The 555367-nt window shown below is 46.6% G+C and overlaps 4 protein-coding genes and 2 long non-coding RNA genes across 18 annotated transcripts; 1 reads left to right on the forward strand and 5 right to left on the reverse strand.

The window, feature by feature from the left end:
• Nucleotides 1-4112: 4112 nt before the first annotated feature.
• Nucleotides 4113-257509, reverse strand: LOC131754422 (uncharacterized). The gene is made up of 3 exons (XR_010840232.1): nucleotides 257452-257509; nucleotides 162484-162574; nucleotides 4113-4293 (listed from the first exon to the last, which is right to left on the reverse strand). It is a non-coding gene; the product is annotated as an uncharacterized lncRNA (long non-coding RNA).
• A 102172-nt stretch (nucleotides 257510-359681) lies between these two features.
• On the reverse strand, nucleotides 359682-373021 carry C4H5orf15 (chromosome 4 C5orf15 homolog). The gene is made up of 3 exons (XM_059059962.2): nucleotides 372834-373021; nucleotides 362715-363241; nucleotides 359682-361177 (listed from the first exon to the last, which is right to left on the reverse strand). The coding sequence occupies exons 1-3, from the start codon at nucleotides 372970-372972 to the stop codon at nucleotides 361046-361048; spliced, it is 798 nt and encodes a 265-aa protein (XP_058915945.1). The 5' UTR covers nucleotides 372973-373021; the 3' UTR covers nucleotides 359682-361045.
• A 3326-nt stretch (nucleotides 373022-376347) lies between these two features.
• VDAC1 (voltage dependent anion channel 1) lies at nucleotides 376348-402420 on the reverse strand. Of its 8 annotated transcripts, none has more exons than XM_067031640.1 (11): nucleotides 399970-400119; nucleotides 395850-395879; nucleotides 393336-393534; nucleotides 390937-391006; nucleotides 390355-390404; nucleotides 389525-389677; nucleotides 389378-389430; nucleotides 383696-383923; nucleotides 379973-380123; nucleotides 378237-378294; nucleotides 376348-377300 (listed from the first exon to the last, which is right to left on the reverse strand). In XM_067031640.1, exons 4-11 carry the CDS (start codon nucleotides 391001-391003, stop codon nucleotides 377209-377211), a joined length of 852 nt encoding a protein of 283 aa, XP_066887741.1. In that variant the 5' UTR covers nucleotides 391004-391006; nucleotides 393336-393534; nucleotides 395850-395879; nucleotides 399970-400119; the 3' UTR covers nucleotides 376348-377208. The 8 variants fall into 8 exon arrangements, with proteins under 8 accessions (XP_066887741.1, XP_066887737.1, XP_066887736.1 ...); XM_067031636.1 differs by having other exon boundaries at nucleotides 390937-391009; nucleotides 393336-393537; XM_067031635.1 differs by lacking the exons at nucleotides 395850-395879; nucleotides 399970-400119 and adding an exon at nucleotides 402114-402241 and having other exon boundaries at nucleotides 390937-391009.
• An 83194-nt stretch (nucleotides 402421-485614) lies between these two features.
• On the forward strand, nucleotides 485615-518549 carry TCF7 (transcription factor 7). Of its 6 annotated transcripts, none has more exons than XM_059059951.2 (11): nucleotides 485615-485854; nucleotides 486047-486113; nucleotides 486624-486748; nucleotides 508727-508838; nucleotides 509701-509791; nucleotides 511393-511485; nucleotides 512748-512867; nucleotides 513290-513452; nucleotides 513564-513671; nucleotides 514193-514241; nucleotides 516833-518549. In XM_059059951.2, the coding sequence occupies exons 1-11, from the start codon at nucleotides 485615-485617 to the stop codon at nucleotides 516853-516855; spliced, it is 1191 nt and encodes a 396-aa protein (XP_058915934.2). In that variant the 3' UTR covers nucleotides 516856-518549. The 6 variants fall into 6 exon arrangements, with proteins under 6 accessions (XP_058915934.2, XP_066887742.1, XP_058915935.2 ...); XM_067031641.1 differs by having other exon boundaries at nucleotides 516856-518549; XM_059059952.2 differs by lacking the exon at nucleotides 511393-511485.
• On the reverse strand, nucleotides 513885-516995 carry LOC136794046 (uncharacterized). Its single transcript, XR_010840233.1, has 2 exons — nucleotides 516885-516995; nucleotides 513885-514186 (listed from the first exon to the last, which is right to left on the reverse strand). It is a non-coding gene; the product is annotated as an uncharacterized lncRNA (long non-coding RNA).
• A 7144-nt stretch (nucleotides 518550-525693) lies between the features above and the next one.
• SKP1 (S-phase kinase associated protein 1) lies at nucleotides 525694-543122 on the reverse strand. Its single transcript, XM_059059970.2, has 6 exons — nucleotides 542610-543122; nucleotides 539781-539877; nucleotides 533480-533553; nucleotides 529359-529502; nucleotides 527214-527354; nucleotides 525694-526581 (listed from the first exon to the last, which is right to left on the reverse strand). The coding sequence occupies exons 2-6, from the start codon at nucleotides 539875-539877 to the stop codon at nucleotides 526546-526548; spliced, it is 492 nt and encodes a 163-aa protein (XP_058915953.1). The 5' UTR covers nucleotides 542610-543122; the 3' UTR covers nucleotides 525694-526545.
• Nucleotides 543123-555367: the final 12245 nt, after the last annotated feature.

Below are 555367 nucleotides of genomic sequence, written 5' to 3' on the forward strand. Positions count from 1 at the left end.
AATGTCCATCAACAGATGAATAAATAAAGAAGATGTGGGGTGTGTGTGTGTGTGTGTGTGTGTGTGTGTGTGTATAATGAAATATTACTCAGCCATTAAAAAGAATGATATAATGCCATTTGCAGCAACATGGATGGACCTAGAGATTATCATACTAAGCAAAGTAAGTCAGAAAGAGACAAATATTCTCTGATATCCCATATATGTGGAATCTAAAATATGATACGAATGAACGTACTATGAAACAGAAACAGACACAGATATAGAGAACAGACTCTTTGCCAAGGGGGAGAGGGAGGGGGATGGGGATGGAAGGATTGGGAGTGTGGGATTAGCAGATGCAAATTATTATTATAAGATGGATAAACAACAAGGTCCTACTGTATAGCACAGGGCAGTATATTTGATATCCTGTAATAAACCATAATGGAAAATAATATGAAAAAGAATATATGTATAACTGAATCACTTTGCTATACAGCAAAAATTAACACATTGTAAATCAACTGTACTTCAAAAAAATTTTTTAATAAAAGCAGTTTCAACAGAGTAGGGGAGGTACAGGCACCTTGGAAGCATCCAGCCTGCGGGAATCAGGGAAATCCTCCCATACATAGTGATACCTAAGCTGAAGTTGGAAAGACATCACTCCTCCACCAGTGGGTGCCAAGGGAAGAGGCTGGCCTAAACTGCTGCCCTGCTGCTCACTTGTCTTCTGCATCCTATGGGGCTGTGGGGAGGACATACCCATGTGGTCAAGGCCATGGTACTTATACTCATCATGAAGCCATGTATCTGTAAACAGCTCAGGTCCTCTCAGTACACATGCTCAGAATTCACAAGGTCCCTACCCTGTCCCATTTCCCCAGGCTGTGTCAATGTGTAAGGTGTCAATGTGACCACTTGGTTCCTGAGGCCCACCATGTCTCTCTGTAGCTTGTCTACATATTTGCTCCATGCCTTAATTTTCTTTTACGTATAATCAGACTTACTAATTTAGATGGATCAAGGAAGGAGTCTGAGTTAGGAAATAATTGAAGGCAAAAAGCAATAAGGAGCTATGGTAAGTTCGGTGAGGCCCATTTCAAATGCCATCCGCACTGGCTTTAGGAATAGAAAGAGACAAGAGTATGGAAAAGAGTAGAAGAGATTATGATCTCCCACTTTGGAGACAATTACCTGGGTTCAAACCCTGATTTTACAGCTATCCTCACTGTGACCTAGGGAACATGGCTGAAGGGCTCTGAGCCTCAGTTAACTCATTTGTAAAGACACTGGTTATAGATTCACAAGGTGGTGAAGATTAATCAGCACCATGCTTGTGACACACTTAGCACAAAGCCTGGTGTTTAACAAGGGCTCAAAAAGGGAGTTGCTTAGTGTTAGTGCTACCATTAACATTAGCATGCGAACTACTATATTACAGCCTAACCTGGGAGTACTAATGAAGGACATTGTATCGGTATTTTCTATGGCGAGAAAATATGGGAAGTGGTTTCCAGTGGATGCATGATACCTAATCTATAACATTTATTAATCCGTTCCTAGAGTTGGTTTAAACAAAATACAAAGCTCTAGATCATAAAAAAAACTTTGTAATTAAGCAAAGGGATTCAGATAGATTCTTTATGGATTTTGGTGTTGTCCTGAAGTTCGCATTATTTGCTGATTTAAGGATCCAAGGTATCTGGTCACACCCTTATTAAATTGTCCTTGTTCATTCATTCTTTCATTCATTCATCATTTATTCAACCAATATTTGTTGGATACCTATCAGAGAGACATTTGCACAAAGTAGGCACCTGACAATGTTTGCTGAATTTTAAAAATAGTTGTATTACCAGAATCCAACCACATATATATGTATGTTTAATTACATTCATAAAATTCTTGAGTTTTACTTTGCTTGACCTCTGAAGCAAATTAGCTAATCTATATCCAATAAATTTTTACCTTTTGAGGACTGCATTAGAAATTTTTCATTCCATTAAACCTCCCAGATTTCTCAAAGGTGGAAGAAAAAACCCAAATTCCTTGTTTAGTGCAATGCTGTACATATATAAGCTCACTAAACAATCATTTTCATTCCTAAAACATGAGCAGCTCTCTTTTCCATCTAAACCTCAATTTTCACACACTTTACTTTTTCATTTACAGTTGACATACTCAGCAGCAATATTACTATTTGCCAAATCACTGTGGATATTTTCACTCTTTGGCTAATCACTTTCGAGCTTAACAAAGTCAGATTGGAATCTGAATTTGTACAACTTTTCTCCAGATCAGACAGTCATAGAGTACACATACCCTTTGAACGCACATACCATGGAGGGAGTTAGCAATATGAGAACCATCATCCCTGCTAGAACACATCTCTGAAAAAACCTATAGGTTGACAAGTTCCATTACCCTTGATTTTTATGTCCACCATTTGAAAGTGCTAAAATCTTTAGGCAGTGAAAAATATTGGTGTTTTAAAGCACAGAGATAATTAGAAGAGGAAGGCAAAAACTCGAATCCATCCCATTCATAGTTCCAGAGCCCCGGGGAACTCCGCAAAGATGAGCTGCACCAGGAGAGCCTCCCTGGGATCACCCAGCTCATGCTACCAATGCTCCATGTACTGGCCATGGTGGCATGAGTCACTATATGCATTGCGGAGGCCTTGTCACATCGTCCAAGATAAAAAATATAAAATGTAATGATTTAGGATCATGAGTACATGTAAGCAGAAGATACCCGTGGGCATTATGCAGAGTGGAAAAAGCCAGTCTCAAAGACTTACATATTGTGTGATTCCACTGATACAGCATTCTCAAAGTGACCAAAGCATAGTGATAGAAAGCAGATCAGAGGTTGCCAAGGCTGGGGGGAAGGATATGATTATTAGTGGGTAACTTGAGAGAGTCACACCTTGAGGCAGCATAGCAGCCAGGGCAAACGTAGACAGCCAGGCTCTCATCAGGGCCTTTGACAACAGAAGCAAGCCAGGGAGGCCATCTAGGAGGTGAGGGGTCTGAAAGCTACGTTGTGCTACTGAATCAAGCTGGGATGCTCAACCTGGAGAGAAGGTGTGGAGCCATGTGTATATGTCAGGAGGTATGGCCTGGCTGCTGTAAGCAAATATCTACAGGGCTGTTGTGTGGGAGATAGAGTAGATTTGCCCTATATTAACTCTGAGGGCAGGTCTTATATCTGCAAGTAGAAGCTAGATGAAAGCAGTTTTCAACTCAACATAAAGAACTGTCCAAAAGACCTTCTTTGACAGGTAATAAGTTTCCAGACACTGGAAATATTTGAACATAGATCAAATGACCACCTGTTGAGGATGCTATAGGGGTCCCCATCAAGGGCCTCCATCCCATTCTAAGAAGATGATACCAACAATGAAGACACTGGAGGTCGGAGACCCTGATCTGAAGACAAGATCCAGTGCAGCTCTTCAAACTCCATTACTGTGTATCTGCTTTCCTGAACACGTTAACTCTTTGGTGGTTCATCATATCCCAGAATAAATCTCACCTCCCCAGCAGATCTCCAGGCCTCTTGTTAAGAGAGACACTGCCTGCACTGCTCCTACCTCCCCCACAGAGCCTGGAACGAGGTGGGTGCAATAGGGAAGCTCTGTAAACATGTGAAGCCAGGTTAATGATAGCTTTGGCATGCCCGAGGAAAGAAGCCAGCCTGGCTGCCTGCTGAAGTCCTCTTGCACTGAGAGTCCATATATTTTATGACCTCGGAGTGCTTCCTGGCACAGACTCCCCACAATGATGATTCATTTCTCCTTTGCAGCTTTGTCAGTATTTGGGTTTTCTACTTAGTTCTCAGTGAACTAGCTATCACAGTTATAGCTCCCTAGGAAATGCCATACAGTAACTCTGTCAGGGTTTTTATTTGCTTGGACAAATCGTTTTATTTCAGCAATGTGTTCTATTAGCTTAGAGAGTCATGAATCATTTCAAAGGTAGATGAAAGATGACCCAATACACAGAATTTTATATGAGATGTTGTTCTTTCTACTGAAGATCATGTCTCCTTGATTAGGATTGAGATCACTTTAACTTCATGCAAATTATGAAAAGTGAATAACATCGGCATACCTGTGCACCCACCTGGCCAGAGCTAAGAGGTTGACTCCAGCACCCATCTGGTTACCATCACTTGGGAAATCTGTCATCAACATGCAGGGTAATCATGGTCCCAAACAAAGCAGCTTGAAGCTCCTTCTCTGAAACATATGTCCTCCTGGGCCCAAACCACACCAGTGATGAAGACTCCATGAAGTATGAGTGGCTATGAGAAAAGAGTTGTTTTAGTTAGCGTAGGCTCTGCTATGATGCAGTAACACTTAAACCCTTAAATGGCTTAACCCAACAAACATATATTTCTCATTCTCATCAGATTTCTAGCGAGGTTTGGTCAGGCCTCATTTCAGGATGACTCAGGAATCAATCCCATCCTCTTCCATCTTGTTACTGCAGGAAGAGAGGAGGGAATAAAGAACTCCACCCACTTCCCTCCTTTCCTCTCTTCCTCCCTTCCTTCCTACTTTCCTTCTCTCTTTCCTTCCTTTCTTTCATGTTAAGATTTTATTTTTTAAAGCAATTTTAGGTTCACAGCAAAATTGAGGGGAAGGTACAGTGACTTCCCGTATACTCCCTACCCACACACATGCAGAGCCTCCCCCATTATCAACATCTCCCACCAGAGTGGTACCTTAGTTACAATTGATGAACCTACATTGACACATCATAATCGCTCAAAATCCATAGTTAACATTCTGGTTCACTCTTGATATTGGATATTCTATGGGTTTGGACCATTGCATAATGATGTGTATCCATCATTATAGTATCATACATAGTATTTTCACTGCCCTAAAAATCCTATGTACTCTACCTATTCATCTCTCCTCCCCAGTCACTGGCAAACACTGATATTTTTCTTTCTCCATAGTGTTGCCTCTTCCAGAACGTCATATAGTTGAGACCATACAATAGGTACCCTTTTCAGATTTTAGTAATATGCATTTAAAGCTCCTCCATGTCTTTTCATGGCTTGATACCTCATTTCTTTTTAGCACTGATTCATATTCCATTGTCTGGATGTACCATAGTTATCCATTCACCCACAGAAGGACATCTTGGTTGTTTCCAGCTTTTCACAATTATGGATAAAGTTTCTGTAAACACATGTGTGCAGATTTTTGTATAGACATAAGTTTTCAAATCCTTTGGGTAAATACCACGGAGTGTGATTGCTGGATAGTATGGTATGTGTATGTTTAGTTTTGTAGGAAACTGCCTAACTGTCTTCCAAAGTGGCTAAACCATTTTGCATTCCTACCAGCAATGAATGAGAACTCAGCATTTGGTGCTGTCAGTGTCCCCAGTTTTGGCCATTCTAATAGATGTGTAGTAGTATTTCATTATGCATTGTCTTAATTTCCTTGATGACATTCACCCGCTTTTAAATGCCTGGGCCTGGAAGTGACACTCACTGCTTTCATTCACAGCCCACTGGCCAGAACTAGACATAGCCCAGCACCTGACCGCAAGGTCTGAGGAACACAAGGGAGCACCTGGGCTCTGAGAAAGAACAAATGCCTTTGCCACAGGGCTTAATCCCCTGAGAATGGCTTTCTCAGCGCCTCCATCCCAGCTTGATCTGTCACCATGGGGTCCAGGTTTGTTCTGGTGTGCAAGTTGGACTGGGAAAGCAGCTTCACTTCTGTGAGTGAAAAGAACTGGGACTTACAGCCCAGAAAGCCTCTTCTGGAAGCAAAGTCAGGAGTTAGATGTAGTGGACTCCAGAACATCTGGCTGACCTGGGGCACATAGCAGAGGGGGCTGCAAGGGTCTCTTCCTCCTCCTCTGTATTCACATCTGAAAACACCCAGCCAGCAAAGAAATGCAGAGCAAGTGAGCACAGCCATGCCTCTGCACAGCCCTTTGCTCCCTATGTCCAGGGAGGCAACTCTACTGGAAACCTGCAGAGCTGGGCTGCGACAGAATCCAATGGCACCACACACCTGGTCACTCGGGACCATGGCTGCTCAGGTGTGGTATTTTCTCTAGACCCTGACCTCACTGGCTTTATACCGGCCAAAGTCCCCAGTAGGAAAGTCAGGTGTGGGAGTGTCCTACATATCATATCTCTTGTGCCAATTACCAAAAAAAAAAAAAAGATAATCACTAAAGAAATAGCTTGTAAGATGCAGCAGCATCTCATCTGCAAGTGAACCAGCCAAGCTGCTCAGATATTATATTATACTATTATGGAATTCATGTTAGCATCTTCAATGTACAGAATCATTTCAGTGAACAAAGTCCTCTTTTTTCTTCCAATTCCTGTTTTAATTAGAAAATTGATGGAAAATCTAGAACTACCTCCCTATAGCTAGTTTTAAAAAATCTATTTGGAAACCTTGAAAATATTGGTGAATTATAAAAGAAATTGAACTCTGATACTTTTCTCCTATTTTATTGTTCCCTATTGTCTGAAAAACCTCCAACATTGTATTTCTATAGCTCAGAATAAGGAAGTATTTTCCCCTTAGAACCTGTAGGTATTCTAATTATATGTAAATCAGTTCACAGAAATAAATATCCATGGTTAAAGGACATTTAAAACGCTAAAAGCTTTTTCTCAACTGTTCACTGTTTAAAAAAAAAAAAAAGTCTATTTCCAGAACCCTGGTAGCTTTAGCCCTCTTTCATGACTGCACAGAAGCACCGTCTCATACGATGCCATTTTTCCTGGGCTGTTCTCCTCCCTGAAACACCTCAAGTGGGGATCACAGTTTGAATCTGATTTTGAGGCAATTCTATGTTGTTGTTTTTTTAAAACATCTTTATTGGAGTATAATTGCTTTACAATGGTATGTTAGTTTCTGTTTATATCAAAGTGAATCAGCTATACATATACATATATCCCCATATCTCCTCCCTCTTGCATCTCCCTCCCACCCTCCCTATCCCACCCCTCTAGGTGGTCACAAAGCACTGAGCTGATCTCCCTGTGCTATGCAGCTACTTCCCACCAGCTATCTATTTTACATTTGGTAGTATATATAAGTCCATGCCACTCTCTCACTTCGTCGCAGCTTGCACTTCCCCTTTCCCATGTCCTCAGATCCATTCTCTACATCTGCGTCTTTATTCCTGTCCAAGGCAATTCTATGTTAATCACCTTTTTTTAACAGTGAAAACTTTTTTCCCTTTTATTCAGAATCAAAACAGACAATTGGACAAAGAAACTGAATAGAAATTAAGAAAGTTGTTCCCATATTGAAAAGGGTAACTTAAGTAAGGTCCTTTATGTGCTGAAAACACTGCTGCAGATGTATGTTTAAAGTGTCATGATTTCCCCAATATCTGAATTCTATTCTGCTCTAATCTCCTGGCCATATACACCAACAAAATGTTGATGATTCCCTTTTCTGTCTCCACCCCTGTGTCCTCAGCTCACATGGCTAAATGCCCATTTAATATCTGCACTTGGTTTCTCACAGGCATTGCAAGCTGAGCATGTCCAAAACCTAATCCCCAATTTTCTGCAAACCTGCTCCTCCCCCACTTTTTCCTTCTCAGCAAAGGGCAGCACTGTGTGCTGGTTTCTCAGGGCAAAAGCCTAGCAGTTATCCTTCCTTCTGCTTTTTCTCTCACAGTCCGCTTCCAATCCATCAGCTAAGTTCTACTGGCCCCATCTTCAAAATTTGTCCAGAATGTGACCATGTGTTATCATCTCCACCATCATTATTACTCTGGTCCAAGCTACCATTGTGGCTTGCCTACATTTTTTGCACTGATCTTCTCCCTGATTCTGATCTTGCCCTCCTATAGTCTAATTTGAACACCACAGCTAGAATGATGTTTTGAAAAGATAAAGAGAGTCATACCATTTCAATGCTCTAAACTCTCCATGACCTCCCAGTGTCAAAGCAAAGTCCTATTTGTACAGATGGCCAACAGGCACATGAAAAAGATACTAAACATCACTAATTATTAGAGAAATGCAAATCAAAACTACAATGAGGTACCACCTCACACTGATCAGAAATGGCCATGATTTAACATCTACAAATAGTAAACTTTGGAGAGGGTGCAGAGAAAAGGGAACCCTCCTACACTGTTGGTGGGAATGTAAATTGCTAAAGCCACTATGGAAAACAGTATGGAGGTTCCTCAAAAAACTAAAAACAGAGTTGCCATATGATCCAGCAATTCCACTCCTGGGCATATACCCAGACAAAACTATAACTCAAAAAGATTCATAGCAGCACCATTCACAATAGCCAAGACATGGAAACAACCTAAATGTCCATATGTCCATTGACAGAAGAATGGATAAAGAAGATTATATATATATATATATATATATATATATATATATATATATATATATACACACACACACACAATGGAATACTACTCAGCCATAAAAAGAATGAAATAATGCCATTTGCAGCAACATGGATGGACCTAGAGATTATCAAACTAAATGAAATAAGTCAGAAAGAGAAAGACAAATACCATACAATATCACTTATATGTGGAATCTAAAAATACGACACGGATTAACTTACCTATGAAACAGACTCACAGATATAGAGAACAGACTTGTGGTTGCCAAGGGGGAGTGGGTGTGGGAGGGATGGGTTGGGAGTTTGGGATTAGCAGATGCAAATTTTGTATAGAAAATGGGTAAACAACAAGGTCCTACTGTATAGCACAGGGAACTATATTCAGTATCCTGTGATAAACCATAATAGAAAAGAATATGAAAAAGAACATGTATAACTGAATCACTTCTCTGTGAATAAAATACTTGAATAAAATAAAGTTTTTTAAAAAACAAAGTCCTGTTAAAATGGTCCATAAAACTCCCTTTGACCTCACCTCCTACAACTCTTCCCTGACTCCCTCAACTCCAGCTGAGGGCATTTGTTTCTCAAACTCACCAGGTCTGTTTCCACCCCAGGACCTTTGTGCTGACTGTTCCTTTGGCGGGGATGCTCTTGGCCATATATCTGCAAGGTTCTTGCTCCAGCATCATCCCGACAACTGCAGCCATAGCATCCTCACTTCTAGCCTGCTCTCCCTTCCCTGCTGCATCTTCCTTCACATTTCTTGTCATCTAACATAATTTATATTGTACTTTATCTTTTCCTTCTTCTAGAATATAAACTCCACTAGGGCAGAGATTTTTAACTGTTTTGTTCACTGCTACCTCTGTTCGCTTAGTAACATTACTTGGCATGCAGTAGACACTTAACAAATATTTGTTGAATGAATAAATGAGATTCAGTAGTGACTCAATACATTTGATTAAACTAGGGACTCATCCTCACATTTCATGCCTGCTAACGCTTCTCACTCGCACATTTGTGGCACGTGAACCCATGACTGGCCGAGGGTCTCCTTGTGACAGGACCAGCAGGTGCTAAGCTTGTAACTGAAACTTAGGTGTAAGATTTTCAACATCTTAATGTACTTGTAGGCCACCCACTGTATCTTACTTCTGAGGTGGGCTCCCTGTGCAGCGTCAGTCACTGCAGGCATCTTGATGGGCTGGGGTGGGGTTCTATACAACTCTATCGCACCAGGGACTGAGGTAGCCCCAAACCACTCATCTTACAAGAAGACAGAGCTGCAGGGGTCAGAGAGTAGGGGAGATTCTGAAGAGAGCCACGTGGATATGAGTAAATGAGACTGTCTCCATACCTTTTAGTTCAGGGGAGGATTATAAGTAAAAATGTAGATTTGTTTCACTAAGTGCTAGTATGCCTGCAGGCTGGTATTTGAAGAAGTGAAAAGTGATGTCTCCCCTCCACCACAGACACCATGCAGCTCTGCCTCCTGCAGGCTCAGGGAGCTGCAGGCACAAACTAGTCTGTGAGCCCAAGAGATACTCCTGGAGACTTTCCAAAACATTCAGGAAGGGCCAAGGGCCCAAGCAGCTGGGGATGCATAAGACCTTTGGACATCCGGGTTATGCTGCTAACATGACCTCATCAGTAGCCAAAGACTGGCCAGGTCTGGAGATACTTGGACCCCACTTGGGTGACATCACCAGCCCTGCCAAGTCCTGGATGCTCTGCCTTCTGGCCTCATCAACCTGGAGGTGAGGCTTGGGGATGGGGTCACTTGTCACTAAAATAAATCAGCATGGCCCATTGGGAGTGCCACTTTTAACAAGTCCTGAAAAATTCCAAGATGTGATGAAATCTAACTAAATATGTCACAAGCAGAAAGGGCAAGAAATGTTTCCAAGTTTCATTCATTCTTATGAAGTGACATCTAGAAAGAAAATGAATCCGATGAAGAGGAAAAGTAGAATTATGATATTAAAAATTCATTTCCACTTAACAAATTTTCTATTAGCATCACAATTCAGGATACTTTAATGATTAGAGCCTCACATAGGTGGCATAATTGCCCACCTCACATAGGATTTAAGGGGCACCAGAAAAATCCGTTCCCAAATCGCTTCTTCAACCGCCTGAGGTCACCTACCAGGGCTGGACACAGCTGACCCTTCCCGGGTTCCTCCTCTAAATACACATTCCCAAGGGTGGAGGTCAGCCACTCAGGGCCATCCTCCCCGGAGAGTGGGCGGGGCAGATGAGAGTCCCGAAGCAAAGACTGAGCGTGGGAAGTGAGGTTCTAGGCGGCCACCCTGCACACCGGGAGGCTTGTCTGCCTTGAGTCCATCTTCACAGTCTGACCTGTTCCTGCTGAAGACAAAAGTGCTTCGGAGGACAATGCTTTCTGGGAATTCACAGGAGAGACAGCAGGAATTGTGCAGTGGGACATCCTTCAGCCAGGGAACAGTCCTGTCATGGTCTGGGGTCAGGAAGGGCAGGGGTGTGCCCTGCTCTCTGAGCAGCTCCACCTGACAGCACCAGTCAGAGTGCATCTGAGGACACACTAGGTCCCCCTGCTTCCCTTCAGCCAGGTTTCTACTGAGCCTCTGGAAAAGAAAAGGATCCTGGTATGACGTATCTCAGATATCCACCCTCATGCTTTGATAACAAGGCAAGTCCAGAGGAGATAAGCCCCAGATCAAGCAGTAATGCTGAGGGCCCCAGTGCCTCTGCTCTCAACCGTGACTCTCACTCAGGGAAGGTGAGCCCCACCTACTCCCTGCCCTATGCGAATCTCCCCAAAGCAACCAGAGGGACTTCTGAAGTGCGAGACTGAGCTGCTCTGATTTCTCAGTTTAAAAGTCAGAAATAGCTCCCCAGTAAGCTCAAGAAAAAGGCCCACATCCTGGCCTGGTATATCTAGTTGCACAAGATCTGGGTCCTGCCCCTTCTCAGGCCTCCTCTCACCACCTTCCCACATGACGCCTGTGTCCAGCTACAAGCACAACTCACAAGATGCCCACACTACTGAGGACCTATATGCTCTACTCTGACAACCACAGCCTTCTCCATCTCAGGCTCCCAGGCATTTGAGCTGCAGCCTAAGTCCTGCTCCCAAAGGATAGGATGTAAAAAGGGGGCGGGGATAGAGTAAGTTAAAACACAAGAAAGGTTGCTTTACCGAGATTCAGCTGTTTTTCCTTAATAAATATTCCTCATATCGTTGCAAGACTTTGGCTAATTTCCAGAGCTCTGAAAAAGTTAATCTTGAAAGTTTTTTACCAGTATTCTCATTGCTTTTATGAAGGAGTAGGTTTTCAAAGGTCCTACTCTGCCAGTCCAGAAGTGTTCTTGCCAGTGAATTGATTTTTGACATAGGTGCAAAGGCAACTCACTGGATAAAGGATAGTCTTTCTGAAAATGGGCTGGGACAATTAAATATTCATATGCAATCAATCAATACATAAAAATGAAAAGAACTTTGATCCATACCATGCACCATACAAAAAAATAAAAACCAAAAGGATCATAGATCCGAATGTGAAACATAAATCTACAAAATTTCTAGAAGAAAACATAGCAGAAAATCTCCATGACCTTGGATGTGCAAAGATCTTAGATACAGTGGTAAATATATGATCCTGAAAAGAACAAATCACCTTTGTGACCTTAACCAGTTTCCTTAAAATCACTGAATCTTAGTTCTATTTTGAAGGTGGGAAGAAAGTACTTTCTCTCAAAACACTATTTCTCCCCATCCTCTCTCTGACTGTGATTTTTTTAAAGGTAATGACACATCATTGTTGTGCTATGAGAGGTTAATAATACAGTACTAGAGAGTTTCATTTATATTGTTGGTGAGCCAGTCTAAAGAAGTGAGGATCCAGGTTAAGACTGATTGGGCAGATTGAAACGGGTGGTAGTGACAAGATGTGCAGGGACCCTGGAGGGCAAAGATCGTAAATTCAATGGTAAACATATGATCCTTAAAAGAACAAAGTGAACTTCATCAAAATAAGAGCTTCTGATCTGCTAAATCATTGTTAAAAGAATAAAAAGACAAGCAGCAGACTAGGAGAAAATATTTGGAAATCATATATCTGATAGAGGACTTGTACCCACAATATAGAAAGTATTCTCAGTACAAACTCTCAAACAATTCAATTTTAAAATGGCCAAAATATTTGACCAGACATATATGAAAGAAGATACATGGTTGGTAATTAAGCACTTGAAAAAATATTCGACATCTTTAGTCATTAGGGAAATGCAAATCAACGTCACACCGATAAAATGGCTAAAATAAAAAAGACTGTTATATACCAAATGTTGGTGAGGATGTGGAGCCACTGGAACTCTTAGGCTGCTGGTAGGAATATGAAACTGTACAGCTATTTCGGGAAATAGTGTGGCAGTTTCTTAAAAAGTTAAATATATACCTATCGTATGCCCCAGTCACTCCATTCCTAGGTATTTAACTGGGAGAAATGAAAGCACATGTCCACTCACAGACTTGTACTTGAATAGTCACTGCAGCTTTCTGTGTAATAGCCACAAACTGAAAACAACCAAAATATTTATTAAGAGGTGAATAGGTAAACAAATTTTACTATATCCATAGAATGAAAAACTGCTCACCAAAAAAGATGAATAAAGTATTGATAAATGCAGCAATATGGATGATTTCAAGATAAGTATGATAAGTAAGAGAACCTAAACAAAAAGTAGTACATACTGTATCATTCCATTTATCTAAAATTCTAGGAAATGTAACTATATTCCATTTGTTCAATACAAACTAACCTATAGAGCAGAGCAGAAGGTGTTTGTGTAGGATGGAGCAGGGGCTAGCATGGGTGGGAGGGAAGAAACACAAAGTGTCCCAAAAATGTTTTGGGACATGATGGATATGTCCCTCATCTTGAGTGTGGTGATGGTGTCGTGGGTATATACGTATGTCAAAACGTAGATTTCAAATATGTGCACTTTACTGTATGTCAATTATTCCCCATAAAGCTGTTAAAAATAATGAAGCCCAGGACCATCAATCAAATCAGTGTGTAGCTATAAGGTCTTTTGTTAAGACATGTAAAAGAATTAATGCACTGTCTGGTAGAACTTCCCAGATGAACAAATGGGCTTTAGGAAGCTTAAGGGCAAGATCCCACAGAAGCCTAATCTCAACATAGCAGTAAGTTTAGAGAGAGGTGCACATTGAAATAATGGTGAAATGGGAGTGGCTTTTTAAGCATGAAGTGGGAAATCACAACATATAGAGAAACTCTACAATGTTGTTAACGTGAGTTGTACTAATAAAAGTGCTGCCAGGCTGGGCTAAAAGGAACCAAGACTGTCCAAACTGCAAAAAGGTCTCTGATCCTTAACTTTCTATAGCCAGGAAGCAGGCTGAGAAAACTACTGAGCCACGAACATAGACCATTTCTTTAGAAGTAGCCACAGAGTGTGATGGAAAAGGAAGCTCATCTCAGAGGGCAGAGCCAAGAACCTAGATGGTAGAGTTGAGAGCTGGAGAAAATAAGGAACTGGAGCATCATTTCTAGGGAGGAGAACTGTGGTCTAATCGAGGAACACTCCCCGTCCCAGAGTGGCAATCCCAGGCAACGTTTCTGCCCAGCAGGATTTCAGAATTATTACAGATAATAATGTTATATTACAGACAACAGACTAGGTGGCTAGTCTATTTTGAAAGGGAATATTTATTGCTATGATGCTATCCTATTATGCTATCCTTGTTTCACCACGGTATGCTGGGTGTGTGGGAAGCAGATCACCTGTCTTTTTTGTTCATTAGGTCTCCAGATCAAGAAGTGCTACACGTGGATTTTATGTAGCATACATGATCCTGGATTTTGGAAATTATGCCATGATTGGATAAGACTTTGGGGGGAATCTTCAAAGGGGAAGAGTATATTCTGCATGGAGAAGGAAAGTGAATCATTCTGACAGAGGACAGACTATGGAAGATTTGTGAAAGGAAAATCAAAATAGAATTGATATCGCTAAGAGAGCTCTAAAACGGAGCCAGCAACATTGCTAATTACTATAGAAATGCAAATCAAAACTGCAATGAGATACCACTACACACCGGTCAGAATGGCTATCATTAAAAAGTCTGGGAAAACTGGACAGCTACCTGTAAAAGTGTGAAATTAGAACACTCCCTAACACCACACACAAAAATAAACTAAAATGGGTTAAAGACCTAAATGTAAGGCCAGACACTATCAAACTCTTAGAGGAAAACATAGGCAGAACACTCTATGACATAAATCACAGCAAGATCCTTTTTGACCCACTTCCCAGAGAAATGGAAATAAAACCAAAAATAAACAAATGGGATCTAATGAAACTTAAAAGCTTTTGCACAGCAAAGGATACCATAAACAAGACCAAAAGACAACCCTCAGAATGGGAGAAAATATTTTCAAATGAAGCAACTGACAAAGGATTAATCTCCAAAATTTATAAGCAACTCAGGCAGCTCAATAACGAAAAAACAAACAACCCAATCCAAAAACGGGCAGAAGAACTAAATAGACATTTCTCCAAAGAAGATATACAGATAGCCAACAAACACATGAAAGAATGCTCAACATCATTAATCATTAGAGAAATGCAAATCAAAACTACAGTGAGGGGGGAGCGAGAAGATGGCGGAAGAGTAAGACGCGGGGATCACCTTCCTCCTCACAGAGACATCAGAAATACATCTACACGTGGAACTTCTCCTATAGAACACCCACCGAACGCTGCCAGAAGCCCTCAGACCTCCCAAATGGCAAGAAACTCCCCACGTACCTGGGTAGGGCAAAAGAAAAAAAGAATAAACAGAGACAAAAGAATAGGGACGGGACCTGCACCAGTGGGAGGGAGCCGTAAAGGAGGAAAGGTTCCCACACACTAGAAGCCCCTTCGCGGGCGGAGACTGCGGGTGGCGGAGGGGGAAGCTTCAGAGCCTCGGAGGAGAGCGCAGCCACAGGGTGCGGAGGGCAAAGCGGAGAGATTCCCGCACGGAGGATCAGGATCAGGATCGGTGCCGATCAGCACTCACCAGCCCGAGAGGCTTGACTGCTCACCCGACATGGCGGGCGGGGGCTGGGAACTGAGCCTCGGGCGGATCCCAGGGAAAGGTCTGGAGTTGGCAGAGTGAAAACAGCCTGAAGGGGTTAGCGTACCACGGCTGGCCGGGAGGGAGTTCGGGAGAAGTCTGGAGCTGCCGAAGAGGCAAGAGACCTTTTCTTCCCTCTTTACCTCCTGCTGCGCGAGGAGAGGGGTTTAAGCGCGCCGCTTAAAGGAGCTCCAGAAACGGGCGCGGAGCTGCCGAAGAGACAAGAGACTTTTTCTTGCCTCTTCGCTTCCTGGGGCGCGAGGAAAGGGAATTAAGGACACCACATAAAGGAGCTCCAGAAACGGGCGCGAGCTGCGGCTGTTGGCACGGAGAGTAGAGATGGGTGTGGGACGCTAGGGTTGCTACTGCCGCCACCAAGAGGCCTGTGTGCGAGCACAGGTCACTCTCCACACCGCCCCTCCCGGGAGCCTGTGCAGCCCGCCAGTGCCGGGGTCCCGGGATCCTGGGACTGCTTCCCCGGGAAAACGCGCGGCGCGCCTCGGGCCGGTGCAGCGTCACGCCGGCCTCTGCCGCCGCGGACTCGCCCCACATCCGTGCCGCTCCCCCGCCCCCCCCGGCCCCCCGCCTGAGTGAGCCAGAGACCACAAATCAGCTGCTCCATTAATGCTGCTCCTTTGACCCCGCCCTCTCTGAGCGAAGAGCAGACGCCTTCGGAAGACCTGCGCGCAGAGGCGGGGCCAGGTCCAGGGCTGAGCCCCAGGAGCTGTGCGAACAAAGAGAGGGGGAGGTCCCTCCCAGCAGCCTCAGAAACAGCGGGTTAAAGCTCCACAGTCAGCTTGAAGTGCCCTGCATCTGTGGAAAACCTGAATAGACAGTGAAATATCCCAGGTTGAGGAAGTGGACTTTGGGAGCAAGATATACTATTATTTTACCCTTTTTTCTTTTTGTGAGTGTGTATGTGGATGCTGCTGTGTGAGATTTTGTCTGTGTCGCTTTGTTTTCACCATTTGTCCTGAGGTTAGACCGACCTTTTTTTTTTTTTTTTGGTCTTTTAATTTTTTTCTTTAATAGAAATTTTTCTTCTTAATAATTATTTTGTTATTTTAATAACTGTATTTTACCCTACTTTATTTTGTCTTCTCCCCTTTCTTTCTTCCTTTCTTCCCTCCTTTCTTTCCTATTTCCCTCCTTCCTTCCTTCCTCCCTTCCTTCCTTTATTCCCTCCTTCCTTCCTCCCTTCCTTTCTTCCTCCCTCCCTTCCTTTCTTTATTCCCTCCTTCCTTCCTCCCTTCCTTTCTTCCTCCCTCCCTTCCTTTCTTTATTCCCCCCTTCCTTCCTCCCTTCCTTTCTTCCTCCCTCCCTTCCTCTCTTTATTCCCTCCTTCCTTCCTCCCTTCCTTCCTTCCTCCCTCCCTTCCTTTCTTCCTCCCTCCCTTCCTTTCTTCCTTCCTTCTCTCCCTTCTTCCTTTCTTCCTTCCTTTCTTGACTTTCTATTTTTTCTCCCTTTTGTTTTGAGCCGTGTGGATTAAAGGCTCTTGGCACTCCAGCCAGGTGTCAAGGCTGTGTCTCTGAGGTGGGAGAACTAACGTCAGGACACTGGTCCACAAGAGACCTCTCAGCTCCACGTAATATCAAACGGCGAAAATCTCCCAGAGATCTCCATCTCAACACCAAGACCCAGATTCACTCAAGGACCAGCAACAAACAGTGCTGGACACCCTATCCCCAACAAAGAGCAAGACAGGTCTACAGCCCCATCCATTAGCAGAGAGGCGGCCTAGAATCACAGTAAGGCTACCGACATCCCCATACACTCCCCCAGACGTGGACCTGCCCACCAGGGAGACGGGATCCAGCCTCATCCACCAGAACAGGGGCACTGGTGCCCCCAACCAGGAAACCTGCTCAACCCACTGAACCAACCTCAGCCACTGGGGACAGCCACCAAAAACAACGGGAACTACGAACCTGCAGCCTGCAAAAAGGAGACCCCCAAACACAGTAAGATAAGCAAAAAGAGAAGACAGAAAAACACACAGCAGATGAAGGAGCAAGATAAAAACACACCATACCTAACAAATGAAGAGGTAATAGCCAATCTACCTGAAAGAGAATTTAGAATAATGATGGTGAAGATGATGCAAAATCTTGGAAATAGAATAGACAAATTGCAAGAAACAGTTAACAAGGCCCTAGACGAAATAAAGAGGAAGCAAGTAACGATGAGCAACACAATAAATGAAATGAAAAATACTCTAGACGGGATCAGTAGCAGAATAACTGAGGCAGAAGGACGGAAAAGTGACCTGGAAGATAAAATAGTGGAAATAAATACTGCAGAGCAGAAGAAAGAAAAAAGAATGAAAAGAACTGAGGACAGTCTCAGAGATCTCTGGGACAACATTAAACGCACCAACATTCGAATCATAGGGGTCCCAGAAGAAGAAGAGAAAAAGAAAGGGACTGAGAAAATATTTGAAGAGATTATAGTTGAAAACTTCCCTAATATAGGAAAGGAAATAGTCAACCAAGTCCAGGAAGCACAGAGAGTCCCATACAGGATAAACCCAAGGATAAACACGCCAAGACACATAATAATCAAACTGTTAAAAATTAAATACAAAGAAAACATATTAAAAGCAGCAAGGGAAAAACAATAAATAACACACAAGGGAATCCCCATAAGGCTAACATCTGATCTTTCAGCAGAAACTCTACAAGCCAGAAGGGAGTGGCAGGACATATTTAAAGTGATGAAGGAAAAAAACCTACAACCAAGATTACTCTACCCAGCAAGGATCTCATTCAGATTTGATGGAGAAATTAAAACCTTTACAGACAAGCAAAAGCTGAGAGAGTTCAGCACCACCAAACCAGCTTTACAACAAATGCTAAAGGAACTTCTCTAAGCAAGAAACATAAGAGAAGGAAAAGACCTACAAGAACAACCCGAAACAATTAAGTAAATGGTAATAGGAACGCACATATCAATAATTACCTTAAATGTAAATGGATTAAATGCTCCCACCAAAAGACACAGACTGGCTGAATGGATACAAAAACAGGACCCATATATATGCTGTCTACAAGAGACCCACTTCAGACCTAGGGACACTTACAGGCTGAAAGTGAGGGGATGGAAAAAGATATTCCATGCAAATGGAAATCAGAAGAAAGCTGGAGTAGCAATTCTCATATCAGACAAAATAGACTTTAAAATAAAAACTATTACAAGAGACAAAGAAGGACACTACATAATGATCAAGGGATCGATCCATGAAGAAGATATAACAATTGTAAATATTTATGCACCCAACATAGGAGCACCTCAATACATAAGGCAAATACTAACAGCCATAAAAGGGGAAATCAACAGTAACACAATCATAGTAGGGGACTTTAACACCCCACTGTCACCAATGGACAGATCATCCAAAATGAAAATAAATAAGGAAACACAAGCTTTAAATGATACATTATACAAGATGGATTTACTTGATATTTATATGACATTCCATCCAAAAACAACAGAATACACATTTTTCTCAAGTGCCCATGGAACATTCTCCAGGATAGATCATATCTTGGGTCACAAATCTAGCCTTGGCAAATTTAAGAAAATTGAAATCTTATCAAGTATCTTTTCTGACCACAACACTATGAGACTAGATATCAATTACAGGAAAAATCTGTAAAAAAATACAAACACATGGAGGCTAAACAATACACTACTTAATAACGAAGTGATCACTGAAGAAATCAAAGAGGAAATCAAAAAGTACTTAGAAACAAATGACAATGGAGACACGACGACCCAAAACCTATGGGATACAGCAAAAGCAGTTCTAAGAGGGAAGTTTATAGCAATACAATCATACCTTAAGAAACAGGAAGCATCTCGAATAAACAACTTAACTTTGCACCTAAAGCAATTAGAGAAGGAAGAACAAAAAACCCCCAAATTTAGCAGAAGGAAAGAAATCATAAAGATCAGATCAGAAATTAATGAAAAAGAAATGAAGGAAACAATAGCAAAGATCAATAAAAGTAAAAGCTGGTTCTTTGAGAAGATAAATAGAATTGATAAACCATTAGCCAGACTCATCAAGAAAAAATGGGAGAAGACTCAAATCAATAGAATTAGAAATGAAAAAGGAGATGTAACAACTGACTCTGCAGAAATACAAAAGATTATTAGAGATTACTACAAGCAACTCTATGCCAATAAAATGGACAACCTGGAAGAAATGGACAAATTCTTAGAAATGCACAACCTGCCAAGACTGAACCAGGAAGAAATAGAAAATATAAACAGACCAATCACAAGCACTGAAATTGAAACTGTGATTAAAAATCTTCCAACAAACAAAAGCCCAGGACCAGATGGCTTCACAGGCGAATTCTATCAAACATTTAGAGAAGAGCTAACACCTATCCTTCTCAAACTCTTCCAAAAGATAGCAGAGGGAGGAACACTCCCAAACTCATTCTATGAGGCCAACATCACCCTGATACCAAAACCAGACAAAGACGTCACAAAGAAAGAAAACTACAGGCCAATATCACTGATGAACATAGATGCAAAAACCCTCAACAAAATACTAGCAAACAGAATCCAACAGCACATTAAAAGGATCATACACCATGATCAAGTGGGGTTTATTCCAGGAATGCAAGGATTCTTCAATATACGCAAATCAATCAACGTGATACACCATATCAACAAACTGAAGGAGAAAAACCATATGATCATCTCAATAGATGCAGAGAAAGCTTTTGACAAAATTCAACACCCATTTATGATAAAAACCCTGCAGAAAGTAGGCATAGAGGGAACTTTCCTCAATATAATAAAGGCAATATATGACAAACCCACAGCCAGCATTGTTCTCAATGGTGAAAAACTGAAACCATTTCCACTAAGATCAGGAACAAGACAAGGTTGCCCACTCTCACCACTCTTATTCAACCTAGTTTTGGAAGTTCTAGCCACAGCAATTAGAGAAAATAAAGAAATAAAAGGAATCCATATAGGAAAAGAAGAAGTAAAGCTGTCACTGTTTGCAGATGACATGATACTATACATAGAGAATACTAAGGATGCTACCAGAAAACTACTAGAACTAATCAATGAATTTGGTAAAGTAGCAGGATACAAAATTAATGCACAGAAATCTCTGGCATTCTTACACACTAATGATGAAAAATCTGAGAGTGAAATTAAGAAAACACTCCCATTTACCATTGCAACAAAAAGAATAAAATATCTAGGAATAAACCTACCTAAGGAGACAAAAGACTTGTATGCAGAAAACTGTAAGACATTGATGAAAGAAATTAAAGATGATACAAATAGGTGGAGAAATATACCATGTTCATGGATTGGAAGAATCAACATAGTGAAAATGATTCTATTACCCAAAGCAATCTACAGATTCAATGCAATCCCTATTAAATTACCACTGGCATTTTTTACAGAACTAGAACAAAAAATTTCACAATTTGTATGGAAACACAAAAGACCCCGAATAGCCAAAGCAATCTTGAGAACGAAAAATGGAGCTGGAGGAATCAGGCTCCCTGACTTCAGACTATAGTACAAGGCCACAGTAATCAAGACAGTATGGTACTGGCACAAAAACAGAAATATAGATCAATGGAACAGGATAGAAAGCCCAGAGATAAACCCACACACATATGGTCACCTTATCTTTGATAAAGGAGGGAAGGAAACACAGTGGAGAAAAGACAGCCTCTTCAATAAGTGGTGCTGGGAAAACTGGACAGCTACCTGTAGAAGTATGAAATTAGAACACTCCCTAACACCATACACAAAAATAAACCCAAAATGGGTTAAAGACCTAAATGTAAGGCCAGACACTATCAAACTCTTAGAGGAAAACATAGGCAGAACACTCTATGACATAAATCACAGCAAGATCCTTTTTGACCCATCTCCTATAGAAATGGAAATAAAAACAAAAATAAACAAATGGGATCTAATGAAGCTTAAAAGCTTTTGCACAGCAAAGGATACCATAAACAAGACCAAAAGACAACCCTCAGAATGGGAGAAAATATTTTCAAATGAAGCAACTGACAAAGGATTAATCTCCAAAATTTATAAGCAACTCATGCAGCTCAATAACAAAAAAACAAACAACCCAATCCAAAAATGGGCAGAAGAACTAAATAGACATTTCTCCAAAGAAGATATACAGATAGCCAACAAACATATGAAAGAATGCTCAACATCATTAATCATTAGAGAAATGCAAATCAAAACTACAATGAGATATCATCTCACACTGGCCAGATTGGCCATCATCAAAAACTCTAGAAGCAATAAATGCTGGAGAGGGTGTGGAGAAAAGGGAACACTCTTGCACTGTTGGTGGGAATGTAAAATCATACAGCCACTATTGAGAACAGTATGGAGGTTCCTTAAAAAACTACAAATAGAACTACCATATGACCCAGCAATCCCACTACTGGGCATATACCCTGAGAAAACCATAATTCAAAAAGAGTCATGTACCAAAATGTTCATTGCAGCTCTATTTACAATAGCCAGGACATGGAAGCAACCTAAGTGTCCATCAACAGATGAATGGATAAGGAAGATGTGGCACATATATACAATGGAATATTACTCAGCCATAAAAAGAAATGAAACTGAGTTATTTGTAATGAGGTGGATAGACCTGGAGTCTGTCATACAGAGTGAAGTAAGTCAGAAGGATAAAAACAAATACCGTATGCTAACACATATATATGGAATCTAAAAAAAAAAAATGTCATGAAGAGATTAGTGGTAGGATGGGAATAAAACACAGACCTACTAGAGCATGGACTTGAGGATATGGGGAGGGGGAAGGGTAAGCTGTGACGATGTGAGAGAGTGGCAGGGACATATACACACTACCAAATGTAAATTAGATAGCTAGTGGGAAGCTGCAGCATAGCACAGGGAGTGCACCTCTGTGCTTTGTGACCACCTAGAGGGGTGGGATAGGGAGGGTGGGAGGGAGGTTGACTAAAGAGGGAAGAGTTATGGGAACATATGTATATGTATAACTGATTCACTTTGTTGTAAAGGAGAAACTAACACACTATTGTAAAACAGCTATACTCAAATAAAGATGTTAAAAAAAAAAAAAAAACTACAATGAGATATCATCTCACACAGGTCAGATTGGCCATCATCAAAAACTCTAGAAACAATAAATGCTGGAGAGGGTGTGGAGAAAAGGGAACCCTCTTGCACTGCTGGTGGGAATGTAAATTGATACAGCCACTATGGAGAACAGTATGGAGGTTCCTTAAAAAACTACAAATAGAACTACCATATGACCTCACAATCCCACTACTAGGCATATACCCTGAGAAAACCATAATTCAAAAAGAGTCATGTACCAAAATGTTTATTGCAGCTCTATTTACGATAGCCAGGACACAGAAGCAACCTAAGTGTCCATCAACAGATGAATGGATAAAGAAGATGTGGCACATATATACAATGGAATATTACTCAGCCATAAAAAGAAACAAAATCGAGTTATTTGTAATGAGGTGGATAGACCTGGAGTCTGTCATACAGAGTGAAGTAAGTCAGAAGGAGAAAAACAAATACTGTATGCTAACACATATATATGGAATCTAAGAAAAAAAATGTCATGAAGAGATGAGTGGTAGGACAGGAATAAAACATAGACCTACTAGAGCATGGACTTGAGGATATGGGGAGGGGGAAGGGTAAGCTGTGATGATATGAGAGAGTGGCAGGGACATATACACACTACCAAATGTAAATTAGATAGCTAGTGGGAAGCTGCAGCATAGCACAGGGAGTGCACCTCTGTGCTTTGTGACCACCTAGAGGGGTGGGATAGGGAGGATGGGAGGGAGGGTGACAAAAGAGGGAAGAGTTATGGGAACATATGTATATGTATAACTGATTCACTTTGTTGTAAAGGAGAAACTAACACACTATTGTAAAACAGCTATACTCAAATAAAGATGTTTAAAAAAAAAGTCTACAAATAACAAATGCTGGAGGGGGTGTGGAGAAAAGGGAACACTCCTGCACTGTTGGTGGGAATGTAAATTGGTGCAGCCACCATAGAAAACAGTATGGAGGTTCCTCAAAAACTAAAACTAGAGTTACCATACGATCCTGCAATCCCATTCCTGGGCATGTATCCAGGCGAAACTATAATTCAAAAAGATACATGCACCTCAGTGTTCATAGCAGCACTATTTACAATAGCCAAGACATGGAAACAACCTAAAAGTCCATTGACAGATGAATGGATAAAGAAGATGTGGTACATATATACAATGGAATACAACTCAGCCATAAAAAAGAACAAAATAATGCCATTTGCAGCAACTGGAAGGACCTAGAGATTATCATATGAAATGAAGTAAGTCAGAAAGAGAAAGACAAATACCTTATGATATCACTTATACAGTATGTGGAATCTAAAATATGACACAAATGAACTTATCTATGAAACAGAAACAGGCTTTCAGACATAGAGAACATACTTGTGGCTGCCAAGGGGAGAGGGAGTGGGGAGTGAAGGACTGGGAGTTTGGGATTAGCAGACACATACTATTATATAGAGAAAGGACTAACAATAAGGTCCTACTGTATAGCACAGGGAACTATATTCAATATCCTGTGATAAACCATAATGGAAAAGAATATGAAAAAAATGTATATATATAACTGAATCACTTTACTGTACAGCAGAAATGAACACAACATTGTAAATCAACTATACTTCAATAAAATAAATCTTTAAAAAAATAATAAAATGGAGTCAGGAAGCCGTTAAGGAAGTATGACTTATGCACACCCCAGCCTGGATGGACTCTAACCTACTGACCTGATGAAGTCATCCACAACACCTGCCAGATACTTATTGGACCCCTGCCCTAAAACAACTTGTGATTCCTTAAGGACAAATGTTTTCTGACTTTTATAAAAGTCAATCACAATTCTTACCACGCAACAGCCTTGTGACTTTTTGTCTTTATAAGTTTCTGACTCTTTCTCTTCCTTGGAACACTCTTTTGAGATGACCTGAATCTGTGTCTCCCAAACTGCAATTCCTAAGATCCCAAATAAACTCTTTTCTTTTTGCAGCCTCCTGCATTGTCTTTTTTAGTTTTCCAGTTATTATTTTTTTAACATCTTTACTGGAGTATAATTGCTTTACAATATTGTGTTAGTTTCTGCTGTATAACAAAGTGAATCAGCTATATGTATACTTATATCCCCATATCTCCTCCCTCTTGTGTCTCCCTCCCACCTTCCCTACCCCACCTCTCTAGGTGGTCACAAAACACTGAGCTGATCTCCCTATGCTATGAAGCTGCTTCCCACTAGCTACCTATTTTACATTTGGTAGTGTATATATGTCCATGCCACTCTCTCACTTCATCCCAGCTTACCCTTCCCCCTCTCCACATCCTCAAGTCCATTCTCTACATCTGCATCTTTATTCCGGTCCTGCACCTAGGTTCTTCAGAACATTTTTTTTTTAGATTGCATATATATGTGTTAGCATACAGTATTTGTTTTTCTCTTTCTGACTTACTTCACTCTGTATGACAGACTCTAGGTCCATCCAACTCACTACAAATAACTCGATTCCATTTCTTTTCATGGCTGAGTAATATTCCATTGTATATATGTGCCACATCTTTTTTTTAAACATCTTTATTGGAGTATAATTGCTTTACAATGGTGTGTTAGTTTCTGCTTTATAACAAAGTTAATCAGTTATACATATACATATGTTCCCATATCTCTTTCCTCTTGCGTCTCCCTCCCTCCCACCCTCCCTATCCCACCCCTCTAGGTGGTCACAAACCACCTAGCTGATCTCCCTGTGATATGCAGCTGCTTCCCACTAGCTATTTATTTTATATTTGGTAGTGTATATATGTCAGTGCTACTCTCTCACTTCATCCTAGCTTATCCTTCCTGCTCCCCATGTCCTCAAGTCAATTTTCTACGTCTGTGTCTTATTCCTGTCCTGCCCCTAGGTTCTTCAGAACATTTTTTTTTAGATTCCATATATATGTGTTAGCATACAGTATTTGTTTTTCTCTTTCTGACTTACTTCACTCTGTATGACAGACTCTAGGTCCATCCAACTCACTACAAATAACTCGATTCCATTTCTTTTTATGGCTGAGTAATATTGCATTGTATATATGTGCCACATCTTCTTTATCTATTCATGTGTTGATGGATACTTAGGTTGCTTCCACGTCCTGGCTATTGTAAATAATGCTGCAATGAACATTGTGGTATAAGACTCTTTTTGAATTATGCTTTTCTCAGGGTATATACACAGTAGTGAGATTGCTGGGTCTTATGGTAGTTCTATTTTTAGTTTTTTAAGGAACCTCCATACTGTTCTCCATAGTGGCTGTATCAACTTACATTCCCACCAACAGTGCAGGAGGGTTCCCTTTTCTCCACACCCTCTCCAGCATTTATTGTTTGTAGATTTTTTGATGACCATTCTGACTGGTGTGAGGTGATACCTCATTGTAGTTTTGATTCTGCATGGTCTTTTTTTAGTTAATGGGTCAATTGCACAAATGGCCCAATTCTGAGTCCATAGACTCTCCAGTATGGCTTGGCCTCTCCACCCCTCAAGATGTGGAATCTGTCTCCAGACCCTCTGACCCTAGGGTGACTCGGGAATGTTCTTTGGCTGATGGGATGCAGAAGAATTGATGGTGTGCCAGTTCCAAGCCCAGGCTTCAAGGCTCCTTCTATTCTCCAGCTGTCTTCCTTGGCTGCTTGCCTGCAATATGAGAATAAGCCTGGGCGAGTCTGCTACAGGGTGCAGAGCCTGGGAAAGTCAGCTGACGACCTGACTGCCTCCAGAATCAGAGCTGCCTTGCTGACCTATAGCTGATCACACATGGTGATCAGGTGCAGCTAAGACCAGAAAAACTGTCCAGATGAGCTCCACCTAAACTGTCAAACCACACACAGTGAGCTTGCAGTTGAAGTCACTGAAATTTGTTACATGGCATGGATGACCTATAGCTGATCACACATAGTGAGTGAGTGCAGCTAAGACCAGAAAAACTGTCCAGATGAGCCCCATCTAGATTGTCAAACCACACACAGTGAGCTTGCCATTGAAGTCACGGAAATTTGTTACACAGCACTAGATAACTGATACACATGCATCATCTCTTGTAATTCTCACAACAACCAGAGAGATAGGGGCCAATGCCCCTGTTTTACAGGTAATCCTGAGGCTTAGAGCAAGTCTCAAAACTATCTAGGGTCATACAGCTAACAAATGGCCTTGTAGTCATCTGAGCTGTGTGCCAATATTCTGGCTCTCCTTCCAAGCACTTGGTGAGACTGAAGTTGAACAGAGTTTCGGGATATGTTGTGTACAAAAACTTAAGTGGAAGCAATGTGGATCACTTCTGGGAGAACGACTCTAAAGGAAATGCGTGATTTGTCACATTCCCTTCCTCTTGTTGCCATATCAGTGATGTACCAAGTGGTGACTGCGCCTTCCGTCCAGATCTCTGAATGTGATTTGGAGGACAGCTCCCAGCCAAACCACAATGGACATCACACATAATAGTGAAATAAACCCTTTTGTGTTTAAGCCACTGAGATTTGGGATAATCACTATAGCTGAGCCTAGCCCATCCTGACTGATACAGCAGCTGAGTGAGGAGTAAACCTCATATCTGTGTCATTCCAAAGCCCAATGTCCTATTCACAAGTGAGTGGGTGAATAAGTGATTTTTGTCCAAAGATTGAGACAGACCAACAATGCTAACTGAAATGGGATAAAAAAAAAAAAAAAGGAGGAAAGACAACAAATCAATGCAATTGAGACAGCAGAGGTCAGAAGAACAAATTTTCTGTCCAGAGTTCAAAGAGAAGGCAAAGCAAGTACGGAGGAAGTAGGGGAATGAGCTCCCTCCCGTCACAGCCCTTCAGAGCTGCACCACAGGGCTGAGAAGAGGGCTGGCTTCTGCCTCCCATCGGAAGGTCTCTGAAGAAGCAACTCAAAGCAGGCACGACCTGGTAGCCATGAACATGGGTGAGGCGACTCCCTGTGGGTTAGGAGCCTCAGCAGTGACCCCGCCCAGGGGCAGCCCCCGACTAGGCCATCAGGGTCCCTCCATAGAAGGGGCATCTCCTCCCAGCTCGACCACCCTGGCTGCTGCTCACTGCTGGATCTTCCTCCTCTCAATCAGGATGGCTTCTCAGCACTCCTGTCACTCAAACCTCTTCAACAAAAATAATCAAGATCATCTGATTAATCAATTCACATCCTGAATCTGACATCTCACGTTGCTCGCCAGCAACTGTGGATTCAAATTCAACTCATCTGTCTCCACTTTGAACTCTCCAATTTAGGTGACTTTTCCAGATACCAAACTTTAATTCTATGCAAATCAACAAATGCTTATCTGGGGCCTACTATGTGCACAGAGCTATGGCCAGGAAATAAATAAAACATCATCTCTCCCTACAGGGATTCACAATCTAGTAAGGGAGAAAGATGTAAGTAAAAGGGACCTTCATTCAAGGCCCAGTATGTTAAGGGCTGTATTAGAAGGACAAAGGTAACCAGAAAACAGGGCAAGCAAGATTCAAACTCTCCATGTTCCTCTCAGTGCCAGGACCTACTTGTGTGTGTGTTTTTATTATAATTTTCTACAATGCAATTCTCATTGCTTTTGCCTCAATAATGAGCAGTCTTGGAAACATAATTAAATGTTTGTAATCACTATAACAATAATTACAGTGTAAGGCAGGGATACAGCAACAACAGAGGTCCCCACTATAGGAAGGGTGGTAACCTGCAGAGGCTCCAGGTGGCTAGATCGTCTGAGGGGACCTCTCTCTCCCTCTGTGAGCAAAGCGTTCACACATTGATGTCCGTGGACCACTGCTTCTATCCTGCTCACTTCTGTCACACACAGTGGTCTCCATACTTAGGGCTGTCTGCCTTTCCACTAAGTAAAATGCATCAGCTGGATGACAACAACATGCCTGCCCATGAGATGTTTTCCCCTACCCACTTCGAAGCTTTCAGCTGTCTTCTTAATAGTGGAGGTCAATGCAATTCTGGCCTGCAGGGACAGGGCGGTTGGACTATTATCATTTCTAATACTACTGGTTACCCTGAGGATTCACACAAAGTAACCAGAGAGGAAAAGGTTCTCTGCACACTGTAATAAATAAGAGAAGCAAAACTTATTGATTCAGATCCCATTAAGACAAAAGAAACCTGACAAATTGCCAAGAATGAAGCAGGAAAGACCAAGGAGGCTTCCATACAGATGTGTATGTGAGTTAATAGAAGCTGTGTAGATATGAAATAGCAGAGACCTTTTTGGTTCTGCTGACTGGAGATCACAGATGGTGTATGTTAGAACGCCATGCCTGGCATGCAGTAGGTGCTCAATAAGTGCAAATTGAATACAATTAGAGCAATCCCATGAGCTGTGTGGGTAAAGAAAAGAGAACCTGCTCATAGGCATCAGGGTAGAAAATTAAATATTCTTCTCAACATAAGATTTCTGATTATAATCACATATTCATTAATTTGGCCCAGAAATCTATTCACTACCCATTTACTGAGTTCATGCTATGTTTCAGGCACTAGTCTAGGTACTGCGCTCACTGCAGGGAACAAGCCCGCCTGGAGACTGCATTCTAGTGATGACACAGACAATGAATCAGCAATCTTAAAAATCAAGTTGTAATTTGTCCTATAAAGAAAATGAAACAGGGATGTGATAGTGCCTGGGGGAGTGGGTTAGATTTGGGGCGGGGGCCGATCCAAGAAGGCCTCTCAGAGGAATGACATTTAAGCAGAGACCAGAAATATCAGTAGTTTCTTTCAATCAGTTCTAAAGGAAAAGCATTAGTGCAGAAGGAACAGCTTGCACAACAGATCTAATGTGAGAAAGAGCTTGGAATGGAAATGGGAACATGGAATAATTTAAATGGTGGGAAGAATGTTTTTAAATGGACAGTTGAAAAAAAAAGTGATATTTGTTGCCACTGATATTTGTCTCCCAATCTCAACATGATGCAGTGAGCAGAAATCACCCATTCACTGCAACCCAGGTGGTGGTGGGAGGATATGGGGCAGCTAGGCCCCCTGCTCACTGTGGACCTCGGGCAAGCCACTCACCTCTCTGCCCCGTTTCCGCCTAAAAAGGCCAACACCACTGACCCACGGGAGCGTTTCTGAGCATAAGGTGAGATGATGTACTGTATCAACATTAGGGCTTGGTGTTGTCAGTGCCTCACACTGTACACAGCCTGTTGGCAGGAAGGAGAGGGTCACAAACACCTACTGGAACGGACGAAGCAAAGGTCCTTGGCCAGGTCTGGACTCAAGACCTGAGATTTAACCCTTAGAGGCTGGTTTGTAAAATAAGCCCATCACCATCACCCTAAACTGGCTGGGGTTGAGAATACACAAAAATGAGGAATACGCAAAAATTCAAGGAGTCAGTGAGCTCAGCTCCTTTATCTCACTTGGGTGGATCTCTGAACATGTCTGTGAGGGGCAGGAAGGAGCTGCCCTTGTTCCTGACAGCATCAGTGGTAGAAAGCCCTGTTGTCTAGCCTCCAGGCCCAGACTCTCCCCAAGGACTGCAGAGTAAGTCCTGGGGGACAGACCCTGGGAGCAGCTGGGGTACTCCAGAGCCCTGCCGTTGGTGACTTCCCCATCTGGAAAACCCCTCCCCACCCCAGTCTCCTTGGCCAGACCCCAGGGGATTGGCGGACCCTCAAATGTATAAATGAATTAAGCAGAACATTTAATTTCTACTGGACTAGAGGATGCAGAGGAATTTTAGAGACCACAGCAAAATATAATAGTGGGTGAGAGGATGAGTATCTGCTCATCTTATTTGTTTTTTAAGAAATATCTTATCCTAAGGATTTCTTTAAAAAACATTGTAACACTAACATTAGTTTGAAGAAATGAGGTTTACTTTTTTTGTTATCTTGTAACCCCATGGGCTAACACTACTCCTAGGATTTTTCTGGTTACTCTTCAACTACTTTCAGATGAAAAAATTTATAACAATACCTTTTGTTAAGAACACTTTAAATTCCATGTATTCTTAGCTCTCTGAAAGTAATTCTGCTTTTAACAAGACTTTTTATTAATTAGTTTCTTCTTTCAAGATTCCAGTCCTTCAAAAATGCTTTGAAATGTAACTGTTCTCCCTGCATTTTTCTTTTGCTTAGAAAAGCCTTTTCCTCAGGCTTAGAAAGAGTTGGATAATAACCAGTTTGGAGTTTAACAGCAAAACACATTAGTGTTAATATTGTCAATTTTCTATCACATGAAGATGCATGAACACCATGAGGTTTTGCTTCTGACTAAATCTACAGGCTCAGATGTTTAAAAAATAGATTGTTCTTCTGGGCTTCTTAGGATAAAATTTAGTCAAGTCTGTGTCAGTCTGAAAACTAAATTGTGAATATTGTCATAATGGAAATTTCTCACATTTGCAAGCCAGTCCCTTATCAGAAAGTGGAAGGGAGAAAAGTGTGTAACCCTGTACTTCTCTCATCTAATTCTGTATTCTGTTTAGTCTTTTGATGTTAATAGTTTAAATTACTCTGAGTACTTTCCCACCACGAGGGCTTTATCTCTGCTTTCAAACATCTATACATATAATGATGTGCTTCCCCAAATGCCATGAGAAGTTTTATGAACTCTTTTAGAATGTTTCCCCAGAGAAGTTGCATTTAATAGAGGAAAATGTCATGTTTCATTATTATATTCATGCTCACACAAATTTAGTCTTTGGAAAAGACAGTGCTTGTAAAACTGAAACCAAAATTGACAAATTGTGCCTCTGTTTAAAAGCTGAAATCCTCAAATAGAGAATCATTCTCACATACATCAGCATGAATCTAAAACATTTACTTTCCCCTCAAATAAAAATTCTTCTGCTAAGACTCTTTTCCTAGGATGCAATCTAGAGACCCATGTCCTGAGTCTTGGAGGTCATTCAGCTGAATTCCATTGGATCTGGGCAGCTTTATCTACGATTTGTCCCCTGCATGGGCATGGATATGAAATCAGGAACACCTTTTAGCTTCACTGCTGAGAGACTGTACATTAATGACATCTGAGGTCTCTACCCCATTTTGACTTCAGAGGGAGGGGCCCGGTTAGAAACCAGAATATTCTAGTGTGAAGAGACCAGTTAAGGAGCAGAGTGGATCATATCCATTGGAGACACTGACCGAAGGCTTGGGAATAAGGCAGTCTCATAAAGAGAGATTTACATTCTTCATTTCTGATCCTAGGAAAATATTCTCTTCAGGCCTGAGCAGCCTAGGAAGTTGACATGCACACATATGGGAGAGTCTAGCAGAGCATTAAGATCTACAACTTGGGACTCAAAAGAGATTTCTAATCCCACATCTGCCACTTAATAGCTAATGACTTTAGTCAAGTTACTTAATCACTCTGAGTTTTCATGTCCTCAAACAAAAGGTTATTGGGAGCATTAAACAAGTTGTTGTGTTTATTGATTTATTTCTTCAACAAATAACCACCCAAAACCAGGGACTATTCTAGATGCTGAGAAGACAAGCGGTGAACACACCAATAAAGTCCTGACTCTCATGAAGCTTATATTTTAACACAAGGAGACAGATAAACAAATGAACAAAGATTATGTTGGGTTGTGTTAAGTACTATGAAGAAACATTTTAAAAGGATCACCCTGGCTACTGTTTTGAGAACAACCTCAAGAGAGGTGGAAGACATGTTAATAAATAATCCCAACAGGGCCCAAATAAACAAAATTAGAAATGAACGAGAAATATCACAGAAGTACAAACATAAGAGAATACTACAAACAAATATGCCAACAAATTTGACAACCTAGAAGGAATGGATAAATTCCGAGAAACATAGAATCCTCCAAGACTGAATCAGGAAGAAATAAAAAATATGACTAGTACTGAAATTGACTCATATTGAAATAGATCCAGTCATCAAACAACTCCCAACAAACAAAAGTCCAGGACTGGATGACTTCACAGGGGAATTCTACCAAACATTTAAAGAGGAGTTAATGCCTATCCTTCTTAAACCATTCCAAAAAATTGAAGAGAATGGAATACTTCCAAACTCATTCTTCAAGGCCAGCATTACCTTGATACCAAAACCAGACAAAGACACCACAAAAAAGAAAATTACAAGCTAATATTCCCGATGAACATAGATGCAAATATCCTCAATAAAATATTAGCAAACCAAATGTAACAATACATTAAAAGGATCATACAACATGATCAAGTGAGATTTATTCCAGGGGTGCAAAGATGGTTCAATATCTGCAAATCCACCAATGTGATACACCACATTAACAAAATGAAAGGTAAAAATCACTTGATCGTCTCAACAGATGCAGAAAAATCATTTGACAAAATTTAACATCCATATAAGATAAAAACTCTCAACAAAGTTAGTATAGAGGGAATATACTTCAACATAACAAAGGCCATTTATGACAAACCCATAGCTAACATCACAGTCAACAGTGAAAAACTGAAAGTTTGTCCTTCAAGATCAGGAACAAGATGAGGATGGCTCTTCTATTTAACATAGTATTGGAAGTCCTAGCCACAGCAATCACACAAGAAAAAGAAATAGAATGCTTCCAAATTAGAAAAGAAGAAGTAAAACTGCACTATGTGCAAATGATATGATACAATATACAGAAAATTTTAAAGACACCACCAAAAAAACTACTAGAACTGATAAATGAATTCAGTAAAGTTGCAGGATACAAGATTAACATACTAACATCTGTTGCATTTCTATACACTAATAATGAACTATCAGAAATAAAAATCAAGAAAATAATCCCATTTACAATTAAAACAAAAAGAATAAAATACCTAGGAATAAATTTAACCAAGGAGGTGAAAGACCTATACTCTGAAAACTATAAGACATTGAAGAAGGAAACTGAAGATGACACACATAAAAGGAAAGATATCCCATGTTCATAGACTGCAAGAATTAATACTGTTAAAATGTCCATACTACGCAAAGCAATCTACAGATTTAATGCAATCCCTATCAAAATACCCATGATATTTTTCACAGAACTAGAACAAGTAATCCTAAAATTTGTATAGAACCACAAAAGAACCCAAATAGCCTAAGTAATTTTGAGGAAAAGGAACAAAGCTGGAGACATGATACTCCCTGGCTTCAGACTATACTACAAAGCTACAGTAATCAAAACAGTATGGCACTGGCACAAAAACAGATACATAGATCAATGGAACAGAATAGAGAGCTCAGAAATAAACCCATGTGTATATGATCAATTAATCTATGACAAAGGAGGCAAGAATATACAATAGAGAAAAGACAGTGTTTTCAAAAAGTGGTGTTGGGAAAACTGTGCAGGTGTATGTAAAAGAATAAAATTAGAACATTTTCTCACACCATATACAAAAATAAAGTCAAAATGGATTCAAGACCTAAATGTAAGACCTGAAACCATAAAACTCCTAGAAGAAAACATAGTCAGTATGTTCTTTGGCATTAGTCCTGGCAAAATTTTTTTGGATCTGTCTCCTCAGGCAAAGGAAACAAAAGCAAAAATAAACTAATGGGACCAAATCAAACCAAAAGGCTTTTGCACAGTGAAGGAAACTATCAATGAAATGAAAAGAAAACCTACTGAATGGAGGAAGATATTTGCAAGTCATATGACCAATAAGGGGTTAATATCTAAAATATAGAAAGAACTCCTACAACTCAACATCAAAAAAAGGCAAAATCCAAACAAACAAAAAACATCCCACTGTAAATTGCAGTCAGTGGAAAAGCGTATGAAGCTTCCTCAAAAAATTAAACATAGAACTACCATAAAATCCAGGAGAATCCACTCCTAATTATATATCCAAAGAAAATGAAAACATTAATTTGAAAAGATATAGGCACCCCAATTGTCAGAGCAGCATTATTTACAATAGCCAAGATAGGGAAGCAACCTATGTGTCCAATGACAGATGAATGGATAAAGAAGATGTGGTATATACATACAATGGAATATTACTCAGCCAAAAAGGAACAAAATTTTGCCATTTGCAATAAGATGGATGGACCTGGAGAGTATTATGCTAAATGAAATAAGTTAGACAAAGAAAGACAAATACTGTAATGATATCACTTATATGTGGAATCTAAAAAATAAAACAAATGAACAAATATAACAAAACAAAAACAGATTCAGAGATATATAGAACACACTGGTGGTTGCCAGAGGGGAGAGGGTTGTGGAAGGGACAAAATGGGTGAGGCGGTTAAGAGGTACAGACCACTAAGTATAAAGTAGATAAGTTAAAAGGATGTCATGTACACCACAGGGAATATAGCCAATTATTTTATAGTAACTTTATATGGAGTATAATCCATAAAAACATCAAATTACTATGCTGTACACCTGAAACTAATATAATATTGTAAGTTAACTATACTTCATTTTAAAATGGAGAAAATCAATCAATCAATCAAACAAACGATAATGATGGGTTTTGGGGTTGGCAGGAGAACACCAAGAACTAGTCAGACGTTAGATTTATTTTGAAAGTGAAGATGATAACGTTTGCTGAGAGCTTGGAGGTGGAGTATGAGAAAATAAAGAAAGCAAGGATAATCTTAATACTATAGATCTCAGCATCAACCATATAAGTGTCAGGACTAGTAACTGACATGGGGAAGCCTGGAGGAGGGGTAGATCTGTGTATGAGTATGTGGGGGGAGTGTGTGTGTCCAGAGGAGGAAATCAAGAGTTTAGTTTTGAACATGTTCATTTGGAGATGCCTATTTGGTATACAAGTGGAGCTGTTGAGTAGATGGTTGGATATATGAGCATGGATTTCAAGGGGAGACATCAGGGCTGGCGATATAAATTTGGGAATCATCATTGTACATAGAAGGTATTTACATAGAAGGTATGTAAAACCCTGGGACTAGATGAGATCACCTGGGGAGGGATTGTAGGTGCAAGAAAATAAATCAAGGATGAAGTCCTGGATAAGTCAATATTTAGAGGCTGATAAAGAGAAGGAGCCACCAAACGAGGCTGAGAAGAAGTGACAGGGTGGGTAGGAGTGGTGGAGACAGAGAGTGGAAAACCAAGACATATGGCATCAGTTATGACCACACCTGGAAAGGCTGGGATTTGATTTAGAGGACTCAGTGTAAGCTCTGGATCAGCAACCAACACATGGTACTATTTTCCCCACAGCCAGAACACATGGGTCTGGAATCAAGGGGTGGAAATGGGAGTGGATCCTCTCATTACAGCTAATAACACACTCACAGAATTTTTCTTTCCATTCTTTCAACTTTGGTCTCTGCTGGTTCAGAGGTCTTGGAACTCAAGAGAAGAATGTCCACCAGGAAGCACAAAAATGATGCCACTGAATTGGAAGCTGAGACAGCTCCCTGGCCAACTGAGGACTACTGTCCTGAGATTATTGATCCTGCTTGCCCAAATCAGGTTGCAGCTGCGCAGAAAGGGCAGGAAGAACTGTCTAGAATCCAGAGGATTCTCTGCAGCAGCTCTTGGTACTTTCATGTCCACCCCAAGTTAATGGAAAACTCCTGCCACCAAAAAAGACAAGACCATTGCGGAAGAAGACCTTCAGGCATGAAAGTTTGGAATACTGCACCAGTAAAGAACCCCAACATGGAAAGGGCAGCGAGAGAAAAGAATTGTATCAATTACAGCCTTGTGACCAGTTTTAGAAACACAGACCTTTGTAGCTTTGCCTGTTTTCTTTCCTGCCTGTTTATATGTAACTGTAATAACTAATTTCATCTTTCCTTGCTCTTCTTTCCCACATTTGCTGTGAGGAATTATTGGTGGTGATTAACTTCAAAATTTAGTCTTTACGTTACAGACAGCTGTGTGGAACCGTAAGTGAATTAAAAGAATAGTTAGCTTCACCAGGTATGGATACAGTGACTGCCGAGCTGTCGTGCCTCCCCTTTTTAGGGAGAGAGCACATTGCACCTTGTTAGGAAAACACACAAGTTGTATGAAAGTTCATAGACGTGCATGGCAGGGTGTGTGTGGAGGCTGAACAATTCAACGGGTAGACTGTGCCAGTGAAGCAGCTATTGGCTCTCAGCCCCTAACCCTCTGTCTAGATTCTGCTCTGTGATGCCAGCGCCAGGACTTGAAACTAGTTTTCCTTGGCCACCTGGATTCCCACTAGGTTTTCCCTGTAGCGGTTCTAGAGGTACTTCACTCTTGGCAGTGACTGTAGATTCCAGCTCCCCTTGAGCAGTGCCCCTGCTCAGATGTCTGAGTCTTAACTCCATGAGCTTCTAGCTTCTGACACTCTACACCTCTTCCCTCTGTTCCCCAGCCATGGGGTAGTATTGCAGTGATGATCAATAAAAGCCAGAGAAGCACAACACCTGGTATGCTTTCTGTTTTCCCGACTGGATCCTGACTGGACTCTGATGGAAGGAAGCAATGATTCACTTTATCAAATGCCACTGAGGTTGCAGAAGATGAGACCGGAGAATTGACTCTTAGCTTTTGCAGTTCGGAGGAAAAGAGCTTGGCTCAGGGCTGTCCGCAGAGAAGTGCTCAATAAATGGGAGCAGCTACTATTGCTGTCATTATTATTATGACTTTCTTCATGAGACAAATTTTGTCTGGCCTTACCTCCTGCCACCATCTAACTGGCCTTCGGCAATCAGACCCAGTCAAGTACATGGTCAGTGATGACGTGTGTGGCCAGGTGAAGGAACGACGGTACTGAGATAGGTGTGGGGCAGGCTCCTTGTCCTTAGGTGCTCACAGCCTGGGAGAAGGAGAAGCTGGTGATGGGGGGGGGGGTCTGGCGGAGGTCCTCAAGAGCCCTCTCCATTCAGAGAGTCACTAGAACAAACAGCATAGAGCTGTGCTCGGAGCTAAGGGTTATTACAGTTAGATGGTATATAGGGATATAAAATGGCATATAAGGATATACTGCTGGGTCATAGGGGAAAAGACACAGGCGGGGTCTGGAGGAATCTGTGTACAGGAGTCCTTAAGCTCTCTAACTCCCATGAGGGATCACACAGAGCTCACTCTTCCCTCAGTAAGGAAAACACAGAATCATGTGGGTAATGTTTCTCCCAGGTAGTCCCATTAAGGCCAAGGTTTTAATCTGGGCTGCTCACACAGACACCCTCTGCCTAGCACGTACCAAAATTCCTGACTCCCAGGAGGAAAGCAGGTGTTCAGCATAAACCATATTGTACAAACAGTCTGGGCACAGTGAGCCCCCTTTATCATTCAGGGAAAGTTGCAGATCAGTGTAGGGAACTACTGACCAGCCAGCTTCCCAGATGCCAGCCAAGTGCAATCGTGCAGGTGGAGCTTTCTAAGGCCAGCAGTCTAGGAAGAATGTTAACTCCTTCCTGAGTCGTGGAACTGTGCTCCCTCAAGCATCTGAGGACTAAATGCTGGTCTTGAGGTGTTTCTCAGCAACCTGGGTACCCAAACTCTTGAAAAGCCCCAGAAGGTGAGCCCATCACTTGGGCAGCCGAGAGGTGACCTCCTAGACAAAAGCTCAGAGAGCTGGAAAGTTGGTTGGATTAATTCCAGGCCTCAGGTGCAACTTCCTGAAAGTAAACTCCCTGGGAGTGTCTGCAAAAAGGCCACATTGGGGGCTTCCCTGGTGGCGCAGTGGTTGAGAGTCCGCCTGACAATGCAGGGGACACGGGTTCGAGTCCCGGTCCAGGAAGATCCCACATGCCGTGGAGCAGCTAGGCCCGTGAGGCACAGCTGCTGAGCCTGTGCGTCCGGAACCTGTGCTCCACAACGGGAGAGGCCACAACAGTGAAAGGCCCACGTAACGCAAAAAAAAAAAAAAAAATTTTTTTTAAAGGCCACATTGGTCACCTATTAGCAGAGCAGGCATCTGCTCAGGTCCCGCATGGATGGGAGATGCCCTTCTCTGCAGAAGCTCTCGGCTTGTAGCCCCACACCTGCCCCTTTGCTTCACTAACCCCCTCTGGCCCCAGGCCCACTAGCTCTTAGCTCCCACTTCCCTGGACTGTGGAGACAGCCTGGGTACTAGCCTTCCTCTCCCTCCAGCCAGGTAGTTTCCTGTCTCCACATTCCCAGCCAGCCTGCCCCAGGGTGATCCCAGTAGGTAAGATATCTGTACAGTCAGGTATAAGACTCTAATAGAGCTCAGCAAAGTCAAGATGATGAGATGAGCTGGGATGTCGGAGGGGCAGGGAGCTGTCTTCTTTGGTTTTGATTCCATAAATCGTAAGTCCGATCATTTCCCAAAACCTTTGCTGGTACCCCAAAGTCTACATAATAAATCCCAGATTGTGTTCCACAAAACAGCACAATTTTTCATGCCTTCTCACTCATTCACTCACATCTTCATTCATTTCTTCAACATTACTGAGACCTACTATGAGGCCTTGTGCTGGATTCTAGAGATACACAAACAGCACACCATCCTCTCCTCGCCCCAGTCCCACCCCGAGAAGCACGTGGCTGAGGGAGAAGGCACACCTGTAAACTGAGGCTTTCCACCAGATGTGCAATGCCTGGACTTGGGGGCCATAAACACATCTCCAAACACAGGATCCTCCCTAAAGAGATGGCCCTCTTCCTTCCAGCCATGCCTCATGCCACCTCCTCCAGGCAGACTTCTGTGGGCTCCAATCAACCTAAAGCAAGCACTCCCTGTCCAGGGTTCCCATAGCATGGGGCCCATTTCTTAGAGGATTATCATCTCACCCTCTGATCGCCTCTTCTCCACCAGGATGTCACTAAGGACAAGAAACAACCCCTGATTACAGGCAAGCTTGATTCCCAGTGAGTCCTCAGCACACAACCATCAATGAAAACCTCTTATCAGACCACAGGACAAAGCCCCTCCTTATACACACCCAACCCTACCTCGGCAGAGAGAAAAAGTGGACACAAAGTAACAAACGCCGTAATCTGGTTATAGCAGAATAAATACTGACATCACAACAGCCACCATTTGCAAAGATTTACAGCTTTCCAGGTCCTGTGCTGATAAAATCACATGTGTGACCTCTTGTTACCCTCAAATAGACACTGTTCATCACCCCTCTTTTACAGGTGAGGAAACTAAAGCTCAATGAGGGCAGTGACTTCCTCAAGGTGATGCAGCTGGTCACAGGCAGAGTCAGAACTGAACCTAGGGCTTCCCTGGTGGTGCAGTGGTTAAGAATCTGCCTGCCAGTTCAGGAGACACGGGTTCGAGCCCTGGTCTGGGAAGATCCCACATGCCGTGGAACAACTAAGCCCGTGCGCCACAACTACTGAGCCTGCACTCTAAAGCCCGTGAGCCACAACTACTGAGCCCATGTGCCACAACTACTGAAGCCTAGCCCGTGCTCCCAACAAGAGAAGCCACTGCAGTGAGAAGCCTGTGCACCACAATGAAGGGTAGCCCCGGCTCGCCACAACTAGAGAAAGCCCGTGTGCAACAACGAAGACCCAACGCAGCCAAAAATAAGATAAAATAAATAAATTTATTTTTTTAAAAAAGAACTGAACCTAGATCTTCAGGAGTCTAGAGCCAGAGTCCTTCCCATTGGGTGCTGAGGCCAGATGTCTGGACGAAGCAGGAGCAGCCAGGGCGGGCAGAGGGGAGCGTGGCGCAGGCATGTGCGAATGGGTGTGATGGGCTCTCTCCCTATGCTGATTCCTGTGTTCTGATGATTTTCACTTCATGGTACAGCATGAGCCACCCGGAGCAGGGCAAAAGTGGGAGGAGAGGTGACAGGAGGGTGGGGTGGCACCACCCTAACTTCATCCTCTTTCTGGCTTTGTTTCCAGCTGTCCAGTTGTCCAGGGAAGGCAGACCCCGGGTAGACCATGGCAAGAGGTCGTCCTGCCCTCTGCTTTCCTGAGCTGCCCCCAAATGATGTGAGGTTCGGGCCAGGCGTAGTGAGTAAAGCAGTGCAAACCTCCATCCCACAGGCATATGTTCTCCAACCTCAGGGAAATAAAAGGTGATTATTACAGCCCTTCCTGACTTTAACAGCCCTGAGTCAGAGGCTTCCCATCTGGAGCCACCAGAAGGACTCAGCTGCAGCCCCATTGAGTCTGTGATCTGTTACTGGATATGTTAAGATATTCTAAAGCCAAATGTAAGACTGACATAGTCTTTGAAAATCAAAGGGGAGGCCATCTGATCATTCGGTTACCGAGGGAAAAGAAAAAAAAAAACCTTGACATGACAATTGTCATTGGTAATGTGATGTCCTTGACCTGCGTGTGCCTGGGACTGATTATTACAAATTGTGATTTTAGAAAGGTTGCTAATCAGATGGAGGAATCGGGAGTCTCCTTGGGAGAGGAGCAAGGACAGAGGAAATTCCAGCTGCTGTTTTGCTCCCAGCAGGATGGAGCTAGTCTTTGAAGGATGCAGCATTCCTAACTCAGCCTTGGGTCCCTGCTGTATCGAAGCGACTGCTGTGAGCAGACCCTTGGCCCCAACAGAGGCCACGGCCAAGACTGCCCTTGGAATTGCCTTGTAATCACACCCGGAAGATGAGACCAGCAAGCCACACTCAGGAAATGAACTCCCGGCATGGAGAACGTGGCCTCTTGCTAATGGATTCATGGTGGATGAGCCCGTGGAAGAAAGGCTTCATCTGTGCTTTCAGAGAGGATACAGGGCAAGTGAAACTCTGTATCTCATGGTGCAGTGAATGGACCTCACCCCTAGGTGGCATAGTTCCTCCTGGCCCAACCATCATCCTGACACCATGCGGGCCCCGCCCAGAGCACTGCCAGGGATATGGCACATCAACCCCTATACCGACCTGACAACCATCAGAGTTGGGACTCTGATGCAGTGAAAGGGGCTCTTGATGCAGTGAAAACTCTTCAGGGGCAAAAGTGTAAGTTCAGCCACCCAATCAGCTGCCATCATCCCAAGTAGATGCAGGAGTCCTCCCCGTTCTTGCTCTCAACTCCGTTGGTCTGGCCCTGATCACGGCGCCCATCACACTGCGTTGTCATTGCCTGTTTTGCTCCTTGAGGGTAGGGACTGACTCAAACTCATGGCTAAAAATGGCATAAACCTCATGTACAACCCAGTGGGTGCAGGGTATTTACATGTTAATACCAGTGCTGGCAATAGGTATAGACGTCTACCCGAAGAAAGCCTTTATAGTAAATAGGCAGCCTGTTCTAGGCACCTGGGTGATGACAAACAGGTAGGGCTTCTGAGAACAACACACCTGGAGTGTTTTTGTCACTGCAGCCATGTGACTGGAGCCCTGAGCTGTGTGTGTCCTGAGAAGCACTGTGTCCTGACAGGCTATGACCACCCTTCAGCCTGCAATCCTCAACACATACAGTCCAACCCAGGAAAGGTGGGCTTCTGGGTGGCCTCCTTCAGAGAGAGAACAGGGGATGCAAAATCCTAAGTTTAACCAGAGGTCCTGGTGCTCAGATGAAGAGACTGGGTGACAGCCCCCCTTCCTTATGATCCAGGTATTGATATTGAAGGCACCAACTCCTCCACCCAAGTGGTTAATGTCAAGATATCCTTTGAAGAAATGTTTGTTAAGCCTTTGGGATACAGTTGAAGCCTTTGCACATCACAGAGAAGCAGAAAAAAGAGATTTGACACGGTCCATATTTTCCCAAGTATTTTCTAGGCATGTCTGCTGAGGGTGGAAGCACAAGGTACAGAAAGATAGCCAAGGTTTGCATATCTTGAGAGCAGGCACAGGAAAACCTCAATGAGAAAAGATGAATGTTATGTTTGTTATGCAGGAGGGCACCAGCGGACAGTTACATCTGCCATCCCCTAAATTAGAGCTATTTGTTCTCATAGAATTAATTGCAGAAATAAATAAAATTAATCTTCAATATTTGGCATGTGATCTTAGAAATTAGAATTCATGAGCTCACATTTTCGATAACTCACCTATAAATACAAACGGATGTTTTCATGCAAATTTAATATACAGTAGTTAAATTAATGATTTTTCTCAGTTTGTTTTTAATTGGGGGAAAAAACCTCCCAACCACACCGTATAAATCAAACTTGCCCAGCGTGTTTGCGTGATAGAGCAGTCGGCACCTTCACGGCCATGTATCAAGATCCTATTTGCTTAAAATAAATGATTCCTGCTTCCAGCTCCAAACGTGGCATCATGTTAATGCATATTCATAACTGGCCATTTCTTTCCTTTTTTTCTACTTTGTGTTTTATATTTTCTGCGTTGAAAACATAACCAAGGACATTTGTTCCCAGGGGCCACCTGGGTCAGGAATGCTGTATTCAATTGGATTAAAGACGTGACGAAGCATCTTTCACTGCCCTAAAAGCAGACAGGAAAGGAAAAACGCCTACTTCAGAACTGGACTTGGGCCTCGGGATTGCAGGGTGGGAGCCCTCCCTGCTGGGGCCGAGGCGGCGGGTACCCGAGCAAGGAGATGGTGAAGGACGGGACCCGGGATGCGGGCTCTGCTAATTGCTCCCACTCATAGCTCATCTCGCCTCCTCCACGGTGATTGCCTCTTGATTTCATGCTGGATGGCTATACTGCTACCAGGAGCCTCTTGGTGAGTTTGTGGACCATATGAAAAAGGCATTTTTATCACCGGTTTAATGCCCCATGGCTGACAGGGAACAGGCCCGAGAGCGAAGCGATGCTACAGCTAGGGCATTAAAGGGATCATTAAGCTCTGTGTTAAGGAAAGGTCTTGTTTTCAGTTACATGCGGAGCACAGAGCTGAAAGTGATGGGTAAGCAAAAGGCAGGAGGGGATGCTCACCTTGCCTGGCCAGACGCTGCTGTGCACCTCCGCCTCCTCTGTCCTCCCCACCGACCATCCCGGTCAGCTTGGGGTGGTTATAGAGGGAGAGCATCCACCAGGAGCAGGGGCTTGCACCCCAACTCTACTAATTGGTTGCACACCTCTGGGAGGTGATGCAACCCCACCGCCATTCCCTCACTTGTTGCTTCTCAGCCACCCTGAGCTTCCCCAGCTCAGAGAGGCAACCGCTGGCATTGACCCCCTCCTTCACCCCAGGCAACTGCTGCTCCCCAAGTACCCACTGAAGGCTTTCTTTGATGCCCGGCAGAGAGAGGCACGCACTCTCTCTGTCACGCCTAATCCCTGGTCTTACTCTCTGCCTCCAAGTATCCAGGGACTCGTGATTGAGATACAGAGTTTGTGGAACAAAATCATTCAACCAGGGGACTCAAAGCCTTTCAAGAAATGGGAAACTGCCCTCATGGTGCAATTAGCTGGTGCATAGATATCACCCACAGTGATGGCAGTCTGGAGAGACAGCTCCATGGAAAGAAGAAATCAAGTGTAATTGAGGGCTGCATAATTTATGGATGACCTGGGGCAGCTATAAATAATGAACATCCCCAAATTACTATTCATTGTTTTATAAGGCATCCTGCTTCTTCCCAAAAAGAAGCTCCAGGGATTGAGGTATATTTGTGGCAACATTTAAATGGCAACCACGTTGTTTTAGTCTATACCCAGAGGACCTGTTCCAAAGAGCCTATAAATTCTTCTCTAACAAAGAGTTAAATGCCAGCATTGAACTCTTGACCAAGTGCACAGGGTCTGTCCAGCCCTAGCAAGGTCAACGAACCAGTGGCAACAGAAACACACAGTCCTAATTTTCAAAGGGCAATGGCAACAGCTCCTCTGGTGTCAGGAACTCGCTCCTAGGACTCAGCAACCCTCCTGAGATTAGGCCATCACTCCCCCAGATAGTACGTTGTTTCCTCTGCTAGAAATCCAGCTTGGAGGTGACAAACCCTACCCCCTTCCCATTCAATTCAAAGTTTGTGGGCTTTCAATATGGCACCTCAGAAGGAACACAGAAGCTTACACTGGGAAGGTCCTTGGTTGGCTGAGTTGGGAAGGGGGAAGCTGAAATGGCCCAAAGAATAAAATTTCTGACTAATGGAAGTGGTCACCAAGGGCCCAGTATATGCTGTGTTTATGCAAAGAATAAAAACACACAACAGAAGTACAGAATCTGGAAAATTAAACAATAGATGTGCATGTATGCAGAAATAGTGAAATGCTGTGTTAATATAAGGGACAGTTACTCCTTGTTGCTGTGACTATATGACAAAGTTGTAACACTTCTGTTGTTTTCTGGTGCTTCCACAAGCTTTGACTAAGATAGAACTACCTCAGCCCTCTTCTTCTTTCACCCAAAGACGCTTCAGTGGAGTTATCCGGGCCCTATTAGGCATCCACCCTGTGCCAGTCATAACAGTAATGGAAGTCTGGAATAACTAGCCAGATATGAGCCAGAGGATGTGGGCTCACGACCAGCACTGGCAAGAGGCAGGCTGGCCACAATTCCCTGGTGATGGATATATGTGAACCCATCCCAATCGCCCTGCCAGCGACTGCTTTTAAAAAGCCCGTCCTCACTGTGTTCCAGCCATGTCCCCGAGGCTTATCAGCTCTGACATACTCCCAACTCATTTTTTTTCTTATTCTCCCCACCATCGCTTCTAGAGGGGCATAATTTCCCTGGCAAATGGCGCAGTTGTCAGATCACCTGATTAAGAGGTCTGCATTTATTACTGTGAAATTACCAGCTCTGTGTCTGAAGGGAGCCCACCAGACAGACTCTGTTTGGGAGTTTCTATTTTCTCCTCTGATGCCAAATAAAAACCACAATTATGACCATCTCACACATTTGCCATGACAGAGCCACCAGCCCTCTGGACCTTGCTAGCTTTGGAAAAATAGTCAATGCAAAGGTGGACAGTCCGGATTGCAGAGCCCGACCGCCTGCCTTCAGACCTCAGTTCCTCTACTCACTAACTCTGCCCTCAAGCAGTGTTTTCAACCCCTCGGTTCCCCCATCTGTAAATGGGGATAAGAGAGGTACCTGTTTCAGAGAATGGCAGATAGGATTAAATGTGATAATGCTGTATAATGTTTAACCAGTGTCTGGCACACAGTAAGTGCTTTATAAGTGTTTGTACAAATAAATGAGCCCCATCCTCTGGGCAGTTCAGTTGGTTCAACATCAGAGTTGACCATATTTGTTGGATGTGCCTCAGAAGCTACCCAGTATCACGCCTTGGAGAAGAGATGTGTATATCCATACCAGGCAATAGGGGACATTTATCCATGTACGTTCCCACCATACCTGTGAAGTCCAGATGAGATGTGCAGAGGACTATTATTACCCCCATTTCATACACAAAGGGACTGAGGCCAGAAGGATAAGAGAAATGACTTATGCAGGGTTACAAGAACAGGACAAAACCCAAGTCGCTTGACTCATTTGTTACTTTCATTGATGTCTTCTCTGATCTGGGGGCCAGGAATTAAGACGTACGTAGCCTGGGCTCTGCCTTCGTGCAGCCATGGTGACAGATGGGCAAACTCCAGAGAACTGACTTCAATGGAAGGAAATTTTGCAATGGAAGGGTGATTGGGGCAGCAGGGCAGGGAGGGCCAGCTCTGTAGGATGTGGTGGGTGGGAAGAGGTCAGCCAGTAAGGGCTGAGTCTTAGAGGATGAGAAGCTCATCAGGTAAAGGGGTTGGGAATGGCATTGAAAATAGAGGCAGCAAACCCAGCATGGCATGGATGTAGGCGATGGCACCAAGACTTGGGAGCTGTGAGATGTACCAAGGACTGAGCCCATGCCCCAGGAGAAACTGGGAGCCCATGTGTTGTAACTCAAGGAGTATAGACGCTATCCTGCAGGGAGCTGATGACAGGCTGGGGCGAGGGGTGGGCTGGGTGGTAAGATGTGCATGGTAGCAAGATGAAGAAAATGATTGTGTAGACTAGACTAGGGTAAGAGAGCAGTGAGCCCAGAAGCCAGGAGACAGTTTGAGCTCTACATATGCTAATCAGTCAGCATGGGAGGAGCACCTATTATCTGCAAGGTAATCTTTGTAGTGTGGGGATATGTGGTGAACCAAAAATCCCTATGCTCTTGGAGTTTACATTTCAACCCAATAAGAGATGATAAACTTCTCAGCCAGGTGATAATTGAAATGAATTTGGAGAATAACCAAGGGGGCTTCCCATCACGGTGAGTTTTCACAACTCATTGTCAACTGGCAGGTCTTTAGGAATGCCCCAAGGCAGCAAATCCAAACATTTTTGAGTTGCCAAAACCTTAAACTGGTTTGTTTATACACCTTCCTTATTCTCCAACTATACAAATTCGACTTTTGAAAGAAAGAATTATAAATGAGGATCTAGATGGAACTGCTGTGAAGAGAGATGCAAAATAACAGTAGCTTCAACAAGGGAGATACCTATTTCTCTCATGCACAGCAATTTGGGCATAATCAGTCCAGGCTGGCATGGTGACTCCAGGGTGCCGGGGGCTCAGACCCCTTCTGTCTAATCATTCCACCCACCCCAAGGGGGCTGCCCTGTCCTCGGGGTACTGGCCAGCTCACCCCACCACTTCTGCATCCAGACAAAATGGGAAGGAAAACAGGGGGAAATCAAGGCACATGGTTTAAGGGCACACCTGGGAAGTGGCTCACATCACTGGGCTCACCTCCCATGGGCCAGCACTTAGGAAGTGGCCAGAGTCAGCTAGCAGGAGCACTGGCAAGTGCAGCCGTGCACCAGCTGAAAAGTGATGGTTCTGGAGAAGAGAGGATGGATGTTGTGGGACAACTCATCTCTCTGGCAAAAAAAAAAAAAAAAGGCTTTTGTGCTTTGCCATTGACTTGAAAATGCTTTCCATCTTAGCCTCCAAACAGCTGCTGCTCTCCACTTCTCTTGTCCTAGTCATTCTGAGGACAGAACAAAGATTCTGTAGACAGAGCTCACACAAGAGCCAGACAGCTGGATCTAACCTTCAAGAGGAATAAATAGACCTGACTTGGGACTCATTTTTTTCTGAATTCAATTACTCTGACTTCCTTGGTAAACATGTGACTTTGATGGAAAACATTAAGGGCCCACGGTTTTGATGGTCTGCAGGGTAGAAACCAGTGCTTAGCTGCTGACTTCCCTTGACTTTCTGTTTTGTCCCCCACGAGTCCACTCATGATATCAGCTGTAGTCCCAAGCCAGGCCCCCAGTACTCTGCTGAGGTGGGTGAGGGGAAATCGAATTTCATAGCCTAGAAAACAAAACCGTTTAGGCCTCTCATACTGCTTGGTCCTTTAGCTCCTGGCGTGGGTGACAGCCACCCACTCAGGGTGATAGGAGCGATGCCGTTCAGGAAGAGAAGTGGCACCGATGTCCTAGCTTGTCTCCCTGAGCAGAGAGGCCTACAGCCAGTGCCCTGGCCACCTGCCCCTCCCCACGGTCCTTTGGGTTTTCCCCTGCTCTACACCCCACCTGCCTAGCCTCTTGCACCCCATTCTCTCCCTAGTGCCCCTACTGGCCAGCCAGTGTGCCCTCTCTCACCTCTCCAATCTGCCCTTGACTCAGCTCCAGAACCACATCCTCAGAGCCCATCTTGGACCAGCACCCTCCCACGCTGACTCTACCTGGGGCAGGGGTGCACTTCCTCTAAGGCAGGAGGTTCTCCTCCTAACAACAAAATGAACTCCTAAACCTGAGAGTAATTATCTAAGTCTGGAACACATTGCCCCAGACAATCCGCGGTGCCAAACAGCTGCTTGAAATTCGGCCAATCTTTTCAATAAAATTGCATTCTTTTCACACCAGCCTTAATGTATGCAGGTACAGTTGTGGGTACCTATGTAAGAATAATTATTTATTCCATCTACAGACAGTGCTGTGCTGGGCATGAAGAAGGACCGCCTGCACAAACGCTGACTCCTCATTGGGAACCTCAGTTCCCTGAATAAAGGGAAGACTGTTCTTTAAGGGTTCAGGTCCCTGTCCATCCAGCCCCACCCTACATAGTTGCTTGATCCCCCAAATTGCTTAACATTGCCTGTGCCCCAAAATTCAACCCACAGTCACAATCAAGTTAGTGGTCTCCATGCTCTAACTTCCCCACCCACACTCCCTTTCCCCCATCAACTCATCCTCTCCTTCATTCGTCTACCCTGCTGTGAACGTGCCCATCTTCTTTCCCTAACATAAGGGGACCCCTCCTCCCACTCACTATCTTAAATTCCATTCATAAGGTCAGATGTGGGTCTAGTTCTCCTCCTCCAAGAAGCCTTCCTGGCTGCCCAGCATTCTCTGGTCCCTATCATACACCCAGGAAGAACCTCATGGGCAGAACAAAAGAGAGCACCAAGGGTGAAGTGTGCCATACTTATTGATTCTGTCTCTCAAACAAGATGCCACTTTCCTTACATAAAGGACTTGACTTATCTCTCATACCCTGCATATGCCTAGCATAAGAGGTTAATAAATATATGATGCTTGATTACAGTTATTGAAAACCTGATGGCTGATTATAGTCATTACAAAAAGAATAAATCACTTTCAATTCCTGCTTGTGTGCATACAGCTGGCCCCATACAAGGAATATCAAGCATCTGGGTGGATGATCAATTCTAATGATAATCCAGATGTTTCCAAGTATAAAGACACAGGGCAAACACTGACCCTGAATTTTTGATTTTTTGTATGAACTGAATTTTTAACTTTTCATATGAATGTTCTGGGGCCATGCATGGACAGCTTAAAATCCTTTTTGCAAACCTTTGCCCATAGAGAAAGTAATTTGCACATCCTCTTCTCCAGCAATTTCCAAACTCTAAAGCTCATATCTGCTTCTTCTAATAATTTTCCTCTGAACACCTGCCTGCTGCTCCATTGCCATGGGATGACTCAGAAAGAACAAGCCATCCTTTGCTGTCACATTTCCTCTACTCTGGCAGGGGCATCTCAGGATTTATGCCATCTCCCAGAGAGCTCTGTGAAAGATGAGATAGCCAGCTAGGACTGCACTGGGTTTCAGAGAAGCTCTGAGCCCAGGGTATCCCGAGCTCACCAATAATAGCCATGCTGTGCTTTGGATCAGAGGCCTCTGATTTAGACCTTTCTTCCCCTTAACCACATTGGTTTTCATGGTTTCTCCGAAAAATCAATTTGGAAAGCCATTTTGGGGAAAAAGCAAATAAAATTTCATTACTGAATTTTATTTAGAAAAAAATGTAGTACTTTCCATAAAAAGGCAATCTGATTATATTACAATTGTACTCCTAATCTGTATTTCCTATGTCAAAGCATTCTTTAATGGATCAGAAATAGATAATTGCCAGCCATATACTCTTTTGCAGCCTCCAGAAACAACGTGTCTCTAATGTCTTCTCCCAGAGGCCTGTGTGGCTAGCAACACTCAGGGCAGACTCCTGCCAGTTGGATGGCCCGCCCAGCTGGCTTGTCTTGCCATCGAGTCAACTGTGACCCGACTAAGCTTCCCAGAACCGAGAACTTGAGGGAATGGACCCCTCACATCATTTCCCTACTCATTCCTGAATTCCTCCCTTCTGTCCCAGAAAGGAGTTGAGGCAGAGCTACCGTTGAACTCCCCGTAAGTCCAAGTCTCCCACTGAAACCTGCTCCCACCCATCCCCAAGCAGCTGAACTCTCGAGGCTGGAGTAAATGCAGGGAGGGCTGTCTGTCCCCTAGACTCCACAGCAGAGAAATGGTGCCCAAGGGATGCCCCACAATCAACGTCAACAAGACGCCAGAGCCCGTGAAGGGATAAGGGGCTGTGGTGAACATCCAGTGAGAGGGAAGAAGCAGGACACAGCCAGCGGGCTGTAACTTCACCATTCACTCATTTGCTGAGCACACACTGTGTGCCCGTACTCTAGAGACCCTGAAGACACACTGTGCTGTGAATAAGACAGACGTGTGCTTGGTGTCAGAAGGGGCAAGCCGATACTAAACAAGCATCTGGAGTAAAGTGGAGTGAAGGAGTGGATCCAGGAGCTGGAAAGGGGTTGCAGCGGGAGTCATGGGAGGCCTCCCAGAAGAGGTGACTTTTAAGCTCAGAAGTGAAGGATGGGAGGAAATCTGCCAGGTGGATAAGGGTTGGGGCAAGAAGAGTAAATGGCATGTGCAAAGACCCTGAGGAGAGGGAGAGCTGGGCACATCTATCAGCCCTAGCCAAGTCGGGCATCTGGAGTGTGTAGAACAGGGCCTGAGCATGGATTCCATACATTGATGACTTCAAACTATTGAAGGGCTTGAGCAGGGTGTGATGTGATCAGATCAGTCCTACATGAAGACCTGTGAGGGATGTGAGGGATGGTGAGGAGGGCTGTTGTCAATCCAGGTGGGCTATGGCAAGAGATGGTCGTGGCCTGGACTTGTGTAGCACAGCTGGATTCGGTCTCCAGAGCTGTGGCTCTGTGCAAAGTGGACAAGCTGAACAAGAAGAAACCCTTCTGGAGGACGTTGATGAAAGAGGCTGATGGGGGCTCTGACCTCTCTAGCAGGGACACGAGCTCCAGGTGGTCCAGGATGAGATTTTTGCTGCTCTGGCCACGGGAGGGAGGGGGGAAGAACTGGTATCTCCCCCAGGGTAAGAAGAGAACAGGTCAGACTCTCTCCCACCTTGTGCTGTTCCTTTAGTTTAGAGTGCCCCCCTTTTATCCAGTTAACTCCCACTTATCCTTCAAACCCAACTCAAAGGTCACTTCCTCAGGGGCCCTCTCTGGCTTCCCTGATTAGGTCAGGCCCACGATCATCTGCTGTGGCTAGTTAGTGTTTGTTTAATGGATGTGAAATAAAGTCAGCCACATAGTCTCAGGTGATAACATTTCTGGCAGATATGGAAAGATTTCCATTTGTGAGAGAGGTCTCTCTCTCAGCCATCCTCCTGGGAGATGGGGCCAGGAGCTGGATGGAACCATTGTCTCTGCTCTGCTCTGAAGACGTGGACCCACTGAAAAGCATATAGCCAGAAGAATCCAAACTCAGTAACTCAATACTGACTCTCATTTAAAAATAAATAAATAGGGCTTCCCTGGTGGCGCAGTGGTTGAGAATCTGCCTGCTGATGCAGGAGACACAGGTTCGTGCCCCGGTCCGGGAAGATCCCACATGCCGCGGAGCGGCTGGGCCCGTGAGCCATGGCCGCTAGTCCTGCGCGTCCGGAGCCTGTGCTCCGCAACGGGAGAGGCCACAACAGTGAGAGGCCCGCATACCGCAAAAAATAAATAAATAAATAAAAGCTTTTAAAGATGGACCATTTTGGAGCCCAGGAAACATCCTTTCATAATTAGAAGATTGGGGAGCCTTTTACGAGAACAGAACTATCATCATCACACTCTATGACAAAAAACTTATATACTAAATCATACAATTATAAAAAATGGGTTTGCGTCTTCCCAAATTACAACAACCTATGTATCTCCCAAGGAAAATTGCATTTCTATTTCCACCTAGAGGGAAGCGGGGGCTTCTGATGTGGAATCTGAGGGGGATCAGCATGGGTTAATGTCAGCAACCATGTTTTACTGATAAATTGACTGACTAGGTTGCCCCAGCTCTGTCCTACCAGGGCTCTGCCAGCCACCTTACTATGGACAAGCCCTTCTGTGCCAGGCATTACGAGCCCCACCCAAGCTCTGCGTGGAGGTCCCAAGACTCCAAATCCCAGACCAGTGCCCTCTCCGGTCCCCTTCAAAGCCACAAACACCATCCAGTGCTGCATCGTGTGCCTGGGATGGGGGAGAACCTGGGAGACGAGAGGGAGGCCCTGCCCTCCAAAGGTGTCCCATCTGTGTCACTCTGTCCCCCGGGCCCAGGGTGGGCCTCATCTGTGAGTGCTACTAAGGCCCATGTCCACCTAGAGCCTAAGGCTGCCCTTGCCTCGATGATCCACAGTTTTCTATGCACACCATGGAAATTCCCTGGTCACATCCACTCACTCAACAACATTCATTCACCAGATAGTAACTGAGAGTGTACCGTGTGCAGGCTCTTTGGGGGTGCAGGGGACACAATGGGGAGAAAAATTAGCCTGGTTCTTGCCCTCTTGGAGTTCAGTCCAGCAGGGGCAACAGGCAGTGCTCAGCATTCTCCCAAGTACATACATGGCCATGGGCCCCACAAAGGGCCGTCATAGTGCTCCGTGCCCAGCTTCTCTTCCACAGCTGTTACCATCCGTCTTGTTTTGAGTCCTCCTTGTTGTGGCACCAGATGACAACTAGGACCGCCAGGTTTATCCCATCAGCCATGGGGATGAACACAACGGCCCTGCCAGGCCTGCCATGATGTTGCCCTTGACCCTAGCCCTCTTTATTCTACCTCTTCTTCTTCATGAGGATCGCCGTTAACGTCCTGGAGGCTACCAGCTCCTGAGCACCTACCAGCAAAGTCGCTTTGCTAGCACATTCTCATCTTCCCCTCTGCTTCCAAACTGTTACGCCATGGTGCATATCAGGCTCTGGTTCACGGCTGTGGTCTGTGACCCTGGCGCCCAGCACAACCCCTAGCACCCCAACCCTGCACAGCAAGGTCAGAGGGCAGGGAGGCACAGCCCTGCTGCCACGTGGCAGAGGAAAAGGTTGGCTTCCCAAATGTCAAAGCAGGCAAGGTTTTATTTTCCTTAAATCATCACTTTTTTGGAGGGATTTGTACATAAACAGCTCCCTCCAAGCAGTCCTTTCCCCTAAGACCAAAGAGACCAGAGGCTTAGAGGCCCCATGGCAACGACCCAGGATTTACAGGGCAGTGGCCACAGTAGGGAGGGTGCTGGGGGGCCACCAAACTCAAGTCCAGCGCCTGCCTCAACCACACCCTCTAAACCTGACATCGGCAGGAGCCTGGCACAGCTCAGAGCTGGTGCTGACCTCAGAGGCCCCAGCCAGAGCCAGAAGAGCCCACCACCAAAGGTGTCCCCTGCCTGCAAAACCAGGAGGGAGCAGATAATGTGGGCAGTGGGGGACGAACGGGGTGGGAGTCAAAACCGTGAGCGGCCTCCACTGAGAGCAGCCTGGGGCAGGCTTCTCCTGCCCACAAAATAAAGCCCGGATCCCAGTGTTTGTTTCGGATGGCTCCATGCATGATCAAGCCCAGACCCACCTCCTTCTTCATTCTCTTTTCCTGGGAAAGAAAGCCACACCTCAACTGAAACTCCATCTCCATTGCAATATGTTGGCAGAGTCTGTGCCTGAGCTCTCTCTATACTATCTAATTTAATCTTCGTGCACACATGGCCCTCATCCTCAGGACACAGAGGTTCAGAAGCTATGAAGCAGGTCCCTGATCACACAGCTAGTTCATAGGGAACGGTCCTCAGATCCATCTGCCTCCAGAGGCTCTTGACTTCCCCACTGCGGCCCCTCCCCTTCCCACACCCCTGCTCACTCCTGGGTTCAGAGTGGGGCTGGGAGAGCGGAGGGAGGGCAGGGGAGCCACATCTTTGGTCTTTGGCTGTCCTGATTCTGTCTGGGGCCTCTGAGAGCAGGACTGGTGCCCAGCTCCCAGCTTTGCCTTAGGGTCCCAATAACATCCTGGTGACTGTCCTTCTGGAGGTCTGCTCCACCCACTGGCCCCTTTGCAGGCCCCCAGAACCCTTCACAAGGCCCTAAACAGAGCCAGCCTCATGACACCGTGCGTCTTTTCTTGCTGACCCGCCCCGCAATCCCCTTGTCTGCCTGGGCTCCTCTGTAGTGTCTCGGAAACCTGGAGCTCCCTTTCCTCTAGGGCCCTGGGTCTTTTGTCTGTGCTCTCCTTTTAGCCCGTGTATTCCTCGTTTCAATTATGCATGTCTACCTCCTCTGTCCAAAGGTCCACTCTGACCAGTTCTGTGTTGTACATTTCCCAGGCCTCAAAAAAGTATCTGTTGAGTGGCTACCTGTACACATGGACAGGCAAGCAGATGGACAGATAGATTCCTCCTGTGGCTCTGATTCATCTGGGTGAGGCAAGAAGGGTGGTGGGGAGGGAGGAGGAATCCCCAGCTGGCAGCCCCCTTGGGGATAAGTACCTCCCCGACCCGACTGTCTCTGCAGTAGGTGTGTGTGTGTGTACATGCATGCATGCATGTGGAGAAGGGGGAGGTCTGAAACTCTGGTGTGAAATGATCAAGGTGTGAGACTGAGAGGCAGCCCATGGGTCGCTCCATGGCCCAGGGTCCCTGAAGCTTAATTGGACCCATGCTTGCCTCAGAGGGCCCTCTGTGGGAGAGGAGACCCAACACCTAGTATGAGATCCTGGGCCAGACAACAGGGCCACCTCAGCTGCAGTGCCTGAAACACAGGACGTTTAGGAGGAATTAGTGGAGGGTGGTGAAGGGGGCTTGGAAACTGTCATGGCAACTGTGGGCACATCCTCTGTGCAGCTCTCCTCTTTGTCCCTGCCAGTGAATAGCAAAGGCATTACATAAGCAGCAAATGTGCTCTCTGTTAGGACTGAGCCCTTGGCACTGGTGGGCTGTGGGCCAGGAGGCACCACACAGGATGCTCTTCCATCCACCGCCGTGAGGGAGGGCCCGGGCAGCCTGATCCAAGGTCCACTGAGGCCACCCTGAGGCGAAACCCACCACCCAATTCAGCACCTGCTGCCCAGAGCAGAGCCTCCACCAGCCACGCTAGGCAGCCAGAGAGGAGAATCAGTGGATGCCTTGCCCTCAGCCCCAGACCATGCTGACACCTGCCTCTTCCCCCGACTAAAAGACACTTTCAACCTCAAAAGTAATGGAAAAGACAGTCTCCACCCCCTCCCCCATTCACGTGAATTTAACAAAAACTCAAGGCCCACCAACAGCTAATGAGGAGTCAAACTTGAAGCCCCACTTGTCAGCATCTCTTCCTCTTTAAGAGGCTGAATTTACAAACTCAATCTGAAATGGGCCCCCTCTGGCATGACACAGCCATCCTCTCCACAGCACCAGGGTGCTTGGTCCTCAGATACAGGGGAAGTGAAGGCTAGTTGCCCGTAGCCCCAGGGAGGGTCACCACCTTCAGACCAAGCTGTGAGAACACCCACCAGCAGAGCCTTGCAAAGTCACCGAGGCGCCAGGACATGCTGAGATTTCTGACAGCTCCTTCCCTGCTCATGAACGCCTGCCTCAGCATACCTTCCCAGCGTCTGTTCCTGTCACCACGGGAAGAAAAGTTTTCCCAAAAAATACAACTCAAATAGTTGAGGGCTCATCTCCAAGTCTTAACACTCAGCATACAAGCTTTACTTCCAACGGAGTTCTAGAACTTTGAGGCTGGTCTGTTTTCTTTCCTTTTGACTTAAGTCAATGGGGATTGATCAAGTACTCACTCTGTGCCTGGCTCCATAAAAGAAATCAAAAAGGGGAAGAGTCTCTGAGCCCAGACTGCCAAAGTAAAGCCACACAGAGAAAACAACTTTACTGCTTTACTTAAAACTTACACCCGCTGGCTTCCAGAAAGTACTCGGACAGTATCCAGTAGGGCCCCAAGGGAAACTGGAGGAGCAATGTTCCAGAGGCCAGAAACTTCCAGAGCAGCAGAAGAGCATCTGTACTGAAGAGCTGGACCTCATCTGCGAGATTCCAGGGAAAGAAAGAGGGACAGATGCAGCCGCACAGAGACAATCTCTGTGGCAAGGACGAGCACAGCGTGAAGTCACAGACCTGGCTCCAAATCCTACCTCTACCACTTATAAGCCAGGTGACCCTGGGCAAGGCTCTCTACTTGCATTAGCCTCCATTTCCTCTTCTGTAAGACAGCAATAGAAACAGTACCCCGTGATGGAGTTGTGAAAATCCCAGGCGAGCGTGCATGGAGCATGCCCAGCACCATACCTGCAGAGCCAGAGCCCAGCACGGGAGAGGTGCCTTCACTACCAGGACCGGGAGAAGGTCCCGGGTCTGTTCTAAAAAGCTCCTTGAGAAGCCTGAGCTTTGGATCTGCTCACAGTGATGGCCAAAGTTCTGGAGGGACTAATGGCCACGAGGTAGAACAAGACCTAGAGAGCCCAGACAGTAGTTCTGAGACCTGGTGGGTCTCCTCAAAGGAGAGGAACCCACGGCACTTAGGCACAGAGCTTTGCCTTCACTTCAAAGAGAAAGATTTATTCTTGAAGCCAAGGCATCAGCTGCTCTGACCTCTCCTTCACAGGATGATGGTGACAAGGTCCACTCCTTGCGGAACAGAATCTCAATGAAGCTAGAAGGAAAGGCAGTCAGTGGTGTGGTGCTGTGGAAGTCTGGGTCCTACTGCAACCCAGGCTCCCAAAGCCCAGCCCTCTGCCAGCCTTTGACTCTCTGAGGGGAAGGGCATGACATTTACAACAACTAAGAGGAATGAAAATGAGTTCACCGTAAGCCTTTGCATGCTGTCCCTCAGGGTAAGCTGAGTCCCAGGTGGGGCTGGAGAAATCCATGCTACATTTTACTTGCTTCAGCCAGCCAGACCCACTGGGGGCTGGGGAGCCAGGAGGGAGAAAGCCTGCTGGAATCAGCCTCTACTCCAAAGTCAGGGAGTCCTCCTCTACCAACACAGCATTAGCATCAAAATCCACCCTAAGAAAACAAAACTCTGAGTACTTACTATGTGCCAGGAACTGTGCTTCTCTCATCTCAGCCTCCCAATGGCTCTACAAGGCTGGTATTGGTGTTTCTATTTTATCCCTAAAGGAATGGAGGCTCCAAAGAGTGAGTGAGTTGCCTGGGGACATTGTGCTAGTCGGTTTCTGCTGCATAGCAAATAACTTCATGCATCTCAGTGCCCTATATAATCAATATTTCTTTTTCCAGGTGTCCATGTCAGCTACGATTTGGCTAATCTAGTTTGGGCTTGGCTGCAACAGACTGGACTCCAGACTTCATATCAGATTCACATCTTCCTGTGAGTCTTCATTCTGTGGTCTGTGCTGAAGGATCAGCAGCCCCCAAATGACAGATCAAGTAGCACAGGAGAGCAAGCCAAACCAAAGAAGCACATTAAAAGCCTCTGCTCACATCACATCTGCTAGCATTCCAATGGCCAAGCCAAGTAACCATGATGTGTGCAGGCGAGTATGTACTCCGCCTACACCAAGGCTCTAGATGCTTAATTATATTCCAGGATGGAGTGCAGACCCAAGACAATACCCTACATCCATCACCATCACATAGCTCCCAAGTGGCCGAAAGATGAACCCAGACAGCCTCTTCTCACTGCTCTGTGATCCCAGCTACTGTGTAACTTTCCTTAGGTCCCTTCACCCTCTCAGCCTTGGTTTTCTCATCTGCACTCTGGGTATAGCCTGACCTACGTTGTTGGGCTATGTAAGGATCAAATGAGGTGGTGTGTGAAGACTCTTTGAAGGGATTCAGGGGTACACTAGGACAAAGTCCTTCCCAGCCCTCATTTGGAAATTCCACAGCATTCTGACTCTCTTCCAGACATAGACAATGTCAGAATGACAAGAAGGTAGAGCTGCCCCGCGACCCTGAGAATGACGGACCTCTCTTTTTTTTTTTTTTTTTTTTTTTTTTTTTGTGGTACGCGGGTGTCTCACTGTTGTGGCCTCTCCCATTGCAGAGCACAGGCTCTGGACGCGCAGGCTCAGCGGCCATGGCTCATGGGCCCAGCCGCTCCGCGGCATGTGGGATCTTCCCGGACCGGGGCATGAACCCGTGTCCCCTGCATTGGCAGGCGGATTCTCAACCACTGCGCCACCAGGGAAGCCCTGACGGACCTCTCTTTACCAGCTGAGACACAGACTGATCCTGAGGCACATTCGTGTGAATGAGAAAGGTCAGTGTCTCGATCATAATTATGACAACTGTCAAGGCTTGGCCAGGTTGACTGTCCTAGGGAGGACGTTCCATGCCGAATACCAAAGCCAGGTGAGGAGCTGGTCAGAGAAACACACACAGTTAAAGAGGGTGGCCTGGGGCTCCCCGAGTGCACACTGGCACTGCTGGGCAGCATGGTCCCTCACGGCTGCTGGACACGGCTCGGTACTGCATGAATATCTGTTACTCTTCATTACCGATCATTTGTTCCCGGCACACATCTTCTGACTGGTACATTTTGACATTTTATTTTCAGATCAAAATAACAGCAGGGATCAAACTTCTAAATAGAAGTGATAGCAGAAACACAGGGTCAGTCACAAAGAGTACACAGTAGAACACGTCTGCATGTTTTCCCAACAGAATGCCTGAGCCCAGCCACTCAGTTCCACAGAGAACGGCTCGGATTCCTGGGTTCCTTGGCTGCCTGGGTTCAAGTCCTGCCTCCATCCTTTAACAGTTTAACCACCTGAGACTCGGTTTCCTCATCTGTAAAAGGGGAACAGTAATAGTACCCATGTCGCAGATAGGAGGATTCCACAAGAAAATCTATGCAAATCCCTCAGCACATGGTCTGGTACCAGGAAGTGCTCAGCAAACTACCGTTGTCATTAGCACCCCTTTGCCCCTTGACAGGCAACCCCAAAACCATTCCCACCCCCTCAGAAACTTCTCTCCATCTCTAGCAGAAATTCTGGGAAGCAGAGGTCCACATGTCCCTGAGGATCCCATTTCAGTACTGAGCACACATCACTGCAATCTGATTTTAGGCATCACTGTGTAAACATATGACCCGTTAATTCTATTACAATTCGGTCATGCAAATCTCATCATATGTTCAACATCAAGCCATTTTTCTTTCCTCTAAAATTCTGTCTACCACTGGCCAGCCGAACCTACTACTACCAATTCAAGGCCCAGCGGGAGCAAAGTCCCAGCATCGTGAGTTTGGAAAATGCATCACTCCTCAGCCCGGGCACAGAGCCAGGCCAGTGACAGGTGCTGATCACCCCGGAGCCTGAGGGAGTCAGGGCAGAAGGCAGGACAGAGATCATCCCACCAGGCCCCCTTCCTCCCATGCTCCACGGGGTCCCAGGAGGCACCCAGGGGGCCTCTCTGTGTGGGGACACAAGAGAGGTCAGTGGAAACAGGCAGGGAAACAGGACCATTCTCCACTCGTTCCCCAATACAGTTCACACTGCCTTTTCTACAGACTGAGATACCATGGAAATCTTAGTTTGGAAAAAAAGTATGCTACTGCTTTTATATTTAAAAGAGAAGAAGACAAAGAGGAACTAGTTAATTAACCCCATCCTAGAATCTTTATTCCAGACATGGGGAAACTGAGTTCCAGTGAGAGAAAAGAGTCAGGCAACATCTTAGACTGGGAGTCAGAGCCAAGAGCAGAACCCAGAACAGGGCTGTTTCCATTTGCACGTGGAGCCCAACCCCTGCTTAAGGAGACTGAGTTATCAGAGCTTCCTCCAAAGACCAGGAAGAGGGCCACACCACGGCTCCATCTTCCCTCTACACTGGGGCAGGAGTGAGAGGGGCAGCAGACAGAACCCTGACACGGAGCCAGGCCACAGCCCGTCACACCCTGTCTGCTCCCACGGCAGGGAGGCCCTGTGGGCAGGAGAGCTGGGCTGATGGTGAGCATGGGAGGCCTCAAAGTCTTCATATGGCCTGTCTTAGCTTATTAACAGGAGATGGATAATATCTGACAAATAACAGGAGATAAATTGTTAAGCAATATGCAAATATGCCTGTAGCAAAAATGGAAAATTACTATACAGTAAAAGCTTTTATGGCTGCAAGAAAATTCAGAGGTAATTTGTCTCTGCGTCTCCTCAGATTCCAATCTTGCTGTTAGCTATGGCAGAATGCTACATCCGTTATAATTCCAATTAAATCATTATAAAGGGGCTCCCGCGTAGACATCCACTTAAAGGGGCCGAGGAGGAAAGGGCATTTACAAAGCTGAAGCTCAGCCACAGCTTCCCAGAGTCTGTCCCTCTTGTCCATGGACCATCACTTAGGCAAGAGCCAGGATTATACCCCAGGACCATTTCCACCAACATGCCCATCTACTATGATCACTCAGCTGGCCCAGCTGACCGTTCCTCACCAGACACTTCTGTAGGACACTAGATGAGATGTGTAAATGACCACTGTCTGCCCTGGCCAAAGAGAGGGGCCAGCAGGATGGAGAAGGACTTTTGTACCTGGGAAACTTCCCAAGAAGAGATGGACCCCACTGTGAAAGGAGGTCTCAGAGCTCCTGCAGGAACTCCCAGACTCGGCCTGACACAAACAGAAAATGAGATAGAAACTCTGTAGGACAGCAGGCAGGAAGAGAAAGCCAGGAGCTCACTGAGGACACAGATGTGGGCATGTGGACCTCAAGACTCGTGGACTTCCACAGGGCAAGGCCCCAGACCCGAGCGGATGCAGGGTGGGGCAGAGGAAGCTGCCTGGGGCCCAGCAGAGCCCCAGCTTCTGCAGGAAACGCAGCCAGCACTGTGGCAAAATTTTCTCCTTATTCAATCCAGGCTCCTTGTTTTTCCATTAAGAAACAATATAGGAAAAGAGTATCAAGGAAAATCTCTGTGCTCAAAACACACTTGTAAACAGCTGCTACCTACAACACAGGTGCAGGACGGACTGTCCTGGGAGTGGAGGGCTGTGAGGTACAGTAGATGCCCTCCACCTCCACCAGAGAGGAGCCCTTGGCCAGCAGAAGAAGGCATGCACTTGGGGACACACCACGCTGGAGCAGGAGGTGGACTGTGGGGACCAGCCGCAGGGTACATCCTTTCTTGGCAGGGAGGGACTGACCCGGAGAAAAGGCCCCATGCCCAGGCTGAGTCGGGCCATGCCACCTGAGCGTGGGAGAGCCAGCAAAGGCCACAGGTGAAGCTTGTGAATGGGAATCGGAGGAGAGCTCAGGAAATGGCTCCATCTGCATGATGGAGGGGAAAACCGGGAAATTCAGTCCCATAACTAACTTGCTTAAAGGGATTTTGTTTGTTTGTTTGTTGTTGTTTTTTATTTGTCTTTTTTTGGCTAATCATGCTCAAAAATCGGTATAATTGACAGCTTCATGAAACTGACTGGCAATTCTGGGATCCTATAGGCACATCCCTAGTGAAGGATCTAGAGCAGATGAGCGGAGAACCAGGAGACCAACCTCATGACTCCTGTGGCTCCCTACAAGTGAAGGTTCAGGCCCCCAGGCAAGAGAGACACCCATGTCATCAGCTCAGATTGAACCAGGGGAACAGAATGCCAGTCCTAAATCCTGGTTGCCCACCGAAGGGGCCACAGGTGCAAGGTTGCCTGTGTTCTGACATGGCAAGAGCACCCAGGTAGTACTCAGATATAGCCAGGGGCCTCTCTTGATCGAAATTCACAGGAGCTCAGGGCGTGCTCACTCACTGTCACCAGTGCCAGAATCACCCTGTGCCAGGCACGGTGTCAGGCAGGTCGCACAATGGATACTAATGGCACACGCACTGCTGACCTGAGATGGGAGACCAACAGAATCAGGGTTCATCTGTGATCTGGGAACAAGAAAAGGCATTTGCCTTCTTCCTGGGACTTATAACTTCAGGTGACAATGCAAATATTTCTTTGGGGCCAAATTGCCCAGGCATCTGGATATTGGTTAGAGTGCCAGAGGACCGTGAGGGTAAGTGAAGGTTAGCGCACTGTGTGTTTTACAGATTAGCTCTAGCTATGGTTGTAGAAATGACAAAGAATCTGCCTGCAGATTCCACACACCTCCTTCTGGAACAGGGAACCCTGCCCCCATCTGTCCCTGGCCCTGGCCACCGCCAGGCCTCTGTGCAGGTCCTGCTCCCCTCCTGCCTCCAGGGTGGCCTCAGATGGGCCATGAGCCCTTCTCACAGGATACCTGCCAACCACCACAGGATCCAGAATGACCTTGTGTGTTCCTCTGATCGTGCAGGGACCCTGCTGGGAGGCTCATGAGGGGTAAGCCAGGGATGTAGGGGTTGCAACCACAGAAACCCAATACCTATCTGAACAGCACATTCAATCTTCTCTCCCTCCCTATTATGGGTCCTCTGGCCCCCCGCCAGAGCGCTCACCCATCTCCTCACCACCTCCCTTGAATTCTTCGGGATCCAAACCAAGTTGCCTCTCTTCCACAAAGTTGGACTTCTACATCTCTCTCTCTCTCTCTTGTTCTCTCTCCCTCTCCCCCTCTCTCCCCCTTCTCTCTCTCCTCCGTCCCCCCTCCCCACCCCCCCACCAGTGGCTCTAGCACTTCTCAGCTATCTGAATCATTCACATGGCATGAAACTTCCAATAATGGAAAATTAATTGATAATACCTCCTTTTTACTAACTGGCTAGGAAAAGAATGTTCTGGTTAGTTAATCATCTCAGTTAAAAGAAATTTACCAGAGCTGCCATACTAAAACTCCCAATTTTGCAAGGAATAAACTAGCATATACTGCAACTTAATAACTGATGAATCTGAAGACATTTAAGACTCTCCTAAGGCTTTCAGTCATCATTGAGAATCTTGACCATTTTGTGCTGGGAGATTTCATAAATGCCATCTAACAGGGTTTTCTGATTGCTGGAAGGAGATTTCATCCAACCTTTACTGTGTGAATGACAGACATGCACGTACGTAAATACTCATGAGCACGTAACTACAGCCGGCCCCCTTCCACGTGGCTCTTCCATCTTCAACCAACACAACGGAAATGGGATAGTTTAATCCCATCCCTTCCTCTTGATGTGCCAGAGCCCTCAAGGTTAGAAACCATGGGTATGTGAACTCAGGGGAAGGCTGACATGGAGGAGCCACCTTCAAGCAGTGCAGAGAGGCCCCACCCAAACAACAACTTCCGTGATCCTCTGGCAGCCATCACGTCCCCCTTAGGCCCCGGAGAGGCCACAGCCCATACCAGGTGGGCCAAGTTCCCTGACCCAGGGAGGAAGGTGCACAGAGTCCTGGCAGTGGCCGAGCCCGGAAAGGCAGGATCACATTGCATCATCATTCGCTCAGAAGCGTATTGTCATTCCAGTCAGCAGGCGCTAGTCATCCATGACAATTCCAAGGCTTAGGTGAGCTCCCCTCTTCTACAAGAAGGAGGGTTTCAGGGGACTAAATTGGTGCCCACTCAGATCTGGGTGATTAGCTGACTCATGCTGCTTTCCTGCTGCTGCTGTCCTGTTCCCTAACTCAATCCTGGTGTGCTTAAATAACAGGGATGATTTTGTGCCCCAGCTCCTCCAGGATCCAGCCTGTGAGCAGTTGTCAAGCTCCCTGGCCCACGGGAAGCTCCCCTCTCACTGCTTTCTCGCCAATTACAGAAGAGGTTTGCTCACATGGCCTAGGAAGCAAGGGTTGATGAAGCCCACAAAATCCCTTAGAGCCGGGGAGCGGCTTCTGACATTTCAAAAGGTCAATCAATCACGCTATTTCATGGAACATAATCATCTCCCAGGACCTAAATGCAACAATAAAACCAAATAGCTCCAAACACTTGGGGAAAATGAATGATGCACACACAGAGGAGAGGCTACAGTTGGCTTAGAAAACATCTCTGCAGCCTGCCCTGGAGCCCCAAGCTCTGGGTTCGAATCCTGCCTCTGCCATTGGCCTCGAGGTAGCTATTGCACCATCTCAGCCTCGAGGGTGAAGTGAGCTGGCTTAGGGATGCTGTGCTCCAAGCACTCAACAGTACTTTCTCCAGCAGAGAAAGCGTAAGGGGCCAGAAGGAATTTCACAGAGGTCACGCCAAGCCACTGAGAGGTGCCTCCAAAGACAGCCCTCAGGAGGCCACAGCTCACAGGCAAGAGGGGGGACCACACCTCACACTCAGTGAGGAGCCACCGAGCCCTGTGTTCCATGAGGCTAAGAGCCAGGCAGCCCTGTCTGCCCTGGACCAGAGAAGGGGAAAGGCAGCTGTTTGCTTCATGGAACTACAACCACCATGCCCCTGCCAGTTCCCCCTTCTTAAGGAGACATGAAGTGGCTGCCCTGCCCCTCTCACACTCCCACCTCCCTCCTGGGGAGCTGTACCAGGTTGGCAGGCATGCCTGGGGCAAGGGCTCCTGCAGGTGTGCTTGACGCCAATTGGAGCGCATCTAACTGTCTCTCAGAGAATGGCCACAGCTCGCCGCCACCTCCGGTGTCTTCTCTCCTTGCCATGGCCGACCCTCCCCTTCCTTCCCTCCCACTGCGCCCTCCCTCCTGACCCTACCACACCCCTGAGGACTCTTTCCATTGTCACCCTCTTCCCCGTCCACGGCCCCCTCACCTGGCAGTCCCCGGCTTCCTCCCCTGCGGCTCGCTCACATTCTCCAGCCCCGTTCAGTTTCTTCGGAAGCCCTGGCCTTCTCTCTCTTCCCGGCACTCACTCACGTAAACCTCCCTCCTTCTCAGACCAGTGGTTCTCACCTGGGCATCAATTAGAGGCATTAGAATCACCTGAGGGGCTTTTGAAACGCCCAGGGCTCAGGGCACAACCCAGACCAATGACAGCAACATCCCCAGGTGCATCAGGGTTTGTAAAGTTGCAAAGGCGGGAGGGGGCAGCCCCAGCAGCTCTGACCACAGGCTCAGCCCTCGGCTGGGTTCCAAGGTGGCTCCGTGTTGTTTCCTCTTGGGAGCCTAGGTCTCTACAGCCCTTGCCGGAAAACCAGCCTTCAGGTAGCACTTTATGCCCCTGCCACTGGGGAGGCTTCCCTGCTCAGAGCAATGCATTTGGGGTCTTTCCCCATCTGTGCTCCCACAGGCATGTTTGATTGTCAGGTTTGAAACCAGTCTAGGGTTCCCTGACAACGGGGGATGTGTTTCCCTCCTGCAGAGAACAGAGCGGGGTGTGTGGTATTGTCAGTAAATAGCCGTGGGGTAGAAAGAAAAGAGGGAAGTGGGAGAGAAGGAGGGAGGGAGGAAGGGGGGAAGGAAGGGGAAAAGATGTCAGGGTGAGGCCAGGATGCCCCTGTCCGTTCAGAATGAGGTGCTTTGCATTTATTGAACCTTAGCCACATACCCCCCAAGGGAGGTTTCCTAGCAATGCCCCTTTCATCTCCTGGGTGCCCGGCTCTGATCCTCCCCCACCCATGGGTGGGCCTCTGCTCTTTTTTGAAGTGGGTGGGGCTACAGCAGGGCCACATCCCAGGTGGCCCCGTCCATTGATATGCACCTCCGTTACCCACCAGCCACCTCACTGCCGGACCTGAGACGTTGAACCAGACCCATGGGCCTGACCACTGTCCCTCCCAGGCCCGGGCGCTGCTCTGCTGCATTGCAGCAACATACTTCACTCCACATGCTGCCCACGAACACCGGCTTGCAGTACGTGGCACCTGGGAGAGACCATGAGACCACAGAAGACCCTGGCCTTGTTCTCCCAAAACACACAGCCCAAGGAGCTGCAGCTCTACGTCCTGACATTATCATCCTCTCTGGTTATTTTCTCCTTTTAAAATTTGGGAACTGACCAATATGGCCCAAACACAGGGCAAGGGAGAAGTCACCTTGGTCTGGCTTTCCCTGAGATGGCGGTGGAGGAACACCCAAGCCAGCCTTAACTTCCCAGGGAAGGAAAGCTAGGGAAGGCTCTCTCCTCCACCAGAAAGCCCATTCCATGAGAAAAGGGTACTGATGTTCTCATTCCCCACCATTTTGGCCCCCAGCAGCCTCTGGCACTCAGTAGGCAGGCTATAAACACTGCCTGTCATTATTGATGATAATATCAATCCATAACAAACTTCCCCAGAGCATTTAAAAGGGATTTGACTTACAAATCATTTTCTACACAACACTTTAGACATGAGGCCAATATCAATGTGAAGCACAGCTGTTACCAACAGACTGAAAGAAATCTTTCCAGATTACGGACCACCCGTGTCAAACCTGTTTTGACCACTTCAGGAGGAGCTAAGAAGACAGGGGAGAAAATGAGGGTTTTTACAGTGATTGGACCAAACAGTCCCCCAAGTAAAAGCCCATTTGTTCACGAGAATCAGCTTTAGTCTTGAAAGGCCAGCTGGCAGTTTTGTCAAATAAACCACATTCTCTCCCTCATGTACCAGCTCCACAATTGACTTCTGCTTGAGATATGAGCTTGACAAGGACTGGCTTCACTTAACACTGGTTCCTTCGGTATATTTTCCGCAGGATATTTTTCCTCCTCAGCAGCAGGAAGGGCACTTTCAGAGATGTTTATCTTCCCTGATGAAATATAGTGATGCAGCCATCAGCTGCGCTTGGCATCGCCAAGCAATGGCCTGAGTCCCTCTGGACAGAGCAGGCAGAAGCTGCTCAGAGCAGGTAGAAGCTCCTGCATCCACTTTCTTGGGATGGTGACTTGCCCTGATCGTACGGTCCCTTCATTCTATTCCTCCGTCACTGCCCAGAGGCCCATCTCAAGCCACACGAAGGGCCAGAGACCCCACGGTGAATAGGTTTCAGACACAGCAGCCTCATCGACGAGGCTCACACCCCCACCAGCTCAGAAGAGCCAACCGAGAGGATGGCTATCCAGTCACCTTATGTAGGCCATCAATTTTATCTTTATCGTCTTGGAGGTGAAGGGGCTTTGACCTATCTCCATAAATCTGTGGACGCAATGCGCTCTCCCTGGGGCACACTTGGCAGGAAGACCAGAAAGACACGGAGTTTAGGAAACAAGCCTGCAGAGCCTGGGGACGTCTCTTTCCCAGCTCTGCACTCCAGGAGGATCTGCACCCAGGTTCTCGAGGCAGAACTGAGGCTGACATGGAGGGGCTCAGGGAGCAGTGCCCAGTAGGCGGGGGTCCAAGCTCCAGCCCGATGCTCGGGAGGGTGGTGCTGTCAGCTATCAGCACTCCCCGATGCCTATTCCTTAGAAAAAGAGAAAAGCAGACCCTCCAAAGTGCTCACTTTTAGAACAGTTGCTTGCATCTGACGAAACCATCCCTTCCTGGGGGGTTGTGATCTGAACAACAAATCCTTTCCTCCCTCGGGCTCCCCTCTGCATCAAGCCTTCTGTCACCTCCCAGCCTGACGTGACAAGAGACCAGATGCGCCAGTTTGCCTGAGCCAGTGTTGGTTTACACCTCCTGTCCGTTGTAATTATTAATAGTGCTCCCTGTCATTAGAATGTCCCAGTTTGGATGATAAGTTGTACAGGCATGATTTCTCACACTCTCCTTAGCTGGGACCCTCAAGGGCCCCCATCAGACATTCACAAACTTGTGCCCTGGGCTTCCCTGGTGGCGCAGTGGTTGAGAATCTGCCTGCCGATGCAGGGGTCACGGGTTCGTGCCCTGGTCCGGGAAGATCCCACATGCCGCGGAGCAACTAAGCCCGTGAGCCATGGCCGCTAGGCCTGTGCGTCCGGAGCCTGTGCTCCGCAACGGGAGAGGCCACAACAGTGAGAGGCCCGCATACCGCAAAAAAAAAAAAAAAAAAAAAAAAAAACTTGTGCCCTGCTCAGGGGGCACAAACCCACCTTCTTGGGGTGCTGGCCACAACTTGTACTTTCTCATTCGCTGTCCACTCCATAGCCCTCATCCCCAGCCTGACCATGTAGAGCTGCCCAGAGAGCTGGTTAAAAAGCAAAACCCGGACCTGGGCACCAGGCCCGTACAAAATATTGTAAAAGCACAAGCACATAGGCAAAGAGCCAAGCTTGAAGGACCAGTTGTAGCATCTATCTGTGGGTTGCAAGGCAGCTGAGTAGCTCAGGACAATCTAGTAAGGTGAGAACAGAGGAATCACCAAATTTTCACACCATCAGGATATACTACTACCCCACTTCTGTCCCCAACCTTCAAACAAATGCTGTAAAAATATATATATATAAACTTGCAGAGTGATGGCTGAACAAACAGACACGGTTACAAATGAGCAAGTGAAGAGCAGCAGCCTTGGTCCCTATCTGCACTCTGTGGGCAGAGCCGTGCTCGTTTCTGAGCTCCGCAGCCTCTCCAGGTCCAGGTGCCGTGTACACCAGGCAATTCTCTCAGCCAGAGAATTTAGGTACCAAAGAACAGTGCAGCCTCTCTTTGTGTCTCCTGTGCTGAGAGGAGAAACGGTGGAAGGGAAGCGATTGCTGACATTTGCTGGCTTGGGGCTTTAACTCTTCTTAAAAGAGCACACCAAAGTCTTCACTTTACAGTTGAGAAAACTGAAGACAGCTCAGAGAGGTGACGGAAATTACCGGAGATCACACAGCTACAAAATACCCAGCCCAGTCTTTTGGACTTTTCTCCCCAAACCAAGGCCTCCCCAGGAAAACTAACAACTGAGATACAAGGGGATATGTGATAACTAGAGAGGGTGAGAGTTCTGATTCAGAGTCGGCAGTTAAAATGCATCGAGGGCAACTCAGAGTCATAATTCCCCATGGCCGCTCATGATTTATGCAGACGTTTCCCATTAGCTCTAATGGATGTGGGGAGCATAAATCTCGGGGCACAACTCCAGACAGGCTCTTGTGATCTAAACACCACTAAAATCAATGATGTCGTCCCAGTATTGATATGGAGATTGTGGCGCTTCATAAATAGGCCTGGCGGGGTTGGGATGAGGCGCGGAGTTGGCCTGCCTGCTACAGCTTGTCTGCGACACCCTTGTTAGTAGGAATGATGCCCCTCAGGAAGCACTCCAGCAGAGTGGGCCAGAAGCACCAATTCCAGAGCCAGGATAGTGTGTTCAAATCCCATCCTCCCATCTCACCAGCTGTATGACCTAGCAAGCTACCAACGTGCCCTGAGCCTCAGTCTCAACATCTGTAAAATGGGGATTAAATGAATTATCATGCATAAAGCCCTTAGAACAGGGTCTGGCTGTGAAGTAAGGCTTCCCTTTGAGAAATACAAAAGGCCTGTGTAGACCATTTAAGAGAGAACCACTTTGTTTGGATTTGTCCTGGAGACCTAGGCAGAGTGCAACACCAAAGCCCAGCTGGCATGAAGGCCAGGATTCCCAAGAGGGCCTTTGAAGGTCAATGCCCATGAGTCTGTGCAGGTGTCTGGAAAGGTGGGTGGGAGGCTGGGCTCCACCAGCTGTGCACGGCCAGGCTTCTGCCCCAGCAGGCACAGCTGCCCACAGGACAACATAGGCACGTGAGTATACCCCCTTGCGGGAGGCTCTGTGCATTATGCACGGTTCTCACAGCCGCTCCACCTCTTTTTCTGCCCCGGGCTGAAGATAGATGAGCATATAAGTACCTGGTGTCTGAAACTCATTGGAAGGCTAGAATTATGTTCTACTCTTAACATCAATATTTCAATCAATGTTTTATAAAATAAATCTATGAGGAGGTCTTTGCTCTCCAAGGATAACAGGTAACAGAGACAAAGGCCTCTGTGAATCCACTCAAAACAGACAAAGTCCACAGTGAGGAGTGTCTTGAAAATTAAAACTAAAAATTATAAAGATATATTTATTTTTAGCTTATCTTTTTAAATGTGATCATTGCAACTCTACTAATTATTAGAATGAACAGAGGGTAAATGATGGGTTGGCATAATCATTCCAACGTTTGCTTGGGACAAGTCCATAAAAAAGCAAAGCAAGGTGCATGATCTAACAGGAAGGAAATGGCTCAGCAGCTTCCTCCCTTGCCTGGGAGGAAGGGAGGAAGGACAGCTTCAGCTATCCTAAGCCTGTGGGCTACCCTCCCTGCAGGTCCAGAGCTGACTGATGCTGCCTTTGCATTGCAGGAAGCAAGCACAGAATGATGATGCCCAGGACCTGGATTAAAATAGAGACAACAAAAGCCTGCAGAATTTCCAAGAAGGTAGGATAGATGCACTGAATCAAGGAACCATGAGCTCAAGCTGTCTATCAGACAGCTTTAAGGGATCATTCCATCTTCCCCCGGTTTGGTCCAGGCCAACTCCCCACTACGGAGCTTTCATCCAGCTGTATAAACCAAGCTGCTGGGTCCTAGACAGCAGCCGGGAGAGACTGAGCATGTCGAGTCCTTGATCTTCCTGCCGGAGCGAGATCTGAGGACTTCAGAGAAGATAAACCACCAGACCAGGAGCAATGGGGTCGCTTATTTTCTTCCAACACTGAAACCAGGGAGGCAGCCATGGTGAAGCCATTTCAGCCCTTGCTATTCCACTGTGGTGGGCAGGGCACATCTCTAGGGATCCATTACCCTGCACACCGGCCCACAGAGGGCACCTGGACACTGACCCGCTTTGCCAGCTAGAACCCTGGAGACCCAAAGACAGTGGCTGCCAGTTTCTCCACAGGAACAAGATGCTCTCCAGGAGGGGCCTGCTTCTCCCAGCCCCCTGCCCACTTACCCACAGACGAGGCCAGAAGCTGGAAACAGCAGGAGGGGCCCGGCTGAGCTCTGGGTTGGAATCGCACAATGACAAGATGGCCAGAGGCAGCTCCACAAGGACTGCCCTCCAGCTCAGCCCTGGCCCAGACATGGGAGAGGTACAAAAACGCCAGCCACGGCTCTCATCCAACATGATCCCTCCTCTGCGGGAACACAGAATAACCATGACTTATCAAGACCCTTCCACGTGCCAGGCACTGGGCTCCACCATCGCATTTAACCCTCCAACAGATCTATGACTCAGCTACTCATTCTAAAATGGGAGCACAAAGACACACTCCTGAGAAGTGGTATAGACTGGATTCTAACTCACGCCTGCCTAATCCAGAAGCCCATGCTCTTAATGGCCAGACAGGGTTGCCCTACACTGACGTCACTGGGAAGCCGAGAGCCCTGCTTATCTGGTGCCTCAAATAAAATCTGACATGGATAGATGCTCAAAAAATGTCTAGCTGGGCTGTGTTTATACTTCACAACAACCTGGAGAATTGGAAAAACTTGGCAGATAATTTAAGCTTCATAATACTTCTGCCAAGCTGGGATTAGGTAAATCCTGACTGTGAGCTCTTGAAGGCAGGATCTCAGTCAGATCCTTGCTTTGCTCTCCCAGAGCACCACTGCTCTCCTGCTTTGCATTTGAACTTGTGGTCATATGGTTCACTGAGTAACGTCTGTCTCCCCCATTAGGGTATGTGTTAGCCCAGCATCATCTCCATGACTGACACATAGTAGGCACACAGTGGATATTCCTTGAATGAAGACATAAATGACCAGCAACGAGGTTGGTATGACTGGACCATGGCCAGGAAGGTAGAGAGCATGGGGGGTTGGGGTGGGGACTCCAGAAATGAGACTTGCACACCGACGGGGACCCTGAGCACCTCCAAGCCTTCCGTCAAGCCCCGGAGCTTCCTGTCTCCTTCTGGATCTCCACACGGGGCCAGGGCAGGCATGGCCCCCTGGTTCGATGCCTTCAGGATAGACTTTACTCATCCAGATCCTCAAAATGTTCCTCAGTCATTTTAAACATGGAAATTTTGTCCTGAATAGAAGAAAATGCTCTGAAAAGTTATGTTTTGCTTTTCAAATGAGCAAAGATTCCTTGAATTATGAAAGTAAACAAATTAGGGTAGAAGATCTCCAAGTAATCGCATAAACTCCAATTTCCTATGTTTTAACATAAACATCAAAATAATAAACTCAGGCATATATGGGGGGAAAAAAAACCCAGCCTGATGCTGTTGCATTCTTTAGAAGCTGAAACCTAAATGACTAAATTGGCAGTTTATTAACAGGAAAATTATGCTAAGTAGCTTCATGTTGATGTCAAGAATTTTATGCAGTGAGTTAACAGTGTGGTACCCTGAGTGCTTCATCTGCATTTTCTCATTTAGAGAGAACAATGGCTCCAAATGAGTGCAGCATGTTCACATTACACACCCCCCAAGAACATGTGCACAGATGGAAAGGAATTTCTTGATACCAGAGTGATTAAGCCTTTTGTTCTTTATGCTCCAGCCTAGACTTAGGGGAAAGGGGGAGATTAACATCACTTAGGCTGGTAATGAAAGGACTTGGGGCCAGAGCTCTTAAATTTCTCAGAGGACCAGCAGCCACAGTCCATAGGACACTATTTTTTCAGGGTTCACCTGGTTTGGTTTTGCTCAGTGGGAACTGGGCAGTGTGAGACTGATAAATAAATACCTGCTGCACATCACATCGTGGAAGGCCTTGTGAACTCTGCCCCAACCGTTCAGGAAGAATGGCAGGGAGACCTGTGCACAGCCCATACCTGCAAAATCTGGGCTGCTCAGCTACACAGAGTGGGTGCTTCCCATTGGTTTGTTCAACCAATGTCTATCAAAAACACAAATTTATTGAGCTTCCACCTTGTGCTTAGTCCTCTGCTGGAAGAGGCAGCAGAAGGAAGCACTGTGTCAACTCTTTAAGAGCTTACGGACCACCTGAGGAAACAATCCTTAGATACGTGGCATCGTCAGAAAACATGTGATTATATATAACCAAGTGCTGGATCAAGTGCAGTTAAGCATGCAAACACAGGTGCAGTTAAGCATGGCCATGGACCAGGAATGGATCATTGCAGGAAGTAACTCTTAACTGAGCATCTAAAAATGGATCAGAATTACAGCTCATCCAACAAGAAAATGGAGGGCACTCCAGATGGAAGGAATTGCACAAGCTGAAGTATAAAAGTGCAGGTGAGCGTGGCATTTGATAGAGACCATCAGAAAGACTTGTATTCACATCTCGCAAGGCTCACCTTCCCAAAAAACCTCAGGTCATTGGCAGAGGCTTGCCGCAAACTGTAAGTTTAACCTACTCAAGACTTCATGTGGCAGAAACAATGCTATGTGTTCATCAAATGTCACTTCACATTCCTCCTTTTCTGAGAACATAGAAAACTGTGTTTCCCAGCCCCCCTGCCATCAGGCTGGACCATGTAACTAGCTCTGTGTGAAAGATAAACTTGTCATTTAGTCACACTGAGCTTTAGGGGGTGTTTGTTACCGCAGCATAACCTATCATATCTTGACTAATACATTCGACAAACATATTCATTATTTGAAGACTGACATCATCTATTCATACAATCATCCACGGACTATTTACTAAGAACCCTCAATGTGCTGGGCACTCCATTAAGCACTGGGAACACAAGAATTAGCAAGAACAATAGAGTCCCTTCCCTCGTGAGGTATCGTCAAATGGAAATCAATCCCAAATATTAACTTTTATGGACCACAAAACCCAATCCCAGTTTTTTAAAAAGGAAACTTTAGACAGAGTGTTTCTTAAATTACTGAATTGGAATAAGATATTCCAAACCAGTACTTCTTTCAGTGTAAGTACCTGTCCCTTAGCCAGTTGGCTTTTTGGCAAATCTCCTACCTGGTCCCTAAAGTCAGAGTGTCCTCAGCCATAGTGACCCTACAGGCAGCCACTCTCTGGCCTATAAATGGTTTTCTCTGACTCCCATTTGGAGAGCAAGCCTTGGAGGTTCATTATCACAGAAAACACTCCGGATAGGGCACTCACTTCAGAAGTTCCAAAGAGGCATGTGAAAGAATCACATTTTTTTTCTTCAAAACAATACTATTATTTCATTAGAATGAAAGAAACATGCTGAATTTTTTTAAATGTGCTTTCTACTATATTGTTTTTTAAAAATTACCTTTACTGAGGTACAATTTACAAACTATAAAATGTACCCATTTAAAAAATTTTTATTGAAGTATAGTGATTTACAGTGTTGTGTTAATTTCTGCTGTACAGCAAAGTGATTCAGTTATACATATATATATTCTTTTTCATATTCTTTTCCATTATGGTTTATCACAGGATATTGAATATAGTTCACTGTGCTATACAGTAGCACCTTGTTGTTTATCCATTCTCTATATACTAGTTTGCACCTGCTCATCCCAAACTCCCAGTCCTTCCCTCCCCTACCCCCATGCCCCCTTGGCAACCACAAGTCTGTTCTCTATGTCTGTGACTCTGTTTCTGTGTCATAGATAAGTTCATTTGTGTCATATTTTAGATTCCACATATAAGTGATATCATATGGTATCTGTCTTTGTCTGACTTACTTCACTTAGTATGATAATCTCTACGTCCATCCATGTTGCTGCAAATGGCATTATTTCATTCTTTTTATGGCTGAGTAGTATTTTGTTGTGTATATATATATGTGTATATATATATATATACACACACACTACATTTTCTTTATTGATTCAACTGCCAATGGACATTTAGGTTGCTTCCATGTCTTGGCTATTGTAAATAGTGCTGCTTTGAACATAGGGGTAAAGTGCACTCATCTTAAACATATGTTTTTATGAATTTTGACAAACTGGTACACTCATGTTACCATAAACCTCAATCAAAATATATAAATTTTCCATCAAGGTGAAAAGTTCCCTAGTGCCCCATCCCAGTCAAGCCTACCAACCCCAAGCAAACACTGATCTGCTTTCTGTGCCCAAAGATTAGATTTGTCTTTTCTAGATCTTCACTTAAATAAAATCATACAATATTTATTCTTCAGTATCTTGACTTCTTTCACATAACATAATGTTTTTGAGCATCATCCATGTCTTTACATGCATCACTAATCCATTCTCTTTTATTGCTGATTAGTACTCCATTGTGTGGATATACCACAATTTGTATTCACTTGTTGAGGTACGTTTGGATTGTTTCCAGCATTTAACCATTATGAATAAAGCTGCTATGAACGTCCATGTACAAGTTTTAGAATAAACATGTTTTTATTTCATGTGGGTAAATACTTAGGAGTGGAATTGATGGGTCTTGTTTTGTTTTTTTTGTTTGTTTGTTTGCTTTGGGGCCATGCCATACAGCTTGCAGGATCTTAGTTCCCTGACCAGAGACTGAACCCACTCCCTCATCAGTGAAAGCGAAGAATCCTAACCACTGGACCACCAGGGAATCCTCTTGATGAGTCTTATCATAAGTGTATCTTTAACTTTATAAGAAACGGACAAACTATGTTACAAAGTGATTGTACCATTGTACACTCTCATAAACAAGGTATACGGGTTCCAGTTGCTCCATATCCTCTCCAACAGGTATTATCTTAATCATAGCCATTCTAATGTATGGGTAGTGGTAGCTCCTTGCAGCTTCAATTTGCATTTTCCTAGTGACAAATAGTGTGGAATTACTTTTCATTGTGTTTATTGGCCACTCATATATTTGTGTGTGTGTGAAGAATCTCTTCAAATCCTTTGCCCTTTAAAAAATTAGGTTATTTATATTTGCATTATTGACTTGTAAGAGTTCTTTATACATTCTGAATAAAAGATCCTTGTCAGAAATACACATGGAAAGTATTTTCTCTCAATCTGTGGCTTGACTTTTCCTTTCATTAACAGTGTCTTTAACATACAGATGGCCAAAAAGCATGTGAAAAAATGGTCAACATCATCAATTATTAGAGAAATGCAAAACTACAGTGAGGTATCACCTTACACTTGTCAGAATGGTCATCATCAAAGTCTACAAACAATAAATACTGGAGAGGGTGTGGAGAAAAGGGAATCTTCTTACACTGTTGGTGGGAATGTAAATTGGTGCAGCTGCTATGAAGAATAGTATGGAGGTTCCTTAAAAAACTAAAAATAGAGCTACCATTTGATCCAGCGATCCCAGTCCTGGGCATATATCGGTGTTCACTGCAGTGAACAGTGTTCACTGCAGCACTATTTACGATAGCCAAGACATGGAAGCAACCTAAATGTCCATTTACAGATCAATGGATAAAGAAGAAGTGGTACATATATACAATGGAATATTACTCAGCCATAAAGAGAATGAAATAATGCCATTTGCAGCAACATGGATGGACCTAAAGATTATCATACCAAGTGAATAAGTCAGACAGAGAAAGATAAATATCATATGATATCACATATATGGAAGCTAAAAAAAATGATACAAATGAAATTATTTGCAAAACAGAAATAGACTCACAGACTTAGAAAGCAAACTTATGGTTACTGAAGGGAAAATGTGGTGGGATAGAGGGTTAAATTAGCAGGTTGGGATTAACGTATACACACTACTATGTACAAAATAATCAACAAGGACCTACTGTATAGCACAGGGAACTATACTCAGTATTCTGTAATAACCTATATGGGAAAAGAATCTGAAAAAGGATAGATATATGAATATGTATAACTAAGTCAGTTTGCTGTGCACCTGAAACACAACACTGTAAATCAAGTAACCTCCAACATAAAATTTAAAATTTTTTTAAAAAACAGTGTCTTTAAAAGAGCAGGTTATTGGGCTTCCCTGGTGGCGCAGTGGTTGAGAGTCTGCCTGCCGATGCAGGGAACATGGATTCATGCCCCGGTCTGGGAAGATCCCACATGCCGCGGAGCGGCTGGGCCCGTGAGCCATGGCCACTGAGCCTGTGCGTCCAGAGCCAGTGCTCCACAACGGGAGAGGCCACAACAGTGAGAGGCCCGTGTACCACAAAAAAAAAAAAAAAAAAAAAAAAAAGGGAGCAGGTTATTTTATTTGATGAAATCAAATTTATCAAATTTATCAATTTTATCTTTTCTGGCTTCTGTTTTTTGTGTCTTACGCATCTTTGCATATCCCAAGGTCATGAAGATTTTCTTTTTTTCTGGAGGATTTATAGTTTTAGCATTTACATTTACGTTTATGATCCATTTTGAGTTGATTTTTGTGCACAACATGAGGTAAAGGTTGAGGATCATTTTTTTTTTCCATATGAGTATCCAGCTGTTCTAGCACCATTTGTTGAAAAGGCTATTATTTGTCCATCGAATTAACTTGGCATCTTTGTTGAAAACCAATTGACGACATATGCGTGGGTCTATTTCTGGCCTCTATTCTGTTTCATTGATCTCTGTGTCTGCATTTATGCCAATACCACACTGCCTTGATTACTGGAATTTTATGGTCTTACAACCAGGTAGTGTAAGTCTTCCAACACTGTTCTCTTTCCAAATTGTGTTAGCTATTCTAGGTCCTTTCCATTTTCATATTAAATTTAGAACATTATCTTTAGAGGGTATTTCAAAATGTGGTGTTTCACTGTGTTGACTTTGCCAGAAAAAAATCCTCAAACTAGATCCAGAGATGAAAACTTAGATGCAACATGGAGGTTGGTTAGTTCTGTGCAGTGATGGGGAAAATGGCCAATTACTGAGATATCACGTTAGTCTGTCAGTAAATGATTGGTCCACTGGAGATGTGCTCTCCATGAGCCAACCACTCCTCAGATCTGTGATTTGTTTTGTTTAGGAGATGAATATCTCTCAGACATGCATGCCATGCTTTTAAATTGTGAATTGTAGGGACAATCAACCTTCAAAATCCTGCATCTGTCTCACTCCTGCCTTTCACCAAATCCTGGCTAACAGCCTGGGGTTACTGGTCAAGTCTTGTCATCTCTGGGTGAGCTGGCCTTCACCACACACTGCCACTCACAGGAGTGTGAAGAGTGGTAATAAAACACTGTGAGAGCTGTGGAGATTTGGAAAAGGATGAAGCTCTACATTGATGTAAGGGGTTGTTATTAATAGAGACCTTCATATATTTGAAAGAAGGTATCTGGGTATGTGGGACTGAAGCTGTCTTCATGACTCCAAAACTGCAGCCAATCATGTAAAAAAAAGGGCAGTTTACCTTCTGTTGGGCATCAGATGGACCTCCATTTGTTGACACTGGGGAGATGCATGTGGGAAAATGAAGAGGATATGGTCCAGATCAAAAATTTTGTCAGTACCTATGTCATTCATGAGATAAAACCTTAAAGGACAATGGCCAGCACCCCCCCCCCCAATTCTCTCTCTCCCTTGGTCTTTGTTCTGAGTCCCAGAGTCCAGATTAAGCCAGCTAAGTACAATGTTATCATCAGACAATCCTTATGACTTTCACCTTCTCTGGAATACTGAGTGATGTGCTCACTAATAGCTGAGCTATCAAGGAGTGGCTAATATCATCTTCCCCGTGTGGAACTGACACCTATAGGAGAGAGTATCCCTATGCCTGATCCCCACACCTGAGCCCACCTCTCTCACACACACAAGAGGGAAGCCATGACCCAGCTTGGCCATGCCACTCATCTAGACCTTACTGACACCCCTGCAGAACTCAGCCTTGCTGGCCATGGGGATACTTGGTATCAAGAGATGGCATCCACTCCTGAGCACAGCACAGCTGACAGTGCCTGAAAACACTCTTTTTGCAAAGGTGGTCCTGAAGCTGGCGTGTCCCGCATCTATAAGGAAGGGCAGCTTTTCATCCATGTCCTTCACAGGGCGCTTCACCTCACCACATCACAGCCATCCTCACTCTCCTCCAGGAAATGCTGCTATGGAAATTATCCTAATTTCCTTTATCCCCGTGAATGAGCCAAAAGAAGAAGCAGAAGGTTTTTCTGTGGCTCGAGGGGCATTTCTTATAGTCGTGGGGTTTAAAATATTTTAGTATTGTATGCACTGAAAATAATGAAGGGATAGATTCAAGAGAGGCAGGGCAGCTGGCTCTGAATAGAGGAAGAGGATCCCAGATGAATAATATACCTTCAGCTTCAAAAAACTATGAAGGGATTCAATTTGTAAAACCAATCATACTTCAGATATTGAAAATAAAGCCAGTTTGAACAATTCTTTCTTTTACTCCCATCCTTTGCTGAATGAAATTAAGAAAGGCATATCATCACTTCACATGCAAGATAAAGCACAGTTTCATACAAAAAGCAGTCTCATTTTTTTCAAAGTCTGGAGCCTCCTATGTTAATGTTTGAATTATTATCGAGCTGCAAATTGGAGCCAGTGGAATGTCAGTGTGTTAACTATACATTCGAAGCTGGGCGGCAGCAGACGGGGAACCATCAATTTATTCTCAATCATGTCTTTACATTATACAAACCACACCCCACATCCAGAGTTAACTATGTCCCAGACAAAGAGAAGATGCAGGGACCCAGAGAGCCATCAACTTTCAGAAGTAGCAGGACAGAAAATGAAATGGAAAATCTCCAACAGGCAGCAAACTTGGCAACAACAAAAGGCATTAAAAGGAGATTTAGCTTGACCCTCAGGTAAGCTAAATAGAGATGGTTACTTCCTGGTGGGCTCAGAAATTGTAGCAGACAGATCAGAACATTAGTTTCAATTTTTTGTTAAAAAAGTCACCACGACCTCCTCTTCCATTGCTGAAGCAGTCACCTTGCCAGGGTTGTATCTATGCAGTAAATGCATCCCCACCATCTGCAGGAGAAAGTCATCAACATTTTACCCAGATTCCCCCCAGATAGGCATGGGGAACAATCACTAAGGGCTGTGGGATAAGGCTAGCTGTGAAAGGACAATCCAATGCATAGTTTCTTCAAGACCCCAGGACCAGGAGAGGCTGCCCTACAAGGTAGAGGTAGGATAAGTAGGTCTTATTAGGGACAGAGAGGTGAAGACCCAGCCAACATCTAGCTTCGAAGGCCAGGAAGAAGACTGCCAAGCAGGACATAAACTTCTTCCCCAAATTTGGACTCTGGAACCATTCCATACTGGTTTTAAAAGGGCAGTTCTGGTGTGACTCAGAGGCCATCCCTCTGAAATAAACCACCGGAAGCTCACCACAACATAGCGAGGAGGCTGAGAACAGGCAGAGGCTGAAAAGGGCAGAGGATTCCATGACCGCATTAGGGGAACCAAGAGGACAGGGGCAGTTACTGGCCTGGGGGAGCCCACCACCACCCCTTGAAGCCCCATCAGGAACTATGGGTCTGGCAGGGAAGGGATGGGAAGAGAGAAGCACTGATGACTCACAGAGAGCTTTTGCTGGCCTTTTGTGCAAAGAGTGAATGGGAAGGTGAAAGGGGCCAAGGTGAAGGTAGCACCCAGCTCTGGGATATTCTGTCTACAGCCTGACCCAGAGCAAAGCGAGGGCCTGCAGAGGAGATGGCACTCCAGCCTGTTGAAGGGAGCTGTACCTTACACCCACTCAACAGATTTGTAATCTTCCAAACCTGGGAGTGGTCATTTGAGGTGAAAAGTAAGAAGAGGGCATCTCCCTAGCACTTAGTGGATTATGAGTGCCCCGCAGACAACATTGCAAATGGCCCTCCCAGCTCAGAGATCTGGGAATGAGAGCCTGTGGAAGCACAATTCTCCCAGGTGCAGGTTCAGAGCCCCCAGGTGTCCACGTTAGAGCCTCTGCAGCTAGAATGCCTGGGAATCTACATACCTCCCATCAGAGTGGCAGCCCCAGAAAACCTCCGAGAAGGGACAACAGGATGTGGAAATGAAGTGCTGGCATAAGTAAGTTACCCCAGTTTTATCACTGGACGCAGAACTCCATGTTCCCTAAGGAAGATACCTCCAGACATGGGGCGATAGGACTGAAAAGAAGGAACTGGGTCTTTGAAGGAAAACTCCTTTGTTAAAGAGACTGGACTCAGCCTGCATGCGTTCAACTGTCCTGAATGTGGCAAATTTCCTCTTGGGAATTGCAACATGGTATGAAGTGACTTAGAGACAGGATGGTCTGCTAACAAACTGAATTACTGAGAAAAAAAAAAGAGAGATGGGGAGAGTATAAGATAAGGTTCTTTGGTTGTAAGCAGTGTGTATCAAAGGGAAGCAGGAAGGCGGGGTGGGGGTGGGGAGAAAAGAAAGAATAGAAAAGAAGAAAAGAAAAGGAAAAATCCTGGAAAAAGAAAAGATAAAAAAGAAAGGAACGTATCAAATGGTTAAAGGGAAGCTCAGAGAATCAAACGTCTTGGGAAGGACAGTAATTCAATCGGCCCAAGAACTGCCCTGGGTGACATGAGTCACAGGTCCCCCCTCAGAGCACAGAGCTCAGAACAACCCTACCCCGGATTCAAAGTCCAGGGGAAAGTGTCTGATAGGCCCAGCTCAGGGATGTGCCTGCCCTTAGCTCGGTCCCTGAAATTTGCTAGAGGAAGGTTCACAAAAGATAAGAGGGAGGCTTACCCAAAAAGGAAAGGAGAGGCCAAGTAGCTGAAATAAAAGAAGCCCATCACGTATAACTTCTCGGCTGCTTGGCACATGCCTACCTGTGTATTTAGATTCATGAACACATATGCCGATACACACACACACACACACACACACACACACACACACACACACACACACACACCTCTCCAGACGGCGGTATAACTTAGGGCTTTAGAACCAGACCGTCAAGGTTTGAGTTCTGTCTTGACCTTGGGAGAGCTACTTAAACTTTTTGTGTCCATTTCCTCACTTGTAAAACAGGGATAATATCCCTATTAAGGCTTGCTCGTAGTGTTAAACAAATAATGCATGTGAAGTTTTAGCACAGCGCCTGGCACCCAGTAAGAGACCAATAAGTGTTCACTGTGGAGGTTTCCTCACATACACTTTTTAAAAATTCCTCCATCTAACACTGTGTTAACATCTCATTGCTTCTCAAAAGGAAACAGCCCAAAGTCATTTCCAGTTACTGCATCCAACTTCAAGGCCAAGATCTCTGGGTAACATTCACTTCTCCCACCTCTATATTCTACCACCCTAAAGACTAAATGGTAAATTTATCCACCACCAACTCACCCTACTAATAATGGCAGAAGGGAAGAAGAAAAAGAAAGAAAATTTCAAGATGATATGATTCAGAAAGCAAGGAGATACAGAGAACACTGTTCTTTGTACTATCCCACTTCTCAGTTCAGAGGGATGGATGTCAGATTCCGAAAAGACCTTGCCCTGAGCATTAGAAGAAGGAGCTTCAGGAACAGAGGGGTGAGCTTGGTGGGAACATCCTTAGGAACACCCAACCCTCCTGGCTCCTGTTCTGTGCTCAGCAACAACCTTCTGATAATCATAGCAGTTCCATGGTCTCCAACAATCTCCAGCAGAGCAACATGACCACCTGGTCATCTGGTAGACCCTTGTCCACTTACAGCTAGTAAGTTAGCTTTTATAGTACAAGTCTGTATAAAGTTAATTTGAGGTTAGCCTGATCAATGCAGTCTTTTTTTAGGACTTAAATTTTCTTCATATGAACAGCCTGAGGCACTGGGACCAGATATTGAAGTAGTATGGGAAGATATAACCTTATTCATTTCTTATTCCTAAGGCTGGAGAGTTCCAAAGTGGAGAGAGTAAGAGCTCAAGTCTCTCAACCATGCCCACCTTATCAAGACTCTCAATATTCCTCTTGAATAAGATCATCCATTCATCCTTCCAGCAACGTCTTATTAAGCTCCTTCTCTGTACAGCCTCCATAATGTAAAAGAAACTTAGATAAACCAGGGGTCAGGAGACCTAGCTTTTATTCCCAGCTGTGTGATCCTGGGCCATTGCCCTCCAAGACTGCAGGTCCCATAGCTGCATAACAGACGCAGGACAAAATGATTTGGCACATCTTATTCATCCTGAATCATGCCCAATTCTACACACACTGGGGGAACTCACAATACAGCTGGTCATTTCTGGTCAACAGTGTCCTTCGCCAAGTCCAGCAAAGCTGCTAGACGCCTTCTGGAGGGAGGTATGGCCAGGCCCAGATGGCTTATTAAAAACAGGAAGTTTTTGTGATGGCAAACTAACCATCTAAGAGAGACACGCAAGTGAACTGAAACATGTGAGCATCCCATTTACTTTGAGATGATTTTTAAATTTCATTTTGGCTAAAGAAATCAGTCCATCTGTCTGGCTTCTGGAGCAAGTAGAGAACATAGTAGAACTTGAAAGGCAGAAAATGAAACAAGCAAACAAAAAACAGTGGGAAATATGACCAAGAAAGAGATGCTGAATGCCTTGGATGTGTCCCAGAGAAGAAAAGAGATGGGAGTTGGCCCCTGGGAGTGGACATGCAGACTGGACCTGAGTAGGAACTTAATGGCCAGAGGGCTGCTCTGGCCCTGACCTGCTTTGGGACTCCCAGGTAGCCAGGGTAGGTGGGGTGCAGGGGGTGGGGTGCAGGGCAGAGAGCTGACCCATTTTCCCTCTCTAGAAGCAGCAGAGAAAAGGGGTGAAGAAACAACAGGCACAGTTTAGGGTGAGCACACTTTTCTTGCCTGATACTGGGGCCCATACTGGAAAGCTCCCTCAGGGAGGTTGAGATCAAATCATCTGTGTCCATGAACTTCCAGCAATGGCTCATTCACATTTTGGTCTGGGATGGGCTGGACTGTACAAGCCTTGGCCTGAAGGCAGGGATGGACACAAAGGAAGTCATCCACACACTGGAGAGGATTCAAAACACTGTTTCAATCAACACTGCTGCACACAGCACAGGAGAGAAAGAAGCTGAAGATGAGAAAATCACAGGAAACCAGAGGGGTCAGGAGACACCCCAAGACCACACAGCAATCTAAAACACAAACACTCTGACACCTGGTCTGATCTCCTTGTATGTACAGGGCATCTAGAAAGTGGAAGGGAGGTTTCTCAGAGAGCTGAAAGCCTGGGAGTTTACACATCTGCAGGGGGAAAAATACAGACAGAGGATTTGGAGCTTGGCTAAGGTAGGGGGTCAAGGGAGTTTTAGGGTCAGTTATTTTTACACTACCTCTGAGAGTAGCAATAAAGAAAGAAGGAAAAGAGATAAAGCAGGACAAAAGGAGTGCTGGCAGGGGATGGATGCCCATTGAGTTGCAGAGCACACCCGAAGGTGCAGGGAGATGCTTGCCCAGAGAGAAAGCACACAGGCACGGCCTGCAATGTGCCAGCATTTTAAGTCTGCTCAGAGACTGCCATGCAGAGAAATAAGAAATAACTTTCTAATTAGCTAAAATCAGTGCTCCTTCTTCTCTCTAATTCTGTGATTCATCTTCTCTAAAGCGTCTCCCAGCCCCTTTTGCCAGAGGGTCAGGGAGATCCCCACCCAGGCACTATCTGATAAGCACCCCTCACCCCCAACTGAGGATGGTACCCAGTGATCCATGCACAACCAACCCACCTGCTCCCCACTGGGTGCCTTGGGATGATGGGTCGGACAGAGTGGTGGAACCCCCTAAAGTCAATCCAGAGCCAGTTGTCAGAGGAGCAGTAAACCTTCTGATAGGTACCCAACGCCCTCCTGAGCCTTCGTGCTACTGTAAGGAGAGGAGGCTTGTGGTTGAGACTATAACCAGGGCCTGTGCCCTGACCATGGCTGGGACTGCACTGTGGGCCCTGAGGAAGACAGCCCTGCAAAGAGGGTACCTCCACACTCAGCCGATCCTAGAACTCCTGACAGAAGAGCCGTTAGGCAGAACCGGAGGGTCAATGGGATACCATCGCTATTGCTCCCTGCATATCTCTGGGGCCCATCTGCTCCATAGCCCCTTTAATGTCCCTTCACATCCGTAGCCCAGCCCAGGAACAGGGCTAGAAACTTCTAGAAAGCCCACCCATCTGCAGGCTCTGCACTCCCCCCTCCCCTACAGCCTAGCAGAACTACCCTCCCACCAACTGCTCCCTTCCCTTGTGCATAGCCTTCCTCCTGGGTTCCCCTTCTTGCTTTGCGTCAGGCACTCACTGCTTGCTCTGTGCCCTGTGCTTTCCCACAAGGATGCACTTTCCTTTTCCACATGTCCAGACCCTCAGGCAGCAGTGGGATTCAGTCCAGGCCTGCATTGCCCACCACCCAGGTGTTCCCCAGCTCTCCATCACCAGCTGCAAGCAGATACCCCTGAAAGAAGGCCCACCTGAGCTGGCTTGGAACAACAGCCCAAACTGGACAGTCTACAACCAGATTGAAGATGATTTCTTGGACTTCTCACTCTGCATCAGTGGTTCGGGATCACCACCTGGCCCTTCACTCCACACATGGCTTCTCTGAGCTCAAGTCCGTAATTTCTTTCCTTCCTAGACAGTTCAAGTTCTAGCCCCTACCTAGCATAGTGCCTAGGCACATGGGATATTCTCAAATATTTGTTGAATTACCATATGAATGCATGAATAAATGACAGACATCCTCGAGGTATTTTTCCCCCAAGAAGTATATGTGGTTGGTATATATTTCTGAACTTTTGCGTATCAGAATCAGTCAGCCTATTGTCTTTACTCTCAAATAAAAATCAGCTTGGTTGGTTACAAAATTCTTGGATTCCAACAGTGTCTCATGGTGGGTAATCTAGTTTTTCTAACTATGTACTCATACATAGGACTTTTCACTTTTGTCATTGAAGTTCCAAAATGTAGCCAGACCTCCTGAACCCACTGATCAGTCTTAACACTAAGCATGATGCACCCAGACAATGGGTACCTCCTGACACTCATCGTTTCATGCACAAAGCACCACCTACAAAGTATTCTTGCCAAAAATATTGAACCAAATCAAGGTTCTAGAGCTAACTTCCATTTGCCGGAAACAAAAAGGACATAAGAACAAGTTAAATGACACTATAGGGAAGTTAATAAGGAAATCTGGATGATGGGACATTCTATAAAGCAACTGATTCAGTTTCTATTGTATGAAAAAAATAAAAGGAGGTGTGCTCTAGTTTAAAACAGATCTTAAAAAACAATAAATATTTATCTCACAATTTCTGTGGATCAGGAATTCAAAGGTTCATTAGCTACGTAGTGGCTCAGGGTCAGAGTCTCTCATAAGGTTGTAGTCAGGATGTGAGCTGGGGCTGTGGACTCATATGAAGGTTTGCCCGGAATTCAGGAAGTGCTTCCAGCTTAAGTTTGCTTACTCACGTGACTGTTAAGTTGATACCCACTGCTGGCAGGAGGTCTGAGCGCCTCCCCATGCAGACATTTCCACAGGGTATTGAGTATCCTCAGGACGTGGCAACCAGCTTCCCTCACAGTGACCCCTCCAAGAGAGCATAAGGTGGAAGAATCAATGTCTTTATGGCCCAGCCTTGGAAGTCATATACTACTACTTCTGTCACATTCCTTGTCAAAAGCAAGACAATAAATCAAGCCCACATTCAAGAGGAGGGGAACTGGTCTCCATCTTTTGAAGGGAGAAGTGTCAAACAATTTGAGGACATACCTTAAAACCACCATAGCAAACAAATGTAATGTATGAACTTTGGATCATGATTAAGACAAGCCAATTATAAAGACATTTTGTAAACATTCAGGAAAATTTTCTTATGGAAAGACACTAAACACTGCCAAAGATTATTGTTAATTTTAACAGGTATGATAATAGCATTATAACTATGTGAGAAAATACCCAAATTTTTAGAGATATATAATAAACTTGCAGAAAGGATGATATTATGCCTGAGATTGACTTCAAATTACTTCAGCAAAAATTAAAAGAAAGGAAACAAAAGGAAAGAAGAAAGAACAAGAAAAGAAAAGGGGGTAGGTGAAGCAAATGTGGCAATATTTTGATAACTTCAAATCTGAGTGGTAGGTACAAGGGTGGGTTGCTGTATGCCCTACTTTGTGTATGCTTGAAATTTCCATAGTAAAAATATTTTTTGTTTTAAAATGCTACCTGCCTATAAAGAAATACAGATCTCATTCTACTCATCTTTCCTAAAGCATGGCGAGACCTTTCAACTTGCATATGCATATCTTCTCTTAGCTCAATATTTTCCTCTGTGATGTCTTTATTCTTTCTATTTCACCTGCTTCACCCTCTTTTCCAAGAGCCTCAGTTAACCTCACGTCCACCCTCTGCTCTCCATGTCCGTTATCTTTTCCCTCTTTGGACTCCTTTACATTCAGGTAAAGTGTCTTGTGTGTATGCTGATAAGCATCCTGAGTAAACGAGTGAGAGACTGTGAGAGTAAGCAGGGTTCTGTGTAATGTAGGAGCTAAAAGACCAGGGTGTCCCTGTGGGGCTGTCAGAGGAGGCTCCTTACCAGGAAGTGCCCCATTAGGACGTCCCTCTACTACTGACAGGCTTCTCAGCATCCAAGGAAGGTCCCTCTTCACCAACATCCATCAGAAATGAGTCCCCTGGCAAGGGCTGAGAAGCACCACAAGCCTAACTCCTCTCTAAAAGCAACACAAGTTTAAAAATAAAAGGTCATAGCATATTCCATGCTAGCTTTCCTTCTTTTTCTTTTCTATTCTTTTATTTTTTATTTTTTGGTCTTTTCCTTTGCCAAAATACATGTCCATCCCCAAACAACCTTTGCCACTTTTAATCTCTGCTGCTCCTTTCGTGCCTCTGAGTCATAGTCTTTTTTTTTTAAGATTTTGAAAGACCTTTTATTTATTTATTTTTAACATCTTTATTAGAGTATAATTGCTTTACAATGTTGTGTTAGTTTCTGCTGTATAACAAAGTGAATCAGCTATATGCATATGTATATCCCCATATCCCCTCCCTCTTGTGTCTCCCTCCCACCATCCCTATCCCACGCCTCTAGGTGGTCACAAAACACTGAGCTGATCTCCCTGTGCTATGTGTCTGCTTCCCACTAGCTACCTATTTTGCATTTGGTAGTGTGTATATGTCAATGCTACTCTCTCACTTCATCCCAGCTTACCCTTCCCCCTCCCTGTATCCTCAAGTCCATTCTCTATGGCTGCGTCTTTATTCCTGTCCAGCCCCTAGGTTCTGCAGAACCACTTTTTGTTTTTTTAGATTCCATATATATATATATATGTTAGCATTCGGTATTTGTTTTTCTCTTTCTGACTTACTTCACTCTGTATGACAGACTCTAGGTCCATCAACCTCACTACAAATAATTCAATTTCGTTTCTTTTTATGGCTGAGTAATATTCCACTGTATATATGTGCCACATCTTCTTTATCCATTTATCTGTCGATGGACACGTAGGTTGCTTCCATGTCCTGGTTATCGTAAAGAGATCTGCAATGAACATTGTGGTACATGACTCTTTTTGAATTATGGTTTTCTCAGGGTATATACCCAGTAGTGGGATTGCTGGGTCATACGGTAGTTCAATTTTTAGTTTTTTAAGGAACCTCCATACTGTTCTCCATAGTGGCTGTATCAATTTACATTCCCACCAACAGTGCAAGAGGGTTCCCTCTTCTCCACATCTTCTCCAGCATTTATTGTTTGTATATTTTTTAATGATGTCCATTCTGATTGGTGTGATAGCTCATTGTAGTTTTGATTCACATTTCTCTAATGATTAGGGATGCTGAGCATCCTTTCATGTGTTTGCTGGCAATCCGTATATCTTCTTTGGGGAAATATCTATTTAGGTCTTTTGCCCATTTTTGAATTGGGTTGTTGGTTTTCTTGATATTGAGCTGCATGAGCTGCTTGTATATTTTGGAGATTAATTCTTTGTCAGTTGCTTCATTTGCAAATATTTTCTCCCACTCTGAAGGTTGTCTTTTCGTCTTGTTTATGGATTCCTTTGTTGTGCAAAAGCATTTAAGATGGGCTTCCCTGATGGCACAGTGGTTGAGAGTCCACCTGCCGATGAGGGGGACGCGGGTTCATGCCCTGGTCTGGGAGGATCCCACATGCCACAAAGCGGCTAGGCCTGTGAGCCATGGCCACTGAGCCTGTGTGTCTGGAGGCTATGCTCCGCAATGGGAGAGGCCACAGCAATGAGAGGCCTGCATAGTGCAAAAAAAAAAAAAAAAAAGAACAAGAAAGAAAAAAAATAACTTTTAAGTTTCATTAAGTCCCGTTTGTTTATTTTTCTTTTTATTTCCATTACTCTAGAAGGTGGATCAGAAAGGATCTTGTTGTGATTTGTCATAGAGTGTTCTGCCTATGTTTTCCTCTAAGAGTTTGATAGTGTCTGGCCTTACATTTAGGTCTTTAATTCATTTTGAGTTTATTTTTGTGTATGGTGTTAGGGAGTGTTCTAATTTCATAATTTTACATGTAGCTGTCAAGTTTTCCCAGCACCACTTATTGCAGAGGCTGTCTCTTCTCCATTGTATATTCTTGCCTCCTTTATCAAAGATAAGGTGATCATATGTGCGTGGGTTTATCTCTGGGTTTTCTATTTTGTTCCATTGATCTATTTTTCTGGTTTTGTGCCAGTACCATACTGTCTTCATTACTGTAGCTTTCTAGTATAGTCTGAACTCAGGGAGCCTGATTCCTCCAGCTCCGTTTGTCTATCTCAAGATTGTTTTGGCTCTGCGGGGTCTTTTGTGTTTCCATACAAATGGTGAAATTTTTTGTTGTAATTCTGTGAAAAATGCCATTGGTAGTTTGATAGGGATTGCATTGAATATGTAGATTCCTTTGGGTAGTATAGTCATTTTCACAATGTTGATTCTTCCCATCCAAGAACATGGTATATCTCTCCATCTGTTTGTATCATCTTTAATTTATTTCATCAGTGTCTTATAGTTTTCTGCATACAGGTCTTTTTTCTCCTTAGGTAGGTTTATTCCTAGGTATTTGATTCTTTTCAATACAATGGTAAATGGGAGTGTTTCTTTAATTTCTCTTTAAGATACTTCATCATTAGTGTATAGGAATGCAAGAGATTCCTGTGCATTAATTTTGTATCCTGCTACTCTACCAAATTCATTGATTAGCTCTAGTAGTTTTCTGGTAGCATCTTTAGGATTCTCTATGCATAGTATCACGTCATCTGCAAACAGTGACAATTTTACTTCTTCTTTTCTGATTTCGATTCCTTCTATTTCTTTTTCTTCTATGATTGCTGTGGCTAAAACTTCCAAAACTATGTTGAATAACAGTGGTGAGAGTGGACAACCTTGTCTTGTTCCTGATCTTAGAGGAAATGGTTTCAGTTTTTTACCACTGACAATGATGTTGGCTGTGGGTTTGCCATATATGGCATTTATTATGTTGAGGTACGTTCCCTCTATGCCTACTTTCTGGAGAGTTTTTAATCATAAATGGGTGTTAAATTTTGTCAAAAGCTTTTTCTTTATCTATTGAGATGATCATATGGATTTTATCTTTCAATTTGTTAATATGGTGTATCACACTGATTGATTAACATATTGAAGAATCCTTGCATTCCTGGGATAAACCCACTTGATCATGGTGTATGATCCTTTTAATGTGCTGTTGGATTCTGTCTGCTAGTATTTTGTTGAGGATTTTTGCATCTATGTTCATCAGCGATATTGGCCTATAGTTTTCTTTTTTTGTTTCATCTTTGCCTGGTTTTGGTATCAGGGTGATGGTGGCCTCATAGAATGAGATTGGGAGTATTCCCCCCTATGCTATATTTTGGAAGAGTTTGAGAAGGAGAGCCATTAGCTCTTCTCTAAATGTTTGATAGAATTCGTCTGTGAATCCATCTGGTCCTGGGCTTTTGCTTGTTACAAGATTTTTAATCACAGTTTCAATTTCAGTGCCTGTGATTGGTTGTTTATATTTTCTATTTCTTCCTGGTTCAGTCTCAGAAGGGTATATTTTTCTAAGAATTTGTCCATTTCTTCCAGTTGTCCATTTTATTGGCATACAGTTGTTTGTAGTAATCTCTCATGATCCTTTGTATTTCTGCAGTGTCAGTTGTTACTTCTCCTTTTTCATTTTTTATTTTGTTGATTTGAGTCTTCTCCCTTTTATTCCTGATGAGTCTGGCTAATGATTTATCAATTTTGTTTATCTTCTCAAAGAACCAGCTTTTAGTTTCATTGATCTTTGCTGCTGTTTCCTTCATTTCTTTTTCATTTATTTCTGATCTGATCTTTATGATTACTTTCCTTCTGCTATCTTTGGGGTGTTTTTGTTCTTCTTTCTCTAACTGCCTTAGGTGTAAGGTTAGGTTGTTTATTTGAGATGTTTCTTGTTTCTTGAGGTAGGATAGTATTGCTATAAACTTCCCTCTTAGAACTGCTTTTGCTACATTCCATAGATTTTTATTGTCCCGTCATGTTTTCATTGTCATTTGTTTCTAGGTATTCTTTGATTTCCTCTTTGATTTCTTCAGTGATCTCTTGGTTATTTAGTAGTGTATTGTTTAGTCTCCATGTGTTTGTATTTTTTACACCTTTTTCCTGTAATTGATATATAGTCTTACAGCGTTGTGATCAGAAAAGATAATTGATACGACTTCAATTTTCTTAAATTTACCAAGGCTTGATTTGTGACCCAAGGTATGATCTATCCTGGAGAATGTTCCATGAGCATTTGAGAAGAAAGTGTATTCTGTTGTTTTGGGATGGAATGTCCTATAAGTATCAATTAAGTCCATCTTGTTTATTGTGTCATTTAAAGCTTGTGTTTCCTTATTTATTTTCATTTTGGATGATCTGTCCATTGGTGCAAATGGGGAGTTAAAGTCCCCTACTATTATTGTGGTACTGTAGATTTTCCCCTAATGGCCATTAGCATTTGCCTTATGTATGGAGGTGCTCCTATGATCAGTGCATAAATATTTACAATTGTTATATCTTCTTCTTGGATTGATGTAGTGTCTTCTTTATCTCTGGTAATAGTCTTTATTTTAAAGTCTATTTTGTCTGATATGAGAATTGCCACTCCAGCCTTCTTTTGATTTCCATTTGCATGGAATATCTTTTTCCACCCCTTCACTTTCAGTTTGTATGTGTCCCTGGGTCTCAAATGGGTCTCTTGTAGACAGCATATATATGGGTCTTGTTTTTGTACCCATTCAGCCAGTATGTTTCTTTTGGTTGGAGCAATTAAACCATTTACATTTAAGGTAATTATCAATATGTATGTTCCTATTACCATTTTCTTAATTGTTTTGGTTTTGCTATTGTAGGTCTCTTCCTTCTCTTGTGTTTCCTGCCTAGAGAAGTTCCTTTAGCATTTGTTGTAAAGCTGATTTGGTGGTGCTGAATTCTCTTAACTTTTGCTTGTCTGTAAAGGTTTTAATTTCTCCATCGAATATGAATGAGATCCTCGCTGGGTAGAGTAATCTTGGTTGTAGGTTTTTCCCTTTCATCACTTTAAATATGTCCTGCCACTCCCCTCTGGCTTGCAGAGTTTCTGGTGAAAGATCAGTTGTTAACCTTATCAGATTCCCTTGTATGTTATTTGTTGCTTTTCCTTTGCTGCTTTTAATATTTTTTTCTTTGTATTTAACTTTTGATAGTTTGATTATTATGTGTCTCAGCATGTTTCTCTTTTGGTTCATCCTGTATGGGACTCTCTGCACTTCCTGGACTTGATTGACTATTTCCTTTCCCACGTTAGGGAAGTTTTTGAATATAATCACTTCAAATATTTTCTCATACCTTTCTTTTTCTCTTCTTCTTCTGGGACCCCTATAATTCGAATGTTGGTGCATTTAATATTGTACCAGATGTCTCTGAGACTGTCCTCAAACCTTTTCATTCTTTTTCCTTTATTCTGCTCCCTGGCAGTTATTTCCACCATCTTATCTTCCAGCTCACTTATCCATATTTCTGCCTCAGTTATTCTGCTATTGATTCTTTCTAGAGTATTTTTAATTTCAGTATTGTGTTGTTCATAACTGTTTGTCTGCTCTTTCATTCTTCTAGATCCTTGTTAAGTGTTTCTTGTATTTTCTCTATTCTGTTTCTGAGATTTTGGGTCATCTTTACTATCATTCCTCTGAATTCTTTTTCTGGTAGGTTGCCTATTTCATCTTCATTTATTTGGTCTTGTAGATTTTTACCTTGCTCCTTCGTCTGTAACATATTTTCTTGTCATTTCTTTGTTGTTGTTGTTGTTTTGATGGTGGGACTGTATTCCTGTCTTACTGGTTGTTTGGCCTGAGCCATCCAGCACTGGAGTTTTCAGGCAGTTAGATCGAGCTGTGTCTTAGTGCTGAGATTAGGACCTCCTAAGGCTTCACTGTGATGAATATTCCCTGCGGTCTGAGGTTCTCTGTTAGTCCAGCGGTTTGGTCTCGGAGCTCCCACCACAGGAGCTCGGGCCCAACCTCTGGCCTGGGAACAAAGATCCTGCAACCTGCATGGTGTGGCAACAAAATAAATAAAAGAAAGAAAGAAAATAAGGAGAAGTACAATATCAAATAATAAAAAACAATATAAAATTAGAAAGATAAAAAATATATTAGGAAAAATAAAAATATAATTGAAACAACTGCAACAAGGCAAAATAAAACCACCACAGAAAAAAGAAAAAAAAAGGGGGTGTGGAGGGCGGGGTGAGAACAAGCCAAAAGGAGAGAACAATAACAAAGTGTAAAGAATAAAGTAAAATTAGAAAAATAAAAGATTTATAAGGAAAAATCAAAATATAAATGAATCAACAACAATGAATCAACAAGGTAAAACAGAAGCCCAGTCAAAAAAAGGAAAATGAAAAAAAGTTGCAAACGAAGCAACTGACAAAGGATTAATCTCCAAAATATAGAAGCAGCTCATGCAGCTCAATATCAAAAAAAACAGACAACCCAATCCAAAAATGGGCAGAAGACCTAAGCAGACATTTCTCCAAAGAAGATATACAGATTGCCAACAAACACATGAAAGGATGCTCAACATCACTAATCATTAGAGAAATGCAAATCAAAACTACCATGAGGTATCACCTCACACTGGTCAGAATAGCCATCATCAAAAAATCTAGAAACAATAAATGCTGGAGAGGGCGTGGAGAAAAGGGAACGGAGGTTCCTTAAAAAACTAAAAATAGAACTACCATACGACCCAGCAATCCCACTAGGGGGCATATACTCTGAGACAACCATAATTCAAAGAGTCATGTACCACAATGTTCAGTGCAGCTCTATTTACAATAGCCAGGACATGGAAGCAACCTAAGTGTCCATAGACAGATAAATGGATAAAGAAGATGTGGCATATACATACAATGGAATATTACTCAGCCATAAAAAGAAACAAAATTGAGTTATTTGTAGGGAGGTGGATGGACCTAGAGTCTGTCATACAGAGTGAAGTAAGTCAGAAAGAGAAAAACAAATACCGTATGTTAACACATGTATATGGAATCTAAAAAAAAATAAAATGGTTCTGAAGAGCCTAGGGGCTGGACAGGAATAAAGACGCAGACATAGAGAATGGACTTGAGGACATGGGGAGGGGGAAGGGTAAGCTGGGATGAAGTGAGAGAGTGGCATGGACATATATACACTACCAAATGTAAAATAGGTAGCTAGTGGGAAGCAGCTGTATAGCACAGGGAGATCAGTTGGTGCTTTGTGACCACCTAGAGGGATGGGATAGGGAGGGTGGGAGGGAGATGCAAGAGGGAGGAGATATGCAGACATATGCATATGTATAACTGATTCACTTTGTTATAAAGCAGAAACTAACACACCATTGTAAAGCAATTATATTCCAATAAAGAGGTTATTTTAAAAAAAAAGCAAAAAGCCTTGGCTATGGGGGCGGAGTTTAGGCGGGCGTGGAACTTAGGCAGGGGTGGGACCTAGGCGGGTGGGGGGTGACGTTTGAGCATGGGGTGGGGCCTAGGCTCAGGACCCACGCAGCCAGTAAAGGCCTTGGCTGCAGGGGAGACACATTCAAGCATGGGGCAGGGCCTCTGCTTAGGACCTACACAGAAGGGGAGAAGCAGCATGTGGAAAGGAAGGCCTCTGCCCTCCGGAGTGTGGAGTTCCGGAGTTTGGAAGTAAGGCCCTGGGCAAGGGTGTGTGGATGGGGTTTAGGCCCAGCGCATTGGACGGGGTCTCAGAGGGGGTCTCCGAGTGTAGAGGTAGGGCCCTGGGTGGGGGTGCAGGGGTGGGGCTTGGGTTCCGAGTGGCAGGAGGGAGGCTCCGAGGACAGAGGATTAGGCCCCGGAGCCCAGCAGGCTCCCTGGTGCCTAAGTGGACACCTAGGCCGAGTTCCCTTCCATTCCCCCTCGCCCCTCCCCCACCATCTCCCCCAGGGTCTCCCCTGTCCCCGCTGGACCCCTAACTGTGGGTGGGTCCCGCTGGGTGTAGGAAGTCCTCCCGTCCCCCAGCCACCCCTCAGGGGTGCTGGTCCAGAGGTCGACCTTTACTTTTGCTCCCCCTTCCCCCCCTCACTCCCTCAGGACCCGCAGCTGGAGGGGGCCTCGGTGGGCAGAGGATCAGGCCCGGGATCCCCACAGGCTCCCGGGGGCCCAAGTACGCAGGGAAACCTGGCCACACTCCCTTTTGACCCTCCGTCCTCCCAATAGTCCCCCAGTTTCCCCCTTCAGGCGTGGGATCCCTTCCCCTCCCCCAGCCGCCCCTCAGGGGCGCCAGTCCCGTCCCGCCTCCACTTCCCCTCCCCCTTCACTCCCCCCACGCCCCACATCCTACCCAGTCACTGGGGGTTCCTCCTGTCCCCTTAGGTGTCTGTGGTCCCCTGCCCCGCGGTGCCTGGTAGGTGCCCTAGTTGTGCGGAGACACGAATTCCGCATCCTCCTGGTCTGCCAACTTAACTCCGCCCCCTGAATCATAGTCTTTTAACAAGGGTCTGAAGATTTCTTTGTAATAACAGCAACAGAAAAACATTTGCCAACCTGCCAGTGTAGGTTTATTTTGTCACAAGAAAACTGGGGCCTCTACAACTGAAGAGGTTACCCCACATCTTCATAATGGTACACACTTTATTTTCCCTATCCCTCAGTTTGTAAAGATCAGGGAATTATTTCCTGAAGACCCTGCCCTAGTACTCCAGCTCACCTGAAAGAGAGAGAGAAGCAAAGCCAAGTCATGACAAAATCACCAAAGCTAGCATTCACTTCTCCACCACCAACCCTCTGACTCTGTAAAACAGGTCTTCAGTCTCTGGTGCTGGAAATGCAGAGAAAAACAACCAGTGGGTGGAACTATATATTACCCACACTCAACCATCCCTGGCCTTAATGCTATCTGGGGACTGTGGCTGGAAGTTGGAAGACTGAAAGCCATCATGAAGGGTCTTGTAGGCCATGCCAAGGGGGCTTCCAGGGAGTGTGGGCTTTGATCTTTGGGAAAAGGAAACTGTGAAGGACAATCTCAATTGCATTCTAGAAAAATCTTTCTGTCTACAGTGTGGAAGATGAATGCGAGTAGGGAAGACAGAAGGCAAGAGGCCTCTTAGGAGTTGTTGTAAAGTCCATGATACCAATTATTACTTTAATTCCAGCAATGCTCACTGCCTGAGCCTGACCCACTCCTATGGACATTTCCAGACCACAGGCTCTGATGTCAGTAAGAGAGGCCATGGCTCTCATGCAACTCCCCAAACTCTGTTATGTCATCTCTCATCGTCTATCAGAACGACAGCAGAAGGAAAATGAGATTTAAAATAACAACCTTGAATCTGCTAATCTAGAAAAAAAGTAAATTATTTTGAAACATTAGTGCTTTAGTTATTATCAGTCATACATTGCATATGACATTTCTCATCACTCAGCTGGATGCACAATGAATGGACCACAGCATCACAATCCAAACAAGAGATGCCAGGGGTGTATGACCCAGGGGAATGCCTGAGGAGAAGGAAGGAAGAGACTTGGAGTAACCAGACAGCTCTCAGGATTCGCTCAACCTGTCTCTGGTTCATGGAGTAGAAGCATTCCATCAGCATCCTGGCCAGGCTGCCTTCACCCAGGGCTCCTGCCAACCCAGATGGAAAGAGTCCCTGGGCTTCTACCTCCCAGCCTCCCCCCTTCTTTGTGATACACAGTCCCAGAGCACAGAGACTTATTGGATTAAAGGCTTCCTAATTGGATTTCCTTGGAGTTTTCTCTTGGAAGATTTTAGTATTCTGAACTGTGAACTTACTGGAGTTTGCTTGCTTGTGTGTGTTTTCTTATAAAACAAAGAACATTCCTTATTACAGACCCTGGTCTCCATCTGTGAAGCATGTAGAATGAGGATATGGTTTCAGTCTCTCCCCTCTCCTCCTGTGACCTGGACAGATCTGGCCAAAGTCATGTTTGTGACTCCAACACCTAAGGATGGATCACATGAATGAGTCTTGAGGGTTTGAAAAAGCTCCTAATTCCCTCCTCTGCCTGTAACATCCCACTCTGCCTGGCCATCATGGTGGAGGTAGGAGTAGCTGTTCTTCTGACCCAAAGAACATCTTTTGCTTCTTCAAATGGCAAAGTGGTCCCTGATGCCATCTTATGGTTGTCCCTTACCTGCAAACTCCTTTCTTCTAGGGGAGGTAAATGCACTTGCCCAAGAAAGGATAAAGTTCTCAAGTGGGAGATGAAAAAGAGGGTTTTTGAAGATGGGAGCAAGTGACCACAACATGGACAGCCAAAGATGTCCCCGAGCTGCAGCATGGTATAGAGGAGTCACAGATGCCACCCCAGGCCCAAGGCTAATGATAAATGGAGCTTTTACTTCAAGGAGGTGATGGAGTCTAGGCTGGGACCCCACAGATCTCACCCACCACTCCTCCTACCTCCTACCCAGCTGTTTCCATCCAGAACTCTATGGGGGTCCTCAGTTGGGAGCTGCAGCAGTCCCAGTGCAAAGAGAAGCTGCTGCCACGGGTCTCACTGGGTGGAGCTCACTGATCGGTTGCCTTCAGCCAGCAGCTCCCCACCATGGAGACAGCTGTGCCTCTCAAAGCCCACAGCTGCCAAGCAACAGGATGGCTACAGTGCAACAATGCATCTGTAGTTTTTTTTTACTGAGCACCAAATCCAAATTCCTGTTAGGCTCAAATCCCAGTTACACAGAACATCCTATCCTGGAGGAAGAACCACAAATTATCCCAAATTGCAGGTCATCTAAAAATTGGGGCCACATGGAGCCTAAGAAACCAGTTAAGGCTTTGATGTAATTTTTTCAGTGTCAAGCAGTTTTGTGATGGAGTGGACCTTGCACTGTCATGGAAGTGAGCTTGCCAGTGGGCACTTGGGAGGGGATGGTAGATGAAGACCAGCTACAGAACCACGCCACCGCCAGCAGAAACTCAGCGTTCCACCCGGCTGGGTCTTTGGGAAGAACTCACATGTTTATCTTGCCTGATCAGAGGAAGAGTCAAATCCAAAGAAAAATTCATAAATGAATAAATACATAAAAAGATATAAATTTAATAAATAAATAAAAAGAATTTCTGAGAAGAGCAGAAATCGTGCATGTAGGTCTTTCTCTGTCATTAAAGCAGCCATTCCACAGTCCAGCCTGGGAAACCTTCTGAATTTCCAAGTGTCCTTAGGAAAGGTAAAGGCCTTCAGGAGGAGGAGCTCACGTTTATTTATTTATATATTTATTATTATTATTATTTTTTGTCTGCGTTGGGTGTTCCTTGCTGTGTGCGGGCTTTCTCTAGTTGCGGCGAGCGGGGGCTACTCTTCGTTGCAGTGCACAGGCTTCTCATTGCGGTGGCTTCTCTTGTGGAGTGTGGGCTGCAGGCATGCAGACTTCAGTAGTTGCAGTGCGCAGGCTCAGTAGTTGTGGCACATGGGCTCAGTAGTTGTGGCGTACAGGCTTAGTTGCTCCACAGCACATGGCATCTTCCTGGACCAGGGCTCGAACCCGTGTCCCCTGCATTGGCAGGCAGATTCTTAACCACTGTGCCACCAGGGAAGTCACAGGGCTCACGTTTATTTAGCATCATCCATGTGCCAGGCATTGTGCTAAATGCTTTGCATACACGATCCCCTCTGATTCTCACGATAGCTCTGTGAAGACGGTACAGCTATAAGCCCCATTATACAAATGAGGAAACTGAGGATTGAAGAGGTTAAGTAGCCTGCCAACGGTCACTCAACTAGTAAGGAATAGAACTGAGATTTGGACCAGAACTTCAGCTCTTAAGTGCTAAGTAATACCAGCTTCAAAATGTGGAAGAGATTTGTTTCAACCGCTTACACTAGGAACTGACACATCTCCAACCTGCAAGGGTCGGGGAGGCATTCTCTCCTGTAAGCACATACTTGAAGTCCTGCCCTGCCCTGCTTGAATCCATAAAACAATCCAGATCCATTTTGTTAATGCCTCAATCTTGATATGAAAATATTCATGACATCCCAACCCCTATCCTCAGCCTGGCCCAGACAGTGTGTGTCGACCCACCCCCCTCCCCAAACCCCCCAAATCCCACCGCAGGCCATGCAATGTTCACCCGCTGATTGAAATAATGCAATTAGGGGATATAGAAAATCCATTCCACATGGTGCCATCTGCATTCTCTTCTGACAGCTAATTTGATTGGCGCTCTTTAATCAATAAAGCACTCATGCAGCAGCCAGATAATTTGCCTCAATTTTTCCTATACCATTTGTAAGTGAAAAACACTCCCCCTCCTCCTTCTGCTGTGACCCAGGGCCAGGTGGTGAGCCTCTAGGAAAACAAGCTCATGAAATGGCAGAGAATGTACTAAAGGTGTGTCATACTAGGTCCACCAGGCCAGTTCTCACTTCTGAATGGGTGTTCTTCTTGGCTGAGAGCAATGACACTCACCCTTCTGTTTCCCAGCCTTACCATTCTCTACAGGAACAGAAATGAAGCCCAGCCTAGAAGCAATAGGTGGCCCCAAGCAGTCTCCATCTGAGCAGAATCTGAATCCTGTTTTTTTCACCATACAGGAGGGTTTGAAGGTCAGTCTCTGGGTGAGTGGATGGGTGGACACATGGGCAGAAGGGTGCATGGATTGGGTGGATGGGTGAGTAGGTGAATGCGTGCAATTATATGAACCAGCTAAGTAGGGAAAAGAGAGAAAATGTCAGGGGAGGCAAAGAAGGAGAATGGGTCTGCAGGACTGGAATGTATGGAGGACAACCCACCCCATTAATCCTGTGCTGATGACACAAACCTGGTCATCGGTGACCATGTACCTGAGGTCAGATTCCCTAGAAGCAAGAACTAAGGCAGGGATCTGGGTCCGTGTGATCTACTGAGCAGATATTCTCATGAATATGTATTAAACTCAACAAATACTGTTGGGAGGAATGAGGCAGCAGGACAAGGGAGGGGAAGGAACAAGCAAGCGTGTGGTTGCAGCTGGAGATCTGGCTTTAGCCTGACAGTGTGACACGCTCTGAAGCACCAACCGTCCCTGTGAAGTTGACCCCACCCTGAGGCACATGGGCTGACCTTTTATACCCCCTTTTCAGTCAATCATTGGCCGCAGGGGTGGGAGAGGTGGTGAAGCTTCCGGGCATTTCTGCTGCCACATATGAGTGACACCAGATGGCATTTGTCCTTCTCTGATGACTCACTTCACTCAGTATGACAAATTCAAGGTCCATCCATGTTGTTGCAGATGGCATTATTTTGTTCTTTTTTATGGCTGATTTACAAAACAGAAACAGTCACAGGTGTAGAAAACAAACATAGTTACCCAGGGGAAAGGGGCAGAGGAATAAATTGGGAGATTGGGATCGACATATACGCACTACTAGATATAAAATAGGTAACTAATAAGGACCTCCTGTACAGCACAGGGAACTCTACTCAATACTCTGTAATGACCTAGATGGGAAAAGAATCTAAAAAAAGAGTGGATATATGTATAGGTATAACGGAATCACTTTGCTGTACAGCAGAAACTAACACAACATTGTAAATCAACTCTACGCCAATAAAAATTAAAAAAAAAAAAAAAAAACTTCCTGGGCAGAGGGCAATTCCTAGAGAACTCGCAGCACACAACAGCCAGGGAATGGGAGCACTGGGAGAGAGGGGTCAGGACGGGCACAAATAGCATCCAGTGCATCCTGTAACAGATGCAAGAGCCAGAAAGCTGAAGAGACCACAGAGCCTCCCTCCCCAGGTGGAAAGTCTGAGGCTCAGGCTGTCACAATGAAACTCAGGTACCCACACCCATTGCTCTGTGCGGTGGCCGCACACACTTCCTTTTCCACAGGCCAGTCTTTAAAAAGTTAACCCACAATAGCCCAAGGAGTCAGTGTGAATCTCCCTCCTAGCCCTCGTGGCTGAGGATAGCTATAACGTGGAGTTTAGGAGATGCCTGTATCTTTAAGAAGACATCCAGTGCCACACTTCATATCTCAGAGTTGGCTTCTATGGTCTTTGGAAGACTCCCTCACTCTCTGTCACCCAGAGCCATCACCTCTCTAAGACAAACTGTTACATGCCATCAACTTCTGATTCTGGACCCTGCAGAAGGGAAACGTAAACATGGCACTTTGCCCACAGAGCCTTCATGCATGGGGGTCACTACATCAGTGTCACGGACACCTGCACACTCTTACCTCTGGCAGGTCCACGTGGTGACAAAGCCGCTCATTAATTTGAACACAAATGCATTCAATGATCCCGGCTCTTGGCCCTCATGATGCCAAGGAAGAAGTAGGGCTACCCTGTGGAGTGCGCTGAGCGGGCAGACACTGGACCTGGCACACCAAGCCACCATCAGAAGTGCCATCTTTTGCCCCTGGGGTCTGATGGTGCACAGACACTGGCTGAGCACGAACACAACCACCCCAAGAGAAGAAGATTCAATGTCCCCCAAATAGGGACATGATACGTCAGGAAACAAAAGCTATTTTCAAGGTTGATGACAGAGATACGTACACAGATGGAGGGAAAGTGAAATCCCAGATGTAACTGCTATTGGGCAGGCATTAAGCAGTAATCCACAGTTGGTACAAGCAGAGCAACAGACCTACGTACGGGGGGCACATGCTATGCCCAGATGATGAGAACCCCTGAGCCCTCAGAGGGTGGCTCTAAGGAGACAGAGAGTGGAAAGGACATCACGATGGCAAAACCAAATGAAAGGCATAATGAGCTACTGAAAATTAAATTTTCCTCCTCTGGGGACAGAGGGAGTGGGAGAAGGGGTTGGCTGTTCCATTCGGACCCTGGGAATTGGAGGCCCAGTGGGCTCTGCGGTGTACCTGGAGGAATACGGTGTACACCGGGGCAGAGAGCCTGTCCAAATGATGATGGGGCGGGGCGCACACAGTGGAGATCAGAGTCCACCAGCTGAAAGGTGACACACCTCAGGTAGATGTACCATCACCCACTGGAAATTCATCCCCGGATGTGATTTGATTGCTGATTTTAGATGCCCCAAGATCAGCAAAGAAAATATTTGAATATGACTTTTATTTAGGGGAAAAACAAAAGCCTATCAAAGGAGTCACCTCTCCTAAGAAAGAAGCATACCAGGAGGAAAAAAAAAATCCCTCTCTCCCAGGAGCAAAAATTTCCAAGCACAGTTCAGACTCAGAGAGTCCTGGGCTGTCTGGGTTGGAAATGACCCATTCAGGATGAATCTCAGTATTGCCCGGAAAGTCAAGGCAAAGAAGTTTGTACTTCCTGCTACACATGGAGGAGGAAGCCTGCAGCCCTAGGAATTGCTGGTGGCCAGCATGGGCCCATCTAGGAAACCAGTCAAAAGGCAGCACAGAAAATGGAAAGAAACGGTGTCCCTGGTGACATCACTGAGTTCCTGGGTTCATCCTCACCTGAACTTACATCTGGACTTTACTGTTAACTGTACCAGCAGATTTCCTTCATGGTTTAAGCCAGTTTAATTTTCTTCTCTTTTCTTTTTTTTTTTTTTTTTTTTTCCGGTCACTTGCAACCCAAAGATTTATAATCATGACAATGACCTTGAATGTCAAAGCCCCATCTTCCCCATTTCTGAGTTGGAACATTTCTCAGCACAGCTGGAACTACTGTCTTCTTAAGAAAAAACAGCATGAAGCCTCCCAGTTCTTCTAAGATCCCGGCAGGACAATGATGCTGTGGTTCCTAGTCCTGTGTCAGGGACAAGCCCTGCTCCCACTGTGTGATGAGTGCCTCACATAATCGAGGCTTTGATCTTGGGAAGCCACAGCACCCGCCTGTGCTGCAAGGTGCACAGACAAGGCTGTCACCAGGCATGGAGACATCCCTTTGTAGGTCCTGCCCTGGTGCCAGGCATGGGGGCAATGACACTACGGAACAGAGGCAGCTGTGGCTGAACTCAGCTCTTTGCTCCAACAGAAATCAAAGCGCTGGCTCCTCACCTGTCTTCCCTGGGGGTCCAACATTACACCACCAGGGACAAAAAGCCCTATTATCAGCTTTAGAAATTTTCATCCAGCTGTCACCGCTTTCTGGTGTTTGGGCTGAATGCAAACATACAACAGGCATGAGTCGGACCAAGATGCACCCTCCCTGCTCACTGAAGTGTCAATGAATGTGGGAACTCTGAACAACTCCCCCAGAGGATTTTAAAGATTCCACTTGGGTTTCCATGGTAATTTTACAGAGCCAGCCCTCAATAAGTGTTTGTTAAATTGAATTTATTGAAGACTAAAGGGAATCGGATATTCCCATACCTGGACTGCAATACCACAGAAAATTCCCTGGCCTGGCAAAGGGACAAGCTGGGAATTGGAGGCTTTTATCAGCAATGGGGTCAAGGCTGTTTGGTCAGCTCTGGGCTTCTTCCTCATCTGTACCAAGAAAACAGCGTTCTGTAAGAAACCAGCATGGCTTAGGTAAGAACTGAAACTCAGTTCTAAAAAGAGACACTTCTGACCCATTCTGCCACGACCAGAAAGATATCTAGAGTGAGAGTATTTGCTCCTACGCACAGGCAAAGCCCTTTCAGTGGAGATACTCTGAAGGCCCTCTATGGATCTAACTTCCCTTCCAACTGGATGATCCTCAAGCTTTGGCTTTATTGAAAAATGTTTTACACCCAGATTAGAATTTAACAAGCAAAATTGCTGAATAAGAGCAAAAACTGAGAAGTCACCAGCCCCAACAGGGAATCAATAGCGCACAAGTCAATAAGCACATAAGGAGACGAGCCATGGAGGCTCTTGAGGGACGTGGGGAAGTGGTTAACATATTTTAATCCAGGTATTATATATACATAGATTAATGCTCCTTTAGCCAGAGACCCAAACAAATATAAATGCCCCCTCTGCCAGGCCAGGCCTGTGGCAGCCAGGCTGCATTGCAGATAAGCCACATCCCTGGCAGAAATGTGGAATTAAACATTGATTCCAATGTGCCCTGCCCTTTGACCCCTCAGGCTAATTAGACTCAACCACAGAAACTTTGCTCAGGGCCAAAGCTGCCTGGTGGATTCATCTACAAACCAACTCCCATTCCATTTGCAAAAAATGCCTCTCGTCAGATCTGTTAAAACTACCAACTGTCATTTTGTCAATAGGTACGGCCCATTTCTGAGGTCAGATCGATTCCAGAACAAAGTTTTGAGTGACAACATTACCCTTGGAGGGGTTCCAGGAGCTTTTGCTTTTGCATCCCCCTCACGTTAATGACAAACACGTTCCCCGTGATGGATATACCTGCAATGAATATTGAAGGGACAGTTAATGATTTCAAGGCACCACTATACAGGCCTCATATTTCAAATTTAAAACTCTCCTTTCAAAGTAGGATTAGTTTTCAAAGCCTAGAAATGAATGCTAATATATTAGGCAAAACAAGTTTTTTGTAACTCCTCAAAAAAAAAAAAAGCAAAGAAAATTAATACTAAGGAGTCCACTAGGTTGAGACAACCCCATTATCCTTTAGACACTCACAATGAGGCTCTGTACTAGAGGCCTGTCTTGTCGCTCCTTGTTTCATAGGATTTGAGATCTACAACTCATTGATTCCAAACTCTAAAATATATATAACATTCTGAAGAGCATATCTGTTAGCAGGCAGGCGTTACGCATGTGTGTGAGTCCCATTCTCTCTTTTTAGTCCACTGGAGATTATAAATGTAAGTTCATGGACCTACATGGCTCCGTCCTTTCAGACAGACATATGCAGATATTCATATATTTCTTCTAAAGGAAAATTACAAACTTACAAAGCAAAAAAAGCTTAATATCTAAATCATAAAATCAATTTGGCTCCTGAATCTGAGGAAACTGCCTTCCAAATATAGTGACTTTTTCCCCACCAGGCAGAAAAGAAATCATTTCTGGCCCAAAAAGTCAGACAAACTGCTAGTGATACTAAACAAAACACTAATTCCAAGCTAAATGAACAAGAACAAGCATAAAGGAAAACTGGTGTTGTAAAAAGACATCAACAGTAGGTAAAGAGATGTGTTCCTTTTTCACCAAGAAAAAAAAAAGGAACCAAATAGACATCTAGGTAGCAAAATGACAAAACAACACATTGAAAATAATGATGGCGTGAAGTTAAGTCAGAAAGAGAAAAACAAATATCATATATTAACGCATATATGTGGAACCTAGAAAAATGGTACAGATGAACCGATCTGCAGGACAGAAATAGACACAGATGTAGAGAACAAACGTATGGACACTAAAGGGGGAAAGTGGCGCGGGCAGAGGGGTGGTGGTGGGATGAATTGGGAGATTGGGATTGACAAGTATACACTAATATGTATAAGACGGATAACTAATAAGAACCTGCTGTATAAATAAATAAATAAAATTCAAAAAAATTGTTTTTGAAATGATAACAACAGCAACAATATTAATTCTGACACTTAACAATTAATCTTCAGACCAGAACCACACACACACACACACACACACACACACACACACAGCAGTCTGAATCTATATCATAAGATATCATGTCAAGGAAGTGCTTGAATTATTGACAATCAACGTCTTTCACAAGGAGTCTGTGGGATGGACAGTATTATTGTCTAATGACAGCTTGAAGACAGAATTTCTTCATTCATTCAACAAATGTTGATTGAGCACGCCAGGCCCTGTGCTAAACCTTGGGGACCCAGCAGTAAACAAAACAAGCACAAATCACAGCTTTCCTGTATGCTATAGTCTAGTGGAGAGAGACAGGCAAAAAGCAAAACAAGACAAAATAAAGAATGTGCTATATAACGTGATGGTTAAAAAACAAAAAGAAAAGAATGATGGCAGATCAATGCCAACGGCTAAAGTGCCTCATCCAGCTAGGAGAATAAGGAGCAGATGAAAAATACCTCAGCTCCAGGCTTCCTGAGGGGCCTGGAGGAAATTCTCCATTAACTCCTCCTGGCCACTACAGGTGCTGTAAGGATAGATAAGAAGCTTCTCTTTGACCATAAAGCACAGAGCTGAGAGTCCACTGGCTGTGCCTTGTTATGCCCTACCTGTTGTTTATCTTGCCTAATGTGGTCCTTTTCTCACAGGTCTCCTTTGGGACACCTGCCATCGGCAGCAGTGTGAGCAGAGAAAGCAGGACCTAGAACTCAGGGGCATAGAGATAGACCAATACACTAAATTTGCCACCCACATTATTCTATAAACACATAAAGTTTTCCCTTGCCAACTTTCTCTAGCTAGCACGTCAGGCCCATGGAAGCTAAAGGATTACCCCCAGAGAACACAAACCCAACGATCCTACCAGAGTTGTGGCACCTGGTAATTTAGCGACCCTTTATTGCAATGCTGATCAATCCTGATTGCAAATCCCACAACACAAAGCAACCACTGTTAGTAACAACCTCTTGTTTGTGCAGAGACTTCTGGGTCTCTCAGAATTATGCTTACAGTAAACTGCCTCCACCCACCCACCCCAGCCAGATGTATGAGTCCAACATGAGACTCTCAAGCTCTATTATCGCCAATTAAAATACAGGGTAAGAGAGAATGTAAACCAAGATAGATTATGTAATCAGGCTCTAATAAGATCTAAGCAATTAGAGAATGAATCTGGGTTCATTTTCTTTTGGTTTTGTTTAGTACCTAAAGAGCTGCTGGGAAATTTCTGTGTGTCCTTGACTGTCTCCTCCCCCTTCCTCCAGACCTCAGACCTTGCCTGGGGCTTAGGGGAAGCCGGGAATGTGGCTGGTAGTGGACTGAAGCCAAAGAATGGCTTTAGACAGACTGATTCTGTGGGTAACAGGTAGGGAGTCCCAAGGGCAGTTAAATGCTTGAGCTACTCAGTTTTGAGTCTCTAAACCCTGCCTTCAATGAACTCTTCCCCGCCCCTGTGGAATCTCTTGGAGGAAGTCATGCACAGAAGACAAAAGGAAGTTTCTAAATAGCTAACTGGGGATTTGCATCCTCCCCACCCCATGAACCACTCAGATTGTTGAACAGACTGGCCAGGGGGAAAGGGGCTTTTCTCTGGACTGAAGGCAACAGTCTTCCAAAGTAGTTTCTCCTTAAATACAGACAGACCCAATGTCAGCCAAAGTAGTTTCTCCTTAAATACAGACAGACCCAATGTCAGCCAAAGTAGTTTCTCCTTAAATACAGACAGACCCAATGTCATGACCCAGCCAGGCCTTCTGAAGTGCGGGCAGCAGCCCCAGGCCCTGCCTACCTGGCCATGTTGGGGAGGAAGCAGAAGCAAGCAGGGAGAGAGTTGAGACTATGGGTGAGAGGTTTTCAAAGTCAGAGGTGGAGATGCAAACTTGGAGGCCACAGATGCATGAGACTGAGGGAACAGGCCCCAAGGCCTTGTGAGGATAGCACAATGGGTGTCAGGGCCGGCTCGGGGCAGGAGGAGAAGGCCGCCAGAGGTGGAGGAACCTCTTCAGGAGTATATTGCTTGTGAGTAGAAGTGGGTCAGGGGAACTGATCTTGATCAGTCAGCACTGCCTGGCACGGGCCTTCGGCTGGGCTCCAGGCCCCTCAAGGAATGCAATGATGTTTGAACTTCAGAGGAACCAGGGTGTGGGCAACATCCGGGGCAGGGACAAATGAGAAGCCGGAAGGCATGGAGTTAAGGTGTAAGTGCTCTTTCCTAGAGGGATTCACAAGGTGTGGACTTCTGAGTGACCAGGCCCTGCCCTGAGACCAGCCTGAGGCTTCCTAGCCAGTGCTACAAACAGCCTATTCTTTTCTATGAATGAGAAAATGTGCCCCCAGGGGTAAACACAGCCCCAAGGGCACACAGGTTGGTATTGCAGTGCAGACTAGCTTCCAGCCCCCATATGCTCCCTCAGCGGAGCACCTTTGAGCAGTGCACAACCTGCTCAAGCAGCCAACTGTTAAGTGAAATACCAGCCACAGGCTGAAAGCAAGGGGCCAAGGCCCACCCACGTGGCACTGAACCCTAATAATGTGTTCACGTCGTGCCCTTCCCAAAGCCTCCCATCCCATCTCCTGCGGAAGGATAAAGCAGGGGCCACTAGCCTATTTAGCTGATGAGGGGACACAGCTGGGAACCATCCTTACAGGGTATGTCTGACAGGCCAGCTCTTCCCTCCCACAATCCCTGCCACCCTTCCCAGCCCTGTTGCAGGGTGGCAGTATCAAAAATAAAAGCATCACATCATCACTAAATCACCCTGAGCCTTAGAAATGACTTGAGTAGGGTTTAGGATAGAAATACTTAAGCCTGGTATCACAACAGCTCAAGAGATATGGTGAAAATCTCATAACAAAGTTTATTTAATCCACCTCCTTCTTAAATTAAATGTGTTCTGCAGAGGGGAATGGGTCACAGAATCCTCTTCTCTCTGGGGGTTCCCAAACCAGATCTGCGAGGATTCACCTCACCATGGAGTGAGCTGACTAAAGATTATCGCCGAGAAGCAAGTTGAAGCTTGGAGCATTTTTCACAAAGCGGTGCCAGGTAGGGAAGTACCAGGAAGCCACAGGACCCAGAGGGACTGGAGAAATCCTCCTTTCTGGTAGTTGTCTGGCCTACTAATTATCTAACAAATCCAGGGCGTGAGCTTGGTCCCCCAATTAATTACTCATAAAAGCCAAAGCAGCAAGAATTAAAGCAAAATGCTGGGGGAAGGTGTTTCTTGGCGAACCATTGCATAATTTCTGTGCCTATCTCTAGCTGCCCCAATCTCTGAGGATGTCTGCAGTTTCATGAAGTAAAAGGAGATTTTCTAACTCTGGCTTCCCCTCCCTCCCATCACAGCCCAGACCTCCTATGTGTAGGCCCAGAAGGGACAAGGGGCTGCACACAGCAGAAGCATCAGGGCAGGCGAGGGTGGCCGTACCCCTCTGAAGCCGGTCATGGTCCCTGAGAGGACAGAAGCACAAGGCAGCAGGAGTTTCTAAAATGGGAGCAAGGACCCCCACCTCTGGGAGCATCTGAGGAGCCTGGCCTTCTCCCCATCCCAGGCTCCTAGCATGCCAATTGGCCTTTGTGATTCTTCTGCTAAAACACCCCCAAGGCATTGGGTCCAGTGCCTGGTACACAGAGTACCTCCAATAATGGTGGTCTTGTTGTGAGTCCTTGTCTCTGGGACTCCTCCCTCCACAGCCACAGGGCCGAGACAGGAGGCACATCTTGCCCCTGCTTGCATGCATGACCGTGGACCTACGTATTTCAGCCAAGGTCAAAAGAGCACAGCCCTGAGAACTCATCCACAGTCCCTTCCCTACCCACAGAGAGGCCCCCTCCACCCAGGTCCCTGCCGCCCACTCTTCACTTTCACTGTAACTGTTTCAATGCCTTTACCCTCCCCGTCCCCCCAATTCCCCATTTACCAAAGCTCTTCCCATCCTTCACCACCTATGTGCACCCCACCTCTACATGGAGCTTCTGCAGACCCAGCTTCCCCCAGCCTTCAGGGATCTCCCTCCCTCAGAGTTCCTACTGCCATTTATGTTTGTGCAGGGGTCCTCACCCAAAAGCTCTCTCCCTCTGACTCCACGAAGGCCCCAGGATGCAGGACTCAGGCCCCGGCTTCTCCCTGAGACTTCTCAAGGCCCTTCAGGCTAAGGACAAGACACTCTGGAAGAACTCCCTCTCACAGAAGGCAGCGCACATTCATCAGAGTCAATGCACAGTGTATTTCAAAACCATTTGTCATTCTAGTGGCCTAGTTATCAACTTCCCATCTTGTAACTATATCCCTTTGGGAGTAAGAACGGCTTCAAGTTATCTAAGGAAATTGTGAAATAGTAGTGTTCAGTGGAACAGTTGTCAAATCTGGCTTTGGAGTGCCCCATATCATAGGAATTAAATGTTTTCTTCATCTCACCATATTGAATAGCTGAGATTGCCACGGTCGGTCATTAGAGAGACAGATGCTTCCACGTTCTGTGGGGTGGCTGCCGCGAGAGGCGCAGACTCCGGTGGCAGATGGAAGGGGAGGGACCAAGGATAATCATCAACAAACTGGAATTCCTGACTGAGAGGTGTCGGGCAAAGTAGACTGCACCTAGAACGAATGGTCCTGTTACAAAATGCTTTGGGAAGATGCAATGGCCATTTCTTCTTTCTCTGCCCAAAACTACCTGTGAGAGGGGTGCAGACCAACCGTTTCTGTGGAAGGCTGTTTGGAGTCACAGGTGGGGTTTGGAATCTTTATCTCACCAAGTCTGATACGTCAGTTGCTAATGGAGCCAAACAAAGAAAGATCCACTGGCAGGTCAGCCATGCCGGCCGTGCTCCACGTCTCTGCCACTGATGGAGGCTGGGGCTCCGGGTGGGAAAAGCTGCGGAACACTGGCAGTTGTCCTGCACATCCCACCCTCCCAGACACACCCCTGACACTGGCTACCTGAGATGCTAAGCCAAGGAGAAGCCCACATTGGCCCCAGAGAGGACCACAAAGAAGGCGGACTGGCAGAGCCACCCTGGGGCTTGTGTTTGCCTGACCTGCTAAAAATATTCCATCAGAACAGGGTCTTTGGAGGTGGGGCCTCCTTGGGGTGGAATGTTAGAAACAGAAGGAGTATCTCCAGCTTCAAAGAGCAAAGTCATCATCTATGGTTAACCCCTGGCCAGACTCCTGGGAGCACAGGAGGGCAGTGAAGGAAAGAACCCCCTGGCCAGTTTCCCCAGTAACCTCCCAGTCACATTCCCCCCTCTCCTCACAGACTTTCTTTCCCAGCATCAGTGGAAAATATCTGAGCTGCAGAGTTTGGAAAGTCCTCTTCCCTTGTACAGGTAATTGTAACTATTTGTCACGGCGCAGGGGTGGTGGGGGAGAGAGGGGTTTGGGGGCCAGTGCTGCCAGCACTGATCCCTCAGAATTCCACCCCAGCCTGCTACCAGCCACTCAGCCTCTAATTAGGTCAAGTGTATCGTTATTTTTCTCATGCTCTAAGCCCCCCACTTCCTTTGTCCGAATGTGGGCTTTCAAGAAAGAAAGGGGAAAACAGTAAGACCTCTTTCGAATTCTCATACTATTATAATTCTAACTGTGATGGTCATTATGAAATAACCCCTTTAAAAGAAAACTGCACCACAATGAACCAGCATTCTTTATATAATCAGAAAAAGTAAATATGTTATCATAATACAAAGAAAAAAACCTTCTTTGCAGTTGTTGCAGGACCTGAAATACCTCAGTGCCTTATTCACGATGGAGGCCAAAAATGACACATTTGTTCCGAGTTCCACAAACTGAAGAGGCAGCCCTCCCCTCTGCTCCCTGCTCAGCGTCCCACGGATAGGGCCAGAGGTCTGGAGGTCCCACACGGCTCCTTCTAATAGGGAAAGTAGACCCTGCCAAGAGCCCGAAGGACCCAGGAGAGATATGTGGCACCTGGCAGACATGGTCACTTCTAGCAGTGATTTAACAGTCCCCATCACTGGGGCATTTTCTCCCCACCTCTCTGAAATAAAGGAAATTGGGATCCAGGAGTCCACTCTCAGACAACTCACACTGCCTGGCTCCCCTATCAAATTGGCCACCCAGTGAGTTGGGGAAGATTTGAAGACACTTGGGCAGGCAGCTGAGCTAAGCTGAGGGGTGACCCCCACCAGAGGTTGGCACAGGGGCTGGAAACCTGGATTCTAGCCAGCTGTGCTGCCCAATAACTATTTGACTCTGGGCTTATCCCTTCTCTCCTTGGGGCTTTGGTTTCCACATTTGTAGTGTGTTTATATGTGTGCACGTGTGTGTGTGTGTGATGATGGGGAGGGTCTGGACCAGACATTCTATGACCATAACCAACCAACCCTCGCCCAAATAGCATCAGTGAGTGGTGTCTGCTGAGCACACAAATACAGGGAAATACAGTGTAACCCAGGGGTTTTAACTGTGGTCTTTGGATTCAGACAAACCAGGGTTCAAATCCCAATTTTGCCCCTTAACTTCTCTAAGGTGCAGTTTGCACACCTGTGAAATGGGATAAGAAAGGAGAATTTGATAAGATAATGTCTGTAAAGTGTTAGCACAGGGACAGCACAGCATGAGTGCTCTGCAGGGAGCTGTCACGGAGCTGAGAGGGAAATCCTGCCACTTGCTTGCACCAGTCCTGAGGATATCCCAGCCTCAACGGGTGCCGCCAACAGAGGAGATGATTTATATACAGGACACAAAGTAATCAGAAACAAAAGAATTACCTTCACAATTCAATCACTCAGTCCTGGATAGAGAGCAAACCAGAACCATCTCACAGAGTCTACTCATAAATTTGTAATAAATTAGTGAAGAAATAAATATAAACTATCAATCTTTTAACCTAGTCGTAATGAATTTTATTAGAAGGAATAATCTCAAAATAGCATGGCTAATGGTTAAAATTTCACACGATACAGTTTGTTAGAATTTTATATATACATATCAAATTGCCTTGGTAAAATTTAGGTCTGCAAATATTTGTTCCAGGAAAATTGGATTTGACAGAAGCAATGGTCACAACAGGAAATTCATAATGTCAGAAGTTATAATGGATACACTTTGATAAATGTATTAAATTCTTCCTGTAAAATTTACACAAAACAAAATTAAATTCTTTGAAAATAACTTTAGTAAAATTAAAAGTATTGGAAATGAGATTACTAGACAGGCTAGGAAACTGATCGAGGCATTAAATTGGCTTAATGGAACTCACTTCAGAGAATTCATTACATCTGCATTCATAAACACACCATCAAAACATTCATGTGATCGGCCAGGTCCCCACTCCGGGGACACAGTGCCCAGTGCCCACTAGAGGGCAGTATCCTGAACCCAGTGACACTCCCACGCATGTGGAGACAGCCCCGTTGATTCTGCTCTTCAGAGACAGCCATGCCTAGACACCATCCACTTTTCCATCCTGAGTTCCTCCCACCTTCCCCTCACCCTCCAGTCAAACTAGGTGACTTCTCCAGCCTGAGTTCCTTCACTTACATCATCCCCCCTTCATGGCAGGTATTCCCATGCCCCACATCCTACCTTTCTTTCAAGACCCAGGTCCAGCTCCTCATCATTGCCTCCCAGATAGTTTTCATACCACTGCAACCCATACCTTGCCCCTCCTCATACATCTGTGCCAAAGTCACCAACGACCTCTGTATTGCCAAATCCAACGGGAACTCTCAGATTGCCTTCTCTGCCCACCACTCTCTCCTTCTGGTAACCATTTCTTCCCAAGTTTCCATGGCTTCCTGTGCAATGCAGCTCCTTTGGGTCAAGGGAAATTCCTTGAAGGGATGTAGCTGTGATCCATTATCCACCTATACCCAGGCCACCTGGGGGAACGAGGGCTTCAGTCCTGACAGAGGGAGCTGGACAGTGTCTACCACGTGCCTCAAACTCAGAAGATCTAAGACCAAACTCTTTTGGTGCTGACCATTCTACTTCCAATTTTTTCCTAATTGTCACTGCCTTAGTTGAAGTTCTCATCACTTCCTAGATTAATGTGCCAGCCTCCTTGGTCTGCTTGACCTATGCCAGTTCATCCTTCACATAGTTACCAGTTAACTAGCTTTTAAAAGACAGATCTGATTATGTCATCACATCTGGGAAGGAAGGAAGGAAGGAAGGAAGGGAGGGAGGGAGGGAGGAAGGGAAGGGGGAGGGAGGGAGGGAGGGAGGAAGGGAGGAAGGGGGAGGGGGAGGGGGAGGGGGAGGGAGGGAGGGAGGGGGAGGGAGGGGGAGAGAGGGAGGGAGGGAAGGGGGAGGGAGGGAGGGAGGAAGGGAGAGGGAGGAAGGAAGGGAGGGAGGGAGGGAGGGAGGGAGGGGGGAAGGGGGGAAGGGAGGAAGGGAGGATGGAGGGAGAGGGATGAAGTTAGAAGACCCTATAATGTCTTGGATCACCTTCTAATTCCTTAACGTATGTGGTTGGGGGCAGAGGGGGGTCAAGTGGAATATCATTCCTCAAGCGGCTGGCTCTTGAGTCATAACCCCAAATAGTTCTCTTTGCTTTATCCACACTCCCCCATAGATAATACTTAATGCATTCAACATTACTTCCAGGTGTGTATATAATTGGTAAAGTAGGAATGCTAGTAGAAGTCATAAGCTAATAAGGTTTTAAGCTCATGCCACCAATAAGAAGGAAAAATATGACCAATCTCACCCATCATGAACAGAGCAGAGCTTATTAGCCACCTCTCCTTGAGAGACTACATTATTCCACACCTGCAGCAGGATAAGGCAAGATGCAGACAAGAGCAGGACAGTGCACCTAGGTGGTGTGACCTGAGAGAACATGCCAAGAACTCTGGCTCTTAATCCGAGTGAGAGGGAAGCCACTGGAGGGGTCTGAGCTGAGGAGGGACCTGATTCAACACACATATTAATAGGTAGGTTCACTCCAGCTGTCGAGTTAGAAAGAGATCACGGGGTAATAAGTGAATAGTCCCTTTTTGTCAGGTTGACAAAAAACCCAGTGTGATAAACGAACTCTCAGTTCATCCAGTTTAAGGGTATCCTTTCTCCTAGCTCTGGGCCACCGTGGGAGAGGGGATGCCAGGGCCTTCTCTGCGCCCTACCTCCTCTTCGCCTCCCCCCACATGGAGTATCCGGCCCTCCGGGATGGAGGTCAGGGCAGGCGAGTGTTGGTTAGAGGCCAAAAATGTAGGGTTGTGATACGTCAGTGGTGCTATCTGGATGAAGCAAGCCCTAAATGCTTAGTCTTTCTCTGCGGGCACTGGGGCAGGGTTGGTTCTCCTTTTCAGAAACACCTGTCTCATAACTGCAGGGAGAGGGGTCTGTCACCTACAGTCCTCTAGTAGGGACAAAGCCTCCTCCTACTCTCCACTTCTGACCACCTCCCCCCGGCCCCTGCCTGCCTCAGCAAGCAGTTTCTGGATGTCTACTCGTGTGCTGAGGATTCAGCTCACGCCTCCCAGACAATGCTCTCAAGTGGCCTCCTTCTCAGGTTTCCAACCCTGTCTGAATCTCTGCTTTTGATGGGGGCCCCATCTGGCTCTTCAGAACCACAGGAATCATGGGAAACAGCACCAACAAACTCTGGAATCTCTAGCCCCCTCCCCATACAACTCCCTCTTTGACAAGACCTGCACAGATGGCCTAACCTGGCACTGTCCACAAGAAATATAATGTGAGCCTCATGTGTGATTTTAAATTTTGTAGTAGCCACATTGAAAAAGTAAGAAGAAACAGATGACATTAACTTTAATAGTGTATTTTATTTAACCCAATATGGCTAAGATATTATCATTTTAATGTGTCATCAATATAAAAATTTACTAATGGGATATTTTACAGGCATTTTTTTCATACTAAGTCTCTGGAATACAGTGTGTATTTTACACTTACAGGGCCTCTCAGTTTGGACTCCCCACATCCAGTGCTCAGTGCTGTGTATGGCCGGTGGCTACCCTACTGAGCACCACAGGCCTAACCCCTAGCTTTAGAGTGTGGGACACTTGTGTTCTCCCCCTCTGGGGTCTTTGCTAGACTCAGAGAAAACAGGAAAAGGTGCAGCCAGCATCATGTGAAGCATGTTTGCTGAGCTAACTGAGCCCAGCGGCCCGGTCCTCAGGGAGGGCTTAGAATCTGGGGGTTGAGGGGGAGGGTTGGGTGCCTGAGCCTTTGCTGAGTTGAAGGAACTGTAAACACAGAACTTGGCATGTGAGGCAGAGCAGGTCTCAGAAAGACACCCAAACCGCTAGTCGATTCAGAGAAGCATCATTTCCATGATTTTCACATAAATTTGAATGTTGAAGTCAAGAGGTGGTAACTCCACATGTGTGCAATATAAAATAAAGCTAACTAATTTGTACAGCATACAAGGGATTTCAAATCCAAGGGCTTGACATCTGAAAGGCAGTCAAACCTCATTGCTATGAAATGAGGGCAGCCTGGAGCTCTGTCAGAGACAGTAAAACAACTCACTAGGGTATTGTATGCACATCCTCTTAACACACAGTTTGGTTAGTCTGAGTCAAGGAAGTCGGGATAGGTAATGCTTCGTTTATTTCCTCCTTTGATTACTAGTGAAAACAATAGCAGCAGGTATTTTTGACGTGCTCACCGTGTATCAGGTACTGCACCAAACCCTTTATTTGGGATTGTCTGATTTCATCCTGATAACCCACCCACCGAGGCAGGTACTATTATTATTCCTAGTTTACCGACAGGGCAATAAGATTCAAAGAATTTAACCCAGGTAGGCCGAGAATCAATGTATCACTGAGTTCATCAACTTTTAGTTACTGTTAAGGTCATCTTATCATCAACAATCAAGTGAAAAGTAAAAAGTATATGCTGGGCTTCCCTGGTGGCGCACTGGTTGAGAGTCCGCCTGCCAATGCAGGGGACACGGGTTTGTGCCCCGGTCCGGGAAGATCCCACATGCCGTGGAGCGGTTAGGCCCGTGAGCCATGGCCGCTGAGCCTGCGCGTCCGGAGCCTGTGCTCCGCAACGGGAGAGGCCACAACAGTGAGAGGCACGCGTACTGCAAAACAAAACAAAACAAAACAAAAAAGTATATGCCATATTTGTATATACCACATGTTACTAGACCCTATAGTTAGACTTATTTAACCCAACACAGCTAACATATTATCATTTCAATGTGTAATCAATATAAAAATTTACTAATGAGATATTTTACATCCTTTTTTTTAAATACTAAGTCTCCAGAATCCAGTGTGTATTTACACTCACAGGGCCTCTCAGTTTGGACTCACCAGGTCCAGTGCTCAATAGCCACTTGCAGCTGGTGGCTACCATATTGGACAGCACAGATCTAACCCCTCACTTTAAAATGTGAAGCAGTTGGCAGATAAGGTTTTATTCTCCACCTTTGCGGCCTTAGCTGAACTCCTCTCCCACGAGGTTGCAGTTAAGTGTCAGCCAGGGCTGCGGTCATCTGAAGGCTTGGATGGAGCTGGAGGACCCACCTCCAAGGTGGCTCACTTCCACTTGGCAAGTTGGTGCTGCCTGTTGGTAAGAGACCTCAGTTCCTCCCCTGAGGTAGCGCTTTCACTACTTCTACTGAAAGAAGTGCTTGAGTGTCCTCACGACATGGTCACTGACTTCCCCTGGAGCAAAACATTTCAGAGAGTAAAAAATGCAATGTCTTTTCTGGTCAGGCCTTGGAAGACACACATAGACACTTCTGTTCTTTAGAAGTGGGTCACTGCATCCAGCCCATGTTCAAGGGGATGAGACTTAGGCTCCACCTTTTGAAAAAAGAGTGACAAAGAATGTGCAGGCATTTTTTTTTTTTTTTTTTCGGTATGTGGGCCTCTCACTGTTGTGGCCTCTCCCGTTGCGGAGCACAGGCTCCGGACGCGCAGGCCTAGCGGCCATGGCTCACGGGCTTAGTTGCTCTGCGGCATGTGGGATCTTCCCAGACCAGGGCACGAACCCGTGTCTCCTGTATTGGCAGGCGGATTCTCAACCACTGCGCCACCAGGGAAGCCCCTGTGCAGGCATATTTTAAAACCATCACACACTCCAAGAGGAAAATGAGCAAAAGATATAAATAGGAAATTCAGAAAAGACTAATACACATATGAAAAAGTTCAAACTTGCTAATAACCAAAGAAATGCAAATTAACCAAGCAAATGCCATCAGACTATCAAGGATTTAACAGAATGACACTATTTAGTGTTGGTGATGGTATGGAAAATGGGCCCATACATAATGTGAGTATAAATTGGTACAACCTTTTCAGAGAAAGGTGGTGATTCATACCAACTGCCCTAAACTTGTGACTCCCTTTGACCAAGCCATTCCATTCTAGGAATTTATCCTAACAAAAAAAATCAGAAATGTGCCCAGAGATTAACCCACAAAGCTCTTTATGGTAACAATGTTTATAGTGGAGATAACTTGTTCATGGCCTTAAAGTCCAACAGTAGGGTCCAGTAATATGTGGTATATACAAATATAGCACCGTGCAATTAGTCAGAGTTTCAAACTATATATAAAACTTATATACCATGGAATCCTATTATTATGATTCCCAAACTCTTCCCCAAGTCACCCCCAGGCACTGCAGCAAACTCATAGGAAGTCACGAGATATTTTTAATTTTTGAGAGAAACACAGTGATACTCAACATTGTTGGATGCCGTATGAACCGCTGGCCTGAACTGGTTCACAGTTTCAACACTAGATCATTCTACCTTCTTCTGTAGATGGGTTGAGGAATGATTTTTGTGTTCTCCATTATGCCTCTCTGTTTAATAAGCATGGCAGAAAAAATAACATTAAATGCCAGGATGTATTTTGGTTTTGGCTGCTATGGAAGGACTAGACAGACTGAGCACTTTCTCTCCAACTCCCCCTGCATCCTTAGCCCAGCTTCCTGGACCTCTCAGAAACCCTAGGAGGGCAGTAAGAGAGAGGGGCTGTCCCAGGACACTGCAGGGGGCCAGCAGAGGCAGGCAGAGACAAGCAGGCCTGCCATGGCTACATCTTGAGAAGATGCCAAGCCCCCAGAGAGGTTGGACCAAGGATGCCAATAGTCAGCGTTGGCCACAAGCCCCTTCAGTGGTGAATGGAAGCCACAGAGTCACTGGACATCAAGCTCCATGGGGTCATTCTGGGGCTCCTATTCTCCCAGTCCCACCAGAATTATGTGGTTCCCAGAAAGAGGCAGAGATTCCACTGTCTAGAATTTCTGACTGGCCGCTGAATTGCTCATCGCCTCCTCTGTCTGGTGAGTTGCAGCTCTCTGCTGCCTCCATCATCACATAGGGATGTGAGACCCTGGGGCTGCAGCTCCATCTCTGCACATGTATCATGTCTGGAACTTGTCACCCATCCTCGGATGCCCAGACAGGGCAATCTCCATTTAAGGGAGATGGACAGAAGCTCTCTGCCTCCTGCTTTTCCCATGCATTCTACCTTTTTCCTAAAATCTCATCCTACACCACAGGGTTGAGCTTGTAGAAAATAAAGCCAACAAGTCACACAGGCGACTTCTGCCTGCAGCCTGGCCATGCAATTCCACGAGGCAATGAAGCCCCAAGCCTGCTACCTGCTTGAATGGGAAGCAGGAGGGTGGGGGATAGACGAGAAAAATGAATATCTCAAAATATGACTCAGCCCACAGGCAATATTTGTTCAGCCATGATGGCTTGATGTGTCAGCAAACCAGAGCCACAGAGAGTGGCATTTCATCCACTGACCTCCAGATTCAAGTCACACTGTAAAACAGCAAACGGAGTGGTGGGCTCCAGGCAGAAGGATGTGGGGAAGTGACCTTCAGGCTCAGCATGGCGGAAGCTCCTGGCCCAACAGCTCCAGTCCGTTAGAGCTGAGCCATAATTGATCACCACAGCAAATCAATGCAAGTGAGGTTCCTTCCAAAGCCCTGTACAAACTGACTTTATAATGAAATATGAGCCTGTGAAGTTTCTCATTTTGTACTATTCTGACACTTCTTGCAATGTGATTAAAATATAAGATCAAATAGAAAATGCTCTTTGTTCAATCACCACCAAACCTAACACAGTCAATAGTCCAATTCCATCCAGGAAGAAAAGTCATTTCCAAGACTCCATAAAGAAGCCTACATTTAAATTTCATGTTCTCTGCTGTTACTTTGAAAAATTACATGTTTTAAATATAGGACAAATACAGGGCAGGCCAGTTCTTGTTATAGTAAATTTTTTTCCAACATTCTCGGTAAATAAAATCTCCAAGCCCTAGCCAATGAATGGCTGCTTCAAGGTTCATTCGATAATACATAATTCCAGTCCAAATAATAATTTGCTCAATTCCCTTGAAGTCTAATTCAAGCCCCATTTTCCCTGAGAAAGCCCAGATACCAACAATTGTTTCCTTCTTCCAGACTTCTGAGAGCATATACATCTGCAAAGTACACCCTGGCTGGTAGGTATGCGTGCCTTCTCTTCCCAGCTTGACAGGGCAGCTCCTCAAGGTCAAGGAATGCTATTCTCCCCCTTTAACATTATATGACACACATGGATTCGGGATACCAGCCCAGTGTTAGGCACACTGCAGGCCTTTGATAGCTATTTCCTGATTGAAAGAGCCAGTAATGATGGCATTTAACCCATGGCAGGCTTTCTAGCCATCCGTCTCCTGCGCTACTAATCCACAACACACCAATCGTTTCTAGTGAAGACATTATGTTATCCTTTGAGACCACGACACATATGATCATTTTACACATTGTCAGCTGCATCTATTAATTTTCTTACTGCCAGAGACAGTTAAGGGAGCCTTTGTGGAAACATCTGAGGATTTGTAAAACGGAAGCTTGTTTGTTTGGCTTCCCTTGACATATGGGCTTAGGAACTGTACAATTTTAAGTAACACAGTGAGCTCTAAGACTTATGAATAATTGACTCTGGCAGGTAAGAACACAACTGAGAAGAGATCATTTTCTCAATTCACTAGTGTTTTTCTAATCACAGACCATTTGAAGAACAAACCTCAATTTTCAGGTTGGACTCTTCTAGATCTGGACCATCTCTAACCACCAACAAACCAACCACAAGCTAGACAAGCCTCTAGACCTAAGTGTCCCAACAATGCAAAGAGGGCCTCTCCATGCTTATAAAGGGATCTGAGATGATCTGGTCAAAGAGGTGCCAGCACAGATCAGTTTCCAACGTTCCAACCTCCGATACAAAGCCCCGGTGTCTAAGGTGAACACTAGCCCCAGATGTTCATTTCCACCTGCTTTGGGCTCTAGCCTCAGGACATTTTTTAAAAAGCCAAATCATTAACTTCTAGGATTGAGAGAACCTGAGAAACCAACAGGTCCCACATGTCAGTTAGAAAGCACTAAATGCAAGAATCAGAGAAGCCAACTGTATCACTTTGCTGTGATTCACACCTGAAACTAACACAACATTGTAAATCAACTATACTTCAATAAAAAAAAGAATCAGAAAAGCCAACTCAAATTGACTTGAATGATAAAGGAGATTTATGGACTCATAGCTCCAGAAAGTCCAGCTCCATTTCTTTGTGATCCTCTCTACTCAGCTGCCCTGCGTGTGTTAATTTTGTCTTCAGATCCTCTTCCGTCATGGTCACAAAAGGGCTGCCAATAGAAACCAGGACTCTGTGCTTGACTTTTCACATCCAGAGGGGAAAAGAGTGACATTTCTCAGACCACTGAACTAAAGCCCTAAGCTTTGTTCTGATTGGACCATCTCTCCATCTATCCCTCCAGCAAGGTGGGAGTGGGATTTCTCTGACTGACTTGGACAATTAGGGCCACTCAAACCATGAGGCTGCTAGATCACAGAGAGCCTGGGTAGATGCTGACAAGGCAACTACAACATCCATTTCCTCTGCTTTTGAGCAGGATGGCACTAAATCTCCAATCCACCAGGGCTTTACCCCATTCATGACAGTTTTGCCCTCTCCCTTGGAAATGGCCTTTGGGTCCAGGAAGACTATTTGCTGTGTCATTCAGTCTAAACCAAACTTCAGGAGTGCTGGAAATGCTGAGAATTGCTCATCTCCACTCCAGGATTCTGAATCAGGAAATCCCCAGCTACTTGGGACACAAATCCCTCTATTAACTGGAACATGCCCCCACCCCCATAACTCTGAGATGGGCCACTGGCCATGTTTGCCCGCAAGATGAGCCAACACCTGCTCTGCCACTGGGAGCGGACTAAACATATCTTGCTCAGCTCAGCATCTTGGAATTAATTAAGTGGCTCTAATAACTGACTCTTATTCTCTAAAAAGGGCCAGATCATTAGCTTAGGGCATAGATGGAGTCCTAGCTCCTCCTCCTTTGACTTTCCAGACAAATGACTATCCTCACACACTCACCTGAATAGCCTATGAGTCTCCCATGACAGTGCCACATCCCCTCTGAGCCCGCTCCATGCGTTCACAGGTTCCAGCCAACTTTGACCCCATGCATTTCCCAGGAGCCCTTGCTCATCAGGAGCATCTGTTTGACCAGCTGACTACAGGGTACAAGCACACTGACCCAGACCCCAGAGAGGAGGACACCTGTCCAGCACATTCAGCTGGGTCCCTGTTTCCCCAAGGGCCTTCTATACTTTATAGTTTCTAAGACCCAGTCACCAATCCTCACAACCTCCCCCAACTAACCCTGGGAAGAATAAAAACAAACACTGCAAACCCTTTTACAGAAAGAGAGAGACTGAAATCGAGAGGGGGAAGCAGGGGAGCCAAGGTGTGCCAGGAGCCAGAGTCAGGCCCAGACACTAGACCCTCTGACCCTCGGTCCAGTGCCTTGTCCCTTCGGGGAACTGGCTCCTTCAGCACCCACAGCAGCCCCCGACAGTACTTCTGCAGCAGAACGTGGCAGCAGCCTGGCCCATGTTCTGCTCCCCAGAGCCAGAGCCAGAGCCAGCTGCTTCCTGCTACGGTCACCTCAGAAGCACTTTGCTCTACATCCCCTGCCCTCCAGCATCCAGGGCTGGCCAGAGCCCAGACCCTCCCCAGGCTCAGAGGTAACTGCTCAGAGAGAGCGCCTCAGAAAATCCAATTTGTCTTGCCTCTTGCAGTCTTTGCTTTGGTTATTGCTTTGAGATTTCTTTTGCAGCGATGTGGGTCTTTGATTCACAAGTTGTGTGCCCAACTCCCACCCCAGCCTTCCTGGAAAAACAAGTTAGCCTCTTTTCTTTAGGAGGATGAAGGGCAGAGTGCTCTGGGGTCAGAGCAGCCCAGGTTCAAGTCCCGGTGCGGCCAATTTATTCATTCACTTATTGAATCATTCAACCCATACATATACAATGAGCACCAACTGTGCACCAGGCACCGCTCCAGGAGCTGAGACCCAGCAGAGAACAAACCAAAGGATCCAACTTCGTGGAGCATCTCAACTCCTGAGACAATGACATGGGTGAGGACTTCAGGATCCCAAACCCTTTGCAAATCCAAAGAAAGCCCTAGACTTTCTGCCCAAAAGAATGCATAGAAGCAGGGGCACATAAAATTGCATGCCTTTTCAGAGGGCTGGAAGCCCACAGGTAGACAGCTTGGGGTCTGAGAACACCAGGTTGGGAACCTCTGAGCAAGGAGAGAGCTGATACAAGGCCCTCTTCAGTGGGTAGCACTCTCTGAGGGGTCTGTTCAAATACCACCGTGATCTGTTGAATTCCTTCAATGGATCATAATCACATTTGACCTGAATCCTCAGATCTTGACTTTCCTGCATTCCAAAGACAGATTCTTACAGGTGAGCTTCTTAACATAAAAGAGTAGGAGAAATCCACATTATGGAATATGAACTTACTGCCCTATGGGATTTAGGGTAGAACATCCACATCAGACTTGCAAATGATCTTCTCCTCCTCACTTACTTGGGGTAACTTTTCTCTCCAGGTGAGCATGAATATGCCGGAGAGTGCTTTATGCATTCCCTATGCTCCCGAAAATTTATACCTGAATCAAAATCTTGCAAAGAAGGCCACTTAAAATGCACTAAGGGAGCTCACTACTTTATAAAAGCTGGCAGTGAATTCTGCAAACCAAGGGAAACTTGGGAACGTGCAAATTATTCCTCCTCTTCATTACAGTGGATTTCTGTAGAATGGGTAACTGTGAGTGAAGAATGCCAGTAGGGAAGGGTGGACAGTTTAAGGCATAAGGTTTCTATTTATCATGTATCTGTACCTCCAAGAAGGGCTTTTTATAGAAAATGTTACTTTCTTATTATCTATTGCAAAGACCAAATTTACCAGTGCATGAATGACTCCTTCGAGGTGAAGAGGGCAAGAATGCCAAGGGATCTAATTCATCACAGAGGCAACCACCATGGTGAACAGTGCAGGGCAGGGCTCTGACACTCAGGAAACTCTTGAATCCGAAACAGAGTTGGGTTGCAGCCAGTAAGCGGACACCTCTTTGGGCAGTGACTGGCTGTGACCTCAGGCTGACATCGGGGCCTGGGCCACTGCAGAGCCCTGGGCACCACTAATGGAAGAGACTGATTGTGCACATGAGAGACATAAAGGCTATCAGTGATTCCTGGGAAGGCCCCTGACAGTCAGGAAGGGAGGTGACTTGGACGAAGCCAGAGGCTGAGTACAGTGGTGAGAGGCAACAAAAACAAGAGAAGGGCACATAGCAAATGCAGCAGGGAAAAGGTAAAGGATGGAGGCCAGGTAGAAGGTTAACATGGAGTCAGTTTCCAAAGTAAAAGCAGAAATAAGATTATGCCATTACCCATAAAATTCAAGCAGGAAGAGCGGCCATTTAGGAAGGAAGACCAGCTAACCTCCAGCAGAAAATAAAATTACAATCAAGTCAAGAAAGGCATGTTGTTAGGGAGGAGCCATGCAGAGAAGGAGCAGGGGTGCAGGAGAGGAACCTTCCCCGGTCCTCAGCCCAGGGCTATGGTCGGTACTGTGGTCAACTCATCTCAACTTCTCGGGAATATTGCACAACCTGCCAGGTATGTCCCCAGCCTGGGAGGGGACCTGTCAGAGGAGTAACTTTGCCAAAGAGGTGCCAGGCACAGAAGAAGCACTTAATAAATGCCGCTTGGGTGAACCATTGAACTAATGCAGGGGTAGATCACAGCTTCTTTTTGTACTGCCTGAGAACTAAGAATGGTTTCTAAGTTTTTTCAAGGGAGAAGAAGAGGAAGAGAAGGAGTAGAAAGAAGAGGAGGAGGGGGAGGAGGGGGAGGGGGCCACAGAAACTGTGTGTCCCAGAAGGCCTACACTATTTACTATCTGACCCTTTACAGAATGTTTGCCAACCCTGAATTAATAGGTTAACTGTAAGCATTTTGAATTTAAGACTCACTCTTATATTTTCATCCCCATAGGCACTACGCCTAGTACATGGTTCACTATCTGAATATTCGTTGCTTGATAAATTTTAAGAACCTCTGTGGGCCTCTAGTTTGAAGGACACTTCAGAGGAGAAGACTCAACCTGCCTCCAAAGAAAGAACGCAGGACACTAGGCCACTAAGCCTCAGGCTGGGTGTCTTGGCAAAGTATGTGTAAGGAGAGGGTCACAATAATTTGGGAGAACTAAGAGAGTTTAACTCAATAAGCATTTGTTGAAGGTCCAAGTGCCAAGCTCTGGGTTAGGTGCTGCAGCGGATAAAAACATTTAGAAAGACATCATTCCTACAGAAAAGAGACACCAAATCCAATGAACAAGGATATAATGTAGAGAGGGGTGCCAGCAGAAAGTGTGCTGGGAGTGTTGGGTGGGGTCCTAGGGAAGGCTTCCTGGAAGAGGCTACCTTTCAGGTTCACCTAAAGATGGCAGGAGTCCCGAAAGCAGAGATGGGGAGCACCTGGCTTGAGCAAAGGTACAAAGACAGAGCCAGGGGAAGGTCAGAGAAAGGCAGAGCCCCTGGTGACAGGGCAAATCTGGAAAAAGTCAGCTGGTGATTTAATTTGGGTTCCCCCAGAAACAGACCCTGAAATAAAGACTTCAGTGTAAGTAGTGTATTTGGGAGGTGGTCCCAGGAAATACCAGTCCTGAGGGAGACACAGCAGAATATGCACCTCAGAGTTACCTCACCCAAGGGACAAAGAAGCTGGGGTGTTTATATATCAACTCCCATCAGTCATTTATTTATTGAGGATTGCTCTCAGGGATGAGGGAGGCATTAATTCCCTGGCACTTCTAACCTATCCTGTGCCCTAGCAGGGTGAGCTCTGCTGCCAGGGCCCAATATTTACACATCGATGCCAGTGGGCCCTGAGGCACAGAGCCGCAGATTCTGGCAGGGGGAGGGCACTGGTGTGGTAGGACCTAAGGGATGCAAGCAGGACATGAACAGCATCTGCTACAGGTGGGTCCTGCTGTGGCAAGCCTGAGTGCATCTGAGCTAGGGATCTACTGGTCTATAGGGAACGGGGAGCAAACAAGGCTTCTCAGCCTGAAGGTGGCATGGCTACAATTTAGAATCTGATTTGAGGGACAAGTGAGCTGGGAGGCTGCATGGAAGAATTCTGAAACCTTCCAGGCCGTGATGTAGGGATGAGGAGAAGGGAACACACACACATGGATGCCCTGGAGGCCATCAGTGGTAGCGTCCATGGTTCCAGCCGGCAGTCGGCTTGGGGGAGGCAGCATGAAGAGAGAAGACTAGGTGGGTTGCAGGAGGGGTGGGGGCTCTGGAGGGTGCTGGATTTAAGAGGCAACTGCATGATAGCTGGAAAGGAGTCTGAAGCTCAAGAGAGAACGCAGCATTGAAAAGTCGGTTGGGAAATCAATGGCTAAAAGGTCAAGTGATGGTCAGGATTATTCAGCGAGGGGATTTAGAGAGAAGAGACAAAGGCTCAGATCAGAATTTCGACAAATACTTGTGTTGATGGAAGAAGAGGAGGAATATGAGTCAGGGAAACGGGAGAAAAGAAGTTGCAAACCCAAGGGAGAAACACCAAGAAGAGGATTTTTAGCAGCTTAATCTTCCCGACATAATGTAATCCTCCATGTGGGATGCACACACAGGCCCAGCAGCCATTTCTCCATAGGCAGCTGGTATGGGCTGTGATGGATCTGACTCTGCTCCACACAGGACCACAGATACGGTCAACCTCAGGATCCTGGACCTCGGGTGTATGGATTTCCAGATAGTCTGTGAACACCGACCCCTACCGCCAAAGTGTTGGCAGAACTCAGCGCCTATGCAGTGGGCATGTTGTGGAGGAGATGACCCATCACATTCAACGACTCTCAAAGGGCTCTGTGAACCCTCAAAGGACGAGAACCACAGCTCAAAGTAACCAGTGAAGCAGCAGCCACTCCGCACTCACATTCAGTCTGTGATGGAGTCACAAGAGGGAGACCAGAGACCTCTCTGAATGAACGGGAATGGAATTTTTCCTACACTTTGCAGAAGGAAACCAACAAAACCAAAACACTAGACCTGCCGTTGCTGCAGGCGCATCTTGGTAGAGAGTTTCGTCTCTGTGTAAAATTTGCTCTTGTGCCTCTGCCCCAAGACCACTGCCATCCCGGCTTATCTGCTATGCAGGGCTGCAGGCAGAGCCACCAGCCAGCAAAAACGATTACCCTGAATCTTGCTTCAGAGGACAGAGAGGCTTCTGTCATGGACAAAAGGGGGAAAGAAAATAAAGCTCCAATGTAAAAGGCTTTGAAAAGCATTTCGATGCAAGGAAGTTAGCTCCACTGCTGGGGGCACCTTGATGCTCCAGAAAGATAGCAATTGTCCCCTGCATTTTACATCAGATGTTTGGGGTTCTCTGGGTCTGTCCTGTGGGTCACAAAGATTGTTGTGTGGAAAGCCACACTGCTTCCACTTACTGGCCTTACCAACAGCTCCTGGCTTCAAGGACGACTCTTTGAGTGTTTGCTTTCTAAATCCACAACAGAACCACATGGACCTAAATCTACTCAGTGTCCCAGGTACACTGCAGAGAGAAGGATTGGAAATCACTCCTGGACTACAGAGATAAATGCCAATCTTTGTCATCCTCCCAGCTTCAACACGCCACTTGGCACAGCTGACAGAAAAGCCATTATGCCTGCCACAGGAAATGAGGGTCCATTATCCCTGGGGAGGGGGGCAGGGGATGTGCTCAACAACAGAACTTTTCTGCAATCCTTTGTAAGGAGAGAAAAGACAGCACTTGCTCTCATCATGGCTGGTAAATTTCTGGGATGGTTTCCTTCTCAGTACAGAGTATTAAGAGATCTGGACCACATGACTGCTGTGCCTCTTCCAGCTCTGACATGCTGGATGCTTGGCCTCCTGGAGTGTGGTCAACCCTGCCTCCTGAAAAGCTAATTCACCCCACAGCACCATCCTCAGCAAAACCAGAGTGGGACCAAAGGTGCCTCTTGATCCACCTGACCCAAAGAGCACCTACGAACCTTCTAGAGGGGTACGGACAGTAGCAAGGCTCCATGTCCATAAGTAAGGATTTCCATTTCCATTTTAAAAATAATAACATAAAATAATTATTTAAAAGTTAAAGAACTTCTAGGTACAAACTACTACATATAAAATAAGGATAGGAGGAGCTTCAAGATGGCAGAAGAGTCAGACGTGGAGATCACGTTCCTCCCCACAGATACATCAGAAATACATCTACATGTGGAACAGCTCCTACAGAACACCTACTGAATGCTGGCAGAAGACCTCAGACCTCCCAAAAGGCAAGAAACTCCCCCACGTACCTGGGTAGGGCAAAAGAGAAAAAGAAAAAACAGAGACAAAAGAATAGGGACGGGACCTGCATGAGTGGGAGAGAGCTGTGAAGGGGGAAAGGTTTCCACATACTAGGAAGCCCCTTCACGGGCGGAGACTGCAGGTGGCGGAGGGGGGGAAGCTTCGGAGCCACAGAGGAGAGCGCAGCCACAGGGTGCGGAGGGCAAAGCGGAGAGATTCCCCCAGAGGATCGGTGCCGACTGGCACTCACCAGCCCGAGAGGCTTGTCAGCTCACCCGCTGGGGTGGGCAGGGGCTGGGAGCTGAGGCTCGGGCTTCGGAGATCGGATCCCAGGGAGAGGACTGGGGTTGGCGGCATGAACACAGCCTGAAGGGAGCTAGGGCACCACGGCTGGCCGGGAGGGAGTCCGGGAAAAGGTCTGGAGCTGCTGAAGAGGCAAGAGACTTTTTCTTGCCACTTTGTTCCCTGGTGCGCGAGGAGAGGGGATTAAGCGCGCTGCTTACGAAGCTCCAGAGACGGGCGCGAGCCGCAGCTATCAGCGCGGACCCCAGAGATGGGTATGATACACTAAGGCCGCTGCTGCAGCCACCAAGAAGCCCGTGAGCGAGCACAGGTCACTCTCCACACCTCCCCTCCCGGGAGCCTGTGCAGCCCGCCACTGCCGGGGTCCCGGGATCCAGGGACAGCTTCCCCAGGAGAAGACACGGCGCGCCTCAGGCTGGTGCAATGTCACGCCAGCTTCTGCCGCTGCAGGCTCGCCCCGCATCCGTACCCCTCCCTCCCCCCGGCCTGAGTGAGCCAGAGCCCCCAAATCAGCTGTTCCTTTAACCCCGTCCTGTCTGAGCGAAGAACAGACGCCCTCAGGCGACCTACACACAGAGGCAGGGCAAATACAAAGCTGAACCCCGGGAGCTCTGCGAACAAAGAAGAGAAAGGGAAATTTCTCCCAGCAGCCTCAGGAGGAGAGGATTAAATCTCCACAGTCAACTTGATGTACCCTGCATCTGTGGAATACCTGAATAGACAATGAATCATCCCAAATTGAGGTGGTGGGCTTTGGGAGCAAAGATATATTTTTTTTTTTTCCCTTTTTCTCTTTTTGTGAGTGTGTATGTGTATGCTCTGTGTGTGATTTTGTCTGTATAGCTTTGCTTTTACCATTTGTCCTAGGGTTCTGTCTGTCCGTTTTTTCTGTTGTTTGTTTGCTATATTTTACTTAAAAAAATTTTTTCTTAATAATTATTTTAATAACTTTATTTTATTTTATCTTCTTTCTTTCTTTCTTCCTTTCTATTTTTTCTCCCTTTTATTTGAAGCCATGAGGATGAAAGGCTCTTGCTGCTCCAGCCAGGCGTCAGGGCTGTGCCTCTGAGGTGGAAAAGCCAAGTACAGGGCGCTAGTCCACAAGAGACCTCCCAGCTCCACGTAATATCAAATGGCGAAAATCTCCCACAGACCTCCATCTCAACACCAAGACCCAACTTCACTCAACGACCAGCAAGCTACAGTGCTGGACACTCTGTGCCAAACAACTAGCTAGAAAGGAATACAACCCCATCCATTAGCAGAGAGGCTGCCTAAAATCATAGCAAGGCCACAGACACCCCAAAACACACCACCAGATGTGGACCTGCCCACCAGAAAGACAAGATGCAGCCTCAGCCACCAGAACACAGGCACTAGTCCCCTCCACCAGAAAGCCTACACAACTCACTGAACCAATCTTAACCACAGGGGACAGACACCAAAAAAAACAGGAACTACAAACCTGCAGCCTGCGAAAAGGACACCCCAAACACAGTAAGATTAGCAAAATAAGAAGACAGAAAAAAACACAGCAGATGAAGGAGCAAGGTAAAAAGCCACCTGACCTAACAAATGAAGAGGAAATAGGCAGTCTACCTGAAAAAGAATTCAGAATAATGATAGTAAAGATGATCCAAAATCTTGGAAATAGAATAGAGAAAATACAAGAAACGTTTAACAAGGACCTAGAAGAAGTAAAGAGCAAACAAACAGTGCTGAACAACACAATAAATGAAATTAAAATTTCTCTAGAAGGGATCAATAGCAGAATAACTGAGGCAGAAGAACAGATAAGTGACCTGGAAGATAAAATAGTGGAAATAACTACTGCAGAGCAGAATAAAGAAAAAAGAATGAAAAGTATTGAGGACAGTCTCAGAGACCTGTGGGACAACATTAAACGCACCATCATTCAAATTATAGGGGTCCCAGAAGAAGAAGAGAAAAAGAAAGGGACTGAGAAAATATTTGAAGAGATTACAGTTGAAAATTTCCCTAACATGGGAAAGGAAATAGTTAATCAAGTCCAGGAAGCACAGAGAGTCCCAAACAGGAAAAATTCAAGGAGAAGCACACCAAGACACACATTAATCAAACTATCAAAAATTAAATACAAAGAAAAAATATTAAAAGCAGCAAGGGAAAAACAACAAATAACACACAAGGGAATCCCCATAAGGTTAACAGCTGATCTTTCAGCAGAAACTCTGCAAGCCAGAGGGAGTGGCAGGACATTTTAAAGTGAAGAAAGGGAAAAACGTACAACCAAGATTACTCTACCCAGCAAGGAACTCATTCAGATTTGATGGAGAAGTTAAAACCTTTACAGACAAGCAAAAGCTAAGAGAATTCAGCACTACCAAACCAGCTTTACAACAAATGCTAAAGGAACTTCTCTAGGCAGGAAACACAAGAGAAAGAAAAGACCTACAATAACAAACCCAAAACAATTAAGAAAATGGTAATAGGAACATACATATCAATAATTACCTTAAATGTAAATGGATTAAATGCTCCAAACAAAAGACATAGACTGGCTGAATGCATACAAAAACAAGACCCGGGCTTCCCTGGTGGTGCAGTGGTTGAGAGTCCGCCTGCCAATGCAGGGGACACGCGTTCGTGCCCCAGTCTGGGAAGATCCCACATGCCGTGGAGAGGCTGGGCCCATGAGCCATGGCCACTGAGCCTGTGCGTCTGGAGCCTGTGCTCCACAACAGGAGAGGCCTGCATACCACAAAAAAACAACAAAAACAAAACAAAACAAAAAAAGCCAACAAGACCCATATGTATCTGTCTACAAGAGACCCACTTCAGACCTAGGGACACATACAGATTGAAAGTGAGGGGATGGAAAAAGATATTCCATGCAAATGGGAATCAAAAGAAAGCTGGAGTAGCAATTCTCATATAAACAAAATAGACTTTAAAGATGATTACAAGAGACAGGGACACTACATAATGATCAAGGGATCAATCCAAGAAGAAGATATAACAATTGTAAATATTTATGCACCCAACATAGGAGCACCTCAATACATAAGGCAAATTCTAACATCCATAAAAGGGGAAATCAACAGTAACACAATCATAGTAGAGGAATTTAACACCCCACTTTCACTAATGGACAGATCATCCAAAATGAAAATAAATAAGGAAACACAAGCTTTAAATGATACATTAAACAAAATGAACTTAATTGATATTTATAGGATGTTCCATCCAAAAACAACAGAATACACATTCTTCTCAAGTGCTCATGGAACATTCTCCAGGATTGATCATATCTTGGGTCACAAATCAAGCCTTGGTAAATTGAAGAAAACTGAAATCATGTCAAGTATTTTTTCCGACCACAACGCTATGAGACTAGATATCAATTACAAGAAAAAAATCTGTAAAAAATACAAACACATGGAGACTAAAAAATACACTACTTAATAACCAAAAGATCACTGAAGAAAAAAAGAGGGAATCAAAAAATACCTAGAAACAAATGACAATGAAAACATGATGACCCAAAGCCTATGGGATGCAGCAAAAGCAGTTCTAAGAGGGAAGTTTATAGCAATACAATCCTGCCTTAAGAAACAAGAAACATCTCAAATAAACAACCTAACCTTACACCTAAAGCAATTAGAGAAAGAAGAACAAAAAAACCCAAAGTTAGCAGAAGGAAGGAAATCATAAAGATCAGATCAGAAATAAATGAAAAAGAAATGAAGGAAACAATAGCAAAGATCAATAAAACTACTAGCTGGTTCTTTGAGAAGATAAACAAAATTGATAAACCATTAGCCAGACTCATCAAGAGAAAAAGGGAGAAGAGTCAAATCAATAGAATTAGAAATGAAAAAGGAGAAGTAACAACTGACACTGCAGAAATACAAAGGATAATGAGATATTACTACAAGCAACTCTATGCCAATAAAATGGACGACCTGGAAGAAATGGACAAATTCTTAGAAATGCACAGTGTTCCGAGACTGAACCTGGAAGAAATAGACAATATGAACAGACCAATCACAAGCACTGAAATTGAAACTGTGATTAAAAATCTTCCAACAAACGAAAGCCCAGGATCAGATGGCTTCACAGGTGAATTCTATCAAACATTTAGAGAAGAGCTAACACGTATCCTTCTCAAACTTTCCAAAATATAGCAGAGGGAGTAACACTCCCAAACTCATTCTACGAAGCCACCATCACCCTGATACCAAAACTAGACAAAGATGTCACAAAGAAAGAAAACTACAGGCCAATATCACTGATGAACATAGATGCAAAAATCCTCAACAAAATACTAGCTAACAGAATCCAACAGCATGTTAAAAGGATCATACACCATGATCAAGTGGGGTTTTTCCCAGGAATGCAAGGATTCTTCAATATACACAAATCAATCAATGTGATACACCATATTAACAAACTGAAGGAGAAAAACCATATGTTCATCTCAGTAGATGCAGAGAAAGCTTTTGATAAAATTCAACACCCATTTATGGTAAAAACCCTCCAGAAAGTAGGCATAAAGGTAACTTTCTTCAACATAATAAAGGTCATATATGACAAACCCACAGCCAACATCATCCTCAATGATGAAAAACTGAAACCTTTTCCACTAAGATCAGGAACAAGACAAGGTTGCCCACTCTCACCACTATTATTCAACATAGTTTTGTAAGTTTTAGCCATAGCAATCAGAGAAGGAAAAGAAATAAAAGGAATCCAAATCAGAAAAGAAGAACTAAAGCTGTCACTGTTTGCAGATGACATGATACTATACATAGAGAATCCTAAAGATGCTACCAGAAAACTACTAGAGCTAATCAATGAATTTGGTAAAGTAGCATCATACAAAATTACTGCACAGAAATCTGCATTCCTATACACTAATGATGAAAAATCTGAAAGCGAAATTAAGAAAACACTCCCATTTACCACTGCAACAGAAAGAATAAAATATCTAGGAATAAAGCTACCTAAGGAGACAAAAGACCTGTATGCAGAAAATTATAAGACACTGATGAAAGAAATTAAAGATGATACAAATAGATGGAGATATATACCATGTTCTTGGATGGGAAGAATCAACATTGTGAAAATAACTCTACTACCCAAAGCAATCTACAGATTCAATGCAATCCCTATCAAACTACCAATGGCATTTTGCACAGGACTGAACAAAAACTTTCACAATTTGTATGGAAACACAGAAGACCCTGAATAGCCAAAACAATCTGGAGAAAGAAAAATAGAGCTGGAGGAAACAGGCTCCCTGACTTCAGACTATACTACAAAGCTACAGTAATCAAGACAGTTTGGTACTGGCACAAAAACAGAAATATAGATCAATGGAACAGGATAGAAAGCCCAGAGATAAACCCACACACATATGGTCACCTTATTTTTGATAAAGGAGGCAAGAAGATACAGTGGAGAAAAGACAGCCTCTTCAATAAGTGGTGCTGGGAAAACTGGACAGCTACAGGTAAAAGTATGAAATTATAACACTCCCTAACACCACACACAAAAATAAACTCAAAATGGGTTAAAGACCTAAATGTAAGGCCAGACACTATCAAACTCTTAGAGGAAAACATAGGCAGAACACTCTATGACATAAATCACAGCAAGCTCCTTTTTGACCCACCTCCTAGAGAAATGGAAATAAAAGCAAAAATAAACAAATGAGACCTAATGAAACTTAAAAGCTTTTGCACAGCAAAGGAAACCATAAACAAGACAAAAAGACAACCCTCAGAATGGGAGAAAATATTTGCAAATGAAGCAACGGACAAAGGATTAATCTCCAAAATTTACAAGCAGCTCATGCAGCTCAATATCAAAAAAACCAACAATCCAATCCAAAAATGGACAGAAGATCTAAATAGATATTTCTCCAAAGAAGATATACAGATTGCCAACAAACACATGAAAGAATGCTTAACATCATTTATCACTAGAGAAATGCAAATGAAAACTACAATGAGGGCTTCCCTGGTGGCACAGTGGTTGAGAATCCGCCTGCCAATGCAGGGGACACAGGTTCATGCCCCGGTCCGGGAAGATCCCACATGCTGCGGAGCAGCTGGGCCCGTGAGCCATGGCCGCTGAGCCTACGCATTTGGAGACTGTGCTCCACAACGGGAGAGACCACAACAGTGAGAGGCCTGCGTACCACAAAAAAAAAAAAAAAAAAAAAAAAAAACCTACAATGAGATATCATCTCACACTGGTCAGAATGGCCATCATCAAAAAATCTACAAACAATAAATGCTGGAGAGGGTGTGGAGAAAAGTGAAACCTCTTGCACTGAATTGATACAGCCACTATGGAGAACAGTATGGAGGTTCCTTAAAAAACTAAAAACAGAACTACCATACGACCCAGCAATCCTACTACTAGGCATATACCCTGAGAAAACCATAATTCAAAAAGAGACATTACCACAATGTTCATTGCAGATCTATTTACAATAGCCAGGACATGGAAGCAACCTAAGTGTCCATCAACAGATGAATGGATAAAGAAGATGTGGCACATATATACAATGGAATATTACTCAGCCATAAAAAGAAACGAAATTGAGTTATTTGTAGTGAGGTGGGTGGACCTACAGACTGTCATACAGGGTGAAGTAAGCCAGAAAGAGAAAAACAAATACCCTATGCTAACACATATATATGGAATCTAAGAAAAAAAAATAGTCATGAAGAACCTAGGGGCAAGACGGGAATAAAGACACAGACCCATTGGAGAATGGACTTGAGGATATGAGGAGGGGGAAGTGTAAGCTGTGACAAAGTGAGAGCATGGCATGGACACATATACACTACCAAACGTAAAATAGATAGCTAGTGGTAAGCAGCTGCATAGCTCAGGGAGATCAGCTCGGTGCTTTGTGACCACCTAGAGGGGTGGGATAGGGAGGATGGGAGGGAGGGAGATGCAAGAGGGAAGAGATATGGGAACATATGTATATGTATAACTGATTAACTTTGTTATAAAGCAGAAACTAACACACCATTGTAAAGCAATTATACTCCAATAAAGATGTTAAGAAATTTTTTTAAAAATTTTTTAAGAAAAAAAATAAGGACAGCCCAGGGTATATAGTCTATATTTTATAATAACTATACATGGAGTATAACCTTTAAAAATTATGAATCACTATGTTGTACACCTGATACCCATATAATATTGTAAATCAACTGTACCTCAATTTTTTAAAAGTTAAAGAGCTCCTTAAGGTGCATTAAGAGAGCAAGAATGGCAATGGAGACCTGCTAACAAATCAGTTTCTTAATGGATTTGTAACTTAGCTGAACAAGTGGTAACTGCGATAGCAGTTTTAATCACTATACTCTTAAATGTCCTATTCTTATACATTATTCAACTTATAATAGGCCATTGGTTAAAGTCAGGAAGTATAAGAAACACTGATGTTAAAATACAACATATTAGGGCTTCCCTGGTGGCGCAGTGGTTGCGAGTCCGCCTGCCGATGCAGGGGACGCGGGTTCGTGCCACGGTCCGGGAAGATCCCACGTGCCGTGGAGCGGCTGGGCCCGTGAGCCATGGCCGCTGAGCCTGTGCGTCCCGGAGCCTGTGCTCCGCAACCGGAGAGGCCACAGCAGTGAGAGGCCCGCGTACCGGGGGGAAAAAAAAAGAAAATACAACAAATTAATGAAGACTATAAAAAATGATAATAATTCTGCACAATCACCCTAAGATGATTTTTGCCAGATAAGGAAGTTGCAGTCATCTGATCAGAAATCACATATAGTACATCAAGCTATCTTTACTCCTTCAAAATGTGAATGTTTAGAAAGAAAACATAGTGACAATTACATCCAATTTGGCTTTTCATTTGTTGACAATCAAGACTGCCCATACACAAAATATGTTATTTGTGACAAAATGCTTACAAATAACAGCCTGAGACCAATCTCCCTTACTTTGTCATTTCAAACATAGTCAAAATAAACCATTTGTGTTTTTTAGTGCAAAATGCAAGAATCCAAAACACCAGGTCATGAAAGCAACTTTTGTCTATTTGATATTGAATCACATAATTAAATTTCAATCTGGGTTTTAATATATATCCAGTCTCCAACAAACATGATAGATGTCATATTTATTTCTTGGTAAAGCATGCTTTTTCTGGCAAAACTAATTAAAAGAAATTAAATTAACTAATGCCTGCAAAGCACTCGCTATAGCAACGAATATAGAGGAAACACAAAATAAATGTTAGCCATTTTTTTTTTAGAATTTCTTTTTATATTTATTTATTTTGACTGCATTGGGTCTTCATTGCTGCTCGGGCTTTCTCTAGTTGCGGTGAGCGGGGGATACTCTTAATTGTGGTGAGTGGACTTCTCACTACGGGGGCTTCTCTTGCTGCGGAGCTCTGGCTCTAGACGAGCGGGTTTCCGTAGTTGCAGAGCACGGGCTCTAGAGCACAGGCTCAGTAGTTGTGGCTTAGTTGCTCCATGGCATGTGGGATCTTCCTGGACCAGGGCTCAAACCAGTGTCCCCTGCATTGGCAGGCAGATTCTTAACCACTGCGCCACCAGGGAAGTCCCTAGCCATTCTTCTTCTTATTAAATTATTATCAGTTGTTAAATGGGAAGAGGTTTAATTTGTTCTAACAATTAATATTATTAAATGCTATTTGTGGAATAAACTTGATAATGTAAATGTTAATAATACTGATCTCAATTTTTAAATTAAAATTATGTTTAAATTAAAATGATCTAATCTGTACCCAATTTTATGTATTTCTTCTTAATCTCTCAAATTATAAACTTACAAATTATAAGGGTTTATCAATAATAGACAATAGTTTTTCCTTTCTGTGTTAGCAGTAACCAATTAAAAGGAATACTGGAGGTGGGGAAACTATCTCATTCACATAGACACAATGATATATCTAAGAATTTTTTTTAACATCTAATGTATACAATGAGTATATCAGAGTTATTAAGAACATGGGCTTTTGGAGACAGACTCTGGTTCTGACTTTGGACCTAAGGTGATAAGAGACAAATCACCTACCCTTCACATTCTTCAATTTCACCATTATTAAATAGGAATAATGGCAAACCTCTCTCTTACAGTCTTAAGAGTTAAACGTATTCATAATGTATTTAGAACAAAGCCCTTCACAGCATTAATTTTCAATAAGTATTATCTATTTTTACATGATATATGAAATGATAAAACTCTACTGAAAAAATATAAAAGAAGAGCTGAATAAATGAGGATACACATTATGTTTCAGGATGGAAAGAAAGCTCATTATAGAAATGTCAGTTCTCAGGTTGTTCTGTAAGTATCATTTACTTCTGATCTGAATTCAAATAATAGCAATTCTTTCTGAAAATTGTCGACATGACTATAAAATGAAACTGGGAGAATAAATTTATGAGACTAAGAAAAAAATGAGAAGTTAGAGTAATGCAAGTTAGTTGTATTATGGGGTGTTAAAATGTTATGTCAGTGATGGTGAAGCAGATAAATTTAAAACACTTGGTTTCCCAGAGGTAGATCCTAAAATGTATAAAAGCAAAATATTTGATAAAGGTCACGGCACAAACTAATGAGGAAGGAATGTACTATTCAATAAAATATATTGGAATATTTATTCAGCTATTTGGAAAATAAATTAATTTAGAGCCTGTCTTCATACCTTATACCAAATAACATCCAAGGAATTTTTTTTAATTAAACCATAATAAAGTTAAAAGAAAATAGAGGTAAAAATGTATTTGATCACCAGATTGATAATGAACATTTAAGTAGTGAAAGAATTGTCTCCATTATCATTGTCATAGATAGTACTTATTATACATTTACTATGTGCTAGGCAATGCAGAAAGTGCTTTACATACTTTTCTCAAAGCAACAATATGATGTCTTATTGATTCCATTCTAGAAACACGGAAGTTTAGGCATAAGAAGGAAGGAAGTGGCAGAATCAGAGTATGAACCTGGGCAATCTGATTCTACAACCTGTGCTTTTAGATTTTTACCCCCTAAACATACATATAATTGAAATAAAATTGGAGAGGAAAAGACAAAATTATAAAAAGAAAGTAAAGAAAACAAATGAGCCAAGATATAAACAAAAACTTTGAAATAGAAGAAATGCAAATGGATAAGAAAGATGGAAAAAAGTTAACTTCTGTAAATCAACTATACTTTAATAAAATAAAATTTTAAAAAAAGAAAATACAGAAAAAAGTTGAACTTCTGTAATCAGTTTTGCACACACAAAACAATATACTGGGACACCTTTTTTTAAACATAAAATCCATGCCACTTTCTTTGTTTTCCTTTACAATGATAATATTTAGAACTAGTAAGATCTTGGGCAGGCATCAATTAGGCATTTGCCAAACTGCTTTCCAGAAATGACACACACCAATTCATACTCCCCACAAGCAGCAAAAGAATAGGAAGCCCTAAAAGTATTTATAGCTTTTGATCTAGAAATTCTACTTCTAGGAATCTATTCTAAGGGCAATTTTGGAAATGCAAAGTTATAATCATAGAGACGTGTATTTAAATTTTTTCATTATAATAAGGAAATTGGGGAAATAATCTAAATGCCCAGCAATAAGAAAGTGGTTATGTAAACTAAGGTATATCTAAGAGATATTATACTGTATTATACTGTAACTCAAGGGTCAGCAAACTATGGCCTGTGGACTGAGTCCAGTCTACTGCCTGTTTATTTTTTCCTACTTTTGTCAATAAAGTTTTATTGGAACATAGCCACATAAAATATAAATAAAATTATGCCTTCATTATATACCACTCAAAAATAACTAAGTGATCTTTAAAATTCTTTGGGGACTGGAAGATTAAATTATGGCAAAACAAGTTTATGTGACAAAAAAACAAAAACTGAAAAAAAAAAACCCTGGCTCAGCCACTATTCCTGGTTTATCCACCATATTCCTCTCCAGTCTTGTCCATTCTTGCTCTGTGCCCCAGGAGGCTAGCCTATCTAGATTCCTTAAATGGGTTTCTTTTCCCCTGGCTTCCAGTTCAGCCACTAGGAGGCACCCAGAGATGAGAGGATTGGAAGGAAAAGAGGTTAGAGTATTTACTCCCCCATCTCCTCTCCTTCCTGGCAGTCACTTGACAGTAGTTACATTTCCAACAGTAGTTACGTTCAACAACTTCAGAGGCGCCTCGCCCTTGTCTACCGCTTTCACTGGGTTCCAGGCACAGCTCCTTCCCTCTCCTCTTTTTTTTTTTTTTTTTTTTTTTTTTTTTTTTTTTTTTTTGCGGTATGCGGGCCTCTCACTGTTGTGGCCTCTCCCGTTGCGGAGCACAGGCTCCGGACGCGCGCAGGCCTGGTGGCCATGGCTCACGGGCTTAGTTGCTCCGCGGCATGTGGGATCTTCCCGGACCAGGGCACGAACCCGTGTCTCCTGCATCGGCAGGCGGATTCTCAACCACTGCGCCACCAGGGAAGCCCCCTCTCCTCTTTTAGTCCAGGGGGAGGGAATGGCTTGCTGCTCTTACTAATTTCTGGGTGCTTCACCATCTTTTTGTCTACTTTGGATCCGTTCATCCTGCTTACACCTTTATAAATAGTTCTTTCATTAACCTCTCTTTAATTACTCTTTTGAGTGTGCCACTTTTCCCTTGACTTTTACAATACTTGGTACTGGAAGTGGTACCAGGAAATAGGACCTAAAAATGGGATTTGGGTAACTAACCTCATCGATGAGAGCCTCCTTTAAGGGCAGATGGGATACTGACAATCTGTGGTAAGGAGAGGCATTACAACTATTCAAATCACTGGTGATGGTAAATGAAGAGTGACAGTAGAAGACAAAATGTAGGGAGCTGAAGTGGCTCTGGCACTCTGGCACTATAGTGACAATGGTGATTACAAAGACCCTGGGATGGGCCAAGTGCCCTGACTGCTGCAGGGAGAATACACACAGAAAATGACAAAATGAAAGACCTTGAATTCCTGAGTTTAAAAAAAAAAAAAAAACAGGTAGAAAATCAGGAAGACTTCATGGCAGTTTGAAGGAGTCCCTCATCCTCCATAATGGCAGGGCAGATATGGCTGAGGACCAAGCACAAAGCCTAATTATAAGCATTACATAGTTCTCATACCATGAATATGGATATTTGCCAGATCTCTTATACTAAGGCAGTGGTTCTCAACTGGGAGCAGTTTGCCTCCCAGGGAACATTTGGCAATGTCTAGAGACATTGAGAGTTGCCACAACTGTGGGGTGTACTACTGGTATCTAGTGGATAGAGACCAGAGATGCTGTAAGTATCAGAGAGGCACAGGATAGACTCACACACAATTATTTAGCCCAAAATGTCAGTAGTTCCGAGGTTGAGAGACACTGTGCTAAGGTAAGAGGGCACTGGCTGGGAAGATATAAGACCCTGTACATGGAATGGGGACATTTAGGTAGATGAGAACTTTGAACCTCTAAATCCTCTTGATATTTCCTTGCTGATTGAAGTGGATCCTCATCCTCATTCAAAGAACCAGATTTCCCTTGCATAAAAATCTTGTGTGCAGTTATTGAGCTAACAAATTCTGGTCAATAAAAATAATCAGAAACCATTCATTTTCACATGGCAAGGACAGCAGTATACCTTCACTCTCTTATCCCAAAGTTATGTCAACTCTCCTATTCTGTCACAATATAGTTTGTTCTCTGTTTCAGTATAGTCTTAATTGTCTTGCTATCCCATAGAAAATCACAATAGCCTATTACATTGAAGTAATTATGCTAACTGGACCTGTTGAGAAGGAATGATTAAGCACCATCCGTATTATAGTAAGACATATGCATGCCAGAAAATGGGTGATAAACTCAGCAAAAATTCAAGGGCCTGACATATAAATAAAGTTTCTAAGGGTGCAGTAGCCCAGAACACATAGGTATATTCCCTCTAAAGTGACAAAAATATTGCTTTCCTTCCACCCTTCACCACAAAGGGAAACATAATACTTGATTTGGCCTCTTTGGATTGTGGAGGAAATATATAACACATTTAGGCATCTTGTTCTGATTTCTTCCTAGATAACTGGTAAGTCTTCCAGTTTTGAGTGAGGTCTGGATCAGGAGAAGTTTCTATAGAAGGTCCTGGTTATAAGCTGCTCTGTGGCTCTTATGTGGTGACTCCAGCACATCCAATTGTACTAGAAATATTTCTGGCAGACAGAGATGTTATATAGAGCCTCTAGCAAGCCCTAATATAAATATTACAGCACAAATCCCAAGGTTTTAGAGTAGGAATTCTGCTAGTAATAGTGCTGCATTTGTAAAGCAGCTCCTGGCTTCCTGTTAAGCTGTGGAAAATGCTGAACACCAGACCATGGGATACTAAATGACTATGTGACATAAACCACCCATCATGAACTAAGTGCTGTGTGATCCGCTGAATTACAAAATTGGAAGTAAAGAGCAGAATTATATTGTCAGATGGAAATGGTATATATAAGATCTAGTCTGTACAGGTCAGAAGGAAGAGTAGATTGTACAGCAGGTGGCTCAGACTCCCATGGCACTTATTCCCAAAGCTTCAGCCCATCTGCCTTGACCCACACCTATGCCTCATAGAGAGCTCCCTACAATCAGTAAAGAGACGAGGGAAAAGCATGGCCTAGTTTACTGCTGGCTTGCACAGTGTGCTCAACTGAGACAGAAGTGGATGGACAATACATCGCAATCCCACTCGAGAATGACCCTGAAAGTCAACGGCGAGGGGAAACCCTCCCAATGCCTCCCAGTGGGCAGAAACTCAGGAATTCCATGGAAGGAGAAAAAGCCTGATAAATCTACCCTGATTAGTCAGTCACTAACAGGTAGACAGCTTGTCAGAAACATACAAAGAACAAGAATGAAATATTGGTGACATAGACACCCATGAGGAAGGATGACTCAGAGTGAGCGGAGTATGTGTGAAGATGTCCTTGTCCCAAGGGTATCCTCACCAGAGGGAACTGAGAGCCCAAAGGCTCTCAAAAATCACACGGATGATATGACCATCTTTGTGAAGCCAATCACCTATTTTCCCTATTACCCCAGCACTTGCTCAATAGGCCCATGTAAAGTTTTAACCACGAGGTTAAAAAAAAAAGTAAGCCAGCAAGCCAAGGTGCTGGCAGAGGATCATTGGCACATGGAATGGTTGTTGAAAAACCAAAGCTAAGGTTATCAACTTTTGCCTCACGACCGTCTACAGACCAGACTGCAGCTCCTGTGTTTTATGTTAATTAATTGTTTATTTTTTTCCCACTACCCTGTATGAAGCACACCAGTAGAAGCTAGCATTTTAATTAGATTCCTGGTGGGAATATAACTGGATTTATCTCCTCATACTAAAATCCAGTCGCTGATGGGACTTTGTGTTTCCATGGTGTTGGGGCCATAGCTTTTTTTCCCTCACAGAGTAGAGCCCTATTCTGTGCCCCGGGTGGCTGGCCCAGGTGGACTGCAGGACCCAGGCTCCCTTTTCACCTCTGGCTTTTGGTTAGGTTTGCCAATGGGAGAGGACTAGGAAATTGGAGGAAAAAAGAGGTTGTAGTGTTTACTCTCCCAGCTCCCTCTATACTAAATCCTAGTTTATAAAACAGCTTAAGGCCACAGATTCTGCTCAGCAGCCTCTCTCTTATGACCTCAGCTCTCCCTGAGTTCCTAACAGCTCCTTCCCCCGCCCCCTACAAGCCCAGGGGTAGCAATTGTTTCTAGAGATGCAGTTGCTGGCCCAGAAGTGCAACACCATCCCCTGCAGGTTCCCTTCATCCAGTCCACGCCATTGTAAACAGTCCCCTCTTTAACCTGTCTTAAACTGCCCTTTAGGTTTTCTGTCTCTTTCCTGCTACAGGTAGCTTCACTTCTCAGAGCAGAAAACCAAGGCCTAGAAGAGGGACAGATTAAACTGCTCCCTTTCTTCCCACAAGGGCCTCCCTAGGGATCAAACCACAAGGCTCTGCCTGGACATGATCATCCAGAGAACACACGTCTGGAAATCTCCTTGTCTGTATTCACAAAATGGTTTGCAGGTTGGTGAAAAATGTTTTCCAGAGAGGGTAACAGAGTTAGTGTAAGCTAGTCTCCAACCCAGGACTCTAGGGCCCCTGTGTGGGACACTCCCATTCCATCTGCTGTCATAATTCCGTAGAAGAGACATATATCCAAAAGGTACCAGTGACCTGACCTGCAAGCCTCTTCTGCCTGAATTACTCTGGGACAGTCAGTGCTGGTCCACCTCTCTGGAACGCCCTCAGCTTCCCATCACCCTCACTCACACACACATGCACACACGCACGCACGTGCGCGCACACACACACACACACACACACACGCACTGATCACACTCCATGTACCACACTGCACCAGGCATGAGAATAGCTACGCTTTTGTTGTCTCACAGACTGATGGAAGATTTCCTAGGCAAACAGAGATCACTTTTAAAATGGGAAGGAAAAATGAGAAATGTCTAAATACACACAATGGAAAATTATGCAGCTATTAAAGATATTTATGCAGAGTCTGAAACAGTGCAGAGAGTGTTTATGACAAAATGTTAAGAGGAAAAAGCAGGGTACAAAATGATATCTTATAGTATGCTTAACACTGTGTAAAAATGCATAAGGAAAAAATAGACTGGAAGAAAATGCACCAAAATGCTAACAGTGGAATGTGAGATGACACTGCTCTGTACTTAACAAAGCTCTTATAATAGGCATCAATTACTTTATGTCCTGTATTAACCTTCTTAACCATACAAGTAATTTTGAAAAATATTCTCATTTTTAAAATACTCCAGATGTAGGTATGAAATGAAAGTCCCCCTTAAGGATGCCACCCACAATCCCAGTCCCCTCCCCAGATAATCACTGTTTTCAATTTGCTTTGTCCAGCTTTTATGGTATGTAGAGAGATAAAGGGGGGATTTAACATAAGTGGCATGTTACACAAATTATTCTGCAACTTACTTTTTTCACTCAGTAATAAAGCTTGGGGGTCTTTACATAACACTATGCACATAACTAGCTGAAGGATTTTTACCCTTAAAAGCAGGTCCTAATATGACTATCCCACAGTTTAATTAATATTTAGGACAATTTAAGCTTGTTTCCATTTTGACACTGTAAAAAACAAGTTGGAAGGAACAGTCACATAAATGTCTCTTTGCATACATTAGGACTATGTTTCTAGAATAGACATTAAGAAATGGAATTTCTAGATTCCAGCTAGAGAAAGCCCACACACAGCAATGAAGACCCAATACAGCCAAAAATAAAAACAAATAAATAATTTTTTTTAAAAAAAACAGGTTGAAGGTCTGGATATTTTAGTGTTAAAAGTTCCCATAGACAGATCAGATCTCTCCAGATACCACTGGTTACTTCTGGGGAAACAGGGGGGTCTCTGCTGGTCAGTGGGTCCTAGGGCTCTAGAGGTGGGGTTTCCTAGCCTCCCAGGGGTCCATGGGGTCGCTGAGGGACTGCCCAGCACCCAGGAACACAGACTCTCCACATCTGCCCACCAGATGTGCCATGGGGATCAAACCACAGACCCTGCCTGGTTCCAGCTGCCTGCAGCATCCTATTTCATATTCAGATTATGAAAAGGAGTATAGCCAGGGGAAAAGGTTTCTCAAAAAAAGCCCAGCACCCACTAAAGCTCACCATGAACTTTATATCCCATGCAGAAAGGAGTTTATATCTCTAAGATCTGTCCCCTGGGGGTCTGGAAGTCAGAGCCAAGCGTTTTAATATTCCAGATACTTCATACCTGAAAAAAACATAACTTATAACAACTGTCTTGCTTTCTGAAGAAATAATGTCTTAACTCACAAAAGCAAAATGGATTCCAACTCAACCTGATCACAGCTACAGTGGGCTCTGTCCGGCCTTTGCCTGATAGGCTGGGTCTCAGCAGGGGTCCCCTTGGCCTTTCATTCCTCAGGCAAACCTCTCAACAAAACCTCCCTTTAAAGGCCCCTGAACAGGCCGCAGAAGGGTCTCTGTGCTCCCACCCATGATTCCCTTCCATCCAAGGCAAGGAGCCAGGCCCAGGGAGGGGCAGGATCTGATGGAGACCTCACCCTCCTGCCCAGGCTCTTCCCACAGGACCCCTCCAGCAGGGCCCCAGGGCACAGCCCAGCAGCAGGGAGGAAGGCACAAGCAGCCAGGACAAGGTACAAAGTGACGATGTAGAAAGGCTCCAACAGGGGCTCCTGGGTTCAGAGCAAGGAGAGGCGTGTGTGTCTGTGTCTCATGTCTGTGGCGGGGCAGGAGAGGACCCATGGCGGAGGGCCGCCACAGGCCCACCACCAGCCCGTAGTCCTTATTTTGAACTCTTAGACTTGCTATGACTTTGAGCAAACTATAGAACTGAACCCATGTGTCTAAACATTAAGAGTGGCCAATCACCTACCAACCCTCAGAACAAACCCCAAATCCCTCCCCTTGGCTTTCCTCATAGTTCAAGGCTATCATCCCTCTCTCGGGTGACTACCGAAGCCTCCTAACTGGTGTCCCTTGCTTCCACTCTTCTCCCCTAATAGTTTATTCTCTGCGTAGCAGCCAGAGAGATGCTTTCTTATAAAATAAATTGTATACTCTTACTCCCCTGCCTAGAAACTTTGAATAACTTCCTACTGCTCTTGGAGAAAATTCAAATCTATCACAGCCAACAAGTCCCCAAATGATCCAGCCCTGCCTACCTCTGTAGCCTCTCCTCCATTCATCCTCTCCCCGCTTTCTGCTGGTCTCTCATTATTCCTTCAACATGTCACACTCGTTTCTGGCTCAGGGTCTGATTTAGGTTCCCCAAAAGCAGAAACTGAGAGGAGGTTCATGTGAAATTGATTTATTAGGGGAGTGTTCCCACAAAGCCAGTAAGGAAGTGAGGCAGAAGTATCAGGAGGGGACGAAGCCAGGCCAGAGAGCCCCATCTAGCAAAGTCCCACAGCCAGTGGTTTGACGCGGTACCTCCAGGGAGTCCAGGAAACAGTGGAGGTCACTCCCCATCAGGGGCAAAGGGGCTGGCAGGGGCACCTCTGCACCCAGGAGTCATTGGCTAAAGGCTGCCTCAGGGGGGTGGTGGAGGATGAAAATTCCCAGGTATATTTCCTGTCTACCAGCAGCCTGAGGTCAGTTTGCCAACAAAGAGCTGCAGGCACCAGGAGTTGGGAGGGAAGGCAGGAAGGGATGATGGGGTTGGGCGGGAGTGTTCATGAGCCTGGGAAGGGATGCACAGGGTTGGGGGCAGAGCAGCCACACAGCCTCAGCTAAGGGTCTCTGCCTGCTTTTCCCTTTTCCTCTTCCCACGACTCACTCCCCCCTTTCACCAAGGTATCCACTCAAATGCGGCCCCAACTACCTAAAATAACCTTCCCTCCCATCCCGTCATTCCTCACCACTTTACCCTGCTTTCCTTTTCTTCATGGCACTAACCACCATGTGCCATGATCCTGCTCTCTGACTGGTGTCCTGTGTCTACCCTGGACTGGAAAGGGGGGGACCCTGTCTGGCTCCTTCACATCTGTGTCTCCAGCGCTTAGTACAATGGGTGTCTTGAGCACTTGGTTGGTGCTGCCTGGCACATCTCAGGCAATTTATGAAACTTTTATTTATACTTAACAAACACTTGTGTAGCATTTACTGGTCTAAATTCCTTACAACTCATTTAATTCTCCAAGTAATCCAGTGAGGTAGGTCCTGTTATTATCTTCATTTCACATGTTGGGAAGCTGAGACTCACAGGTTGAATAACTTGATTGAAGCTGCACAGATGGGGAGAGGCATGGACAGGCATTCAGGCCATCCGAGTGGCTCCGGAGGCTGCACCACCTCTAAAATGACCAGCCGCAAGGTAGGTATCATTATCCTCTATGTATAGAAGAGGGAACAGTGGCTCAGAGAGGTACCATGGTTTTCCCAGAACTGGTGGGAAGTGGGGTTGGGATTCTGACCCCTAAGCCAGTTCCCCCACTACGGTACCGCCATGAGTGGACTCCCATGGGCAGCATTAGCAGACCCCCCCATCCTTCTTCCTGTGGCTCCCCGCACATTCTTAGCCCTCTCCATTGATCCCTGGTGATTTCTAGCCCACTCACTGGGGAGGAAGGAAGCACTGACCCACGGCTGAGGAAGTCTCTCAGGAGGGACTAACTCAGTGAGACTCCTGCCGAGACATGGGGGCCCCAGGACCGAAGCCCCTCCCTCCTCTCACGAGGTACACACATTGGGTGACCCAAGTTGGGATGCTGATGTGATCCTGACATATTGCAGCCAGTAAATCTCACTGCAGCCTGTTCAGCTTCCCCTGCAAAAGGTAGAACAAAACCCTCACAAAGTAATATTCCAAACAAACAAAGCCAGTAATGCTTAAGCAGTGGTGTGTGTGTGTGTGTGTGTGTGTGTGTGTGCTGGAAGGGGTAAGAGAGACTGGAGAGACATGTACACAGGCAGAGTGATGAGTGAGGCAGTGATCAGATGTCCCACCTCTCAGGCTGGAAACTTCCACCATTCAGAGCAACATCTCATTAACCCAGATACCACATGACTGGAGATGGAGGGTGCAGTACAGCCCACCATGCCACCCACCAGGCAGGACAGCTCACCCAAAGGGAGCCCTCCAAATCAGCAGAGTGATTCCCGCCACACTGCAATTACCCTGCCCATCAACGCACCTTTGACAGAGACACACACGCACCACCCCTAGCTAACATGCCCACCTCCCAGCTCAGCTTGCCAACAATTACGGCAATTCCCAAATTGCTATAGACAACTCACTGGGAGCTACTCAGTACCTTCTAATTAGTGTTATACACTGCTTATCTGAGGCTATTGATATTGGCCCTAATCAGTAATTCTCACATTCTCACATAAAATATTTAATGACCAAACAAGAAATTTGATTAAGGAGAGAGCATTTTACTTGGATTCCCACAGTGGTTTTCTGGAGACTCAGCTGGTTTTTTTCTAGGCAGGAGTAAATACAGTCAGCACAATTACCCACCAAAGGCAGTGGAAAATAGCAAACTCAGATTCACCTCCCCTGAAATATTCAGCAATGGCTACCAAAAAAATGGGCAAAGACCACAGACAGGCAATTCACACACACACAAAAAAAAAACCCACAAATGGCCAACAAATCTCACTAGTAATCAAGAAATACACATTTCAATCAGACACTGTCCCTTCGATCAAATCGGCAGACTGTCAACTCTACCTCTGCTGCTGTTGGTTAAAATGTGTACTGGCTCACCAGTCTTCTCTGCCACGCTCTCCCCATCTTCTGGAAAAGGCAACCCTCCTTCAAGGGATCTCTCCACCAGCCACCCCGTCTGAAGCCACATGGCTGGAAGTGGAGCTGCCATGTTCTGACTTCCTGTCACCTCCAGCTATTGCAAATGGCCAGAATCAGAGCTCTGACCTAAGCCAGGCCCCTCTCAGGTCCCCCCACTGCCCTTGGTGATTGGTCAGGATGGGCCAATAAGACACTTCCCTGTGAGCTTTCAATAGGGGACAGAAGGGCTGGCTTCATTCCCTCTCTAGTGGCAAAGCTGCAAGATAGCAACCAGGAGATCCAGCAGTAACCACATTCTGTCACACTCACTGTGACACTTACACACAGGTTCATACAACCCAAGACCTGGAACAGGGTAGAGCTGGTTAGCATCGTGGTCATACACAACAGGCATCCAAGCCCCGGCCCTCCGCCCCTGCCTGTCACGCTCAGAAATGACGGCCATTTGCCTGAGTTCTCATCCCAGGCAGGAACACCACCCAAGGAGCCCAAAGCGAGCTGGGAATCAGGCCCTCACATTGTCTTTAGGAGGCAGGAGGAGCGCTGTGCCACTGTCACTGTCATGGGAGCTGGGGAGGCCTCAGGGATGCCAGGAACTCTCTCCCACAACAATTCCAATGACAGCTTTGCATAATCAGTGCTCAGCACAGCCGCCGCCACCACCTTCACACACGAAAGACTACACAGTTTACAGTTTAGGAAGTGATTCCCAAAACTCTAAGAGCTCCCTTTAGGGGGAAGAACCCAAGTATAGAGACTCCCAGATGCTTGCTGCTTTGCAGCCCTCCAGCCTTCCAAGGAGCTCTGTGGCTTTCCTCTTCCAAGATTCCTTCTCCACCTTTTAACGTCAAGTTCAATACAGTTAAGTAAACTGTCACATGACTTCTAAATGTGGACACAACACAAACCAGACAAGCAGGGTCCTGCTCCTCACAGGCCAGAAGGGTTGCGTTAATAAATAAATTGGAGCACTGTCTACCCCAGGACAGTGGGTATTAGATAGTGTACCCACTACACTATCTACCCAAATTGTACCCAAGGGCAGTTCCATTTCATGCTATTATCCCTGTGCAAATATTAATAACAGCTTTCATTCAAAGACCTCGTGGATTGGGCAATAAATTAGCCTTATCTATATATAAATCTACAATCAACCGAGCCCCAGTCCCACAGACACACGTGCCCTCTTGCTTCCTTCATCATGGTGGAATCTGCTGCATAGTCTGAGCTCCAGGCAATATCTTTTAAACTTTCCTTCCGCTGTGTGCAAAATGCCAAAGAAGCACAATCCAAACTCGTTTCCAGCCATCAGCTCACAAAATGGCTGAGCTAGCCCTGTGCCCTTTCCCTCATTTGTGGGCTGGGCTGCCTTGCCCTTTTCAGCATGCAAGCATATTTCAGAGCTTTGCGGAAGTATTTCTCTCTGCAGACTGGCCTTTAGTTCAGGGAAAATTACCGCAGCTTGACTGCTGTTGGAATCCGAGAGAAAATGAAATCAACTTCATGGGGCTCCTTCTGACAGGTTTGTAAAAAACAGTAGAAATTCCTTCCCACCCCTACTGCCACTGTCTGCCTCATTCTAGAATGGTGGGCTCCCAGGCAGGACTTCGAAAAGCTCCTGCCATGCAGGCCTGCCTGTGAACGTCTCTGCTCAGGAGTCAGACTGCCAGGGTTCAGACCCTGCCTCCATCACTCTAGTTCTGTGACTTTGGGCACGTCCCTTAATATCTCTAGACCTCAGCTCCACCATCTACTGAGTTGAGAAGTTAGGTGGGAAAGCACATGCAGAGCATTTAGCCCAGACTTTGCACCATGAGAAATTTCAGATAAATGTTAGCGATTGGATTGTCATTAATAATACTAATGATCCAATAATGCAAGTTTAAAGTGGATAAGTAGGGTATAACCCAGTAACAAATGGCTTCAGCCTTTGAAAAGTGGACTTGCTGATATTTATGGCTAATCTGATCACAAAGTCAGTCTATTTCACGGATGCATAAACTGAGACCTGGAAGGCCAAGTGCTTGCCCCCAAACTCCAACCTCTAAAAGGCCAAGCAGGGCTAAAAGTCCCACACCCATCCCTCCACTGTGGGGAGAACACACCCTTCCTTGACAAGCACCCATCAGAGAATTCACTTCATATGCAGAATGTGATAGGTGCCATTGTGATCTCTGTCCTGCAGTTGAGAAGACTGAGGCCTAGAGAGGTTAAGTAACTTATCCCAGGAAGCCCAGCTTGTAAATAGTAGAGGGGGATGTGATCCTACATCTGTCAGAATCCCGAGCCCCCAGTATTAATGAGGAGGTCACATCACTGCTTTCTCCACTCCAAGGAAGAGCTTTTGATCTTGCCCAGCAGCAAGACCCAGGAAAATGGTGACCTTGGGGAGGAAGGGCCAGAGGCCCGGGAGACCAGGGGCAATGAGAACCCGGCTGATAGGGAACACACTCCTTCACCTCTGACCTCCAATGGGAACAGAACTTCCCTGGCACTGTGCTCACCCACCTGCCACTCTACCTCCCTTCACAAAGCTCCCCGCTCACACAGCACACTTACTACATGCCCCGCTCAGCCCTCCCCCTGAGGGCACAAGGCTGAGGACTGAACTCCTGCAGCCATGCCACTTGCCTCTTCCTCCTGGCGCCTGTTGGCAGCTGTGTTCCAAGGCACAGGGGGGCCTAAAGCAAAGAGAGGACTCCAGGTAGAAGCGCACCCTGATTCCAAGAGATGCTGATGGCCAGCAGTGACCCACCACAGGGAGGGAGAGCCCAGGAGTGTGTGCCATGATCCTTTAGCTGGGAACTAACCCCCAGCCCCACCCAAACAGGCTCAGCTGAAGCACCATGTGCCTAGCCCAAAGCCCACAGGGTGAGAGAAGGAGGAAGAAGGCCCCTGCCTTCCAGAAACACAGCACATCCTCCAGTAGGGCTGAGAGACCATCAAGGAAGCCTGTGTGTGTGGCTCAGAGTCAGGTCGGGGTTCTTTCGGAGACAGAAGTCATGCCCAGGCCTGGGACCAGTCATGCTGGCTGAAGCTTCATGGAGGAAGCCAACATGCACAGTTTGCTTGCAGGGTCACCATCACCTGCCCATCTCCCTGGACGCCCATGTTCACCGGCTGCATCAGGTCAGGGAAGTTTGGCAGTTGCCAGCCCACTGAAGGCCAGGTCTGCACTGTTGCTGGGCAAGAAGCAGAACAAGCATGACAGCTTTGGGGGATTTTTGAGGACCCAGGGGTCACGTTGTCTGTTGACTCCCCCAGGATGTTCTGGTGAGCACCTTTGTCCTCTGGGTTAAAAGACCTGGGAGGGCTTCCCTGGTGATGCAGTGATTGAGAGTCCATCTGCCGATGCAGGGGACACGGGTTCGTGCCCCGGTCTGGGAGGATCCCACATGCCACGAAGCGGCTGGGCCCGTGAGCTGTGGCCGCTGAGCCTGCACGTCTGGAGCCTGTGCTCCGCAACGGGAGAGGCCACAGCATTGAGAGGCCCGCGTACCGCAAAAAAATAAAAAGAGCTGGGAGAGCCTCTGCTGAGCCCTCTCCAGGCCCTCTGTGCTCCCAGAGCCCCCCGGACTCTTCTCCACCCAAAGAGCCCAGTTCCAGTGCCCTGTGCCTCCCAGGTGGCCTTTTATCCCCAGACGCCCACAAGCGAAGGAGGTCATCACGTGTTTTACAACCCCCCTCGGGCAAAGCTGCATCCCCCACCACCCCACTTCTCTGAAGTAGGGAGCAAGGGGTGTTTTCTACTTTAATGGCTGCAGTTAAATGTTTCATGGGCCAAAACTGAGGCCAGATCACTTTATAATCATTCTTCTGGCTCCTGCATAATTGATGTCCCTTATGCACTTTTCATGATCTAATTTATCTACCTCCTAAACTGTTTTGTAAAACCTGAGTCCCACCTGTAATGATCTATGTCCCATTAGAAAGTCTACCAAGGGATTGGCTCTCCCAGCCCCGTTTCTGGGCATAAACTAAGCTGCACTGGGTGGAGGCATGATAGTCTCCAGCAAGGATGGAGGCCCAGTGGGCCTCAGCAACTCTAGAGTGTTTCATTTAGAAAACACAACCAGGGGACTCAGAGGGCAGGGGGACTCCCCAGAGAGGCAGGGAAAATGCAGGCCTGGTACCACTGGGCCCAGGCACTGGGAACCACTGGCTCTGCTCCAGCTTCCAACAATGGCTTGCTCTAGGGCTTGGACAAGTCACAGACCCCTCTTTGCTTCAGTCTCCTTAGCTGGAAAATGGGCCACGGGCACATCACTTGTTGCTGGGATTATGAGATCACTGTGATGTTAGTACCTTCCCACCATGCAGGCGCACAGTAGGCCTGGACACTTGGGACTCGAGGCCCCGGTCCTTGGCAAGTTCCTCTCCCACTGGCAGCCTCCCGAGCCCGGACTTGCCCCGGCCCCTGACAGCGACAGAGTCCCTCTCACGCACCCGGCCATGGAGCCCTGCCCATGTCTGTGCTTCTCCACGTCAAGCCTCCCTGAGCAGAGGCCAAATAAAGATGGATACTCCCTCTCTCCAGGCAAACACAGTCAATCTCTTGGCACTTGAACCACACTCGTTCCTGTGTGGAATTCCACAGATGTTTATAAACACTTCCATTTTTTCTGAAGTTTTATTTATGGTTTTTGTTAAACCTTTACTCTGAAATTTGCCATTTTTAACACTCCCTCACTGAGTAAGATTTATACGGGTTCTTCACACAGAAGCTACCTGTAATGGACAGAGCCAAAATCAATTTAGAGGGTCTCAAGAGCAGCTGACAACTCATTTTTATTGAGAAAGCGTTTTCGCAGGAAAAGAAGAGAAAACCTTAAGATCCCAGAAACATCGGCTTCCCAAGGGGCTGGCGGCACTGAGCACACCTCTTGGTGCCTTCTTGCAGACGAGTTCCAGCAGCGCCAGAGCCCGCTCCTCTTCAGACTAGGGACGGAATCAAGGGTGCCAGCCTCCCTGGGGGCTCCCTGCCCCTCGGTGGACTCGAAATGCTCGGGGGACACATGTTGTCACTGAACCCAGTGATTCGATGGAGGCCAAGAGCAGGAAGTGGCAAGGATGGTGAGAAGTCAGCCATGTTGCAAATTTATTTAATGTTCTAAAACTCTCATCTAGAATATTGTGAGATTTCCCAGTTGCAGGATGTAAGTTACCATCACATCATTTGTTGGCACTGGGGTGATTTTATAGCTGGAATTGTGGTCTTGTGCTTTGAGTCCATAGGCTGCCACAATGTCGCATCTAGAAGTCCAGTCCACTGGACAGGGAAATTGTTTTATTTATTTGTTTGTTTGTTTATGGCTGTGTTGGGTCTTCGTTTCTATGCGAGGGCTTTCTCCAGTTGTGGCGAGCGGGGGCCACTCTTCATCACGATGCGCGGGCCTCTCACTGTCATGGCCTCTCTTGTTGCGGAGCACAAGCTCCACACGCGCAGGCTCAGTAGTTGTGCCTCATGGGCCCAGTTGCTCCGCGGCATGTGGGATCTTCCCAGACCGGGGCTCGAACCTGTGTCCCCTGCATTGGCAGGCGGATTCTCAACCACTGCGCCACCAGGGAAGCCCTGGACAGGGAAATTGAAACTGACCTCCTAGGCTACGGGAGTTCCAGAAAAGGAAAGTCTGTTAATCTGGTGGTGGCATCTCCCTGATGGCTTCTTCCCCCATTTGTAGTAAAAGCTGGCAAACCTTTTCTCATTCCTCAGATGTTTCCCTCTACCAGTATTTTTAAGCATATGTTGCACTTTCTTCACAGGCATGTCATTTTGACTGGTTTTACAATCTTCTGGGAAGGGAATGGACACAGAGGTGGGACCCTAGCCCTCTTGCCATCCTCTGCCCTGAGGGTGGAGTGGTGCTGCCCTGTCCCTCCTTCTGGTTCAGGGAAGGGTCTCCTTGTCCACAGCATTTCTGTTGGGAAAGGTTTTTAGTTCCCTGATGTTTCCACCCTTCTGTTTAGGCATGTGCCCAGAAACCTGGGCTGATCTTTCTGCAATAGCGAACCCCTGGGCCATTGAAGAGTGACATACATGGCCTCACTGGACACAAGAGATGGAATCAACAGGCAGAGACTTTTAAAGCCTTTAGAGAAAAAAATGAGATTATTTCATCTATGGACTTTTCAATGCTGTTGGAAGGATTTTCTTTTTTCTCAACAGTGATAATAATGTTATAAAAGCATCTTTTTTGTTATTTGTTTGCATTCCTCCCCCACACTCTGGTGTTTTCAAATAAAAAAAAAAGAAAGAAAGAAACTACAACACTTTTTGTACAAAAATGCTTAAAAGATATTTTTTAAACAAAATTGAAATAAAATTCCCATCTGAAAGGAACCTCACCCACATTTTTTCAGGCCTTGTCAAATAAGGAAATCTCTTCCTTTGAAGATCAATGATATAGAGATGACTTTGAACTCTTAATATCAGGCATTAGCGAGATAATGTTAGGTTTTACTAAGAATGAAAAGAATTTACCAATTTTCTTCCTGCAACACTCTGGGCTCCACAGAGAAGCTAATGACTAGCTAATTGTTCAGTGACTCTTCTGGTCCGTTCAGAAATGTTTAGAGGAAGAAGAGAAGTTCCTTAAGAGGCCAGTTATCAAATGGCTGAGCCCTGTAGCCTGGCAAGAAGACACAGGTCTGGAAAAAGCAGAATACCAAAGAGTCGATGTATTAGTCGGCTTGCGCTGCCATCACAAAATACTCTGCAGATTGGGTGGCTTAACCGACACACATTTATTTCTCACAGTTCTGGAGGCTGGAAGTCCAAGATCAAGGTTCTGGTGATTTGGTTGCTGGTGAGAGCTCTCTTCCTGACTTGCAGGTGGCCTCCCCTGGCTCTGTCCTCAAAAGGCCTTTCCTCAGTGCTTGTACACAGAGAGAGAGAGAGAAAGAGCTCTCCAGAGTCACTTCTTATAAGGACACTAATCCTATCAGATCCTGACCCCACCTTTATGACCCCATTTAACCTTAACTACCTCCTGAGAGGCCCCATCTCCAAATACAGCCACATGGGCATCAGGGCTTCTACATGTGAATTTGGTGGGGCGGGGGGCAGGGGGGGACACAAAGACTTAGTTCATAACACTGCATTCACCACAACCTGGTTCTCCCCTTCTTAGGAAATCCCTTCTCCAAGCCCCATTACCAACCCCCACTGTGTGGTCCGAACCTTCTCTATATTCCCTGCCTCTGGTCTCTACCTCTCCCCTCCCTGGTACATTCTTCAGGAGCCCCCAGGTTCCAGATGCCTCTGCCTAACCCACAGCTCTGAGTCCTCTCTCTGCTGAAACACCTCAGTGGATCCCCTACTCTGCACAGAATTCGGTCCATAATTCAGAGAGTCAGTAAGTGCAATGATTAAAAATTTGGACTAACGTGCAAATTCTGGCTCTGACCTTTAATAGCTGTGTGATCTTGAATAATTTACTTAATGCCTCTGACCCTCAGGTCCATCTTCTGTAAAATGGGGAAAATAACAGCTCCCACTTCATCAGATTGTGGTGGAACAAAGAGAATGTGGGAAGTGCTTAACAGAATGCCTGGCGCTTAAAACTAAACAAAGCGTTGGCCCTGGTTGTCATTATATTCCATCAACCCCTCGGTGATCTCATCCTATCTTGTGGCATTAACACTATCTCAGGTCCACTGTCCCCTAAATTTACATCTCCATCCCCAATCTATCTCTAGAACTCTACGAGGAAAGCCAGTTGCCCCGCACATCTCCACGGAGATGTCCACAACATCTCGGGCTTGTCACGCCTAAACCAGCTCCTGATCCAACCCCAACCTGCTCCACCCACAGCCTTCCCCATCCCCATCACTGAGGCTGAAACTGTGTCTTCATCTTTGACTCTTCCAGTCTCTCACACCCTCACTCAGTCTGTTAAGGAATCGTCCATGTCAAGAACGGAACTACTTGACACCACTGGCATGACACCACTCCAGCCAGGCCACCGTCACCTCTCACCTGGGGCTGCAACAGCCTCCCAAACGGTCTCCCTGCCTCCAGGTTTTCACAGTCAGGTTTGCACACAACACACAGAATGACACTTTCAAAGCAGAAGTCACATCACATCTCTCATCTACTCAAAGTCCCCCAGAGGCCCCATCACTGACGTTGAAGTCCAAAGCCCTACGCTGGCCTCAAGGCCCCCAGGGGCTCTCTGACCTTCTCTCCTGCCACCGTCCCCCTGTGCACCCTGCTGCGACCACATGGGCTTCCTGCTGCCCCTCAAGCGCATCAGCTCTCCTGCCTCAGGATCTGATGCCTCGAATGCTCTGCCCCCAAATATCCCCCGAGCTGATTCCTCACATCCCTCCCAAACTGCTGAAATGGCATCTCAACGAGGCCTCTTCTGCAACCCTGGTCAAAACTGCAACCTCCGCCAAACACACACATACACCCCCTGCTGTCCCCACCCTCTACTCATTCTTTCTTCCTACGCTGACCTCTTCCTAACACACTGTATATATCACTTGTGTATTAGATTTATTTGTTTACTGTCTGTCTTCCCCTGCTAGAATGTGAACTCACAAGGGAGTAACGTGTATCTGTGTTGTTTACAGCTGCACATCCAGAGCCCCTAGCAGTGTTTAGCTCATAGTAGTCACTCAGTAAAAGGACTTGTCGGCTGAATGCAGGCTCGGTCGTTAACTCACACATGTATTCAGTAAATACCCACTGAGCATCTTCAAAGTGCATTAGGGCCTCGACCTTTGCAGCCACTTTCAGAACATCCCTCCACAGAACCTCTTACCAAGTGGCTCTCGTCTCTCTGTCTAGACACCTATGTTTTGGACGAACTTTCCCCGAAGCCTTGCCCACCCGGCTCCACATGCGGAAATCCCATCCATCCTCCTAGAGCCAGCCCCCCTCCTCCGTGAAGCCCTTGCAGCCAGTGTGGGGTGCTTGCCGTTGGGTTTCTCCGCGCCTTTCCTCTGCCCATTTTGCCATCCCGCTGAGCAGCGTCGTCGTGGATTGTGACCTATCCCATATTCCCTGCTAACCTCTGAGATCCTCAGTGTCAAGCCACATTTGCTCCTCTTAATCTCACCCGCTCTGCGAGGCACACCTCAGCTGTTCCAGAAAAACTGAGGAGTGCACTAGCACGCATCTGTGTCAGGCCATAAATTAAAAAGTCAAAAGTAAACCCTAGTTTTGGAGAGTCAGCTCATTTGGCCCCCTGAGACAAGAGTGCCATGAAATGATGTGATTACCTTCCTCCTACCTGGCTCACAGCCCTGTCAACAGCCCCAGAAGGAATACGCTGCCTCTCCGGGAGATGCACCTCCATCATGCAGCCCACGTGCAGCCCCTCCCCCGCCGCAGGGACAGGCAGTCCTCCCCACACCTCAGCCCCTACCCTGGCTCCACCAAGACTGCTCCTCCGAGCCCATTAGCTCGGGGGGAAATCCCGAACAGGACTCTGTGCACCTAGGAAAATAAAAATGATACATTTGGTACAAACATGGGGGGTCTACATGACACAACACACCAGTTCAACTGGATTTTATCCTTGAAGTAATGGCTCACGATGTTCAGTTTCTTGCTCCAAAGAAGGAATGGGGCATCCTCATGCATATGATCAAAATCATACCCTCCAGCCTTGCCCTGAGACCTCATGCTATGGGAAACCAGCTGACACATCACCCGTGACACCCCTGAGCTCTTGTGTCCCCAAAGGTTGCTCATCCATGCATATCCATGTAGGAATTCAAAGAAAAGCCACATCTGTGTTTCCGACACTTCATCTGGCTTTCATCCCGCTCTTAGCAGGGGACCGTCAACGCCAAGGTTTGGAGAGGAGGCGAGGCCTCTGCATTAATCACATCGCCACTCCTTCAGCTCCTCTTCCCGGAGGGGACCGCAGTGGAAGTTACGGAAAGTCAAAGGAGCAGGATTACGTCAAAGTAGACATCCCTCCCCAAGTCAACACTGATCCCACGGCCCAAAGCAGCAATCCAAGTTTTATTTGCTCATAAACATTAATGGGACCAAACCTCAGGGAAAGGAACAGGAAAAGCCAAATGCCAGAGAGCAAGCAGCCCCATAAAACACAGATGTGGGGCAGGGTGGGGAAGATCAGGTCTTGGGGGAAAGGGGCTCTGAATTCTCCCTCCCCAGAGGGACTGTCTTTGCCAACCTGGGGGATGGATCTGGGTGGCTTTTCTAACTCCTTGGAGTTCTACAAACACTTTTTTCGAGGAAGCATAAAAAACACTTAAAATAAGAGCTGTGTTCTTAATGGCCCAACCTCTGCCAAAGAGCAGCAGTGGCACAGGCTCCACCAGCGGGCTCTACTTCTCCCAAACCAACCTGAGACCTGGGGAGGGACCCCCATCTCAGAGCACGGCTGGGACATCTTACTGGAAAATTGAGAGACCCCAATCCCAGCCCCGCCTTCTCAGTAACAGCCCAAGTGATTTTAGGAAAACTCACATAATCTTTCTCAGCCTCTGCTCTGTCACTTCTAACGCGGGGCACATACCCTCTGCCAGCTGTGAGGTCCTAGGGCCGTGTGATTAATAAGAGAGAGTGTATGTGATTAATGAGAGCGTATTATGAGCCAGGCCCCTGCTAAGCACTTTGTATGCCCTAACTTATTTGATTCCTTCAACAATCCTATGAGACAGGTACTGTGATCCCCATTTCACAGGCTAAGAACCTGAGACTTAGAGAGCCTAGGCCCCTGGTCTGAGGTCTCACAGCTGGAATGTGGCAGAGCTGGGAACAAATTCCAGATCCATGTCAAGTGCTTTTTAAGCCGTAAGCTATCAGACCTGACTCCACACAATGCCGGACCATGGCTTAGCACACAGCAGCTGCTTAAGCAAAGCTTGTTCAGTTGAATTAAGTCCACTTCCTCGGATTTACATGCCAGAGCTGCGTCCCTTCCCTGGAGGTTAGAAGCAGCCCCAGGACTGTTTTTCTCCTCTTACAGGGAGAAGAACCACGGGAAAGTAGATGCTACTTCTGACCCCTCCAGCTCTGTATTTAGGTTTTAACTGAGAGGAGAGGAAAGAGCACATTTTCTTTCCCAACTTCTTCTCTCACTTGAATATTGGATTTCTACATGTTTTTGGATTTGTAGAAGCACGGTTCCCCAGAGGAATTCCCCGAGAAGCCATCTGCTTGTGTGCTTTTGAGACACCTTGGCAAAGGGAAATACAGGATGTTAATCAATCATCCAAGGGGGGCTGCTCACTCTTTCCCTGGGAGATGGGTAATCACGTGGCCTTGAGCACGAGGGCTACGTTGCCAAAGAGACACAGATTCAGGCGCTGCAGATGCTCTAGCCATTCCAGGCTCAACTCTGACTGGGGTCAGGTCGGGTCTGACACTTTGTATCAGAAATGCCAGGGGGCTGCCTCAGTGTCTGTGCCCAGAGCAGACCCCACTGCAGACACAGATAGGGATGCAGACGTAACACTGTGAGGACGCCCAACAGGAGTCAACTCATGGCACTATACCCAGAAGGCCAGTGCCACACTGACCCTTACCTGTGGTTGCCCCAACTCCAGCACCATCTTGGTGGGCAGGAAAGCCTGGGTCTGTCCAAGTCATAGCACATCACACTCGGGTGGGCCCTCTAGGTGTAGCCCTCCCTTCCAGGATGGCCACTGGGTCCAATGTGTCTCACTAGGGATCAAGGTAACATTGGCAACCAACGTGTGAACAGACAAACCAGCTTCCAAGTAGAATCTTATTACCTAAGCTTTAACAAGCCCCAGAGAATTTGGTCTACCACGCAGTTTCATTGGTGGAGAAAGCCAGGCCTTGAGAGGTTCAAGTACTTGCCCAAGGACACACCACAAGCCTCCCAGTCCAGGACTCCATTGTCTAAAAAAACAATGTACATACCTTCATTAAAAAAAACTTTGTTGCAAAAAAATGCTAACCATCATCTGACAAAACAGCATTGCCACAAACCTTCTATTTATAAAAGATGCAACATCTGCGAATCACAATAAAGCGCAGAGCAGTAAGACGGAAACAAAAACAAAAACATTCCCAAGAACCAGCTCTGGGTCAGCGGTGCCCACCTTGAGCAGCCAGCAGCAACAAGGTGGGAGAAGGTGGCCACCCTGAGCCATTCCTGCCCCCTATGAAGGGAGCTCCAGCCTCTCGAGTGGTTCCTGCTTCCTCTCTGTGTTCCTCTGCTCCTCTCTCCAAGCTCAGGGAGCTTCTGTCACATGTTCAGGCTGCCCCTGTGCCTTGACAAACAGTTTTTCAAACTGGAAGAATTCCCTTTCATATTTCATCACTATATGCAAAACAAGACAGTGAGAACAGCCCAGGGCCTGCACTGCTGCAAGGGAGTGGGATTTGGCAGATGGAGTGTTTCTGCTCACCTCTCGTCCTCCACCAAGCAGCCTGGGCCCAGGTGAGCTTCATTTGGCTGTGAAAGTGAGCACACATGCCTGCCTTCCGGCCAAATGCTCCGGCTGAACCATAAAGCATGAACCAGGAAGCAATTGGCCTGCAAACTCAGGCTGCCAGAGGGGCTGGCTCAGCGGTCGAGGTGAACAGATGTGTCTGCGCTCTGCTCTAGTGGGCCTGCTCCAAGCTCAGAGGAGGCCACAGCAGACCAGATGATAAACTCCCTGCCTGATCTTCACCTTGGGAGGAAATTTAGAGCATGTGAGTCCATGAAGTATTGGGGTTGGCCAAAAAGTTCGTTTGGGTTTTTCCTAAGATCTTAGTTAGCATGAGAATATAGAGTAATCAGAGGGCCCCAAGGTGTGTGGGAGGACAGGAGACTTGCATAGGACTTTAATAGGCTTCCTGTAGCAAAAGGGATCTGCGGTCAAATGAGTTTAGGAAATACAGGATTAAAGAACGTTTAACAGATGCTTTTTGCAGGACTTCTCAGAGCCTTTGAAATGCTACTGTTGATTGGGAACCTCCAAGAAGGAAGCAGAGGATGAGGTATCCCCCAGTATTATTCAGTAGGCCACAGAGCATCTCCCAGGACTGGTACCCAACGGAACCTTCTAAAATGGAGTGAAATCGTGTCTAGAGGAAGTTTCAGAGAGACACAAATATCCACAGCAGCCACATCTCTGTGAGGTCTTGGGAAATTCTGCCTCCTCTTCTATGAGGCCTAAATCCCCACCTGGGAACCGCCAATGAGTAAGAGAAGGGCACTGCCCAAGCTGGTGTCCACGTGGACACGTCTTGTGTGAAGGTACGTGTGCAACGGGAGGGGTCCGCCGGGGTCCTCTCTGGGAGTCACAGGGCTCCCAAGCACTAAAGACCCTGACACACCCCTAAGTCCCTGAGGACCCTGCCCTGTGCACCTCCCTTTCCATCCCTGGTCCACATCCTTCTCCTCTGCTACAACTCCTCCCTCCCTCAACCATGTTCCAATGTGTCCCTTACACAGCTGTCTCTCAGATAAGCACAGAAGTTTCTTTTACAACCACAGAGAAACAAATCTGTGCTACCAGATTACCATGCAAAGCCAAAACGCTTTGAGAAATCTTAGGGATTAACAGTGCCCATCCCCAGCTCCGTTAAAGACCAAATTGCATTGAACCCAGGACTCCTTGGTCCCCTTCACGACCCCTCCTCCTCTCAGCCCTTCCTAGGAGTCAGTCTCAACCCCAGGTGCCTGTCCCAGGGCCGGGCACCTTTTTTCCAACTCCCATGGCTAAATTCCACATCTCAGCCCTCACTCCTTTTCTCTGACTCCAAAGCCCATCTCATCCCTTGGGCAGTACTGTGCTCTCCAAATATGCCCTGAGGTCAACAGGTCTCCCCCCAGACTCTCAGCAAACCTCTGGAAACAGCCTCCAGGACCCAGCACACCCACAGAAGCCCGACATGCCAAACTTCTCCCCCGAGTACACGTTTGTCATCCAAGGACAGTGCTGGCGCCAAAGCACTTCCTTCACATGGGGACGCAACAACGTCTGAGCAGAACCAAAACCTGCAGCAGCCCAGTAGCCCCAGGCTCACATCTCACCTCGCCGTGCCCTCCTCTCACCCGCAGGCCTGTTGCCCACACCATCGCTCATCAGATTTTCTCCTTCTGGGTTGATAGGGTCCTTCACAGGCTGAAAAGAAGTAAAGCATATTTTAATTCATACACTTTGGGATTCTTTAAAAAATGGGGTTTAGGGACTCATAACATTATGATCTTCGAAATCCAGCTAATCCAGCCGCCTCATTTTCCCAGAAGAGCAAACTCGGGCTGAGGAGGGTGAGGAGAGGTACAGTTCTGAGAGGAGGTATCTTCAGAGGGAAGCTTTTAAAAAGGCCAGATTTTATTACTGTGAACACACAAACCCTTCCCGTGAATGTGGTTCCTGGGCATGGCTTTACGGTAGCTCAGCAATGAGACTAGAGAGAAAACTTCCAAAACAATCACACAAACCAGCATTAACACAAAGGGCAGAACAGAAACAACACACACCGAGTGCAGGTGTGGGACTCAGAGAGATGCCAGGAGCGGAGACTGGCACCCACAGGCAGGGCATCTCGGCTCATTTCTGAGCTCCTGGCAGCTGAGCAGATCTGCCTTCCCAGAAGTCCACCTGTCTGCAACCCCACCCTGGGCACAGGGCTCGGAGGCAGGTCTTGGGCTTCCACTGGGACCCGGAGACACTTGGTGCCAGGGCCAGGGAAGCACCAAGTCTCCCCTCCCGCCCTGCTTGTGTGCTGTATGTAAATGCTTAATGATCTCACCTCACTCCCAGGTGATGCTGCTGGGCGGTCCTCCCCTGGCCAGCCTGTCTAGCTGCCCTGACCTTGACAACCACAGCAAAGCTGAGAAGACACACACACAAAATTCATTCACCCTGCCTGAATTTGCCAGGCCAGCCTCACATGGGATGTCGTAACAAGGTCCAGGACAGAGACACGATGGGTGCTGAGTACCAGCTCCCCACAGCACCTTGGCCCCTTAGCAAGGAGGAAAGGAGCCGCTGGGGTTCTGGAGAGTTCACCCCACGCCCAGCACCCTGAATGCCCTTCTCTCTTAGTGTGTACACAGCCTGCTGGGGGAAGCCAGAGACATGCGTGAAAGAGCAGCCTGAGGGTCCCTACGGGTCCCTAGCCACCGAAATGCATGAGTCATGCAGAGGTCAATGGCCACAGGAGGTCAGTGAGGGATATTAGGGACCAGGAAAATTTAAGGAAAGGAGGCTACAAAATGGGTTAACTGTGGAAAGGAGAGTGTTGAGAACGGGTCGTTCCAAATCGGGGAGCAGTGAGAGCCAGGGGGCGGAGGTAGAGGTGCGGATGGGCAGGAGCATGGGCCACAGTGCAGGAAGCTGGGAGCCCAGCCCTGCCCCAAGGCCAAGGTGAAGAGGGGGCCTCCACTTCCTCCTCCCAGGGCCCACTGTGAGCCCCTCAGCTGGCATTTTCTCCTCCTCCCTGCTACCCCAAAATATTTCCCCTTCTCAAAACGACTACTTTGCAGCACTTTCTTGAGGGGCTTTTAATGGCTTTTGAAATATAAGCCTGGGGCTGCAAACGCTGCGTAGCCAATTTGCTGGAACACTTCACCTCACCAGAAATTCCTTCTAAAATGACTTTTCTTCTTCCACCAGAAACAGAGTCTTTGAAGCAATGGGCCTTTTAAATCATCAATTATAAGAAGTTTTTTTTGTTTTAACATCTTTATTGGAGTATAATTGCTTTACAATGTTGTGTTAGTTTCTGCTGTATAACAAAGTGAATCAGTTATACATATACATATATCCCCATATCCCCTCCCCCTTGCATCTCCCTCCCACCCTCCCTATCCCACCCCTCTAGGTGGTCACAAAGCACCGAGCTGATCTCCCTGTGCTATGCGGCTGCTTCCCCCTAGCTATCTATTTTATGTTTGGTAGTGTATATATGTCCATGCCACTCTCTCACTTTGTCCCAGCTTAGCATTCCCCCTTCCCGTGTCCTCAAGTCCCTCCTCTACATCTGCATCTTTATTCCTGTCCAGCTCCTAGGTTCTTCAGAACCATTTTTTTTTTTAGATTCCATATATATATGTGTGTTAGCATATGGTATATGTTTTTCTCTTTCTGACTTACTTCACTCTGTATGACAGACTCTAGGTCCATCAGCCTCACTACAAATAACTCAATTTTGTTTCTTTTTATGGATGAGTAATATTCCATTGTACATATGTACCACATCTTCTTTATCCATTCATCTGTCGATGGACACTTAGGTTTCTCCCATGTTCTGGCTATTGTAAAGAGAGCTGCAATGAACATTGTGGTACATGACTCTTTTTGAATTATGGTTTTCTCAGGGTATATGCCCAGTAGTGGGATTACTGGGTCATATGGTAGTTCGATTTTTAGTTTTATAAGGAACCTCCATACTGTTCTCCATAGATAGTGGCTGTAGCAATTTACATTCCCACCAACAGTGCAAGAGGGTTCCCTTTTCTCCACACCCTCTCAAGCATTTTTTGTTTGTTTGTTTTGGGTTTTTTTTTTGCAGCATTTTTTATATATAGATTTTTTGATGATGTCCATTCTGACCAGTGTGAGGTGATTCCTCATTGTAGTTTTGATTCACATTTCTCTAATGATTAGTGATGTTGAGCATCCTTTCATGTGTTTGCTGGCAATCTGTATATCTTCTTTGGAGAAATATCTATTTATGTCTTCTGCCCATTTTTGGATTGGGTTGTTAGTTTTTTTTGATATTGAGCTGCATGAGCTGCTTGTATATTTTGGAGATTAATCCTTTGTCAGTTGCTTCATTTGCAAATATTTCCTCCCATTCTGAGGGTTGTCTTTTCATCTTGTTTATGGATTCCTTTGCTGTGCAAAAGCTTTTAAGTTTCATTAAGTCCCATTTGTTTATTTTTCTTTTTATTTCCATTACTCTAGGAGGTGGATCAAAAAGGATCTTGCTGGGCTTCCCTGGTGGCACAGTGGTTGAGAGTCCACCTGCCTGTGCAGGGGACACGGGTTCGCGCCCTGGTCCGGGAAGATACCACATGCTGTGGAGCGGCTAGGCCCATGAGCCATGGCCGGTGAGCCTGCGTGTCCGGAGCCTGTGCTCCACAATGGGAGAGGCCACAACAGTGAGAGGCCCATGTACCACAAAAAAAAAAAAAAAAAGGATCTTGCTGTGATTTATGTCACAGAGTGTTCCGCCTATGTTTTCCTCTAAGAGTTTTATACTGTCTGGCCTTACATTTAGGCCTTTAATTCATTTTGAGTTTATTTTTGTGTATGGTGTTAGGGAGTGTTCTAATTTCATTTTTTTACATGTAGCTGTCCAGCTTTCCCAGCACCACTTATTGAAGAAGCTGTCTTTTCTCCATTTTATATTCTTGCCTACTTTATCAAAAATAAGGTGATCGTATGTGCGTGGGTTTATCTCTGGGTTTTCTATCCTGTTCCATTGATTTATTATTCTGTTTTTGTGCCAGTACCATACTGTCTTCATTACTGTAGCTTTGTAGTATAGTCTGAACTCAGGGAGCCTGATTCCTTCAGCTCCGTTTTTCTATCTCAAGATTGCTTTGGCTATTTGGGGTCTTTTGTGTTTCCATGCAAATTGTGAAATTTTTTGTTGTAATTCTGTGAAAAATGCCATTGGTAGTTTGATAGGGATTGCATTGAATATGTAGATTCCTTTGGGTAGTAGAGTCATTTTCACAATGTTGATTTTTCCTATCCAAGAAGATGGTATATCTCTCCATCTGTTGGTATCACCTTTAATTTCTTTCATCAGTGTCTTATAGTTTTATGCATACAGGTCTTTTGTCTCCTTAGGTAGGTTTATTCCTTGGTATTTGATTCTTTTCATTGCAATGGTAAATGGGAGTGTTTCTTTAATTTCTCTTTCAGATATTTCATCATTAGTGTATAGGAATGCAAGAGATTCCTGTGCATTAATTTTGTATCCTGCTATTTTACCAAATTCATTGATTAGCTCTAGTAGTTTTCTGGTAGCATCTTTAGGATTCTCTATGTATAGTATCATGTCATCTTCATACAGTGACAGTTTTACTTCTCTTCCGATTTGGAATCCTTTTATTTCTTTTTCTTCTGTGACTGCTGTGCCTAAAACTTCCAAAACTATGTTGAATAATAGTGGTGAGTTGGCAACCTTGTCTTGTTCCTGATCTTAGAGGAAATGATTTCAGTTTTTCACCACTGAGAATGATGTTGGCTGTGGGTTTGTCATAAAAGGCCTTTATTATGTTGAGGTAAGTTCCCTCTATGCCTACATTCTGGAGAGTTTTTATCATAAATGGGTGTTGAATTTTGTCGACAGCTTTTTCTGCATCTATTGAGATTATCATATGGTTTTTATCCTTCAGTTTGTTAATATGGTGTATCACGTTGATTGATTTGCGTATATTGAAGAATCCTTGCATTCCTAGAATAAACCCCACTTGATCATGGTGTATGATCCTTTCAATGTGCTGTTGGATTCCGTTTGCTAGTATTTTGTTGAGGATCTTTGCATCTATGTTCATCAGTGATATTGGCCTGTAGTTTTCTTTCTTTGTGACATCTTTGTCTGGTTTTGGTATCAGGGTGATGGCAGCCTCATAGAATGAGTTTGGGAGTGTTCCTTTGCTATTTTTTGGAAGAGTTTGATAAGGATAGCCATAAGCTCTTCTCTAAATGTTTCATAAAATTCACCTGTGAAGCCATCTGGTTCTGGGCTTTGTTTCTTGGAAGATTTTTAATCACAATTTCAATTTCAGTGCTTGTGATTGGTCTGTTTATATTTTCTATTTCTTTCTGGTTCAGTGTTGGAAGGTTGTGCTTTTCTAAGGACTTGTCCATTTCTTCCAGGTTGTCCATTTTATTGTCATATAGTGGCTTGTAGTAATCTCTCATGATCCTTTGTATTTCTGCAATGTCAGTTGTTACTTCTCCTTTTTCATTTTCTATTCTGTTGATGTGAGTCTTCTCCCTTTTTTTCCTAATGAGTCTGGCTAATGGTTTATCAATTTTGTTTATCTTCTCAAAGAACCAGCTTTTAGTTTTATTGATCTTTGCTATTGTTTCCTTCATTTTTTTTTCATTTATTTATGATCTGATCTTTCCTTCTGCTAACTTTGGGGTGTTTCTGTGCTTCTTTCTCTAATTGCTTTAGGTGTAAGGTTAGGTTGTTTATTTCAGATTTTTCTTGTTTCTTAAGGTAGGATTGTATTGCTATAAACTTCCCCCTTAAGACTGCTTTTGCTTCATTCCATAGGTTTTCATTGTCCTGTCGTGTTTTCATTGTCATTTGTTTATAGGTATTTTTTTATTTCCTCTTTAATTTCTTCAGTTATCTCTTGGTTACTTAGTAGGGTATTGTTTAGCCTGCATGTGTTTGTATTTTTCACCATTTTTTCCCATAATTGATATCTAGTCTCATAGCATTGTGATTGGAAAAGATACTTGATATAATTTCAATTTTCTTAAATTTACCAAGGCTTGATTTGTGACCCAAGATATGGTCTATCCTGGAGAATGTTCCATGAGCACTTGAGAAGAATGTGTATTCTGTTGTTTTGGGATGGAACGTCCTATCAATATCAATTAAGTCCATCTGGTTTAATGTGACATTTAAAGCTTGTATTTCCTTATTAATTTTCATTTTGGATGATCTGTCCATTGGTGAAAGTGGGTGTTAAAGTCCCCTACTATGATTGTGTTACTGTCAATTTCCCCTTTTATGGCGGTTAGCATTTGCCTTATGTATTGAGGTGCTCCTATGTTGGGTGCATAAGTATTTACAATTGTTATATCTTCTTCTTGGATTGATCTTTGATCGTTATGTAGTGTCCTTCTTTGTCTCTTGTAACAGTCTTTATTTTAAAGTCTATTTTATCTGATATGAGAAGTGTTACTCCAGCTTTCTTTTGATTTCCATTTGCATGGAATATCTTTATCCATCCCCCCACTTTCAGTCTGTATGTGTCCCTAGGTCTGAAGTGGGTCTCTTGTAGACAGCTTGTATATGAGTCTTGTTTTGGATCCATTCAGCCAGTCTTTGTCTTTTGGTTGGAGCATTTAATCCATTTACATTTAAGGTAATTATCAATATGTATGTTCCTATTACCATTTTCTTAATTGTTTGGGGTTTGTTTTTGTAGTCTTTTCCTTCTCTTGTATTTCCTGCCTAGAGAAGTTCCTTTAGCATTTGTTGTAAAGATGGTTTGGTGGTGCTGAATTCTCTTAACTTTTGCTTGTCTGTAAAGGTTTTAATTTCTCCATCAAATGTGAATGAGATCCTTGCTGGGTAGGGTAATCTTGGTTGTAGGTTTTTCTCTTTCATCACTTTAAAATGTCCTGCCACTCCCTTCTGGCTTACAGAGTTTCTGCTGAAAGATCAGCTGTTAACCTTATGGGGATTCCCTTGTATGTTTTTTGTTGCTTTTCCCTTGCTGCTTTTAATATTTTTCCTTTGTATTTAATTTTTGATAGTTTGATAAATATGTGTCTTGGTATGTTTCTCCTTGGCTTTATCCTGTATGGGACTCTCAGTGCTTTCTTGATTGACTATTTCCTTTCCCATGTTAGGGAATTCTTCAACTATAATCTTTTCAAATATTTTCTCAGACCCTTTCTTTTTCTCTTCTTCTTCTGGGACCCCTATAATTCGAATGTCGGTGCATTTAATATTGTCCCAGAAGTCTCTGAGACTGTCCTCAATTCTTTTCATTCATTTTTCTTTATTCTGCTCTGTGGTAATTCTTTCCTCTATTTTATCTTCCAGGTCACTTGTCTGTCTCTTCTGCCTTAGTTATTCTGCTATTGATTCTGTCTAGAGAATTTTTAATTTCATTTATTGTGTCATTCATCATTGTTTGTTTGCTCTTTACTTCTTCTAGGTCCTTGTTAAACATTTCTTGTATTTTCTCCATTCTGTTTCCAGGATTTTGGATCATCTTTACTATCATTACTCTGAATTATTTTTCAGATAGGCTGCCTATTTCCTCTTCATTTGTTTGGTCGAGTGGGTTTTTACCTTGCTCCTCATCTGCTGCATATTTCTCTGTCTTCTCATTTTGTTTAACTTTCTGTTTGGGGGACCTCCTTTTGCAGGCTGCAGGTTTGTAGTTCCCATTGTTTTTGGTGTCTGTCTCCAGTGGGTGAGGTTGGTTCAGTGAGTTGTGTAGGTTTCCTGGTGGAGGGGACTGGTGCCTGTGTTCTGGTGGGTGGGGCTGGATCTTGTCATTCTGGTGGGCAGGGCCAGGTCCAGTGGTGTGTTCTGAGGTGTCTGTGACCTTATTATGATTTTAGGCAGCCTCTCTGCTAATGGGTGGGTTTGTGTTCCTGTCTTGCTAGCTGTTGGCACTGGAATTTGCTGGCAGTTGGGCGGTGCTTGGTCTTAACATTGAGACAGAGATCTCTGGGAGACCTCTCACCAATTGATATTACATGGGGCCGGGAGGTCTCTGGTGGTCCAGTGTCCTGAACTCTCCCACCTGAGAGGCTCAGGCCTGACTGCAGGCCAGAGCACCAAGACCCTGTCAGCCACATGGCTCAGAAGAAAAGGGAGAAAAAAATGAAAGAAAAAAAATAAGAATAATAAATTTTAAAAAGAAAAAAAATTATTAAAATAAAAAAATAATATAATGATAAAAAAAAGAAGAGAGCAACGAAACCAATAAACAAATCCACCAATTATAACAAGCGCCAAACACTAAACTAAGATAAACATAAAAATCAGAAACAAATCAGTCACAGACAGCAAACCCCAAGTCTACAGTTTTTCCCAAAGTCCACCACCACAATTTTGGGACGATTCATTGTCTAGTCAGGTATTCCACAGATACAGGGTACATCAAGTTGATTGTGGGGATTTAATCCGCTGCTCCTGAGGCTGCACAGAGAAATTTCCCTTTCTCTTCTTTGTTCGCATGGCTCCTGGGGTTCAGCTTTGGTTTTGGCCCCACCCCTGTGTGTAGATCGCCCTCAGGTCTCTGTTCCCACCCAGACAGGAGGGGGTTAAAGCAGCAGCAGATTAGGGGCTCTTGCTCATTCAGGCTGGGGGGAGGAAGGGATAGAGTAGTTACAATCAAAATGCAGGGCAAGCCTGTGGTGGCAGAGGCCAGCATGACATTGCAACAGCCTGGGGCACGCCGTGTGTTCTCCCAGGGAAGTTGTTCCTGGATCACGGGACCCTGGCAGTGGTGGGCTGCACAGGCTCCCGGGGGTGGGGGGTGGGTATGGATAGTGACCTGTGCTTGCACACAGGCTTCTTGGTGGCGGCAGCAGCAGCATTGGCATTTCATGCCCATCTCTGGGGTCTGAGCTGATAGCTGTGGCTTGCACCGGTCTCTGAAGCTAGTTTAGGTGGTACTCTGAATCCCCTCTCCTTGTGCACCCCGAAACAATGGTCTCTTGTCTCTTAGGCAGTTCCAGACTTTTTCCCGGACTCCCTCCCAGCTAGCTGTGATGCACTAGCCCCCTTCAGGCTGTATTTACGCCACCAACCCCAGTCCTTTCCCTGGGATCTGACCTCCAAAGCCCGAGCCTCAGCTCCCAGCCCCTGCCAGCCCCGGCGGGTGAGCAGACAAGCCTCTCAGGCTGGTGAGTGCTGGTCGGCAGCAAGCCTCTGTGCCGGAATCTCTCCTCTTTGCTCTCTGCACCCCTTTTGCTGTGCTCTCCCACGTGGCTCCAAAGCTTCCCTCCCACCCACCCCCCATCTCCACCAGTGAAGGGGCTTCCTGGTGTGTGGACGTCCTTCACAGCTCCCTCCCAGAGGTGCAGGTCCCGTCCCTATTCTCGTCTCTGTTTTTTCTTTTTTTATTTTGCCCTACCCAGGTACGTGGGGAGTTTCTTGCCTTTTGAGAGGTCTGAGGTCTTCTACCAGCGTTCAGTGGGTGTTCTGTAGGAGCTGTTCCCCGTGTAGATGTATTTCTGATGTATCTGTGGGGAGGAAGGTGATCTCCACATCTTACTCCTCCGCCATCTTGAAGGTCCCACTATAAGAAGTTTTAAAAGTCATTTTTATAAGGCTGTCACGGCGAGCCTGCTCAGCTATTTTCTCTATTCCCAACGGACTGCCTGGTGGTGACAGGAAGCATGTGCCAGCGGGAGGCGGGTGGGTGGGAGCAGCCTTCATCCATCACTCAGCGACAGGCCCCTGGTGCCTGGGGGGGTCCTCAGAACACACATCTGCAGCCTGGGCAGCACAGGCATAATTTATCACAGGCAGGTTGTCGCCTGCACCCCGTCAGGTTTATCTGTTTGCTGGCTTCTTCTCCTCTCGCTGACCTCCAAATGCTCCGTTCCTGGGGACCCGGGTCTGGTCTCCCTCAACGCCACACACAGGCGCCCACATCCATGACTTCACTCACCATCTCTGGGCTGAGAGCTCCCGCACTTGTGTCTCCAGCCCAGACCCATATATCCACTGCTTCCCTGATATCTCCTCCAACTCAAAATGTCGAAGACATAATACGTGTGCCTGTGTTTATTTCTCCCAAAGGCACCTCAGCTAATGGCACCACCATCCCCCAAGGCTGCAGCTTTGCAGCCATCCTTATTCTCTTTCTCCTCATCACCACACCCCATCCAGCTCTACGCACGAGTTTGTATGTCTTTACCTCCAAACTACACCATGAATCCAGCACTTGGTGCCACCTCCACTGCTAATAGCCTCTTCCAAGCACCGCCATCTCCCCCCACCCAGCAGCCCAGCCTCCTCCAGCTCTGCTTCAAATGCAGCCAGGGAAGCAGCCCTGCAATTAGCATAATTACAGCAACGTCCCCACCCACTACAAGCCTGGCCTTGACTTGAGAGGTTCAAGTGCAGTTGGGGGAATGCCCTCCTCCCTGCCAGGTGATGTGAGGAGGGGGAGCACTTAAAGGGGGCATGAGGGGGCTGGACAGTGGCCTCTCGTGCTCATAGCTGAGGGCTCTGGTAGAATGGAATCAAGGTCCTATTCCCAGGCAAACCGGGGGTGGCAATGGAGACCCTACTCCCAGCCTGGCCTTCAGGCCCTCAAATATTGCCCCTTCCAGCCTATTCACCCAGCCCTGCCAGCAGGAGCCCCACTTTCCCTGCTCAGAGCCCTGGCATCCAAACACACTTCCCCATTCCCTATCCTTTTAGCCTCATCAAAATCCAAAATCCAGCCATGCTTCAGCTCTCAGCTTAATGTCCCCTTCTCAAGGAACCTCCCTGCCCCAGAGCCAGGTCAGTCTTATCACCCCATACTTCCCCCTTGGAGCATGTATCCCATCACCCCTGAGTAATGGATTCACCAACTGGGTGCTGGTTTTGCTTTGTTGATTATTTCGTTTTGCTGACTTTAAGTTTGGTGAGGGCCAGGACTGAGCTTGTTTTGTTGATCCCAGGGCCTTTCACACACTAGATTCTCAGTAAATATTGACTGAATAGATGCATAATTCAGCGTTTTCTAAGTAGGAGCCCAAGGGATCAAGACAGAAAGACGAGAGAGGGAGAGCACTTGGATCCTTCCTGAATGGGGTACATTTCACCTTAAAACCCATGCAGCTGAAAAGCCTAGTTATTTGCAAACAAGGTATCCAGGGAAAGACCAAATATGGCATTTAAAAATAAGTTCATGGCAAATGCAACATAACTGAGGGGAGCAAGGAGCTTTGCTACACCACAGGGAAAAGTCCAGCTGCTGGACAGTAACACCTGCTGGACACTTGCCAGCTCTCCCAGAGCTGGGGAAGGGCCCAGCTAGATGCTCAGGTATGTGCAAGATGATGCCGAGCAAGCTGAGGGCTCTCACATTGGCATTTCTTCTCTGCCTGGAGTCACCGTCATCCCAGCCCAGGCTTCTTCCTGTTCTGTTTAGTTCTAGAAATATGTTGCTTTCACTACAATTTTTATTCCTTGGGGAATCATCCCTCCTGCTCTCCCTGTCGTACTGTGAGACTATTCATGACAGTTACCCTCCCCCAGCCCCAGCCTCTGGCCACACACATGGGCAGGTGTGCCAGGCCGAAACAGGTACAACACCATGTCCCCTGAAACACAGCAATTGGTCCAGGTGGACACCTGACCCAGCAAGCCCAATCATTTTCAGGTTTATATCTCCATACACGGAGAGGAAGCTTACCTTCCACTGACTCACCAAGCTAGGATCATGTGAGCCTAGAGATGCTAGTAGCACTTTTCCCTGACTATGTGAAGGAAGCCCACAGTAGGAGAGTATGAGACCCACACTTGAATGAACATCAGAGAGAGCAGAGCCAAGAGAGGGAGAAGGTGGGAGAAAGAGAATCATTTCTGCTGCTAAATCCAGCCTTGCCTGAAGGCAGACACCCCTGAATTTCTCAGTTACATGAGTCAATAAACATCCTTTGGGGCTCAAGTAGGTCTGCCTATCATTTACAATCAAGAGTTTAGATGAATATAGCCCTCATCGTTGGGAGCTCCCACGATTAACCCCTGTGTCCATGAACAAACTTGCCTCTTCCAACTCCGGGCCAAGTGTCTAAGATTATAGTCTGAGAGGAAGAGCTGGCCATGCCTGGCCAGTAGGCCAGAGAAGAGAAACCCCAGCCGAGTCCAGGCTCCATGCCGCAACTCAGTCCCCAGAGATGCAGCTCCCCTGCAGGCCTCATGTTTCTCCACCATGGACTTCAGAAGCTCTAAACACAAGAGCTGTTATTTCTACTTCCCAGGCCCAGGAGCGCTTTCTGGAGTTCCAGCCCCTCTCTCCTAAATGGAAGTAAATCCTCTGGAAGCCCACCACTCACCCCACTCTTAGGGCAGAAATGTGGTCTTTCTGGGTGGAATAGAAATGCCCCTCTGAATGGTGCTCCCACCCACACTTTGTTATTTCAGTAAACGTGTTCAGCTTCTATTCCGTGCCAGGCATCGTGCTAGGCTTTGGGGCTACAAAGACCCTGTACCAAATTGTCTACTGTCTATGTGGTATCACTGTGGCCCCTTCTACACTCTCTCCTGAATCACAGGAGAATCCCAGAGTCCCTTGTCCACAGGGTTCCAGTTAGATTCTGCCAGCAAGAGCCACTCATGTGAGATCCAGAAAGCTAAGGAGAGGTAGAAGCCATGCTTTTCTGGTAGCTGGGAGCAGGTGATCTGAGATTTCATCACTAGCTTCCCGGTTTCCTCTGAGAATCTCCTACTCCAATGCTATAGGTGGTTGAGACCATCATCTGTAGCATCCCGTGAGATTTCTATACTTTCAAATTTCCTGAATGTGAACTTTTTGACCTTTGCTTCCCCCCACCCCACCTCCAACAACTCTGTGAGGCCCTAAATCCCTACAGTTGACCACTTTCTGCTCAAAATGCCTAATGCAGCTCCTGGTTTTTGTTTCTTCTAAAGGACCTTGCCTTCATCCTAGGGGAAGGCAGCAAGACCAAAGCTTCCCCGCAGCCACCCAGATGAAGAGCTGGGCTGTCCTGGCACTGTTAAGAAAAGTCCTTGTCTCTAAAGCCTTGCCTGGCCACATTGTCCTGGGGGCCTGCTGGACACTAAGACCATGGATCTAGTGTAGTACCTAGTATATCATGGTGAATCAGCTCAGCCAAGGATTATATGGCCATCGAAAACATGGATCGCACCAGACAAAAATAAGTGACCTTAGACTGGCAGGTATACTAGGGTTGAAAACACACACAAACACACATACACACACACACGCACACACATATATACAGTAAAACTGTATCTCCTTCCCTTAGACACTGAAAGGGCAAGATGGAACAATCCATAACAGGATTAAAAGAGTCTGACCCGTAATTAACTGCTCATCTATGTGATATCTAGAAAGGGGCCCAGGGGAGCCATTAATGCCGGCACCAGTCACCCACTGTTATCTGTGTGTGCAGCCCTCCTGGACGGGGGCTTCCCAACTCTCTCCTTGACTCTCAGGACCGCTCCTGTTGGGACCCTCTTATGACGCTCAGAGGGCCCTTCTCTTAATCCCACCTCTCTCGGAGTCCCAACCCCACTGCCTCCGTGGTTTCTTAATTCCCTCCGCTCGCCCCTCCTAGAACCCCACTTTTGGCCCCCTCGGTCTTCAGACTCAGTGCTCCGTCATCTGCTCCCACATCTGCCGCCATTTCCCAGCCCACCGCCCATCAAGCTTGAGAATGCACCAGAGCCAGGCCCCCGGAGAGAGAATGAAGGAGACCCTGGTCTTCCCGTCAAATCTCCAGCAGACACCCAGGCCCCTACTCTGCCAAGGAGTCTGCCCTGGGCCCAGCGCTGCGTGTGCTATTTGCAGAAAGAGTGCCCGCCTCCATCCTCCCCCTGAGGTCCCCCAGCTCAGTACCTGCCCCAGAAAGGAGGTGTGTGCCACGCTCCAGCCGGAGCGGACGAGAATAGCAAACAGAAAAACCAGCCTTCCACACATGCATATGGAAAAACACAGGCAAAATGTTCACTGTTATATCAGGGTGGTAAGAGGGTAGAGTTACTTTTTAGGATTCCCTATGATTTTTTTTTCAATAAAAAAGAAAATAAAGTATAAAGAGATCATTAGTTCTCTCAGGTCTTCCTTAAATGGGTGCTGAAATTAGCCCACACAGTACTGTGGGAGCAGCGCCTCCCCATCCTCTCTTTGTTTGAACAGTTGTCCCACTTTCAGGATGCCCTGTGACCTACTCTCCACTCAGTTCTCCCAACGGACTTGAGACTTCCACGGCACTGTTATCTGAGCACTGTTTTGAGTTCTATAAGAAACATTCAACCACATGCAGGCTGTGGGTGTGACCCGTGCCCAACCCTCAGTTCCCACCAGACTTCCTAGCTCAAGGTCCCTACTCTGAATCTCGACATTATCATCTCCCTGGGGCGGAATGTGCAAACCAAGTTAACACCCCCATGGGGACTGGAGTCCAGGCCTCCCGATCCATCTCCCAGGAGGAAGGCCCTCTCCAGGTCACCAGGTTGCCTACATCCCCATGTGTGTTACACAGTCTAATGAAATTTGCTGGAATCCCCCCAGCCAATATTGCCAACTTTTCTTTTATCTTCTGTTCTAAAAACCTGTCAAACACATTATCTCTGCCCCACAAAACAAATTTATTTTTTGAGTCATGTAGGAAAAAATTGTCATTGAAATGCTGTGAGGGTAGAGGCTTTTGTCTTGGTGTCAGGTGTCTGTGAAACCTAATGGAAGCATTCTTTGACAACATTATCTGTGTTTGGCTAATTTGGTGGAGCGGACAATGTCCTCTATTGAGCAGGACGAATAGGACACACAGTCCTACCAAAGCAGAGAGCTGGCCCATCGTGGATAATTTTCTTCCACTATTCATCCCGCAGATAGGCACTCAATTACAGACACGTTCACAGGTAAATTTCCATTCATTCTTTTATCACCTCCACACATTCATTACATCACATTCATTTTATCAATAAAATAGTCATTTTCAAAATAGCTTGAAGCAGAGATGTGTGTCAGTAAACAAAGGGCAGGCTTCCCTATCACAATATATTTTGTCCTGATTATTTTTTCTTTTACCCCTTAGAAATCTCTGTGGCTAATTCACTCTTTTGGTCCCCTCTTGCCAACTTTTTTCCTATTAATGCAGCCCAGACTGGTTCTCAAATGAGCGGTAACAATAGTAAACCTTTCCTAAGCTCCATGTTCAAGGGCCTGGCCCCAGGGCTGAGGCTAGGTGGAGGGCATAAGAAGCACCCCTGTTGCTAAGGAATCAAATCAAATCAAAGCAGAGCCAGGCAGCCCAAGCAATGGGACCACAGAGCTGACAGGTGGTCTGCCAAGGGTGGCCATGCAGGACAGGGATGGGGGCCCTGGGCGGCAGCAGGCACGGCTCACTGACCAAAGGCAGGGGTGTCTGAATGCCCCAGGACCACTAAGAGAACTGCCCACAGAGCCAGACCCCAAGAGTCAGCTCAGCATATTTACCAAGCTCCAACTTTGTACATGGTCTGATGCTGGGTACCGAAGGGGCAAGGACGAGTCAACCAGGATCCCAGCCTCTGAGAAGCTGTCATACAGCAAGAAATCAAGGCGAGGAAGCATCACTTCTGCCACAAACTCAGGTTAAAACTGGGACTCGGACCCCGGACGGTTTTTCTTCCAGGATGAAGCACTACTTGAAAGATCCATGCCAAGGGGATGGTTCTAGAAAATCCTGGCCAGCTCCATTATGAGCAGCACATAGTCACACAGCAGGCTCACAGCAAGCCTATGACTATGACATCAAGCGTCAGGGATGCCAAGTGCGATGGTTAATTTTATGTGTCAACTTGGCTACACCACAGTACCTAGATATTTGGTCAGACACTATTCTAGATGTTTTATGAAGGTATTTCCTAGATGAGATTATCATTTAAATCAGTGGACTCTGAGTAAAGCAGATTACCCTTCATGACATAGGTGGGCCTCATCCAGTCAACTGAAGACCTAAGTAGAAAAAGAATAAGCTCCCCTGAAAAGAGGCAATTCTGCCAGCAGACAGCCTTTGGACTCAAACTGCACTATCAACCCTTCCCTGGGTGTCCAGTCTGCCAGCCCATCCTGCATATGTAGACGTGCCAGCCTCCACAATCACAAGAGCCAGTCAATTAGCCAGTTTCTCACCTAATACAAAACTCCATTGCAATAACCCCCTTGAAAAAAATCTGCTTACCCTCTTTAAAATATACATAATAAATGAATGGATGGATGGATGGATGGATGGACGGATGGACAGATGGATGGATGGATACATACATCCTGTTGATTCTGTTTCTCTGGAGAACCCGGACCAGTAACACCAAGCAGCAGAAATCCACACATTCTGTGGCATGTGCGGAAACCACCTAGCCAGCCTGCTTCCAGACAGACAGGAGATTCACATCCCACTCAGAAAGTGCCAAGGTTTCAGACGTGGGTGAGGAGGGGCGCGGGAGCTGCGGTGAAACCGAGAATTGGGAGGGAAACAGGCATTCCCTGTTTGCAGAGGCCTCCACAACATCCACACCCACCAGTCTCCTCCAGCGAGGGAGCAGGGGACAAAATCTGGACCACCGAGTAACTCCTAGGCTCTGCCGTCATTCTCAGGCCTCAGAGATGCTTGGAGAGAAAGCAAACAGCATAATCTTCAGTCCACAGAGGGGGTCTCAGGAAGGCATGCGCCTTGCCTTGGCTCCCAGAATGGAAGAAGCATCTGGTAAGGAAACCCCAGGCACCCATCTGGAGAGCACCAGCCTCCTTGCCTCCTCCCTCTTCTGACCCAGAGAGAAACTGGCTCCTGGGTGCTGCTGGGTTGGCCACACCAGGAGTATCAGCTTCTTTTTTAAAAAAAAAAAATATATATTATTGAAATGTATCTCCTAATGAGATCAGTAGGGCCTTTATTTTATTTATTTATTTTTGGCTGTATTGGGTCTTCATTGCTGCATGTGGGCTTTCTCCAGCTATGACGAGCAGGGCCTACCTACTCTTAGTTGCAGTGCATGGGCTTCTCACTGCTTTGGCTTCTCTTCTTGCGGAGCACAGGCTCTAGGCATGCGGGCTTCAGTAGTTGTGGCTCATGGGCTTAGCTGCTTCACAGCATGTGGGTTCTTCCCGGACCAGGGATCGAACCCATGTCCCCTGCATTGGCAAGCAAATTCTTAACCACTGTGCCACTAGGGAAGTCCCAGAGTGTTAGCTTCCGCATTACTCGGGAGTCGTGGGGGGAAATGTTTATTTTCCCAAAGCAGGACTTGGAGCAACATGGATAAAGGCACCCACTGTGCATGAATGGGAAGACAAGTACTGCAGCTGACCCTCCAGGCAGATGTTATCTGAAGTGTCCCCATCCCTGCAGAGCCCACCCAGATGGGGGCAGACACCCAGGCTCATGGCTGAGAAGACTTCTGAGGGCACTCCGGGAACCCTTTCAGGTGTGGCCTGTCAATCACACTCTTGCTTTGTGAATATGCATAAGGGTCGTGGATATTCATGAGCATCCATCAACCTTGCAACAGTAACATGATTCCTTTTGTTATTAAACAGCCTCTTAACATTGAGTGGTCTGCTGGGTCAGGGGAGGAGGCTGGGAAGGAAGCCCCCATCTCCTCTCTCTGTTCCTCAGTCTCCTGACAGCAAGACATGACTAATATTTACTCTCTGTAGCTAAAATCTGAAATGCCAGGCGCTTTTTGAGGGAAGCTGCTGCATTCCAAATGCAAGCATGACCCCGTGAGCACCACTCACCTCCCCTGTATAGATGGAGACTGTGTTCAAATCGCATTTCTGTAAATAGAATTCTACTTCAGAGAGTTTTTCTTAAAACATTCTTTTATGACTGGCTTGTACGGGGTCCAGAGGGCTCTTCACACTTTAAATGGAGGACAAATGCAATAATCGAAGAGGATGTTCTGCAAACAGACACTTAAATGAACAGAGGGATGCTCAAAATTTATGGAAGCAGGTCATGCCGCTTCGCTCCCTTGGAACTCTGTTCCCTCGCTTTCCACCAGCTGACTGTTGCCTCTGAAAGTCATGAGGACACTCTGTAACCAGAAAAGAGCTGCAGATGTGTGCACAGTTTAAGCGACCCAGTGGAAACCAGAGGCCTTTGGTAAACAGGTGCAGGGGGGGAGGAGAGCCAGAGAGCTGCCTCTTGAAGCTTCCGTGCACAGAGGGTCAGGTCCTCTCCCTGCAAAATCCAGATGAAACTAAGGGAGGCCCTAATCACACTTAGACAGAATCTGCACACAGCATATGAGCTTATCTTCTCCCTGGATGGTAAGATGGTGTCCTCTCGTCCTGCTTTGGATGGCATCTTCTGGGAGAAATTTCTCCGTCTCCACCCAGAACCCTGTCCACCCCCAGCCCCACTCCCATACTTCCTGCACTTCAGGTGCTAGCTTCTCACCTCAGATTTCCCCTCTGCTGTCTCTTCACCCACCAGACACTAGGAACTTAAAAGAAGGGGTTTCCCCACCACACAGCTTCAAATAAATCCTTGCTGGTTACACACTGAACTTTGTATTTAAGGCATAAAATATGAAATGCTCAACTGAGGGGTTTTTTTTTTAATATAGTCAAATTTTTAACTTTTCCCCCCTGTGTTTAAACTCCTCTAAATGTTGCTGCTCCAAACTAGAATGCAAGGTCCTGCCATCTTTAAGACTTAGCACATTTGCAACAGAACATGACACATGGCTTTCCTAAGTAGCCAGGGTGCTGAGTATACACGGAACCCTCAGGACCAAATTCGGGGAGGATGCACAGAAGCGGGGAGCATCTCCAGGACAGAACAAAGTCATGCCACTTAATCTGGGGCACATCTGGCAAAGCTCAGTCTCCAGTCCTGATGGTCCAAGCCAATTAACTTTTACCAGACATGCCTCTTGTCATCTTGCCCTCAAACCCATCCAGGCTTGAAGGCCAGCATGGGGCTGGAAACCAAGGATAACACCTGCAGCTGCAAGACCAGATGTTAAGGGGCTTCGGTGTGAACTTTGCGGTATTTAAAAAAAAAAAATTCAAAAAAAAAGAGAAAAGTTAAGTATGCTATCTTAGCTGGTAGCCTTCGGAATGACTTTGAAAGCCTGATGGTAAAATAGAGCCTTCTGGAATTTTTTTCCCACACACCTCCCAGAAAGTCATTGAAAGGAGAAATCAAGTAATAAGCCAGCTGGGATCTCTCACCCAGCAGGTCCCTCTGGGCTTTTGCATTGAGGGAGAAGGTAGAGACCCCAGGGCCTCGTGACAACACTAACACCCCAAGAAGCAAGTATGCCTTCCCTCCTCTGCTACCCACGCACAAAAAACCTGGCAGGGCCTGGAAGATAGAACAGAAAAAAATGAATTCGGTGAAAGCACCAGAATTACTGGGGCTACAGGATGCCTAGGAACTTGTAGCTCAGTCCGTTCACTTCAAAGGCAGTTGTTCTGAATGAGTAGTGTGAACTTGAGTTCAAGGACCAGAGGCAGGAAGGGCCCATGTCTTAGCAGCGGGTTTGATGACTCTGAAGGGTAACCTGAGTGCTGGTGACAGTGTGGGGCAGGGGAGAGAATGCAGGAATTACCTTTCTAACTCCAAGTGCTCAGTTTGGTGTGTTTAACAGCTTCTCCTGTGTCTGCACCCCACTTTCAGCAGAATTAGTCTCAATAACAAGGCCTGAACTTTCAAAACTCAAAGAAAGTGTCTACCCCTAAGTCAGGATAGCACCTAAATTTTTTTAAAAAAAGAAAACCGTGTAAAAATAAATCCCAACGTGGCCAGAGGAGACCAGTTGGCAGCTCAGGAAGGAGACAGGAGGAAGAAGCTGGGACCAGCGTGAAGACTGCTCACAGCAGGGGTCCCACAACTGCTAAGGGTAAAGGGCCAAGTGCAAGAAGTGTTATCACCCTCTCTCCCTCCATTCCCAGCGGGGCTGCCTGGAAACGGACAGTAGGACTCACTCCTCCTTGCAAGGTTCCTCCCAGCCCTGACAGCCCAGACAAAGAGGACAGCACTGGCTTCCACTTGGTCCATAGACATTAACTGGGCACCTGCTGTTTTCCAGGCCCAGTGTTACAATCTGAACATACCACATTGCACAGAAGTGTGGCCAGGCTGGGGATATAGACATTTAATAAGTAATTACACCAGTTTTTTGTGGTTTTTTTTTACGGTACACGGGCCTCTCACTGTTGTGGCCTCTCCCGTTGTGGAGCACAGGCTCCGGACGTGCAGGCCCAGCGGCCATGGCTCACGGGCCCAGCCGTTCCGCGGCATGTGGGATCTTCCCGGACCGGGTCACGAACCCGCATCCCCTGCATCGGCAGGCGGACTCTCAACCACTGCGCCACCAGGGAAGTCCCTACACCAGTTTTGATAAGCATACAGTTGGGACAGTTGCTTCAAGCCAAGGGTGTGCCACGTGTGTGCCACATGCTTGGTGGCCACTTTGCTTCCTCACATGCAGCCCATTCTAGAGAGCAAGGAGAGCTTGGGAATCACACCTAAGCCCTTCCTCTGCATACACCTGCCCGTGCAGGGCTTCTGACTTCTGAGGATCTGAGTCATAGGACCACCCTGATGCCTGGGGCCACCACTCCTCGGGTTGCCTCTCTAACAGGTGACACGTAGGGGCTGGTCCAGAAGCTCAAAGCTGTCAGATCCTCTGGTTCATCTGGCACAACCTGCTCGGTGCCCTGTGTCCAGCCCTACTGATCTCCCCTGGACGTGATGACTGCATTACTTATATTTCAGAAACTCAGTCGCCTTTCACATTGCCCCACGCCAGATTCATCAGCCTCAAACACCACCCTTAACTCATCATTCCACCCCTCAAAAGTGCTATACTATTTCCAAATGGGTACCAGCCCATCCAGCCATATTTCTCTTACATACCCACATAAAACCTCTACTTTTGAAAAAAATACTGAGTTCTGATATAGCCACTTAATAGGTTATCTTATTTACCAAAATTAGACACACTTCTTCCTAAGCCCCCTTTCTCTTCAGCCCTTCCCCACACATCCTATGTTACTCCTGCCTCAGGTTTTGGTTTCAGAACTAAAGGGCCCTCTCCCATCTTAATTCTCACTGCTCTTCAAGGCTTATTCAGGGTTTGCCTCTTCTGTGAAGCCTTCCTACATTGCTCTCATCCGTGGAGACCTGGCTGAAATCCCATCCTGAGCAAAAGGTGTTCCCGCAGCATCCTGGATGCTCTCTGGGATGCAGAAATAGCAGGAGGACTGCCTGAGGCAGCCCCAGAGCCCAACCCTCTTCCCTACCCAACACTGAAGCCTCCCTGGGCCTGGGAATTCCTCAAACACAATCATCAAAGGGCCAGAAACTAGGAGCTCATGCCTGGAGCCAACCAGAGCTAGGCTCAGGAGTTTTAAATGTCCCAGGTTTGGGTTCTGTGCTTTCTGTCAAGTTTACCATCCCTTTTGCTGACCCCTCTCCCTCTGTTCCACCTCTAAGTGCTAGAGGGCTCTCAGAAACCTCTCAATCCCCATCTACCCCAGCCCCCTGGGGATCCCGTCAGAGCTGTGGCTTTAAATGTGCCACATAGGTGCCTGTGACTTCTGTGTTTACATCACAGACCCAGACCTTTCCCCTGAGCTCTATCCAGAGTCATACATCCAAGCTCCTCCTCAGTGTCTCCACATAGAATGTCTAAAGTAATCTTTAGCTCAACACGCCTGAAACTGCACTCTTGATACTCAATTCCCACCTCTTGCAAAATTCATTCCTCCCCCAGGCTTCACCATCTTGGTAAAGAACCCCACCATCCATTTATCCAGTTGCTCAGGATAAAAATCTAGGCATCCTCCATGATGTCTCTCTTTCCTTCACCGCCCCCCACCACCATAGTGAAAACAATCAGCTACTCCAGGCAGCTCCACCTCCAAAATAAATCTTGAACCCAACCACCTCTCGCCACTATACTCCGCCATTCTGGTTCACTCAACATCATGTCTGCCTGGAAGCACTGACTCCACTGTTCTTCCTGCTTCCATGCTTGTCTGCTGTCCATCCTCCACAGAGAAGCCAGAGTGATCACATCACTCTGTGATGTGATACCCTCCGGGGGCTCCCAGGGTCTCTTACACTAAACCCTGAACTCCTTACCGTGGCCCCAAGGTCACACATGATCTGTCCCCTAATATTTCTCCAGCCTCAGCTCCTGTCACATGCCTTCTGATTAGTCTTCTCCTGGTCCTCAAACACAATCAGCCTAGCCAAACCTCAGGGTCTTTGCATGAGCTGATCCCACTCGATAGAGTGTTCAACCTTCACATCTCCACATGATGGGCTCTTTCATGTCAATCAAATCTATACTTAAACGTCACCTCCTCAGAGGAGCCTTCCCAGACCACCTAATTTAAAGTAGCTCCCCACACCTCCCTCCATCATTTTTGACTCATTGTCCCTACTTTATGTCCATGCAAATATTACTCCCTAAAGGCATCTTATTCATTTATTTTTGTACTTGTTTATTGTCTGTTTCCAGCAATGGAGGGTAAGCTCCGGGAGGGCAGGAGGTTATCTGCCACGTCCACTGCTGCATCCCAGTGTTCAGGACAGTGCTCGGAACTTAGTAGGCACTTAATAAATGTTTACTGGATATTTCCTAAACTCTGTGATATGGTCTCTACGCTGGGTCCTGAAAGATAATACTCCTGGTCTGAACAAAGAAAGAGCACAGACTGAGCTGGGGCTTCCAAAAGAAAGTTCATAGGGAGATGCCTCCCCGTGGGCCATCTCAGTAACCTTCTGGTGACTGGCTTTCCAGGAAGAGCAGACTGGAGCAAAGGACAGGCCAAGATGGCCAGGGAGCATCTCAACCACAGGGCCATCCTCATCTCGAGAAGAAGTCATCAACCCCCTGTCCAACAGGGGAGAGCTCACCCTTCACACCACCCAACAGAAATAGAGTATAAGCCAAAAACAAGAGCCAAATAGGTAACTATGAATTGTCCAATGGCCACATTTAAAAAAGGAAACAAGTGAAATTAATTTTAATAATGTTTTTTATTTAACCCAATATATCTCAAATATTATTTCAATCAATAAAAAAATTAATTGGCTATTTTACATATTTTCTTTGTACCAAGTTTCCAAACTTGAGTATGTATTTTATACTTGCAGAACATCTCGATTTGGACCAGTCCCAATTCAAGTGCTCAAGAGCCACGTGTGGCCGGTGGCCATTCTGTTGGACAGCGTGGGCCAAAATAACCAAGCTGTGCCTGTGGTAGATTTGAGAAGAGCATTATGTCAAATCTGGGATGCATTTTGTTCTCATATGTTTAATCTTTTTATATGACGCAGGTTTTCCTGCATTGAGATTAAAACAGAGTCTGCATTGATTTTTCTTCCTTTTCCCTAAATTTTGGAAACAGAACCCATTGCAGTGCCTTGAATCCACTGTATGTGTAAGTGGTGGGAACCAGCCCTCCCTGCCAAGGCAGAAAAGCAGGGTTTCCCCCATGACACTGCTGTGTTCAGGCTCCTGTATTTCCTGGCTCCAGGTCCACCAAGAGACTACCACAGTTTATTAGCTGACTTTAAAAGGGATCTGCTTCTAATAGTAGAAGTAATGATTCCTATAAACCAGTTGCAAAGGGTAAGAGCAATTCCATTCCAAAGAGAGAAGAGGCTTATTTGGAAATCTGAGTGTGTGCAGGAATCACACACCTTCATATTAACAAATCCCATCCCTGGCTGGTCAAACTCTCCTCCAATAAGCTCATTTCCTGGGCTAAACACCACATAACAGGGGCCGTGAAACCAGGGGATGTCACCAACAAGGACAGCAACAGCCTGCTGAAGTGAGAACGTACAACCTGACACTACTATTATTCCTCACACTTGCTCTCAGAGTAAACCCAGTGCAGAAAGAGCAAGGAATTCAACAGAATTTAACACAGTGAGTGCTTCCTGGGGCCAAGTGGGTCTTAGCACAAGGCTTGGGTTGAGAGAAGGAGCAAATGGAAGAACAGACAAGATGTGCATCTTCCCCTTAGAGACCGTAAGGAAGCCACACTTGTTTATTTTTTTTAAAGCTTTTTCTTTTTTTAATTTATTTTATCTATTTTTGGCTGTGTTGGGTCTTCGTTGCTGTGCACGGGCTTTCTCTAGTTGCGGTGAGCGGGGACTACTCTTCATTGCAGCGCGCAGGCCTCTCATTGTGGTGGTTTCTCTTGTTGCAGAACATGGGCTCTAGGTGCGCAGGCTCAGTAATTGTGGCATGTGGGCTCAGTGGTTGTGGCTCACGGGCTCTAGAGCACAGGGTCAGTAGTTGTGGCACACGGGTTTAGTTGCTGCGCTACATGTGGGATCTTCCCAGACCAGGGCTCGAACCCGTGTCCCCTGCATTGGCAGCCAGAATCTTAACCACTGCACCACCAGGGAAGCCCAACACACTTGGGTTTAAAATGCAAAGTCTTCCAGGGTTCAGCGTAAAGAATATCTTCCTCTTTTGGAAACCAAATTGGGCAGGAGTTGGGGGGATTCACAGATAATCTTGATTCCATGCCCATGGCCCCTGCACACTGTGGAGGACAGCGACACCAGCCAGCCCAGAAGATATGGCAGATGCAAGGGGATGGTGAAGAGAAACACAATGACGGTACAGACTTCCTTCTTGCTCTCTCTCCTTTGTGATGTTCTGGGGAGAGAGCAGAAAGTTCAGCTTCCCATGATAAGAGCATAAGGGCCAGAGAGGGTTCAGACAGTGAAAAGGAGAGTTAAGAGGAAGCGGTAGGGCTTCCCTGGTGGCACAGTGGTTAAGAATCTGTCTGTCTATTCAGGGGACACGGGTTCGAACCCTGGTCCGGGAAGATTCCACATGCCGCGGAGCAACTAAGCCCGTGTGCCACAAGTATTGAGCCTGCACTCTAGAGCATGTGAGCCACAACTACTGAAGCCCACACACATAGAGCAAATGTTCCGCAACAAGAGAAGCCACTGCAATGAGAAGCCCACACACAGTGCAACAAAGAGTAGCCCCTACTCGCTGCAACTAGAGAAAACCTGTGCATAGCAACAAAGACCCAAAGCAGTCAAAAATAATTTAAAAATTAAATTATAAAATAAAATAAATTTATTTATTTATTTATTTTAAAAAAGAGGAAGCAGTAAACCAAGCAACTCTGTCAAGAGCAGAAGTTTGCTCAATCAGCATGCGGGCATCTGGGGGCACGTCCACTATCGGTGTCATTTTGAAGCATTAAGTGCTGCAATGAGAAAGATAGTTTCAAATTTTCTGGAAAACTGAATAAGGAACCTTGAGGTGAGGAAAGCTAGAGTTCAGTAAGGAACATTCTAAACTATGCCTAAGCGTTGAAATTTTCTCAAATTTTGCTCTAATTTAGCTCCCACTGTACTGCGTGCACGCATATGAGAACACGGCTTGTTCCAGGTGCTTCTCAGGTCCAGGGGCACATCAGAACCAAGGCCAGGGCCCCACCCCAACCAGCCAGATCAGAATCTCAGCACAAGGGCCCTGGGTATAGATATGTGGTCCTAACACACGGCCAGGGTTGAAAATCACTGCTCGAGGAGGCTGAAGTAAGACCAGGGCTGAGAGGGACAGGAAGGAGGACATACACCCCAGGAACGGAGAAGCTCTAACCCATTGGGCCGCCCATGGGGTCACCAACACAGCACAAGTGTAGGCTCCTCTTGTTGGGATCATTCTAGCACTAACTGAATCGTGCAGAGGAGATTCTTGAACTACTCTTTGTTAAACCTTAGATTCTGAGAGAAGTGAAAATCAAGTACCTCATGATTCAATTGCTTTTATGGGCAGGCACCCATTTCCCAGCTCAGGACTAGGTCTGGAGAACACCTACTGTCTTATTCATGTCTGAGAGGTGGCCTGAGACACTCATTTTGGGTAATAAAACCTGGGGCTTGGGGCCATTTCAGTGACTTGTGGGAGCAATGGGACAGAATATTTGAAATCAGACTGTCCCCAAAAATACAGGATGTTGCATAGTTGTAAGGGTGATTGTTTTTCATGTGTTGTTCTATGCCAGGGTCCCCAAACTCTGCTGGACATCAGAATTATCTGGGAATCTGGCTTCAAAGCGCACATCCCCAGGCCCTGCCTCCAGATTTACTAAAACAGAGTGTTTGGGAGTGAGGTCTAAGAATTAAATTTTCTAATATTTTCCCAGGCACAAAGTCAGATTAAGAAACATTTGGAGCTCCTCCCCTAACCACAGGTGGGGAAATCCTAGCTGATGGCCCCAAACAGCAATTACGTGAAAACTCTGCCTTCCTGGTAAGAGTACCCAGAATTGTACCCAAGGTCCCAAAGTGAAATCTGCACCCCTGTAGGGCTGGTCATGCAATCCTGAACTTGACAGAAGCCAACAGAGACTCCAGCCTGACATTTGCAAAGACCTGGAGAATCATGTCAGGCAAAACCTAATGAAGCGTTTGTTATACAATACGGAGAAGGCAGGAAGGAGGGAGGAAAGCAGGCCTCTGAACAGCAGGGAAAGCTCCTAGGGCCTTAAAGAACAAATAGGATCTGCACTCCCGGAGAGGAGAGGGCATCATCGGCAAGGTGGTGTGGCAAAGGCTGGGGGCAAAACAGTGCACCTTGGGGGCTGACCTGTCTGAAGGAGAGGATGCTCTCGAGGCTGGGGACTGCCCGGTGGGGAGGGCAGGTGGTAGAGGGAGGACCTTGCACTCTGGGCCTCTGCTCTTCTGAACACAGGGTCCCAGCTCCAGCTCTCCAGGAGCACCCTGGGAAAAGGCAGGGCCCAACAGAGCGCAGGCAGGTGGGCGAGACTACACAGGCCAGACGACCTGCTTAGGATGCAAGTTATCTCAGCTCTGCTGACTCAGATCCCTCCAAGGCTGGCAGAGTCTCTGCCTGCTCATCGTGACCACACCCTCCCAACATCCTAGAGATAAAAAGCCCAGGGAAATCCATTCACAGTGGGCATACTGACCAAGCACTCCACGGGGGACCATCCATCCCCTCCGAGGCCCTGCGACTCTCAGATAACCCCCGAGGCAGGGCCAGCGCCACCCTCCCCACCAGAGGGTCTGAGTGAGAAGCGCTGGGAAGTTTGGCCACCCAGCAGCAGATGAAATATTCCAGCTCCCCAAGCCCCGTGAGTGTCATTTGCAGTGGAAAATAACATTATAGACTGGTGTGAGGTCATTGGCTAATTAAGTAAAATGAATAAGGAGATTTTTAAAGCCACGTGACCAATGATGCCTCAGACTGAGGCACTGACCTGTCCTCCCTTATCTGAGCCCTGGAGACTTGAAGAAAAGGCCATAACACTTACGGGTCCGGGGAGGGCCTGGCCCTTGGTGTTTAGCTGAAGCTCTGAGCTAAACTGGGAGAAGACATGAGACTACTCCAGCCAGTCCCCGTCCACACGGCCCTCCAGACCCCACACAGCCCCCGGCTACCCACGGATACCCAAGCCTCAGCCCACCACCTCACACACCGTCTCCAGTGGCCTCCCCAGCACTCCCTGGGCCAACCTGAGAAAGCAACGAACACTTCTAGAAACATATCCTCATGCCGTGTTGCTGTCCATTACCACACTACGTGAAACTTTTACTTCTATTACTGCAAAAGAATTGTGTCTCGTTAATTCCTCCCAATAACCCTATGAGGTTGTCTCTATTATCATCCCCATTTCACAGATGCACACATAGAGGTCACATAGCAAGAAGGGGTAGAGTCACGGTGTGTGAATCTTGCCTCTACCACCAAGGCTGTGCTCTTGTTATGATGAAAAGAATTCCACTGCATGGATTAGAGACATGTCAGGGACACAGAAACCATGCAAGGTCCTCCACACGAAGGAGATTTAACACAGCAAATCGCGTATACGGGTGCTGGGACACTACTAAGGAGAAGGTGAGGTGACACAGAGATTAGGAAATGCAAGGAGCTAACACCTCCTCTGGGGCTGGGGCACAAACGGAGGAGATGAGGGGGAGAGGAGGGGGCTTCAGCCCCAGGAGCTGGGAGATGGAGAAAGGGCCGCTGCAGGTGCTGCCTGCCTCTCAGACCCCACTGGAAGTGTCAGGAAGAGAGTGAGAGAGCCAAGAAGAACCAAGGCCTCCCCTACCTTCCCGTCTTCGGGCCTCCTGCTGGCAGAGCCCACCAGGAGGCCCCCGGGAGAGGAAGCCTGAGGAGCTCCGTCTGTGGGTTTGCCGCCCCAGAAACACTCACAGATGGCAGGGTAAGGCCGAGAGACAGCAAGTGAGGATGCAATATGACGTACACGGTGTCTGGCACAGTGCTCAGTGCTTCCATACCTAATGCCACATAGCCCTCCCCAAAAGCCGTGACACTAGTATAAATGTTGTCCCCATTCTAGAGATAAGGAAAATAAAATTCAAGAGACCACACAGTTTGCTCAAGTTATCCAGGAGAATTCGGATTCAAACCCGCATCTGCTTGGCTCCTAACCGCGGAGGCACACAGGGAATGGGGAGGCAGGGTGATACAGCAATCTTGTCCGGGGATCTGCAGCCCGAGGACCTCTTGGTGTGTGACTGGCCTGAGTGGGTCACTGTCCCCCTGGTGCAGGTTGGTCACTCCTTCAGTGATCAGGAGCCTGTGGCTGACTCCCAGGTCACCATCACACGCCCCGGCTCCTGGCATTGCTTACAGCAGCAGCAAGAGCCACTATGGGCAGTGGAACTGACAGCATCGACTCAGCCAGGAGCCACCAGGGCCAGCAAAGCCCAGGAACCCGCAGCAAAGCCGCGCAGGGCTGTTGGCCTGGAGGCAGCCTTGAGGCCCAGCCCAGCCGCAGGCCAGTCGCAGAAGCCCTGGGTCTTGCAGTTTAGGACCCCTGCTGATTTCATCCACCCTCTGCCCCCAGATTCCACTAGCTCTGCGCACCGCACCGTCTCCTTGCCCGATCTCTGCTACTGCGGAGGGGAGCGGGTTGTGCCACTGGGGCACCAAACGAGGCTAATTCCTCTGAAACCTCCATTAACTTTACTACTTCTGTGTAAGTGCTATATTGTAAATAATGATTCTGCACCACGGAAACACACTGCTGGAATCTCCTGGTGGACGTAAAATTAAATTCACCTCCCACGGCCCACTTATGCAGCATATTGTAACAGCTGCGTCATCCTCCAAGCCTCAGAGGGCTGCAGATGCCTTCCACCGAGTCCGGGGAGACCCTAGTGTCATCCACCCTAAAGATCAGGTCCCAATTATATGGAATCTTAAAAAAAAAAAAAAGTGGTTCTGAAGAACCTACGGGCAGGACAGGAATAAAGACACAGATGTAGAAAATGGACTTGAGGACATAGGGAGGGGGATGGGTAAGCTGGGACAAAGTGAGAGAGTGGCATGGACATATGTACACTACCAAATGTAAAACAGATAGCTAGTGGGAAGCTGCTGCACAGGGCAAGGAGATCAGCTCAATACTTTGTGAGCACTTAGAGGGGTGGGATACGGAGGGTGGGAGGGAGGGAGGGGATATGGGGATATATGTATATGTATAGCTGACTCACTGATATAAACAGAAACTAACATACCATTGTAAAGCAATTATACTCCAATAAAGATGTTAAAAGAAAAAAAGAAAAAGAACAGGTCCGTGCACCCCTACACCTTCTCCCACGCCACACCAAATCCCGGCTCTCTCTCTACAAACAAGAAATGCTGGAGAGGGTGTAGGGAAAGGGAACCCTCCTACACTGTTGGTGGGAATGTAAATTGGTACAGCCACAATGGAGAACAGTATGGAGGTTCCTCAAAAACTAAAAATAGAGCTACCATTTGATCCAGCAATCCCACTCCTGGGCATATATCTAGACAAAACTATAATTTGAAAAGATATATGCACTCCTATGCTCATAGCAGCACTATTCACAATAGCCAAGACATGGAAACAACCTAAATGTCCATCAACAGATGAATGGATAAAGAAGATGTGGTATCTATACACAATGGAATACTACTCAGCCATAAAAAAGAATGAAATAATGTCATTTGCAGCAACATGGATGGACCTAGAGGCTATCATACTAAGGGAAGTAAGTCAAAAATAAGACAAATACCATGATATCACATACATGTGGAATCTAAAATATGACACAAATGAACATATCTACGAAACAGAAACAGACTCACAGAGCTAGAGAACAGACTTGTGGCTGCTGGAGGTTGACGGGGAGGGATGGATTGGGAGTTTGGGGTTAGCAGATGTAAACTATTATATAGAGGATGGATAAACAACAAGATTCTACTGTGTAGCACAGGGAACTATATTCAATATCCTGTGATAAACCAAAATGGAAAAGAACATGAAAAAAAATCTATGTGTGTATAACTGAATCACTTTTCTGTATAGCAGAAATTAACACAGCATTGTAAATCAACATACTTTAATAAAATATTTTTTAAATAATAAGAACAAATCCTGTCTCTCTCCAGATTCCTTTTCTAGAGGAGGAATTAGAGCTCGGTTGTAAGCTCAAAAAAAACCCCACTCATCTCAGAAAGGGACTCAACTTAAAGTCCCCCACCCAGCCCCCCAGCCCTTCTCTTCCAAAATATTCTTAGAAAAGATGTTTTTGAAGACAAAATAAACGTACACAATTTCCAGGAAGATCAACAGGATTTCATGAACCAAGCGAATCTGCCCAGCCCTTCACTCCCACGCCCACACTGCACACAGTTTCCCCAATCCTTTCTCAAAGCTCCGGGCCCTGCTTGATGCTTCCCCGTCTCCCTTACACAGTGAATACTCCCTTGCAGCCCTGAGGACAGACACTGTAGGTTTCAGCTAAAATAAGAACCACCTAGAACAAGAGCTTAAAGTCAGCTTCACTTTGAAAATAAACAGGCGCACGCCCTGGGGAAGAAAGCTTCCCTCCTGACAGTTTTTATTTTTATTTTTTACTTTTTGTATTATAATACTTTATTTTTTTATTGGAGTATAATTGCTTTACAATGTTGTTAGTTTCTGCTGTACAATGAAGTGAATCAGCTGTATATATACAGATATCCCCTCCCTCTTGGACCTCCCTCTCCCACCCCCAACCCACCCTTCTAGGTCATCACAGAGCACCGAGCTGAGCTCCCTGAGCTATACAGCAGGTTCCCACTAGCTACCTATTTTATGCATGGTAGTATATTTATGTCAAACCTAATCTCCCAGTTCATCCCACCCTCCACTTCCCACCCTGTGTCCACATATCCGTTCTCTACATCTGCCTCTCTATTCCTGCCTTGGAAATAGGTTCATCTGTACTATTTTCCCTAGGGAGAAAATCTTCCCTCTTGACAGTTTTTAAACAACGGGTTCCAGGGACATCAGAGCCCCAGGCCTCCACTCTGCTGGGCTTCTGAGAAGCACAGGTATCACTGCTAAGCCTGCAGGTCCCTCATGTTTGGCCTCTTGGACCACACAAAAGGCGTGTCACCCACTCTGCAGAACAAAGCACCGCCTGAAGTGCCCTGGGATCAGCAGGCTCTAATTTACATGTCTGTCTGTGCCTGTGTGCCCTTTACTTGCTACACTCACAGCAATTGGAGTTGCACCCAGGTTTAGGTGACCTGAGACATTCACAATACATCCAGAGATCAAGATGAAACCCGGCTGCCCACCCACACTGTTCTGGATGAACCCTCCTGCTTTCCAACTTCATATTCCCAACTCTGATTTAAAAAAAAAAAAAGAAAGAAAAAGTCTGTTTTTCAGAAATTAAAAGCCTAAATAAACCCTTGAATGGGAAGAATATTCAGACTGGGGGACCCAATATAAATGTCCCCTGGCCAGCACCTCCTTATTAATGAACTGACTGCATGACAGCCACCCTTCCTCTCCTTGGAGACATGACTGCACTTGGTCCTCACAGCAGCCCGAGTGGGCAACAACTTCAGCTCCATTTTCAGATAAAGGAGTGTCGACTCAGGCACATGACTTGTTCAAGGTCACTCAACTATATATAGTAAATGGCAGAGGTAAGGCTTGAACTCTGATCTTCTCACTCTGGATCCTCTTCCCAGCGCGGCACAGCTCGTGTCCTGTGGGGCCTGGTGCCGGCAGGCCTGAGGGGTTACTGCTGCTGCAGGATCACTCCACCAGCACCTCTTTCCCGGAGCCCTTCCTCTTGCAGGCAGAGCCAGCACAGTTTGGCAGGCAGGCTGGGAGGGCTTGGCTGTCACACCGCATTTCTCTCCGTTTATTTCTGCTTCCCTCATGACCTCGGTTTCACCAAAATGTTACTTTAAATTAGATCCCAGAAGGAACTTCGAGGCAAATTCTTCCATCAGTGATGTTCATGGAATTTGTCATTGTTTATGCTATTTATAGTGTCATCAGATGCCTGGGAACACTCCTCCTGGTGACCACATTGGTTTTCTCCCCCTCAGGCAGGAAGCACACTCAAAATCGAAGGCTTGACTTCCCTTGGGCTCAGCGGTTAAGAATCCGCCTGCCAATGCAGGGGACACGGATTCGAGCCCTGGTCCGGGAAGATCCCACATGCCGCGGAGCAACTAAGCCCGTGCGCCACAACTACTGAGCCTGCGCTCTAGAGCCCGTCAGCCACAACTACTGAGCTCACGTGGCACAACTACTAAGCCCACACGCCTAGAGCCCGTGCTCCCCAACAAGAGAAGCCACTACAATGAGAAGCCCGCGCACCACAACGAAGAGTTGCCCCCGCTTGCCCCAACTAGAGAAAGCCCGTGTGCAGCAACAAAGACCCAACGCAGCCGAAAATAAAAAATAAATAAATAAAATAAATAAATGTAAAAAAAAACACACAAAGGCTTGTCTGACACAGGCATTACCTCCTCATTCCCTACCCCATTTTTTTTCCTATGAAACATTTAAGTGGTCCTTCAGTTTGATCCCTCCTAGTGTCCATGATTTATACATCTCATAGTCTGTTGGCCTGTGTACAACAGCGAGGAAATAGAGTAACTTTACAGGGAGAGCAGAGGTCCCCAACTCTACAACATTCCACCAAACCCAAAGCCACATGCGGCTTGAGCTTTTTTAAGTGCTAGCATTCACACTTTGTATGTCACTTGTTTTCTAGACAACATAAGAGCAGTCTACCAACCCACCAGCAATAGTTGTAGCTGGGCCTGAGCTGGGGGTGAACAAGGAATCAAGACATACCATATCCTATCCCCTCTCTGGGGACTTCTAAAGTTGTTGGGGAAAAAAAGCCATATTAAACTACTGCAGAACAACACAATGTATGTTATAAATAAATACTGTGTCCTAACCAATAAGGGGCTATTTTCAGAAAAGGGCAGGGATCGATGGAAGTTTAAGATTTGCAAAGAAGTTATAAGAGCAGCCACTGATTTTATTTGAAAGCTATGTCTTCTGAAAACTTGTTTTAATCCTTCCCTCTAAAAGTTAAATACAAACTATGTTACAGGCTGTGGTCAACCTTTGGAGAATTCACAAGGAGGTTAGGAAAGAAAGTAAATGTTAAATAGTAAAAACACTGATTAAAGAGAGAAGGCTTTTTCTTTAAAGAACTTTCTTCTGATTAGTAGCAGAATTCCTTGAGGGATCCGTGATGTCACGCCATCCACATCTCTTTTTCATCTGGTTCTTGCCAAGACTGAGCTAAAAATGAGACCCTCTCTAGGACCCAGGGACATCAGGGGAAGAATCGGATAGTGGGCAGGATGAGCAACAACTAGCAGAATGAGAAGTCCACACCCAGAGGCTGTAACAAAAGCAAAATGTGCAGGAATAGCAGTGCCCTGCACTTCCATGTGTGATTGCATCACTCAAGCCAGGCTCTGCACAAACCATGAAAGCAGTGGCAGAACCTCTCCCATGGTGTAGCACTGCCTTGGGAAGTGGTGACAACAAGGGAATCTATGTCCCAGCCATTCCTGCATGCAGGGCTGGCCACGCGACTAACTCTCACAAATGGAATGAGAAACTCTGGGTGTCGTTTCCTGACGGGTAAGAAGCAGGTGTGCATTCTCCACCCCTTCTTCCACCTTCTACTTCGACACCAAAAACCACATGGCCCTCAGGAACAGAGGAGTCAAAATGAACCGTTTTATAATCGTTGACTCTACTTGGTGAGCATGCAGGGACTTGGGTTCACTGTGTGATTTTTTTTTTCTCTTCTTTTGTTTATGGTTCACATTTTTTGTTATAAAGAATGGTAAATAGCCCCCAGAGTCACCAAGAGAGCCAGAGAACCATCCTTGGAGACACACAACCAGGAACAGATCTCCACATCTACTCCAGAACTGGTCCAGAGAAGCCACCACTGATGCCCCTGTGCCAGGTGCAGACACCTCAGCTGGGGCTGCCACCAACACCTGATAGGAGACACCATGATTAGGACCACTGGCTGCTGTCACGGCTGCCACGCTCACCAGACTAGAGTCCCGATGGTCCCTTCCTGCACCCTGGTTGCAAGGGAAGCCAGAAAGTGAGTACCTGGCATTTTTCATTGTATTTGTAAGAGACACAGTCTGCCTCAAAAGGAGGAAATTCCTTAAGAATAAGGGGGTTCAGATACTGGAAAAACAAAAAGAATGGCAATGACCATGACACATAACCAAGTAACGTCCTATGCTCCGACCTGTGGTCCAACTCTTGGCACTAACAGGAAGACCCCCTTCTGATGCAGAATCCATGCTCCTAATCTGGGTGCCACCACTCCCCTACTGGGAGGTACTAAGATGAGAAGCACAGAGCCGGGGGAACAAAGGGCCTCTGGCACTTAGCCTTCTAATGAAGCCTTAGAAACTCTAACTCACCATGAGAAGCTTCCTGGAAGTGAGCCATCAAGGACAGGAAAGACCTGAGCTGAACTTAGCAGGAGGGTGAGAACGGAGACGGAAAGTGGGAGAACAATGGTAGGACACAGCTAAGATGACCACATGTCCTGATTTCCTGGGACCATCCAACTCACACCCATTGTCCCAACACAATTACTAATAGTGTCCCCTTTCATTATCAAAACCACCCTGGTTTGGACAATAGATAATATGAACCAGCCTAGAATTAGTGGGAGCAAACGTCTGGAGGTGGGAATTAGCAGAGCTGCGGGGAGTGGGGAGCAGCGTGATGAAGAGCCAGCCCACGTGGAGGGTGCAGAGCAGGAAGTGCAGGGCTGGGGGGAAGAGCTCCTAACTCCTCCTATGGGCAGTGGGGAGCCATTGAGGATTCTTGAGCAGGGTAATTACAGACCGCGTGCTCAGAAAGGATGGGGAGGGATATACTGGAGGCAAGGAGAGCAGCCAGAAATCCAGGGGCAGAGAACGCGGTGGTTCAGGAAGGAGGAGCACGAAAGGCAGGGGTATCAGATGCCAAGTGCCTTAGAGAAGTCTGAGGAGACACAGCGAGAAGGAGTGAAGTCGAGCAGCCACGGGGTCACATTCACGCACGTTTCTAAATCAAACCTGCTGCCCTCCTTGAGTGACAGAGATGCCTTTTCCTCCAATACTTTGCGTTAACACGAGAAAAGAGAAAAGCTGATGTGACAGAACGCTAAGAATTATGTCTTTGATGTATGAACACTCCTCGCCCCTTTGGACCTTATAAACCAGAGTTCACTTCACGTTCCCCTGATGTGCTCAAGGTGCACGTCTTCAATAACAAGAGATATCTGAAGGTAGATTTCCTCTTCCAATCGAGGGACAATTTCCATTTTAGGGGCTTAGAAATGCTTCCAATTAATTGTTAATTTAGCCTTTTGAGACCTCAATTTATATGTAGCATTGACCAGTGTCTGCAAACAATCTGAGCTGAGGAAGGAAGAGGTCCTGAGGAAATTACTGTAATAGTTTCAGCTCATTACTAGAAGCGCTTGTTCTTAGAGCCTAACAACTTCATTCATTCATTCAAAACTGATCTAAAATCCAATTAAAATCAGAGGTCACACACGGCAGCAGTGTTTATTTCCTCATTACTGAGAGGTGAGGGCAGACTTCAAAACTGCAGAAACCGAAGGAGGTGAGAGTGGAGCCCTGTGAAATAACACAGAGTCCAGCGTGAAGAAGGAAAGCTGTGGATGGGAACCCTCCAGGGACTGTCATGGAAACGCATAGACTGTCTGGGGAAGGTATTATTTCAGAAAGAATATGGATCCCATCTTGAAGACATAGTTTTATATTCCTCCAGCAAACATCAAATTCCCTTTCTTGGAACCCACAAACTTTAACTCTACCCAAAAAGAGGCCCAAAAGATTAAAATAAAATAAAATAAAAAAGCATAGAATTAACCTTCAGAGAAAGTCAAAAGGTCTGTAGGTCTGTGGGAAGGAAATGTTAGCCACTTGTTCATTCATCCTTTTAACAATATCTATTGAGATCTTACCTGGGCTACAGCAGTGAACAAACAGTATCTCTGCCCTGAAGGAGCTTACATTTGCAGTCGTGGGCATGGAAACAGTCCATAAGCAACAGACATAATAACTAGGGAAAGTATACGGTAGATCAGGTGATTAAGTGCCATAGCATTCAGGAGACGAATGTGAGGCAAATCCTCAATCAAGAAGCCAAGAGTTTCTACAGGGTCAAGGACAATGAGCGAGGACAAGTGGAAAGCAGAGCCAGATCTGGTCATCACCAGGCACTCCTGTCACCCATGTATCCCCATCAGCTCCTTCCAAAATCAGCTTCAGCCACCCAGGAAACAAATCAAATGAAAAACAGCAGGAGAGAGTGTCCTAAGGCAGTCCTGTTGGTCTCCTGAGCTACAATCACATTCTGCCAGACAGGACTCCTCCTCTCCCTTCCCCTCCCCTCCCCTCCCCTTCCCTCCCCTCCCCTCCTCTCTTCTTTCCAGGGTCTGTGTGGGGCCTCACTGGTCAGGAGTGGTGAGGCCTTAGCCTGACATTAAGTCTTAGGGGACTAGTCATACAGTGGGGAGATCTTATTGGAGACCAGGTCCTCAGAAGCTCAGAGACCAACCCCGAGCAGGGCTGAGAACGGCTCCCAGAGAGGAGATGTGGGGTCAGAGACAGAAACCCCCCTCGGCCTCCCTCCTCCCTCCAACACCAGCCTAGAAAACTGGAGGGTCCTGCTCGGCCAGGAGCCCACAGACACCAGGCCGTCCACTCCCCTCTCTGAGTCTTAGGTCCCTCTGCTTTAAAACGAGCAGGTCAGCCCTATCATTGGGTAGCTTTCTGACCGAGGTCAGCATACCGTGGGATTGGGATGAGGGTCGTCCTCATGGTCTTCAGAGGCCAGCCTGACACTAGGGAGGGAAGCAGCTAGGTAGGGCCACAGCTCGCCCACTGCAGAGCAGCCCCTACACTTTTTCTGTCTTACGTCATGAATTTGCTCATAAGGTTTCATTTTTTAAAGGGTTTTGCTACTATATAGATACGTGAAAGCTACTTCTATGGTTCAACAGTGAACAGCCAAATACATTTTACCAGCATTAAATAAGAGGTGATGCGTTACTCAGCTCCAAAACAGAGGTTAAAAAAAAAAAAAAAAAACTGGGGGCACAGAAGGCCTGTGCCTTCCTATGACATGCTGGAGTGCCTGCCTGTGTGCCAGCTCCTCACCAGGACACTCATTGCCAAAATAGCTAAACTTCTCCTACCCAACGAGTGCAGGCGCCCTGGAGGCAGGGGAGAGGCGGACCCAGCTGTGTGCTGGAAGAAACCACTACCTTCTGCCAGATCCCTGAGTCCTCTCCCTGTCAAGTTTGCTGAACGGTACCCCGGTCCAGGACCCCCACCAAAGACAAAGCCCCAGTTGCCTGGACAGACAAGTCAAGAACATCTTGGCTCCCCTTCCCAGAAACCACCAGCTGGCTCCCTTTTCAGGGCTACACACTGAAGAAACAAACCCAGACCCTCCTTTGCTCAAATGTCCCAAGACTGAGAGGAAGGTCTTTCAGGTAGCACCACACTTTGGTCTTGAATCAGGAATTCATTTCAAAGCACTTCTCAAGATGGTTCTTGCATAAATTCCACCCCAGCACAAAGCGGGTCATCATTACAATTCCTCTGCTACCCCAGCCATTTACCACTGCCTTGACCTTTGATGCTAGGTTAATTAAAGTTTCGTCTATTAGAGAAATTGAACTGAATTAGCCTAGTTTTAATCTCTCATCAATAATTCAAATGACCATTTCCCACAAACGAAAAAACTGTCCAGGGTGGGCAGAGGAGACCCCCACTCCTAGTGCACAGTAAGTTTTCATCAGGAGGGAGAGAAGGCAGAGCCTCTGCCAGCAGGTCCACAGCCTCCCCCGTAGGCCCCATGCTTGATTTCCCTCGGTCTGAGCTGGACCAGTGCCAGGGAGCACGGAGGACGTCCCAGTCCGGTCCGGCCCTGTCTGACAGCCTATTAGCCCCAGCTGTCGGAGACATCTGCCTACTCTGATTACCGTCAGAGCGGAAGAGAAGCCTTGACCCCCAGCATCCTGCTGTCTCCCCCTAAACTGAACTGTCATCAAGTGATTGTGCTTCCACTTTAAGGTACTCAGAACCCATTCCTGATTTGCTATTTATAACTTTCCTGTGAGGTTACCTACCCATGAGGCTGGGAGGGAGTGGGCCGCTTCAGGGCTAAAGGTCCCAAACAGCATCAACTTCCTGCCACTGCCTCCAGGCAAGAAACAGGCAACCTCAGAGCTGAGCAAAATCCATTCATAAAAGATGTATGTGCAACATCAGGTCAGCTTTCGCTGTGTTCCAAGGCTGGGGACTCCAGGGTACGTGAGAAGGACACCGAGACTATGGCACCTTGCAATGCCATGGATGTCATGAGAGGCCTGGAGGGATGGATGCAAGGGGAGCCACACCCCCAGCAGGGCTGTCCCATGTCCAAAAAAATGCTGCCACGACGGCAAAGGGGCTGCAAATCTCCAGCTCTGACAGGCTGAGCCACCCTGTGTTCATTTCCTGTGGCTGCTGTAATAAATTACTGCAAACTGAGTGGCTTTTAACAACAGAAGTGTATTCTCTCACAGTTCTGGAGCCCAGAAGTCTAAAATCCAGCAAGGCCACACGTTCTCCAGGGGCTCAAGGGAGAGTCTTTGCTTCTTCCAGCTTCTGGTGGCTCAGCGTTCCTTGGCTTGTGGCCACATCACTCCACTCTCTATCTCTGTGATCAGATTGCTTCCTCTTCTGCCATCTGTGTCTTCTCCTCTCTGTCTCAAATCTCTTTCTGCCTTTCTCTTATTATAAGGACACTTGTCATTGGACTTAGGGCCCATCGGATTAATACAGGATGGTCACCCCCTTTCAAAATCCTTAATTACATCTGCAAAGACCCTTTTTCCAAATAGGGTCACACCTACAGATTTCAGGGAGATGGACATATCTTTGGGGGGAAACCACCCACTCAACCCTTTATACACCCCACCTATGGAAAAAGAGCAAGAATAAGTCTTTGGGGTCGGGAAGCTCTGGGTTTGAATCCCGCCTCTGCCACTTACTCAATAACTAAAATTCAGTCCTTTCTTAGGATGTTACCAACACCCAGTTTGATTCTAATAAAGGGCCCAGCAGGGCAGTGACATGAGAACAGGCCTTGCCATCCTCCTCTCGCACCACAGAAGACCCACTCCAGACCCAGATAGGAGTGGGGACTTCATGGTCCTGCAAGACGGCCTGCGGTGGAGCCACGCGCTTCCCCCGCTGCGGGAACTCAGGACCTCTCTGTCACTTCTCAGGACGCCGCATCTTCCTGGGCTCTGGAAGCTGGCTGCCTTCCTGCTCGTTTCTGCCTCGGCACACCCAACACCACCAATAGGGCTCCATCCGGGCTTTGCTTTTAATTACTAAGCCAACTAATGAGCCCCCAGTGCCGCCATGTGCAGACACACCTGGCTGCCTCTGACAGGTAATGAATCCTCAGCCATGTTCAAGGGAAGGCCTTCCTGACAGCAGGGGGGGGTGATCAACCGATCCAAGTCAGGATGAGCTGGGAGGTCAAAGAATATTGAATAAGGAGCACTGCCTCCGCCCCATGACCACCCTGCCCCCTCCCACCGCCCCTGAACTCGATGCAGGCATCGCCTGGAACTACATGTTTCTGACAAGGAGGACTGATTTCTCTGGGAAAATGGAAAGTGGACATTGAAAAAATACTCCTTTATAAATCGGCACTACGGTAGAGATCCTTTAACACCACCCGTGAGTGACTGAGAGACGAAAAGTCACGTTTTCCTAAGGCCAGTGGGAAGACCGAAGTTTGTAAGCTCCTCTGGTTTTATTTTCCTCCACGAGCTGAAAGGCCTGCAAGGCATAGATTTCTTCCACCCCACCCCACCCCAAATTCTGCACCCTGCCTGCAAGGCTGGCCACACACCTCCCTGGAGCCGTCCTCGGGCAGAAGGGTGAGGCAAAGGGCAGAGCAGCGGACACAGGCACAGTTTGGGGTCCTGCAGGCTCAAGGATGAGGACTTGCCTCAGGGCCTGAGAGGTCAGCCACACAGGGGCACATCAATATCCATCCCAGACCTGGGCTGGGAAGAGTCACCAAGAGGTGCAGAATGGCTTGGTATTTCCTGGGTGACAAAGCCATCGAGGGACACCAGAGGGGACTCAGTCCCAAGTCCTGTCCCATGAGGACCCCCCAGCAGGTGCAGAGCTTTGGGTGTTGGTGACACGTGGTCCACTTTCTGTCACCCTCCAGTGTGTTAAGATGGATCAGATTCCCTAGGGGACAGTGGTAGCCAGGGAAAAAGGGTTTGTGTGAGCTGACAGGTCAGCCAGCTTCCCAGGGAACCAAAGACACCACGGCTGCGAGGATAAAAGGCAAATACAGTTTTGATCCCTTTCTTGTAAAAAATGTAAGTACATATGTATAGGTATAGATACACACACACACACACACACACACACACACACACACACACACACACACACTCTCCTGGAAGAGTCTCTAGAAAGCCACACACTAAAGTGTTAACAGCGTTTTACCCTTAGTGGTGGGATTTGGAATTTATTTTCCATTATGCTTTGTCTCTATTTTCCAAATCTTCTACAATACACACATTATTACTTTTATAATGTGGAAAAACTGCTATTTTTTAAACTGTACAAATGCAAAGAATTGGCAGCCTTCGTAATTCTCACATCTCTGCAACCATTCTGCAAGAACTGTTTCTAACAGGCCGTGCCTAATTAGATTACGAGAAAATCAGCCACACCTTCAGCTGATCATGTAAGGGGTACCATGGGCACTACAATCCTCCCAGACCAAGGATGACCCTGGACCTTCTATGCACCCCCCCTGCAAATACTGGAACCCCCATGCCAATGTTTATCCCATTTAAGAATAACCAAAAGATCCAAATAGATTTCATAAATCACTTAGTCTCTTCAGCTTTCTCCTCAAGGACACGCACGCAGGCTTCTAGCAAAGATGATGCAAAATAACAAGACAGATGTAGTAACTAATACAGAGTGCTTGGTTCACCAAACAAAGAGCTTTTGATGCTGTAACTCAATTAACGTTGGCATAATAGGATCTGAGAGGGCTAAGAGGAGCCATATACAATGGACAGGCAACCCTGTCAACAAAGGGGAGAGTGGAGCCCAGTAGCACTTCCTGCCACCCACCCCTCCCACAAACCACTCACCTGGGACATCAGAAGGATGCTCTCCCTCAGGTGAGACTCGGGGGGATTTTTCACTTTCCTCCAAGAAAAGACTCCAAAACATCCCAAACACCAAACCCAACCACCCTGTCTTCCATATGCCCTCCTTACCCATTCATTCATTTGGTACCTGTGTCTCAGCACCTGTGTATACACAGTCTCAGCACCTTGATACTGTGTATCAAGCACCTACTGTGTGCTCCGAGGTGAGTATAGCAAGGAATCTGACAGTTGCCAGCGCTCAGGAGTTCCCAAGCTGATGGATACTTTCCTGGTGTTATCAAGGGATGTAGAGAAAGGGCCAGTGGTCCTGCTGTCCCTGCTGACCCCAGAGTGATAGAACAGAGCCCAAACTGCTGACCAGTGCAGGTGCCCGCCTGGGGAACGATGGGAGAACCTGGTGCCTGGTCTTCATACAAAGTCTGGTCTCCTCTCAGAGGCCAGGCCTGAGGAAGAAGGCCTTCCTAGAGACCCCATCCTGGGGTTTGCTCCAGGGTGGCCCATCGTCCCTCTTCTACCCTCACAACCATGGTCCCTCTGCAATCACCCTCATGGTGAGAAGACCCTCAGTGCCTGGGGATCCAGTGATCCATCCGTCTTCAAGGCTCCTCGTGAGGCCTTGGACAAGACCCTGTCCTCTCTGAGGGCCAGAGTACCCACTAGTGACAGCCAGGGTTAGCCTGCATGAAGACTAAGGGTACAGCCCAGCTCTGCCCTCAGAGATGCTCTGAGGAACGTCCTGCATGACCCCCACAAAGAGGGCTCCAGTGACAAAATCAACAAGTTTTTGCCCACTTCTTCCAGACAGATGTGCCAATCAGATTGTTACAGCCTTAACCCAGCGGCCGATAGTCTTCACTTTGTGCTTAGGCATGCGTGCCCAAGTCAAGGTCAAAGGTCAGGGGTGGTGATGAGCTAATCCCCGACAGAGCAGGCTTCTTGGCCATGAATCAGGAGGATGTGTCAGTGTCAGTGTGAGACATGCTACCATGGGGCACACTGCTCCCCGGGGTGCCCGCCCAACATGGGTGGAAGCAGCTCCCAGAGGCAGGTTGGGGACCTGGGCTGGAAATGAGGGGCCACCACTGCCAACAGAATGGATAGGGTCTTGGGCAGCGGACCCTGCTCAATGCATTCACACTCTCCCTTCACCCCCACCCAGCTCCGCCCGGGCAGGGAGGGGAGCACACAAACCCGAGCACTTTCTCGGCGAGTCTACCATGGGATTTTCACAGGCACACAGGGAGGCCAACGGAATAGAATATCATCCCTACTTCCCAGATGAGGAAACCGAGGCTCAGCCACGGCGGGCATGCAAGGCACAGAGCTGGGCCCTGACGCCAACCCCAGAGCTCCCTCCCCCACGCTGCCCGCTGGCTTCCACGGGAATTTTCCTCAGTCAGGTGAACATCCAGGACTCTGCAAGAATGGCAGGAACCACCCTCTGCCCAGCACTGGAGCTTCCACGGTGACTCTCCTCTCCTCTCCCACGTGTCCATTGCAAAGCTGGGCCTGGGAACTCAGAGAGATGCGCTCTGTTCCCTGCTCTGCCACTCACCACATGAGACCGTGGCAAAGCAGATCACCTCTGTGGGGCCTGGGTTCCTCTTCTGTAAGGTGACCTGCGGGACTGAATGGCAACTGAGGCTTCCCCAGCTCTACCCCCTACAACTCCAGGGGCATCTAGGAGTCATAAGGACCTGCAGACCGCTGAGAGACACAGAGCTGGGATGCTCAGGGTGTGGAGAGTCAAGCCTATTTCTTCCTGGGTGCTGTAAGAGATACTGAAATGGGAAACATCATGCCCATCTCAAAGACCCACACTCTTGTCGGAAGACAAGACAGCCCGTGAGCCAAGGACATCCGTGGTAGAGGATGGAATCATTTTAAGCCCCCAGTGAGTGCTCTGAATGCTCCCTAGAGGAGGCAGTAAGAGAACCAGACCCTGGAGGGGTATGACTGAATGGGCCAGGGTGCCTCAGGCAGGGAGCAAGACCTGCGGAGGCAAGGAGAGAGCAAAGAGCAGGGTGGGTCCAGGGCCCCTGGGATCTGTGTCCAGACTGCCCTGCAAGTAGCTCAGGGAAGGACAAGGGCCCTACATGTTGAAGGTTACCAAGTTCCTTTTAATGACTCTTAAGTGCTTCCTTACAACTTTCTATAAATCCACCAGCTCATCTCCATCCCAGAACTCCACATGCAACCTCATTAGGAGGCAGCGAGTGGTGGGAAATATTGATACTTCTGGCTAATCGCGTTATTAATACCATTACCATTCATGTCACCTCATAAACCACTCTTGTAGGACCTTTAATATGGCTAAGTCCAAATGAAGATAATACGATTGCTAATTATATCTCTATAAACGTATTTTATGGCAGAGAACAAGAGCTCTTACATCCTCTGATTACTCAGTTGCCAGAACCATAAGGAAGTAGGCAAGACTTCATGAAGACGTGCCCCCTGGGGATGATTCATTACGAATAATTGTGGTTAGCAAAAGCACAAGAGCTTTCAGGAGATTTTTTAAAAGAAAGGGATTGTGACTTGTATAAGAGAAGGCAGGGAGGAAACATCTCAGGGAGCCAGAATAAGCGAGGCCGATTCCGTGGCCTCAGTGGCCTCTGGAACAGCTGGTCCGGATGCCCAACTTGCTCTCAAAGGTCTGTGTGTCCACGGGGCAGAGAGTGGTCTGGGGAGGGACTGCCCGAAGATCATTTGTAGTGTCCATACACTGGGGTCAGTGACCAGGAACTCGGGGAGGGAAGCTAAGCATGTGTCTACATCTCATGAGGGGAGTCTAAATCCAGCAGCCCTGAGATAACATTTGAAAATTACTCACATTTCTTATTTTCTTAGTGGTTTACTTAGCATTTATGGACTTAATGTGGGGAACATGTCTGAAGCTGGTGGAGGGGCCTGCAACTTTCTCAGGAAGCAGTGCCAATCTAGCTAGTCCCCCTCCTGCCTTGTTTGGGAAACGTCACTCCAAGATAAGGGTCAAAACGCTTACCCTAATGGAGGCTGTAAATAAGAAAGTAAATGCGTTTCTTTTTCTCTTGCTAGCTGAGCTCAGACAATTTACAGTATTAAATGTCCCCTTGTACTCTGGAGAACTGGAATTGATTTTTTTTCCTTAAAATTGCTCATTGGGCTGCTTATAAATTTCTCCAGCTGTTGTTATCAAGTTGTAAATTGACGTTATGAGAATAATCACAGATCGATTGAAGTCATTCTGAGGCAGGGCCAGGTCTACACAAACATAGGAACTGCAGAGTTTCGACAGGCATTTAAAGTAAATTATCTTTAGTTTGGATTCAATTCATTAAGAACTGGTGAGATCTCAGCCAGATACTAGGGAGAAGGTCATCTTCCCTCTGTCTATGGGATCATCATCAGTGCTATTCACCAAATATTTCCAGTTCCCCTCCTTACGTACATTTCTCCATCTCTTCTAAATTTAGCCAAGGCCAATGGACTTGTTTTAACCAATGAAATGTAAGCATGAGTACCATATACCAGTTCCAGGTAGGTGCTTTAAAACAGAGGTCAACAAGCTTTTTTGCTAAAAGGCCAGATAGTATGCTCTGTGAACCACGTGGTCACTGTCACAACTACTCAGCTCTGCCATTATAATATGCAAGTAGCCAGAGATAATATGTAATCAAAGGGGTGTGGCCGTGTTCTCATAAAACTTTTTTTATGGACACTGAAATTTGAAGTCCATATGATTTTTGTGTCTCCAAAATGTGATTCTTCTTTTGATTTTTTTAACTGTTTGAAAATATGGTAAAAAAAAAATATTCCTACCTTGCAGAATGTACAAAAACAGGTGACAGGTCAGATTTGGTCCAAAGGCTATAGTTTGCCAAGCCCTGCCTCAAAAGAATCAGTGGGTGATTTGTTATACCCACGTCCCCTGCCCAGATGACCACAGAAGCACATTTAGACATGGAGCCTCCAACAGCCTGGGTCCATGAGTGCCTCTGATGAGCACAGCCCCCAGTCAGTTCCCACTGGACATGTAGAGTGAATAAGAAATACACTCTTGTTGTTTATATCCCTGAGATTTGGGGGGGTTACTTGTTACTGCAGCAAACTTAGCCTATCCTGTCTGAAACAATCTATGAAGGATTTTTCTAAGTGAATTAATGGAATAGACATAACCTCAATATAAAAGTTTTATTAAGAAATGATTTTTTTAAAAGAAAATAAACGATTTTTCAAACACACTTTAAACATCTTTTGTAGTGCCCATTTTCATTTAAAATCATAAATTATGTATAAATGACTTTAATCTGTTCATTAAAGCAAATCCTGAACATGCTGAAACTTGACAACATCTCCTAAATCTGTTTAAAATCACAGTGGAGTTTTAGTCATTTCCTTTCAAGGATATTCACATTCAGACTAAACTTTCTCCTAATCTGTCCCATTCAGTGAGATTGACAGTTTGGGATCTCAGCCTCGTACCCAATATTTCCATCTTTAGCCCAGGTGACGGGTAGGGAATAGCAGATGGTTCCAGACAGAATGAGCCATTCCAGACATCACATTTCAATAAGACATGACTGAGAAAGAAAGAAGCAGGTAGTTAGAGACAGAGAGGTATGCAGTGTGTCTTTGGGCATGCCCCTTGTCCTCTCTGGGTCTCAGTTTTCCCATCTGTAAAACTGGGAGATGGAATAAATGTCCTCTATGTGTTCTTTCAGTTCAGATATTCCAAGACTAGATATCATTTCGGACAATTTAAAACAGACCCTTTTAGGGACTTCCCTGGTGGTGCAGTGGTTAAGAATCCACCTGCCAATGCAGGGGATACAGGTTCAAGCCCTGGTCCAGGAAGATCCCGCATGCCACGGAGCAACTAAACCCATACGCCAAAACTACTGAACCTGAGCTCTAGAGCCCGTGAGCCACAACTACTGAGCCCACATGTCACAACTACTGAAGCCCACACGCCAGGAGCCCATGCTCCACAAACAAGAGAAGCCACCACAATGAGAAACCCACGCACCACAACAAAGAGCAGCCCCCGCTCTCCACAACTAGCGAAAGCCCGCATGCAGCAACGAAGACCCGACGCAGCCAAAAATACATACATAAATAAATAAATTTATAAAAATTAAAACAGATCCTTTTGGACCTGACTAACAAACAAGATAGAAAAGGACTTAAGACACAACTCTATCTAGAACCCTGGGTAAGAGCCTTCACCAAAGAAGTCAGACATATCCCTATTTGGAATCCAGAGAATTGATCTAGTGTGGCCAGGAAATTAACAAAAAATGAAATACAAATGAAAAATAAACATATAAGAAAACATTCAACCTCCTAAAGATCAAAGTAATGCCAATTTAGGGCTTCCCTGGTGGCGCAGTGGTTGAGAATCTGCCTGCCAATGAAGGGGACATGGGTTCGAGCCCTGGTCTGGGAAGATCCCACATGCCGTGGAGCAACTAGGCCCGTGAGCCACAACTACTGAGCCTGTGTGTCTGGAGCCTCTGCTCCGCAACAAGAGAGGCCGCGACAGTGAGAGGCCCGCGCACTGCGATGAAGAGTGGCCCCCCGCTCGCTGAAAACTAGAGAAAGCCCTCGCACAGAAATGAAGACCCAACACAGCCAAAAATAAATAAATTAACTTTTTTTTAAAAAAGTAATGCCAATTTAAACATCAAGATACCATTTTCCATCTACTGGCATTACAAAGATTCATAAGGAAGATTGTGTCCCACATTGGTAAGAGCAGGAAGAAAAGAGGCCCCATGCTGGTGGGAATGTAAGTGGACGCAGCTTTTCTAGAAGGCAATGTGGCAAGAGGAATTGAAAACCATAAGCATGGGCATACTTTTCGACTGAGCAATTAAGCTTCAAAAAAATTTTTTTAGAAAAAACTGGATAAGTGCCATAAGATATAGATTACCCAACTAATAAATGTAGCATTGTTTCCAATAGCAAAAAAAAAATAGAAACAAGTTAATGACCAAAGGTAAGAAACTGTATAAATAAAAGATGGTACATGGATACAGTGGGATACAATTCAGTCATTAAAAGTAATGTTGCCATATATAACATGAGCCTAATTTTGATTTAGAGAGAAAAATGTAGAAATTATATATTGCGTTGGCCAAAAAGTTCATTCGGGTTTTTCCATAAGATGTTATGTTAAAACCCAAATGAAATTTTGGGTCAACCCAATACACACATGGAGAAAAGACTGAAAATTTTTCACCAAAAATAGAAGTAGTCATCTCTAGAGATGTTAATTTTCTTAATTCCCCTTTTTTGTATTGTTTATATTATTATAAAATTAGAAAAAATAAATGGTACTAAAATTAAAAGTATAAACCTATATTTATGGACTTTAAAAGGTGTTCTTGATACAATTGAAGAGTTTTTAAAAGTAAGCCATCAAATAATATTTAGTTAGAGCCCATTTTGGAAAATAGGGAAAAGACTGGAAGGAAATACAATAAAAATTATCTCTAGGGGTAGAATTATGAATGATTATTTTTCTTCTTGCTTCTCACTTTTTTCTGATTATTCTGTACTGAACATAAATTATTTATACAAAAATAATGAAAGGAAAGCAACTTCAAAAAAAAATAAAGAAATGAACTGAGAAGGATCCAGATGGTTCAGCTAGGTTTGCTCTCAGTACTAAATAAAAGTCACCTAGACCAACCTCCTCTCCCCTACTTCCAAAATGAGATAACCACCTCAATGGTCCATATCACCAGTGCCTGCAAGAACAGGCTGCCTGAAAGAGGCAAGTGGGCATATCTGGAGCTCAGGACTCCACGATGATGAGGGATGTGTCACTTTTGACACAAACATATACCAATGTGATGGTACTTGGAGGTGGGGGCTTTCGGTGGTAATTAGGTTCAGATGAGGTCATGTGGATGGGACCCCATGTTAGGATTAGTGGGGGCTTTTTGTAATTTTATTTTATTTATTTTTTAATACAGCAGGTTCTTATTAGTCATCAATTTTATACACATCAGTGTATACATGTCAGTCCCAATCGCCCAATTCATCACACCATCATCCCTACCCCCTGCGGCTTTCCCCTCTTGGTGTCCATACGTTTGTTCTCTACATCTGTGTCTCAATTTCTGCCCTGCAAACTGGTTCATCAGTACCATTTTTCTAGGTTACACATACATGAGTTAATATACGATATTTGTTTTTCTCTTTCTGATTAATTCACTCTGTATGACAGTCTCTAGATCCATCCATGTCTCAACAAATGACCCAATTTTGTTCCTTTTTATGGCTGAGTAATATTCCATTGTATATATGTACCACATCTTCTTTATCCATTTGTCTGTCGATGGGCATTTAGGTTGTTTCCATGACCTTGCTATTGTAATAGTGCTGCAAGAACATTGGGGTGCATGTGTCTTTTTGAATTATGGTGTTCTCTGGGTATATGGCCAGTAGTGGGATTGCTGGATCATATGGTAATTCTATTTCTCATTTTTTAAGGAACCCCCATACTGTTCTCCATAGTGGATGTATCAGTTTACATTCCCACCAACAATGCAAGAGGGTTCCCTTTTCTCCACACCCTCACCAGCATTTGTTGTTTGTAGATTTTCTGATGGTGCCCATTCTAACTGGTGTGAGGTAATACCTCATTGTAGTTTTGATTTGCATTTCTCTAATAATTAGTGATGTTGAACGGCTTTTCATGTGCTTCTAGGCCATCTGTATGTCTTCTTTGGAGAAATGTCTATTTAGGTCTTCTGCTCATTTTTGGATTGGGTTCTTTGTCTCTTTAATATTGAGCTGCATGAGCTGTTTATATATTTTGGAGATTAGTCCTTTGTCCATTGATTCATTTGCAAATATTTTCTCCCATTCTGAGGGTTGTCTTTTCATCTTGGTTATGGTTTCCTTAGCTGTGGAAAAGCTTTGAAATTTCATCAGGTCCCATTTGTTTATTTTTGTTTTTATTTCCACTACTCTAGGACATAGATCAAAAAAGATCTTGCTGTGATTTATGTCAAAGAGTGTTCTTCCTATGTTTTCCTCTAAGAGTTTTATAGTGTCCAGTATTACATTTAGGTCTCTAATCCATTTTCAGTTTTTTTTTGAGTATGGTGTTAGGGAGTGTTCTAATTTCATTTTTTTACATGTAGCTGTCCAGTTTTCCCAGCACCACTTATCAAACAGACTGTCTTTTCTCCATTGTATATCCTTGCCTCCTTTGTCATAGATTAGTTAACCAGAGGTCTGTGGGTTTATCTCTGGGCTTTCTATCTTGTTCCATTGATCAATATTTCTGCTTTTGTGCCAGTACCATACTGTCTTGATCACTGTAGCTTTGTAGTATAGTCTGAAGTCAGGGAGCCTGATTCCTCCAGCTCTCTTTATTTCCCTCAAGACTACTTTGGCTATTCAGGGTATTTTGTTTCTCCATATAAATTTTAAGATTTTTTTTCTACTTCCATAAAAAATGCCATTGGTAATTTGACAGGGATTGCACTGAATCTGTAGATTGCTTTGGGTAGTAGAGTCATTTTCACAATATTGATTCTTCCAATCCAAGAACATGGTATATCTCTCCATCTGTTGGTGTCATCTTTAATTTCTTCCATCAGTGTCATAATTTTCTGCATACAGGTCTTTTGTCTCCCTAGGTAGGTTTATTCCTAGGTATTTTATTCTTTGTTGCAATGGTAAATGGGAGTGTTTCCTTAATTTCTCTTTCAGATTTTTCATCATTACTCTATAGGAATACAAGAGATTTCTGTGCATTAATTTTCTATCCTGTAACTCTACCACATTCATTGATTAGGTCTAGTAGTTTTCTGGTGGCATCTTTAGGATTCTCTATGTATAGTATCATGTCATCTGCAAACAGTGACAGTTTTACTTCTCCTTCTCCAATCTGTATTCCTTTTATTTCTTTTTCTTCTCTGATTGCCATGGCTAGGACTTCTAAAACTATGTTGAATAACAGTGGTGAGAGTGGACATCCTTGTCTTGTTCCTGATCTTAGAGGAAATGATTTCACTTTTTCAACATTGAGAATGATGTTTGCTGTGGGTTTGTCATATATGGCCTTTATTATGTTGAGGTAGGTTCCCTCTATGCCCACTTTCTGGAGATTTTTTATCATAAATTGGTGCTGAATTTTGTCAAAAGCTTTTTCTGCATCTATTGAGATGATCATATGGTTTTTATCCTTCAGTTTGTTAAGATGGTGTATCACATTGGTTGATTTGTGTATATTGAAGAATCTTTGCATCCCTGGGATAAATCCCACTTAATCATAGTGTATGATCCTTTTAATGTGTTGTTGGATTCTGTTTGCTAGTATTTTGTTGAGGATTTCTGCATCTATATTCATCAGTGATATTGGTCTGTAATGTTCCTTTTTTGTAGTATCTTTGTCTGGTTTTGGTATCAGGGTGATGGTGGCCTCAAAGAATGAGTTTGGGAGTGTTCCTTCCTCTACAATGTTTTGGAATAGTTTGAGAAGGATGGGTGTTAGCTCTTCTCTAAATGTTTGATAGAATTCACCTGTGAAGCCATCTGGTCCTGGACATTTGTTTGTTGGAAGATTTTCAATCACAGTTTCCCATTCATTACTTGTGGTTGGTCTGTTCATGTTTTCTATTTCTTCCTGGTTCAGTCTTGGAAGGTTATACCTTTCTAAGAATTTGTCCATTTCTTCCAGATTGTCCATTTTATTGGCATAGAGTTGCTTGTAGTAGTCTCTTAGGGTGCTTTGTATTTCTGTGGTGTCTGTTGTAACTTCTCCTTTTTCATTTCTAATTATACTGATTTGAGTACTCTCCCTCTTTTTCTTGATGAGTCTGGCTAATGGTTTATCAATTTTGTTTATCTTCTCAGAGAACCAGCTTTTAGTTTTATTGATCTTTGCTATTATTTTCTTTGTTTCTATTTCTTTTATTTGTGCTCTGATCTTTATGATTTCTTTCCTTTTGTTAACTTTGGGTTTTGTTTGTTCTTCTTTCTCTAATTCCTTTAGGTGTACGGTTAGATTGTTTATTTGAGATTTTTTTCTTGTTTCTTGAGGTAGGCTTGTATAGCTATAAAATTCCCTCTTAGAACTGCTTTTGATGCATCCCATACATTATGGATCATCGTGTTTTCATTGTTATTTTTCTCTAGGTATTTTTTTATTTAATCTTTGATTTCTTCAGTAATCTCTTGGTTATTTAGTAATGCATTGTTTAGCCTCCATGTGTTTGTGTTTTTTACAGTTTTTTCCCTGTAATTCATTTCTAGTCTCATTGCATTGTGGTCAGGAAGATGCTTGATATGATTTCAATTTTCTTAAATTTACTGAGGCTTGATTTGTGACCCAAGATGTGATCTATCCTAGAGCATCTTCCGTGCACACTTGAGAAGAAAGTGTAATCTGCTGGTTTTGGATGGAATGTCCTATAAATATCAATTAAATCTATTTGGTCTATTGTGTCATTTAAAGCTTCTGTTTCCTTATTTATTTTAATTTTGGATGATCTGTCCATTGGTGTAAGTGAGGTGTTAAAGTCCCCCACTATTATTGTGTTACTGTCAATTTCCTCTTTTATAGCTGTTATCAGTTGCCTCATGTATTGAGGTGCTCCTATGTTGGGTGCCTATATAATTATAATTGTTATATCTTCTTCTTGGATTGATCCCTCGATCATTATGTAGTGTCCTTCCTTGTCTGTTGTAACATTCTTTATTTTAAAGTCAATTTTATCTGATATGAGTATTGCTACTCCAGCTTTCTTTTGATTTCCATTTGCATGGAATATCTTTTTCCATCCCCTCACTTTCAGTCTGTATATGTCCCTAGTTCTGAAGTGGATCTCTTGTAGACAGCATCTATATGGGTCTTGTTTTTGTATCCATTCAGCAAGCCTGTGTCTTTTGGTTGGAGCATTTAATCCATTCACATTTAAGGTAATTATTGATATGTATGTTCCTATGACAATTTTCTTAATTGTTTTGGGTTTGTTTTTGTAGGTCCTTTTCTTCTCTTGTATTTCCCACTTAGAGAACTTCCTTTAGCATTTGCTGTAGAGCTGGTGCGGTGGTGCTGAATCTCTTAGCTTTTGCTTGTCTGTAAAGCTTTTGATTTCTCCATCAAATCTAAATGAGATCCTTGCTGGGTAGAGGAATCTTGGTTGTAGGTTCTTCCCTTTCATCACTTTAAGTATATCATGCCACTCCCTTCTGGCTTGTAGAGTTTCTGCTGAGAAATCAGCTGTTAACCTTATAGGAGTTCCCTTGTATGTTATTTGTCATTTTTTCCCTTGCTGCTTTCAATAATTTTTCTTTGTCTTTAATTTTTGCCAATTTGATTACTATGTGTCTCAGCATGTTTCTCCTTGGGTTTATCCTGTATGGGACTCTCCGTGCTTCCTGGACTTGGGTGGCTATTTCCTTTCCCATGTTAGGGAAGTGTTTGACTATAATCTCTTCAAATATTTTCTCAGGTCCTATCTCTCTTCTCCTTCTGGGACCCCTATAATGCGAATGTTGTTGCATTTAATGTTGTCCCAGAGGTCTCTTAGGTTGTCTTCATTTCTTTTCATTCTTTTTTCTTCATTCTGTTCCACAGCAGTGAATTCCACCATTCTGTCTTCCAGGTCACTTATCCGTTCTTCTGCCTCAGTATTCTGTTATTGATTCCTTCTAGTGTAGTTTTCATTTCAGTTATTGTATTGTTCCTCTGTTTGTTTCTTTTTTAATTCTTCTCGGTCTTTGTTAAACATTTCTTGCATCTTCTAGATCTTTGCCTCCATTCTTTTTCCGAGGTCCTGGATCATCTTCACTATCATTATTCTGAATTCTTTTTCTGGAAGGTTTCCTATCTCCACTTCATTTAGTTGTTTTTCTGGGGTTTTATCTTGTTCCTTCATCTGGTATATAGCCCTCTGCCTTTTCATCTTTTCTATCTTTCTGTGAATGTGGTTTTTGTTCCACAGGCTGCAGGATTGTTATTTCTTCTTGCTTCTGCTGTCTGCCCTCTGGTGGATGAGGCTGTCTAAGAGGCTTGTGCAAGTTTCCTGATGGGAGGGACTGGTGGTGGGTAGAGCTGGCTGTTGCTCTGGTGGGCAGAGTTCAGTAAAACTTTAATCCACTTGACTGCTGATGGGTGGGGCTGGGTTCCCTCCCTGTTGGTTGTTTGGCCTGAGGCAACCCAACACTGGAGCCTACCTGGGCTCTTTGGTGGGGCTAATGGAGGACTCTGGGAGGGCTCACACCAAGGAGTACTTCCCAGAACTTCTGCTGCCATTGTCCTTGTCCTCACGGTGAGACACAGCCACCCCCTGCCTCTGCAGGAGACCCTCCAACACTAGCAGGTAGGTCTGGTTCAGTCTCCCCTGGGGTCATTGCTCCTTCCCCTGGGTCCCGATGTGGACACTACTTTGTGTGTGCCCTCCAAGAGTGGAGTCTCTGTTTCCCCCAGTCCTGTCGAAGTCCTGCAATCAAATCCTGCTAGACTTCAAAGTCTGATTCTCTAGGAATTCCTCCTCACGTTCCTAGACCCCCAGGTTGGGAAGCCTGACATGGGGCTCAGAACCTCACTCCAGTGGGTGGACTTCTGTGCTATAAGTGTTCTCCAGTCTGTGAGTCACCACCCAGCAGTTATGGGATTTGATTTTACTGTGATTGCGCTCCTCCTACCGTCTCACTGTGGCTTCTCCTTTGTCTTTGGATGTGGGGTATCTTTTTTGGTGAGTTCCAGTGTATTCCTGTCGATGACTGTCCAGCAGCTAGTTGTGATTCTGGTGTTCTCACAAGAGGGAATGAGAGCACATCCTTCTACTCCACCATCTTGGTTCCTCTCCAAGTCAAAATTTTTTATTTTGACTGCTAGTATTGGAGGGTATCCTGCAGAGGCAGGGGGCAGCTGTGGCTCACAGCAGGGTCCAGGATTAGTGTCTTTATAAAAAGAGGAAAAGAAACCAGCGTTCCCTCTCTCTCCACCATGTAAGGACACAGCAAGAAGACAACCATCTGCAACCCAGGAAGAGAGTCCTAACAAGAAACTGAATCTGCCAGCACCATTATTTGGACTTCCCAGCCTCAAACTCTGAGAAGTAAATGTTTGTTGTGTAAACCACCCAGTTTATGGTATTTTTGGTAGCAGCCCAAGCTGACTAACACAGAGGTTATTTTCTTTCACCATGAATAATGTCATTCCATGGTCTTCAAGCTTCCAATTTTTTCTTGGAAGTCAGTATCATGCTCAGTGTTGCTCTTAGAAGGTAATGTGTCCTATTCTCCTTTGAATCCTTTAAGATTTCCTCTTTTTTTATTTTTAGCAGTTTTACTATGATGTACCTAGGTATATTCCTTTTAATTTATTTTACTTTGTGTTCATAGTGCTTCTTAAATCTGTGGCTTGATGTTTTTGTCAGTTGGGGGAAATTCTTGGCCATTATCTTTTCAAATACTGCTTCTACTCCTCCTGCTCCTCTTTCTAGAACTCCAATTATACACGTTTTCCATTTCATTATGTCCCATATGTCTCTTATGCCCTTTTCTGTATTTTCTATCATTTTTTCCTCAGTCCTTCAAAATGGAAATTGTCCACTTATCTTTCTTCTGGTTCACCAATCTGCTCTTTCACCATGTCTAATATGCAGATAAATCCTTCTATTGAAATCTCAGTTATTGATTTCTCAGTGACTGATTTCTCAAATTTCCACTTGATTAGTTTATAGTTCCCAATTCTCCACAGAAATTCTCTATGTTGCTGTTCAAATTCTTGAGCATATTAATCACGGTTGGTTTGAAGTCCATGTCTGATAATTCCAGTTGCCAGACTTCCTTTAAGTCTATTATACTATGTATTTTCCCTTGATTATCAGTCAGTTCTTGACTTATGTATACCTAGCTATTTCTTAATAAATTCCAGATATTGTAGAAATAATGTGAGTTTCTGTATAATGTTGCCTTGCTCAAGAGAGGATTTATTTTTATTTCTGCTGGCAGATGAAGTAGAGACACATGACCTTAACCTAGTCACTGGGTGAGCTGATTTAAAGGCAGGATTCCAATTTTATTAGGGCTAGCCTATTTCAAGTTCAACTTTACTCTTAGTCAAGAGTTGCACCTGAAAGTCTGCAGTACTTACCAGGACTCTTTCTATTTGGCAGAACCTGAACCCCAGTTTTCTCCCACAGCCCCATGAAAATGCCAAGAGCTGTGCTCAACTTCTCAGCCATTTAGCAGCCACTTTCTGCTCAGCCTCTCAGCTGTTGCATTTGAGCCCATAATTAACTTGAGGGTGAAAGTGGCACCAAATGTCTGGCTCTCTCTCTTGGTGTTTCCCTTCTTTCAAGAATTCTGGTCCCTTGAGCCAAGCTTTATTATTTTGATAGCTTTCCAAAGCCTTTAACATGTTTTATTAATTTTATGGGTCTGTGTTCTAGTTATTATGGGTGCACAACAAGTTTCCCAAAAACTTAGTGGCTTCAAACTATATTAATCAGTTATTATCTCTCACAGCTACTAGGCTCAGGAACTTAGGAGCTGTTCAGCTGGGTGATTCTTGCCTGGGGTGTCTCATAGGTTGCAATCAGATGGTGGATTTGGCTGGGGTCATCTCAAATGTTTCTTTACTCACATATCTTGTACCTGGTCTGGGAAGACTCAAACCACTGGGAATCGGGCTCCCCAGGCACCCTACTATCTCTGTGTAATCTCTCCATGTTGTTATTACAGCCTGGAGGCTTCAGGTTAGTTGAACTTCTTACAAGTTGACTCAGGGCTCCCAAGGTATGCATCCCAGGAGAGAAAAGGAGATGCAGGCAGAAGCTTTTACGACATAGTCTCGGAAGTCAAGCAACTTCACTTCTGCCACATTCTGTTGGTCAGGACTATTACAAAAGCTCATCCATGTTCAAGGAGAAGAAACATAAAACCTACCTCTCAATGCAGGAATGTCAATAATGTGTTATAAGCTGACATGACACACATGGACGTGTGGTATGGAATAGACATTGATGTGGCCATCTGGAAAATACAATTAGCCACAACTTGTCTAGTTGTTCTTGATAGTAGTTTAGCCTAAAATAAGCTAGAGTGTCACTTCCAAGCATAGAAATTCCCTTCTCCATTAACTTGGAGTTTTCTTTAATTGAGGTAAGACTGCCATAATTATGTTTGAGTGAAGGACACCTCTGTTTTGGAGCTTTTCTCTTAGCTCAGATGAACCCACCTTCCAGGTAGGCAGCACTTATCACATCAACATTGGGCAAATCTTCCCAGAGGCCCCGTGAGAGCTCAGGTACCATTTTGGAAAAGTTTTGGCTACTCTGACCATCAGAGCCTGACTCTCCTCTCCTACTACGCACTCAGACTCACTCCTAAGGCTTTCTCCAAGCCCAAAACAGCAAAGAAAATCCAGACCACTTCTCATGGTCTATTCTACTTTTGCTTTATTCTCAAAGGCTGTTCTATAAAAACTCTGGTCCTACAAGATGTGAATTTTGTTTTTAAAAAAAATCAGGGAACTACACATATTTCACCCTCTTCCAGATTCATAATGCATATTAACATATAGCCTCTGAAAAGTCCTGCAATGAAGAAATCTGCTTAACTTTGTCTCACCCCCAGGTCTCGTGAGTTTATTTAATCACGGAAAGTAGGTTTGGGGGAAATTATCCTTTTATTAACAGGATACCAATTAACACCCCATAAACACTGTGTAGAATACATCAACATTTCACAGAACATCCTCAGACTTTTGATTCCATCTCTGCTCTTGTGGGACTGTAGAACCAAGTTGTTCATAATAAAATATTCTGTCTCAAATTCGCTGGTGGGAGCGAGGTCATGGCTGATCACTCTTTTGCTCAGTGGGATGCATTTCTGGGTGTTCCAAAGCAAAGACGGGCCGTGTACCATTTTCCAATTAGGCTGATGAATGCATCAACCTTTTCTACCTGCCAGTAACACAACAAGAAGTTTTTAAAAGGCTTGTGTTTACAGTCTGCCAATACACATGGGGCCATTAGCCAGTTGGCCTTGTGCAAGCTTCATTGCTGCCAGCTTGCAGTGCGCTCTCCACTCCCTAGCTGAGAGCCACGATCAATGCCCCTTCAATGCAAAAGGACTGCAGGGGTGAGGGGTGGGGAGCAAGTTGGCTTGATGAAGGAGTGAGAAACAAGGAAAAAGGGACAATGCCTTCCTTCTAATCTCTGCATTAAAGTCCTCCCACTCAAAGCCGTATTCCAGGCAACGTTGCCTGTCTGTTCTACCAATCTCTTGATAATTTAGATATGCTTCCAATTGAGAGCTGTGTTGTTTAATAAAGCAAAGACAATCGACTCTTCCTCAGTGCTATAATAGCCTCTCTGTGTGTTTACTTGAGAACAAATGCTGTTATAATTTCTTTGGGGAATCAATATCTTCTCGTGCATATGCATGGCCCTACTGGAGGTTCAGATTGTGTAAGGAGAGAAGGGGAAATTTATTGCCTTGTAAATGCCAGCAGAAGATAGTAGGTTTAGCGAGAGCTGTAATTAAAGTTTTGCTGATAATAAAAAATGGAGTCAGTAAACAATCACACAGATTTTCCAGTCCTCAGCCCTAGAACAGCTACACCACCACAGGGTCCGGGACACTTGCTGGTCTCTGCACAATCAGCCTCTGAGAGTGAAGGTTCAGTGGCCTCCACTTGTTCCCAGGCTCAGCAAACTACTGTCACTCAATTTCAATCTGCTATCTTCAGCTTTAGGGATAGCAGGGCCAGCATTTGTTTTCGACTACTTCCAAGGCTGGCTATTCAAGCCATAACCCTGCCAGGCCAGCACTCTACACAGGATTTGACACTGGAGAGCATAGTCTGGAGGCAAGGACCTCCACTCCAAAAAGAACTCCAATGTAAGAAAATGAATCACTTCCTTTCAACCTTAGTGAAAGGAATCCCTCCCCGCCTTCCCGCCCCAAGGAACCCAGCTCAAGCTCTCCAGAGCAGCACATGAAGAATTCCCAAAATGATCGCTCCTCTCTCATCTCTCAACTGGGCACTTGCAGGGCAGGTTTGTGTCTGTTCTGGGCTGGACAGAGGCAGAGGAATTGCATGGTTGTGGGGCAGGTGGAATGAAGACCTCCCAGCACCCCCAGGAGGCTAAGAAAGGTTGACTGTGTCCAGAAGTTTCCACCAACCCCCTGTCCCCAGGCCAAGGAGGTCTGTACTATCTGTCAAGCAGGATAAAATCAAGGTCACCTCTCCCTGAGATCCCATATCAAAAAACTGTCGAGCTACAGAGGAAAGAGGCAATGTCTCTGGCCCATAGGGATGGAGGCACCTTCTAGGCTTCCCCCTTGGCACTTGGCACCAAAGTAAGATCAAATGGCCTGAGGAAAACCAGAAAATAACCACTCACCGACAAGACCCCTCCCAGGCAAACTCCCCCAAGAGAAAGAACTTTGTCTAGAATCTCTGTAGTCATCCACTCAGTAAACAGTCACTGACCATCTGCTATTTGCATTGTACAGTATCACCAACACCCAGCACCAAACACTTGTGGGAAGAACAAACGAGTGAGCAAATTAACCTCACTATCAGCCAAGAGGTTCCTCTGAGAATGCAAGAGTCTGAGTCCTTCTAGAAATAATAACATGCTCTATGCTGAGCATGTATTATGTGCCACATAGTGTACAAAGCCCTTTACAGATGTTCATTCTCTTTCAGTCCTTACAACCATCCCACTGTGACGTGGAGATGGTGGTCATCTGGCAGCTGAGTTCAGCAAGGCTCAGGGGGTTAGCACTGCGCCCAGGACTGATGTCACCCAGCCAGCACAGAGCAGGGCCGGGGCATAAACCCAGGTCAGCTGTGTCTCAAGGCCCATGTTCTTTCTCTTACGTCATGTTCCCTGTCACCTATGCTACATGAGGCCCTCACCTGCCAACACACATCGTCTGCTGGTGGGGAAGGTAGAAGGTGCAAAGAGAGGGTCAGATGAGGGTCCCTGAGAAACCAATAGGGAAGAGGGGCTGACCCTTCAGAGGAGAACCACAGAGAAGTGGTGAAGGGAGCTGGACTGAAGCTAAAAGAAAGCAGGCTTGAGGTGGCCTACAAGTCCATGGGAAGGAAGAAGGCCTGGCTGGGACCATCGGCTGCCAGCATCTCTGGATTCCATGCCTTCCTTTCCTGTCTCATAGTCTAACCTGTAGCCCTCCTCTAAAATGTTCAGAGGCCTAAGAGCTTGCAAGGGTCTTCAGTACAGTCTCCCTGCCAGAATGCATGGCCCACAGCACACAGCACCAAGGTGGCCACAGCCCCAAGCTCTGCCCCCAAGGGGCCCTTAGCAGTGGGACTCCTCCAGCCAGTGCCAGGCACACCCATCCCTCTCCAAGGCTGGACCACAGAGCAGACTCAGCTAGCACTAGACAGGACAGAGCACAGGGTGAGGGGCACCGGCTGGCTGCCCCCAAAACACAAGACTCTCCAGCTGTGCAGCCCCCTGCTGGGAGGCTCCGAGAGTCAGCGGTGGGCCTGCACCATTTCTGATGTTCTCCCTGCAATTGCTCTCTTCAGACGCCTCTGAACCTGCACTGACTGCCTTGCTCATCTCCAAATGGACGAGGAACTCGCCCTGTCTCGCATCAGCTGCCCAGCATCTGCCCACGGGGAACTGCAGGCCCAGGTCAAGTCCCAAGAAAGTGCTCACGACTGCAACTCCCCAACCCTGCAGCTTCTCCAAGGAATCCAATGGCCCTGGATGAGGGTTCCAGAGCTCAGGCTGCTGTGGGGACCCTGAGCTGCTGCTGATCCCATAAAATTACCACCAGCATTAAATCTATCCTCAGTTAACCCAGCGCCTTTAATAATAAAAAATATGTTGCACAGGGGATAAATACCATGTCTCATTTTCTCACTCTCACCGGTCTCTTGTCACTGTGCACTTATTAATACAATCACTAATATACAGTTCCCCATCAGCCACTAAAACACCACTGTTATTCCTACTAATTCGACAATAAAATGTGTCTGTGCGAGGCCATAAAGTGGACCGTCATGTGACTGGGGGCGATAGGGGAGGTGAGCCATGAGGCCCAGGGGTCTAGAACTGGCCACCGGAAACCCAGCCACCATGGCCACAGTGCAAGCCACACCTAACCACAGCCCCTGCAGGCCCTGACTGCCAAGGGCCCAGACACCACCCAAAATGCAGACAGAGGTGTCCCCTACTGTATTAGTGTCCTACTGCTACGGAACACATGCCACAAACTTAGCAGCTTAGAACAACACCCATTCATTACTCCCAGAGTTCTGTAGGTCAGAAGTCCAGACACAGCTCAAATGGATTCTCTGCTCAGGGCCTCACGAAGCAGAAATCAAGGTATCAGCCCATTGCACTGTCAGCTGGAGGCTTGACTGGGGAAAAATCCATTTCCAAGCTCATTCAGGTTGTTGGCGGAATTCAGTTCCTTGCGCTTGTAGGACTTGTAGAGAGGTCCCCGTCTCTTGCTGGCCATCAGCTAGGGGTCACCCTCAGCCCCTCGTGGCTGCCCTCAGGTCCTGGCCATCCGGCCCCCTCCACCGTGCGGCAGCTTAGTCCTTCAAAGCCAGTAGGAGAAGCTCTCATCACTGGAGTGCTAGCCCGTCGTACTTACAGTCCCACTTATACCCAAGGAGATGGTTATGCAGGGCACGTGCACCAGGGATGGCAATTGTGGGCGCAATCTGAGAATTCTGTGTTAAAACCAAACATCTGCCTATCTTTGTGTACAGGCAGTGGGTCCAACTCCACACCTTTCCCCACCACACCCTGGAGGCTCTGCTGGCTCTTGACCTGACCAAGCCTCCACACCTGGACATGTGAAGAGGCGGGTCAGAAAACAGCAAGTTCAGGCACTGGTGTGTGTGTGTGTGGGGTGTGTGTGTGTGTGTGTGTGTGTGTGTGTGTGTGTGTGTGTGTGTACGCACATGTATGCAAGGGAGGGATGGAAGAACAAAGGAGCAGCCCCTTCACCAGCAAGCACAACATGGAACAGATACTTCCAGTTGACTCTTGACTGAGTGGTAGTAATTCACACCCAATCAAATGGGGGCCTTTCCTCAGAACTTCTTTCACCTTCCCCTCCTCTTTCTCCCACCCTCCCCCAGTTACCAAGTTACCAATTGCCCACTGGGTTACTCCCTTGCCCCAGTTCTGGACATCCAGGAGTCACCGTTCTCAAGGATGCTGGGAGGGAGGGAGGACCACATCTTAGAAGCGCTGGGGAGCGGGGTGATGCAAACACGAAGACCTCCTGGGGCCTGACCTTGGGCAGGTCAGTGGGCTCAGAGACTGAGATCTGCCTTTGTGAACCTCCCAGCCCAGAGCTGCTGCCCAGGGGTGCTGCTCTCCTCCTGCTGCTTTCAAAGTGCTCTTGAAGCCGAACGAGGAACTCAGCAAATTGGCTTTTTGTTTTAAGGGTCAGGTCTAGATGGAAACCCTACCTCCACAGCCCCGAATGGCCCCCATGCCCTGCCGCACACCCCTGCCCTCAGGGCCTGCACGGGATGCCTCTCTCTCACCCTCCCCTCTCTGGCCTTCCGGACTCCACCCAAGGCTCTTGTCCCTCCCCACCTTTTGCTACTAAGGTACCCTCAGCTAAGAACACCTTCTCACTCTCCCTCCTTTGCTACTTACATTCTTACTTATGCTTTTGCTTATCTTCTCACATTGAGTTTGTACAAACCAGCAGCAAATTCCTTGATACCTTCTCCCACGGAGAGGTAGAGTCCAATTTCCCCTCCGCTAGAGTATGACCTGCTCTTAGAGACTCACTACTAGTGAAGAGAGTGCGGCGGAAGTGATGCTACATTACTTCCAAGCCTATGTCATCAAAGATAATACAGCTCTGCCTGACTCTGGGGACCACTTTTCTTGTCCCGCAGCTGCCAGGCTGCAGGGAATCCCAGATTACGTGCAGAGTCCATCACAGCCCCAGCTGAGGTTCCAGGTGAAAGGCAGCCTCCAACACCAGACAGGTTAGCGAGGAAACCTTCTAGGATAACTCACCACAACCACCATCTGACTGCAACCTCACAAGAGATCCTGAATGAGAACCCATAGATGAGCCCAGTCAATTCTCAGGATCATGGGAGATGAGAAGAGTAAATGACGGTTGTTTTACAGCATTCAGTTTAGGTTCTTTGTGTCGGATAACCAGAGCAGAGCTCACAGAGACTTCCAGAAACACCTCTCTCCTTCACGTCCCACCCTCCTCTGCGCTCCTAGAATAGTACAGCAGTTCGGAGTGTAGCTTCTGGGAACAGACTTGGGGTTGCCAAGGGGGAGGGGGTGGGGGAGGGAAGGACTGGGAGTTTGGGATGAGCAGATACAAACTATTGTGGACAGATATGAATGGATAAACAACAAGGTCCTACTGTGTAGCACAGGGAACTATATTCAGTATCCTGTGATAAACCATAATGGAAAAGAATATGAAAAAGAAGGTATAAATATGTATAACTAAATCACTTTGTTGTACAGCAGAAGCTAACACAACATTATAAATCAACTATATGTCAATTTTTTAAAAAAGAAAGAAAAAAGACCAACTGTACAGGGGGAACAATGATTTGAATGACTGTGGGTTTCTCATCAGAAACCACAGAGGCCACAGGACAGTGGCATAGTGCTTTTAAATAATTCTAAGAAGAAATTGAACACAAAATTTTATATCTATAGATGAAACAACCAAAATAAAAATTCTAGCAGACAAAAAAAGAGTGTAGCCTCTGGAATCACACACTTGAGTTCAACATCCAGCTCCTTCACATCCCGGCTGTGTGACCTTTGGCAAGTTTCTTACCTTCCCTGAGCCTCAGTATCCTCATCCATAGCATGTAAATGATAAAAATAAAACCAATATCAAATGAGGAAACTGCACACCAAATTCCTGTAGCAAGTTGTCAGTGCCTGCTAGGTGATGGCTGTTACCATTATCTCCATCACAGCATCATCAGACGTCCTATCGTGGCCAGGTTCACTGTGGACAGAACCACACGCATCTCTGCATCACCCCCTGCCCAGCCTGGAGCCAGGCCCTTGGTGGTTACTCAACAAATACTTATTGAATGAGTAAATAAACACATCAGAAATAACTAACAGTCTTGCCCCACATGGCCCTGAGGCCAGTGATCTGCCAACCACACAGACCCCAGAGTTAGTTGCAAGCCAGGGGCCAGGCTATGGAGAGAAGCATGGAGTGTCCCTGGTGAAGGCAGAAAGGTGGCCTGTGTTAGCCCCTCCAGCTTGAGGACCCAGGTCATGGCCAACAGGACCCAGTCAGGGCTCATCCCTGCCCTCATCCCACCCAAGGGAGATAGAGTGGGCTTTTCAACACCAGCCCAGGGAGAAAAGACCAAGCCACCTCTAAATAATGGCCAAGGTCATGTGGTCAAGCATGGTGTAGACACATAAGGAGGGGGCTGAATTATTTATGTCAGAGCTGAGGAAACAGGCTCGAGTCCCACGCTGTATTTCTCTTCCTATTATATGCTCGTCTTAGAGAGGTGATCAGTGAGAAGGGTGAGCAAAGAGAAGAATGTGGATTTATACTGGGGTTCGTTGGCCAGCCAATGCTGGGACCAGGGGCTGTCAGTGGCCAAGGCCACCAGATGTGGGGACGCCTGGGTAGGCGACACCCTCCAATCCCCCACCAGATAGAGTCCCCAAATTCAAACTGGGCTGTTTGTTTCAGTGGGCACCACACCCAGGGCCAGCCTTTCTGTGGCCCATCGCACACCCTAACCCTGGCCTCTTGGGTCACTACCAGTCTCCTGTCCAGCAAGGAATAGGTCTGTTCTCTCAATGCCCTGCTTTCCTACCACCCACCACACCCATGCGTGTGACCACAAGACTAAGTAGCTCCCTTCAGGCTAGTTGACTGAGCTCTGAAATCAACATCCAGTCCAACTGCAGCCATAAACCATTAAGTAATTGCTGTATGTAGTGGAAGTCCTGATTTAGAATCTCAGCTCTACTACTTGCCAACAACGTACTCTCAAATAAGCATTTAACTTCTCTGAGCCTTAGTCTCCTCATTTGGAAATGGGGATAATAATAATCACGTCACTCTCAGCTATTGTGGGGATTAAAGACAGAATCTATGTAAATCACTTAGGGAAGCACCTAGCAGAGACACGTGCAAGAGACAGTGGTCAGGAAGGCTTCCTGGAAGAAGGGGCACTGGAGCTGGCCCGGAAGACTGAGCAGGATTTGAAGAGAGGAAAGGGGTGGTGGGATAGTAAATGCCTCCTTTGATTCCCATCCTGCTACCCTTCCTGAGGCAGGGAACCCCAGGCCTGCCTGTTCTTCCCCTGCCCTAACCCCTACCCCACTATCCCAGCCCAGGTGGAAGCAAATCCTTTTCCTCCACCTGAAAGCTGTTGGGGTAAATTTCTCAAGGTGAAGTTTTTAAATTTTTCAAAAGAAACCCTTCTAGGAAACTTGGGGGAAAAAAAGAACCCATAAGGAAAATGCAAACACCTAAGAACAAGGCTTTTAAAGAACACAGATTTCCCCCCCTCCTCAGGTTAAGCACTGTCTTTGACGTCCGGCCAGAGAGCTATGAGCACACAGAACCCCCTCCCTGTGAGCTGGGTGCCTGGTCCAGTTGTCAGACTGTGGCTCAGAGATTGGCCAGCATCCACCTGGGCCCAGACGGGGTCCACAGCCCTGCAGGGGCCTAACACCTGGCAGTCACCTCTGAGGGCAGGGAGGGGGTGTCCCCAGGGCAGACCCTCTGGCCTGGGCCCCCGCAGCCAGAGCTGCACCTCCAGGCCCTCTCCGGCCACATACCCCCTCCACCCCTGCACCAGTCACCTGCCACCCTCAGATCTTCCCCCTGTCCCAGCACTGCATGTCAGTCAGGCCAGCTTCCCCCTCCCAGGGCAGGGGCTCTCTTGCTTGCAAATCCCATCACACCAGCCTGAAGGACTGCACACACCCTTCTCTTCCATCGCTGGAACACAGTCCAGAAGGCTAGAGTCGCCATCAGATTTTACAGAATCGCAGAGGAGAAGTAGACTCAGGTGACCAGAATCACTTCTTCAGAATCAGATTCTTGGCAGGGGGGAACCTCACTCTAAACCCTTACTCTGTCCACTAAACCCAGGCCCAGGGGGAGCAGACTTGAGACCTGGCAGCAGATCCTGATTTTAGAGTGAAGAAGGCCACAGTCATCAGCAAGTCTACGAGCTGCTGGCCCTCAGCACCTCCTTCCTGGCAGCACCCTCCGTGCTCCCCCTGGGGCACTAGTGAGCACAGCGCCTAGCCCAGGTGATGTCAGTGTTGCTGGTCCAGGGTCCACACTTTGAGTAGCAAGACTCGGAGCAGTGCTTTCTAAGAGAACATGAGTCACATCTGTAATTTTTAATTTTCTTGTAAGTACATTAAAAATATAATTTAGGGTTTCCCTGGTGGCGCAGGGGTTGGGAGTCCACCTGCCGATGCAGGGGACATGGGTTCGTGCCCCAGTCCGGGAAGACCCCACATGTCATGGAGCAGCTGGGCCCGTGAGCCATGGCCGCTGAGCCTGCGCATCCGGAGCCTGTGCTCTGCAACGGGAGAGGCCACAGCAGTGAGAGGCCTGCATACCTCAAAAAATAAATAAATAAATTTTAATAATATATTTTATTTAACCCAGTATCTCCAAAACATGATCACTTCAACATGTAGTCCATATAAAAAATTATTAATGAGATAGCTTACATTCTTTTTTCTGTACCAAATCTTCAAACTCCAGGGTTCATTTTACACTTCCAGCCCATCTCAACCAGCCACGTTTCAAGGGCTCAGTAGCCCCATGTGACTGGTGGCTACTGTGTGGACAGGAGAGCTCCAGAGGATGGGAAAAAGGGGAAAGAAGATGGGGGGACAGAAGAGGGATGGAGAGCAAGTCCTTGGGCTGACCCATCTTGGGACAGTACAGAAAGAGCATAGAGAAGCATTTCTACACTGAACCGTGCCTCTGACTCAGTGTGTGAGCCAAGAAGAATCAGGTAAACTCTGGATCTCACCCTTTCACCTGTAAAATGGCGATAGCAATGCCTGCCCATCACTCAGCCCAGAGTCCAGGCCAGACACTCTTCCTGGAGTGGGAAGAGCAGGACTCTGCAGAACAGAAAACTGGAGAGATTCTCCAGGTAACAGTGCCGGCCTCCCCAAGGCAGGGCCTGAGCCCTCCACAGAGCTCTAACACAAGCATCTCTGCTCACGCAGAGCAGCCTCAGAGCCTGGCAGGCAGAGAGCTGCTCTACCCCGACTCCAAAACCATAGTGAATGATCTGGTCCTATCTGGGAAGGGCACTTTGCTGTCACTGTGAATTGAGGAAACGCAAGCAGATAAAATTAGTGCTGCCCCCTATCCCAAGCTGTCAGGGGAGCTATTTTGAGGACCCTGCTGTTGAGTTCATCTTCACGTTCTTTGCTCTGACTTTTTCCTGTGCTCCAAGAGCTGAGTCACCAGAGAGGGAGGCCTTAGTGGGCATTCTGGATTCTGGACCCCTGAGGCCCAAAAGGGAACTGGGGGAAGGGACTTTGCAGAATGCAGGGCCCGGCCTGAGCATAGGCCTTGGAAAACCAGCCTGCTCTAGCAAAGCGAGCACTGAATGCCACATGTAATCTCAGCCACCCACATTTTAAGATGATAAAACTGAGGTAGAAGGAAAAGAAACAGAGGCAAAGTCACGCAAGGTGACCTGACCACATAACCCAGCAAATCCCTTAGCAAGAACCTGAGTTTTCTAATACCTGGTCCTGTGATGCTGCCATACTAACAGATGCCCGGTGAGCCAACGGCCCACAAGCCAAGTGTCCCCCTTGGCACACTAAAGGGCACAGCACACCACCCAGCCTCCAGCTCCACACACAGCTCAAGGGCTTGTCTCCCTGAGGGGGAGGGAATCTGCCACCAGGGTCCAGTAGCTGCCAGAGAGTGGGCCGAGAGGCTGTCTTGTCACAGTCCTGCTCCACAGAGCCGGGGCCTGGGGTCCTCAAGGTCTCCACACACTGGAAGAAGACCCCCATTAAGTCCTCCAAACCCCAGCCAGGAACCAAGCACCCCCAGGCACTGGAAGGCACCACTCTTAAGTTAAACAAAGGCAAGAAGAGCTTTCAGCACCAGCTGATGACCACACCACCTCCCCCCCAACTCCTGACTACAGCTCTGAGACCTGTCATTATAGCCAGGTGATCCCCAGATGAGGGTCCCGGCAGGAGAGACCATTTGAGGTCCCTCCTTGGCTCCCTACATCACCTCTTGGTTTAGTCCTCCTTGCTGGGGGGATGTGACACCTGCTATTTGTTCCCAAACTATTTTGTCCTCTAGTTAGTCCCAAGGGTCTAAGGATAAGGACCACTCCCACCATCCCCTCCCCAGCCTGAGACAACCCCATCATTCCAGGCAGACTCTGACATCAGCTGCACCTCACCGTCACCTCCACAGTCCTTTGAGCTGCAAGTGTCTCATCATGTCCCCACCTCACAATGTTCCTCTCAAGGTGCCAGCCCTGCACGTGGCAGACCCAGTACCCATGCTTCTCTCATGGAAAAGCAAAGTACTAGCAGGATGACCTCTACTCATCCTTCAGAGTTCCATCTAAACATCACCTCCTCCAGGAAGCCTTCCCGAACTGGGTCACGTACCTCTCCTCTGAGCTCTCCCAGCACCCCATATTCCTCCTTCCCAGGGTTTACCACTTCACCAAGCTGGCAGGGGACTTGGCATCTTTGTGTGGCTTGTGACCGGTACATAGTTGGTGCTCCATAAATTCTGGCTCAGAGAATAAGCATGCTTAACAAATCCAGTCAACCTCATGGTCGGGGGCACTCACACACAGAAATACTCACAAACTCAGCAAACGCCCTTCTGAGTCATTACCGCAAACATGGTGCTGAGAGATTCTTTGAAGTTCAGAGAAATGCTGGGCCCAGTTCCTCGGGCCTTGATGGCGGCCAGTAGACAGAGACAGACCCCTGCCAGTGCCATCGCTTTACCCTCCCCATCCCACCCCAAGAAATCGACACAGCAGTTCTATGAGAAAAGGAAGCCAACAAAGACAGCAGCTGCCTCCCTCAACAGCCAGACCCCCGGAGAGTTTAAATGGAATTAAAATAATCTCACTTTATTGCCCCCAGCCACAGACAGACACAGGCAGGAGAGAACAGCCTGCTAACTGCTCCTTTGAAGAGGCAAAGACTTTTGTGCCCAAAAGCTATTTGTCCTCCCTAAATGGGATTTCAGAAACAGAGTTGAAAGGGGAGGCGATGGCCTCAAGAGCCTAAGCTTGTATTATACATTAGACAGATATTTAAAAATAAATAGTGATTAAAAGGAAAGCCGTGAATGACAGCAGAGAGCTCCAGACCCTCCAAGGCCTTCATGCAAATGTCTCACTGCTCTCTCAGCACTGGAAATCTGGGCCAAACTGTAATCATTTCTCTGATTTTTAAAAAATGTTATCACCCAGCTGCTTTGAGGGGCTATGCTCTGGTCCAGGTGGCATGACCGAGTCTGCAGAGAGGCCTCTGAGCGGGTTCCCAGTGCCATGCCCTCACCAAGGAGGCCTGTGTGCATGCCCATGTTCCCGGGTCTGGGAAGCTCCCTCCCCCCCATCACTCCAGGTAGGTCCGTGCACCCATTCCCAACACTCAACACACCCTGTGCCGAGGCCTGTTTCCTCACCAGTCTCCCCAGCAACTGTGACCTCCAGGGGTCAGGAATCATGTCCCACGCTGGGTAAGCTCGCAGTAAGATTTCCTGATGAGCAGCCTGCCGTGATACACACCCTTAAGAGGTATGCCAGAAAGGAGGGCAAAGTCCAGGCCAAGAAACACCTGCCTTAGTAGGTCTAAATTTTCCTTGTTAGTTATCATTGTTATTATTGTTATTGTTGGTATCATCCTCATCAGCATCAGCATCAGTGATGGTTGGAATCCCAGCCCTTAGCTAAAGACTTCAATCATTGTGAATACCTCTTTGAGACAATCATATGCTCAGCTTTTCTCAGTTGCTCCCTTTTCAGAGAAAATGAGTTTAGATCCTTTTGTTTTAGCTGCACTAAAACTTTTTCAGATTACTTTTTTCAGATTTTATTAGTTTTGATCTGATGTCCATTTCCTGTTCCAGGATCCCATCCAGGATATTACATCACATTTAGTCATGCTCTTAGTCCCCTCTCAGCAGTGCAAGTTTCTCTGATTTCCTGGTTTTTGATAACCTTGACAGTTTTGAGGGGTACTGGTCAGATACTGTGTCGGATGTTATTCTATTGGAATTTGTCTGATGTTCTTCTTCTGATTAGACTTGAGTTATGGGTTTTAGGGAGGAAGACTACAGAGATAAAGTGCCATTCTCATATCCAGGGTATATACTATTCAATATCAACATGATTTATCACCATTGATGTTGACCTTGGTCACCTCGCTGAGGTAGTATTTGTCAGGTTTCTTTAGACCTTTCAACTGAACACCTCCCCCCTCCCTAGGAGGCCAGGTCAAAAAATCACCTCCTCCTAGAAGCCTCCCCAGATTACACACATACTCACTATGGGTTCCTCTCAATACTTAGCATACCTCCAAGTGTTTCAGGTGTCCATGAACTTACCCCCTTATTTTGACTTTGGGCTCCGTGAGGGTAGGGACATAATATCTAACAGCATCTAGCACATAATAAAATGTAAAAAAAGTGTGACCTCTCATTTCGTGCTAAGTGCCAGTACTATGCTAAGCACCTCACTGGCACAACCTGGCTATAACCCAATGAGGGTGGATCTCTTGTTATTGCCACCTTACAGATAAAGAAGCGCTTGGGAACCAGCACAGCACGTAGCCAGAGGAGCTGGGATCCTGGCTGTTTGGCTCTGCAGTCTATTCCTGTATCCTCTGCTCTACTCCTCTCCACGCGGGTGTTTAAGGGCTTTCAGGGTACCCTCAACTACTGGTCAAGGACAGGCTGCTGCAATGAAGGCAGAAATGTTAGGTGGGCTTGGAACAACAGCACCAAAGACATGCCCCTGGCCAGGCCTGACCGTGGCCCAGCTCTGTCCCACCCCCAACCTCAGCAGTCCCCAACAACGACCAGGCCTTCTCTTTTTAACATCCAGAGACAGAGAGTCATGGCTGTGCGCCCAACATGCTGCATCAGCAAGAAGCGGAATGATGTATGTGGAGCTGGAACATCTCCCATAAATTGTGTTTTATTAAATTTTAAACTTCAATAAAATAATGACACATTTCAAGTGTCAGCTCTGGGCTTCCATATCCCCACCAGCCCACCATCCTCAGGCTCACTGAGAACCCTCTCGCTGGCAGTGTCTTCAGAGCACCAGAGTCTTTCTTGGGTGTTGATTAACACTCAGGGGAAGCAGAAGATGGTGGTAGGTAGGGAGAGGATGGCTTTAGCAGATCCAGGCCCTGGCTGGTATCAGGTGCTGGGTATGATCCGGGCAACCAATATCAGAGGCTTCCAGTCCTCTAGACAGTAGAGAGAGCCAGCTTTGTCAGTTCTGGTTGGGGATGAGGTTCCAGTCCTTCAAGGGCCCAGATTTAAACAGTGGAGTTAAGAGATGGGGTCAGTTTCCTAGCCATGGTCTCAGACAAGGCAGTCAGGGCACCAGGGACACATGGGGCTGATTTAGCATTTGGCCGTGCCTTCCACGGTGATGCTCAGGGCACCGAGGAAGAGAACTCCCACTGCCCCTTCCCCAAGCAGCTTCCAAAGCACCCCTGTTCACCTCCTCCACTCTCACCACGTTGCCAGCCCCAGACCCAGCAGCCAGGCAATCAATGAGATTTCTCAAAGCGATAAGCAAGCTCCCAAACTCACAGACCTCCCAAGCTTTCCTCCTCCTGTCCCCTGACCAAGCTCCTAGAAGGAGAACAAGGCTCCCCACAGTTAGCATCCATTTTACCCCTCCCACCCCACCCTCCCTCACCCATGCTCAGCACTGAATCTCTCCATTTTCATTTCCCCCTTACCCACCTCCAGGCCTTCTCCCTTGCTGGCCCCCAAGACCGGAACATCTTCTCAAACATCTCCCTGTCAAATCCTATGGAGGGCAGAAGTACTTCTTCACCCTAAAGCCTTCCATGACTCCAAGTTCCATGGTATCTGAATGTCCCAGAAAGCCCCTTTCCTGAAACCCTCTCCACCCTCTGCTGGGAGCACAGTCAGTATGGACACCCGGCATCTTCTTTGCTAACCAGCAAGCTCCATGCCATCAGGGACATCTCTTCAACACTTGCAACCCGCCTACCAATCTCACAGTGCCCAGGCAATAAAAGGCACCAGGGACAACTGACGGGAGGGAGTTAAAGAGATGGGCCACAGGAACCCAAGGTCAGATTCATGAGAAGGGCTTGAGAGCCACTTCCAAGAATCAGACAGCCAGTGGACAGGGCCCCCAGAGCAATCCCTCCCTTCTCTCCACCAGCTCTGCCAGAATAGCAGACCCTTCCTCCTGTGCCCCTTCTCCCCAGCTTCCTTCACACCCAAATAAAAGGCAGGGGACAAAGTAATCAGAGACCTGAGTGCACTTGGTCAGAACACTTCTCCATGCTCACCACTCCTAACCTTGCCGCCCAACTTGGGCTCTCGTCCGGGGGGAATGCTTGTCCTCACCACAGCCCTTTTCAGCAGGAGAGAGAAAGGAGGTCCCCTGCACAGGGGGAGGATGGTGACCTCCCAGTTCCCCCGGGACACAGCAACAGCCTCAAGGACCTGGCTTCCTAATCCCCCAGCCCACCTCTCACTGGATTGCCTGGCTTCGACACCGGACTTCTGCAGAAATGCTTTAGGAAACATGTTACAAAGCAAGATGGTGACTGCGTGTGCAGAGCTGAGATACATGTGCAAGAAGCCTGACAACTCTCCTGAAACCCTGCCCCACAGGCCTCAACCCCTCCACCGCACGCTTTTTATGAAATCCCTTTGAGGCTCTGTGGAAGGTCGAACTCCAGAGCTCAGCTCCTTTCAAGGACAAGCTCCAGCCATAATCATTTTTTTCCAATCCAGAAATCTTGTTGGGAGGATGGGAGGGAAGAGAGAGAGAGCTCTGCTTATCCAGGAACAATTCCACTGTCCCTGCAGCTAGTGGCCTCCAACGACCTTATAAAGTATTCCCTGTAAAGCAGCCCCCATTTCCCAGGAACCAAAGCAGTCCATGGAACCCCAGTGGAGGACCCAGGAATCTTGGGAGCTGGCACTAGCGACCCCTCCCCACTGGTGTTGGATTTCAGAGACCCCCAGTGTTGGGCTCTCTGGCAGCTGCCGCTTCCTCCCTCACTTCCAAACCAAGCCTGTTATGTTTTCTTCAATTCTTGATGCCCTTCATGGATAAATATATTTCCTTAAAATGAAGAAATGTTTTCTCTGCTGTTTTCTGCACCAAAGGGTGAGAATGCTTTACACTAGGGAGAGGAGTGGGGGAAATGGTTCAATTAGGTTGAAGACGTAAGCCCGCCAAACCCCTTCTTTCGTAATTGAAAATAATGAACTTTAATAAAAAACCAGCACAGCCCCTTGAGCAGAAGATTAGATGTCACTGAAACTCATTTGAGCGCTGTCTTTCAAGGTTCCATCCGCAGGGCACTGCGATGAGTGAAAGCCGTGGAGAAGAAGGGAGGTTAATAGTCCTGACTCCCTCCTGAACGACCTCATCTGGAAGAAGATTCTAGAACTGGATGCCTTCCAGCTCACCAAGGCCCATGCTGGGGTCTGCAGAGCCCAAATCAGGGGCTTGGCCTCCATCCTCCCACTGGTGAGGTGGTCATTTCACGCACACACATGTGCACACACATGCACTCATGGCAGGCTTGGGGAGATCAACACGATGGCGGAAGAGCCCCTCCCTGGCAACACTCTCTGAGCCAGCAAGGGTCCTTCAATCAACCAACAGGAGGTCCATGGTCCTCCCTCAGACTCAGAATGCTCAGTCTGGCCCAAGACGTCACGGGCATTTTGAGGAGAAAGATTTACAAATTCACTCCTTGAATCCTGACCCTCTTTTTCTAAGCAACCATGAGGCCATCACCTCAACACAACTAAACAGACCTTTCTAGCATCTTCCACCCAAAAGATGCTCCTCCTCCTTTTTAACTTCTCCTCTTCACTTCCTCAATTATTTTATTTCAGTGTTCTTATTACAAAAGTAATGGATGTTCATTATAGAAAATTCAGAAAGATAAGCAATAAGAAGAAAATGAAAATATCTCATAACATCACCACTCAGAAATCACATTAACATTTTGTTTTACAGCTTTCCACCCATTTTTCTGTGTATATAAAGACGGATTTTTGCTTTCGTGTGTTTTTTTTTCCTGAAGCAAAAATGGGATCAAATGTGTTCCTATGGAACACTCCCAAACTCATTCTATGAGGCCACCATCACCCTGATACCAAAACCAGAAAAAGATGTCACAAAGAAAGAAAACTACAGGCCAATATCACTGATGAACACAGATGCAAAAATCCTCAACAAAATACTAGCAAACAGAATCCAACAACACATTAAAAGGATCATACACCATGTTCAAGTGGGGTTTTTCCCAGGAATGCAAGAATTCTTCAATATACACAAATCAATCGGTGTGATACACCATATTAACAAATTGAAAGATAAAATCCATATGATCATCTCAATAGATAAAGAAAAAGCTTTTGACAAAATTCAACACCTATTTATGATAAAAACCCTGCAGAAGTAGGCATAGAGGGAACTTACCTCAACATAATAAAGGCCATATATGACAAACCCACAGCCAACATCATCCTCAATGGTGAAAAACTGAAACCATTTCCACTAAGATCAGGAACAAGACAAGGTTGCCCACTCTCACCACTGTTATTCAACACAGTTTTGGAAGTTTTAGCCACAGCAATCAGAGAAGAAAAAGGAATCCAAATTGGAAAAGAAGAAGTAAAGCTGTCACAGTTTGCAGATGACACGATACTATACGTACAGAATCCTAAAGGTGTTACCAGAAAACTACTAGAGCTAATCAATGAATTTGGTAAAGTAGCAAAATAAAAATTAATGCTCAGAAATCTCTTGCATTCCTATACACTAATGATGAAAACTCTGAAAGTGAAATTAAGAAAACACTCCCGTTTACTACTGCAACAAAACAAATAAAATACCTAGGAATAAACCTAACTAAGGAGACAAAAGACCTGTATGCAGAAAATTATAAGACACTGATGAAAGAAATTAAAGATGATACAAATAGATGGAGAGATATACCATGTTCTTGCACTGGAAGAATCAACATTGTGAAAATGACTCTACTACCCAAAGCAATCTACAGATTCAACGCAATCCCTATCAAACTACCCCTGGCATTTTTCACAGAACTAGACCAAAAAATTTCACAATTTGTATGGAAACACAAAAGACCCCAAATACCCAAAGCAATCTTGAGAAAGAAAAACAAAGCTGGAGTAATCAGGCTCCCTGACTTCAGACTATACTACAAAGCTACAGTAAGCAAGACAGTATGGTACTGGCACCAAAACAGAAATATAGGTCAATGGAAAAGGATAGAAAGCCCAAAGATAAACCCATGCACATATGGTCACCTTATCTTTGATAGAGGAGGTAAGAATATACAGTGGAGAAAAGACAGCCTCTTCAGTAAGTGGTGCTGGGAAAACTGGACAGCTACATGTAAAAGAATGAAATTAGAACACTCCCCAACACCATACACAAAAATAAACTCAAAATGGATTAAAGACCTAAATGTAAGGCCGGACACTTTCAAACTCTTAGAGGAAAACATAGGCAGAACACTCTATGACATAAATCACAGCAAGATCCTTTTTGACTACCTCTTAGAGAAATGGAAAGAAAAACAAAAATAAACAAATGGGACCTAATGAAACTTAAAAGCTTTTGCACAGCACGCAAAACCATAAACAAGACGAAAAGGCAACAGAATGGGAGAAAATATTTGCAAATTAAGCAACGGACAAAGGATTAATCTCCAAAATTTACAAGCAGCTCATGCAGCTCAATATCAGAAAAACCAACAACCCGATCCAAAAATGGGCAGAAGACCTAAATAGATATTTCTCCAAAGAAGATATACAGATTGCCAATAAACACATGAAAGAATGCTCAACATCATTAATCATTAGAGAAATGCAAATCAAAACTACAATGAGATATCATCTCACACCGGTCAGAATGGCCATTATCAAAAAATCTAGAAACAATAAATGCAGGAGAGGGTGTGAAGAAAAGGGAACACTCTTGCACTGCTGGTGGGAATGTAAATTGATACAGCCACTATGGAGAACAATATGGAGGTTCCTTAAAAAACTACAAATAGAACTACCATATGACCCAGCAATCCCACTACTGGGCATATACCCTGAGAAAACCATAATTCAAAAAGAGTCATGTACCAAAATGATCATTGCAGCTCTATTTACAATATCCACGACATGGAAGCAACCTAAGTGTCCATCAACAGATGAATGGATAAAGAAGATGTGGCACATATATACAATGGAATATTACTCAGCCATAAAAAGAAACAAAATTGAGGTATTTGTAGTGAGGTGGATGGACCTGGAGTCTGTCATACAGAGTGAAGTAAGTCAGAAGGAGAAAAACAAATACCATATGCTAACACATATATATGGAATATAAGAAAAAAAAATGTCATGAAGAGCCTAGGGGTAGGACGAGAATAAAACACAGACCTACTAGAGCATGGACTTGAGGATATGGGGACGGGGAAGTGTAAGCTGGGACGAAGTGAGAGAGTGGCATGGACATATATACACTACCAAACGTAGGGTGGATAGCTAGTGGGAAGCAGTCGCATAGCACAGGGAGATCAGCTCGGTGCTTTGTGACCACCTAGAGGGGTAGGATAGGGAGGGTGGGAGGGAGGGTGATGCAAGAGGGAAGAGATATGGGGACATATGTATATATATAACTGATTCACTTTGTTGTAAAGCAGAAACTAACACACCATTGTAAAGCAATTATACTCCAATAAAGATGTTAAAAAAAAAAATCCAGATCACTGAAACATACCAAAAATTTCAAATGAGGGCCTCAGCAGTAAAAGATCACAAAAGGGTGAGATTTGTTTTGTTATATTCAGGGAGACTAATTTTTAAAAATACATTATATGCCAATTTTTAAATGAAGAATGAGATACATAGTTTTTCAAAAAATATATGAAATAATAAAACACAGACTATCTTGTGCCCATATAAAGAGGGGAAGGGAAGGTGAAAGATAAGGAGAAAGAAGACAGAGAACAGAAGAAGAGGTAGTTGGTTTACATGAAGAAAGCTGGGGGGATGGCCCTTCCTTGGGTCCCAGATAAAACTGACTGTAGAAAAAGAGACAATATTTATCATAGAGCGCCATTCAGGCTTGTCAATATCAATATGTATTTTGTGATGCAAGGAAAATTATGATTCATATATGATCCAGGATATTCTCTAGTTGCAAGAAAAAAGGTCAGCAGCTTGTATATAGTAAAACCTGTTATTGTCTCTGTGATGACCATTAATGAACTCTATGCATACAGTAGATATACAGCCCATGAGTCACCCTTGTTTAACATTATCTTATATCAAAACATGTATCAACTATTGTCTTCGTATCTGAGTGTATGGGCTTAATTTCAACTATTTTATTTGTATTTTTTAGGGAAAAATGCATGTGGTCTAGCCTCAACATTTCAGCTGCTTTATGACATGATTTCAACTTATAATGTTTTAGTCTATTTGGAAGCAAAGAAGCTATTCCATTAATACTTTCAATGCTCTACGAATACATATCAATTTTAAAGAGCCATTCAGAAAATAAACATTGAATGATTGTTTATCAAAAAAATATATATATATGTATACAAACAATAAATGCTGGAGAGGGTATGGAGAAAAGGGAACCCTCTTGCACTGCTGGTGGGAATGTAAATTGATACAGCCACTATGGAGAACAGTACGGAGGTTCCTTAAAAAAAACTACAAATAGAACTACCATATGACCCAGCAATCCCACTACTGGGCATATACCCTGAGAAAACCATAATTCAAAAAGAGTCATGTACCAAAATGATCATTGCAGCTCTATTTACAATAGCCAAGACATGGAAGCAACCTAAGTGTCCATCAACAGATGAATGGATAAAGAAGATGTGGCACATATATACAATGGAATATTACTCAGCCATGAAAAGAAACAAAATTGAGTTATTTGTAGGGAGGTGGATGGACCTACAGTCTGTCATACAGAGTGAAGTAAGTCAGAAAGAGAAACAAATATCCTATGCTAACACACATATATGGAATAAAAAAAATGTTCTGAAGAAACTAGGGTCAAGATGGGAATAAAGACACAGGCCTACTAGAGAATGGACTTGAGGATACAGGGAGGGGGAGGGGTAAGCTGGGACAAAGTGAGAGAGTGGCATGGACATATATACACTACCAAACGTAGGGTGGATAGCTAGTGGGAAGCAGCCGCATAGCACAGGGAGATCACCTCTGTGTTTTGTGACCACCTAGAGGGGTGGGATAGGGAGGGTGGGAGGGAGGGTGATGCAAGAGGGAAGAGATATGGGGACATATGTATATGTATAACTGATTCGCTTTGTTATAAAGCAGAAACTAACACACCATTGTAAAGCAATTATACTCCAATAAAGATGTTAAAAAAAGAAATGTGTTCCTATGACAGTGCATTCTGGGTCACACAGATGCCGAACCTCTGACTCCCCTCCCCAAAAAAACCCACTCTGGGCACTCACTGAGCTTGTGGCGCCTCCTTCATCTGTCCCTTTCTCTATCTTCCCATGGCTGTGTCCATCCTCTGCCCGGAGGCCAGACTCTCATGAGCCTCCTCATTGGTCCCACCCTCCAAGCCAAGAGCGAGCAGTTCATTGGTTTTGCCAGCCATCTGCTTACACTGTGAGTCTATCTTCCCGGTTCACAGCCAATATCAGTGGATGCACCTGTCCCAGGGATCAGTTAAATTACAGTACATTCCAACAATGGAGGACCTGACAGCCAGGAACAAGTGATGCCATGGAAGAATGTTTAAAAAGCAGTGTACAAAACTATATTTACTGTAAAATCTCTACCCTATTAAATATGATATATATTTATAAATACACACATGTCCCTATAACAATGAATTGACATGCACCAATAAGTTAATACTAATCGCCGGGTAATTTAAATTCCTTCCTATTGCTTTGCTGGATTTTCCAACACATTTATATATTGAAGATTTTTACTTCTGAAAATTTTTATTTTAAGAAATGGAGAAGCTTTGAGAGGATTTTTTTAAGGCCAGAGCAGTGGTTCTCAGATTTTATTATGCATCAGAATCACCTGGACAGCTTGTTAAGCTACAGACTGCTGGGTCCCACCTCAGAGTTTCTGTTTCAAAAGGTCTGGGATGGAAGGGTTAAGAATTTAAATTTCTAACAAGTCCCAGGTGATACTGCCGCTGGTCCAAGGACCACACTTTGAGAAGCACTGGCCTAGGTGTTCTCAGCAAATGGCATTAAGGAAGAAGGTTACCAAGGCTTTGGTGTGCTGAAGCAGTGAGAGGAAGCCCTCTCTCTATTGTGGGAAGACAATGACGTTCTAGGGATCCCTGAGCCTCTCACCTGCCCAGCGCCCCAAAAGGAAGGAGGATGGAGGCCCCTGAGATGTATAATGAACACGACTGCACTAGCTTGGATCCTCTCCTTTCCCAGAGCAGGCCTTTTAAGGCCCATTAACCCCTGGTCTTTGGAACATAGCCCCTTCCTCCCATTGTGCAGAGAGAGAGCCACGGAGATGATGCCGGAGAGACAAGACCTGAAGGAGGGAGCTGCCAAACTGGTGAGCTTCTGAGACCCTAGGGAAAGCCCACACAGAGACCACCAAATACAGAAACATACATCCATGCACAGGACCTCCTGCCCCATCACAGAAGGGTGCTGCACCCTGTGGCCCCCATGTTGCCAGGACACCCTTCTTTCTTTGAGCCCATCCTTTCATTTCTTATTTCATTCATTTATTCAGCACTCGGCTCACCATCCCATCTAGCAGGACAGACAACAAACCAAACACAGTAGTGTAGGGCGGTCCATGCTAGGTCTGAAGTGTACACGAGCGTACACCAAGGAGGGGAATCAAAATAAGGTCTGAGGGTGGCAGTAGTGTTAAAATAACTTAGGCTTCATAAACGCGAGACAGCAAAATTGTTACAGATGTGGGCTCCCAGCTCACACAGAGCTGGACTCAAATCCTCGCTCTAACTTGTACTAGCTTCACCTCTCTGGGCTTCAGTTATCCCATCTGTTAAGCGGGTGTGGAAGGCAGCTTCTAAGATGGTCCCCAACAATCTCCGCCTCTCGTATTCACAGCCCTGCATAATCCCCTCCACAAGAGTGGGGCTGGATCTAGTCACTGGCTTCTAATGGATAGAATGTGGCAGAAGTGATAGGCTGTCACTCCTGAGATTGTGATAAAAGGACTATGGCTTCCATCTTGAGTTCTCTCTCCCTTTCTCCCCTTCCCTCATCGTCTCTCTCATCCCTCACTCTGGGGAAAACCAGCTGCCATGTTGTGAGCAGCCCTATGGATTGCGGACTGGAGCCTCCAGCCAGCAGCCAGGGCACCCTAGGGCTCCCACCCAACACGTCAGTGAGCTGGGAGGCGGACCTGCCCCCAGTCAAGCCTTGAGATGACGACAACCCCAGCTGACACCGTGACAACAGTCTCGTGTGACATCCTCATGAGAACCACCCAGCTAAGTGTCTCCCAGATTCCTGACCCACAGAAACTGTGAGATAATAATTGTATCTTGTTTTAACCTGTAAGTTGTTACAGAGCAATAGATAACAATATAGCGTGGATAGCGATGGGTTTCTGAACCCCATAGACTGTAAGGTTGATATGAGGACTCACTAGGCTAACACAGATAGAGCTCTTAGCACAGAGTGTAGCACATAGTAAGGGCTTACCAGCATTACTAATTGTAACTATAATAAAGAGTATCTGCTTTCCACAGGTGTCCCCAAAGGAGTAGGTCCGCTGGTGCTATTTTAGGCACATAGCAAGCTGCTGGAGAGACTCCAAAACACCTGAGTATTGCTGCTGTAACAAATTACCACAACTCTAGTAGCTTAAAACAACACAAAGTTATCACCTTATCATTCGGGAAGTCAAAAGTCCAATATGGATCATAAAAGGCTGAAAATCAAGGTATTGGCAGAGCTGTGTCCCTTCTGGAGGCTCTAGAGGAGAATTGTTCCTTGCCTTTTGCAGCTTCTGGAGGCTGCCCACATTCCCTGGCTCATGGTGGCGTCACTCCAAACCCTGCTTATGTTATCACATCTCCTTCTCTGACTCTGACTCCTGCCTGTCTCTCAAAAGGCCGCTTGTGATTTCATTGGGCCCACCTGGATGACCCAGGCTAACCTTCTTAATCACACCTTAACTTAATCACACCTGCAAAGTCCCTTTTGCCATGTAAGGGAACATATTCACAGACTCCAGGGAGTAGGGCAAGGACATCCTGGGGGGCCATGATTTGGCCTACCTCAGTGGGGTTGCCCCTTATTTTCTCCAGGCAAAGCATCCCCAGTCCCATCAACTGTTCCTCCACCAAGGACATCATTTCCCCCTCCTCTCCAGGCCCTCCATGTCCCTGTCACCTGATTCTCTAAAAATCATGTTGAGTTGGAAAACCTTGACACTGCATTCCTACAGGACTGAATTTAATAAGTGAAGACTTGGGTTCTCACACATTTTGCAACACTTCAGGAAAACAACAACATTCCCTCCCCTCCCCTGCTAGCACTATTATCAGCATGAAAATTCCTGCTTCCTGTTCTGGCTGCTGCAAAGTTGCTCACATGAGAAAAGGTGAATTATTCAGTGCGGTGTTTAGCCCACATTTAATATTTGATCAATTAGCATTCTTTGATCCATGTCCTAACAGTGGGATGTCCCTGGCTCTGTGGCTGCATGAGCTAGGCTTGCTGTTTCCACAGGGGGAGAGTGTTCAAGGGGAAAAGAGGCTCACACACATGACCTGCATCTGAAACACAAGCAGCCTGAGCCTGTGCTGGGAGAGAAGGGGAGGTCGGGGTGAAGCTCGAAGGGGAGCAGGAGTTCACATATTAGCAGACTGGGCTCCGCCCTGGGAGTCCCGCACCCTAGCCCACCTGAGTGCCCATGGGGCTCCCGTGTTCCTGATCATCTTGCATCACTGTCACCAACCCCCTTGGCTTTAAGCAGCACTACGCCTGGCCCACAGCACACAACCAGCGTAAGATCAAAGGAACAAATGATCCAAACCTGGGAGCCTCCCCGTCCAGATGCCCATGGATTTGGACTCAGGAGCAGGCCTTGCCCTCCACCACCGGCCATGCAGGGACTGTGGAGGGGCTTAAGATGGTGGGTTAAATGCTCTTTGTCCTAAAAAGGGAGTTAATTAATCACCCTCACGTGGATTGCCCCCTGCTTTGCCAATCTGTCACTTGTAGGAACTAGACTCTTGGATTTTTGGTTTCTGAAATGGGAATACAGCAAAAAGAGGAATGGTGTCTCCTAACTCATTAGAGGGAAGCCCAGACATGGCACAGACAGACAGACATGCACACACATATATACATACACATGGATATATACATATACACACACACATGTGTATGTACACACACATGCATATACATACATACACACACACACTTGAGGAATCTCTCCAGCCAAGCACAGCCCATGTTGGGAGCTGGCAGCAGGAAAAGGGCCAAAAACAGGCTCTCTCACAGGCTCCCTCAGCTTCAGTTCAAGGCTTCTGGATGGGGAGCGGTGGAGGGAGGTTTCTGGCCAGCTGTGGCCTGGGACCCAGCCACAATTTAGTCCCCTCTTCCCCCCTTATTTCCCCCCTTATTTTGGAACAATACCACAAGCCAGATGTGCTGCTTAACACATGACAAGTGGTACTTGTGTGCCAAAATGAGACTTTAAGTTTCTCCACCTCTCCCACTGTGAAGTGACTCTGTGTATCCATTTACTTGTCCCAAACTGTGAAGGAACCGAGGCTTTTGTTGCTCGGGTGTTATTAAACACCGTCATTGGCCACCTCCCGCTTCTGTCATTGATTGAGATAAATGACACTATTTTTTTTCTTTAAAAAAAAAAATCTACGCTTAATGAAGTCTCTTTCGTGCCACAATCTCAGCAGTGAGATAAATGAGAAACAATTTCTTGGTATCCATTATTTTAAATTACAGATATCAACCCTGATGCTGATTTCAAGGTTTATTGAATTTTCATACACTATCATCAGCTTCTACATTCTACACGTGTAATAGAAACCTGAACTCAGAGAGGTCTTATGGCTTCTTTCTAAAGCCTCAGCGAGAAGGGGCCCCATTCCCCAGCCTCCCCAAGAAACCTTCCAGAAAGTTCCAGGCACTCTCTCGGCCAGACCAAGGGAAGGGAGAAGAGAAATCCAGCAGAAGGAAGGTAAGAGGAGGAGAGGAAAGGAGGGAATAGCAAGAAGGGCTCTGGGTGTGTGTCTATTTCCTTCAGCTGAATGGAAGCCCCCCTCTCTGGCACAGAAGCCTGTTCTCTTGCGTCTCTCCCCCGCTGAGGGGGCCAAGGCTGGGCCTGCATCACTCTTGATACCCAGCTGTCCAGCTGACTTCTCCTGGGCCTCCGCCTCCCCTTTCAGACAATAAAGCCCATAGACAACTGGGGCTTGACTGCAGCCTGAGTAAACCCTTAGCGAGAAGGCGATGTGATGCAATAACCCCCTCACAGAAGTCTCCCCCCACCACCACTCCCGGGCAAGTCCCTCTAGGCTCATGTGAACCTCAGCTAACCTCCTGGTTAGCTGCCACAGCTAACCAGGTACATCCTAAGCATCCTGCACTCTGACCCCCAGGGGTCACTGGCAGACCAGCAGAAGGTGGCACAAAACCTCCAGGGTCACCAAGGAAGGTGGTCACAGAGCAGTTATCACCATCTCTGTGAGAGAAACTGAAGCTCAGAGAGGTTGGGCTGAGCCACTGGGGCCACACAGCAGGAACACTGGCAGCTTCCACAAACTGCATCTCAAATCAGTGGAAGGGCGTTGAGAAGGTGCAGGCCCACCTGCTGTGGAGCAAGCTCTGGTCTCAACTATCTGAAGACTCCAAGCTGCCGAAAACTGCAGAGGCCTTTGGTGTGAGTGGGTGAGTGTGTGTGAGTGGGTGAGTGTGTGTGTGTGTGTCGTCTGTCTGTCTGCATGGGCATATGTGTGCAAGTGTGTACGCATGTGTGGGTGTGGTCTCTCATTTAATGGGCATTTATTGAGCACCCAGCGTGTGTCAGACCCTGAGGTAAGCTCAGGGGGGTTCAGCAATGAAAACAGACAGTGCCAGTCCCCACAACGCTGATAGTCTGGGAGGGGTGAACAAGAGTAAGCAAGTAAATTAGCAAGAAAGGTGTAGCCGGAGAGTAGGTACAGTCAAACCTGGTACTTGAGGATGGACTATTTTTCAAGGCATAGGCTGTGCTTAAAGAGGGCATAGTAACCACTTCTAGGCCTGCAGGGTCAAAGGGAAAGAGAAGTTACTGGAACTCTGAGAGGGTGTGCGAATGGAGAGGACCACCTGATGGGGGCTGAGGCCTTCAGCAAAGGGATACAGCCAGCCCATGGAGACCCATCAGGGAAGGGGCCAGAAGAATAAAAATGCTAAGCTCACTTTCCTCCTACCCTCCCCTCTCCTGCCAGTAGCCCACTAAGTGAACTCAACAGGAAGCCAGAGGTGAGTGGGGGGCACTGACGTGGCCCTTACAGGTCAGCTCCTGGCCCTGAAGTGGACGGGGAGGAGAGTGTCGGAGGGACAAGCAGACAGGACATGGCTCTTGGCTGTGCACAGACAAATTGTTACTTGTGCCAAGAAGGAAGCATGGGGTATACGGCACAAAGATGAGCGGGTGAGAGGGCTGGGAAGGTCTTTCTGGAGAGTGACATTTTTAAGGAGAAAGGATGAGCAGGGGTGAGATCAGGCCCTCAGAGGCTGGAGCTTAGTGTGTGAGGAGATGAGGCTCGGAGGCTGGGTGGCTGGCCAGCCTGCGAAGGCCCAGGACAACACGGTCAGAGTTTGGGCATCATTCTAAAGGTGATCAGAGTCCACTGACAGATTTTAGTAGAGTGACAGTAAAGGGGTAACACCCTCAAAGATGTGAATGGACTAGGAGACAAATAGCATCAAAATCTGGGAAGCTGGGAAGCAGGTGGCTGAAGACCACCCGGCAGAGCAGATCAGAGAAAACCAAGACCAAGTCAGCAGTGTGGAAACCCTAGAAACAGTGGATCTGCACTTCTTCCACCCAGAACGGGCCCTGGAATCAGAGGTCCCGGGTACCTCTGAGAGCGGGGGGAAAGGTGACACTCATTACAGAGGGACTGCTTGCAAATCTGTGTATGAAGCCTGTACACCCCCAGTGCCCTCCCTGCCTGGCACACACAGAAAGCTGGGGGCTTGCTCTCAGGAGAGGTTGGCCCCGAGTCCCTGCTCTCTGGGACCCCAGGCACTGCAGAAAATGAATGGAGTGAGGGTCCACTTACCCAAAGACAAGAACCCCAGCTCCCTTCCCCTGCCTGGTGCTGGGAACACTGGTAACCTGGCTCAAAAAAAAATTACCACCTCAAGGAAAGAGATTTACAGATATAGATGGACAAGTGGCCACTTTGCGGTGGGTTTAATAGTTTTCCCCCCAAATTTATGGCTACCCAGAACCTCAGAATGAGGTCTTATTTGGAAATAGGGTCCTTGCAGAAGTAATTAAGGTAAGAATCAAGATGAGACCACACTGTGTTAGAAGGGCCCTAAATCCAATGAGAATGTCCTTTAAAAGACAGAAAAGGACAGAGAGAGACATAAGGACAACGGCCATGTGAAGACAGAGATTGGGGCTGTGCTGCCATAAGCCAGGAAACACCAGGAGTCATCCAGTAGCTGGAAGAGGCAAGGAAGCCTAGAGCCTGTGCAGGGAGTGTGGTCCTGCCAACTGACACCTTGATTTCAGATTTCTGGCCTCCAGAACCATTCATGGTAATTTGTTGCAGCATCCTTAGGAAACTAATGCACCCCTCAATTCCATTTACCCTCAGTGAAGCCAACTGCTGGGCCACACACACACACACACACACACACACACACACTCTCACACTTCCGCCCTGCTATTTAGTGCCTCACCCTTAAATATGTGCACAGCTCTGCAGGTCTTCTGGGCACGGGGCTTTAATTTCACTCACCACCTCCTAGAACACCAGGATCCTCTGACCCTTTCCCCAAAGGAGCAGGGCACAGAGCCCCAGCAGCTCGGAGGCCTTCTCCCACAAGCAGCAGCATACACCCATTTTCTCTGCCCCCGTCCTTCTCCTCACAGCCAGGTCAGAGCCCAGCTAATCACAGCAACCCACCCAATGGGTGCGATCCTTCACTGGCATGTGTCCCAGGGCACAGCTCCCCACAAGCTTGAGTGCACCCTGGCAGGCGCTGTAGAAGAACATGGATGCCATTTCCTGCGGGTCAGCAGGGACTGCAGCTGTGGGCTCAGCCCTGGGGATGCAGCCACACACCCTCTCTGGGCCCCAGTGAAGGGGGAAGGTGGCAGAGCCTTGGAGAAACTCACAGCGCCCAGCACGCAGCATCAGAGTCACAGCTGGAGAGTTCAAGACACCAGAGGAGCCTCTCCAACTCACTCCCTGTTTACAGATGGAGAAACTGAGGCCCAGAGAGATAAGAGGGTTTGCATACATTTACAACACATTGAGTTCAATCAGTAAGTCAGCAAGCGTTTATTGAGTTCCTACTGTTTTTCAGGTCCAGAACTAGACTATGATGATATAGAAATGAATAGAATAAAATATGCACCCTCAAATTGCCCAGGGTCAGCCCAAGGAAAAGAATGCTAAGCAGCAGCAAGTACTAAACTGTGCAGACACACAGCCCTCCAGAGAACTAGCATTTTTCCACCAAGCATTGGAGTTTTGCACCAGGACCCCTGCCCAGACCCATTTCCTGCACAGCACCCCCATCGACTCCTGTCACCCCAAAATTGTCAGAATGCATCCACTTCTACTTCATCCATTCACACCCCAAACATCATCTCAGGCCCCAAGCAAGACCCTGGAGCCAGAGAGAGAGAAAAAAAAAGATAGTCCCCACCCTCAAGGGACCCAACCATGGTGAAGGGGAGGGAGGGAAGCCAACAGCCCGGTGCATGGGTGACTGGGTGAGCTCTGGGTCCAGAACGACCAGGCCCTTTCTGCACTGGAGAGCCAGGGAAGACTCCCTGACGCAGAGCTTGATGACAGGGAAGGGTTCTGGAGGCAGAGGAAAGGGCTGAGGTCTGGGAGAGCTGGGCAGCCACCTGGTGGGGGACAAGGGGAGTGGAGACCCGGGAGAAAAGCGGGCAGGGTCAGAACAGAAGGTCCTCAAGTGCCCCGTGGGGAGCCTGGACCCTGTCACTCAGGCAAAGATTATTGTTCCCAGTTCTGTTCTCACTGCCCACAGCTGATGACTGTCTGTGACTCTCTTGTCTTTACAAACTCCCTAGCTCACCTGGAGCTCCTTACGTGTTCCCTCGCATAGTAGAAGGTGCCTGTTTTTCTTTGTTCTCTCCCTGAACCGATCATCCTATCCCGGGTACTTTTCTGACCTCAGCTGCAAGAGGAAAATCACCTACGCTGGCGTTCAAGAGACTCGGGTGCTCGACTCTTATCTGTAAGCAAAGAACAGAGCCCTGTGCCCCTTGCAACACCTCACACAGCACACAGGCTGGTGTGGGCAGGGCCGTCTTCCATGGCACAGACTGGAGGGTCTGTGGAACCTAAGTGAGGAGCCTTACCTGGATGCAGCCCCCTAAGAGAAGGTGGCGGCCCAGTGCGTGGGCTGCCTGGGCCTGGAGGCTGCCAGATCTGGGGCTCCGCCAGAGAGCACGAGCTCCATCCCCAACTGAGGGGGCGTGATGGGCCCTAGAGCAGCCCCTGGTCCTGCCAGGAGACTGACACTAGACCCCTGTGTGTTGCTCCTCCTTCCACAATAAGGGTCAGGGTCTCTCACCATCTGCTGGACAAGAAGCCAGCTGGCTTCAAGCTTCAGGCTGGAGCCCCGTGTCCCCCAAGCTGTTCTTGAGCCTCCTCAGCTGGCCAGGCCGGGACAGCCCCAGCTTCTGGGCTCTCTGTGTAGTTCTGCCCTTGGGGTGCCACCCCATCTGGGCATACCCTGCCCAGATTCCCACGCAGAGAGCAGAAAAGCAAGTACAGACACCTCACTCTGGCATCCCAGGTCCTCTTGATCTGGGCCCAAAGGCATTGCCCCCCTTGTTGTACACCACACTTCAGACAGCCCAGGCACCCCTAACGTCGCCGTATTTCCCACCTCCAAGCCTTCACCCTTGTCACTGTGTCAGCCTGGGGTGCCTCGCCCCCTCCTGCTTATCAGCCCTCCCCAGACTCGATGTATGCCACTGCTCAGCCCCAGCCTGCAATCTCGGTCCCTGATATCCCCATGAGCCCCAAACCTTAATTCTCTTCAGTTCACTAAGATCAGAACTTGCTCTGTGCTTGGCCTGGAGACACAAAGACTTATGGAAGAGACTCCCCTCGTGGCCTGTGAACTGCAGCATCCCACGTGATGATTCTGTTTCCTCCACTGGGCTGTGAGCTCCTCCCTGATCAGCACAAGCGGCCACCCTCAGAGAAATGCCCGGCTGCTGACGTGCAGGTGAAACCTGTCCACAGATTCACTACCCACGGCACTGCTGCCATCTGCAGAGACATCGCTTCGTAGAAGGGGAACAGCCCTTTGAGAAAAGGAGAGGGGCCTCTGGGAGAGGAGCAGCCCCAACTTCTCTTCCAAGGATGAAAAGAATGGAAAGGGGCCTTGGGCTAGGGTGCCCCTGGGGTCTGGGGTCTCATCAAGCCAGGTTCTCCCTGTCACATCCCACCCCCTGGCCTACACACCCCTAATCTCATGCCTGCTTCCAGCCTTGCTAATGCCCCCCTCACGTCACGCTTACCTTACCTTCTCCAGTAGCCTCCACCAGCTTCCTCAGTTCAGGCAGCTCTCCCCCCTCCATCCTCACACCAGCATCTCCAAGACCACAGTCCTGCCCTCAGGTCAGCCCTCATGAGCTCCTTCCCGCCCAAGGCCTCGAGAGGTGGCCCAGGCACACAGAGATGTGCTTGCCCAGTCCCTGGGTGACACCTTGTTTAGCCCTGCCTCTCTGGCTATTTCTCCTATAGCTCCAACACCTAAGGTAACCCAGGATTGCTGAGGCCCCTAGGTGTGCCAGGCACACTGCTGGCTGCTTAGGTGACAGCAGGAATCATACACCCTGTCCCTAATCCTGACCCTGTCCTCATGGAGCTGACAGTCTAGCAGGGAAGATGGCCGTGGAGCAGGAAGGGTTCAGAGCCACCCCTCACTCTGCTGGTCCTGGGAAAGGCAGCACCCCCAAGCCTGCCAGCTCCCACAGCTTCCTGACAGGCTGCAGCCCTACCCCCAACCCCAGGCCCCCTCCCAGCTTTGGGCTCCGGCAATTGTGTGTGTGCACTAGGGGCCTGTGTTTTCAAAGAATTTCTTTCCACTTTGCAAAATAATGAAGTCTCTAACATAAAAATAGAGAGCCCATCGGCTGCAATCTGCTATTATATTTTTACTGGGACCCTCCACTGAGTGAGAGTATAATCTGTAATATAATAATATATTATCTGTAAGATATTATCTTATCTGTAAGATAAGTGCTGATAATATTTTCCAGGGAAGCATTTCTCACTGTTACAAACACAAACTGTTATTAAGGGGTATATTTGTTAGCACTGATGAGACACAGATTATCGGGCTTCTGCAACTAGATGGGAACAGGCTGAATTTTTTCCCTCAGCCTCTGAAAAAAAAATTAGCATAATGTGCTGAGTGTTCTACACAGTTCTAAGTTAGTCTTAAAAACTCCTTTGTGAGTCCTCTCCCATTAAGGACTTTAAGTATCTTTATTCTCTTTTAATAGAGCAATTCATCAATGTATTCCTCTAAAAGGTAAGTAATATAGATAAATTAGACAGGGGGACATGTTACATAAAGAGGAACACTCCAGCAGAATTAATACACTAATACCATGCTTGGCACTTAGTAGGTGCTTAACAAATGGATATTATGTTAGTTGATTGATTGTAATTCCCTAACATTTATAAAATAAGGCTTTCCAATATCATTTCAAAAAATTTTAAAGAAATGTTCAATCGTCATTTTCTGTTAATTTTGAAGTTGGGGTGGACTCTGAAGCTCTCCTGACAGCTTTCCTCCCAGACACGGATCGCAGACTTTGACAGAGCGCCACCTACTGCCCGAGCCTCGCCACCACCACTCACCAGCTCCCAGACCATCTAGAAGCACCACAGGGAAACCCAGAAAATGGTACATTTCATCCTCAAGCCAGCCTTCATTGAGGCCCTACTGTGTGTGTGGCAGGCCCCAGGGAAACAGACAAGCTAGAACATATCCTGCTCTGAGGTGTTCCATCTACAGGAGAAATGACCAGAGAGGCAGAGCTAAAGGGGGAGACCCCCACCCCAGGAAGGGTCACAGGAGAGAAGCCTCCACCAGCTGCATGCACCCCCCGAGAAAAAGCCCTTTCTACAAGGTCACTCTCCCTCATCCATCCAGATACCTTCACACACACACCCAGCACGGCCATCAGGTCTCCTGTGGTCCTGACCTCTGCCAGGGCAGTGGAGATGGCTGGTCACTCAGGACCTGGGCACTGGCCATTAAAGCAGCACCATATGTAGGGAAACTCACAAGGAGCAAAGTCTTCAGCAGGCTCTCAGCTCAGGGCTGCACTCTACATGGCAAACAGGTTGTATTCCCATGTCTGCGGAGATGCAATTAATTATTGATCTTTGTGCAAAATGGGCATTGATAAATCAATACGGAGCTGATGCTGCAGATAAACAGTGCGTGTCATCGGGAGGCACGGCATGTGTAAATGATTCGATACAGATTGGTATCAAGGGAAATCCTGCCTCAATATGGCCTTAAAAGCCAAACACCATTAGGATGTGTAGCAGCAGCTTTTGTGCTAACTTATTGCTGCTCTCTCATTCAATCGACAAGCACAGATGGAGCACTTTTTTGGATCTCTGGCTGTGTGCTGGGCCTGGAGGACACAGGGTCGATTGAGCCCCCTCCCCGGCCACACCCAGGAGCTCAGGACCCAGGACAGAGCTCATGGAATATTCTTCCCCGCCTTCTGGGGGACAGAAGACCTCAGCCAGGACAGGCCTCTGCTTAGTAACTCCTTGTGGGCCAGGCCCTTGAATGGGCGCATGGTATACATTCCACTCAACTTCCCAACAGCTACTGAGGCAGGAGTTCCTGGCCCAGTTTTACAACTGAGAAAACTGAAGCTTAGAGAGGCTAAGTGGTCACATAGCTAGTAAGTGGCGGAGGGGGCATTTGAACCCAGGACTGCCAGTTGTAAGACCTAGACTCTTCTCTGACCTGGTTTATGCAACCAGTATCTTGGCTCTGATCAGAGATCAGGCTGTTTGTGCAACCACAAACCATCCTCCCACCCCAGGCAGCCTACCAGCATTGACCACATGAGAATGGGGAGTCCTAGAAGGAGACTTCCAGATCTTGGAGGCACAGGTCTGAGCCCAACTCTCTAGCAGGTGGTGGACCAGGAATATCCCAGACACTGCTGGGTGCCTACCCCACAGCATTAACCCCATCTCCCTCACTAACAGAACCCAGTGCTGTCCAGGCATCCCTGTAGTGGGAAGGCTGCCCCTATACCAACCCCACCAGAGGATGTTAATCTGGATTAATTTAAACCAATTAGAGTCATTTCATTCCTTTTGCCAATGACTGGTTTAGGAGGCAGCACATTACAAAATTCTGGCCAAGGAGACCTTGCTCAGGAGAACAAGTCTGCTGGAGAAACTCCTGGGAATGGTTTCTTAGCTCTTAAATAGAGACACAAGGACCATTTTTCACCTATCAGATTGGCAAGAATCCAAAGGTTGAGAAGATACCTTGTGGGTTGTTGCGAAACCAGCCCTTCATACAGTGTTGATGGGAGAATAAACTGGTACAAACCCCAGGAAGGGCAATTTGGAACATCTGTCAAGGTCACAAATACATACCCCTTTTGCCTCAGCAATTTTACTTCTAGGAATTTATCGTCTAGGAAAACTAACAGATTTTCAGAATTTATTATAATAACAAATATGGGAAACAACCTAAATATCTATCAAAAGATGACTGGTTAAACAAATTGGGTTACATGCACATAATGCAATATAATGTAGCTATAAAACAATGTTAAGGATGTGCTTTATGTACCAAAATATTTTGCTCAGTGAAAAAAAAAAAGCAGTGTCAAAAAATGCTTAGAGGGACTTCCCTGGTGGCACAGTGGTTAAGAATCTGCCTGCCAATGCAGGGGACACGCATTCGAGCCCTGGTCCAGGAGGATCCCATGTGCCACAGATCAACTAAGCCCATGTGCCACAACTACTAAGCCTGCGTTCTAGAGCCCACAAGCCACAACTATGGAGCCCAAGTCCCACAACTACTGAAGCCCGCCTGTGTAGAACCTGTGCTCCACAACAAAGAGAAGCTACCGCAATGAGAAGCCCGCGCACCGCAACAAAGAGTAGACCCCGCTCGCCGCAACTAGAGAAAGCCCACGTGCAGCAACAAAGACCCAATGCAGCCAAATATAATAAATTAATTTAATTTAATTTTTAAAAAATGCTTAGAGCATGGAAAAGTGACAGTGAGATAGATAAAACTATATGTTCATATTTGCTTGTAATATGCCTTATTACACAAAGAGATTCTGGAAGAATGAAACCGAGCAGGACCCTGTGGGGTTCCTGGGCATGGCAGCCTTTCTGCGTCCCCCGTTTCTTGTTTGTAGGAAACAGACTCCAGCCTCCATGACCTTCCCTGAGTTCCCAAGGGCAGATTCAAACAGTTGCTAATCAGGGTAGGGAGGGGATGCAGAGACAAGGTGGGAGCAGCCAAGAAACAATAATGCAGCCTTGAGGCAAGGTCCTGGCTCCACCTCAAAGGATACACATAACAATATCTCTGAGTTCTTTACAGAACTAAAACCCCCAACAAATGGAAAATGTCAGCATTCTTCATTCCAGAGAAGACCACCTGAAGCCAGATTAAAGGAACCAGAGAAGCTCATCAAGAGATTACCTGAGACCAGATTAAAGGAGTGTAGGCCCTGCACACGACTTAATCTTATCAGCAATCCCACCCTTGAACCATTGCTATAAAACTCCTCACCAAATCCTCTGGGGTTGGGACACACAGTTTTTGAGGGCAGGAGCCCACTCTGTCCCCCTTTGCCTGGCAAAGCAATAAAGCTATTCTATTCTACTTCACCCAAAATTCTGTCTCCAAGGTTCAATTTGGCACCAGTGAACAGAGGCCAAGTTTTTGGCATCAAGAATAAATAATAAAATCTTATTCATCAGAAGAAAGGATAGGAGTAATAGGAAGACTTTTTATTGTATGCCTTTTAAGTATTTTAAATTGCTAACCTGTGGATATACCACCTATTCAAACAATTCACCATGGTCTGAATATTTGTATCCCCCCTAAAATTCATATGTTGTAATCCTAACCCCTAAGGTGTTAGTATTAGGATGTGGAGCCTTTGGGAGGTAATTAGGTCATGAGGACAGAGACCTCATGAATGGGATTAGTGCCCTTAAAAAAGAGGTTCCAGAGAGATCCATAGCCCCTTCGGCCATGTGAGGAAACAGCAAAAAGACAGTCACCTAAATGAACCAGAAAGCCCTCACCAAACATGGAATCTGCCAGACCATGATTCTGGACTTCCTAGCCTCCAGAACTGTGAGAAATAAATGTTTGCTGTTTATAAAATACCCAATCTGTGGTATTTTGTTATAGCAGCCTGAACAGACTAAGACACAATTTTACTTTTTTAAAGAGAGGAAAACAATGAAGGGATGCTATCTTTTCTGCTTGTGGACACTTGTATACAAGGACATGAAGGTTGAGTGGAAGGAACCACAGCAGCCACTTTGTGACCATGAAGGGCACTAAAGTGGAGTAGAAAAATGGAAAGAACTTGTGCCCTCAATGACATTGTTGAGCTGCTAAATTAACCAAACCTGGAGCCATCCTACCCCAGAGCTTATCCTTAGATGAAATAAATCTCTTTACTGTTTAAGCCATTTGGGTTGGGTTTTCTGGCATACAACAGCATGCCAGCAAGAAAACAGGGCCCTGATAAAAGCCATGCTCAGGAGGACACATAACAAACAGATGATCTGTGCCTCTGCTCATGCTTCTATCATAAAGAAAAAACTCAGGAGTCCAGGGTAAACACAGAGGACTAAACATACACACTTATTTCTGCCACACACCCTGCAAAAAGAACCCCCCCAAAATAGTAGTAAAGGTCTAAAAATGACAGAAACCCACAAGGACAGAGAAAAGAGAAGACGACAGAAGACAAGTTCTATCAACGACAGTTTGGAAGCTGGAAAGCAGATGGGCAAGAGCCAACTGGCTTAGCGGATCAGGAAAAGCTGAAGCCTGCTTTTGTATGAGCAAACCCATTCAGAACACTGAAAGGCCCAGGAACTGAGGAAGCAAGAAATACTACCTCAGGAGGTAGAGGCATATGTGGGGCTAAAAACTAGGAAAGTCCAAATGAGAAATAGGAATCCTACCCCCACTTCCCAGCAAGATGACCACCCTACCCTCAGCATGAAAATAGATGGGAGGCCAACTCTCTGGAGAGTTTGCGTCAAAGAGTTTCTGCCCTCAAGGACAGCAGACACTGCTGAGCATGGGGGTGGGGGCCATATCTAAAACAGGGAGAATAAGGGTAATTCTATAAACTGAACAGTGAAAACTCATGTCACCTTCTCCCACTGAGCTTCTGGAAAGTTCTCACCCAGACCTATACCCCTCCTCCAGGCAGATAATGGGAGGATTTCTCTCTGGAGAAAGTGACCACCCTTAGAGAAAGGACCTGACATCAGGAATTCCATATGAAAATAACCAAGTCACCCCACCCCAATCACTCTATACTGAAGCTTACTGGTCATCAAGCCTCACTCAAGCACAGGGAGCATCCCTGGGGGTATCTGGTACCTCACTCTCAGATATGTGTGGGAGGCCACCAGATGTTGGAGAAAAGCCTCTAACTGAAGGATCAGAGCAAACAGGAGATAAAAGAATTCCAAAGGAAATAGAGAGATTTCAAGAAACAAACAAAAATAATAATAATAATAATAATAATGTTTGTACTTTAATACCCTCAGAAAAATTAGAAGATATTGCATTTCATGAAATAAGAACAAGGGAACTATGAAAATGAATATTCAGGAAAAAACATGGAAATTTAAAAAATGAGAACAGAGTTTTTTTAATCAACAGATTATTTGAAAAATAAAATAGAACAAATCTCCATTAAAATAGAAAAAAAGTAGAAAATAAGAAAGATAGGAAAATTCAAGGATTAACCTAGGAGGTCCATTATTCAACTAATAGGAGTTACAGAAAAAGAAAATTGGAAAACAGAGAGGATCCAATTATCAAAAAATAATACTAGATACTGTTCTAGAACTGAAGAAAATGTATTTCAAGGTTTAACAAATCTTCCAAGTATATGGCATCATGAATTAAACTTTAAAAGAATAATTTTTTTTAATTTTTAAAATTTTTAAACCATGCTGAGGAACACCATCATGAAGTATAGAAAAGAGAAATGGAGAGAAATTCTAAAAACTTCCAAAGTAAATAAGCAGGTCACATAGAAACCTCAGGATCTGAACGGTATCTGATATCTCAACAACAATGGAAACTAGAAGACAATAGAATAATGCATTCAAAATTCTGAGGGAAAATGATTTCCAATTTAGAGTCAGCCACACTATCAATCAAATGTGAGGCTAGAATAAGGACATTTTCAGACAAACAAGGTCTCCAAAAACTTACCTCCTAGTCCCCTTCCTCAGGAAGTTACTGGAGGAAGTATTCCCCTCGAAAGAAGGGAAGAATCCAAGAAAGACAATGAAGTGGGATCCAGGGTACAGGTGATGCCCTGGAGAAGGTGGTGGAAAGCTCAGGTAAGAATCTGGGTGCTGTTTTCAGAGAACAGTCTAGACAGCAGTTGCAGGCTGGAGGCTCTTCAGGGCTCTCTGAAAAATAAACAAACAAAACAAGTCACTTGGTGCTGTGTTTAAAATACTCAGAGATTTTCATCGCTGTCATGGAGTTTGGGAAATTATTTGTAATCGGTACACATAAAACAAAATAAAGGAAAAGAAATGAGCAATTATTAACTTCTGAGAAAATTAAAAGTTGTACAAGAAGCTATAATTATAGTACTGCATGTGGCTCTCTGTAAATATTAGTTACATAGTCATAATAATATAAACATTGAATACTGACTTAACCCAAAATGAGGATTTAACATTCTCAGGAGAGAGGAAGGGGAAGCTCTTGGGAGGGGGTGGGGGAAGAGAGACGGGGCAGGGGAGAAGGCCGTGCCAGTAATAAAAATTAATAATCCTTCCCTTCCTCAAAAGAAAGTCTATGGGTCATATCCAAAATCAAAAAAAAAATCAAGCAGTTAAATCAAATAGTATAGAAATATGGAGAAAATACAAGAAATACAAAATAAATTATATTAAACATTGAAAACAGTTGATACCTGGGAGCTGGGAACAGGGAACAAGGGGCAGGGTACTGCCATCTTTCATTCTAAGCCCACTAGTTCTATTTGGGTTCTGAACCTACATACACAGAACCTGGGTAAGAAAAGTTTACAAAGCAAAAAAAAACCAGAAAGTATCTGTTGATCTCCTGGCATATGGGCAGGTCTCTCTCCATTTTGGGGAGGCTGGGAGCCAGCCTAGGACCCAGCACCTGAACTTGGGAGCTTACAATCCAGCTGAGACACAAGATGAGGACAACAGGCGAGTTCAATGCTGCACCACTACCAACAGGGTTACGTGAATATCACTAGGATGTCTCCTTGCTGGTATATGCACATCTGTCTCTAGGCTAGAGATCTAAAAGCTGGGGGGTGTAGTAGGACAAAGGTGTGCTAGTTTAAATTTAATAGATACTGCCAAACTACCCTCCATGAAGGCTACCCCAATGTGCACAGCCATCAGCAATGAGCAAGAATCTTCCTTCGTCCTTGCTGACACTTGACGATAGCAATCTGCTTAATGTTTGCTAAACCGTCAGGTGAAAAAGCTGCATCTCCTTTTTTTTTTTTTTTTTTTTTTTTTTTTTTTTTTTTTAATATCTTCATGATTACTAGTCGTCTTAGTCTGTTCAGGCTGCTACAACAGAATTACCATAGACTAGGTGGCTTATAAACAACAGACATTTATCTCTCATAGTTCTAAAGGCTGGAGTCCAAGACCAAGGTGCCAACAGGTTTGGTGTCTGGTGAGGGCCTGCTTCCTGATTCATAGATGGCTTGCTGTGTCCTCACATAGTGGAAGGGGCAAGGGAGCTCTCTGTGGTCTCTTTTATAGAGACCCTAATCTCATCTGCAAGAGCTTCACCCTCTTGACCTAATCACCTCCCGAAGGTCCCACCTCCTAATACCATCACCTAGGGGATTAGGTTTCAACATATAAATCGCAGGGGTACGGGGACACAAAAATTCAGTCCATGGCACTAGTATGTACTCAATCATAAATAAACTAGGGGACACACTGCAACATTTAAGAAGGGTACAGCGTTGGCATGTTATTGGCATGAAAGTATCACCACAATGTATTGTTCAGTGAAGGAAGCAATCTAAAAACAATTAATACCAAATGATACTGTTTATGTCCAAAAGCACACACACAAAAACTCTGTTATGTGTAAATTCATGAGAAAGATCTGAAAGAAGATACACAAAACAGTAACTGATCTTTGCTTCAGGAGGAGGAGGGAGTAAGATTGTGGGGGGAAAGGGGGTATTCTCAAGGGGATATTCCACTTTCTCCATAGTACAGGAATCAAACACACAGGCTCTGACCAGTCTACCAGCTCTAAGCCCAGCTGTGTAGCCTCCAGCAAGGGCCTTCATTTTCTCTTCTATAAAATAGGGAAAACGGTGCTTACCTCAAAAGGCTGTATGAGGATTAAATGTATTATGTACATATGCATATACACAAACACATCTAAGCTTATTGCTCTGAGTTAGCCATTATCAACTTGAAAACAACGTACAACGGAAGAGCTGTGAGTTGAGTTTATTCAGTGTCTTACTGAGGACTATAGCCTGGGAAACAGCCTCTCAGAGAGCACTAAGAACTGTTCCAAAGAGGTAAGGGGGAAGGTCAGTGTACATGTGATAGGTGAAGGGTACCTGTGATCAAGCACACATCTCAGTAGAAGGTTGCTGCTAGGCACCAGGAACAGGTATCTTGGTTAATGGTTTTAGCGCTTTTCTAAGTATGGGGAGATGCGAGAATTTGGGTTCCTAAAATTTTCTCCTAAAAATATCTAACTATCTGAAGGACTGTTCTGCCAGTTTTCCCAGAACACAGAGTGCCTCATTCCTGATCTCCACCTGGAATTGCTTTCAGAGTGTGTTGAAGGTCAGCAACTACAGTGGCTAATGACTCAATCCTTGTAGAACCAGATGGCAAGCAACATTCTTTAGTTGGCACTCTTATCGCCCATAATGTTTGATTTCTTAATAGGAATGGTTTCATGTATTAATTGTATAATTTTTTGAAAGAAGAAAAAGGAAAACAAGAAGTGAAACCAAGGTGGGAAAAATATAATGAAGTGCCCATCCAGATCAAGGACCAGCACACATGGTACCAACCCAAGAGACAGCTAACCAAGCATGGCCACCATCGCCAGATGCAGAGAGGCCCAAGGTAAAAGGCACGGCACCCTGGAACTCGGGTCCAGAGCCTGGCCCCTACCACTTACCAGCTGGGTGACCTTGGCCCATCCCTTCCCTCTCTGAGCCTCAACTTCCTCACCTGTACAACGTGGGGGTGGGGAAACCGAGGAGAGTGTGAGGTAACCAAACTCAGAAGAGTCATTGCCAGCTATGCTAGCCCCAATTCCTCCCAGGCTGTTTCCAGCTCCACACCCACCCGGGCATCTGGGAGTCCTGTCACGTGAGCATAGGGGGCTCCTGATGGCCAGGTCGAGAGCCCGCTGTAAGCCCCCATCCTGCCATCCCAGGCCTTCCCTGAGCCTACCGCTCTAGGACTACTGTCCCCTCTTCTTGCCATCTGGAGACCCCCAGGGTCTCACACCTCCAGTCCAGACACTGCCCCCCTTTCTCCCACCAGAACCAGACTGTCCTTCCCAAATGTGGGGAGGGGGGGATGCAACATGTCTGTTTCGACAGGCCCCACATTCAGGACAATGCTCCTCCATCAGATCCCCACCCGGCCTGGACCCTCAGAGTGAACCCTGCTGTGCCCGCATTGCTGAGGACAGCATCTCGGGTCTGGGCTACCAGAGCAGCGGCCACCCTCTGGCCGAAAACCCCTGCTGCCCGCACCCACCTCATGGAGGACCAGGCTGCATTCAGAGCCCACAGGTGCCCACTCACAGACTCCCTCTCTAAAACACTCCACACAAAGGAGCTTTTATCTGGTTCAAAAACATGCTTTAAAAGCTTTAAAAGTCTTTGCAGTGGTTTCCCAGGTTCTGGTCTCTTTCATATGATAATAGTTTTAATTATAACAATCATTGTACTATAATACCTTCAATTTAGGCAATCAGCTCCATTCAGTATATTTAAATGGGGGGAAGGGTGACCATGGGCACGCCTAGGCTTTCTCCACACTGGCTTTCTCCGCACTGGCTTTCTCCGCACTTGGTTTCAGAAAGAAGTTCCCTGGGCCCGGCAGGCGCTGGCTGCAGCCTGGGAGCAGGAGACCCGCTTCTGGGAAGCCTGTGGGAGAACTGCTACAGCCAAAGTGCCTGGGTCTCCCAGGAGCAGGCTTAGAGGGAGCCCACAGGGATTCCAGCACAGGAATCTCCAGGCCTCCCAAGAGGAACCCTGCAGCCTTCAGAGACCTACTGTGGCTCCCTATTACCCACAGTAAGTTTCCAGTTCTTCAGTTCTTTCCTATCCGACTCCAGGCTCATCTTGCACAGAATCTCTGCACACACCACCTGCCTCTGGCCCGGCCCATGCTCTTCCCACACACAAGACACAACTGCCACCACCTACCAGGCACTGACTCGGTGTCAAGCACCCTGCGAGCAAAATGACCAGTCATCCCAGTTTGCCCAGGACTGCCCCCATTTTAGCTCTCTAAAAATCCTACATCCTGGGATACCCCTCAGTCCCAGACAAACCAGGGTGGTTGGTCACTAGGCAGTGGACCTATATGTTGGTGACCCAGACTTGCTCCCTGACCTGATCAAGCCTTTGCTCTAGAAGGGAGTGAGAGCTTACAAAATACTGACAGTAGGAATTGTATGTGTCCTAGGGCAGCCGTAACAAATTACCACAAACTGGCTAACTTGAAACAACAGAAATTTATTCTCTCACAGTTCAGGAGGCCAGAAGTCCAAAATCAAGGTGTTGGCAGGATTGGCTCTTTCTGGAGGTTATGCGGGAGAATCTGTCGCAATCTCTCTCTCATTGCTTCTGGTGGTTGCCGGAAATCCTTCGTGTTGCCTGGCTTTTAGACACGTCACCCCAGTCTCTGCCTCTGTCTTCACATGGTCTCCTTCCCTGTGTATTGCTGTGTCTTCTCTTCGTATACGACACCAGTCCTATGTGGGCCCACCTTAAATCCAGGATGATTTTATCTCAAGATCCTTAACTACATCTGCAAAGACCCGATTTCCAAATAAGGTCATATTCTGATGTTCCCAGCTGACATGAATTTGGGGTGGGTGTGGAGCACTGTTCAATCCACCACAGGAATGAACTCAATAAATGTCAACTGCGGTTCATAAAACTCCAGGGCTGGAAGGACAGGAAAGCTTCATTCGTTCATTCCATGTTTATCCACTGAGCACTCCCTACATGCCAGACCGTGATCTATAAGCTAGGGAAACCCCAGAGAATGAAATCGGGAATCTCTGCACTTGTGGAGCTCATGGTGAGAGGAAGGGGAAGCACTGGAAAAAAGTCCTGAAGGGTTGCTGGGATTTGGACGAACATAAACTATGCAGATTGTTCTAGGTCAAGAATAGCCCTCGATGGATTGAAAATGTGTAAGCCTGTCCTTGAACATCAGAACAGAAGAGAGGGCTGGTATCAGGAAGCACCCCTCAGCCCAGCTGAGAACAGTGGCTAAGATTAGTGGCAGAGCTAAGGGGTGGCTGGGGGTGTCTGCGGGGCCCCCTCACGTCCATCACTGCCCCCACTCCTGATGAGACAATCGACCATGTGAAGTGACACAAACACAGCAGTCCTCTAGCCCACTTTTCCACAGACCCTTCAATCCATGTAGGAACTCCAGAGCTTACATGTGGAGACCACTCGCCAAAGCTTGGCACAGAATAAGAAGCCTGGACTTAGTCCTCAGGGCTGTTATCTGAACCTTGGCTTGTGGAACCTCATGAGGCTCTAACACAAGCAGGACCTTTCCCCAGGGCCAGGCCTCTGCAGGGGATTTCAGGGCTTAAAGACCACTGTCCTGAGACTCATAGAGTCTAGCTCAAGGCCTGCCTCTGTCAGGAAGCACTCCCAGATTTCCACCTTCTTACAGCTGGTGAATTCACTTCCTTTCACTTCTTCAACAAAACCACTGATGTATTTCTATTTTCTGCAGTAAGTATGTTGTACATTTCTGCTCTTCACCCACTCTGGTCACTGTCTCAGACCCTGGTCTTCTCCATGGGCTTGATAAAACTTTGCTCCAACCAAAATCTTCCTACCAGAGAAGAACCGGATGCTTCCTGAGTCCCCATCTCCTCCTACATTAAGTGCGTGGCAGCTCCCAAGATATGCATTTCAGCCTTTTCCTTTTTAACACAAAGGGACCACTTCTTCTATGCAGCAAATAGAGTCATTCCCCTCTAAGGGGCAGGGGTCCTGGGACTCATAAACCACAGGTCAATGCTAACCAATGTGTTTCTTTCCTCGAAGCTGTAATCTTTCAAATAAGCCACTGCCAGGCTGCAGCTCCCTCAGAGATAAATGTGCATGCCCATGCCTATTGCATTCACCAACTGTCCTGTCTCAGAAGGCATCACTCACACACACACACACACACACACACACACACACACACACACAGCTTCCAGGGCTGGCTGGCCTCTCATCCCTCCCGCCACACAGAGGGCTGCACCGCCTTGAGTGTGATGTGTCCCATCTCTCCCCTGCTTCTTCAAAGTCTGAAAGTAGAGCTGACAGATGCTTTTCTGCACCCAGTCTGCCCTGAACTTAGATGCTCTACCCACAGACTAAGTGCCAACTTACCAAACCGACCCTCTATACAGTGGAAAGGGGACCTCATCCCCTCCCTGAGGAATAATGTAGGGGAAAAAAGGTTGGTTCTTGTCACTCCCCTGCTCAAAACCCTGACACGGCTTCCTGTGGTTTTTAGGATAAGGACTCACAGCTCACCAGCCCCAGAGGCCCTGTGAAACTGGATTGTACTGCAGGGGCCAGCACTCCCAGCCTCAGCCCTGAGGATGGTGATGCCTCAGGACACCAAGCTCTCTCCTCTCCTAGGGCTCTCCCCACTGACCAGCTCGCTTCTGAGGTCCAGTTTACACGCAGCCTCCTTTGAGAAGTCTTCCCTACCTCCTGTGTGATCCAAATTCATTCTTTCTTTTCTAAGGCAATAGAGCATAATAGTGAGCAGCAGGGAATTTGAAATCAGACTTCCTGATTCAAATCCCAGGTATGCTGCTTACGAGCTTTGTGACCATGGGCAAGTTACTTTACCTCTCTGAGCCTCTGTTTCCTCATCTGTAAAGTGGAACTAATTCATAGAGCTGTTAGGAGGGTCAAAGCACAAAATCCACTGAAAGTGTTTTGAACTGTGTGGAGCACGTAGTAAATAACTAGTGTCAGCCATTGTTACTATTGCCAACATTTTACCATCACCCATCGCTCTCTTTGCTTTGCCTTCATAGCCCTTCTCACAGTGGGTAACTGCACATCTACCTGGTGGTTATTTGCTGACTGCTGAGACGTCAGCTCCATGAGTGAGAGTAAACTCAATGCCTGGCATGATGCCTGGCATGCATAGGCACTCAATAATTAAAAACTGCTGGTTAAAAAATAATCATCACTGGCCCTTCCTGACTTCAGGTGGGAGCAGCCTGGCGAGGAGGGATGTGGTCAGGATAGATGCATGGTAACTACCTGAGGCCCCCACTGGGACACAGGTGGACAGGCCACCAGGGCGCCCATGTGGAACAGCTGGTGAAGAGCCGAGCTCAGAGTCAGGTTGCCCTGGGCTTGAGGACCAGCTTCACCGCTGACCCCGGTGTGGCCTGTGAAACTTCAGTGGGAAATTTCAGTGGCCAGTTAGGGCAACATCCCCAGTGAGAAGTGCAAAGCGAGCCCAGGTTCACCTTTCCTGCTGGCCTGTGTCACGGCTCCTGACTGTACCCAGCATCTGCATTGCCATCTGTAGAGTATGTAAATCCACACAATTAATATTCACCGTCATCCTACCACAACAACTTTTCTTCACGGATGTGTTCAGTTTCGGGGAAAATGGCATGCTCTAGAGGCACATTTACATTTCATTTTCTCTAAAAGCTTAACTACCATAACTAATGCTAGATTAATAGGCATTTTATTATTTTTAATATAGCAGGTTCTTATTAGTTATCTATTTTATACATATTAGTGTATATATGTCAATCCCCATCTCGCAATTCATCTCACCACCACCTCCCCTGGCTTTCCCCGCTTGGTATCTGTACTTTTGTCCTCTACATCTGTGTCTCTATTTCTGCCTTGCAAACCAGTTCATCTCTACCATTTTTCTAGACTTCACATATATGCGTTAATATATGATATTTGTTTTTCTATTTCTGACTTACTTCACTCCGTATGAGTCTCTAGGTCCATCCACATCTCTACAAATGACCCAATTTCATTCCTTTTCAGGGCTGAGTAATATCCCATTGTATGTATGTACCACATCTTCTTTATCCATTCGTCTGTCAATGGGCATTTAGGTTGCTTACATGTCCTGGCTATTGTAAATAGTGCTGCAATGAACACTGGGGTGCATGTGCCTTTTTGAATTCTGGTTTTCTCTGGGTATATGCCCAGTAGTGGGATTGCTGAGTCATACGGTAATTCTATTTTTAGTTTTTTTAAGGAACCTCCATACTGTTCTCCATAGTGGCTGTATCAATTTACATTCCCACCAACAGTGCAAGAGGGTTCCCTTTTCTCCACACCCTCTCCAGCATTTGTAGTTTGTAGATTTTCTGATGATGCCCATTCTGACCAGTGTGAGGTGATACCTCATTGTAGTTTTGATTTGCATTTCTCTAATAATTAGTGATGTTGAGCAGATTTTCATGTGCCTCTTGGCCATCTGTATGTCTTCTTTGGAGAAATGTCTATTTAGGTCTTCTGCCCATTTTTGGATTGGGTTGTTTGTTTTTTAATATTGAGCTATATGAGCTGTGTATATATTTTGGAGATTAATCCTCTGTCTGTTGATTCATTTGCAAATATTTTCTCCCATTCTGAGGGTTGTCTTTTCATCTTGTTTATAGTTTCCTTTGCTGTGCAAAAGCTTTTAAGTTTCATTAGGTCCCATTTTTTTATTTTTGTTTTTATTTCCATTACTCTAGGAGGTGGGTCAATAAAGGTCTTGCTGTGACTTATGTCAGAGTGTTCTTCCTATGTTTTCCTCTAAGAGTTTTATAGTGTCCGGTCTTTAATCCATTTTGAGTTTATTTTTGTGTATGGTGTTAGGGAGTGTTCTAATTACATTCTTTTACATGTAGCTGTCCAGTTTTCCCAGCACCACTTATTGAAGAGACTGTCTTTTCACCATTGTATATCCTTGCCTCTCTTATCATAGATTAGTTGACCATAGGTGTGTGGGTTTATCTCTGGGATTTCTATCCTGTTCCATTGATCAATATTTCTGTTTTTGTGCCAGTAACATATTATCTTGATTACTGTAGCTTTGCAGTATAGTCTGAAGTCAGGGAGCCTGATTTCGCCAGCTCTGTTTTTTTCCCTCAAGATTGCTTTGGCTATAGGGGTCTTTTGTGTCTCCAAACAAATTTTAACATTCTTTGTTCTAGTTCTGTAAAAAATGCCATTGGTAATTTAATACAGATTGCACTGAATCTGTGTGCAGTGACTATACTACCCAAAGGGATTGCTTTGGGTAGTATAGTCATTTTCACAATATTGATTCTTCCAATCCAAGAACATGGTATATCTCTCCATCTGTTTGTATCATCTTTGATTTCTTTCATCAGTGTCTTATAGTTTTCTGAGTACAGGTCTTTTACCTCCTTAAGTAGCTTTATTCCTAGGTATTTTATTCTTTTTGTTGCCATGGTGACAACAAAATGCGATTTTGTTGAATGGGATTGGCATTGTTTGAATGGGATTGTTTCCTTAATTTCTCTTTCTGATCCTTCGTTGTTAGTGTATAGGAATGCAAGGGATTTCTGTGCATTAATTTTGTGTCCTGCAACTTTACCAGATTAGCTCTAGTAGTTTTCTGGTGGCATCTTTAGAATTATCTACATATAGTATCATGTCATCTGCAAACAGTGACAGTTTTACTTCTTTTCCAATTCGTATTCTTTTTACTTCTTTTTCTTCTCTGATTGCCATGGCTAGGACTTCCAAAATTATGTTCAATAATAGTGGAGAGAGTGGACATCCTTGTCTTGTTCCTGATCTTAGAGAAAATGCTTTCAGTTTTTCACCACTGAGAATGATATTTGCTGTGGGTTTGTTGTATATGGCCTTTATTATGTTGATGTAGGTTCCCTCTATGCCCACTTTCTGAAGAGTTTTTATCACAAATGGGTGTTGAATTTTGTCAAAAGCTTTTTCTGCATCTATTGAGATGATCATATGGATTTTATTCTTCAGTTTGTTAAGATGGTGTATCACATTGATTGATCTGTGTATATTGAAGAATCCTTGCTTCCCTGGGATAAATTCCACTTGATCATGGTGTATGATCCTTTTAATGTGTTGTTGGATTCTGTTTCCTAGTATTTTTTGAGGACTTCTGTATCTATATTCATCAGTGATATTGGTCTGTAGTTTTCATTTTTGCAATACCTTTGTCTGGTTTTGGTATCAGGGTGATGGTGGCCTCATAGAATGAGTTTGGGGGTGTTCCTTCCTTTGCAATTTTTTGGAAGAGTTTGAGGAGGATGGGTGTTAGCTCTCCTCTAAATGTTTGATAGAATTCACCTGTGTAGCCATCTGGTCCTGGACTTTTGTTTGCTGGGAGATTTTCAATCACAGTTTCCCTTTCATTACTTGTGATTGGTCTGTTCATATTTTCTATTTCTTCCTGGTTCAGTCTTAGAAGGTTATACCTTTCTAAGAATTTGTCCATTTCTTCCAGAGTGTCCATTATATTGGCATAGAGTTGCTTATAGCAGTTTCTTAAGATGCTTTGTATTTCTGTGGTGTCCATTGTAACTTCTCCTTTTTCATTTCTAATTTTATTGATTTGAGTCCTCCCCCTCTTTTTCTTGTTGAGTTTGGCTAAATGTTTATCCATTTTGTTTATCTTCTCAAAGAACCAGCTTTTAGTTTTATTGATCTTTGCTATTGTTTTCTTTGTTTCTATTTCATTTATTTCTGCTCTGATCGTTATGATTTCTTTCCTTCTGCTATCTTTGGGTTTTGTTTGTTCTTCTTTCTCTAGTTACTTTAGGTGTAAGTTTAGATTGTTTGAGATTTTTCTCGTTTATTGAGGTAGAATTGTATTGCTATAAGCTTCCCTCTTAGAACTGCTTTTGCTGCATCCCATAAGCTTTGGATCATCATGTTTTTGTTGTCATTTGTCTCTAGGTATTTTTGATTTCCTCTTTGATTTCTTCAGTGATCTTTTGGTTATTTAGTAACATATTGTTTAGCCTCCAAGTATTTGTGTTTTTTACATTTTTTCCCTGTAATTGATTTCTAATCTCATAGTGTTGTGGTTGGAAAAGATGCTTGATATGATTTCAGTTTTCTTAAATTTACTGAGGCTTGATTGGTGACCCAAGATGTGATCTATCCTAGAGAGTGTTCCATGTGCACTTGAGAAGAAAGTGTAATCTGCTGTTTTCAGATGGAATGGCCCATAAATATCAATTAAATCTATCTGGTCTATTGTGTCATTTAAAGCTTGTGTTTCCTTATTAATTTTCTGTCTGGATGATCTGTCCATTGGTTCAAGTGAGGTGTTAAAGTCCCCCACTATTATTGTGCTACTGTCGATTTCCTCTTTTATAGCTGTTATCATTTGCCTTATGTATTGATGTGCTCTATGTTGGGTGCATATATATTTATAATTGTTATATCTTCTTCTTGGATTGATCCTTTGACCATTATGTAGTGTAGTGTCCTTCCTTGTTTCTTGGAACATTCTTTATTTTAAAGTCAATTTTATCTGATATGAGTATTGCTACTCCAGCTTTATTTTGATTTCCATTTGCATTGACTATCTTTTTCCATCTCCTCACTTTCAGTGTGTATGTGTCCGTAGGTCCTGAAGTGGGTCTCTTGTAGACAGCATATATATGGGTCTTGTTTTTGTATACATTCAGCAAGCCTACGTCTTTTGGTTGGAGCATTTAATCCATTCACCTTTAAGGTAATTTTTTTTTTTTTTTTTTTTTTGTGGTACGCAGGCCTCTCACTCTATGGCATCTCCTGTTGCGGAGAACAGGCTCCAGACGCGTAGGCTCAGTGGCCATGGCTCATGGGCCCAGCCACTCTGTGGCACGTGGGATCTTCCTGGACCGGGGCACGAACCCATGTCCCCTGCATTGGCAGGTGGACTCTCAACCACTGCACCACCAGGGAAGCCCTAAGTTAACTATTGATATGTATGTTCCTATTACCATTTTCTTAATTGTTATGGGTTTGTTTTTGCAGGTCCTTTTCTTCTCTTGTGTTTCCCACTGAGAGGAGTTCCTTCAGCATTTGTTGTAGAGCTGGTTTGGTGGTGCTGAATTCTCTTAGCTTTTGCTTCTCTGTAAAGCTTTTGATTTCTCTGTCGAATCTGCATGAGATCCTTGCTGGGTAGAGTAATCTTCATAGGTTCTTCCCTTTCATCACTTTAAATATATCGTGCCAGTCCCTTCTGGCTTGTAGAGTTTCCACTGAGAAATCAGCTGTTAACCTTATGGGAGTTCCCTTGTATGCTATTTGTCATTTTTTTCCCTTGTTGCTTTCAATAATTTTTCTTTGTCTTTAATTTTTGCCAATTTGATTACTATGTGTCTTGACATGTTTCTCCTTGGGTTTATCCTGCCTGGGACTCTCTGTGCTTCCTGGACTTGGGTGGCTATTTCCTTTCCCATGTTAGGGAAGTTTCAACTACAATTTCTTCAAATATTTTCTCGGGTCCTTTTTCTCTCTCTTCTCTTTCTGGGACCCTGATAATGTGAATGTTGTTGCGTTTAATGTTTTCCCAGAGGTCTCTTAGGCTTTCTTCATTTCTTTTCATTCTTTATTCTGTTCCATGGCAGTAAATTCCACCATTCTGTCTTCCAGGTCACTTATCCATTCTTCTGTCTCAGTTATTCTGCTATTGATTCCTTCTAGTTTATTTTTCATTTCAGTTATTGTATTGTTCGCCTCTGTTTGTTTGTTCTTTAATTCTTCTAGGTGTTTGTTCTTTAATTCTTCTAGGTCTTTGTTAAACATTTCTTGCATCTTCTCCATCTTTGACTCCATTCTTTTGCCGAGGTTCTGGATCATCTTCAGTCTCACTATTCTGAATTCTTTTTCTGGAAGGTTGCCTATCTCCACTTCATTTAGTTGTTTTTCTGGGATTTTATCTTTTTCCTTCATCTGGTACAGAGTCCTCTGCCTTTTCATTTTATCTGTCTTTCTGTGAATGTGGTTTTCTTTCCACAGGCTTCAGGACTACAGTTCCTCTTGCTTCTGCTGTCTGTCCTCTGGTGGATGAGGCTATCTAAGAGGCTTGTGCAAGCTTCCTGATGGGAGGGACTGGTGGTGGGTACAGCTGGGTGTTGCTCTAATGGACAGAGCTCAGTAAAACTTTAATCCACTTGTTTGCTGATGGGTGGGGCTAAGTTCCCTCCCTGTTGGTTGTTTGGCCTGAGGTGACCCAGCACTGAGGCTACAGGCTCTTTGGTGGGGCTAATGGAGGACTCTGGGAGGACTCACACCAAGGAGTACTTCCCAGAACTTTTGCTGCCAGTGTCCTTGTCCCAGCGGTGAGCCACAGCTGCCCCATGCCTCTGCAGGAGACCCTCCAACCCTAGCAGGAAGGTCTGGTTCAGTCTCCTATGGCGTCACTGCTCCTTCCCCCTGGGTCCTGATGTGCACACTACTTTGTATGTGCCCTCCAAGAGTGGAGTCTCTGTTTCCCCCAGTCCTGTCAAAGTCCATTTCATTGTGGCTTCTCCTTTGTCTTTGGATGTAGGGTACCTTTTTTGGTGAGTTCCAGTGTCTCACTGTCGATGACTGTTCACAAACAACTACTTTTTTAAAAAATAAATTATTTATTTATTTATTTATTTATTTTTGGCTGCGTTGGGTCTTCGTTGCTGTGATCAGGCTTTCTCTAGTTACAGCGAGTGGGGATTACTCTTTGTTGTGGTGCACGACCTTCTCATTGCAGTGGCTTCTCTTGTTGCTGAGCACGGGCTCTAGGCACACAGGCTTCAGTAGTTGTGGCTCACAGCCTCTAGAGCGCATGCTCAGTAGTTGTGGCACACAGGCTTAGTTGCTCTGGAAGTGCACACTTTGTAAATCCTAGGCGTTGCTGTTTGGGGAGGTGTTTATTATTATTGTATTTTTGCAACACAGGTGAGAATGAAATCTCACAGTGAACTACTGATGCAGGTAGAGGGTGGGTTCCAGAAATCTCCTCCTCTAAACTTTCAATCCACCTGACTCCTTGCTCAGGCCCCCAACATTTCAGCTCATGCAATTGATTGGGGTTTGGCTATTGCAAAGTCTCTTCAATGCAATGTTCAATGTCCATGGAAGGTCCTTCTCCCACAAGAGTCTGCTCTGCTCTGAGAACTTGGTCACAGAGTTCTGAAGTCACACAGATGTTCACCCACTCTGCCCTCTGATTGCCTCTACCCACTCTATACACCATGTCTGAAAGACCGTTGCTCACCCTGCACAAATTCTCTGGGGCTGCCCATGATCTTCAGCACAGTAGATCTAGTCCAGCTCTTGAAGAGTGGCCCAGGACTGGGAGTTTCAGGACTGGGGGTCAGGGAGGAGCCCTGCTCAAGGAAGGCCCATCCACAGCTCCCTCTCTAAGAAACTGGGGTCCAGGGCCCACACAGTTCTGACCCTCTCGTAGTTGTCCACCACTGATCACATAGACGCCCAGTAGCTAAGCCACCCAGTTCCACCAAATCTCCTCCCCAGGAAGGTCTGGGCTCTCCCTGAGCTCTGGAGAACAGCACAGGTGCCCATCCTGGGTACAGGATGCCAGTTACTCAGCAGCACCCAAACTCTGTAGGCCCCAGGGGCATTTTCCATCTCCCCGGAAAGTGAGGGAAGCAAGGCAGAGAAGAGCACCTGTGGGATCTTGCTCAAGCCCCATGGGGTGGCAACTCCACCTCTGCAACAGACTGTGTCCTGTGTCCCCTGTGTATAGCTTAGAAATCAACCTCAAATCCTCTGGGAAGCTGAAAAACCTGATCACTAATATCCTTCTTCCAGGTATCCCAGCAAAAGCCTCCACTTCCCAGGAAGGGGCTAAGAGTCCTGCATACTTCATGGGCAATGAGAATTTCCCATGATGCAAGGCAACTATCCAGCACAGCCTGCTACTGAACAGCATGTAGACAGGGAGGGTACAGCCAGAAGAATATGGGACATCTCATTCCCTGCTCCCCCCAATATGTGACCCTAGAAAAGCTCATGAGGGCAGGAGCCAGCCCTGCCAGCTAGATTTCCCCTGCAGCTCCTCAGCTAGAAACAGGGAGGTTAATAAAACACAGGACATAGGTCTCCCGAGGGACAGCTCTTGGCCGCCTCTGAAGTTTACAAAAGCAGCGCTTCTGATGCCTCAAAGGCTGCCTGTCATGGCTCCCTGTGAATTATTATACTGCAGGTTTTCAGGACACTCTGTCTGCAATGCCTTGGGAATTAGAGTAATTGTATTTTATCTGTTTGCCAAGAGTTTTCAGTAAACTCCTTTAATGTACTTTAAAACTCATAGCCTCAGATAGCAATGTGTGTGGAATAAACGCAGGGTGATATATGGAGCTGGAAAGGACACTATTTATACATTTACACCCTTTACCAAAACACACATTCATCTTAATGACATTACTTACCACATTGGCCAACAAAAGGAGCCCCATGAAGGTCACAGTCACAGGCCTTCCTCTGAGATGGTCCCCTCTGCTTGCAGAAGGCCCTCAAGGTAGTCTCTGGCCCAAGAGTTCCCCAAAATAGGCAGTCAGGTCTCCCACGCCATCCCGGGGAGCCAGGAACCTGGGGCAGGAAGAACACCAGACCTCCCTCCTCGTCCCCCGCCACGGGGCCCAGGAATCTGTGGGCACTGAATACCAGCCCCACATGGAAGCCAGCAACCGGCTACACCAAAGCCAGCTTCAACTCCCCTTGCAGCCTGGACAAGAAGGAGGAGAAACAAGAGGAGGAGGAGGAGGGAGCTGGGTTGGAGGAGCCCGATAAAGGAGGAAGAGGAGGTGGGTGGCATCAATGGAGGAGAGGGGAGAACTGAAAGAGGAGGGGGCACGGCATGAGGAGGAGGCTCCAGGGCACAGAGGACAAGGCAGAGCGTACCTGACCTGGAGTCATGCCTCCCACCCTTCAAAGCAAGGTCACCCCAGCCATGGCATGGAAGAGAAGCCACCCAAGAAATGACACTGGGCAGTGCTGTGCGAGGCCACAAGTGCCTGCAAGGGTCTTGACCAGGGTGTCCTCCCAAACCCCCTCGGTTTCCCCATCTGGAATAGAGGAATTTGGACCAAGTGATCTTTAGAGGCAGCCTTCTCACTACCCTAACACAAGACACACCTCCTTCTTTTTGGGGTAAGGAGCTCCTCCAGAAACCCAGGCTGGCTCCACACTAGCCTCCTCCCCACTGTGCTCCCAGAGTGAGGTCACCAGGTGATGAGTGGCATTTTGGCTGCCCCAGACATGACAGAATGTAGATACTGGACATGGGAGATCTGGGACAGTGACCTGAGAAACCATGGTGATTAGACAAGAGGGATCACAGACAGACACAGACTAGGAGACCCAGGACACCAGATGTGGGAAATCATAGACACTGGCCTGGGTGTCACAGCCACCAAACGTGGAAGAGAAGAGCCACTGGCTGAGGGGTTGAGTGGCAGGTGCGGGCACTTCCCAGGGAGCCCAGGCCTCTTCTGGAGGGCAGCCCTCAGCTTCTCTCACCTGGGGCCCCTCGCTGGCACCAAGCAGCTGCTGCCTGGCCCTAGAAGTTAGTGTTTCCTGCACTTGGTTCTGACCTCTCAGTGAGACTCAAAGCTCCCCAGGGGCTGAGACAGCAAGGTGGTACTGGGTAGCGGTCAGCCTCCTGCTGCAGAGAGCCGACATCAGAGCCGAGCTGATGTCATAACGTCCCTTCTGCATACCTGGCAGATACTTGGCCCTCGTCAATGGGAACTGCTGTGCCAATGACCTCACCCTGTGGTGCTTGCTGGTCAATTCCTTGATAATATTCCCCATTTTTCTGCCTCCCAAAATTGAACAGGATTTTTCAGGAACCAGAAATTCTTAGAAATCCTGAATCCCACCCCACCTCCCAAACACTAAACCTGCTTCTCTTACAGTCTCCCCTGTTCGAGAGAGCAACAACTTCGTCCTTCCTGCTGCTCAGGCCAAAACCGAGGAGTCAGGGTGTTTGACTTCTTCCTTTCTCTTACATGCTATGTCCAATCTCACAGCAGAACTTGTCAGTTCTACCTTCAAAAAAAGTGCATTATGTGATCACTTTGCTCCCCCACCATCGTACAACCCCGGGCCCAGCCACCACTCCCTCTTGTTGGATTATTGCCCTGGCCTCCTCCTTGCCTCCTGACTTCCTTCCTTTGTCTCCCACCCACCACCATCTCATCTATTCCCATGGGAGGCAAAATAATGCTGCTATCCCCCCAAAGATGCCCATTCACTAATCCTTGGAACTGGAGAATATGTTGCCTTACATGTCAAAAGGGATTCTGCAAATGTGATTAAGGTTAAGGATGGAGAGATCACCCTGGATTATCTGGGTGGGCCCAATCCAACCATGTGGGTTTTAAAATCAGAGAACCTTTCCAGCTATGGTCAGAGAGAGCTGTGACAGTGGAAGAAGTTCAAAGGAAAGGCAGCATGAGAAGAATTCCACATCTGTTGTTGGCTCTAAGTTATAGGAGGCTTCATGCAAGATGGGAAAGTGGCCTGGAGGAGCTAAGGGCAGTCCCACCCAAGAGTCAGCAGGAAAACAGGACCTCAGTCCTACAGCTGCATCAGTCTGCATCCTGCCAATCCACAAAAGAGTGAGGAAGCCAAGTTTCCCCAGGATCTCCAGACAGGAATGCAGCCCTGATGCCAACACCTTGACTTTAGCCTGGTGAGACCATGTCCTACTTCTGGTCCAAAGAACTGGAAGATAATAAATTTGTGTTGTTTATCTAACCTACCATTTTTTTTTTTTTTTTTTTTTTTTGCGGTATGCGGGCCTCTCACTGCTGTGGCCCCTCCCGTTGCGGAGCACAGGCTCCGGACGCGCAGGCCCAGCGGCCATGGCTCACGGGCCCAGCCGCTCCGCGGCATGTGGGATCCTCCCGGACCAGGGCACGAACCCGTGTCTCCTGCATCGGCAGGCGGACTCCCAACCACTGCGCCACCAGGGAAGCCCCTAACCTACCATTTTAAAAATTAGAAAAAGAAGAAAAAACAAAACCTAAAGTCAGCAGAAGTAAGGAAATAATAAAGATCAGAGAGGAAATAAGTAAAATAGAGATTTAAAAACAATAGAAAAATCAATAAAACTAAGAGCTGGTTCTTTGAAAGGGTAAACAAGATTAACAAACCTCTGGCCAAGCTCACTAAAAACAAAAAAGAGAACCCAAATAAACAAAATAAGAAATGAAAAAGGAGACGTAACAACTGATACTGCAGATATACAAAAAACCATAAGGGAATACTATGAACAATTATATGCCAACAAATTCTACAACCTACAAGAAATGGACAAGTTTCTAGAAACATACAGCCCACCAGAATTAAATCAAGAAGTAAAAGATAATTTAAACTGACCAAATCCAACAATACATAAAAAAGATTATATACCACGACCAAGTGAGATTCATCCCAAGTTCACAAGGATGGTTCAACATACACAAATCAATCAATGTGATATACCACATAAACAAAAGAAAAGACAAAGACCACATGATCATCTCAATAGATGCAGAAAAACCATTTGACAAAATTCAACATCCATTCATGATAAAAACTCTTACCAAAGTGTGTATAGAGGGAACATATCTCAACATAATAAAAGCCATTTATGACAAATCCACAGCCAATATAATACTCAATGGTGGGATATACGTATATGTATAGCTGATTCACTTTGTTATAAAGCAGGAACTAACACACCATTGTAAAGCAATTATACTCCAATAAAGATGTTTAAAAAAAATACTCAATGGTGAAAAGCTGAAAGCCTTCCTGCTAAACTCTGGAAAAACACAAGGATGCCCACTCTTACCTATTCTATTCAACATAGTATTGGAAGTCCTAACCACAGCAGTCAGACAAGAAAAAGAAATAAAAGGTATCCAGATTGGAAGGGAAGAGGTAAAATTGTCATTATATGCAGATGACATGATACTATATATAGAAAACCCTAAAGACTCCACACAAAAACTGATAACTGAATTCAGCAAGGTAGCAAGATACAAGATTAACATACAGAAATCAGTTTCATTTCTTAACACTAACGATGAAATATCAGAAAGGGAATGTAAAAAACACAATACCTCTCAAAATCTCACCCTCAAAAATAAAAAATTTAGGAATAAACCTGACCAAGGAGGAGGTGAAAGACTTATAGGCTGAGAACTATAAAACTTAATAAAGAAAACTGAAGATGACTCAAAGAAATAGAAAGATATCCCATGCTCTTGGACTGGAAGAATTAATATTGTTAAAATGGACATACTACCCAAAGCTATCTACAAATTTACGTGATCCCTATCAAATTACTCATGACCTTTTTCACAGAACTAGAACAAATAACCCTAAAATTTATATGGAACCATAAAAGACTCAGAATTGCTAAAGCAAACCTGAAGAAAAAGAACAAAGCAGGAAGCACAACCCTCCCAGATTTCAGATAATACTACCAAGTTACAGTAATCAAAACAGCATGGTACTAACACAAAAATAAACATATGGATTAATGGACCAGAATAGAGATCCCAGCAGTAAACCCACACATCTACAATCAATTAATCTTCAACAAAGGAGGCAAGAATATACAATGGGAATAAGACAGTCTCTTCAGCAAGGGGTGTTGGGAAAGTTGGACAGCCACATGTAAATCAATCAAGTCAGAACACACCCTCTCACCATACACAAAAATAAATTCAAAATGGCTTAAAGACTTAAACATAAGACATGACAGCATAAAAGTCCTAGAAGAGATCATAGGCAAAACATTCTCTGACCAATAAATTGTACCAATGTTTTCTTAGGTCAGTCTCCCAAGGCAATAGAAATAAAAACAAAAATAAACAAATGGGACCTAATCAAACTTACAAGCTTTTGCACAGCAAAGGAAACCATAGCAAAACGAAAAGACAACAAACAGAATGGGAGGAAATATTTGCAAATGATGCGACTGACAAGGGGTTAATTTCCAAAATATACAAACAGCCCATACAACTCAACAACAACAACAAAAAACAACCCAAACCCAAAACTGGGCAGAAGACCGAAATAGACATTTCTGCAAAGAAGAAATACAAACGGCCAATAGGCACATGAAAAGATGCTCAACATCTCTAATTGCTAGAGCAATGCAAATCAAAACTACAGTGAGGTACCACCTCACACTGGTCAGAATGGCCATCCTTAAAAACTCTACAAATACCAAATGCTGAAGAGGATGTGGAGAAAAGGAAACACTCCTACACAGTTGGTGGGAATGTAAGTTGGAACAGCCACTATGGGAAACAGTATGTAGGTTCCATAGAAAACGAAAAATAGAATTACAATATGATCCAGCAATCCCACTCCTGGACATATATCCAGACAAAACTCTAATCCAAAAAGAAACATTCACCCCTATGCTCATAGCAGTACTATTCACAATAGCCAAGATGGGGAAACAACCTAAATGTCTATCAAAAGATGAATGGATAAAGAAGATGTGGTACATATGACCCAGCAATCCCACTACTGGGCATATACCCAGAGAAAACCAGAATTCAAAAAGACACATGCACCCCAATGTCCATTGCAGCACTATTTACAATAGCCATGACATGGAAGCAACCTAAATGCCCATAGACAGATGAATGGATAAAGAAGATGTGGTACATATATACAATGGAATATTACTTGGCCATAAAAAGGAACGAAATTGGGTCATTTGTAGAGATGTGGATGGATCTAGAGACTGTTACAGAGTGAAATAAGTCAGAAAGAGAAAAACACATATCATATATTAACGCATATATGTGGAACCTAGAAAAATGGTACAGATGAACCGGTTTGCAGGGCAGAAATTGAGACATAGAGAACAAAAGTATGGACACCAAGGGGGGAAACTGGTGGGGGCGAGGGTGGGGGGGGTGATGAATTGGGAGATTGGGATTGACATATATACACTAATATGTATAAAATGGATAACTAATAAGAACCTGCTGTATAAAAAAATAAAATAAAATTCAAAAAAGTCATAAAAAATACATATTGATTTTAGTTTACTACTAAAGCAAGTGTATCATCAAAAAAAGATGTGGTACATATACACAATGGAATACTACTTGGCCATAAAAAAGAATGAAATAATGCCATTTGCAGCAACATGGATGCGACTAGAGATTATCATACTAAGTGAAGTAAGTCAGAAAGAGGAAGACAGACACCATACAATATCACTTACATGTGGAATCTCAAATATGACACAAACGCACCTATCTACGAAACAGAGACAGACTCAGGGACATAGAGAACAGGCTGTGGTTGCTGGGGTGGGGAGGGGGCTGGAGGAGGGATGGAGTGGGAGGCTGTGGTTAGCAGGTGTCAGCTATTACACATAGGATGGACACATAACAAGGTCCTACTCTATAGCACAGAGAACTGTATTCAGTACCCTATGATAAACCATAATGGAAAAGAATATTTTAAAAAAGAATATATATATATGTGTATAACTGAATCACTTTGCTTCAGAAGAAATTAATACAGCATTGTAAATTAACTATACTTCAATTAAAAATTTTGTGGTCTCTAAGCCTCCAAATCTGTGGTAATTTGTTACAACAGCAACAGAAAACTAATCCAACAGCCTGGTAGAATGTAAGTCAGATGATGTCACCTCTGTGCCCAAAACCCTGCAATGGCCTTTAATCTGACCCAGGGTAAAAGCCAACGACCTTACAAAGGCCTATAAGGCCCACACGATGTGGGCCCCGCCCCACACTCTGACCTCACTCCTCTAGTCTCTGTGTAGTGTCATCACCATAGCTATCTCAGATTCCTCCACAGATAGGTGTGGACATCCCTTCCCAGTACTCTCTTTTCCTACTTTACTTTATCTTTTTTCCTCCTTTATTTTACTTCTTAACATTCACCAAGGACTGAATTTTTGTCTCCCAACAATTATAGGTTGAAACCTAACCCCCAATGTGATGGTGCTGGGAGGTGGGGCCTTTAGGACATAACTAGGTCATGAAGGAGCAGGTCCTCACCAGACACTGAGTCAGCTGACACCTTGATCTTGGACTTCTCAGCCTCCAGAACTGTGAGAAATAAATGTCTATTTTTTATAAACCTCCCAGTAGATGGTATTTTGTTACAGCAGTCCAAACAGACTAAAACAGTATTTATCACTACTGATATATATTTGTTTATTGTCTGTCTCTCCACACACCTCCCCCAACTAAAAAGCTCCATGAAAGCAGGAGTTTTTGTCTATTTTGTCTATTTTTGTCTATTTATTCCCAGATCCTAGAGTACAGTCTTGCAGTAGTCAGTGCTTTGAAATATTTGTTGAAGGGCGGATGCTGTCTTGCTCCCTGTCTCACGGAGAAATCATATTATAGGGGAAGAAATAGGGGGCAAGGGAGGCTGTCTGTTCACAGGGCCCACAACCCAAGGAAGTTTGCCTCTGCACTCTTTCCAGCCTCTGTGATGAACCACAGGGAGCCCCAGGACCTGGGCCCCTGGCCATGTGGAGAGGGAACAGCGTGTGCAAAGGCCTAAGGACTGACCCCATCACCCCCAGCTGTCCTGGATCCCCTGGGAGAAAAACAACCATGAATGACTATCAGCTCCTTCAGGGCCAGAAACTATCCCACCTCCCCACACACTGCCCCTTCCACATGCCCCCTGAGAATAGGCTCTAGAGCTACACTGCCCAGTATGGTAACCACTGGCCACATGCGGCTACTGATCACTTTAAATGTGGCTCGTCCAAATGGATATGTGTGAATATGAAATGCATGGCAGATTTCAAAGGCTTTGTACAAAAGAGAATGTCAACTATCTCATTAACAGTTTTGTACATTAATTACATATTGAAATAACAGCATTTTGGATAGATTGGGTTAAATAAAATTTATTACTCAAATTAATGTTATCTGTTCCATTCTAATTCTTTAATGTGGCTACTAGAAAATTTTTAATTACCTATATGGCTTGCATTATATTTGTATTGGACAGCGCTGATCTAGAGGAAAAAGTCATCTGAGCAACAGTTCTGACCACAAATCAGGGGGCCTTTCCTCTGAAATCCCCAAACTTCATGCTTATCCCTGTGCAACAGCACAACTAGGGGTCTTTTCCTCCTCTGGAGCCAGGAACACTGGCACCTCTGGGTGCCGATGGAGCTCGATGCCCTTGCAGCCTGGGCCTTGGACACTGGGCAGAGGGGTCAGCCATGCCTGCTCCACATGGGGCTCCCTTTGCCAGGTGTGATCTTCATGCCCAAAGGGCCCCAAACATCACCCTTCCCTGGGGTGGGCCTCATGTGAAATGTAGAAGGAGAAGCAGCTGAGTTGGGAGCACTGCCTCCTCACACCAGACTCTCTGTCCGAGTTGGAACCATGAAGACTTGGAATCCAATGTGGACACCCATGAGGATGACCTCTGACCATGACCCCAGCACTCAGGAGACAGCAGGGCTGTGCTTATTTGATGACGTGGCCTGAGGTGTGGGCTGGAGCATCTGGTGATGTGACGCTTTTTTTTTAAGAATAAGAAGAGACCCGCATTTCTGGCACTAATGACTCTCAGATCCTATTACCCTTAAAAATATTCCCCAAAGACAGCTGTTGTCACTGCATGTTTAGCGCGTTGTGACTACTTCTAAGGCTGCAGACATTCTGGAGCCCTGCTGGGGTGGAGATTGCAGATGTGGGAGACTCAGGGGCTGCATTTCAGCTGTTGCTGGCCAGGGGTGGGGAGCAGGATGGGGGTGCCCGGCTCCAAGACTTCTTGGGTGACCTACCCTGGAGAGCTCAGGGACCAACCATCAGCCTCCCCCACATCCACCTCTCACCTCCCCAGCATTTACAGATTAGAGGTCTGTTAGGGACACGCTGAGGCAGATACTCCGTGCATCTGAGAGTCCCAGCCCCCTGGGTTTCCCACCCACGATGAATAGTTTGATGAGGGAAGCCCAAAAAACCAAAGTCCACGTTTATTATATTTTTGTTCTTTGGGAGATTCAGAGATGTCAAATTGGAATAATGAAGATTTATAAACTGACACAGGCATCCCAGGATTAAATCACAGGAATTCCTTTTCACTCCCTATGAGGTTTTCAACTTCCCAGAGTTTCCCCAAAGTTCGGAGCTATCTCAGGAAGCTTCTCTCCAAGTGTGACTATCTGAGAGAACATTTATCTTGCATTCTAGTTTCTGTGCCCCTCTGGCCCTGATCAGTGCCAGCAATTCAGAGAAGGGAAACTTACATGGGTGTTTGTCAGCTAAAAAACAAACAAACAAAATAACAATGGAGATGCTGGGTGTATCCCAAAGCCACCCTTCAGTGTCTGGGATGGCAAAGGGACGGCAGTCGCTGTTGGTATGATCTTTGGCCAGAGTCCTAGGCCATGGTCCAGTGGGCTGAGCTCGGGAAGGAGGTTCACAGAGGGGCCGGGAAAGCCACACAACCACCTCTGCCCTCTGGGACTGTGTGTAACAGGACACCACTTGGGGGGCCAGACCAGAAATGAGCTAAACCCGCTTCTGACCCTTGGGACACCTCTTTGGTCTCTGAGGACAGCAGGGACTGGGGTTCAAGTGCTGGTGGAATATGGGAGATTTGCAGGGGAGCTAGACCCCACCTCTGGCCTCCTGGCCTTTGACTCACCAGGCTGTTGACCTCAAGAGCCAGTGAGCTTGATGGACATCTTCTTCCCTCTGAGTAGTCTGGTTGGTGTAAAGAAGGGACTCAAAGAATGTAAGGTCCAGAAAGGATGGAAGACTGGGCCTCCCTTCTAGCCATGCTCACCCCAGTTATGGGGTGGAGGGCAGTGGATACATAAAAGCACAGACTCTGAAGTAAAAGACTCCTGGGTACAAACCCCATTTCTGCCACTCTCTGGTTCTGAGACCTTGGGAATGGGAATAAAAATAATATCTGGCTTGCAAGGTGGCTGTGAGTCTTCAATGAGATGCTGCATGGCTGGCCAAGCTTTGCTGTCCGCCGCTCAGGAGGTGGGCTGGGGTAGGTGCACAGGCCCTAGGGCAAGACTATGTCTCATATGGTGGAGGCTGCTGCTTTGCCAGTGTTTTCTGTACTGCGGGGCCACTCACACACACAGTGCTGTTTCTAGAACATACCCAGAGCATGGTCCCCCACCACCCTCTGCAGTGAGCTGGCCAGGTCAGGCTCCTAAGACTGGGCCAGGGGAGTCACTCTGAGTCCTTGGGCCTCAGTCAGGGCATAGAGTCCCCAGGGTTGGTGACTTATTTCCAAGCTGCTCATCCCTTTCCCATGCCACTTGGTTTATGGGCTTTTAGGACCACTCCCTCATGGCCAATGAAGATCCAGATAAATAAATTTGGCTCAGTTAGAAGTCCCAGTCCAGAGAAGGTCAGGTGAAGACTTGGACCCATGGCTTCTATTAATAGAGCATATTTCAGCAAAGGCCTCTAAAATTGTGAAGGCTCCAGGGTGGAAGCTGTAGGGGTGATGGATGTGGCTGGACGGGAGTTGGAAATCAAAGTGAGGTGAGAACGTGCCGAGTTTGGTGCTTGGAAGAGGGCCCTTCTGTCCAGGCTCCCGGTGCTGGCTACCAGGATCAGCTCAGCCAGGCCAGCCAGCCAGGAAACTGGCTGCTTTCAGACCAGGCTGTCCCTTTCGGGGAGAGAGAGTTGGGTGACCAGTACCGATGCCCACCCAGAGGGCCAAGGGAGCTCTGCCTGCAAGTCAGGCCACCTGCCACCAGCTCGCTGTGGGCCGTCACACTGGGTCAGTTACTTCATCTGTCCTGGGAGCCTGTTAAACTGGATGGTCTCTAAGGATGGTGAGATTTGATGCCCTCCCTCTCTCGTTAGAGGCCACAGCTGCTTAAAGTCGGGAGGACGAGAGACAACAGAATATGAGGCACCGCCTCAAGATGAAAATCAGGTGCCTTGCTCTAGAGGAGCCCAATTTTCCAGGGAATTCCCGATCACAATGACAGCAGAGGATTTGGGGATCCGGCTCACTCAGGAGTTGAGAACAGAGAACAACCTGAGCTGCTCTCAGGTCCCCCAGGGCAGAGACAGTGGGTCAGACGGGAAGGGACTTGGTGCTAGAGATGGCCAAGAGGAGCAATGTGAGATCGCCACAGCACTAGTGCCACCTCGGCCCGAATTACATCTTCTCCACGGAACAGGACCAGGGATACCACCTGTTAAGTCTCTGGTTACAAGAAAATAACCCTTCTCTAAATATCCTTAGGACCCCAAGCCCTGCCTTTTCTCTCCCTGTCTCCTGCCCTCCTGTCTTTTTCCGCCTGCTTTTCTCCACTGTCCACTCTCTCTTTACTGGCAGTGACAGAGCATTCCATCTGTGTCAGTGCTAACCTGACATGCAGATGAGCTGATCTCCCTACTAAAAGAAGAGCTGCCACTGGCAGAACTTCCTTGGACTCTGAGGTCTGGGAGGGCAAAGCCAGGGTTGCAGGGTATCTCTGTGTCCCCAGTGGCAGTCCTGTACCTGCATATAATACCTGCATGATAAGTAATCCGTGAAAAACTTCATGAATGAACTCTGAAACAAAATAAACACGTAGTTCTGCCTAAAGAAACCCTAAGAAAAACCTTAACAAACCCTAACCCTAAGTAAATAAAAGCTAAAACATTGTCCTAATATGCAAAAAAATAAGGAAGCAAGAGTTACATTATAACTGTTAAAGTAGATTGTAGCAAAGATTATTATGAGATATGCAAAGGTACAATAGGATAGATTTTTTTTTTAATGAATTAACAATGGCAGCCCAAGACAAACATGCGGCTCAAACACCCATGGCCACAAAACAGATGTAAGAAAGATCGACACAAATGCCCCGACTGTACATTCTACTTTCTGAGTGACAGATCAAGAAGATTAATAGGGAAATTATAGGCATGAGAAACGTGACATATGTGGTCCTATAGCTGACAAATGGAGGGAACTTGTATTAAGTTCTTAGGGCTGCTGTAACAACATTCCACAAACTGAGCGGCTTAAAACAACAGAAATGTATTCCCTTACAGTTCTGGAGGCCAGAAGTCGGAAAGTAAGGTATCAGCAAGGTCATGTTCCCTCTGAGACTCTGGGTAAAACTCTTCCTTGCCTCTTCCTAGCTTTTGATGGTGGCTGTTAACCCTTGGTGTCCCTTGGCTCACAGTTGCATTACTCCAATCCCTGCCCCTGTCATCATACAGTGTTCTCTCTGTATGTGTCCAAATTCTCCCCTCGTCTCATATGGCTATCAGTCAGATTGAATTGGGACCACCCTAATGATCTCATTTTAACTTGATCATATCTGCAAAGGCTCCATCTTCAAATAAGGTCACATTCCTAAGCACCAGGGATTAGGACCTCAGCCTATCTTTGGGGGTGACACAATTCAACCCATAACAGATCTCAGCGACAAAGCAAGAAGATACATTTTCTTTGCAAGTGTGCTCATGGCATTAGGTGCCATATCTTGGACTTTTTGCAGATACATGTCCATATCGGCATATTTATTCATATATATGAAATCAATATCTCCCCAAATCTTACAAATCTCTTTTATATTATCGGTTGCATCTCATGTTTCATTTCTGGTTCTATATTTGTTCTTTCTTTGATCCGTTGGACTAACGGCTTTGTGGATTTTTTTCAAAGCCCTAATTATTGGTTTTATCCATCAATACTCATTTTTTCTGTCTTGTTTATGCAGCTTTATTATTGCTTGCTTTCCTAATTTTCTTAGCCTCTTTCTTACGTGTCTAAGAGCTTCAATGTAGGGACTCAGTTCTCTGTGTGTATGATTTTTTTTGTTCTTTTTTTCATCTTTCCTAGAGAGATAGGAATTTAGAATAATATAGTTTTTCTAAATGAACTGTTCTGGCAACATCCCATATGTTTTGCTATTTTGTGCTTTTTTTAAATTATTCTGATTTTTGTTCTGGATTTTCTTCTTGACTTAGGGACTCTTTAAGGTAACTTTTTAAATGTCCATATAGTAGTACACCCCCAAATTATTTTTCATTTATTCCCAGACTTCTTGGGCTACGGCTGGGAATATGGTAAATGGAATTTCACCCACAGTCCAGCATGCTCTAAGGGAAATGGCCCTGTTTGGGATGCCCAGATGTGATCACTGGCTCAACACATATGTGACCATGGATGGGTCCAACCTCTCAGTCTGAGTGCCCTAGTATGTAAGCCATGCAGGGTTGGCCCACCTCATGGGCAAGTCTGGGTATAAATTCACTTTCAAAAGCTTACCAGTCCAAAAGTTAAATATAATTGCAAAGCAAGCTAAAACTTTATCTCCAAAGAGAGACTCCTTCATAAAGCATAACAAAAATTCTTAAAATCTTTTTTCTCTACCTTCCAGTCTGTTAGCATCCCACCCACCTGAAGCTGTACTCACCCTTAAAAACTCTCCCACCCAGGGTCTGTAAGCCCCCTGGTGTCTTCTGTCCCTCCTGCTTCTTACATCAGTCTTTCTGCTTCCAACTTGTGGTTCTCTGGCCTTCCCAGTAGAAAGTTGCCTGTGGGGCTCACCATACAAAGGCTGGGTCCTCTAGCTGGGGATGCATTGGAGAGGAGGTTGGGGAGGAAGAGGATTTGGATGCTTTCAACCTGGTCACATCTGGGAGAGGGGCACCCACTCTTCCAGTCTGAAGCCAGTGGCCGGGTGCAGATCTTGGAGACAACAACAGAGGTCTGGGGACCTCCTGCTGAATGCCAGACAGATGCAAATGTGGCCTGGTCTTGGCTCCCTACCCATCTCCAATGACACCCAGGGGCTAAGCCACCACTTGAGAACACCCACTCCAGCTCTCTGAAATGGCACCCCCTACTGGCTGATCCAGGCCTTTCCCTCCTGAGACCTTGCCCAGTCTGCCCCAACAGCTACCAGGGCCACCCCTGCACTCACTCCACCTGGCTGGACCCGTCTCCCTCCTCCTCCTCACCATCCCTCACCCCACTCTCAGAGGCAGGAGAGAGCACCAAGATGCCCACCAGAGAGAGAATCTTCATGGGTTCTCCTGCCTCTGGATTCTGCTTGTGGACTGTCCCACTGCTTAGAACACTCTGTCTTTGTCTATTTCTTACTCAGCCTGCAGGTCTCAGCTTACTAGCTAGAGATTTGAGCACGTACCAAGTGCCCCGCACTACGCTAAGTACTTTACATAGAAATCCATTAAATCCCCACAATAACCAGATGAGATAGATATTATTATCTCCATTTCAGAGATGAGGAGACCGAGGCTCAGGGAGGTGACCTCACTTGCCCACAGTCTCTCAGTTTGCAGAACTGAGACTTAAATCCAGGGCCACCTGACCCCAAAGCCCCCTCTCTCTAGCACCCATTCTTTGTTTTTGTTTTTTTTTTTTGTGATATGCGGGCCTCTCACTGTTGTGGCCTCTCCCGTTGCGAAGCACAGGCTCCGGACGCGCAGGCTCAGCGGCCATGGCTCACGGGCCCACCCGCTCCGCGGCATGTGGGATCTTCCCGGACCGGGGCACGAACCCGTGTCCCCTGCATCGGCAGGCGGATTCTCAACCACTGCGCCACCAGGGAAGCCCTAGCACCCATTCTTGTGGCCTAAACGTCACTGACTCTGGAAGGCTCCTCTGACCCCTCCCCTTTGCTCCCTCCCCACCCTGCGTGATAATTGCTTCCTTGCCCTTCTGCCTTGGCCACTAGACAAGGGGCTTTTAGAGATCAGGAAATGGATTTGGGTTATTAGCTACTTTATTCCCAGCCCTTAGAAAAAGGCTTAAGACTCATTAAGTGCTCCATAAATATTGGCTGGATTAATGGATGAATGGATGAATGGATGGATGGATAAATGGATAGATGCATGGATGCATGGATAGGTGGATGGATGGTAAGTGCTGGAGATTCATAAGACACTATACTTGCCCTCAGGGAACACTCAGTACGTAAAAGGAAAAACAAGCCAAGAATAAGGATGCAGGGACTACGAGAGGGTGGAACGTGTGATTAGCTGGTAGAGCTAGTCCGCCAGAGGCTGGTTCATGGGGCACAGGCTCAGTGAATCATCCTCAGACAAAAGGTCTCATAGGTAGAGCCTAAGATCTATTAAAAGTTATGAATCAGTGCTGCAGTGATCTTGCTTCTTCCATGTGTAACTTATAGTATTAAGAACAATCTGTAAACTGGAAAGCGTATTTACAGCCTGCTCTAAACCTGAGAAATAAAAGTAACTATTGTTACCACCTTCTGCCAGTTTCATTTTCTCAACTGCAAGTGGAATTACATTTGGTTAAGGGAAAGTGGACCCTTAAGAACTTTGAAACAAGATGCCGTAGTGCAGTGAAATACTCCCATTGAGGCTACTACTTGAGCAACAGCACGGAGAAGGAAATGCACTCGTGCCCAGGGAATGGTGGTGGGGGCGGGGGCGGGGGTGGGGGCAAGGATGGGGAAGGTGCTCATTTGGCTGAAGCAGAGGGAAGCAGAAGTTAGAGGGCTGTAAAGCTAGTTTGGGTCCTGATGATGATTTCCAGAAAAAGGATTCAGACATTTTTCTGCAAACAGTGGGGTAATGCTGACACTGTCAGAGCAGGGGGTGGAGTGTTTACAGCTGTGCCTTAGAATGGCACCTCTGGAATGTGATGTGTGCAGGAGGATGCCAGAGGGGGAGGGGGGAGCATGTCAGGAGGTGAGCATCTCACAGGCTCCAGCCGGTCACAGGGAAGCTGCTGTTTTGGCCTGGAAGGTCAGGCACCCACAGCATGGTAAGAAGCAGGAATTGAATTCCCGTGGAGCTGCTGCCATTCCGGGACCAGTCTGTAGAAACCCAGAGGTATATCTGGGAACTAGGTAGGGGGGTATGGGGGGAGTGGGGAACGGTGGAATGGACCAAAAATTACAAGCTGTCAGAGAAGTTTTCTGCCTAGTTACACTTTAGCAATTTGAATCTCCAACACTAATTTGAATATTAATCATTCTGAAAAAATGTACACATGCGAATATTTTTCCTTGTAAACACTTGTCGCTGAGATCCTGACAAATGGCTTGCTCAGCAGCCCTGCTTGCCTCTGGAATCTCAGCCAAGCCATCCCACTTTCCTGCACAGCCTCATGAATTCCTCCCTCAGGTAGTGCTCGGACCCCTCCTTCCTAGGCAGGTAGCATCTTCCCACTCTGTCCTGGGGCTCCCTAATACAGAGGATCCCCCAGGATATCCTCCACCGGCTCCAGCTTGTGCACGCTGATGGACAGTCCTCCAACTAAACTAACCACGTGTTCCTAAGGATACAGAGCCTCCCCCGCCTCCGCCACGCACCTCTGGGGGAATCTAAGCCGAGCCTAAGGGTCTGACCCAGAGAAAGAGGCTAAGGAAGCCAATGAGGAGCCAGTGAGGAGGTTCTGGACTCCCAAGAGGTGGGTAGTGGGCAGTGCTAGAAAGCTGCTCAGCATCTCCTTAAAGGAGCTGGGAAACGGGGGGCGGCGTACACATCTCCTCCCCCCTGCACCTCATGGCTGTCTGGCCAGGACTACAGGAAAGGCTCTTCAGTTTGAGGCAACTGACAAGTGTCTAGAAACCAGTGAGGACCATAGTAATGGGTACAATGATGACGGTAGGGGTGGTAGTTCATGTGTACTGAGACCTCCCTGTATGCCAGGCACTGTGCTAAGAGCTTTCAAAGAATTATCTCATGGAACCCACACCATGGTACCCAGAGATGAGTGCATTTATCACCTCCACTTCACAGAGGAGAAAACCGAAGTCTGAAGAGGTCACGGTCCTTGTCCAGTAGTAGCACCAGGACCGTTACTAGGTCTGAACCAAGAGCCCATCATTACCCTCCAGGCCATGCTGCCCTTGGCCATAGCCCCTGAAGCCCTGGCCCCTGGTTCTCTCTCCAGTCCATCCCAGCTGCTCTTCTGCAGCCTCCTTCCTCCCCTCCCCTGTGGGAGCCCCAGACCTCCCCCTCACCGGCCCTGGTCACCCCAGCTGAGCACCTCACTCCCACCTTTTCCACAGGCCCCACCCAGCTGCTCCCCAACCCCCCTCCCCTCAAGCTGAGCTCTAGCTGGGACCCACATGGGGATCCAGCCTACTTTATCCCAGTGGAATCAAGGGACTTGGTCATTCTTTCAGCAGGCACCTGCTGACACATGCCATGGCCAGCATTGCACCAGGCACAAGCAGACGTGCCTCCAGGCCACACCTGCCCCTTTCCCTGGTCTTCTAGGCTCAGGCGGCTCCCTGATGGGAACTAAGGGCACCTTACTCTTCTGCCTTCATCGACATAGCTTCTCAGTCAGATGGTTAACACCAGAGACAGCCCCATCCCCAGGGCCAGAAGCTTTGCTGCCCCTGGCACAGATGACCACCTGTCCTAACCAAAGTTGTTCCTGGGAATGACATACCAGGGGCACAAGGAATGAGGCCAGAGATAGGTCTTGGCACATGGCCAGTGATGGCTGCATAAAAGGGGAACTGGGTAGGTTCTCAAATACCAGAATGGATGTTGGGGAGAGGGCTAGACTTGCCTTTTCTCGGGTATTTACTGAGAAGGGATACAGATAAGGCTTGTCCTGAAGGAGGCAGGCACTGAGTAACCTGGATAGCCCTTCGGGACTCTGTAGTTTGCAAAGTTTTTGCATGTCCATTACTTCATTTTCATCTCTCACAAAAACCCAGTGGGGTGAGGCATTCTAAGAATATTGTGCCCAATTTACAGATGAAGAAAAGACTCAAAGAAGGGAAGCAAATTCCCAAATACAACCCACTTAATAAAGGATGGAGCCAGGGCACCCCACCACCACCAACAGCAAAATTAAAAATCAGGTGAATTTCTATCTGTGCCCCACCTTTCTGAAGGCAGTATATGGATGCGGTGTAGCGGGAGCGGGGGGCTTTCTGAAACTGTCACATGGCAGAGTCCCCTGCTTCACATGCAGAGCATGGACCTTAGTCTGCATTTCTGAGTTGAGGGGCTTCAGCCGTACCACCCAGGGCTTGTTGAACAGCTGCGCACATCTCCAATCCAGACCTGGGCAAGGCAGACTGTCATTTGTGACCGACCCACTCTCAGCCTCAACCAAGCTCCTCCATGACAAATTACAGTACGTATTATACCCTCAGCCCCGAGACAGACCTGACCTCTTGAAGCCAAGATCTGAGTGCTATGCTGGCCTGGGCTAGACCCCTGCTTCATGGCCAACACCGCTTCTCCATGCCCCATGAGCTGGAGAAGCTAATTTATTCAGATGTGTGACAGCTAACAGGCTTATCAAACTACAATAAAACAATTCTCTGAATTATTCATGTGATATTTGAAATCATGACTGTAGGAACAAATTAGCTACCCCAAAACTGGAAATGAAGGCTGCCTCATTAATAATGCATCGGGCAGGGCAGGCTGGATAGCAGGAGCACAGACGACTCTGAGCATACCGATGGGAGAGTTCCAGTACCGAGGCCCTTCCAGCAAAACGAGTGCCGGGGGTCAGCACCAAGACACACCTGTGTTCCGTCTTTGAGGATGGGGCTGCTTGGGCCTCCCAGGGTCCCTGCTTCTCTCTTCAGGTGTCCCCAAGGCTTGCCTTCCACATCTGGCCAGGACTGCTCTGTGTGCCCCTCTGACCCCTCAGCCCTGAGGTGTCAGATATATGACCCCTCATAATATGAGGGGAAGCTCTTTGGTAAGTGTAAGCATAACAAGGTAAAATCAGTGCTGTTCAGTTCATTTATTTACCTAATTACACTCTAACTGCCCCACAGAGGGTAACAGTTACATCAATAATGATCTCTCTAGCCACGCCACTAATGCCAAGTTCTGGCCTTAGAGATCTATAGATCCCCTCCCAGCTCTATCCTAGGTCTTCCAGGGGCTCTGGACTGGGAGAACGTGGGATGGCCTCTCCCACCAGGGAGGCCACCGCCCTGAGACCAGTGTGGCAGGTTGGGTGTTTCCACAGTCAGGAATGGCAGCTGCCTTGGAAATGACAAGACAGGTGTAGGGCCAGCTCCAGTGTGAGGAGGCCACGGGAGCCCTTAGAGCCTGCCCTGCCAGTGAGCCCCTTCCAGGCTAACGCGGAGCGGACAAGAGCCAGAGGTAAGATGTGGGAACAGAGGAGGCACTAGTGCTGGAGCAGAACCTCACACAGAGAGCTGCTCTTCCAGAGGGAAACATGGGTCCCGTGTGCTGCCTTGAGCAACTTCACCTTAGCGCTGTCGCCTCCCCACAATGTACAGGACCACCCCCCAAGGGTTGTCCCAGGTGGCGGCACCTGTGAGCCGCTGGCCTCCCCCTGGAGTCTCATCAGGTCAGACCCAGCCACAGGGAGCACACTGGTCACTCAGAGCCCGGACAACGGGGTCAGCTGACTGCACACTGCTGTGTACGAAGTCGACATCAACCAGGGGCAGTGGGCAGAGAGGAGCAATCTCTCAGTTCTCAGGCCCAACTCCTAAATAGGTCAAATATGATGGCACCCCTACTCCCCAAGCAAGCAAACATGCCAGAATTTTTTTGCCGGAAAACAAACGTCTTCCCTTTAAAAATGAATATTGAGAGTATCTTTGAAACTCACGGGAGGGGCAGAGTTAGGTGTGGGCATTTGCCCCCCGCCACCACCAATGCTGACCAGACAGGTGACTCTGGGCTATGTTATGACCTCAAAGAAATTACGTAAACCTTGAGGGGGGTTAATAGAAAAATGAAGAACTGTTCCTGAATTCAACCCAGCAGGTGCTTGCTGCACAGCCATGGTGCATGACTGCTAAAGGCACAGATCTTAGAGGAGGAGAGTCAGGAGACACAGCCCTGGCCACTGGCCCTTGAGCCCCCAGTGGGAGCCGGATGCAGCTATAGTAAGGCAACCCAGGAGAGCCTTCCTCAGCTGACCTCCCACGCTCTGCTCCACACCTCATGTCCTGATTCTACATTCTCCTCCCTGACCCGGCTTGATCTGCACATCTTCAGTCTCAGCAACCTCGTCACTTCTTCCAGGGAGCCTTCCCTGACTTCAACGATCAGGTCATACTTCCACGCTGTAGCCTCCCAGCACCATACCATGGAGGTGCCCCCCACTTTCCTGGAATTTACCACCGTTAGCAATTTTTATATATGTAGACAGATAGATTTGGACATATAGATATAGAGAGATAGAGAGAGAGACACACTCAGGAAATTGGTAGGCAAACATCCACCTGCCCCAGGAGGTTGAGCTACACACAGGAGGTTTCACATCTGCATGGCCTGCTGCCCGCCAGGCCTGGGTCACAGAACACCCGCAGTAAACACTTGCTGAATGAATGAGTGAAGAGCAAGCAGATGGTCCTCCGTGTCCTTGGCCTCTGGACCCAAGGGAGGCTCCAAGGCGGGAGGTCACAGAGCTGACTGCAGATGCAAGAGTAATGACAGCAAGGACCATGGGGCCCCATCTTGCAAGGACCTGGCAACAGGCACAGTGAAGGGGGTAGATCAAACACCTGGGAAGGCCTCACTCCTCGCTCTAAGGGACCAACACCCTTGGATGGGGGTGACAGGAAGAAACTCAAGAAGTCTCCCTGTCAGGTGTCCAGAAAACCTGAGTCCCAGAGCACCTTGATGCGTGGCCCCAGAGTCAAGCAAGCTGCAGCATTAGCCCCAGAAAAACACACCAGTTAGGGGCTTCCGGCTTTAAGAAGAGCAATCAGCCAGAGAACACCAGTTGTCAAGAATTTAAAGACAGAACAAGGGCCTGGACCTTCCCCCTGCCAACTTAGTGTCAGTCCATGAGGTATAAAGTAGGTCACTTGCTCCCTGGTGCGGAGGTGCAGTGTATTTTTATAACTAGGTTTGATCATCATCAGGTGATGAGCTTATAACATTGCTGTCCCCTAGGGCATGGCCTCGATTTATGAGCCTTATTTTTAACTGGAGGGGAACAGTGCTGGATCAAATGCCTCTAATGTGTTAAGATCCCCTGGGAGTAGGGGTGTACAGTGCAGAGTGATCAGACAAAGGGTCAAGGAGGACGGCCTGGCCATGGAAGGCAGAGCAGGGCCTAATGAACTGTGCATGCTGGGTAACTCAGCATCCTCGGGGCTGGGCATCCACAGCCTTTTGTGGAGTGTGCCCCGCTGTGATCAACCTCCTTTTCCTTCTGCCTCTTCCTCCCTTCAGCTCTTTATCTTCTCTGAATGCCTTTCCTTGTTCCTCTGGCAACTCCCAGAGGCAGGCTGGGCTCAACAGGTATTGGACCCACCAGAGGTGCGAGGCCTCACCCATGGTCACCTGCACGTCAGTCGGGGCAGGAGCCCAGCCCTCACCCAGCCTTCACTACTCAGTGCCCCTTATCCTGCAGAGGCACCAGGGCCTTCAGCCAGGGGCTCACTCAGCCTGAGAGATGTCCCAGGGAGCAGCAAGGAGACACACCAGGATTCTGAGGCTGCAGGTGGCCCCCATGTGGCCAAGCCAGGCCTCATAGCAGAGCACTGCCTGCTCACCAAAGCTTGTCTCCTCCTGGGCCTTGAGCCGGAAGGCCTTTCCCAGCTGCCCCTGTGGCCATGAGTCCTGACCAATGGAATGTGGGCACAAGTGATGTGTGCTCCTCGCAAGCCTGGCCAATACAAACCTTCCACGGGAGAGTCACCCTGCTGCTTTCCATTCTGGCTGGAGTGGAAATGACCCCTAAGTGACTGTGGGTCCCTGAAGTCAGCAGGAGGGGGCCTGAGTCCCTGAATCACTGCCTCTGCTGCCTGACCAGGGTCAGACCTACTGGACTAGGTGTAAGCAAGAATTAAACTTTATAACATTATTGGTCTAAGCTACTAAAATATTTTGAATTTCCTGTCTTGCCCTGATAGATACCAGGTGCCCCAAGGGGCCGTGACCAGTACTGCCTGGTCTCCTCTCCCGGCTCAGTGGGCTACAGGGGTAAGTACAGAGTGACAGTTTAAGGATCATGTACCCAGCAAGGGGCAGACATCCGCCACACAGAAAAAGAACAGAGACCTTAGTGAGCTCGGTCCTGACCAGAACTTTCCACAGGCAGGAACACCTGGGCTCCAAGTCGGGCCTCCCAGCGCTCATGCACATCTGACCACAATAGGAGGTGGAAGGGCCTGGTGGGAGAAGCACGGGCTCTGGTAGAGAAAGGGCGGAGAAAGAGAAACCAGCATCAGCTGCAGCACCTGCTGGGACCTCGGGCCTGGCCTCTCCGGCCCCAGCTGTAATGGGGAAAGAGGCTGTGAGAATGCAATTAGGTGCTCTGTGTAAGGCCCTTTGCACACAATAAGCCTCACTAAAAGTTGGCTGATATTCTTAGAGAAAAGTGGGAAAGAGGGAGGCTGCTGAGGGCTCTGGCTGAGCCATGGACACCCTGAGCCTTTGTACTTTCCCACCTGCCAAGCCCCAGGGGCAGACCGCCCAGACTCAGAAGCTAAAGTTGATGGAGAGAACGCCGCCACGCAGCCCTTGAGTGCTCAGCTCTGAGCAGCCATGCCCGGGGCGGGGAGCATCCTTACCTCAGGCTGCCTGCTCCGGGCTCCGTGTGCCAGCATACCAAGGACGATCCAGCCAACTGCAGCCAGGCTGGTGAGCTAGAGACCCTGCTCTCAGGGGAGGCAAGGGCGCCATGAGGCAAGACGCAGCCGTGGGAGCTCCAAACAGCCCCACAGGCAGGAGCTGCCAGGAGTGCTGAGCGTGGGTGAGCTGCCTGGAAGACAGCGAGGCCGGGCCTGAGCATGGAGCAAGCTCAGGGCACAGAGGAAAGGCCGGAGAACTTCTGCCTGACCCCGAAGACCACACACTCTTTGCAGACTGGCTGTGGGCCAGAAGGATGATAACCACATGGAGGCCAGGCCGATGGGAGAGGCACAAAGTCACCTTCAGAATGCTGGACTGGGAGCTGCACCGAAAGGACCACCTTCTCCTTTAACCCTGATCTCATTAAGCCCCAGCATGGGATCACCTGGGGCCCAGGATCATCATCCCGCACGGTTACTGTAGCTTCCGCTTTGTCCCAGGGCTCTCCTTATGTCTGGAGAACATCTCCATTCTGTGCAAAGAGCCTGGTCCACCCTCCTCTGCCCAGCACCCCTTGCCCCCCACCAAGCCTTCCATTCCTCACACTCACTTCTCCTACCTCAGTTCCAATCAGGGACCTGGGAAATAACTACCCCCTTCTCTACCTGAATCTGAGCCAACTGACAAACAAGATATTAAGGGAGGGGGAGACTAAAAGGCTGCCTTGATTTCCGATCAGGTTGAATTGAGGAATTCATTTCCTCAATTGAATTGTATCTGAGGGCATGTAGCTCTCTGATACTCGACCTCAAAAATACGTAGGCTTTCCCACCCTGTCAGGGGGGGACACACCAAGGACTGACAGCAGTTAGGAGTACGGGCTGTCTGGGGGCCCCTGGCTCCCAGGACCAAGACAAAGGAAAGGGGCAGGGCAGGCACACCCACTTCCTTCCCCAAACCTGTCAATCGGGCACAGCAAGGGGTGGGGCAAGGAGTCAGGAGCCATCAAGGAAAACCAGAGGTGTGGAAAGGTGATATTTCCCCCAACATCATGGTGAATAAAAACATCAGCAAATATTTTAAATAGATAACCAACCAACAAGGACCTACTGTATAATGCAGGGAACTCTGCTCAATATTCTGGAATAACCTAAATGAGAAAAGAACTTGAAAAAGAATAGATACATGTATATGTATAACTGGATGACTTTGTTGTACACCTGAAACTAACACAACATTGTTAATCAACTATACTCCAGTATAAAATAAAAAAAATTTAACATAAAATTTTAAATTAAATTTTTTTAAATTTTAAAATAAAAATAAATTTTATAAAATATCAGCAAGCTGGGGGAGGAGGTGTGGGATGGGAGTGGTTAAGAGCACAAGTTTTTGGAGTCAGACCTGGATCTGACTTTGGGCTCCACCCTTACTAGCTGTGTGACACTCAGTGAGGTTCTTGGCATCTCTGTGCCTCAGTTTCCCCCTCTGTAAATGAGGATAGTCACATTCCTACCTCATGGGGAGTTTGGGAAATCAAATGAGATCATCATGTCAGGCCCTCCACCCAACACCTGGCACCTGATGGTAGTGGCCATGACAGCAGCCACAGAAATTCTCTTCACCTTTCCCTGGAGGCTTCACAGTCCAGCAGGCGGGTGGTCACAGACAGAACATTAGGCCACAGGAGCAGGGCTGGGCTGCAGGGGGAGCACAAGGTGCTATGACAGTGAGTTTGGTCTGGGGGAAGCAGGGTAGGGATGGCCATCTGGGGGGAAGTACCATTTCAAGCGGAGCTTGAAAGATGGATAGGAGCTGGGGGAACAGGCTTGGAGACAGTGACACTGGGGGTGACAGGAAGGTGAAGAATAGGCGGGAATCCAGGCAGGGGCACAACATGTGTGAGGTGGGAGGGGTTAAAGAACCAGGAAGTGGTTGGTGGCAATGACAGGTATGTGTTGGGTGGGATGGAGGAAGCTATGGGAGAGAAGACCAAAAAGGCAGCCTGGACCAAGCGAGAGAGGGCCCAGGCCAGGATTCTGAAAACCAGGGGGAACGAAGGCGGGGTATGAGGCATCAAGTTAGAGACAGTACATGCCAGGCACTCACTGACTTAAGCACAGAGATGCAGTGAGCACCCAGATGCAAAACCCCTGCTTTATGGCATCTGCACTCTAGTGGGAAAGACAACAATAAGCAAGATATGTGGGTTACACATGAAAAAGAGAAATATAGCAGGCAAATGGAATAGGGAGTGTGAGGAGGGGGTGCAATTTCAAATAAAGGGTGAGGGAAGGGCTCGATGAAAGGGAGTCACTTGAGTCAGGACATGACCAAAACTGCATGCTCCAGAGCGGGGCTTGGGTGGCCAATGGAGAATGGATGGGAGGGGAGAGAGGCTGGAGGCCTGCAGCCACTAGGGGCTGTGGCCGTGGTCAGGGTCAGGGAGCCCTGTCCACCAGCAGGCTGAGCCCTGTGGCTTCCGCCAGGGGATTCCCCAGGCTGGCAGAGCGGGTGAGTTCTACTCCCTCTTCATTCTTGGTAACGCATACTCCCTGAGCTGAACTGGGAGGGTTAATTCCAGCAGGCCTGGTATTGGGCTGAGCTGTATTACAGAAACAAGAGATGTACCTGCCCAGCGCTGCCCCCATGATCAGTGCGGGAAATTCACTGATTAATAGTGTCGCTTTGCAACCACGGGTCTGAGGAGTTTCAGGGCGCTTTATACCGGGTAGACAGCATCGTTTATTGAGAACGGCGAGATTGGTGACTTGCACCTAGTCTCAATGAGAGCCTAAAGGCTCTGCCATTAGGCCAGTATTGCAGCAAGAAATATGCCTATGGGACCAGCAGGGGATAAGGAGTCCTGGCCAAGGTTCCATTTCGGGCTTCCCAATTCAAGATGTTCCATGCACGTGTTGGAGATTCCTGGTCCAAGAGAGGAAGTGCATCTAGTATGACCCTTCACAGAGAGGACAATCAGAGCCCAACATTGGCTTCTCTGGGAGATACCTCAAGGCAGCCTTTGGCAGGGACACATTTCCTTTTTGTGTGCCAGTGCTGTATTGTATCCTTGTCCTGCAATAAACCACAGGTTCTTTTTTTTTTCTTTTTTCTTTTTTTTTTTTTTTTTTTGGCGGTGCGGGCCCCTCACCGTTGTGGCCCCTCCCGCTGTGGAGCACAGGCTCCAGACGCGCAGGCCCAGCGGCCATGGCTCACCGACCCAGCCACTCGGCAGCACGTGGGATCTTCCCGGACCGGGGCACGAACCTGTGTCCCCTGCATTGGCAGGTGGACTCTCAACCACTGCGCCACCAGGGAAGCCCAAACCACAGGTTCTTAAGCATCATGATTTAAGGTCCTGTGAGTCTGCTTTAGCAATCACTCTGTCCAGCTGTCACATTAGTGCTCAACGTGGCGGTCCTCCTGTTTCAAGATGGTGGGCAAGGGTCCTCTGTCGTTCTAAATTAGACCTTAAAACCAGGCCACCGCTGCCACCACTTCTAAATATCTTTCCTTCTATACTCCAGAAACAGTCACTGCTTTGGGGATGGGGCTCAAAATTTGGAAATGTTTCCACCTATTAAAAAAAAAAAAAAGTTTTCTGAATTAAAACTTGTGGTAGTGGAAACTTGAATTTAAAGTCAGAATTTCTAATTGAATTGAAGGCTATGCAATTAAGCAAATGAATGACTAATGAAATGTTTATAAAGCACTTTGCAGAAACTTTATGTAAATGCAGGCAGAGAATAACAAAATGTGATGACAGTTGCACTGCCGTTGCTTCTGATTTGGGAGAGTGCAGTTCTGAGTCATCCTGCAGGGACAATGGGCACTGGTATTCAAAAATACATCATTGTCCTGGCAGCTCTGAGCCTGGGCCCTTTGCAAGAAGGGGGTATCCTAACTGCAGCGTTTGGGATTTGCCTGTAGGCCTCGGTGCCCATTGCATCCCACGTGGTGGGCAATTGGGTAGCCTCAGACTGGGCAGCTGGGAGAGGTTCTGCAGTGTCAGGAAATGTCCCTCTCAGTCCCCCTTCCCAGCAAAGAGACCTGTAGCCACATAGATTTATAACCTCTTCTGAGGCTGGAGGGTATCTGCACATAGCCCCAGTCAAGCTGGAGCAAGGGCCCTGCCGCCCCAAGTCCTAGGTTGGTCCATATTCATACAGAAATGGCTGAGGCTCGCAGGATCACAGCACACACAGCCTTCGGGAACTTCCTGTGGCAGCTGGACAGAGTAGTGTACCCGGCACAGTCGTCCCCTCTTCCTTTACCTGAAGAAGGCTTCTCAGGGGGCCTGGGGGTCCAGGAACGACTGTTTGAGGCAGAGCCAGCTGAGCACCTTGGAGGGACACTTCTGGGGGAAGGTGGGGATGAGAGCAGAGGCCTCAGGAGGAAGGTGACGCATCAGTCGTCCTGCCAGCCCACTGCCTGTTTCCAGGTGCAAGGTCCCACCCCTGCAGTTAACAGTCCCCCTGCAGGTGGGATGCCTGACAGCCCCGCTCTCCACAGTTCCAGGCCGGGACTCTACCTGCACCAGGTGAGATGATCCGTGCGTCTTCAGTGGCAGCGTCTACACACTGTGCAGAAGTGGAATCCGTGCAGACGCAACTTCTAGGATCCCCATCTTATTTCCTTCTGCTCCACAATTATTTTTTCTTGATGGCACCTTGGAGCAAGCAGTCTTTTCATAGACCACCAATGCCTGGCCAAGCGTTGTGGAACCACTCTTCCACGATTAAACTTTCTACACTGCAGTCATACCATATCTATAAACAAAGTGCAAATTTTTTTTTTTTTTTTTTTTTTTTTTTTTTTTGCGGTATGCGGGCCTCTCACTGTTGTGGCCTCTCCCGTTGCGGAGCACAGGCTCTGGACGCACAGGCTCAGCGGCCATGGCTCACGGGCTTAGTTGCTCCGCGGCATGTGGGATCTTCCCGGACCAGGGCACGAACCCGTGTCTCCTGCATCGGCAGGCGGATTCTCAACCACTGCGCCACCAGGGAAGCCCCCAAAGTGCAATTTTAATTGTTTGCTCTCCAAGGGGAAAAAATCTCCTAGAATCCAAACACCATGGGTGGAACCAAACAAAGGCTTCTTCACAAAGGCTCTTGGGATAACGTGGAGCCCCCTTTCTTAGGAAAAGTGTCCACTCAGAGGGGGGCTTGGCCTTGCTGTTGGAGGTTTTAGAGACCCTCAGTGGGCATGAACATAGAGAAAGTCTCTGGCGAGGCGGAGGAAGAAGTGAGGAGAGTAACAGATGCTGCAGAGGCCGTGCTTGGCTGCAGGCTGGAGAGATCTTCCTCCCGATTGGAACAGTAATTGCTTCATTGGGTCATCACTTTGAAAAATAATGTGGCAAGGGAAGCAGAGGCAGCTGGCTGTGAATGGCAAGCAGGAGCATGCAGAACTGCTGCTCGCAGAGGGGCCTGGGCAGCCGGGCGCATCTAGAGCCAGAGGGCCACTTGCCCCAGCAAGAGGGAGCTCCAAGAGAGATTCTCCACCCCTGAGCTGGAATATGGGGCCGGGCCCTGGACCTGGTGGCGGAAGCCCAGATACTCCAGCATTCTGGCTCATGGGGGTGGCTGCCACCTCTGGGAGATGTCCTCAAGGAGTGTTTAGGACTTAAGTTAGCAAAACAAGGGCTACTCCAGACCACCTATGCCAGTCCCTGAGCAAAACACCTTCTCCACTGAATTCCATTCTGGCCTTATCACGCTGGGAGGTGGACATTATTACCCTCAATTGACAGACAAGAAAACTAAGGTGAAAGGGAGATCAAGCAACATGGCCAAAGCCTCAGTCCTGGGCTAGCCTGAGACAGTCCAGTCCTGGCTGAACCTTGGGATTTTTCTGGAGCTTTGTGTTGGACAATGTATACATCAGCCCAAACACACTCCCCAGGCTTTAATCACCCCAACCTGTTCTGCATCCCTGCCCCACCAGGAACCCACACTAGTGGCCATCATGCCCTGAGGACGTCTTCCAGGTTTTAGTACAGTTAGGTGACCTATAGGAAACCTGGGACCTGAACTAAATTCTGTGCAGTTTTGTTTGTGTGATCATCTATCTGTTTGTCTGGCCAATAGATAATAACAAAATGATAACAAGAAAGCTAGGCAACATTTATCGTTTGTAATGTGCTAGCCACTAAGTTGAGCATTATCTTATATAAGCCTCGTAACTGCCCTTTGAGGTAGACACTGTTACAATCCCCATTTTATATATGAGGCTTGTACAGGCAAGCCACCTGTGGTGAGGCAGAGTCTGGAATCCAGTGGCCCGCCATTTTAACTCCTGTGCTTCTATGGTCATTTTCAGAAAACCCAGTTCACGGAAACCTGATAGTTCAGGGACAAATTATCCACATAAGGAAAGGATCTTTTACTTTGGGAGAGCACTCACCTGGAGTTTGAGCAAACTTCCCTAATGCATTTTAAATGTGATCTGATTTACAATGTTTTGTGTCCAGCCTGTTGGGAACCTCTGCTTGCCTCTGGGTGCCCTGGGCTGCTGTCCTGCCACTTTCCCTGCAGGGAAGAAGGTTTAATCATCCTGGGTCTGGGAATGCTGGGCCAGGCCTGGCTGGTGCCCAGCCCCTGTCTGGCTGGACTTTGGCTTCTAGCCTTGGAGAGGAGTCCAGAGCACTGTTCTTGGGGCAGAGGTCCACACTCAGACCCAGACCTGCTTGGTGACCTTGAGTGCGCAGCTCAGCCACTCATGCGCTGCTGGAGGTTACCCTGGCACTGATGACTCACCCTTGCTGGGGTTCCCGAGTGTATCTAATTAACAATGTAAAGCACTTAGAGACATCAGTGCTTGATGGCTGGGGCCCATAAATTACCAGAGATGGAGCTCTGAGCATGATGATGCTTCACTTGCGCCTGTTCTCAGTAATGAATAATTATCTTCTCAGACCTGCAGCCCAACTCCACATCCAAAGAGTCCCCCCTCACCCAAGCCATGGCCCCTGGCTGCTGGGTTTCTCAAAGGGTCATGGGAAACAACTGAATGGAATGCTTTGTCTTTCATTGGATATTAGTCTGAAGAAACAATTCTGTGTGTCATATTTGGGGAAATCTGAATATAGACAGGGTACTGGATGGTGTCAGGGAACTGTTAACTTTGTTAGGTACAATAATTACTGTGATGGTTAATTTCATGTGTCAACTTGACTAGGCCACAGCATCTTGTCAAACGTTATTCTGAGTGTGTCTGGGAGGGTTTTTTGGATGCGATTAACATTTGACTAGGTAGACTGAGTAAAGCAGACTGCCCTCTCTCATGTGGGTGGGACTCACTGCTCAGTTGAAGGCCTCAATAGAACAAAAAGGCTGACAGGCTGACCCTCCCACTAGTAACAGCGAATGCCTCCTGCCTGACTGCTTGAGCTGGGACACTGTACCAAACCATTGGCAATTCCTGGGTCTCGAGGCTGCTGGCTTTCAGGCTGGAACTACACCGTCAGCTTTCCTGGGCCTCCGGCTTGCCAACTGCAAATCTTTGGACTTCTCAGTCTCTGTAATCACATGAGCCAATTCCTTATAATAAATCTCTTTCTATGTATCTACATACATACTGTTGTTTCTATTTCTCTGGAGAATCCTAACTAATATAATGGAATTATGATTATGTGTCAGTATTACCTTATTTTTTGGAGTTGCATATTGAAATAGTTATGGGTGAAATGTAATAGTGTCTGTAATTGATTTTTAAATACTTCAGAAGTAAAAAACAGATGAAGCAAATATAACAGGATGTAAACAGTAGTTCAATGCAGGTGATAGGCATAAGGGTGTCCATTAGACTGCTATAATATACATTATACTATATATGCCCATTATACTATTCCTTCTACTTTTCTGTATATATATCTTCATAATATAAAGTTTAAAAACAACACAAACAAGCAAACCATAGTGATTTCTGAGACACGCTCCGGCCAAAGGCACAATTCTCCCTCATAAGCAAAAGACTGAGAAAGATAAGTAAGTGGCCGAGAAAGCAGAGCCTGGTGGGGGCTGGAAATGGGGGAGGGGGGTCTCATGTTGGTATACAGACTGGGGAGGACAGGCACCCAACAAGTAGCCCTAAATATATGTGGGAGGTTTGGCTTACTTAATAGTAGTTTATTTCCTGCTTACAAAACAGTTTAAAGCAAGTGTCCCAGGCAGGTGGACAGCATCCTCCACACAGTGATTCAGGGCCCCAGGATTTTTATTTCTGTGGCTCTACCATCTCTTACGGCCTTTGGTCATCTTCATACAGCTGATGAAAGGACAAAGAATCTGGGCCTTGAAGCAACATACATCTCTTCCATTCACACTCTATTGTCAAAAATTGGTCACAATATACCCTGAGAAAACCACAATTCAGAAAGAGTCACGTACCACAATGTTCATTGCAGCTCTATTTAAAATAGCCAGGACATGGAAGCAACCTAAGTGTCCATCGACTGATGAATGGATAAAGAAGATGTGGCACATATATACAATGGAATATTACTCAGCCATAAAAAGAGATGAAATTGAGTTATTTTTAGTGAGGTGGATGGACCTAGAGTCTGTCATACAGAGTGAAGTAAGTCAGAAAGAGAAAAACAAATACTGTATGATAACACATATATATGGAATCTAAAAAAAAAAAAAAAGTGGTCATGAAGAACCTAGGGGCAGGACAGGAATAAAGACACAGACCTACTAGAGAATGGACTTGAGGACATGGGGAGGGGGAATAATAAGCTGGCACAAAGTGAGAGAGTGGCATGAACATATATACACTACCAAATGTAAAACCAATAGCTAGTGGGAAGCAGCCACATAGCACAGGGAGATCAGCTCCGTGCTTTGTGACCCCCTAGAGGGGTGGGATAGGGAGGGTGGGAGGGAGATGCAAGAGGGAGAAGATATGGGGATGTCTGTATATGTATAGCTGATTCACTTTGTTATAAAGCAGAAATTAACACACCATTGTAAAGCAATTATACTCCAATAAAGATGTTAAAAAAAAATTGGTCACAAAGAAAACTAGTCACACAGTCATGCTTAGATGCATGGGATGGGGGTAGGGAAGTGGGGATGTGGCTGGAAAATGTCCCTGGATGGGCTTTCCAGATACTGCTCTTTGATATGGCCGGGGAGGATAGATTTTCTTGGGCAGCCAGCCATCTCTGCCACATGCAGCTTAGGCTTAGTTGTGTGGGCTAGTGATAGAGAGAGTCACTGTAATTTAGAACAGGTAATGAGTCCCCTGGGGGAGCCAGAACAAGTTGAGCAGGAGCCCCAGCTGAGTCTGGCCCTGTGCTCAGATGTGCTACAGGGGACCACCAAGGGGGCAGTGAGGCCTCAGCCTCTAGGAACCCCCAGATATATTGGAACTCTAATGTGTGAAATGAGCAGGCACCAGCCCAAGGCAGGAGATAATCAAATGCGGAACGGTGCCTGGCACAAAGATGAGGGTGTAAATTTTTGGAGGAAAGGAACTGTTTCTGGAAGTTGATGGCTGACTTCTCCATGCCCAGCACAAGGACCAGCATGGAGCCAAACCTCACAAGACCTCTGCCTGCTCAAATTAAACTGTCTGGGGGAGATGGGGCAGAAAAGGATGAAGGGGTGGTCCTGAGTGTTCTGTGACCTTCCTTGAAAGGATTATTGGGGATGGAGGATTACTTAAACAAAGGCCTGAGGCCGGAACCAAATCCATCAAGCACTAGCAACAGGTTGTTCTTTCCGGCCTGAGGGTAGTGGGAGTACTTTAGAGGGCTGGGGAGCTGACTGGGTTCTTTTCCTTCATGACACTGAGCATTGGTAGTGATATATGAATCTACCGCACCAGACTATGAGCTCCCTGAGGGCCGGAGCCTACCTGTCCCAGGCACCACTGTGCCTGCAGGCCCTGGGCCGGACCTGGCCCATGCTAGGTGATCGGTGAATGAATGCAAGAGTGAATGAATGTAAGGCCAGCAGATAGGACAGAGAGCTATTGTCTGCACCATGAGGCTGCCCAGGGCAAGGAGGTATCCCTCTACCTGTCTGCCTGGAGCTGGATTCTACTTCCAGCCAGAACTTTCTTCGTTTGCTCATTAATTTAATATTTACTGTGTTCCACCAAGGGGCCTCAAGAGGCCTGTAAGTTTTCCTTCTCCTATACAAGCAAACTCATATCTGTCTTAAATGGCCTCATTTACCTCATGGTGGACCCCATCCTGGTGCTCCCTACTCCCCCACCTCCAAGCCCCTCTGGAAGCAGCGGCCTGCTATGGTACCCCTCCATGTCTCCAGAGAAAACCCAAGGACTTTCCTGGCTAGGACTGGGGGACAAGGGTTAGCAAGTGGATCCGGGGTTCCTCCAGGGGCCTCTGCAGCTGGAAGGTCTCCTTCAGGGGACATTAGACCCATCTGTGAGCTACTCATCTGCTTTCTCATCCCCTTCTCATCAGTTGGAACACTGATGTGTTTGGGAATCATTTTTTACTTTAATTAGAAAACACATTCAAACAGCATCAAACATTCATGAGACTTGAGGGGGGCTCGCTTATAAATAAACTTATTAAATTAAAGTGTGTCTGAGCCCTCTCCCCACTGCCTGGCTGTGTTGTGCCCAGCGTCCCCCTGGGCTGGTCAGCCAGAACAACTTCCCTCAACCGCGTTCAGCAAGGCCGGCCTCCAGACCAGTGCCTGCTGATGGCTGTACCACGGGGCCGGGGACTTTCAAGCCTCTTTCCACCCTGACAATGGACTTTGTTTGCTGTCCATTTATCCTCCTATTGATTTTGCTATAAACCCACACGGCACTCCCCTCACAGGCCAGAGGGAGAAACCTCCATTGATTATATTGGAAGAAGGTTTGTTGTAAAAAAGCGAAATGCCTAAAACATCGAAATGAAGTAAGCTTTTTGAGGGTCCATAAATCACCCAGGATAATGCTACAAATGAACAGGACTTCTTAAACACCTGGAAAATACGACACCATAAAACAGTTCTGACAAGAAATCACAGCCCCCTCTCTCTGTAGCTGCCATTTGAAAAGCACCATCAATAATGGTTATTGCTGTTTGGTAAGCAAAAGAGGGAAGTTGTGTTGGACTCCTTTAGAAAGTTCCCTCAAAGTCACTTTGCCCGAATGGCAGTGTGACATTTTTTTGCACAGTAAATACATCCCAATTATGAGCATGTCATGTTAGCTTTTACAGTTCACTAATCACAAACTTTTTGTATGTCATTGCTAACCAGCGTCTTTCCCTAATCAGAATTTATGGTTTGGTTTGGCCATTAGTGGTGATCAGGAGTGTCAGAGCCGTGTCCCTATTTCAGAGCTAGAGGGCTCAGCTCAGGCCCAAGGTCATTTCCTCCTGCCCTCCTCTAGTCAGAAGGCCAAGGTTCTAAGCATCCCAGGGATTGGGGTGGGGGCTTCTGCAGAAACACTGCTCTGCAGTCCCCTCGTCCCCAGGGGCCCAGGCCACGAGGCTCAGCTTAGGCACCCTGGTCTGGTTCACCTCTGAGGACCCACCTTCTCAAAAGCTCCAAACCACTCAGGGTGCAAAACTACTCAGCAAAGCCTGCAGTTAGGCACATCTCAAGAGAGGAGTAGCTTTAGTTCTTCTGAGAGAGAAACTGACCCCATACAACCCATCTCTTCCCTGGGTCACCTGGCAGCCACCAGGTTGTGTTTGCCACCAGCCTGCTTCTCAGCTCTTTGGGGCTCATGCCAGGCCCTCCAGCAGACGCCCCTCATCAAACAGGCTCGGGGCCTCCAAGTCTTATAGAGCCAGACTCTCTCTCAGACCCTCTGGCCTCTCCAGCCCCCACATGGCTTTGTGGTTTGGCCCGAGTCTGCACTCTGGGGGCTGCTCCCAGCCCATCAGATTCAGAATTACTGGGGAAATTCACAGCTGCAATGACAGTGGTTCCAGACTAGCATGTTGGTGTGTCACCTCACTGTTGCACTGGGCTCCAGTCGTGTGGCCCAGGGTGCACACACCGTGGAAAGGGGGATGCAGATGAGGGATGCAGTCAGGCACCTTCTGCACTGGGGAGGACCATCGGGCTGCACTGGCAGCGCCCTGGGGGAGGCAGCCTGCAGACACCTGGACTTACGGCCCAGAGCCGGCCACCACACATCTGGGGGATTGCATCAGACCACAGCAAACACCACAGAGCCACGGCCACAGCCATCAGGAACACAGGGCAGAGCTGGGTCAGTCGAGACCTAGAGGACTCAAGCAGTGGTTCCAGATAAAAACAAAGCACACCATACCAAAGTGTAAGATGATCTAATACCACTCTGATTTCTCCCATGGTAAATACTTAGACGATTTTTCAGGAAAATTTTTTTCTTGGTGCCACATGAGTTTCCTAGGGCTGTCTTAACCAAGAACCACAAACTGAGTGGCTTAAAACAACAGGAATTTATTTGCTCACAGTTCGGGAGGCCAGAAGTCCAGAATCAAGGTGTTGATAGGGCCGGGCTCCCTCAGAAGGAAAGGGGAGGGTCCTTCCTGACTCTTCCAGCTTCTGGTGGCTCCAGGCCTTCCCTGGCCTGTGGCTGCAAAACAATAATCTCTGCCTCTGCCTTTACATGGCCTTCTCTGTATCTTCTCTAGCTCTTATGAGGACACTTGTTATTGGATTTAGGGCCCAGGTAGTCCAGGATACTCTCAAGATCTTTAACTCAACCACATCTGCAAAGATCCTTTTTTCCAAATAAGGTCACAATCACAGGTTCCAGAATATAGACATATCTTTTGGGGGGCCCTGTTCAGCCCACTCAGTGCCTTTGCTTTGCGGGTACCCAGAATACTAAGCATTCTGGATGATGATTTGTTACTACCCTGAGGTCATCTCCATTTCTCCCGACCGTCATCACGACAGACACCACCTTCAGATAGTGACCAATAGATTACAAAAGATCTCTCCAGGAGACCCATTCTACAAGAAATAATAAATAAATAAGTAGGCATATTCTCTATGCTCAGCCTGTGAGGAGACTAATTAGTTAAAAAAATAATAACCCAGGACTTCTTAGAAAACAGCTGATGCCAGTTCTAGAGCAGGGAAAGTACAAAGTGAACTTGGAATATCGTGGACCAGAAAGCAAGGGACTGATCAAAGATTTAATGGGGTCATGTTTAAAAGACATAACCAGCCAAAAGGGGATCCCATGGGTCAAATTTGGGACAAATCTAGCAACAAAAAGAGTAATAATGATCATGGAAATTCTAGCACATTTGATTGGGGAAAAAATCGTGAGTCCACAGTGACAACCAAAAAATGAAAACTCTGTGTGTGTATATAAAGAGAGAAAAATTGAGTGGGCAAGAAGATATTAACAGGGGTACACAGGTGTTCACAGCACAGGGTAGTTCTTCCAACTTTTCTGTGGGTTTAAAATTTTCAACAGGAAAAAAAAAAAAAGAAAGGAAGGAAGGAAGAAAACTTTTTAAAGAAAAGAAATAGCAGGCTTCCCTAGTTGCGCAGTGGTTGGGGGTCCGCCTGCCGATGCAGGGGACACAGGTTTGTGCCCCGGTCCGGGAAGATCCCACATGCCGCGGAGCGGCTAGGCCCGTGAGCCATGGCCGCTGAGCCTGCGCGTCCGGAGCCTGTGCTCCGCAACGGGAGAGGCCACAGCAGTGAGAGGCCCGCGTACCGGGAAAAAAAAAAAAAAAGAAAAAGAAAAAAGAAAAGAAATAGCTAGAGTACCTGATTCAAACCTTAGGATTTGTGATTTACATGTTGAGTGATTTTGAGCAACTTCATTTGCAACTCGGAGCCTGTTTCCCCCTCTGTACAAAGGGCATAACTTAGTCTCCATCTCCTGGGCCATTGGGAGGATTAACTGGGTGAAGGGGTGTGAAGAATTCAGCACAGTGGCTGGCGCCTATTAAGTCCTAGTTAATAACAGCAAATGATATTAACATTAGCAAGAGAACCAGAAAGTCATGGAGGTCCAGGCCCCAGGTTGCCCGTGGCAGGAGAGGTGAATGAGGGCTGAGCTGACTAGAGAAGACTTTCTGGAGGAAGAGGGATTGAAGTTACCAGCAAAAGTGGAGAAGCACACAGAGAAGCGGATGGTGGGGAGACGGCTCCCAGGGGAGGGATTTCCAGCAGCCCCTGGCCCAGTCTGATCAATTATGAGCTTGGTGTGTGGCACGTGGAGATTTATGTTCCATCAAAGCCAAACTGGGACTCTTTCTGGGACCAGTGACTGGGGCGGTAGTACCTGGCCAGAGTAAGGTCTTAATCAGAGGTGGGGGGCTTCCCTGGTGGCGCAGTGGTTGAGAATCTGCCTGCCAATGCAGGGGACACGGGTTCGTGCCCTGGTCCGGGAAGATCCCACATGCTGCGGAGCGGCTGGGCCCGTGAGCCATGGCCACTGAGCCTGTGCGTCCGGAGCCTGTACTCCGCAACGGGAGAGGCCACAACAGTGAGAGGCCCACGTACCACAAAAAAAAAAAAAAAAAAAAAAAAAAAAAAAAAAAATCAGAGGTGGGGTCCAGAGAGCTCTGTGACCAGAGTTGGAGCTCATCCTGGGGCCAGGTGTAGGTAGGGGCCAGTCAGTGGTCAGAGCTGGGACCCAGATATGTTCTGGAGCAGAGACCACTGTGGGGATGACCTTCATAGCCTTAACCTCCCAGCATAGCACTGGGCCCCACTGGCAAGAGCTCACACTCAGCTGCCCCAGATTTGTTCTGGAGCTTCTTAAGGGGCAGGGGATTGGGGGGTCCAGGGGGAGGTACAGAACTTTCTCAGGAGTGACGGGCATTTCCTTCCAGATCTAGATGTTGAGGCAGCTCATTCAGGGGCTGGGAGTATTGGTCATCTCTGGTCTCCAGGGCAAAGAAACGACTCTTTGCAGTGCAAACATCCTTAAAAAGACACAAAGCAAGAGTCCTGCTCTGGACCAAGAGAGAAGGAATTGAGGGGCTTGGGGCTGGAGTACATGCAGCAGCTCACTCACCGCCCATCCTCTCCTTCCTTCCCTCGGCCCCCTTCTCCCTGGCTGTCCTCCAGGGAGGACCTCACCTCGGCTTTGCCTCCTCTGTCCTCCTGACAAAGGGGCTCTCCCCAACCCCCAGGGCATGCAGGCAGCCGTCTGTCCCTCTCGTCTCTGAGCCACTCAGTGCAGCAGCATGGGGTCTATGTCAGGAGTAGCACTAGGTGCACAAGTGGGTTGTGGCCATCCACAAGTGTTTTATTTTCCCCCCTCTGGCTGCGTTGGATCTTCGTTGCTGAGCGAGGGCTTTCTCTAGCTGCGGGAGCGGGGGCTACTCTTCGTTGCGGTACGCGGGCTTCTTGTTGCACTGGTTTCTCTTGTTGCGTAGCATGGGCTCTAGGTCCACGGGCTACAGTAGTTGTGGGTCACAGGCTCTAGAGGGCAGGCTCAGTAGTTGTGGCACACAGGCCTAGCTGCTCCATGGCATAGGGGATCTTCCCAGACCAGGGTTCAAACCCATGTCCCCCGCATTGGCAGGCGGATTCTCAACCACTGCGCCACCAGGGAAGTCCCCACAAGTGCTGTTTTTTTTCTGCCTCTTTTAATATTATCTCAGGGCTTGTGATCGGTTCTGCTCGTTCAGCTTCAGGGCATGCAGAGCTCTTGCTTTTGGTAATTACCCTGAATCCTCCCAGCTTCAGACAAAGGGAGCTGTTGCTCTGTGAAATGGGGTCTGGATGGTGATCATTTGTGACTTGTATTAATATTTACAACAATAACATTTTTCATGGGTAGGGTTTTTTTTTGTCACTACAGGAAATGAAATGCAAATTAACAACTGTAAAGATTATAACAGGGCTCCCCTGCTATAAGGGAAGCCAAAAATTAATTAATTAATTAACACAGCCAAAAATTAATTAATTAATTTTTAAAAATCATAACATAATGAAGTAGGACATAAATGATGAAGAACTAGTGAATTAAGTAACTCCAAGGCATGGAGGAAAAAATGCCCTTCAAGAGCAAACACGTAGGGCTTCCCTGGTGGCACAGTGGTTAAGAATCCACCTGCCCATGAGGGGGACACGGGTTTGTGCCCTGGTCCAGGAAGATCCCACGTGCCGCGGAACAACTAAGCCCATGCACCACAACCACTGAGTCTGCACTCTGGAGCCCGCGAGCCACAACTACTGAGCCCGCGTGCCACAAGTACTGAGCGCGTGCACCTAGAGCCCATGCTCCACAACAAGAGAAGCCACCGCAATGAGAAGCCCGTGCACCGCAATGAAGAGTAGCTCCCGGGCTTCCCTGGTGGTGCAGTGGTTGAGGGTCCGCCTGCCGATGCAGGGAACACGGGTTTGTGCCCCGATCCGGAAAGATCCCACATGCCACGGAGCAGCTAGGCCCGTGAGCCATGGCCGCTGAGCCTGCGCGTCCGGAGCCTGTGCTCTGCAACGGGAGGGGCCACGGCAGTGAGAGGCCCTCGTACCGCAAAAAAAAAAAAAAAAAGTAGCTCCCACTCGCCACAACTAGAGAAAGCCCGTGCACGGCAACAGACCCAATGCAACCAAAAATATATAATAAATAAATAAATATTTTTTAAAAATCATATTAAAAGAAAACATGTAGATACAGCAAGAGATTAATAACCTGGGGAGGGGGCCTCAGGGCCAGGGCCTGGATTTGCCCCTTCCAGGGGCTGGTTTCTCTCAACCCTTTATCTGACTCAGTGGCTCTTCCCTGTCCACCCAGTTGCTTTAGCCAAAACAAAAACAAAATAAACAGGAGTCCTTGATTCCATTCTCCACACATCCCCTCAGATCAATATGTCACAACTCTTAAAGATTTCTACTTCTCTTGAACCCATCACCCTGCCTATTCCCGTGTTCAGGGGCTCATCCTCCTATTACCCCTCTCCACGCTGAGAGCCTCAGCCCCTCCAGCTCACCTTTATCACAGCCATTGGGGTCCAAAGTACAGGTACAATCCTGTCATGCCGCCCTTTTTAATTTTTTTTATAAATTGTTTTTTTTTTTTTGGCTGCATTGGGTCTTTCGTTGCTGCGTGCGGGCTTTCTCTAGTTGCAGCAAGCGGGGGCTACTCTTCATTGCGTGTGTGCAGGCTTCTCATTGCGGTGGCTTCTCTTGTTGCTGAGCACGGGCTCTGGGCGCGAGGGCTTCAGTAGTTGCAGCACACAGGCTCAGTAGTTGTGGCTCACGGGCTTAGTTGCTCCATGGCATGTGGGATCTTTCTGAACCCGGGCTCGAACCCGTGTCCCCTGCATCGGCAGGTGGATTCTTAACCACTGTGCCACCAGGGAAGCCCTGCCCCCTTTTTAAAAAAAATGAATCAATAAAGCAAATAATAATAAAAATAATAAACATTTTCAATTTAACAAATATTTAAAATAAAAAATAATAAGAACTTTTTAAATAATAAAAAGCAAAGCAAATAATAAACCACCAAACAAACAAAAAATCCTCTCCAGGGATTCTCCATTGCTTTCTCCTCATTCCCTCTTTGTTCAACCTCAGATAAAGGTGACTACTGTAAGATGTCCCTATGACAGAGGGCTCAGTGCCACATGGAACAGGTGTTCAACATGGGGGAGGGGAGCCTCACAACAGCAGTGGGGCATGTTTTCCACGTGGATGGTATTAGGGAAGGGGCACATTACTGCTTTGGTCAAAACTTTTGGTTGCAAATTCAGAAATCCAGTTCAAACTGACATAAGCAAAAGTGGGAAACTAAAAGCCTAGGGGTTTCAGGCATGGTTGGATCCAGGGAAGAGATGATGTCATCAGAGTTCTGTCTCCTTCTGTGTCTCTGCGGTTTTGATTCTGTGCTGGCTGTTCACTCCAGTGGGTAAAATGGCTACCAGTAGCTCCAGGTTCATCCCCCAGCTAAGAACCATGAGGCAAAAGAGAGTATGTTTCTTACTCTTTATAATTTCACTAAGAGCCCTGAATGTGCTCCAATTAGACCAACTTGGGTCATGTGTGTGAACCAAACACTGTGGCCAGAGAAATGAAAAATGCAATAGGCTTCTTCCCTGAAACAGATCTTAGCTTCCAGCAAACTCATCCTCCTGGTTTTCCTCCCACCTCCCTGGTACCTTCTTTTCAGAATCTTTGTCAGTTCCTCCCCATCTTTCCCACTGTTTGACATTGGCCAGCTCAGGACAGAAGCTTCGGGCATCTTTTCTCTTCTACCAACAATCCCGCACTTGTGATATCATCCAGTCTCTTGACTTTAAATGCACTCTATCTGCTGACCTTCTCAGCTTGATTTCTCCAGCCAGACTCACCCCTGAGCTTCAGGGTCACTTGACAGCCTCACTCAGATTTCTAATGGACATCACAAACCTTTCCTTTCCAGGATGGAAACGCTGTCTTTTGGCTGGAAGCCTGTTCTTCCTACATCACCCACCTCTCAGTGGAAACCCATTCTTCCATTTGCATATGCCACAAACTCCCTCACTCCCTCTCTCTCTCACTCCATATCCAAATGGTCAGCAAATATTTCAAAATCTGACTCCTTCCACCACCTCCTCCCTGGTCCAGGCACCCACTGCCATCTCTCCCCTGGATCACACTGCGCCAGCCTCCCTACAGGCCTCCCTGCTTCCACCCCTGGCCCTGCAGTCCATTCTCAACAAAAAGTGCTCCTTTGAAAACACGGGTGAGGCGCTGTCACTGCTCTGCTCAGAGCCCTCCAGTGGAAGTCCGAGATCAGGGTGCCAACGAGGTTGGGTTCTAGTGAGGGCTCTCTTCCTGGTTTCCTTCTCACTGTGTCCTCACATGGTGGAGCAAGGCAGTTCTGATGTCTCATCCTCATTTAATAAGGGCAATAATCTTATCATGGGGTCCACACCCTCATGACTTCATCTAAACCTAATTACCTCCCAAAGGCCCCACCTCCAAATACCATCACATCATGCAGTAGGGCCGCAGCACATGAATTTTGGGGAGACACAAACGTTCAGTCCCTAATACCCACCCTGAAAACACCAAACACTAAAGGTCCATGCTCACATGGGAGGAAAAGAGACACGCTCCCTGTTTATTTGCTTCAGGCCAGGACCTGTGCTGGCTCTCACCCAGGCCCTGGTACCTCACTCGATGTCCTTTTTGGTGGCTCATCTCTAATCGCCTTGGCCTGTTGATAGTCACCAGCCCTTCCGAGCCCAGCAGGCTGGCCCCATCCTCTGCCAAGGCTCCACGATGGGGCCCGCAGCCTGCAAGGCCTGGACCCAGGCCTGGACCAATGCTTGGAGATGGCATCACATTGAAGCAGATGTTCCCGAAGCCCAGGGAGGCCCACTCAGGCCATAACTCCCGGCTGAATCCCGCGCTTTCAGAGGCCAGGGGAGCCTGGCATGGGGAGCCGTGGAGCCGTGTGGGTTGTTGCCAAGCTGGCAGAGTGCCCCCCAGGGCCTCCTCTCGGGCAGCCCGAGCAGATGAGCCCTTACAAATACGGATTCCATTTTCATACAGATGTCTGTGGCCGTGGCAAACACACGACTGGGAGACAGAAACAGGACCTAAAAGCCAAGTCAGTTCTGCAGACTATGCTTCCTGGTGTTGAGGGCGCTCGGGAGAGCCATGTTAGCCACCTGTCAGAAGCGTGCAGGAACCAGATGGAGCTCTCTGGAGAAGCATCAGACAGGTTTGAGATGAATCTGCACGGAGAGGAGTAATGTAATCAGGCCCAGGAACTGCAGGCAGGGGTAGGCAGTGCTATCCAGGAAAACAAGTAACTAACCACAGTCTGCTCCACTTGTCTTAGGAGGGCAGCTCCCGCCACAGGACCCGGCTCTCTCTCTAGCCCACCCATGCTCCCGGCTACCCCGGGGCCCATCCCTCCTGGGGAGTCCAGCGCTTCCCGAGAGGATCAGTGAGTCCAGGAACCCAGGAGGATTCGGTGCCAGATCTGAGGCTTTGCCATGACTTTTCTGCCCTTTCCCCTCCTCCCCTCCAGTTATCATCTGGAAACGGCAAGTGAGGGCTTTTCTTGTAAGGAGAAACCAAAGAATTGATGGAGTCCAAGTCGTCTACTGCAGGATGGTTATTCGTTACGAGAAATGAAGGGAAGGCATAGGGAAGGAGGCTTCCAAGGTCCAAACTCACAGGGAAGCCCAGTGCTCTGGGAAGTTAAAAGGGTGGCCTTACTGCAGGTCTCCTTAGAGATGCTGATATATGAGCTTGTGACATATTCCCTTATGCCCCCATGCAACAGACCAGAGCTTGCAGATTTTTCACAAAGCTCCTTGAGGGCCCAAAAATCTCAGAGCACATTCTGGAAAATGCTGGATGAGCCAGCTGTTTTCTTTTTCAATGTCAAAATTAACAAGTACTAATTAGTGTTCCTCACTGATCCAGGCTATAAGGCCTGGACCCCAGGCAGGAGAGCCAGGGTCACACCCCAGCCCCATGGTATCGTGGACATGTCACTTCACCCCATGCAGCCTCAGTTTTTCCCATCAGTCACACGGTGGTGATAACACCTGAACAATTTGACCCACGACGCCCCCCATGCACACGCTCTCCAGCATCGTGGTCTCACTCTGCTTCTTCTTCATCAGCACCTCAGGCTTTGGCAGGAAGAATCTTCTGGAAAGGTGGCCCAGCAGCTTTGCAGGATCCTGGGATTGGGGAGAGCCCAGAGTGTGTGGTGGCAACTGAGGATTTCTGAGTGCCACCTGCAGCCTGGGTCTCACTCCTCAGAGCATCTGTGGAGGCTGTGGAAGACCATGGGGGCCCTTCCAGAAGCACCAGGGGGAGCTCTGTTCCTGGGTAGCTCGGGCACGGCCTGGAGCTCGCAAAGCTCCGCCGGCCACAGTGACTCCCTTGCCAAGAGGAGTGTTTCCAGAGGCTCGGAGCCCAACCATGAGTCACTGCGGGGCCCCCACCCGAGAGCATGACATCCCTGCTCCAGTGGCATTTTCAAGGCTCCTTCTCGCTGCTCAGATGAGGTAGGTGGAGGTGGACAGCAGCTCTGAGCTGAACAAATGCAGAGGAAGTGTGAGCCTCAACAGTCCTGAATCTGGAGCGTCTGAACACCCACCGGAAAGCTGGGGTGTGTGACACACGAGGGGAGAAAGTGAAGTGCAGTGGTGGGCGTCCAGGAGCCGCCTCTAGAGACGTCAGATCCACATTCAGGCCAGAGCCCCTCTCTGCACTGCATGGGCCGTTTGCTTTTGTTTGTTTTGTCTTTAAGTCCAGCACACTCACTTACCAACTCTGTAGCCTTGGGCGATTAGTTGGCTCTGTCTGTGCCTCGGTTCCCTCATCTGTCCAGTGGGGGCAGGAATGGTGTCCTTAAAAGGCCGTGAGGAAGGTTTGAATGAGATCACGTAGGTAAAGGGAAGTTTAGCTCTAAGTGGAAGAGAGCTCCGAAGATGGGCATTTGCCTCTGGCTTTGGACCTCGAGGTCAGAGACCCCCTTGACTCCCAAGCGGGGGCTTTACGTAGTTAACACTTGACAATATCACTTTATCAGAAACATGTATACGGTTTGACACACAAGGATATTTACTGCAGCATTACCCATAATAGTAAAAAACTGGAAACAACCCAAATTACCCAAAATAGGGAAAGTGTTATATGATTGTAGATCCACAGAGTGGAATATCGTGCAGCTGTTAAACCAAAGGCAGAAGTAAAACTCTCTCTATAGTGAACGCCCATCCTGTAAACTGGACATATCCACATCTAATACACATAAGGTGCGACTGCAGGGTAAGATACTGAAATGGCAGTCGTGCTGACCCCTGGCTGAGGTTGGTTGTCTTTATACTTTTCCATATTTTCCAAATTTTCTAAGACAAGTTACTTAGAATAAAATGAGCTTGCACTGTTTCATGAGCGTGCTACTCAGCAAGGTTGATGAGAAATCCAACATCTTTCGGGATTTAGGGAAGCCTCTTTCCCTCCCTAGAGTTGTGCAATATTCTTGGGGCTCCTGCACAGAGCAGAATATTCAGGAAGAATCTAACATCTTCGGTCTTCCCTGGTCAGCCCCGATGTGGCATCAAGGGTGGACCTCTGCCAGGCCCATCTTGCACACCATCCTCCCTGAGGTCCTGCCCATCCTTAGGGAATGCTAGGCCTGGGGGACCATCTCTATTGTTGTAAAACCTGCAAACCAAACCACCAGCCCCTTCCCAGGTTTAGGAAAATGTCCCCAAATGTTTCAGTGAGAACAAAACTGATCCACATTCAAATTAACTGTCCCTGCATCCTGTATTTTACACACAACTCGGGAAGGCATAATAGGGACCAGGGCCTTTGAGGACAGATGCTCAGTGTGCGTGGCATTGGAAAAGGTCTATGAAAGGGCAGGTGGAGCCCCGGAAGGAGCTCCAGGAAGGCTCAGGTGATGTCTTGGGGTCTGGCACAGAGCAGGGCAGAGCAGCAAGCCTGCGGGGAGGTTACAGAGGCTGCTGAAGTGAAGCACACACTGCAAGGGGCTGACGCGTCACTGTGAGAAGATGGAGACAAAGATCCTGACCAGAGGGCAGAACCATGGAGATCTGGAATGTGTGACTCTGGGCCATATCTCTCCATCTTGCCCCTGGCTCCCCAAAGACCTCCATGAGCCTGGATCCAGAGTCTGGGGGTTGAGGGGGGGCAGCAGTGGACACTCTGAGGGGCTTCCCGCTTCCCAGGAGCCTAAGCCTTCCCCTACCAAGGTCAGTCTGTCTCCCAGGTAGCTAGGCTCCTGGTCTTGGGACCCCTGGTCCAAGGACACCCATATATGTGTTCCCCATCAGGTCAGAAAAACAGGGTTGTGCTCTAGTGGGAGTACGTTTGATTTGGTCTAAACACAGCAGGGACAGCTTCAAGAAGCATCCACCACAACATGCCAGCTACAGGAGAACTTTCATCGGTCTCAAGCTCTCACTGAGCCCCTTGCACACATGGCTGTCTGCCCAGTCTCAGCCTGTGTCACTCCCTGTACTTTCAGCAAGAGCGTTACAACCTGAAATCAAGGCCTAATATTATGTGCTGCCCAACAGCTGGTGAAAATGGAAGGGTCTCAAATGGTCTAACCACCTTGCCCCTCACCACTCTGCCCCACAGATAAAGTCCCCTAGCTAACAACCTTTCCCATCACAGAGGCCAGCCACAGTTCCTGCTTATCTCTGAGTAGCAGTGCTCAGTTCCCTGCCAGTCACTGAGTTACTCAAACAAGCCAATCACATCCTCCCACTGGAACAGGGGCCACCTCACCCTCTTGATGCCATGAAACCTGCCTCTCATAAACCCTGGTTGTCCACTCTGTTCCCACATGCAGCCCCCGTGCGGCCCTGCCTGGTGTGCTGTCTCCTCCTTCCCCAGGCCAGGAGTATATATGACCCATAAATTGCTGTCTCTCTCATCTGTCCTTCAGCAGCCCCATCACCCTAGGGTGAACAAGAAGCAATGAAAACATCCTTACATTCTCTTGACGAGGGGGGGTGGGAGGGGTGCATGGTGGCCTGAGCAAAGCCAGCAAGGGGAGACACTCAACAAAGTGTACAGGTTGGGGCTGCGCCTAGGTCTCTGCCCCTGAGAAAGGCCCTCTCGGCTGGCTCGCCCACGGCCAAGCTGCCTGGACCACTTCCACTTTTCTAGTCCTCTGATTAAAAACCAAAGACATGCCAAGATAGAACTGTAAACCTGTCGCAGGTTTTAAATGCTTACATTGAACAAAATTACTGCTTTTAACATTAAAACCTCACTTGGAATATTCCTAAAGCCTAAATGTGAAGAGGTAGCTATGAATGTGAGGCTTGGGCCAAAAGGCTCCCTGCCCTGGCACCAGCCTAGGCCCTGCACCCCCAGGGGGAGCGTTGGGGCCACGCATGTGCCTGACCAGGCCTGTCCCAGTGACCATGAGGCCAGGACATCTCCCACCCCCTTCCTTCTCCTCCCCTCCCTGCCTCTCCCCCATCCTCCTCCTCCTCTCAGACCTCTGAGCCCTGCAAACTGTGAAGACCTGTTGCCCTGTCTGGACCAACTGCCCCTGCTGGGACTTGCCCCTGGGACTTGCTGGGCTGTGGCTTGCCCAGGGGTGCCAGACTTCCAGCTCTCTGGCAGAGGATCTAAATGACCATGCCATCAGGCTGCCAGTGTGGGCAGCAAAGCCTGGACTCATCAGGAAAGGCTGAGGCTTTTGTGAGAACTGAGGCCAATCCCTGCATCTTCCCTGCATCCTCGTCTCTGTCTCCTGACACACCCTGGAGCCTGGAGCATCCCCTCCTGAAGCCTGGCAGCCTACATTGTGCAGGTGCCCCTCCCCAGCAGGTCCCGCCCCTCCACGGCCTGCTTTGTGGGTATGGGTGGTCTCCCTGACCCTCTGGACCACTAGGAGTGGCTGACACAATGGCACTGACCATGAACCAATGTGTATCCATTGTCCCTGCTGCCATTACCATCCTGCTGGCCAAAGACCTCAGCTCAGTGCTCCTCACTCTACGTACTTCATACACCCTGGTCTCAGAGAGGTCTCAGCTGACCCTTCCATTTCCTTCTGCTCGCCTCAGCTGCTGAGGTTGACAGATGTTTCCAGGGAGGTGGAGGGAGGTCTCAGTTGTGGGATGTGGGTGCTTCTGGTCCTAAACAAGTGTGGGCTCTGCTAGATAGTCCTTCTTTCATTCATTGCACACTCACTGCACACCCACTGTGTGCTAAGCTCTGTGCAAGGGGATATAGGGAGAAACAAGCCAGACACTGCCCCTGCCCTCATGGAGCCTACAGTCTCGCAAAGGTGGCAGACACACAGCCAACAACAACACCAAGGAGGACGCAATAACGATTAGAATTTGAGTTACCCAAGAAAAACAGTGCCTCGTGAGTGTGCCCTGAGGGCTGCCCTCCACCAGGGCAGGGGTGCTCCCCTGCAGACTTGAGGTCGGGATGAGAAGGGTAGTGGGGAAAGGCTGTTAGGGGAGCAGGAAGAGGAGGGCACTCTGGGCAGTGACAGGAGCATTGTGCGCAGCCCGGGCTTGATGTTTGTGTGGTCCCAAGAGAAGGCGCCTGGGGCCACGGTGTGGAAAGCACAGTGGAGAGTGGGGGGCTGCCGAGAGCAGGCAGGCCGGATGTGGTCCACTTAAGTGAATTGCTCAAGTAGAATCCTCTGAGCACGGTCCCAGGCCTGACCCCAGAAGCTGGCTCCTCCCAAAACTGCCCCTGCTGCGTCCTCTGCCATCTCACGGTCTCCAAGAAGAAGCCAGTCAGGACGGAGGACCCCGAGGCCTGATCAGATGAGGGACAGGGAACTGGTAGGACCACAAGAGAGGGCTGGGCTGGTACTTCCCTCTGTGTAGACAAAGGCTGTTCCCAGGGGCTCCTACCCCCCTCCTTCAGGCCAGGCCTGCTGGTAATGATCAGGGCGTGGGGCGGAGGGGGTGCAGGCAGGGCGACTGCCGCGTTTCAGACCCCCTGCCCCTCCCTGCACTGCCAGCTCCACTAGTCACACCCCAGATGGTACTTACTTTCAACTCTGCCACTGGGTAATTAAGCTCCCAGAGGTGCTATATTTAAGGTCTTGTCAACAAGGCTATTTATAAAATGCTGCTTCTCAGGCATGGATTGGGAGCTCAAGGGGAGTTAGGGGGGTGGGCACGGCGCTCCTCCAGAATTCGGAGCCTGCCCAGGGCTCGGGGCTGCAGAGGCTGGTGGGAACGTGTACGGTCACCATGGTAGACATGGCCCAAGGACACGTGACCGCTATCCTTGCTGCAGGGAGGCCGGTGTGCAGGCCGGGGCTGGCCTTCACCCATGCTGCTCTCTCCCTCACGCCCACCCCCTCCCCTCTTCAGCTGTTCAGATCCCACCACCCTTCAGCATTCGGCTCAGCCACCGCCTCCCCCCAAGCCTCCTTTGCGTCCTCGGCCCCGCTTCACCTTGATGTTATCACAGGGCCTCAGCTGGCTCTGTTCCTGGTTTAGAGAAAGGCCTCTGCTCCACAGAGGCAAACAGCCAGGAGCTTTGTTTTTTATTTTCCTCTCATCCCTACCTCCAAACACACTCCACTGGATCTCCTTTCCTGTCGCTCAGAGCCATCTCGGGCAAATCCCATAACTATTGGGGTCACTTCTCGTTGTAAGGGTGATCTCATCTTCAGGTATTAAAAAGCCCTATCTGTTGGGTCATTTATAGAGACGTGGATGGATCTAGAGACTGTCATTCAGAGTGAAGTAAGTCAGAAAGAGAAAAACAAATATCGTATATTAACGCATATATGTGGAACCTAGAAAAGTGGTATAGATGAACCAGTTTGCAGGGCAGAAATAGAGACACAGATATAGAGAACAAACGTATGGACACCAAGGGGGGAAAGTGGCGGGGGGGGCGATGGTGGGATGAATTTGGAGATTGGGATTGACATGTATACACTGGTGTGCATAAAATGGATGACTGATAAGAACCTGCTGTACAAAAAAAATAATAAAATTTTTTTAAAAGCCTTATCTAGCCCAGTTTAAATCAAAACTTTAGACAATAATGTGAATATACTTAACAATGCTGAACTGTACAATTCAAAATAGTCAAGATGGGGTGGGGGAAAGGGATAGACTGGAAGTTTGGGATTGACATGTACTCACTGCTATATTTAAAATAGATAACCCACAAGGACCTACTGTATAGCACAGGGAACTCTGCTCAATATTCTGTAATAACCTAAATGGGAAAAGAATTTGAAAAAGAATAGATACACGTATATGTATAACTGAATCACTTTGCTGTACACCTGAAACTAACACAACACCATTAATCAACTATACTCCAATATAAAATAAATAAAATTTTAAAAATAAAGAAAATGGGGCTTCCCTGGTGGCGCAGTGGTTAAGAATCTGCCTGCCAATTCAGGGGACACGGGTTCGAGCCTTGTCTGGGAAGATACCACATGCTGCGGAGCAACTAAGCCTGTGAGCCACAACTACTGAGCCTGCGCATCTGGAGCCTGTGCTCCGCAACGAGAGAGGCCGCGACAGTGAGAGGCCCGCGCACCGCGATGAAGAGTGGCCCCCCCCGGCTCGCCGCAACTGGAGAAAGCCCTCGCACAGAAACAAAGACCCAACACAGCCATAAATAAATAAATTTATTTTAAAAATAATAAATAAATAAAATCATCAAGGTGGTAAATTTTATGTAATGCATTTTTATCACAATTAAAAACAAATTTTTTTAAGTTTTTTTTTTTTTTTTTAACCTTTACTTTCACAACCAATTTTAGCCTTTTCATAGCCCCCAGGTCAGGTCCATACCTCAGCTCAGGGACTGGTGGTCAGGGCACATAGTATAACTAACTACATGAGGAGAAAGAAGCAGAACCAATAGGAAGTTCATATTGGGGCTGGCCAAAGAGTTGATTCGGGTTTTGCCGTAACATCTTACAGCCAACCCCAATATATATGTCAGAGAGAGAAAGACTAATTTTAAGGAATTGGCCATGTGATTATGGAGGCTAGCAAGCCAAAATCTGATGTCCCAGTTCGAAGGTCATCAGGCAAGAGAATCTCTTACTCAAGACAGAGTCAGCCTTTTGTTCTAGTCAGTTCAGCCACAGGTTGGATGACGCCCGTCCACACTGGGGAGGGCAGTCTGCCTTACTCAGTCTACCGATACAAATATTCATCTTTTCCAAAAACACCCTCACAGAAACACCCAGAATAATGTTCAAACCAATGACTGGGCACCATGGCCAGTCAAGCCAACACATAAAATTAATTGTCCCAGTGGTAGGGAGCAAAGACAGTAGAAGTGAGTCAGGAAGCGCGGCTCCACTCTGTTTCTGGCCCTCACTCCTGGCTGACCTCTCCGGGCCTCTGTTTCCACATCTCAGCAGACAAAACGAGGCCAGCGAACCCCTCTGCCAGCTGTAAAGTGCTCCACACTTGTGGGCTGCCATGGTGGTGGTGGTGGGTATATTATGACTATTTTAGCAGCTCGTGGTAAATGGCCAGAAGATCGCTGAGGGCCTTGGCAGGATGCCCACATGCAGCCGGGCTGGGGGTGGGGGTGGAATAAGTGCCAAACACCTTCCTGGCATGTTGATTTCCAGAGGTGATTTATGGGCCCTGGTAGTCATTATTTCAGGGCAACTTAAAAAAAAGTGCCTGCGGCCTCATCATAAGCACTTATTCCACTAGAAAGTTGTTTGCAAAACACAACAGACATCAATAATGATGTTCACGGAATTGTAAATCTTCTAAGCCTGCCTTCCCTTCCTCCAGACTAAGGCACTTGATTTGGTTCTCCAGGAGCTCCGGAGTTTCCAAATAGATAACAGAATCCCAGAGTCCATTAAGTAAGGTAATTTACAAGAGTGGCAGGCCAAATTCAGGAAAATGCAACAGAGCAGCTTCCCATCTGGCTTGTAGAAAAGACATTATTCTAAGAACACACACAGTGAATGCTGTTAGGTGACAATGAGGATGCTGGTTAACTCTCCTAACGAGTTTATTTATCCCCCTCACCACACAGTGCCTTAATTTGGGGTGAAAGGTGTACGACCAGATAAGATTCTCAAAGCCCTGACATAGACACATGGGACCTCATTTCTGACCCATTAAATAGCCATCACTGGACATTGTAACAAGGAAAAGGGAGAAGAAAAGCAACTTCGTTTAGAGTTCTGACTCAGACTTTAAGCCATACCTGGTCAAAAGTGTGAAATAAAAAACCAATTTCAAACTTCCAGAGATCCTTGGGAGAGTTTGGGGAAAAGAATTAAACACAAACTGATATCTGTGAAATTGCTCCATTTTTTTTTTTCATTTTTCATGTTTTAAATGACAACCAAAAGTTTGGCTCTGTTCTCTGCTGTTCTATCCAGGTTGCCCTCTCATCCCTCCTGGAATGGACAGCATCTCCAGGTGTCCTCAAGACAGGAAGTTCCCTGGACTTCCCTGGTGGCGCAGTGGTTAAGAATCTGCCTGCCAGTGCAGGGAACACAGGTTTGAGCCCTGGTCCGGGAAGATCCCACATGCCGTGGAGCAACTAAGCCCATGTGCCACAACTGAGCCTGCGCTCTACAGCCCGCGAGCCACAACTACTGAAGCCTGCGTGCCTGGAGCCCGTGCTCCGCAACAAGAGAAGCCACTGCAATGAGAAGCCTGTACACCACAACAAAGAATAGTCCCCACTCACCACAACTAGAGAAAGCCCGCGCGCAGCAACAAAGACCCAATGCAGCCAAAAAAAAGCCAAAGACAGGAAGCTCCCACCCAGAGAAAAAGCTTAAATTATACATGCTTTTCTGTGACCCACCTATGGAACAACCCAAAGAGAAAGAGAGATGCTAACCTATAATTCAATAGTTATTGAGCTCCTGTTGTATATCTTTGTTGCAAAGGACAGAAAACCAACTTTAACTTAAGCAAGACAATGAATTTATTGGTAATTGGGATTGATCATCCCACCCAGTACAGTAAACCAACTCTTTGCCTGTTGGCTCAGCATCATGAGGAGCCCTAAGTGGCCAGGTGGCAGACTCAAGCTCCACTTCCACTGTGTGGCTGTCGTGTTGCCTGGTGGAAGCATTTCTCCCTTGGAAACCAAGACTTCAGAATAAGCTAAGCCCAAAGTTACAGGGCCATGAAGCAAAAATCATCATAGTGGGTTACTGGGTATAGTAGTGATGGGAGCCACTCCCACACTCACTCTCTTGATTCCTAGATCCCTGTATTCTGGCTGGAAGATAAACAGCACCATAATTGGTCCTTGATTCAGAGTAACTATACTGCATCATATAAGACAGTATACTTATACAATCCTTCAGGAGGTTGTCTCCCAATGAGTGCCATACATGAATCTTCAATCGGCCATTCCACTGTTATATTGAGTTGAATCATTGAAACTGCTTATTTTATTGAATATTGGCAATTTTATATGTTACAACCTACTTTCAGGCAGCTACTTCTCGGCAATGGGTTACAGGAAAAGACCAGTGAATTCCACAGGCATGCACCCATTGCTGTGCTTGTTTTACAACTAAATGAGTTCCTTAGTCAGAAGCAATGTCATCTGAGTATCTTAATGGTGAATGAGGCATTCTATATGTCCACTAATGGTGGTGCTGGCAGGAAGCAGGGAAGGCAAATCCATATCCAGAATACCTGTCTATTTCAGAGAGAACAAATTGCTGTCCCCTCCATGATGGAAGAGGCCAAATATCCCATGGAATTGGTGCCACATCAGGGGCTCAGCATTGGTCTCTATTGCTGGCAGGTTAAGCATTCAGCAGTGGTGATGATAACCATCAGCCTTGGAACAGACAAGCCCAGGTTTTGAGGCCATGTGTGCTCTCCATTCCTTCCACCATGGGCTCTTTGTTCACGGGCCCATTGAGCAAGCACTGGGACCACTGGGGAAAGAGGTTGACTAACTCTGTAGAACACGTCATCATATCCACCTGATTGCCGAAAGCCTCCTTTGCAGTGGATATAATTTGGTGAGCGTTCACATGGGATACAACCATCTTCATGCCCTGTGCTCTTCCTGAGAGAGACAGACAGACAGACAGACAGATATAGATATACCTCTTAGCCAAACCTCTACCAATTTCTTTTTTTTTTGAATTTTTGAATTTTATTTTTTTATACAGCAGGCTCTTATCAGTTATCCATTTTATACATATTAGTGTATGTATGTCAATCCCAATCTCCCAATTCATCCCACCACCACCACCCCTGCCACTTTACCCGCCCCCCTTGGTGTCCATACGTTTGTTCGATACATCTGTGTCTCTATTTCTGCCTTGCAAACCGGTTCATCTGTACCATTTTTCTAGGTTCCACATATATGCGTTAATATACGATATTTGTTTTTCTCTTTCTGACTTACTTCACTCTGTATGACAGACTCTATATCCATCCACATCTCTACAAATGACCCAATTTTGTTACTTTTTATGGCTGAGTAATATTCCATTGTACATATGTACCACATCTTCTTTATCCATTCGTCTGTCGATGGGCATTTAGGTTGCTTCTATGACCTGGCTATTGTAAATAGTGCTTCAATGAACATTGGGGTGCATGTGTCTTTTGAATTATAGTTTTCTCTGGGTACATGGCCCAGTAGTGGGATTGCTGGGTCATATGGTAATTCTATTTTTAGTTTTTTAAGGAACCTCCATACTGTTCTCCATAGTGGACGGGCATTAGCTCTTCTCTAAATGTTTGATAGAATTCACCTGTGAAGCCATCTTTCCTAGACTTTTGTTTGTTGGAAGATTTTTAACCATAGTTTCAATTTCATTACTTGTGATTGGTCTACTCATATTTTCTATTTCTTCCTGGTTCAGTCTTGGAAGGTTATACCTTTCTAAGAATTTGTCCATTTCTTTCAGGTTGTCCATTTTATTGGCATAAAGTTGCTTGTAGTAGTCTCTTAGGATGCTTTGTATTTCTGCAGTGTCTATTGTAACTTCTCCTTTTTCATTTCTAATTTTATTGATTTGAGTCCTCTCCCTCTTTTTTCTTGTTGAATCTGGCTAAAGGTTTATCCATTTTGTTTATCTTCTCAAAGAACCAGCTTTTAGTTTTACTGATCTTTGCTATTGTTTTCTTTGTTTCTATTTCATTTATTTCTGCTCTGATCTTTATGATTTCTTTCCTTCTACTAACTTTGCATTTTGTTTGTTCTTCTTTCTCTAGTTCCTTTAGGTATAGGTTAGATTGTTTATTTGAGATTTTTCTTATTGAGGTACGCCTGTATTGCTATAAACTTCCCTCTTAGAACTGTTTTTGCTGCATCCCATAGGTTTTGGATCATCGTGTTTTCATTGTCATTTGTTTCTAGGTATTTTTTGATTTCATCTTTGATTTCTTCAGTGATCTCTTGGTTATTTAGTAATGTATTGTTTAGCCTCCATGTATTTGTGTCTTTTATGTTTTTTTCCCTGTTCCTGATTTCTAATCTCATAGTGTTGTGGTTGGAAAAGATGCTTGATGTGATTTCAATTTCTTTAATTTACCGAGGCTTGATCTGTGACCCAAGATGTGACCAATCCTGGAGAATGTCCCAGTGCACTTGAGAAGAAAGTGTAATCTGCTGTTTTTGGATGGAATGGTCTATAAATATAAATTAAATCTATCTGGTCTATTGTGTCATTAAAGCTTCTGTTTCCTTATTAATTTTCTATCTGGATGATCTGTCCATTGGTTTAAGTGAGGTGTTAAAGTCTCCCACTATTATTGTGTTACCGTCGATTTCCTCTTTAATAGCTGTTAGCAGTTACCTTATGTATTGAGGTGCTCCTATGTTGGATGCATATATATTTATAATTGTTATATCTTCTTCTGAGATTGATCCAGTGATCTTTATGTAGTGTCCTTCCTTGTCTCTTGTAACATACTTTATTTTATAGTCTATTTTATCTGACATGAATATTGCTACTCCAGCTTTCTTTTGATTTCCATTTGCATGGACTATCTTTTTCCATCTCTTCACTTTCAGTCTGTATGTGTCCCTAGGTCTGAAGTGGGTCTCTTGTAGACAGCACATATATGGGTCAGGTTTTTGTATCCATTCAGCGAAACTGTGTCTTTTGGTTGGAGCATTTAATCTATTCACCTTTAAGGTGATTATCGATATGTATGCTCCTGTTACCATTTTCTTAATTGTTATGGGTTTGTTTTTGTAGGTCTTTTTCTTCTCTTGTGTTTCCCACTTAGAGAAGTTCCTTTAGCATTTGTTGTAGAGCTGGTTTGGTGGTGCTGAATTCTCTTAGTTTTTGCTAGTCTGTAAAGTCTACAAATTTCTGATCCTGCTCTTTCCAAGTCCATGACCATCCAGCCAAACTATCAGCCACTGCCCATTAATTAGAGTAGATTCTTACTTGTGGCCACCTCTGAGCCCACAGAAAGTAGAAAACCACAGGTGGTTCTTGAAACTCTGTCCTCTTGGAGGATTTCCCTTCACCATTTTCTTTCAGAAATATTCCTTATTATGGTCTCTACCCTAGCAATCCTGTTCCAGAATGTGCCAGCATATCCTGCAGAACCTTCTGCAAACTAGGTCCATTTTTTTCTCTCACTCAAGTAGTTATAAGAAACTCCCCCATTTGGCCATAGGTGTGGATTGAGGGAAAGGAGGCAATGCAGCAAGAGCATCTACTTACTTACTCATGCACCTTACTTGTAGTTTCCAGTTCCTTCAGCAACCACTTCCACTTGAGGGATTGCTGCTATGGAAACCCAGCCTGTGGCTGTGGTCAAATAAGACCCAGTGCACAATGGGTAGTTCAGGTGGCCTGTTTACTGATGTCAGGAATTTAGTCTACCAGGGCCTGGTAGGAAGCCAGTAGCTGTTTCTCAAATGGAGAATAGTTCTTCGCATAAAAAAGTATGTTTTTTCTTCAAAACCCTAAGGGTCTCTGCCCTGATTATCCTCTTGGGGCTTACTAGAGTCTCCACACAGCATCCTTATTTACCACAGACACTCACTATGTCCTAAAGCTCAGTCTCAGAGCATCTGTGCTGCTGTCCGGACGTCCTGCAGAGTCTCCTCTTGCTCTGGGCTCCTTGCAAAACTGTAAGTCTATAAATTAATAAATAGGTCAGAGCAGCACACTCAAGTGTTGTATATATTGCTTCCAAGATCCAAAGAGGCCCCCCAAGCATTGTGCCTCTTGAAAGGCAAGGGGTACAAGATGTAGCAACTTTTCTTTCACTTTGGAGGTCATATCCCCATATTCTTGATACCACTGGACTCCAAAAGCCTCGAAGAATTTTCATAGGGGTAATCTCTCATCCTATGGTTTATATGTGTCTTTCTAAGGCTTCTAAGATACTACGTACTTCCTGCTTATCTGGTCCAATCAGCAAGCTGTCATCAATGCAATGTACCTGTGTGATGTTCTGTGGAATGCTAAGATGATCAAGATCTCTACTGTCTACATTATGACAAATGCCAGAAAAGATGACATAATCCTGAGACAACACTAGAAAGGTGCCCTGTCAACAGTACCTGACAAGTAAAATCAAAAGTACTTGTCAGATCACACCAGGTGCCAGGGGCTGTGTTGATTTGTTCCAATAAAGATACCACAACTGTGGCTTCCCTGGTGGCACAGTAGTTAAGAATCTGCCTGCCAATGCAGGGGACACGGATTCGAGCCCTTGTCCGGCTCCCACATGCCTCAGAGCAACTAAGCCCGTGCGTCACAACTATTGAGCCTGTGCTCTAGAGCCCGCGTGCCACAACTACTGAAGCCTGCATGCCCTAGAACCCGTGCTCCGCAACAAGAGAAGCCACGGCAATGAGAAGCCCATGCACTGCAACAAAGAGTAGCCCCCACTCACCACAGCTAGAGAAAGCCCATGCTCAGCAACAAAGACCCAACACAGCCATGAATAAATAAATAAATAAATAAAAGATACCACAACTGGAACAGTGGCTGCAACTAGAATTACCAAAAAATCTAGGTTTATGATAATCCATAGTAATTTTCCAAGATCCCCTCACTTTCCACATGGGTCAAATACATGAGTGAAATGGGCAGGCGATAGAAATCACTACCTCTACATCTTTCAAGACTTTTTGATGCTAATCTCTGAAATCCTCTCCCTACCCTCTACCCCTTTCAAGGATATAATACTGGTTTTGGCCTAGCATCCTTGTAGGAAAGGGAAATTCTGTATTAGTTCTCATTTCACAGGTCAGGTTGCTAATGTGACGATTCTGCCAGTTGCTGGGTGTATCGACGCCGATTACACATTTAGAAACTAAGGAGCCATCACAGAGTAAGGCCATGGACCCAGTGTGAGAGGAAGATTATCCAAAACCTCATTTATCACCTGACCATCATAAACCTTTTCTTTGACTGGTAGACTACAGGGGCATTTTGAGTCCCCAGGAATTAGCAAAAATTAAGATTCAGTGTCAAGGTACCCCCAAAAGGATTGTATATTTCCTTAGTCTACAGTCACCCTAGTAAATAGCTATGGATTCCCTTGGGGAACGTTTGGGAGCATGTGGAACTGTTGTAGATTTCTTCCTCAAGAGGGCCAAGAACTCCCTTCAATCGTGTGGTTTCAGGTATATGAACTGGCCTAGGTCTGGGAAACTGCACAAGAGATCACAACTTGGCTTCTGTCCACTGGATCCTAGTTTTCCTGTTATGTAGACCAACTAGTATTTGAGGATGCTGCCCATCTACTTCGCCTCTGGGGCACTGTGATAGAGCAGCTACCAACAAAAATGTCCATGAACAACATATTTTGATTACCACCCTAAATACATGGGAAGGAGGAAGGAGGAGGATATCTGACTGTCAACAGTGTCATCTGGCATTGGTTTCTCTGGTCACAACTGATGTTGAAAGTTGGTTTTCTCTAGACTTAACCTTCCTCTCCTGAGTGCTTTTGTGGATTCTTCAGAGACCAACATTGGAACATTTCGTTGCATTTTCCTCTGGATGGCTACTGGTCCCCTCCCTCCCTCAATCTGCGGGAATTTGGGGGTCTATCTCTCTTTAGGGATGCTTTCTCCTTCTGGTGTTTTTAGACCAGCCCTCTCCCCCTTTTTCCCATAGCTGGTCTGTAAGAACATTTATGTACCAATGGCCTCGCTTTTGGCAAAAGCATAGTTGGCTCCAAATGTACCTCACACCTCTCTCTCTCTCTCTCTCTCTCTCTCTCTCTCTCTCTCTCTCCCTGTCCTCTCTTCTACAATCCTCTCTTCTTCTCACCTTTCCTCTTCCCATCCACCCCCCTCTATCTCATGTTTAGACTCTTCAGGTGTCTATCCCAGCCCCTCAACTCCAGAGGCCACATCCAAGAGATTTTCTTACAAGTGATCTTACCAAAGCCCCTCTTGCTAGACTTGCTGGGCTTGGGACCTCAGATGAGAGGTAGAGAACCCATTTCAACAACCTGTCACATTTCCATAGATGATTACATATGCATGAATTGTCTCTGGAAGGATACATGAGAACAGTGATTGTACAGGGGAGAGGAACAGGGGACAGAAGTGGGACGGAGGCTTAGTTTTCACCATTTACCATTTTGTACTGTTTGAATTAATTTCACATGTATATGTTTTAGCAATCTGGAAAATACAAATTAACCTATCACCTTTTAAAATAAAATTTTTAAAGTGACCTCCTTGCTTCTGACCTCACTGGACAGTTTTCTCAGACAGAGACATTCAGAGTCCCAACTCAGGGGCTATGTGGTCTTGGAGAAGGTGCTATTGATCCAGAAAAGCCCACTATTTTTTTTTTTTTATATATTTCTTTTTGTCTGTGTTGGGTCTTCGTTGCTGCACACGGGCTTTCTCTAGTTTCAGTGAGCGGGGGCTACTCTTCGTTGCAGTTGGCAGGCGGATTCTTAACAACTGCGCCACCAGGGAAGCCCAAAAGAGCCCACTATTGACTTGAGCAGGCCCCTGAACTTTCTGGCCTCAGTTTCCCCATCTGCTAGACATTTGCCCCACCATCCTCCCTGAATTCCAGGGAGTCAATCCATCTGTCAGATCAAAGTGTGATAGAACACTTTTCTCAAGGCTGAAGGATACAGCTATTCCTCCTAAGCCTGTGCAGGGTGGGTTATGCTGTACTTCCCAAGCGCCAGGTCCCTCCAGATCAGGTGGGTGCAAGCACGTGGGGTGTTGAGGGGTCTGAAGCGTGTCTCCTGCTTGTCAGCCAGCCTCCTCTGATCCCCTTCCCCAAGATTCTGCCTCAGCGACATCCTCCATGATCAGCTTCAATTTAACCCCTCCACACCTCTGATTCTACCTTATATGATGGGAACACTATAACTAGTATATAAAATATGTGTATAATATCATATGTATTATATTATATATAGCAGTTATATCATAAAGTTCTTGTGAAAATTGAATTGGGTAATCTATTAGAAGAACCTAGCTAATGTAAAGGCTCAAAACTGCCACATATTATTAGTACTATTATTATTATTACCATTATTATTATTATTATTATTATTTTAAACCAGAGTACATAAATGGCCCCAACTGATCTACCAGGTGAGGAATTAGGGAACGTATCCTCCTCAGCAGCAACTTTGGCAGTGAAAGGCAAACCTCTCAAAACAGACTTGGAGGGACTTCACTGGTGGCGCAGTGGTTAAGAATCCACCTGACAATGCAGGGGACTTGGGTATATGCCCTGGGCCGGGAAGATCCCACATGCCGTGGAGCAACTAAGCCAGTGCACCACAACGACTGAGCCTGTGCTCTAGAGCCCACGTGCCACAACTACTCAAGCCCGCATGCCTAGAGCCCGTGCTCTGCAACAAGAGAAGCCACTGAAATGAGAAGCCCGCGCACCACAACGAAGAGTAGCCTGCACTCACCACAACTAGAGAAAAGCCCGCGCACAGCAACGAAGACCCAATGCAGCCAAATATAAATAAATAAATATTTAAAAAAAAAAAAAAAAAAAACAGACTTGGAGTGAGCGTGCACACACAGACACAGTTTCCTTGAACTTGAGCCCTTTTACAGTGACGGCCAATTTGGGTGAGGCCTGGTAGTGGGGAGCAAGAGGCCTCGAATGTGGATATTGCCTTGGACACACAGCCATTTTACAGTTTGAACCCTTTCTGATTGATCGCTTCCCTCTGGCTGCCAGTAGGTGGATGGTTCGGGGTTGAGTGAGCAGTCTGTGATACATTAGCATTTTCTTTTCACAGGGGCCTAGAGAACAGGGGAGGAATTTGGAGAAGCTACAAAGATAACTCAGGGCTGCTTTGAACATCTGAACTCAAAGCACTTCAAAAGCCAAGAGGCTGGACAGTCACATCGATCTTTAAGTTCTTGAAACTAGAGCCTCGGATGTGAGCTGTGCTGAGGGACCCAGGATCTGAATTCCTCATGGAAGTTAGTCAGAGATCTCCCAGCCTATCTGTGCTGGGGACCAGACACAAAAATCCCTCCTAAAGTAAAGAATCAGCCTTCAGAGTCTTGAGCAGGCCCTAGTATTGGCAGAAATGTCAGTGGAGTCATTTCTGGGAAGCTCTTGCCTGTTTTCCAAAGCATGAGACCACAGCCAGAGCTGGGTCGACAGAAATTGCCCACAGTGGGAGCCAGCTCGTACCTTACCTTCTCACAGAGGTCCTCCGCAAGTAAAAGAGGTGGGAGATGACACAACCACAACCCGCCAATAGCCTCACCTCTTCCTCTCACTGTGGGAACAACTGGCTCCCGGGATATGAGAAAGATGAGACTTTCTCACAGGCTTCTGCCTGAGAAACTCTAGACAGCCTAGACATTTGCCCACTGAAACCACTGCCTTACGGGGCCAAGTGGTCTCCCCAAAGCGGTACCATCCATTAATGTGTATAACACATCTAGGGATCTGCGCTCCCCCATCTCTAGTTCCTACCAAGAGGCTGTCTGATTTGGGAACCACCTGTGTATCCCTAAGAAAGCAAGGTGCCAAGTACCTGCCATGGAATCAGCGCTGTCCGAATGAGGCCAAAACCATTTCTCCAAGTTCATTCCTGCCCTTTGCTCTCCATGAAGTCAGTAGAGCCAGGGATTGAACATAGAATGACTTGATGTTGGGACTGATGGACCCCAAGTGCCTGAGGCTGGGGGGAATCAGGGGTGACCGTTGTGTAGCCTTTTACCCTCACTGTCTGTCGGAGCCTTTGGACCCACTGTGAAAGCCAGAAGCACTCTTCCAGGATCCACAGAAACTCTGAAGCTTCACTTTTCCTGAGAACGCAGGTAAAGGAGGGTCCCCTTTATGGTGTAGTCACACTACCCTCTGCTGGAGGGAAGGCAGCATGACAATGAGGCCTGCCATGGCCAGCATTTGGAGACATTTGCCAAGAGTCCACTGTGGGCAAGGCACCAGGTATACAGCATGCACTCAATACATGTTAGTCGTTGTTACTGTGGCTGTTTAGTTTCTGTCATTGTTGCCAGTGTTATCCTACAGTGAGCACCTTGGGAGGTCAGTGTGGGCTGAGAGGGGTAGGGAAGAAGGGGTCCAGAAAGGGCTTCAGATGAGTGGGACTTAGAAAAGCAGAAGGGGGACCATGAGCCAGAGCAGAGCTGGGACACATCAGGAGAGGCGGTGGGATGTGCTCCGCTTCCTGGCCTTGCCTTGCCTGTCTCAGCCGCCAGACTGAGAGCTTCTGCAAGTGTGAGCCCTGCGTGCAGGACCCTTCCTCAAGGTTAGAGAAGAAGCCGCACGCGCCTGCGACACCATCACTTGCAACAGCACGTCCCACTTCCAGGGACAGACCAGCCCTCACCAGCCAGAATAAGCACCTGTGGGTGCAGAGCCCCCTAGGCACCATTCCACTAGCAGACCCTCTGCAAACTCGGTTCGCCACTCTGCAAACATTTGCTGAACTGATCCAGCTCAATTTTAGCTGTAACAGACCAAAACCTCAAGTGAGTTAACATGACCTTGCTATTTTCATTTCCATCAAGATAAGAAAATGCTAAGATAAGTAATTGTCAGAGTTAATAATTTAACAATGCAATAGAGCTTGTAATTAAAAATAAGCTGAAGGAGGCCACAAAGTGATTGTAGTAATGTTTCAAGGGCCAATTATAGAAAAGCCGCCTCTTGCTATGCGGGGAGAGCGAGAAGGGAGGAATCAAACCCATTAAGGCTCAGAGCAGTTCATGCACCATGAAAACCCAGTCCTCGAAGTCTGGTCTATAGGAAAGCTTTGGATCCATTTGGCCAATATATGGATCCATATATTCATATATATATATATGTATATATATATATATATTCAGCCCCATATATTTTCCCTATTCATTTATTTATTTGTTGTTTTTGTTTTGCTTGAGTCAAAATTGTGAACTCCCCCTTGCCTCCCTGCCCCCGACACTCCTCCCCTTCAGGTACATTCCTGGAGAGTCCAAAGCACCGTTTCTAAGCCTTGGTCCCATTACACCCTGGTGACCTTGGTTAGTGTTACCAAACAGCTTACTTGCTTTGTACAATAGAGCAGGTTGTAGAACAGTGTCCCCTTTCTTGTCTAGCGTTCATACCTACTCTCCAGAGAGAGGAGAACAAGCCAGTGTTAGATCCATCACCCAGGAATGTGGCAGCTGTGGCTTCTGTCGCCCTCTAGTGGTGGTGCTGACTAGCTTCCCTCTGCACAGAAGGGCAGGCTCCAGCCTCCTAAGTCAACCCAGTTCTAACCACAAACAGATCATACCACATAGTCCACATATTTCCACCTAGAGAACCTCACCTAAGCTATCTTTTCCAGACCTAATTGTTTTATTTTTAAATCAATAAATTTCCATCACAATTAATTATAACCACAATATCATAGACTTTTTCTCCCTCACACACAAAAAAATCTGTGCTTCCTCAAAAATCTAAGCCTTTCCATGGAGGGGCACAGTGTATATAAGCATCACCATTGTGCCCATGACAGTGGGCAAAAGGGAAAAAGGGCTGTGCAACCTGGTGGGAGGGACAGAGAGAGAAGATGGGGAAACCAGGACAAGGAATGGTAAGGGCATTATCCAGGCACATGGCCCTGGGCAGCATCTGACCCCAAACTGGAAGCTTCATCCACCAGTGTGGCCAAGAGAACCTCAAAACTATACCCAGCAGGCAAGAAACCCCTGCCTGCCTTCCCTTATTCTATGGCTCCAGGCCCCTTAAGCCAGAGGGCCCACAAGAACGTGACTGAGGAAAGAAGGCAGAGATGTATTTGTAAAACTAACAAAAAGGAAGCCCAGAAATCATCTTTGGAAACCTAGGAAGTCTCTGGAGTCTTAGGACCATTAGATCCTGCAGAAACCTCCCTTCAACAGAAACTGAATTTACAGAGAAAATGCCAAGACTTTTTTTGAGGGTGGTAGATTCACTTATTCAAAGAACACACAGACCCACAAATGTTCACCCTGGCCAGCAGCCTCCTTGCTCCAGAGTGAGGCTCATGGCACCTAAAATAGAAATTCCCCTTTTCTACCTACCACCAGAGGGTGCCAGGAGGTCAAGAAGAGAGAGTCCAGTCCCAGGAGTAACCCAGGGATGGAGTCCAAAGTTCCACACCTAATCCTACCTGTGGGGTGGGCCACCTAAAGCTCAGACAGCTATTTCTTGGAGAAGAGAGGAAGAGGAGTGAGATCAGAAAGAGCCTTCCACCCTCCAGAAAGGCCAGAGCTCGTTCATGCCTTCAGCTGTGGAAACACAACTAGGTATGGGCTCTAGAGAGGGCCTATTCTAAGAGTGTGTGGGTGAGTTAGAGAAGGCCAGAGATCCCCCTCAAGGCAGTGTCCCAGCCTCCAAAATGAAATCTCTGGATCCCTTTCTAGAAAATAAATTCCGTTTGTATGTTCTTCTATTCAAATAGAAATATGGAAAGGTGAGTTGATTGCAATTTTTTTCCCTCAGTTTTCTTTGGAACCAAGATTTGACCCCAGGAGCCAACTCAAGCATCATATCCTTGATGAATCTTCCCCTTACCCTGTATCCCTGGAACCCAACCCAGGGCCTGGCTCAGTACAGGCAGTCATCAAATGTCTATTAATGAATGAGCTGCCTGTGGGCTCCTGGAGCAGGGTGAGACGCCAAACTGTATATTCCTTTATAGGCGTAGCATGTCTCAGAGTAACTCCTCTGTTTTGGTGTTTGACTTGGCAGTGCCTCCTTCCTAATGCTCTGAAAGACATCCCTTGTGTGTCCTCCTCTGCTGGAACATGGTTTACCACATGGCTTTCAGCCTGCAGGCCCGAGGCCTAGAGTCTGGTCCACATGCTAATGACTTACAGCAGCAAAGAAGCCAAATAGACTTTGAAGGTGTTGTGCTCCCATCCACTCTCCACCAGTCAACAGAGCAACATTAACCTCCTTGCTGCAAAAGAGCAGGCTAATGCAGGCAGAACTGAGTTTTTAATGGAAAATGAACACACTCTTTATTTGTTGGCAACAAAAAGGTGAATGACTTCCAGGGTCCAAGAGAATCTTGCCATCGATGCTCATGTAGTAGAATTCCCTTCACTTGAAGTACACTAAGGACAGGGGGGACACAAAACATCATATCTATTCACTTGCAGAGCCTAACAAGTGATGGTCCTATTGCTCAGAGAGACCTGACAAACAGGGCATCAGAGAGAGTAGCTAGTTCTGCCTGACATCTTTGCCAACACATAATCTATTTCATCCAGAAAGAGGGAAACTGCTGCCTCTAACTATGATGGAGTAGCTAGTACAGTCTAGTCCTCCCACCATAAACAACAATAAAACTGGAATGTTTATTTGTTTGTTTGGTTTTTGTTCATTCATTTATTTCCCAATCATATTTCAAAGATCTGGAGTCCAAATAGAGCATGACGGTACTACCTACTGAGCTGAAGAGGCAGAGATCAGAGTTTAGAGCAGCTAAAGCAGCTATAATCTGAGAGGTAGGTCATTGAAAAAAAGCGAGATGTGCGGGTAAGGAGCCCAAGAGGTCAGTGTAGGGGTTCCTTGTAAATCTGTGGCTGATGGCTAGGCTATACATGTGTAGAAAGAGACCACCTAAGGCTTGCCCGATAGTAGCCACTATTGGGTTGTGAGAAAGAGTGCTGAGGGAATCTGATGTTACGACCCTGCCTGAGTGAAGAAATCTCATTAACACAGGATAACACCAAATTTACACTCCTGACACTCAGCTGAGATATCCAGAAACTACTGAGCTGAAAGGGACAATAACTGATATTCACTAGAGGGGTTCAATAGCATATTTGGACAGGCAGAAATAAAATCAGCAGACTTGAAGATAGGACCACTGAAATTATCAAGTCTAAAGAGCGGAAAGAGAAAAGTGAAATGAACAGAGTCTAAGAGACCTGTGGTACACCATCAAGCAGACCAACATACGGATTGTGGGAATCCCAGAAGGAGGAGAGAGAAAAGGGCAGAAAGAATATTTGAAGAAAAGTGATAGCCAAAAACTTCCCAAATGTGACAGGAAACATGAATCTACAAATCCGAAAATCCAAGAAGCTCAACTCCAAGCAGGATAAACTCAAAGTGATCCACACTGAGACACATTACAGTCAAACTGTCGAAAAACAGAGAGAATCTTGAAAGCAGTAAGAGAGAAGCAACTCATCTCATACAAGAGACCCTCAATAAGAGTAACAATCAATTTCTCATCAGAGACCAAGGAAGCCAGATGACAGTGGGATGACATGTTTAAAGGGTTGAAAGAAAAAAACTGTCAACCAATAATTCTAAGTCCAGCAAAACTGTCCCTTAAAAATGAGAGATAAATTAAGACATTCCCAGACTTGTTAAAAGCTGAGGGAGTTCAGTACTATCCAATCTGCCCTACAAAAATGTCAAAGGGAGTCCCTCAGATTGAAATGAAAGGACACTAGACAGTAACACAAAGCCACATGAAGAAATAAAGATCTCTGATAAGATAAAGACATGGGCAAATATAAAAACAAGTATTATATTTTTGGCTTATAACTCCACTTTTTAGTTCCTACAGGATTTAAAAGAAATACATTAAAAATAATTATAAATCTATGTCACTAGGCACACAATGAAAAAAGATGTGTGTGACAACAACAACTTAAAGGGAGGAGGATGGAAATGTTTAAGAGCTGAGTTTTAAAATGGATTGTTATAAATTTAGAATGTTAAATGTAAAACCCATAGCAATCACAAAGAAAATATCTATAGAATATATACAAAAGGAAATGGAAACAGAATCAAAATGGTTCACTATAAACTCTGTAAACACTATATTTGTGTTTATAAAATAAGGCAGTAACAGAGGAATGCGGGACCCCCCAAAAAAAGTATAAGACATACAGAAAATGGGAGGAGATCAAGATGGCAAAGTAGGAGGATGTGGAGCTCAGCTTCCCACATGAACACATCAAAAATATATCCACAGTTCAGACCTTTTGAGCATAGCTGCCCATAATTTTCGCTGGGCCCTGCAATCAACAAATGCTGTACTTCTCTTCACCAAAAAAAAAAAAAAAGAAGTCTACATATGGAGCAATTCTCACTGAAAAACAAACTGGAGACTGGCAGAAAGACTCTTATACAACCAAGACTGTAAGAAAGATCTACACCGAATCAGATAGGAAGGGAAGAGAAGCAAGCAGTTCAGGATCTGCACCCCTGGGAAGGGACACAGAAGAGAAAGGAGGTTACATGGGCTCAGAGATCCTCCCTGGGGAGTAAGCAGTTCCAACTACATATTGGTCACCTTAGTTCTGGGGTTCAACACTGGGAGGACGAGTACCCCTAGCTGATTTGAAAACCAGTGGGAATGACAGGGGGACTGTAAGAAATATAGACTCCACTCATGAAAAGTGCACATACTTGCTTACCCTCGAAACAAGGCAGAAGAAACTGCCCTGGACTCTGACCAATGTCCTGCAGTCACCTAAGTGTGCACCCCAGCCCAAGCTAAGCACCTATTCCAGCACACTTGCTCCAAGGCACAGCTCCACACTAAGGTGAAGGCTACCACAGCCAAAGAGAGTGAGCAGCTGTGGAGGACAGAACCAGCTCAGACCCAACACAGCATCTGAACGGGGTGAGGGAAGCCATTGCTGGTGTTCGTGGAGGAAGCCAATCAGGAGTGGCTGGGAGCTCTGACTGACAATGGGACCACCCCAGCCTGCACCCCAACCCATGCCAAATACCCACTCCAGCCCCTCTTGCTCCAGCACTGCTCCCCTCTGGGGTAAAGCTACCAATGCTGGGAAGTGGGGAAGCACACATTTAGAGGGTACCAAGACAGCATGGACCTGAGTCTCAGGGTTTCCACTCCAGAAACTTGGGACCTGACACCACCCCCGATAGGGTGGTGATGTTCAGTGAGCAGAGGAGAAGCCCTGCCTCACACCTGGCTGGCTCTAGCCCCTCCATCTCCAGCCCCACCTCAGTGACAGCTGCCAGCACACCCTAGGGGAAAACATGACTCATACTCATGTCAGACCCACTCTCCCAGCAAAGCCACTGGGCACACACAGACTGTATAGGGACATTCCCACACAAGAACACCCTTCAAGACCAGGATAGGTAACTGTTTCACCTAATTTAATAGATAGAAAGTTAAGCAAAATGACAAGATAGAGGAATTTGTTTCAAATAAAAGAACACGAAAAAAGAACCCTAAAAAAACAAATAATGAAACAAAGATAAATAATTTACTAGATAAATAGTTCAAAGAATTAGTAATAAGAGTGAGAACTGAATTAGGAAAGATAAGCAATAAACACAGTGAGAATTTTAATGAGGAACTAAAAAAATTTTTTTAAGACAATCAGAACCAAAAAAAATACAATAACAGAAATGAAAAACACACTAAAAGGAATTAACAGTAGACTAGGTGATACAGAAGAATGCATAAATGATCTGGAAGATAGAATAATGGAAATCACCCTATCAGAACAGCAAAAAGGAAAACAAATTTTTTAAAATGAGAACAGTTTAAGGGACCTCTGGGACAATATCAAGTGTACCAACATTCTCATTATAGGGGTCCCAGAAGGAAAAAAAGGGGTGAAAAATGTATTTGATGAAATTATGGCTGAAACCTTCCCAAACCTGAAAAAGGAAATAGATATCCAGGTACAGGAAGAACAGAGGATCTCAAACAAGATTAACCCAAATAGACCCACACCAAGACATATCATAGCTAAAATTACATACAGAAAACAAATAGTAAAATGGCAGAAGTAAGTCCTTCCTTATCAGTAATTATTTTAAATGTAATGGATTAACATCTTCAAGTGAAAAGGCAGAGACTGGTAGAATGGATTTAAAAGCATGATCCAACTACATGCTATATACACAAGAGATTCACTTTTTTTAATATTTATTTATTTATTTGGCTGTGCTGGGTCTTAGTTGCGGCATGTGGGATCTTTTGTCACAGCATGGGGGAATCTTTAGTTGCAGCATGCAGGATATTTTTAGTTGCAACATGTGGGCTCTTAGTTGTGGCATGAGGGATCTAGTTCCCTGACCAGGGATTGAACCCTGGCTGCCTGCATTGGGAGCATGGAGTCTTAACCACTGGACCACCAGGGAAGTCCCGAGATTCACATTAGATCCAAAGATACAAATGTGTTGAAAGTGAAAAGACAGAAAAAGAAATTCCATACAAAGTGTAACCAAAAGAGAGTTGGGATGTCTATAGTAAATCAGACAAAATAGACTTTAAACCAAAAAGTTTTGAAAGAGACCAAAAAAAAGTCATTATATATTGAGAAAAAGGCCATCGAGAAGATATAACAATTATAAACATATATAAACCAACACTAGAGCCTCAAAATATATAAAGCAAACATAAACAGAATTGAAGGAAGAACTAGACAGTTCTATAATAATAGCTAGAGACTTCAATACACCACTTTTGATAATGGGTAGGCAATCAGACAGAAGATCAACAAGAAAAGAGAACACATGAACAGCACTGTAAATCAACTAGACATAACAGACATATATAGAACACTACCCAACAACAGCATATACTTTCTTCTCAAATCCACATTGAACATTCTCCAGCATAGACCAAATATTAGGCCACAAAACAAGTCTCAATAAATATTTTAACACTGAAATCTTTAAAAGTATATTTTCTAACCACCATGGGATTAAGCTAAAAATAAATAATTCAAAAGAGAAACCAGAAAATTCAACATACTCTTAATCAATGATCAAACAAGAAAGCAAAGATGAATGGAAATGACAACATATCAAAACTTATGAGATGCAGAGAAAGCAGTGCTCAGAAAGTTAAAAATGTAAATGCCTATAATAATTAAAAAAAGGGAAAGAATCTAAAATCAATAACTTAACTTTATTCCTTGAGGAACTAGAAGAAAGAAGAGCAAAGTAGCCCAAAGCTAGCAGAATAAAGAAAATAAAGATTAGAAAGGCGATAAATAAAATAGAGAATAGAAAAATAATAGAATCAATGAAATCAAGAGTTAGTTTTTAGAAAAGATCACAAAATTGACAAAGTTTTAGCTAGACTGACAAGGGAAAAAGACAGAAAATACACATAATTAAAATCAGAAATGAAAGTGGAGTTATCACTACTGATCTTACAGAAATAAAAAGGATTATAAAAGAATACCATGAGCAACTGTATGCCAACAAATTGGATGACCTAGATGAAATGGACAAATTTCTAGGAACACACAAATTACCTAAATGATTCGAGATAAAATAGAAAATTTCTACAGACCTATAACAAGTAATGAGATTGAATCAGTAAACAAAACCTTCTGACAGAAAAGGTCAGGACCAAATGGCTTCACTGGTGAATTCTACCACACATTTAAACAAGAATTAACACCAACCCTTCTCAAACCCTTCCAAAAAATAGAAGAGGAGGGAACACTTCCTCTCATTCTATGAGGCCAGCCTTACCATGATACCAAAGTCAGATGAAAACCTCAGAAGAAAAAAAATATAGACCAATATCCCTATGAATATAGATTTTTAAATACTAGCAAACCAAATCCAACAGCATATTAAAAGGATTATACTTCATGACCAAGTGGAACCAATGCAAGGGTGGTTCAACGTAAGAAAACCAATCACTGTAACATATCACATTAATAGAAAAACTGGGGAAAGATCATCTTAATTGATGCAGAAAAGGTATTTGACAAAATGAAAGAGCTTTTCTTCATTTTAAAAAACACTCAGAAAACTAGGAATAAGACGGAACTTTCTTGACATGATAAAGAGCAGTTACAAAAAATACATAACTAAAATCATACTCAGTGGTAAAAGACTGATGAGGAATAAAACTAGAATACTCACTTTCACCATTGCTATTCAACATTGTACTGGAAGTTTTAGCCAGAGCAACTAGACAAGAAAAAGAAATTAAAAACTTCCAAATTGGAAAGGAAGAAGTAAAACTATATTTGCAGATGACATTATCCTATATATTGAAAATCCTGAAGAATCCACAGAAAGCTGCTAAAACTAATAAGCAAGTTCAGGAAAGTCGCAGGGTACAAGATCAAAACACAAAAATCTATTTGTTTCTATACACTAGCAGTGAACAATCCAAAAATGAAATTAAGAAAGCAAATTCACTTTCAATAGCATCTAACAGAATAAAATGCCTAGTAATGAATTTAACTAATGAGGTAAAATTCTTATACACTGAAAATTTTAAACATTGCTGACAAAATTTTAAAAGACCTAAATAAATGGAAAGACACCCTATGCTCATAGGTAGGAAGACTTAATATTATTTAAATGTCTATACTACTCAAAGAGATCTACAGATTCAATTCAACCCCTATCAAAATTCCAACAGACTTTTTTGAAGAAATAGAAAAGCTGATGCTCAAATTCATATGGAACTCCAAGGGGCCCAAAACCACCAAAACAAACTTGAAAAGAAGAATAAATTCAGAGGACTTGTACTTTCTGATTTCAAAACTTATTACAAAGCTACAGAAATCAAAACAGTGTAGTACTAGCATAAGGATAGACATATAGACCAATGGAATAGAACAGAGAGTCCAGAAAAAAACCCATATATCTATAGATACTATTCTTGACAAGGATACTAAGCCTATTCAATGGAGAAAGAACAGTCTTTTCAACAAATGGTGCTGGAAAAAGAAAACAAATGGTCCTAAGACAACTGGATTTCCACATGCAGAAAAGAATGAAGTTGTAACCTTACCTCACAAGATGTTAAAACTAACTCTACATGGGGAATTCCCTGGTGGTCCAGTGGTTAGGACTCTGCACTTCCACTGCCAGGGGCCCAGGTTCCATTCCTGGTCAGGGAACTAAGAACCACAGGCCGTGTGGCCAAAAAAACAAAACAAAACAAAACAAAAACTAACTCCGAATGGATCAAGACTTAAATATAAGAGTTAAAACCATTAACTCTTACAAGAAAATAATGTTTCATGACCTTGGATATGGCAATGAATCCTTACTCACAAAGTCAAAAGCATAAACAAGAAAAGAAAAAACAGATAAATAAATTGAACCTTATCAAAATTAAAATCCTTTATGCATCAAAGAACATAAAATGGGAGAAAATATTTGCAAATCATATATCTGATAAGGGATTAAGATCCAAAATACACAAAGAACTCCTAAAACTTAACAACAAAAAGACAAACAACCCAATCAAAAAAAGGACAAAGAGATATACAAATAGCCAATAAACATATGAAAATATATTCAACATTCTTAGTCACTGGGATAATGCAAATGGAAACTATAATAAGATACCACTTTATACCTATTAGGATACATATAAATAAATGAATGAATGAAATTAACAAGTGTTAGCAAAGATATGGATTTAAAACCCTCCTACATTGTTAGCGGGAATGTAAAAATGGTGAAACTGCCGTGGTAGTGTGGTAGTTCCTCAAAAAGCTAAACATAGCGTTATGATATGACACAGCAATTTCACTCCTAGGTATAAACCCACAAGAATTGAAAACAAGGACTCAGATATTTGTATGTCAGTGTTAATTGCAGCAATACACAATAGTCAAAAGGTAGAAACAACCTAAGTGACCATTAACAAATGAACAGATAACAAAATGTAGTATATACATATAATGGAATATTACTCATCCATAAAAAGGAATGAAGTTCTAATACAAGCTACAACATGAAAACATTATACTAAGTGAAATAAGCCAGATACTAAAGAATAAACAGTATATGATTCCATTTATGTAAAATATCTAGAATAGGCAAATTCATGGAGACAGAAAGTAGATTAGAGTCTACCAAGGTTTAGGGGGGTTTCTATTGCTTAACGATTGCAGAGTTTCTGTTGGGGTGATGAAAAAGTTTTGGAAACAGTTAGTGGTGATGGTTGCACAATGGTATGAATGTAATTAATGCCACTGAATTATATACTTAAAAATAGTTAGGGCTTCCCTGGTGGCGCAGTGGTTGAGAGTCTGGCTGCCACTGCAGGGGACACAGGTTCGTGCCCTGGTCCGGGAAGATCCCACATGCCGTGGAGCGGCTGGGCCCGTGAGCCATGGCCGCTGAGCCTGCGCGTCCGGAGCCTGTGCTCTGCAACGGGAGAGGCCACAAAAGTGAGAGGCCCGCGCACCACAAAAAAAAAAAAAAAAAAAAGTTAACTGATAAATTTTAAAGTTATATTTTACCACAATAAAAAAAAATATATTTTTAGGCCAACAGCAAAAAAGCAAACATTCCAGTTACATAAAGAGACATTTCACCAAAGAGAATATACAGATGACAAGCACATGAAAAGATATTCTATATCATTATCTATTAAGGAAATACAAATTAAAACCATAATACGACATCATTACACACCTATCAGAATGCCTAAGTAAAAAAATAGTGACAATACCAAATGTTGGTTGGAATACAGAGAAACTGGATCATTCGTTTGTTGCTGGTAGGAATGCAAAATGAGACAATCACTCTGGAAAACTCTTTAGCACTTTCTTAAAAAACTAAATATGCAACTACCATATAACCCAGCAATTGCAGTCCTGGGCATTTATCCCAGAGAAGTGAAAACTTATACTTACACAAAAATCTGAATATAAGCAGCTTTATTCATAATAGTCAAAAACTGGAAACAACCCAGACACCCTTGAAAAGGTGAATGGTTGAAAAATATGGGGTACACCCACACCATGGAATACTACTAGGCAATAAAAAGGAAGGAAGTATTGCTACTCGCAATGACCTAGATGAATTTCCAGATGATCATGCTGAATGCAACAGCCAATCTCAAAACGTTATATACTACATGATTCTATTTATACAACATTCTTGAAATGACAAAATAACAGAAATGGAGAAGAACTTAGTGGTTGCCAGGGATGAAAGAAGTTTCGAGGGTGGGAGGGAATTGGGAGTGGCCATAAAAGGGCAACAAGTGAGACCCTTGTGGTGATGGAAATGCTCTGTATCTTGACTGTATCAAGATAGTACCTTGGCTGTGATAGTGTATTATTCTTGTACTAGTTTTATAAAATGTTATCAAGGGAAATTGGGTAAAAGATACACAGGATCTTTATATTATTTCTTATAATTGCATATTAATCTATAATTATCTCAAAATTAAAAGTTTAATATTATATATTAATTATTAAACATTATTACTAAAATATAATATGTATAATATATATTAAATCCAGATATATGTGTATGACTATATCTAGAAAAAATACAAATGTCCATCAATAGAAGAATGAATAAATTATGGCCTATTAGTCCAATGACCACTACTCAGCAATAAAAAGTAATAAACGGCTGACAATGCAACAATATGGGTGAATTTAAAAACAAAAACCAGAAAACCATTGTGCTAATCAAAAGAAGTCAGACACAAGAGAATACATACTTTTTACTCCACCTATATGAAGTTGTAGAACAGGCAGAGCTAATCTATGGTGAAAGAAATCAGAAAATGGTTACCTCTGAAACGTGAATAAAGAAGCACCTGGAAAGAGGCACTAGGGAACTTTCTGGGGTGATGGATCTGTTGTCTGGGGTGGCAGTCACACAGATATATATAATTGTCAAAACTGACTGAACAACTTAAAATCTGTGAATTTAAGTATGCAAAGTAGACCTCAGTAAAACAGAGCTATAATTTCCTCAAAAAACCTTAAGAACTTCTGTTCATCAAAAAGACACCATTAAGACAGTGCCAAGGCAAGCCAGACACAAAGAGAAATGATGTTGCATATACAACCAACTAAGGGCTCATATCCAGAACAGAAAACTCCCACAAAACAGTAAGAAAAAGACACTCCAATAGAAAAATAGGTGAGAGACTTGAAAAAGAACTTCACAAAAGAGATATTCAAATGCCTGCTAAACATATGAAAAAATGACCAATATGATTAATCATTAAGGAACTGCAAAGTCAAACCACAATAATAGCTCAATGAGATATCCACCAGACTAGCTAAAATTAAGAACACTAACCAATGCTAAGTGTTAGCGAGAATGTAGAGCAACAGGAACTCTCACACCCTGCTAGAAGAGTGTACATTGGTTCAATCAACTTGAGAAAATTGTTTGACATTAGCTATTCAAGTTGAATGTATGCATCCAGCAATTCAACTCCTAGGTATATACCCAGCAGAAATGCAAACACTCCTGCAAGCAACAAAAAATGTGTATATTAACGTGTATAAGAATGTTCCTAACAGTATCATCCATAATAGTTTGAAACTGGAAATAACTCAAATGTCCATCAACAGTAGACTAGATATATTGCAGTATATTTTTACAATAGAATACCATTCAGCAATGAAAGTGAATAAACTACTGCTACATGTTGAACTAAGATGAATCTCACCATCATAATGTAGAATGAAAGAAGCTAGTCGCAAAAGAATATACACAATGCATACTGTATGATTCAATTTATATGAAAGTCCAAAACTTACTAAATTGTAGAGTTTAGGAATATATATTTACATGGCAAATCTAAAAAGAAAAGCAAGGTAGTGATTGCCATGAAGGTCAAAACAATAACTCCCTACGGAGGGAGTGGGAGGGTGATGATTGGGAAAAGGAGCGTGGGATGTTGGCAAAATTCTATTTCTCTGCTTGGATAATAGCTACATAAGCATTTGCTTTTTAATAATTTGTTAAGCTGTACATTTGTCTGATGCATTTTCTTATAGTGTGTTATGTTATATTCATAATAAAAGCAATTTTTAAAGGAAGAAAAAGAGAATACACCTAAATGTTTAGGGCCTAAGAGGACAGGAGCTTTGGATAGTTTTTCTTCTTTTGTGTAGCTGTCTCATTTTCTATAATAATAGACAATTAGTGGTTAAAAAAGAAAAAAACAGGGAGTCTGGAGTCAGACCTTACCTTAATTCAAACCACAGCTCTCTCTTCTCAGCTCTATGACATCAGGCAAGTCGCTTGTGTGCTTGCTTCCTTATCTGTGAAATGAGATAATAATAATAACTACTTTATTTGGCCAGTGGGCACACACGGAAGAGTGAGTACCCGACCCATGGGAAGACCTCACTGTTAGTTGCTATTGTAATAAGTCTAAATTACCTTGACCATGAAGAAACAAAGGTGAGGTAATTCCCTAGCAAGTCCACTAGTTGGGACTCTGTGCTTTCACTGCCATGGGCCAGGGTTCAATCCCTGGTCAGGAAACTAAGATCCCACGAGCCAAGCAGCGTGGTCAAAAATTTTTTTTTAAAAAAGGTGCAATCTGGTTTCTGGCGTATAACATTCATCACACTTCACTGTGACTGCTTAATTCCTTTTGTTCTCTGCCTGACAGAGGGCACCATGGGGACAGAGACAGTATCTGCCTTGACCTACTGGCACTCCCAGCTCACAGCACAGAGCCGGAGTGAAAGGAGCCCAGGTGTTTGGCTTTCAGTGCGATGCTGTGGTAATGGCAGAAGGTGGACACCTGAGGGTGAACCTCGGCTCCCAAGCCCTGCCTCCGTCCTTGCACGCCTCCCAACCCTCACCCCCGGCAGAGCTGCAGGCTCCCTTAGCTCAGGCACACTGAGGAGCCTAAAAGCAACCCTCCCTGGGGTCCTGGGTCTCACTGCCTTTAGACAAAGTTCTTGGGAACAGCCCAGGGCGTGATGGGAAGGACCCTTTGGCCTTGCTTCAGGGAAAGGATGAGGATGGGAAAAGGAAATGGGGTTGGGAGGCCCCAAGGAAGCCCCATCTGTTCCCTAGCAGGCTGTACAAGCCTGGATGACACGGTATAAACAAAACCCAGCTCTGACAAGCTGCACTGGTTCCAGGGATCCCCGGGGGAGCTGGGCAGGCAGTCCCAGGACTGTGGACAGCTTCTAGCAGCTCCTTCGGGATCTCATTCCTAGGTGGGCCCAAGGTTCAAGCTAGCTCTTCTGTCATCAGTGATGTGTTGGAAACTCCTCCCCGTACACAAAGTCCTTTCACAAACATAAACCCATTTTTTCTTCCTGACAAACCCGGAAGCTAACCAGTTGCCCATTTTATAAGGTAGGAAGCTAATACAAACAGAGCTCCGACCAAAGTCATCCAGCCTTGACCTCATCCCACAATCCTCCTTCCCCTCCATTTCTCCCCAGGTCTGTCTTCCTAGAAGAGCAGGTAGGTGCAACGTGGACCAGGACGTCCTTAGACTCAGCAAAGCCCAGGCACGTTCAAGTTAGCCCTGGAGATCCCAGACCCTTCCTCACTCCCAGGGGATCAGGAAGTGTGTTTGGCCTCTCCCTGTATGTGAGGGACTCTGAGTCTAGAGGTCAGGCCTAGGGTGGGAATCCAACCCAGAACTGTCTGACACAGGGCCCACCAGAGCTCTAACCCACTGCAAGGCACTGCCTCCTTTGGAAGGGTCCCGGGAGTGCTGTCCAAACCACATTCCGAAGGGTAGCCTGGGAGAGAAGCACAAAGGGCCTTATTAGAAGGGCATGCAGTTATAAAGGAGGGAAGGATATACAGTGGAGAAAAGACAGCCCCTTCAATAAGTGGTGCTGGGAAAACTGAACAGCTACCTGTAGAAGTATGAAATTAGAACACTCCCTAACACCACACACAAAAATAAACTCAAGGGCTTCCCTGGTGGCGCAGTGGTTGAGAATCCGCCTGCCGATGCAGGGGACACGGGTTCGTGCCCTGGTCCGGGAGGATCCCACATGCCGCGGAGCGACTGAGCCCGTGAGCCATGGCCGCTAGGCCTGCGCGTCCGGAGCCTGTGCTCCGCAACGGGAGAGGCCACAGCAGTGAGAGGCCCACATACCGCAAAAAAATAAAAAAAAATAAAAAAAAATAAAAAACTCAAAATGGGTTAAAGAACTAAATGTAAGGCCAGACACTATCAAACTCTTAGAGGAAAACATAGGCAGAACACTCTATGACATAAATCACAGCAAGATCCTTTTTGACCCATCTCCTAGAGAAATGGAAATAAAAACAAAAATAAACAAATGCGATCTAATGAAACTTAAAAGCTTTTGCACAGCAAAGGAAACCATAAACAAGACCAAAAGACAACCCTCAGAATGGGAGAAAATATTTGCAAATGAAGCAACTGACAAAGGATTAATCTCCAAAATTTATAAGCAACTCATGCAGCTCAATAACAAAAAAACAAACAACCCAATCCAAAAATGGGCAGAAGAACTAAATAGACATTTCTCCAAAGAAGATATACAGATTGCCAACAAACACATGAAAGAATGCTCAACATCATTAATCATTAGAGAAATGCAAATCAAAACTACAATGAGGACGGCTTAAAGATGGTGGAAGAGTAAGACGCGGAGATCTCCTTCCTCCTCACAGAGGCATCAGAAATACATCTACACGTGGAACTTCTCCTATAGAACACCCACCGAACGCTGGCAGAAGACCTCAGACCTCCCAAAAGGCAAGAAACTCCCCACATACCTGGGTAGGGCAAAAGAAAAAAGAATAAACAGAGACAAAGAATAGGGACGGGACCTACACCAGTGGGAGGGAGCCGTGAAGGAGGAAAGACTCCCACACACTAGAGGCCCCTTCGCGGGCGGAGACTGCGGGCGCCGGAGGGGGAAGCTCCGGAGCCGCGGAGGACAGCTCAGCCACAGGGTTGCGGAGAGCAAAGCGGAGAGATTCCCGCAGAGGATCGGTGCCGACCGGCACTCACCAGCCCGAGAGGTTTGTCTGCTCACCCGCCGGGGCGGGCGGGGCCGGGAGCTGAGGCTCGGCTTCATTCGGATCCCAGGGAAAGGTCTGCAGTTGGCAGAGTGAAAACAGCCTGAAGGGGTTAGTGCGCCACGGCTGGCCGGGAGGGAGTCCAGTTGAAGTCTGGAGCTGCCGAAGAGGCAAGAGACCTTTTCTTCCCTCTTTGCTTCCTGGGCGCGAGGAGAGGGGATTAACCGCGCCGCTTAAAGGAGCCCCAGAAACGGGCGTGGAGCTGCCGAAGAGACAAGAGACTTTTTCTTACCTCTTTGCTTCCTCGGGAGTGAGGTGAGGGGATTAAGAGCACCGCGTAGAGGAGCTCCAGAAACGGGCACGAGCCGCGGCTGTTGGCACAGACAGTAGAGACGGGTGTCGGACGCTAAGGTTGCTGCTGCCACCACCAAGAGGCCTGTGTGTGAGCACAGATCACTCTCCACAACGGCCCTCCCGGGAGCCGGTGCAGCCCGCCACTGCTGGGGTCCCGGGATTCAGGGACAGCATCCCCGGGAGAGCGCACGGCGCGCCTTGGGCCTGTGCAGCGTCACGTCGGCCTCTGCCGCCGCGGACTCGCCCCGCACCCGTGCCCCTCCCTCCCCCCAGCCTGAGTGAGCTGGAGCCCCCGAATCAACTGCTCCTTTAACATTGTCCTGTCTGAGCGAAGGGCAGACGCCCTCGGACGACCTACACGCAGAGGCGGGACCAAGTCCAAAGCTGAACCCCAGGAGCTGTGCGAACAGAGAGGAGAGGGGGAGGTCTCTCCCAGCAGCCTCAGAAGCGGCGGTTTAAAGCTCCACAATCAACTTTAAGTGCCCTGCATCTGTGGAAAACCTGAATAGACAACGAATCATCCCAAGTTGAGGAGGTGGACTTTGGGAGCAAGAGATACTATTATTTTCCCCTTTTTTTCTTTATGTGAGTGTGTATGTGTGTGCTGCTGTGTGAGATTTTGTCTGTATAGCTTTGCTTTCACCATTTGTCCTAGGGTTAGACCGACCCGTTTTTCTGTTTTTTTTAATAGAAATTTTTCTTCTTAATAATTATTTTTTATTTTAATAACTATACTTTAACCTACTTTGCCTTCTCCCTTTCTTTCTTCCTTTCTTCCCTCCTTCCCTCCTTTCTTCCTTCCTTCCCCCCTTCTTTCCTCCCTTCCTTCCTCCCTTCCTCTCTTCCTTCCTCCCTTTCTTCCTCTCCACCTTCCTTCCTTTCTTGCTTTCTTCCTTCCTTCATTTCTTCCTTCCTTTCTTACTTCCTTCACTCCCTCCATCCTTCCTTCCTTCCTTCCTTTTCTTTCCTTTCTATTTTTTCTCCCTTTTATTTTGAGCCGTGTGGATTAAAGGCTCTTGGCGCCCCAGCAAGGCACCAGGGCTGTGTCTCTGAGGTGGGAGAACCAACCTCAAGACACTAGTCCACAAGAGACCTCCCAGCTCCACGTAATATCAGACGGCGAAAATCTCCCAGAGATCTCCATCTCAACACCAAGACCCAGCTTCACTCAAGGACCAGCAACGAACAGTGCTGGACACCCTATCCCCAACAAAGAGCAAGACAGGTCTACAGCCCCATCCATTAGCAGAGAGGCTGCCTAAAATCATAATAAGGCTACCAACATCCCCAAACACACCACCAGACATGGACCTGCCCACCAGAAAGACAAGATCCAGCCTCATCCACCAGAACAGAGGCACTAGTCCCCCCAACCAGGGAACCTACTCAACCCACTGAACCAACCTTAGCCACTGGGGACAGCCACCAAAAACAACGGGAACTACGAACCTGCAGCCTGCAAAAAGGAGACCCCAAACACAGTAAGATAAGCGAAATGAGAAGACAGAAAAACACACAACAGATGAAGGAGCAAGATAAAAACACTCCAGACCTAACAAATGAAGAGGAAATAGGCAGTCTACCTGAAAAAGAATTCAGAATAATGATAGTAAAGATGATTCAAAATCTTGGAAATAGAATAGACAAATTGCAAGAAACAGTTAACAAGGACCTAGAAGAAATAAAGAGGAAGCAAGCAACGATGAGCAACACAATAAATGAAATGAAAAATACTCTAGATGGGATCAATAGCAGAATAACTGAGGCAGAAGGACGGATAAGTGACCTGGAAGATAAAATAGTGGAAATAACTACTGCAGAGCAGAAGAAAGAAAAAAGAATGAAAAGAACTGAGGACAGTCTCAGAGACCTCTGGGACAACATTAAACGCACCAACATTCGAATTATAGGGGTCCCAGAAGAAGAAGAGAAAAAGAAAGGGACTGAGAAAATATTTGAAGAGATTATAGTTGAAAACTTCCCTAATATAGGAAAGGAAATAGTCAATCAAGTCCAGGAAGCACAGAGAGTCCCACACAGGAAAAACCCAAGGATAAACACGCCAAGACACATAATAATCAAACTGTCAAAAATTAAATACAAAGAAAACATATTAAAAGCAGCAAGGGAAAAACAACAAATAACACACAAGGGAATCCCCATAAGATTAACATCTGATCTTTCAGCAGAAACTCTACAAGCCAGAAGGAAGTGGCAGGACATATTTAAAGTGATGAAGGAAAAAAACCTACAACCAAGATTACCCAGAAAGGATCTCATTCAGATTTGATGGAGAAATTAAAACCTTTACAGACAAGCAAAAGCTGAGAGAGTTCAGCACCACCAAACCAGCTCTACAACAAACCCTAAAGGAACTTCTCTAGGCAAGAAACACAAAAGAAGGAAAAGGCCTACAAGAACAACCCAAAACAATTAAGTAAATGGTAATAGGAACATACATATCGATAATTACGTTAAATGTAAATGGATTAAATGCTCCCACCAAAAGACACAGACTGGCTGAATGGATACAAAAGCAAGACCCATATATATGCTGTCTACAAGAGACTCACTTCAAACCTAGGGACACATACAGACTGAAAGTGAGGGGATGGAAAAAGATATTCCATGCAAATGGAAATCAGAAGAAAGCTGGAGTAGCAATTCTCATATCAGACAAAATAGACTTTAAAATAAAGACTATTACAAGAGACAAAGAAGGACACTACATAATGAGCAAGGGATCGATCCATGAAGAAAATATAACAATTGTAAATATTTATGCACCCAACATAGGAGCACCTCAATACATAAGGCAAATACTAACAGCCATAAAAGGGGAAATCGACAGTAACACAATCATAGTAGGGGACTTTAACATCCCACTTTCACCAATGGACAGATCATCTAAAATGAAAATAAATCAGGAAACACAAGCTTTAAATGATACATTACACAAGATAGATTTACTTGATATTTATAGGACATTCCATCCAAAAACAACAGAATACACATTTTTCTCAAGTGCTCATGGAACATTCTCCAGGATAGATCATATCTTGGGTCACAAATCTAGCCTTGGCAAATTTAAGAAAATTGAAATCGTATCAAGTATCTTTTCCGACCACAACGCTATGAGACTAGATATCAATTACAGGAAAAGATCTGTAAAAAATACAAACACATGGAGGCTAAACAATACACTACTTAATAATGAAGTGATCACTGAAGAAATCAAAGAGGAAATCAAAAAATACTTAGAAACAAATGACAATGGAGACACGACGACCCAAAACCTATGGGATACAGCAAAAGCAGTTGTAAGAGGGAAGTTTATAGCAATACAATCCTACCTTAAGAAACAGGAAACATCTTGAATAAACAACCTAACTTTGCACTTAAAGCAATTAGAGAAAGAAGAACAAAAAAAAACCAAATTTAGCAGAAGGAAAGAAATCATAAAGATCAGATCAGAAATAAATGAAAAAGAAGTGAAGGAAACAATAGCAAAGATCAATAAAACTAAAAGCTGGTTCTTTGAGAAGATAAATAAAGTTGATAAACCATTAGCCAGACTCATCAAGAATAAAAGGGAGAAGACTCAAATCAATAGAATTAGAAATGAAAAAGAAGATGTAACAACTGACACTGCAGAAATACAAAAGATTATTAGAGATTACTACAAGCAACTGTATGCCAATAAAATGGACAACCTGGAAGAAATGGACAAATTCTTAGAAATGCACAACCTGCCAAGACTGAACCAGGAAGAAATAGAAAATATGAACAGACCAATCACAAGCACTGAAATTAAAACTGTCATTAAAAATCTTCCAACAAACAAAAGCCCAGGACCAGATGGCTTCACAGGCGAATTCTATCAAACATTTAGAGAAGAGCTAACACCTATCCTTCTCAAACTCTTCCAAAAGATAGCAGAGGGAGGAACACTCCCAAACTCATTCTATGACGCCAACACCACCCTGATACCAAAACCAGACAAAGACGTCACAAAGAAAGAAAACTACAGGCCAATATCACTGATGAACATAGATGCAAAAATCCTCAACAATATATTAGCAAACAGAATCCAACAGCACATTAAAAGGATCATACACCATGATCAAGTGGGATTTATTCCAGGAATGCAAGGATTCTTCAATATACGCAAATCAATCAACGTGATACACCATATCAACAAACTGAAGGAGAAAAACCATATGATCATCTCAATAGATGCAGATAAAGCTTTTGACAAAATTCAACACTCATTTATGATAAAAACCCTGCAGAAAGTAGGCATAGAGGGAACTTTCCTCAACATAATACAGGCCATTTATGACAAATCCACAGCTAGCATTGTTCTCAATGTTGAAAAACTGAAACCATTTCCACTAAGATCAGGAACAAGACAAGGTTGCCCACTCTCACCACTCTTATTCAACATAGTTTTGGAAGTTCTAGCCACAGCAATCAGAGAAGAAAAAGAAATAAAAGGAATCCAAATAGGAAAAGAAGAAGTAAAGCTGTCACTGTTTGCAGATGACATGATACTATACATAGAGAATCCTAAGGATGCTACCAGAAAACTACTAGAGCTAATCAGTGAATTTGGTAAAGTTGCAGGATACAAAATTAATGCACAGAAATCTCTGGCATTCTTATAGACTAATGATGAAAAATCTGAGAGTGAAATTAAGAAAACACTCCCATTTACCATTGCAACAAAAAGAATAAAATATCTAGGAATAAACCTACCTAAGGAGACAAAAGACTTGTATGCAGAAAACTACAAGACACTGATGAAAGAAATTAAAGATGATACAAATAGGTGGAGAAATATACCATGTTCTTGGATTGGAAGAATCAACATTGTGAAAATGACTCTACTACCCAAAGCAATCTACAGATTCAATGCTATCCCTATCAAATTACCACTGGCATTTTTTACAGAACTAGAACAAAAAATTTCACAATTTGTATGGAAACACAAAAGACCCCGAATAGCCAAAGCAATCTTGAGAACGAAAAATGGAGCTGGAGGAATCAGGCTTCCTGACTTCAGACTCTACTACAAGGCTACAGTAATCAAGACAGTATGGTACTGGCACAAAAACAAATATAGATCAACGGAACAGGATAGAAAGCCCAGAGATAAACCCACACATATATGGTCACCTTATCTTTGATAAAGGAGGGAAGGATATACAGTGGAGAAAAGACAGCCTCTTCAATAAGTGATGCTGGGAAAACTGGACAGCTACCTGTAAAAGTATGAAATTAGAACAATCCCTAACACCACACACAAAAATAAACTCAAAATGGGTTAAAGACCTAAATGTAAGGCCAGACACTATCAAACTCTTAGAGGAAAACATAGGCAGAACACTCTATGACATCAATCACAGCAAGATCCTTTTTGACCCATCTCCTAGAGAAATGGAAATAAAAACAAAAATAAACAAATGGGACCTAATGAAACTAAAAAGCTTTTGCACAGCAAAGGATACCATAAACAAGACCAAAAGACAACCCTCAGAATGAGAGAAAATATTTGCAAATGAAGCAACTGACAAAGGATTAATCTCCAAAATTTATAAGCAACTCATACAGCTCAATAACAAAAAAACAAACAACCCAATCCAAAAATGAGCAGAAGAACTAAATAGACATTTCTCTAAAGAAGATATACAGATTTCTAACAAACACATGAAAGAATGCTCAACATCATTAATCATTAGAGTAATGCAAATCAAAACTACAATGAGATATCATCTCACACCGGTCAGATTGGCCATCATCAAAAACTCTAGAAACAATAAATGCTGGAGAGGGTGTGGAGAAAAGGGAACCCTCTTGCACTGCTGGTGGGAATGTAAATTGATACAGCCACTATGGAGAACAGTATGGAGGTTCCTTAAAAAACTACAAATAGAACTACCATACGACCCAGCAATCCCACTACTGGGCATATACCCTGAGAATACCATAATTCAAAAAGACTCATGTACCAAAATGTTCATTGCAGCTCTATTTACAATAGCCAGGACATGGAAGCAACCTAAGTGTCCATCAACAGATGAATGGATAAAGAAGATGTGGCACATATATACAATGGAATATTACTCAGCCATAGAAAGAAATGAAACTGAGTTATTTATAATGAGGTGGATGGACCTGGAGTCTGTCATACAGAGTGAAGTAAGTCAGAAGGAGAAAAACAAATACCATATGCTAACACATATATATGGAGTCTAAGGGGAAAAAAATGTCATGAAGAGATTAGTGGTAGGACGGGAATAAAACACAGAGTTACTAGAGCATGGACTTGAGGATATGGGGAGGGGGAAGGGTAAGCTGTGACGAAGTGAGAGAGTGGCAGGGACATATACACACTACCAAATGTAAATTAGATAGCTAGTGGGAAGCTGCCGCATAGCACAGGGAGATCTCCTCTGTGCTTTGTGACCACCTAGAGGGGTGGGATAGGGAGGGTGGGAGAAAGGGTGACGCAAGAGGGAAGAGATATGGGAACATATGTATATGTATAACTGATTCACTTTGTTGTAAAGGAGAAACTAACACACTATTGTAAAACAGTTATACTCAAATAAAGATGTTAAAAAAAAAAAAAAAAAAAAAAAAAAAAAAAAAAAAGGACATGCAGGAAGTAAAGGATTCCCAGAACACGGCATCTCTAGGTTTCCCAGCAGAGACATGAGGGAGTTTTGGGGTTTTGAGAGAAAGATCCATAGGGTTTCAGAGCAGAAATATTAGTGTGTTAGGTAGAGAAACGCTTCCTAAGGAGCAGGGGCTTTTAAATCTGAAACCTCATCAATAGTGGCAGAGGGGTCTGGGACTCCTTAGGAGGGAGCTGGAAGAGAGGTGGGTAAAAGCTGCTGCTTATGGGTCCAAAATCAGGCTCCCTGGAGTCACTTCAGCAGCCTAGACAGCAGGTCACCACCACACAGGGCTCTTGAGAGGGGACTCGGAAATAGCCCCAGGTCCATTTCCACAATCTATCCTAGCAATTTCCCCTCAAGTAAGTGAATGCCAAGTAAGTAAAACGACAGGTGAATAGAATCTAGCTACAGACTGACCTCAAACCTCAGGACAGCCCCCTTTTCAGCTCCCTTGGAAGACCTCTGGCCCTCACAAGATACTTTTAACCTCTTGAATTTCTGCTGGGAAGTTCCCACACCGTTTTCAGCTTACTGCTGAAAAGGAGGCAAACTGTTGCACCACCAGATAGGACTGAGAGAGGGCAAAAGGCGAAAGACAAAAGGCGAAGTCAGCCAGAGAGGTAAAGAGAACCAGAACACTTCGGCAGCTGTGCCTGCAGTAACCTCCATCCCCTTCACCTTCTCGGGCAGCAGCTGCTTTGATCAGAACCTGGGATTTGAATGAAGAGGTGATATCTCACACAATTAATGTGGGCTTTAGCCTAATGTAGGAATGTGGATATTCAGATAAAGCTCACACACTACATCTCGGTTCTCCCCCACCGCCTGCCGTGCTAGGTCCCAGATGTTAGTAGTATTAGACTGTATGCCGACTACATAAGCCAGTGCAAGGCCTGGTTTCTCCTCATCTAATTTCGCAAGTATGTCATCGAATGATTTCAAGAGGCCTAGCAGGTGTCAGGCAGTGCTGAGTAAGGGGCTAGAGATGAGTAACGGCCAGTCTCAGTTCTCAAGCCACACTCTGTGGAGCAAACCATAGCGAGGGCCGCCTCCTGCACACATTCTACTAAAGAGCTTGCACTCACCCTCTTGAGTTCACATCTAAAATCAAAACTCCAGTCAAGACATGCCTGCCTGCACAAATTCTAAATGTCTGTTTCTGTCTGCCTCACAACTTTCAACACATTCTTTTTCAGATAAGATACAGAAACAGGAACTAAAGTGTTTTCTATTTTGCCGTTAGTACCAACATTTGGTGCAGTGCTCCTGGTCTCTCCAGAAACTGACACTGAAAGAAGGCAGCAGACAATACCACATGTAAGGAGGATATATTAGTGCTGTAAGACTCAAATGTGGGTCTTATCTGTGCCAATCAATCCTATTTACGCCTTTGCCTCATTTACCCCAACAAACCAATTCCAGTACAGAAATGTTCACCACAATATTATTTCTGAACCAAAAATTGGAAACCATCTAAACATTCAAGAGGAAAATATATAAATAAATTATGTAGCTATTAAATGTTTTTAAAGAATATTAATGATAGGATCTGTTAGGTAAAAAGCAAGATATAAAACGCTATAGAAGTCAAATTCATTTAAAAATTGTTAACATACACATATGTGTGAATTATATACACATTTATAGATCAGTGGCTTGGGTGCCTCTGTAAAACACTGGCAGCATTTTAAATCAACGTACAGTCTGATGCTCCAAAAGTCAGAGGCTACTTGATTGCAGCACTGGGACATGGGTAGCAAAGACTGTGCCACCAGGAAGCACCCAAGAACCCCAGATTCACTAAGGGGGATGATCCTCCAGGATCGGGGGGCCTTCAACAGGGAGACAACAGGGAAGCTATGATGCTAGAAGTTCACATTGATTTAGCTGCTTTACTTTTCTTTGCAATCCTACTTTGCTACAGTTTTCAATAAATTTCAGTACATAACAGTAAACCAGACCTAAAGTAAGATCTAGAAATGTACGTGGAATTCATAGAAGCACAGTCCTATTGCTAAAAGGAATAAAAGCAAGCTAATCAGCTTTCCTTCCTCCCAGACACAGCACTACCCATCTATCACCACCCAAATGAAGGACCCCATGCCATCATTAAAATGAAACACACTTATAAAATCGTGGATTTATATCTTTGCCATTTATTTTTTAAAATCTTATTCAAAATATTAAATAATACAATTTCAGATATGAAAAAAATTACTGCAATAAAACAGTTCAGGTGTATTTCCACTCTGCTTCCCTTCCTTATTATAACAGTAAATTGTCCACCCGAGAGCAACAATGGACTGCCCTGCCTCTTCCATCTCTACACAAACCGCATGCCCACTGGCTCATCTGGGCTTTGTTGAGTGGTGTTTAACATATATTAGGGGTTATGTTTTCTAAAAAGTTGTCATGACACTTGTAAGAAGTCAACCAGGTTTCAAATCACATATTTACATGTTGATCAACACCTTATGATAGAAAGACAGGCTAAAATTAAATACAGTAAATAATTTCCAGTTTCTATTAAAAAAGAACAAGAAAACAAAACAAATGGAGAAAGAGTCAGCATACACATATATCCTTCATGTATACAAACAACTTCATTCAGGTATAATTTTAATTTGAAAGACTTAGATACAATATTATTTATGTGACATGGCCCCTAAAATTTATTCAAACTTACTATAAAAAAATAAACAAGTGAACAAATATGGTATAATTTTAAACTCTGCCCCTAGCTTGAAAGCTTGGAGAAACCCATGCTACAATCAGTTACTAATAAGTAAAAGCAATTATTCACGTATTTAAAATTTTATGACAATTTCTACCTCTAAATTTAATTCAATAATTCAAACCAAAAAATGCTCTCTATAACATTTTATTTATGTCCACTGCAAACTGCAGAGTCTCTACTGCCAGAATTTCTAGACAAATTTATTAATGTGTTACTTAAAATTGTGGTCAGAATGAGCAATAATAAATTATGTATAAATTATCAAAAAATATCCAAAGCAATTTTTCTGGAAGAAAAAAATGTTACTTATATATAAAGCATTATTACATACATCCTTACATACATAGATACAGTTTGACAGCACAAAGAAATGTGTGCTTAAGAAACAGTATTTGGATGGCAGAAAGAAAGTCTGAGTCAGCAGTATCAGATGTTTTAGAATTTAATTGTAAGTTTGGGATCTTTTAAAAGTAGCATTACTAACACTTCCAGAAAAAGAACAATAAAGAAATCTAAAACAATAAAAACAGGTAATGCTTAGCTCCACATTTTGGACACCTGATTTAATTCAACTCTAAAAATGTAGATTAAAAAATTATATACTCCTTGTTCATGATACTTAACTTCCAAAGCACCAAGGCAAAATAAAGAGAGGCCCACCTCTCATTTAAGTACTAACTGCCAATGGCAAACATCTGCACAATATCATATAAAAAGTCAAGCAAATAAAATTACGTAATAAGCAAACGCAAATCACAGTGCTTTAAAATATATAATCATTGGTAATCTTCAGAGAAGGCATTGCCTCATTAACATTCTGGTCTAGACGATGATATTCCACTGTTTTAGAACAAAGACCATCACGCCATTTCCTGCTTTGAACCAGAAGGAAAATCTGGAATAAAACAAAATAAATCAGATATGCAAAAAAGAAAATAGAGGACATGCTAAAAGTTTTTTGTAACAAGTGAAGTATCTCTCTCCTAGGTTCCCAAATACAAAAGTAAAATGTCAACAACAAAAGGGCTATTTTGTTTTCCATCTTGTAAGCAAGGTGAGACAGTGCTTTTTAAATTTTAATGTACATAGGAATGCCTATTAAAGACTGATTCCTGGCCTCTCTCTTCAGAGATGAGTTAGTAGATTGCAGTGGAGTTGAGGAGCACCTGTTTAACAAGTCCGTTAGGTATTTATAATAGAGATGGTCCAACACTAAACACTGGAATAAAATATCACTTGCATTCAAAATTTTGTCCACCTACAAATACTTACAGAGCTAGCGATAGACCACTAAACCACAAATAACCAAAGGGTTTGCTTGCTTGTTTTCTAAGTCAAAACAACAAGCAAAATATTAGAATCACTGATTGTCAAAGCTGGAAGGCATTGTGGTTGGAAGGCATTGTGCTGGAAGCCATCTCTGGTCCAGTTCTATCATTTCACAAGTGAGAAAATCAAGGTCCCAAAGGGGAAGGTGGCTGCCAGGAATGACAAAGCAAGTTACAACAGAGTCAAGACTGAGATTTCCTGGCCAATAAGTATTAAAAAGTGCTTGATCTCCCTTTAAATGTTTAAAAAGCTTAACTATTTAGCTCTGGGACTACACAGTGCCCAGATAAACCCTCACACTAAATTATCCATCCAGTCCTATTTATGCCTCCTCTGCCTCATGTAGTCCAACACACCAATTCCAGCACAGCAGTGTTTATCACAATATTATTTCTGAAAATTGAAAACCATCTAAATACTCAGCAGGAAAATAGCCAAATAAATTATGTAGCTATTAAATCATGTTTTTAAAGAATATTAATGATATGAAAAATGTTCATGATTTGTTAGGTAAAAGGCAAGATACAAAACTCTATATGAAATAATCAAATTCATTTAAAAATTAACATACACATATATGTCTGAACTATACACACATTTACAGACCAGAAATATACCAAAATGTTAATAATGCTCAGCTTTGGGTAGTAGCTTATATTTTCTTTTCTACACTTTTCTGTGTCCCTAAAAAAGACATGTAATACTTTAACAACCAGGGAAAAAAGTTATCAAAATATCATTAAGTTCAGTGCTTAATAAATTAGAGGTCCTAAATTAACAATCTCTCTCCACAAGTACTCCCAATGAAATAGCAATGCTAAGTTAAGATACAAAACCTTTTTTTAAAAAAATCACTGGGCTTTGGTTTTGCTCAATAAAAATATTTTGGCTTCTTTTTTTAGAAGCACATGTAGTAAAGCATTCTGTCTTTCATTTGTTAAAATACACCACAGATTTATAAACTGATATGAGACATCTTGATATTTTACCATCAATTGAAACCTGACCAAAAAAGAAAAAACTCTGAATCAGCAGAAGTATTAATAAGAAATATGACTGAGATGATAGAGGGCAACTAGAGGGGGTGAAAATCCCAAACTTACCTTCCTTTTGTTGTGATATGTAATATAAACAACAGCAATACAAAAAGCAAAAATAATAAGATGGAAAAAGAAATGGCTATCTTCCTCTTCTATATTTGAGGGTGGGGTCTTAAAAGGTCTCACTGACTGTTCAATTTCCATATAGCTCCTGTTTTCTTCCAAGGCCTCATTGGACTCATCGTCCCGGGGGCTGGTGGTCCAGTCGTAGTCTGGTTCTCCATAATCTCCATTGTCCAGAGTGTCTTTGGCAGTGGATGGAGAACTATTCAGTGTGAGAAGATCCTCCTCCTCTATGCTAGGATCTTCATTGTTATCAGCTTCCTCTTGGGACAGAGAAGTAGTAGGCGAGGGATGAGGGGACAGAGATGCCACTCCACTTTTTTCTGTACTAGTTGTGGGAGGGAGAATGGTGCTAATTTGGGAAATAGAAGATTTGGTTTGGTTTTCATTTGTTAAAGCATTCATATTTGGAGTAGAAACACGTGGCTTGAGTACAGTCTGGCTCAGCAAATCAGCCTGTGATAGAGCTAAAATAAGTAAATAAAGAACATTAAACTTAAATCTTCAAATTTATCTCTACCAAGCTAGAAGCACATATACCTAAATTTTTCACTAAGCTAGGATCAGCCACCTGTCTTTCTGTTCTGGGGTTGGGGTAGAGTCTGGGTACTGAACTCAAACCTCTGTGAAATGAAAACAGAGGGTACAAGCTCTGTGTGAACTGCCACTGTGACCTAAAGTCAAACCCCTCTCTATTCTTTCTTTTCTTTTTCTGACAGTGGCAGGCTATGTAATGCAGTAGGTCTCTTATTCTGCTTAAGTTGTTACTATCTGGCATGGCAATTGTTATCTGATGAATATTTCATTTTTTATTTCAATTTATTCCATTTTAATTTTTTAATTTTTTATTTTTTTATTTCATTTTAAATTCAATGCCCCAAATTCAGATATACATGTAATGCTGTCAGCAATTATACTGTATTTTCCTAGTCTGTTCACCCTTCTACTCCCTTAGTAGACCATTCATATTTTCCTCTGTCCTCAAACTTCTAACACCTTCTCTGTTGTCCTCATTTTTTTGTTGTTGTTGTTGTCCTCATTTTTAAAGGCTAACATCACTTCCTAACTTCTCTGAGAAAAATGAAGGCATCAGAAGAGAACTTCCATGTACTACCAGAACTCTAGGCTCATAAGTCCAACTGCCTACCTGACATCTCCTCTTAGACGTCTGTCATTCAAATAACATGTTCAAAATGAATTCTGACTTTGGCTTCCAGGAAGATGGAGTAGATGTATTTTTCCCTATTCTTCCCACTAAAAACAAATTAAAACCCTGCATATTACATATAAAATAACATAAGATGACTCTGAAAGGTGGAAAGAATAAGGCAGAGTGGTTAGAGACCTCAGACATGAGAAACAACCCAGTGGCGACTTTTCTGGATTTTCTTTTTACCTCACAGATTCCAGACTTGAGCTGAAGAGCCCAGCAACCTGGAAACACCAGGGGTATGGACAAAAAGGGCCACCCAAAAAGCCTGCTCTCTCTTGCCAGGAGATCAGGAGAGAGGCAGCCTAGCAAGAAAGAAAACTTTTAGACAGTGACTGCTCTACTCTAAGCAAACAACACAGAAAAAACTGTGGCTCCACTCACACCTACACCAGCAAAGACCAAGTGGGGAGCCTAGATTTCCACCCTCACCAAGCTGTAATGAGGTGCCCCTTCCCCTCCACAATAGGATGATGTCAGAGGCCGCCTAGTGAACAGTCAAGACTTTAACCATGGTCTAGCAGTAATGAGGCCACCCCCAACAATATGTCAGTGTAGACCATGAAGGGAGCCAAAACTCCCACCCCTGCCCAGAACTAACAGGACCACCACCATCCTTCAGGTGCCAACACAGATCAAGTGGAGACCCTAGATTTCTAGCTCTACCTGCCAGTAATGTGCACCAATCCCCACCTCCCCTGCCAGAGCAATGTCATAAAAAGCCAACTAAAAGAGAAAGTTTCAGACCAGAGTCTTAACAACACAAAGTACCACAATTTACCCCATACGAAATACATAATTTGAATAGCCCTTTAACTATTAAGGAAACTGAATTTTTAATTTTAAAACTCCCCAAAATCAAATCTCCTGGCCCAGATGGTTTCACTGGAGAATTCTACCAAATGTTTAATGAAGAATTAACACCAATTCTACACAATCTCTTCCAGAGACTTGCAGAGGAGGGAACACTTCACAATTCATTTTATGAAGCTAATATTATTATCCTGATACCAAAACCAAAGCCACTACAGAAAAAGAAAATTACAGATTGATATCTTTCATGAACAGAAATGCAAAAATTCTTAATAAAATATTAGTAAATAGAAATCAACTTTAGGACTTCCCTGGTGGCGCAGTGGTTAAGAATCCACCTACCAATGCAAGGGACATGGGTTGGAGCCCTGGCCCGGGAAGCTCCCACATGCCACGGAGCAACTAAGCCCATGTGCCACAACTACTGAGTCCGCGCGCCTAGAGCCTGTGCTCCACAACAAGAGAAGCCACGACAATGAGAAGCCCACGCTCCGCAACAGAGTAGCCCCGCTCACCGCAACTAGAGAAAGCCCGCGTGCAGCAACAAAGACCCAACGCAGCCGAAAATAAATAAATGAGTAAATTTTTTTAAAAATGAAATCAACTTTAACATAAAGTTCCCTGGTGGCCTAGTGGTTAGGATCCCGGGTTTTTGCTGCTGTGGCCTTAGTTTAATCCGTAGATGGGTAACTGCGATCTCACGAGCCACGCAGTGCAGCAAAAAAAAAAAAAAAAAAAAAGGAAAGAAAGAAAGAAATCAGCAGTATATAAAAAGAATGATACTCCATGATCACTAAGGTTTATTCCAGGGGTGCAAGACTGGCTCAATACTCAAAAATCAATGTAATCCACCATATTAACAAGCTAAACGAACCTCAGCCTAAGTCTCACACCTTTTACAAAAATTAACTAAAAATATACCACAAATTTAAATGTAAAACTACACATATTTTTTTAAAAAGACTTAGGACAAAATCTTCAGAATCTAGGACCAGGCAACAAATTCTTTGACCTGATACCAAAAATACATAAAAGGAAAAATTCATAAATTGAATTCCATCAAATTTTTTATTTATTTATTTTATTTATTTATCTTTGGCTGCATTGGGTCTTCGTTGCTGCGCATGGGCTTTCTCTAGTTGCGGCAAGTGGGGGCTACTCTTCGTTGCGGTATGCGGGCTTCTCATTGCAGTGGTTTCTCTTGTTGTGGAGCACAGGCTCTAGGCACACAGGCTTCAGTAGTTGTGGCACGTGGGCTCAGTAGTTGTGGCTTGCGGGCTCAGTAGTTGTGGCTCGCGGGCTCTAGAGCACAGGCTCAGTAGTTGTGGCGCACGGGCTTACTTGCTCCATGACATGTGGGGTCTTCCCAGACCAGGGCTCGAACCTGTGTCCCCTGCGTTAGCAGGCAGATTCGTAACCACTGCGCCACCAGGGAAGCCCAATTCCATCAAAATTTTAAAACTTTTTTCAGTGAAAGACCTTCCTGTGAGGATGAAAAAACAAGCTACAAAGTGGGAGAAATATTTGTAAGCCCCATACCCAACAAAGGCCTAGTATCTAGAATACATAAAGTGAAAAAGCAAACAATCCAATTAGAACATGGGCAAAAGACATAAAGAGACATTTCACCAAAAAGAATATACAGATGGCAAATAAGCACATGAAAAGATGTTAACCATTAGGGAAATGCAAATTAAAACCTCAATGAGAGGGCTTCCCTGGTGGCCCAGTGGTTAAGAATCCACCTACCAGTGCAGGGGACACGGGTTCGAGCCCTGGCCTGGGAAGATCCCACATGCCGCAGAGCAACTAAGCCTGTGTGCCACAACTACTGAGCCTGAGCTCTAAAGCCCGCAAGCCACAACTACTGAGCCCACATGCCACAACTACTGAAGCCTGTGCACCTATAGCCTGTGCTCTGCAACAAGAGAAGCCACGACAATGAGAAGCCCGTGCAGCTCAACGAAGAGTAGCCCCCAGTCACCCCAACTAGAGAAAGCTCACACACAGCAACGAAGACCCAACACAGCCAAAAATTAATTAATTTTTTTAAAAAAAAACCTCAATGAGATATCACTGCACACCTATCAGAATGGCTAAAATTAAAAATGACAATGCCAAATGTTGTCAAGGATACAGAGAAACAAGATCACTCATATGTTGCTGCTGGTAATGTAAAATAGGACGACCATTCCAGAAAACAGCTTGGCAGTTTCTTAAAAAACTAAATGTGCAACTACCATATGACCCAGTAGTTACAGTCCTGGGCATTTATCCCAGAGAAATGAAAACTTATGTTCACATAAATATCTGTACATAAATGTTTATAGCAGCCTTATTCATAATAGCCAAAAACTGGAAACAACCCAGATGTCCTTCAATGGATGAATGGTTTAACAAAGTGTAGTACATCCATACCATGGAATATTACTCGGCAATTAAAAGGAACAAACTATAGACAAATGAAACAACTTAGAAGAATCTCCCGAGAATTATGCTAGGTGAAAATAGCCAATCCCAAAAAGTTACATACCATATTATCCCATATATCACATTCACAAAATGATAAAATTATAGAAATAAAAAAGATTAGTCGTTGCCAGGATTTCAGGAGGGAACAGGGATAGGAAGAAAGTGAGGGTGACTATAAAAGAGCAACAGGAAAGATCCTTATGGTGATGGAAATCCTCTGTATCTTGATTGTATCGATATCAGTATCCTGGTTGTGATATTGTACTACAGTTCTGCAGGATGTTATCACTGAGAAAAACTGGGTAAAGGGTACACAGAATTTCTGTATTTTATTTCTTATAACTGCAAGTGAATCTACAATTATTTCAGAATGAAAAGGTTAAAGAAATGCATTTTTACTCCCCAGTCCAAAAAGAAAAAACAAAGAAACAAAAACTTGTTCTATCTATAGCCTCCCTCTCAGTTAATGGCAACTCCATTTTTCTGTTACTCAAGCCAAAAGCCTTGGAGTCATTATTTTTTTTATTTTATTTATTTATTTTTTTTTTTTTTTTTTTCTGTACACGGGCCTCTCACTGTTGTGGCCTCTCCCGTTGTGGAGCACAGGCTCTGGACATGCAGGCTCAGCGGCCACGGCTCACGGGCCCAGCCATTCCTCGGCATGTGGGATCTTCCCGGACCGGGACACAAACCCGTATCCCCTGCATCGGCAGGCGGATTCTCAACCACTGCGTCACCAGGGAAACCCTGGAGTCATTATTTTAACACCCCACATCCAAACTGTTTCTCTGCCTTCAAAATATATGCAGAATTTGAAGAGTTTTCACCCCTCCATTGCTACTGCCTAGTCCAAGCCACCACAATCTCACCTGGATTATTATGGTAGCCTTCTAAATGATCTGTCTGCTTCTCCCTTAACCCCTAGTGTCCACTCTCAACATAACAGCCAGAGTCATCCTGTAAAAACTTAAGTTAAATGATGTTACTCCCCTGCTTAAAACCATCTAGTAGCTCTCCATTTCTCTCAAGAGTGAAATTCAAAGTCTTTATAATAGGCTATAAGATCCTATATGATCTGGTCCCCATTATCTCAATGCTGTTATCTCCTACTAATCTTCCTAACTATTCTATCCCCACTGCCTACTTAACAGATAGCAGGCATTCAATAAATATTTATTGAAAATGCTCAACTCTCACCACAAATCCTACACTGCTTCCCAAGTAGTGTTCTTGCACCACTACACCCTGAAAAGCCTTTCTCATAGTTCTCAGCCAGGTAAAACCCCACCACTCTTCTAAGGATATCTCCAACATCACCCTATTTGTTGTTTTAACTCCAATACCTAGCACCAAGTAGGAGCGGAATTAATAAATACTGTTCAAGGAGTAAAAATGTGGAAGTTGGGACTTCCCTAGCGGTCAGTGGTTAAGACTCGGCGCTTCCACTGCAGAGGTCAAGGGTTCGATCCCTAGTTGGGGAACAAAGATCCCACATGCCATGAAATGCAGCAAAAAAAAACAAAACATGTGAACGTTATATACAAGAAAACAAACTAGGACTTCATCTGAAACATTTGATGTAAATTAGATCAACCTCCTGGACTGCCACTCCTTCAAATGAAAGAGGTTGATCCAGTCAGCTATAAAGAGTATTCAGAACAAAGTGATAACTCTGACTTTATGGATTTAATTGTTTGAGTTTCTATATATATATATATACATATATAACTTTAGACTTTTAAATATTGATATATGTTCCATTTCTACCCTTTCCTATTTGATATTACCTCTCTAGTTAAAACTTAACACTTTAAAAATTAAAAATTTTTAATTTAATTCTCTCCTAGTGGTACCTTTTTAAAAACTGCCTTAAAGTAAAGTATATCAATATTTCTCAAACAAGAATGCAGAAGACCCTGAGAATTCATTCACACACTGAATTCTGGGAAACAATGCCTTAAAAATTAAATACATTACACATTAAATAAATTTAGGCAACATCTACGAGCAAAATGATGGTCAATGTAGAAAGTAGGCACTTCTGAAATGGCATAGCAAGACTAGGCCATATGGTGAGCATCCAGTGATCCAAAATAACACTTACATTAATTTTTTTAAACTTTATCAAAACAAAAACATCTGTAAAAAAGTCTTACAGATTGCCAAGAACACACCCAAGCACTGAAATTTTAAGAAACCTAATATGGAACAAGTTTAAAAAAATCTGATATGGAAACTTTCTAACTTCCTATGCTTACTTGAAGTATGGAATGCAATATATTCTAGCTAGACTTTAATTTTCTTATTACAAGAGTAATTACTTGCGGTATGCGGGCCTCTCACTGTTGTGGCCTCTCCCGTTGCGGAGCACAGGCTCCGGACGCACAGGCTCAGCGGCCATGGCTCACGGGCCCAGCCGCTCCGCGGCATGTGGGATCTTCCCAAACCAGGGCACGAACCCGTGTCCCCTGCTTCGGCAGGCGGACTCTCAACCACTGCACCACCAGGGAAGCCCAAGAGTAATTACTTTGAAATCACTTTACCATAAGGCACACTTACAAACAACACTTATATTACCCAAAGCTTTACACACGCTACACTGTACTATGATGGAGCTGCTTCCCTGTTAAAAGCATACATGTTAGTTTTCATTTAAGTTATTTTCAATAGGGAATAATCTGAATTTAAAATTGATATATACAAAAACTTAATAAAAGAAAATCATTCCCTGAAATGTCCTAGTATAGTCGGAGCAATGTTTATGGGGCTCTAACAAATTTAAAAAGACAAGAGGACACCTTAATACTTCGCACTCACCCTCACTTACCCACACATCAGAAAATTTTCAACCATCTCTTAAGAGAAAAAGTTGTTTTTGAAACTACAGTTACCAGCTACATATTCCCCAAACTGTATATCTTAAGCACTCCAGCAATAAATATAAATGCTTAAATGTCAGTTTTTTCTTAGATGATTAAATGACCAAAACAACCATGCTACTTAAGTACTTTAGGAATAGGGGTATCAGCATCAACCAGAGAAATCCTCATTATATTTTACTAAGGATGAAAGGGCCTTGGGAAAATGGGCCACAGTCCCTTCCCACAGACTTACAAACACTTCTGGGAGGGTGGTCCAGGTGCCCTGCCCTCACGGCTGCTGGGGAAACCCAAGTAAGTAACCGCAGCACTGTAGTGCAGGAATGTATGGCTAGACAGCCCCTGTTGGCAAATAAATGAACACGATCCCATTCATACTGTTTTTCACCTGAACTCAAAAAAGATTTAGGCAGAAAAAGCAGGATTGTGTCTTGGCCTGAGATAAAAAAGGGACTACTAAACAAGATACTGCTTAATCATTATAAATTCTTACTAGTGGATTTGTTCCTCCTAAGTCTCAGGCCCTGGTCTACAGGTTTCCTCTTTTCTCAATAAAGCCTTCAATATCTTGATTCACAATGTAACATTCTAAGAAAAGGAATACTTAATCGTGCAGCACTATTTACAATAGCTAAGATATGGAAACAACCTAAGTGCCCATGGATCAATGAATTGATAAAGAAGTTGTGGTACACATACACAGTGGATTATCATTCAGCCACAAAAGAGAATGGAATCTTGCTATTTGCAACAACATGGATGGATCTTGAGGGCATTATGCTACGTGAAATACGTCAGTCAGAGAAAGACAGATATATGGTTTCATTTACATGTGGAATCTAAAAAACAAAACAAAACAAATAAAAAAGCTAAACATAAATACAGAGAACAGAATGGTGGTTGGCAGGGACGGGGGCAGGGTGGAGGTGAAGGGAATCAAAAGGTACAAACTTCCACTTATAAAATAAATAAGTCATGGGGATGCAATGTACAGCATGGTGACTATAGTTAATAATACTGTACTGCATATCTGAAAGTTGCTAAGAGAGTAAATCTGACAAGTTCTCATTATAAGAAAAATATGTTAACTATGTGTGGTGATGGACGGTAACTAGACTTAGTGTGTGATCACAGTGTATACAAACATCAAATCAGGGCTTCCCTGGTGGCGCAGTGGTTGAGAATCCGCCTGCCGATGCATGGGACACGGGTTCGTGCCCCGGTCCGGGAAGATCCCACATGCCACGGAGCGGCTGGGCCCGTGAGCCATGGCCGCTGAGCCTGCGCGTCCGGAGCCTGTGCTCCGCAACGGGAGAGACCACAACAGTGAGGCCCAAGTACCGAAAAAAAAAAAAAAAAAAAAAAAAATCAAATCATTACCCTGTACACCTGAAACTAATATGTCAATTATACCTCAATAAAAAGAAAAAATAAATACTTAAATCCTACAGATCCATTAAAATGAAGCAGGGTTGTCTGGTTAATCCAGGACACAGAGAAGGGGGACCATGTTTACAAAGAATCTTCCTTGTCCCAGAATTCCTCTTCTCCTCCCAAGCCCCTCAGGAGTCCAACGCCCCAGAACCTCCCAGTCCTCACAGATGCACCAATACTCAAAGATAGCTCTTTTCCTTTCACTTTCGCTCTCCAAATTATTCCATCGGCTCGGTCCGGTCAGCGCCCCTACCCACCTTCGTCTTTACCGCTGATCTCACCCGTTCTGGAAAGCCCTCGCCTTCCCTTGGCCCAGCTAGACCCCTGGGCACCCGCACCTGACCTTGGGACTCTCTCTAGACACTACACCTCTCACTCTCGGCTGTCTCCTCAGCACCTGTCCCCTCTGTGCTAGACCCTCCTAACTCCCATCTCTGTAAAGAAAAAAAAGAAAAAAAAAACGTTGCATGCCATTCCAGTTCTACAAGAATCAAGCTATTAGCCACTGCAGTTGCCCACCTACAGTGGATCTGAGGGGAACTCAGGTGGAGAAAAACAGGATGAAGTATTCTGTTTTGGATACACGGGTCCTAGATGGGTAAGATGCATACCTAAGGAAGAATTTCAATAACCCCAGATTCTTGCGTCTTCCCATACAAAGTACTAAAATTATGAACTTCAGATGTCTGTTCTTTATGATGAGCAGTAATCTTTTGATGTTTGACTACATGTTTTTTTCCCAGCAAAAAATTCATGCATTAACCTGGCTCTTGCCTCACCTCTTCGAACAATTTCTCAGAACTGAGAAACTGGCTCCCCCCGCTACAGCCTTCAGTAAGACACTGAATAAACTCACCGTTCTTACAGTTGTGCGTTTTTGTTTTTGTTTGTAATCGACACCTCCAAGGAATCTTGGAGACCGCATCACCGCCATTCTCTGTGGCAACCTATTCTTCAAGACTCTCTAGACACCACCACCACTCCTCTCTCTCCGCCCATCTACACGCTCGCTGCCTGGGTCCCTGAAGCTCTCAACCCCACTTCTCAGGCCTCTTGGAGACCCCACCTCCACAGACGCTTTCAGACAGCCTACTCTCGCTCGCCGGGGCTGTAGAGACCCTGCCCCTCTAAACATCGCCACCTGCTCCGGACAATCGGAAGCGCCTGTTCCCTGGCCGGGCCCGTCTTGGAGTTCCGCGCCCAGGCCCTCCCCGTCTTCCCGCGACCTCCCTACCGCCGGGCCCCATTTACCACTGGACATGGTGGCGGACGCAAGAAGAAGCGCCAGGACCAGCGGCAGCACCAGCCTTCCAGGGACCTGGATGGCCGGCCTGGGCCACAGTTTCGCTTGCTGGGCGCCCCTCATCCTCCTCAGGGCGGCGGCGGCCATAACTGTCTCGGCTGCGAGCCTGCGCGGTTGCTAGGCTCTACGTCATGACGTCAGACACTGCGTATGGCATCACGGCCGTAGGCGTTTACGTCCCAACGTGATGACGTCAAGCCTGGAGTGGGGTTCTGGGAGCGGGAATAAGGGAGAGGGATAGCGGGAGTTGGGGCCAAGGGAAGCACCAGAAACTCGGTTGCAAGCTAAGGATGTATTGTGTAAAGTGTGAAGAGAGTCAGAACGAGCCCCTTTTTCCCACGTGATGGACTGCTATACAGCTAATAACTTTTAGAACATTTTTAGAAGGAATATCCACCTGTGTAATAGACTGATCCCAAAAGAGAAGTAACTGCCCTCCCCTTCCCAAAGGCAAAGGAGGGTTTCCCTGGTGGCGCAGTGGTTAAGAATCCGCCTGCCAATATAGAGTACACGGGTTCGAGCCCTGCTCCGGGAAGATCCCACATGCCACGGAGTAACTAAACCCCTGTGATCGCTACAGCTACTGAGCCTGCGTTCTAGAGCCCATGAGCCACAAATACTGAAGCCCACGCGCAGGGAGCCTGTGCTCCACAAGAGAAGCCACCACGAGAAGCCTGAGCACCACAACAGAGAGTAGCCCCTGCTCACCGCTTTCTCGCGCGCAGCAACAAAGACCCAATGCAACCAAAAATAAATAAATAAACAAAAAAAGGCAAAGAAAATAAATGTTGAGTGGGTGGTGGAATTTTAGGTGTTCTATTTTTAACATTTCCCCATAATCATTTATTACTTCAACAAACAGTACCTCTCCATATTTCAATATACAAGCACTGAACAAAACAAACTCCCCACCTTTGTGGAATTTATTTTTCTGTGAGGCAGACTATAGTGTAAAATACATACTATATGCAATGGTAAAGGTATTATGGAGGAAAAGCAGGGAAGTGGGCTAGGAAAGAGGTGTGCAAACAGCTTCCACATTTCCTACAATAAGCTTCTTTTAAATTTTGTTAACTTAACCCCCCCAGAATATGAAAATGCAAATGTAGAAACTTCCAAGAAGTTCCCTTAGGGCCCTAGCCACAATGCTTTGGTCTGTGTGTTCCGTGAATGTTTTCTTAATGTCTATAGGCTTCAGCTCATAAAATTACATTTGATTGATTTGCAGGAAAATCAGCATGGCATGAAGCAAGACATTTATTTTACCCCACAGCTTCACCACTCTGGTCTCCATGATTTCCTTAGAGGATCGCTGCTATCCCCGAGACAGTTGAGCTGCCTCTTTGAAGAGAGAAAAGCCTGTGTTCTCCTGAATCTGGTTTCCCTTAACATTTTATCTGGCACTAGTGACCGCTCAAAAACACACAAACTCTGTGTTGTTAAGAAAACTAAGAGGTCATTCATCTATTCATTTCCTTAAGCCCACCACAAGTCCAGAAAGACTGAATGGTGCTCTTATTGCAAAATTTCCAGGGTAGCCAGGGTACAAAGTCCTCCGAAGTTCCCCTGGAGCTTTCCCTCTGTGAGTACAGAAACCATCACTCAGTTTAATGAATAAGCCTCTCAGTTCTAGCTTCTGCATGTTGGGAGATTCAGACTTAATCAGGCATTTTTCCTGTAATAAACACACCTTCAATCCTCTCTTCTTTGTCCACTTGGTTCCTTTGGCCCCATACCAGATTATTTCAATTCTCTTACTGGTGAGATATCATGAACTCAAGGCATTTTGCACAATACTCTGGCATGCTACATGCAACAACCAGAAAATATGTAAATGGGAGGAAAATATTCCCTCAGAGGGCCCTTTGTACATTTCAAAATACCAATACGGCACCTGGCTTCTGACTGGATGTACCCAACAACCATTATGCACCAAAATCTCTGGACACATTTAATAAAGTGAACTTTGAAATAGCTGCAGGTCCTTATGAACCTGATGAAGACAGTATAACAAATACTGAGGCCAGCAGGTTTCGGGTGACCAGTTACACAAAATGCTAGAAGTAAATCTGATACCTGTTGGGAATTGTCACTTCCAAACATCCATAAAAAGGAATTCTGCCTAAAAATATTTATCATTGAAAAGAAAACAATGTTTACATTTGATGAAGCTGGATAATGTATATGCAGTTGTTACTATTCTATTGATACTTCGTAAACATTTGAAATCCGTAAGTTATTTTTTTAAATATATATGGCAGAATTCTGAAACCATATCCAATGACCCATGCCTTTATATGATCCCCTGCCCTTGAGTGTGGGAGGAATCTGTGAATATTATGGGATATCACTCCTGTGATTAGGTTATGATGTGTGGACAGTTGACTTTAATGGGAGATTATCCTCAGTGGACCTGACCTAATCAGGTGAGCCCTTAAAAGGACTGGAATGCTTATAAAATAAATAAGTTATGGGGATGTAATGTACAGCATGGTGACCATAATTAATTGTACTGTTATATATTTGAAAGTTGCAAAGAGAGTAGATCTTAAAAGTTCTTATCCCGGGCTTCCTTGGTGGCACAGTGGTTGAGAGTCCGCCTGCCGATGCAGGGGACGCGGGTTCGTGCCCCGGTCTGGGAGGATCCCGCGTGCTGCGGAGCGGCTGGGCCTGTGAGCCATGGCCGCTGAGCCTGCGTGTCCCGAGCCTGTGCTCTGCGATGGGAGAGGCCGCGGCAGTGAGAGGCCCGTGTACCACAAAAAAAAAAAAAAAAAAGTTCTTATCCCAAGAAAAAAACAATTCTGTACAGTGATGGATGTTAACTGGGCTTATTGTGGTGATCATTTCACAATATATACAAACATCAAATCATTGTGTTGTACACCTGAAACTAATATAATGTTATAGGCCAATTATATCTTAATTTTAAAAACAAATTTTTTAAAAATTATAAAAGTGTTTGGGCTCTTCTGGAGGATACTTGATGTAGGGAAGCATCTCACAGTGAAATTTTTCTGTTCCAGCTCTGAAGATGGAGGACACCACATGGCAAGGAATGCAGGTGTCCTCTATTTGCTGAAAGTGGCCCCTAGCTGATGGTCAGCAAGGAAATAGAAACCACTATCTTACAACTAAAGGTAACTGAATTCTGCCACAACCATATGAGCCTGGAAGAGGACCCCAAACTTCAGATGAGAACACAGTCCGGCTGACATCCTAATTTCAGCATTGTGAGAAACTTAACAGAGCCCAGGCACCCGGTGCTTGGACTTCAGACCAACAGACCTATGAAATAATTAAGTGTTGTTTTAAGCCACTAAATTTGTGGTAATTTGTTATGCAGCAAGAGAAAACTAAAAATATCACACACACACACACACAGCCACACCAAGGGGCCAAAGAACAAGACCAAACATATGCCGTTTATTTACACTTCTATTAATAAAGACAACAAAAGAAGGATAAGGTTTCAATATTTTATTCAAGTTTTATTTTAAGTGATGTTAATTACAGCATTTGAAGGGGAGAAACTAATTCCACACAAAATGGAAGACTCTAAAATGTACCCATTAAACTGCTAAAAAATAAACTGAGTGGCGAGAATACAACAGAAGTTCAATTTAGATTCTGAGTGTTGTCACCATGTGATTACAGTCACCGAGACTCTTCCCAGCTTGCAGCTGGAGCTCTTAGAAGCTATTTCATACTCTGGTGCAAGGGCAAAAAAACACAACATGAGAAAAAACACAGTTAAGTCCTGAATTATTGGCTTCATCACATCCACCTTCTCCACCCCAAAATGGCACAAAAGAAACAGCTACCACGCCCTGCAGACTACTTTTGGTGTAAAAGAGGTGATGGATTGGGGTGGAAAAAGTCCCTGCCTAAACAAGTCCCTTTCAGATGAGTTTGTATACACCATCAAACAGCCTCTCCTCAATCAGGGTAGGAAACCAAGGTTCAATTCTCAGGAAGTCACAATTTCATTCATTTACTCAATACGAATTTACAAATTACAAAGTGCCTGCAAATTATCAACTTCCACTTGCAGCCATTTCTAGGTAAAAAAGAAACCTGACATCTCTAGAGAGGCCAGCAAGCTCCCCCTCAAGTCTACAGCTGAAAGGACCTTTTTTGAAATTGGGTTTCTTCTGTACCTCTGAAAGGGTAACACCCTAAAGCTGAATCATCTTTAACCTGGAAGTCTAACATGATATTTAGCGATACTTGCATCCCAGACATACAACATTAAAAGGTACACTAAATTCTGAAGGTAGCTATGCTGCAAAATAGTTTAAAATTAAACGATTGTACAGTATTCATTTATGCTTGAAACTCCAGTCCTAGACCAAGCTTGTGGCCACCAGCGTTGACATTCTTGCCATCCAGCAGAGCTGACAGTGTCAGTTTGATACCTGCAGGGGGAGAAGTCAGGGAGAGGAAAGGAGGAGAGAGGGAGGAAAGAAAAGAGAAGAAAGGTTAGCAAATGGAGGATCGCTGAAGCACACTGGTGACACCACACCAGATTCAGAACCTGTTCCAGCTGGGTGTGACCAGCAGGAGCAAAACCACACGGCTCTTCAATCCCTGTTACTCAGCACCATCCAACTGATGACTAGGTAGCCTAGGATAAGCTTGTACAACAATAAAGATTATTCCATAGCTCACCCAAATCAACTTTCCTTCATCCTCTCATCATCCCCGCTACAAAATCTATAATCAGCGCCATGCAGAAAACTTCTTTAGCAAAAGCCCCTTGAAATGAAATCCCAACCATGAATCAGACTCCACGGTCTTACAATCCCAATCACAGCATGCACACAAATGCTAACACACAAACACACGACTAAATGCTATTTTCTCTAGAATAGCTTGATTCTGCCATCGTATAACCTTAGATTTACAGGGTTCAAAGCCCCAGTCTGACCAAACTAACCCCAAGGTGGTATTATTTCCTGTAGCTGTAACATGCTATGGACTGGCCTAGCTAACTATGCAGAGGAAACCTACAAACCAGTTTTACAATGGGGATGACTTATAGGCTGGTTTTAAGAACCTGCTGGAAATAAGTATCAAGCATTAGGCACACACTGGGAAAAAGAATGGAAGTAAATAACCAAAAATGTAATACATGTTAGCCTTGGCCTTTTTTCTCCTACTTACTACTTCTCCTATTCGCCAATGGTTTTATAATGACTCTGCACTGCTTTACAAACAATCAACTATAAAACTTTATATACATTCATTTACAATGTATTACACAGTCATTTTATAAGGAATAACATAAAGCAGCAAACAAGCACCACATCTTTTTTAAGACAAAGAACTAATTTCACACAACCAACACATACCTGGCTTTAGGGTCTGAGTATATCCTAACCCTATCAGGCTGGAGTTGTTCACTTTAGCCTAGTCAAGGAAAAGATAAAAGAGTGAAAATGTTAAGTACTTCACATTTCTGTCTCCAAACTGAATAAGAGCTTTTTAATCAACCAACTCTGGACTTCAGTATCAAATTCTCTTTTTTCATGACCACTTTGTTTATAGGATTCATTAAATTCAATATGAAATATATCAAATTTAGGAACTAGGTCTCAGAAGGGTAACGCAAAGAAACAACACAATTTTCAAGTAAAAGAAAGTTATTATTTACATTTGATTCCTTACAGTATGTGTGCCCAAATTCCATTTATACATAGTAGGTCTGTATTTTTAAGTTATAACTGGTGAGGACACCTTCATTTATGGCCAGAGACATAAAAGACTTTCTTGTATTTGTTGGGATAAAGAAAAACAGACCAAATGTCAGATGGGGTTTTGAAGCAATTTTTAAATGGCAGAACATTGTTCTAATTTTTTCTTCATGAAAAAGAGAAGCAAAAATCAAAAAAAATTTGGCACTGACAAGCCTGAATTTTTGGAGCAAAACAATAACCTAGCCAATCACTTAAATCTCAGCACTTAGTGAATACTGATTAATAATTAATCAATAAAGCAGGTGAGTCGATAATAATTTTGCCCTTATTCTTCTGCCTGAGTTGTAGGGAAATCGGGGCCTCTCCCTGACCCCTTTCTGGGGAAATAAGGAGAGGTCAGGAGCAGAGCAAGCTCAAGCTGTGAGCACACCGAGTCCTGGCGAAAGCTAGAGCTACCAGGGTGTGTGTTTTCCTGCTCACATGCTGTTTTTAGACCCAGCATCCCCCACTGGAGAAAACAGGAAGGTAGGCCTCCAGGCAGTCAGTACCCCATCTAGATGTTCCATTTTGCCCATGCCCTCCAAATAATAAGGCCCCTTTTCCTTTGTTTTAAAGTGCCTAACATTAAGGAAGTCAAATTCAGTTCCTATTTCAGGAGACCTAAAATAGGCTGTCTGTAAATTGCACAAAGCCCAGAAACCATCCTGCAACATGAGATTTCCTCATTCCACCCCAAAAAGGATCAGCTGGCAGTGCCCTGTGACAACAGAGATGAGCTAACAAGATTTAATGTAAAAACTGTACAGCAACGCAAGAGTCCATTAGCTATGCTACAGGGTCCGCAAGATAAGATGCCAACCACCCAATGCCAGGGCCTGATTTCTTAATATGCAGTACAGGAGCTGGGCAAGAGAATGAAAACTGAGGGGGAAAGGTACATTTAAAACCTTCAGGTTCAAGGTAACCCCCTCTACAGTCTGCAGCATGGACCAGGGACTGGTTAGAGAAGGAGGTTCCATAGCAAGGCAGTCTGGGTCAAACACAAACCTCAGCACTTACCAGATGCCTGCACTTGGGCAAGTTACTCAACCACTGTAAGCTTTCATTCCTCATTTGTGAAAACATGGATGGGATAATCAAAAAAAAAAAAAAAAAGGCACCTATCTCAAACAGGTTGTATAAGAATTAAATACAGTAATCCACATATAATGGTCTCCATACAGTGCCTGGCAGCCATAGTAAATACTATTACTATGATGGTTTTACTCATTGTGAACCCTTTCACAGTGAGAAAATCTCTACCCAAAGCATGGAACTCCATCAATCCAAAAGGATTCCAACCTAAGGGTCAGGGTAAGGTCTCAGAGATACATGATTCCACAGGTACCCACCGAGAAGCAGGCATCAGGGTCGATCTGGTACTTGGCTGCTATTCCGAAGCGAGTGTTACTGTTTCCTGCTGTCCAGGCCAGATTAACAGCAGTCTCCAACTTCTTATTCACCTTCTGATAAATGGAGCCACCAAACTCTGTCCCATCATTTCTGCAAATAAGCACAGCACAGATGCCAAGCAGCCCAGGAAGGCGACCTGTGCTGGGCAGAGCTGACCAAGTCTAACAGAGGACAAGCATGTTGTAAATGGACTCAACTGATCACAAAACAGGCACCAAATTACGGCAAGCCTGATAGGAATGGCACAGACACCAGGGTCAGGAAGGTTTAGAGGAAGGGAAAGGCTATCTCAGCCATCACTGGGAACACCCAGGGGCAGCTCAGTCAACTACTCAGGCTGCCTGGAACTTGAAGTTTGATTCTACATTAATCTTTAAAATAAAAGCAGGGCACTGGGATTTTGGATTCTGAGTGATTTCTTTCTTCTGCTGCTAAGGTTGTTACTTTTATAACTGCTCTATTATAAAAATGGAAAGAGAGAAATGGCAAGGAAGTCTGGGCCACTCATGTTCCTCAGAAGGCAGCTTATAACCCTTAGCACCAGCAGCTGCATCCACTGCTGAGGGTGCACAGCCAGAACTGACCCAGGCCCTAGGAGGAACAGCAATTACGAGAGCTCAACCTATTATTCAGACTTGTTGGCCTATGCATACTATTGGCCCGTGCTGCAACATCTATGGTCCTGGCGAGATTTGAAAAGGAGCAACTTGCTACATTACAAAATGTTTCTGTCTTTCAAAAATGGAATGAGGGCTTCCGTGGTGGCACAGTGGTAGAGAATCCGCCTGCCGATGCCAGGGGATACGGGTTCATGCCCCAGTCCGGGAAGATCCCACATGCCGCAGAGCGGCTGGGCCCGTGAGACATGGCCGCTGAGCCTGTGCATCCGGAGCCTGTGCTCCCAACAGGAGAGGCCACAACAGCGAGAGGCCCGCGCACAAAAAAAAAAAAAAAAAAAATGAAACCCAACAAGCCAAAAGCCAAACTCCTTCCTCTCTTCCAAACACACGGTATTGACTGCAGCCTCTGGGAATATTCCCTTCCCCACCCTAACATTTTTAACATAAAAATACAACATCAGGGGACTTCCCTGGTGGCGCAGTGGTTAAGAATCCACCTGCCAATGCAGGGGACACGGGTTCGAGCCCTGGTCCAGGAAGATCCCACATGCTGCGGAGCAACTAAGCCCATGCGCCACAACTACTGAGCCTGCGCTCTAGAGCCCGCGAGCCACAACTACTGAGCCCACGTGCCACAACTACTGAAGCCCACGTGCCTAGAGCCCGTGTTCCGCAACAAGAGAAGCCACCACAATGAAAAGTATGCGCACCACAAAAAGAGCAGCCCCCGCTCACCACAACTAGAGAAAGACAGCGTGCAGCAACGAAGATCCAACGCAGCCACAAATAAAGAAAATAAAGAAATTTTTTTTAAAAAAATACAATGTCAAAGTTCTGCCTCATCATTTTGGGTGTCTCCAGTGGAAATAGCACTGGAAACTATTAAGGCAGGTCCCATATGCTTTAGAATCCAGCAAAGAGCTTTTAGAACTCACTAACCCATGAATAAATTGTTGCTGTTTCATTGCAAACTCTTTTCACTAATACACTCTCCCTAAAGTAGATGCTCATTAAATACATTCTAAATTCTTAAGTTTTTCCCTGAAATTCAGCCAAACAGACACTGTGCTTCCAGAAAGTATAGGAAGAGCATAGACACCACCTGATTCAGAGAATCCTGACTTCTTCAGAAAGTCTGAGCATGCTACAAAACAGCAGCTTGTCAAAAATAATAGATTTTTGAGTGACTGTGGTATAACTCAAATGGGGAAATTTCCTTGGGCTTAAATGTGTTTAAACATTAGATTTTTCAATACATTCTAAAACCAGCAACACTGCCTTCCTGTACTGAACTCTTAAAACCATAAAGAAACTCGTTGTAAAAAAAATCATCTAGGGCTTCCTGGTGGCGCAGTGGTTAAGAATCCACCTGCCAATGCAGGAGACACGGGTTTGAGCCCTGGTCCAGGAAGATTCCACATGCCACGGAACAACTAAGCCCATGCTCCACAACTACTGAGCCTGCGCTCTAGAACCCATGAGGCACAACTACCGGAGCCCACGTGCCACAACTACTGAAGCCCACGTGCCACAACTACTGAAGCCCACGCGCCTAGAGCCCGTGCTCCGCCACAAGAGAAGCCGCTGCAATGAGAAGCCCGCGCACCGCAACAAAGAGTAGCCCCCGCTCGCCACAACTAGAGAAAGCTCGCACACAGCAACGAAGACCCAACGCAGCCAAAGATTAATTAATTAATTAATTAATTTTTAAAAGCTGTCTACATGAAGCACACAGAACATCTGTTACACACCTGGGCCTCTGCGAGACCAAGGCAACCCAGATTAGCTGTGTCAGCTGTTTCCATGCCAGTTCCAAAAATAAACCATGTCCACCTATTAAAAATCTTAAAACTCAGGTAAGTAAAACAGCTAAAAGTCATTGCTCTTCCTGGAACTGGTGCAAGTTCCCAATTCCAAACCAAGGAAGCACTTTCCATGTCAGCCAAAATTCTCAATTAAAAAACACTTCTATGCATGTGATATTTTTCCTATGGCTTTTTTGCATGTTACCTTTTTTAAATTTACATATCTTTTTTGACCTTTTTCAGTATACATTTCTATGAATTTTAATGCAAAGACTCATGTGGCCAGATACAGAACAGTCCCACTACCAAACTACCCTGTGCCACCCCTTTAAAGTGACACCCTCCATGTTCCCCTCCCCCAACCACTGGGCTGTCCATCTCCATAGTTTTCTTGTGATTTTTTTTTAGTTTTAAAAGACTCAAATTTTATTTATTATATTAATGTAGTATATTAATTTATTAATTATAAAAATTCCTCAAAAAATTTTATAATGGAAATGTTACTAGTTTAGACCCAAATACCATTTACTTGTCTCTAAATTTTAAAAGTCACTTCTTTAGTGACCTCTAGTGGAAAGAAATTTGGTAAATTTGTACCCAGCTTACACCATCCATTAGTTCTTCATGTCTACAGAGATTTCATGGATGAAATTTGTTTCCCTTAAATCTAAATCAGCACTCTGCTTCAACCCTCAAGTTTGATTACAAAGGGCTCTCTCTAACCTACCCTGTAATTTCCTCTTCCCTTCATGATACTGTCCAGTTAAGAAACTTCTAAATGTTCTGCCACGCAGAGAAGACACTCAGTATTTAACTGAGATAATCAACTCCTAATTTGGCTCCCATGCCTACATTTCATTAAAGCACAGCAAGCTGGTCCTCAGGCAGTATACAGAGAAAGAGAGCTACACCTCCCCACCCCCATTTTGTTAACTAAAATGAAAGGCCCTCCAATGTCCATAAAGCAGCAGGGAAGGGACACTCCTGTGGACTGACATCATGCCCTTGCCGTAAGTGATCAGCCATTCTGTGTGTACCAGGGACGACATTTACTGTTCACAGAATAGGAAGAACCTACATCACTTCAGGAAATGGGTAGGTGGGAAACAAGAACAATATTAGCAGGCCATTTGGCTCATCTGATTCCAACAAACTCACTTCCCAGTGATTAAAAATTGAGCTTCGAAAAAAATCATGGTAAACAATCCCCCGACTGCACACATTCACATACACTTACACATTAGTGTGAAGCTGGAACTCATCGGTCTTGTAGCCAACTGCAAAGTTGCTCTGGGTCACTCGAGACTTCGCAGTCTCAAAATTCATCTGGTAGCCAGCCAGCCAGCCCTCGTAACCCAGCACCAGAGCACCCCGGATGGAAGGCCCGGCAATGTCGAAATCCACGTCACAGCCCAGGTTGATATGTTCCCGCTTGTACCCTGTCTTGATTTTAGCATTTTTTTTCCTGGAGGAAAAGAAATTGTATTAAAATCAGAAGCTAACTCATCTTGTGACAAGCATGCCAAGAGACACAAATTTTAAAAAATAATAATCCCCGTTTGAATAGAGGGGTAGGAAGGCAAGGTCAGGGCCCCAGATCTCCCTTAAGCAACTTCTGTGCCACAATGGGCAGAACACAACCTCTCTTCAACTGGAATCCAGAATAATGAAGAAACACCACCATAATGAAGCGAGAACATAGGCAAGAAAAGCTGGAAAAAGAAGCGTTAAGTAATTTTTACTATCCTCTCCCTGTGCTTAATATAGTGGCTTACACAGGCATTCATTACGCAGAGCACCACCATGTAATTATTAAACAGATGCATCTTTGCTATTTTCCAAGTCTGTGGAAAAGATACATCTGTCATGAAGGCAGCTATCTAAACAGCAGCTTTTAATGAGATGGTCATCTTCTTACTTTGTGGCTCACTTAGTAAAGAAACATATGCTAATTCCCTTCTAAGTAAATATAACAGTTAGACAGCTTTTAATTCAGTATCCATGAGATCCCAATGAGTATATATTTCAGAGAACTCGATAGTGAGGTAGAACCTGGGGCCCTGCAGTCATAGGGGGCCAGGAAGCCCTGGTGGACTGGACAAGATCCCAGGTCTAGTCTGCTGATCCCAGATTTGTGTATATGGCCAGATAGTGCCTCCCTTGACTATTACTCAAGACCCAGCATTTCTCAGGAAAGGCAGGTGAGTCATGTCACCTGCAAATATATTATCACAATTCCTTTTACCAAAAGTCAGCATTAGAGACAAGATCACATCTGTCAAATAAAATTTAGACTATTTTCACCTGATTGTTTCTGCCATTCAACTGCAAAATGGACATCTTCCACAGCAAGAAACATTCTCAGCAGAGACCACAGGAGATATGCTTCAAGGTTCAAGGACCACATAGCCCTGTCCAGCCCAGCTTCATTCACACTAAGATTAAAGCTTTATCCCCAGCACCCAAACTGGGGGCCCTAAATACCATTCCCTCCTAAAAGGAACCAGCACTCCTCAGAAAATTGCAGATTACAGGTTGGGGAAAGAAAGGTGCAAGATGAGCTTGAAGCATCTATCAAAGCTATCAAAGACTTTGAGGTTGGGGCAAAAGGACTTGAGAGCTAAGATGAAGAGGCTCCCACAGGGACTTCCCTCGTGGTCCAGCAGTTAAGACTCCATGCTCCCAATGCAGGGGGCCCAGGTTCGATCCCTGTTCAGGGAACTAGATCCCACGTGCCACAACTAAGAGCCTGCATGCCGCAACTAAAAGATCTGACGTGCCACAACTAAGAGCCTGCATGACGCAACTAAAAGATCCCACATGCCACAACTAAGACTCAGCACAGCCAAATAAATAAATATGTAAATATTTTTTTTAAAAAAAAAAGGCTTGGCTTCCCTGGTGGCGCAGTGGTTGAGAATCCGCCTGCCAATGCAGGGGACACGGGTTCGTGCCCCGGTCCGGGAGGATCCCACATGCCGCGGAGCAGCTGGGCCCGTGAGCCATGGCCGCTGAGCCTGCACGTTCAGAGCCTGTGCTCCGCAACGGGAGAGGCCACAACAATGAGAGGCCCGCGTACCGGAAAAAAAAAAAAAAAAACAGGCTCCCAAGGGCCTCAAATATGAGACAATATAAGCATCAAGAATAATATCAGCAGCAACTGAAGCATATCAAATGTTTAAATCTATGAACTCATAATGATACTCCAGACACACACACATTGGTCATCTTTAGAGACTAGAGAATCAATTTGTTATTTTGAAAAGAGTAAATAAAAAAGGAATCAAACATGTACCTAACTTTTCCTATACTAACTATATCTCAAAATAACCAAAGATTTCATAAGTTTCTCTTTATAGAAATATTCCGGCTAAAAAATGAAAAAAGAAAGGTAAAGGTGGAATTATCACCAATTTGTAACCCCTTATGAGTAGATCATGAATGGCACTAACATACTAAGAGAAAACCAGGCCTTCTGTGTGCATCCCTATGGTAGCAGATTTCAGCACCCCCCAAAATGGAATCTAAATGTGATAAAGCCTCTAGACTTAGCAATTCACAGGAAATGTGGAGGACAGGGGAACAAGTTAAACAACACCACAGAACGCAAACGGCAAAATTTCCTCTATATATAATTTTAGAAGACAAATGATCTAGTTTTAACAAATAAATTGCAAGGGGAAAAAAAGCAGAAGAAGAACCTAAAAACTAAGATTTAGGAGCCATATGAACCAATTTTTCTAATTTTGCATGGACAATTTTTGATTCTCTAAAAAATTTTCATGAAACCATGTAAATTTGAAGAGACTAGGCTTGACAATATTAAGAAATTATGATTAATTTTCACAATGTAATGATACTGTGGTTATGCTTTTTTTTAAAGGAAACTTATTTAAAGATACGTATGAAAGTGTATACAGATGAAAGTATGTGATATCTGTTATTTACTTGAAAATAATCTGAGGGTGAGAGGGGTTGATTATGGATGTATAAATAAAACATGATTGGCCATGGGTTGATAATTATTAAAGCTGGGTAATGAGAACATGATAAAGGTATAATATACTTTTCTGCATTCGTTCGCACGTTTGAAATTTTCCATAATAAAAAATTTAAAGATTAACCACTCCAAGTTCCAATGAGTCAGAATTTCAGAGGCCATAGGTGAAAATAAAGTAAACACCCTTCCCCAGCGACAATGAAACTTACAACTTCTGTTCAGGTTGCTTCTGTGCATTTTTGCAAGCTTTGAAGGAAAGGAGTGACAATCAAACTAACTCTCAATGAGGAAAACAAAATAAACCTATTTTGGTCTGCTGGCTCTTTAGAGGAAGAAACCGGGGTTATGACCAAGTATCCAGTTGGCACCAAGCAGTGTCGGATGATTGATGAAAAAAACAGCTGCTCAGAGGCTGACATTTAGAAAGAAGGGGAAATCAAGACATGTAAAAATCAGGCATCTTTTAACCACTGGGTAAAATGTGACACCTGTACCAGGACCTCTGACCAGTGGTGTGCACAAGCCACACTGGACAGTTACACAGTGCCTCCACACACCATCCCACTGGATTCTGCCCAGAGGCACCAGGTCCCCAGGGAATGGGCACTAGTGGGGCAGTGACTAGGTTTCTCTCCAGGTTTGGCTCTAAGGAAGCATTCTACACCTTTGGAGCTTTCCCTCTTTCAAATATTACTGGGATTTTTTTAAAGCTATTTAAATAATGGTGCTAATTTGACAGCACCTGAGAGAAGTATACTCTTAATCTGTGCTTAACAAGCTGGCTTCATCTGTGATAAGTACTCAGTGTGGCTGCCAGTCCCCTGATGAGGTCTGTCTGCAGCTTCATCCAAATGTGGTATATGCTTAGCTCCTTAAAGGAAGCCAGGATACTTTCCCAGGCTGTAGCCGTCAGACACTTTGGAAGGCCAGCTTTCATTTCCAATCTCCATCGAGTCATCAAAACTTTCCTCAAATACCCAGTAGCAATGAGTACATCTTGTGCCCACAGTCTTAGTTTCTAAACACCATTCTTCAATAAAAGGAACAAAGCCTCCTCAGAGAAATAGCTGATAGCAGGACTAGGGAAGAACAAGTACACTTTCTGAAGAAGTGCTCCAAAAAAGTGACAGGAGCTTGTCAAAAGCACACAGGATGTCAACTTGAAGGCTCCCAATGGACATATCTGGGACAATATGAGTAACAAAATATAGTAATGGATTACAATCCATAGAATAAAATAAATGTCCAAGAATCCGTACTGATACAGATAACTGATCAAATAAATAAAAGGTGGAGAAGGAAGAGCTCTTCCTTTCAGTAAAATCCCAATTAATAAATGTAGAAGGAATGATGGGAACAGAAATTCACCATTTGGGGGACTTCCTTGGTGGCGCAGAGGTTAACAATCCGCCTGCCAAGAGAGCAGACATGGGTTCGAGCCCTGGTCCAGGAAGATCCCACATGCCACAGAGCAACTAAGCCTGTGCACCACAACTACTGAGCCTGCGCTCCAGAGTCCATGAGCCACAACTATGGAGCCCACGTGCCGCAACTACTGAAGCCCACGTGCTGCAACTACTGAAGCCCGTGCACCTAGAGCCCATGCTCCGCAATGAGAAGCCACCTCAATAAGCCCCCTGACTCATTGCAACTAGAGAAAGCCTACGTGCAGCAACAAAGACAAAACACAGCCAAAAATAAATAAATAACATATAAAAAAATAAATTAAAAAGAAAAAAAAGAAAGAAATTCACCACTTGCCAAACACAGTTGTTGCAGGCAAGAATCACCAATGGATGCTAATATTTGTGAGTCAAAGTATAAAAATTAGAGTATTTGCATGGTCTCAAAGCATCTCCCCACAAGATACTTGTTAATTATAGAGAAAAAAGTACCTTTACAGAGAAATCTGGCAAACGCCACTTTAATCAAGTGACCAAAGTAACGTCACCAGTAATGAGGTACATTGATATATACCCCCTGATGTCATGCATCAAGATGGACAGAACACAACATCCTATCTACAGCTATCAAAAATAAATAACCTGAGATTAACCATGAGAAAACATCAGACAAATCCAAATCAAAGGATTCTACAAAATAATTGGCCAATCATCTTTGAAAGTGTCAGAGTCATGAAAAATAAAGACTTAAAGATGGTTGAGATGGTAAATTTTATGTGTATTTTACCACAAATTTTATTTTTGGCCATACCACACAGCATGCAGGATCTTCTCCGACCAGGGATTGAACCTGTGCCCCCTGCGCTGGGAGCGTGGAGTTTTAACCACTGGACTGACTGCCAGGGAAGTCCCCACAATTTTAAAAAACTAAAAAAACTAAGAAATGAAATTCAATACATGCCCTTGGCCTTGTCATCAGTGTGCAAAACAACCTTCCCAGGCCTAGGAGACCCACTGCTCTGAGTGGGAAAAAACAAGAGTGTGTTCTAGAAGAGACTGATTCCCTCTAGCCACTCTGAAAAGCACCAGGAGCTGAAGCAGATCAACATGCCCTCTTGCCTCCTGATGTGCCCAATAACCAGCAAGCCTAATCTGTCTGTGGCTGGAGGGCCTAAAGCAGGAAAGTGCAGTCTCAGGAGCCACCTTGCAATTAAGCCCACAAGCTCTCAGCGTCCCCAAGTAGGAAGTGGGGAAGAGGCCCTCCAGCATGAAAAATGGGGCTGGCAACAGTGACCAACAGCCCTTGCCTCCAAACACTGCCTGCTGCCCTAGAGCCTTGGCCACTTACACTGTGAGCAGCCTCACTCACATGGAACGGAGCGTTACTGGACCAGAAATCCTGCAGCCTCCACAGCTGAGGCCAGGAGAACAATAACAAACAGCACAGAATGAATCTTAAATCTTACTATAAAACACCACTAAAGGTCCTTATGGAGAAAACAGATGATATTCTTACCCAGTGTTTGGTGAGAAGGATGAATCGAAGGTCAGCTTCAGGCCATGTGCAAGCTGAACAGAAAAGAAATTCACCAACAGGTTTAGTCACAAGACAGGCGGCCGATGTCACTTAATAAAACTGTGTCTTTTCACAGGTGACCATTACCTGATCTTCCACAGTAATCTCCGTGCCTAGTGTGTTGTCAGTGTTCCATTTCTCCGTAAACGTCAGACCATATTCGGTCCATCTGTACTTGGTTTCCAGACTGCCCGTCACTTTGGTGGTCTCGGTGTTGGCTGAACCTGAGCTTGTAAATTCCTTTAAAGAAGAGAGTCACAGCCTGCATGCCAGCACTTCATTCTGCTCTGCTCCACCCCTAAATGCACTGTACTTTCCTTTATGCAAGAGGTGAGACCCTGAATGCGTGGGTGCAAAAGCCCATTCTATAATTCAGTTAGATATTTGAAGTATAGATGGAGTCTGCTAATTGAAGGAATCTTTCAGGGAATTCTTTATCAGAAGAATGCTTCCTTCCTCCCCTGTAACTCTTTAGTCTGGACAGGAAGGCAATTCTCCTTCTGTCCTACCTCCAGGCTCGTACAGAGAAAAGGCTTTGAGCTAAAGCTGACATTGCAGTAATTCTACCCAAAACTTCTTCCTTCCAAAAATTCACAATCTAAAAGGGATTACTAAGATTTGGGGGTATTTTTCAATAATTATGTGGTATGGAACACAGGTCAATTTTGAAATAAGAAACATGAGGAAAAATAAAATTGAGGCCTGCCCCATATTCCTATGAGTATTAACAGCTGCTGAATTGGGGACCTAGTCACATGGTTCCCCTGGACCACCCATGCCACAGAGGATGCAACGAATGTGACAACCAAAAGCTGCCACAATCAGAAAAGTCCCTTTGTTTGCCACCCAGATGGAAGTTATTTATTATTTATTGATCTACAATAAATACCCATGCTCCATATAGGCAGACAACTTACCAGTCCATTCTCAGATTTTGTTTTCAAATCAAGTTTTATTAAGCCAAACCCTAAAGAAAGAACATGGTAACTGTTAATAGGTTAAATAACTAACTCAAGAGCAGCATCTCTGCCTCCCTTAGGTTGTTTAAAAATGAGATGAGTGCAGAGGGCACCAGTCTCCACTGCTGTCTGCCTCTCTCTGTGTGGAGCCCGGTTGCCATGGAACAGTGGCAGGCAGAACATACACAGGCCCCACCTGCACTCCCAGTGGAGTCTGAGAAAAGGGTGCATGACAGCGTGAGCACATGCCTAAGGACAAGCTCTAAATTTAGAAGCCGCATTCCACTGCAGCAGCATCCACAGACCTGCTCCCACCTAGGAAAGGAAACAAGAATGTCCACTCGTCTGCAGCAATTCACAAGCCTACCCGTACTGGGTGCACAACCAAAACTGCTTCACCAGCCATAGAAGGCTTATCTTTTTTTCTCTGACTAAGTTTCTGAGAGCTGACTGACCCAGGTCTCTCAAACTGTAATGGGTAAAATACCAAACATGCCAACCCAGTTTCTGAGCTGAAAGGCCACTCCATGCAACACTCACCATAGCCCTTGGTAAAGACATCCCTGGCAGATTTGCCAAGATCAGCATATGTGGGAGGCACAGCCATCTTCTGCTATAATAAAAGAACCACCAGAATAAACACATTGGTAATTAAGGATATTAGTTTTCCACCAATAAAAATCATCAGCACTGAGTTCCAGGTACCTTATTTCCCCAGGTGTGGACAAAGAAGCCTGTGCTATCGCCTGCTTCTTTCTATGGCCAGAGCTTGAAACAACCAGTAAGTTTTTATTGACAGCAGACCAGCCTGACTTTGGACCTCTTCTCCTAGGCATCCCCAGGACTGAGCACAGGCCCAGAATTTGGTGGGAGTCAGTCAATATTTGCTAAATGAATTCATTGGCAAAGACACAGTCCCATAAGCCAGCTACTTTACTGAACTGCAGGACTCTTGCCAATAAAACATATCTTCTTACAAAATATCGACTGCTAGGACATTACATACACTGAAGAGAAATCAGAGCTTTTCATGGCAACGTATTTTCTATACAGTTCTGATTTCATTCATTCAACAAATATTTATGGAGTACCTACTATGTGTCAGAATGGACCCAACTTTTCACAAAACTTTTGCATTCTACAGGAACCCACTTTTAGAGTATCATAATCCTCATAGAGAAAACAGTAAAACCTACCTACCTAACTAGGCAATTCTTCACATGGAAGGAAATGCAACCACATCCCCCCCAAATTTAATTCAAATAAACATCTATTGAGCTTCAATGTGACTTTACTTTTAAAACCAACTATCAAAGTACTACTTGGGATTGATGTACATCACTAAGTCAGTCAACAAGCATTTATTAAACACCTCGCTGTTCAAGGAAGGCATGAACTTCAAATAGTCCTTGCCCTAAGGACCACCCTGCACTGCCGGGAGGCTCTACACTGACACATTATGTACACAGAATTAAAACCCTAATCCGGACGGCACACACTCTGTGCTCCACCCAGGAGGAGAAGGGAATGCGAGAAAGCACCATCTTCTGCATCTTCTCCATCTCCAAAATTGTTAGCCTCAATTAGCCAGAAATTCAATTAACCCGAGGATGGTTCCATCCATTTTAAATACAGTATACCTAAATTACCAAACTGCATACACCTCACCTAAAGTCACATATAAATGTACTCACACAAATTAACACCCACATGGCATATTCCTGGTTAAATGGGAACCCAATGAAAAGTGGTACAAGTGATCTCAAGGGAACAATATCACACCTGGAAGTTGCATCCTGACCAAAGCCTCAACTTCAAAGACATTGTGGGGAGCCCAAAAAACCAATGAGTATAATGTTAAAAAACTATAAACTTCCACAATTTTAAATTATAAAACTGTGGTCCTGGTACTATTTTACTTTTTTCAGAGGTTTTGCTAATTCTGTCCCAGCTCCCTTTTGTGTCAGAGCAGAGAGGAGCAGCCCAGTAAGCTGTTTACACAATCCTATTTTTGTTGCTGTTGTTATTGTATTTCTCACACATGATCAGGTTGGAACCATGGGCAACTCAGTCCCCATTAGGATCAGGGCATAAAGAACACGAAGGAAGACCCATTTCAGGCTGCTCTCACTGGCTCTTTCAAGGCTCTCTCCCCTCTCCCCTTCCACCCCAAATGAACCCCATAGGCACACCCACCCCAGGGACAAACCAGGAAACCATCCACCAGGTCCTCCAGAAATACCCCCTGCCTTAGGCACACACCCCAGACACAGATGGGCCTGGGCCCCTCCCAGGAGAAGCAATGAAACAACCCTGGACTGAAGGCTGAGGTAACAGAGCCCCAAGGAAACGTGCAAAACATCTCAGCAAAGGGCCCAGAACATTCTCCACACACACACCAATTGCTAACAGTTATCAATGGACAGAATATCCCTCTTCAGTGCTGTCCCCTTCCCAGCTGGACCACAGACTCAGCCCCAGCCAGGTGACAGGGAGAGCAGTCCAGCGGCAATATCTCCGGGTCAGTTAAGACCTCCTGTACCTCAGAGGTCAGGGCCTTCCCGAGTACCCTCCCCTGGCTCCAGGACCCACCTCACCAGGCACACATGGCTTTCACGTCTGGACTGGTCCATCCCTCAGGAAAAAGTCAAAACACTCATCATTTAATGCTCCCCCAAATGGCCCTCCTTATCCCTAATCCCCCAAACTGAAAAGCAAAGCCACCTGTCAAAACACACTCCACCCACAGCAAAAATCACCCTAAAGTGGCCACTGAGGAGATTACCATGCAAGGACAAGACAGGTGGGATGGCAGAGGGGGGGCTCACGTAAGGCCAGGCTCTCCTTGCATCCCCAGTGCAGCAGCTGGCAGGGAAGATGCACAGGAGCCACGAGCTGAGTGGAGCCAAACCCACTCCTGGCCCTGAGGTAACACCCACCAAAGGGGGCAAGACGCTGACTCCTCTTCACCAAAGGCTGTGTGGCTGTCGCTTCCCCTTTTGCTTTTCATGGAGTCTTCCTCTTTCCCCACCTCTCGTCTCCTGCTGCACTTATCTGACAGGGCTGAAGCAGCTCTGCCTCTCTGAGAAGCTCAGCTTTCCTACAGCTGCAAACAGCACCCAGCACAGTTCTCAGCACCTGCTTCAAAAACAATTTTAATGTAAAAACAATGACTGCCATCCATGCTTTCTCAGGCCAGGACTACATGGGGAGAGAATTCAGCATTCTGCTTTCTCACTTAACACCCTGCCTGCACTGACCTGGAGACTGAACCCTGGTCCTGGCCCCTCCCACCACCTCAATCAGCTCCAAATCACTCCCCATCTGTCTCTGCAGCATCCACCCCACGTGTCTTCAGAAAAGGGAACCCTCATACGCTGTTGGTAAGAATGTAAACTGGTATAGCCACTACGGAAAACAGTATTCCTCAAAAAATTAAGACTAGAGCTATCATGTGAGCCAGCAATTCCACTTCTGGGTATTTATCTAAAGAATATGAAAACACTAATTTGCAAAGACATGTGAACTCCTATGCTCATCACAGCATTATTTACAATAGCCAAAAAATGGAAACAACCTAAGAGACCACCAACAAATGAATGTATAATGGATAATACTGGATAATGCGGGCGTGCACACATGCGCGCGCGCGCACACACACACACACACACACACACACACACACACACACACACAGGAATACTACTCAGCCATTAAAAAAAAAGATGAAATCTGGCCATTTGTGACAACACGGATGGACCTTGAGGGTACTATGCTAAATGAAATAAATAAGACGGAGAAGACAAATTCCCTGTGATTTCACTCATATATGGAATATAAAAAAACAAAAAACAAAATAAATGAACAAACCAAAACAAACTCATAGATACTGAGAACAGAGTAGCGGTTACCAGAAAGGAAAAGGAGGGGAGGGGGTGGGAATGGGTAAAGGGATTGATATAGTGATGGATGGAAACTAAATTTTTGGTGGTGAGCACACTGTAGTGCACACAGAAGTAGAAATATAAGGTTGTATACATGAAATACAATGTTATAAACCAATGTTACCTCAGTAAAAAATGAAAAAAAAAAGAAGAAACTCAGCTTCTAGAGGCTGAGCATGAAGCAGGGTATTCTGACAGCACTGTCTGTTTAATAAGTAAATGTGCAGTGAGCATCAAAGTATTTTTACAGTAGAAAACCAAAGGAAACTTAGTATCCGATAATAGGGACTAAGTAAATGACAATGTAACCAGTAGGCAGGAGCTCCCTCTACAGGGAAACTGTGGCACCACTAGGGATGGAGGGAGACGCACAACTAGCATGCCCCACCGCCACAATGGCCTAAGGAGAGCTGAACTCAAGCTGAGGAGACCAACCAAACGCCTTCAGAAGAGAGTACTGCCACTTCTGACATCTCCAGGTTCAGCCTCCAGGTCAGTGCAGGCAGGGTGTTAAGTGAGAAAGCAGAATGCTGAATTCTCTCCCCATGTAGTCCTGGCCTGAGAAAGCATGGATGGCAGTCATTGTTTTTACATTAAAATTGTTTTTGCTGAGAACTGTGCTGGGTGCTGTTTGCAGCTGTAGGAAAGCTGAGCTTCTGAGAGAGGCAGAGCTGCTTCAGAAACAAGCATGGACTTTATTAAAAGGGCCTCAGAGAGCCACATTAGAAAGACTGACACATCTGTGTTTTGGGGCAGCTCACTCAACCAATGGATTCGCAAAAATGTATATGACAATATCTACTGTTGGCGTGGAAAATGATCACTCCCATTCTCCCCAAGTAGGAATACTACGTACAGTACAGCCCCTGTGGAGCCCATTGGTGGGCAGTGCCTAAGTGGACATGCAGTAACTCTAGCGGCAATTCTACTGCTAGGAACACACTCACAGTGGCACCCAAGGCACCCAAAGATGTATACAGAGGATGCTCGCTGCAGGGTTATTTTTAACACAAAACCCAGAAGCAACCTAAATGTCCACCAATAGGGAAACAAATGAATAAAAATTAAGGTGCTTGCAAACTAAGGAATACCATGTGGTAATCAAAAAGAATGAGGTGGGCTTCCCTGGTGGCACAGTGGTTGAGAGTCCGCCTGCCAATGCAGGGGACACGGGTTCGTGCCCCGGTCCGGGAAGATCCCACATGCCGTGGAGCAGCTGGGCCCGTGAGCCATGGCCGCTAAGCCTGAGCATCCGAAGCCTGTGCTCCGCAACGGGAGAGGCCACAACAGTGAGAGGTCCGCGTACCACAAAAAAAAAAAAAGAATGAGGTGGATTTCTATGTGGTGGCATAGAAAGCTACCTATGATAGTAGTTCAATGAAAAGAGCAAGCCACAGAAAATGTATAATTCCATGTGACTCGAGGAAAACCATTTTACGTATGAATCTTTATATGTTCCACATTTGTGAATGGATGGAAAAGCATGTGAAGGGAAGGACATGAGCTAACCTGTAAACTGTGGCTGCCTTCGAGCTGCTTCTAGAAAGGAAAGGGGTTAGGAAAGGAGTGAAGTTAAAATAGGATTTTCATTTTTGATTCTACTTAATCACTTAAGTTGTTTGTGTACTTGATAATCTTTTTTTTTTAACTAAGGACAGGGGCTTCCCTGGTGGTGCAGTGGTTAAGAATCCACCTGCCAATGCAGGGGACACAGGTTTGAGCCCTATTCCAGGAAGATCCCACATGCCGTGGAGCAACTAAGCCCGTGCACCACAACTACTGAGCCTGTGCTCTAGGACCCACAAGCCGCAACTACTGAAGCCCATGTGCCTAGAGCCCGTGCTCCACAACAAGAGAAGCCACCACAATGAGAAGCCCACGCACTGCAACGAAGAGTAGCCCCCACTCACAGCAACTAGAGAAAACCCACGCGCAGCAACGAAGACCCAACATGGCCAAAAGATAAATTAATTAAATAAATAAATGTTTTCAAAAATAAACTAAGGACAGAAAATTTAAAAGCCTACCGTTCAAAATTAAGCCACGCTGCATTCATGATGCCACAAGTCACATTCCAAAAGGCTACTGCAGCAGAGGTGCCAAAAGGGAAAACCATCAAAGTGCCTATACTGGTTCCAAGAACAGATTCAAATCACAGCGAGGTGGCAGAGTTAACAGGTAAGGCCTGTGGGGGGCACATTCTACCCTCAGGTGACCATTGATGGCTTTGGCCACCCTGCCCAGAAGGTAGGAGTAGAGCAGAGCTCCCAACTTCAGTGTGCATGAGAGTCACCTGAGGCACTTTTTCAAAAGCCTCCTTCCTCCCACTCAGTCTTTCACTGCCTATCGCACAGGCAGGGCAGCCCTCAGATGCCACTGAGAAGAGTGGGCTGGCTCCCCGCACCAAGCACCCACCAGAACCCCCACTTTGAAGCATGTTCTTTTCTCTGCAGAAGCTCCCTCAGAAGGATCCAGGCAGGGGAGCGTTGGTGATCTCAGAAAGCCAACAACCATTGCAAAGGCTGATACAGAGAACAGGGTGGCCATGGGTCCAAATGGCTCAGTCAGGAACAGCTGAGACGAAAAGTTTTCTGAACACAGGTAACACCCAGTGGGTCAACAGACAACATTTTTAATGGCAAGGGTATAACTGGGCTAGGACTTAAACACCAAGAGCCACCCTGCCATGGCATTTCTCCACCCATCCGAGTACCCAGGTAACAGGGCACAGTGACGAATGGAAGGGACTATGAGCCTGGCAGAGGTTCTAGCTGTGTGACTTTGGACAAGCCACTTACACTCCTAGCGTCTCATTTTGCTCATCTATTTTTTTATTATTATTTTTTGTGTGTGTGTGTGGTACGTGGACCTCTCACTATTGTGTGTGGCCTCTCCCGTTGCGGAGCACAGGTTCCAGACGCGCAGGCTCAGCGGCCATGGCTCACGGGCCCAGCCGCTCCGCGGCATGTGGCATCTTCCCAGTGTGGCATCTTCCCGGACCAGGGCACGAACCCGTGTCCCCTGCATCGGCAGGCGGATTCTCAACCACTGCGCCACCAGGGAAGCCCTCATTTTGCTCATCTATAAAATGGGGCTAACAATAGTTCCTTTCTACCATTGTTGCTGCAAGGATTAAGTAAGGAAAATAGATAGAGCATGCAGAAATGTCTGACACACAATGAGTACTCAATAAGTGGTAGTGTAACGACAATCCATTAATCTGGATATTCTTTGTTTGCCCCTCCAGATCCACCTTCCTCCTCCATCTTGCTCTATGCCCCAAGAGCTGATCATTATGGACTGTTTTCAGTGGCCTATGGGTTGGGCTCAGCAAATAGGGGGCACCAGCAGAAGATGGGAGAGTGCAATTGGGGTATTCATCCCCCAGGCTCCCTCCCTGTGGGTCCTCAGGTGGGCAGTGACTTTCCTCTACCCAACACCACAGCTCCTGCCAAAGGACCCCCTCCTTGTTCTAAAGGACCCAGGGGCCCACACCCCTTGTCAGGTCCCCCACACTCTGCCCGTACCTTTGCAAATGATCCCTTCATCACACTTTCTTTAATTAACCCATGGGAGTGTACATCTGACTCCTGCAAGGACCCCCAACCAACACAGCAATCATTGCCTTCACCATCACCATCTCGGGTTCCCCTTAGGAAGGGAGAATTGTAGGAAAGCCTTTGGGTCTGCTATTTCTAACACCATTCTAGGCAGTCTGTCAGGGAAGAACTGGGCCAGCCTATAAGAGGGGCATCAGACCAGCCAGGGATTAGAGCAAAAGCAACTACTCCTAACTCTGGGGACCAGGAAAAGCAACTTCCCCAGCAGGAGGCCAGAGCTGCTCTGAAAGCCAGTATGTGAGGCCAACACCATCAGGAGCCTCCCTACACCCTTACCTCACACTTTCTCACCAGAAGTGGCAGCCCAGGAGAATGGCCCTGGTTGAATCTCCAAGATGCTGGCAAAGCCAATGCCAGGGCTCAATAAGTGATAGTGTAACCACAATCCATTATTCTGGTTATTCTTTGTTTGCCCCTCCAGATCCACTCCAGACTCTGGTAGGTCTGTCCTCTCGGTGCATCTGTCCTTCCACCCCCCTCCATGAATGTCTCACACAGGGCAGCTGGGCTTTCCAGGTATTGCTTCTATTTTAAAACACCCTGGGAGGTGGGCCACCATCGGCACAGCCTTCCACAAGCCTCAAGAGAATGCAGCTGACTTGGGGACACCCTGCCTGCCCACCCACCCATCAAGAGGAGAAGACCTGGGCTGGCAGGCAGCATGCCAAGGTCTGGATCCCAGGTGCACCTAGGGCTCCTGGTCGCTGCCTGGCTTGACCCAGTGCAAATAAAACAGACAGCGCTTGGGCAGGTAGACTCAGGAGTCCAGCAGACCTGAGTTCCAATCCTACTCCACCACTCTCTTGTTATGAGATCTTGGGCAAGTCACAATCTATCTGCCCCATATTCTTCTTCAGTTCCAGTACACGAAAAGAGTCCCTGACTCAGCATGATTCTGAGGACTGAATGAGATTGCTAGTACAAAGCACTTAGTACAGTGGCTGGTACCCAGTAAATATGTAACAAACACAGATAGAACTTATTACAGATTTTCATTTTATATATTTATCGTAATTATAGCTGCTGTGCAGGTTGCCGAAAGGTCACCCTGAACCACAGGGTCCAGAGTTCTCCCCAACCATAATGAGGTATTGTTTAGCTGAATATTGTCCAGCCAGGTCCTGGAAGAATGCCTCCTACCTCATCCCATGGAAAACTGACCCTTCTCCTGATAAACACCCTGTGCCACTGTCCTTGCAACAAATACGGTAACTCCACTGACAGCTGTCCACTGACAGCTAGACTACACCCAGCCAAGCACATTCTCCCTCTGATCAGTGTAAAAGAGTAACAGTTCCGCTCTGAATAGCAAATTCTACCTTTCAAAAGGCACTCAACTCTATTAGCTCCTCACAGTGGCCCTTTGGAGTGGCAACTGCAGTGTGAAAGCATCAGCACTGGAGCTAGCCAGTCCAGGCCCTGAAGCCCAACCCTGTTCCTGCTGAGCTGTGTGACCTTGGGATGGTTACCTCATCACTCTGCTCAAGTCTCCCCACCCGTGAAATGAAAACAACAGTACCTCTCTCCCAGGGCTTGGAGGACAGTGGATTCAACGTCATAATATATATGTCAACCAGCCAGGAGTGTGCTGGGCAGGCCCTCAATAAAGAATGATTGTAATGATGACGATCACACTTATAGTGGAGAAACTGAGGAACAAGAAAGTAACTTGGCCTGTAACTAGACCCCATGGCTCATGTCAGAGCTGTGTTATATGAGCTCAATCTGCTCTCCAGGACTCTTTCCAGCAGAGTTCTGGGTAAAGGGCTAAGATTCTCACTTACCCTCACCCCTCTGAGAGCAGGCAGTGAAATGGAGGATTGTGCCCAGACCCAACTGATCACCTGATCACGTTTCCACACTGGCGACCAGAGGGGAGCCCCTGAGCACCCTGAGGGGCTGCCTACAGGCTTGGGCTGGCTCTCAGCCATACATGCCTCTCTCTTACCAAAGATGTCACACCTTGAGAAATCCCATCAAGGGCAAAATGGACTTTGGGAGCACCTTACCGGTAAAGGTGGCGGTGAATGTTCCCCATGACCACCAGCTTGGAGGCGGTTGTCCACGTGTGCCTGCTGTCCAGTGGAACCAGAGGCCCAAAGGCAAATCCTCACTATATGGTCCCCCTGAGCCCCTCTGTTTACAAACAGCCCCTGCCTAAAGAATAGCAGAAATAAACTAATTGACTGAGAGCAGCCCCCCATACCCAGGGTCAAGCACTTTATTCAGGACAACTCCAGTAGAAGCCATGGACCCCCTCACCATCAGAGAGGGAAGAAGCCCCAGACCCAAGGGCTTTAGGAGAATCCCCTTCACCAGTGTCATCCCCAGCCCCGCAAGCCCGGAAACACAAGTTCAACAAGTTTCCCAAAGGACTTGGAAAGTCACAGAACGAGGATAACATGTTCAAAGCAATTATTTCAAATTAGGAAACAGTTCTGCCTCTCACTGCTCTAGCACTGTACACACCATTGTAGCCCTTTAGTTATTTGTGACTCTCTGCTAGGCAAGGCTATTTTCTGAAAGTGAATGAGATGTGTGTCCCTCAAAAAGGATGTCCAAGATCAAGGGACTATGGTCTGGGCCTGCAGCCACTACATATACCCATTCAATAATCCCACAAATACTTAATGAGCACCTACTATAAGCCACATGCTGGAATGGTGAAAACTATCCTTCTGTCAGCAAGAGTACATTCACCCCCACAGACCCTTCTCACGTACCTAGTATTGCCAGGTGGCACCACCCCACGCACTGAAAACAAAGTTGTATAAGGCTTAAGCCTGACCCTGTAGGAACTCAGTCCAGAGCTGGGGTGGAAAGAAGGTAGACCCTGGGCAGTCTGCCCTGCCCTTGCCTACAGCACATTAGGCAAAGGAGGTGTTCACTTCCCTATCTCCTCTGGAGAGGGGAGGCTGGTCCAGGGGCTGGAGGCCTCAGGCTGAACAGGCCTAGGCTCAGCCCAGGTCTGAACCCACATTCAACTTTCTGCTCCAGCCTGACCTTGTCTGTCTGTAAACTTAAAGGTTTTTTGAATTACCCTGAAAGTTACTCAATGCCTGGCACACAAATGCTTAATAATAACGTTTAAAATAACAGAGGCCACCTTTATTGAACCCTTTCCAGAGCACCACGTGGAGCAAAATAGTCTGCAGGGGATGGGCTAGATCCCCCCCTAAAAGCCTCAAGGGTAAGTGTCAAGGTTTCTGCCCAGACCTTCTCCCTACCAAGCACTGTTCTGAATGTTTGAAGTTAATCAACTCATTTTATTCTTCCCAAAAACCCAATGAAGGAGAGGTATGATTTGCTCCCATTCTACAGATGAAAAAACAGAGGCTTAGTATCTTCCCGGCTGTGTGACCTTGGACAAATCACTAATGCTGCCTCAAATCCAAAGGGCTCGTTAGCAGTTTCGTGAAGGCACCGCTGCATTTGGTGAATGAATGAGCGAACCAATCAGGCAGAAATCCCTCCTAAGGCCAAGAAGGCCACATCACTACCCGCGGGACCTCTTTTTCCAAGGCCTAACCTTCTGCCCAGCCCCCAGCTCCGGCCCTAGTCCCTGCGGCCTAAGTCGACTGTCAGCCTCCCATTCCGGGGAGGGAGCCGGGAGTCAGCTTCTTCGGGCGTGGACCCGACAGGGCGTGCAGGGCCGGGGGCGCGGGAATACGGTCGTCACATGAGCTCATCTCCGAGGCGACAGCGTGGCCCGCACAGGTCCGTGAGCCCAACCCTGCGAGCTTAGGTGGCGGGCGGGTCCCGGCCCGACCCGCGCTGGCGGGATCGAGGGCCAGAGGTCGCCTCCAAGGAAGGTCACCTAGACCTGCGGCGGCCCGGGCCTCCACGCGGCGGCCCGTGCCCTTTCGCCCGAAGGTCCCCGCGGGCTTTGGTCCCCAGCCGCAGGCGCCTCCGGATGTCCGGCCACCCGCTCCCCCGCCCGGGCCTGCTCGCCGCCCGCCCGCCCCGCGCGGCCTGCTCTGCCAGCCGCCGACCCGCCAGGCCCTGGCGGGCCGCTCCCGCTCCCTGACCCGGCCCGGCTCTGGGCCCCTCGCCCTCACCCGCTCCCCATCCCATCTCCTCCCCCAACTCCCCAGGGGCCGGCCCGCGACTCGGGGGCGCAGTCAAAGGCCTGGCCCCTCTCCGCTGCGCCTACCTCAGAAGCGGTGGCAGTGGGCTCCACGGCGGCTACGGCGGGGGCTGCAGCGTGAGGAACAGAGCCAGCAGCGGGGCCGAGGGCGGGGCGGCACAGACGGCGGCGGCGCAGACCCGCCCCGACCCAGCGAGCCCGGCCCCGCGAGCTCCGCCCCCTGGGCCCTCCCGGGACACCGCCCGGGCCCGGACCCGGTTCGCTTCCAGCGCCTGAGCCGCGCGCGGACCTTTCGGGGCCCTTCGGTACCCGCGGCGGACGCGTGTGCCCACGGGCGAGTGCGGACACGCGTGATTGCCTGCGTGCGCCCGGGCACTGGGCGGCGGGACGGCGTGGGGCTGACGTGTGCAAAGTTGTGTGCGTGCGCACTGACAGGCGTGTCGCCGCCCGCGCGGGCCGACCTTGCTGGAAATCCCTCCAGGTTGAAGCATTCGGGGAGGGAGGGATCTTCCGGTTAGCTGAGCAGTGGCCGAGGTCCCCTGCGCTAACAGAAGACACGCGGGGACCGGGGCCTCCTGCTCGGCCTCGGAGCTGGGAGACAATACCCCTCCCCCGGGAGATGATGTGGCGGGTGGCTGGACCAAGGCCTGGCCTGGGTGGACGAGGTGACCCCCGGCTCCTCCCCAGCAAAACCTGCTCAGGGTGTTAAATCGGACTCCGAGCCCCTGAAGGCAGTCACAGACCCGGCGAGGGGAATGGGCGCCCGAGGTGCTGCTCCTTGGCCCTTGGCCCTCGGCTCCCGGCTCCCGGCTCCAGACACAATGTTTCTGGGGCCTCCGACCCTCCGTCTTGCAGCTCCAGGCCCGCAAATCCCTGCAGGGGCCTGGAACGGAACGCGCCGAGAAAACCCCTGTGTGCCGATATGCACTCAAGATGAGTAGACAGTTTACCCCTATAGCGAAACTGCTAGCAGCCATTTTCGGAGCATTTGAGAAGTGAGAAAAGTAAATTGCCTCTTGCAAGAACGTCCTCTGCTGGGTCCTATGGCGCGCGGACCAGCCTAGGGCCCCTTGGGAACCCGCGTTCAGACAGGACCTGCCTGGCCGCGGGGCTCGGTTAAAGCGTGCTCAGTCTCCCCCCAGGCCTACGCGACCCACCCCTAGCGGACTTAGAGAATTAATGAATGCCTGGCTGGATGAAGATTCTTCACATCCTTCGCCTTTGGCCAAAAAACGTTCTCCAAGGCTTGAGGCATCTAGGGCCCCTTGGAGGAGGCGCCAGTCTACAGAATCAGGACACCCGCTCACAAGCAGTTGTGGCGCAAATTAGAGGAGTAGGCAACTGGGGCGTTCAAAGAGGCAATCAGGCCAAGCTGCTGGAAAGAGGCAGCAGCTTCAATGAGGAAAGTGGCAAGTAGTGTTCCAGTGCTCTAGGGGTGTTGAGAAAGAAAGGAGCATGGTTGGGGAGCGTGTGTGAACAGAGTGCCCTGCCCCTATAGGGGTTCCGGTCTGACTGAAAATGTGAGGAGGAGCTCCTGGATCCTTTGAGGTCCTGAAGAGTAGAAGACTAACACCAGAACTCTCCCAGGCCCATGACCTACTCCATGACTGACTGGAGACTCGGAACTCCCCAACCTGGCCGTCCCCACCCCCATACAAAGGCCCCAGCCCACTCCTGGAAAGCCACTGAGTTACCCACCAATGCAGTGAGGAAGAACTTGGGAGGACAGGACCTCAGAGAGGTAGGTAGGACCAGGTGGCTCTTCTAGAAGATGCAGCTTCAGAAACCTCATGAGCTAGGAGCAGATGCCTGCCCAAGGTCAGTAAAGCCCAGGTGTGACACTTGGACCAAATGTCCAAGGTGCTCCCTCCCCTCCAGCACCTCCCTGTCAACCCCCCTTTCACTGACCTTCAACCTGGAGAGAGTTCCCCGTGCCCCACCTTCTCTGGATCGCTTCTGGGGCTCCCCTAGGTGCTACTTTTGAAACAGGAGGGAAGGGGTCAGGGCACAACCTCTGAAAGAATGACATAGCTCAAGGACATGACGTAAACTGATTAGAACCAAATGGGTCCAAGATGGCGGACAAGTCAACTTCCACTAGACCTTGAGCCTCAGTATATGCTCACTGTAACACATCATCAAGCTAAATGACACACCCACAGGTGCTGTGACAGTTCCAAAACAGACCTTAAGGATCAAAAAGTAGGCGGTGGCCCAATTCCTGGAAATCCCCACCCCTTCCTGAAATAGCTGGAATACTCCTCCCACTCATTAGCCTATGAAATTACCCACCCCTGTAAAAACTGACAACCCCATACCCTGGTGCATTTTCTCACCTTCTGAGATGGCCCACACTCTGTCTGTGGAGTGTGTGTCTCTCTAAATAAATCCACTTCTTACCCGTCACTTTGTCTCTCACTGAATTCTTTCTGCCATGAGGCATCAAGAACCTGAGCTCCATTAAGTCCTGAAACCAGGTGTGTGATCTCAGTTGGAAGACTGTGGGTTTTGGCCGGGTTCGAGTCCCAGGTGCATGGGTTCGAGTCCCAGTCTGAGTTTAGGCTCGGTTCGAGTCCTGGCATGTGGGTTTAAGTCCCAATCTGAGGTGCACGGTTTCACTTTCAGATTAATCACCTGAGTGCCCTTTGAGGGCACTGGCTGTGTGACACTGAGCAAGAGGCGCAACCTCTCAACTTCAACTTCAGAGGGTTGTTGTGATTTTAAAATGAGACACAAGTAAGCACTCAGAAAACAGTGAAGGAATCAGGTAGGACACAGAAGCCTCAGGACCTAGTGCTGACCCCTCCCGACCGCAGCCCTGAGGGAAGAGCTGAGTAAAGGCAGCCTGTCCTATCAGGCTTACCACACCACCAAGAGCCACACTGCCAGCCCTGCCTCCACTCCTTCTGCTACAGCTGATTGGGCTGGGGATAGAAACCTGACCCAAGAGTGGCCAATCAGATCCTCTCTTGCAAACTAAGAAATCCAGGTCAAGTCTAAAAGTTTTCATTTGGGGGAATGACCCTTCTCTTTCTCCTCTCAGTACACAAGCTTTAATGGAGATGACCCCATCCCTGACTCCATCCCTAACTCCAGGGCTGTCCTTGGGGTGACCCTGGCTCAGCCTGACCACTCAGAGTACTGCACTCTCCTGGCTATAGGGATGGACCAGTGAGACCCGCCCAGACTTCCTGGGTCTGTTGAAATAAGGATTTTCCCTGAAAATGAAGCCAGCCCACAAAAGAGACAGAAACCAGGTCCTGGGGACATCTTGCTCCAGGATCTAGCTCTGCCTCTGACTACCCACTGTGCTTTCCAGCTCTCTGAAATGAAAGATTCCCTTTTTGCTTAGTCCAGTTTGGATTAGGTTTTCTTCCAGGTCCTAACTCTTTTCCTCTCCTCTGTGCAAGCAGAGCAATGTACAACATCCAGGAAAGAGATTTTACTTTCATTTTTAATATTGGAATGGGTGATCAATGTAAGTATATGTTGTCTTCAGTTTCTTTAATCAGTGTCTTATTGTTTTCCAAGTATAGGTCTTTTACCTCTTAGATTTATTCCTAGGTATTCTTTTTGATGTTTCTCTAACAGTTCATTGTTAGTATGTGGAAATGCAAGAGATTTCTGTATATTAATTTTGTATCCTGCAACTTTACTGAATTCATTGATGAGTTGTAGTAGTTTTTTGGTGGCGTCTTGAGGATTTTCTATGTACAGTATCATGTCATCTGCACACAGTGACAGTTTTACTTCTTCCTTTCCAATTTGGATTCCTTTTATTTCTTTTTCTTATCTGACTGCTGTGGCCAGGACTTCCTCAATATGATTTCTTAATACTGTCTTTGTCAAGTAACCAGAGCTTGAAGATGAGGTCCATGAAAATAGAAATGGAAGATGGAAGATGGAACATATATATATAAAGTATTCTTTAAAAATATTCTACTTGTAACCAGCATCAATGAATTGGATTATAAAGCTAAATTGTTATTAAACTTTCCAACCATTTCTCAGGCTAGAGACTGGGTAGGAGGAGTCAAGACTGAGGATTTGTGGTCAAGAATCCCAGTCCATACTCCCTACAGTGTGCCCTGTCACTCATTACCCAGGGAAGGACTTGACCAGGCCTCCAGGTTCTGAGTGACATGGAGAGCAGAAATCAATTGGAAAAACAAGATGGTAACCATTCCAAGATAAGAACACTAAAAGTTTTTCTCCCCCATATCCAAAACCATGAGGTGTCCTACAACTAAAATAGTTCCAAGAAGTTCCAATATCATAACCATGGTGGTGGTGGTGGTGGTGTTTATATATACACTCAAAGACAGAAATATTAGAAAGAACAGCACTGAATACTAATGAAAGCTGTGTTTCAGTTTATGGGACTATGACGTATTTTTATTCCTTTGGCTCTTTCTATATTTCCCAGATACTCTTTAATGAGGATATAATACCTTTCCTATAAAAAGAACTTTCTTTCATTTTTAACAAAGCCAAATGAGGTTGATTAGGAGAGATCACGGAAAGTGATACAATCCGGGATAGCAATTAGGCAGTATGTAATACAAATCATAAACCTGCTCCCTTTGACCTGTTCCTGAGAACCTATGCTAAGGCAACAATCCCAAGTATGGGGAATGCTAGCTTCAGAAAGATGTATAGCAGCCCAGAATGCAATACAGAATGGTTTCCAGCATGAGCAAACAGAAGCACATCCCCTCCATGGAGCACTCATGGCCTTGAGGAAAGAAGGTTACAAAGACTTCCTCTGAGGAAATATTTCTGTTACAGTGCTCACTGAACACAATTATATTTCAGTATTACTGCAACCACAACTTAAAAACATTAAAAATAGTAGACAGAATAATGACCTCCACAAGAGGTCCTTGCCCTCATCACACAAGACTTATATGTCAAAAGGAACTTAACAGGTGTGATTATGTTAAGGATCCTGAGATGGAAAAATTAACCTGGATTGTCCAGTTAGGCCCAGTGTAATCACAAGGATCTTTATAAGAGCCTCAGAGTGAGAGAAGGTGATGTAACAACAGAAGAAGAGATCAGAGAGAAAGAGAGAGAGAAGCCAAAAGATGCTACATGGCTGGCTTTGAAGATCTAAGAAGGGGCCGTGAGCTACATGTTGCAGGCAGCCTATAGAAGCTGGAAAAGGCAAGGAAATGGATACTCCTTTAGAACCTTTAGAGAGGACCAGCCCTGCTGATACCTTAACTTTAGGCCACTGAGACTGATTTTCGACTTCTGACCTCTAGAAATGTAAAATAATAAATCTAAATTGTTTTAAGTCACTCAATCTGTGGTAGTTTGTTACAACAGCAATAGGAAACTAATACATGAAGCTTTGGAAGACAATATTAAAAATGATTTGTTAGAATACTGTCAGCTCGGGCTGCTATGTGTATCAGAAGACCAGGTGGCTTAAAGCCATTTATTCCTCACAGTTCTGGAGGCTGGAAGTCTGAGATCGGGGTGCCAGCATGATCAGGTTCTTGGTGAGAGCCCTCTTCCTGGTTACATTCCTCACATGGTCTTCCTTGATGTGTGCAGGCAGGGAGATCCCTTGTCTCCTCTCCTTTTTATAAGGGCCTTAATCCCATCGTGAGGGCCCTACCCTCATGACCTAATCTAGCTCTAATTCCCTCCCAAAGGCCCCACATCCTAAGACCTTCCCATTGGTGGCTCAACAATGGAATTGGGGGTGGGGAAACACAAACATGTGGTCCCTAATAAATGGCAAGGTTCCAAGTGGCTTTTTTCTTTTATATTCTCTACTTTCCAACTTTTAAATAATGTGGTAAACATATTAAAATCAAACAATCATGAAAAGAGGCAGGGATTTCTGCTATATAAAACCAACTGCAGTTTGGAACACAGACCTTCCTATCATTGTGCAGCCAACCCAGGCCTCGGTCCAGGCCCGGCTCTGGTACTTGTCCGGTCCCCTAAAAGGCACATCAATGTGTGTGCCTGTGCACATGGGTGTGGGTTGTGAGGGTGGTGAGTAGAATTGACCCAGGCTGGAATCCTACCAGAGACTTCTGAGCTAAGAGAAGCAAGAGTTTCTCCTTTGCTCAGCATGTGCTGGCTCCTGAGAGAGATGAAGAAACCTGGGGGAAAATTCAGCTGGGATCCCCTTTTATTGCAAGGGACAGGGAACCCCTTTTCCAGACCTTACCAGTGAGTGGACACATGTGCTTTTCCCTAAAGTTAGAAATGGAGCTGCCTCTTCCCCATGACTTGCCTTCACTGCCCAAGGGTCTGGGGTTTGATGAAGAATTTCCCAATTTCTACATCATGGACTCTGCTAAGAGGTACAACTTGTTTTGTTTTTTAATTTAAATGGTGGGTGAAGTCAAATGGAGTTACAATGGTTTTATATCTGGTACCAACCTTGTAGGGCTGCCCAGGGATGCTGGCTTCCTCCAGACACTATCTGTACAAGCCTGCCATGTAGGGTGGAGTGGTTTACACACTGCACAGGCCAAGGGGATGCGTGGGGCTGAAATTCTGCCACAGCTCACGGAACCTTGTGTCCCAACAAGACTGTGTGTGTCAGCCACAAGGAAAGGACTGTGTTTCTGCTTGTGGGCACCTTTTCACAATCTGTTTGGAGGCATCAGCTGGCAGCTGAGGCCCATGTGTCTCTCTGCCAGTCATTGACTACTGTTGTTTTTTCCCACAGCTGGTGCCTTATTCTCCGGGCCTCAGCTTCAGTTGGACCCCCTCAAAGCTGCCTTTCCCCACCGACAATCTAAGGCATGTTCCTTTCTCCCCTCCGTCCTTACTCGGAGCTCAGCCCTGTTTTCTCCATAGCACGCAGCACACTTTAAAATGACTTTTTTTTTTTTTTTTTTTTTTGCGGTACGTGGGCCTCTCACTGTTGTGGCCTCTCCCGTTGCGGGGCACAGGCTCCGGACGCGCAGGCTCAGCGGCCATGGCTCACGGGCCCAGCCGCCCCGCGGCATGTGGGATCTTCCCGGACCGGGACACGAACCCGTGTCCGCTGCATCGGCAGGCGGACTCTCAACCACTGCGCCACCAGGGAAGCCCTAAAATGACTTAACAGCTGGTTTGCTCTTTGTTATCTGTCTCCCCAACTAGAATGAGTGCTGGTCACATTGCAGGTATTCAGTAAATGGTGAGTAAATAAATGACTGAATAAATGATGAGGGACACGCAGCATAAAGAAAGGGGACTTGGGGCTTCCCTGGTGATGCAGTGGTTAGGAATCTGGCTGCCGATGCAGGGGACACGGTTTCGAGCCCTGGTCCGGGAAGATCCCACATGCTGCAGAGCAAGTAAGCCCGTGCGCCACGACTGCTGAGCCTACGCTCTGGGACCCCACGACCCACAACTACTGAGCCCATGCACCACAACTAATGAAGCCCGCGCACCTGGAACCTGTGCTCTGCAACAAGAGAAGCCACCACAATGAGTAGCCCACTCACAGCAACGAAGAGTAGTCCCTGCTTGCCGCAAACAGAGAAAGCCCGTGTGCAACAAAGAAGACCCAATGTAGCCTAAAATAAATAAATTTATTTTTTTAAAAGATATTGTTTAAAGAAAAAAGAAAGAAAGGGGACTGACTTGGAGTCACTTACCACCCCTCTTTGCAGGTTGCACACCTTGGCAAATGCTGTTTTCTGTCCTAATGGCCAGACATCTAGGAATCATGCTCCATGTGTTGTGAATCCTCCAGGAAGAATGGACTCACATCCGTGGTGTGGGCTGGTACTGTTTAATCTGCCCGTGTAAAGAACTTAACCTCACCCAGAGAAAGGTCTGGCCTTTGCCCTAGGCTTCTGGAAAGAAACCTCTAAGCCCTTGCAATGTCATGCCAGATGGGAGTATCTTTACTTAGGGCAAGGGCTGGCCACACAGGATAAACTTACAGTGTGATTTAGGGTGGGGACTGGCCGCACAGGATAAACTAACTGTGATTTAGGGTGGGTGCTTTGACTCATGCGGTATCAGCTGAACCTCCAGGGGGACTGGAGGCTGATGTCAGCTATGTGGATAGTCGACTACAGGGCCCCAGTGAATCTCTGGACACCAAGGCTTGGGTGAACTTCCCTAGTTGGCAATAGTTCATGTATATTGTTACACATCATTGCTGGAGGAATTAACAGTGTCTGTGAGTCCACTCAGAGAGGGCAGCTGGGAGCTCCACATTTGGAGCCCTCCTGGACTCTGCCCCACACTTCTCATCTTTTGGCTGATCTTTCTTTTTTTTTTATTTTTTAATTTTTTTTTTTTTTTTTTTTTTTTGGCTGCATTGGGTCTTTGTTGCTGTGCACGGGCTTTCTCTGGTTGCGGTGAGCGGGTGCTACTCTTCGTTGCAGTGCGGTGGCTTCTCTTGTTGCGGACCATGGGCTCTAGGCGCGTGGGCTTCAGTAGCTGTGGCATGCGGGCTCAGTAGTTGTGGTGCACAGGCTTAGTTGCTCTGCAGCATGTGGGATCTTCCCGGGCCAGGGCTCGAACCTGTGTCCCCTGCATTGGCAGGCAGATTCTTAACCACTGTGCCACCAGGGAAGCCCTTCTGGCTGATCTTAATCTGTACTCTTTCCCTGTAACAAACCATCAGTGTGAGTATAACGGCCCTCAGTGAGTTCTGCAAGTCCTTCTACTGAATTATCAAATGTAAGGATGGTCTTGGAGACCCCAAACTTGCAACTGGTGTCAGCAGTGGGGGTCGTCCTGCTGACTGTCCTCCCTCTAATGTTGCACTGCCCTGACCCCCCAACACACACAACACACGTGTAAACACACACACACACACACACACACACACACACACACACACACACTGCCCGAGGACTGGCTTTTCCTGGTTTCTCCTGGCTGACTGAGGTCTGCTGTCAGACCACCAGACATCTGCCCTGGCTGGGAGCACACTGACTACTGGTTTTTATTCCCCGAGGCCTCCTGCAGGAGCTGGAGAGTAGTTGCTTCCTCTGCTCCCCTTTCCCGGCTGCTGGGAAGAACTTTCTTTCCAGTGTGGGCAGTGACAGGTAGACAGACAACAAATCAGCAGCCAAGTTGGCTAGGAGCTCAAGTGTCCCTGCTATTGTCCCCAGCCCAGTCTCTCATAGCTCCCTCCTCTGTGACCTACTCTAGTCTGTGCTGGAGAAGGGATTGTAGAGGGCGGGCTGACCAACAGGGTTTTTCTCTGAAAATGCTGGATCTTTCCTAAAACTAGTTAGGACCCTCCTTTCTCTACTGCCCACCAGCTCCCCCAGCTGCCCAGGAGGAGACTGCAGAGCCACAGACAAAGTCCTTCTGGAACCGTGCACCTCAGATTGGGACTTAAACCCACATGCCAGGACTCGAACCTAGCCTAAACTCAGATTGGGACTCGAACCCATGCACCTGGGACTCGAACCCGGCCAAAACCCACAGTCTTCCAACTGAGATCACACACCTGGTTTCAGGACTTAATGAAGCTCAGGTTCTTGATGCCTCATGGCAGAAAGAATTCAGTGAGAGACAAAGTGACGGGTAAGAAGTGGATTTATTTAGAGAGACACACACTCCACAGACAGTGTGGGCCATCTCAGAAGGTGAGAAAAGGCACCAGGGTATGGGGTTGTCAGTTTTTACAGGGGTGGGTAATTTCATAGGCTAATGAGTGGGAGGAGTATTCCAGCTATTTCAGGAAGGGGTGGGGACTTCCAGGAATTGGGCCACCGCCTACTTTTTGATCCTTAAGGTCTGTTTAGGAACTGTCACAGCACCTGTGGGTGTGTCATTTAGCTTGCTGATGTGTTACAGTGAGCGTATACTGAGGCTCAAGGTCTAGTGGAAGTTGATTTGTCCGCCATCTTGGACCCATTTGGTTCTAATCAGTTTACGTCATGTCCTTGAGCTATGTCACTCTTTCAGAGGTTGTGCCCTGCCTCCTTCCCTCCTGTTTCACTTCCAGCCACAGTCAGCACAGCCCAAGACAGCAGCAGCTTTGCATGCCTCTTGGAAGTTTAGAAGTTTCAGGTTCAAATCTAAACTTAGCAGCCCTGGGCTTCCCTGGTGGCACAGTGGTTAAGAATCCACCTGCCATTGCAGGGGACACGGTTTCAAACCCTGGTGTGGGAAGATCCCACATGCCATGGAGCAACTATGCCCATGTGCCACAACTACTGAGCCTGTGTGCCACAACTACTGAAGCCTGCGTGTCACAACTACTGAAGCCTGTGTGCCTAGAGCCCGTGCTCCCCAACAAGAGTAGCCACCACAATGAAGTCCGTGCACTGCAACGAAGAGTAGCCCCCACTCGCCACAACTAGAGAAAGCCCGCGTGCAACAATGAAGACCCAATGCAGCCATAAATAAATAAATAAATTTTAAAAATAAAATAAAATAAACTGAGCAGCCCTGCTGCCCTGGTATTACAAAACAAGTTCATCCATGACTCTTACATAAGAAGATTAGGCCCTTTTTTCCCTCCATCACTCCTCCCCAGCTCCTCCTAACGCCTGGAGAAATCCTTGCTTCCCCTTAAGTGTGCTAAAACACCCCTACCCCCAAGGACCTCACCCCTCCTCTCCCTAAGCCACAAACACAAACCTCATTATTCCATACACAGTAAATCTGAAGTAGGAGAGAACCAAGTTTAGCTTCCTCCCTGTCTGGTGTGGTTTAAGCATCATCCTGCCCAACCACAGAGGATTGGACTACATGACCTCTTCATGACCCTGAGCATCAGGCTCAGCAAAAGTAAGGAAACACTCTATTTTCCAGGGTATGGAACAGGCTGCTTATTTACAAAGCCTTCCTGGGGAAATAAGTAAATAAAGCTACCAAGGTCTTAAGAGACACAAGATAGCCTAAAGGAAAAAGCAGTCCAGGAAAATCCAAACTTAGAACACAGAAATGGAAAGGTGATGCTTCCGAACATGTGGTGTACATGAGAGTCACCTGCAGGGCTGGTGGACCGTGAAGGGGGCGGGGCCTCACCTCTCAAGCTTCTCCATTAATATTTCTGGGGTGGGGCCAGCACCTGCATTTTTCACAAGCACCCCAATTGATCCTGGAACAGCAGGCTCAGAGAATGGCTGTGACCTTACATAACCTCACAGGAAGAAATTCGGGATGTGGCTGCTCTGAACATCAGTCCCCTGGGGTGTTAAAGGAAATCAATTCAGAAGATTTTTTTTAACACTGCTCTTCTTCAAGATCCATCATCTGTGTGCTGTAGAGAGGGATGACTCTCTAGGAAGATGCTTCACTTTTTACCATTGTCCTGTCCCTCCTACTCATTTACCCAGCCAATATTCATTGCAGGTTGCTATTTTCCAGACACTGCCGTAAGAACTGGGGATCTAATATAATGGTTGGTAGAAACAGGCACTGTCCCTTCCCTTGTGGAAAAGATAGACTTTGCTCAGATCATCATACAAATAAACATGTAAAGATGAACTTTGATAAGTTCTATGGAAGAAGGATTCTTAGAAACTTTCATTCATTCATTCATTCATTCATTCATTCAACAAATATGTATTGAACTCCTACAATGGGCCAGGCACTGTTTTACGTGTTGGGGACTCAGCATTAAAATAAACAGATATAGTCCTTCCTCTGTTGGTACTTACTCTCTAGTGGGCAAGACTGACAGCAAATAAATATGAATTACGATGTCAAGTGCTGGTAAGTGTTCTTTAGAAAATTAAGTCAGGGTTGGGGTAGAGAGCAATGGCAGGGGGTGTGATCTACTCAGGACAGTCAGGGAAAGCCTCTCTGGGAAGGTGACTTCTGAATAGAAATAAAGGATGTGAATGAAGTGAGCAACTGGATGTTGAATGGAGGACCTGACCTGACCAGAGGGAGGTGGGCATGGTGGGTTGTCTGTAAAGATGGAGGTCAGTTCATCCCAAACTCTCCTCTCATCAAGAGGTAGAGTCTGCTCCTTCTCCTACTAAAACTGGGCTGGCCTCGGGGCTTGCTCTGGCCAACCGAACGTGGTGGGTGAGACACTGTGCCCGTTCTGAGTCTAGACCTTAGAGACCAGTCAACTGCCACTCTCTGTCTTTTGCAGGCCCCTGTCCCTGCTGGAGAGAGAGGCCCAGCTGCCTCCACACCCCCACCCCCAGTAGCCATCTAGAACATTCCAGCTCTGCCGAGCTCCCAGCTAAATACGACCACAAGTGTGACTCCAGGCCAACACAACATGGAATAGAGGAACAGAGCAGCTGATCCACTGCACTAGCCCAGGCTTGGGATGAGTGTGGCTCAGACAATGGTGAGAACAGCAGTGAAGATGGAGAGAGTGGAGGAAGTAGACGAACCTGTAGGGCTCCGTGATGGAGGTGATGCTTCTGGCTGTGTAATGAGGGGCTGGTACTGTCTCTACTGAGCTGGGAGCACTGAGGAGGGACAGGTGTGGGAAAGATGGTGAGTTTGGGTTTGACCATGGGAGGCACCAACCTCCTGCCTTTTTCCCCAAGCCCAGCCTGGTGGGAAAGAGAGTCTGAGGAGGAGGAATCATCACGTCTGTAGGAAAAGGGGAGAGAGCAACCAATGAAGTTGGCCTGATTTTTTCTTAACAAGTACATCGCTAAACATTTAACCAAAATGATGGGAAAATGTCCCATTCTAGCTGACTTCCCTGGTTGCTGCACACCCTGGCCTTATGTGGGGCTTCTCTGGCCCAGCCTTAAGGAGTGGCCCTTAACTAGCCCGACTGCAGCCCACCTGCCAAGGCAAGTTTCTCCACTTGGCTCTGGGCTGGCTGAGCCAAGGGTGCACTCCCACCCACCCACCAACAGGTGGCAGCACACTCTGTGCCCATCACCGAGAGGCTCTGAACAACAAATTCTCAAAGAAGCTTTTCCAAAAACAAACAAAAAACAAAAGGGACTTCCCTGGCGGTCCAGTGGTTAAGACTCCGCGCGTCCACTGCAGGGGACAACAGGGTTTGATCCCTGGTCAGGGAGCTAAGATCCCACATACCGCGTGGTGCGGCCAAAAAAAAAAAACCACACAACCAAAGAAGCTTTTCCGGTGAGACAGGCATCAGTCTCCCTCATTTATACCCCCAGCTCATCTTCATGCAAAGTTTTCAGGCCACTAGGGTGCTGGGCTGGTTTTCTGATCCAGCTCCAAGGGCCATCCCCAGGGAGCATTTGGCAGCATCTGGAGATACGTTTGTCACCACAGGGGAGCACGTCCTACTGGCAAACACTGGAGAGAGGCCAGGGATGCCGCCAAGCATCGCACACAGAACAGCGCCCACAACGAGGAGGACCGTCTAGCCCAGATGCGCAACAGTGCCAAGCGTGAGAAAACCAATTTAATCAGAGTCTCAAGAGTGGTTGGCTCTTGGGGTCTTGGACATCTGGGGACCAGGGGCCACTGGACTAGGCTGACTCCCAGCCCCCCCTCCCCCTGGCAGCCATGAGAGACCTCCCGTTGCGTCCTTCACCTGTAGCATCTCCCTCCTCCTTCCCACAGACATCACCTCTTTCATGCCTCACTCAACAGTTCCTGATCCGCAAACAAGTCCAAGGGACTGTTCTGGCCCCGGAGAGACCGCAGGGGACAAAAGCAGATACAGTCCCTGCCTTTTTCAAGGAGCTCAGAGGTTTCAGGGAGAGACAATGTATTTTCAAATGTTACGAGTGTTACGTGGGCACAAACAAGGCACTGAGATACCAAAAACTAGAGGGGCCCAACTTTAACCAAGATTGGAAAGCCCTCTGAAAGGTGACAGTTGAGGTCTGAAGAAGGAACTACTTACTCTCTTTTATTGAAAAGACAATATAAGTAACACTAACATACATTTCTTTACATTACTCACAATTCTCTCCCCACCCACTTACCATAACTGCAATTATGTTGCTGTTTGTATAATAAATTCATCTCCAGACCTTGTCCCCGTATTGCAATAGCATTTCAACCATCCCACGAGAGTATATATTGTGTCATAAGTTTTGTTCTCCCTTGTTGCTATGTAGTTTGGTGAAGGTCATTTGTAACAGCATTCAATGTTTCAGTGTAGCAAGAATTTTCTAAATTTTCTAAATGGTTCCCCAGTTGTTGTTCCCTCATCCTGTGGGAAAGGACATCCAAGTAATCTAATAGAGCTTCAAGAATCATGCTCAGCTCACCAATCTCACTAGCCTGGAGTTGCCCTCCCTCTCTTCCCTCCTGTGAGTATCCACTAAGGTAAGTGGGATGACCACTGTCTAACGGTGGGACAGGGCCTTGAGATGAGCAAATGTGACTGCACATCAGAGGTCAACAGGGAACCTTGATATGGTTTCCTGGGCTGTGCCCCATTTGCCCAATCAGGATCTCAAGTATAGGTCGGTGTAGAGGGTTTAAAATACGCCCACTAATTCTTTCACAATCCTTCCTTCAAAAGGAGGATCGTAGGGCTTCCCTGGTGGCACAGTGGTTGAGAGTCCGCCTGCCAATGCAGGGGACACGGGTTCGTGCCCCGGTCCAGGACGATCCCACATACCGCAAAGCAGCTGGGCCCGTGAGCCGTGGCCGCTGAGCCTGCGCGTCCGGAGCCTGTGCTCCGCAACGGGGGAGGCCACGACAGTGAGACGCCAGCGTACCACAGAAAAAAAAAAAAAGGAGGATCCTAATTCTCCTCTCCTGATTGTGGATCAAAGGATTTAGTGACTTGCTTCTAATGAAAAAATGCAGTAGAAGTGACGCCATGTGCTTCCAAGGCAGGTCAGAAAAGACATCGGAGCTTCTGCCTTGCTTTCCCTAGGATCACTCACTCTGGGAGAAGCCGATGGCCATGTCATAAGGAACACTCAAGCAGCCCTGGAAGAGGCCCATGTTGGGAGGAACTGAGTCCTCCTGCCAACAACTGTTCTCCTTGTCCAGGACAGTCCCAGTGTTCACACTAAAGTCCCACATCCCATGAAACCTCTTAGTCCTGGGCAAGTGAAAATGAGTGGTCACCCCAACAGGCAGCACTTTTCCAGCCATGTGAGCAAGTCAGTCCTCCAGCCCCAGCCAAGCATCCAGACACCGCAGCCCTGACCAACATTTCACTGCAATTTCGTGAAAGACTCTGGGCCTAGTTACATGGCTGAGTCACTCTTTAACTCTTGACGTACAGAAAGTATGCAAGATAATAAATAAAGGTTGACTGTTGTCTCAAGCCACTACTTTGGGGATAATTTATTAAACAGCAATAGATGAGTAATATACTCAGGACTCTCTATTTCATGACATTCCCGGGTGCCATGGGCTATGAATCAGCATTTGTGAACCATGGATTTGGTCTTATTCCCTAAAGCAGCACTTTCCAATAGACCTTTCTGCAACGATGAAACAGCGGTATATCTGTGCTCTCCAATGTGATAGTCACCAGTCAGCTGTGGCTACTGAGCTTAGAAATGTGACTGGTAAGACCGAGGAACTGATCTTTTTATTTGATTTCACTTTAACGAATTCAACTTTAAATTTAAATAGCACACGTGTATGATTCTATTTATATAACATTCTCAAAAAGACAAAATTATGGAGATGGAAAACAGATTAGTAGTTACCAGGGGTTACAGATGGTGGGGGAAAATAGTGACGGGTGTGGCTATAAAAGGGCAGCATGTGAGAGATTTTTTTGTGGTCATGGAGTAGTTCTGTATCTTGATTGTGCTGGTGGTTGCATAAATCTAAACATGTAAGAAAATGATATAGAACTATATACACATTGTATCAACATCAATTTCCTGGTTGATATTGTACCACAGTAACATAAGATGTAACCATTGGGAGAAACTAGGTGAAGGGTGCATGAGACCTCTCTGCACTATTTTTGCAACTTCCTGCAAATCTATAATTATTTCAAAATAAAAAGGTTTTGGGTTTTTTTTTTTTTGTGGTATGCGGGCCTCTCACTGTTGTGGCCTCTCCCGTTGCGGAGCACAGGCTCCGGACGCTCAGGCTCAGCGGCCATGGCTCACAGGCCCAACCGCTCCGTGGCATGTGGGATCTTGCTGGACCGGGGCACGAACCCGTGTCCCCTGCATCGGCAGGCAGACTCTCAACCACTGCGCCACCAGGGAATCCCTCAAAATAAAAAGTTTTTAAAAATTTTAAAATATAAGCATAATGCATCAAATAGCACATTTAGCTAGTGCCTACCATGTTGGACAGTGAGGCCCTATATAATGCACAGATCCCCCTGGAATATCTTCTGGTCATTTAGCCTCTGTTCAGAACTCCCAGTGACAGGGAACTCACTGCCTCACAAGGTTCTGTTCGGTGGCTCTAATAAGAAGAAAGTTCAGGCCAGCAGGTTTCAGGGGAGAAAAGTTTTCCCCTCACCTCTCCATTTGTGCTAGAATCATGAATTAGGCCCAGACGTTCTAGAACAAGTTCTCACCTCTAAGGAGCCCAAGGGACGCAACAGGAAAAGTGCTCCAGTCACCCACCACTTTCATTACTATCACTTGTCGCTCATGAGACAGACTACAAGGACCTCACACTTTGCCCCAATGCAGCCGTGGATGACCACCGTGTCAGATTTTGAAGCAGCCATTACTGACCATTCCAGGTGATCAAGAAGGAACTAAACACAGGTATAGGATTTTAGACCGTGAGGAACCTTAAAGACTTTCTGGATTTATCCCTGCCTTTTACAGATGGGAAAATGAAGACTTGGAATAAATCTATAAGTATCAAATTCACTTAGTTCAAACAAGCATGAATTACCTGTAGTAGACTGGATAAGCCGACGTGCTAGCTTTGAAGATGGAGGAAGAGGCCATGAGCCAAGGGATGCAGGTATAGAGGCTGGAAAAGGCAAGGAAACAGATTCTCTCCTAGAACCTTGGAGGGAACATGGCCCTGCAATACATTGGTTTGGGCTCAGTGAAACCATTTCCGATTTTTGATTTCCAGAACTGTAAGACAGTAAATTCATGCTGTTTTAAGCCACAAAAATTATGGCAATTTGTTACAGCAACATTTTTTTTGTGTGTGTGTGGTACGCGGGCCTGTCACCGCTGGGGCCTCTCCCGTTGCGGAGCACAGGCTCCGGACGCGCAGGCTCAGCGGCCATGACTCACGGGCCCAGCCGCTCCACGGCATGTGGGATCTTCCCGGACCAGGGCACGAACCCGTGTCCCCTGCATCGGCAGGCGGACTCTCAACCACTGCGCCACCAGGGAAGCCCTGCACCTAAGTTTTGACCCAGCATCCCACTTCTAGGAATTTACTCTGAAGCTACACCTCCAATGTGAAATATGCATGCACAAGGTTATTCATTGTAGAATTGTTTGTAATTGCAAAACACTGGAATCCACTAAGTGTTCATGCACAGGAAAGTGGTTGAATAAACTCTGGTATGACCACATGATGGAGTAGTATGCATCTATACATAAAAATGAGGAAACTAGTACAAGTTGATTCCCAAGAGATATTAAGTAAAGAAAGAAAAATGCAAAGGAGTATCTATGGTATCCTACTTTTTCATGGAAGAAAAGGGGGATGTAAGAAAATATATGTATATCTGTTCATTCTGCAAAGAAATAAAATTGAGGAAGGGGAAACTATTAGATTGCTTACCTACACAGGAGGATGGGAGTGGACAGTAAGAAGGAGGGAAGGGAAATGGGTAGAAGTCATGATGGGGGAGCGCTCCCTCTCTGAGTTTATCTTTTTGTATAGTTCCGAGTCTTAAAACCATGGGAATATTTCATATACCAAAAAAATTAATGAAAATCAACCAGGATATGGGGGAGCCTCAAATGGAATAAAAACAGTAACAAATGAATTTAATTATATTAGAAACAAATAGAACCAGTCACACCAGAAAGTGAAGAAGGAAAGTTACTAAGTAACTTTGGAAAACATGATTTTGACTGTACATGGCTACACCAAAAAAGAACTATACATATATATTTCAGTTAGTCAATTTGTTTCTCAGAAGTGTATGGGTTAGCAATTCTAAAACTACTTTGTGTATGTAGTGGATTGAGTTGTGTCCCCCAAAAATATGTGTCCAAGAATCTATGAATGTGACCTTACTTGGAAATAGAGTCTTTGCAGGTGTAATCAGGTTAAAGATCTCGAGATGAGATGGGGCCCTAAATCCAATGACTGGTGTCCTTGTAAGAAAAAGAAGAGGGAGATTGGACACACACAAACACACAGGGAAGAAGGCCATGTGAAAACAGAGACAGAGACTGGAGTTGTGCAGGCACACCAACGGTGGCTAGCAGTCCCCAGAAGCTAGGAGAGAGGCATAGAACAATTGCTCCCTGAGAGCCTCTAGAAGGAATCAAAAGAGACACCTTGATCTTGGCCTACTGGCCTCCAGAACTGGAAAAAATCAAGTCCTGTTGTTTTAAGTCACCCAGTTTGTGGTAATTTGTTACAGTGACTTTACGAAATTAATAAAATGCATATACTGGGATTGGACAAATAAGTAAACATATGTGGATAAAGAGGACCAGGGTTCTCATTTTTGAAGAAAGGAATTACAAATAAGGAAAGGGGATAAGTTAAAATAAACCCTGGGGTACTGAATTGGGTCAGAGGTATCAGTATAAAGTCATGATTGTTTTAAGAGAGAGAGAAAAAAGGAGATGTGTGTGTGTGTCTACATGTCCATGTATTTTCTAGTTCTGTCCACTGACAGGGCCTAGAAGCAATGATGCTCCAGTAACAATGAGTCCAACTAGCCCCCAGATCTTGGTTTCTAAGCACCAGGCTCCAATAGAGAGGACCAGGGCTTTTTGGAGAAATGGCTGCCCCTGGGCTGAGGCAGGGACTGTACAAGGTGAGCCTGGTATATTTTGTGATTCCAGAAATTACAAATTTTCTAAGAAAAGAAAAAAAAGGATAGGTATGCCCAGGAGACCACCTGAAAGAGCTCTCAATTGCCAAACCTGGGACAATCTGAGCAAAAAAATAGTGCTATTAATGAATTATAATCCACAGACTAAAATAAATCTCCATGAATCCATACTGATATAAATAAATATTAAATAAATAAATGGGGGAGAAAGGACATCTCTTCCTTACATTAGAATTCCAATTAATAAATGTAGAAGTACTGATGGAAATAGAGTCACCATTTGCCAAATACCACAGTAATTGTTGCAGGCAAGAATCATCAACGGGTGCTAAAATTAGTGAGCGAAAATATGACAAGAAATAGAATATTTTCATAGTCTCAATGTGCTTCCTCTCAAGATATTTTTTAGTAATAGTAGCTTTAGAGTGGAGAACCCTAGCAGACACCACCTTAACCACGTGATGAAAGTTAGCATCACCAGCAGTGAGACATGGAGACATGTGCCCCCTGCTGTCACACTCTGAGAAAAGCACAGCATCACCTCTGTGATCTTCCTGCCAAATGCATAACCTCAGCCTAATTGTGAAAGTTTGGGGGACATTCACAAAATAACTGGCCAAAACTCTTGAAGTGTCAAGGTCATGAAAGATTAGGAACAGTCCCAGATTTGGAGACACTGAAGAGACATGACATCTAAACACAGGATGCAATCTCTGGATTGGAACTTCAACCAGAAAAAAGATGACACTAATGGGTCCATTTAAGTTCTATTAACATCTGTAGATTATACAAACAATAAATGCTGGAGAGGGTGTGGAGAAGGGGGAACCCTGTTACACTGCTGGTAGGAATGTAAATTGGTGCAGCCACTATGGAAAACAGTATAGAGCTTCCTCAAAAAACTAAAAATAGAGGTGCCATATGATCCAGCAATCCCACTCCTGGGCATATACCTAGACGAAACTCTAATTTGAAAAGATACATGCACCCCTATGTTCATAGCAGCACTATTTACAATAGCCAAGACCTGGAAACAACCTAAATGTCCATCGACAGTTGGATGGATAGAGAAAATGTGATATATATATTGATATATATATATACAACAGAGTATTACTCAGCCACTAAAAAGAAATAATGCCATTTGCAGCAACATGGATGGACCTAGAGATTATCATACTAAGTCAGAAAGAGAAAAGACAGGTACCATATGATGTCACATATGTGAAATCTAAAATGCAATACAAACAAACATATCTACGGAACAAAAACACTCACAAGTATAGAGAACAGACTTGTAGTTGCCAAGCGGGGTAGGGGAGGGAAGGATTGAGAGTGTGGCGTTAGCAGACACGAACTAGTGTATATAGGATGGATAAGCAACGAAGTCCTACCATATAGCACAGGACCTTGTGCTATATCCTGTGATAAACCATAACGGAAAGAATATGAAAAAGCATATATATATGTATAACTGATTCACTTTGTTGTACAGCAGAAATTAAACACAACTTTGTAAATCAACTGTATTTCAGTAAAATTTTTTAAAAAGATCTGTAGATTAGCGCATTATATGGTATCACTGTTAATTCCTTTTTTAGATGATTGTATTATGGTTATAAATGATACATTAGGGTAAGCAGAATCAAAGTATATCTGGGGCTTCCGTGGTGGCGCAGTGGTTGAGAGTCCGCCTGCTGATGCAGGGGATGCGGGTTCATGCCCTGGTCCGGGAAGATCCCACATGCCACAGAGCGGCTAGGCCCATGAGCCATGGCTGCTGAGCCTGCGTGCCCGGAGCCTGTGCTCCGCAACGGGAGAGGCCTGCGTACCGCAAAAAAAAAAAAAAAAAAAAGTATATCTGAACTCTCAGTACAAGTTTTTTTAACTTATTTTTGGCTGTGCTGGGTCTTCATTGCTGCGCACAGGCTTTCTCTAGTTGTGGCGACCGCGAGCTATTCTTCGTTGTAGTGCCCGGGCTTCTCATTGCAGTGGCTTCTCTTATTGCGGAGCACAGGCTCTAGGCGCGCGGGCTTCAGTAGTTGTGGCACACGGGCTCAGTAGCTGTGGCTCGCAGGCTCTAGAGCGCAGGCTCTGTAGCTGTGGTGCACAGGCTTAGTTGCTCCGCGGCATGTGGGATCTTCCCAGACCAGGGCTCAAACCCGTGTACCCTGCATTGGCAGGCAGATTCTTAACCACTGCACCACAAGGGAAGCCCTCATTACTATTTTTATAATTAAAATTATTTCAAAATAAAGGAATTTTTTAAGAGTATGTATTAAATCACATCTCTGTGTGAGGGGCTGGGGTATTGTAATAAATTCTAGATATGGCCTCTATCCTCAAGGAATTACAACGTATGGGGTTCACAAACAATAAACAAGGAAACAAACACATAAACGATACATTTCAAAGAGTTAAAAGTGCAACAGAGGGGCTACAAAACCCTGATGCCGGCCTCACCCGCAGAGATGACGCTTTATCGGTCTGGGATGGCCCTCCGATGGCAGTACTTTGAAAAGCTCCCTCTGGTGAATCTAGGACGCAGCCGGGGCTGAGAACCCTCTACCGCCAGGTGGAGACCTGGTTGCTATTAGAGAATTAGCCACCAGGTGGCACTAGAATCAGGCCCAAAAGGGCTGTTCTCAAACCCTCCTGGGAGGAGACAGAGTCCTCCAGATTAAGGGGACAGGGGCTAGCCTCCAGCCCCCAGGGGTTTTTTTCACCCTAAGAGTGTGGGGTGTCTGCCCACAGACATTTCCCCCAAACTTTCAGACTGCTCCTGGCTGGAGCCTGCGTGGGCTTTATTAGGCTGCAGGGATCCCAGAAAGAGCGCCCCATCACACACATACAGAGCAAACTCCCCCATGCCTGTCAGCTAAGAAAACAAGGGGTGCCAGCACAGCCCTTGTAGGTGGTGAGCCTACCAGGATCACCAAAACAGGCCCCTCTCAGGACGGGGCCTTAGTTCCCTCAGTCCGCAGGAAAATTACTGCCCCTTTTGGCAACCAAGGGAAACCCCTAAGCATGCAGCACTCATGCCCTAAAAGAAGCCACTGGCTCCCCATCTCCAAATGCCCTTGGAAGAAAAACCCAGGTACCCAATAGTGTGCCTATTCCCCAAATAAGAAAGAGGGGACTCTAGAAGGAATTTCTCCCTGAATTACCTTAACTTCCCCAGAGCGCCACATGGAGTATTGGTTTGATGAATGTGACATGCACATGAAACAAAAAGTTAACGTGATGTAAAAAGTTTTAATAGACTCTCAAATGTATACAGCAATATTGTATTTATTTTCCTTTTTAATTTTCATAAATTAAAAACAACAACAGAAAGTGAATTACTAAATGAAATAAAAATTTCTTCTCTCTGGAAAAACACCAACCCCCAATACCTCATTTCACCAGGGAGGAAACTAAAGTTCACAGAGGGGCAGGCGTTGCCTAATGTCACACAGCAAGGGGCCTCAGAGCCATGCCTCTGCTCCAGTCCTCCTGCCTTCAGTATGGGGCCCTGCCCTGGCCCCCTGAGGAGTCCCCAGCTCCAAGCCTCCCTGTTGCTGATAGGGGACTCCATGGAAGCAGGACCCACACAGGGTGGGCTGGCCAGCCCACCCTCCAAGGGACTGAGGCACAAGCCCGACCACCACCCACCCATCCTCAGACACCCTCATGCTCCCTGACTGGCCTGGCCACCCTTAAAGCTCCTGAGGTGACCCATTTCCCTCAGCTTCAAAACAAACCAAAATGCAGACCAACATCCTTTGTTTGTTTTGGGGCATCAGAGAAAGGGGAAAGCAGTTCTGTGGGTTTGCACTTAAAAACAAAACTGCTCTGAGCTGCCCGAGCAGAAACCAGACCAAAGGTGAATGCAGAGGCCAGAAACCCTCGCAGCAATGCTCTCTCCAGATGAGTCAAGGGAGGGCGTGGCAGGCTTGGAAACAAGGCTGCCCACTGACCCGGCACCCGTGGCCCAGGTCCGACAGCAGCGGCTGCTCAAGGCCATGGCCACCACTTGCTCACCCCATACTCACCATGGGCAGACTGGACCTGTCAGGGGACCAGGCCCTGATGGGGCCAGGTCTCCTCCCTTAGCAAGGAGCGGGGAGGAGACAGGGCATGGCAACAGAAACCGAGCCAGTGACTTTGGACCTCACAGCCCACTCTCCATCTCAGCAGCCCACAGCCCACAGGCCCGTGCTGAATGCCCAGGACCAGGTGAAGCATACCCAGGCCCTGCCTCGTGGGAGCTCCTGGCCAACAGGTGAGATAGTGTGGGCTCACTCAGCACTCGTGCCGCAGGGTAGGTCCGGACAGGTTCTGCTTCATCTGCTTGTAGAACTTTTGTTTCCTGATGAAACTGGGCTCCCCCATGTTTCCACCCTCCTGGAGGGAGCACACAGCAGGGCAGAAACTAGGAGGCTCCAAGTGGTTGGGGACTCCCCTGTCTTGACACCCAGGGTGTGTGGGCCCTGGGAGACATGCTGGCTGGGGACCCGCCTGGGCCTTTTCCTGAGTTTGGATGAGGGGACGAGAGCATCTGAAGCCAGGCCCACAGAGGCCCAGCTGGTGCTACTGGATCCTGTCAACAGCCTCAGTGAACACCCATGAGCCTGATGCGAGAGGAGGCAGGAGGACTGTGGTCAGAGACTCAAGGGTCAGCTGGCCTGGCAGAGTGGCATCATCAATAACAAATGGCCAAGGATGGCCAGAGATGCTCCCAACTGAGTGAGAATTCCTCACTTCTCCTGAAACTTTCAGATGCACAGTCTCATTTGAGCTTCACAACTCTTCCAGGCTGGAGAAAAATGACGCAGCTGGGGTTCGGAGAGGCAAAGCAATTTACTAAAGGGACTTCCCTGCAGGTCCAGTGGTTAAGACTCCGTGCTTCCACTGTAGGGGGCACAGTTTCAATCCCTGGTCTGGGAACGAAGATCCCTTGTGCCACGTGGTGTGGCCAAAAACAATAAAAATTTACTAAAGGTCACACAGCAAGCCAGCACCTGGTTAGCATGGGCCATACCCCTCCCAGGAATCAGCCCAATGAGAGCAGGATTCTAGGCTGTGGGGCTGACTGGTGGGAAGTGGCTGGAGAGGACTCCTCACCTCCTTCCTTGGTTATTCTGGTCTAGGATGGGTTGAGTAGACTTTGTACTGAGTGCCTTCATTTTCTTCAGCTACGACCATTTTTCAGTTTTTTGGCAATGAGCTAAGCACCTGTTTCTCATTCTCTCCTCTAACGCCCTCTCCAGCCTTGACAAGTCGGTGCCTTCATCAGCCTATTTCAGAGATCAGGAAGCTGATACTCATCAACCAGCCCAAGGTCACCCAGCTGGTCAGTGGCAGCCTGGACTCAAAGCCAGCCTTTCCCACTCCAGATCAGGCTCTTTTCTGCCCAGTACCTGCCTCTCTCCCCTGTCTCTTTACCAGTGGAATTTCGAGCTTGCACTTCCTCGTTTCCATGATAACTGCCCCAAAGTTGGGTCTCCTCCAGGATCCCAGGTGGGTTGTGGTTTGGGGCCTAACCTTCAGGGGCTCATCTCCCCTTGGAGGAAGGTGGACTCAGACATCTGTGCAGGGGCCCCAGTCCCTCCCCATGCCCAGCTCCAGCTCGCATTGTGTGCAGGTGTGTGTGCCCACCAACGGCAGCCAACATCTGGCTACCCACCTACTATCAATGGGAGATCTGCCCCCTCCTTCCTGCCTGGTCCTCCTCAGCTGCTGGGCCCTCAGGGAAGCCCCCAGTACCTGTGGATTCATAAAAACTTCCAGGGCCCCGCTAAGCTAGCTGGCATTTCAACTCTCTCCACAGAACAGAGGTTCCTCTTCCTTCAGAAGAGGGGCTCAACAGCAAGTGTATGCGCACATTCCCCTCTGGGTGTCTGCGTGTGCACGTTCCTATCTCTGTGTGTGTGTGTGTGTGTGTGTGTGTGTTTGTGTAGACATTCCTATATGTGTGTGTCTGTGTGTGCACATTCCTATCTCTCTGTGTGTGTGTGTGTAGACATTCCTATATGTGTGTGTCTGTGTGTGCACGTTCCTATCTCTGTGTGTGTGTGTGTTTGTGTAGACATTCCTATATGTGTGTGTCTGTGTGTGCACGTTCCTATCTCTGTGTGTGTGTGTGTGTGTTTGTGTAGACATTCCTATATGTGTGTGTCTGTGTGTGCACGTTCCTATCTCTCTGCGTGTGTGTGTGTGTGTTTGTGTAGACATTCCTATTTGTGTGTGTCTGTGTGTGCACGTTCCTATCTCTGTGTGTGTGTGTGTGTGTTTGTGTAGACATTCCTATATGTGTGTGTCTGTGTGTGCACGTTCCTATCTCTGTGTGTGTGTGTGTGTGTTTGTGTAGACATTCCTATATGTGTGTGTCTGTGTGTGCACGTTCCTATCTCTCTGCGTGTGTGTGTGTGTGTTTGTGTAGACATTCCTATATGTGTGTGTCTGTGTGTGCACGTTCCTATCTCTCTGCGTGTGTGTGTGTGTGTTTCTGTAGACATTCCTATATGTGTGTGTCTGTGTGTGCACGTTCCTATCTGTGTGTGTGTTAGTGTGCTCACTTGTATGCAGGTACCTATCGAAGCGTGTGTCCAGGTATAGCAAAGACTGTGTGATTTACTGAGCTATGTGTCTGTGACACTGTATCATTCATTCAACAAACAATTCTTGACCACCTGCTCCATGAGAGTCACTGTGCCAGTTCTGGGAACACAAGAGAGACCCGGGCCACATGGAGAGCAGAGCCCTGATAGAGGGAACTCTCAACGCAGGCCATTCTGGGGAAAGGAGGCTGGGGAAAGGGCTTTAATTCTACATGGGAGCCAGAGGGCAGTTTTAGCCTTTGGGGGGCTGGTCTCAAGGCAAAGGCCCAGCAACCCCCAACAAGTCTCGCCCGGCAAAGCCCCACTCTTTTTCTCCCTGACCTCTTCACAGGCCAACCCCCTAGTGCCAACGAGGGACAAAGCAACAGCTCCTTCCATGGAGGAAAAAGAATGGGCAAGGAGCAAGATTCCCAAAGAAAATCCACAAAATCAATCAAAACAACTCCAGGCCCAGCTGGCTTAGACTTGGCTGCCTGTGGAGAAAGCACAGTGTTGTTGGGCTCTCTGACCAGCCCCCAACTTGTTTACAGAGGGCACAGCTGAAGCCCTGTATATCTGTTTCCCATTGCCGCTATAACAAATTACCACAAACTTAGTGACTCAAAACAACACAAATGTTATTAACTTACAACTCTGGAGGTCAGAAGTCCTCAAATCAAGGTGTCAGCATGCCTGCATTCCTTCAGGAGGTTCTAGGGGAGAATCATTTCCTTGCCTTTTCCAGCTTCCAGAAGCGGCCTGCATTCCGTGGCTCTTGACCTCATCCACGGTCTGCAATGCCAGCCATGTAGCAGCTTGAAACCTCCTTCACCTCTGCTTTTGTTGTGTCGCCTCTTCTGACGGACTCTCCTGCCTCCCACTTGAAGGAGACTGGTGATTACTTTGACCCCACCGGGATAATCCAGGGTCATCTCCCCATCTCAAGATCTTTACCTAAGCACATCTGTGAAGTACCTTTTGCCATGTAAGGAAACGTATTCACAGGTTCTGGGGATTAGGACCCAGGCATTTTAGGCAGGTGGGGAACATCTTTCTACTTCCCACACTCAGAAATGGAAAGACTTACCCAAGGTCTGAAGCAGTTGGGTAAAGGCCAGAACTCAGGCTGCAGACCCCCTGGTTCTGTGTCCTTTGGGGCAGCCCCTCAGGATAGAGGAAAAAGAAGCTGCCACCCAAACTTAAGCTAGTCTCCTAAAATATGTCTTTTTTTTTTTTTTTTTTGGCGCAGGCTCAGCGGCCATGGCTCACGGGCCCAGCCGCTCTGCGGCATGTGGGATCTTCCCGGACCGGGACACAAAGTCGTGTCCCCTGCATCGGCAGGCGGACTCTCAACCACTGCGCCACCAGGGAAGCCCAAGTCTCCTAAAATATCTGTGCAGACTGGTCAATAGTACCTGGTTTGCTTTTCATACCAGTTCCACCACCTACTAGTGGGGTGACCTTGAGCATGTGGCTTAATGTCTCAGCGCCTCGATCTTTGCATCTGTGAAGTGGGGATGATGAGGAGAGCCACCATGAAGCCTGGTTTGAGGGTGCAATGAGCCTGCATTATGGCTGCACTGCCAGAGCTGTGGCAGTGATCTCAGCAGCCCCCCACTGCCCTACTCTTCCCATTTGGAAATTCGAGAAGTGAAGGCCAGGAGAGGGCAGGGAGGCACACATGCACCCAGAAGGGCTGGTAACCAAACAAGTGCCCTTGACCCTTGGAACCCTTCTCCTGCCCCTCCCCAGAACAGTGGGGAGGCCACTTTCTTGGAATCTGCCCAGGGAAGGAAGCCTTTGATACCTAGCTGGGTCTCAGAAAGGGAACAAAGGGATACTTTTTGCATGAAAAGCCACCTGCTGGTGCAGGGAAGAAACCCTGCTTCATAGAGTTGGGTGTTGCATGACTACAGACACAGGCAAGCAGTCCATGGGGTCCTCCAGGGGCGCGGTGCCCACCCAGAGGCAACAGAGATTCAGTAACTGTTCCCATAGCTGGGGGGGGGGGGGTGATGTCAGAGGTGTTGCCAAGGTCTCTCCAAACAGGAGTTTGGGATGGGGTAAGGAGAGGTTCCCAGAGGACTGGGAAGGCTTCCAGGGCAGGGGGTGTGAGCCAGACCTCCGAGGACCATTCCTGCAGGAGAGACAAAAGATGCTCTCCTGTCCATCTCCAGGCCACAGGGTCTTCATTCAACCCCGCAGCAGGGAACTCCGGGCCAGAAAAGACTGCAGAGCCTCCCAGGCCTCTCCTCCTCCACCTCACTGTCATATGGCCAAGAAGTATTTCCTTACTGGTGATACTGCAGACCTGCCATCAGCTGCAACCAGCCCTCTGGGGTTGCCTTTGCTGTTTTCTGTTTTGATTCTGCCCACTTTTCTGTGCCATGTGGATATATGCGAAGCAAATCAGCACATGACCCAGTGGTGTTCCCACGTGGGTGGTGAGGCTGGCTTGGCAGTGACACAGGATACGTATGAGGGTCTCAGAGGCAACTTCACCACCGTGCCCTGCTCTTCACAACACCCACATCACGGCATGATACTGGGTCACAAAAGGTTAATCAGTATGCTCCATCATTTTTCTCTGACTTTTTAAAAACATAGGAGCTTTGTCACCACTCATAAAAGAAGTTCAGGCTATCATCAAAAAATCTACAAACAATAAATGCTGGAGAGGGTGTGGAGAAAGGGAACGCTCTTGCACTGTTGGTGGGAATGTAAATTGATACAGCCACTATGGAGAACAGTGTGGAGGTTCCTTAAAAAACTAAAAATAGAACTACTGTACGACCCAGCAATCCCACTATTGGGCATATACCCAGAGAAAACCATAATTCAAAAAGAGTCATGTACCACAATGTTCATTACAGCACTATTTACAATAGCCAGGTCATGGAAACAACCTAAATGCCCATCGGCAGATGAATGGATAAAGAAGATGTGACACATATATACAAGGGAATATTACTCAGCCATAAAAAGAAACGAAATTGAGTTATTTGTAGTGAGGTGGATGGACCTAGAGTCTGTCATACAGAGTGAAGTAAGTCAGAAAGAGAAAAACAAATACCATATGCTAACACATATATATGGAATCTAAAAAAAAAAAAAGTCATGAAGGACCTAGGGGCAGGTCGGGAATAAAGATGCAGACCTACTAGAGAATAGACTTGAGGACACCGGGAGGGGGAAGGGTAAGCTGGGACAAAGTGAGAGAGTGGCATGGATGTATATACACTACCAAATGTAAAATAGACAGCTAGTGGGAAGCAGCTGCATAGCACAAGGGAGATCAGCTAGGTGGTTTGTGACCACCTAGAGGGGTGGGATAAGGAGGGTTGGAGGTAGGGAGACGCAAGAGGGAAGAGATATGAGGATATATGTATACGTATAGCTGATTCACTTTGTTATAAAGCAGAAACTAATACACCAATGTAAAGCAATTATACTCCAATAAAGATGCTAAAAAAATAAGATAAAACGTGAAAAAAAAATCCATCCTCATTAAAGAAAATTGGGTGGTAAGGACAGACCACCCGATGGCCTCACTATCCAAAGAAAATTACAGTTAATACCTTGGTTTATTCTTTTTCTCATCTTTCTTCCCCCACAGCATCTTTTTATTTTTAATATGTCTGTGTTCATGCTGCATGCGTACCTTCTGATTTTTCTTCATTTAGCATTAACTCATTTACTGCTATAGCTCCAGCATTTAGAGCAGTGCTTGGCACAAATAGGACCTCAATAAATATCTGCTGAATTAAGGAATGAATGAACATAGATAATTTTTCTATGTTATGCAAAAGTAATAATAATCATAATATGTGACAGTTGACGGTTTACTTTGTGCTGAGTATTTTATATATATTATTTCATGTGACACTCACAATAACCCTATGAGGTAGGTTCTATCATTATCCCCATTTTACAGATGCATAAACTAAGGTTTAGAGAGAGAGAGATTAAGTTCCAAGGTCGTATAGTTTCTCACCCAAGTTGGCCGACCCCAAGCCTATATTGCTAATGCATTGTATCACTGCCTCTCAGTGAACATTTTTAGAAAGAGCATTTAAAATAACTTCTTGGGGGTTTCCCTGGGGCTTCCCTGGTGGCACAGTGGTTGAGAATCCGCCTGCTGATGCAGGGGTCACGGGTTTGTGCCCCGGTCCGGGAAGATCCCACATGCTGCGGAGCGGCTGGGCCCGTGAGCCATGGCCGCTGAGCCTGCGCGTCCGGAGCCTGTGCTCCGCAACGGGAAAGGCCACAACAGTGAGAGGCCCACATACCACACACACACACACAAAAAACAAATAATAAAATAACTTCTTGGTATTCTTTTAAATACGCTGAGCCATTCCTCAATCACAACATATTTAGGTTATTTTCTGTTTTTTTCCCCACTTTCTTAAATAATTCTACAATAAACAACTTCACACATAACGAAATTCTATATATGTCTATTCATTAGCAAAGACTCCCCAGAAATTGAATTACTGGTTCAAATGGTGCATTTAAAAATCTTTCAGGCATGTTTTCCCTTCAATTATGTTTTGTTTTGTTTTATTTTACATATGGAAATGTAGACCTATTCAATCCACCACCTACCCTTCTACATGTTCATCCACTGTTTCCGGTCTGAAACACCTTCCCTTTCCAGAGAAGTTACTGATTCTATTTTCTACTGGTTGTACAGTTTGCTTTTAAATTATTCAACCCTTTAGTTCTTCAGTGCATCCTTTGGGGGATATGCTACAGAGAGGCCCCCATTTACACTTCCAAGTCCCCCCAGTAATCCCCCCTCCTCTGGGCAGGGGGAGAGATGAAAGGGAATGGAAAATAAGGAATGTGAGAAATTCTACTGAGACTGATGTTCTCCTAATTACAAGGGAAGGAGTGCCCCTTCTTCTACACATGAATGACTTTCTCCCAAGGTCTTCCATTTCTTTTTCTTTCCCTTGGTCTTTTATTATTCTTTATTTACTGATCCTACCAACATCACCCTTTACCCAGGCTCACTGTTCCTGTGCACACTGGATTTATAGACATATGTCTGTGTCCCAAGTTGCAACTGATTTCTCTTTCCTATTCCTTTCCCATGCTGTGCCTCATTTTCTCAGAATATGAAGGAATTTTTGTTTGTTTGGGTCTGGGTAAAGGTTCTTTGGCAGGAGAACATGCACATGATCTTAAAGACAACATTCTGACACTAAGGTAATGCACAGAAAAAATACAGTGCTCAAACACCACTGCAAATAAATATCCCATACAGATGAAGTTTTCCTGTATGTAACAATATTTCTTATGAATCAACACTGTAAGAGAAGGTGAAAACGGGGGTCCCTACGACTAGGAATAAGAAAAGCTTATTCCAGGAAACAGCATTGTTTTATTCTTGCTACTTATATTATTATAACTTGTCCTGTATTTTGAAGGAGGAAGGGCATTTTTTCTTCTTCCTCCCGAGTACCAATATGACAATTCACACAACTTCCCTCAGCAAATTAGGACAGGATGCAGGTCTTCCATGTGTTCTTAGAAGCTTCTAAAGTGCACTGGTTGACCTAGAGTTAAGGCAGAACTCTAATAAGAACTGGCTTAAGAAACTCCCCGAAAAACTCACAAGATGCAAAAAATTCTTCAAACGGAATATTAGAAATATGTCAAACTGGGGATGAGGTTGTTGCTGGGCACATTAGCGAATGGGCTTTGGGTGAGTGAGTGGGGTAATCAGGTAAAGTCACGGGGGCTGTGACCCAGGTGGATCAAGACCTCCCTGCCTCCCCAGCAAATGAAGCACCAAGGGCAGGGGTGGGGGGTGTCTGGGGGGCCAGGGAAGCTACCCCCTCACTCTCCAGCCCCCGTGGAAGAGCCCTCTGGGTAGTTCTTGACAGCGTGCATGCTCCCGGCTGCAGGAAGAGTGAACAGCATAGACACCACATACAGTGTGTGGGTTGTGCCCTGCACAAGAGCACGCGGTCGAGGGAGCCAGGGAGGCTGAAATCCAGCCCACACCCTCCAGCGAGGGGGATGGAACAGCTTCTTGCAGTTCTCCCAAAGGTGCTGGAAGGGCCAGCGGCTGCCTGGACTGTAGCAGTGAATTGCAGGAGCCCTGGACCAAGAGCCAGGGGGCCAGGCCCAGACTCCCACTCGGCCATGGCTCTCCAGATTGGAACCTGAAATACTTTCTCTGTGCCTCAGTAGCCCCATCTGTCTGAGGAGGGGGGTTGGCTAGCCAATTCTGATGGTCCCACGGAGCTCTGCGCCCTAAGTCTATTCTCAGAATCTGTAAGCAGCCCTTGCACTACCCACTGTGCATTCCGCCTGCCGGGGCGAGAGAGAAGACTCACTAGGGTGCTTGCACAGGTCAGGGCAACCAATAACCAACCGTCTTCAGCTCCATTTTGAGGGCTTGATTATTTGTCAGAGCCCTATTGAGTAAGTCAGCAGGTCCCCCTTGCTCGCCATCTGGATGTGACACCAGCTGCACCTTCTTTCCTCTTCCTGTAAGCCCAGCTGAAGTAGTAGGAACAATGAACACCCATCAATGTACTGAGCAGAGATGCTGGTCACGTGCTCACTCACTGACCTCTGACCTGCATGTCCTGGGGCCATGCTCCCCATTCTGCAAGGTTAAGGAACAGAGGCTCCAAATCCCAAAATACATAACTAAGCAGGATTCAAACTCAGATCATGCTGTCTCCAAACACAGGCCCTCATGACGTTTCCACCTCTTTTGTAGGTGGGGAAACGGAAGCAAGGAGTGGGCATGCCACTTGCCCAGCCCTGCAGCAAGTCAGCAGAAAGGTAACTTTCAGTTTATTCTGAGAAGGCCCCTACTCTATTCACAAACTCCCTCAGTCCCCCCCACACACCCACCCCCAAAGCCTGAGAAATTCTGCATTTTGTCAATTTCCTGTGGCTCAGTGGACCTATTGCCCAACCCTCCACCATTTGCCAGGTTCCTCCTCTGAGCCATGCCAGGGCCAGGTGCTCTGGGAGAAGGCCTGACTCCCATCCTGTAGGAAGACCTACTCTGTCCCCCAAGAGCTGGGCTGGGAGGAAACCCTCAAGGTGGGGAGTGGGAGGACAGAGCGGGGTGCTCATACCATCCTGCCTACCTCAGGCCACATCCAGGGCAGGAGCAGTGCCTGGCCATCCCACACTGATGGGCAGGGTCTTCTCTCCAACCTCCAGTTTGCTGGGCAACTTAGGCAACTCACTCAGCGTCTCTGTGATACCCCCAGACCACAGCCCACCCACCATGGCAGATATTCAACCAACCCCTGCCGCCTCACCTGGGAAAGATGCGTTTTTTTCTAAACCACAAGTCAACCAGTCAGAAACAGTCAGAAACAGTCTTCTTCACATTCTTTATCTTTATGGTGGATTCCTCCCAGAGCTGGCATTTACTCATAGGCATTAAAAAGGCACAGAACGGAGTACACCAGAGAAATTATGACTTCCTGCAGTTGTGCAGAGCCAAGAGAAGGGAACAGTTGACTCCTTGGTTGTGAGGGTTGATGTTTGTCACTGACAATGGCATTCTTAAGGAATTATGATATCAGAGATTTAATTACCATTTGATATACAGAGTAAAACATTTCAGTTAAGCATTTCTGGGAAGTGCTGTCTTCACCTTTACAGGAATTTACCAAGTGCCCTTTAATTAAGTCGATTCTAAATGAGACACCTCCTTGGTGTGGTACTTTTCTGAATGAAGCTACCCTGAAGTACTAGTTTGTCTTTAATACTTAATTTACTTTGCCGGCCTGGTGGTTAGGGTGGGGCTGACCTGCTGGAACTGGATGAGGTGCCATATGCAGCAGGTATGGTCTCTCCTGGCTGGAGAAATGAAGGGGTTTCATTTCACCCTGTCAGGCTTCTAAACTACCAGCTGAACTGACCACAGACTTTAAATTTACCTGGGAAATGCCTCAGCCACTGCCCCTGCTCCTGATTAACCCAAGGAAGCCACTAACTCCTCACAGCAACGGGGGTGTGAGCTGCCTTGGATGGGAGTGGCTGCCCCATCACCAGAGGAGCCAAGCCGAGGGCATTTGGGTGTTGGGTAGGAAAGTGGGCTGGCTGATCTCAGAGGTCCCTTCCCCGTCCAGCATCCCTCTGATGGTTCCTTTATTATTCATTCTTATGTCACTGGCCAAACATTTATTAGGCTCCTCTCTGCATATAAATGAAAAGCAAAGAGGGGCAGGCTCCTGCCTTGGTGGTGCCCAAGGTGTAATTGCATGGGGTGGAGGGGGTGATAACCAGTGTGAAGAGGTCACAAAGGAGACAGGCAGGGGGCTCTGGGACATAGGGTGGGGGCAGGAAGGACCCCCAAGGGAGTCACTGGGAGGGTTGGAGGGTAGATGTGGGAAGTTGCTTAGGAATGGAATTTAGACCCAGTTGTGGCACCCACTGGGTGATCTGACCTGAGGGAGGAAGGACCCTGGGAAGAGTTTTCAGCGCCGGGGGAAACAGGAGAAATCTCAGACACTTCCCAGTCTCTCATGCATGCACATGTGTATTCACGCAATCGTTCGGGTGCTCATGATGCATAAAGACAATTGTTTATTTTGTTTTTAATTGTTTTTTTCTTTTTACCTGAAAGTAAACACACACTAATAAAAAGTCACACAGTATAAGAATATATAGATTTAAAAGTGAAAGTCTCCCATTATCTCAGTTATCAGCCCCCTCCCAGAGAAAACCACCGCTGACATCCTTCCAGACCTTTTCCTATGTGCACGTGTGCACATGCGCGCGCGCGCGCACACACACACACACACACACACACACACACACACACTGGGCGTTGCTTGGTTTTTTGTTTGTTTGTTTTAATTTATTTATTTATTAAGGCTGCCCTGGGTCTTAGTTGTGGCATGCAGGATGTTCACTGCAGCATGAGGGACCTTTTAGTTGCAGCAGGCAGGCGGGATCTAGTTCCCCAACCAGGGATCGAACCTGGGCCCCCTGCATTGGGAGCACAGAGTCTTTCCCACTGGACCACCAGGGGCTTTGCTTGTTTAACAAAATCATATTAAACACATGGTTCTGTGACTTGTTTTCACTTCATGATGTATCACAAACATTCTTTCATATCAGTTGGTACATACAGATCTACCTCATTTTTTTTAAACAGCTATGAGTATTCAATAGTACAGTCTAGTTTTTTTTTATATCACCCTATTGACAGACATTAAGGCTCTTGTTATTTATTTTTTAACAGTTTCAAACAAAGCTGCAGGGAACATTCTTGAACATAACTTTCTGTGTTACCTACCCTTGTAGACATACGTGGAGTTGCAAGACGTTTTTGTATCATTTTGTAAATTTTTCCATATGAAATGTTCTCAGAAGTGTGCTGCTGGTTAAATGTTAACGGATCCTGCCAAGTGGTCCTTCAGGAGGAGGCTGGGCCCCCTTGCTCCCTGCCAGATTCATAGGACAGTACCTGTTTCCCTGTATTCTCTTCAACACTGGGTATTATTAGTCCTTTAAATTTTTTGCCAATCTGGTGAGCAGAAAAAAAATCAAAACGTGCTCCTCGCTGTTGCCACTTCTGTCCTTGTTTTCTAAGTAAGTAGTGCAGGAAGGCTGAGTGAGCAGCTGTGAGGTCGGAGATAGTCTGGCCCCTGGGCCAGATGGCTGGTGTCTGTCAAGTGAAGTAAAATGGAAGCTTTGTTCTCACCCAGACACTCCAAGGACAAAGCTATTGGCAGAAGCTGAGTTCTGCTGGAATAAAGAGATATGATGACCACCCCTGAGACCAAGGAAAACTTCCCTGTCTGCACACGTGCAGGAAGCCTCCTTGGGGGTCAAAAAGGGACGGGGTGCCACTGCATAATAAGTATGGACAGACGCCCACAGTCCTCTGCAGTGGGATCCATCCTAGCAAAAAGTTGTGCACACATGTTGAGGAGGGTCCTAGGACCAGACAGTTGTGAAAAAAGAAACAAGATAATTGGCCAAATGTAAACAAAGATCTGGAAGAACTGTCCTATATAGGTGATTTCAATCACATCTCTACTGTGCTCCACATTCAGGACGTCTGCACTCCTCTCTGGGTGTGTTTTTCCGCCCCTGATTCTGACCTAAAGAAATAACTTGTTTCTCTGTGCGCTCTCCCAAGCCTCTCTCCGAGGGACTGTGACCCCAGTGGACAGGCTCTGATCCCCCCACCCCTTGCCCTTCCCCTCTGCCAAGCTGAGTCCAGTCCACCCAGCAGTCAAATGTGGGCTTCATCACTCTCCCCAGTGCCTGTGAGGCTGGCCCTCCCAGCAGTCCTCAGCAGAACAGACAAGCCCAAGTGACTCAGCACTGCCCACCGTCCCTGGTCTGAGACAGGCCATGACTCACAAATTGCGAGTCTGAAAAGGCTTAGCCAACCTGTGAGGCAGCAATGCTGGCAGGGACCTACAGAGCTCTAGGCTTGGGGCAATGGGGAAAGAAAGGCCCTGACAGGAGCAGCAGACTGGACACGCCTACGTCTTTCCTCCCCACCAGCCAACGTGAGGCTCTCAGGTTCCCAGGCCACAGAGCTAAGGCCCAGTTTCAGGGGTGTGAGCCCAGGTGGAAGGCTTGGACGTGCTTGGGCCCAGGTCTTTCCCAGCTCCAGACCAGGAGGAAGCTGGCTGGCGTCAGAGACTAGTGGAGTTTCAAAGCCTGCGTCTTCCAACCAAAACTACAGGAGAGTCCAGGGCCAGGGCGCCTGCCACGTGCAGTGGGTGTTGGACCCTGGGAGGGGCTCCCCTGCCCTCCAGGATATGCCCCACACCCAGCTCACTGTCACCAGTGGAAGCTGACACCTCGGGCCTCCTGAGCATCGGCACATCCCCGAGCCGTTGTAGCATGCAAGGGCTTCCAGAGTTTTCAGACAACTGGGTGATTCTTTTGTTCTAGAATAATGAAGCCAGACACACCCTGTAACCCCCATACCCTGTGCCTTTAGTTCAAGAACAGATTCTCAGCAACAGCAAATGTAAATGCTACCCAAGTTCGACGTCTTGTTTATTTTCTTTTGTTACAAACGTTTGATTGGGTGACTGAAGGTGACGCAGAAAGGCACAAGCAGCAAGGAATGAGGGCAAAGCCAGGCTTGGGCAGAGGCCCAGGGAGACTGTGTGTCTCCTGCAGAAACAATCACACCCCACCAGGGCTCTGTCCTTCACTCTCTGCCTCATGAAATCTACAGGCCTCCCTGCAACTTACATACCAGCCGGTGCCCAAGCTGCTGCACCAGCGGCTCTACTGGTGATGACTGGTTTACACGCTGGGCTGCTAGCCTCCAGAACTGCGTCAAACAGGCTGAATACTGACTCTAATGAGCAGGCACTGGGCACAATGAAGCCCAGGGTAGGATCGATGAGAGACAAACCTTGGCAGATGAAAATTTGGCAGCTGTGCCATTTCTTGAGAACCAGTAATAGTAATGGTCCCCATATACTGAGTGGCAACCATGCTCCAGCCACCATGCTGATGCACCTCACACACATGATCCCAGCCTCAACCACTCACCCCAACGCTGAGGGCCTGCATCCCCAGTCCCTGGCACCAGGGAGGCACTTGCTCAGGAATGTTGTTGCGTGAATAGTGAGGTGGACACAGATAAATCAAAGCTCTTCCTCGTCAAGGCACTCTTTCCAAACTTTTCTTTCCTATAATCATTTTTCTTTTGGAGATTGTGAACAGACACATTTTGTTTTATTTATTTTATCTTAATCTTGAAGTATTTCAAACACATGGAAGAGCACAGAAAATAATATGATAGATCAAATTCCATTTTTAAAAAGCAAAGAATTTATCAGTGCAACATTCAGAATAGGGCTTACCTCTGGGCTAAAAGACAAGGAATGGGGAAGGGGGACACAGGTAACAAAATGGTGTTGGAGGGGTCACCTCCAACCTCATTTTTAAATTATACTTCGTAAGTCATATATTTGTTGCGTAAATCACTCTATGTGTATTATGTATATTACACAGAAACTTTTTAAAAAGAAAACCATATAACATACTTGTACCCACCATCCAGATTTAACAAATAAGATTTTATTTGCTTCAAACCGCCTTCCTCTTTTTGTCTTTTAAGAAATATACAGGGCTTCCCTCGTGGCGCAGTGGTTGAGAATCCACCTGCCGATGCAGGGGACACGGGTTCGTGCCCCGGTCCGGCAAGATCCCACATGCCATGGAGCGGTTGGGCCCGTGAGCCATGGCCGCTGAGCCTGCGCGTCCGGAGCCTGTGCTCCACAACGGGAGGGGCCACAACAGTGAGAGGCCCGCGTAACGCAAAAAAAAAAAAAAAGAAAAAAAAGAAATATACATTACAGGGCTTCCCTGGTGGTGCAGTGGTTAAGAATCCACCTGCCAATGCAGGGGACATGGGTTCGAGCCCTGGTCCGGGAAGATCCCACATGCCGCGGAGTAACTAAGCCCATGTGCCACAACTACTGAGCCTGCGCTCTAGAGCCCGTGAACCACAACTACTGAGCCCGCGTGCCTAGAGCCTGTGCTCTGCAACAAGCGAAGCCACCACAATGAGAAGCCCGTGCACCACAACAAGGAGTAGCCCCCACTTGCTGCAACTAGAGAAAGCCCGCACACAGCAACAAAGACCCAATGCAGCCAAAAATAAATTAATTTAAAGAATTTTTTTAAAAAACAGAAATATACATTACACAGGTGGCTAAAGCCCATGCTCCGTCCTGTTCCCCATCTTTCCTACTGGAGACAATTGTTAAGTTTTTCTATCCCATTTGTATATTGACCCTATATCCAGCCATCTTACTTAACGCTACTTTCTTCAAACAGTTTACCTGTAGATTTCTTTGAATTTTTTATGTTGATAATCATGTCATCTGTACATAAAACTGCAATTTTTTTCTTCCATTGTAATTTTTATTCTTTTTATTTCTTTTTCTTGTCTCTGCTAGCTAAAACATGTAGTGCAATGTTGAATGGTATCAGAAATAGCAGGTAGATTTCTCCCATGCATGATTTTAAAGGAAATCCCTCAAATATTTTGCCATCCAGGATATTGTTTGCTGTTGGTATTTGCTAGACAAACTTTAACAGGTTCAGGAAGTTTCCTTCAATTCTGAGTTGGTCAAGAGTTTTTAATAATAAGTGATGTTAAAAAAAAAAATAAATAAGTGATGTTAAATTTTTATCAAGTGCTTTTTACCTTTGCATCTATTGAGATGATTATCTGGATTTTCTTCTTTACTCTGTTAATTTAGTTAATTTGGGCTTTCTCATTTTAAACTGTTCTTGTATCCCTGCTGGATCAATTAAATATATAGTCAATTTGCTAATATTTGACTTAAGATTTTTGCCTTTCTCTTCATAAGTGAGATTGGCCTATAATTTTCTTTTCTCATACTGTCCTTAACCAGCTTGCATATCAAGACTATATTAACCTCATAAAGTTAATTACAAGACATACATTCTTTTTCAATTTTCTGGAACAGTTTAAATAAAAGAAGGATATCTGTTTCTTAAATAATTTGGCAAAAAAATCTGGGCCAGTTGTGCTTCAGTATGCTGGAGGGTTTTTGCTTTTTTAAAAAATAAACTTTTTATTTTGGAATAAGTTTTGACTTACAGAAAAGTTTTGCAAAGATAGCAGAAGATTCCCCTATACCTCTTACCTAGTTTCCCCTAATGTTAATATAAGAGTACATAACCATGGAACATGTGTCAAAATAAGAAACTAATATTGGTACATTATTATTAACTAAACTCCAGACTTTATTTGGATCTCACCAGTTTTTCCACAATGTCTTTTTTTCTGTTCCAGCATCCAATGTGGAATACCACATTATATTTAGGGAGTTAACAGTTTTTGTTGCTTGTTATAGAAACAAGCCCCCAATAAATGCCTATCCCTGTATCCTTACCAATGTATAATCCCTCACACAGTGACTTGCTTTGGCCACGATTTGTTATTATTTGGCCAGTGAGACATGGAAAAATGCGACACAAGCAGAGGCTTGAAGATGCTTGTGCACTGGAGCTTGCCCCTTTCTGCTGCTTGCTTAGAATCCTTCTGCTAACATGAGAAGCATGGAATAACCTGATGGAGGCATATGACTCAGCAGACAGCCAATATCAACTGCCAGACATTTAAGGGAGGCCATCCTGAACCATCGAGACCCAGTAGAGCTGCCAGATGGATGCCATTGCCTGAGTTACCCAGGGCAAGACCGGCAGAAGGCCTGTTCTTACCATAATGCCTAGCTAACCTGCTGACCTGCAGAATCATGAGCAATACAATGGTTGTTGTTTTTATTTGTTTGTTTTTTTGCAGTACGCGGGCCTCTCACTGTTGTGGCCTCTCCCTTCACGGAGCACAGGCTCCAGACGTGCAGGCCCAGCGGCCATGGCTCATGGGCCCAGCCGCTCCGCGGCACGTGGGATCTTCCCGGACCGGGGCACGAACCCGTGTCCCCTGCATCGGCAGGCGGATTCTCAACCACTGAGCCACCAGGGAAGCCCAATGGTTGTTGTTTTAAGACACTATGTTTTAGGGTGATTTTGTTACTTAGCAATAGGTAACTGATACAAAGGATAGAGAATTAGTCTGTCTTTCTATAACTTCTTGAATCAGTTTTGGACATTTACACGTTTCTAGAAAATTATTCATTTCTTTTGAAATTTCAAATTTGTCAGCATTAAGCTGCTTGGAGTCCTCTCTCATAAATAAAAAAATCTCTACAGTACCTTTTATTACATTCACTTTTTAATTACTTTAAATTAAATCATTTAGTAACTTAATTTGTAAACTAATCTATTATTATTTGTTCCTTTCCTCTCTCTCTCTCTATTTTTTTTGTTGGTGCATCTTGCCAGAGGTTTGTCTTGGTTTCGTCAAAGAACTAACTTTTGCTTTTGTTTATCTCTCTATTGTTTCTTTGTTTTGTTTGTTTCCATTCTTATTTCCTTTTCACTGCTTTCTTCAAGTTATTCTATTATTCTGTTTCTAATTCTTTTTTTTTTTTTTTTTTTTTTTTGCGGTACACGGGCCCCTCACTGTTGTGGCCTCTCCCGTTGCGGAGCACAGGCTCTGGACGTGCAGGCTCAGCGGCCATGGCTCACGGGCCTAGCCGCTCCGCAGCATGTGGGATCTTCCCGGACCGGGGCACGAACCCGTGTCCCCTGCATCGGCAGGCGGATTCTCAACCACTGTGCCACCAGGGAAGCCCCTGCTCTCATTCTTGAGCAACAAGTAGTTCAGTATAGAATTTGAGGATAATCATTCTCTGCCCTCAGCACTCTGAAGATAGTATTCTCACCTCCATTGTTGCTGTTTAATTATCATTTCTTTGCAGAGAATTTTTCTTTTTTCTGTGGTTTCTCTTGGGATTTTCTCATTATCTTTGGTGTCATGAAGTTCCACTACAATGGGGCAAAGTATAGAGCGATTTATATTTTCTCTGCCCAGAAATCACTGTGCCTCTCAGTCAGAGGATTTGTGTATACATCAGTTCTGGAAAATTAGTAGCTGTCAGTTCTTTGCATGTTGCTTCTTTCCCATTCCATCCATTCTCATCTTCTGAAATTCATATTAGAGGTATTTTACCTGCTTTTCTATCCTCTGTGTGTTGGTCTCCTTTTCTCATTTATTTTCAATCTTTTAAAAAGCTCTGTGTTGAATTGGTACATTTGTTTTAAGTGAATTTAGAACAGAGAAAAAGTTCTCTGGGATGTAGTTTTTGTGTGTTTTAGTAAACCAAATTTCACTCAGTGGCAGTAACCCCGGGGGGCCCCAGCAGAACTGCAGCCCACACAGCCACCCCCCGGGTTTTACTGTGCTTCCAGAAGAAAACAAAGATGAATGTTAAAGAAATCAGAAGCGTAGAATGACTTAGAGTAATAAACTGCCATGTTAGAAACAAGAAACATCAAAAGAACACCAAAGCTAACTAGAGAAAAGAGAAATTTTGTTGGTGTTCTCTAAACTTGATGGGGAAGACTGAGGCGCACATTTCAATCACAGTAGCCCTTTCAGTTGGCCTCCAACCCTCTGAATACATCCCAAGACAACAGACCTCTCCTCAATATGTCTCCCCCATCACCCATGCCCTAATAATTCAGGCCTGTTCTTTACCACGTGAGGGGCCAGCCATGAATGGATTGCTGGAGGTCGGGGGGTGACCACACATAGGTGGAGGGATTCTCCCACAACTAGCTAATCCTTGCCTTTTAAGAAGAAAGCTGAACGTTGGACAACTCTAAGTCCTGTCGAAGCTCCCTTCTGTCACCTCAGGGCACCTGAGTAGCATCAGAGAGAAGAGAGGGGTGAAAAGAACCAGACCCAGGACCCTCTGGGAGACTACGGTCTGGGGGTCATGTTCCTATCTACTAACACTTCAAACACATCTCATTTCTCCACCATTAAGCCTTTGGGTTGCAGTTGGGGGTGGGGATGTTGCATGCTGATGGTAGCATGGAAACCAAGACTGCCTGGGTCCTGGCTGCACCCTGAAGAGGCATCTGGCCTGCAGCAGGCAGAGCCCGAGGGAGCCTGCTCAGGACGCTCTGCACGCCACCCAGTCCCCATTTTCCACTCCATGACTCCATGCACACTCTGCAAACTAGAAGGAGCTTTGCACTATGGAAGGACTGGTGTCTGGCCCTGCTCTGCCTCCTACCTACAAGCCACCCATTGCCTCCCAAGGCACCAGCCTTCTCTTCTGTGAAATGGGGGTAACAATTATTGCCCACTCACCCCTCGGGGCTGGAGGCCTATTTTGAAAACCAAAGAGAAAAACATGTTAAAGTGCTGTGAGTCTCGCTGCGTGCTGTTCAAATTCAGAGATTATGGAGAAGCCTGGAAAAAATTTGTTTTAAATTCTTAGAACTGAAATTCTATTTAAATAAAGTTTATTTTAAATACATGATTATAGAATAAATTATAACAAATTTCAGAAAAGCCTAAGACAATAACAGTCATCCTTTACCTCAGCATCCAAAGAAAAGCACTACTAATAATTTGGTATCCCCTACCTGCCAGTCTTCTTTCCATACACGTATATACTATAACTGGTGCCTTAATTTAACATCAAGAGCATTTTTTGGTAGTAAATATTCTATATCATCATTGCTAATGATTTGAAATCACGGATTTCCTCCAACGGTAACTGGCCCATGGTAAACTTAACTCATTAATGAATATAAGGAATCTCTACAGCTGGGTATGTTCACAGTTCCCCAGTTCTAAACAAAGCTCCTATGTGTTGTATATACGGACATCTTTGCACAGATCTATGATTATTTTCTTAGCAGCAGCAGAGCTGCTGGATCAAAGGTCTGCAGCGTTTTTTAAGCACCGGTACAAATATGTTGCCAAATAGCCTGTTGGATTTTCATTGAAAACTGCACTGAACCCCCGCCCGGGCGGACTCCTCAGCGCTTAGGTCCTGCCCAGCCCTCCCCACTTCCCCCAGAGGAACCTGTGAGGGCTCTGACTGTTCCACCCCAAGTCCGGAGGAGGTATCTAACCCTGAAAGAGGTCTGGGGGATTGCAGGAGCCTAAGCGTACACCCTTCGGCCCTGGGACCCGGGAGTCAAGTTCCTCCAGAAGCCTCTGGCCGGGCCTGCCGGGCGATAGGGATGAATTTACAAAGAGTGCCCAGCGGGTGCCACGGGGCCCATTCCCATGCAAAGCACTTGGCCACTGCCAAGGTGCGGGCGCAGCGGGGGCGGCGCCTCGCTGGGGACCGGGGTTGCGAACTCGGCCACTTCAAAGCGTTCCGTTAGGGCGGGCAGAGAAAGGGGCCCGGCTTGGGGAGCCGTAGAGGGAAGCCTCCAAGCCTCCAGGGGATGCGCTCCTTCCCACGAGGCCGGGAAGGTCACTCGTGGCCGAGCTGTGACACGCGGTGCAGGTGGAGACAGCCTCCTCGCCCAGCCCCTGGGGGGCGCCCTCCCTCGCGGCCTCCTCTTGTCCCGGGTCAGGAACCCGACGCGCAGACCCTCGGTGCCCTCAGCCTACGGCACTTTTGGTGCAAGGAGCTGGTTGTGAACGCCGAAGACCGGCCCCGCCCAAACCAAAAGTAACACCCGAGCTTTTCCACCAAGCAGGATTCCCCCAGCTTCGCTTTCGCTTTTGGGGTTAGGAGCGGGTATCTTGAGAGAAATGAGAAATTAAGTTTTGAGTATGAAAGGATGAAAAGTCTCTCTCTCTCTCTCTACCCCCCAGTTCCAGTATTACTGTAAAGTTCACGAGAGAGGGCAGGTGGAGGGGTGGGTGATGGGACCCTGGACGGAGCCTGGCCTTGCCCTGTGCGTGCACCGCCAGACCTTGGCCGGGCTCAAAGATCATTCCAGCCGCTCCCCCACGAGAAACGGGAAGCCAGTCCTCCTCTCCACACTCTCCTCCGCGCTTGGCCTGTCCCAGGGTAAGCCCTGCAGAGGAGGCAGAGGTTCCCCAGGGCCCCTTTCATAGCTGAGGTTGTACAGAGGTTGTTCCTGTGGTGGGAACCAGTCCCTCGCAGCTGCTGTGCTGCAGAAAGGGCCTCAACTAGCTGAATAGTTGGCCTTAGGTTCTGGCCTCACATCCAGGGAGTGAGCAGCCTGAGCCCATCCTGTGGACACCTTCTAAGATATTTATCTGTTCAATTATTCAACAAGGGTCTGTTGGACTCTGACCATGTGCCAGATGCTGGGATTACAACCATAAACAAATCAGGTAGAACATTCGAGACTTTAGACATAGCCCCAAAGAGAGCAGCACACAGGCATGCCAGCCTGCTTCAAACAGCACTCCTGCATGGGAGGAGAACTGGGTCTAAACTTTGCCCCCACGAGGGAAAGGCGCCTGGAGCAGCTCTCCTTGAGCTCCAAAGGCCCTCCCATCCCTCCCACAAATCAGATTTGTGGCTGAGGCATCTTCCCTTCTCCCTTCTGTTACCTGCAAACACAGGAGCCAGCAGTCTAGAGGAAGCTGCTTTCTGATGACCCAGACTGCTGATATTTATGGACAGCATGTTTAAGGTCAAAGGGCAAGGAGCCTGGTGAGCGGCAGGGTGTCAAAATTCAGCTCTGGGTGGAGGTATGAGCCAAACGTCCATCGGGGTCTGACCTTCAGCCTGCAACTTGACCAGCCTTAGGTGCAGAAGTGTCCCCCTCAAAGCCACCAGGAAGGTCTGGGAGAGGGGATGCTTTTTAGTTCCTAGGGTCCAGGGTCCTGGTCCCCCCACCCTTACCCCAGAGATGCTCTCCCCGAACCCCAGTGTGACCTCCTGTAGTCCAGCTGGAAACAAAATGTGCCTTAGGGTCCTGAAACCTCAAGACCTTTAGAAGACCCTCTCTGGGGATGTGGTCTCCTGTTGTTTCTTTTATGAAAACCCCAGAGCACTTCCCAGTCACTCTCTGTATAAACAGCTCACCACCAGTCTCAGCTCTTCATTAGACTCCACGGGGAAGAATGGGGTGAGGTCAGGAGTAGGGGGGTGGTGCCCAGAAAAGGCTGGTGCTGCAGGCTGTGTCCAGTCAAGAGGCCCCTGGGCTTCCAGCCCGAGCTGGAACATCTGCCCAACAGCCTTGCTAGCCAGACCTCTGGACCCATAATCAGAGCCCTGAAGGGCCCTGCCTCCCAGAGGGATGTCAGGTAGAAAACCCACTTCTCAGTAAAGGGAGGGGCCCAGGGTGAATTCTCCCTGAACATTGTTTCCCAAGGGTGAGGTAACTCTTCAAGTGCATGGAGGTTGAGTAGCCAACACCCTGAGGCAATGATTCTCAAAGCAGGGTTCCTGAACCAGCAGCCTCACCTGGGAACTTGTTAGAAATGCAAATTCTCAGGCCCATCCAAGGCCTCCTGAATCAGAAACTCCGGGGTCTGGCCCAGAACTCTGTATCTTAAAAAGCTCTCCAGGTGATTCTCATAAACAATAAAGTTTAAACATCACTGTTCTGGGCTGAGGAAGACATTATTTCACCTTTTACTTGAATACCGTCTCTGATGGAGATCTCATCACCAGTCAAGACAGCTATCCTTGTGTTGAGCTAGAATGAGGGTCCCATACAAGGGTTCGCTTGTGATGGTGACAATCTGGAAACAATGTGAATGAATTGTTCATCAGTGAGAAAATGGGTAAACAACCTATGGGAATATACACTTGAGAAAACTGTGCAGTCATTAAAAAGGAACATTGTGGGATTACATACATTGATGTGCAAAGATTTCCAAGATGTACTTATTAAGTAAAAAAGGAAGTTGCTAAACAATACAAAGAACTTGGATTTATGTTCTAAAAAACGTCAGTGCAGCCACTATGGAAAACAATATGGATGTTCCCCAAAAAAGTAAAAATAGAGTTGCCATATGATCTAGCAATCTCACTCCTGGGCATATATCCAGAGAAAACTATGAGATGAGATGAATGGATAAAGAAGATGTGGTACATATACAATGGAATATTACTCAGCCATAAAAAAAGAGTGAAATAATGCCATTTGCTGCAGCATGGTTGGACCTAGAAGTTATCATACTAAGTGAGGTAAGTCAGAAAGAGAAAGACAAATACCATATGATATAACTTATATGTGAAATCTAAAATATGATACAAATGAGCTTATTTATGAAAAAGATTCACAGATACGGAAAACAAACTTATGGTTACCAAAGGGAAAGAGGGTGGGAGAGGGATAAATTAGGAGTTTGGGATTAACAGATACACACTACTATATATAAAATAAACAACAAGGACCTACTGTATAGCACAGGGAACTATATACAATTTCTGGTAATAAGCTATAATGGAAAAGAATATGAAAAATAATATATATGTATAACTGAATCACTTGCTGTACACCAGAAACTAACACAACATTGTAAATCACTACACTTCAATTTTTTTAAAAAAAGCCAATGTACACCAAACAAAAGTGTCTTTATATCTATAGACATATAAATTAAAATGCACTGAAAAAGACTGATACCCCCCAAGGGAGGGTCCTGGGATGCGGGAACTCTAGCTCTAATCATGCTGTTTATTTTCTTTTCCAATATCTGTATTACTATCATCAAGTCATTTTTTTAAGGGAACTTTATTTTTTTATTAATTTATTTATTTTTGGCTGCGTTGGGTCTTCATTGCTGCGCAGGCTTTCTTTAGTTGCGGTGAGCTAGGGCTACTCTTGATTGTGGTGCATAGGCTTCTCATGGAGGTGGCTTCTCTTGTTGAGGAGCACGGGCTCTAGGCGCACGGGCTTAGTTGCTCCGCGGCATGTGGGATATTCCTGGCCCAGGGCTCGAACCCGTGTTCCCTGCATTGGCAGGCGGATTCTTAACCACTGTGCTACCACGGAGGCCCCATCAAGTCAATTTTAAAGAATGAATAAAAATTTTGAAATTAATCTAATTTGATAAAGTATGTTACCTTGAGAAGCAAGCATGCTGAGGTGGGGGTCCTGTAAGCCGGCGTCAGCACAGAGCCTGGGTGGGAGTCAGGCCCCAGAGGTCCCACCCTGGCTCACAGACACCAGGGCACAGAGAGGAGAGGGAGGAAGCACTGGATGGTGCAAATGGAAAGCAGGAGGTTTTGCTGCCTGAGGGGCTGCTGGTCAGGCCATGTCAACCTAACCTATAATGTGTCTGTAGCAGCCTCACCCCCAACCGCTCAACAGTGGGAGGACTGTTGGCTCCCCTTTCTCAAGAAACCTGGAGAAGAACAATGCTTACCCCACCCTGCAAGGATCTCGGGCTGTTGGAGGGAACTCCAAGCTGGCGAGCGGAGATTTGGTATCAGATAGTCTTCACATATGCTGTGAAAATGTCCACCATCCAAGACTCCTTACACACGGAAACCTAGACAGAGCAAACAGCGCCATCATGGGTGGGTCCCTGCCCCTCCTTCAGATCCCCTGTAACCTTGCTCAACCATGCAGCTCCTCCTCCCTTCTGTCTTTCAGCAGGTCCCAGGACCTTCTCACACACTGTTCCCTAGGCCAACGAGGCTTTCTCCCCAAATCCCCACTCACAAAGGTAACCTGGATGGTCACCTCACTTCTTGGGGAGGGCTTCCCTCAGACCAGTTCATTTCCTGCTGAGGTCAGCCCTCATTTTCATCTCGGCCATTTCCTTTGTAGGTAGTACATGTTGCAATGATGTTTATATATGTCTAATGTTTGTAATGTCTGTCTCCCCGTCTCCCCTCCCCGCTGAGCCCCATGCGGGCAGGGCTGAGTCAGTTTTGCTCACTGCTCTCTCCCCAGCACCCAGCATAACCTGATACCCAGTGGATTCAGGTCCAAGGAAGATCTGTGGTGTCGGGGAGGGACTCCAGGCCCAGGCTGAGAGTTCTTACAGCACAGCAGCCCTCAAAGTGTTCAAGACATGGCCTTTCCTCCACGGTGGCCATGAGGCAGAGGGCTGGACCAGATGGCCTCTGTGGGGCATCATCCCATTCAAAGACTCAGGGCCATTAGGTGCAGGAGGCTGAAGAGGCAGGAGAGACAAGAAGCTGACTCTCTGGAAGCTGAGTCAGGTTATTTGTTGTTGTTGTTGGTGGTGGTGGTGGGTTTTTTTTTTGCAGTACGCGGGCCTCTCACTGTTGTGGCCTCTCCCTTTGAGGAGCACAGGCTCCGGACGCGCAGGCTCAGCGGCCATGGCTCACGGGCCCAGCCACTCCGCACCATGTGGGATCCTCCCAGACCGGGCCACAAACCCGTATCCCCTGCATTGGCAGGCGGACTCCCAACCACTGCGCCACCGGGGAAGCCCCAGATTGTTTTAAAGATGCAGTTTGCCTGCTCTTAGCTCAGTTTGGGTCTGTGTGGGTACCTAACAGTTCTAGGGGGAGGTTTGACTTAATAACCAGAAAATAATGATTCCTAATTAGCACTAGCCTTGTAAAATAAGCACTTAAAGTGTTTCTCCTTTTAAGAGACTAAACATTCATCCTTAAACCTCCTTACTCTCAATTGCTTCACAAAGTCTGCCTTCCCTGACACAGAAAAAAAAAACTTCACCTCCACCTGGTCCAAAAAGACAAAAACTCTAACTCCTTTCAATGAATTCTTACTGAGCATCCACCATGTGCCAGATGCGGCCTCTACCCTCACAGAGCTTAGCCCTCATGATGTATGGCCCAGGTCCATGTACTTGGGGCCTGTCCTCCCCACATTGGGATCTGTGCACTTCCCACCACACTGGGGCACCCACAGACCCTCATCGTCGTCATCATCATCATCAAGACTAACATACACAGCACTAACTGTGTGTCCATCTCTGTTTAAGAGTCTCATGTATATTCAATCATTTAATCCTCACAATAACCACGGAGAAGAACTAGGCCTCCCTTTTGCCTTCCTAGAACCCACCCAACCCAGGGAGGCCCATTTCTCCAGGAATCCAGGAATACTGTCTTCAGAACTCGGCAAAAATAGAATGTGGTTGTCTGAGTGTCCCAGCCTTGGCCACAGGTCAGATCTCCAGCTAAAGCTGGAGGCAGACACAAAAGGCATTCAATGTTCGTGGAAATTTGCCCTGGAAAGAGATCCTTCCTCTTTGACCCTGCCCCTAATTATCAGTGCCACGGAACGTGTTCCTTATAAAGCAAGCTGTATCAAGGAGCCTGGGGAGTCACTGCCACCTGCCAGCTGCTTCTAGAGTCAGGTCCCCTGAGATTACGAAGTGCACGAAGGGATGGCTGTCCAGCACACACCTACCAAGCCCCTGCTCCACGTTGGACCCTCCTTGACCCAACAAGCCTGGGTTGGCTTGCAGACACAGAGACAAACTGGACCCCTGCCTTCAGAGCCTGGAAATATACATGGGTGATGCATGCAAAACCAAACTGCACACATACACATGCACAGGAGGGAAACGAACTCTGGCTATCCCTCAGGGAAGGCTACAGGGAATGGGTCGTGCGGGGTTGGTGGGAATTCAGCTGAAGGGTGAGAGTATTTGCACTGGCGTGGAGAGAGCAGGGGCTGGCAGGGGCCTATCTGGAGACTGTGCAAAACCCAGAAGGCCAGGAAGACTAAGGCTTGCTTAGGGAACCCCAAGTGGCTGGGTATCCTCAGCACACAGAGAATGCCCTGGGAGCAGGATGAGTTCTGAGAGATGGGCCTTGTAGGCCACTGTAGGGACTCCAGATGTACCACACGAGGTGTGCAAGGATAGTAAGCAAGGAAAATCCATTTGTGATGTGGTCCCCCAAGCGTCTAGGAAGGATGGCTCTGGTGGCTGTGTGGTCTGTGGGTGGAACAGGGCCAGGTGAGACAGAGAAGAAAGTGACAGCCTCGTGTGACAGGGGCCAGAAGGGGACCATCGCAGAGAATGTGGGGAGGAGGGGATGGATTTGGGAAACATCGAGGTAGAAGGACAGGTGGACTTAGTGTCCACTTGGGGTGGAGAATGAGGGAATAGAAAAGCCAGACATGCCTCCAGCATGTCTGGGCCAAGGGAGCAGGTGGAGGTGATATTTGCTGGGCCAGGAAGCTAGGAGGAGCTGCATTTGTTTGGAGACATACTACATTTCAATCTAGATCAGTCGAACAAACATGTATTGAGGGCCTACTATGTGCCTGGCCAGGTGCTCTCTTGGTTTACAAAGCCATAGATGAGCTAGGTCATTTTCACGGCCTGCTTGCTGGCACAAAGCCCTCTTCCAGGCTTCCCCAGGCGAGGAGGTTCTGATATCTGCTGGTGGGGCTCACTAAAGCCCCCACTTTCACCCCAAGAAACCCACTCCACAGGAGAACCCAGAGGCCGGAATAGAAAGAGAGAAAGAAAGGTTGTTGTTGACCCAAGAGGGAAAACCAGGCTTCCTGTTTGAACTCAGGCAGGTACTGGAAGCTGTGAGTAATGTCGAATCTCGGCCCGCCCAGAAGGCGAAGGCGGCCTGCAGCGGAGGCCTCTCACGCTTGCTGTGAAGAGCGGCTTTGAATCATTCACTTGCAGGGGACCTGGGGCCCGGCAGGAGCAGGCTGTGTAGAAGGACCACTGCGTCGATGTGGGCAGGTGGCTGGATGGGTGATATCCACTCTGCATGCAGCAGGCAGTCGCCCTCGAGAAGGACCCAAGAGCAGATGCCCAGCGCTTCTCAAGTCACAGTCCCCAGGGGCCCTGGCTCCCACCAGCCAGACCATTCTCAAGCCATTGGAGGCTGGCATTGTTCCCTTTTGCTCTGCTTGGGGTTGGGCCAGTGCAAGATGCATGGGACTGGGGACACACTCTGACTGGGAATGCTAGCCTGTGCTGTACCAACTCCCTGTAGGACCTAGGGCCGGGTCCTTGGATTCTCCCAGCCCCAGGCCCCTGTCTCTAAAGCGACCTCACAGTGAAATAAAATCTACAAGCCACCTACAGAGGTAAAGCACCAGATACTGGGCTAATGCCTTATCTCATTTAAGCCTCATAACAATATTCCTGAGTTACAGACAAGGAAAGCATTCTCTCCTAAATGCACATATTTTTCAACTTTATTGAGGTATAAACTGTACATATTTAAAGTATACAATTAATAAGTTCTGACCTGTTTATACCCATGCAATCAACTTAACAAATATTCCCATCACCCTCTCAAAGATTCCTCTTACCTCTTTGTAATCCATTCCTCTCTCCTTCCACCCCAGCCCTAGGCAACCACAGAACTACTTGCTGTCAATTTATTAGTAGATTCCTTTACATTTTCTGGAGTTTTGTATAGATCAAAACATACAGTATGTATTCTCTTTTCTCTGGATTTTCTCATTCAACATATTTATTGTGAGTTTTATCCATGTTGTTGCATGTAGCAATAGTTAACTACTTTTAATTGCTGAGTACTATTCCATTGAATGGATGTACCACAATTTGTTTATCCACTCACTTGTTGGTAGACATTTGGGATGTTTCCAGTTTGGGGCTATTATAAAACAAGTTTGCTGTAAACATTTATGTACAAGTTATTGTATGCATGTGTTTTCATTTCTCTTGGTAAATATCTAGAAGTAGAATGTCTGGGTCATATAATAGGTATATGTTTAACTTTTCAAGAAACTGCCAAAGCGGTTTTACAGTCCCAGCAGCAATACAGTTGTTTCACATCCTTGCCAACACCTGGTATGGTCAGTTTGGGATTTTTTTTAGGCCACTTTGATGGATATGGTAGTGGTATCTCACTGTGGTTTTAATTTGCATTTCCCTGACGACTAATGATGTTGAGCGTCTTTTCATGTGCTGATTAGCTAGTTAAATATTTTCTTTTGTGAAGTGTCTAGACAAATCTTAATATCTCTGAAACTGAGATACATCTTACAGCTGATGGCTTAGCATAGCTTAACTGGCAGGGAGTGTTTTTCTCTTTCTTGCTGGGACATAAAATATGGTACACCTTACGATGGATGGAATCAGATTCATAAACTACATGAAGTCACTTGCCCTGGGTCATACAGTAGATGGGGGACAGAGTGTCCAACACTGACCCTGTGCTTTTAAATAGCACATTATTCTACATTGTTAGAAGAGTCAGGACCAAGTTTGTGGGCAGTGTGAGAAAAACAAAGTGGTTCACCCTACTGCAATGCTGTGCTCTAAGTGCTAGGCCAGAGAGCACTGGAGTAGCCTGGCCCCCAGTGGGACCAGATGGAAGGAAAAGCAGCCCCCAGTCTTTTTTTCTTTTTTTGGCCAAGGAGCACAGCATGTGGGATCTTCCCCCCCAGGGATCAAACCCACGCCCCCTGCAATGGAAGCACAGAGTCTTAACCACTGGACCACAAGGGAAGTCCCAGCCCCCAGTCTTACAGGCCCTACTGGCCTTGGTACCCCCTTCGCACACCAGGTGGCTTCACGGTCTGAACCTTCAACTAGCAAGGGCTTACCAATACCAACTGTGTGCCAGGCAGGTATGCGGAGCGGACGGCGCTGAATAGAATGCAGCCTCTGACCTGCAAGGCTCAGCCCAGAGAGGGAGATAAGTGAGATCCATGGAACACACACTCAGAGAGGATGGGAGTGCTCAGAAGACGGAGGGGTGGTCCCCAAGTGCTTTGTGAATGGGACAAAGAAGTCAGTGTTGTGTGGTGTCTACAACCCTGAGTGCTTTAGGTCATAAGGTTCATATCCGGGCTCCAGCCTCTGTCAGCTGCATGACCTCAGGCATGTGGCTTAACCCTCTGAGCCTCAGTACTCCCATCTGCAAAATGGGTGATAAATGATGTTGGCTGTGTATATTTCTATTTCCATTTTACAGTCAAGGAAACAGAGAGGATTAAATACGAAAATGTATGTAGAGCACTTGGCTCAAAGGAGGGCTTTTTGATCTGGGTTTTAAGGATAGCAGGAGGAATGAGGGGATTCCAGCAGGGGAAACCTGTGTGATCCAAGGCAGAGGGCGTGGACACACAGGAGAGGTGCTGAGGGAGAAGACTCTGCTGGAGCAGTGATTCCCCTGCCTCCGTCTCGGAAAGGCCTTTGTAGTTACCTCCCGAAGCATCTCCTGGAATGCTGCCAGCTGCTGTGTGTGAAGCCAAGGGTCCAGCCACTGAAGCTGCACATGATAAGGAGGCCCAAAGGGCCAGGCACTCTAAGCCAGACCCTGAAGCTCTGGTGCTTCTCAGTCCCCTCCAGGATAACACTGTAGGGATCCCTGACAGAAGGGGCTGCCCACAGACAGTCCAGAAATCTCCACATGTCTGCTCAGGTCCTGGCCAGCACCAGCTTTCCAGAGTTCCTGTGGCTAGCTACTTAATCTTTCTCTACCTCAACTTTTCCATCTCTCAAATGGGGATATGAAAATATGGCATGCCTGCCTGCCTACCCCACAGAGCTGTGGCTGAGATCAAATGAACTGCTAAAAGGTATGTGAAAGTGCTTCGAAACCTATAAGATGTATGCTTATGCAAATTCAGGGTAATTCATAGAATCACAAAATCACAGACGCTCATGCCTAGCAGGGACCCTGAAGAGCTTTAGCCATGACACCTGTATTTTACTGATGAAGCAACTGAGGCCCAGAGAGGTAAAGTAACTCACCAAAAGTCACACAGCTGGCTAAGCAGATTCAAGCCTCAGTTTGTCTGATCCAAGCCAGCTCTAATCCCTCTGCCTCACAGGCTGGGGATCTTTGGGGTCCCTGGGAACAAGGCAAAGCTGAAAATGAAGTCAAGAGCCAGGATGATCTCTCTTAAGAGACTTGAGAAGCCACTGATTATAGCCCGAATCTTAGAAGTCTTTGAAAACGCCTGGTCTTTGCAGACACAATTATGAGACCTCCACTGAAAAGCCCCTCTCTTGGCCTTGGAGTATTTTTTGCAATTGTCACTTTAGTCACTTACCTTTTCTGTAAAATGGGCCTAGTACCCTACTGGGGTTTGTGCTGGCTGCCACATTGATGTCAGCCTTCTCCATGGGTTTGGAGATGAGATAATGGACATGAAAGTGCTTTGAAAAAAGCAACCATTGCTTATACAACGCAAGGGTCTGTTCCAGTTGTGAGATAATGATTCGAGGTGTGGGCAGCTCTTGGTAGATTCCAAATACCAATGAGCGAAGGGAATAGCTTAAAGTCAACCATAGGAGGTGCAACACCTGATGAATCCAGAACCTCAAGACTCCCCCAGGAGAGCTCTGACATACCCAAGCTCTCTGGGCCGCTTCACATCAGCCTCACGGAGGCTTTTCCGTTAAGGAAAACTGATGGGTCTGACTGTGCAGATTCTTGGCAACTGTTGCCAAGGGGAAATAGCTCTTTCTAGGACATGGCCCACCATTTTCTCCTCTTCTGATCGATGCCTGGTTCTTTTTTTTTTTTTTTCCTCTTTGCAAAATCTTCAATACAGGCATCAGAGAGGAGAATTTCACAGACTCAGCACATTACTATCCCACTTCTCATAAGTTCGGGCACCTGATTTTCTCTTGTGACGCACATCCTATTGGTGAGCACGAGGTACAGTGAGTAGTTTTGAAGGCAGTTCCTTATCATGGAGTGTTATCTGAGCCATCAAAGTACACATTAAGAAAAAAGCAGTTTCAACATCAGACTTGAAAGACTGACTGTTAAAAGGAAGAGCTGGGACAAAGTGACCACAGCTTTTATCGCACATTTATGAGGGCGGCGTGCGGTGGGAATACTATATTTTAGGCCCGCTGCTGAGAATGCCTTCATGGCCTTTGAACAAAAAACAAACCATGCTGTGGAAATTGCCGGTAATTGTCTTTACCTACAGTTTCAGAGGGCGCACAGCGGGCCTTGCGGTTGTGGGCGCCGTTTCATGCCGAGGTTCACGTCCCGGGCTCCGCGTGGCACAAAGAGAATGGAACAGATCAGGGCCTCAGATCTGCGCACACCTGTGGTTTCTGGGGCAGTGAGGCGGGGATTGCCACAAGATAAGGCAACAATGGAAAGTTTCTCACCTGAAAGCTCTGTGGAAGAGCCCCGAGGCCTGGGCACCCTGGGGGAAAGTCATCTGCTCCCAGAAATTAGGAGTGTGGAGGAAGCCAGCCCCCTGAGTCCGGCCCCTCCCACTTAGGGACCCCAACCCCACGTTTCTCATTTTCTCCTACAGTTTCTTCAGCATCCACTTTGAGGGATCCATTTCACCCATTAAAAGGTAATGCCCTTTAAAAGAGCAAACAGAACTTTGAAGATCAGAGATTTTTGTTTTTCAAAAAGCTATGCTTGTTCTAAAGATTGCCCTTCGTTCACAGTGAGGGTGCCCCAGGGCATCCCTCAGAGAGAGCTGAGGTTGCCAGGGCAGGCCTGTTACCAGAGGTCACCCGACCACTGTCCACAGAGGTCCTCTGACCAGCTACTCAGCTCGCAGGCTGTTCCTGCAGGAGCTGAGGCAGGGAAGTCCAGGTGGCTCTGACGATTCCTGACCTGATGAGCGACCATGCGGAATCTCTCAGAGCCAGGAAAGTCGTGCCAATCGATCCAGGGCCCAGTGCTGGGCTAGGCCCAGAGTGGGCAGGGGCTACTGAGAAGAGAGCTCCACAGCCCCCTGGGCTTCAGGGCTCTCTGGGGATCAGGAAGTCCCCCTCACCTGGGATGCCATCAGCACAAAGGAAGGCCTGGGCCTGAGCCAGGCTGGGTGGGACAAATGGGAAGGGGCTGACCGCTGGCTCATGAGGTGGGAGTTGGAGTGGGGGAGAAGAGGGAGGGAGTGTTCCAGGGCCCTGAGGACAAAAGTGGGATGGAAGAGAGAGACAAGCCAGGGAGGGCAGTGAGTGCCATGCTCACTCGTTCAATGTCCAGTTTCTTGTTTTCTTAACTTTTCTTTGTTGTCGCGTTGTTTTGTTTTGTTTGGCTGCACCACGCAGCCTGCAAATTTCCCTGACCTGGGATCGACCCCATGCCCTCTGCAGTGGAATCTCAGAGTCCTAACCACTGGACCACCAGGGAAGTCTCTCTTAGCCTTTTTTATTGTGAGAAATAGCCCATTCAGAAAGTCCATAGGGCTTCCCTGGTGGCGCAGTGGTTGAGAATCCGCCTGCCGATGCAGGGGACACAGGTTCGTGCCCCGGTCCGGGAAGATTCCACGTGCCGCCGAGCGACTGGGCCCGTGAGCCATGGCCGCTGAGCCTGCGCGTCCGGAGCCTGTGCTCCGCAACGGGAGAGGCCACAACAGTGAGAGGCCCGCGTACCGGGGAAAAAAAAAAAAAAAGTCCATAAAGCATAAATGTACAGCTTAATGAATGATTGTAGAGAACGCTCCTGTAGCTACCTCAGGATCAAGAACCGGAACACGGCCTGGCCCCTGGAATCCCCCCCACCCCGCCCCACCCAATCCAATCCCCAACCTCCTCACAAAAGGCTACCATCACCCCAAACCTCCAGGGTAATCCCTTCCAACTTTAGTTTTATCTCCTAAGCTTACCTCTCTAACACCACAGAATAGTTTTACCTGGTTTGGGACTGTATATGAATGGAGTCCCTCATTTGTACTCTTTCACTCAACACCACACGTTTAAGATCCATCCGTGTTGTTGTGTGCAGCTTCGGTTCATTCGTCTTCAGTGCAGTCGGCCTCCTGGCCTGCTTTGGTGCCCTGATTCTTGGTAGTGGCTGGGGGAGCCCAGAGTCCTCGCTCCCCTGAACCAGCCTGGGGGGCCAGGTCTCCCACAGGCCATGGGGCTTTGCCCAGACTCGGTTGTCTCCAGCTGGCTTTGCTCTGTGGGAACAGACAAAGACAAAGAGCAGTGTGCTCCCAACGTCCCCTGCAGAGCTTCACATGGGGGCACGCTGGAGCCTGGGAGGACTCACAGCAGAGGCTCACCCCAGCCTCAGCACGGATGCCTGGCAAGGGTAGTGATCCATGGCTGCCCTGCCGTCTCTCAAAATCAGCTGGGCCTTGGAAACAAACAATAAACCCAGGCACATCCCAAATGAGAAGCAGGTGGCTTCCTGGGACCAGATTTCTTAACGTCGGTTTACTCGTTCTTCAATGTGGTTCCCATTTGAAGGAGTCTGAGCCTTTGGAGCCTACAACCCATATGAAAAATGATATAAATTATAGCTCACCATCCCAGCCTGGCTGTTTAGGAATTGGGCATAAACATTAAGGAAGGGCCACCCTGATTATAAGGTAGAGGTCCTGGGGGGAGGTGGGGAGAGCTGGGCAGCCCCCCAACATGTCCCTCTCTGCTCCCCTTTGGGTGCGGGGAGTAGCCAGTTCACATCTCCCCGCCACCATTGAAAATGAGGCTCAACAGAATGTAGTGAGACAGGCTCCGAGCCCTCGGAGCGTGGAGACTCCCATCATTCCCCATGTTCAGGCCCAGGGAGTTTCTAACTCCTACCTTTTGCCCATACTGCTGGGCTGTCCTCTCAGCTACCCACTTTTTACCCTTCCCAGACCCCAAGAGTTATTCCAATTCTCCACGGACTATTCGTGGGCAGTTGGTTCAGAGACCCACTGATGTTCTGCCCCCAAATACCTGGCATTCCTCCCCCTCCTCTGAACCACCCCAATTAGCACTGATTACAGAATGCATACATTGTTCTTTAACGGTTGCATGTGTGCAAGTCCCAAATCCCCAGATGGGGAAGCGTGGGGTGGGTGGGGAGGTGGAGATTAGCCAGTTCTCTGCTCCTCTCCGGGCTTTAGTGCTCCCATCTTTGAAAGGAGATGGAGTCAGAGACCTCGAAGGCCCCCCTCTCTTGCCCACTCCCCAAGTGTAAGGTCTGGGGGCTCTGGTTTTCAGGAAAGATAAGTGAGGATGGAACGTCCTCCCACCCTCAGCCTCCACCTCAGGCCCTTTGCTGCCAGGAAACCCACTCCCACCAACCCTCAGCCTGAGGTCGCATCCCTTGGCCTCCACCCCAGCCCCACCCCCTGCCACTGAAAGGCAGCATTGGGGCAAACATCCTAAACCACCAAGCGCTTCTAAAAATATGGTGTTTTTGTCAGAGAGCAACCTTCTACTTCCTTCAGACTTTGATCTCCATGCAACCCACGGAGAGAAGACACACTTACAATAACAGTTTAAAGCCTTCGTCTTCCCTCGGGGGCTACCTCTCAAGGGCTTTGAATCCCTAACTGGGTGGTGGTACCCCCCTACAGTCCTACTGAGCATGCTCAGATCTATCTGCTGTTGGCTGGGGATGGAAGACTGACACATCTGCCCCCTGGGTGAGTCTGTGGTCAGGGAGAAAAGTCAGAAAAAGTCAGAAAAGGCAGAGAGGTTGCCGGGTACAAACTGGCCCTCGAACCCTATGTGGTTTTCTAAGGCCCTTTGCCTTCTAAAATATTCATGCTATAGGATAAGGCAGAATACACAAGTGTCAAGCTAGGCCTTGGAAGGACGCTAATAGATAGGGATGGAGAAATAAGGGGCTTCTTAGCAATGGAACAGCATGGGCAAAGGTTCAGCCACATGCTGAACAAGAGAAGCTCAAATTCGCACCATATTTGGCAGAAACAGAGCTATGGAAACTCTCCCACTACCTCTGTATGAGCCGTTGCTGCCCTGCCGGAAACGCAGGCAGAAAGAATAGGGACAGTGATAAAACGACCATCTCTGAGCACCCGGCACCAGTTCTAAGCCCTGAACATGGAGGTCCTTGCAACAGACCTGTGCTATCATTATCCGCTTTTATTTTTCCTTCAGGGAAACAGCCTCGGAGATGACGAGTCCTTTGGCCCCAGGTCAGTGACAGAGTTGGATATGAACTCAGGCAGCCCTGCCTGCGATTCATAAGGCCGAGCAGGCTCTGCTTGAGGTCTCAATGCAGGCTGATTCTGTGCTTGCTGAGCAAGACCCCAGGGGTTATTCCCTTCCGGTTCAGTCAGGGAATAACCCAACTGCCCATTTATTCAGGTCTCTTGGGGGCCAAGCCTTTTCTGCTCACTACCTCATTTAGGCCCCCAGCAACTCTTGAACTAATCCTGGTGTTAGTTACCAAAACCAGCAAGGAAACTGAGGCTCAGAGTGGTTAACTCACACAGTAAGTGGCAGAGTGTGGATTTGAATTCAGATCCATCTGACCCCGGATCCTGTGCCCCTAACTTCTCTGCAGCCTCTCTGGGTTTCACCCTCTGCCTGGGAATTCCAGACTGTGAGTAATTCAAACATGTCTCAAAAAGTCAAAATCACTATAATCTCCTAAAGACTTTAATGGAGGCAGAACATCTCGCTTCAAAACAAAGAATTTATCGGCAAAACTGCCAAGCGGGTTGTGAGTCACCGTCTTGGCTTTCTCTCTGTTCTGGAGAGGGAGCTGTGTGTGGGAGGGCTCCAGGACAGGGGTCAAGCTTAGAAGACCAAGGTTGGGGTCCTGGCTTTTGCCCCTCGCGTTCTGTTAAACGCTAGGGTAACGTCTTGATCATTCTGAATCTGTTTCCCCATCTAGAAGATGGGCAGGTTTCTCTGGGTGATCTCCAGCACTGGTTCTAGAGTGCCCCCAAATCATGTCAGTTTTTCCCACCAACCCCCTCTGGCCCGCCACAAGGATGGAAGAAAGGTACTGTACTTGTAGCATTGCTTCATAGTTCAGTAAATTCTCTCCCGGGGCTTAGGTTATCACAGATTCACATCCAAGTCTTTCTTGGTTTTAGTGCTTTACCACTTCTCAGGGACCAGCAGAACTGCTGGAGTTTCCTTCTGATGGCTAATAGCTTTGACCAGGGTTTGCCAAAGACACTTGCGGCAAAGGCCTCTTTCAATCTAACACACAATCATCCTTCCAGGGAATAAAGGTGATTTATGGATTCCTAAATCTACCAGTGATGGGCTGTAGTTGGGAACAGCAGCTGCCCTGGCCCTTGGCAAGCCTGAATGTATGTGTGAGTCATTGGAGCACAGGTGCACCTCACCTGACAGAGCTGGATGTGGTCCTGCAAAGTTAGATGTAAATGGAACCCACTTCAAATGCTCTGAAGGAAGCCATTAATTTCCAAGGGTGGGCAAGATCCCTGCCTGCTCTTTTTAATCAAGTTGGATTTTTGTGTATTGGGGATACTGAGGTGTGGTGAGGAAGTGTGCATGGTGACAAGGCTGACACGTATGCATGTGTGTGTCCCCAGCACAGTCACATGGGTACCCTGTGAGTGGTGCCCCCAGAGTTGTTCCATGGTAGCCCTGCATGTGTGTCCAGTGAGCCCACAAAAAACAGGCTCAGCCGCAGGACTCCAGGCTGGGCCAGAGCTGAGCATCCCACCTCAGCCCAAGCCCTACAGACCTGTAATTGCCTAGGTGGCTGGTGATATCTTACCACAGGGCCTGACCAGGCCTCCCAGACGTGCCTTCAGACTTCCCAGAATAGGCAGCAGGAAGTGTTCCAGATCTCCCATCAGTGCTCCTCATATCAAGCTCAAAGCATGGATCTGGGTGGGAGAGAATAGGCCTTCATGCAGGGCAGAGACCTGCACCCACAGAGTTCTAGGGCGAGTCAGGGGGAAGGCCCTCTTCCCTGCTGCCCAGAGAGGACTGAACCATCCCCCAAGGGAGAGACGGCTGCTGGGCCACAGTCCTGCAGAGAGAGATAGAAAGTGGCCATGGCAGCCCCTCTCCTGTTGGCCGTTCCCTATTCTGATAAGCACTGTAGGAAACCTTTGAATGTCCCCAGCAAGAATGCCCTGCCTCACCAGAGAGTAACTGTCACTCTCCTACATTTGCAGACCTCCAACCCCACTGAGGTGCCCCAAAGACCAGACTCTTGGGGCCCATGGGGAGTGAGGGTGAGCTGCAGCTGCCTCCCTGCTTGGCTTAATGCAGGTGACAGGGTTTAGCGAATCAGCATGAAGAGTGTCCAGTAGGAGCTCTTGGAGTCTCCCTGAGGAGATGCAAGTCCTGGCCAGCTCTGGGTCACTGCCTACCTGGGCAGATGGAGGGAACCCCTGACAGACACCTGCCCCGTCTCCCCTCTCTTCTCATCAGGGTCCAGCTCAGAAACTAGAACAACAACAGAGCTTCTCCCAGTCCAGACACATGGTCAGTCAAAGCAGTAGAAGTATGGAAAGACATGAAATGGGGCAGCTGCCTCTGTGCTCCCCACCAAGAGGCCCACGTCCCACACCCTGAGGCCAATAGATGGAGCGGGGAGGGGCTGCCCTGGCCTGCAGCTGCCAGGTCCAGGGCAGAGCACACAGTGATGGAGCCTCCCAGGGTCCCTGCTGGGTTCCTGCCCAGACTGGGAAGCCCTGGGGTATCCCATGGGAACATCTTCAATTTTAACCAATAGCTCCAGGTTCCCTACACACACTGCATGAACCAGAAGTAGCCCCATTTGGGGGTGTTAGCTCCTCTGGGAGACTAGCCTCCTTTCATAACATTTCAGAGGGTTCCCAGAATACTACTAGATGTGCCACGTGAAAAAGGCGCTGTGCTCACATGCATTTGGAACATTTGAGCTTAAGTGAAACCAATGGGTTTCTTCTGAGCAGAAATGTCTCAGAGCCTTTATTTCACATGGTAATATGCATCTCAAAAATCCAAGAGGAGGAGAGATTAGGGTGTTTCATGGACTTTATCACAAGACTGTGGCTTATTGAAATCATTGGGGGACCTGCTTCCATACCTGATACTGCCATCCACTCCCACTCACAGGGGCTCCAGTGAGCCACAAGAGGCTAATGGGGCCCGGGGACCAGAGCTGCACTGTCCAGAAGATCGCCAATAGCCACTGGCAGCTATTTATATTTTAAATTACTAAAATTTAATTTAATTTAAAATGTAGCTCCTCAGTCACAGTAGCCCCATTCTTTTAAAATGTTTATTGGAGTATAGTTGCTTTACAATGTTGTGTTAGTTTCTACCGTACAGCAAAGTGAATCAGCTATACGTATACATATATCCCCTCTTTTTTTGGATTTCCTTCCCATTTAGGTCACCACAGAGCACTGAGTAGAGTTCCCTGTGCCATACAGTAGGTTCTCATTAGTTACCTATTTTATACACTAGCCCCATTTAAATGCTCAGTAGGCACATGCGGCTAGTGACCACCTTTCTGAAAAGCACAGAGAACACTTCCATCACTGTAGAAAATTCTATTGGTCGGTGCCGATGAGACTCTCAGGGAGGCTAGGAGACAGCCCAGAGCCACACAGTAATTCTAGAAAAGAGCTCTGGACTTCTGCCCTATCGAGGAAACCAAGAACAAGCCTCTCTTGAGTCCTGAACAGCCATAGGGCACCAGTCACTGAGGCAGCCTCTACCCAAGTGGAGCAGAGGTATTTCACAGGGACAGCAGCAGCAAGGGACACACTTCCTCCACCCAGGGCCTGACTGCCACTCTCTTGTTCCCTCCCAGGGCCTTCTTTCCCGACTCCTCCCCAGGCCTCATTGCTGCTGGATGGGGAAGGAGGGGCTGTGCTCCTCTCTCCCTCTCTCTCTCTCTCTCTCTCTCTCTCTCTCTCTCTCTCTCTCTCTCTCTCTCTCTCCCTCTCTCTCTCTCTCTCTCTCTCTCTCTCTCTCACACACACACACACACACACACACACACACACACACGCACCCATACTCCCCAGAGGAGTCCCAGTCCTGGGATGCCCTCCATGCCAGGTGACAAGGCAACTAAAACGTTGCCTCTGTCAAGGCCCCACACCAGCAGCCTGACTGAGCAGCCTTAGCTTTGGGATTTGAGAAGGTTCCAGAAGCTTTCTCTGCCAGGACCCTCAGCATTATCAAATCGCTATTCTGGGGGTGGGAGCTGTAGAGCACCCAGCTCTCTCCTTCATCCAGGGAACAAGGGATACTCTGTTTCCATGCCCCCACCTTCCCCCAGGGTGGTGCTACAGGCTGACGCCACAGGCATCCCTCAATGTTGGCTATTTGGGAAACCAGGAAAGGGGCTGTCTTCCCTGTGGACCTCCAGAGTCCTTGCTGCCCAGGCCAGTCCTGCTCTGAGGCTGGCAGTCTGGGTGGTCGGGGAGCTGGTCTGGGGGTTGACCCCCAGCAAGCAGTGCCAAAGACCCCTGCCCACTACTTCCTCAGTACATTCAGGAATAGGCCCAGGCACCACCCGCGCTCTCTGCCAAGAGACACTGTAGACCCAGGGATTGGACAATCTGCCCCTACCTCTCAGCTCCCTGGGGACTTGGGCTCCATGCAATGCCCAGAGCAGCCACCAGATCTACTCAGGCTCCTTGTGCCTCTGTCCTCAGATCTCCAGGCTCCCTTTAAGGCTTCCTTCCTGGGGGGCATCAGCCCTGCCCCAGGACAAGGGATCCTGGGCACTCCCATCCAGGGGAGCTTGCTAGGCTGGGGAGCTAATCTCTGTAGGAAGCCAAGCCCGTGACAACATAGACGCCCCACGTGGCCGTCCTATGCTGCCTCCATGTAGGTCAGTGCACACATGGCTGTGGACTGGCCCTGCCCAGACGTGGGTGCTCAAGAAGTCACACGGTCTGCTCGACATCAAGAAAGTAGAGACCAGTTTAGCCACCTACCACTGGTTCCATTTGGACCCCAAAAGGGCCACCGTGTCACAGAACTCCCGGGGTCACCATTCACATGACAGTCCCCATAAACAACGCCTCCTGGAGTTGTGCAGGCTAAGCTTCGTGACCACATGCAGCAACCCCAGAACCAGGCTGATGGGAGGGCACGTCCTGAGGAGAAGCCTCGCTGTCTGCGTTGCACGGCAGCGAGTTTGTCCCTCCTCCCCAGCAGCTGCTGCTTTAACCCAGAGTCTGGGCCCAGCCGGTTCCTCAATGAGCCCAACACAGACCTTTAGCAGGAGATGTGGGGCTGGGAGAGGCCGAGAGCCTCATGGTTCTTCAGCTCTTTCTCTAAAAAGCCACAGTTTGAATCACAGGAATACTCCTGTAGTCCAAGAAGCACTCTTATAAACTCGTAAGAAGGCTAACAACCCAAAGGAAAAAATGGGCACAAGGACACAGAGGACACAGATAAGAACTTTAAAAGAGCGCTGCAACATGATGCCATCTTCTTCATGGGAACAGAAAAGACTGACACATTTTATCACACTGAGTATTGGTGAGGCAGTGGTGGGCCTGGCACCTTCCTAAGTGGGAAGGCTACTTGGTTATTGCCATCACGGCTACAAACACGCATCCTCTTTGACCCAGCACTTCCACAGCTGGGAATTAGCCCACAGATATACTTGCCTATGTGTGAAATGGTGAATGTACCAGATCATTCACTGCAGCATTGTTTATGACCACAAAAATCCAAAACGATCCATATGATGATCAAGAAAAGATTGATCCATTTGAATATGGTTCATACAGTAGAATACTGTGTCACTACTAAAGCAGATTGAGAGCCATCCCTCCATACTAACATTAAGTGATCTCCAAGATATATTGTTAAGTGAAAAAAAAACAAAGTGCAGGACAATATGTTTAATATGCCATTTATGGCAGAAAAAAATTGCATTCATATGTGCTTGTAAGTACATCAACTATTTCTGGAAAGACATACAGAAAAGTGATGGCAGCGGCTATCTCTGGGAGGGGATGGGGGAAGCAAGGGGGTAGAAAAGAGACAACTTTCACTGCCTATCTGTTTGTACCTTTTGAAGTTTGTCCCACTACCTGTGTAGTCTTTTCAAAAGATAAATGAAATAGAATATAATAAAGCTCCCTTGGGGTGCACATTTCTCAGCCCTCAGGCTGGTCCAAGCTCCAACCTCTCATAGATTTCCCCCAAATTGCTAGCTTCTCTCTGGCCCCATTAGACCCTGCAGATGATGTGGAGATGGAGGAGCAAGTGGGGTGCTGCCCATCTTCAGGGGAAAGAGACAAGGCCAGAGCCAGAAGCAGACTTCTTTTCTTCTCTTCCAGCATTCAGATTTCCACAATTGACTTTTTTCCCACATTTTCTTATTGTGGTAAAAACCACATAACATAAAATTTACCATATTAAGCATTTTTAAGTGTACAGTTCAGTAACGTTAAGAATATTCACGTTATTCTGCAGCAGAGTTCTAGACTTTTTCATCTTTCCACACTCAAACTCTATGCCCATGAAACACCGATCTCCCCCTCCTTCCCCTCCAGCCCTTGGCAACCACCTTTCTACATTCTGCTTCTACGCCCGAAGCATGATCCCTGCTGGGAAGATGGGCCCAGGGCCAAAGTTCCCAGGGGGTCCCAGCACAGTGTACACACAACTCTCACAGCTCAGGCAACCCCATCCTGCCCTTCATACATGCAGCATATCTTCAAGGTTGAGAGCACAGACATTCCAGCTTTCCACTCACAAGGTTGTATGTCCCTGGGCAAGTCTCAGCCTGTTTCCAGCTCAGTAAAATGTCAACTTACTTATAATCATGGTACCTTCCTTTCCATGGGATTGGATGTAGTCGAATATATTAGATGAGTAGCCTGGCCCATGATACAGGCTCAGCAAATGCTAGCTTTGGTCAACATTATCATTGGAGAAGCTCACACCTTAGTCTCAGTTCTCCAGATCCGTGCACGTGTGCATCTACCCATCTACCCATCCATCCATCCTTCTCTTGCCTGGGACCGACACTGTTGTTCTGTGAAGGACGCCCTGCCCTGTGTAATGGGGAAGGGGTGAGGTCACAGCCTTCCCAGGGCCTGAACATATATTCGTAGAAGAGAGAGGAGTAAGCCTGTAGGTCACCACAAGTCCTCAGGAAAATCACTGCCCTCAGAAGTTCCTAACCAGTGATCCATGGAATTGGACGCAGAATCAGGCAGATGTGGCTGTTTTTCCCGAGAAAGTCTCCTACTTTCGTCAGGTCCTCAAAGGGGCCACAATCCATCACAAGTTCAGAACCCTCCTCCACCTGCTGCCTGGTACCTGACAGCTTCTGATTGCCTTGGCCTACCCTCCATCTCCCTCCTTGAAAGGTGGGCTCTCCACCAGGCCTACCCATTAAGACATAAGCCCAACAGAGCACAACCCAGTCTCTGGGCCAGGTGGAAGTGGGTCTGGGGTGACTTGTTGGTAACTAGTGCACTGGTGTGAGTGTGGGTCCGTCCCCACGGCATATCACCTCTGGGGGAATGAGCACATTGATCCCCTGGGCCCTGAAAGCTTAAGATGTGATCGTGGTGAGCTTCACACCACACTTCCAGGCCCTCCAGCCCATGACTGAAGGGGGATGCTTCCAGCGGAGCTTGGAAAGAGGTGCAGTAGAGTAGATCTGGCGATGAAGAGAAATATCCATTGTGCAGCCCATGGGTTGGCAAGTGACAAAAAGATGTACTGTATGGCCTCAGTTTCAGAAAAAAAGCCAAAATGCATATATGCATGGAAAAGAAAGTCGAAAGAAGAACATCAAAACCTTAAAATAGGGGGACTTCCCTGGCGGTCCAGTGGTTAAAACTCCGGGCTTCCACTGCACAGGGCATGGGCCCAATCCCTGGTCAGGGAACTAAGATCCCACATGCTGCATGGCATGGCGAAAAGCCAAGAGAACAAACAAAAACCTTAAAAGAGGTTAACTCTGGATACTGGAATTATAGATTTTTTTTTTTTTTTTTGTGGTACGCGGGCCTCTCACTGTTGTGGCCTCTCCCGTTGCGGAGCACAGGCTCCGGATGCGCAGGCTCAGCGGCCATGGCTCACGGGCCCAGCCGCTCCGGGGCATGTGGGATCTTCCCGGACCGGGGCACGAACCCATGTCCCCTGCATCGGCAGGCGGATTCTCAACCACTGCGCCACCAGGGAAGCCCTAGATTATTTTTATCTTATTTTCTATCATGAATGTATATTATATTTTAACTCTGCAGTTCTCAACTGGGGGTAATTCCATTCCCAAGGGGACGTTTGGCAACTTCTGGAGACACTTTTAGTGTCACAACAGTGGGGGAGGGATGCAGTGGGCTACTGGCATCTAGCAGGTAGAGGTCAGTGAGGTTGCTAAACATCCTACAATGCACAGGACAATCCCTGGTAACAAAGAATTATCTGGCTGAAATGTCAATAGTGCCAAGACTGAAAAACGCTGAGGAAAACATCACAAGTCTCTCTAACGGACAGACTGGGGTGGGGCAGCATGAGGCACTGCGAGCCGCTTTAGCCTGTCCCACGGGCCGAGTGGCAATCCCTTCTCACTCACCTCTCCATGTCTGAGTAGACACATATGGGCTCTCCAGCAGGCAAGCTGAAGCCTGGCCAAGGGGCCAATGGCCCCCGCTCAGGAAGCTGTGAATTTCCTGGGGCCCAGACCATAGCTGGAGGTTCACAGCTCCCAGTTCATATTCCCATCAGCTTCTCCAGTTTCACCCTTTCCCAAAGCCCATCCCTGTCTAACGAAAAGACATCGACACATATCAACGCTGTCAGAACCCTTAACATTGCTGCAATCAGTGAAACCCCCAAGTACTCAAACATCCCGTTCCCAGCGTTTCGACAATGGCATCCGGTTTTCTTTTGGAAGGAAACCCAGGTTGGATTGATTAACAAATACAATCATTATTTAACCTCAGAACTTGGTTTTGAAATTAATTTACAATAAAAGAAAAAGTCCATGCTAAATAATCTTTAATTATATGTTAAGGGCTCAGAATGGAAAACATTCAGGATCACAAGGGCACAACCAAGCTCATTAGCTCTGTTTTTGCCTCTAAAGTATCCCTAGGGCAATTCACTGAGGGTCCAGGCAGAGAAAAAGGCTTTTAAAATCAGATCGTTGAGAACTTCACCCAGAACAGCCACAACACAAAACTCTTTTAAATAAATCTTTGGATGATGAAATGGTGAGGGTGCATTTACACTGGAAGCTGGGCACAGGCATAGGGAAGCCACCTCTTCCTGGAAGCCCACAGCCTCCTCGGTTAACCAGGGAGAGGTCATTCCAGTGGCTCGAGCGCACTTGGTCCCTGCCACTCTACACACCCCCACCTATGGAGGGGCTGCTGGTGAGTGGACCTCAGCAGTGCCCCTCTGGGTGGTAGCGGGACAGGAGCAGCAGTGTGTGTTTGTCAGGAATAAGGGTCACAGCCATCAAGGAGATCGTTGTCTCATTTCCCCTGCAACCAGGGCTCAGGTTCCTGGGGACTTTCCCACTGGAACCTTCACAGGACAGGTCTTGCCAACACAAGGATTTCCTTTTCTTGGACAATCCTCCGCCAGCCTCTGACACTGCTCCCCTCTCACCCTCCAATCCTCTGTGCCTGGACATGTAGTGGTCCACTGTGTGGCCCTGACCACAAGCCCCATCTCCATCACACGAAGATCCTTGGCCCCAGGCCTCTGAGGCTTCTTGAATGAGTTCTGCCCAACCTTATCCTTGGAGGTATCTGCAGCCTGCATAAGTAGGGGGTTCAATTTATGGTGACCCGGGCAGGCTCAGTGCCTACTCTCACTCCTGGAGTCTCCCCCAGAGAGACTGAGGCACTGGGGAGGGAGCCAAACCCAAAGGGGCCAAGTTTGGGTCCATAAGGGACAGGAAAACAGCCCAGGTGGGCCGCACTGGATTCAAAGTTGTGTTTGAGGGCCTGTGATTCCGGGGCCTATATCTATTCAGGAGCAGGGGGCAAGCCAGGCAGGGTTCCAGGCTCAGATCCTGCAGCTATGATGAGCAAGACGGTCAGACGCTGCTGAGGCTGCCCCAGTGGGGGTAAAATTTTGAGGCCAAGGAGAAATGGAGCCTCATGAAGAGAAGCCATGAGAGGGAAAGGAGAGGAGGAGGGGAAGTAAACAGACAGGCAGGAACGACAAAACTCATTGAAACTCACCAGCTCAGAGCCTGGAGTGCTTCAGGTTGAGGCCAGATTCGTAGAAGTAGGGCTTTTAGGGAGATTGTAATTTGGGCCAGTCAGCATCTGGCTGGGCCTGGCTTAGCGGACTGTTCTGGCTTGCCCTCTAATCACCGCAGAATTGCCCCTTGATGGGATCGACCCTTTAAGTTACCAGAAGTTAAAGCCCTCCTGCTTCTGGGGCCCTGAAGGCCCATGGGGGTCCCTCTCACTCCCTTCCTCTCCACTTTCCCCATTGGCTCATCTTCTCATCTGAACTACCTGGAACAGCTTGAGTAGAACAGTGCATCCTGTCTGGGAAGTTTCCAGGGGCTCTGCCAGCTGTTAACCAGCCTTCACACCCTCTCCCTGGAGTCAGCCTTTCCCAGCTGCCTCCCTCACCTCACCAGAAACCGCTGTCAAGGCCCAGGGGTCAGGCCCAGTGGGAAGGGGGCTGTCCCACATCTCCCAGGCCTTGCTGGTACAGCCCGGCCCCTTGGCTAGCCCTGGGCCAATCCAGCAGGCTTTGTGTGTCCAGCCCTGTGCATAGGCCACAGGTGGAGCCTTTTATTTATTAATTTAGACTTTATTCCCCACCTACTTCTCATAAGGATCTGAGGCCCCTCAGGGAGTACTTAGTGCCCAGGGGTACAGACTCTAACATTGCCCAGGGCACATTTCTAGAAGGAGGTGTCAGCATATCTGCCCAAAGCCAGGGCTCTCTCTGGGGGCAAGCTGGATCAAGAGAGCATTTTCTGGAGGGCACAAGCCAGCCAGAGCCAAGTCCCCTGCCTTCACAACTTACCCAGCTGGGCTTTGAGGGCACCCACTCTTTTGCATATCTTTAGCATCTATTTGCATATGATGCAAAGGATGGAAAACCCCTCCCCAACAGTGGGCCCCAAGATTATAGTCCCTAATGCTTTGCTCCCATATCTGTAGCACCCAGTGGTAGACAGGGGATCCTGCCTGCGATCTGGGCCTCCTACCTAGAGGTGGCAGCCGCTGTGAAGGTGGTAGCAGCAGCAGACACAGGCCTCGAAAAACAAGAGACTTTCACATGTGACTCACACACCAAGCACTAAAAGCAAAATTACAGTGTGAAAACCAGATATAGCAGAGCCTTCTCTGGGGAATCCCCTCCAGCTCCCTTCTGTTTCGCTCCTTTAAAAAGCCCTGGCACCACCCAGCACTCTGGAACCCTCCAGGAAAGTGCCATGCTTTCCCAGCCATGATGGGCAGGGGCTGTGCCACCAGGCTGGGTTCCTTGATGCTCTCTCCTGGGCCTCTGGGTAGAAGCAGAGAAATAGGCAGAAGTGGATTTATCCCAGGATGTGTGTTGGGAGCTGGGGGGTCGGTTGAGACCTCTGAGCAGTTGCTGCCTTCCAGGCCACAGGGCTATTTCACATTCTTTTTTTTTTTTTTTTTTTTTTTTTTTTTGCGGTACGCGGGCCTCTCACTGTTGTGGCCTCTCCCGTTGCGGAGCACAGGCTCCGGACGCACAGGCCCAGCGGCCATGGCTCACGGGCCCAGCCGCTCTGCGGCATGTGAGATCTTCCTGGACCGGGGCACGAACCTGCGTCCCCTGCATCCGCAGGCGGATTCTCAACCACTGCGCCACCAGGGAAGCCCCCCACATTTATTTTTTCCCAGCCTGGATCTCTCCTTCTAATCCATTCTGTGAGCCATCCCATATCCCTCCAATAAACTCCTATTCTGCTCCCAAATTACCAAAGCTGATTTCTGTTGCTTACAAGCAGTAATCTCAACTGGCACATTCCCCATGACAGCAGGATGCCCTGAAGTCCTTAGCAAAGGTCATCTTCAGCTCCTGACACACCCCAGCAATGTCTGCCATCCCCAAGAGAGCAGCTTGGCTCCAAATCCTTATCCTATCAGCTACCAGTATCCTGACCTTGGAAAGGCACTTCCTTCCTTTGAGCCTCTAGTTCCCTCACTTGCAGAATGAAGCTGCTAATCAGGAAACATAGGATTGGAGTAAAGATTCCATGAGACAAGCACAAGCTGAGAGATGAGTGGGGACTCAGCAGACCTTAATTTCCTTTAATTGCCATATTTGCAGTCATACCAATGTTCTATTAATTCTTCTGATTGCTTTATGTCGTTATTATTTTCATTGTTATTGTTAGAGGCAAGAATAACATGGTACACTCATGCATTATCCTGTGAAGTAGTAAGGCAGTCATTATTGTTCCTCACTTTACAGAGAAGGAAACTGAGGACCAGAGAGAGTGATTTAGAGGGCAGGCTCCCAAGTCAAACTCTGTGGGTTCAGGTCCCATCCCCATCACTAACAAGCTTTGTGACCTTGGGCCAAGTTACCGGTCCCCTCAGAATCTCTGTTTCCTCATCTAATAAAATGGGGGCAATAAGAGTGCCTGCCTCACAGGCTGGATATTAGATAACACCAAGGAATTATTACTCATTTTTTTGGATGTGATAACAGCTTTGTGGTTATTAAGAAAATGTCCATGTTTTTAGAAATACATACTAAAGCATGCAAGGGTGAGATGACATTATATCTGGGATTTGCTTTAAAATATTTAATTAAAAAGAAAGAAAGAAAAAGAAGGAAGGAAGGAGGGAGGGAGGGAGGAAGGAAGGGGGAGGGAGGAAAAGCGAAACATTTGTGGTAAATCTTGATAATTGTGAAATTGGGACGATGGGATATAAGTGGGTTCATTATACAATTCTCTCTACCTTTAAGATTTTTCTGTAAAAAGAAGACCCCACCTGCCTCATGGAGCTATTGTGAGGCTGTGCTGGCCCACAGGAGGCACTCAGTAAATGCCAGGTGACATTCTTACCATTACTGTTGCTACTATCCTTCCAGCTTGAGCAGCTGAGCCAGGGTAGAGCCGGGCCTCGTGGCCCTGTCACTCTCCGGGCAGCCCTCACCGTGGGACTTCACCAGCTGTTTACCACAGGTCTGTCAGCAGCACTGAAGGTGGGGCTCAGACCGAGGCTCAGGAGAAACTGGAGGCTTCCAAGCTCTCATGCAGCCTGCCACCCCCGTCAGGCCCCGTGTGAACGATTCTGCTCTAAAAGACCCCCTTCTGGGGCTCAGTTGAACCTGCACGTCCGGCCGCCAGACCTGCTCCAGAGCCCAGGTGAGAACACTGTCACAGCTCCCTGATAACTGAGGGAGGTGAATTCTGCCAGTGAGACCTAGCGTCTGTCCTCTAGTATTCGGTGGGAGCAGCTGTGGAGAGAGGCGGGGATCCAGTGTTCGCGCGCCAACCTCCTTACTTCCCACCCTTGCCGTTCGGACACAGCCTCTTCCAGATAGATCAAGCCACCAGGGGGCGCTGTGCGCGAGTCCGGCTGCTCCCCCGCAGGATCCAGCCTCCCCAACACTGGGAGGGAGGAGGCTGTGGAAGGAGCCGCCTGGTCACCCGGACCGGCCGGCCGGAGGCGGTGAGGGCGTTAACTACTTGTAATGCATAAAGCTCCCAAGCCCCACCCTACCCCGAAAGTGTTTATCTCCACCTGCATTTTTTTTTTAATGATATTAAGTGGTTTATTTTTTATTACAAAAGCAGCTCATGCTCAATATACTAAATGTGTGCTTTGGATTTTTGTTTATTTTGCTGCACGTTTCACGATGTCCTGAGCTTGGGGCAGGGGGCTCCTAGATTCTTTGAGCTATGGAGGAGAGAAAGGAGCGCCAATGATTCGTGAGACCTGCCTCTCTGGGCCTCTTTCCCTGCCTGCACGTTCAGGGGTCCTGGCAATCTCCTGAGTCTCTCTGAGCTCTAGCCATCTGGCTTTCCTCAGTGCTCAGGGCTGGTCCAGGGAAGAAAGGATGAGGACCACCTCCTAACCTTTGCTCCAAAGGCCCCCGTCCCTGCCTCCCATCTCATTGCCCTCCAGTGCAGCTCTGGCCCCTCCTCCAGGGACCCTCCCTGACCACTCCAGTCCTCACTGCTCTCTTACCCTCTGAGGCCTGCACAGCTAGACTCAGCTGTCTGGGGCCTGGAGTTACACCAGGCCCTCGTCCATACAGTGGAACTCTTTAACTTCCCACTGACGATCCCTCATTTTCTGGGGGCTCTGGCACCAGCACTCAACAAGACAGTCCTGGTCCTCTCTGTGCTGGCATCACAGCTCAGCTCCCTGACTAGCCCGTGAGCTGGTGCCCTGGGCACCTTCGGGACTTTCTGTGGGTGTAAAGGGAAGACCAAGACAGCATTTCCCACGCTGGTATGCTGTGGGTCTGTCTCAGGTACAGGTCTCAGCAACCAAAGGAGTTTTAAGTGCTTTCCCCCTACAGATCTGAATCTCATCTTTGAACACAAAACGAAAAGTTAGAGCTCAGCCACAAAAGCAAGAGTAGTTCTAGAACCAGCCAGGTCCCACCCCTACTATTTTGGAGGGGGAGGAGCGGGAGCAAAAAGCCTTGGAACTTCTGTCCCTCCTGGTTTGGGGTCCCGCGTACAAGGCTGAGCAGGAGGCCAGGAGTATTTCTCTGGCTCCAAGGTGGAGGTATGAACTCAAGTTAATCTCTGAGAGCTCTGCAGTCCTGTCCCGAAACCAACTGCCAAGCGCTAGCCCCACAGTCAGGATGGAAGGGCCATCGCAGCCCCTGCCTAAGGCCCAGAATCTGCTGCAATGGGCCAGTGGCTATGGCCCAAGTGCTGCAGCTGCAGAAACCCCCGCCCCAGCCAGAGCGGGTGTGAATTTCAGAAGGGGAGTTTTCTGCCTAGACCTAGTCCTGCAATGAATCAGGATGAGCAGAGGGGCCCCATGAAAGCCTTTTCCCATCCCCCATTTTGTCAGGCTCTGCCATGTGCCCATTTTCCCAGGGCACTAGATACCCCAAGAAGTAAGTTGACTTGTTTATGGTCAGTGGTCTCAGCTGTGCTAGAAGCTTCCCTCAGCAGTGGGGACAGCCCCGAGAGGGGGAGAATGTTGGAGAGAAAGAGAAGGGGTGGGTCACAGCACCAAGGAGGCTTGTATGTATGTGCAGGGCTAGAAGAACCAAAGCCACTTAGAACAAGGAAAAGAATTCCCAGTTCAAAGGGCGCCTTCTCCTCCAAGCGCTGCCCTCAGAGCTGGGTCCACCCTGGGGGCCCCTCAGGCCTGTTAGGGGCAGGGACAGGGAGAGGAGGGAGGCCAGGGGGAAGCTGCTTTTAAACCATCTCCCACCTACCTCCTGCTTCAGCATCTTCCAAAACCACAGGCTGAGAGGAGAAAGAAAAGAGAAGAGGAGAGAAGTTCCAAAATTATATTAAAAACAAAAGACAAAGCTTGACCAGAAGGGGAAACCCTTTAAGATATCAGTAATAATAGAGCAGTGAACAAAAAGTAAAAACAGCAGAGCTGACAAGGAAAACCACAGTTGTCAGCAGAGGCCCACCAGTGACCCAGAGGTGAAGAGATGTACTTTCACCACTGCTTAATGGAAACTGGCCTTTGGGACAGTGACTTGGATGCACCTCCCTGGCAAAGAGCTTCTAACTGCGTGGACCTGTCTATCTGACAGCCAGAAGAGCCTGGGAAAGAGCTTGGCATCCCTGAGCCTCCTCACCCCAGTCAGAAGCCCTGGAGGCTGTAGCTCTGTGTCTCAGTAGACAATAAGTCCATCTCCCCTGACAGTTTCTGAGGAGTACTTCTGTGCCGAAGGAGGCCATGGGGGAGCCTCCATCCACGAGGGGTTCCTTCTGTCCTCCCACTGTCCTCACGCAAGGACAGGGGAGACATCTCTGTGGGCTGCGGAGCTACAGATAATTTGGAGCCCGGCAACCCGGGTTTGAGCTGTGTGACCTTGGGCAAGTCACTTCCTCTCTCTGAGCCACAGTTTCCTCATCTACTTCTCAGGGTTGTTGCAAGGATCAGATGAGATAACAGAGGGTGAAGGAATTTTGTAAACAGTGAAGTGCAGTGTCTGGAGACTTCTGGAATCCAACAGGTATTTATTGGACATCTGCTCTCTGCCAGGCCCTGGCTCAGCCCAGGGCACACAGTCGTGAGCAAGAGAGAGGAGCCCAGCTGGGACAGAAGAGAAAATGGGAGTGAGCAGGACACCTTAGGCCCACAGCCCCACACCACCCAGAGAGACTGTGTCCTTGTCCAGCTCCTGTCCCTTATCCCTGGAGCTTGTCTGGGGTGGCCCAGCTCCCTCAGCAGTGTCACTGCCAAGGCAAACACTGCCAGCCCAGAACTCCGGCTACTTCCAGGCCCCCTCCTCCCCATCATGGAGATTACTCAGCTGGAGGAAGCAGGGCTGTAATTTGTAATTGGAGTCACCCAGCAACGTTTCCACAAATTAGTCAGAGAAATCTCTCCCAGGCAGCAGCCACGAGAGGGGGCTTCCAGCCTGACCAAGGTGGATGGGGGTTGGGGGATGCCTCTGACCCCTTCCTGCCCACTGACCTGTTGTTACCCTGCTCACATTGGCACCTTACCTCTCTAAAGAGGCTGCAAACCTGTGGGGCAGCAGAGCGGAGTGACGGAGAGCCAGACCATCCAGAGTTTAAACCTTCACCCTGCCTCTCATCAGCTGTGTGACCTTGGGCAAGGAACTTGACCTTCTCAGATTCACTTTTCCTAATAATAGTAGTTTCAACCTCATTAGGTTGTTGTGGAGACTAAACAAGGTGATTGATATAAAGACCCTTGCACGGTACCAGGCTAGGCATAGGTGAGTTTATCAATTAATTTTTATCTATTTAACAAATACATGGTACTTACTATGGACTGTTATGGACCACAAACAATAACTCACTTAATCCTCACAAGAATCGAATGGGGGAGGTATGATTATCTTTCTGTCTTACAGAGAAAACTGAAGAACAGAGAGGTTAAGTGACTTGTCCAAAGTCACAGAGCTACCAAGTGGCAGAACCAGTATTGAAACCCAGGCTCTCTCCTCTCCTGCTTCTTCCCATCTTTCTCCTCAGCCCCTGGTTTTAGAAGTTGCAGCAAGAGAGGGGAGGCTGATTTAAGAATAATGCCCCTCCCACCACCAATCTCTATCCTCCATGACCCCAGCAGGCCTAAGGCAGGTGCCTGGGCACAGAGCAGGCTCCAGCTCCATGATGTCAGCCACTGAACTAAGCTGCTGCCTCAAAAAGGTGCCTTTGTGGTTATTAACCCCCTTGAGATCAGCCTCTTATAGCAACACCCTCTCCCCTCCAGCCTCCAGCCCCAGTTTGGAGCCAGAAGTATCCAAGCTTTTGCCCTCACTCTCAGACACCTGCAGTGGACTCAGATGGGCCAGGGAGGGGCAGGCCCACTCAGGAAGTACAAGGGACTGCCCACAGCCTCGGAGGAGCCTCAAGGGTAGAAATCCCCTCAGTGGCTTCCCTCCCTTGGATGCTCCCAGCCTCTCTGCTTGTACACCTCTGGTGACAGGGAGAGCTCACTGGCTCTGTCGGTGGCCTGGGCGGCTCACGGTTGGCCAGTTCTGCCTGGTAGACGTGCTTCCTCAAGCCAGATGAAATCTCTCCATGTAATTTCCTCCCATTACTCCCGCCTCTGCCCTCAGGCGCCACAGGCCAGCTGGCTTCCTTCGGCCTGCAGACATCTGGAGATGGCCATCTCTTGGCAGGAGGAGTCCCTACTCAGGAGTCCCCGCTTGAACACTCAGTGGCCTCGGCCTGGCCTCAGAAGGCAGGGTTCCTGGTGCCTTCCCCACCCATGACTAGCAGGACTGCAAGATGGCAGGACAGCCTCTGCTAAGCACTTTGAAGGGCTGGTCCTGAGCTCAGCCCTGCTGGCTGGGATCAATAATAATAATTGAAACTGGTCCCCACTTAGCAAGAACCTACTCCACACGTGACACCGTGCAAAGTACTTTACAAGCAGGAACTCATCTCACCTTCCCAGATTTTGAGACAATACTATCATTGCACCCACTTAACAGATGAGGAACCGAAGGCTCCAAGAAAGAGGGGACTCGCCCAAGGTTCCACCCACAGTGAGTAAGTGCAGAAGCCCTAGTTCACACACAGGCTGTGAGCTCTAAGCCCCGCTCTTGAACACCAGACAACACAGCAGTTGAGGGACAGGAGACTCACTCACAGGAAACAGAGACTGAACAGCTCAGGAGGAGTTGAGGGGTTCCAATTCTAAAGGCAATGGGAATCTGGAAGGGATAGAGATCCCTGTGGACCCAAGTAGGTAGGACGGCTTCCTGGATAAGGGAGAGACCAGAAATGAGCCTTGAAAAAGCAAGGCATCTCAGACACTGCAGAATTCCCAGCTAACAAACCAATGGGAACAGCCCCTGGGAGTTTGAGGAACCGAGGTGGGTTGGACCTTTACACAACAGCCCCATCACACGGGCAGCAGGCATTTATTAAGCTCCACTGTATGCTTGGTCCATATTAGCACTCAGCAATGGCACAGATGAAGGTTCCGTGATCCCAAGAAGCCGAGACTCCAGTAGGCCTAGAGTGAAGCCTGGTTAGAGCTGTAAAGACCAGTTTGGGGTGCAAGTGTTGCTAATTGCCTCCATATCAGGGACACAAATTGCACTATGTTCTGGATAAGGAGTGCCCATCTCTGTCTCCTGAAACCAGGGATACCAGCATTTCCCAAAAGACCTTGAGGGGAGCCACATTCTTTGGAAAATCATACATGGAAAAATAGTTTTACGGTCAGATAAGTTTGGAAGGCACTTAACCAAAGAAGGCTAGACAGGACTTTCCTGGTGCAGGACTTCTCAGAATCTTTACTGGCCATGTACATTGGGACTGGCAGTGACTCCAGGGTCTGGCCCAGGTCCCCTTTAATCCTCCCTACCTCCCATGTCCTGTTGCTCCTCCCCCAGCCCAGCTGCTAGAAAAGAGGGGTCACTCTCCTTGGGGCACTGAGCCAGCAAAGCCTTGAAGCCCAGTGCAAGATGGTGGATTATGCACCCAGGAAGTAGTCTGTCCTAGGAGAGGAGGTGAACAAGGAGAGCCAGTGTCTGGGGAGGTGGTTCTTGGGAGAAATTGTCCCAGTTGGTGGGGGGCTGAGGGGACTGTAGGAAATGGGGCATGAAGATGTGCCATTCTGGGCAAGGCTCAACAGATAGCCAAACTCTCCCCCCAGGATCCTGGCTCACCTAGGCCCCAGAGACCCTATGGGGTCAAAGTTCATCACAACCCAGAGTGTGGGCTACTGCCCCACCTCCTAAATTCTACTTGCCTCCTAGGCTGACCTTTATCCTCCGGAAGCCCTCCCTGTCTACCGTGACATGCATACAACAGCCATGTTTCCAAACCCCCAGCTCCTGGGAACTCCATTGGCCTGATGTCCCCCGCAAGACGGCAAGTTCCTAGAAAGCAGGTACTGGGCTTGCTACGTTCTCCCTGAATTCCAAGTGGTCACTGCTGTGAATGATTCACCCATCCATCTATCCACCTACTCATCCACCCATCCATCAAGTAAGTCATCCATCCAAAACTTTCTGAGTACTGCAGTTCGCCAGCTCTGTGTCAGACCCTAGCGATAAGCAGGAAAGCCCTGACAGCCCTGTTTCAAAAAGAGACATCTAATGGTACTTTCCTAGTAAGACGTTCGTACGTCAACGTGTTTCGGGCCGTTCCCACACCCCAAACAGGAGCGAATGTGGGCACACTCTTCCGTGAAACTGCCGGCGACTCTCACATGGACACTGGGCCTCAGTGTCCCCCACTTCCTGTTGCATTGGGGTGCCTCTTGTCTCTTACCTCTGGACTCATCGCCACAGGCTCCTCACGGCATCCCTGAAACTAGGTAAGGGGCACTGAGCCCAGAGAAGGCAGTTCACCCAGCAGGCCAGTGGTGGAGCAGGGTATGGGACACAGCCTCCCACTACTGAGCTCTCGGGAGACCAGTGCGCCCTGGCGGCACAGTGCTTGGCACGCAGCAGCCACTCCCAGCTTGCCTTTGCTGCTGACACCTTGGTGCCTCTGACTCCAGACCCCTTCCTGTGGAAACCCAGGACTCTTTATTCCTCCGAGTGAGCAAATCCCAGGCCCATTTACTGGGAACAATAGCTGGTCCCATGTGGGAGATTAGCCCTGGGAAACTTCATAAGGAGCCCTCTGAACCTGTGGGGCAGCTCTCTTTATAATCTCACTATCACTACGACCCCTCAAGCCAATTTGGCCAAACTTCCTTGGGTTTTCATCAGGAAAAGCTAACATCGAGTTTCATTATTAAATTTCTATTTTAAGAGTAATTCTCGGTTATTGCATTAATTGCGGGGGAGGAGGTCTGGGGGAGAACACACAGAAGATTATAAAGATGGAAAAAATGACCCCAAATCCTCTTGCTTCATTTTATTTTTTAAAAAATTTATTTAGTTTTTAAATTTATTCATTTATATATATATTTTTGGCTGCACTGGGTCTTTGTTGCTACGTGTGGGCTTTCTCTAGTTGCAGTGAGCGGGGGCTACTCTTCGCTGCGGTGCACAGGCTTCTCATTGCGGTGGCTTCTCTTGTTGTGGAGCACGGGCTCTAGGCGCGCGGGCTTAAGTAGTTGTGGCTCACGGGCTCAGTAGTTGTGGCACGTGGGCTCAGTAGTTGTGGCTTGCAGGCTCAGTAGTTGTGGTGCACAGGCTTTGTTGCTTCGTGGCATGTGGGATCTTGCCGGACCAGGGCTCGAACCCGTGTCCCCTGCATTGGCAGGCCGAGTCTTAACCAATGCGCCACCAGGGAAGCCCTCTTGCTTCATTTTAAAGGCAGCTGCCAGAGCAGTCACATCCCAGCAATTGTGTGTCTTTGCCATTCTTCAGTCCACAACCTCCCACATGTACACACACAGACACACATGCACAGACGTGCAGTGAAACTACAGAGTTTTCAGAGAGCAAACTGTGTTTCTAGTAACAAACCAGTCTGACCCTAGGACGTGTGACCAGGCTTTGCCCCGAGACAGAGAAAGCTCCATGGGAAGTGTTCCTGACTGGAGCCAACAGCCCAGCCTCCAGGCAGCATTCAGCAAGCCCCAACAGGATGCCAGGCTGCTGGCAGGCAGGAAGAGACCCACTCTGAACCTCTCTCCCCGTTGTAATTTACCAAATCCATCTGGGGCTCCTTTGAGCTGTTTTCTGGAAACACCACATTTCAAGGGTCTCCCTGTTAGAAAAGGTCAGAGAGTTCATGCGGGCCTTTCATGTTAAAGGAACTTGAAAGAAAAGGAAAGGAAATGTATATTTTCAGCCTTAGTTGTGATTAAGTGGGCTCAGGCCATGAGAACATTTAGATGATTTACATGACGTTACATGAAGAGCCAATTAGCCTAACAACTTATGAAAAATATCTAGCTCAAGAGCACCCATTTATTAGAGTGCTTGGAATGTGCTGGGTGTTGTGCTAAGCTCTTTCCTAGGATACATGAGTCATCTCAGCCTTGCTCCCACAGTGTGCAGCAGGCTCTGGGGTGACACCCATTTTGCCCCTGAGGAAGCTGAGGCTCAGAGAGGGTCAGTGATTTATCTGCGGTCCCCCAGCTAATAAATGACAGGGCAGGGATGGAAACCAGGTCTGTCTAAATCCAAACCTAGAGCTCTCTTGTTCCATCCCTCAACCCTTAAGAACTCTGATTTTGTCCTGCGTTCAGCATCTGAGGAGAGCGCGATCCACCTGGTTCATTTGTGTGAAAATGAAGCCTGGGCTGCGTGAGTCCAAAAGATTCTGGGGCCTCCCTGCAGCTGGCCCTGGTCCCCAAATTCCCTGGTCACCTCCAGGGGGGGCAGCCACATCAGATCCCACTCACCACCCCACAGAGGAACCCCAGGGTCTATCATCTCTGTTTGGGATCTGAGTCAGCACCCAGAGCAGGCAGTCTAGGGTGAGCCCAAGGGAGAGATGGTACGGGCTGAGGTCTGTCTGACTCAAGGCAGATGCTCTGGGCCCTCTCAACCAGCAAAGGGCTTGAGCCACCCTATTCAGACCAGCCAGGAAGTTTCCCCAATCCTCCTGGTGGCCCCTGTATGCAATGTGAGCCACCCAGAAAGCTGGGATTCTATTAGTGACAGCTCATTCATCAGCATTTGTCTACAAAGATCACAAAGCAGATAAGGACACCCTCTGGAATTTTAGAAGTCATAATGGAACACTAGAATGTGGTGGTTAGGGCAGCTCAGGAGTCAGACTGCCAGGGTTCAGAATACTAATATACCCTCACTTCTAAGCTGTGAGAACTGCGGTGACTTATTCAACCTCTCTGAGCTTTTTAGTTTCCTCATTCATAAATGGGAATAATAGTCCCTATGTCATAGGATTGGGATGGTGAATAAACTAGATAATGTGTGTGAAGCTCTTGCCATGATGCCTGGCACATAGTAATCACTCAGTAATATGAAGTCACTGTACGGATGATATATTCAGTGCTGACTAGACAAGGGGCTGCTGCAGAGGTGGGTATATATATCTTATGGGGACAAGCCTGAATACCTTTTCCTCTCTATCTCTCCAAGCACTGCAGAGCCTTCCAGGCCCAGACGAAATCTGCCTCCCTCAGGAAGCCAGCCTGACCGTTCCAGCCTCATTCATCTCCCTGTATCTGAGCTCCCTCCTGCCCATCATCTGTACAGATTAATACAGTAACAAACTCAGCTCTAGTAATTTCTGAGCTTCTCAAACAGTCAGTGCCTCCTGGAGGGCAGGTCCCCGCTTCGGCCCCTCCCTTCTCCACAGCCTGAGCCCAGGTATAGGGAGGGGAGAGGCTCCCTCAGCAAGCCTTCAGGTTGATTCCACTGTGGCTGTGGATGTCTGAGCCTCAGCTTCTCTCTCCCAACCTTACCGCACCTCACCCCTCTGTTCTCCCTACTCACCCACCCCCTCCCCCAGTTCCACCCAGCAGGGCAAGAGGTTGGGGCCATGACCCCATAGGGCAGCAGATCCCAGACCATGGGATTTCACAGCCCTATAAAATGTCCAAAGAAATTTGGGGTGGCAGAGGGAACAGAGAGTGGCCAAGTTTTTCTTTTGCCAAATAAGGATAGTTAAAAAAATCAATTCTCACTATCATTTTAGTAAAGAAAGGCTGTTTTCATCCCAATAGAGCAGAAAGTTCCATAATCTCTGATTAAAGGCTAATACTTTAAGCTGAAAAAAATTTAGCCTGATTGAGAAAAACAAACCAACCACTTCACTGTTGCCCTGACTTCTCTCCTTTCTCCATGGAGAAAACTTCAATCCCCACTGGCCTATGTCCACTGCAACGGCATGGGTCTGTGGACCTTCTCCTGGAGGAAGAAGGCTCCTGCTAAGCTGGGGTCACCCGCAAACAGAGGAGGACCTCCAAAGCCTTTGGATTAGGCAGATTTGTATTCCCATTCAATTTCCCAGAGGACACTCATTCCGAAGCCAGACCCTGCAACCTCAGGGTCAGAGGATGGGGGTGAAGCTGTGGGCCCCTCCTCCTGTACCCTCTCCCCTCTCAACTGGGCCAAGTCAGGCTGGAACAACCCTCCCCCCCACACACACTCTAGAGGGGATGAGTGGGACTGAGCAGTAAGCTCACAGCCAGGAAAGGAGCCTGGGGAGACCTAATGGGCAGGGTCTTCCCACATCTCCATCACCAAGCTGAGCACCAGTGCCCAACCCCCTCCCCCCCCGCCCCGCCCCTCCAGCACCGGGAAGGGAGGAAAAGTGGGCACTCTAGCCCTGAGGTGGGGGGCCGAGGCGCCCCGCTGGGCGGGTGCAGATAGGATCTGAACGCAGCGAAAGGCGGCCATGGCTCTTTGATCCGCAGCCAGCCCGGCTGGGCCTGGACCCGCAGGGGCGGCGCGGCCCTCTTCCGGCCAGGCTTTGCGCCGCTACAGGACTCCTGTGGGACTCTGAACCGGACACGCGTCCAAGAAGCTCTCGCCTCCTAAATACCCTCTGCACCAGTTGCTTTCGGGAGACGTGGGAACATCTACACCGAATCCAGCACCGAAACCTGCTGGGTTTATTGCACCGCGATCCGAAAGGGCCGGTGTCTTTCCTAGATGCAGTGGCTGAGCTGAGGTCAAGTGCGCTGAGGAGGCCCGCGTGGACATGACCCAAGGTGCCTGGTAGATGCGATGGAAGGTGGCTCACGTTCCCGCTCTCCTCCGGCTACAGACCCTGCAGCCTAGATCTTGCGAGGGCCCGCCTGCACCAGGCTCAGAGTCAATGGGCTCTGCGGGAAATGCGACTTCCCGGTTAAGTTGCTGGGACCACTGACCCCTCGTCAGAATCCCGCGGCCCACGTAGCTGCCCAAAGTCTCCCCTCCCCCGGCCGCAGGTTCCAGGCAGGGAACTCAGTTGAGCGAGGTGTTGGGGGTGGGGTTGGGGGTTGGGGCTGGAGGATTGGAATGGGGTCTGGCGGGATATTTCCTCCTTGCCCTCTTGGCTGTGTTCGCGCCTCGGTGCCACCACATGGCTGAGAGGCCCATCACAGGTGTGTAATGAATGAGTCCCTCATACAACAGGCACTCAATAAATCTGTGAGGGGTATATGCTTGCGTTCGCACTGTGTGCGGGCGACCTGGAAGGAGGTCCCAGATTGACAGAAGGCTGGAAGATGCTTCAGAGAACGGAGTTTTGAGGAGTCCTAACTCTGCCGGCCCAGTGTTCGAGCACAGCCTCGAGGAGCCCCCGAGCTCTAGGAAGCCCTCAGTTCCAAGCTCAGGACATACTGGGCCCGGGGCACAGACTCTGCTCACACCTTGCCTCCCGTTCCAAGGCACCCACAAACTCCGCGCCCTCCGCAGCTGGGGGAGAAACCTGGGCGCAGGAAGGGACTCCCTTGTTGTAGGGGAGGAATCAAGGTCAAGAATCTCCTTTAGAGTCCCCACATTTCAGGAGAAGTGTGATGCTTTTCAGGCTCCTCCGATGCCTGGGCGAGCGAGCCCTTTAAGTCTCTACCCACTGGACACGTCCCGGCCTCTCCCGGGAGAGGAGGGGCTGGGCGCTATGTCTCCGCCCATGACCGGGCCCGCCCCCGGCGTCCCCGCCCCGCCCCCGGCACTCAGCCGGCGGCGCCTTTGATGTTCGGACCCGCCAGCTCCCCTAGCCTCAGCCCTGCGCCCGCGCCCCGCGCCCGCAGCCCGCCCAGGCGGAGTCAGCCCGCGCTCCGCCCGCCGCGCTCCGGGCTCGGAGGTCCGGACTCCGGGCTCGCTGCCTCCCGGGCCGGCTCCGCGCCCCGCACCCTCGCGCCCCGCGCCCCCGAGGGCGGAGCGCACCATGCCTCAGCTGGACTCGGGCGGGGGCGGCGCGGGCGGCGGCGACGACCTCGGCGCGCCCGACGAGCTGCTGGCCTTCCAGGACGAAGGCGAGGAGCAGGACGACAAGAGCCGCGACAGCACCGCGGGGCCCGAGCGTGACCTGGCCGAGCTCAAGTCGTCGCTCGTCAATGAGTCCGAGGGCGCGGCCGGCGACGCGGGGGTCCCGGGGGCGGGCGCCGGTGCCCGTGGCGAGGCCGAGGTGAGCGCTGGCCCGCGCCTCGCTGCTCCCCCGCAGCCGCCGCGCTCCGCCGGCCCCGGCGCTCGGCTCGCGCTTCCCCGCCCCTCCCTCCCGCGGCCCTCGGGGGTCCGCATCCCTTAGACCCCTCCTGCCCTGGGCCCCGAGCCCCCAGCTTTCCCAGCCCTCTCAAGGCCCCTCTGGATCTCCCCGCAGGCTCTCGGGCGGGAACACACTTCGCAGAGACTTTTCCCCGACAAACTTCCAGAGTCTCTGGAAGACGGTGAGTTTCTGCCCGGCCCGGCTCCCCTCCTCCCGCTAAGGCCCGGCCTTGGTGGGAGAGCGGGGCCTTTGAGGACGGGAGGGAGCCGAGGGGGTGCCTCCCCCCAACTGCAGCTCGAGGAGGCGGTAAAACCGAGGGGGTGGGGGAGTGGGGGGCGGGTTTCCCGGGCGCCGCCGGGCTCGAGTCACTTCCGGTGCCCTGACCTTTATAGGAGTAAACAGACCCCCGCCATCTCCGCCTCCCCTCCTGCCCAGGTGACTGACTAATCCCCCGACTTGAGGAGAAAGCGTTGGCCAAGGTTCCTTGGCCGGAGGGCGGAGTGGGGGCCGAGAAAGGGAGGCCCGAACTCGGGGTCCTTCGTCGAAACTTGGCACTACGGGCACCCCCAGCCCTTCAAGTCACGAACTTGAAGGGGACCCCTTGGCAATTCCGCTTTTCTCTCGAGCGAGCAGACAGCCTTCAGCCCGAGCCGCCCGGGCTGGCGCTTCTGACCAGCTGTGGTTTTTCCAGGCCTGAAGGCCCCGGAGTGCGCCAGCGGCATGTACAAAGACACCGTCTACTCCGCCTTCAATCTGCTCATGCACTACCCACCCCCCTCGGGAGCAGGGCAGCACCCCCAGCCGCAGCCCTCGCTGGTAAGTGGCCCCAGCAGCCCAGCCTGCCTTGTGCCTGCTACCTTCTTGATGAGGTATGTGAGGCATGGGCAACAAGTGACTTTTGCCTAGAACAAAATGGATACAGGAGAACTCTGTTCTTGCCTCTATCCCCATCCACACCCAGCGGGATCTGAACCAGAAGGAGAACTTTCCTGAAGGAAGGAGGGCTGCCCTAGGCATCCCACCTGCCTCCAGCGGTTGGCTTTTGCCTTTCCAGCTTGCTCACTAGCAGGCGTGGGCCCTGTCCTGGTGCTAGGTGATGCTGGGATAGAGTCGGCTTGGAGAACGGTTAAGCTGAGACCACCCACCCCTCCTGAGGGTGGTGTATGTAGTGTGCTCAGAGTTGTGAGCTTTGCTGTTAGCCTTCTCCCACTAAGCCCCAATCCTCAGTGTTTGGAGGAGGCAGAAAAGCTGGTCTGCTTCAGGTCTCCTGGTTGTACAGGAGAAACATGCTCTACCCGCTCTGTCCTTATTGGCATGAATGTGACCTTAACAGAGAAACAACCCAAATACGATGTGTGGAAAGTGGGTTTTTATGAAGCTGGCTTGGTCTCAAATGCACCAGGAAGGGTTTGCAAAGGTGTTTCAAATCAGTAGTGTCAGTAATCGGCCTGCTTAATGAATTTGCAAATTAAAGTACCCAGTGCTTTGAGAAGTTCCATGATCGTTACAAACCATGCTTTTGCCCACTGATGCAGATGACCTAAAGTGTGAAGAGCCTTTTCTGAGTGCTGTGGAGCAGCAGTAAAGCTGCACTTACGAAAAATTCAGATTAGTGTTTCAGAGTGTGCTCAGCTGGCCGAAGTCATGGGTGAGATTAGAGCTTCTAGAGTACATGTAAGGGTTTGGGGTCTGTGGTGGGCGGGTGTTGGCTGCAAATGTAGACCCAGGGCAGGTCAGTCCAGCAGTAGGAGGCTCACATGGCTAGTGGTGGGGGTCACCCAGAGGGCGGAGAGTGACTGCCAGGCTATGTCAGATCAGGAGTGAAGAGGGTTGGTTCTGAAAGCTGTTTCATGCTGAAGCTGGTGGGACATGAGAAAGTAGATTGAGCCTTCTCTCCAGAAACCCAGGATGGAAAACCTGGTTGTAGGCAGCTGACTTGAAATAAGCTCCTTGCCCTTTGGACCCCCATTCCTTCATCTGTGAAGGAACATGTTGGTTGAGTGGTCTGTCTGGCTTTCTGCTCTGGGGTGGCTCCGTCTGTGAGGTACTTGCTTCCTCCCAAGTCTGTGGGGCAAGGGGCTCACCTTCTGACCTTGCCACCTGATGCAGCAGCTCTCCCCAGAGACCTCTACCCTTCATGAGCTGATACTGAAGGATGCTTTGGGGGCCCCCTACAAGGTGTAAACCCTTAGATTTGGGTCCAAGTGGTGGGACATGACCCACTACTGCCAAACCACAGGTATGTGAGCCGCTGACAGGGGGCTGGCGTCCCTGATAATCATGACTAACAAAAGGCCTAGGACCCAAAGCAGACCTAGCAGGCAGATTCCCTCCAGCATCTTATGATTACACAGAGGTGCAGGGAAAAGGCGGTGTTTCTTTCTTTTCTTTTCTTTTTTTTTTTTTTTGCGGTATGCGGGCCTCTCTTGTTGTGGAGCACAGGCTCCGGACGCGCAGGCTCAGTGGCCATGGCTCACGGGCCCAACCGCTCCGCGGCATGTGGGATCCTCCCGGACCGGGGCACAAACTCCTCGTGTCCCCTGCATCGGCAGGCGGACTCTCAACCACTGCGCCACCAGGGAAGCCCAAGGTGGTGTTTCTGAGTTTCTTTCACAGCCTGGGCAAGTGGTAGGAGAGTGACCAGAGTGGGAGTGCCTCGTTCTTCGTAAGGGTGTGGTGATGGGACCATTTGGTGTCCTTTAGCTTACACTGGTCAAAGTGTAGGCAGATGGATGACTGCCTCTAGCAGTCAGGATTGGGGGGGAGTAGGAACTAGGGCAGGCACACCATCACTCCCCTGGCCTGGATCATTCATTTTTTCAACTTTGGGCTCTTTCTCAAGGTACAGCAGATGCATTTCTATGTGTCACACCCTCTCTTATAGGGGCAGATCCCTTTGTCCTCCTCCCGACACCGCTGTAGCCTCCCGCAGCCTGGCTTCTGGGAACACAGGAGGAGGGCAGGCTCTGGAGCTGACTTTCTGTGCCCTGGCATTGGCTGCTCCATGGGGCTGGGGACAAGGACAGAGGCAAGGGCCTAAGGTGGGGAGATGCTGGGTGAGGAAGATGTACGTGAATATAGGGGAGCCTCCTTTAAGCAAATCTGATACTTACAACCAAATAGCTAATAAGAGTAGTAGTTCTTTGTGTTACTCAGAGTTGTGTGGATATTTAAAATATGTTGAGGTTTTAAAAAGCAAAATTAATTGACTCCATGTTTTGGGAGCACATTTATCATGTGATTCAAGGTTCATGTGTCTGGAATGAGGAAAGAAACTCTTACGATGGGTTAGGAGTCCCTTGTAGGGGACCTGAGGAAAATCACCTTTGGAAGTTTTTTTCCAAAGCTCTGCTTTCCTGAGCCCCTCTTCAGGGGACAGATGACACACTGCCCAGCCCCTCCCCATGAGCCTTAGAACTTGGCCCCTCTTGCTCTTTGCCCTCTCTGAGGGAATCCAAGTGGTCAACAGTTGTGCGGGGGAGCTCAGTTGTGCCCAACGCTTGACCTCCCCTGACAGTGGGGAAAACCCACGCCAGGGACCTCATCTGCCCTTCTGTGGGTGGAATACCCACGCGGCTGCTACACTGGACACCTCAAAGCAGGCAGACTTGGACACTGTCAGGAGCAATGGGGCAAATGACCACCTCACAGCCAACTGCCAGGGGGCAGAGGGATTTTTCTCCCAAAACGTTCCTTCTTTTTGGTACTTGGTTTCTTGCAAACTCTGTTTTTGCAAGTGGAAATTAGGTCAAAGTTAATTTCATAGCTGACGTCTTTCAGGCATCTAATGTAGGCTTGCAGACAGTTAACTGGCCTAGACCAGTAGCCACTATTGTTTTGTTTTGTTTGCTCCACTCTGGGATTGAGGTAGGGAGGGGCAATGACTGGTCCTGCGCCAGACTTTGAGGGATTTCTGGGATGAGTAAGGCATCACTCCTTAGGGAAACTCAGAGTCTTAGTGCAGAACTGACAGTCTGGTGCAAATCCTCATCTCAAAAAGGCTATGAGGCCATGTCACTCTTCTGACCCTCTCTCTGGGCTCTGCTTGGTATCTGTGGCCTGGAAGGCTGCTGAGCCTTTTGCCATTTAGAGGAAATGGCCAGAATAGGCAAATCCATAGAGACAGAAAGTAGAGGAGTGGTTGCCAAGGGCTGAGGGAAGAGGAGAATGGGGAGTGACTGCTAATGGGTATGGGGTTTCTTTTTTTGGGTGATGAATATGTTCTGGAATTAGATAGTGGTGATGGTTGCACAACAATCTTGTGAATATATTAAAAGCCACTGAATTGTATACTTTAAAATGGTCAATTTTAAGGTATGCGAATTACATCTCAATTTTTTAAAAAAATAGCTGAGCTGAGCCTTTTGGCTCTTGCAGGGACTTGGGGCTGTTTCCCTGTGCCGTCCTGGTGTCTGGGCATGCCCAGAGACATCTGACGTGGAGGAGCCCACTTGAAGCAGTGGGCTCCTGGCCATCGGGCTCATGTTCTCTGACTCCAAGGTCTGAGGTCCAGGTGAGGGAAGCGAGCCCTGGGGGAGCAGGAGGTGAGTGTATGAGCAAGACTTGAGCAGAGGAAGGAAGTGCTGCTGACGCGTGGCTAGCCTGTCCGGCGGGGCTCTGCAGAGATGCACCCACCCAACCCTCCACACCCCTCAGAGGGTGAGCAGTGGGGCCTCACGGAGGAGGGGTAGTGATGGTTGGTCACCAGCCCTGGTTGGGATGAAGCCTGTTAGGAGAGAGTTCGGCACGAGACTGGGCACCAGACAGAGCAGAACCAGCCCCTGCCCCTGGAGTGCCCAGCTGAGTGGAGGAGACAGATGAATAGACCTGAATCCCTGGCCAGAGGAGTACTGTCACAAAAGGTCCTTCTGGCCTGTCCTGGGCAGACCTGGCCCCTTCCTAGGCTGTGGGGAGGGTCTGCTGAGCAGCCTCCTGAAGGAGTAGAGTTGTCTGCCAGATGAAGACAAATAGGGGGCTGGCAGACATCTGGGCTCCCTCCAGACATCCCAAATCTTCCACGTCTCTACTGCATTCGCTACCCCCAAGCCCCAACCATCACCATCCCTCCCCCAGGAAGGCAGCCTTCTCTAGGGTCCCTGCAGCGGACCTGGGTCCCTCCCCACAACCCAACCCTAACCCTCAATCCAGGATCCACAGAGCAGCCAAACATAAGTCAGATCCCATCTCTCGCCTGATGAAACCCTGTAGAGGCTCCCATTGCTCTCGAAGTAAAATCTAAGCCACTCGCCATGGCCTGAATGCCTGGGTGGCCAGCCCCTGCTGACTGCCCCTCCTCATCTGCACCATACTCTTCCTTTCTCCCTAAAAAGCAGCCACCTCATTGGCCTGATAGGTTTTAAAACCGCCAAGTTCTTTCCATCTCAAGACCTTTGCGCTCGTTCCCACAGTTCGGCATTCTCTTCTCTAGCTCTTCACCTAGCTGCCGCTTCTCATTCCTCACTCAGGGCTTATTCAGATGTCACCTCCTCAGAGAGACTTGCTCTGACCATCCAAGCGGGGCCCTCCATCATCCCCCACGGGTCTCGGCTGCCTTGCCCACCCCAGCTGCTCTTCAGGCCAAGGTGGTTGGCACTGGTTTATGATGCACTTGCCATGCTTAGTCCAGAAACAGCCCATGTGTCAGAAGTATGTCTGAGCCTTAGTTTCCTCATCTGCACAATGGGAGTGGCAGGCCCTCCTCCCAGGGTTGGAGTGAGGACTGGAGGCAGCAGTACCAGGGACGTGCCCAGGAAGGTGCCAGCGTGGCCTGGGCTTGGGGGTCAGGGTTTGGCCACAATTGATCCCTCTCCCTTGCTGTCCTGGCTCCTCTGGGACCAGTGGTGGCTCAGTGGTAAGCTCCATGTGCACTCCTGTCTGGAGGACTATATCTCCACTTTGGGCCATGGGGTTTGGGGGTCTGAACCCTGGGGAACAGCCCTCAGGTGGGACTCAGGTGTACAGGCCCCCTCCTCAATGCCTGCCTCACCCAGGCATTCTTGGGAGGAAAAGTGTTATTCCTGGGGCCAGACTGGGAGCCACAGCCACTCATTCCATCCTGAGAATCCTCTCCCAGTGCCCAGAGATTTTTCAGGAAGAGGCTCCCCTTCCCCAGCCATATAGAAGCCCTTTACACAAGATGTTAGGGGCTTAAGCTATTTTGTAAGAAAAAAAGGGAAAAGACCTTCATGGCCATTAACCTCTGAACCACTCCCAGAGCTTTTCTCACATGGTGCCCCGTGTGCAACACCCTTGTGTCTTGCTCCGACGCTTCCCTGGTGTGCAGACCCCCAGGCAGTGCCCATGCACGGCTTCTTTGCTTGTTTTCCCTCATGTTTATTTTTCATCTCTCCCTCATGTGGCTTCTAGTTTGCTCGGAGCTTGCCTTGTTTACCAGTGGGAACGATGCTCTATACAAATCACTCCTTAGTTTCCATTTTGATTATTTTCCTGGAGCATAATGTTCAAAGAGAATTATGGGTTCAAGAGGTAGGAAGAATCATGGCACCAGTTCACTGAGGGTTCCTTGTGGTGCCCAAGCATAGCTGACATGAAGTTTCCCCTTTTTGTTGTTCATTTTATAGGTTCGTGGTGGGCAGTGAAACTTAAAAGTAATTTTGACTTGCATTCCTTCCTGACTTGGAAGGCTGTGTGGTATTTGGAAAATCTGCAGCAACCCCCTCACCCCCAGCTGCTTCCAAGGTTGAAACTTTGTTTTGGGGGCTTCCCTAATGCATTTCAGGGCCAGGAAAGCACCCTGAAGGAGGCCTATCCTGCAGACTCCTGCCTCACCCTGTCACCAGGGGATGCGGTTTTAGGGCTGCCATCCACTCCTCCAGCTTAGCAGGGTGGAGGGGCTGACAGAGAGCCCTGGGTTGTTCACCAGGACCCAGGTATTCTTCCCCCGGCCCCAGCAGGGTTTTACAAGCCAGCTTCCATAGCCCGCAAACAGGGATATCCATACGCAAACAGGGATATCCATACCCGTTCCGCCTACTTCCCCAGGTGCTCCGAGACTTAGGCGTGAGTGGAGTTGAAGGGGGGGGCCTTGGTGGTCCCCTCTCATGGCCAGTTGGCAGCCCATGCCCTCCTGGGTCTCTTAAGATCACACCCAACCCCTGTTCCTGCATGAAGGGAGGTTTAGCTGAGCTGTAAGAATGGGCTACAGGGGCACTGGTTTCAAGTCACGTAACTGCTGAGGTCAGGCTGGATCAGGGTGTTGCAGAGCCACATGGAGGGGACAAGGGGAGCCGCAGCCTCCCTCTGAGCCTCCTCGGGCAGCTGCGGTCCCAAAGCCATGCAGTTACACTCCCTCATACCTTGTGACTGGCTGCTTCCTGCCACTGTGTACAAACAAGACTCTGTTGGAGGAAACAGGTGTTTTATCAGGTCACAGGGCTCCCCCTCCCCCAACAGTACAGTGCACAGATCCTTGGGTAACAACCCTTCTCTGCAGGTGGGAACAGTAAGGCCAGGTCAGGGAAGGGACTTATCCAAGGCCCCTTAGAGGAGTGAAGGGGGAAGGCCTGAGTCGGGAAGCTCCACCCTCAAATACCATATCTTCCATTCCTTGGCTGAGTGGCCTTGGGTAAGTTAACTCCTGTGGGCCTCAGCTTTCTCATCTAAAAATGAGGATAGCGAAGGTTCCTACCTCCTTGGGTTACTGTGGAATGGAATGAGATAGTGTATGTGGAGTTCCCGGCACACTGTAGGTGCTTCATGAGTGGAATCCACTGTGGGAGGGATTGTTAACACTGTATGGGAATGGCCCTTGTAAAGGACGCCGGGCCAGTAGGTGCAGTGCTCCTGAAGGTGCGGCTGGACTGAAGCCCCTGATGCTCTCCGTGCTAAGCTCAGCAGCCAGTTCCCCTGGGGCAGGGCAAAGAGGACAGCTGTCCGGCCCAGCCAGCCCTCGGGCCCTCAGCTGGTCGACGACAGAGTGCCAGCTGTATCTAGAATCCTGGTCCACACTCTTAACCAGTATTTACTGAGCCCCACTTGGCCTTGGCTCAGCACAGAGGGGACGGCTACCTCTGCCCCACCCCCCAGAGCTCAGTTCTGGCAAGGCAAAGAGACTTTCCTGGGGGCTCAGAGTTGGCCGTGTTGGATAAAGGGCACTGAGGAGGGAGGGAGGCCAGTGGGGGCAGCCAGGAAGGCTTCCTGACGGGGGAGAGTTCTGGCTGGCCCAGAACCTGCGAAGGTGAGAGTGGGAGGGTGCTCTAGGTCGGGGGCACAGCTGAAGCAGAGGAGGAGAGGCAGAAATTAGTATGTTCTTGGTCATTGGAAGAGCCAGCCGAAGCCCGGGGTCTGTGAGGCTGGAGAAGGGCCAGCATTGAAGGCCCAGCACGTGACCTTAATACCCGGGCAGCGCTGGTTCCAGAGCCCAGGAGTGGCTGGTGGGTACCTGCAGTGTGTTGGCAGCATGAAGGGCAGTGTGGTGCCCACGGGAGATGGTTTGAGTTGAACATAGAGGGTGAGGCGGACAGAGCCGGCAGCTGGGGCAGGTAGATGCTGGGATGCAAGGGAGGGGGTGGGCTTCGGGCAAGGCAGACCCGAGCGAACTGGCTCACGCAAGGCAGGAGTGCCTCAGAGGTGGAAATTTTGTGTTTTTTTTTTTTTTTCTTTATTATTATTATTATTATTATTATTATTTTTGCGGTACGCGGGCCTCTCACTGTTGTGGCCTCTCCCATTTCGGAGCACAGGCTCCGGACACGCAGGCTCAGCGGCCATGGCTCACGGGCCCAGCCGCTCCGCGGCATGTGGGATCTTCCCGGACCGGAGCACGAACCCGTGTCCCCTGCATCGGCAGGCGGACTCTCAACCACTGCGCCACCAGGGAAGCCCTTGTGTTATTTCTTTGGACTCTGTCTCACTACAGGGTCATGAGTCCAGGGTCTTGTCCACTGTTTCCTGAGGGGAGCTGAACCCCAGAGGTCAGGTTGTGTAGCCCATTGGTGCTTTAGCCAGGGTGTGGAGAGCACGTCTCATCAGCACTGTCTCTAGCAGGACTCCAAGGCACCAGGAGTCAATGGAGGGTCTCTGAGAACCCAGGACTTTGTTAGCTTCTTCCTTCAGGCAGTTTGCTGTCTCAGCTTGCAGACCTTTGATGCTTGGGGTTTGGACGTGAGTGCCGCCTCCCTCCCTTAAAGAAGTGTGGCCCAAATCAGCCTTGGCATGTGTAGTCTCTGAGCTGCAGCCCGGGAGGGTTTGTCCTGGTCAGAGGGTTTGGCCCCTTCTGGTCCTGCAGAACATGGGGCTCCCATTGGCTCAGTCCCCTGGTGGGTAGAGGGACTGTCCCCTGCTGGAAAGGGTCCCTGGCCCAAGGTAGTAGTTTGGTGAGTTTAGCCCTCTCTTGTGGGGAGGCAGCCATGTAGCCTGTCCCACCCATGGAGCCTGCCTGCCTGGGCTGTGCCAGCAGATATGGCTTTAGAGCCCAGAGGGAGATGGTAACACACAGCCTTCATGTCACAGCCAACTCCACAGCCAAAGCTCCTTGGAGATCAGAGGAAGCAGATGCTTTGCCAACCCCTTTACCCTTCCCATTAAAACAACCATCTCTCTCTCTCTCTCTCTCTCTCTCTCTCTCTCTCTCTCTCTCTCTCTCTCTCTCTCTCTCTGTCTCTCTGTCTCTCTGTCTCTCTCTCTCTGCTTTCAGCTGATGGCGAGTGTGCCGCTGGGGCTGCAGGCGTGGATGGGCGGGCAGGATGTGGCCCCAGGGAAGGTTCTGGGGGTGCATGGTTACAGCAGCCGCAGCCCACCGTGTCTGGGCAGCCTAGCCAGGGCTGGCCGATCACCCCTCTCAGGAAGCCCAATTTGCCCATGAGGGGAGGGGGCTATGATGGGTAAGGAAGCCAGGGACCAGGGCCACCTCCTCCCCTGGGTGTGTGACCTCAAGCAAATCTGTTAACCTCTCTGGGTCTCAGTTTCCTTCTGTAAATGGGGGTGGGGAGCCCTGGCCATGAGGATTTCTGAAGTTCAGATAACTGTCATCTGGAGAGTCCTGCCACTCGGGTGGGCCTCAGGTGGCGCTTTGTTGGGCATTGCAAGAACTACTCCAGGCCTAGTCTCCCTGTCAGGCAAGAAGGAATTGTAGGGAGGGAGAGACAGGTGACAGGAATCCAGCTGAGGGTATTCTGACTAACTCTGACCTGGCTCTGGTGGCAGGAGGCCCAGCCTCCCGGTCTGCTGGGCCGCCATCTGAAACGCATTACCAATGCTTTGTAAACTGCACATCATTCGGCCACATGAAAGCCTGGGATCTAAAAATAGCCATTCCCAGAGGACACCCCGCATTGGCGGGGCTCAGCTGACCTCTGCACGCACACCCACCACTAGGCCACCTCCCTTGCCAGGGGGCCCCGACTGGCAGGGCCACACCCACCCACCCTCCCAGTGTGGGCAGCCACTGCTGGAGGCCACTATCTGGGCACAGATCTCGTCCAGCTGGTCAAAGCTGCAGGCCTCAAGGCCTTACCTAGGGCAGAATGTCTGGAGGAGGCAGCTGAGGGCATGTCGGTGGCCCCAGGACCCCTTCCCCAGACCATATATGCCTGGCATGTCTGTGGGAAGCCAGTGGAACCATCTTACAGATGAGGACACTGGGGTCCTGTGGAGGGGAAGCACAGGAAAGGGGACTTGGTCACTGTCAGATGGTAGACAGGAGAGGCGCTGGTATGAGAAGGGCACAGGGTCCTGCCCTGGACCCCATGGTGTCGGTGGCGTCTGCCCCAGCACGAAGGCAAGGCAGCTGTGGGTCTCCAGGCTGCTACGGTTGACTCTTTACCCTACTTTCTGCAAGCTCCTTTTCCCTATAGTCTCTATGACCAACTGCAAAACCACTCTTTTCCCTAAAAATAAACATGCTTATGGGATTGGGGGAAGCTTTGTAGCTATCAAAGGAAATAATAGGGTGTTTAAGAAAATTACATTGCGTTTTAAATAACCAGCATGAAAGTCATTAAGTTTGAAGTTTCATTCAAATCAGATGGCTCTGTGGCTGGCCTGGTGGCCAGGCAGGCAGGGGGTGGGTGGGCGCTTAGGGACGCTGAGAAGCAGCCTGTAGAGAGCTCTGCAGCAGTGGCAGTGAGGTCTGCGGCTATAGCCAGGGTCCAGGCAGGGCGGCCCCCGAGTGTGCGCCGGGCTGCAGCAGCCACCCCAGAGCTTGCTGACAGGCTTTGAAGCAGGCTGCAGCCTGGGAGCCCCCCAGCTGTGGTGGGCAACCCCATGGGTGGGGCTGGGGGGGATGAACATAGACCAAAGGGTGTGGGGCCAGATGAAGCTGGGATTGCAGAGGCCACAAGCGTTGATGGCCGTGTTGAGGTGGGGTTTAAGGGATGGTGGTTGGGATCAAAAGGGCTGGAGAGGATCTACAGGGCCAAGGCCACATCTGTCTTCTTCACTGCTGGAATCTTAGCGGCCAGCATAGCGCATGACCCATAGTATGTGCTCGTAAACAGTTGCAAGAATAACAACAGCCACAGTAATAGTGCACGTGTCAAGAACTTCCCAAGTGCCAGACCTGTGCTGGAGACTTTTAATCCTAATATCAAGATCCTTACAAGAAGCCAAGAAAGTAGATATTATTATTGCTCTCATTTTACAGATGGGGAAACTGAAGCTTAGGGAGGTTAAGAACTTTCTAGTACCTGGCAGAGTCAGGACTTGGACTCAGGTCTGTTTTACCCCAAAGCCCAGGCTCTGCTCTGTCCCTTTGGTCTCGATTGTGTGGAGCTCGTTGGGAGCATTGCAGGCTGCAAAGCTGAACCCACTCCTGTTGAGTTTATGAGCTGAATTCCTCTGGCCTCATGGAAAGACTTGGCCCTTACTGCCCCTCCTGGGTGTGACCTCAGAGCTCTGGACCTGGGTCAGGGCTGGACCACATGCTATCGGGGGCCAAAAGGCTTGTTTCTTGGTTAAGAGCAGGACCTCAGGGCTTCCAGAATAAATATTACCTGGAAAAGTGTTTATAAATGACATTTAAGATGACATCAGTTTTCGGAATTCCCTGGTGGTCCAGTGGTTAGGACTCTGCGCTTTCACTGCCGAGGGCATGAGTTCAATCCCTGGTTGGGGAACTAGGATCCCGCAAGCCTTGCAGCCAAAAATAAAACTAAATTTTTTAAAAAAGATTACATCAGGTTTGATGCATGATGCAAGGACAGTTAAGAACTATGTATAGGTTGATTCCTTCTTTCTAACTTTGGTCCTGATCCTGGCTTAGCTTGGAGTTCACTGTTGGACTTCTCTGGCCCAGGTGCCCTCCTCTGTGTGGTCCAGGGATGGGCTAGAGGGTGTCATAGGCTCTGAGACAATGGGAATAGCTGGACTGAGGAATCTGAGGGCATCCCTGCACATGGGTGTCCCCTCCCCAAACCCCTTGGGAACCAGATCCACCTCCCAACCCTGCTGCGGCATTTTTAGAGTTTCTTCTTCTACCACTGCCCCCCTCTGCTCCTCCCGTGCCACCCCCTACGCCTCCCCCAGCCCCTGCTCTGGGTCTGGTCACTGAGGGCTAGTCAGGAGCTCAGGAGTCTGGCCCAATAGCAATCTGGCAGTAGTCCAAAGGAAATCGAGGGCCAGCAGCCCTGGCCTGGCACAAAGGCCGGCTTTCCTGAAAAGCCTTGGTCTAGGGACATGCTTGCCTTTGTCTTTTGTTTTCTTCATTAATTTTAAAAAATATTAGCAGACACAAATATTACTTCATTTAATCCCTATGAGATATGGATATTGTACAGATGGGGAACCTGAAGCACAGAGAGATGCATTTTGCAAGTGCTGGAGGAGAGATGTGAATTCGGGCATCTACCTCTGTGTTCCCTGCCCTTACCACCTGCTACCTAGCCTCTTAGACAACATATCTATCCCCTCATTTTCGAAAAATTGGGTTTTATAGCTACAGCTGGGTCCCCTTGGGTCCCCCATCCCATCCATCCCCACTCCTCAGCCCCCACCAGGAACTTAGTGTTTCACCCTCTCGCTGTATTTTTATAGCGTTAGACCCAGGTGTGTATCTGTAAAAGCTGTTTGGTGTGGTTTTTGGAACCCCCTAACTCAACCTCATGAGAGGGCTCCACCACAAGAGGGCCCCTGTGGCAGTTGGAGCAGCCCTGCCCTCCTCCGTCTGCTTACACTTGGTGTGAGGGGCTTGGGTGGGAGCATCCTGGGGCCTGAAGCCTCCAGCAACTCCTTTCCACTCCTTGCCTTGTTCACTTGGGATAAACCGCTGGACTGAGTCCAGACAGAGCCCCAAGGGCCTTCCTTAACTGGCAGTAGCTGCAAGGGTTAGACCCAAGTGAGCTTCCTGACGGTGGCCCCAGCGCAGAACTGTCCTCCGGGGCTGGTACAGGCAGCTGAACAGACCAGGTAACTCAGAGACCCCCATCTTGTCTTTGCTCCTCAGAAGCTGGCTGAAATTAATCGGGGAAGGAATGCAGTGCCAAGGCTGGGGATAAGATCTCCAAGTCTCCTCTGCCTCCCACCCTTGAGCCGTCGCTGACCATCAGCCTCCACCTCTCTGGGCCCTGCGCCGGGCCGTCCTGGCTCTCGCTCCTAGGCAGCACACTAACTCTTCTGCGGGTGGCCATCCCACCCCGCATGCACGTGGACTGGGAAAAGAGGCCAGACCTGGTGGGAAGAATGACTTCTCACAGTTCCCTTAGTCATTTACGACTGAGGACCCACATCACCTCCTGTGAGGGCAGGGTGTTGCTGGCAAAATCCAGCAGGTCCCGGGTGGGTGGAGGTCTTAGTGAGGAGACCCGGTTGCCAGGGGAGAACCTGGCAACCACTCGGCTCCTGCGCCTCACACGTGTGGTCTCCATTGCTGCGCGCTACCAGCTGGCCTGTGAGGCCTCTCACTGAGTGGTAAAGATCTCTGGCCAGGAACCCCAAAGGGCTGGATTCAAATCCCGATCTGTCATTACTTGCTCTGAGACCCTGGGCAAGTCGTTTAACCTCTCCTGGCTACCCTTTCCTCATCCGCACAATCTGTACACACGTTACAAAGTGGTTGGGAAGACTGGTGGGATTCGGGGGTCAGGGGGCGGACCCTGCAGGATGCTAGGCACACAGGAGGCTGCCACTAGTGGGGGCTGCCGTCTCTAAATCTGCACTTCCGCTGCTTTCTTCATGCCTTTTCTACAAAGCCTTTTGGTTTTGCTCCCAGGGGAACAAAACCTCTGAACTCCTCAAATGCCTTCTTCCCAGAGCCTGGCTTTCCCTACTGCCAAAGACAGCCTGAACCGAGGTTGTGCCCTGGCCTCTGCCTCAGGCACATGGGCTCCCGGAGGGCTGGGCCTTGAGGAGCTGGGAGGGCGACTGCCTGGACAGGGGATGCCCAGCCCCCGGGCTGCTGGAGAGTCCCCAGACAGTGTGTCAGTAGCATCAACTAGCAGCTCAGCTGCAGCAGCTCCCGGAAGCTTATATTTTCCTCTGAAAACATCCTGTCCTGAGGGGCGTTTACCTCAGAGAGGAAGAAGGAAAACAAAAGTAAATGAATGCATAGAAGCCGCTGGAGGCTGTGGGCCAGGCCACTCAGCTCAGTGAGGTTCCGCTAGCTCTGGGGGTGCCTCGGGGCCAGGCTGGGTCTAGAGCAGGCCTGTGGTTTGCCAAGGCTGTAGGCAGGGACTCCAGTCCTCGCCTCTGCTGTGGCAGGACCCCCTATCTGATGTCGAGGCCAGGCAGCTGCTGGACTGGCCACGTGGACCTGGGAGGGCTCTGTGCATCCCTGGCCACAGTCCTGTGTTGGCAGGTGGGACTAAAGCCTCCTGGTCCACACCAGCCATACCCCAGCCCTCCAGCTCAGCTGGCCACTCGGCCGTGGCTCCATGCTCTGTGGTGGGCGTCTAGCACAAGGCGTCCAGCACGCTGTGGGCAGGGTGCTTGAAGGCCATCCTTTGGAGAGCACCATGTCCTGGGCAGTGGGGGCTGGCGATAAAAGGGCATGAGCCCAGTCGGGAGATATCTGCAGACGTGGGGTCTGCGGGAGCCTGCACATCAAGGCTTGGCTGATATGCAGGCGAGTCCCCTTTGGAGGACCTGCTTCCTTCTGGGAAGTTCATTCTCATGGTCCCAGGCCGTGGGGCAGCTTCCCACTTAGAAACTGGCCAGACTCCTTGGCGCTTAAGCACCGTGGCTGCTGGACAGTGGATCCCCAGCCCCAGACCTCGAGGTCTGGGGGAGCTGAATGTGGTGGGCACTAGTGGGCCCTGGAACTGGGAGAGGAGTCCAGAGGAACTAATCAAGGCCAGAGCAGAAGTTCAGTGGCAGACTCTGGATGGAGCGTGGCCTGGTTTCTGGCAATGCAGGGAAGAGCAGTGAGAACTGGAGAGGACCTTTTGAGCAGGGCCACTGTGTGGGGTTATGCAAGGGATTTGGGCCAAGGAGCTGAAATCTAGCCTGCACTGTGCTCCCCAAGCCACGTGCCCTGGTGTGGGCCCAGCTGTCTCTCCAGAGGAAGGGGTACTTTTTCTAGTTAGCACAAAGGCACCATATGAACTAGTGGTGGCCCTGGCTTTGACCGTCTGGTGAATTCTGACTCCCAGGGTGTTGCAGGAAGGAGAAGATGGGGTAGAAGGAGGCACAGGTTCTCAGTTGCCAGGCAGGATGTCCCTGACTCCCAGCAGTGGCCCCAGTTCCTCCTAGCCTCCTGTGTGCTGCTGTGACCATGCCCAGCCCCAGGCAGGGCCTAAACACTGGCTCACACTGGGCCCTACCTACAGGTACTACTAAAGACCCAACTTTGAGAGCCCAACAAGTGGGGGGAGAGCTCTCCAGGCAGAGGCAACAGCATGGCCCCTGAGGCCAAAGTGGCTGGAGCACAGAGGGAGAGGAGGTGAGAGAGAAGAATGTGGCTGTCTGTTGTTGCTTAAAGACCCTGAGAGACCTTAAAGGGGTCCCCAGCACTGACTTGCAATTTTCTCAGTGTCACTGAGCCTCACTTCCCTCATGAATAAAAAGGGAAGGATAATGCCTGCCTCAAATCAGTTGTCACATGTGGCATTTATAATACTCAATTTCACATCTGTACACTTGGCAGAGAGAACAATAACTCTATCAATAGCCCACCTTTCTGTCTAGTTCGAGGTGTGGATCTGCCCTCCTTCTGTGGACTCATCCCAAGGGCCGTTCCACAGCTCCAGAGCAGGCATCAGGAATACCCCCCTCCCCCTTCTAGGAGCCAAGAGACTGAAGTCAGGTCCATGGTTGGATGAGTGGGTAGGCATGCAGGGTTTCTGAGGCATCAGGTATTCTAGAGGCCTTCATTCAGCAAGTCTTAATGAACGTGCCAAGTACAGACCCTGGAGAGGCAGAGATAACTAACAAGCCGATTCTGCCGTCCAGGACCCCCAGGCCAACCCCTGCAGCAAGTGGGCAGCTCTGCCTGCTGGGCTGGTGGAACCCCACCCAGGTCGCAGTCCTAAGGAAGTGGCCCTTAGACTGAGGTCAGGATGAGAAGGAATCAGTATGGCAAAGAGTAGGAGGAAGTGTGGAAAGCTGGGAGGGGAGTGCGTAAGGGGTGGGTAAAGGTGCAGAGGCAAAGAGCTGGACACCTGGGTAAGCGAGAGGCAGGCCTGCGTGGTTGGGTATGGCTGGGGTGTGGCTGGGCGAGAGTGAGTCGGGGAGATGTGGGTTGGGGACCTGCGGTCATGTCCCAACTATTGCCATCAGGCAAGCTCCCCATGCCAACAGCCCTGGCAGGCAGGCAGGCATGGGGTGTAGCTAGAACCCCAATCCCAGGGTCCCAGAACTTACTGGAACATTTTTAGGGTCAGGGGAGCACTGGCTCAGGTGACTGACCAACTAGGCTGAAGAAGGGAGAGACGAGTTTAGGACTGCGACTCCTTCCCCTGTTCCCCCTTGTTCTATCCTTGATAACCAACCATAGGGCCTTTGCAGTACAGTGGGTGGAATCTCAGCTCTGCCACTTACAAGCTGTGTGACCTTGGGCAAGCTATGTAATGTCTCCATCTCAGTTTCCTTGTTTATTAAATGGGGATAATAATTGTACTTATTTCATAGGTTTTAGGAGTACATGAGTTAAACTCTATAAGGTGCTCAGAATTATGCCTCACACAGGGTATAAACCATCATCTGTCATTAGCAGGTGCTGATCTCCTGGCCTGAAACATTCTTTTGCCTGATGCATAGTAGGTAGGAGCTTAGTAAATACATCCTGACTGACTGTGTCTGCTGATAGTGATCAACTGCGAATTCTGGTGCAGTGTGTGTATGTGTGTGTTGAGGGGGGGGGTGCTTCTCCTGGCACAGTCCCTGCCAAGGGGAGGCCTTCTTGGGAGGGCCTTGTCAGCCTCACACGCTTCCACCCCCCAGGCTTGAGACCAGAGGAAGCAGCAGCTTTCTTTGCTGAGAAAGTGTTATGCGGCTTCTTAAGCGTTTGGGGGTTTTCAGAGTCAACCGTTAGAGGCGAGGGAGCTTCTCTGCTGGCAGTGGCAAGGGCTCTCAGGGTGCACACAGCCTGTAAGCCGACCTCTGCGGTCTGCAGGGAAAATGCCGACCGTGTTTATTTTTCACCTGAGCCTGCAGGAAGTTGGGGGTTGGGGAAGAGGGAGGCGGGAGCAGCCCGGCCAGGCCCAAGCCCGACTTCAGAGCAGAAGAGACCAACCTCAGGAGTCCCTCGTTTCCACCTCCTCCTGCCTGGCCCTGCCCTAGGGCCCCTTCTTGGCTCCAGCCTGCTGAGCAAGAGGAGGGCATGCTGGGGCACCAGAGTGAGGAATTTCCAGCCATGGGCTAACAAAAAGATCCCAGAAAGATGAGGACCGCCTTTGAGATGATAGGTTTTGAACCGGTGTGGGGAAGAACAGTAAGAGCACTGCCGTGGCAGGATGGACCGCCTCTGCTAAGACTGTTTCCAGTCCAAGGGTCTCAGAGTCTAGACTCGTCCTGGAGTGCTGCAGTCTGGAGGGGGAGAGGGGAAAGGGGCTGTATGCAAAGGCCAAGAACAGGGGTCTTGGAGTGTGCTGATCAAGGAGTATGGTCTGCTGTTAGATCTTTCATTTGTTTATACATCCCACCATGCTGGGAGCCCTTACTGAGTGCCCGGCGCTATGCCTGGCACTCTGCCCTCAGATGTAAGAGATGAGGTTGTGCCATCAAGATACTCAGGGACCGGTGGGGAAGATCAACCCAGGCCTGCCTCTTTCCCTCGGAGGCAGGGCACAGTCACCATCAGGGGAGGAGAGGAGCAGAGCTCCAGTCACTGAGCTCCCCGGACACAGGCCAGGCCCCAGGCGACTCCACCCTGCTGGCTGGGCAGCCTAGCCCTGGGCCAGCCTTGTGCTGAGGCCGTGGAGCGGGACGTTCCATTGGCTGAGAGGGGTGTGGGGCACTAGGTCCTGCGCCAGACAGTTTCCCCTGGCTGCCACCACCGGGCACACAGGGGGCTGGGGAGTGAGGCTGAGAGGCAGCCTGCACGAACGTGGGAAGGACTGGCCAGGCCCTCAGTGCTCTGTCCTGGAGCCCTGGCACCTCAGGGCCTCCACCTGCCGGCAGGTTCTTAGCCCTACCTCTGCCCACCTGGCACTTCTCCTGTGGTCTGGCTACAGACTCCCATTTAATGAGGCTTTTCCCCAGTTCCCAGGGAAGGCTGGGGGACAGGGTGAGCCCTCTGTCTATCTGCTCTTGTCACACACATACATACCAGGCCAGAGGCTATAGGCTGAGCTGGATTCTGAGGTTTCCTAGACCTAGAATGAGCTGTGTTACAACATGGAGCTTAACCAACCTGGCCAAGGAGGGTCAGCTCTAGCTGTCCCTCAGGTGACAGGGCTTCCTGGCCCAAACAAGCCTTCCCCAGGGAAGGTGGTGTGCTGTGAAACCTGCTGTGGAGCCACCCTCTCCCTGCCCTGGGCAGAGTGGGACTCCGGGTCTGTCTTCCTAGAGCTGGCACCTTGGACCCCAGGCTCTGCTCCTAAGATTTCCCAGGGTCAGAGCTGCCTATTCCACCAGCCAGGCTTATAACTGAGGGCTGAAAAGCCAGAGCCAAGGCTGGATGGCAGGGCCTTCTCTGAAGCAGAAGTTTAGACTTGAAAGCTCCGTGGTCTGCAGGGCCCTGTGGAGGGTGTTCATTCCACCCATTGCACCAGGGCTCCTGGCATTTGTGCCCTTAGATGGCGAATAGTGGAACGCCTTCCACCAGGGTCCCTAGTTCCTGAGGGAGTGGGCCCTGAGGCTAATCTCCCTGTGTGCCACAAGGCCTGGGATCTGGCTAATCCCTGTACTAGGAACTTATCAGGGTAAAAAAGGCCCCCGAGGTTTCCAGAAAGCTTTCCACCTTCATAGGCCCTTGGCTCCTGCTCCCAAAAGTTCTAGGATAAAGCAGGGTTTTTTGCATCCATGACCAGTGAGGTAGGCAGGGTTGATATGATCATGCTCATTTTACAAGGGGCACATACTGGCCCAGGATCCTATAGAGGAAAGGTCAGTGAAAAAGGTCAGCAAGCCTAGAGCTGTCCTTCCCAACCCACTTCCCATCCTGGCACAGTTAAAAATGACCACTGGAGTAACTGGAGGAAGAGGCTGGAGGCTGAAACAACCACGAGAAGTGCTGGGCATAGTGAGCAAGGAGAGAGGAGGGTAATGGGGTTAGAGAAGTAGTTGGGGGCCTGATCCTGGAGCTTCATAGGCCTGGGCTGAGGAGCGATGTGATCTTAATTTATATGGCTGCTGGATGGAGGACTGAGGAAGCAGGAGGCTGCTGCAGTCGCCAGGTGAGAAGTGATTGTGGCTTGGACTGGGTGGGGAAAGGGAGAAAGAAAGAAGTGGTTGGATTCTGTTATATTTTGAAAGTAGAGCCATTAGGATTTGCTGACAAATTGGAGGAGGAGTGTGAGAAGAAGCAGCGTCAAAGGTGACTCCAAGCTGTTTGGTCTCAGCAACTGGAAGGAGGGAGTTACCATTAACTGAGGAAGATGGAGAGGAATGTTTGGGGCAGGAAGTTAACGGTTCTACTTTGGACATGTTGAATTTGGGGAGCATTTGGAGAGTGGCGTTCCTAGGAGAAGTGGGGGCTGGAGATACAGATGTGGAGTCATCAGATGAAGACGTTTAAAGCCGTAAGCCTGGATGAGAGCATCCTGGGAGGGGAGGATTGATAGAGAACTGAGGGCCAAGCTTGGGTCAGGTCAGGAAGAAGATGAAGAGCCAGAAACAAGGCCGAGAAGGAGTGGTCTCTGAGGTTAGAGGAAAATCAGGGAAGTGTGGCATTCTGGCATCCAAGTGAAGAAACTACCACAAGGAGGAGGGAAAAATCAGTTGTGTTCAATGCGCTGAGAAGTCAGGTAAAATGCAGACTGAGAATTGACCGCTGAGTTCAGCAACATGGAAGTCACTGGGGACCTTGACGAGTCACCTAGGGAAGTGATGGGGCAAGAGACTGGCCTGGATGAAGGGATAATGAGAGCTGAGGACTAGAGGCAGCAAATGGGGACAGCTCTGCTGAGGTTTGCAATAAAGGGGAGCAAGACATGAGGTGGCAGCTGGAGGACTTACAGGTGGGAGAAATAGCAACCTGCTGGTACCCTGGTGGGAATAAGATTGGGCTTGCAAAGTGCTGGGCACAGTGCCTGGCATGTGGCAAGTACTCAGTACATGAAGGGGTCACATTCCCCCACACATCATACCCCACACTTACTGTCCCCAGTCTACTCCCCTCTCTCTTGCCGGTCACCTGCAGGCCTGAGGATCCTGTTTTCCACCTTCCACTCCATTCCCCCACACAATCCCAACCTGTCACAGGTGTGTCTGGGTCCGTGCTGGGGATAAAAGGCCTGGGAATGACAGGAGCTTCCACCAGCTTGCTCAGGAAGCCCAGGGGCCTTCACACAGCAACAGGAGGGTCCCAGCAACCAAAGCCTTGAACAGCATGGCCCTGTCTTCACTCTTCCCAAGTGATGCTGCCAGTGGGGCTGCCAGGCGTGTCTGCCATCTCCAGGCAGACCTCCTCTGGCACAATAAGACCAAAGCGTCTGGCCCACGTGAGGCCTGGCACCAGGGGGCTAGGAAAGCACTCTAAGTAACGTTTCCTCCTCACTCTTCAGGGTGAATGAGGGGCTTCTTATATGTCCCTTCCTCATTACCTGACACCTGACTACTTGAGCTCCTGGCTTTATCCTCACAAGAGCCATTTGAGACAAGGTAATAGGTGCTCAGGTACTGTAGTAAATTAGATCCAGGAACTGAACGTGGTTGGCAGACTCTTCCTCAAGCTCACAGTGGCGAGTCCTCGGAAGCTCTCCTGCGCTGCCTCAGGAGGCCAGGAGAGGCCTCTGGTCAGAGGTGAGGCATCGGCCTCAGGAAGTGGCTGTGATGCCAAATCCATGCCAGCTGCAAAGAAGGAGCCACTATTAACTATTAGATCATTAACTCCTGTCTGCCTGAGGACAGAAGGTGGGCTCATCATCCCTGGTATCTAAGACTCCTCCTGGGGGGGCAGATGGATGAGCAGGGGACTGACAGGTCGCAGTGTGAGCAATTCACCAAGCCCTGAAGGGAAGGGTACAGCTTGTAGCCCAGCCTGAAGCTCCCCTGGAGGGAGGAATGTGGGAAAGGTGGTGGCCAGGGCTGTTGCTGGGAGGTGTGGGATCCTGTGCCCACCTGGGAGCCTCATGCCATGGCTACAGTGTGGCTCATACCTGCCCTTCCCTCTAGCCTCACTCTGGACCCCCAACAGCCAGTGCCGAAGGACCGGTACCAGGCCTCCTCACCAAGAGCTACCCTCACCTTCCCCAAACCTGGTGATGAAGTGATCATGAACCCCATCCACTACACAGGAGAGGAAGCCCAGAGATGTTAAGCAGTCTGGCTAAATTCAGCCAGTGAGAAATTTCACCTACAGGGTGGGAAGGAGCCCAGACTACCATCTCTCATGACTGTCTTGCCCCAAAGATGTCCCATTTCTTGTGTGTCATGGGTTAGAAGTCACTCATCTGTGCTCCCAGCCAGCAGCATCCCCACAGGTGGACTTTTCCAAGTGGAAGCTGACCTTCAGCTTTAGATGATGTCTCCAGGGCCCTGGCCTGCAAAGGTATGCACCGAGGATATACAGAGCTAGGCCTTGGCCCTGAGCCGCAAACTCCCTGTGGTTGGGTCTCAGGGGAGCCCCCGTCCCAGTCTGAATATGAGTCAACTCATGACAAATCCATGTGACTAGCGTGAAAAGTAAGAGTCCTGCGGTGCTGAGGAAACAGGAAGTGTGGAGGCTGGGTGGGTTGGCCCTGGGGGGAGCCTGGCCACAGCTGGTACCACGTTGCCCCACCTCCCCTGAGTTAGAGAGCTGAGGGGGCCCCTTCCCTATGTCAACAAATCCTCTTAAGCCTGAGGTGGTTCCAGAGGGTCAGACTCAAGCCTCTCAGTCTGGAGGCTAGAGGAGGGGGACAGTAAGCTCTAGGCTTTTTTTAGGGCTACAGGCTTGTGAGCAGCTCCCCAGACAAGCCATAGGGCCTCAGAGAAACTGGGGGATCTCTGAAACCAGGAGGCAGGAAGAATTTCCTGGGCAGGGGAAACACCTCCTAGAACTGAGGGCCAAGAAAGACCGAGAGGCTCACTAGGAGACTGGACTGCTTGGGCAAAGTTGGGCGGGGGGGCAGGGCCCCGGGACACCAGGTGGCCTGAGTGGGGTCCTGTCCAGTGAAGCCTGTGGTTTTGATCACCTCCACTTTCCTCTGGTGGTTGGGCTGCTGCCACACAGCTAATTGGGGCTCTTCCTGTATGTGCACCCCAGTCTCATGCCTTCCTCCCTCAGGTCCCCCACATTCACCCACCCTCCTCGTTTTTCAGCACAACAAGGCCAGTCAGCCTTCCCACGGCGTCCCCCAACTCTCTCCTCTCTATGACCATTTCAGCAGCCCACACCCCACACCTGCTCCAGCCGACATCAGCCAGAAGCAAGGTATGGATCCTGGATGGGAAGGGCCCAACAAGACCCAGAGCTGGGGAGTGGGGAGATCAAGTCCCTGCCTTCTGAGACCAGGTGGCTAGACCCTTTTTGTAAATGGAGAACCTGCGGCTGTGCAAACTCAGGGCCCCTCGAACATGCCCCAAAGATTGAGGAGCCTGAGAGCACCAAAGGGTTGGAGAAGGTGGTACCTGGTCAAAATCTGAAGGCTTCAGGTTGAGGTAGGAGCCTAACTCCTGCATGACTACCCAATACCAGTATGGGAGTAGGCCTCTGTGTAAAGCTGATAAATATATAACTTGTAGTCTTTCCCTCCTCCAGTGAGAAAATGGAAAGTGGTGGTTGTGATGGCTGATTCACCTCAGCCTCGGGCAAAGTCATTCTGAAATCAGCCATTGTCGGCTGTGGGAAACCTGCTGACTCAACCCTGGGGAGGAGGGGGCACGGGGGGGACAGGGACGGGTGGAGCCCTGGCTCCCCAGGCCAGGGGGTCTGCCTCCTGCCCAGAAAGCCAGGCTAGAGCCCACAGCAGAGAGGCCCCAGTTATAGACCAGCATTGGACCAGGGTGTGGCAAGGTATGGCCTCCCACTCCTGAATGACTCCAACTCTGCCACTGTCCAGCCACTGTCCGTAGGCAAGGCACCCAAACCCTCTGCCCTTGATTCCCCTAGCCTGTAAATGGGACACTATTATCACACTGGGATAATCCTGAACAAACCAGTATGTCTGGTCCTCCCTCTAGCACACGGAGATGGGATCCTAGGAGGGCCCCACAGGAGGCCCCAGGATGCAGTAACTAGCTAAAGTGGCCTCCATGTCAGGCTGGCTCACTTACTCGGCCCCTCTCCACTGCAGGAGTTCACAGGCCTCTGCAGACCCCTGACCTCTCTGGCTTCTACTCTCTGACCTCAGGCACCATGGGACAGCTCCCGCACACTGTGAGCTGGTGAGTGAGGGCCCAGTGGGAAAGGGGCACCTTACGCTTGTTGGACCCATACCTGCCCTTCCATTTTCCTCCTCCACCCTTCTGTGCTGAGCACCCTGCCAGCTCTGTACAGGTACCAGGGGCTGGCCAGCAGCTCTATCCATGCCTCAGCTAGCCAGACATAGTCCCTTTGGGAAGGCAGGAGACCTAGCTCCTGGTCCTAGCCCTCTCACACTCTGCCATAATGTCTAAGACTTGAATGGGGGAACCCTGGGCTGTTCAGGGCCATATGAGTATGTGAGGAAGAAAAAGTAGGCCTGGCCAGGGAGGTAGCAGCATGCATAGCCACAAGAGAGGCTGTTGCTTCTCAGTGGCCTGGTGGACAGAGGGATACTTCTATTTGCCTCAGTGTCTACTGCTGGCTGGTCCCTTCCTTGGCTGAGCTGCTTGAAGAGCAGGCTCCTTCTTGCCCCTATGGTGCCTGCTTCAGTCCAAGCCCCTAGCATGCTGCCTGGAGAGCCTACTAAGGTTGGGCCAGGGAAAGACAGCCTGGATCCCATTCGGTAGGCCCAACTGTGAGCCAAAGGGCCCATCTTCAGCTGGAGCTGGGCCTTGGCAGAGTACATGACCCTTTGTTCGTCATGCGCAGTTTGACCTAGGCAGGTCTCTAGCCTCTCTAGGTTGGGGCAGTTACCCAAAGGCAGGAAAGCTTGGCTTCCCAGGAAGGCAGAGCAGGCCAGAAGCCCAACCTGGGGCCCGCCTGCCCCTTCCTACTTGCCCTTTATCCAGGTTCAGCTCACTCTTCCATGTCCAGATTGTCTCTGGATAAAGCTCCACCTTGAATACAATCAGGACTACCCTTACAAGTCTCCCCAGGATTTAAGTGCACCGGGAAGGTTCTGGGAACCAGAGAAGCACTGCTGAAGCTGGTTGATCCTCAGGTCCCTGCCCTCTCAGAACTCAGTCCACCTAGTGCACAAGTCAGGCAAGAGGCCCAATTACAGAGCACTGTTAGCAGTGCTTTGAGGACTGTAGAAGCCTGGAGGGACACCTCATCCAGTGTGGGATCTCAAGGGCTTTCAGGAGAAAGGGTGTTTTGGCCAAGCAAGACCTTGACAGATGACCAGGAGCTTGAAGCAAAGTGGGACAGAACAATCCTAACAGTATCAACAGTGAGTGCAAAAGCCTTAGGGCAGGTATGCAGGTATCAAGCCCGAATTTCAGGAGGTGAGGCTGGAGGGACCCCAGAGACCTACTAACCTGGGTCCCAGGAGAAGGCTGCCATTTCTACCCCTTATACACGAGTAGAGGGAAGGTAAGTCTGTACAGCAGGGGTTAGGAACCGGGCCACACAGCAGGAGGTGAGTGGCAGGGCAAGCCCCAGTCCGTGGAAAAACTGTCTTCCACAGAACAGGTCCCTGGTGCCAAAAAGGTTGGGGACCGCTGCTGTAGAGGGAAAGGTTGCCCTCTGGTGGCAGGTGTTTAAAACATACACTAGAGTGGTCCAAGCAGAAGCCCATTTGCCTTATTACACTAGGGGTCAGGCCCGAGCAAGGTGGGGAAGTCGGTCCCCACATTTGGCAAGTAGCCAGACTGCTAACAGCTATCTCTCCCAACCACAGGCCCAGCCCTCCTCTCTACCCCCTGTCCCCTTCCTGCGGATATAGACAGCACTTCCCTGCCCCCACCGCAGCCCCTGGCGCCCCCTACCCCAGGTGAGTCCCCTACCCTGCAGCTAGGCTCCTGCTTCCTGTTGCCCAGGCTTCAGTGCCCACAAGAGGCCATGCCCAGGCCAGTGCTTGCCCTGTGTCAGTCGTCTGTCCATCCGTCCGTCTGTCATTCTCCAGCCCCACGCTGCCCTATACCTGAGGATGAAGCCAGTGGGAATGCAGGAGGCCTAAGCCCAGGCCATACTGTGCAGAGCACGACAGAGCATCCAGAGACAGTGCATGTACACATGTGCAGGTGTGTGTGCACTCACCTCTGTTGTGCATCCTGCTGAGCAAAGGGTGAGTCAGGACAGCATCCCCCGAGCTCTGCCCAAGCTGAGGCAGCACCTTTTACATGCGTCTCTAACCTCTGGCCCTTAGGGGCCACCTGTTCAGTTATTCCATACCTGTGCAAGCAGTAAGGGACAGATTGGTATCCATAGAACATCAAGAAAGTAAAGTGGGAGTTATGTGTATATACGTGTGTCCTTTCACTTGGCTCACTCCCTCAGTGACGGGCTTGTGCGCAGGTATGGAACAAACAATTCGACATCTCTAGCCCTACTGGAGCCCACAGCCCAGGGTGGGAGGTATAGCCACAGCAGCAGCAGTTGAATGGGCTAGCTGGCTGATGGGGAAGCCCTGAGGAGACCCCAGCCATGTCTGATGGGTCAGGGAAGGCTTCATGAAGAGGATAACATCTCTTGAGTGAGGGGAACAAAGGGAAACATCAGTAGCTGGAGATGGCTGGGGGTGGGAAGTGATGGGAAATGGGGTGGGGGCGGGGCTAGAAATGTCAGCAGAGATGGCCATGCAGTGCTGTGCAAGCCCTAGGGCGGAGCCTGGGTTTTATTCTGTGGGCAGTGGGGGAATTTAAACAGAAGTGGCCAAGAGCATTCAGGTGTTTTTAAAACTGTTATCAGGGCTTTTGTTCCGGCTGTTATATAGAGAGGCCTGGAGGGTCAAGGAGGAAAGTAAGGGCAGCCACAGGCTGAGGCTGAGCTGGTGATGGCAGGTGATAAGGGGATAGATTCAAAAGCTATTCAGGACTTTAGTAACCACCTGAATTTGACATACATGTAGATTTTTGCATCATGTCTGTGCAGTATGTTGAAAGCAGGTTATTTGTATGTATTTCTGTGTACTTGTATGCAGGCCAGTGGAGGTGGGTATCTGTTCACCCTCTTGTACTGTGCAGGGGCCTCTCTGTGTCCAAAGATCTGGCCTGTACATACCTGGCTCAGTGTTAACTCTTCTTATCCCTTTAGGTTCACCCATCCACCCCTGATGCTAGGTTCCGGTGTACCTGGTCACCCCGCAGCCATCCCCCACCCAGCCATTGTGCCCCCTTCAGGGAAGCAGGAGCTGCAGCCCTATGACCGCAGCCTGTGAGTGAAAAGACACTCAATGGGGACGGGGGGTGGGAGAGGTAAGCAGACCTCAAGATACACATTCCTCCCACCAGGCCCAAGCCTGCTGCCTGGAAGCTCCAGGGACTGCCAGGAGGCCTCTGGCCAAGCCGTCTTGTGGCAATTGCCACTGACCAGTTTTTTGATCCTCAGAAGCAGGAGGGGAGTGGGTGGATTTAGTTTGAGCCAAGAGGGGAGGGGCTTTCCTTACTTAGCTGCAGAATTCCTATAAGGAACAGTTACTTAGCTCTGCTCACCTACTTTGGGGCAGCTAAAAAAAGATCCCATTTACAAAAACCCTAGTATCCAGGCACTTGCACATACACTGGACACGCTAGAGGAGAGTGGTAACATCAGGATACCGTGGGGGCCCCTGAGTGATCTGTTCATGTGTCCTTCAGGAAGACGCAGGCAGAATCCAAGGCAGAGAAGGAAGCCAAGAAGCCAACCATCAAGAAGCCTCTAAACGCCTTCATGCTGTACATGAAGGAGATGCGAGCAAAGGTCATCGCAGAATGCACACTCAAGGAGAGCGCTGCCATCAACCAGATCCTGGGCCGTAGGGTGAGGCCACGGGGCAGGTGGCCTGGTAGGGGCGGGCCCTGACTACCTTCACTCCGGTGCAGCCTGCTGACTCCCTGATGCACCTCCATCTGCCCCCCTTCCCCTCTGCAGTGGCACGCACTGTCCCGGGAAGAGCAAGCCAAGTATTATGAGCTGGCCCGCAAGGAGAGGCAGCTGCACATGCAGCTCTACCCAGGCTGGTCGGCGCGGGACAACTACGTGAGTGGCCAACACACAGTAGGGGAACCTTCAAGATGCCAGGCCACAGTCTCACCAGGGAAGTTGGGACTACTGTCCTGAAGGCACAGAGGAGGGGAGGTGGTGGAATAGAGGGTCCAAGGCCTCCCATGGCTAGCTCAGAAGAGGATCAGATGAGGGGAGCTGCCCCTAAAGGCAGGCTCATTTTCCCCAAGATGTACTTCCACACAGGGCTGTTGTCCAGTACTTGATTGGGCTACATCAGCACAAGTGGAGGAAGGGGCCCAGAAGTCACCTCCTGCATTCAGAAATTAGACCAGTGTGGGAAAGGGAGGAGGAGACCCCAACTGCCCCGTGGTAACCTAGCAAAAAGTGCAGTCAAGAAACACCAGGGTCCCCAAGTCAGAGGGAACTGTGGACCTGGAATCCCAGCGGCAGCCAGACTAGGCAGCAGGCTGCAGGTGTCCCAACCACTCGCTCACTGGGGTTACAGTGTCCACCTCCCAGCATCCTCTGAGCATCTTCTGCTTTGCTCCCTGCAGGGGAAGAAGAAGAGGCGGTCACGGGAAAAGCACCAAGAATCCAACACAGGTGAGGCCTTCCCTCAGCAGTAGTGGAGGCTCCTCTCCGGGTCCCCAGCTCACAAGTGGCCCTGCTCTGGCCCAGCAGAGGGGCCGAGTACTGAGCCATGAACCTTCAGAGCCTGTGCCCTCTGCAAGCAAGGCCTGCATCTCACAAGTCAACCCCCCACAGGAGGAACAGCTACACTAAGTCCCAGGGAAGACCTGCAGAAGCCAATTCTTAGAGCAGTGTTTTGTGACCCGCCACACACGCCCCCTTGCAAGCCCTGCTAGTGGCCAGCCTCTGCCAGAGAAGCTAGTGAGGAACTGTTTGATTCAAGACTAAACCCAAATACTGCATCCTGGTTAGTTCTGCGGAGGTGAGCAGCAAGCTGTCTGGGTGGAGGTTGAGTCAGGCCCCATGCCTGACCCCAGTGGTCACACAGCCTATTGGCTGGTGCCTAGCAATTTCTCTATCTCCCCACCCCCAGTTCTCAGGGAGGTGCAAAGTGCTCTGTATAGAGGACTCGGGAGGCCGCACCCTGCCCCAAGTCTTTCTGTGGGTGAATTCCTGTCCCAACTCTGATACTTCACACTCCGCATCCACGAGTGACTTTCTCAGCTGTGCTGCCACACAGGGAAGCTGGAGGCTAGGACTGGGGCATGGGAGAGTCCTCAGTCCTTTTTCTAAGGTTGAAGAATGGGCTTTACTTTCCTTCTGGAAAAGTATGTAGCATAGGCTTAAGCTACAGCAGCAGGGGATATAGGTCAGGCAGATTGCACACTGGCAAAGATGAAGAAAAACTGGATAAAAGGGGCAGGGAGTTGGCGGGGGTGGGGGGGCCCTAAGGTAGAAGAGGCTTGATGATCCCCATGGGCCCCCCAGGTTCTTCTCTGAGCTCCCTTGCTGCAAGGGGCCCCACAAGCCGCAGAGAGGAGCCAGTCTGATAGGGTCCCCTCCCTCCCCATCCCCGCCGTTCTTCCCACTGCCTCTACACTGCCAGCTGGGTGCCACCCTTTCCTGATACCTTGGCTTTGGGCCCTGAGGCTCCCACTAGGGCTGGCTGTGCCGTGGAGAAGCCCTTGCCTGCAGGGACTGTGGGGTATCTGTGACTGGCTAACACTGATGTTACCTCTTCTTTCTGGGCCCTGCTCTGCCCTGCTGCCTGCCTGCTCGCCCTCTGCCCTGCTCTGCCCCTCTGGCATGGCTGTGAGCAGACCCTGGCTCGCCTAAGAAATGCCGTGCTCGCTTTGGCCTCAACCAGCAGACGGATTGGTGTGGTCCGTGCAGGTGGGTTTGTCCCCACCATTGTCCTCCCTTTGCTTCAAGCTGCTTCCCTTACTCTCTGCACATGTTCTGCTGGGCCTGCTGCCCTCCTTTGGCCCCTATCCCCCAACATACCCGCAGACTGGGGAGCCCATGCCTCCTAAGAATGGGAGTGAACACAGAACAGCTCGTGGGGAAGACCACTTGGGTCTAAGAGGAAGGAGAGACAATGCTCTAGGAGGAAAGAAAAGGCAGACTTAGAAGGTATTTCTGGTACCTGGTACCCAGGGTTCCCTGGTAATGTTGGTCTGGTGCTCATCAGGGATAGCAGGTCCTCAGCATGACACATTTAAATGGCCTGAGCTCCTATTCCCAGGCCTCAAAGTCGTCATGGTCCACCAGCTCCCTCACTTCTTCCAGTTGGGATCCCTGCTGTACCATACCGAGCCCTTAATTCTAATAACAAAGTGACTGTAGTAGAGAAAAACCTGAATAACCTAAATGCCCAGTGGCCATGTGACTCATATCATGTACCTACTGAGACCAGAGGGCTCAGAGAGGTAGGGAGATGAACAGAGGTACCCCTGGTACCCATACTCAGCCCCTGTGGCATTAAACCTGTATGTTTCACCATACAACAGAGAAATATTTGTGTATGGGAAAAGAAAGTATACCTACCAAATGGCTAAAATTGCCTAGTTGAGGTTCAGGCCAGGCCTGCCAGGGCCAAGGCTGAGGCTGCTCCAGGCAGTAAGTTCACTGACTCTAGGGAATACTGTCCAGCCCCTATGAGTGCCCACCATGCTCCCTGTCCAAGGGCAAAGAGGAATTTGGGGGAAATAGGTATGTGTGTGTATGTACACATGATGGGAGGCAACCCTGTTCTCAGAGGAAGCCCTCTATTCCATCCATTCCATGCTACTCAGAAACAAAATATGGTCCAGAGAATAAGATGGTAGGAATGGATAAGACAAGTCACTATCCATTTCTTGCCCTTCTCTGCCCCTAGCCTAGGTCTGAGCATTTGGATTGCTCAGCCCTAGAAGCCACAAGCCCATTGCATCCCGCCCCACTTCTGCACAAACATGTGAAGCAGAGCCTCAACAGCCTAGACTAGGAGATAGCTGCCCTGGAATATAACAGGCAGCCCACAGGCCAAGCTACAAAAGGTCCCTGTGCCACCTTGTGGCTCTGCTGGGAGCTGCACCTGTCCCAGGTCTGGGCCAGGCTCAGCAGTTGTAGCACTAAGAATGAAGGCACAGGCATATCACCTAAGTCATGGGGAGCTAGGCCTATGCAAGGACAGCATTTTTTTGGTTGTGGAGTATGACTATGAATTCACCCTCTGTTTACAGATAACTCTCTTCACTATTCCTAGGAGGAAAAAGAAATGCATTCGGTACTTACCCGGAGAAGGCCGCTGCCCCAGCCCCATTCCTTCCGATGACAGTGCTCTAGGCTGCCCCGGGTCCCCAGCTCCCCAGGACTCGCCCTCATACCTCCTGCTGCCCCACTTCCCCACAGAACTGCTTGCTAGCCCTGCGGAACCGGCGCCTACATCACCAGGTCTCTCAGCCACTCCCAGCCTCCCAGCCCCCTGGGCCCCCTCAGGCTCCTCACAGCAACCTGCAGAGTACACAGGTACAGCAATAGGAATCTCAGAGACAGGCAGCCTAGCATGCACAGGACACATGGCTTCCTCCAGGGGCCCACCCTCTGAGAGGAGACGACAGAGCCCCAAAGCACGTGGAAACCGGCCAGGGGCCCTGTTGGCTCCCTCTCAGAGTCCAGGCCCTGGAGATTTCAGAGGCTGCACATCTTCTGCCTGAACATGGGGCCATCAATTCAAACTGCTCCAAGTGGTGGGAATTAGATCTGCATTGTGTCATTTGATTAAGGGCATCCCCTCATGCCTATGGCAGACTGGATCTATTCTTTTTACCATCTGTCTTGCTAGCCAGATGCCCCTCCCTGCCTCCCTTGCTTTTCTGCTATAGGTCATAGATGGACTGGACTGAGCCCAACTGCTTTTCCTACTTCCCCCAGCCAACCCCACCACTGCCACACCCTCCCTATACCAGATACTTCATGGACCAAGAACAAGCTGGTTTACGAAACAATATGTAAGCATGGTCACAACCACAAAGCTCAAGACAACTGTGCTTCTCTCTTAAGGGCCTAGAGAAGCCCTGTTTACAGAAAACCAGCTGCTATCTGTAAGCTGGACCAAAGGAAGCTTCTTGCCACGTTCTCAGAGGAGTGAATGGAATAGGTTAAATATAGGCCTGTCACCCTAGCCAACAGGAATAACCTGACACTACCTTAAAGGCAAGTGTGGGTGGTGAGGGTATGTGGCTCTAGTTCAAATTACTCGGAAATGTTTCCTAAGGAACTCAACCACCTAAGAAGCCCTGATACCAAATGCCTCAGTCACTAGTGGCTGCAGTCAACGGTTCAAGTAAGTCATGGCTCACAATCCAGTGTGCATCCCTACGCGCTCTTGAGAGCCTTTTTCACAGATCCAGTTCCAGCCTATCCACATCATTCTAGCCAGCTCTCAGACAGTTGTAAGAGGGCAAACCAAACCTCAGGACAGCCAGTGCCTATCTTCCAGCATGAAAGTAGGCCAGCTTCAGTTTCCCTATGGGGCTGCAGGAAGAAAGACTATTACAACCAAAGCAAGGAGCCCAGAAAACCTCTAGTGGTGGACATTGGGTTTGCACCACAGCCTACTTTAACCCATTTCTGAGCCAAGCTTCAACCCTGAGCCTTAAAAAACGAATCTTTTTTTAATTTAACTTAGTTGGGTTTTTTGCCTCCTCTTCACTGTACATAGCCTGAGTCCAAAGAGAAAGGGCTATCCCCGTACCCACACACACCCTCAACAAAAGCCTTTAGTTCCTACTTTAGCCACTGGCTTCTCAGAATCCAAAGATCATATGTTCTGGTGTAGTGTTGCAAGAAGTCTTGAGAGAAAAAAGGACCATTGTAGTATTCAAAATATTTTTGTATTGTTAATGCATATCACAGAAAAACTTTTCTGATATGAGAATAAAGATACTTTTTACTGGGTTTCTTTTTCAAAGCTTGACTCTGAGGAATAAGCTGTTTCAGTGACAGAGTATAACACTCTTTCCTTTTCTTCTCCATAGCCACAAAGTTTATTCTCTATTATGGTACACATGTTCTCAAGGCCTTGAGCCTACGCAAGCCAGGGATTGACTCTTGTCATCTCTCCTTAAGGGGCGTGGGCCCTGTTCCAACCCAGAGAGTGGGGCTCATGCTAGGTATAAGTTCCCATTGCAAGCCTTGATCTTAACCCCCCAGTCCTCTGAGCTCACCCTTGATGCAGGCACAGGCCAACCTACCCCACTGCTCATGAGAATGGACTGAAAACTGCCACCACAGCCCCTAAGAAAACCCAACCAGAAATAGGCACATATCATCACTGGACTCCACTTTCCTCTGAAGGCAGAGAGAAAAGACACAAGTACATAGCCTATTTTGAGGAAAGCATGAACACACAGGAATCTTTTATAACCTGTTATCACCATAAAATCCAAAAGATGGGTATTTTAATAGCACCCTTTCCTCCCAAAGACTGTAAGGTACATGAAGTATTTCTTAAAGTAGTCATATTCTTATACAAAACTTCTGAAGACTGATAAATCTACTTTTTCCACAGCAGTTTCCATCATGTTAAAGTATAAACTTGAGAGCCATCATGAATGTAAAAGGTGTCACAAAGCCACCTCAAAAGGTCAGTCAACCATTAGGTACAAATGGTGGGCAAGATTACAACAGCCAGCTGCTGGGTCACCATAATGTATTGTAATTTTCACTTAACAGAGTTAGCTTTTGGGATTTTATGTTTAAAAATATAAAGAGAGTCATCTTCCAGAGTAGTGTCTATTTAAAGTAGGCCACTGAAAGTTGTAATCCTAGACTTGCTTTTTTCTGCAAGGGTGCTAGAGGAGACCAGCCATTCTCTTGACATCTGTCCCATTTAAAGAATTCCGCTCTGGCTACTGGCCTAGTTGTTTCAAAAAACATTTTAACCAAGGCTTATGCAAGACTGGGTTGCTGCATCTGATCTGGTGTCTTATTTACAGCACAGGGGGTACATGAACAATGCACTCTTTGTGTATGTGAGGGTAAAGAGGGGGGGCTTTGGCAACTTTGTTAAAATCAAATCAGCCTTTTAAAAGAAACTGACTTCAAAGAGGAAACTCAAATCTTCCTAGATCATACCAGCACATTCCTGTGAGGGCATAGGGTGACTTGAGAGTATAGCCCCAAATTCAACTCCAAATACCACAGCAGTCCCACCTCATTTCCAGCCAAAAACACGCCGTTTTCTGAGACATAAGACAAGACATCCCAACCTCCTTACATTCCTAGACAACTGGCAGATTTGTTTGAAATACAGATCTTGATCCCTCCCCCACTACAGCTGCTGCCCCTGCCCTCCTAGGCTCAGGGGACATGGTGAGGGCTCGGCCCAACAAGCTAGCAGGGCCTTCCCAAGTCTCCCAGTTTGAGGGTGTTTCCCCCTTTACAGGAAGCTCTGTGGCTAGACTCTTCTGAACTGTAACTACATTCTGGATGGCCCAGAAGCAATGCTGCCCAGCTCTATTCAGTGTACCGTAAGCCTAGCTAGGAAGGCCACATGTGCAGTGAAGCAGAATGGTTCTTTACATTGTTCCAAAGAATAAGAAAGGAATCAGTTCCGGCATGCATTTCTACGGGAAAAAAAAAAAAAAAAACACAGAAGGAGCAAGGGTAACACAGACTTGCCAGGCCTATAAGATTCGAGACCAAAAACTAATTCGTTATATTAGACCAAAAACTAATACATTATATTAAAAAAGCTGAGTTGGCTTTTCTGTGAAGTTAGAAAAGCTGCTTTAGCATGCCTGTTTCTCAGGTATCTTGAGAGCTTAAGAATTCACCAAGGGTGGCGCAGTGGTTGAGAATCCGCCTGCCGATGCAGGAGACACGGGTTTGTGCCCTGGTCCGGGAAGATCCCACATGCCGCGGAGCAACTAAGCCCGTGAGCCATGGCCGCTAGGCCTGCGCGTCCGGAGCCTGTGCTCCGCAACGGGAGAGGCCACAACAGTGAGAGGCCCGCATACCGCAAAAAAAAAAAAAAAAAAAAAGAATTCACCAAGGGTCCTTAAAACAGCTGGCCACCAAAGCAGAACCTGGTTCCTAGGTTGTGTCAACTCCCCCAATCCCAACTACTCCGATCACCTGTTTCAGGTCTCAAATCACCATGGGCTTCTTTTTAACTCAGGCTCCCAAAGTATGTACTGGTCTGCTTGTCCACAATGGACAGTAGGGGTCTGAGAGGAGCTATAACTGAATGTACTCAGGGAGTACAGCAGGGAGTTTTACAACAGAGAATATAGATGGGGATATTCCCATAGTCAATTCCCTCAAATAAAAGCCCACCTTAGATCAAGAGACATTTTGAAGTTGTTAAGCACAGTATGGGACTGGACAGTTGCAAAGGGCATAATTCTGTCCTAGGGTAGGGGTAGGAACTATCCTATCCCTAGCAGTCCCCATGAGTTAGGTCACTAGCAACCTAAAGTAAGGGATATTTCAGCAGCTATGAATTATAAGGGAGATAATTACTGGTTCAGGCTGACACTTCTTTTAAGTTCACCCGAGGCTCTGGACCAGATATTCCTTTTTTATTCAGGTGTTCTCACATTCCTTTATCTGAAGTCTTGTTCTTTCAGGCATGTGCACTCAATGGCGGGGCAGAGGGGGAATGGAGGAGTAGAAATTAGGTTCTAGCCACAGGTACACACACAGCCACTGTGAAAACTCCTCTTGAATATATATATATATATATATATATATATATATATATATATATATATATATGAGTTTCTTCTGTATCCCCACCCTTCCTATAAGCCTCCTATGACAGAAATATCTGCAAAGCATCTGAAGCAGGTAAAAGAGGTTGTGAAATGGCACATTCAGCACACAAAGGAAAAATACCAATTTACAACATATACAGGTGGAAGGTTCCGAAGGTGAGAGTACTTTTATGGAATAGGCTGATCCTAGAAGTGAAAGAAGAGGCCGGCATATATCAGGTTAATAAGTTCAGCAAATGACTCCTGAACATGTCAAGTTCAGCAGTGTCAGAAGGTCATGAGAACTAGAAACATGGAAGCAGGTATTGTTGTGAGCAACTATATTCCTCCTACAAAATGCCTCTCAGTATTGGCACACAGACCAGATAGCCAACAGTGCAAAACACTGCAAGGAAGCAAGTATGTTATCCGTAAGTTAACGAACTGTCACCCCAAAGAAGTCGCACACTGGAAATCACTCAAACAAGAGCCCCTTCACCAACACCGTTATGCCACCAACAATGCTGATATCCAATGACAACAGGAAGGATAACATTCAGCCTACCTGCTTAGGTGTTCAAATGGCTAAATCTTGGGTTAAGGGACATGTTCTAAACTTACATCATTCTTCATCTTGTGTACACATACAGTTCTTACTCATTCTGTTTTTTGAAGGTAGTGACTTTTAACAATAGTAACCAAGAAAAAGGCATCAAGACTCTAGTTGTAAAGTCCTCAACATTCAAAATACTTTAATAATAATGAAAACATTCTGGTTCACTCAAGAACTGCACTGCCCGAGTCTGATGAATACTCTTCCTACAATGTCACCAAAATTCTTTCACCAATCCAGCTTTAGTATCTCTTTCCAGACTATATTCTCTAGCAGGCCTAATGATACCCAACTCCTGCTACTAGTTCCAGACTGAGCACACTGCTTTCTCCCTCACCTTGGCATCCCTCCACCCCAAACAAATCCAACTTGACCTTTGAAACCAAGTTCTACATGGAACCTTTCCTAGACCCTTTCAGCTCTGCAGCCCCCATTTGCTCACTAATGTTGTCTCAGGACATTTTTATTATTCATTTCCTCCCAGCAGTATTTATCTTTGCCTCCTAAGCTACACCAAAATCTCCTAAGAAGGCAACCATGTCTTAAACTTCCTACAAAGAAGCCAGGAGCTACACTTCAGGGATTTAACCATTTCATGTGCTTACCCTTTACTTGCAATCTTCTCCCTTATTCCCTTCTGGTTTTCATACAAATCCAGACAATTGAAGATTATCACCTTTTTAAAGCACAAGCAACTCACAAGGAGAACATTTATTTGGTACCTTCCCATTTCAATGTATACTGAGCTTTATAAAAATAATCAGAGGGGCTTCCCTGGTGGCGCAGTGGTTGAGAGTCCGCCTGCCAATGCAGGGGACGTGGGTTCGTGCCCTGGTCCGGGAGGATCCCACATGCCGCGGTGCGGCTGGGCCCGTAAGCCGTGGCCGCTAAGCCTGCGCGTCCGGAGCCCGTGCTCCGCAATGGGAGGGGCCACAACAGTGAGAGGCCCGCGTACCGCAAAAAAAAAATAATAATAATAATCAGAAACATCTTCAAATGGAACTGGTGGCAACCAAAAGTTAAGCTTTGAAAGATGAGATTCTGATGGATGTGGATAAGGTAAAGGCCGTGCTCAGATCAAAAGGTCTGCTGCTCTCTTTCCCTGTGGAAACCACTTTGCCTCCCTGTTCAAACTGCCGCATTAAGAGCCTAGGCAGGACTTCCCCGGTGGCACAGTGGATAAGAATCCACCGGCCAATGCAGGGGACACGGGTTCAATCCCTGGTCCAGGAGATCCCACATGCCGTGGAGCAACTAAGCCCATGCACCACAACTACTGAGCCTGTGCACCACAACTACTTAAGCCCACATGCCTAGAGCCCGTGCTCCGCAACAAGAGAAGCCACCGCGATGAGAAGCCCACGCACAACAAAGAGTAGCCCCCGCAAGCCGCAACCAGAGAAAGCCCGCACGATGCAACAAAGACCCAACACAGCCAAAAAAAAAAAATCACGTGGTTTGGAGTATCTGCCTGCCCTGAGTCATGTGCCTATAGTTAGGCACTGTTACTCTCCTCCTTCTCCAGCTAGTTCCAGACTAAGCTCAGAATTACCATGACACCATGTTACAGAGCTGCAGTCCTAGCAGTCTACCAAGTTACAATATAGACCTTGCTTAATCAATTCCAGCAGCTGATGTGTTCAAACAGTTGTAGAATAAACAAATCACAGCTATAATGCCACTTCAGGGATCGGTAACCTAAAGGGATGCCTCTGTGAATCTTTGGAAAAATAAAAAAACTGTAAAGCAATACCTACTTTGTATATTAAAAATAGATATATGAAGGCGAGCTAATAAAATATAACAGCACCTCAAAAGAGGTTAAGAATTATTAGAGGGCTTCCCTGGTGGCGCAGTGGTTGAGAGTCCACCTGCCGATGCAGGGGATGCGGGTTCGTGCCCCGGTCCAGGAAGATCCCACATGCTGCGGAGCGGCTGGGCCCGTAAGCCATGGCCGCTGGGCCTGCGCGTCTGGAGCCTGTGCTCCGCAACGGGAGAGGCCCCAGCGGTGAGAGGCCCGCGTACCATAAAAAAAAAAAAAAAAAAAAAAAAAGAATTATTACAAACTGTTTGAGAGCGCACATCCTTAATCCATGACAATGTTAGGGAGAAAGTAATAAGCTAACATTCAGAAGGCGGCTAGTTTACTTTTGATCACAAGTGACCCAGAGATCAATGAAAAGCTGAGAAGCCAAAGCACTGTCACAGAGGAGTCTTCACCACCAATAGCACCACACTGCAGGTAGCTACTATTTCCAACTTACACAAGACAAGGCAGGCACTAAGAGGCAGAGGCAGGACTCCAGCCTCAGTTTGACTTTATGCTACAGCATTAGCTCAGAATAACTGGGAAATGAGAGGACAGACAGGAGAGAGTGTGTCTTTGAAGACAGGTTTGCTATTATGGATAATGGGAAAGGGCCACTCACTTTCCTTGGACAAGGTGAGAGCCTGGAAAACTCTTGGTAGACATATTAAAGAAATAGAATATAACAGGGAAGAGGGAAAAGGGTGGGAAAGTGTTGCAGCCAGTCTGAAGGACCTCTTAATATGCCTATGATTTATTTGGGTACATAATGTCCACAAATTGCCTATTTTCTCTTGGATGAGCTGTCAGATTTCTATTAAACATGAGAGTTTAAGATTATCAGGAATTTTTGTTTGTTTAAAGACAAGGGCCAAGGTCTACAGAAAGTCAAGAAGAGAAAAAAATTTTAAACTACTATATTGTCTGTTCACTCAATCTTACATATTCAGAAAGATCCCAGTATCCTTTAAATATGGGTAGTGATGATATTTAGTCCTGTAATTGTAAAAATTCTTGGGGGTTACAGATCAACAGCTAATAGTAATAGGCTCCCGTTTCCTATAAGCTGATACTTCCTTTCCAAACTAAATAGAGCATATGCTAACAATCCTGAACTTTCAGGAAAGATTTGTTTGTTATGATATTGCTAGGGATATACTTGAGGTAGTTAAACTTTTGCCAAGAGTTGACCATTGGGAAATAGCAGAAATGAGACACTCCAGCTAGGAGTGAATGCTGCTACCTTCCCCACTAAAGCCAGAACAAATGGAAAAACAAGCTTACTTCCTGAGTAAAGGGAATCAAGGATCCAGAAGTAGTCGAAGGGTTTGCAATCTTTTTCTGTGAAGAGCCAGCGTAAATATTTTAGGCTTTTTGGTCAAATACAGTCTTTGTGTGTCTATTTTTTAACAATCCTTTAAAAATGTAAAAACCATTTTTAACTCACAGACTGCAAAAACAGGTTGTAGGCTAGATTTCACCCACTCACAGGCTGTAGTTTGCTATCTCTGGTACAGACAACAAATGGGGATTTATGTGAGACAGCACATGGAACTTTATTATAAAGGTAGATTTGGGGCAAATAAGAGTTGAAGTAAAAGCAAACTACTGTCAGATAATAATCTGAGCCAGAAGAGCTCACAGTAAACATGAAGAGAACACATTAAGACTACATGTGAATATAGTTAATTCTAACTGGGAAAGTAGGTAAAAAGGGAACACAAGGAGGAAAGAAAAAAAATTAGAAGACAATTAGAACAGACAGAATCTACCAGAACCTTACTGTTATGTTGCAGCCTCCAGTGAGCTAGGACATGAACTGCCTGCAAGTCTTTTCCAACTAAACAACCATATGTAAACTTAACTTTTAATATTAAGTGAAGAGAAACATTTAAATACACAAAAAGCAAACCATTTACTACCTACTATGTAACTTACTTTTTATTGAAAGTATCTTGCATTCGTGACTGATGCTTTCTGGGTAACGCCATACATTTTAACATTAAAGGTTAAATTATTTTTTACATGCAAGTAGTGTTTATGGTTTTCCCCACATAGGATTACTGATTATAAAAAGATGACACACCACATGGGTTAAGTGTCTCTTTTAATAGAAAAGTCAGCAAACTGTCTAATTCTGTTTCCTCCCAAACCACAAACTGAGTAGTAAATGAGCCTCTAGCCAACATATTCAAAGCTGAGAGGATTAAAAATGCAAAAACAAGTCCTCAGATCCAATTAAGGGAGCCCTGCTACATACAGGCTAATCAATAACAGTGGACTCCAGGAAGCTGGAAGACATTCTGATAACCCCACTTTGGTAACATTTACCTCAATTAGCCTTTTTCCAGTTTCCAACTCATGAATAAAGATAATATGTTGTTAATTCTATTTCAGAAAATTTTTTGCAAGTTGTTTTATTTACAATGCCAACTTTTAAAAGTCACTAAACTAAAGTTAACTGGACAATAAACTAGGCATAAACTGCTTTACAAAAAGAGGGAAAGCCCAAAATGCCACTTTCTACAGAGAACCCGCAGTTCAATTTTATTCAGAGCAAAGAAAAAAGAACTTTTGATCATACTAGAAGAAACTGAGCCATAAGTTTGGAATCTGTACTGAAACTACACATGCAATGAGGACAACATTCTGCTAATACAACTGATTTGCTGCTGCATTTGTGGACTGTTTTTCTAATATTAACAATTATAAACAAAGCAGTGCAACTAGTATTTGGAACAATCCTTACAGTGTTACAGCATCAGACACAAAATTTCACTTCTCCTCACACCACTGGTTCTCTTTGCGTACCTAGAAGAAGAGACAGATATAAGGAAGTACCTTAAGTAGTCTTTTCTAAGACTACTATCTAATGATTCATCAATAGCCTGTGCGGTGGGTTAGAAGGAAATAGATGGAAAACCAGAAAAACCCGGTTAACAGTACGCTTCCAGGTTACCATTCTTTCCCTCCCCAGTTTTTTATTGTGCCCTGCTGAAATTACAAGAAAAGCAAAGACAATGGGCAATTACAGCTTTAGTCACCAGAGATGACCTGCATCAACAAAATCATTCTGATCTATTCATTTCTTCCCCATTCACTAAGTTGCTCTGAAGTATCCTGGCACATAATCCACAGGGCCTGCTCTTCTGAAGTCAAATATTGATGGCTTACATGTAAGGTCCCAGGTGCCAAAACTAGTAACTGCTAAGGAACAAATATCAAACAGCACCTTTGGATGAAAACTAATTGTTCTTATGCTTATAAAAGAACAGTATCATCTAAGTGCTTAGACTAAGAGACAGACCAGAATATTTTTAGCATATAGAAGGTACCTATTTTCCCTCAAGTAAAGTCAAGACTCCTTGATATAAATACCTCTTTTCCTAGCATGCTATGGGTTTTAGTCTCTCTTGATCAAGAACAAGCTGTTAGCCACCTACCTGGGCTTCCTCTTCTTCAGTAAAATCATTTTTGATATTGAATGTCTTTCGAATCTCCTCAGGAGTTTTCCCCTTGATCATATTGGCAACAGTCTTGCAGGTAACATCAAGCAGACCTTTGATGTCTAAGTAGTTTGCTGCCTGTAAAGTAATTGTTTTCATTAAAGTATACTTGATGCTTTAAATTAAATCCAAAGTCAGTGACTAACAATCCATATCTAACTTAGCTTAAAATATTAGTTAATGTTAAGAAATTAAATGAATAAATAAATCAGACAAATTCTTCTGTGAAAGATTGTTGTATGTCCCATTCTTTGTTATACCTCTGTAACACTGAGCCCTTGTGCTACATTCAGCAAACTACACTACCTCAAATGTCAAAGAACGGCCACTACTGGCAGTTGTGTATGTGCACACACACACACAAACACAAGTTTGTGTTTGACAAAAATATTTAAAGAATTCAGTGATTTTCCTAGTGGTCCAGTGGTTAGGACTCTACGATCTCACTGCCAAGGGCCCAGGTTCAATCCCTGGTCAGGAAACTAAGATCCCATAAGTAGTTATAGCATTACATTTCACTGACCTTCTGATTCAACTTTTGGTTTCTTTTTCTCTATTGTTTTCCCGTTTTCTGTTTTACTGATTTCTGCTCTTACCTTTACTACACTCCCTTTCTTTGGGATGAAATTCATCTTTCATTAGTTTCTTAAGGTAAAAGCTAAGAATGCTGATTTGAAACTTTTTTTCTCTTTTTTTAAAAAATATATTTATTCATTTATTTTATTTTTGGCTGCATTGGGTCTTTGCTGCTACACGTGGGCTTTCTCTAGTTGCGGCAAGTGGGAGCTACTCTTCGTTGCAGTGCGTTGGCTTCTCATTGGGCTTCTCTTGTTGCGGAGCACAGGCTCTAGGTGCATGGGCTTCAGTAGCCGTGGCACGAGCGCTCAGTAGTTGTGGTGCATGGACTTAGTTGCTCCGCGGCATGTGGAATCTTCCCGGACCAGGGATCAAACCCGTGCAGGCAGATTCTTAACCACTGTGCCACCAGGGAAGCCCCCTTCTTTTCTAATATAGGTGTTTAGGGCTATCAATTTCCCTCTAAATGCTACTTTAGCTTCATCTCACAGATTTTTGTATGTTGTGTTTCATTTCCATTCAGTTTAAAATACTAACTTTTCTTTTGATTTCTTCGTTGACTCATGGGTTACTAAGAAATGTGTTACTTAGTTTTCAAATATTTGCAGATTTTCCAGATAGCCTTCTGTTACTGATTTCTCATTTCATTCCACTGTGATTAGAAAACATATTTTGTGTGACTTGAATCCTTTCAAATGAGACGTTTTTGTTTGTTTTGTTTTGCTTTGGCTGTGCCATGCAGCATGTGGGATCTTAGTTCCCCAACCAGATATTGAACCCGCACCCCCTGCAATGGAAGCATGGCAGTCTTAACCACTGGACCACCAGGGAAGATCCCCCTGTGATTTGTTTTAAGGCCCACAACATGTCTATCTTGGAAGTATACACTTGAAAAGAATATGAATTCTGCTGTCATTAGTCTTCTACATCCTTATGATTCTCTACTTGTTTTATCAATTATTTAGAGATAGGTTTTGAAATCTCTAACTATGATTGTGGATTTGCCTACTTATCCTTTAGAGTTCTACTGGTTTTTATTTCATTTTCTGGAAGTTCTGCTTTTAGGTAGAAAAACATTTAGGATTCTTATGTCCTCTTAATAATGAACAGACCACTTTATCATTATGCAATGAACCTCTTTAATCCTGATAATATTCTTCGCTCTGAAATGTACATTAATATAGTCACTCCAGTTTTCTTTTGGTTATTATTGTTAGCATAATATTATCTTATTCCACCCTTTAAACCTAATTGTGTCTTTATATTTAAAGTGAGTTTTTTGTATACAGAATAGCTAACTCTTTCTTTCTATCCAATGTGATGACCTCTAACCTTTAATTGTGGTGTTTAGACTGTTTACATTTAATGTGGTTATTGATACATGGATTTAAATATAGCATTGCAGAGTTTAGAGTTAAAATTCAGTATCAATGAATTTAACAAATTTAACTCTATGAAAAGTGCTAAAGGTATGGACTAGAAATATACTATGCATTAAAAACATACCAGTATAAGCTCAAAAAGTGTTCCTTGGTCAACTTTCAGGAATTCTTGATCCCAAACAGGGATATCATCTGTTCGCTTTTCTTTGTTCTCATCATCCTCAGGAGGAGGAGGATCATCCTTGTGGTGGGTGCACCACTGAATGACCTACAACAACAAAAGTTCATTCCTATATGGCATTTTATAACAAGGTACTTCGTTCCACTGCTGGGGCAAGGTTACTCCTACATGGGGCTAAGAACTAACTGTTAAGTCAACTTGAATAATAAAGTTAGTAGCCCAGCTTGAAAAGCACAACCCTAGAGTTCAAGGAAGATCTTAGTTAACAGCGAACCATGAAGACAGATTACTATACTTGACCATACTAAAAAGCTCCTGTGCAAAAAAACACATTAAGTCAGACAGTATAATGATTGGGAAATACCTGCAACATGTACATGCCAGCAATGGATTACCTTATAAAATATAAAATCTTAAAAATATGAACAAGCAATTTACAAAATAAATCTGAATATGAATAGTCAAAAAGGAAGAAATGCTCAGCCTCATTAAATGCAAACTTAACACTACAGATACTACTTTAGACTGTACCCCCAAAAGATAAATAAAAATCAAGATGTCAATGCTAATCGTTGGCAACAGTGTGAGGATAACATGAACTTTTCTACTGTAGAGTGTAAACTGGTATAATCCCTTTGAAAAGTAACCTAGGAGTACCTAGGGAAGCTGAATATGTGCACACACTATCAGCAAGCTATTCTAAACACCCTAGACACATGCACAACACTATCCAGTATAAGAACAATGCAGGAAAAGCCCAAAGTTCCCTTAGGAGTGGAATGAACACATTAAGGTTTCCAGAAGCTGATTAGCTAGACTGTGCACCATCATATAGACCACAATCTACACTGAAAGCGTTAAGTTACAGAATCCAGGTGGTAGGAAAATGGGTGTTGCTGTATAAATTAACTTTTCTGTATGATTAAATTTTTTTTATATTATAACGTTGGGGGAATAAAAAATGCTGAGAGAAAATGGGAGAACTGAGAAATTATACTACCAGGATACAAAAAAGGGAAAGAACTACTTCTAGAAGAAAAAGCCAAGCATAAAGAGCTTTAATTAAATAGCTTTTTAAGAAGTATTCCAGTAGTACAAGAAAGAAACAAATTAGTAACACACAGCATTTAAAAAGTCTTAAAAGGCTATGTAGGGTTTCCTGGTGGTGCAATGGTTAAGAATCCGCCTGCCAATGCAGGGGACATGGGCTAGAGCCCTGGTCCAAGAAGATCCCACATGCCGCGGAGCAACTAAGCTGGTGCGCCACAACTACTAAGCCTGCACTCGAGAGCCAGCATGCCACAACTACTGAAGCCCGCACGCCTAGAGCCCATGCTCCGCAAAAAGAGAAGCCTCGGACTTCCCTGATGGCGCAGTGGTTACGAATCCTCCTGCCAATGCAGGGAACATGGGTTTGAGTCCTGGTCCGGGAAGATCCCACATGCCACGGAGCAACTAAGCCCGTGCGCCACAACTACTGAGCCTGCGCTCTAGAGCCCGAAAGCCACAACTACTGAAGCCCACGTGCCACAACTACTGAAGCCCGCACACCTGGAGCCCGTGCTCAACAAAGAGAAGCCACCGCAATGAGAAGCCCGCACACCACAACGAAGAGTAGCCCCCAATCGCCGCAACTAGAGAAAGCCCGCGCACAGCAACGAAGACCCAACACAGCCAAAACTAAATAAAATAAAATAATTTTTTTAAAAAAGCTTAAAAAAAAAAAAGGCTATGTAAGAAATTAATGCTGATGGGAGTTTCTGGTCAGAGAGACAAGGAAGGGAAATTTTACTTTATACTTTTACAGTTTTGGGGTCATATAATCAGTAAATATACCTAAATTTTAAATATTGATAAGTAATAATGCAAATAGATTGGAAAAAAATTATTCTAAGTGGCCCTGTATCACCCAATCCATTATCTCTAACCTCTACTTCCTTGCCTGTTCACTATGATGTAGCCACCACACTAGCCTCCCTGCCTTACCTCAAAAGACAGGACATGCTCTTATCTTAGGGTCACTGCACTTACTCCCATTGCCCAGAGCTTTCTTCCCCCACATATTCATGTCTCTGTTCAAAGATCCACTTCTCACAGTAAGGCGTTTCCTGACCATCTTTATTTTACAAATAGCCAACTCCCCGCTACCATCCCACTTATACTCCACACCTTTTCCATCTGACATATTTGTGTTGTGTGCTTCCCGCACACCTTCAGAATGTAAACTACCTAAGAACAGATCTTGTCTCTTTAGTTCACTGCTGTACCTCCAGCACCTAAAAAATGCCTGGAATTTGAATGAATGCAAGCAAGTCCTTTCAGAAGCATTTTATATTAGCATAAGATGGAATGTTAATTTGCAACACAAAACCCAGAAGTCAGAAAGGAGATCTAACTAGATAAAATATAAAGCTGTGAATTGACCTAAGACAAGCAAAGTGGTAAAAACTACATAAAGAACTCCTATAAAAAGCCTATTAAGACTACAAAATGGATGAATCTTGAAAACACTATGCTAAGAGAAATAAGCCAGACACAAAAGAATATCCTATGATCCCATTTTTATAAGATAGCCCAGTACAGTCAAATTCACAGAGACAGAATATAGAATAGTGGTTACAAGGGGCTTTTTACCCAGACTAGGGATATTAAAAAGACTGGTAGGGCTTCCCTGGTGGCGCAGTGGTTGAGAGTCCGCCTGCCAATGCAGGGGACACGGGTTCGTGCCCCGGTCCAGGAAGATCCCGCATGCCGCGGAGCGGCTGGGCCTGTGAGCCATGGCCGCTGAGCCTGCGCGTCCGGAGCCTGCGCTCCGCAACGGGAGAGGCCACAACAGTGAAAGGCCCACGTACCGGGGAAAAAAAAAAAAAGACTGGTAATAGCCAATCATGGTAAGAATATGGAAAAATATGCAGTGCAGCTGTATCTCATGCAAGGGTCAAGAGAAAGCATAAAATGCAACTGCATATGGTCAATGACTTTGAAAATTCCTTAGGAAGGGGCCAACTGCAAACAACCGTTCCCATCTCTAAGCCTAGCCAGTTTTCCCCACAATGTGGAAACTCGCTGCTGTTTCTTCAGAAGAGCATTCAGTTAAACAGCTGGCTCTATTAAGGAGCCACATGCTCTGAAACACTAAAATCCTATTCAATGTAGAAGGCTGGGGAATTCCCAGGTGGTCCAGTGGTTAGGATTCGGTGCTTTCATTGCCATGGGCCTAGGTTCAATCCCTGGTCGGGGAACTAAGATCCCTGCAAGCCACGCGCAGTGTAGCAAAACAATAATAATAATAATATGTAGAGGGCTGTTTATGCTTAGACACAGGGTAAGGTGATCAACTAAAAAAAAAAGAAACAAACCAAAAAAAGCACATATCTTGTTCTCAAACTCCTTTTTTTAAAATTTTTTTAAAAATTTTTGGCTGCATTGGGTCTTCATTGCTGTGTACGGGCTTCCTCTACTTGCGGAGAGCAGGGGCTACTCTTCGTTGTGGTGCACGGGCTTCTCATTGTGGTGGCTTCTCTTCTTGCGGAGTACGGGCTCTAGGAGCGTGAGCTCAGTAGTGTGGCTCGCGAGCTCTAGAGCACAGGCTCAGCAGTTGTGGTGCACGGGCTTAGTTGCTCCGCGGCATGTGGGATCTTCCTGGACCAGGGCTCGAACCCGTGTCCCCTATATTGGCATGCGGATTCTTAACCACTGACCACCAGGGAAGTCCCTCAAACTCCTTTTGAGGCATACCCATTCAGCAGACAAGCAATACAAAAAAATTTCCCTTTTTGCTAAGCACATACCATTATATTTCAGTAATTTAAATGTGTTAATGAAAAAGACTAGACAACTTAAATATTCACAGGGCCTCGTTAAACTAAAATAAGTATCTTAGTCATAATCTTACTATATAGTTATTGTTTTTGTTTTGTTTTGTTTTTAAGGAAGCTATCTATGTATCAATATAGAAATATCACCAGGATATTGTTAATGAGAAAAGGGATACATATACACACACACACACACACACACACACACACACACACACACACATAAGGATATAGTTGCTACCTTACCTTTTTTAATATTGCTGCATTAACATTTGGCAAGGGGACTGGATCATCATCTCCTTCATCATCCATTCCCAAATCTAAGTAAACCAGAAGAGAGTTGCCATTATTTTCTAGCCCCATTATAACCAGGCTGTTTCAAACAAGTAGCTTGTAAGACATGTTATCTGAAAGACTATAAAAGTACTTTACTAAGAATAGTTCTCTTGAAAGTATTTAAAACTGGCAGTTCCTAGCAACAGCTCCATGAACCACCCAAAACTATATAAAAATGTGTGAGAAAACAAATACAGGATAATATAAAAAGAGTTTTCTTCATTAGGAGGAAAAGTGATTTAATAAGTGGGATTGAGATAACTGGGTAAAAATTAAAGCCAGACGCTTACCCTTACTCTCTATACCAAACTCTAGATGGACTGCACTTAGGAAAATAAAACAATGTGAGGTATTGCAGAAGTAACAGAATCTCAATCTATTAAAATCTGAAGCCCAAAAATGTATATATATATACATACACACACACACACACACACAAAACAGATTGTGCAGCCACTGACAAAAAAACCAGGCAGGCAGCTCCATACATACTGGTATGATTTCAAGATTAAAGTTTTTAAAAGCCAAGTATAAAAGATAAATGTTACCTGAATAAAAATGGGAATATACTTATATTTATATTTAGAATATCTTCAAAAGGATATACAAGGAATTGTTAACATTATGTCTAAGGCAGTTAATGAGAACATGGGTTGAGAGACTTAGTTTCAACATATACCCTTTAGTGTTATTCATCACATACATACTACTTATAATTTTGAATATATAGGTTTCTTTAATAAAAAGTCCTAACTTTTAGACTATCAAAGTGGTTGGTGAGCTCCAAAGAGAAAACTTAAAATCCATATGTTACTTAAAGATTCTAAATAAGAGTATTTTTCAAACCAAATGGGTCCATCCTTCAGTTTCTGCAGGACTAAAAAAGAGCTGCCAAAGAAACTTATGTAACAGAAGTACCAAGATTAGAGGTCAAAAGTACTGCACTGCTATACTGGTTGTAGCACAGCACCAGTTATGCTGACACGGTTAAGTGCTGAGGCATACATCTGAGTCCCTAATATATAGCTGTGCTAGGCAGGGAAGAATCAGCAATGAATACAGGAGGATGGGAGGAACTGTTGCAATTTTAGATAGAGTTGCTCAGGATGCCTCACAGAGAAGATGACATTTTAATTAACATCCTAAAGGAGAGAACACCTAAACAGAGGAAATGGCAAATTCAAAGTCCTTCTGATAGTGTCCTAAAAACACTAAAGAATCTAGTGTTACAAGAGCAGAGTTAGCCAGGTTGAAAGGAGATGACAGGGCCCTAATAGGGCCTTCTGCAATTTGGCTACTACATTGGTAAGAGATAGCAGAGAGCAGGAGGGGAAAGAGGGAAACCAATTATGGGCTAGCAATGATCCAGGCAAGTACAAGTGGCTTGTACAAGGTATATAGCTATGGAAGAAGAAATAGTCCAATTCTGTATGCATTTTGAAGTGAGAGGCAACAGGATTTGCCAATAGATGGAAAGCAGAATGTGAAAGGAGTTAGCAACGGCTAAGGCTTATAACATGAGGAACCAGATGGATGGAGCTGCCACTGGAGGTGCCACTAATTGATATGGGAAAGGTTGTCAGAGAACTTGTTTTAGAGGACAGGGAATCAAGAATTCTAGTTTGGGGACTTCTCTAGTGGCACAGTGGTTAAGAATCTGCCTGCCAGTGCAGGGAACACGGGCTCAAGCCCTGGTCCGGGAAGATCCCACATGCCGCACAGCAACTAAGCCCGCCACAACTACTGAGCCCATGCGCCACAACTACTGAGCACGCGGCCACAACTACTGAAGCCCACACACCTAGAGCCCGTGCTCTGCAATGAGAAGCCACTGCAATGAGAAGCCTGTGCACCACAATGAGGAGTAGCCCCCACTTGTCTCAACTAGAGAAAGCTCACACGCAGCAACAAAGACCCAACACAGCCAAAAATAAATTTTAAAAAAGGAAACAATTCTAGTTTAATAAGCTTGAGATATCTATTAGATAGTCAATGGTAGACCAAGAAGTTAAATACGCAAGTCTAAAAATCAAAAGAAGAGGTAAGAACTGTAGGTAAGTTTGGGAAATGATATATAAATGATTTATAACACTATGAGACTAGCTGAGGTAACCAAGGGAATGATACAGTGAAGAGGTACAATGATTAAGCAAACTCTGGGGAACAGAAAGCTTTAAAGATGGGGAGACAGGTTGTGAGTGAGCTAAGTATTAAGTATCCTGAAAGCCAAATGTAGAAGGGACTGATCTACTGTCAAAGGCTATCAATAAGTCTAGATGAGAAATGAAACAATGCACTTGACAACATGGAGATCAATGAGTTTAACAAGCTTCTCCAGTGGAGTGGTAAAGACGAGAGTATATTCAAAAAGTATCCTATTTTCCTGTATGGGTACATTCACACATCTCCCCTCTATTCCTCCCCACCAATGCCTTTACCTGATCCCATCTCTGCTGAGAGTAAAACTATAAAATGACAATATTTCAATTTGGATCAAGCCACTTATGCTCTTCTTGAACTACTTTTTTTTTAAGATGTTGGGGGTAGGAGTTTATTAATTAATTAATTAATTTTTGCTGTGTTGGGTCTTCATTTCTGTGTGAGGGCTTTCTCTAGTTGTGGCAAGCGAGGGCCGCTCTTCATCTCGGTGCGTGGGCCTCTCACTATCGCGGCCTCTCTTGTTGCAGAGCACAAGCTCCAGACGCACAGGCTCAGTAGTTGTGGCTCACGGGCCTAGTTGCTCCGTGGCATGTGGGATCCTCCCAGTCCAGGGCTCGGACCCATGTCCCCTGCATTAGCAGGAAGATTCTCAACCACTGCACCACCAGGGAAGCCCCAATATGAAATATTTTTAACTCAGAGGGGAGAAAAAGAAGTTATACTATGGAAAATACATGTGTTTGGGGAATGAACAGATTAGAGGAAATGAAATACAGAAGACCAGCTTGTTTAGATACAAATGTTATTTGGAAGAAGGCTTAAGTCACATTAAAAATAAGGGCCTAACAGTTGTAAAGGATCACTTCTCTAGCATTTAAACCAAGGATTTGAAATGGTTTTGCTTTTAGACTGAATGCACAAGTACCAACAGTCATTCCTTTAAGCTATTTAGTTTCAAGGACTTCTGAAAGACACCTGTATCCTGATACCACAGTCTGGACCTGAAGAAATGAGTCAATCCATGTGTACACATGCCAAGATTTTCACTTCTGATTGTCCACTGATTAGAAGATTTTATTTCAATACACTCCAGTCTTCAAGAGGCTAGAATTCTATATAAACCACTGGTACTTAAGATAAAGTCATTCACCTCTGATGCTCAAAGCTATGAAAGGAAAGAAACATTTTAACTGTTGCTATCTATCATCCACTTGCTTCAGTGATCAAAGTTGGCAGAAAACCTTCAAGCACCCCTATGTTCCTACACTGGCAAATGCTTCTTTGAAGCAGCACAGGAGAGATTAGTGTGCCAGGCACCAACTAAGATGAAATAAAGCAAGTATTCAGGCAGCAATTTTGTTATCAGTTTCTACATCTTCTAGATAAAGCCTTACTCACCTGCCTTTAGGGACACCAGGATAACTTTCACAGTCTTTTATCAGAGACCATACTATAGTTCTTCATTCAACAGTACTTGATGAACAGCGACTATGGGTTGTACCAAGGGGTTTACAACTTAACAGAAGTAATCTATGTAAATCACCAGGGTGCAGGACTGTAAGTGCCACATAACTGGTGTCAATTACCAAAAACAACTTTATGTTCAGCTTTTATTTTCTATTAGAAAACAGAAGACAAACCTTCTGCAGCTCAGCGTCTGCCTCTACCACACCTAATACTTGTTGTTAGAAGTCTTCTAACTTATTATCCCTGAAATCCTAAGTGACCAGTCTGCAGTATATGAATCTGATAATCACTCTGGTCACTTCAAAATGCCTCCCTTTTCCCTTAGTTTCCTACTCCACATATTCTCCACTTCTGACTTCACTCTTAACAGACCATCCTGCCCCAATATGGCCACCTGCCAAGCTCATTTACTCCCACAGATACATACATATATATATATATATATATATATATATATATATATATATATATATATATATATACTCCTATAACCCACCATACAAAGTCAGTCTATCTCCAGCAGTCTACAACTCAGGGACCAAGATCCACATACTGAACTGACTAGTAGCTTATTACAAAGATCTTCTGAGGGAATCTCTAACATACATAACATGTTCAAGCTCAAAGTCCTTTTCTTTCCATTCCCCTCAAACTTGTTCCTCAGCTCTATCAACTACAAGTATCACAATCACAACCCCAACTAAAAACCTCAATTTTTTTTAAACACATTCTGCCTACTTTACCTCAGAATGATCTCCCAAAACATCTTAATTTTACTAGATTTGAAACATCACCTCACTAGTATTACACACTACTCTCTCCACAAGCCTAAAGAATAACATCAGCCAAGAAGTTTCCATAGCACCACTTGGCACAATTTTATTAATGCACTAATTATACCATGTGACCAATAGCCTTGTTTGGTGTCTATCTCCCTGCCTAGTTTATAAATCCTTCAAGAACAAAGACCACTTCTCACTTACCTTCTTTTCACCAGCACCAGGGCTTATTCTTTGCCCGCCTTTCTGCTCTCACTGAACACTGACTACTTTATCTCCTGCTAATGCTTGGCATATAACTCTTTAATTAAATATCTGTAAGCTACAGATAAACAAAAACTTTTGATATTTGAGTGCACTCAGCCCTCCGTATCTACAGGTCCCACATTCTCAGATTCAAACCGTGGATAGAAAAGTTATTAAAAAATAAAAATTTGGGGCTTCCCTGGTGGCGCAGTGGTTGAGAGTCCACCTGCCGATGCAGGGGACACGGCAACAGTGAGAGGCCCGCATACCACTCACTCACTCAATCAATCAATCAATAAAATTTAAAAATTCCAGAAAGTTCCAAAAAGCTAAATTTGAATTTACATAGCATTTATGGTGTTATTAGGTATAAATATCTAGAGATAATTTAAAGTATAAGGGAGAATGTATGTAGGTTATATGCAATTACTACACCATTTTATATAAGTGATTTGAGTATCCATGGATTTTGGTATCCATAGGGGGTCCTGGAACCAATCCCCTGCAGATATAGAGACAAATGTACTGAAGAACATTCTTATTACTACTGTTTTTTCCTACCAATTCTAGAAACTGATTTGTACGTCTCCATATACTATTAATGTCTACCAACCCACTGATAACACTAATTAGAGATCCATGGCTTCCCTGGTGGCACAGTGGTTAAGAATCTGCCTGCCAACGCAGGCAACGTGGGTTTGAGCCCTGATCCATAAAGATCCCACGTGCCACGGAGCAACTAAGCCCGTGCACCACAACTACTGAGCCTGTGCTCTAGAGCCTGAGAGCCACAACTTCTGAAGCCTGTGCGCCGAGAGCCCATGCTCTGCAACGAGAAGCCACCGCAATGAGAAGCCCGCCCACCACAAGGAAAGGTAGCCCCCACTCACGGCAACTAGAGAAAGCCCATGCACAGCAAGGAAGACCCAACTCAGCCAGAAATTAATTAATTAATTTTTTTTTTTTTTTAAAGAGAGATCCATGTTAACTAGTAAAAGTTTCAAAACGTTTCAGGACCTGTTTTCTTGTCTTCCTTCTTTGATGCACTGCATATATGCTTTGCAGCAGTTTCAGAGGAATGACAAAACAGACAAAAGGGAAGACTTGGTTAAAAAAAAAAAAAGAAACAGACATCTACTCAGTTTACAATCTACTCAGCTTACTCCCGCTGTTGAAACAAGGTGTTCTATTTAGCTACCATATATAAGGTATCTCTTTTCCAAAGGCTTTTGTTTTTGTCATTAGAAATTATGAACGCAAATTTACTTGAAAGAGAAATGCGCCATTGTCTGAGGCTTGGAAATCATTTCAGTATTAGCTTATGGTATTTATCTACCTAAAAGGGAAAAAACTCAGTAATTCAGAAAATGCAGAAAAAATTGACCTGTACCCAAAAAAATGCAGTTGATACTTTAAAGAAAAAAAAGTAAACTTTACCCCTTCATACCCTTGAGAGTTTTCTGACAGACTGTTACTTCTGTAGATTCGATGTTCACAGGTTATATCAAGCTACTCATTTCTTTCCCTTTCCCCTGACCCACGTTTTCTAATAAACTTACCTTCCAACATGGTCTTAATAGTCACAGATTGTTTCGCAATTTCAACATCAACTTCAAATATCTCTCCATCAGAACTCTGCAACTTAATTGAAGGCATCTAAAAAAAGGTATTATATTGAATTTGAAATTTAAGAGATATTACTTCTATACAAACTACATTTCAAGCTAGTTTGTTAGAAACCTTCTAACTTATTAACCGTAAAACCCTAAGGACCTATAGTATATAACCCTATAAAACACTAAGTGATTATTCACAGGCTAGCACAAGTGATTCTATAAAAATTCTGTCAAAGTATAACTCCTAGGAACAGAAGCTTTTAAAGCCTGCCCTACTGAATTCATTACTAGTGTAAGTTTTAGAATTAACACTTTATATTTTTGATGCAAAATGTATCTAAAATGGATGTATTCTTTGCCCACCTTTCTGCTCTCACTGAACACTGACTACTCCACCTGCAAACCTGAAGGAGGTGAGTCCAAAATAAACAAAGCTACCAGATAAGATAGAAATTTTCCCACAGTGAGACTTACCAGTGAAAAATGAGTTCAGATCCAAACAGTAGATCAGGATATACTTATTTATGTTTGGATCAATGCAAGACCATACACAAAAGAATAAAATATTTTAAGGATAAGCAGATATTGTAAACCTAGTAAATTTCAGATTCCTTTTTACCTTTCATTACTGACTGTCCAGGTGTCCAAGTTTGAGATCTCCTGCCAAAGTCCTCATAGTAATAACCTATTACTTGTGCCAAAAATGTATTTATTAACTCAGATTATGAGTCATTAGGAAAAAGACACCTCTTACATAAAAGTTAATTAAGCAATTAACTTCAAAAGACTTGAGTTTTGGCAAAAAACCCAAAACATACAAACAAAAAAAAAACCTCTTTAAAATTAAAAGTTCTAAGTTTCTAAGCCAGCAATTTCTTACCATATTCAGATTCTTGGGGGAGTGGAGCAGGGGAGGGGGGAACGGCAACAATACCTGACTGTAAAAATTCAAAACCTCTTTAAATTTCAAGTATAGATTTTTTAAAGGTCCATCATAACCCTGTGATGTCGCTATAACTTAAAAATATAGAATTTGGCATTTAAAACACTGATTGAACCTGTTTTAGGTCCCAAGACTTAAGACCCATTTAATCAGCTAAAATATTCATTCCGCTTTCCCCAGAGAATTGTCTCCATTTCCCAAACAACAAGCTGTTTAGTCAAGGAAGCAAAAAGGTAAAGCTGTTTTAAAACCAGCCATTGAAATATCCAGCTCTCACCCATCCATGGGTGGAGAGAATCAGATTTCATTTTACAGTTCACAAATATGTCTGCTTTTCCATGTTGCTCAGTACTTGCCAAAAATGCAGTTGTCCTGCTCCATGGAGAAAGACCCAGAGCAGAGGACCTTCTCTGTGACAAGGCAATAACAAAAGGTATCCCCAAAAGAAATATTTTAACGTGAGCTCAATTTTTAATTACGAAACATTCTATGATCTTTTTATGTTCCACAGTACTGGAGTGAACATCACAGAATCAAGAGTCTGGCAACACAGTTGATAAAATTACTTTTAAGCAAGACGAACATTTCATATTTCAAATAACTTTTGATAAACAGCAAGATCTGCTTAGTCATAGTCAAATTCGTCTATTAGGTTACTCCTACGGGAGCTGAGATCTTAATAAACAGCAGAAAAACAATCGGTTAATCTGTAATTCGATGCACGTTGTAACGCTAAACTTGGTACTCAAAAACAACTTTTTTAGTGTTATACAGCTGGAATTCAGAGCAAAATTTTCGTATAATGATGGGTGAAATTTTGTTTGACATGCTTTCAAGACCATTCCTTCAATTCGTTATGCTCCAGTACTTGTAAATCACTCTCTCCGAGTGGGTTCTATCAATCCCATAAAGGAAAAAACCTGTTTTAAGTGACCCGAAATTCTGACACCTCTTTTTAGAGGGTAGAGTGAAATCTGCATTGCTCTATGACACAGAAACATTCTACTGTAACGCTCTGATGAAAAAAATCATGACCCAAAACCTAAACCTGAAGTCTCCATTAAAAAGTAAACCGAAGCAGGTGAATGTCCTACCCCTTCAAAAACCAGGCACCTCGAGTTAGGAGTTAGAGCACCTAAAAGCCACACCACTATGACGATGACATCTATTACAACAATGGTTTCAGCAAGCCCAGGCTGTGGCAAAGTAATGGGAGAGAAATATTCCGAAGGAGCAGGCGGCTCTCTGCCAAGATTCGGACCCAGCACAGTTAGCCAGGACCGGTGACTAGCGACGCTAGATACAGGGGCGAGAAAAGGATGGGTGCCAAGAATCCAGCGCTCCCGGACTACCACCGCCACGCTTCCTCCGGACACCAAAACAACAAACACGGACACACACCCCCGCTCACTACAGCCCCGGGAACTCCATTAAAAGCCCCGCCGCCACCCTCGCCCTGGGTGCCAGTGGCTGGAAGGCTCAACGCCAAGCGAGGCCCCCGGCCCCAGCCTGGGCCCTCAGCCGAGCTCCGCCACGGTTGACGGTGGCCCCGTGCAAAGAAGGCCTAATCTCGGGTTCAGCTCGCACCTCCTCCCTCCCGCCCGCCCCGGCACCCACGGGGCGCCGTGAACACGCGAGGCTAGAGGAGGCCTCGCCGAGTCGAGGGGCAGGGTGGGAGAACAAGGCCAACAACAGGTTCCAAAGAGCCTGAGGGAAGGCCAGGCCCAGGTGCCTCCCGCCTCCAACAGGGCCAAAGCACCAGCGGTGCGGCCACCAGCTCGCAATCCGCGGCGCCACCGCCCCTCCCAGCTCCGTCGGCGGCTACTCACGGTGTTTGGATTCAAGGAGATGGCGGGCCAGAGGCTGATGAGAGCAGGGCGGCGTCTGCTAAAAAAAATAAAAAAAAAATACAGAAAGGCGCAGAACAACGCCAACACTGCGGAGCAGCGCGGCGTCTGCCTTTATACGAGCGGGCGCAGGCGCCGAGGACCCTGACGCCAGTCACGTCACAGAGCCGGCGGGGATGGCCGCCGAGATCGCCTGACGGCAGGCGGAGGCAGGCGGGGCGGGCCAGGCGGAGATGCGGCGGGGCGGGGCGAGGCGAGGCGCGGCGGGCCTTGATTCTCAGCCCCTCCCTCGAAAGCTTGGCTCGGTCTCCTCAAAGCGGGAACGGAGGACTGGCTGTGGTACTCCACGGCCTCCGAGGGTCCTTCAGGCGGGGGCTGTCCTAAGGTGAATTAAAGCCCCCACACCTGAAAAGCCTGGAACCCGCGAGCGAAGGAGGAGGAGGAGGAGGAGGAAGGGGGGGAGGAAGGGGCGGAGGAAGGGGGGGAGGAAGGGGCGGAGGAAGGGGGGGAGGAAGGGGAGGAGGAAGCGGGGGGAGGAAGGGGGGGAGGAGGGGGGAAGGGGGGAGGGAGGGGAAAGGAGAGGAGAGGGACGGGGTCGGGGGGAGGGAGGGAGAGAGAGGTGTTCTCCGGCGTGTGTGTTGAGGGTGGTGTTTGGGAGGGTCTACAGCTCACTTTCAGGTAGGGGAAACTGGGACTCCGAGAAAGAATGGGAGCTGGCCTTTCCAGGGAGCGCTGTGAGATTCTGCTCAGGGTCTCAATGTCCTCCCCTGAACCCAACAGGAGTTAGCTCACTCTCCACAATAATCCATGCGGTGAAGTATCGTTACCCTTTTTTATTTGTGAGGGAACAGGTTCAGAACGGTTCAGTGGCTGAGCAAGGATTTTTTGATACTCTTAACCCCTATTGCCTATCGTTGACTTCTGAAGAAGCCTCCAGTCCAAAGTAACCATTGTTGCAGAGAAACCCCAAGTGTAGAGAGGAGGCCTCTCTCTGCCAGTAAATATCCATTCATTCAGCAGAAGTGTATCAGGGACGGGGGTGGGGGCGTGGAGGGGAGTGGGGCGGTGAAGAGCCACCGGGCGAGATTCTGCAGCGAACCAGCCTGCATAGAACTCTTGTTGTGGGATGCTTCCTGAGGGCTGTGTGATAGTCTCCCTAGGATGAAGCCAACCATTAAGGGAAAGGGGTTAGTCTGAAAATTCCCACCCCCACCCCCCATCCTCTCCAGTCAGACACTTTGACCAGCTCTACCCTGCTCTGCTTAGGGAACATCACCACCCCTCCCTAGGAGACGAAGGCGCCAGGCTCAGCTAACCAACAGGCACGTGATGGTATTCCTGACGCCAAAGAAACAAAAGACACTTCCACTGAGGGCCCCCTAAAGAAATCAGAGGCCTACAGCTCTTCTGGGAAGGGACTGGGCAGGGAGGCCAAGCAGCTCCTTGGGTTACCAGGTCTTTGTCTACTAGCTGTGGTATCCAGTGTCTGCCAGGTGCCACAGCTGATGACAGGAAGATGAAAGGACCTACAGCTCTCAGACTTTGTCTCACAACACCACCCTGCCCTCAGCAGCTCAAGCTTCAGGTCTCCTCCTCAAGACCCGCTGGAGCCACTTTGCTCTCCTGCCTATGGCATACAAGGTGGCACCTTGTAAAGTCTTGTTGAGCATCGTAAGCCGTGCCACATCACACATCTAGCCTGAGGATCTAGCACGAGGCCTGGCATAAACTAGGTGTATGCTTTTTCCACACGTCTGTGGTCCCCCAATATTAGAGTCACCAAGAGATTCTTGTTTTTAAAAAGCACATTTTATTTATTCATGCAGCTATTGTACGCATAGATTATCTCAGGAAAGATACACAAGTAATTGTTGGCCTCAGGGGAGGGGAACTAGGTGACTGGGGAAGAGGGTTGGGGTGATTTTTCACTTTATACCCTTTCTACCTTTTGGATTTTGATCCATATGAATGTATTACATATTCAAAATTTTCTTTACTTCAAAAATATTGGCATCAGGTCAAGAAAAATACAGATTCCAGGGTCCACTCTTGATGTAATGAATCAGAATCACTGGGGGCAGGTTTTTCTGCCTTTGAACAAGTTCCCCACAAGTGATTCTTAAACCCAGGGTAAGTTGAGAAACCACTATAGTAGGGACTTAGTGATGAAGCACTGCTAAGAAGGGGCCAGCAGTGTCTGTCAAAGGTGACTCATTTAGATTCACACTTTCTGAATCCACCATACGCTCCACTCAGGAGACACAACACAGTTACAAGACTGCGGGGCGCAGGCTTGGGGAACACGCATCCCTACGCATTTATGCGTAATCACCAGCCCAGGTCAAAAAGGACTGGCCCCGACAGAGTCCCCTTGGTATGTGGGTGTGGGTGTGTTTTTTGAGGGGGTGGGGAGGCGGTGGTTCTACTGATCCTGGAGCTAGCCCTAAGAAGGCTGAGGTCTCAACCTTACTTCAGTCATTCCACACACCATGTGATCAAACTCCTTGTGCTATAGAGGAAGAAAATAAAACCAAAGAGAAGGCACTTTTCCAGTGTCACAAAGCCATTGCAGAGCAGGGCTAAGGTTCCAGCCCCAGCTATGCTTCTGCAACCACAGCCCAGATATTGAATTTTAGCCCCATCCCTCAAATGCCAGGAATATTTTCTGATTAACTATTCCCAGCATACTACCTCCAGGGAAGCTAAAGTCCTGGGATTCACGCAGTCCAGGTGGGAAAATCTGTTTTTTATGGTGAATTCATTTCCAGAGATGATCTCCCTTTGTAAATAGTTTCACTGATGTAAAGGGCTCACAGGAGCATTCCTGTGAGGACTGGCCCTCTTAGTGGATCTAAAATCAAACTTTGCTGCCCAGAATTCAGTCACACTCCGGTTTTCAGGCGCTTACCCATGGAAAAGACCTCAGGCTCTGGATGTGTGTTCCAGCCCATAGGACAGCATGTAAGCTAAGAAGTAATCCAGTCTACATGGTCAGAGATCTCCTGGCTGTACTCTCCTGCTGTGTCAACTTTCTCAGTCTTTCTCCCCCGATACAGTGGTAAGCACAGTGACTGTTGTATGATCTTGGGCAAGTTATTTCACCTCTCTGAGCCTCTCGTTCCTCTGCTTGGCCACTCCTTCTTCCCTTTTGTCAAACTCTAAGCCTTCCATCTAAAATCATCTAAAATCAGACTACCTATTACTCCAGAGGAGAGAGTGCTGAATGCAAAGAAAAAAGAGTTAAATTCTTGGATCTTGATTAGCAAAATGGACTCTTGAAGCCCAAAGCTTTTTTTAAAAAATAAATTTATTTATTTTATTTTCTTTATCTTTGGCTGCATTGGGTCTTCATTGCCGCACGCGGGCTTTCTCTAGTTGCGGCCAGAGGGGGCTACTCTTCGTTGCGGTGCGCGGGCTTCTCATTGCGGTGGCTTCTCTTGTTGGGGAGCACAGGCTCTAGGTGCGCGGGCTTCAGTAGTTGTGGCACACGGGCTCAGTAGTTGTGGTGCATGGGCTTAGTTGCTCCATGGCATGTGGGCTCTTCCCAGACCATGGATGGAACCCGTGTCCACTGCATTGGCAGGCGGATTCTTAACCACTGCACCACCAGGGAAGTCCCCCAAAGCTTTCTAATGCAAGAAGTTTTTTTGAGCAATGAAAGTCCAAGAGGCTGAAGGACTCATATCTTAAATTTTACATCAGCAACAGCAGTCAGGAAGAAGGTATGATGACACAAGAGCCAGTTTTCTAAAACACTGGGGATGGGGAAAAAATTAAGGCAAAGTGAGCATTGCAGTTAGCTACTGCAGTGGGCCCCTTAGAAAGGACTCTCTCTCACTCCCTCCCCTAATCCCCTCTACCCAGGAATAGGGAGAGAGTAGGACATCCAGAAAGGTTTGGGAGTTCTGAGAGTGAAGATAATCTGTGCCTTGGTCTGTGAGTAAGGTCTAAAGTCTTCCATAATGAGAAAGTTTGGCAGCAGTGAAGTAGAAATGGCACCTGAGTGTGCCTAGGCAAGTGGGCCTGGGAGCATCTCAGGCTGGTGAGGAGCATTGGAGTATGTCCTGAGACCCTAAAACAGCATGGAAGTCGCTCAAAGAGGGGCTAGATAAGCAGCAAGGGGCTTGTGGGATGTAATAAATGGAACCAAATGAACCTAGAAGAATCTGGACAGTCCAAGCCAGAGACCATGGCACAAACACGGACATCCATGGGCACAGCAAAAAGTAAGGATGACAGTTCACAACTGACATGAGTCAAGTCTACCTGCCTTCCTGAGCAGTAGAGGAAGATGGATGATGACCAAGGACCAGACAATCTCCAGCCCCCTCAACTCCCACTCCATGCCATGATCATATAAGCTCAGGCTGTAGTTTTGACCCTGGATAGCAGAAGAGGGACAAAACCCTCAACTTGACTGAGTGTACCCCTGAAATGACAGTGATCATACAACCACTTGATTGAAGTGACCAGATTATATTTTTGCTATCATCTGGCAATAGGTACTATAGAAAGTAAAAGGGCTATCATTTTGGCATACCCAAATTTTCTGACTTTAAAATTTCATATAGCCATGGTGCAAAGGAATCATATAGACCTGCTGCTGCCCACTTGCTGCTCACATCTGTGTGATCTGGGTGGGATGTGTGGCTTCCCCTCTCTAACCCCAGTCTCCTTGTCTGTAGAATGGGGCTTACAGCAATACCTACCTCACAGGATTTTTGTGAAAATTATTTCAATCACTAGAATGGCTAAACTTAAGAGTGACAATACCAAGTGTTAACAAGGATGTGGAACAACTGAAACTCTCACATGTTGCTGGTGGGAGTACATATTGGTATATTTCAGAAAATTGACAGTATCTACTAAAACTAAACATGAATATACCCAGTGGCTCAGTAATCCCAATTCTGGACTAATCCCCAACAGGAATAAGTCCTCATGTCCATAAAATATGTTTAAGAATGTTCCCAGTAACTTATTCATAAGAGAAAAAAAACTAGAAGTAACAAATCCATCAAATGTAAAATGAAAAAATAAATTGTCATATATTCATACAATGGCATACTAAACAGCAATGAAAAGGAAACTACAGATATAACCATGGATGTATCTCACAATGTTGAGTGAAAGAAGGTAGACACAAGAGTACTTATGAGTCCATTGAAATTAAGACCAAAAACTAATGTAGGTTAGAGATGATAGAATAATAGTTCCCTTTGCCAGGGAGGCAGGTATCAAAGAGGGAAGCTCTGGTATGCTGGTGATTCCCTATCTTGATCCAGGTGGTAGTTTCACAGGTGTATGCACATATAAAAATTCACTGAGCTATAATCATATTTGTGTACTGCCTATAAATAATAACTCAGTTTAAAAAGCAGGGAGTGTAAAAATGGATGTTGCATACTTAGCATGGTTCCAGGGTCAATTCCAGAAGGACTTTGAGCCCCTGCAGCCTCTCCTTCACATGGCGGCCCAACCCTCCACAGCCAAGGCTGCAGGAGTAAAGAAAGACATTGGGAGGGAAGGTGGGGGATTGTTGCAAGGCCCCTGTGCCTTATCTGCTCAGGGAAGAAGAGCCTAACTGAGGCCTTAGACAACGCTGCAGAAAGGGCCCCTCATCAGCTTCCTTGCTTCTATCACAGCCAGCCAGTGCACTGCACCCCTCACCCCCGGTGGGCTATGGACCCACCCTCTGAAAGCTGCCATGGAAGCTCTAGGCAGAAGGGGCACCCAACCTAAACGGTATGGGAGAACACTTCCTGACCCATATCTGTACCCAGCACCATCAGAGAGCTGTGGGCCCAGGCTAGATTGGAGGGCTGTCAAGCCAGAGTGGACCTGCCCATGAGATTGAGATGGGTTATGCAACCTGCCCCAGCCACATAGCAGGGAAGTGGGGAGGTGGGATTTGAACCTAGATCTGACCGACTCAAAGTCACCGACAGAAGAATCAAAGCTTCCCAGAAGAACATGGGCTATTCTCTGTTCCACCCCCTCTCCCAGAGGGAAAGTCTATGGAGATACATGGGTGCCCCCTGTGGGCTCAGAGTGGCCAGGATGGACCCAGCAAAGTCAGGCACAGGTATGGGGTTGCCCTACAGGCTGGTCCTGGCCAATCCCCAAGAACTACCAACACTGATTGGTTTCAGCCAGCAGATGGTGCCAGAGGGCCAGATGGCTGTCCAAGGAGCCCTTCCCCCTCCCAGGTTTGCCCTCTTTGCCTTGCCCTCTCACTGAGATGCCTCCAGAAGCTGCCCTGTCTCCTCTCCAGGACCTAGAATCCTGTCCAGATCCCTGGTCTGGCCATCACAGAATAAATGCCAGTGCAGATTTTTCACACACACCGTGGTTGCAAACTCCAGCCCTGTGGGCCACAGTGTCCTTCTGTGAAATCGAATTCACACACAGCAAGTCCTAGCAGCAGGAGTCAGGTAGGCTCAGTGAGGAGCAGGGCAGTGCAGTGCATCGAGGGCTCTTTTGCAGACGACAAAACCATGATAGGTATGATCTATAATCTCCAGCTGTGTCTTCCCACTGTCTGCCTCTGTAGGAGATCAGAAGACCCCAATACCAACGTGGCACATCTGGAGGCAGCACACGGGGGCAGAGACCACCAGGCAGGGTAATCTTTCTGAAAGGTGTGCAGCCTAGCCTGCCAGCTGTCTGCCTGTGGAGCTCCAGGCCAGGCCCTGAGATGCTGAACATTCCAGGAGCCAGACTCAGGGAGACAAGTGCAGCTTGATTATGTCCTGCAAGGCAAGTGTCAGTTAGTGACTACTGAATGCCCAGGCAGGAAGGTCAGTCAGCCAAGGGGCCACTGAGTAGCAAGGATTTCCCCAGGAGAATCTCTGACTCAGTCAATGACCCACTCACTAACTGGCCCAGAAAGCTGCCAGTGTGGACTGTGTCAGTCAATTAATCAATGAGTATTTATCTCTTACCCTCTTGCTTCAACCAACCCCCCCACCCCCATGTCATCAGCAGGCAGTGGTAAACAAGAAAGATAAAGGATTTCTGCCCTCAGGGAGTTTCTCTTCTAATGGGTTAGATGTGACCAGCACAATTAAGGGAATGTTAAATAGATAAGTACTGTGAAGAAAATAAGAGTTGAAGTTGGGGAGGTGGGGGCAACGATACATTTAAGCAGAAACCCGCTGAAGAAAGTACCAGCCATGGAAAGAAGTGGGAGAAGTGTTCAAGTAGAGCATGCACAAAGGCTCTAAGGTAAAACTGAGTTTAGCATATTCCAGGAACAAGGCCAGCATCCTTAGAGCTTAATGTATGGGGGGAGAGTGCAAAGAGATGAAGGCAGAGAAGGGCCAAAACATGAAGAGCTTTGCAGGGAAGACATAAGAAAGTTGGATTTTCTTCTATTTGCATTTAGCAACCTCAGGGGAGGGAGGGTAAGCAGCAAGTGGCAGTATGGGTTCTACAGTTTACAAAGATCACTCTTTTTAGTTTTGGCTGTGTTGGGTCTTTGTTGCTGTGTGTGGGCTTTCTCCAGCTGTGGGGAGTGGGGGCTACTCTTCGTTGCAGTGCACAGGCTTCTCATTGCAGTGGCTTCTCTTGTTGCAGAGCACGGGCTCTAGGCGCGTGGGCTCAGTAGTTGTGGCATGTGGGCTCAGTAGTTGTGGCACGTGGGCTCAGTAGTTGTGGCACGTGGGCTCAGTAGTTGTGGCTCGCGGGCTCTAGAGCACAGGCTCAGTAGTTGTGGCGCACAGGCCCAGTTGCTCCGCGGCATGTGGGATCTTCCCATACCAGCGATCCAACCCATGTCCCTAGCATTGGCAGGCAGATTCTTAACCACTGCGCCACCAGGGAAGCCCCAAAAAGATCACTCTTGTGACTATATGGAGAATGGATTGTAGTGCGGGAAAGAAGGGAAGTAGTAAGATTTTTTTAGCAGGCTTGAACTAGTGCAGGGGCAATGGAGTTGAGGAGAATGTGAGGGATAGCCACGTGAATGGTGGTACTATTTACTGAGGTAAGGGAACACCAGGAGTTGGTGTGGGAGGAGATCAGGAATTCAGTTTGAGATGTATGTTAGAGATTTGAGTCACATCAAGGAGGCGATTGGAAATGTAACTCTGGAGCTCAGGGGAGAAGTTGGGCTAAGGATATAAATTTAGGGCTCTTCCGCATATAGATGGGACTAGATAAGATCACCTAGGTAGAGGAGAAACAGAGACTTAAGCATTTAATCATCCTAACGTTTAGAGCACAGGAAGAAATCGCAAAGGAACCTGGGAAGGAGCAAAAAGATAGGAGGAAAACAAGCAAATCACTAGATTTGCCCTACGCTAGTAATGGTGGAAGAATGAATTATTTCCAGGAAATTGTTTTGGTCAATTGCTTCGAATGCTAGAAACTGGAATTTAATATTCAGAAAAATATCTACTATACTTGGCAATATGAAAATAATCTTAATAAAGCCAATGATTTCAGTGGAGTGGTGTGCTGAGCAGGCAATGTAATATGAAAAGGTGGACAGAATAGAGAACAGTTCTTTTAAGGAGTTTTGCTAAGAAGAGTATAGAAAAGGGGGATACACTTAAGGGGGCTATGAGATCAAAGAAGTTTGTTTTTAAGATTGAAGATACTGGGGCCATGTTTGTTTATGCTGCTGGGAATAATCCACCTGAGGAGATCAACATGAGAGACAGAGAGGTTGATGGAGGTGGTAGCAGGAGGAAGAGAGAGATCTTGTCTGACTGGACTCTGCAGTGTTAATAGGCAAGGTCATCAGAGTTCTGGAAGGGAGATGCTGGCAATCTGTATGAGTCCTTTTGATGGCTGAGAACAAAATCTCAGGAAGCGAAGGGGATTGTCTGGTGGTAACTATGGTCCCTACCAGTATAGTTGTGTCAACTTCTCTAGCCATGTCCTGCTGCTCAGGTGCAGCCCCAGGCTCTGGTCAGAAAATCCCAGGCTAGACTACAAGTTTCCCATCCAGCAGCTTCCCTCCTGCTGCCCCTGACCTCCCCGCCCCAGCAGGTGAAGACAGAAATTTCTGGGGATGTTGTCAGGTCATGTTCAGTGCTGCTCTACAAACCACACTGCAGTTTTCTCTTATTTAAAATAAGTGTCATCTTGAGATAGTGTCTAATACAGACTGGTAAGAAGGGATAACTCCTGCCATCCTTCAGGTCTCAGCTCAAAGTCACTTCCTCAGAAACTACCAGCCTCATTACTAGCCCAATCAGTGCAATTAAATTTAATGAAAATTTATCTACATCAAAAAATTTAAAAGCCACTACATCAAAATGCCTTAATACAAGAAAAACTGTCATAATTCATAAACTTGAGTTGTGCAGCAGACAACCTGCACAAAAGTATATGCAGGCTCTGGCTAAAAGGGCACCTGTTTTTACCCTCCTGTCCCCTTTATTTCTCTTCATAGCACATGCTTCCTATCTGACTTTGATATTTGTCTCTCATAAGTGTAAGATTCCAAGGGCAGACACTTGGTGTTGTGCACCACTGTATTTATTCCCAGTGCCTAATAACACCTGGCATGTAACAGGTGGCTCAGTAAGCAGTTACTGAATGTTTAAATCTCTTGCCTTCTGCTTGCCCTTTCGAAGGTTGTTCCATTTTAAAAGGATCCTGGCTTAACACCGAGAAGTACCTAATGAAGAAACTTCAAAGCTGCAGTTACCCAAGACAACACACCTAGCATCGGGATCCTCACTATACACTTCCACTTCCTTCACCATGCAGTTGTCTTATGAGCAAAGGACACAGCCCTATGCTGCAACAAAGTCAAAATGGCTCCCAAGCCCGCCCAGGCCATCCTGTCACTTGTCCGACCCAAGGTACCTGTGAAATGCCACCCGAACCAGCCACTAGCCGCACTCTACCAGACCACTCAGTTCAGCTGAGCCTTACTCAAACACTATGGCAACGTCTCTTTTTGTTCCACTCCCCATTGCTATGCTCCCCCAGATGTCAGCAACCCCTTACTGCACTCTGAATGAGAGAACGAAACCCTCTCGCTAGAATCAATATACCTTATTCCACCCCACAACACACACTCATCCTTGCTTTCCCCTTTTCTTCCCATTCCTTTTGTCGATTTATTCCTACCTCTGATCTCCCCCTTAGACTAATATCTCTGTCCCTTGCCTCAAGACTTGGAAAGCCTTGAAATTCTCTTATAAAACAAGAGCATCATAAAGCACAAGGCTTGGAATGTTGGGGAGTCAGCAAGCCCTAGAGTCACAGGCCTTTATTTTTTTTCACATCTTCATTGAAGCATAAATACTTTACAATGTTCTGTTAGTTTCTGCTAGTTCTGTTAGTTTTTGCTGTACAACAAAGTGAATCAGCTATACACATACATATATCCCCATATACCCTCCCTCTTGCGTCTCCCTCCCACCCTCCCTATCCAACCCCTCTAGGTGGTCAAAGCACCGAGCTATCTCCCTATGCTATGAGGCTGCTTCCCACTAGCCACCCATTTTACATTTGGTAGTGTATATGTCAATGCTACTCTCTCACTTCGTCCCACCCAGCTTCCCCTTCCCCACACTGTGTCCTCAGGTGTGTTCTCTACGTCTGCGTCTTTATCCCTGCCCTGCCACTAGGTTCATCAGTATCATTTAAGATTCCATATATGTGCATTAGCATACAGTATGTTTTTCTTACTTCACCCTGTACAACACATTCTAGGTCCAAATACCTCACTAAGTCATAAGCTTTTTTTTTTAAACTTTAAAAAAAATTTTATTTTTGGCTGCGTTGGGTCTTCACTGCTGCATGCAGGCTTTCTCTAGTTGCAGCAAGCGGGGGCTACTCTTCGTTGCAGTGTGCGGGCTTCTCACTGCAGTGGCTTCTCTTGCTGCGGAGCACAGGCTCTAGGCACGCGGGCTTCAATAGTTGTGGCTTGCGGGTTCTAGAGCACAGGCTCAGTAGTTGTGGCACATGGGCTTAGTTGCTCCGCGGCACGTGGGATCTTCCCAGACCAGGGATCGAACCCATGTCCCCTGCATTGGCAGGCGGATTCTTAACCACTGCACCACCAGGGAAGTCCTGAGTCATAAGCTTTTCAATGCAGACTGGTTCCTGCTGACCAGTCCAAGCAACAGAAGGACTTAGGACTCAGGTGTGAATCGATTCATCCAGCTACCACCTCCGGCACTCCTCCACCAAAAGCTCAGATGAGAGCCAAAGCAGAGCCTCGATTCTGCCAAGTTGGTGAGGGTGGGAAAGGCTTTCTGTACCTACAAGAGGAAGGCACAGAACCCCATACTGGGGGGACCAACTGTCCCAGTTTGAGAATTGAAAGCTCTGCTTCCTGGGAAACCCTTAAGTACTTGGCTAGCCGAGACGATCGTCACCCCATGTTGGAGCTGTGCACAACTATGACCACACTCAAACAACCTTGTGAGTTAACTTCGTTTTGCCTCCGTTTAAAATTTAGCTACTTTAGGGGCCCAGCATACTTTCACCAACTCACTGCTGTTATTTGTAAAATAATTAAAAGCTCATATTGGTTGGCACGGTATCCAAGATGCTTGGATACCGTGCCAACCATGTACAGAGCAGTGTCAGCTATCCTTTGTTGTAAAGGGGCCAGGAGTAACACATATACAGAGTACCTATGTGCTGACACATGTAAAATTAACCTAGGTTGCTCCCAGGGAGGCAATTTACTTTTCATGATCATCATGAGGTAAGTATGATAGGGCATGACCACTGTACCAAAGGCATGCTTTATGTGCTGATATGTATGATTGTGAAGGTATCCACAAATCATTAACAGAACTTCACAGGCATAAGGTGGGGGAGATCATTTTTTTGTATACATCTCTACTGCCTGACTTTACTACAAGTATTATTTTATAATAAAATAAAAGATCAACTAAAAATCAAAAAGCCAGAGCACCTATACAGATCAGAGGTGGGCAGCATTTGTAGAGCCAGGTCTTCCTATCAGAATTTGTGGATGGTTAACTGGTACCAGGAGACCAGACAAGAAAGTAATTTGCTCTTGGCTTCTGGCTCCTCCCAAAGATGACAAATTAATGGTCTTCAGAAAGGTGGGGAGACTGTCAGGTGATGAAAAGCTAGCAGAAGCTTCCATTTACTCTCCTTGTTAAAGCCTAAACAACTGACTGGTTTCCAACAGTCTTATACAAAATACCAGATGTTTAATTAAAGAGTACAATACCAGGGGCATTTCTCACACACAGAAATACTCAAAAATCAATTCCGGCTATCAAGGAGAAAAGGAGGTATTTCACTTTGATGCAACAGACTGGGGTGGGGTGAGAGAGTGGTGAATAGGTGGAGCAGAGGATTTTTAGGGCAGTGAGAATACTCTGTATACAATGGTGGATACATGTCATTATACATGCCCAGAACCACAGAATGTACACCAAGAGTGAACCCTAATGTAGACTCCAGATAATTGATATGTCAATGTAGGTTCATCAATTTTAATGAATGTACCACTCTGGTAAGGCATTGTTTTTTAAATCTTAAAATACAATTGGATGGGATATCCCACTCCATATATACCTCCTTAAAATAAACCATAGGTTTTCATTTTTAATATATTTGTCAAGCTAAGTCCACTGTGAAAGTTCCTTTATCCTTAGGAACAACAATTAGGCTGTGGTGGCAGGTGGTGAGATGAAAATAATTTTCTTGATCAGACTCAGCTCTTTCATAATCTAGTTCATATAAATGTCTTTGAGACACACAGTCAAGTCATTCCATAAGCTTCAGGA

The sequence above is a fragment of the Kogia breviceps genome, chromosome 4, assembly GCF_026419965.1.
Source record: "Kogia breviceps isolate mKogBre1 chromosome 4, mKogBre1 haplotype 1, whole genome shotgun sequence".
Lineage (NCBI taxonomy): Eukaryota > Metazoa > Chordata > Mammalia > Artiodactyla > Physeteridae > Kogia > Kogia breviceps.

Excerpts from the sequence above, each read along its gene's own strand:
- TCF7 (XM_067031641.1), top strand. The coding sequence starts at position 485,615 with ATGCCTCAGCTGGACTCGGGCGGGGGCGGCGCGGGCGGCGGCGACGAC. Across the intron at positions 485,855-486,046 it reads GTGCCCGTGGCGAGGCCGAG|GCTCTCGGGCGGGAACACAC; the intron begins GTGAGCGCTGGC and ends ATCTCCCCGCAG. Across the intron at positions 511,486-512,747 it reads CCTGGCGCCCCCTACCCCAG|GTTCACCCATCCACCCCTGA; the intron begins GTGAGTCCCCTA and ends TTATCCCTTTAG.
- VDAC1 (XM_059059955.2), bottom strand. The coding sequence starts at position 391,003 with ATGGCTGTGCCTCCCACATATGCTGATCTTGGCAAATCTGCCAGGGAT. Across the intron at positions 380,124-383,695 it reads TTCCAGCTTCACACTAATGT|AAATGATGGGACAGAGTTTG; the intron begins GTAAGTGTATGT and ends GCTTATTTGCAG. Across the intron at positions 377,301-378,236 it reads TACTCAGACCCTAAAGCCAG|GTATCAAACTGACACTGTCA; the intron begins GTATGTGTTGGT and ends CTCCCCCTGCAG.
- SKP1 (XM_059059970.2), bottom strand. The coding sequence starts at position 539,877 with ATGCCTTCAATTAAGTTGCAGAGTTCTGATGGAGAGATATTTGAAGTT. Across the intron at positions 529,503-533,479 it reads ATGCAGCAATATTAAAAAAG|GTCATTCAGTGGTGCACCCA; the intron begins GTAAGGTAGCAA and ends TTGTTGTTGTAG. Across the intron at positions 526,582-527,213 it reads CTGAAGAAGAGGAAGCCCAG|GTACGCAAAGAGAACCAGTG; the intron begins GTAGGTGGCTAA and ends CTCTTCTTCTAG.
- C4H5orf15 (XM_059059962.2), bottom strand. The coding sequence starts at position 372,972 with ATGGCCGCCGCCGCCCTGAGGAGGATGAGGGGCGCCCAGCAAGCGAAA. Across the intron at positions 363,242-372,833 it reads GTCCGCCACCATGTCCAGTG|CTCTATCACAGGCTGATTTG; the intron begins GTAAATGGGGCC and ends TACTTATTTTAG. Across the intron at positions 361,178-362,714 it reads CATATCACAACAAAAGGAAG|ATTTTCCTTCTGGTTCAAAG; the intron begins GTAAGTTTGGGA and ends GTTTTATTCCAG.